At 40.5% G+C, this 474783-nt stretch overlaps 14 protein-coding genes and 1 long non-coding RNA gene across 41 annotated transcripts; 8 read left to right on the forward strand and 7 right to left on the reverse strand.

Annotated features, from left to right (window-relative positions):
• The first annotated feature begins 30308 nt into the window (after positions 1-30308).
• Positions 30309-32753, forward strand: LOC144245995 (uncharacterized). Its single transcript, XM_085575522.1, has 2 exons — positions 30309-32289; positions 32554-32753. Exon 1 carries the CDS (start codon positions 30962-30964, stop codon positions 31805-31807), a length of 846 nt encoding a protein of 281 aa, XP_085431648.1. The 5' UTR covers positions 30309-30961; the 3' UTR covers positions 31808-32289; positions 32554-32753.
• Positions 32754-75389: 42636 nt separating this feature from the next.
• CEBPZ (CCAAT enhancer binding protein zeta) lies at positions 75390-116579 on the reverse strand. Its single transcript, XM_085576965.1, is given in 21 exon segments — positions 75390-83616; positions 84327-84408; positions 84495-84550; positions 85003-85031; positions 85033-85091; positions 86050-86093; positions 86096-86256; positions 87238-87295; positions 88634-88734; positions 90812-90878; positions 92007-92075; positions 92957-93059; positions 94244-94332; positions 94688-94862; positions 95178-95412; positions 96494-97046; positions 114572-115114; positions 115117-115179; positions 115182-115376; positions 115812-115980; positions 116337-116579. Coding segments are annotated over 21 exon segments (3120 nt in total). The 5' UTR covers positions 116469-116579; the 3' UTR covers positions 75390-83479.
• A 5-nt stretch (positions 116580-116584) lies between these two features.
• Positions 116585-123050, forward strand: NDUFAF7 (NADH:ubiquinone oxidoreductase complex assembly factor 7). Of its 4 annotated transcripts, none has more exons than XM_077782051.2 (8): positions 116585-117423; positions 118369-118479; positions 119454-119664; positions 120166-120224; positions 120938-121051; positions 121832-122000; positions 122315-122488; positions 122845-123050. In XM_077782051.2, the coding sequence occupies exons 2-6, from the start codon at positions 118462-118464 to the stop codon at positions 121931-121933; spliced, it is 504 nt and encodes a 167-aa protein (XP_077638177.2). In that variant the 5' UTR covers positions 116585-117423; positions 118369-118461; the 3' UTR covers positions 121934-122000; positions 122315-122488; positions 122845-123050. The 4 variants fall into 4 exon arrangements, with proteins under 4 accessions (XP_077638177.2, XP_085433086.1, XP_085433088.1 ...); XM_085576960.1 differs by having other exon boundaries at positions 116585-117226; XM_085576962.1 differs by having other exon boundaries at positions 116585-117226; positions 121860-122000.
• Positions 123051-123496: 446 nt separating this feature from the next.
• Positions 123497-167354, reverse strand: PRKD3 (protein kinase D3). Of its 5 annotated transcripts, none has more exons than XM_021545453.3 (19): positions 167171-167354; positions 163548-164544; positions 153389-153527; positions 151609-151740; positions 150798-150955; positions 148437-148626; positions 145630-145707; positions 143513-143696; positions 141821-141944; positions 138986-139063; positions 137068-137344; positions 133791-133843; positions 133342-133414; positions 130345-130451; positions 129611-129772; positions 129043-129141; positions 127974-128241; positions 126990-127075; positions 123497-126354 (listed from the first exon to the last, which is right to left on the reverse strand). In XM_021545453.3, exons 2-19 carry the CDS (start codon positions 163836-163838, stop codon positions 126181-126183), a joined length of 2673 nt encoding a protein of 890 aa, XP_021401128.1. In that variant the 5' UTR covers positions 163839-164544; positions 167171-167354; the 3' UTR covers positions 123497-126180. The 5 variants fall into 5 exon arrangements, with proteins under 5 accessions (XP_021401128.1, XP_085433064.1, XP_085433063.1 ...); XM_085576938.1 differs by lacking the exon at positions 167171-167354 and adding an exon at positions 166710-166823; XM_085576937.1 differs by lacking the exon at positions 167171-167354 and adding an exon at positions 166622-166644.
• Positions 167355-173505: 6151 nt separating this feature from the next.
• QPCT (glutaminyl-peptide cyclotransferase) lies at positions 173506-186542 on the forward strand. 2 transcript variants are annotated; one of them, XM_085576949.1, is made up of 8 exons: positions 173506-173594; positions 173687-173979; positions 177877-178023; positions 180821-181102; positions 183567-183743; positions 184584-184683; positions 185161-185277; positions 186137-186542. In XM_085576949.1, exons 2-8 carry the CDS (start codon positions 173878-173880, stop codon positions 186280-186282), a joined length of 1071 nt encoding a protein of 356 aa, XP_085433075.1. In that variant the 5' UTR covers positions 173506-173594; positions 173687-173877; the 3' UTR covers positions 186283-186542. The 2 variants fall into 2 exon arrangements, with proteins under 2 accessions (XP_085433075.1, XP_021401142.1); XM_021545467.3 differs by having other exon boundaries at positions 173506-173979.
• Positions 186543-198241: 11699 nt separating this feature from the next.
• On the reverse strand, positions 198242-215502 carry SLC30A6 (solute carrier family 30 member 6). Of its 5 annotated transcripts, none has more exons than XM_021545455.4 (14): positions 215022-215502; positions 212621-212707; positions 211929-212013; positions 210901-210943; positions 208834-208899; positions 208314-208394; positions 207060-207095; positions 206170-206264; positions 205368-205416; positions 202760-202879; positions 202354-202456; positions 202064-202111; positions 201446-201514; positions 198242-201081 (listed from the first exon to the last, which is right to left on the reverse strand). In XM_021545455.4, the coding sequence occupies exons 1-14, from the start codon at positions 215022-215024 to the stop codon at positions 200590-200592; spliced, it is 1377 nt and encodes a 458-aa protein (XP_021401130.3). In that variant the 5' UTR covers positions 215025-215502; the 3' UTR covers positions 198242-200589. The 5 variants fall into 5 exon arrangements, with proteins under 5 accessions (XP_021401130.3, XP_085433072.1, XP_077638174.2 ...); XM_085576946.1 differs by lacking the exon at positions 215022-215502 and adding an exon at positions 214527-214788; XM_077782048.2 differs by lacking the exon at positions 215022-215502 and adding an exon at positions 214313-214511.
• Positions 215503-219728: 4226 nt separating this feature from the next.
• Positions 219729-258306, reverse strand: SPAST (spastin). Of its 7 annotated transcripts, XR_014954398.1 has the most exons (18): positions 257813-258306; positions 253750-253836; positions 252416-252499; positions 246875-246970; positions 240846-241030; positions 239705-239838; positions 239321-239414; positions 235983-236057; positions 234698-234769; positions 234111-234186; positions 233483-233574; positions 231728-231807; positions 230913-230955; positions 230242-230321; positions 228517-228587; positions 226860-226945; positions 226643-226683; positions 219729-225395 (listed from the first exon to the last, which is right to left on the reverse strand). XR_014954398.1 is itself a non-coding variant. In XM_021545458.4 (17 exons), the coding sequence occupies exons 1-17, from the start codon at positions 258216-258218 to the stop codon at positions 225273-225275; spliced, it is 1836 nt and encodes a 611-aa protein (XP_021401133.1). In that variant the 5' UTR covers positions 258219-258306; the 3' UTR covers positions 219729-225272. The 7 variants fall into 7 exon arrangements, 6 of the variants coding, with proteins under 6 accessions (XP_021401133.1, XP_021401132.1, XP_031360172.1 ...); XM_021545458.4 differs by lacking the exon at positions 226860-226945 and having other exon boundaries at positions 253750-253833; XM_021545457.3 differs by lacking the exon at positions 226860-226945.
• Positions 258307-263108: 4802 nt separating this feature from the next.
• DPY30 (dpy-30 histone methyltransferase complex regulatory subunit) lies at positions 263109-268671 on the forward strand. 2 transcript variants are annotated; one of them, XM_085576964.1, is made up of 5 exons: positions 263109-263226; positions 263672-263745; positions 263830-263877; positions 265039-265181; positions 267757-268671. In XM_085576964.1, the coding sequence occupies exons 2-5, from the start codon at positions 263710-263712 to the stop codon at positions 267857-267859; spliced, it is 330 nt and encodes a 109-aa protein (XP_085433090.1). In that variant the 5' UTR covers positions 263109-263226; positions 263672-263709; the 3' UTR covers positions 267860-268671. The 2 variants fall into 2 exon arrangements, with proteins under 2 accessions (XP_085433090.1, XP_021401140.1); XM_021545465.4 differs by having other exon boundaries at positions 268378-268671.
• A 6859-nt stretch (positions 268672-275530) lies between these two features.
• MEMO1 (mediator of cell motility 1) lies at positions 275531-304887 on the forward strand. The gene is made up of 9 exons (XM_021545463.3): positions 275531-275619; positions 287731-287812; positions 289888-289956; positions 291804-291916; positions 293160-293271; positions 294200-294342; positions 295502-295578; positions 302780-302884; positions 304177-304887. Exons 1-9 carry the CDS (start codon positions 275559-275561, stop codon positions 304306-304308), a joined length of 894 nt encoding a protein of 297 aa, XP_021401138.1. The 5' UTR covers positions 275531-275558; the 3' UTR covers positions 304309-304887.
• Positions 304500-362089, reverse strand: LOC146767964 (uncharacterized). The gene is made up of 4 exons (XR_014954409.1): positions 361051-362089; positions 352782-352877; positions 335126-335216; positions 304500-332949 (listed from the first exon to the last, which is right to left on the reverse strand). It is a non-coding gene; the product is annotated as an uncharacterized LOC146767964 (long non-coding RNA).
• On the forward strand, positions 347138-370051 carry SRD5A2 (steroid 5 alpha-reductase 2). Of its 2 annotated transcripts, XM_021545466.3 has the most exons (5): positions 347140-347477; positions 365166-365329; positions 367070-367171; positions 368107-368257; positions 368752-370051. In XM_021545466.3, exons 1-5 carry the CDS (start codon positions 347194-347196, stop codon positions 368816-368818), a joined length of 768 nt encoding a protein of 255 aa, XP_021401141.1. In that variant the 5' UTR covers positions 347140-347193; the 3' UTR covers positions 368819-370051. The 2 variants fall into 2 exon arrangements, with proteins under 2 accessions (XP_085433081.1, XP_021401141.1); XM_085576955.1 differs by lacking the exon at positions 368752-370051 and having other exon boundaries at positions 347138-347477; positions 368107-368724.
• A 20966-nt stretch (positions 370052-391017) lies between these two features.
• Positions 391018-397521, reverse strand: LOC146767965 (uncharacterized). The gene is made up of 2 exons (XM_085576956.1): positions 392757-397521; positions 391018-392080 (listed from the first exon to the last, which is right to left on the reverse strand). Exons 1-2 carry the CDS (start codon positions 393406-393408, stop codon positions 392070-392072), a joined length of 663 nt encoding a protein of 220 aa, XP_085433082.1. The 5' UTR covers positions 393409-397521; the 3' UTR covers positions 391018-392069.
• Positions 393496-434676, forward strand: LOC110481665 (protein ELYS). Of its 3 annotated transcripts, XM_085576930.1 has the most exons (36): positions 393496-393934; positions 397517-397643; positions 398818-399071; positions 402681-402861; positions 403749-403956; positions 404786-404902; positions 405637-405721; positions 410582-410732; positions 411431-411563; positions 411650-411831; positions 412298-412359; positions 413082-413210; positions 414815-414905; positions 414992-415081; positions 415274-415414; positions 416184-416288; positions 416768-416861; positions 417161-417284; positions 417388-417444; positions 418612-418758; positions 419481-419668; positions 419804-419987; positions 420085-420216; positions 420731-420878; positions 420964-421114; positions 421648-421749; positions 422174-422369; positions 423244-423438; positions 424614-425046; positions 425573-425675; positions 426611-426717; positions 427873-428033; positions 429054-430845; positions 431621-431754; positions 432206-432312; positions 433442-434676. In XM_085576930.1, exons 2-36 carry the CDS (start codon positions 397523-397525, stop codon positions 433629-433631), a joined length of 6795 nt encoding a protein of 2264 aa, XP_085433056.1. In that variant the 5' UTR covers positions 393496-393934; positions 397517-397522; the 3' UTR covers positions 433632-434676. The 3 variants fall into 3 exon arrangements, with proteins under 3 accessions (XP_085433056.1, XP_077638169.2, XP_085433057.1); XM_077782043.2 differs by lacking the exon at positions 393496-393934 and having other exon boundaries at positions 397523-397643; positions 419843-419987; XM_085576931.1 differs by lacking the exons at positions 393496-393934; positions 397517-397643; positions 398818-399071; positions 402681-402861 and adding an exon at positions 402969-403110.
• Positions 434677-439536: 4860 nt separating this feature from the next.
• Positions 439537-462678, forward strand: LOC144246049 (protein ELYS-like). 3 transcript variants are annotated; one of them, XM_085576934.1, is made up of 27 exons: positions 439537-439673; positions 440756-440882; positions 442057-442310; positions 443772-443952; positions 444840-445047; positions 446090-446206; positions 446873-446957; positions 448857-449007; positions 450648-450780; positions 450867-451048; positions 451515-451576; positions 452299-452427; positions 454032-454122; positions 454209-454298; positions 454470-454610; positions 455380-455484; positions 455960-456053; positions 456353-456476; positions 456585-456641; positions 457816-457962; positions 458725-458912; positions 459048-459231; positions 459329-459460; positions 459975-460122; positions 460208-460355; positions 460849-461044; positions 462482-462678. In XM_085576934.1, exons 2-27 carry the CDS (start codon positions 440762-440764, stop codon positions 462509-462511), a joined length of 3498 nt encoding a protein of 1165 aa, XP_085433060.1. In that variant the 5' UTR covers positions 439537-439673; positions 440756-440761; the 3' UTR covers positions 462512-462678. The 3 variants fall into 3 exon arrangements, with proteins under 3 accessions (XP_085433060.1, XP_085433062.1, XP_085433061.1); XM_085576936.1 differs by having other exon boundaries at positions 439540-439673; positions 459087-459231; XM_085576935.1 differs by lacking the exon at positions 439537-439673 and adding an exon at positions 440633-440657.
• Positions 448191-473136, reverse strand: SCCPDH (saccharopine dehydrogenase (putative)). Of its 3 annotated transcripts, XM_085576944.1 has the most exons (13): positions 472849-473135; positions 472605-472717; positions 471751-471831; positions 471155-471284; positions 469522-469571; positions 467954-468084; positions 467290-467407; positions 466237-466356; positions 466061-466117; positions 464987-465098; positions 464093-464174; positions 462163-462212; positions 448191-456524 (listed from the first exon to the last, which is right to left on the reverse strand). In XM_085576944.1, exons 1-13 carry the CDS (start codon positions 473117-473119, stop codon positions 456490-456492), a joined length of 1350 nt encoding a protein of 449 aa, XP_085433070.1. In that variant the 5' UTR covers positions 473120-473135; the 3' UTR covers positions 448191-456489. The 3 variants fall into 3 exon arrangements, with proteins under 3 accessions (XP_085433070.1, XP_085433069.1, XP_021406071.2); XM_085576943.1 differs by lacking the exon at positions 448191-456524 and having other exon boundaries at positions 457448-462212; positions 472849-473136; XM_021550396.3 differs by lacking the exons at positions 448191-456524; positions 462163-462212 and adding an exon at positions 462437-463653 and having other exon boundaries at positions 472849-473134.
• Between the last annotated feature and the right edge of the window lie 1647 nt (positions 473137-474783).

Below are 474783 nucleotides of genomic sequence, written 5' to 3' on the forward strand. Positions count from 1 at the left end.
AATCAAGTTTCATTTTTAACATAACATGCATTGATATCATTGTTAGTAATTTTTGAGCAGTCCTTGAAGGACTAAAAAGTTAATACTGGTATTACCTCAGACTAATGATCTGTTGTATGATAAATACTATAAATCAGGCAAAACCGAGTTTTTTGTTTTCTATCTGTTCTTTGTTTATAAGTATCATGCTGGAATTTTTTCACTTTTTGTTTTACAATGTATTATTTCTAATCATTAAAAATGGCACCAACTGAGGTTGTGTTCTTATGCTCATGGTTAACAGTTAGCTCCGATAGTCCTGACCAAAGAGCAGTTTTTATATTCTACTGATGCGTCGTGTTAATCCAGGGCCTATTCTGATTGTACATACCTCTCAAAATACCAGCTTGGCTACATCTGTGGAACTTCAGGGGTCCTTAGTCAAAGAGCAAAACAAGCAGCCCTGTGCCAGAATTGCTGGTAAATACATGAAACAAAGAGCTTATGCCACATAGTCCAAGTGTTATAACTTCATCAGAGTTAAAACAGCCCTGCATTTTTCCAGATAGGTATTTACTTACATTCTATTACTGTACAAAAGGACTGTGATATTCCTGTAAAGGCTCCAAAAGCAAAATTACCCACTGACTTCCAATTATATTTGTTAGGAGTTTCCATTAGAGCTCTTCATTTACTGCTTCAACTGCCTGTCTACATGAGGAGTCTTTTTATAAAATCTTGGTACTTGTACCAAAACCAATGTATTGAACCTGAAGATACTCTTTAAACGTGAAGATTTTTTTCTTTACCATTAAAACACAAGACTGAAACAAAAAGTACCCATCTTATATTGATTTGGCATGAGGAAGGTGGTTAACATGACTGTACCCTTATCTCCGGTGTGTATTTACGGTTTCATAGCAATGCTAATGTGAAGTCACTGCTGCTTAATTAAGCAGATGTAAACAGCTGCATGGGATATTAAACTCTAATTTGCATCTACATACCAATTATCCTTCCTTTGCTCTAACATGAGCTAGAATGGTATTGTACCAAATTAATGCAGAGATACAATCCTTAATGAATTGTAACTGTGTTACAGCCTAGTAAGTAAATTGGGAACTTTGCAACAGATATAAAATACACATTTTTAGTTTTTTTAATACACAAGGTAGCTAGGCTACTTGGCAGTAACATCACAGTAAATCCTATGAGGTGGAAGGCTCATCTCTTACCATTTCATCAAAGTAAATAGAAACCTGTACAGATAGATTACAGTTTCTAACCATCCATTCAGGTCCTGTGTATTAGCAGAAGTTATTTTCAAGAGTGCAAAGGGCCACAAGCTGCTAGTTAGATCACTATGGAACTTTACTCCATGGGTTTTTGGTGCTGCCTTTGGCCCAGGACTGACTGTTGACACTACAGGTCTGTAGTGTAGTGTGGCATCTTCCCAGCCTTTGGAATTGCTGCAGCCACTCTGACAGAGAAAGAGTAAGATACCACAGAGTTAGGCAGGAGTGTTTTGTGGTGCTTCGCAGACAACAATGCCAAACTTTTCTGACTGTGCAACCACAGAACCACAGTGGCTACAGAAGAGGAAACCGCTGGGCAATCCCTGAGACCTCGTGCTCCATGAGAGCAAAGCCCTTGTTGCACTGACTGCTGCACACATCGACTGCTGTAGCCACAGAACTCTCCATATACAGACAGTAATGATGATACCTATGCAGGATTTGATGGTTTCCTCTGGAATTTCCTCTGGGTAAAAGATGTGCATAAATGTATGTATTAATGCTCCTCTGTAATGCTGCCACTCCTATATAGGAAGAAACAAATATGACAATCTAGAAAAAAAGAGAAAATAACAAAACAAAATTTGAAACATAAAAGCTGTAAACAACTTCCAAGTTTCACTCCAGTAATTACATGTTAAATGTTTAGGTAAAAACAGAATAATATATGTGTGACTATAGATCGACTGGATCTGCTGTGACCTGTGTGGCATTGTTGGTTGGGCTTTGTGAATGTTTTCCATCTGTAAATCTTTTCCATAAGCTCAAGGTAGATACTGTGCACCTCTGCCAGCCAGGTGAGGAGACTTCTGCAGCCAACGGTAAATCCTGCTGCTACAGGTAAGGCACTGGGCTGCTGCTCACTTCCATGGAGCTTCAGTGTGAGTGTGCCAGTACTGTGCTTGTATGTTCTATTTAGCAGCAGTGGACCATCTATTCTTTGCTTTAAAAAAATTTTTAAAAAGAGAGAAACCTCCCATACAATACAGGAAATGTACTGTACTGCTATGATGGCTCTATCAAATAAGGCGTTCAATTTTCTGGCAAGATCACATTGTTAAGAAAACATTACTTCAAAATGGTCTTTTTTCCAGTTATGTCATCTATTACTTTTCTTCCCCAAAATGTTTCTGATGGCACTATAAGAAATGTTCTGTTTTACGTCTTGAGGAAAACAACTTGATTAGCAAACAGCCATATTATTAATTTTTTTTGTAAACCCATAAATACCTGAACACAAAACCAGCTGACCTACATTTAAGCTGGGACTGTACCTGTGAAGGACAATTATTTAGGCTTATATTTTCAGTTGGAGTTTCTAAGGCCTTCTCCATTTTATAACTCCATGCTGCCTTTGTACTAGTGTGATTTACAGGTGTTTCTTTTTTTATTTCTTCAGAAGCCAGTCACCACCAAGTAGACTCATCTTCTTGGACTGTCAGCTCTCTCTATAGAAAACAGAAATTAAAAGCATTTTACAAAAGAAAAGAGACATATTTTCATTTTTTTTTTCTTGTCATAAGGAACAAGTACAAGTGCAGAAGGTATTTCAGATCTATTTCTCAGGTTTTTTTACTAACACGAACATATCTACCCATGTATAAATGCATCTGGTCTGGCAGTCTTGAAAATGTTTCCTGAGATGTGTTTTTCCTCTCCTTCTCTATAGACAATGACAGCTTTAGTAGGAACATAGAGCATTTATATCACAACAATGAGCATTCTGAAATACACTGAGCTGAGTGGGGGTGAAAGCTCCCCCACAATTAATAAAATGAATCACAGGTAAAACATTTTGATTCTCGAGATTGGTTGTTGACATTGTTTTATTCTCCTAAAGCATGAATGCAGAAAATACATTATCTACCCATTGAATTACTATAGCAGAGCTGTCAAATAATCTCACTACTGCCTCTGTTTAATAAAGGCTCAGAGAACAAATCCCAAACCACAATTCTCTGTCTTGATTGAGAGAGTTCTGCATATTGTGACCTGTCATCTCTGCAGGCTGCAGTCTCTTCTCTGGTCTTCTTGCCTCAGAGCCCAAGTTTTGGCTCTCAGAAAATAATCTGGTCCACTTAGTTCTCCAGGTGTATTAATGCTACTTACCCTTTGCATTAAGAGTGCAAATAAGGAAAATGAAAACAAACTGAAAATGTCATGATAAAAAAATTCAGTTTGCCATCTGTAAAGATTCTGTATTGCTTCATTAGGGATTTTCTTATTTACCAGGAGACCAATGGGAAAAGCAAAGCTTGGGGGGCTTTCCATTTTTTCTGGTTTTATTAAGATATTTAAACAAGCAGAAACAGAATCTTACAGTCCACTCCTAAGCAGTGGCTTGGATGTCTTCAGAAGTCCTCTCACCTTGAAATTCTAAGTTTTCAGCCACAGAAAACCTTCATCCATACCTAAATTAGGAATAAGCATATTAATGCAAATTTCTAGGACTTTTTCAATCCAAATTTCTTTGATCAGTCCAGAGCTTTCAACATAAACTTATTTCTACAAGTATTTTAAGCAGTGTGTAAGAAGGTGGCCTTAGCTGGATTCCAAGCCTGGACTATGAGAGCACCTCTTTAACACTGCAAGGAGTACCGGTGTGGTTCATTCAGGTTGTGACAAGGCCACCACCATCACATATGTACAACCAGCCCAGCCAAGGACCAGCATTCGTGCTTTAGAGAATGCAGAGTGCCAGATCCCTGTGCACAGTGGCTGGGAATGGTCTGCAGGATGAGTCCCTGCCTCCAGCCCGGCTATAGCTACAGTTCAGGCTGTCCTGAAAACCTTGTAGCTGCTTGCTGGCAACGTAGTGGGGCAGTGATTCAAGAGGGAATGGACGTGACATGGCACATCACAACCTAGCAGCCAGCAGCAGGATTGCTGGAAAGGAAATGCTGTGCTTGCCAACAGGACCCATCTCAGCTACCAAATAGTCACACTGCAAATCTCACATCTATTTTGAGACAGTTTCAACCATAGAAATTTGATGTGATAGATAAAATTCACAGGGGCTGGCCTCTAGCAAAGCAGCAGTCACAAGAGAAATGCAGCCATCTGGCTGGCTGAATTTTGACATAGCATGTGGGATTCTGGAAAAGTCCCAGAGCATTAGAGAAACATCAGACTAGGGGGGAAAATCAGATTCAGTTCTACACATCTCCCAGTTGCCTCATGGTCACTAAAGGCAAGAGTGTGCAGGCTTGTCACACAGACACTGAAACACTGCAGCATCAGCAACACGAAGAGTCTAAGAGACACCACCTGATCCATCTGACAGAACAGGGAAAACAAGGTGTAAATTGCATTCAACTATTGATTTAGCTCCATACAAATTTCATTCTAGTTATAGAAAGCAAAACTAACAACACTATAAATGCACACTATGTACATGCAGACTCAAACAATTGCTGCTGAGAACAAATGGTGACTGAAGCAAAGGTAAGCCAAAGAACAAAATATCCTTTTGTATCTGCACTGCCTACTAATATGTTAAACCTTCTTTCACTTGTTTCTAGCTCTCCCTCCAAGGAAATTCATGTTAGAAAACAAATAGCCATATGAAAAAATAATTACTTTTATCAGAGGAAAAGCCAAGCCATTTGAACAAAGAATAGGAGAACAACAGTACATGGCTCCTGATAAACAACTGTGTAAGTCAGGAAAGACAGTTCAGTCTTCAAGAGCTCTCAAGAGCCTGTACTGGTAGCAGAAGTCAATGAGGGACAGTGCTGAAATTTCTAGATTGCATATAGAGAACTGCAGTAGAATGCTAAATTCAATGCATACCTAATGGAAGACTTGGATTAATCATCTGAATAAAAATAACACAGTTAAAATGCTTGTTGTGATACTGCTGTCTTCCTGAAAATGTTAGTATGACTTGTGTATTTTAATTACTACCTTAAATACATTTTTGCTTTACTTGCAAATGCCTTTTCATGCACAGAATGAAAGTCAATGGAAAATAACAGCAAGTTATTTTCCATTGCCAAGTGTGCCCTCAAAGACAGCTGTCCAGTGTCACTAAGGACAAGCCATGCCTGCAAATTCATCCACTTTTCACATTCCTCTGATACTTCATTTTACACATTTCCACACACTGAAAGGCATCAAGGCTCCACTGAGGCAGGAGAACAATGCTCAGTGCCCGGCATCCATCACAGTCTGGGATTAAATGTCCAGAAGTGACATGTAGTTGATCTGTCTTACAAAAATTATTCATTCTCAAATATTACATCTTGTGAATGATACAAACTCTCCATGCAGATTAAATTGCCAGTGTTCAGCTCAACCTTTGCCTTCTTTTTAGCAGAGTGATTTTGTTCCATAAGGCCCCTGGGAAAAAAATGCCACTGTTAACTTTATTCCTGAATTTAAGTTTTTCCATAGTTGAACAGCTTTTGCCTTAATGGCCTTTGAGTTTTAGCTCAGTTAACATATGAAAAAAAAAATATTTCAGAGTTCTTAATCAGCATCTTTTCATATTTGTTTAGGCCTTAGTGTTTGGATTTTTTGCAGTCAGCTGCCTGTTCAGGGCCAGGAGCTCCTGGGCACATACTCTGGCCCTTTTCCCTGGGAAAGAAAACTCACCAGTCCAGGTTCTTCATGTCAGTTTGTAGGGCTCCCTTGGGACTGTCAGGGCAGCAAAAGTTTGACGTGGGGGCAGCTGGGGTCTGAGACACATCCTTCGATGTTTGCATTTTTTGCAGTCAGCTGCCAGCTCAAGGTCAGGGGCCACTGGGCACATACTCTGGGCTTTTTCCCTGGGAAAGAAAACTCACCAGTCCAGGTTCCTGATGTCAATTTGTAGGGCTCCCTTGGAACTGCCAGGGCAGCACAAATTCGAGGTGCGGACAACTTCGGTCTGGGACACATCCTTCAATGTTTGGATTTCTTGAAGTCAGGCACCAGCTAAGGGCTAGAGGCCCCTGGGAATATTCTCCAGCTGTTTCCCTGGGAAAGAAAACTCACCAGTCCGGGTTCCTGATGTCAGTATGTACGGCTTACTTAGGACTATCAGGGCAGCACAAGTTTGAGGTGGGGACAACTTCGGTCTGGGATACATCCCTCAATGTTATGATTTTTTTAAGTCAGGCGCCAGCTCAGGGCCTCTGGGGCCTGGGCACATACTCCGGCCGTTTTCCCTGGGAAAGGAAACTCGCCTGTCCAGGTTCCTGATGTCAGTTTGTAGGGCTCCCTTGGGTCTATCAGGGCAGCAGAAGTTTGAGGTGGGGGTAGATAGGGTCCAGGACACATCCTTCGATTTTTGGATTTTTTGCAGTCTGGTGCCAGCTCAGGGCCAGGGGCCCCTGGGCACATACTCTGGCCCTTTTCCCTGGGAAAGAAAACTCACCAGTCCAGGTTCCTGATGTCAGTTTGTAGGGCTCCCTTGGGTCTATCAGGGCAGCACAAGTTTGAGGTGGGGACAGCTGGGGTCTGGGACACATCCTTCGATGTTTGGAATTTTTGCAGTCAGCTGCCTGCTCAGGGCCAGGGACGGCTGAGCACAAACTATGGCCCTTTTCCCTGGGAAAGAAAACTCGCCAGTCCAGATTCCTGATGTCAGTTTGTAGGGCTCCCTTGGAACTGCCAGGGCAGCACAAATTCGAGGTGGGGACAACTTCGGTCTGGGACACATCCTTCGATGTTTGGATTTCTTGAAGTCAGGCACCAGCTAAGGGCTAGAGGCCCCTGGGAATATTCTCCAGCTGTTTCCCTGGGAAAGAAAACTCACCAGTCCAGGTTCCTGATGTCAGTATGTACGGCTTACTTAGGACTATCAGGGCAGCACAATTTTGAGGTGGGGACAACTTTGGTCTGGGATACATCCCTCAATGTTATGATTTTTTTGAAGTCTGGTGCCTGCTCAGGGCGGGGGGAAAATGGGGGGGAAATGGCACTTTTTGAAAAAAACATGGCGGAAAAATGGTATTTTTGGAGAAAAAACATGGGGGAAATGTGATTTTTGGGGAAAACGTAGAGGAAAGATGGGATTTTTCTGGATAAACTGGATTTTTGGGGAAAAATGGAAGGAAATGGCAATTTTGGGGAAAAAATGGGGGGAAAATGAGAATTTGGGGGAAAATGGGGGGGAAATGGGATTTTTGGAAAGTACATTGGGAATAAATGGGATTTTCGGGGAAAAAATGGAAGAAATGGTAATTTTAGGGTAAAAATGGATGAACAATGTGATTTTTGGAAAACAAATAGAGGGAACATGGGATTTTTTGTGAAAACATGGGGGGAAATGGGATTTTGCTGAAAATATGAGTGAAAAATGGGATTTTTGGGGAAAAAATGTGGGGGAAATGGGATTTTTTGGGAAAAAGTATGGGGGAAATGGCAATTTTTGGGCGAAAATCAGGGAAAATGGAATTTCTAGGGGAAAAAGGGGGGAAATGGTATTTTTGGGGGGGAAAAGGGGCAAAAATGGGCTTTTGGAAAAAACATGATGGGAAAACGGGGTTTTTAGGGGAAAAATGGGGTGGAAATGAGAATTTAAAGGGAAAAAATGGAGGAAATTGCAATTTTGGGGGAAAAAATGGGGGAAAATGGGAGCAAAATTAAAGTTTTGGGAAAAAATCTGGGGAAAAACTTGGAGGAAATGGCAATTTTAGGGAAAAATGGGGTGAAAATGGGAATTTTGGGGGAAAAATGGGGGAAATGGAATTTTGGAGGAAAAATGGGGGAACAATGTGATGTGTGAGGAAAAAATGGGGGAAATGGGATTTTTGGGGAAAAATGGGGGGAAATTGGTTTTTAGAAAATAGCATTGGAGGAAAATGGGATTTTTGGGGGGAAAAATGTAAGAAATGGCAATTTGGGGGTAAAAATGGGAAAATGTGATTTTGGGGAAAAACATGGGGGTAAATGGGATTTTTGGGAAAAAATGGGGGGAAATGGCAATTTTTGGGAAAATGGTGGAAAAATGTGATTTTTGGGATAAAATGGGGGGAAATTGGCATTTTTGGGAAAAATATGGGAGAAAAATGGGATTTTTGGAAAAAAAACCTGGGGGAAAATCGGATTTTTGTGGAAAACATGGGGAAAATGACAATTTTGGGGAAAAAATGGGGGGGAAGGGATTTTTTAGGGAAAAAATGGGGGGAAATAGGATTTTGGGAAAAAATGGGAGAAAAATGGGATTTTTGGAAAAAACCTGGGGGAAAATCGGATTTTTGTGGAAAACTTGGAGGAAATGGCAATTTTGGTGAAAAAATGGCATGGGGGAAAGGGATTTTTTAGGGAAAAAATGGGGGGAAATGGGATTTTGGGGAAAAATAGGGGGAAATGGGATTTTGGGGAAAAACATGGGGGAAAAATGGGAATTTTGGAGAACACAAGGGGGAAAGGAGATATTTGGGGAAAATGGACGGAAAATGGGTTTTTTGAAAAAACATGGGGGGAAATGGTATTTTGGGGGTAAAATGGGGGAAAATGGGATTTTTGGAAAAAACATGGGGGGGAAATGGAATTTTTGGAATAAACATGGGGGAATATGGGATTTTGGGGAAAAATGGGATTTTTGGGGGAAAATGGAAGGAAATGTAAAATTTTGAGGAAAAAATGGGGGAAAATAGGAATTTGGGGAAAACAAAGGGGAAAATGAAATATTTTTGGAAAAAAAATAGGGAAATGGGATTTTTGGGGAAAACATGGGGGGGAAATGAGATTTTGAGGAAAAATGGGGGTGAAATGGGATTTTTGGAAAATACATTGGGGAAAATGGGATTTTTGGAAAACAAATGAGGGTAAATGGGATTTTTGGTCACAAAATGGGGGGGGAAACGGGATTTTTGGGGAAAACATGGGGGGATAATGGGATTTTTGAAAAAACAGTGGGGAAAAAGGCAACTTTTGGGTAAAAAATGGTGGAAAAATGTGATTTTTTGGGGAAAAATGGGGGAAATGGGATTTTTGGAAAAAACATGGGGGGAAAATGGGATTTTTTGGGGAAAACGTGGGGGTAAAAATGAGATTTTTTGAAAAAACATGGGGGAAAATAGTACTTGGGGGGAAAAATTGAGGAAATGGCAGTATTTGGAAAAAAATGGGGGGACAATGGGATTTTTGGAAAAAACATGGGGGGGAATATGGGAATTTTTGGGAAAATGGGATTTTTGGGGAAAAAATGGGGGAAATGGAAATTTTCAAGACAAGTCATTGGGGAAAAAATGGGAATTTAGGGAAAAAATGGGGTTAGAATGGGATTTTTGGGAAAAAACATGATGGAAAAATGGTGAAAAATCCGATTTTTGGGGAAAACATGGGGGAAACGGGATTTTTGGGGAAAAACATAGAGGAAATGGCAATTTTGGGGGGAAAATAGGAGGGAATGGGAGAAAAATGGGATTTTTGGGGAAAAAATTAGGGAAATGGGATTTTTGGGGGAAAATGGGTGGAAAATGGGATTTTTGGGGAAAACATGGAGGAAAAATGGAAATTTGGGGAAAAAACATGGGGGAAAATGGGATTTTTGGAAAAAACATGGGGGAAAGATGGGATTTTTGGGGAAAAATGGGGGGAAAAACGGGATTTTTGGTAAAAAATGGGGGGAAATGACAATTTTGGGGGAAAATGGGGGAAATGGCAACTTTGGGGTAAAAATGAGAGGAAATGGGAGAAAAATGGTATTTTTGGGAAAAAGCCTGGGGGAAATCAGCATTTTTGTGGAAAACTTAGGGGAAATTACAATTTTGGGGAAAAATGGGGGGGAAATGGGATTTTTTTAGAGAAAAAATAAGGGGGAAATGAGATTTTGGGGGAAAAATGGAAGGAAATGGGATTTTTTTTGGAAAAAAACATGGGGGGAAATGGGATTTTGGGGGGAAAAATGAGGGAACAATGTGAATTTTGGGGAAAACATGGGGGAAATGGGTTTTTTTTGGGAAAAATGGGTGGAAAATGTGATTTTTTTGAAAAAACATTGGGGAAAAATGAGATTTTGGGATAAAAATTGAAGAAATGGCAATTTTGGGGGAAAATTGGGAGGAAATGGCATTTTTTTGGAAAAAAACATGGTGGAAAAATGGCATTTTTTGGGAAAAAATGGTGGGGAAATTGGATTTTTGGGGAAAATGTGGAGGAAATATAGGATTTTGGGGGGAAAATGGGGGGGAAATGGTGTTTTTTAGGGAAAAAATGGGGGGGAAAGGTATTTTGGGGGGAAAATAGGATTTTTGGAAAAAACATGGGGGGAATAAGGGATTTTGGGGGAAAATAGGATTTTTGGAAAAAATGGAAGGAAATAGCAATTTTGGGGGGAAAATGGGTGGAATTAGGAATTTGGGGAAATCGGGGAGGAAAATGGCTTTTTTTGGGAAAAAATGGGGGAAATGTGATTTTTGGGGAAAACAGGGAAAGATGGGGGTTTTGTGGAAAAATGGGGGTAAAAATTGGATTTTGGGAAAATGGGATTTTTGGAAAAAAAAATTTAAGAAATGCCAATTTTGGGGGAAAAATTGGGGTGAAATGGGATTTTTGGGAAAAAAATGCTGGGAAAATGGGATTTTTGGAAAACAAAAGGGGGCAAATGGAATTTTTGGTGACAAAATGGGGAAAAATGGGATTTTTGGGGAAAACATGGGGAAAAATTGGATTTTTGGAAAAAACAGGGGGGGAAATGGGATTTTTGGTGAAAAACTGGTGGAAATGGCAAATTTCGGGAAAAAATGGGGGGACAATGGGATTTTTGGAAAAAAAACATGGGGGGAATATAGGATGTTTGGGAAAAATAGGATTTTTGGGGAAAAAATGGGGGAAATGGAAATTTTCAAGACAAGTCATTGGGGAAAAATGGGAATTTGGGAAAAAATGGGGGTAAAAATGTGTTTTTTAGGGAAAAACAGGATGAAACAATGGGATTTTTAGGGGAAAATGGTGGGGAAAATGGATTTTTGGGGAAAACATGGGGGAAATTGGATTTTTGGGAAAATCGGGGGGAAATGGGATTTTTGGTGAAAAACTGGTGGAAATGGCAAATTTCGGGAAAAAATGGGGGGACAATGGGATTTTTGGAAAAAAAACATGGGGGGAATATGGGATGTTTGGGAAAAATAGGATTTTTGGGGAAAAAATGGGGGAAATGGAAATTTTCAAGACAAGTCATTGGGGAAAAATGGGAATTTGGGAAAAAATGGGGGTAAAAATGTGTTTTTTAGGGAAAAACAGGATGAAACAATGGGATTTTTAGGGGAAAATGGTGGGGAAAATGGATTTTTGGGGAAAACATGGGGGAAATTGGATTTTTGGGAAAAACATGGAGGAAATGGCAATTTTTGGAAAAAATTGGGGAAAATGGGGGGAAATGGGGTTTTTAGGGGAAAATTCATGAACAATGGGATTTTTGGAAAAAAAACATGGGGGGAATATGGGATGTTTGGGAAAAATAGGATTTTTGGGGAAAAAATGGGGGAAATGGAAATTTTCAAGACAAGTCATTGGGGAAAAATGGGAATTTGGGAAAAAATGGGGGTAAAAATGGGTTTTTTAGGGAATAACAGGATGAAACAATGGGATTTTTAGGGGAAAATGGTGGGGAAAATGGATTTTTGGGGAAAATATGGGGGAAATTGGATTTTTGGGAAAAACATGGAGGAAATGGCAATTTTTGGAAAAAATTGGGGAAAATGGGGGGAAATGGGGTTTTTAGGGGAAAATTCATGAAAAATGTGATTTTTGGGGAAAAAATGGGGGAAATGGGATTTTTGGGGAAAAATGGGGGGAAAATAGGATTTTTAGGGAAAACATGGGGGGAAAATGGGATTTGGGGGAAAAAATGGGGGGGGAATGGTTTTTTTGTCGAAAAAACATGGGGGGAGAATGGGATTTTTATGAAAAATAGGGGGGAAATGGGATTTTTGGGAAAAAATGGGGGAAAATGTGATTTTGGGGAAGAAATGGGGGGAAATGGGATTTTTGGGGAAAAATTGGGGAAAATGGGATTTGTAGGGAAAAATGAGTGAACAATGTGTTTTTGGGGGGAAACATGGGGGGAATATGCGATTTTGGGGAAAACATGGGTGGAAAATGCCATTTTGGTGAAAACATGCAGGCAAAATAGGATTTTTGGAAAGCACATGGGGCGAAAATGGGATTCTTGGTGACAAAATGGGGAAAATTGCAAATTTTGGGAAAAAATGGGGGGAATATGGGATTTTTAGGGAAAAAACTTGGGGGGGAATGTGGGAACTCAAAATGTCTCTCAGACATTTTTAGAGGTTCCAGGCCTTGGTCAGAAGCATTTTGGACCCTGGCAGGCAGCTGGAAACAGCTGTGATTTTGAGTTTGAGCCATGGAATGAATTAACAACTTTGGTGGTGGAACAAGCAGTCACAAAAGGTTAAATAGTATCGTATAAGTAATTACAAAGTAGAGGGGAAATTTTTTTAGTATTGTACAGGGGGGTTTTAACACATGTACAGGGGGGTTTTCACTTTGTACATGGGGGACAGAAGTTCTAAGATGGAGGAAAGTGGGCTGATCCTGTTCTTCCTCCTTCTTTTTCCTTACCTCCATGTTCTTGGTGATGTTGGCACTCACAGATTGGTTTAGAGTAGAAAAACACTTGGCAACGTAGGTAGTAGGTATTGGGGAATAATTGTAAACATGTTATACGTAATATATCTTATAAAAGATAGCAGCAGCCCTGGGCAGAGAGAGAGACGAAGAAGACAGCAGATAGAGAGGATGTCAGGGTGTGTGTGTGTGCCTCTACCCAGGCCACTGATCAAATAGCCGCAGTCCAAGAACATAATCTGTTAGATAACTAGCAATAAACTGCCTTGAGACCGAACAGCTAAAGCCTGCGGAGTTTTTCTTTGGAAGCACGGGTTGGAGGAGGAATTTCACCACCACATGAGACCCCAGAGCAAGGCTGGGGTTCTCACAGGGGAATATGGGATTTTGGGGGAAAATGGGATTTTGGGGGGGAAATGGAAGCAAATGGCAATTTTGGGGAAAAATGGGGGGGAAATGGGAATTTGGGGAAAACATGGAGCAAAATGGGATTTTTGGTGAAAAAATGTGGGGGAAATGGCAATTTTGGGGAAAAATTAAGGGAAAATGAGATTTCTGGGGAAAACATGAGGGGAAAATGGGATTTTTGGGGAAAAAATGGGGGAATTGGATTTTTGAAGAAAAAATGGAAGAAATGGCAATTTTAGGGAAAAAATGGGGGAAAATTGGATTTTTGGGGAAAACATGGCAGAAAAATGGGATTTTTAGGAAAAAAATGGGGGGGAAATGGGATTTTTGGAAAAATATTGTGGAAAATTGGGGTTTTGGGGAAAAAGTGGGGGTAAAAATGGGATTTTTGGAAAAAACATGGGGGAAAATGAAGCATATGAAGAGCATTTTAGTTCTAAATAGCCATCTTGGTTTTTATTAGGAAGTAAAAACCACTTTTTTACTATTTCAGAAGTATTTTCTGAAGCATTACTGAAGGATGTACAATAAACCTCTTGACATACTCTGAGAAGGCTCTATATCTAGAAAAAATACAGTGTGTTTGATTGTAAATTAATCCAGGAGCAAGGTAAAATTGTCTCTTCTGCCAATGAGCAAGTGTGTGAGTATGGACACATTGCATTCATCCCTAGATTATATCCATTACACTCTTTTTTACTAAGAATGACATCTGTCATTATAAGGCTTGGAAAATATTTTTATTCATAGGCCTCAGTGTGCTTTAGAAAAGGAGATAAAATTCTGTAATTTTCATACAAGATGAAATGGATTCAGAAAAAGTTGCACTTAACACTAAACTATTCTAATTTCAATTCAAATGCATGAAGCATTATCCACCAAGTATGCAAAATATCTGAACCCTGGATAGCACACAGGATTTTTTTTCTTGATGAGAGTTCTGAAGGGATATGAATATAATTAAGAATATAAAACCAAAACTTATAAATTAAGCAGTTGAAATTCAAGATGATGGTAGTTTCTCACCATATGCTCTACTCAGAACTTGATGGTTAAACACAAAAGACATCAGGACATAGCCTGAAAATAAGAACCTGGGCCTCGGTTAGTTGACCAACTGTGTTGCCAGCATGTATAAATGATTTGCGCTACTGGAAATGCAGAGGGCTCTGCAGAGTAACAGTATGTGACATTCTATTACACAGCTAATGTTGAATTAGCTGCCTGGAACTTGGCTGATGAATGAAATATGCTTATACATTCAGCATTAATCCAATATAAAAATCTTGTAGAATTTTAGTCAAGAAGATGGTATTGTTATTACAAAACTGTTTTGCTTTATAACCAAGTTAGGCCATGGAAGGTAATCTTAATGTCAAGCATTTTTACAATGCTTTAAACTAGTCTTGAGTGTACATAGTATACATACACCAGAAACGCATTTTTTAAATAATTGTAAATTTTTATTTCATTTAATTCCTGTGTGAGGAATTTGAATGGATTACAGATGTGATACAAAACTGCAGAATTAATTTTTCTGTATTCTAAAATAAAATTTGTTTTTCTAAATTGCAAAATAAATCTTAAAATACAGAATCTCATTCTTGTCATTACTTGCTTTTATTTATTTCTTAACTTCTCCTAATTGGTGTTTATCTTTTTTTGGGAGGGGAAGGAGATGGTTTCCCACCAAGCATTATAGGTTACCTTGAGCATTCCCTTAGTTGCAAAGATATACCCATACATTATTTTTCAGTCCCAAGAGATATGCAATTAACTTGTTCTAGAAGACTTGTACATTAACTCCATTGAAAATTAAGTCAGGCATACTTTAAATTTTAAATTCCATGGATAGTTATGTATTTTCACTGACCTTAAAAATCAAAAACAAACACCAGGAAAAAAAAAAAAATAAAAACCAAACCCCAAAACAAACTAACTAACAAACCACCAGAAAGATCAAAATAAAAAAATACTTTCAAGAATTTTTCTAATGTTTTGCAGAGACGGCGAATTAAATTGTTTAATTAAATAAGAATGTATTTACAGCATTAATTTATCTGAAATGTTGGGGGTTCAGCAGCCACTAAAATATGACCCACTTGGAAAAAGTCCTTAGGATATCAAATCTCCAAATATATCTCTACACTATGAAAAGATTCCAAACCCTCAGGTATGATCCTGGCTGGAGGATTAAAATTTAATCAGGATGATAGCTATTATGAGGCATACTGTGTACCTGGTTCAGAGCCATAAAAGAAGCCTTGCATTGCAGAATCAGACCTTGCTCCTCATGTTGGACTACAGCTCCTGTTACTGCAAAACTTTGAGAAAAAAGTGAATTACAGAATAGATAAATCAACAGAAATTTGACCCATATGAAATGCTTAATTGGGAACAGCTGGCATTTTTATCATCCTTTCCATCCAGCTTTAAATCTCTCTTAAAAGTTTGCAGTGGTTTAACTCCAGTAAGTCATTAAACTCAATGCAGCTGTTTGTTTATTGACCCCTTCAGTAAGATGTGGGGAGAGAATCAGAAGAATAAAAGTGGGGAAATTCATGGGTTGAGGAAAACACAGTTTAAAAGGCAATGAAAAATCCATGCACAAGCAAAGTGAAATTCCCAAAGGCCGGCAGGTGTTCCACCATTCCCAGGAGAGCAGGGAATGAAGTAATCCCTGAAGAAAAATCTGAAGTAAATTTCCCTCTAGCAAACAACTTTTAGTGTTAATTTTCCTGGATATATAACCTGGCTTGACTCGCAATATGTTTTAGCTGAGGTGCTAGAAAAAATAGAATTTTTAAATAAAAAGAAAAAAAATTGTTTTCAATATAGTAAAATTAGTAGGTGGTCACCTGAAAAGAAGGACTAACTGATTGTTTAACATATATTACTATAAATTAAAAATCTCACATGCAAATTATATGATGGGTCATGTCTTATAGAACATCTGTTATTTTGATTTTATTACTAGGTTACTAGGATCTGAAAGGAAGACTTTCGTTTTCTATCTCTACTCAGTATCATCAGATAACCTTGTACATTTTCACATGGATTTTCTTACTCTCAGTTGGTTCTTTACTGCATGATATGATGAGCTGCTTATAGTGGTAAAGTGCATTGTTACTTATACCTCAACAGTTTTTGGAAAACATGGAGTCTTTAAGTAATGTGAGCCCTTGATATTTTTATTATTTATTTTTATTGTTTATTATTTTTATTTAATTAATATTGCTTTACTTCTAAGTAAGTATTATTATCAGACCTTTTTCTGTGCCTAATTGATCCAGTTCACAAAGAATACCCTTTTTAACAACCTCCTTTTTTATTGTTCAAAGTGCATGGAGTAATCATCTAGATAACAGAAAATTCTCCATGGTTGGATGGTTGTCTTTTCTGAAATGGTGAAAAATACTAATGTGATTTCAGGCAATTAGGAGATATCTCTTTGTGCAAAATCACTTTAAAAACAAACAAATGAACTAACCAAACCTCAGAATTCTAAAATTCTAAGCATTATTGTGTAGTGCTCTGAAAAATATAAGTAAACATTTTTTAATATATAAAACATGTATTTTATTAAACCAATTGTTTTTTGCTCTTTTTTAAAAAATCTTTTGAGTCCTTACAGAATCTTACTAGATATGACTAATAAATAAAGGAAATGCCAAATTTAAATGCATACAATTTATGATGGAGATGGCAAACTTTCTTCAGTTTGCTGAGTGCCAGGATGGCATGTGAACGCCACAAAAACGAGCTGGGCAGTAGCAAGCAGAGAGCACGGCCATCACACAGTAGCTGGCAATTTACCCAGGAAAGAGCAGTGTTTTTGGAGTGTGCAGCAAATCCGTGTTTCTGGGCAAGGGCGGCATAAGATGCGCTGCGCTGCTAAGCTTTCTCCATGCGAGACACACTGGCAAAGCTTTTCGCTGTGATGCAGTCCAGTGCAGACGCACACTAGGGCTCTCCGGAGCTGTCCGAAGCCAAGCGCCGGTGGCCGGCGTCTTTCGCCCGAAGCTCCGGTGTAGTGCGCGCGAAGCAGCCGCTTCTCCCGCTCCGGGAGCCGGAGAGAGCGGTGGCTTGTGCGAGGGCGAAGAACGAAGCCGCAGGGAGACGAGATTGTGTGCACAGTCTTGGGACTGCTAGAGGACGGTGGCTACAGCTCCCTGCCTTTTCAATGCACTGCTGGCATGCTTTATTGAAGGTGTTCCAGAACAACTTTCCTGGGTTTTGACTTTGTCCTGATGCAGCCCCTCCTGGGAAATTCATGCTCTTCCCCTGAGGCTCCGAGATGCAGAGACCTCGATGGCAGCTGCAGAGAAGAAGGGCTGTCTTGAGTTGTCGAGAAGGAAGAACATAGACAGCGCCTTCTGTTTGCGAGTCAGCAGCTGCTGCACTTTTGCGATTGCCTTCACGGTGCCCTGAATGCCCGGACAGCATGTGCACGCAGCAACAACGAGCTGGGCAGGAGCAGGCAGAGAGCACGGCCAGCAGACAGCAGCTCGCAGCTTGCCCAGAAAAGAGCAGTGTTTTTTGGAGTGTGCAGCAAATCCGTGTTTCTGGCCAAGGGCGGCCTAAGTGCGCTGCGCTGCTAAGCTTTCTCCATGCGAGACACACTGGTAAAGCTTTTCGCTGTGAGGCAGTGCACTAGAGAAGCCGGCTCCGGCTCTCCGCTGCTGCCCGAAGGGAAGCGCCGGTCGCCGGCGTCTTTCGGCTGAAGCAGCGCTTCGGAGCGTACGGCTGTTGTGTGCGCGAAGCAGCCGCTTCTGCCGCTCCGGGAGCCGGACAGAGCGGTAGCTTGTACGAGGGCGAAGAACGAAGCCGCAGAGCACCGGGCTTCTGCGCGCAGCCTAAGGACTGCTAGAGGACCGTGGTGGCCGCTCGCCTGCCTCTTCAATTCCCTTCTAGCATACTTATGGCAGGTGTTCCAGGACAACTTTCCTGGGTTATGACTTCGTCCTGATGCAGCCCCTCCTGGGAAATTCGTTCTCTTCCCCTGAGGCTCCGAGATGCAGAGACCTCGATGGCAGCTGCAGAAAAGAAGGGCTGCCTTGAGTTGTCGAGAAGAACATAGACAGCGCCTTGTGAAACAAAATACCTGCAAAAGCAAAACCACTGACAGAGTCAGAATATAACCTGATACCCTTTTTGGTCAGGGTGTTGGAAGCCATCCAAACTGGAATGGCTGCAGTCCTTCTGAAAACACAGTGGAAAAGCCTGAGTCTGGTGTCTCAAAACCCCAAATTATATCCAGTTAGGAATGCATAGCTCCTCCCTCTGGGTGGAGCATCTCACAGTGGGATGCTGTAACTTTTTTCAGTCGTGCAGTGACATTCAATAGCCCATTATCAGTTGTTATGCAGCATGATGAAGTCAGCCTGTAGCTTATAGAATTTATTATCCCTAATAATGTGTTGCAAAATCTCTGTTAAAAAAAAAAACTCTACTATTTTGCATTGCATATATGTTTATATCTGGTATTTTTATAATAGTTTTTTTAGTTCAGTTATGTCTTTCCTACACAGTTCTGGTAAACTTTCCAAGGGAGGTTGCACAAGATCCAGATGCCAAAAAAAAAAAAAAAACGCTGGATGAATAAACACACCCCAGACTAAAGATCCTGTCTGAAAGTAAGAGAAATTGCAGTATTCTCTCAGGGAAGTTGGTACAACAGCCCAAAAAGGAAACTGTTCCCAGTTTTCTCTTATTATCTCCTTCAAAGACTGAACTACAGAAATTATATTTACCATTACAGGGCAATGTAAAAGTAGCAACAAAGATAAGAGCATTCTTTCTTTCTGAGATAGACACATAAATGCAAAAATAAAATTATAGAAAAGTGACAGTGGGTTTTGGTTTGGTTTTTGTTTTTTTTTTTTTTTTTTTAAAGCTTTCTGCAAGGAAAATAGGAGTTTAAAGGTACTTTGAACATAATGAAGAATGCTTTAAAATCTGTTAAATGGACTAATTTTTCATATATGCAAAGTTAGCTGAATTCTGCAGCTGATAATTTTAATACGTGCAGAGGCAAATCATGGGGGAAGTGGATGTACATATGCGGAATGGATCAAGCCTAGTCACCAGAAGTATACAAATAAAACTGTATTAGAAAGCCTGAAACTTGCATCTTCAAATATATGCCAGTACACAAAGTACTTCTGTAAAATTTATCACAAATTTAAAATATGTAATCAATTACTACAAGCCCAGAAAGCAATCCTAATGTTTACACAAGTTCTCTGCCAAAGCAGGTGGTTTTCTGCTTGTTTTTTTCTTCCGTTGTTTTTCTTTCATTATTTCATCTCTTTCTCTGTATGTAATATGGCCTTCATTAGAGAAATAAATAATTTAAAATTCCGGGAAATCAGTTTACTGTGGCACGTAATTAACTTTGCTAATAGAGAAGGAAACACACATGGCATCAGTTTTACTTCAGAGGGAGGAATGGTACAGATATTTACCAAATCCAGTCAATATGATGCAAAAATAATTTCACATAGTTTTATATTTGACTCTACCACAGCAATTATTTAAATTATTTTCACACGTCACATAATGACCTAATTTGTGTAGAACTAGGTGTTTCAAAGAATGTGGAAAATAGTCTTGACTCTAAATTTGCAATACTGATATGGTCCTTAGTTCTTTAGAGGCATTGAGCACTCATAGTACTTGAAACATTACTGAGGAGTGTAAGAGTACTGAAGGTAAATTACAATCCTGTTACTTTGTGAAGCTGCACTTCAAAGAAAGATGTACATTCGAGAGTATCATCATGGAAACAAGCTAAAACGACTGTAAGGAGCAGCAGCAGAGGTTGTCAAGTACTGGGAATAAGATTCCCCGCTACCCTCCCTCCTTCCTCTCCATTGCTCCTCTCTCCCAGTCATCCCCACTACAATTCCTGACTGCTTTCTGCTTGCCATTCCTACCTACACACCTCTATCTTTGCTGCTCCTGATGTCACTGACTCCAGCCATGCACTGGACGTGGCAGCCATCCTCTAGTTTAACACTATTAACTGGGCACCTGGGGGTTCTGAACATGTGGAGAAGCCTGAGGGACTCCCCAGGGACTCCCCAGGGACTCCCCAGGGACTCCCCAGGGCCCAGAGCAGATCTTTGTTCAGTGCACACCCACCCTGACCACAATGTTTCAGCAGGAACTGATCATGTCTGTGTACCCAACTGCATCGCACTTGGTTTGCTCCTCAGAAGAAGGTGCCAAATTATAAACCAGGCACTCATGGTAAATCCATCTACAGAATACATATTAGCAGTTACCTGACTTGCTGTAAGCTAGTGTTTGCTAAGGTACTAAGTTATATTATTTGTTATAATAGCCAATCCTATTTGCTTGCTTATTCAAAGTTAAATTCTACCATGGAACAAATATTAAATACATTGTTAGGCTAGGTGCTGTTAGTTGCTACTCACATTTGAATTTTTTCTTGTTTTTCTAGGACTGCCTATCAAGACCCTTTATCTTAGAATTTGAACAAAAAGGAAAAGAGATGAAGTGGTACATCAAATATGTCTGAATCTGTAGCAAAAGCCTTAGAAAAAAGCAAAGATATACTCAAACCAAACCACTGAAGCATGGTCACCTTTTACATTTACAAGAGGAATGTATACTTGTATAAACTGACAGATACTTGTATAAACTGACATTGGAAATCATTGCTGGATTTATTTTTACTCATCTCTTATTACTATCATATATACACATATGCATTTAGTGAATAAAAAACCAAACTATTTTTAATTCTTCCCTATTTTAATAAAACATGAGACTTCTTCCAGGGCAATACAGCCTAATAATGGGAAGAAAGTTAATGAAGGAGAAGCAATTTAAAAAAGAAGTGGTCTGTAATGTCTGAAACAAATGCAGACCTCAATCTAGCAGAGCACTTATACTTAGAAGTACTTCACTGAATCAGGGGTTTAGGATGATAATTTAAATTATTGCAATTCAGAGTAGTGTCATTCATAATTAGTAAGTACCTACTTACAAAGACAGTGATAAAATTAAGAACATTCAGTGGCAATTTTTATTAATAATTTCTTGGTTTTCGCATTGTAATACAAATCAAATTCCAACTTGGGTCAATTCTTTAAGGATGACATGCTAAATGCTTTAAGGGACTGACATCTGAAAAAGACACAGAACCTCAAATTATGATCTCAGTAGAGATACAGACAACCTCTATTGCCTTGGGTGCACGATTTAATTTTTGTGATGCTCATTACTTATCTGTTCCATGGCTTTATATCACATAGGGAGAGTTTTTAAAATATAAATATATGCACATATGCTCCCTAATTAATCACCTAGATTGTAAAATACTTTGAAAACATAAGAAGTGTAAGTAAGATATGATAAAGGAGATATGATCTACCAATTCACTGGAATGTTAAGGAAAAAGCTGCCTTTTTCTCTTCCTCTCCCACTTAATCCCCAGAGGTCCAGTTCAGACCAGAGCCATTGACAGTAATAAGTACCAGAATTTAAGAAATAGTTTCTTGATGTCTATTATGTAAAATAAAAATCAAACAATCCCTCCCTATTTATTTTGCATATATCTGCAGAATTATTCCTTCAGAGAAATAATTATTTTGATGGACACGAACTGCAGCTTTCCTTGATGCCCTTTAGAAATCAAATAGCCTTCAGCTTACATCCTTCTGGTGAACTGCTCCAAGAAGCTTGCAGTGTTCAGCTCTATATGGAGAGCAGACTTCCCTGAAATCCTCAGTAAGCCACACAGAAAATAAAGTTTAGTGGGATGGGAAGGGAGTGGCAGGGGAAAAGGTAAAAGTCCAGTAACATGAAAGTAGCTAGCAGCCAGGATTTTATCCCAAACATTCATGCTGTGCCAACAGGAAGACTACCCATTTCATTTATCAGAAAGAGTAACAGCTTCATAAACCAGCCACAACAGCAATGCTAACATTAAATCTGTTATGTTTCCAGTATTAAAGCAATTAGAAATGAAATATCACCTGTTCTTGCCCAAACCTAGCAGCCTCTCTCTGATCAAACAGTGTCCTGGGTTACAACATGGGGTGTAACTGAGGCTTATATTCTACCACCACCTACATTACCTTCTGATGAACTGTTAAGGTGGGTGGAGCACGGTTTCTCTATCTTTGCCATGACTCAAGCATGGTAACTCCTTCTGGGAAAACAGCAGCCACCCTGAGGGGTCAGTCATCTCTGCTAATGGGACATCAAGAACTCCCCAGCATGACTCACAGAATCACATCAGCCCACTGTGAAATTCCCCCACCCTAGGGGAGGTACTGAACACTCCTGCCTCTACATAACCTGGAGTTTGGGACAGATGTACTGCTGCATCCCCAAGAACCACAAGAACTCTCCACCACCACCACCACCACCACCGGACCTCAGAGATGGACTAGACCTTCCCATAGGCTCACTGCTTTGACAAGACCACATCCAATGGGACTGCAACCACCATTTGGACTGCTACCACCACGCTAACCAACAGGGTATCAGGTTGTGTTCTGACTTTGTCAATTTAAACCAGTGTTTCTGTACTATTGCCATTATTGTAATTTTCCTATTAAATTGTAGCCCTGACTTGAAATCTTTCACATAGCACTTATGTGGGGTTCATTCCCTCCACTGGTTTACCTTCCACTCAGCACAAGCAGATACTTAAAAAACTTTCCAGACTATCTGTCCTAGGTTGACTGTATGATGCCTTTATCCCCAGTTGTCTGCCCTGTTTATGTTGAATAATAAGTTCTACACTTTTAAGACTTGTTCCAGGAGTGAAGGGGCGGGGGGGCGGGGGGAGAAGTGCGGAGTTTGTTTTCAAGAACTGCACTCCCTCCTCCACATTCCTGCTCCTGGACTGAGTTGTCTGCAGACGGACAGACAACGAGACAGAGCTCTCCTTTGTTTTTTTCCTAGTTAGTTTTAGCTAGCTGAGGCAAAGAAGTTCCCTGGACTGTGGTTTTTTCCCTTTCTCTGGACCTGCTCTGGACTGAACACCAGGAGAGCAGCAGCAGCTCACACCTGTAGCCCAGCGGGCCAGGCCTGGGCCGTGGCATTTCCAGCGCCGGAGGGACTGATCAGAGACTGAGTGAGCCCAGCTGCAACCCAGGGGATTTTTCTGAGTTTGTCTCTCTCTTGGAGTGGCAAGAAATTTTATTGTTTAATATTGTTTAAGTTTGCTTGTTTAATAAACAGTTTTTTTCCACTTTTTCTCCAAAGAGGTATCTTTCCCAAACTGGTTGGGGGGAGGGGCCAATTGAATCTGCTTTCCTGAAGGAACCCTTTTGGGGTTCTTTCCCCAAATTTGCCCTGAACCAGGACACTATACTAAATGGCTTCTACTCTGCTTAGTGTGTGTGTCTTCAGACACGAAACACACATGAACAAGCACATTGAACCTACCCTCTCCCCATCTCATATGATTTAGGAGAACAGCATAAGGTTGCTGCTCCCTCTGCTTCACAAATCAAATTTTCTTGGACAGGAAAAGCATTTATGAATATACCTGCAAAAACTATTTCTGGTTACATATAAAGGATATACCAATATTAGCAAAGCAGGCATTCAGTTTCATACAGAATTGCACACTGTCAAGAGATGTTTCAAATATTTACTTATAAATATATAATACATAGTTCTCAGTATGTGGGTCTTTGGAATTCACAATTCATCAACATTCTCCATCTAAAGTTCTTAGAGTTTTTTAAATTACATAAGATCACAGCTTACCTATAAGGCAAGTAACTATCCTTACTTTGCAATAAAAGCACTCAGAGGAAAACCCACACTACCATTACCTACATCTCAGCTGGTGGCTCTAGTGTTCATTCATAATCAAGAACAGTGGAAAATGGATTTGTAGAAAGTTCTCAGGGCCTGACAGAAGGTCCACTCAGCATGCATCAATATGCAAACTTTGAGACAAGACATACTCATTTAGAAATGCCATGGAATAGGACAGATATTGTTGAGAGAGAAATGGAACTAGAAACAAGTTTCAAAAGATGGCCTTGCAAGTAAGACTAGATCCTTTGGACAAACAGAACTATGAAAGATGTATTGTAGTTTTAGTTGATTAGCTTTAAGGCATCTACAACATGGCATGGCAAAAAGCTAGGCCAAGAAACACTTATAGTATATTTTAATTAGGAAATATCTGGCTTATGATTGTGATGGTGTGAATTATAAACATCTGTATTGTGTCACCCTTCTCATGAGACTGAAAATGGAATAAAAGTTTTTAAAACACCTCTCAGTTGCCCCGTCTCTGGGTCAGGAAAAGGGTATTGTCCTATAAAGAACCATGTATATTCAAAAAAAAATCAAAGACTTTAAGGTGTAATTCATGTGGTCAAATGTAGACATAGTCTTCAGAAGATAACCCTCCAAGGATTTGAAGTGGAGACTATGATGGAGAATGCCATATCCAGTCAGATGAAACCATTCCCATTCACACAAGACACATTTCCTGCCTTTAGTGCAGTTCCCCACATGTGTGCCTTAACACTGCCACAGTTCACTGAAGCAGTCTTAGGAGAGGGTGGATTCCACTGCACGTATGTCAGTGGCTTGCTGGACAGCCTTTCTGCCATGTTCACTTGTTTATGTGCCCGTTTTCTTTTTCATCTTCTGTAAGCTTTTTTCAGGTGGGCAGTACTTGGCAGGAGTTCCCTTGCTAAGCATTAGTAAACACCCTACCATAACTCAGATCCTTTTTTGGGATCACTGTGTATTAGCATAATGAAAACAGCAGGAAGATAATAGTGCTGAGCAATCCTACTGCTTCAGCCAAAGAAAACAAACTTTCACAGCAACGCAAGATTAGAATTTTTGATCTTTACCTCTCCTCAAGCTCTCCATGATACTGAATTTGAAGAAAGATGTGTTACTTTTATTAATACTAGATGCAGTTAAAAGTTAAATGCCTAGATCTATAATATACCTAATTTTTGTTTCTAAATCTGTTTCCCTGGTTTTGGTCTTATAGAGACCAGAAATAAATGTCCCTGAAGAATCTTTGAATAAACCTATGCATAAAAAAAAAAAACCAAAACAAAACAAAACCAAAAACCAAAACCAAAAACAAAAACAAAACCCAACCAAAAAAAAAAAAACCACAAAAACAAAAACAGAAATCACACTGTCTTTTTAATGGCCCACTATATTTATTACTCTGTATTTCTCTGTATTTACATATTCACAGCACTGTATATACAATAGAGAAACAGCAGAGAGAGTTAAATGCTTCCAGAAGACAATCTGGAACTCATATTGACATGAATGACTTGTAAGTAATTCTAGGTCTAGTAACTTGGAAGATGACTACTTAATGTCCATCCTTTGTGCTGGGAATATATAAAAGGACTACTCCACTAACAGTCATCAGTCAGATGACCCACATCTCCCTCCTCTTCCTTTTAACAGGGATTAGCTTCTCCCCGTGTAAACAAGGACTAGATGCCCTTCGCAATGTCTTTATATTTTGTCATGCCCTCCTTTATTTTAAAAATTTTTATTATTTTTAAAATGTGCTAGCTAGAGCAGACTGTTGATTTGTATTGTTTTAGCAGCAGATGTTTCTTTTTTCTTAAATCTTCAGACCTAAGGAACACTACTTTGTTCAAGCTTATCATGAACACAGAGATTTACTCTAAATGTTAACAATAGTTGACTTTGCCATGGAGGAGTGCTAATTAAAGGAAAAACAAGAAGCAGCTGTAAAATATTATATCATTCAGTTAAAAAGATGAAAGACATTACAGAATGTATGGAATAGGGCAACAGGTTTATTCATCAGCAGTAACCTAGAATTTTGCTTTTTGCAAGCACAAAAATATAGATATAAGTATATTATATTTCTGAAAATGCATTATGGTATTAAGTCTGTCTTGATGCTTTGAGTTCTTTTCAGAACAAACTTATTCCTGAGAACTGCAATAATAAAGGCAGCTATCATATTCCTACTTCACTACAATGCTGTATAAATGCTAATACTTTAGCTAACTATAGTGAAATAAAACTTACCTTAAAAATCAAATCCTTTTTACCATAACAAAGCTCTTTCAGCTGGGCTTGGCTCTTTTTTGACTGAAAATGAGGATAATCAAATCAGCTTTTGGGTTTTTTTAAATTTTAAATATTAAAAAAAATTGTGAATTCTGAGAACAGCAGAATCTAGATCAGATTTAAAATGTAGAATGCCCCCCTCCAAATAATTGTCGATTGCTTTTCCAGTTCACAAGTCAAACCAACCAAAAGTACTGAGGAAAATGCAAAATGGCACACAACTAAAGCACATACCTGAGTCAGTACTGTAAAGAACAGCAGCTGGGCTTACACATTTTGGACATGAGCTGTTATTAATACTTGCCATGAAGCATAACTGAAGGCATCAACTTCAAAGTAAACAATCTTATTCTTAGAAGCAAAAAGGCTCCATAGGCGTATAAAAGTCTTTGTAAAGATCAGGGTGTTCCAGGTGGTATCCAAAGGAACTAGTTTGGAGCTACCTTCTCAGTTTGTAACCATGCCCTTGAAAGTACAGGCATAGTTGCGCTTATTTATATCAGTTTAAGCTGATATTAACTTTATATATTGCTAAATATAGCCTTAAAATAATTCTAAGTAGTAGTCTATATATTATTTTATTAATTTAAACAAAATAAATAGAAATTGATTTTTTGTACTAAACTCAACTATTCAAGGAACATTATTTCGCCATTTATCCAAGAATCCTCTCAAAGTAATAATTTGTTTTTAATAAAATCCACAATCCCAACTGATACACAATACATTTTCTTGTATTAATTAATGCCAAGTGTTTTGAAGTCCTTGGAATTGATTAGAAGTCTGTTTCACATTTACTGAAAGAGCATTCCATAAACATAATATATTACAAAGGTAGTATATCTTAAGTTGGAATTTTTTAAAAGATTTTATTTCTTACCAATTGATGCAGTCAAATTCAGTGACAGACTTTTGGGAAGGCTGAATGAATCTAAGGAATCTAAAATTTTAGAACCTGCTTTATATGTTTAAATAGTAAGGCCAAAATGGTTATGGTATTCTGTAAAATCTGAAACTAATAGCCAAGATCAGTCCAGCAAAATTCTTTGAAACAATTTTGATTTTGAAAGACTTAAGAAAAATATTTCTAATCCTATTATTTCCTACCTTTGAGAATTTACCAGAAACTTGACTTTCTAAGTACTGGTCTCAAAAGGCAGAGACTCTAATGAAGAAAATGCTTTCAATCATCATTAGGAAAATTTTAGTACAGAGGAAATTTTTTATGATTTAGTTTCTTTCTGGCAAGGTACAATAACCTTAAGAGAAATTATATATGCAAAAAAAAACAGACTAAAGTAATGTGAGTAAATCAGATTCACATGTAATAACTTTTTTTAAAACGAAAAGAAAAATAGAGGGAATGCTTATATGAGTGCAGGTACTTCTACATTGAGGAATTTGCCAAAAATAGGATCTTTTTTCCCTTGAAATAAGGAAACAGAATCAGTAGTAATAGGTTGTTCCTGTCTCAATGTTAATTTCAAAACAGGACTTTGGCAATTCTTGGCTTAGTGTAGACATGGAGTTCATGTAAATGAAATCAGTCTTATATAAGTTATAGATGCATATATCTATAGAGTTATATCAGATGATTTTATTAGTCTAAAACTTGATTTTATTAGATGATTTTATTAGTCTAAAACTTGAGCTTGCAACTTGCTTTCTAATATATTTGAGCTGCTTCTTGTGAAGTCACAAAAATAAGTTGGGATGACAGCACTTCAGGAACACTCACCATATAAGCATAATATATATTCTGTACTCATATATATTCTTGTGTATATATAATACACCAGAACCTCAGTACAAAATACTTTGATGTAAATTTTTGGGTACATAGATTTAGAACAGAGAAGAATCTTCCTTACCTCTTCTGCGTGCATACCACAAAGCTTGTTTACTGACAAGAGCTTGTTTTTGAGGCTTTTGTTCTGAGAGTAAGACAAAAAAAGCCAAAATAATCTATTAGTAAGTGTTACAAAGTATTAAGAGACCCTTTAACTATTTGATCAATACTGGCTTTATTTTTAATATGGATAACATCTTCAATTCACCAACAAAGATATAAATAAACAAGAGAGGTTAATCAAGGCACAGTATCCTCTTACAGAATTCTTAAAGGCATTTGCATTACAATTTGCTTCAGCAGGCACAGGACTGACCATAGAAACCTTCCCAGAACACTGGCAACTGAAAGTAACTTATATTTAATACGCTGAGGTGCAGCACATTAGGGCAGAAAAAAACCCTCTAATCCTTTCTTGGTATCAACTCCATAGCTCAGTATCATTTTCTGTAAATCATTTTAACATCTGAGTAAAAGGGCCAAGGTCTCATCACTTGACCTTGATTATCAAAATCAAGGGGTGTTTCTGCTAAATTTTATAATTTAAAACTGCAAATAATAAAACTAGTACGAAGTTAGTTACCTGAAAGCATTTTGCCAACTCAATCTGGTTTTTCATGTAGGAGTTTTAAATGTTTTTCTTCTCATTTTTAGGGAAAATAACAAACCCTGACAAAATTAATTCTTCATAGTAATTATTTCTCCATTCCTCACTCGTGTTATCCCATAACTGACAGCCAAAGGTGAAGATTTCTCTGCAGTGTGAACATCTTTTAAAACAGGTCAAAACAGTAAGTATTCAATAAGCAGATCTACAACTGCTGAACATAACACCTTTAACATGAAAAAAAAAAAAGAATACAAAACCCAACTATTCCTGAGTTAATGAACTGTAAATATACAAACAGAAACAGAACCCACCACGTTTCAGTATGTTTCTTACTGAACAGAAATAGCTTTCCTGTACATTGTGCACAAGAACAAGCTGTCATTAGAGCAAAAAACATAATTCCATCCAGTTCAAATATGGGTCTGCATCCCACTGAAACACTGGAAGCTTTAATTCCAGAATTGGAAGCTTTGAGTTTCTCTTGGAAAACAAACAAACAAACAAACAAACAAACAAACAAAAAACCACAACTTTTTTTAAAAAGCAAATGCAAAGAAACTAACTCATTTTCATGATTTCAAAATACGGAGGAGAGCTGACACAATTTCACATTTCACTGCAGAAACAATAAATTTTTCCCAGCTGTTTGACATGGATGCCCATAGTTCTCTGATTCAGAATTCAGAAAGAAATTAGGATATTATTTTGAATGAGACAATCCAACAATCCGGATTCTATCTTTGAAAACATGATTTGCAAAGAGCTGGATGTTGTTCTAGTAAGCGTCACAGTCAATTACCTATTTTAGTTCTTTGTTTGAACATCTATGTTGAAACTCACCAAAGAGAAACAGCCTATTGTACTAACCACTATAAAAATATTGAATTAGACAATTGGCTCTGAAAAAATGGAACTGTATAGCAGATACAAGATGAGCAAAGGTAAACAAAATGAAAATCAAAGACATGAAGCACACCTGACTCATCTATTGCTCACCAGGGGTACACGCTGTACTTGTGAACACAAAGTGAATGTGTTTTACACACATCTTAATGGTTTGACATAAAGATCAGCATCACCTTTTGGGATGATGTTAAAACAGATGTGCCAAAGGCACTGTTTCATTAGGGACTTGCACTTAATTAACCCAGGATGGCAAGTCATCCTTTTGGTTTGACTAACTCATTATCCTCCAGTCCTTCTACAGGCTGGTGATGGTTGGTTCGGTAGCACTCTGTCCAGATTTCAGAAGCAAAGAAAGAAGCAATTGTAATCACTACATTTTGATTCATTTATCTTCCTTTTGCCAGTGTTAAACTATTATAAGAAATAACTTCTACTAATACATTAATAATTTCTAAGTAATTTCTACATAGGCCATTTTGAGAATACCATGCAGTAACACAGAATGTGAAAAACTGTGTGGCAGCAGGACACACAATATACTAGATGGTTGTCCAATTTCCACATTTTGTGCCAAATAAACTAAATAAATCCAAAAGTATATAGTTATATATATATATATATATATATATATATATATATATATGCACAGAATTTGTCTGTTGGAATCCTGGATGCTGAGAATGTTAAACTTTCTGTGCTTAAAGGTACAGACCCACAAGAGAACATTGCATTTGACCTGAGGTTGTGGAACAGGCTTTTAAAATTGATTAATAGCACTGGGATTACGGGTGTGTAGTTGGTTAGAAGTGCATAGTACCACAGGGTGGAAAACTTAAGAGTTTGGGATTTTACAATATAGAAATAAATATGAAGCAAGGTGGAGGTTTTAGGGCAGAGGCAGGTTGTTCTTCATGGGTTTGGGTGATGTTTCGCGACTGGACAGGAAAGTCCGCATTGCAGGTTTTGGGGGATCAGTTACTGGGTTAAAAGGGAAAATAATCTAGGTGTCCTTTCTTAATTGGATAGTTCAGTTTTAACAGACTTTGTAACAAGAGTTAGTTAGCCATTCTGTGCCTTGCTAATGAAAAAGCTGCTGAGTTCACAGTGGTGAGACTGTAATTCAGGTAAGAAATGAACACCCGAGTCTGAATGTGAAATACCATCCCCAGCGCCTTCAACCCCGACTCGAGAAACCCTTAACTGCTGCTTCTATGTAAAAGTGGCAGCTCACTAAAGAGAAACTTTTGTGCCAGGAATCCTTGAGGAAAACCAGAACTCGGGAAAACTCCTCCTCAGATGAACATCTCTGTGTTTGGAACTCGGAGACCCGGGTGGAAGGAGCTGATTCCAAGGTCGCAGCATAGACCAGACCCAAGAACTGCAGACCCGGAGGGTCGGGTAAGCTGTGAAGGAACCAGAATGGGGGCTAACCTCTCAAAAGCTGGGGACGGGAGACGTTTTAACCCTGCGGAAGCGCTCCCCACAGACAGGGACCTCCGAATTACCGGGGACCGGCGAGAGCGGGCGCATCGCTCCACAGCGCCCCCAGCTGAGACCACGGAAAGCCGCAAGGTACGCAACCTGCGCAGCCAGGAGCTGCACGGGGACATCGGCTACGCAAAGTGCGCAGCCACCGCAAACAGCGGAAATAAGGAAACAGCGCAGCCAGGAGCTGCACGGACGCATCAAACTACGCGAAGTGCGCAGCCAGCGCAAACAGCGGAAGTAAGGAAACAGCGCAGCCAGGAGCTGCACAGGCACATTGGCTACGCGAAGTGCGCAGCCATCGCAAACAGCGGAAATAAGGACACAGCGCAGCCCGGTGCCGGTGGGACGGTGCCCAGTGACAGCGGGGCGGGCTCAGCGGCTCCGCGGCAATTTTTAAACGCAACATTTTTAAACGCAAGTTCGAAGAGCCCGGCGGGGACGAGCTGGGAGCAGACGGAGCTTGCAGAACAGGGACCGAGCGAACGGCAACACGGTTCGGGCTCCGTACCGGGTGTTGCAAACGCAAAGCCAGAAATCACAACCGGTGATTCACTAATGCTCATAGCACCGGCGCCAACTCTTCCTTCGCTGCCTACTTTCTCTCAAACGCCGACAGACCACACGGCAGCCGCCGCGGTCTGCCCGGGTCCTTAGATGTCCTCAGGCATCTCGGCAGCACCGACAGCCTTTCCCTGCGCACAGTCCGCGGTACCGCAGGAATTCCTCGCAGACCTCTTCTTTTAGCGCAGAGATTGCACGCAGGAGCTGTCCGTACAACAAAATGGCGGCGCCTGGCAGACGTGTTCCGTACGGAAAAATGGCGCTCCCGTGAACAATGCCACCTATTTCCGCCGCCGCCATTTTGCAAGCAGCAAGGTGGTCACGCTCCTGCTGCAGCGCCCCTCCGGCCGCTTCTCGTATCGCACCTTGCAATTCTAACGCAACACCAAACGCAACTCGGGGAATGAATACAGCTTCGAAGCGTCCCACAACAAACAGGATATATTTCTTTTTCTCTGCCTATCTCTGCTAATGCTAAAGGAGGTTCATTTTTTCTTGTTTTCATGTAGTCCAGCTGACCTGAGCAAGTTGATAAGCAGCACACAAAAATCTTCTAGTCAAGCTTTTAGCAGGAGGTTTGTCTTGGTTGTGTTTGTGTTGATGCTCTAATAATTTCGATGATTGCTATGGGTAAAAAAATGTTATTTCTAATTCCTTCTGTGTCAGACAGTCTAATTAGAAACAGCAGCATGTTAGATACAGAACTCTATTGTACAGAATTTATATTTGCAATGAAAGGCAATTGCCTTTCATGCAAGGTTATTGAGAGAAAAATCCTAGCAATCCTCGGATCATTCCTTTTGGTAGTGGTGGCTAATTGTCTTGTGGATGTTTTACAGGATCAAGGAAGCAGAACACCTAGATGTTAACCTGAAGGTCTTTCCATTTGTTTGACATTTGTGAACAGAATGATGACAAGAAGTTGGTGCTGCTGCAAGCTGTAGGTTGAGTATTAAAAATAAAAATCTGTTAGTGTTACAGGAATGAATAATGTGCTGTAAACAAATATGTAAATAAAATAATTTAAATATAAAACATATTTCTGACTTTGAAAAAATTAGGTCCTTTATCACGAGTAGTAAAGGGTCATGACTTTCTACGACATCATTTTTTCTGATGTACAGCAGCAGGACGTGAAACACTGAATTAAACACAGAATTGTAAACATCTGTCTTAAACCAGAAACGACATATTATAGAAGTTATGAAAGGAGAAGGGCAGGAGATGACTAAGGAATATATTTATGTGGCTCTCTGTGGAGTCATACCATTCAGTTATGCTTTAATTTTAATAGGCTCTGTCTCCTGAATTCTCTCAGTAGCACTACACTGAATATTTGTTACTACAGAACTTTTTGGCAAATATATACAATTTTTAGAAGAAGTTTTGCAAGTTCAATCTACAGACATCTGAAATTTATATAAGCTGTATTGAAGAAACTACTACAATATCTTTCAGTAAGAAAAAAAAGATACTCCTGAGGCAGTTTTACTGGATTGATTCACACGCTAAATGTATTTTCGCCGTGCCATAGTCATTCAATATACAGAGCTGTAAGTACCTACACAATTTGTACGAGATAATACTTCTTACTTCCATCCTGATATGGTCTATCCACACTTAGAGAACACATGATTTCCAGAAATATAATACTTCCCTATTAGGATATTCCAGCACTTTCTAAAATATTCTTTTTAATTCACAAATCCTATGCAAGCATTGTCACCAGTGCTACGATGTTTGAAAGATGAGAATTCTCTCAGCATAGAGTTGGCATTAGGAGGCAAGGTGTTTGGCTCCATCTTTGGAACAAATGGAGTAAAAATGAGGTCACATACTCTTGTATCTTGATAAGCAAATCACAGTGGCAATTTACCACAAGTAAGAATGTGTGTACCAAAACTGTAAGTTAAATCCCTGTATATTCAAAACATCAAGAGTGGAAACCAGGTATCATCCATGTCCTACTGTGCAGGCAGCAACACATTCTATCAGTGTTCAAAGCTGGGAGGACCTGAGATACCTTCAGCCTTGAAGTGCATTAGCAGGGAAACTCTGTCCTCTGCAAGGATCCTCCAGTAAGTCCATCAGCAGTTCACTTAATGAAAACACAGACGTGGGACTGTGTGGATGGGCACCTAGGGGTATTCTTAATCTAGTGACACAGAACTCCAATTTCATCACCATTCATATTTAATGATCTCCTAAAAGACATTTAACAGGACGAGGTGAAGTCAGGAATAGGACCTAATTCAGAGGATCCAACCGACTTTTTTTGAGCCATTAACACTATGTCTTCATGAATCATTGATCTATCCATGATACTGAACTTACAATTTATGCCAGAATCCCTTGTCTTGGGAAAAGGGTAAGAAAGCAGAATATTCTGATTTAAAATTAGCTATTTTTTCCTTGCTTTTGAAAAGTCTTTCCCCGTATTTAAGCTCAGCACAGAAATATCAGGTAAGATACTTCGTATCAGGCTTCTAAGCATTATGAAAAAATAAAAAGAAGGCTCTGAGTACATATTAAACTTCTCTGTTTTTTGAGAGTAAATAGCATGTATTTGCAAACTAAACATTTTCAGGAAAGAACCCTCAAACCAAGCACACTAAATAATATTTCAGCAGAAAACTGAGGAAGTTAAGGACTAGCATAAAAGAGAGCTGGAGACGACATTTCTTACTACTTATAAACCAGCCTAATCTATGAAGGGGCACCTAGCTGCTAAGAACAACTGGAACACAAGGTGATCTGTCTGATCATCTTCTGATCAGTTCCTAGTTCTGACATGGATATCACCTTTTCATTCATGCTGCCATGAATATGAACCTGAGTGAAAACCGCAAAGTCGATGAAGCGTTTCAGGGAGATTGGGGTCATGCCTGAAAATGGTAACAAGTGCATATTTAGAAATAAGCATTTCCTTAGTAATTTTTAGATGTATTTCATGTGATGTGATAATCCAAAGCTTTTTAAAATCATTCCCACAAAGCCTTTCCTGCTGATGTCTTGATTCACTACTTATGCTCAGCAAAGAAAAAGGTAATTTGTTGATCATTAGCTCAGACAATGTATTATTTAAGAACAGAGGCTGTACTATATAACACTGTGTTGTGTTGTGTGAGCCACTCCCATGTCCTTCCCCCATTGGCTGTTCAGTTTTCCCCACCCTCCCTATATCTGGCTGCTCTGGGCGGGGCTCGCTCTCTTTCTCGGGGGGTCCTTCGAAGCCACATGTGGCCTGGGGACCTCTTCAGGCTCTCATTAAACTTTGGAACTAATCCTGAGGGAGAGCGCCTCTTTCCTTTGCTTGTGGGACCAGCTCGTCTTTGGACTCACGAGGGAGCTTCTCCAAGCCCCCCGGGATCCAAGGAGAAGTTCCTTCCCTCTGCCCGCCTCACCCCACTGCCCAGCTGGCCGGGCTCCACAGGGGTTTTGTCCCCATGGATTTGAGGGAGAGATGCAGCAAAACTGAATTTAGACAGATCACCATGCTGAATTATATTAAAAAGGACAAAGCCCCAAATAGGCAAAGAAAATATGTTGGTTTCTATTCTGAATTTCCACCCCAACACACTATAATATTTGGCAAAGATATACCTCCACAGTTTGACAGTGAACTATGCCTAGAAAAGAAAAGCACATGCTTCTGTTTTCAGAAAAATGCATTACTAATATTCTCCTATATCTTTCAGTATACAGGGAACTGTCAAAGAAGTCTTTTCCTCTCTAACCAGACTATTAGTCTTTATTGTTATCTCCTGGCATCCTGCTTTTTGTGCACATTCCAAAATGTCACCTACTAAAGATAATATTCTCTGAACAGCTGCATTGATGCAAAAGCTACAAAAAGAAATTAAGCTCCATGTACTGGAGCTATTTACTGTAGCTGAATGTAAAAAAACCAACTCTATAATTACTGAAGTGACATTCCCCCCCTTTGCACAGCCCCCTAAATATTAGGCTAGCTCAGAGGTCCTAGGCTGTGAGGGGAGGAATATCAGGAGATGGCAAAGATTTCCAAAAGAGGCTCTTACCCCAAAATACATTGGTTCAGCTCTCTTTATTCTGTGGTGTCCAAGGGAAGAGCGGGGCAAAAGAGAACAAACAGGAAATATCAGGGGTCTATACAGACTTTGGACAGGATGGGCTTCCCTGGCTCTCCGCCAACCCTGCTGGGGCAGGAAGGAGGGGTCCAGGTTTATCTTGATCAGAGTCACAGGGTCCCGGGGAAGGGGAAATAGAGTGCCCACATGAGCTCACTGTAACACCTCCCCCTTATTTGTTAAACAAGGTTACAGGAATTCACTGGGCTCGATTCAACCCTGAGTATGGGTTTCCCACCACCTACAGTTGGTGGCGTAGTCAGGCCTCCTCAGGTTAGCCAGCCCTATGTGGTTGACTTCTGAGGCAGAAGGTACAAGACCCTTGATAGCCTTGAAAATCAAGTGACACAGGATCCCGAACGCTAAGGTTACAAGGAACAAAATAACAAGGAGTAACAAAATTGATTTCTCTAAAAGGGGAAAACAAACATTTTAGAAACATATTAAAGTTTCTGTTTCTGCCGGAAGGAATTCACGCTTGGGAACATTCTTCTTCTTCCATCTGGCGACGTCTTCTCTTTGAAGCATCAGCTACTTGCTTCCTGTCCCCTTTTGTCTGACCTGGATTCTTGGGGACAAAAGGTTTCACCCACTTCTGGGGAATCCACCAAGGGCCTGAGGGAGTAGCAACACACGCAGAGCCACGACCCCAGGTTACAAGTTTATAGGGACCCTTGGTTTCCCAAGTTTCTGGATCCCTAATCAAGACCAGGGGATGCTGAGACAATTTGAACTGCTTGCCACTGTTAAAGTGATGTACAACAGGTGGACTCATGTTTTCAAATGAGCAGTTCAGAAAATTGATGTCAAACATGGCTTTACAGAGCCTCTCTCGTAGAGACATCCACAGAGCTGATCTGTTTTTTTTTTTTCAATACCTGTTTGAGCATCTGGTGTGCATGCTCGACTACAGCTTGACCTGTGGGGGAGTGGGCAATGCCAGTTTTATGTTCTACTCCCCACTGTTGGAGAAATTCTAGAAACTCCTTGGATATATACACTGGGCCATTATCTGTTTTGATCATTTTTGGAACCCCTAATACTGAAAATGCTTGCACTAGGTGTTGTTTGACATGTGCAGCCCTTTGTCCTATATGAGCAGAGGCATACACTGCACCTGAGAATGTGTCCACGCTTACATGAACGCATTCAAGGTGGCCAAAACTCTGAATGTGTGTGATGTCTGTCTGCTATACCTCACAGCTGCTAAGGCCTCTGGGGTTTACCCCCATGCCCAACAAAAAGCAAGATTCAGACTGCTTGATACCAACATTTCCTCTAAATCTATTTTTCATAAATTAGATTATAAACTCTTCAGTTCAAATTACTGAATTTATGTCAGCATGTCACACTTTATATGTCAGAAGCTCAGCCATGAGTCCATCTAGTTTGTAATGCTTGGCATGTTGAATTAGCATCTCTAAACCAGCATCTTCCCTTTTTTGACATACTTTCACCTTCCCAAAGCAGAGGAGAAATGACAAAATAAATTTCATTCTACTCTGTTTTGACTTTCCTGTGATCACCTTTGGCAAGCATTGCTAAGAACAAAATAACTTCCATTTTTGGTGAAATTTCCAAAATAAAAATACAGCATTTCAGCCAGTCTACTAGATTAGCTTCAGCATATCTAGTGTAAATATCCACACTGCATTTTGTGTATAGCAGTGTGTGTAATTTTACTGCAAACAATGTAATAAAGACAAATTATTAATTAGAAGAATGAGCTTTTTATATCAAGGATAAATGCGTTAACTCCATACACACAGAAGGAGAGGCTAGACTGGAAGAGCATTGCTCACCTCACAGACCATGTGTTAGTCATCTGACAGATGTAAAGGTCTGTATAAACAGATCAAAATGCTTGAAGACAACATGTGTTTTAAAGTAGAAAATAACTATTGCCATGACAAGCTATAATTTCAACATTTTTGACATTCTGGATGGGAGCCACCACTTAGTCAAAACAGACTGCTGAACATTTTCATTACTTTATCTACCAACAATGGCCCATTTGTTCAGCTCCTCATGATGCCCCTTAAAAGGAGTCTAGATTTTCCCTTGAGACTACAGCACTTCTCCTGGCTACAAATACCCAAGCCAAAGCCACGTGGAAAGCTTGGCAAGATCTAATAACAGAGAACAGAGCTGCCAGGATCTGCAAAGTAGGGCGAGAACTACTCTTTCTACATTAGGTAGCAATGAAAAGACTTTGCTTTCAAGGTTTGAGTTTGAATGCTGTGTTGCAAAGTATTTAAAACCTTCCCTGAAGAAGTTTAAAAGGAACTGCATTATTTTACATCCATTCTTGAATGGTTATAGTTTAAAATATTAAACAGGCAAAGCAGATTGTGGTAAACAACATACTAAGTAAAATGCTGCTATGCTCTTACTTTCCAAGTTAGTCTGCTCTGTCTTTTAAGCACAGGAGAGTGGTTTGCAGGTAGAAACTTTCTAGAAGTCCTTCTTTCCTTCCTTTAATATTTGCAAAACATCAACTCTCACTATGTGATGACTCAAAACTGTATTTAACTCGGTACTTTTTTCAAATGGTATTAATAAAATCTGCTTGACTATGTTTTCTCTAGATTAAGAGCAGTCTACATACATTGGCAAGGCATTTTTAGGTCTCTAAACATGCTTTATGAAAAACGGGAGCTTGCTGTTGCTTATTTTGCTGAATAGAATATAGGCTTATTAATTGTAACAGCAATTATTCTGAGTTTTGATTCAACCTTCATGGGACCTTTTATACTAAAAATAGAACCAAAAATATCTGGTGAATGAGAGAAATAATTCTTCACTTCTACCTCAACTCAAAGCCACTAAAATATTCAGAGGCCTATGAATGTGCATATAGAATGCTCCTTGAGATTATCAGCAGAATGCAAAATAATCTGCTGAGTGTGGTAATTGATCTATAAAATTATATCAGAATTAACCAGTTGTGCTTTCTTGAAATACCTTCTGGATTACAAAAAACACTACATGCTGATAGATTGGAAAAATTGAATAAAGTTTATGAACCTGGAGGACTATCATGGATACTTTAAAAACCTCATCTGGTTAATACAAAAGTGTTGCATACCCCAAAAGAAAGAGAAAGACAAATCTCTCCTAAGAAAGGCCAGGAAATGACAAGAGAAAGAGCCATACGGTCTGTCCTTTGGGGACTGCATCAGTGTGTGCTGTGTCCGCCAGGAGCTGCACTCACCGTCTGCCCAGGCACCAGTCAGCAGCGCAGCTCACTGCTGTGAGGACACAAGGACATCATCAGTGATGACAAAATAGCTTCAAAGCAAACCAAAACTGTCAGACCAAAAGGATGCCAGGGAAGTGATTAATTTGTCTCTCTGGTTACTTAAGATGACTATGCACCAGGTCCATCATTCCTGTGTAGGGCCTTGAATTAAACACTGAAATTTTAGTGCAGACAGGTTGGAACTAGATGCTATTTAAGGTCCCTTCCAACCCAAACAATTCTATGTATCTAAGAAATACAAATACATTAAGGAAACCCATGTGCACATAGATGTGAGTGATGCCTCATCTACAAAGGCATGGGGAGGTAAATTACGTAGAAACTGGTTCTGTTAGAGGAAAAGGCTTACACAGAAAACAAAAGACCAAGCATGTCAACTATGCTATTTAGGTGCAGGTTCTGGAGCGTCACGAAAATGGTAAAATTAGCTAGTAAGGATTGAGAAACAATAAGAAAACAAACAAACAAACAAAACCCCAAAACAGTGCAAAAAAAAATCTTCAGTATTGATCTGAATAATTGTTGTACAGTCAGGTAGCTTAGCTGAAAATAGATAAATGAATTTCAGTGATTTAAGGCTAAGCAAGCGTTGGACATCAGGTCTTACTGGGCTTGTGTTTTTCAGTATTATATAAAATCCAAACAAGTCACACCTAAAAAGTTGTAACCACTCTCAGAGATGCTTTAAATACATACATTCTAGTTCATCTTCTCTCTCCCTCTCTCTCTGTTCTCTAGTCCTTCAATTCACAGTATTTAAACCTCAAATTACTAACACTAGTTACTAGTGTTAGTAACACTAACACTAATTACTAGTGCCTCTGGGCAGGTCATGCCTCACCAGCATTCAGCAACTCAGCAGTTCACCTTTACCTCACAGACTCACAGAAGGAGAGCTGACACCTTGCATGACAATGAGCTTGTGGAAGATCTAAGCTTGGCTTCTTAATGAGTGCAGATCTGATGCTCTACTCCTGAATTTTTTTTTTTTATTTCACAGTCATGAAAGAAAAAGCACAGAGATTTTAATCCCCTCTTTGAAAGTTTTTCCATATTGCACAAAACAAAAAAATCATTGAAGACAATTAGTCTAACAGAATACCCACAAAAATCTGTGGATTAATTTTTCACCTTTTTTTAATTCAACCAAATTATCTATTTCAATAGGTACATTTCAATACATACTAGATTTTTTACTTGAAATTAATCATTAATAGCTTTGGACATGAAAGCAAATTTGACATATATTTCACATTAATACTTCTTTGGAAAAGAAGGGATATAAAAATGCAATTTATCCAGTCCAATTATATCAAATTGAATATTGATCTGTCAGTCATAGGCAGACAATCCAAGTAATGCATCTAGCCAGGAAATTTCCTAACTTTCATGCTTATATTCTTTCAGAATTATTGTAAAGATCTGGGTCTAGGTCATAGCAAGTGTACTTCTCATGAACGTTTCTTAACAGCTGACTATGCATATTATTTAAAAGTGGTACATTTTTATCTGCAAAGTATATTTCAATATTTCTGAAGGCAGCTGAATTTTCAGAGAATCAATCTTTTAATGAACTTACTGCTCAAAAGCTGCATGTCTCATTACCCATAATTATTCCTCAAAGTCCAAAACTTGATGATAAAGCTGTGTCATTCCAAATTTCCAGCAGTTCAGGATTTAAATAGAAACATTTACAGGCTTATATTCCTGGCAAATATGAGTAACTATCAGACACAATACAGGCACAATTTCCCACAAACCATATTATATGCTAAAAGTTAGCTGCTCACTCTGTAACAGGCCATCTACAAAGGAGAAAATTTTTAAGAATCTCTTTTTATACATATTCTATTTTATTCTACATTTTTGCAAGCATCTTACTTCTACTGGTGCTTCTGCATTTCCAAACTTCTAGGTTTCTCTGTCAGTAACAGAAATTGCTTGAAATAAGAGCATATCTGTTTACATGCCAATCCTTTAAGACTAAATTAACACAATCCACTTGATGTTACAGCTAGAAGTCTGACAGATACTTTGTGGTATTTGCAGGAAGCACTTAAAGCCTTCTAAAGCGCAGATGATTTTAAGACACCTAATCCTTTGTGCTCTACCTGGCACATTTTTTCCTCAATACCAAGACAATTTTTTGTGTTAATTTTTTCCCCAAAGCCTTGAATAGGCTAAAAATTGCCTTTCTGTACAATGTCCTCTCCTCACACACTACATGACACCTGCTGCATTCAGCTGGGAGGCTGCTGCCATCTATTTGTATCTCCAAATGGCAAAGCTGAATGGCACTAGGGCATGTGCTGAAAGAGCAGAACTAAACAGGAAATTATTTTTACAGTCACAGAAGAGCCTAAGATTGCAAAATTCACAATTTGGCAATATAAAATAAGGGTGAATGCAATATTTGAAAGAACAAGAGCAGCTATGAAGGAAGCATTTTCATTATCTGTTTCTATACAGCTGTATGCAGATTATTGTTTCAAAACCTACACGTCAATTGCTATCAATTATTTAAATATATAGCACATCCAAATTTATGAGATTTTTAAAAGCAACGTGTAGTCAATGTTTGGAGGCAGGACCTAAATAACATAACATCTTCTCAAAATCAAATAATTTAAATTCAGTCAAATTTCAAAAAAACTGAGAGAAGTGGTTACTTTCAAGGAACTAATAAACATGGTATAAAAATTTAATAGAAAGCCATTAGATAGGTATAGCTTTTGGTTCCTTTTCCACAGAATAGCTGATATTTAGTGCCAAAAGAAAGATTCCTTTCAAAGTACATTTTCTAAAATTTGCTATAAATACAGTAAATACTAGAGAAGTCTACTGACCTACCTAAGCAAATCATTAACAGTCAGACAGTTTGAATATGTGTATTCAGTAAGAGAAAAGATTTTTTTAATGACTGCTCAATAGGATGAGACTGATACGATTTATTAAAGGCTCAATTGCAAAGCATCCAATGAAAACAGAGGAGAATAGAAAGCAAGGCACTTTTGACTGTCAATAAAGGCAACTGAAAGCATGACCTAAATAACATGAGCAACTGAAAGAGACATTTCCTGTTGCTGTGGTTTGGGAATAATACTCCTCAATCCAGCACCCCAGTGAGACTCTCCCAAACCAGCTTACTCGCTCACCTCCTTCCCATTCCAGGACTGGATTTGGGGATTGGAGGCACAAAGGTGAAAATTACAGGTTAAGATAAGAACAATTTACAAGAAATAAGGTAAGAAAATGAACAGTAACAGCAACAATATAATTATATGGCAAGTAAAAGAGTACCAGACCATTTCAGTCACCATGCTCTTCCCTCTCAAACAGACCCAGAAATGAGAGCGTCTCCTCTTCCTGCCCCAGGCAAGTGATGCAAGATGGGATCAAATAACATTATGGTTCATCCATGCCCCCTTCCTGACTACTGTAAAAAATTAATCCAAAACTAAGATACATTTATGAGTTAAAAACCAATGTACAGATTTTTCAGATTGACCATATGTAGCTACAATCTCATAGACCAAGGAAATCAGGGATTCCTGTTTATATGACAGCTTTAAAGAGATCAAGTTTTCATAAACATAGAATAGTTTAGAAACGCAAAATAATTGAACAAAGCAGATAAAGACAAGAAGCCTGGTTGGCAAGAGACCAAGGCATCATATGAATAAAATATTTTCAAGTGCAACATCCTTTGCAAAAATGAAGGAATGGAAAGAGAAATTGCATCCTGATTTAGGCAAATTGTGTGGAAGGAAAGGGATAAGGGGGGAAAGAAATATAATGCTGCTCAAATATTTCATATTTCTATTCGAAGACCAAATTTCAAAATAAATTCAGTTTAATACCAATAAACATTATTTAAAACATGTTTTATACTTCATTTGGAATTTTGGAATCAATCTGGGATTGATATTCATGGCACACAAAGCTTAAAAAAACATTTTAGGAGTTTGAGGTTTTTTCAATTTGATTAAGAATCTCAGTTCCAATATTGCATTTCCTTTTTCCTCCTCTTGCTGTTTATTTCTAAAGTAAGCAATAACAATAAGAACAAAGTTTCACTGTGTGTCAATAACCGACAGAACTTCCTTTCTGAAAAAGTAGCTAAAGTTACAGAAGTGTGCTATCAAACTAAGCACCACTAGCATGGAGTCAACAACTGCATTCAATGAAACACTATTTCTATATGCACATAGTCATTTTTGTTTGCATTTCTGTTCAGAGAATTTCACTGGTGCCTTTTTTGCCTACCACAAAAAGGTGCTTTACATATGAAGCCAAACCACACTCTCTTCCAATATGAAATCTGAATTGAGATGACAATCAAATGTTCCTCTTACCTCGTTTTGGAGGTCTCGTATAATTTTGCTCTTCCTTTCCATTTCAGTCTTCAAAAACTTAATCTACAATTTTAAAGAAATGTTGAGTCGGAGTTGTTGAGATGTAATAGTAAACACTAATTATTTTTTGATGCTTTTAAACGTTTTGGAAAAAAAACAACTTCCAAATCAAAATCTTTGCTTACACACCAAATTGGTACAGGCCACAGTCAAGTATTTGATAAATCTAAGTATTCAGCATATTTACTAGAAAGCTTATAATAAAAAGAAGAAAATTGTGTGTATGTAAATAGGCTTACTTTTGTTTTGTACCAGTAGACATAGTGTTTATTGTTCACAAGCTAGTTCAATGTTATCTTCAAAGAACTAATATTTAAAACAATATTAACTGATTTTCTAACAAAAATATTTTTCCCCTCTAAGAACATATCTATCAGAGCAGGTTTCTAACACAGTTATTTTATTTGAATGCTACAGTGTTGGTCCTAATTAGATAAAGACCTTGCTTCTAGTCAGACCCACCTGTGGAATTAAGTGTGTTATATATGAAAGCATTTAAATATGGTCTTTAGATCCTGCTTAAGTCAATGACTTGACTTGGAAAGTAGAAATTCCAGTCACAATGCTTGAGACTGAATTTAATCAAACACAGTTTAAAAAATTATTCTTTCAGAAGAGTTCTTTCAGGACTGAGCTTTAATCACAGCTTATGGAATACAATGGGAGGAAGGAGGACATAATTATAAACTAGGATTAAAAGAACACATTTCTGTTACTTTGAAGGAAGATGCTTTTGGATTGTTCAATTAGCAAAATCCCTATTTACCCTATGTCCCATGCTGTTGATACAAAACTCTACACATGGTCAAGGGAAACTACAGTTGTTCTGACATTGCTACAGAAAAACAAAACTCCTGTAAGAAAACAGATTCAGATTTTAGAGACATTGACCCAAAGGTTAGTGGTTTGGATGTCATGTACATTAAAAAATGAACACAGAATCTACATGATATGACAGCTGTTCTTATAAGCATATCCCCACTCAAGTAGACATGTCAGTAATTTAAAAAACATCACTGAAATGACAGCACTCTCACCTGTATCAAAAGTGAAGTCACAGAATGCTATCATCACTTAAGACACAAATGTAGGTAGGAGGTCCATGAAAATAGTGCCACCTGACATACATAAGTAGAATTTCTTTTAAAAAACCTTCCAAAGTTCTGTCTAAGTGCTTTCACTGTGGAAATACTGATTTCACATCCACCTACTGGAAGAGAATGATGCTTTATTCAGCACCTGCCTAGTAATGACATCCACAAATACGGAAATTTAGAACATGTATAGAGAATAAATATGAAGATTTTGCACAACAAAAAGTAAAGGTCATAATCAAAATATCAGATCAAGATGAATGGGGAGAAGCACAATACAGCTATTTATTGTGGTTGCTTTGTTTTTTCAGCTGTTCAAAGGAATTGCCAGCTACCTACCATTAAATACTGAAAAAAATATACTGATCTCCATTAAAGAGTGCTCCCTTTCTTAGATCTATCTCTCAGGAATATTAATACTCCTTCAAGACACTTCACTTCTACTTATGAATATATATGAAATAATTAAAGAGATGTGATACCAAAATTATTATCTCTACATAGCTTGGATCTTTTAGGGAAGAGACATTTAAGACAGTCCAGTACTATAAATTTATCCAGTAATATATGTTAGTTAAATTTTGTTAATTACTATTTACATACACATGCATCTTATATCACTGATATGGACACCTTACATAGAGCAAGCATACCATTTTAACTTAGCTGAAAAAAAAACCCCAAAAATTAAAATTAACAAATTAAAAAATTAAGAATATTTTTACATTGCTTCCTTTTTAAAAAATAATAGAAGAATTCTTTAGGAACTGATTAATTTTTGCCTTTAAATTATAACAGCATTTTAAGGGTCTTCTACTAAATCTCTAACACATGAAGGACCACTTAGTCGCAAAGTATAGGTATGGAGAGTTACATAGGAGGGATTTATATGACTTGTTTACTAGAGCCATTAAAGGGATAACTTTATCTATCCATTTAAGTGTACCCATATGTATAGCTTCATGTTCTAAGGCAGATCAGTCTGTATTGGACCATTTGCATGATGCTTTCAGTAAGTCTCAAGGACAAGACAATTTTCCAGAAGAGGTGTAAAAATAATCCTTTCAGTCATCAAATCCTGAGAGTATAATAAGCAAGAATTGACATTTATACCCAGCTCTAAAATTACCAGTGAAAAAACAACATTCACCTCTTTCCACATGTTGTTTGTCTTTAATTGCTCTCTGGCTGCAATTATGACGGTACATAATGAAAATATATTGTCTTAAGGCTGAACTTTTCAGTACTAAGCAAGGACACTGCTTCCATACCCTGGAGAGAGTCATCCAAGATACTCAGAGTTTTGTGTGTTTCAGAGCTCATTATGTTTATTAAAGACAACAGTTTCCATCCAGTGGCCTTTACTCACAGCAGTTGGTGACTTTGGAATGTTTAAACTAAATTTCCTCCCAAAATAGAGAATGCTTTAGCAGATGGTAGTGACCTAATTCTAAGAGTCAGACAATCGTAGTTATCCATGACAGGATGGTAAAATCCCAATAGAACATCATTACTGCACAGCTAGGACTCAAGCTGCAATGATATTCGCTTATCTCCAAACTCCTTGGAACTTGCTGAGGACTAAAATGAGCAGTTAAGGTTTGACTGAAATTAATTCATTAACACCTGTTTTGGCCACATCTGGAAACCCTAACGTACTCAGTGTTCATTTTCCTGGTCTACTTTTCAAGATATAGTGTAAAAATTGACTTCAAAATATAGTGTAAAAATTTACTTCAGAGGAAACTGTCTAGGGTATTATGTAAAACATAGGAAATATTCTTTCCTTTGGGCAAAAAGTGTTATACAGAGTGCTAAATACTTCTAAAAGCAAAGCTAAATAGATTTCACCTATTAGTCTTTCTTAGAAGAATGTAACTTTTAAGCTGCAAGTTATAGTTTGATTAGTAAATGAAACTTCCATCAAGGAACATTTAAGACTTTATGAACAGTCATAAAAGCTTTTACTAGAAAAAACAAATATTTTTAAAGGGAAAAGAACTTCAGAACTTTTTATTAAAATCTTTAAGTATGGGGATAATACTGAATCAAATTCCCCACATTCTGTTAACCTTTTATTACATAAACCTTTATTATAACCTTTTATTACTAGAAAATCTTTTATTTGTATAAAATAAAATAAAACCTTTTATTTGCATAAACTTTTATTACTAGAAAAACCCTACTGATTTAAAAATAATCATATTGTTTATGGTTCCTTTAAATAAGTAATATATAGTGTTACTTAATTCTCATTTCTCATAATGAACACTGAGAAAAAAAGGAAATTACACAGATAATTTTTTTCCTTTATTTTGTCAGACAGTACTGTAACTGCACTGCCAAATAATCCATTAGCATATCTTCTTTAAAATTGCTAGCATGAGATAAAATACCAACAGCATAAAATAGAAAAGGTAGATTAAACTTACTCTATTTAGCCAAACTATTTTTGAATGTTTCCATATTTCTTTTTCTCCCTCATCCAGAGCCAACCAGCTCTTTATATAAACTTTAACTGCAGTTAATGGGAAATAAGTTTTCAAGCTTGCTAAAAATGTAACTATTTCTTAACATGCAAACATTAGCATGAAGTACAGCCAAGCAAAGAGTCAGTCTCCCAAAAGCTCTAAGAGCCTTTTAACCTAATGAAGACATACAGAATCAATACTTACTCTATTTATTCAAATTAATTGAAAAACCTCAAACAATCAAAACAAGACACTTTCAAGTTACATGTGCCACTTGCTCTGTGCCTTTTTGTTAACAAAAGTGAAAATCAGTCCATGATCTCCAACTGTGCTTCTGGAAGAAGTGGCTCCACTTCACATCTAGAGATAATAGCTTGACTTTATTAGTATTTTTAAAATATTTTTCACTGCATGAAAACTTAATACAAATTGCTTAGGCATTTGATGCTAAATACAGAACAAAGAACTTTTTCAACCTTCAATGATTGTTAAAGAGGACATCAGGTTATTTGGAATGATGTCTTACATATTTTATATACATATTGTACACCTAAACCCAGTGTGGTCCTTCTGAAATGTTTTTAGATATAAAAGTAATCTACAGTTCTAGTGTGAGACCATCTGTAGAGAAGCTCCTTCATAGCCAAAGTCTTTCTGGAAAACTGTATTTGACCTTGAAGTTCGCAATGTAGAACAAATCTAAGATTTAAACCATCCTTACAGTTTTTCTAGTGTTTCTCTGCACATTTTATTATCCCAGACACAACTGTTGAAACAATAGGCATAAATGTATCTGAGATCTGCCAAAAGTTTTCTAGGAAAGGCCCGTCCCAAGACAAACTGCTGCTGCTCTTTGTTAGTGCTAGAGATGCAGGACACAACCCAGAAAATCAGCGCTCACTGCTGTTAAGATCCCTCAGTGTGATCACTGCTCTGGAGTACAGGAATGTCTTTCCATGTCCTTTTATGTTCCACATGCCTCAGCTGCTGCTTCCATCCTCAGGTCGTTTCCTACCCAGCAGCAGCTGCACCAGCTGCCCTCTGCCTGTACCTCTGCCTGTACCTCTGCCTGTACCTCTGCCTGTCCCCACCATCACTTGAGCAGCTGCTCAGAACAGCAACCTTTTTGCTGCCTGCAGTTCTTGATTTGTCTAGTCTTAAAGGGTGAAAAGAATGGATATGCAAGCATAACAACATTGATACCTCTGCTTCTGATGAACCATTCATGCAACACTAGTGAAAAGCCTTGCCACACATTGCACCAGAAGGCATGAATGTAAAGTCTAATGTATAGGTGATGTGACTCCCTTTTTCTTCTGTTTTGGTCAGAGTCCTTGAGTAATTTCCCAGTTATTTTTTATTTAATTTGATTAATTCCTGTGAATTCTTACTTACATTTTTACGTTGGCCTAATAAAGAACACCTTCGGGCAGGTGTTACATGTTGAATTACATACATGCAGTAAGCATTGTATTATGTCTCCTGCACAAATGCAGAAAAATATATTTCCACTCTTCCCCCTCCCACCAGTGCTTCATTAGTCTTTGTGAAATGTAATTCTACTTTCATTTACTCTGATAAAAATCAAGATTTCTTTCATCAAGTACTATAATATAAAATGTGCACAATTGGACTAGAAACAAGTTTTGCGATTAATTAAGTTAGAATTAAATTCAAGCTCTCATTCTCTCACTAGTCTTGCATTAAAGTACTTAGACCTTCTTTCATAGATTTCACATTGTTTTCAGAAAAACGTGGAACACGTAGAGAAACCAGGTATAAAGTAACCTTGTGTGTCAGTAATAATAGCTATCTCCATTTCTATTGCAATTTTCATCTGAGGATCCTGAGGTACTTTTTGAATATTCATTCAGCCTCACTGTACTGCTGAGCTTCACTATGTACATTGTGCTCCAAGGAATAAAGAAGTAAATCACAAACCAAGGACGCAGTTCTGATTTCCTTAGAATTATTAGCAAGTTTAATATACTATTAGTATCGAGTATTGGAATACAGCTCAAATTCAGATCCTTTAAGCATCTGGTACCCCTCCAAGCTCCCAGAGGAACTTTCCCTGGTTTCTACACCAAGGTGGTATTTTGCTACCAGTTAATGGCAGATACTGTTTCATGTAGAACAAATCTTGTGCTTTTTGAAGTGCTAGGCTGGGACTGAATGTACACAAGGCACTGTTGCTCAAACAAGAAAAGCAATAACACCAACAAATCCATTCACTGTATTTGAGATTTATGCAATCCACACCTGAATTAGTCTTGAGAATCAAAATCTGATAAAAAGATTCAATAATTAAATGTTTTCCACCCTCCATTTGTAAGACTAGAATTCATTGTGCTGATAAAGTCAAGAGGAATGCATTCAATACTCCTGAAAATTGTCAATTTTCAACTAGTATGTTCTGACTACTTATCAGAGACTACTAGATACTGATTTTTTCCTTATTTCAGAGCTATATTGAAGGAAGTGATTATTTCCCCCTGCTGTGCTCTTGTGAATCCCCAACTGGAGTACTGTGCACAGTTCTGATGTCCCCAGTGTAAGAATGACACGGAACTGTCAGGGCCAGTTCAGAGGAGGACAGCAAAGCTGGTAAGGTCACTGGAACACATCCCCTGTGAAGACAGGCTGAAAGAGTTGGAGCTGTTCAGCCTGGAGAAAAGGTTACATGGAGATCTCAGAGCAATCTTCCAGCATGGGAAGGGACCTGTAGGGAAGCCAGAGAGAGACCCTTCAAGAACTGCAGTGCCAGGACAAAGAGTAAAGGATACAAGGGTCTGTTCCAGGTGAGGCACTGTAACAGCTTGTCTGGGGAGGCTGTGGATGCCCAACCCTGGCAGAGTTCAAAGCCAGTTCAAAAAGGCCTTGAGCAACCCTAGCGGAGGTGCCCCTGCCCCAGGCAAGGGGGGGTGGGACTAGATGATCTTCAAGGTTCATTCCAACCCCTTAACATTCTATGACTCTATTTGATATAGATAATTTATAGACTGTCTCAGTACAAAAGGTTCTTAAAAGAAGTGCAGTTTGTTTCGTTTTTTTCTGGAGATATACTGTCCTGGCTAGAAAGACCACCAAAATATGCTGTCATTTTCAAACTCAATACCGCTTTCAGATTACTTCTTTTCAGGATAAAAGTTCTTTTTTTTTTCTCTAGACAAAAATAAAAGTCCAAAAATACACTAATTTTATGTTGTGTGGTACACAAGAACAGAAAGTATCTTTACTTTTCAGATCTTTGAGCAACAAAGGGAAAAAATTTGTTTTCAAAAAAGAGATTAACTGAAAGAAACCTACAATAGGAATAGTTTGGTCCACAATCCAAGCTGTTTCTAACTAGAAGGTAGGAAAACATACACTCTCACATTTTGCTCACCAAGGGAATAAAGCCACATACAAATCACAGTCATATGAAATAAGGCACTGTAAATATTTGTTGAATTTAATAATTACACTGTCTGTCTTGGACAAACCCTTGCTTTGTGACCCTGGAAGACAGCAAAATGTTAGTAAAGAAAACTGTAGTTATCCAATATGAAATAGAAAATAGATCTATAAACACTTCTAGCAGGTTGTTTTCAAATCCAGATTTCAAATCATAAAACACTTAAGGTTTGAAGGAACCTCTGGAGATTATCTAAGCAACTTATGCTCAGTTGTGTCCATGTTACAGGAATATTAATAACCAACATATGAAAAATTTCCTTTTTTCATCTTAGTAAACATGATTCTGCCTTTTTTTTTCCCTGTACAGTAGCAAAATGTGTCTGTTTATGCTACAAAACATCATATTGCTACATGAAAGTCAAAACAATTGTGCAGTTTGTCCAGAAACAGAATTTCAATAAAGTATGAAATCTTAATAGGACTTAATAATACCTTCTAGAATGATAATTAGTTCCACTATGGTCAAAATCAGACACTCTACTATCTATTTTGTTGGTGAAAACCAATAGTAATTCCTAAAAAGTCAATAGATGTATGACAGTCTATATTAGTATAGATGAGACATGAGGGTCCATGAAGATTTCTCCCCAGGGAGAAGACTTAGGCCTAAAATTCCTGTCTAAAGTCTCCAGAAGTGTATAAACATCCATAAATTCCAAAGAAATAAGGGAAGTAATCTTAATATTTTAGAACATTAAAACTTCTTCCAGATCCTTTCGTCTGAAGCTTGCAGAGTACTAACATATATATGAAATCCATTCTTTTTTTACAAAGTTTTTTAAGCTAATAAATTCTCAAGGCAAGATTAAGAAAAAACAGAAGAAAAACAAAAATAAGGAAAGAAAGACAAACACTCACGGTAGCCTGCTGCTTCTCTGCCTTCTCAGCTTCCTCATTAAGCTGCTTTTGAAAGGCTTCCTGGAGAGATTTCATTTCCCTAGGTTATTGAAAACACAGAATACAAACTTCAACACAAGTGTCCACTAGGAAATACTTATTCAGATTTAAAAATTGACCTTTAATTATTCAGAGTAGGAAACAGATTACTTTGTGAGTCTCCCAAATTAAATCATAACGACTCCATGAAGTATAGTGCCAATGCAAAATAAAAATCAATCTATGATGCAAAGTGGCCACCGTTTATGTCTGCTGAATGGCCTGCTGTGCAAAACATCTGGTAGTGCATAATTTCTAACAAAAATGATTCACACCAAAAAAGTGAGAAAAGTAGGCAAGTGAAAATCCACTGTCATCGAGACATACTATTATCAATAAGAACTAGCTTATATCTGCTTTAAAATAAACAAATAAATCATGCTCTGGTAAAATTCAACCTCATATGGCACCTTCTAGAGACAAGCAACAAAAAATTCAGTAGAAGATTCTGGTATAAAAATAAAAAAGAGCAGGATAATTGCTTGGATTTGGTTTATTTGAATCAAGTGAAAACCCTCTGCATTACTGATTCAGCCGGAGATTTTCTCTAAATTGTGGGAATTTTCTACCCACAGCACATGAAACAATTCGGAGATGTAGCAAAGTAGTAAAATGACATATTTCATAGGAACTGTAGGGCTTTTGGAGGATTGCTGCTTGCATGGATAAACTCTCAATGAAGACCAAGACAACTGGATTTACAGACAGTAACATACAATAATTTAGTCCTGTGAAAACTAAACTGAAGGGAAACCACATAATTTTAAAAGAACTTGCCACCTGTTAGATAATTTTTTTTAGCTGATAACCCCTAGTACTTTCAGCAATTTTGGCAACACTAGTATAAAACAGATTTAATTAAAAGAGTGATTGAGCAGCATGAAAACAATATACCATCAGCACTAAAAGATGCCATCGTTGCACAGTGTTGATGATACACAGAATAAAACTGGGGGCATTATAGTAAGTGACTAAGTTTTACTTGGAACTTGGGTATTATTGAACAATTTGCACAAAAGGAATTTAAAAAGAAATCTATTCTGAAGTCAACAGAACATTTACTTACAAAAGCTGACATTCTAGTACTCTAAACTTTACTGTATTGTAGAGTATAATCAAAGTTGTGCTCAGACCAAGTCTGCAGCTCATGTTTGTTCAAAGAAAGATCACAACATTAATATTGGGATATGTTTTGAATTTGGCTTCAACACAATAGATTTAAGCATAATATTATGTTCTTTTTTCTTCATTTACTGCAGATACAAGGTAGCCTGAGGACCCTGGCAAATAAACTGTGACCCTTCCCCAGTGAAATTCTATGAGGAAGATTCCCTGGCACATTTTAAATTCCTCTTTCATACGTCGAACTTTTACACCTCTCTGGAAATGAAATCTAGTAAGTATGTAAACTGCTGGCAACAGTAGTAGCCCCAAAGCATTTCCTTGCAGTATACTGTAAAAACCTTTCATTTTCTGAATGATGGAGTGGGCTGCTCAGCAGCAGATTGCACTTTTTATTTCTGGGAACTGCTCTTGTGCAGTGCATTCGATGTCTCAGAAGCAAAATCAAGATATATTTTAGGGTGGAACTTGAGAGACTGCAAGTGGTGATTTACAGAGATTAGGAAGAATATTTGAAATACGTAATAAAATTTTCTTTCAGCAGACTCAATTTTCCCATATGCAACTAAGATCTATTTACTAAACAGTCCATTAATACTTTTAATCAATTCATGTCTCAATTTCATAAAGGAAAATTGCACAACAATCAAACCACCACAAAACTGCATTCATGTATGATGACGGATTTTGTCTGTGTGAAGGACAGCTATGATGCTGAGATGTTACACCTTCAGTCATATCCAAGCCACATATGTATTTAAATAGGACAGTAGCTAAAGTCTTTCCTCTAGAATTTATTTGTCTGGAATACCTGAAAGATTGTTATGGATCACAGTAAAAATAAGAAATTCCACTGGTATTGTATTGCAGACCTTATATATTGGGTATTTAAGATATAAAGGTAATTTTCTCACAAGGTAGCAATGCAATTTTATTCATACTTTCATGTGTGCATCTACACTGAATGTAGATGTAAGATGGCCATGGAATTTAATTATTGCATTTCCAACAATGAAGGAAGTATGAACTTCAATAATTTTTCTTATTAAACATTTTTCCTAGGGAGAAATATGAAGTATAGATGCACTCATTATATACTATTTTTCCAGCAAAAGTGGTCACTATATTAGTTATGTTTTCTTGTTACTAAAATTGTATTGATGTTGCTGTTTGTTGGGCTGAATTTTAAAAATGAAGAGACAGAATGATGAGACTTACTCACAATGAAGCACTAGGGAAATTGAGACTAAGGACTAAGGAATGCAAGTTCCCAGCCATGAGAAATAACTTTTTAAGTGCTCAATGAATAATTTGAAATTAATACTTCTTTCTCTTTCTAACTCCATTCATCACTAATACCCAGTGGAAGTATTCCTGTTTGCACATGGACTAATGATTTTGAGTGTCTACACATATAAACATTTAATTAAGAGCTTTGAATAAATGTCATCATATCCAAACTTAGAGATTTAGACACTTTAGTCATTTAATTTTCTAAAAATCCTGAATTTATTTTTTAAGGAATATTTCATGACTAAATTTTCCTTTAAAATTCAATGTCTTTCTTTAGCAGATATCTCACCATACCATTTTAATACATTTTCCTATCATATGTCAAACATCAGTAAATTCATCATTTGTTTCAAAAAGAGTATTTTCTGCCTTTATTTTACTGTTACAATTAGCAGATTCTGGAATACAGCAGTGTTTATAGAAAAAGGAAAGGTGAAATTTGATAGTCTGACAGCTTTTAGTTAGGAAATGGAAAGAAAAAGAAGGAAGTGAGGGTCTTACCTTTGGTTTTGGCCAATTTCCAGAAGTTTCTGTACATCAGTTTTGGTTGATGCTTCATCATTTTTTAAAGACTGATAGCAACAACAACAACAACAACAACAAAAAACTCTATTAAAGAGATCCTTTTTATTAATAATCTGTAAAAGTATTTAGCCCTTGTTCCTAAAATGGTCCTGGTGAATTGCAGACATTACCACTTAAGAAAATTGGAAGAATAGTCTGATTTTTCTTTACTGTAGCTCAAACACAGTTAACCATACACAGCTCTGTATTTCTGAAACAGTAAATGTGAGATAAATGCAAGCAGATTTAGAAACAGATGAATGACTGAAAGCATTAGAATTTTATGACCAAGTTAAGTGTATATATACAGAAGATAATACTACAGCTCTTTGCCTATACCAAGATCTCTGTAGTGTTGAGTTTAAAATATTTCACAGTGTAATTTTGCTGAATATTACCTTCAACTGTGCTACATTCTAAAAGAAATTTGCTACAAGGAGAGCATATTTCTCTAAAAAATAAAAAAAAGTCTGCAGTAATGGTGATAACACACTCAAAAAACCCCCAAATTAAACCCAACTCCCAAACCAAAAACCCCAAAGATCAAAAGGTTGATTAATTAAAACCAGGGAAGTCTGGAACATAAGAAAATATAACATAATACTATAATATAGCCCGGTACTGATACACACCACTGGTATTCTCCTGAGAACAGATAAGAGTGCTTCTTCTCCTTTCATTTTTCCCAGCTAGCTTACAAAGATGTATTGTCAGAAAAATAATTTATTTTAAAATGGCATGAAATACAGAGACCAATTTCAACTGATAATGAGTCTAAATGTTTTCAGCAGACCAACAGACTCTACTGGGAAAAGACAGGTGCTCCCTCAGCTGAATATCTGGACCTCAAATCCAGGGAAACACTTTCAATTTAGTTTTTCCTCTGAGGAGCTGATTTGAGTTCAGAGTTAGTTTATTGCCCTTTCAGTCTAACCATGGCATAGCAGTTAAATGAAAACAGTCTCAGCTCTCACTTCAGGCTCATCTAGCACAGATTGTCAGCCAAATTTGTAAATCAATGCCCTGCAGTAAATCCAGTCAGACTGTGTAGGTGACATGTCAGAAAGGTAAACTGAGCAACTAAATTAAGTTGAGTGTATGGAATTCAGCAGCAAAGATCCAACCTGCAACAGCAAAGGCCATCCTTTTCAGTAGCTGCCAGTACAAATGTGAGTCAAGGGGCCAGAGGGGGATATAATTGGGATAGTAGATTATTACGTATTTCACTTAAGATTTTAAAATTAGTTAAGAAACTAAGTTAGCTAGCAAAGATCATGTATCTCAGTTAAAGAGTAAAAAATACATTAAGAAAGAGAAGCTAGATGTGACAAAGACAGATGAAGCAATTGTGAAGAAGCAGAGACCATAGAAATACCTCACCTCAGGAATAATCCAACAGTTAAGAGAGGCTTGGACTGTGACTAGCAGGTCAAAAGGTCCTGCTAACTGGCTATAGGCTAAGAGCTCACCATGAGGAAGACAACTTTCTTCCTCCCATACAACCCCTCCCCAATTTCAAACTCCCACCAACACAATTCAGCTGTAATGGATATTCAGCTGATTATAATACGAAGTGGGCAGGTAATGATGATGTATTATGTGTCCTTAGAAACTGCCTGGATACGTAAAATCTTTTCTGTAAAAATAGAGGGCAGGAGTCTTGGACATGTATCTAGAAATGATTCCACGTTTGTCCAGCACTGCAATAAAATATCCTTCTTTTCAACTTTAATTAGCTGAAGAGTCGTCTGTCCATGCTTCAAATGTGTCAGCTCCATTAATACTCTGTATTTCTTGTCCTTCCCTTCCTTCTTCTATGTTCTATTTTCATATTTTCTTTATTTTTATTGAGTTGATAAAGGCCCAAACACATTAGGATGAAAATTTCTATGAAACTATCAGGTTTATGTTTAATAGAAGATCAACAAAATAAACAAAATAATAATTATTCACATATTTAATGATTTTTAAAAAGAAACATATTTTTTGTAATTAAAAGACACCAAAAAGAAAATGTTGAAGTAATTAAGTAATCTTACAGAAACTGAGACAGAATCTAACCTGGAGGTTTACTTTAATTCCCTGAAGTTCTTTAGAAGTCTTTAACAGTTGATGAAGTATGTTGCTCCTCTCTTTAAAGACTTCTTTCAGTTGTCTTTCCAGCTCTTCATAGCCCTGTCTAACAGAAAGAGTAAAAACATGAGATCATTTCACAACATTTGTCCATGCAATTGAAAACATATCTTAGTTCATCCAAATTTAATTCCAACACCCTGTGTAGATTTCATGGGCACTATGTCCCCTTGCTCACCTGTAGAACTTAAGTTTTCCTAATATTGATGAGTAGATGTTTTATACATTAAAATGATGTCCTGATTCTGTGTGAGCAAATTACCAGATTGAAACACTGCAAATGATGGATTGTCTGTGATGAACAGGAGACATAAAGGGATGTATTTAGCATGAGTGACAGTGTGAGATTTTTCTTACCTTAAAACATATACAAGAAACAAAGCAAAACTTGGTAAGTATGAAGATTTGAGACATCAGTAAGAACAATTCATATCAATTATAACTTGCTAAATGAAACACAGCACTCCTTTAACACAAACACCTTAGTATAAAGCATAGATTAATAAAAATTAGGTGTTACCAGCCGCTTTTGCACAAGAAGCCTAGTCCCAGATGATAAGCAAATGGTTGATGCTATGCCTAATGCTAACTGCTCTTGGAGAAAAACAAAAACAAAGGAACTGTGATGATAAGGGAAAGGAATGTGAGCGAATGGGTTTGGCTAACTGCTTTTTCTGCAGGACAAGGGCTTAACCCGCATGCACTAAGCAATACTGAAGAATGCTTACTAGCTGCTACTGGTTGTTTTTATGACTAATAGAAGACCTGTCACAAAGCACAGAAAAATGTAATAAAAGAATAGGAACATAATTATTGCACAATAGAATAGGAACATAATTATTGCACAATGTCAGATGAAGTATAACTGATACAGCAATAAGGTGTGCAATAATGCAAGTAAGCATTAGCAAAATAGGTGTGATGAATGTATTGGATAAGAATAGTGTGCCACATTTGTAACAGAAGATAAGAAAACCACAAGTTAGGCAGACTCCAATCCCTTAAGACTGTAACTTTAGATAAACAAACAAACAGGGCAGGTGCCAAACTCGTAAACCAATAAATAACCACTGTAAGATGAGCACAACAGAGATGCACATGGAGGTGTGGCGTTAACCATGATGCCTATACAACTTAGGTCAACGTTACGAGGTGCTTATACAACCTGAGTAACAAGACATCAATATAATCTGAATTATAACTTTCTACACTTACATAACCTAAAACCTTTTTATATTTATATAACTTAAATCATAGCTTTTTATACCAATATAACCTGATATAAAATTTCTATACAATGTGTATAAATATACCACAGCACTTGACAAAGGTGGGTGAGCTAGGTGGAGATATCCCCCTCACCCACCAGCGCTGCAATAAGCAAATACCTGCTCTATAGACATCAGTCTTTGGGGATTTATTTCCAGCCTATCTTTTTGGTATGAACCCCCTGCATGCCACATGCTCCCAATGACCAGGCCAATAAAGGTGTGCTTTACTTTACAGCTCCTTACAGTGAACTGGAATTCTTTGAATCATAAAGTTTAACTCATTCTGTAATTTTTTCTCACTTAAATCTTACAGTATGAACTAGAACTGACAAATATGCTCAGTGGAATCAAACTTAGTTATTAATTAATGGATAAGTAAAAAAGCCTATCCTTTTCAAAATGGAACTTTTACTTGGAATGAAACCTTTTATTTTCAAGTTTTTATAAAATTCCCAATGAAATAAATTCAATCCATATTGCTTGAGGTTAAATGAAATGCAGATCCAGCTCTCATATTCCATTTCAGAAAAACAGGTAAACTTCACAATTAATGCTAATTCAACATACTTTTTAATTTAAAATTGCTGTTTTGATAAACACCAAACAGTGAATTTAAAGACCTTTTCCTTTTGCAACTTAATTTTTTTTTCTTTCATGCAGTACTTCTAGCTCTAAAAAGGGGGAAAAATCTCAAATTTGCAGCACAAAAGTTGTATTTTACTTGGAGATTCAGGACCTTGAGGTTAAGCAGGGATATTAACATTCATGGACTTTGAATACACACTTTAGCAGAGAAACTTAGGAAAGCAAATTAAATGTCCTATCTAATATCAGTACTATCTACTTTAGCAAACTACAAGCTCACAAAATACGACAGACTTGTCAAAACAGAAAATTATTCTATATTAAATGATACTTTAAGTAACTAGAAGTGATGGCAGTGACTTGACTTTCCTAATAAAATAACTAGATAACTGGATGTTATTAAAACATAAGTTCAAGGCCAGCTGAATGGAGTTTTGAGCATCCTGGCCTAGTGGAAGTTTTCCCTAGCCATGACAGGGGATTGGAATTGAAATTCCCTTCTAATCCAAACCATCCTATGATCCTATGATCAAAAATAAGTTAGCTCTAATAGAGGTCATGCAGCAAAACTCACATGGGTTTACAGGAAATCTGTATGCCAAAATTATGGACCTTCTAAATTTAGCATTATTTACATTTATAGTTTCTTTTTTTGGTTCAATATTTTTCTAATAAATTGTATAAAAGAAAATATATGACTCAAAATTAGCTAGTGCTAGACAAATATAAATGATAAATATAATAATTCTCATTATTACCTGCAATGTATTTAAAATATTCTGTGTAGTACAGGAACACGTACAGTTTTTTTTTTCCATGCAAACTAGATATGATTCTAAAGAAGGTATCACTGTAATAGAGCTGCCTTGCCTTAACAGTAATATTATGTGCAGTCAGCCTGACACGTTTCAGAGAATACAGTTGTCAAGGTTTGACACTGGCACAATGCCAGTGCCCTTATGAAAATGTGATTTTTCTTTTGAATGTTGTGAAGTGGAATTTAGAATAGAGCAAAGCAGGCTTAAGTTTAATAACAGGGGAAAAAACTTTATTAAATTACTATTACTAAAGAAAAGAGAAAACTAAAGAAGGGGGAAAAAAACTATATAAAGATTAAATGAAAACTTTGTAAAATATTCTTCTCTCTACTATTTACCTTTAACAAACCACAGTGAGACACAATCTGGACTCTAATCAGCTTTCTACCCTCTAAACAATTAATACTTAGTTTATTGAGGGAACAGAGTCTCTCCTGTGCTACAGACCCCCCAAGGAACACAGCTTTATATCTTGTGTTTCCATGTCACACATGGCACTGCTTGGAGAAAAAGTTTGTCATGGTGACTCTTCTCCTTTCCATGCACAGTGTTCTTACTACTAAATGCATGGATGGACAGACTGCTTTTAGGATTTTTCTTTTCAAGGATGCCGTGCTAAGAGGGGAGAAAACAACAGTTTAGTTTTTTATTGTTTGGGACTACAGTCCCATTTTCCCCTGGGGCCGAGGGCTCAAGAACAGAGATCTTCTTCTCTTCTCTTCTCTTTCTTTTCTAGGGCAAGGGGGCGCTACCACAAACCCCCTAACCTTTTCTCTGTTCACTCTAATTTTGTCTTTTTTCTAGCTGAAGCAGGTCTCTTGACTCACTGGCATCTTCCTAAAACACAGTCCCTCTTGAAGGAGAAGATTGGTTCAGGTTGTGGCTAACACGGAAAAGTCTAGCTAAAAGTTACTCCTTGTCCCCCTCCCCTCTAGAATTCCTTTTTCTAACATTCCATCCCAGGGTCCAAGGTGTTCCTCTTCTTTTCTTTTAAACTAAGGAGGGGAAAGGAAAATTTACAAAGCTTTTATTTCTCAAGGAAGGGTTAAAAGTCTGAACTCCCAGGATGGCTTGATGCCTGGACATCCAGCAACTCCCACACAACTGGGCACCTTGCTGCTCCCCCCGCTCCTCCTTCCTCGCGGTGGAATTGCTGACAGGACAGGACCGCCGCCGTCTCTTTCTCTCTCCCCCTCGGGAGAGAAACCCCGGAGGGGGAGGAAATGGAAACATCCCAGATTTCTTCCACCCTTCCATCTGCAGGGGCCAGCCCGGTTCCAGTCCTTCCACCACCCTTGGGGCCTACCTTTCAGGCCATGGGGGCTTCCCTCCCCCACCCAGCTCGTGGCTGAGCAGGGGAGGTTTGCACTGCACACTAACCGGAACTAAAGAGAATGAGTTCCCCTGGGAATTCTGCTTTCAACCCCTCTGTGTTCTCAGAGGCGTGTCTACTTTCAATTGGTCAATATCTAAAGTGACCTCTTTCTTCTAGAAAAAATTCTCTTTCCGTGTCAAACTACAGTCAGAACAACAGTCAGTTTAATTTGCCTATAAACAGAGTTCAAGGAGGAATTACCTCCTGCTAAACTGATCAGGTAGTTTGAATAAGATCATCACTTCCATTCCTTTTTAAGTAATAGAAAAACGTGTATTAGTCCTGATGGTCTCCTTTTCCTATTGATATGTTGGGTTTTAAAAAAAGAAATTACATGCTGGTGGTAACATTGTGTTTTAGCAATCACTTTGAAGTACCACACTCTGTCCCCTAAACATGCTAGAGTATTTAATGGTCATCTGTCCATTCCAAGCTGCCCCATGGGTAGTCAGTTGGCTCATGTTTTGCTCTATTACCTGATAATTAGCAATTTGCATAAACTAGGAGATTTCCAGAATTTAAAAATTTAATTAAATTATGCATGCACTTGTCTTTTCCTTCATATTATCTTCTATGACACACTGTGCAGAAAGGTGGAGATAAAAAGCCAACAACCAATTTGATTTGGTTTGTGTGAGTCACAAACCAAATCAAACTCTCATAACTGTTTGTAAGGGCTTAGACAGCACAGCTGCCTGTCTCAAACACTGACAAGAAGGAACCTGCCATAAGGAAAGTCACCACAGCAGAAACTTCAGATAAGCACAGAAGTGAGGGATTCACAACAGGAAAGTTCTAATTCCAGGCCTGGCAGGTGTGTGTGAGATCTGGTGAGCACATCCTGGTTAATGCATGCAGACAGAAATTCCCACTGCAGCAAACTGTGGGAAAGGAAGCCACTGTTTATGGACATATCACCCCAAGTTTTGGGACAGATGTCACCTGCAGCCACCAGTGACGATCAAAGCACCTCCATGCTCATTTCTGGAGTCTTCCACCAGAGGACTCTGCATGATCCACAGTGTTAAAACCTCCTCAGGGGAGGGGGCTGGGCATTCCCACCTGAACCTGAAAGCACCTTAAGCATATGTTGAAATCTTTGTTTCATGGGCTTCTCCCAACCCTGATCAGGACAGTGACCATCACTTTTAACAAGATATTGAAATTGCAACAATCAGGTTTCATTACTGGATCCACAAGTAATGATACTTTTTCTCTCCACTATTTAGCCTAACAGTTCCTTTTTTTTTTTCCCTTAGGTATTTTCTTAAATGGTATCTTTATACTTGTATTACTACAGATGATGATAATAATGGTTACATTGGTTACATACCTCCTTCTGTTTGCAATCAAATCGTTCTAATAGATATATATATATATATATATATATATAAGTGTCATTCAGTGCTCTTTCACTCTAATCTGCTGCCCCAAGGGATACCTCATGAACCTCAGTTACCCTGCCTTCAGGAATGGGTTGCAAAACTATTAGAAGATATTTTTTTTAAACAGGAATGAAGATACAAGACAGAGTAATTAATTAACACTGAGGTCTCAAAGGTTTTCTGTTCTGGGCAATATTATCTCTGGCATCAAGCTCTGACTCTGCATTGTGTCCAAGAACAGTACCCATAAATTTGAATACAGCGGAATTCAACCCTGCACCCATGTGATAACCCACAAACCCTCAGATCAGGCCATCTGTTTTGGTCACCTCAATTTCTACAGTGAGAACTTGTGTTATTTAAATTAACAAAGTGCAATTCAAGTGAAAAAGGGTAAATTCTAGTGAACTAATCATGAATCATTTAGACTATTCAAGATCTCTCACATTCTCAACAAAACTGACTATATTTCCACAGAAAAGAGGCAAACTTATCAATTATGTCAACAGTGTGGTTGACATTGACCTCAGAGGAAGGTACATTAGGAGCTATACAACAATCTGTGACTGTTTGAATGAATACTTATGCATCAATAATTTATGTTCACTTAGTATTAAAACTGGTTGCTAGTAACAAAAGACAGGTTTTAAAGTCAAAGTTTGTTGAGCACCACACCATCCTAATAAACATTCTGTGGCAATCATAATGAAACTTTTCAAGATCAGTCGAGATCTTCCATTCTCATCAGTAAAATCCCAGATAGTTCAGCACATTAAGGGTAATAAGTATTCTAAATATTTTAATGGAATTTTACAGAAATAATACTATATAAAAACAGAACATTTTTTCAGTAACAAGCTGTCCAATAAGAAAAATAAACATGTACACATCTTGTAGACATGAAGGGGCAGAACTTCTTAGATCCAAATGTTTTGTAGTGTAACATGTGCTGTTTATATTACGAAACCAGTGGCATAGTCACCAAAAATGACATAGTCTTTACACAACTCTGTGATTGCTGCTTAACTTACTACCTTTTGGGGGTTTTTAAATTAATAAAAATCTGGAATTCTTATGTTTATCCTTCTACTGTGATGAACTTTCTGAACACAAGAGGTAAAAACAGTAACAGTTTTGGAATTAGCTTTTTCCCTCACAGCCCTTCTAGACACAAAATGTGCCTTCCTATAGCAACTGTGCATTTGATGTTCTGAACGCAAAATATGACAGCATTTCCCTTGTTTTCCTTACACAGCCTGTTAAATTAAACTTAGCTTTAGGATAATGCATGTAGGCAATGTCTTTTCTTAAAGGGTCAGCTATTAATTACTAACAATTTATAGCTGAACTAGTCTTGCTTCTAAAGCCATTCTCACTATTATTAGTGCTGTGTCTGCATGCACAAAGCAGTAATGCAGTCATGTTGGATCAGTAGATGCTTTCCAAAGAAGCCTGCTGCACTCAAATCGTCTTCTGAAGGCACACAGATTTTTACTGCCAGCTGGAAAAATATGAGAAAAGAGAGATTACAACATTAAATAATGAGGTATGAGCAATTTCAAAACTATTTTAATTTGATCTGATTCATTAAATGGCTAACGCTGGAAGTAAAAGAGTCTCAACAAATCTGTAAAACAGAAGGAGAAAGAGCTGTAACCCTCATATTCAACAGCCCAGTTATTAGTATGTAGGAGATGTGTGATAATATTTGCAGCTCCTTTAGTTCTTACCTCTGATAATAATGTGAACAACACAGTTTTAAAGCACTTACAGATAACACTGGAGGTCTTGCTAATGTGCCTCACACTTCATAGAGAATTAAGCATTTGTCATGGAAGGACTAAAACTATCTCATCTCGTGAATTGCTCTTTGAAAAAGAACCATTTGCAATGTATTAGCCTATTTGGTAAACAAGTAAACCAGCTCTAAATAGACGGGATCAATGGGTACCTCATCACACCTTTTCAAGTAACTGATCAGCTTCTATTTCATATATTAAACTTCAAGCGTTGTGGAGTTTATTATCGGGGGTAGAGAAACCTGGAATTTGCATTTACACCAATTCCTTGCTTGATACTCTGGGATGGTTTTTTTGATTTCCCTCCTAGGCTGGGCAAAGGGATTGGAAGAGACAACAAAATGAATACACATATAAGCAAGGGAGGAGCCAAGTAATTCTAGTTCTTCAGGTTCTTTTTCCATACGGGGAAGTGATTTGACCCATGCCTTCCATTCATCTGGTTGTCTCACTGCGTGCATGACGAAAGTACGGGACTTTATGCGTGGGGCAGAGGCATTTTTAGGGAGGGTAAAAGGAAAATTCTGTAGAGGATACGGGATCCCCACGAGGCAGGATAGGAAGGGGTTGGAAGCAGAAGTGGTTGATAAACATAAATGGTCTTGGTTTAAGGATTTGGCCAGTGTGGTCCATACGTTGGCTGGGGGCTGAGGGACAATCCATGCCAGCTGTGGTCTTATGGCGATGGTGATGCCGAGAAGGATGAGGCTCAAAGTTGTTTGCATCTTGGGTGGATTCGGGGTGGAGTGTGTTCTGAAAAACAATTGAAACGTAAATTAATACTCAGGATAGGGGAGGTCTAACTCAAAAGGGAACAAAGAGCCACAGGAGTTAGAGAGAGAAGAGGGAGAGTCGGGTAGGGGTGACTTTCTCCGCCGTCTAAGGGCGGCATGCCCAACCTGAGGACTTTCCGGTTCTTTTTTCTGAGCTTTCGGGATGTATGGTCTGACGAATTTGGAGGGGACCCATCTTAGGCCTGAGGGTGTAGATACGCAGGCGTACCCCCGCCCCCCGGGTGATTAAATCATAGGGTCCCTCCTGCCGCCAGGTCTCAGGATCTTTAATGAGAACTGGCGGCTTTTCCCTGACCTTACTCAAATCATGATTATTAAAGTGCCTAGTGATGGGTGGATTCAGGCACTCGAAGGAGCAGTTTAAAAAATTGATTGTGAAGAGGGCCTGCGCCAACCGAACCTGGGGGGATTCAGTCTTTGCTGAGGGCTTTTGTTGTTTTAACATTCTTTTGAGACTTTGGTGAGTCCGCTCCACCATGGCTTGACCTGATGGGGAATAGGCGATGCCGGTTTTGTGTTCTATTCCCCATTGCTGTAGGTAGCCTGTAAATTCCTTGGAGGTGTACCCGGGGGCATTGTCGGTTTTAATTAATTTGGGGACACCCAGCATAGAGAAGGCCTGTATTAGATGTTTTTTTATGTCCTTGGCCTTCTCCCCTGTGTGGGCAGAGGCGAAAACTGCCCCAGAGAAGGTGTCCACAGAGACATGGACGTACTTCATCCTCCCGAAGGAATGGATGTGAGTAACATCCATTTGCCACACCTCGCAGGACTTCAGACCCCTAGGGTTAGCCCCTGCGCTCACCGATGGCAGTGGGAGCGACTTACAGGACGGGCAGGTGGCCACAATGGCCCGGGCCTGGTCACGGGTGAGGTGGAATTGTCTCACCAGGCGGGGCGCATTTTGGTGGTAGAGCTGGTGGCTTATCTTGGCTTGCTGGAATTTGTTGGGGAGCAGCGCCACCTGGACAGGGGCGGCAGCGAGGGAATCGGCACGCCGATTGCCCTCGGCCAAGAACCCTGGCAGATCGGTGTGTGACCTGATGTGCATCACATAAAATGGTTGCTCTCGGTGGGAGACTAATTTGATTAATTTTGAGAGCAACTTATTAAGAGCATCATTGGAAACACCTTGCAGAATTGCATCCTGTGCTCTGGACACTACACCTGCTACATAAGCCGAATCAGTAACCAGACTGAAGGGTTCAGAGAACCGCTTGAAGGCCCTAACGACTGCGGCCAACTCAGCTATTTGAGGGGAACCCTCCACCTTAACAACATCTGCCTCCCACCGCTGAGTTTGAGGATCTTTCCAAGTCACAACTGACTTGTGAGACCCTCCGGATGCATCTGTAAAAACTGTCAGAGCCTTCAAGGGTTTTTTACTCTGAATTTGTTTTGTTGACAAAGTGAATTGGATTTCAGAATTGAAAATTTTGTGGGCCGGTCTCAAAACTGAAATTTTGCCCATGTAGCTGTCCAGCACAAACTGCAATGATTCATTTTCTTGCAGTAGGTGCTCCAACATTGCCTTTGTGAACTGGCCCGATTCCAATTTCAGAGGAATGTGGATGCACTCAAAGTCACACCCCGCCAGCTCCCGAACCCGCGCTCTTGCCTTGCGGATTAAATCTGCCACCAGCTCTTGTGGCCATGTCATTCTTTTGGATCCGCTATGACTCAGGAAAACCCACTCTATGATTGAGAGTGGATCCCTTTTGTCATGATCCTTGCCCTTCCCTAGGGTGTCTGTCCATTGAAAAATCACACCGTGGAGGTGTGGCAGCCTGCCCAATATGATGAATTTGAAGGGCAGGCCCGGATCGTATCTGTGGGCCTGCCTGGCAGACATTGTCTCCTGAACCCTCTCTAGTGCAGCTTTGGCCTCTGGAGTGAGTTCCCTGGGAGAACTGGGCTCTTCCCCCCCTTTCAATAAATCGAAAAGCGGGGCTAGGTCTTCGTTGGTAATACCTAACCAGGGTCTCACCCAGTTTAAAGACCCACACAGCTGCTGTACATCAGCTAGAGTTCGAATTGTATTTTTTATTGCCAATTTCTGCAGAACAATGGTCCGCTTGTTTATTTCCAAACCCAGGTATTTCCAAGGTGGCATCCGTTGAATTTTGTCTTTTCGCAGCTCAAATCCTACAGCAACCAACGCATCGGTTGTCAGTTCAAGTGCGTCTGTAAGTAGATCGCTGTTGGGGGCACAAATAAGTATATCATCCATATAGTGCTGGATGATCACGCCCTCAGTGGCTGCACGCACAGGGGACAGCAATGAAGAGACGTACCACTGGCAGAGAGTAGGACTGTTTTTCATGCCTTGTGGCAAAACTCTCCAGTGATATCTCTCCATTGGGGCTTCTCGGTTGATGGAAGGAACCAAGAAGGCAAACCGTGCTGCGTACTCAGGGTGTAAGGGAATTTGAAAGAAACAGTTCTTTATATCAATCACGCCCAATTCCCAATTTTCTGGCAACATCGTGGGGGACGGCATCCCTGGTTGGAGAGGGCCCATGTCTTCGATGACATTGTTTATGGCACGAAGGCCGTGCAAGAGCCACCACTCGTCCTCCTTGCCTGGTTTTGTGAGGACAAAGACTGGGGAATTCCAGGGAGATGTTGTTTCCTGGATATTCCCTTTGGCGAGTTGCTCATCCACAAGTTTCCAGAGCGCTTTTAATTTTTGTTTACTGAGCGGCCACTGCTCTACCCAGATTGGTGTATCAGTAAGCCAATTAAGTTTCTGGGTAGGACGCTCCTCAGTGACCGCTGCCCGAAAAACCTGGGGAGTCGGTATGTCAATTGTGACCCCCCACTGGGCCATTAGGTCCCTCCCCCACAAGGGTTCCGTATAGTCCAAAACAAACGGGTGTAAATAAGCCGATTGCCCGTTTGGCCCCTCAGATTTTACGATGTTTTTAGATTGTTTAGCCAATTGTGAACCCCCTACACCTTGAATTCTCCCAGCCATGTTTTGCAATTCCCATCGTGACAGCCAGTCCCATGCAGGAATGACTGTCATGTCTGCCCCTGTGTCTAAGAGTCCATTAAGATGTTTGTGCTCCCCATCCTTCCACATATAGCATGAGAGCTTCGGCCTCTCCTTCCCTATAATTTGTGCCTGGCATACCTGATAACTCTTTTTGGCTGATTTTTTCCATAGGTCTTCTGGGTGTGCAGGAGGTTTAGATACTGGGATGGCCTGGTTGATGATTTGGCCCTTTGGAAGGAAAACTGGTGGATGGGAGCAGCGCAGCCACAATACTAATTGCTCAGGGTCTTTTGATGTTAAACATGGTGCGATTGTGATGTCGAGTGGCATGAGCTTTGTGTCCCCAAGAACGATGTACCTACTGTGGATGTTCCTCCAGGTTCCTGGGTCCGCAGTGTCTACAGTGATGAAGTGCCAATGACTGTCCTTCAGATGGAGAGGTTCGGTCAGGGCCAACCTATATGGGGAAAAATGAGAATGAGTGTTAAATATGGGCCTGGGATGGTCGGGGTCCCGACCAAGCCATGCTTTGGGAATAAAATCCACATCCTCTCCCATATAGGCTGGTTCGTCAGTCATAGTCAAGTCCGGTAAAGTGTCTTTTTTGGTATTGAGGGTTTTGTCCTCAGGTGGGCTTTCAGAACACTTGTTCCTCCCCTCTTTTGATATTATAAGCCCCACCATATTTGTTTCCTCGTGCAGGGAGGGACTGCGCTGACTTATTAGTTTTTTTGTTTCCCCCCAGTGTTCGATGCATTCCTCCCCTGTTGCTGTTGGCGAAATTTTAAAAAGTCCTCCCGCAGTGGGCAGTGCGAAGCCCAATGTTCCCTCTGTTTACAGAGATTGCACGGCCTGTCTTGTTGGGATCCCCTTGGGGGTGCTCCGGCAGAACGGCGTTCCGGCACAGGGGTGGCTGTAGGTGTTACGGCCTCTGCAAAAGAAACTCTTTTGTATGGCGGTCGATGAGTTCCCTGTGTGTCCTTGGCTGGAATTGTCACTTTTCGGGAACACACGTCCAGCATGTTCTGAAGAGTCGGCTCTAGGTCTAGTGGAAGGCTCAGGATCGCTTGCCGGCATGCATCATTCGCATTTTGTCTGGCAACCTCTGTGAGTATTCCTTTCCTGAGTCTTTCATCTGGAACTTGAGCCTCTATAGCATTGCATAGACAGTCCACGAAAGTAACAAATGATTCAAAAGGTTCCTGCTTAATACAAAGATAATTAATGGCCGGGCTGCTTGGTCTTAGCTTAAAGAAAGCCTTTTCTGCTGTTTTGGAGCTAACCTGAAGGGCTTCTCTAGGGATTTTGTCCACCTGCTTTGTCCCCAATTGCCAATCCCCCTCCCCGCACAGATGATCCACAGATAAAATTGCTCCATCCGCATCCCTGGAGATATCTGCATCCGCCCAAAGGTCCGGCAACACTTCCCTAATTTCCTGCTTCCATGCGGATTCCCAAATTAAAAACTCTGCTTGGGTTGTCATGCATGAGAACAGTGTCTGTATATCAGCGGGAACATATTCAGCTGAGGAAAGGGTTGTTTTTAACAAGCCTCTAAAAAACTCACTCTCTCAACCAAATTCCTTTTGGGCTTTGCAGAGATCTTTTATTATTTGCTGTGGGATGGGGGACCACTGTGCGAGGGGCCTGCCTCCCCGTCGCGGGGTAAAGGTGACCAGTGCAGCTGAGAAGGTAGGCAGGGAATGGGGCAAGCCACGGTTCCCATGCTCCCGCCCCCCCCGGAACTCAAAGCATGGGAACCGGAAGTTGGGTCGTGGGAACCGAGGTAGGAGTTGAAAGAGGCGGAGTCTGTGGCAGTGGGAGTGGCGTGTTGGAGACTCCCCTCCCCGGGGGTGGAGCCGAGGGGCAGGATGTTGCATAATTCATTAGAGGAGGAGATTGGGGGTGGAGAAGAAGGATGGGCGGAGAAGTCTTGGGGACAGAAGGGGTTGGCTGACGTCCGGAAGGGGTTTTGGGAAGAGGGAGGATGGGGATCATGGGAAGAAGAAGCACAAAAGGCGGGAAAAGCCATGCGGTCGCCGCCATTTTGTGTTCTTGGGAAGGAGGGAGAGGGAAGCCATTTTGAGGATCCTGGGCTAAGGGAATAGGGGATGAGGGGTCTTTAGGTGGCTGGGGTAACTTAAAACTAACAGAATTTTTACGAGATAGGGTGGTATATTGTGGGGAAGAAGAGGTAGAAGGAGGATTCGGGACAGTGCCAGCACTGTCCTGTCAGGGGTCCGGGGAATTCTCAGAGGGGCCAGAATCTGCCTGCGGACTTCGCCGGGATGCCCGTCTAAGAATACCCGGTCTCGGGAGAGAGGGAGAGGAAAGAGGAGTAGGATTTTTAGAACTGGGGTTAGAACTGGGGTTGGGTTTGTCTACAGATGGTTGTGGCAGACCTTCATAGTTATTTTTAATAATGTCTCTAATTTGGAGACCCAAATGTGTAAATTTGGAAAGAGAAAGATCCGGCTGTCGGAGGATCTCCCTTCCCACTTGGTCCCAAAAGGGGACTTGATAAAATTTGCTAGCTGAAATTTCAGGGAAGGTCTGAGACAGCCATCGGACAAACTTCTTAATATCCGATTTTTTAAATGTTTTTTCCCCAACACAAAGGATGCCCGCAACCTGGGAAAACAATCTCTTCTCAGGCGCAGTCAGCTTAGCACCCATGCTGAGAGATGGAGAAATGAGCCACAAAATCCACAACCGGGAAAATAACAACGAAAAACAGAAGACTGCCCTGACTGCTTAGTCTGATCGCCCTTAAAGCTTCCCACACCCCGGGAAAGGAAGCGTAAAAGAGAATGTGGGATCTTTCCCCAAGACCAAGGGAGAAAGAAAAGCCCACCCAGCAAGGGAATCCTTCCCCCAAACCCCGTGGAGAAAGAAAATTCCCAAAAAGGACAGGAGGCTAAGCCCTAAGGGCCCCCTTACTTACCAAAGAGAGGGTCCTGGGCTGTCGGGGCAGAAACTAAAAATCCCAGTGGCAGATAACGCTGCAGGAGGAAGCCGACTCCAGAGGTGCTGTCCGGAGCTGCCGGTCTTATCCCTGGGAGCGCCACCCGCTAAAACGAGGGTCTGCTCCCACCGGGTTAGCTTGATGGCCAAAGAGGTCCGAGTCCCCAAGTCTCCCAGACTCTGAGGGTCCTCTGTCGCGGGGTCAGACGCTGTGGAGAGGCCCCACATTGGGCGCCAGGCTGCCGTGCTCCCGTCCCAGATCCCTTTTTGCCCCGGCTAGCTCCCGATGGGGCGAGAGGGGCAGGTGAAACACCCTCCGCTGGACCCAGCAGGGCTTTGTAGGGTGCTTCGTGGGTTAGGAAAGTGCTGCTGAATCCCGCGGCGTGATAAGGAAGAGAGACTCTTGCTAGGGCTAAGTGCGAAGTTTATTGCAGCCCAACCGAGGCTAACAACACTTGAACAGTCCTGCTAACGAGCACCTGCAAAGTGATTGCAGCATGTTATAAACTGAGAGGGAGGGGAACCAGTCAACCAATGGGAGTGGGCTAGGGAGTGGCTCTTGTATGGGGTGACACAAATGGGAACCAATGAGGGATGGATGTGGGAGGGGCCCCCGGCCCCTGTCCAATCACCCGGCACCCAGGATGGAAGCTTCTAGGTGTATGGGAAGGGATACCGAGTGACTGACAGGGTGCCTGGGAGGGGGCAAGGGAATGACTAGGCACTTTAGGGGAGGATTGACAGATGGGGTAAGGTGGGAAAACTAGGGACAAACCAAGTGGAACAAAAGGGTACATAGGAACAAACCATTACATAATAAAACCTGTAATAACACAATTCCACAAAGTGTAGTACAAATCCACACCCAGCACAACACAGAGAACACTTCAAAGATTCTGGAACATTGGAAGAGGGCGAGGATGTCGTAGTTAAGGAAGCAGAACTAATTATCATTCCACCTTGCTACTTTTAACCCATATTAAAAAGTTTATGCTTAAAAATAGGAGATGCTTAATGCAGCTTTTTATTTGTAAAACCCCCTAACCCTAGAAAGGAGGAGAAGTTTCCTTTGAGGCTCCCAAGACTGTTTTGTTTTGATACACTTTTTCACCGCATGTAGTCACACCAAGACTCCAATATACCTTTATGGTAAGAAAAACAAATGTCACTCATTGGTAGATAAAAAATTGGCCTCAGTCATTTTGCTCTTTTTTAGTATGACTGGAAGAAAGGTTTATGAAATCAACAGCCAGCTGGCAGCAGATCCTGGTACAATATGTCTGAGGAAGGGAGAAAAAGTGTCTTAGTCCTAAAATACATTTGTTAAACCAGTTAAAACCTGGTATGCAGGGCCCTGCTAACAGTGCCAAGCATAGTGTGATACTAATTCTTCCTCACAACCCTTCTCAGGCATGCTCCTAGGGGAATGGCAGCTTTGGCATCTTGTGCTAGTTTTTTATTTCAGCCCTAAGGAAAGACTACCCATTATGTAAGATGGCACAGCTCACTGAAGGCAACACATTTGACACCAAGTTTTTGTTGAAGATAAATCACTTTTCAAATTCTTCTCAAATTAGTTCACTTTTACTGCTTAGCTATAGAAGATTAAGGAAGAGAAAAGACAGGTGGATTAGGACCAGTCAATTATTCTGTGTTTGCAGCCTAGTGTCTATGTGTTTCCAAGTCTGAAGCAAGATCTTCCTCAACTGCAACTTTTTGATGCACACTGTTCTTACAGGTAATTTGCAAAGATTTCTAATTATTCATCACTAATTAGTATGACAAACCTTTAGAAAGCAATCAAATATTGATAAGTAATTTAAAAGAAAATTCAATAACTTTTTTTGTCCATCTCTTCAACTCTTTTAAAAAAATTATTGTTTTAGTCCCAAATTTTGAATGCACTGATGAGCTCAAAAGGCACTGTTCTGAATTCAGATCTACAAATTAGAAAGCAAATTTCTTTTTTGCATTATTTAACAGCTACAGAAGTCAGTGTTTGCAGTTCATGTCTGTCTTAAAATGTGCAGTCTGGATTTTGGTATAGTTCAGAACTGTCCATAAAATAATAACCCTCACTTTCTGTAAAAGATACCTAATGAGTATCTCAAGTGTGGTTTCTCAGATAGCTTCTCCAACAACAGTTATACAGGATATAGATTTCTTTGGGAAAGGAGGGACTGGCAATGTCCAAAGCACTCTGCTATCAGCAATACACTCCCATTTTAAAATAAAAACTGTACAAAAGTGATTCACCATTGTCAAATTTTCACAGCTAAACACTCTCAAAGTGCCTTTGGCTAGTATCAGACATGCAAAAATTAGAGGAGGAGTGTGGGGGAGAGTTTTCTTTTCAATAGGACAGCCGTAAATGGTTAATTTCTATATAAGCTTTATGTGCATGTAGCCTTTGTTTTAGTGCTGCTTTCAGAAAGCTTATACTTCCTTGAGAGATCTCTGAATAGTTCCCTACTCCTGGTTTCCAAAGATATATTAAATTAACATCCATGATCAGTCACGCTGGAATCTGTTTTTTAAAGTCCAGTATTAATTTCATATAGTTTAACTTAGGTATTTTGATGCTACTGCTTTTAATGTAGCCAAAACTAAAGCAATTATCATCAGTGACCCCAGGGTGTTCAAAAACTGATGTTCAAAACATCATTCATGGTTCATTTTCTACTGCACAGACTGAAATGGTATATGAAGTTAAGACTCTTTAGCACACACGATTACCAGGGAAAAAAACACATGAAAAGGAAACACGTTGCTGGTACAGTTGTTTGCTTTGGTTTTGTTTGTTTGGTTAGTTGTTGGTTTGTTTTGGTTTTTGTTGTTGTTGTTGTTGTTGTTTTTTAGCAGAGAGAGGCGTGGAACTACATTTTTAATTGCTTCCAGCAAAAAACAACCTAGTTGTATAATGAACTGGAACTTTTCCTGATAAATGAAATTTTCTCGTCTATGTATTTAAACATGGCCCTGTAAATCCCAATTACAATCTTCACTTTAAAAACTCTTTGGCAAAGCTATCTGTTTACTTAGTGTAGATTTTTAATTACAACCGCATGAAAAATATTTACATTAGCAGAAAAAAAACTGAGTGGAAAAGGAGAAACTTCTGGATCTGATGACTTCAAAGATGAAACTTAGAATATCTTCCATAGACATTATTTTTTTCTAATGAGACCAACCAAAGGAGGAAGTGTTCTTTGCTCTGTAAAATGTAGGTATTACATGCAAGACAGAACCTATTACTGGTGCTATAATAATCCCTAGTTAACATTACAATATTTTTTTTCCATAAAATTTAAGTTCTCTTTGGGAATCAGAAGCTGCTGGACTTTGGCCACTGCCTTCACTATGCACTGAATGCCAGGACGGTATGTGCACGCAGCAACAACGAGCTGGGCAGGAGCAGAGAGAAGAGCACGGCCATCAGATAGCAGCTGGCATCTTGCCCTGGAAAAGGCCATGTTTCTGGAGTGTGCAGCAAATCCATGTTTCTGAGCAAGGGTGGCATAGGTGCGCTGCGCTGCTAAGCTTTCTCCACGCGAGACACACTGCCAAAGCTTTTCGCTGTGATGCAGTCCAGTGCAGACGCACACGACACCTCTTCGCTGCTGCCCGAAGGGAAGCGCGGTTGCCGGCAACCTTCGCGCGAAGCTCCGGTGTAGTGTACGCGAAACAGCTGTTACTCCTGCTCCGGGAGCCGGAGAGAGCGGTAGCTTGTACGAGGGCGAAGAAGGCAGCCGCAGGAAGATGAGATCGTGTGCACAGCCTTCGGACTGCCAGAGGACGGTGGCTACAGCAACCTACCTTTTCAATGCACTGCTGGCATGCTTTATTGAAGGTGTTCCGAGACAACGTTCCTGGGTTTTGACTTCATCCCGACAAAGCCCCTCCGGGGATATTCCTACTCGTCCCCTGAGGCTCCGAGATGCAGAGACCTCGATTAAAGCTGGAGAGAAGATGGGCTGCGCAGAATTTCTCAAGAAGCGAGAGCATAAACAGCGCCTTCTGTTTGCGAGTCAGCAGCTGCAGGGCTTTTGCGATTGCCTCAACTGTGCACTAAATGCCAGGACGGCACGTGCACGCACCAACAACGAGATGGGGAGAGAGCACGGCTATCAGACAGCAGCATCCCCACTCTGCATCTCGGAGCCTCAGGGGACGAGCAGGCATTTCCCCGGAGGGGCTTCGTCAGGACGAAGTCAAAAGCCAGGAAAGTTGTCCTGGAACACCTGCCAGAAAGCATGCCAGCAGTGAATTGAAGGGGCAGGCGAGCGGTCACCAGCGTCCTCTAGCAGCCCGAGCTGTGCACACAAGCCCGCTGCTCTGCCGCTTCGTTCTTCGCCCTCGTACAAGCTACCGCTCTCTCCGGCTCCCGGAGCGGCAGAAGCGGCTACTTCGCGCACACATCCCGGGAGCAGCAGTTACACGCTCCGAAGCGCTGCTTCAGCCGAAAGACGCCGGCGACCGGCGCTTCCCTTCGGGCAGCAGCGGAGAGCTGGAGCCGGCTTCTCTCGTGCACTGCATCACAGCGAAAAGCTTTACCAGTGTGTCTCGCATGGAGAAAGCTTAGCAGTGCAGCGCACTTATGCCGCCCTTGTCCAGAAACATGGATTTGCTGCACACTGTAAAAAACACTGCTCTTTTCTGGGCAAGCTGCAAGCTGCGGTCTGCTGGCCGTGCTCTCTCCCTGCTTGTCTTGCTTTGACAAGACAGGAGTCTGTGAAGGAGGGCAAATCCTCCTTTGCAATGGAGAATGTAAACCCCCTCCCTCTGTATTACCAGGATTTTTAAAATAAACGGCTCTCAGGCAAAGATATGGGAATGGGAGTAACAATTCTTTACTAGGAGAAATCTAGAGAACAATTTAAAGAGGCAAATGCAATTTGTACAAACAAAACTAGTGATAAAGTCCACAACCTGAGTATTCGGGGTGTTGGTAGCAGTCCGATTGAAATGATAGCTGCTCCTCTTGCGGTGGCTGATGAATTGCAGCTGCAGTGGTGATCTTTAGAAGGGTATAGTTTTCTCTGAAGATCTGGTGGCAGTTGAGCTGGTCTTCCTCTGCACCGGGGCTGACTCCGGGCTCTGCCGCCGCTGCCTCACTGCGCTCCAGCCGCTTCTCTGGGAATCCCGCCGAAGGAGCTGCTTCTCTGGGGAATCCCGCCGAGGGAGCTGTTTCTCTGGGAAATCCCGCAGAGAGAGCTGCTCTGTCCCCCAAAAGGTACCCCTTTATCCAATAAAAGAGTGCTTGGCTTCCCCCTCTGGGTGGAGCATCTCACAACGGGATGGTGTTACGTTTCCAGCCCTGCAGTTAGTCAGTCAATGGCCCATTAACAAACCATTACCTCTTCGGAGCAAACCATTGTTCTTGGAAGAGATAACAAACCTACCCAACCTCCAACAGATGGCAAATAGAATACAAGCTTATCTTACAACCCAGGACATTATCCACCCCTTATTCTATTTCCATCTGCACACCACAAAATCTTACACCCAATTCTCACTTAAGACCAGGTTTCCCTGTGGTACACAGCGGGTCTCCCCATCTTTCTGCATTACCCACCAAGTGTAACCAGGTCCTTGAGCAAAGACAATCCCACGAATGGGTTGGTCTTTGCCTGAGGTGGGATTAATCCAAACAGTTTTCCCTAAAATACCTTTCATATGTACTACAGGGACCTTATCTCCATCTACTGTGTGTAAGGGTTCTGACTGGGCAGGGCCAGCTCGATTGACAGACCCTCGGGTGTTGACCATCCAGGTTGCTTTTGCCAGGTTAATTTCCCAGTTTCTAAATGTTCCTCCACCAAGTGCCTTTAGGGTAGTCTTGAGGAGTCTGTTGCACCGTTCAACTTTGCCGGCAGCTGGAGCATGATAGGGAATATGATATATCCATTCGATACCATGTTCTCTGGCCCAGGTGTTGATAAGGCTGTTCTTGAAATGGGTGCCGTTGTCAGACTCAGTTCTCTCAGGTGTGCCGTGTCTCCACAGGACTTGCTTTTCCAAGCCTAAGATGGTGTTCCGGGCAGTGGCATGAGGTACAGGGAAAGTCTCCAGCCATCCAGTGGTGGCTTCTACCATGGTCAGCACGTAGCGCTTGCCTTGGCGTGTCTGGGGCAGAGTGATATAGTCAATCTGCCAGGCCTCCCCATACTTGTACTTGGACCACCGCCCACCATACCAGAGGGGCTTCACTCTCTTGGCCTGTTTGATGGCAGCACACGTCTCACAGTCATGGATAACCTGGGAAACACTGTCCATGCTTAGATCCACCCCTCGGTCTCGTGCCCATTAGTAGGTGGCATCTCTGCCCTGATGACCTGAGGCATCATGAGCCCATCGAGCCAGGAACAACTCCCCCTTATGGTGCCAATCTAAGTCTATCTTTGACACCTCTATTTTTGCTGCCTGATCTACCTGCTCGTTGTTTCAGTGCTCCTCATTAGCCCGACTTTTGGGGACATGGGCATCTACATGACGGACTTTCACTGTCAGCTTTTTCACCCGAGAGGCAATGTCTTTCCATATATCAGCAGCCCAGATTGGCTTTCCTCTACGTTGCCAGTTGGCCTTCCTCCACCTTCCCAGCCAGCCCCACAGAGCATTGGCTACCATCCATGAATCAGTATAAAGGTAGAGCTTTGGCCACTTCTCCCTTTCAGCAATGTCCAGAGCCAGCTGAACGGCCTTGAGCTCAGCGAGTTGGCTTGATCCACCTTCTCCTTCGGTAGCTTGTGCAACTTGGCGTGTGGGGCTCCATACGGCTGCTTTCCACTTCCGGTTCATCCCTACAATGTGACAGGAACCGCCAGTGAAAGAGCGTAGCAGGTCTCCTCTGCTGATTGTTGGTTGTATGGTGGAGCTTCCTCAGCCCTTGTCACTTGTACCTGCTCCTCATCATCAGTGAGACCAAAGTTTTCACCTTCTGGCCAGTTCGTAATTATCTCCAAAATCCCATGGTGATTCAGGTTTCCAATACAGGTGCGCTGAGTGATGAGGGCAATCCATTTGCTCCATGTGGCGTCAGTGGCATGGTGGGTAGTAGGAACCTTTCTTTTAAACATCCACCCCAGCACCGGTAGTCGGGGTGCCAGGAGGAGTTGTGTTTCTGTGCCAATTACCTCCGAGGCGGCTTGAACTCCTTCAAAGGCAGCCAAGATTTTCTTCTCTGTGGGAGTGTAGTTGGCTTCAGACCCTCTGTAACTTCGGCTCCAGAATCCCAGTGGTCGGCCTCGAGTCTCCCCAGGCACTTTCTGCCAAAGGCTCCAGGACAACCCATGGTTCCCGGCTGCAGAATAGAGCACATTCTTGACCTCTGGTCCCGTCCTGACTGGGCCAAGGGCTACAGCATGAGCGATCTCCTGCTTGATCTGGGTGAAGGCTTGTTGCTGCTCAGGGCCCCAGTGGAAATCATTCTTCTTTCGGGTAACCAGATAAAGAGGCCTCACAATCTGGCTATACTCGGGAATGTGCATTCTTCAGAAACCTATGGCACCTAGGAAAGCTTGTGTTTCCTTTTTGCTGGTTGGTGGGGACATAGCTGTGATCTTGTTGATGACCTCAGTGGGAATCTGGCGCCGTCCGTCTTGCCATTTCACTCCCAGGAACTGGATCTCTCGGGCAGGTCCCTTGACTTTGCTCTTCTTGATGGCGAAGCCAGCTTCTAGTAGTATCTGAATGATCCTCTCACCTTTCTCAAACACTTCTGCCGCTGTGCTCCCCCACACAATGATGTCGTCAATGTATTGCAGGTGTTCTGGAGCCTCACCCTTTTCTAGTGCTGTCTGGATCAGTCCATGGCAAGTGGTGGGGCTGTGTTTCCACTCCTGGGGCAGTCGGTTCCAGGTGTACTGCACGCCCCTCCAGGTGAAAGCAAACTGAGGCCTGCATTCTGCTGCCAGAGGAATGGAGAAAAACGCATTAGCAATATCAATGGTGGCATAAAACTTTGCTGCCTTGGACTCCAGCTCGTACTGGAGTTCCAGCATATCCGGTACAGCAGCGCTCAGCGGTGGAGTCACTTCATTTAAGCCACGATAGTCCACAGTCAATCTCCATTCTTTGTCAGATTTGCGCACAGGCCAGATGGGGCTGTTGAAGGGTGAGTGGGTTTTGCTGACCACCCCTTGGCTCTCCAGCTCCCGAATCATTTTGTGGATGGGGATCACGGCATCTCGATCCGTCCGATACTGCCGGCGGTGCACTGTCGAGGTCGCAATTGGCACGCGTTGTTCTTCCACCCTTAGGAGTCCTACTGCAGAGGGGTTTTCTGACAGTCCAGGCAAGGTGTTCAATTGCTTAATGTCTTCTGCCTCTACAGCGGCTATTCCAAAAGCCCACCTGAGTCCCTTTGGGTCTTTGTAATATCCGTTCCGGAGGAAGTCTATGCCTAGGATACACGGAGCATCTGGGCCAGTCACTATAGGATGTTTCTTCCACTCCTTCCCAGTCAGGCTCACCTCGGCTTCCACCAGAGTCAATTGTTGTGATCCCCCTGTCACACCAGCAATGGAAACAGGCTCTGCCCCCACATGTCCCGATGGTATCAGAGTACACTGTGCACCAGTATCAACTAAACCATCATATTTTTGTGGCTCTGATGTGCCAGGCCATCGGATCCACACTGTCCAGAAGATCCGGTTTTCCCGTGCCTCTCCCTGGCTAGAGACAGGGCCCCTCTAACACTGGTTATCATTCCTTTCCTGGGCATACATACTAGAGGTCCCTTCAAGGGGGTCTGACAGATCGTACCCACAAGCTTGGTCACGGGAGGTTGAGGCTACCTTCACTTTGGTGGAACTCCCCCGGTTAGAGTTTCCCTCCTTGAGTTGATGGACCCGTGCTGCCAGGACAGAAGTGGGTTTCCCATCCCACCTCCTCATGTCTTCCCCATGGTCACACAGGAAGAACCACAGATTAGCCCTTGGGGTGTACCCTCTCTCTCTAGCTGGGGAATGTTGGGCGCTGATTCTGGGGCCTGTGACTCTCACGGGTGCTGTATTAACCTTCCTTATCTCCTCCCTCATCTCCTCTTTAAACTCCTTAATCATGGCTGAGATATGAGCCTGCATTGGGCCATTAATCATACTCTCATAATTCCTAAGTTTGTAGGCAACAGAACACACTGTCTCCCGGTGAGCGTCAGCATTGATTGTTGCAATGAAAGTGGTGTATTGAGATGGCCCAAGATTTGCTAGACTCCACAGCATTTGTCCCGTACACCTGACCTTGTCGGGGTCATTATTGTGTCATCCATCCCTCCCAAAGAGTACCTCCAATACTGCCACTCCCCTCAGCTGTTGAATCCCTTCCTCGAGGGTCTTCCAGCGCATTCTATGATGGTGCTCCTGCATTTTCTCCCTGTGCACAAACCTCTCCCTGACACTCATTAAGAGCTGCTCCCAGAGAGAAAGGGACCCTGGTTCCCTTACAAAAGTCTGATTTATACCCGAGTCCTGAGTCAAGGGTCCCAAGTTCCTTGCCTCACCACCGTCCAGCTGCACGCCTGTACCCATAAGATCCCAAACTGGGAGTAAGCAAGTAGTATAAGCCTCACGCCCTCGTCTCACAATGTCTTTATGCAGATTACGAAGACTTTCGTACGTCAGGGACTCGGTGATGATAGCAATCTCTGGCTCCTCTGTGGGTTGTGAGGTTCCTCCATTCCTGTCCCTATCTGCAGGGTGCTCTGCTTTCACCTCAGACTTCCTTGTTTTTACCGGGGCAACTGCTGCTGGCTGTGACTGCCTTTGTGGTTCAGCTGGAACCTGGACAGTTGTAACATTTGTGGGTTCCACAGCTGTACTACTAGACTGTCCCTCCTCAAGGCAAAGGGCCGGTTTCTCACCAGCTGGGGAAATGCACTCCTTCAGCATCTCTCGTATCTCCTTAACCAGAACCCTCACCCAATCTGGGCGGTTCATTTCTGAGGTGGGCTGTGGGGCAGGGTCAGGCTCTGGAGCTGCAGCATCTTGAGTCTCTGGGGCAGTGTCAGGTTCTGCAGGAGCATACCTAGCCTCTGGTGTAGGTGTGAGGGTAGTTATCCAGGTTAATCTTCCCTTATCTCTGAATGCTAAATATAACAGGACTATCAGCAACACCACCCATTGTATGATATCATTAGCACTTAGAGAGGATCTTAACCCTTTGAGAACTGGTGGAGCAGACCCAAAAAGATGGTTAAAAGGTTGGGAGAAAGTTTGCCCAGGCGCTATTTCCTCGCAGTAGGTACCGTTATTAAAGTAACCCCAAAAACATACAGTTAGTGTGTGATAGCTATGAATCCATGTACCTGCCTTCCAGAGGAAATTAAAGATCCATGAATTCCTCACCCAATTAACCCAGAATCCAAACTTGATAACAGACACCGTAGCCTTAGTTATAGGACCCATTTTTAGATAAGGGTCTGCAAATGGGAAAAGTATAGCTACGATCACATGCCACCCAAACCAAGGTAAACTAGACCACATGGTGATGCTGGAGATGTTTCTACATGCAACAGAAAACAAATTACTTAAGAACTGTTAATCCTTTTTCCCTCTCAATGTCCTCGAGCCGCACGTTGGGCGCCAAAATATCTCTTGGTCTGACAAGACAGGAGTCTGTGAAGGAGGGCAAAAGCCTCCTGTGCAATGGAGAAGGTAAACCCCCTCCCTCTGAATTACCAGGATTTTTAAATTAAAAGGCTCTCAGGCAAAGATATGGGAATGGGAGTAACAATTCTTTACTAGGAGAAAACTAGATAACAATTTAAAGAGGCAAATGCAATCCGTACAAACAAAACTAGTGATAAAGTCCACAACCTGAGGATTCGGGGTATTGGTAGCAGTCCAGTTGAAATGATAGCTGCTCCTCTTGCGGTGGCTGATGAATTGCAGCTGAAGTGGTGATCTTTAGAAGGGTATAGTTTTCTCTGAAGATCTGGTGGCAGTTGAGCTGGTCTTCCTCTGCACCGGGGCTGACTCCGAGCTCCGCCGCCGCCGCCTCACTGCACTCCAGCCGCTTCTCTGGGAATCGCGCTTCTCTGGGGAATCCCGCTGAAGGAGCTGTTTCTCTGGGAAATCCCGCAAAGAGAGAGAGCTGCTCTGTCTTCCAAAAGGTACCCCTTTATCCAATAAAAGAGTGCTTGGCTTCCCCCTCTGGGTGGAGCATCTCACAATGGGATGGTGTTACGTTTCCAGCCCTGCAGTTAGTCAGTCAATGGCCCATTAACAAACCATTACCTCTTCGGAGGAAACCATTGTTCTTGGAAGAGATAACAAACCTACCCAACCTCCAACAGATGGCAAATAGAATACAAGCTTATCTTACAACCCAGGACAGTCTGGGTCTCGCAGCCTCTGCGATGGGACATTTCCCTGGCTGGCAGGAGACAGCTAGCGTTGTCTTCCAGATTATTTAGCTGCAGTCCCTCAGGTCTCTTAGACTTACCTGTGCCCAGGTAACACAGAAGGAATAAACATAGCACTAGTTTGGTTACTACAAGGAGGTTTGCTCTGCAGAGCAGTGGCCTTACTTTGCCTGCAGGGCTCTGCAGGGTGCAGCACTGATTAGACAGATCTGTGTCCCTTTGGGAAAAGAGCCTGTCCTGCTACCTGCAGGGTCAGGGCGAGCCAAAAGGCAGGTGCTGCTTTGGCTGGGAGGGCAAGAATCCACCCACTTCAGCAGTGCTGTGGTCTTCATGCCAAGTGCAAGGTGAGCTTCACCTTCAGGTCAGCTTGCATTTGTGTTCCAGGATCCAGATGATGTGGGGGGGGCTGTTAAATTTCAGCCATCTTTGTATTTTTTATTAGAAAATAGATGTAACAAAAGTATGGAGAATAGATGTTTTCAGCCTATTGTAACTTGATGCTGGGTGTTTTTTCTCCTCTTTTGCATTTCTTATATGCATTTGCATATTTTCTATAATTGCAGTTCCATAAGGTGCAGTGAGCTAATCTGACAGGTCAGTGAACTCAAGAGTGAGGTTTTACTGCTTTGTGTTAGTACTAGAGTGGTTAACATCCTTTTATGAGATGCTGTAAATAATTAAAATAGCATAAACCTGCTGTGATTTTCTACTGGGTTGTCAGAGCAGCCCATGGAATGATTCAGTGAACATATAAATCTGTACAAGAACACAAAATTTTCCTGGTTTTATCTGCATTCAGTCTATGAGAGGCATGCAGCTTCCTGTGAATCTGTAGCTTGGACTTGGTAATCACAATTGTGAGGAAGCTCAGAAAACACTGTGATGATGGGGCTATATGTATGAGTAACCTGAATACAGTCTCTGAAATTATTTTTAAAAAATAAATTCCCATCACATTATTTAATGGTGGCTGTAACTAAAGAGCTCAAATTTTGGTAAAACAACTCCAGTTATAAAAATACTGCATTTAATTATTCATCTTAATATATGCTGGGAATGTAACTGGGATCTTTCTTGCTTGTCAGATTTCAGATACACAATGCAGAAGAAGTTCCTTCAATTCTGGAAGGTGAGTTTGTAGTCATTGGCTTCAGAAGGATGGCTGAAGCTTCTGTTGCATCTTAATATATACAACTGAGCTTAGGATGCTTAAAACTTTGCCCAGGAGACACTGCAGAAGTTTTTATTGTTAAGGCATGGCTGTAGTGTCAGACTGTTGGATAGAGGTCTCAGAGCTGGAGGGTTATACACTGAATAAAACAAGCCACAAAGGGGCTGCTCGTCAGATATGTCTCACTTAGAGCTGACATGGATTTTCCTATTTTTCAGTTCATTACAAATCCAAAGAGCAGTCTGGAATTCATGGCATAAGGGAGAATGACCAGATGGCATGGTTAAGCAGCAAGAACTGAAGTCAGAAAGATGTGTGATTAAATAAAAAACTATTTAAGAATAATTATTTTTAAAATTTCCCCATCAAGATGTCCCACTGATCATCTTGATTTCTTGCTTTTGTACTTGTTTTTCAGCCCTCTGTGCCTAAACTGTTTCTTCTTTTTGATGGTGCTTTTCACATCCCTGTTGTGAAGCCACTTGTCGCGCTCTATTTCCCACTGGATCTGTTTGACAACTGTAGGAGGAAGGGTGAGAAATAAGGAGCCAATGGATACATCTGACCATGAAGTGGCACACAGATCAATCATGTAAAAGTTAAAACTTGAATACTGTATTTATAAATGTTAATAAAATGCAAACTACCCTTTATTCTGAGAAAGCTGTGGGTTTTTTTTTCACAAAACAAACCCTACCATCTCAAGAGTTTTAGAGATTGCTTTGTATTTTACTAATGCTAGACACATTTGCGTTAGGAGCAGTGTTTATTCAACCAGCATATACACATGTAATTCATTAGAATTACTTTGGGAAAACTACTTTCTGCTTCACTGATACTGCAAGGAGACAGTCCAATAGGTAGGTAAACACAGCAGTACCCCTTATGCCTTCCCAAGGAATCAAGGACACTTCATCTGAGCAGAACTCACACAAATGCTTGACAAAGAGCATCCTGCCTTCCCTGTTTACAGTGTGAAAGGGCCAACAACAGCCTCTCCCTTTTCTGAAACCTTATTCAATCCACTACTCCCACTTAATTATTTAGCACTGGACATCGCTCGTCACTGGAGAAAACTGTCAGGTCTTACTGTTGAGCTACTGTCCCTTCTGTGTGTGGTTCCTGACCCTGTATTCCAATTAAAGGTGGTTCATGTTTTCATGTATAGACCCTGAAGGGAAAGTGAATTTCAGCATTACAACTGCCTGATACTTGCAGCATGTACTTACTCGCATTATCTCTGTTGGCCATGGCATTCATTCCAATATTGTCAAACTTGGAGCCAGCATTTTCATCCAGCAGATATCCAAACTTTAAGGAGAGAAATTTTAGCATTCTGTTACAAAGCAGCATGTGAAATGCTTGATCACTTTCTGTTTACCACGGATCAAACTCACCTCTTCTGCAGATGCCAGTATACCAGCATCTTGAACTTTTCTTTCCTCGGCTGGATCCTTCAAAGAGTATTACTCTAAGAGACACAACTTCAGGTTTCCAAAGACAGTAAAATGAAGTTTTACCATGTTTTAAATATTTAGAACCTTTTCTTAATGAGATCATCTGAATTAGCAATTGCTGGAAATCTTTGTTCCCCACCTCCCCTAAAAGAAAAGGGGAAAAAAGAGTTTCCAACCAAGAATTAAATAGTACAAATCTCTGCATCAGGTGTAACAGATGCACAGGCCACCAGTACATCATCATCCTTCTTCAAAATCCTTCCTTCAACTCTCACCTCAACAGCAGAGTGTTACTCTGAATTATGCTGGCTGGGCCAACCTGCTTTTCATTTATGGTTTATTCAAATCTGAATCTAAATCCAAAATGTGATAATCTACTGTAGTAAATCCCCCTATTCCAAAGATTTTTAGACTATTTTATTTCTATTTAGCTTTCATGTCAGTGTTTTCTTACCTTCTAGTGGTCCTGCAAAATTCATCTTTCTTTTTCTTGCTCTTTTTACTGACGGATTTCAGTTGCTTGTCATTGTTTGAGTCCTGATAGGAAAAAACCCAAATAGTCTCCAATTTTCACACTATGTACATGTATTTAAAGTGCAGCAGAGACTAAAACTCCTTTCTAGCATACTTGTCATAATGGTCCAAGTCTTTAAAAGGCAGCGCACACAAGCAAATCTAATATTTCCTCAAGCTGGACCATTAAAAATTGGTCTTTGGTGTGCTGTTCTTTATATTGTTTCTATAGCACCAGAAGGGAATGATGTATGATACATAAAACACAAAAGCTAAAAGCAGGCATTAGGTAAACCTCAAATGTCTGCATGCTAGATTTGGTAAAGTAATAATCTCATGAAAGATTGTGTTAACAACTGTATGAACAGTTTACCTCCTCTACCCTCAGTCATCTTCCTGTGACTGTTAGTTATTCATTGAAATACTCCAGAGTACTTAATCTCTGCTTTTCCAGCCACATGCACTATATTCTGTGTAAACTGTGCTGCTCAGGTGACAAAATAAAACCATGCAGGTACAAGAAGTAGTTACTACTCCAGTAGTATTAAAAACTTGAGTGCATAGCTATATTACAAGAGTAAGCTGTTACTTGTGAGACAGCCATTCCAATAAAAGTTACTTCATCTAAAAAAAAATCAGCACTAACTGTGTATAAATAATTACCAGTTGTTTTTTTTCTCCTTGAGCTCTTTTAATATTTCTGCCTACTGAAGCCAGTTATTTGTGTATAAATTTTCAGAATTAAAGAAACATGTCTCATTTGGAAGTTTCTGATGTCTAATTCCCACTCCCACCTAGGTGATTGTGCCTGGAAATGCTTCTCCTAACGATTTCATTTTACAGAGAAGGACTCTTCTCATTTTTTTGCTTAAAAGCCAAACTTCCCTCCTAGATAACTAAACTGGAATTTGCATATGTAGTTACATATTAGGTAACCTATTTTTAAAGCTTTTTCTTCTTGCTTTTCAGTAACAAATGGCACTTTACCTAGGTCATCATCATCTTCAGACACATCCATAAATACTCTTCATCCATATCCTCTTCAAAGTCTTCCTCCATACTTCCAAAGGAGACTTCCTCATCATCCAGATTGCTGAAGTCATCTTCATCATCAGAATCCTCCCAGTCAGCACCAGATCCCTCACCACCTTGGCCTTTCTTGCCGCCCTTGGGATTTTTCTTTATATTACTAAAAGATGTAACAAGCTTAGCACTTCATCTGAAAAAATAGTTTGCATCCAGATGACATCTATCTACTGGCAAACACTACGTTAGGAAAAGTTCAACATCACTGCAAACTACTGGAAATGTAGGCTGCGACCTAAAATATCTGTATTATACACTTGGGTATGTTTTCAACATTACAATAGGCAGTTGTGTCAACCCTTTTAAGAAGTTCTGGAGAGAATGCTATTCTGAAATTAGGAGAAATCACAGCTTTAGTATTTTATCTCCTCTGTGTGTTTGCTCCTTTTCAGAAAGTCTTTTCTGTAAAACACAAAAACTGCTCTATTAAACAACAGTCAAGATCACAAAAATGTTTCAGGTTTCACTAAGAGTTTAGACTTTAATTCTGCTGTTGCCTCAAGGGAAGTCACTGTGCAAATTCAAATGCTGCATTACAGTTACTTTGAGTAAAAGAGAAGCTTCTTAATAATTTATGATCGGACTCGATGAACCTAAAGGTCCTTTCCCACCTAAATGATTAATGCAAGTGCTGACTTAGGAGACCTGAGCTCTGTGACTCTGGATCTCACAAAGTTTATTAACTGTGTTAAGTCCAGTTACAGCCAGTACTATGCCAGCAGTACCATTATGCCTCATTCTGCTTCCTTTTGTACTTGGCAATTCTCAGATAGAAATCTGAGACAATGAAAAACAAGATTTTACAGTGCTTACTGGGTCACTCCATTGTATAAACCAATTAATTAATTAATTAATTAAGACAATCCAATACTACAAGTCTCATTTAAGGACTATAAGCATCCCAAAGTCATCATGAACTATTTTGGGACATGCAGAAAACCTGCATTATTTAATGTAAATCTGATACTGCCTTTTTTGCAAGGTGATATTCTAAACCACTCTGAAAAAGGTCTCTCTAGTTCACAGAATAAAACTCTATACAGACATTAAGACAAGAGGAGTAACAACTAATCTGAAGTCTCACCTAGCAAAATCAAGGTCATCCTGGCCAACAACGGCATTATCAGCAGCTTCAAAAGTATCTAGGGAGAAAAAAATGGTATTATTAGAAAGAAATATACAAATCATTGCATCCAGAAAGTACACTGAGTTGTTGGAGCAAGTCCAGAGGAGGGCCACAAAAACGACCAGAGAGCTGGAGCACCTTTCCTAGCATTGAAGTTGTTCAGCCTGGAGCAGGGTCACCTTACTGTGGCCTTCCAGTACCTAAAGGATGCTACAGGACAGCTGGAGAGGGACTTTTTTCCAAGGGCATGTAGTGACAGGACAAGGAGAAATGGCTTCAAACTGAAAGAGTTTAGATTAGGTATTAGGAAAAAATTCTTTACTGTGAGGGTAGTAAGGCACTAGGCTGCCCAGAGAAGCTGTGGATGCCCTATCCCTGAAAGTGTTCAAGGCCAGGTTGGAAGGAGCTCTGAGCAACCTGTCCTGTGGAAGGTGTCCCTGCCCATGGCAGGAGGGATGGAATTAGAAGATGTTTAAGGTCCCTTCCAACCCAAACTATTCTATGATTCTAGCATTGCAAAATGTCTAATTTTCAGATATAGGGTCATTATTTTAAGCTTCTGAATTTATGAACCAAATTCTCATTAGAAATACTAAATAATAAAAGACAAATGCAATTAGTAACAGATTCTTGTCATAACTAAGACAAAATTAATTGAGTCACTAAGAACCCTGATAAAAGAATGTAGAATTCTCTCAAAATATTGGACAAAACAGTTATAAAGAGTTAACTGGATTTTTTTAAATACATATAAATAAAATTTGAAATGGACATTGTAATTGACATTTTCTGGTACACTAACAAATTTAAATTCTAGAACAAATCATACACTAATTCCAAAGCAAAGTACATGCTACATGAAGAGCTAAGGGTACTGCAGAAGTTTGCCAATGACCTTCCTAAACTAATAATCTCATGAAAGATGTTAGAGACTACAAGAGAAACTGTAAGCAAGACTGAAAAAGGCCCAGCAGTAATGAAAAAGTAGAGGTAAATGTTACATGCTGTTACAAAAGGTTACTTGGGCTACTTTAGGAAAAGAAGAAAAGGGCATAAACTACCACTCATGAGTTTAAGTTCAAAATCAGACAATTCCCAGCCCCTCAAACAAGCTGACTACTGCAGTGGTGGGAGCAAGGCCTTTTCCAAACAGCCACCCAGGTGGCTCACACAGCACATAGCAGGAACTGCTGTCTGCAGTAACACAAAGAGCAACTGGAAAGCCAGTTTTCTCCCACTCCCATATTCATCTACCTGGTTCTTTTACACATATGAACTATAAAAAGGATAAATTAGTAATTTGAAAAATCTGGGAATACTGGGATAGTTACTGCAAGGAAGAACACAGCCTTACCCAATGCTCTTTCAAATTCATCATCATCCACATCTTCCACACTCTCTTCATCATCCAGATGCTTTTGTTTCTCTCTCTTCTTATCGAACTTTGAATAAAATCTGAAATAATATATTGCACTCAGACACAAAATTACAGAGGATGATTTTTATGGCTTCTGTCCTGGGTTGTAAGATAAGCTTGTATTCTATTTGCCATCTGTCGAAAGGTTGGGCAGGTTTTGTTAGCTCTCCCAAAGACAATGGTTTGCCCCATAGAGGCAATGGTTTGTTTATACACTATTGACTGACTCACTGCCGGGCTGGTAAATGTAACACCATCCCATTGTGAGGGGTCCCACCCAGAGGGGGAAGCCAAGCACTCTATTATTGTTTAAAGGGGTAGCTTTTTGGGGAGACGAGGCAGCTCTCTGGGCGGGACTCCGAGAGAAGCAGCTCGCTCTCTCTCTTCACGGGATTCCCAGAGAAGCAGCTCTCTCTCTCTTCTTCATGGGATCTCGCAGCGAAACAGCCGGAGCGCGCTGAGGCGATGGCGGCGGAGTTCGGAGGCAACCCCGGCGCAGAGGAAGACCAGCCCCACTGCCACCAGATCTTCAGAGGAAAACTATACCCTTCTAAAGATCACCACTGCAGCTGCAGTTCACCAACCACTGCAAGGGGAGCAATCGTCCCAGCAGGACTGCTACTGGCACCCCGAATCCTCAGGTTCTGGACTTTTTTCACTGGTTTTGTTTGTACCGATTGCATTTGCCTTTTTAAATTGTTGTCTAGTTTTCTCCTAGTAAAGAATTGTTACTCCCATTCCCATATCTTTGCCTGAGAGCCTTTTGATTTAAAACTCCTAGTAATTCGGAGGGAGGGGGTTTACCTTCTCCATTGCACAGGAGGCTTTAGCCCTCCTTCGCAGATTCCTGTCTTGTCAAACCAAGACAGCTTCTTAATTAAAGAATCTGCAAACTGTTTCCCATGTATGTTGCCAGTTGAAAACTGTAAATGATGGTTTCAAACACACCTAAAATGCAGAGACTTGTACTTCCTTTGTTTTTCAAATAATCAGTCACTACTGTAATATTTAAAGCAATGAAATTTCACGGGCCAAAGGTGGCAGAAGTTATTTTTAACATAATGAATTTATAAAAGAGCACAACAAAGATGTAAAAATCTGCCTTAGACTGAGAAGGATGATCAAATTCAACTTGAATGTAATTGGGAAAAAATAAAGAAGACATTCACCCATCAAGTTTTACCAAATTTTCTCACATAGCCCACTTCTTCTGGGTCTTAGTTTTATCTTCTGTCAGCCATTTTCATATTCATTTTATGTTAAAGACCTACCAGACACAGAAGGCAATTTTGACCATATACAAAAGAGTACTTTGTACAAAAGACTTTGAATGTGTAAATCTCAGTTTCAGCCATCTTCAATGTAACAACACCTTTAAATTTTCAGGTGGGCATGTTTTCAAGATGCTTTTCTTAAATCTTGAAATGAAACCACTATTTATTTATTAGTAGTATATTCCTCAATATTATAGTATCAATTAATTTTAAATAAATGAAGTTAAGCCAAATAATAATTTCCTAAGGAGATATAGGTAGTCAGTATTTTGATCCAATAAAAACAAATCTTTGCCAAATGCATATCACTTTAATTTTAGTACCAGTGTATTATTATATCATAATCTCAAAGGAAATTCAAAGAAACAGAAAGAACTGTAAGTAATACAAACCTAAATAGTACAAATAAATAATACAAACCTGAAAAGTAGCTCTTCTTTCTTTTGCTTTGCTCCATTCTAGTAAGCTTTGATGCTAATAACATAAATAAGCTATAGTACAGCTTTTAGTATATATACTTCTAATGCACAAGAATTACAACCCACAAGATATTCATCATTACCCATGACTTAAGGCTTCTCAATTGTAATGTCAGCTTACTTAATTTACTTAAACTACAAGCCCCAATTGCCTTTGTTCATAGGTGATACTCTTTCCTAAGCACTTTTGACAAATGTTAAAATGATGTCCAAGAAAAGCACTATCATCTTATGTCATTCAAATTAATAAATATTTGCAAATACTTGAAATACCAGAGAATACTTACAAAATGCCGTGGGTTTTAATGGCACTGCATTAAAAAATCAACATTTAAAATGAACATTCACAAGTATTCCATTACCTGTGAAAAAACACTTAATCCACCGGGATTTTGCTTTCATCTTTGGCCCGGAATTCCTTACTGTTGACTGCAAAATGAAAAAATGAACTGATTTTACCCCAAGTTGAAATGCTGGCTATTCTTTCCAGAGGTTAAGCAGCACAAACAGACAGAAGCAGACACATGGTGTCATCCATTCAACAATGGGGAGTTTATCTGAAAACCTCTTCAAACTAACACAGAAGGCAATTTTGACCATATACAAAAGAGTACTTTGTACCAAAGACTTTAAATGTGTAATCTCAGTTTCAGCCATCTTCAATGAAACAACACTGTTAACTTTTCAGACAGCGGCAGGTTTTTAAGATGATTTTCTTTAATCTCAAAACTTACACCACTATTTAATTTATTTATTAGTAGTATATTCCTCAGGACAGAATTGCTCCTAAAATGCTTCTTCAACTCTGAATAAACTAAAAAATGTGACAAAGTATACAGGCCAAATAGAAGCTCTAACAGCCATAAAACCAGCCTTTAAAGTACATCAGTACTTACAAATCTGCATAACTAAAACCTCTTTGCCACGCAACAGACCCAAAGCTGGTGGAAAAGCACATCCCTGGGAATGCTAGAGAGACACTGCCACAGATGATGGTACATCTTCTGTCCTCAAGCAGCATGTTTTACTGATAGTTTGCTGGTTCTTAAACTAAATCCTACTCTTGATTGTTGGAAACAGTGGGACTGGGCAAAAGGCTCTGGAGGCAGGAAGACTCTTAGCAAAATAACAACGTTAAAGATACCTTACTCATCCTAACAAAAGCTGCAGCTGTGGTATTGTATAGAGTAATCCATATCATTCAATGAAAGAATTTAATGTGATTTAAATAATTATATAGATCCATTTTTCTGGTATTTTAAGCCATTTTTCAATCATAACAACAGAATAAAAATGGCTATATAGTAACTGACTTTCCCTACATAATTTTTTCTTCAAATGATTCAATAGATCCAAAGTTCCAACTGTGAAGATTCCATACATCCTTACAAGAAGATGAGGTCTGATCCTAAACTCCAGGCATGACCACTGCACTCCTGATGGATGGCACTTTCTTTTATTCTAAGACAAACAGTATAGACAGTGCAGATGACACATCTGCATCAACCAACCAAGGATTTTTTTAGTCATCATTACTGATTTAAGGGGCTGACTCACCTGCAAGATTTTGCATATCCTTCATAAAATGCTTCTTCTTTGGCTGCATTACCGCACTGCTGGTGTTTTCTGTATCAGAATATAAATCAGAGAGAATTTTTATTTTATGACTATTGATACAGAACAGTTAGGATTAGCTGACAGACCAGTGGGTTGTGCTGCCATCCATACTGACATCAAGAGGCTGGAGAAATGGGCTGACAGAAACCTCCTGTAGTTTAACAAGGGGAAGGGCAAAGGCCTGCACTGAAGGAGGAACAACCCCAGGTACCAGTATATACTGAGGGCTGCCCAGCTGGAAAGCAGTTTGGCTAAGAACACCCGGGTAGTCCTGGTGGACACCCAGTTTACTGTGAGCCAACACTGTGTCCCTGCAGCAAAGAAGGCTGATAGTTTTCCTGGCATTTGTTAGACCACACTTGGAGCCCTGTGCCCAAGTTGGGCTCTCCAGTATAAGGCTGACATGGGCATACTGGAGAGAATCAAGTGATGGGTCACTAAGTTGATGAAGGCGACTCCAGCTGAACACTTGGAAACACTTTTGCACTGTGAGCACAACTGTGCATTGACACAGGTTGCACAGAGAGGCAGTGGAGTCTCCAGTCTTGGAGACATTCAAAAGCCAGCTGGAGAGTCTGCTCTAGGTGTCTCTGCTTGAGCCCATGACTTCAGAGGTCGCTTCTAGCCTCAGCCATTCTGCAGTGTTTACATCTCCCTATCCCTGACTTATTCCTGCTAAGTGAGCAGTTCTGCATTGCGGATGTGAGGGGCAGCAGGATGTGGCTGTCAGCTGGTTCAGGGTTGCAGACATCTCTCTAGCAGCCCTGAAGACTGATGTCACTCCTCTGTTCTACCACATGCACCCCAAATACTTGACAAGGCCAATCTGAGAGAATGACAATTCAGACAGTCCCTACAACCAAGATCCCATGGTACAGAGAAGTGCCCACCTTTGCCTTTGCTGACTTTGGGATTTCTGTAGACAAAACAATCCAAGAAACTCATTAATGTGAAATCCTGCAAAGGGTCGCCAGAGTACTGAATGTGATTTCCCTGAAAGAAGGAAAAAGCCAAAAACCATTAAGGTCTTCATTTTCAAAAAACACCATCTAAACACAGAGGACTCAATCAGTTCAAGAACAACATTAAAACATACTTTCAAAAGATAAAGACTTGGGGATAGTATATCACATAATGCTGACCAGGTTCTTCTTTTTGCAATTTCATTGTTTGCTTAACTAAACCACAACTCCTTTGCTCTGTTTCAGTGATAAACTGCCTTGCAATGTACCGTGCTAACAGCAGTCAATACTCAACATCATATATTCAAATGGAAAATAAATATTTTCAATACATATGTGTGAAAGTTGGGAGTGGTTTTGGCACGGTACCCCAACAGTATTTAAAAAATAATTTGTTCCTGTAGTAAGGTTTCCCATATTAAAAAAAAAATATATATATATATATATATATATTAAAAACTCTAATAAAGCTTTAAGAATAATATAATACCTACATTTCTACAAAACTAAAACTTTAGTAAGCAGTCTCCTTTACACATAACATTGTAATTCCATGAAAAGCTTGGCTTTTGAGAGTATGATAGAGTCCTGCAGAGCTGCTAGTTACCCACAAAATGCAAGGAGACTTTATAATGCATTTTTTCAAATGGCAAAAGACACCTGACATAAAGTATCAAACTTCCAAGCAACGAGCTAGCAAAAGCACTTACTTTGAGAATTGTTTTTGCAAACAGGGCCACAGACGGATGAAAGGTGAAAAACATGAGTCATTGATTTATTTCTAATTAAAACATATGCTGTAAGACCACTCTGTGACTTACCAAATAACAGACATACATATAGTAGTGCAAGGCTGATTAAGTACTTTAACAAGTGAAGAACATAAAGTTCTAATCTTTTATTTGCATTAAATACATTTTCATTTACAATTTTATTTAAGTCAACACTAAAAAGCTTTCATGATCAAAGCTAAGATCCAATAGTCAAAAAATATTATTATTGCCGAAATCTCCACATCAAAATTTCCTAATCTGTACGCAAGAATATCAGTATTGTATGGAACATATACAAGCTTAAAGCTGAAAAACATGTCAGCTTTAACCTTTCTGTTGTTACTCAAGCAGCTACTTCAAGAAAGACCAAGCTATTTTTTTCTCTCTTCATACAAGGGCCACACTTTTAAACTCAACAACAGCAATTCAAGAAATGTCCTACCTTCTTCAGTTCCCAAAGACTTGTACTTTCAGCACCACAGTATAAAGGACTTGGGTGCATAAGATCATAGGAAGTTTCACTCTTCCTGCCTGTGGGATGAAGGGCAGCAAAACAAATTTTCTCAGGCAATTTTAGAAAAGTATTATTCTCATTTCCCCATAACAGGAATGCTGCCCATCACTCCCAGGTGGACAGGCCAGGGGTTCATCTGGCAGCAGGATAAGGCTGTATTCAGCTGTCCTTCACGGTGAAATACACTAGTCAAGAGTCTTTTCATCACTGCTGAGGTAACAGATAAATTGCTCTGATTGGTTGCTTTCAACCAAACTTCAATTTAAAAACTAAAATAATGTTTTATTCACTTAATCTTACAACAACTCTTGACCAACATGTCCCTGTTATGGACTCTTAGCTGTTAAATTATGTATTTTCTTGCTGATTTACCTCTCATATTCAAATTATGCACCCACAAGGCTGATGAATTTGAATTGTTTGCTTTAGCAGAACTTTCCATTGTACTTTTCTTTTCATCTTCTGCTTCTTTGTCAGCATCCACAAATTTTTCCTCATCCTCTTCAGACTCTTCTTGATCCTTAAAGCACACTTCATCATCTGACCCCTAAAAAACAAAAAAAGTTAGCAAACAGCTTTTCCTTTCTAGATTTACTCTGATTTTTTAGAAAAACACACATAAAGTTCTTGAGCTACTTTTAAAAATTTAAACAAATGATGGTTGATGTTTAAGAAATGCAGATTTTTGTCCTTGATATAGCACTTAAAATTGAACTTTATTGCTTAGAACACGTAACTATACTGGTCCCTCCCCATCTCAAGAAACATCTCAGCAAATGGTTACTAATGAAAGGTTAGGAAAAGGTGCTTATGGAAACAGCTCTTATTGAAAAAGCAATGAGATAAAGAAATCATCTTATACCATGTGATCCTGTAAATGGACCCTTAACTCTGGTTTTACTTTCAAAAGCTCAGACAGAAGGTACAGGGTTCCACAAATGAAGGGTGGCATTTGTCCACAAGTGACTTGAAGTAGCCTCTTCACAAAGGCCTTCACACGCCGCAGCACCACATCTGCCTTCAGAGACTTATAGACAAGATTTAGAAACATGGAGGGCTTTGAGCACATTGCCAAAGCAGGATCTAGAAGCTTCCTGCAGGACACACAGAAGAAATTTTGCTGGTTCTCACAATGCACACAGGAGAACAACTGCTATTAACAATAATTACCTACATTTTTGTTGAGTGCTAGCTAAAAAACTAGTGACAGCTTGCTCCTCAGTACTCAAAACCATTAAGATCAATCCTGAACTGTCAAATATTTCTGGATATATATGAGACACTGAAGATAAAAAAAAAATTCCTTGATTAACAAAATATTGCAAGAATAGAAAAAGAAACTGAGTTAAACTGAAAATTGTTTCAAAATTTGAGATATTCAGCATTATGAAACTAGTCTGATTTGTTCATTTGTCCAAAAAAAAGAAAGCAAATTGTTAAAAATCAGCATACTTCACAATCAGATCAGACATTTGTACTGGCAAGTTAATTTTCTACTCCAATTTTTTTCCAGGCTGCCAAGCACAGTAAGGCTCTTAAATTGTGCACATTCTCATGGAACCTGAATTCCCTTTTTGAAAAATCAGTAACCTCCCCTTGGTCATTTAAACAGAAGCCTGTAAGGATCCTCTAAAAAGTCTAAGCAATCAGTTGGGACAAGAAAAAAAGCAGTATTTTTGTAACACAAGGCTTTCCAGCTACACAAAATAAATCTAAAAAATTTAAGATAATATTCCTCCTCTTCAAAATAAGGACAAAAAGAAACAAGATTTTAGGCTATTTACGGGCCAAATTTATAGGCCTAATTACTTCACAGACTAGTACCTGTAAAAGTGATTTCAGAAGAAATAGTTATCAATTAGTTTTAAATAATATCTGAAAGTAAAGGAAGCCACCAGAAGATTGGCAAAGGATGAAATGCACGTGTTCTCAGAACCTATCACTATCTTTTGTGATGCATGCATTTTCTTCCAGCTCCTACAAATCAGAAATTTTTAGCCAACGAAAGACAAAGCCATCAAGATCTTAAAAACAAAGTTAAATTAAATTTATTTTCTTTTTTAATTTATTTTCAATTTATTTTTTCATTAATTTCAATTTACTTTTTTTTATTTTCATTTTAATGAGTTTCTACAATTTCTTAAAATGAAATTTATATAAAAACACAAACCTGTCACTTACAGTGCTGTGTAGTACCTGTCCAACACAGTCTGCTGAGAGTCCATCACTTGGAACAGCAACATCAGGGCCTGGACACTGGTACTGAGGTTCACAAGATACAGAACTTTGAACAAAGTATTCATTTGCTCTTTCACTTTCTCATCACCAGTCTCAGCATAAGGGTAAGCTCTGTTTACCCCGCAAAGAAGAGCACTGAGCATTTTGGATTCAACATCTTTTTTCTTTATACAGTTCCGGAAAAAGCAGAAGTATAAAGTTATCAGTTTGTTAGCCAATGCACTTTCTTCATGGCTGAGGACTATCTGATTTAGAAAACAGATAGCATAATACTGAGTTTTCACATTGATGTTTGAGCGGTACAACAGCCTCTCCACCTCGCTGCATACTACTCCGTTCATATTTGGATGCTTGTGAAGTAATGTCTCTAAAAGATAAGAGGCTTTGGTGGCGATCTTGTTCTGAGGGTCACCCAGTTTATTCACCAGCAGAACCAGCAGAGCTTTCTCCTGCTCGGACTTGTTACAGAGCAGCTTGTGGGAAACTGCCAGTGTTATGAATAAATTCAGTTTTATATTAAAAATGTTAATTAAAATGCTGTAAACTGTTCAAACCCCGTTAAAATCCCCTTATGTGCACCCTTGTTATGTTTCCCCCTTGCCCCGCTTGTCCTTCACTTTGTGACTGCCAGGATTTTACCGCCGCTGCTCCCCAAAATGGCGGCCGTGCCGACTCCAGCAAATATGCAAATCGCGAACCGAGCGCAAAATCCCGAAAAGAGCCCCAAGGACAACAAGCCACGCCAAATTCAGGGCCACGGACCGGATCGGACAATCGGCAAGAGGTCCCTGGACAGCGCCGGACCCGCAAAGTAGCCACTGACATGCCACACAAATATAAACAGCGCGACTGCAGAGTCAGGACCCCGGGCAACGAGCCGCAAATTGCCTTCCTGGGCACGCCCGCAAGGACAGAAGCCCCGACTCTGCTGCCTAGTGGACCCGATCTCCTCCTCCTCTGCGTCGCCACGTGGGAGCAGCGGTGGTGCGCGCGACCCCTCGGGCCCCCACCCCAGAGCTGGTCACCTAATAAAGGCCTTAAAAAGGAGCAGGTCTCCTGGCCCATTTATTTCAGCTGGGGGCTCGTCCGGGATCTGTGCCACACCTGAAGAGGAAGCCAGGATCAAGACGGCCGCCTTTCCTGGACCTCCAGGACTGCTGGACAGACCCGGACAGCGAGGGACCAGCTCGGGGCAGACGACGCAGAGGAGCGCCGGAGGGTGAGAACCCCAGTGGCGGGCGTGGGAGACGAGCGAGTGAGGTGTGAGTGAGACGAGAGCCGGCAGCTCGGACCCTCGAAGTGAGTTAGACCCCTTAGTACCGCGGTTCTGGACTCCTGCGAGGGGGCCGGCCGGGAACGGGGGGAAGTGAAAGGAGGAGGAGTGAAAGAGGCGTCTCCCGGGGTTATTGAGGCCCCCCGCTGAGTGTGCAGGGGATAGCCTAAGAGTGAGTGGCACGCGAGGGGTTAGGTTCCCCCGAAGGAACCGGAGCCGCTTGGGTAGGTTCGGGCATGGGGACTACCCGGGCATTGTGTGAGTCCCACGCAGTCACAGGGTGCCCCCAGGCACTGCCGGCATCGAGTGCTCACGAGGGCCCTGACTTCCTAGGGTCGAGCCAGAAGCACCGTAGGTGGCGTGCTGCCGTGGTCCCGGGGGGGAGCCGTAAACCCACGCCCAAGGGCACTGGGGTGGGGAGTCCGGTGGAGGGCGAGGATAGGCGCCACACACACCCGCACGCATCCCTATCAACTAGGCCACTCTGCTGGGGAGGGGTGGTCAAGCCCGTTCGGGCGGACGGCGATAGGGGGAGCAGACCAGAGTCTCCTGGACCCTTCCTGCCTCCTTGATCAAATCGAGGAAGGGGCCGTACCAGAACAGGGCGGTCTGACCCGGGGGAGGATCCGTCCGACCCGGCGGGAGGTCAGGCCAAGGAAGGTCCTGGCGCAGGGGGCTTCTGGTACGGGGTACCCTGGCTGGTGAGGCCTAACAAGTGCCCAGGAGCAGGCAAGGCACGGGGGTACCTAGGGGGTCATACCACTAGGGTGGGCCCTGGCATCGAGGGGGCCTAGGGGGTGGGCCTAGGGAGTCGGTGCCGTAGTTCCCTCCCTCATCTTGTAAAACAAACCGGCAAATCCGTGGGGGCGCCCACCTCATAGAAGAGGACGGAGGGAAGAGGTGTGAGTGTGATCACCCGGGTGAGCGAGTGTGAGTGTATTCTTGTGTGTTTGTCCCCTGGAGTGTAAGTGAGTATTTGAGAGGGATTAAGTTAGATTGGGGGGAAAAGGTTTGTGTTGGAGTTGAGCAGTTTTGTTTGAGGAGTGTGTTAAGTTGTTGGTTCCCTCCTTCGTTTTGCAAATCAAATGGGCAAATTTGTGGGGGTGCCTGCCTCACAGGAAAGAAAGGAGGGAAAAGAAAAAGAGATTTTGTGTTGCCCGTCAGTACTTTTCCGTTCGGGTAGGGGCACCTTAGAGAGGATTTAAGTTAGAAGTTTAAAAATGGGAAAGTGTGTGAGTAAGAGAGGAATGCCCCAAGACAAAGAGGTGAAAAATATCCCCCTGGAGAGCCCATTAGGGCAGATGTTAGACCGCTGGGAGTCACGGGAGGCCACCAGGACACTAGATCAAGTAAAAATGATCTATTATTGTACTGAGGTTTGGCTCACATACAAATTGCCAGGGAAATGGCCTCGGTGTGGAACAAGTGACCAGTGGATGTGCTCCCAGCTGAACAATTATTTAAAAACACAGGAGGCTCCAGATGTGGAGCAGATGGAATATGCCGCATGCTGGCTGAGAAATATCAGCCATGAGAGCGCTAAAATCCATAAGTTAAAGAAAAAGGGAGAGAATGAGGAGGAAAGCGGAGGGAAACAAGCCACCCATAAGACCTGGGATCCTCTAGACCATCTACCACCTCCTCCACCCCCACTTTACCCAAACCTGAACCTCAACCCTTTACCTCCCGTATTAGCCCCTCCAGCTGTCATCCCACTACCACCCCCATCTAATGTCCCAATATTACCAAACCCTAACCCTGTATCTACCCTCCCAGCACCTACCCAAACTGCACCCCCAATCTCTCTCTCCGGGCCGACTCCTTCGGCAATATCCCCAAATTCTCCTCCTCCTCCAACAGCATCCTTGATTCCACCTAAGGTCCCTGACCCTGGGGCGGAACCTTCCCCCGCCCCTATAGTAACTCTCCCTATTTCCCCAGGTGAACCCTCACACCAGAACCCAGCTTCAGACTCTAACCCACCGGGCTGGTCCTCCTCTCCGGCACCAACATCCGTCCCCTTACCACCTCTGGACTGGGGTTCGAACACACCTGACTCAGCAGCTCAGGATAGTGAAGGTCCTTGGTGTAACACTAGGTCCAGAACGATGAAGCCCGAAAAGATGATGACTCTCAGGGAGGTGCCTATGGGGGGAGCGCTGGGAGGAGTGGGGTTTGTGAATGTGCCACTGACGGCCTCAGAGGTACGGAGCTTTAAGAAGGAGCTGGGGAATTTGGTAGAAGATCCTGTGGGGATCTCCAACCAGGTGGATCAGTTTTTAGGACCTAACATCTACACCTGGGGGGAGTTGAACTCCATCCTAAACATCCTATTCTGCCCAGAGGAGGTTAGGATGATAAGAGCAGCAGGGGTACGAATCTGGGAGTGTGAAAATAGAATGGGTCTCCCTGGAGATGTGAAAATGCCCTTGGTAGACCCCGGGTGGGCTTCCAATCATGAAGAGGGTAGGAGGAATATGAAGGACTACAGGTTGCTGATAACCTAAGGAATAAAAGAATCAGTTCCCCAAAGCAGCAATACTAGGCTGGCCTTTGAGGGGACACAGGAAAAGGATGAGCCACCTGCGAACTGGCTTAATAGGCTAAGGAGGAACTTCCAGCTTTACTCAAATATAGACCCTGATAGTCCGGAGGGGCAGGTGCTTTTAAGAGTGCAGTTTGTGACAAAAGCATGGCCTGATATCCGGAGAAAGTTGGAGAAAATCGAAGATTGGCAGGAGAAGGGAATAAATGAGTTGCTAAAGGAAGCCTTGAAGGTCTACTTAAGAAGGGAAGAGGAGAAAGCCCAGACCAAGGCTAAGATTATGGTAGCAGTGGCTCGGGAAATTGTGGGAACTGAGAGTCATACTTCGGCAAGACCCATAGGTGCGAACCAGGACAGATTCATACCCTCGGGAGGGCGAAATTGGGAGAAGCCAGGACCAAGGAGGGAAGGAGGGAGACTGGGAAGGATGGAAGGGGGATCGGGTGGAAGGACCTGTTGTTATTGTGGAGAGGCCGGACATTTTTAAAGGGACTGTAAGAAACTACAGAGAGATGAGGAGATTTCCAGAGAACAGGAGGCCCTAGAACAGGTCTTGAGAAGGGACGATTAGGGGTGTCAGGGGCTCTATGTGATGGGGGAGCCCATGAAACATCAAGAGGAGCATCTAGTAAATTTTAACGTGGGTCCCCAGGGTGAAGATTTTGAGTTTCTGGTAGACACAGGAGCCGATCGATCTAGCATAAACAAATTACCAGCAGGAACAAGTATTGGAAACAAGACATGTGAAGTATTGGGGGCAGAGGGAAAACCCTTCCAAGCCCCAATCATAGAAGATGTAAGAATTCAAGGAAATTCTAGACAGTGTGTGGTGGACATACTCTATTTGCCTAGCCTGGAAACCAATTTGTTAGGCAGAGATTTACAGGTTTTACTGGGGGTGGGAATCCTCCCGGAGAATGGGAAAATGGTTGTAAAGCTGATGAGACTAACTCAGAGAGATCTGGAGGAGATTGATCCTAAAGTGTAGGCAGAGGAAGGGAAATATGGATATCTGGATATAACACCTATAAAGGTGGAAATGCATAAAGACACCCCCCCCCCCCATAAGGGTAAAGCAATACCCTATTTCAGTGGAAGGGAAGAGAGGGCTGGCACCTGTGATAGACCATCTGTTAAGGGAAGGCATTTTAGAACCTTGCATGTTGCCACATAATACAACCATATTGGCCGTTAAAAAGGCAGAAGGGAAATACAGACTAGTACAAGACTTAAGCGAAGTGAATAAGAGGACTATTGCCCGACATCCAGTGGTACCCAACCCATATACCTTACTGAATCAGATTCCCAGAGAACATATCTGGTTTACAGTAATAGACCTAAAGGATGCTTTTTGGTCATGCCTCCTAGTGGAGGAGTGTCGGGATTGGTTTGCCTTTGAATGGGAATATCCAGACAGGAATAGGAAGATACAATTGAGGTGGACACGCCTACCTCAGGGATTTATGGAATCCCCAAATTTGTTTGGGCAAGCTCTAGAGGAGCTATTGGAGCAATTTCAGCAGGAAGAAGGGACCAAGATATTGCAAGATGTGGATGATCTATTAGTATCAGGAGAGCAAGAGAGGAAAGTCAGGACTATGAGTGTACGGCTATTGAACTTTTTAGGAGAAAAGGGGCTGAAGGTATCACGGGACAAAGTGCAATTTGGAGAGTCAGAGGTCACTTATTTGGGGCACATAATTGGAGGCGGGTATAAAAGGCTGAGCCCTGAGAGAATAGCAGGGATAGTGTCTATTCCAGCTCCCAAAACAAAGAGGGATGTGCGGAAACTTTTGGGGCTATTTGGATATTGTAAGCTGTGGCTGGATAATTATTCACAGAGTGTGAAATTTTTATACAATAAACTAGTAGACCCAGAGCCAATCAAATGAACGTCAGATGATGACCAAAGATTGCAGGATTTAAAAAGCAAGTTGTCCTCAGCCCCAGTATTAAGTCTGCCTGACCTCAGGAAGGACTTTGATTTGTTTGTGAGTGCAGAAGAGGGAATTGCTTACAGGGTACTTGCCCAGGAATGGGGAGGGTCCAGGAAACCAGTGGCATTTCTATCAAAGCTACTGGACCCGGTGGCTAGGGGGTGGCCTAGCTGTCTCCAGGCAATAGCAGCTGCAGCAATCCTGATAGAGGAAGCCCAGAAGTTAACACTATAGGGGAAAATTAAAGTGCACACACCACATGATATCAGGACAATCCTCAGCCAAAGAGCACAACAATGGCTCACAGACCCTAGAATTTTAAGATATGAGGTGATGCTAATAGACAGTGAGAATCTAAGTCTTGATACCTCTAAATGTATTAATCCTGCCCAGTTCCTCTCCAGGAAGCCAGAGGACAAATTGGAACATGATTGTGTGGAATTAATAGACATGCAGACAAAAGTAAGGGAAGACCTTGGGGATGTACCTTTACCGTACGGGCGAATATTGTTTACAGACGGGTCCTCTAGAATGATTGCTGGAAAGAGAGCCTCTGGATTGTGAGAACCCCGGCCTTGCTCTGGGGTCTCATGTGGTGGTGAAATTCCTCCTCCAACCCGTGCTTCCAAAGAAAAACTCCGCAGGCTTTAGCTGTTCGGTCTCAAGGCAGTTTATTGCTAGTTATCTAACAGATTATGTTCTTGGACTGCGGCTATTTGATCAGTGGCCTGGGTAGAGGCACACACACACACACTGACATCCTCTCTATCTGCTGTCTTCTTCGTCTTTTCCTCCGCCCAGGGCTGCTGCTATCTTTTATAAGATATATTACGTATAACATGTTTACAATTATTCCCCAATACCTACTACCTACGTTGCCAAGTGTTTTTCTACTCTAAACCAATCTGTGAGTGCCAACATCACCAAGAACATGGAGGTAAGGAAAAAGAAGGAGGAAGAACAGGATCAGCCCACTTTCCTCCATCTTAGAACTTCTGACCCCCATGTACAAAGTGAAAACCCCCCTGTACAATACTAAAAAAAATTCCCCACTACTTTTACTATACTATCTAACCTTTTGTGATTGCTTGTTCCACCTCCAAGGTTGGTAATTCATTCCATGGCTCAAACTCAAAATCACAGCTGTTTTTCAGCTGTCTGCCAGGGTCTAAAATGCTTCTGACCAAGGCCTGGAAGCTCTAAAAATGTCTGAGAGACATTTTGAGTTCCCACATCTCCCCTCTCTGTTTGAACCAGAAACACCTGCTTTGCCATGTTGTTCAAGGCTCTTCGAATGCACATGAAAATGCATGGCAGAACAAGTAGAACTACAAACCCTATAAGAATATAAAACACTATTTTAAAAAAAAGGTTTTTTCCACAATGGTGAAAGATTAAAAAGCCAATGAAATCATCTCACCAGAATCTTGTAAGTTTCTTTTTTCTCAATTTGCTGATACTACTTTGCATTTGCTTTATATTTTCATGAATAGATTTTGAATGATCAAACAAGTTCATGCAGCATGTCCCCTCAAATTTTTCACATCTGTGCCCATGTGACAGCAGCAAATAACCAACTGCTGCCCTGTTCTGAAGTACCGCTTGTCTTGCACTGCTGATATCTGTTAACATGTCACTCAGTGCAGACGAAATGGCACGACTGTGTTTGCTCAATCCGGCATGCTATGTGGTCCAATTGTGTCAAGGTCACCCCCAACGCTGTTTGGGGTGAGAAAATTGCTACTGCAATTCTTCGAGCCTTGTCCTAGGTATAAACACCATCATCACAATTTGGCTATATTGTTCAAAGAATCTTTTTTCTTTCCTGTGTGTCTGCTCCTTTAAAGTTCTCAAATCAGGCGTTATTAATGAAAGTTCCTCAACGCTGCATGGACTGCTTTTGACTTTTGCAGGGATAGCAGGCCAAATTCTGTCCCCGCAAATCAAAAAACACTCCTTCGGTAAAGTGGCTGAGTGTTGAAGGGATAGTTTGCTCGTCACTTTGGTGTGATTGCACCAGGATGACAGCATTTTTATAAAAGAACTGATTTGGAATGATATCTACTATATGATTATCTATCTTTGTCACTTTCAATGGATTGAATTTGATACCAAATTCCATTTTTGTGGACCCAAAAAATTTCCAACTCTGGAGGTTCAAAGTGAGCCACAGAAAGGAACTGTGTCCAGACATGCCATCCCTCCACATGATCCGAAAAGGACTTCAGAACCTTTTGGAGGGGTGTCCCCTGGAATTGTATTTTTGCATTTAACGTTTTGTGAGCTAAAAAATGAACTGCGCTAACTTCTGGGTATTCTAACAACGTGATTGAAAAATCTTGTGACTTTGGATTGTCCACTCAAAATATTTTTTTTTTCTTTAAATGTAAATGAATGATTAAGAAATCTTTGCCTGACATTGCCAGAAATCTGGTGTTTGCTTTAACAATGATCTGAGCCATTATCTCTAAATCTATAAGAACATTTTTTGAGGGCCTGTAAGATAAAAACAAACACCTACTTTAAACTTTTATGAAAACATTACCACGATCCTTGCTCAAAGTTATTAACTTGACTGATTTTTTCAATTTGATCCGTCCAGTGTCTGGCACTCTCCTCATATTTTCCTCGACAATCAGCGAAATCAAATCTACAAAAGAATTATCTCAAAAGATTAAAATATACAAAATTTTCATTACTTATTCCAGCCTTATTTCAGGCACTTCTTCACTTCTTCTCTTTTTTCTCTTTACACCATTTTTCTTTTTTCTCTCTTTCTCTTCTTCTCTTTTGAAACAAGAAGGTTGAAATATAAAACATAATATAGAACAAGACAAAATACCTTAATAATAAAATGCAGAAAACTTATCAAAATCAATAACAATTCAAAAGAGTTCAAAAGAAAGATTCTAAATAACATATATAAAATTGAACAAAGCATAATTATCAGAAACATTGTGCTAGTGGTTCAGAGTCTGCAAACAGCTGAAACATTTGTTTCCAGTGAAAATTGACATCCCTTCCCGGGCAGGGCTGACAAGTCTCACCCCAAAGCTGTGTCAGCTGTCACATGTGTAGGATCGAATTGGTGGATCAAAATGATCTATATAACATTCATTTTTGTGTAAAAACCTCTGAATTTTGCTGGCAAACTCATCCGTCCAAGTTAAAATCAGGGCCTGGCCAAAACCCAAACTTTAAAATGGAGTGATGGTCTTTAACATACTATCATAAACAAAGCTTATACTAACATTACATATATGATACCTAAAACATAACAACTTATTATAACATTTTCATATAAAATAAACACTCAAAGTTCAAACTGATAAATTGATCAAATGACATGAGGATCCATTCTTCTTGAAACTCCTTTGAAGGAAACAGATGTTTTTTCAATTGAAAGAAAACATAAAATTAACATTAACAAAAGGCTGTCAGAATGCTTCAGGCATCTGTCTCTGAGATCTTCTGAAAAACATTCAAGAATGTTAAAAAATAGAAATGATCCCACTCACAAGAGATATAAAAACAAACCAGAGAGTTCACCTAGAAAAATGCATGACATAGTTAAAATCCAAAATGAAACTTCAGAATGACATGTAACCTGGATGAGATTACAAAAACAACAATAAAACATACGAAAATTTGCTATATAAAAAAAACAAAGCACAGAGCTTCACCTGATAACATGATAAAATTTCTTAACAATAACATTTATAAAACACTTAAATAGTTAAACGCAAAAGAAAGAATTTGGAAACAAACACCCTTTGTATCATTACACAAAGAAATCACAAAATAAACAAGTGATCATTAAACAATGAAATCAATCTCAGAAAAACTCAGAATAAATTTCTTCAAGACTCTTATACACTGATAAACTTACAATAAAACAGAAAAGACTAAAATAAAACCAAGAATCCGATAGACTGTGTCTTCCCTTTAACTTAATATTCATTATCATCTCATAAACTCTTTCAGTCAAAACCTTATTATCCTTAAAGAAAAACAACTAAACTTTGTTAATTAAACAAACTTGACCTTTGAAAAACTTAAAATAATTTTTGAATCAAACATTACTTAAACTTAACATATAAAATATTGGTAAAAAATCCCTAAATTATATTAACTTTATGAAACCTATATATATATCAAATTATCAATATATAAATCCATTATCAATTAAACTCTTATAAACTTAACTTTTTCAGGGCCCAAACTAAGATAAACTTAAAGTGATATACTCTAATTAAACAATACTTAACTTAAACTTAAACTATATATAAAATTCAATTCTATTATTAATAGAATGCTAAAATACAACTTAACTTAAACCTTAACATAATAAATTACTAAAGTTTCATGCTATTCAATTTTCTATCTCAATTCTCATTATGATATCTCTTTTTCACATTGTGTTCTATAAACAATATCACACCGGATGGGTGCATCTGCTGATCAATTCTCTCACCTAACTAAGAAATCTGGGGTTAGCGTTTAGAAACATTGGAGAAGTTTGAAGGAGACCCTTATGATTTCAAGTGGCGACTTAATTGTATCTTATTTTTTGGGTGAATGTTGGAATTCCATCTCGTCATTGTTGTGGGACATTTGGTGCAATAGATGTGCTTTGCAAAAAGTTGTTTACTTTGGCTGCTGTGGTTTCTGGGCTGTGCCGTGTATTTGTTGTTAATGTTTGGATATGCACTGCAGTGGAAAAAACCTCGGCATCTGTCACACCGCAGCTCTGCTGTGGAGAGGCAGTGACCGAGGAAATCTTTGCCTTGGCTCTGCCCAGAACCCGGTTGGACAGCCTGAGTGGTGTGGAGGGGAGCAGTTCTGGCACAGTCACACCCCACTTCTGCCTGCATTGGGGTGACTGTGTCTCTCTCTTGCTCTCAGTCCCCGCTCACACCCAGTGTCGGCTGCGCTGGACCCATTCCTGCAATCTGTCCCTCTCAAACACTTTCGCGTTCGCTTTAACTTCTGCAAACGCAGTGTGCATTCTGGATTCACCCGTCTCTGTCTGTGTCGCCATGGGAATGAGAGAAGGAACACCAGCCCCGACTGCACCCCGCCGCGCTGACCCCGGCCACGGTCGTGAGCTCGGGAATGTCCCCTCTCACGCCCGACTGAACCTGGCACCGTTCCAGTCCCGCTCGGGTCGTCCCGCCCGGCCCCGGTGTCTGTCCCCGCTCAGCGTGATTCGGCGCTCTGCTGACATCATCAGCGCGCGACCGCCGCTCCCCGCCGCCGCCGCGCCCCGCGCCGCGTCCCGCGCTCGGGATTCCCCCCCTCCGTGAGGTCGCCGCGCAGTTTGTGGACACTTGGCTGGCTGGCGGCGGCCGCTGCTGACGCCATCTGTCTCCGTGCCGCGCTCGAGATGCGAGAGACCCCGCGCCACGGTTCCATGCACTCCGCTCTCCAATTTGCACTTCTGACAATTGATTTACATTTGCAAACCCCGTACTAATTCCTGATAAACTTTCAGTCTAACATTTCTTCTAACAACTGATCCATGTGTAACTGATTCTTGTTGCAATAACTGTTCTGTTCTGGCCATGTCTGAAACTGACAGGGGTTGCTGTGGGTTTGTGCTGGCTGTTGCCATGGGAACCGCGACGGACCATGCCCTGAGTCATCCTGGCCACTCCCTGTCCCTGCCTGCATCACCCTGGGAGTGTGGACGCTCCTGCTCTGGTCCCGGCTGTGCTTTCCCCTGACTCCGACTCGCACCGCCTTTGATTCAGAGCCACTGCCGTCCCCCCCCCCGGGCTGACGTAATCACCTTCCTGTTCCCATTTCAGCCCCGATGTCTCCCATCTCGCTTTGCCCCTCTCCTGACTCTGTTCCAGCACCCACAGCCCGCACGCGCCGGCCCCGCCCTGCCTACGCCCGTCCCACGCGTTCCAGATGCGAGAAATTCCTTGCACCCGTGGCTCTCGGGTTTTGCTCGACCTTCATGTGCGTGCCCACTGCCTTGAGTTGCCGCAAAGGACGCCTCTCGCTGTCCCTCTGCTATTTCCTCAGCGGGACTGGCTGCCGCGGTCCGGGAGCTGCCCCCGCCTCTTGGGTGGTCGCTCTTGCGGCTTCACGGATTCTTGACACCGAACGCGTCACGGGACACTCGGGATGCCTGGCCGCTGCACCCGCGCCCCTGCCGCCCTGTGTCTGCGCTATTCCCGCTGCACCCCTCTTGCCTGCACCGCAGGCTGTTTTGAACTCCCTGCCCGCGCAGCTGTGAAGGATTTCTCCTCTCTCCTCCTCTTCCCTCTCTGCTCTGCACTCCCTCTGCACCCTCCCCCGCGGAGACACTGCCGCCACTGCCCCTCTCGTCGCGGGTGTGGACTCGAGCAGCGCTTGGTCCCTTCCCCCACCGGGGGCTGCGGCTGTGCTTGGCTTATCTCTCTGTCTGGGGGATTTGCATTGGAGGAGCTCAGGGATTGAGGTTCGAGGGAAACTGAGGTACAGTGGGAACCCGGACACACAGGGCATGATGACAGACCATTCCCTGATTGTCCATGGGAGGCAGTCCTGCTTCCCCTGGATCTGTGGTGAGGAAAACTGCCCCAAGCTGCTGGCTGGGCGATCTTCCCCCTTTGTGCTCCCATAGAAACCCCAGCTGTCCGGCCAGACGTGCCATGCCGTAGAGCTGGCTATAATATTGTCCTTGTTAAAAGCAAAAGTTTTGCGGCAGTCTTATCTCTTTGTCCTTTTGTGGCTCAGTAATAAAGTTACTTATTGATCCTTTGCCAAAAATTCAATCCCAAGAAAAAATATACATCTGTGTGCGAGTGACTACACCGCACCTGTGATAACAAAGCTTTCATTTCATTTGGGCTGTCTCTACCTGATGGGTAGAAGTTTCGCCCTATAGGGCTAAAAAAAAATCTTTGGTGAGTCCTTGGGAAAAGTCCTTCCCCCCCCATGTTCTTAATTTCGACCATTCTCACCAAAAGCTGAGTCAGCATGAAGTCAGTCCAGAGATGGCACTGTCCATGGTCCAGCAGGCCATAGGCGAGGAATCCCAGGCGCGCTTCTGGTTTCTCTCCTCCTGGCTGTCCTCCAGACGAAATGCCTTGGTGAAGGTCAGGTTCTTATCTTGAGCTTTCCACTCCCTCTCTTCTTGAAATTGCGGAGAGTGTGTACTGCTCTTCTTTTTTTTTTTTTTCTTTCTTTTTCTGCGGATGAAGGTTGGAGGTTGTTTGATGTTTCTTTTTCTTCTTTTTGTTGATGCTCACCAAGGGACGCCAATTGTGAGAACCCCGGCCTTGCTTTGGGGTCTCATGTGGTGGTGAAATTCCTCCTCCAACCCGTGCTTCCAAATAAAAACTCCGCAGGCTTTAGCTGTTCGGTGTCAAGGCAGTTTATTGCTAGTTATCTAACAGATTATGTTCTTGGACTGTGGCTATTTGATCAGCTGCCTGGGTAGAGGCACACACACCCTGACATCCTCTCTATCTGCTGTCTTCTTCGTCTTTTCCTCCGCCCAGGGCTGCTGCTATCTTTTATAAGATATATTACGTATAACATGTTTACAATTATTCCCCAATACCTACTACCTACGTTGCCAAGTGTTTTTCTACTCTAAACCAATCTGTGAGTGCCAACATCACCAAGAACATGGAGGTAAGGAAAAAGAAGGAGGAAGAACAGGATCAGCCCACTTTCCTCCATCTTAGAACTTCTGACCCCCATGTACAAAGTGAAAACCCCCCTGTACATGTGTTAAAACCCCCCTGTACAATACTAAAAAAATTTCCCCTCTACTTTGTAACTACTTTTACTATACTATCTAACCTTTTGTGATTGCTTGTTCCACCTCCAAGGTTGGTAATTCATTCCATGGCTCAAACTCAAAATCACAGCTGTTTTTCAGCTGTCTTCCAGGGTCTAAAATGCTTCTGACCAAGGCCTGGAAGCTCTAAAAATGTCTGAGAGACATTTTGAGTTCCCACATCGGATATGCAATAATAGATGGGAAAGATATGGAAGTGATAGAAAAGGGGAAGCTGCCTTCAACTTGGTCAGCCCAGTGCTGCGAGGTCTATGCTCTAAAAAGAGGATTGGATTTATTGGAGGAGGATTATGGCACTATTTATACTGATTCACAATATGCATTTGGGATATTCCACACGTTTGGAAAAATATGGGAAGAAAGAGGGTATTTAAATTCAAAAGGTAAAGGCCTAGTGCATACTGAGCTGGTGAAATTAGTGCTGAAATCTTTGCAGAAACCATTTGAGATAGCAGTGATACATGTAAGAGGACATCAAAGGGGGAATACCCTGGAAATAAAAGGAAACAGACTAGCAGACCAGGCAGCCAAGGAAGCAGCTTTGGAACAAGGGGAACCAATTAGGATCCTAAGGTTGGAGAGAGGGACAGAACAAAGAGGGGATGAAGCTGAGCCAATATTCAGTGAAAAGGAAAGAAAGGCTATAGAGGAACTAAAGCTACATCAGGGGAAGCAAGGGGAGTGGCTAACTCCAGATGGGAGGAGATTTTTAAACCAAGAATTAGCCCGAAAGATACTAACTGAGATACACAAACTGACACACTGGAGAACACAGGGGTTATGCGACCACCTCCTCAGGGAAAACCTTTGTATAGGAATATATGATCTGGCCAAAGCAATAACTAAAGGATGTATAATTTGCCAAAAGATAAATCAGAAGGTAATGAGAAAAGTAGAACCTGGAGGAAGAGAATTGGCTCTCAGACCTTTCCAAAATATCCAAGTAGACTTCACTGAAATGCCTCCAGTACAAGGGTACAAACATCTATTAGTAATGATAGATCACCTCACCCATTGGGTGGAAGCTTTTCCCACAAAGAAGGAAACCGCAGAAGTGGTCGCAAAACTGATCCTGGAGGAAATCCTTCCCAGATATGGTTTGGTAAATACTATTGATTCTGATAGTGGACCTCACTTTGCTGCTCAGGCATTACAGCAGGTAATCAAGGCATTAGGGATAAAATGGAGATTACATACTCCATGGCACCCCCAGAGTTCAGGCCGAATCGAGCGAATGAATAAGACCCTGAAAAATGTATTAACCAAATTAATAGCAGAGACCAAACTGAATTGGCTCAAGTGTCTACCCCTGGCTCTACTGCGAATTCAAACAAGGCCTAGAGCAGACATAGGAGTGTCCCCTTACGAAATGATGTTCGGACTCCCCTTTCTGCTATCCCCATACAGTGTTGGCAACTATGATGATGGAGAAGAGGCTACCCACAAATATCTAAGAGCTATTGGGAGGAGTTTAGAGGGTCTCAGGAAAAAGGGATATATACCCCAAACTTCCCCCCATGACACCAATGTGCACTGTATTCAGCCTGGGGATTGGGTACTAATTAAGTCTTGGAATAACACTCCCTTAACCCCAAAATTTGAAGGTCCCTTTCAGGTATTGCTGACCACCCACACTGCAGTACGAACCCAGGAGAAGGGTTGGACCCATATTACCAGAATCAAAGGGCCAGTGTCATCTCCAAGCCAGACATCTGACTCCTCTGCATCCTCTGAGAAACCAACAGACAAGACATCTCACACTAATCCGGGAGAGTGGAGGGTAGTCCGGGACCCAGAAAACCTGAAAATCACACTCAAAAAGAAAACAGGAAACAAGGACTGTGCCAAATGAAATATTATTAGCATTGCTGTTAAGAACTGTTACAAGTCAGAGTTGTTTTAATGTTTTAATGTTTTAAGTGTTAAGAGGTTTGAACCCCCTCCATAGGGAATAATTTCTCCTACTGAGTACTTTCTAAAGAGGTGATAAGAAAAATTAACTAATAAGGAGTGAGGCAGCCAATAGTAAAAGACTCTTAGGGAAACCTCAGACCCAAGAGGCAAGACCGGGGGGTGTCAACAAAGGGAAGAGGGCCCCTACCGGACTCTTGGGGAAGTTAATGTTGCTGCTAATACTGGAGGGCTCTCTCAGTAGAGAAAGAAACCCTTGCACAAAGTGTTACCACCCCATTTATGATGGGGATGACTTGAGGTCCCTATTCAGAGTCCATACCAATATAAATCCAGGCTGCTTTAACCACTCCCAATTAATCACTTGTCAGGAAGACGGAAAAACATTGGACCACAAAGAACACTGCCTCTTATAGGCAACGCCTGCTTGGGGAGTGCCCAGTAGGAGAGGAATGGTTCTGTTTCGAGCATGAGGGACTAAAAGATCTGGTAAAAGAGAAACAAGTAATTAATGAAAATGGTAATTCTGACAATTTTGTGGGAAAGAACTTATTTATCGACCTGGTGGAAAAGATAAGTAGGGAATTGAATTTAACTAACTGTTGGGTCTGTGGGAGTACCCAGATGACAGAGATCTGGCCGTGGGAAGGGAGTAGCTTGAGCCCATTGGATGTTCTGCAATGGAGACAAATAAGACCACCAAATGAAGCGCTGGCATCCAGGGGAAAAGAAAAATGGGAGCAGAAATCTAAGGTATTGGGGAAAGAGTGCATACTGAGAATGGGAAGAAGGTACAAGACCCAAGTAGGAAAGATGGCATGCAAAAGGTATCTAATAATGAAAAACTAAGAGACAAGATGGGTCCCAAAGGAACCCCTTACATACTGGGCCATGGGAAAAACAGGAAAATGATGTATTTATCATGAGGGGTATAAACTTCATAAGTGCACTGAGAAAGGGGCCAACCCCTTTTGGGGAATTAGAGAACTATCCAAGTTCTGGGAGGTTCCAACAGAGACAATAGATGGGTTTTGGCAAGCCCCAGAATATTTATTTTGGATTTGTGGGGATGCGGCCTATACCAGGCTCCCAGGGGATTGGGCAGGGAGCTGCACTGTAGGGGTAATCAAGCCGGCCTTTTTCCTTCTCCCTAAGAAATCAGGAGCACACCTAGGAGTCCCAGTCTATGATGACTTAAGAAAAGACCAACGAAAGAAAAGAGATACAATTGACATGGGAGGCACACAAACCTGGAAAAGCAAGGTATGGACCCCAGAAGAAATTATCCAAACATATGGGCCAGCAACATGGGCTCAAGATGGGTCCTGGGGATATCGCACCCCAATTTATATGTTAAACAGGATAATTCGACTCCAAGCAGTACTCGAGACTGTATCTAATCAGACAGCATTGGCATTTGACCATGTAAGTGACCAACTATCGCAAACAAGAGCAGTGATTTACCAGATCAGATTGGCAGTAGACTATTTACTTGCAGATGAAGGAAGAATATGTGGAAAATTTAACTCCTCAGAGTGCTGCTGGGAGATCGACGACAGAAGTGCAGTAATCAAAAAACATTTCCAAGGAAATTCGCAAATTGGCATACGTTGGAAATCAAAATTGGACACCCTTAATAAATAGTGACTGGTGGGACGAGTTCTGGTCCCTAAAAGGGACATGGTGGAAAAAGGCCGCCTTTATTACTGTTTTCTCCATAGCAGGGTTATTGTTTCTACCTTGCCTCTTCCCTTGTTTAGTTCGGGCGCTAACTTCCACAGTCAGGGGTACTATCCAGTTGTCTGAGGGATCTAACCGAGATCCAACAAAAATCATGTTAATGAAAAATAAAGAACAAAATCATGAGAATGCCAGGGAGATCTATAATAAATTGAAAGTCTATTTCCAGGAGCTCAAGACAGCTAATTGATGCAGGCAAAAGCCCGATCAAACAAATAGAGGGGGGAGTTGTTATGAATAAATTCAGTTTTATATTAAAAATGTTAATTAAAATGCTGTAAACTGTTCAAACCCCGTTAAAATCCCCTTATGTGCACCCTTGTTATGTTTCCCCCTTGCCCCGCTTGTCCTTCACTTTGTGACCGCCAGGATTTTACCGCCGCTGCTCCCCAAAATGGCGGCCGTGCCGACTCCAGCAAATATGCAAATCGCGAACCGAGCGCAAAATCCCGAAAAGAGCCCCAAGGACAACAAGCCACGCCAAATTCAGGGCCACGGACCGGATCGGACAATCGGCAAGAGGTCCTTGGACAGCGCCGGACCCGCGGAGTAGCCACCGACATGCCGCACTAATATAAACAGCGCGACTGCGGAATCAGGACCCCGGGCAACGAGCCACAAATTGCCTTCCTGTGCCCAGGACGGAAGCCCCGGCTCTGCTGCCTAGTGGACCCGATCTCCTCCTCCTCCGCGTTGCCACGTGGGAGCAGCGGTGGTGCGCGCGACGCCTCGGGCCCCCACCCCAGAGCTGGTCACCTAATAAAGGCCTTAAAGAGGAGCAGGTCTCCTGGCCCATTTATTTCAGCCAGCGCTCGGGATTTGGTGGCTGTCAGACAATCGTGGCTCAGTGCTTCCAAGGCCTGCACGAACTCTGCTATCTGCAGCTTCAGGTGATGCTCAAAGTACCAAAGTATCAGCCTCCTGTCTCTTGAATCCTTGTTGCCACTCGACATCTGCACTATGTTGTTCAGCGGTCTCTGCGAGAAAGACCACAATTTTCGATTGTCTGGTAAGATATCTGTAATGAGAAGCTTCTTGAAAGTATCTAAAGCCATAAGGCTCTGCTGCCTGCTGCCCTTTTTCTGTATGAGGCTTATTAAGTTCTCAACAAATTGGAGACTGTGGACAGCACTGTCCTGGATGAGAAGGGTCATCACTGCCATCCTGTCAGCCAAGGTACCTGAGGACACAACAGTTTTAATCCACGCCAAAGAGACCCCCTTCTGATAGTCTGTCTTATTCTTAAACAGGTCTGTCTCATGTTCATACAGCTTTTGGGCCAGGGCCTTATACTTGGACAAAAGTGTCTGATTCTGTGGCTCTGGAGAGAATTTGTTGGTGTATTCCAGATCATTCCTGGTTTGATCAGGATTGCTTGCCTAGCATGAAATTCAAAATCTTCTTCCAGCCTTTCTTTCTTGCAGAAGGCTGTTGGCCCTGATCACCACCAGCCTGCTTCTTTTTGCCAGTCATGGTGTCTTTCACACTGATTGCCTTTTCCTTTCCTTTTTTTCCTTTTTTCCCCTCTAGTGAAGAACAATTTGTTTCTTTCTTGTTTTTCTCTTTCTTTGGAGGCTTCTCTTTCTCTCTGCTGCCACCATAATCCTTGTGAGAAACTGCATTGACTTGTTTGTTCATCAAAAGTATGAAATTAGGATAAAAGGGGGGAAAGTCGGGACATGGAATTTGCAGGCTTGACTGGTAACCACAAACAAAGATTGTGAAAGATTTTGCAGGACTGGCTGGAACTGATAACCGCAGTGGAAACCCATTGTTGCTGAAAACTGATAAACCGAAGTGGAAGAAGACACACCACCCCACTTGTGAAATCCATTGTTTTTGGGACTGATAACCACGGTGGAACGAGACTCACCACCCCCACTCATGCAAGATAAAAAGGGACTGAAGAGAAGGAAAGGTTGTCAGCTTTTGGCGGAGCCAGGCTCCCAGCTGAACCCAGCGCTGTTTTGCTTGCTATCGCTTGCTGTAATTAATAAAATTATTAATTGATCTTAAAAGGCTGAATCAAATTATTCGCCTCAACTTATAACAATCCTCATCCTCCTCCACCACCAGGCAACTCTTTGCATACTTTTTGAGCTCCAGGGAGCTGATGAACGCCTCCAGCTCCCTTTCCTTCAGGTCATCGATCGTGTCCTTCTTGACCCCGTCCACCATCTTGCTCTCCTTGTCCACGGCACACAGCATGAGGTAATCTTGCTGAGAAGACAGGGCAGAGCTGTCACAGGCAGATATGGTGCAAGGTTTGGCAAGACTCCCAAGGCTTCCCCACACAATCCTTAAATTATTTGGGTTGGAAGGGATCCTAAAAACTATCTAGTTCCAACCCCCCTGCCACGGGCAGGCACGTTCCTCTGGACCAGGTTGCTCAGAGTCCCATGCAGCCTGGCCTTGGGCACCTCCAGGGATGGGGCATCCACAAGTTCTCTGGACAACCTGTCCCAGTGCCTCAGCAGCCCCTGAGCAAAGAACTTGTTCCCAGCATCTGCGTGGGACCCCGCACGGGCCCGTCCCGGGCTGGGGGTCCCGGCCGCCACGTGCTCCCGCGCCCTCACCTTGGTGCCGGCGGGGCGCAGCACCTCGTCCAGCGTGAACCCTCCCGCATCTCCGCCTTCTGCTTCTTCATCACCGTCGTCGTCGCCCTCCTCCTCGCCGCTGTCGCCGCCCGCCTTCCTCCGCTCCCGCATCCCAGAACGCGGCCGCCATCGCCGCCCGCAGGAAGCGCTGCCGCGCACACGCGTGACGCGCTCCGGCCCGGGCTGCGGCCGCACGCCGGCGCCCGGGCGGAGAGGAGGAGGAGAAGGAGGAAGACGAGGAAGAAGACCGAGAAGGAGGAGCGGGAGGAGCGGGAGCCGCAGCAGGAGCCGCTGCCATGGCGCTGCCGCTGGCGCGCCGCTTGCTGCTGGCGGGCCGCCCGCGGCTCTCCCGCCCCGCCGCTCCCCGCGGGGAGCGCCGCCTCTCCCCGCTGCCGTTCCCGCTCGGCGGGGCCGCCCCGCCCAGCGCCCCTCTCCTCCTCTCTCCCCGCTGCCCTCCCCGCTCGGCGGGGCCGTCCCGCCCAGCGCCCCTCTCCTCCTCTCTCCCCGCTGCCCTCCCCGCTCGGCGGGGCCGGGCCGGGCCGCGGGGGCTGCGCTGCGGGCCCCGCTCACCGCGGCCCCTGTGCCGCTTCCCCCTCGCAGCGTTACTACACACGCCGCGGCGGCGGCGGCGAGAGCGGGGACTTCATCACCTCGCCTGAAATAAGCCAGGTGTTCGGAGAGGCAACGCAGTTCTTCGCGTTAAGTTACTTCAACCACGCGGGCCTGGCTGGAATCCTGGCGGAGAACAAGCCATCCATGAGCCAGCAGTGTGTCCTTGTGGCCAAGAAGGCCAATGGAATCCTGGGTGCATTAGGAAGGGCACTGCCAGCAGCTCAAGGGAGGTGATCCTGCCCCTCTGCCCAGCCCTGGTGAGGCACATCTGGAGTGCTGAGTCCAGTCCTGGGCTCCTCAGGACAAGAGAGACATGGAGCCCCTGGAGTGGCTCCAGTGGAGGGTAACAAAGATGATTGAGGCACTGGAGCATCTCTCTGATGAGGAAAGGCTGAGGGAGCTGGGCCTGTTCAGCCTCGGGAAGAGGCACTGAGAGGGGAACTCATGGGTGTCTGTGAGTATCTGAAGGGAGGTGCCAGGAGGATGGAGCCGGGCTCTGCTCCGTGTCCATACTGTCAATGGGCAGAAACTCATGCACAGGAAGTTCCACCTGAACATGAGGAAGAACTTTACTGTGTACTGGCACTCAGATTGCCCAGGGAGGTTGTGGAGTTTCCCTCACTGGAGACATTCAGGAACCATCTGCACAAAATCCTGTGCTGTGTGCTCTAGGATGACCCTACTTGAACAGGGAGGGTAGTCCAGATAGCCCAATGTGGTCCTTCCAATTTCCATCCCAGCTGATTTCCAAGCCAGTTTTCCAAGCCACTTTATCAATGTCAAAATACTGGAGTAGCTATGATACGGTTCAAGCTATTTCCCAAGAGAAAAATTGGTTTTGAGGGAGGAAAGGGGGTTTTGTTTTTCTGAAAGTCCTTTGTATGAAACACCATCTGTGCCTAGTAACACTTTTATACAGAACTTGCTTATAAATAAAAAGAGTTTGGTGATTTTCCAGTGTGAAAACTTAACCCTCAGAAATAATCTCCAGAGTTTAGTCTGGCTCGCTCTGGTTTGTGTATCATTTCCAGAAGTGAAGATTGGCGAAATCCTGTTCTCAGTGGTGCTTTGGTAAATGCATTGTCAGGAAAAACAGTTGTCCAAAGGCACCTGGACAGTGACCTGCATTTGAGCCTTAGGTGAAAGTTCTTGCTCCAGCCAGAACAGACTCTCCACATTTATTGATGGAGAGTTGCTTCTGCTGGGCTGACAGCAATCAATGACCAATTTTAATACTTAAAGACAGTAATGTGATGTTATGTATCATAATTCTTAGCTTCAAAATATCAAGACAGAATTTTGCCATGTTATCTCAGTTACTATCAGACAAAGGCAGGTGTGATTTTCTGCAAGTTCTGAATTTCTTACTGTAACGCCGTGTGTTGTTTCTCACTGACAGTTAATAGGAATATCGTACATTAGTGAATGGATGGCCATGGGCAAACCAACCACCTTCTAGCTGGTGGAGCTGGGCCCAGGGAGGGGCACCCTCATGGAGGATATATTGCGGGTAGGTGAAAATCATTTGTGTTCTTTGTTTCTGGCTGTATTCCATAGCTGCAGCAAAATCTGAAGGGAAGATGTTTCACTGCCTTGCCTAGTAGCCAGATCACTTCAGTCAGTTTGGCAGCTCAGACTCTGATTAGAATGGATGAGTTTCTGGGACCAGGGCTCTCAGGTGGAAGCAGACCGGGGCCAGCATGTGCACACTCCATGGACATGGCTGTGACCTTCCGAACATCACTGGAGAGAAGGGGAGGGCAGGAATATTTCATTGTAAATTATTTCTGTGCAGGGAAACATTATCCAAACTGAAAACCATCTAGGAAGGTGTTGCTATGTGTAATTGAGATGGAGGCCTTAGTGCAAGGAACAGAACAGGGGAGTGCAATAACACAGAATGAAATTGTGTTAATTCCTTTGGGCATTTCAGGGCCTTATTTCTTTTGAGTTAATGCTTTGTGTTCAGTCATGCCTACATGGCTGTCTTTATTAAAATGCTGGTGATTCGTAAACAGATTGCTAATGGGACTTAGCACCACATAATAACTTTTGTTCTATTTACATATGTTAATAAAAATAATGAAAAATTATGAAATGTGGGATATGAAACATTTGTTAAAGGTGGCAGGAAAACAGATATTTTTCACCTAATGCTAGACCTTCTGCAGGTCTTGGAGGAGCTGCTACTACTCTTCCAAATTAGCATTTCATATTTTTGTCCTTACAACCCTGTAATGTATAGCCAACTTTTTTGAAGTGTAGCAGCTTTTATTAAGATTTGTGAAGAAACTCACGCTTCCTACTGAGGGAGCAAAATGCAGTCTTTCTCACTGAGATTGTTTTGTTAGTGAAAGCTAATTAAAATCTTCTATCTTGAATAGTTAATAGTGAACAGTAAATAGTGAGAAGATAGGTTAATACTTGAACCATTAAGGGACACAGCACAAGACTGCACCTAATAGAATTCATCTGTCTTTATAGGTCTTCAAGCAGCTCGCCTCTGTTCTTAGTACATGTGATGTCTCTGTTCATCTGGTAGAAGTGAGCCCCAAACTCAGCGAGATCCAAGCAGTGATTCTGACAGGAGGGAAGGTGCAGCCAAGCCCTGAGGATGAGTCTGCTTACATGAAAGGCATTAGCAAGACTGGAATTCCCATTTTTTGGTACAGAGACATTCAAGATGTGCCACCAGGTAAGGAGCTTGAATGCCTTGTTAAAAGGATGGTGCCCTTCCTTCACTGATAACTTTAGATAGCAGAGGGTATCTCTGCTAGCCTTCACACTGAACAGAAAAGTAGTTTTATACATATTTGTTCTTACTTGTATGACTCTGAGGCAGGAGGATCTTGGTTCATTTTTATCACTGCTACCTATTCTTTCAATCTTCATTTGGGGATACTTACCCATTTTCCTATATTCTGACTTTTTCTTTCCATGGGGAAAAAAAAACCTCAAAACTTTACTGGCTTTGCCTGAATCTCCTTTCACAAGAGAGTGATCTAAAATTCATGGATTGGTAACTACAACTAGCTGTAGAAATGGTATCTTTCATGTGTGTAAGCTGGAAGTAATTACAATTTCTTCACAACCACATTAATTAGCTTAATTCATTAAAAATCATAAAAATATTTTAAACTGAGAGCTGTTCTAGAAGTGTTAATAATTTAATGCATTTTTTTTTACCTTCCCACAGGTCACAGCTTTTATCTAGCACATGAGTTCTTTGATGCCCTGCCAATACATAAGTTTCAGGTATAGAAAGATTATTACTTTTAATTGTGACCATCTGCTTTAACACTTTTTCTCTTTGAGGAAGAACAGAATTGAGGTGCCAACTAGTCACATGCACTATCTCTGGTGATGAAATAATTCTAACTAAATTGGACAAATAAGGCTTAATTCAGCTGAAAATTGTAAAATTAGTAATTATTTTTAATGGAAAAACTCGAAGAAAGATAAGGATTTCTTTCTGCTCAGATAACTCTCAAGGTTTTGGTTTTTTTATTTCTTATGCTACATTAACACAGATTTTAATTTCCACATGATTTTCTGTAATAATACTAAGAAAAGACTGAGGGGCTTTCACTTGAATAATAATGAGAGCAGTCAAATAGAGGCTAGTTACAATTCAGAAGTAGCTAATTTATGAAAATCACCAGTAGAATGAAATATTTTATTCTGGTAAGTTAAATGTTGCAACTGTCAACAGAAGAGGCGGCATTTTCTTCAGAGCATCATTGATTCCTTTCAAGTATAATTAAACTCGTATTTGTTGGCTCTGCAGATGATTCTTCACCACAAACTTTTTCTAAGGCAGTTAATGGAATTAAATGAGTAATAGTTGTTAACAATGTATTGTTCCTAAGACCTTTATGAAAAGTCTTGACATATTAGTTCAGTCAAATTAACAAGATACTGTGGTACCTGTTGGAGTGTAACATGAGTACTTTGGGCTTGTTGAACAGCGAACAGAAAAAGGCTGGTGTGAGGTGTTGGTTGATATTGACCCAGAAGTTCCTGACCAGCTGCTGTTTGTCCTGTCACCATCCAGGACCCCTGTGACACAAAACTTTATTCAGGTGAGGTTATGCCTACCAGAGCTCATCCTTACACCTTTATTGACTCTTTCAAGTACATTTAGTGCTTCTCAGTTACTCTGACAGCAAGAAGAGGGCTCTCAGTCTATAAATGAATAGAGCTTAAAATTTCCACAAGCGTTTAGCTTTGTATGCTGTGAAACTGCAGCACAAAAGTTACCACGTGTATCAAACTTTGCAAAATAGGAGCTTGCACACACAACATGTCTCAGAGAGCAAACCAAGGCACCAAATGATGGACAGAGTTTTCCACTGTGTGTGTGGCATCACCATCTCAAGAGTGGCCCTGCCACAGCCAGGCTCTCAGCGTGCTGAAGGGTACTCAGGGCAGCTGCCTGCTCAGTGCCAGGCTGACCTTTAGTGGAGAGTGGCTGTGTTTTTTTCCTGAAGTGCACTGGATACTCAAAGCTACAAAATTAAGTAGTGGAGATTAAACGGAGCTATGAAGTCTCACACAGGAAGGACTCTCGGAAGGGTGTGCACAGCCGAAGCACTATTTTCCTTAAGTACTACAGCAAGGAAATTGCACCTGATAGAGATATTCTTGGTAGAAAAATTGGCATTTGACTACTGGTTATTGAAGAGAGCACTGAAATCCAGCACTCAGAAAATACTAATGGAGAATGAGTGATAGCAAAAACTAGCTCAAGCCAGTGTAGGTAGCCTAGGATGCACCTCCTGTACCTGCATGTCCCAGGAAAGCAACAGCCCCAAGACACCAAGTGTGAGGGATACTTGCCTTGTGCTTGTCTGCTAATACAGGTGTTCTGGTCTTTGAACTCTGCACTAGCCAGAAGAAATGAGACCATGTGGAAGTGTGTCCTGAGGCTGGTGTCATTGTGGAGAGGCTGGCCTCTCAGATAGAGAAGGATGGTGGAGCTGCTCTGGTCGCAGATTACGGCCACGACGGAACAAAACTGACACTTTCTGGGTAAGGCATTTATTTGCCCTGTAGCAATAAATCAAAAGACTCTGTTGTCTTTGATTGTTAGATTCTTGTAAGTTAAAGTTCATAGGTGGGCAAAATAGTAAAAACTGCATAAAACTGAGTAATTCCTGTTTAATCAGTACCCAGAAGGGTTTCTGTCAGTTGGAAAAGGAAATCTGAGCTCTTCCTACATTTATCTCCAACTTTCCACGTATAATTTGCTATTGTCGCCACTCTAAGGCACAGCTTAATTTTTGCCAGCCCTGGCTATGATGGTTGGGCTACAGCTGAGTGTAATCTTCCAATTTCATTTGCAGGGTTTTCGGAATCACAAACTTCACAATGTGCTGAGTGCTCCAGGTACAGCAGACCTGACAGCAGATATTGATTTCAGCTACCTTCGAAAGATGGCACAGGGAAAACCAGCTACATTAGGCCCTATAAAACAGAGGGAGTTTTTAAAGAACATGGGCATTGACCTCCGACTGCAGGTACGAGTGTTCACATCTGCAGAACTCTCCCAATCCACAGGCAATACTCTTAAGCAGTACGAGAGCTTTAGTCTTTGATTTTAAAATGTTGTTCAAAATAACATGTAGGTATGAGATCAGAAAGTTGCTTCTGCTAGATGTAAGTTACTCCAGATCCCTGAAAGTAAACTGACTATATTTAGGAGCATTTAATGCAAAACTTTCATCAGTGTGTGGGCTATGGACCACCACCAGTGATCTCACCAGTTTTACCAACCATCGCAGCACCATTAAGTGGAAAGGATGCAAGAAGGGATTGCAGGTATGCAGGAATTTATAGGAATACAGGAAGGACTCTAACATGCATTTTTTTCCAGGTGCTCTTGCAGTGAGCAGTTACTTCACAGCTATGCTATGTTGATGAATCCCTAGAAGATGGGAAACTGTTTTAATTTTTTTGTCCTGCTGCCTCACCACAGACTTGTACATCCTGACAAGAAAGATAAGCCAGAATCAAAGTCTCCCCTACCACCTGTTGCTGGATTTAATGAACTGTTACTAAAGAAATTATACTATGGCAAAATGTGTGATGGCTGTTTCAGAATGAGTCTGGTACAGCACACCAAACCTCTGGACTGATCCGTTCAAAGCAGTATGAGTGGAAATAAAACATTGCACATACAGAAACCAGCACACACAGAGCAAAGAATGAACAATGTTTTGGGAGTCTTTTGAGAGAACAGATTGAAATATTTACTAATGCAATCCAAACTTGTCAGTAACATGCACTATGGAGACTTTAAATGTATACAAGATTTGGTACTTGAATAAAATCAAGATGCCTTGACATCTCTGAAGATATTTTTATAAAGAGAATAGTGACAGGATGCACATAAAAGGAGTTCCTGCTGGCTGAATTTCCACAGCAGGACATATTTAATAAATCCACAAACAAGAAAGTATAGGACCATTTACTTCTAAGAACATTTAATAGGAGATAATTCACGTAAATAAAAAGAACTAGTCTGATAGGGAAATAAATTTTATTTTCAAGCTTACCAGAGGATATTTACAAACAATGGGGTGTATAAAAATATAAAAGTACTTGACAGTGTCATTTTGAGGCTATAAATTTTACATGAGCTTTTTTATAGCATCACCATAGCACTATTGCTTGAATGAATGCAACTTAATTCATCTAGGGTAAGGGTATTAAACACTGTAACCTACTGCTGTCAAAGTCTGCAGTAAAAATAGAAAAAAGGGAATAAAACTCAGATACTTTTACTACTCTAGGAATTTTATATGTAATGTAAGCCGGATTTTTTGGTTTCTTGACTACTAGCTGCTTGTGGCTTCTCGTCTGGCTCCATAAGTCTGCATGTGATCAGGCAATCTCTTTGACAGGTCAACAGCATTATTTTTATTTTAATACAACTTGAAGAATAAATAGCTCATATAATATTTTGAAGCAGTGCAGACTTCATGGGGAGAGACAAAAGCCAGGCCTTCTACTTCATTATTGTTCCCTCCTTCCTCTATTCCTGTTGTGCTTTTTCAAGTGTGTGAGCTGCTTTATTTTCTCCCTTACAACAACATAAACAACAAACCCACAGGTAAACCTGGAGTAACAGCTCAAGTAAAAAATCTGAAGTTTAAAACCAAACTGTATCTATATAGTACAGTTAGGATGGACTATAGCAATGGCTTCACTGAAATTTGGTCACTTGAGCATTGGAAGTTGAAAAACAGCACTGCTTTGCTTGCCAACAAGAATGGGCAAATACCAAACTACCAATGTCAGAGGTGATTGCTCTGGTTGCAGAGATGGAAAGCAGTGCCTCTTTGAACAATCAGTCCTGAAACCCTCTCTAAACAGGGTTACGAATCCAGAGCTCAGCCTTTGTCAGCACAGACAACTATGAAATGCAGTGGCAGATAGATAAAGGACAAGGGGAAAAGAAAGAGTGAGTTGAAGACCCAGATCTACCTGTGGGCACATCCTTCTGCAGCTGCCATTTCCAGCTCTGAACTAACCATTTTAGGTATACCTAACAACTTCTAAATCTGTTCACCTGCTTCCTTACCTGAATAAAAACAGTATAAAAAATACTTATCTACACAAAAACAAAAAAAAGAAAAATCTTTGTAGGAGAGTGGAGATACCCCAAAGCCTCTCACTGCCTTTGCAGTTCAAGCCCGTATCATAATTTTATAAAAATTTCCAACTAAGCTCCAGTTAAGCAGCTTGGCACATCAGGGATGCATGCATCCATCCAGTACCCTCCAGGAGCACAACACTGTTACTCCATAAAAAAAGGATTTCACCCTTCTAATTTTTAAAAATAAGACAAAAAAACCCTCTTCCATTTGCATTTAACATTATGGCCTCAAACTTCTTTGAAATACCATTAACTTGAACTGTCCAAGGGAATAATCTCCAAAGAAGCCTGCTGTTTCCCCTCTACTGCGCCACAAGTAGCATTAGTGGTTGGGAATCCTTCAGTTGAGGCATGTGCACAGAAAAAACTGAGCAGTTGCTTTTGGACTCTTCATTCAGCTCAAACAGTTCTGAGCACAGTAAAGAGGATAGGAGGGATGCAGGTTAAGGTGGCAAGGCAAAGTCCTTTCTCCTACAATCTAGCTGCCCTGGCAGAAGCAACAGCTGATGTGGTATCCACTGTTACTTCTAGGTTTTGAGCAGAGTTAACATAACAAGCTAGCAGGCTACAAACTACTCCTGATATAAGTCCAGGGAACCTTAAAAATTAGAAAAATATTAGAAAACTTTTAAAATCTTATTACTTGAAACGACATAAGAAAGCTGCATGTATTTTCCCTATTTTTCCACATCCTTCTGCTAAAAGCTCATCTTCCAGAGTGAAAAGATATGCTACATCAAGTCTTGTGTGCTCTCTGTGCATTATTTGTGTAGGTTTAAGTCAAAATGCCTTTGGTGTGTATCAATGATGTGCCAGCCTTGCATAGCAGCGCACTGTTGTGGCTTATTGCTTTTTTTAACAGACAAAATAAAAGCCTAGCACAGCTTTGATTATCATCTCCTTAGACTGTCAGCAAGCATTTCAAGAGGAATGTAAGAAGTTATGGGGTTTTCCTTTTTTTAGTTTGTTTTGGTTGCTATCTGTAAAAGGTTCAATTAGGGCAAAGACACACATATTTAACTGTCTAAACAGCAGCAAATTATTCCTTCATCTATGAAGCTGTATTCAACTAAACCACCATGTTTGCCTTAGCCAAGGTATTCTGAACTGATTTCTTTATAGACTCTTCACCATCCACAGTTTGAGAAACAGGAGATCTAAGCAGCAGAAAACAGTCCCCTACGGCCTAGTAAATAGGGATTAGAAAACTATTACAAAACTCTTACTGCATAGGCTATGAAAAAACAAAAACCCTTGAAAAACACAAACCATTCAGTCTGTACACACCACACCTTGGTAATGGCTTTGTAGCCACCCAGCTTGGTGAAATGTTACCCAACAGGGCTTTGTATCCCACTGTCCAGTAACTACTCAAAGTCAGGGATGGAGAAAAGTTTGCAGACGACAGACTATTCTCATGGTAATGCAGGATCCTCTGGGCTTTACACAACAAACTATGTGTACAGCCTTTGGAAAGAGCAATAGCTGTTTCAAAACTTCAGTTTCTGCCTGGAGTATCCTTCTTTGCTACAATTTAACATAATGAGCAAATCAAGGGTCTTCTTCCATGTCATCTGGATTGGGAGCCATAATGAAGTGCTGGGGGTACTCGAGGTTGTGTTCATAAGCATGTTCTTTCCAGCGTGCATCGTCGCTCTCATGGGTAATATAACGCTCTCCAATGCGTGTTTCAAATTCTCTGAGGTCAAGCCAAGTCTGATAATCCTAAGGAGTAAAAGATTTAAGGAAGCAGTTTTAAGAAACAGCACCATTACATTCCCATGGATAAATTCTGCAGTTTCTGTCCATTTTTAGTGTAAATAGCCAGAAGATATAACCAACAAGATCTGTTAAAAAAAAAGCCCCAACACTGTTCACAAAGAATAGTTCAAAATTAAATAGGCTAGTATCTAAGATTGTCAAAGCAGCAGATAAAATATTCCATTCCAAACAAATCTTTTCTAAATGGACTACAAGTTACAGCACACACCAGGCTATGTGTCCACTTCAGCACTGAACAAACAATGTTTGTCTCCATGCTGATTTCACACGGCTCCATGCATTCATCACTGCCCATAGTCGAGGGGGAAGCCAGAAGAGTAAACCCATGTTGTTGTCAGACAGAAAGGAAAAGGCAAAAGAGACAGTATGACAAATTTCCCTTGAAGAAGGAAGCCATTCACAGATGGTCAGAACCCTGGAGTGCATAAAATGTAAAGTTAAATCCAGAAATGCTCAAGCCTTCATGAATGCTTGTTAACAGAATGTGACACTTGAAGTTTTCATAAGCCTCTGAAGAATTTCAGTCAAAAAAATTATTCACCCATTGTAAGCATAGTGAAAAAGGCAGATGGGTTTACCTGTAACCATGGGTGACTAAGGGATTTGTCAACACTGAAACGTTTTCTCATCTTCACTTGAAGCAAATTGTTTATTAAATCAATGGCTGGCAAAGAAGAACAAAAATTATATTGTTTAAATGCTAATCACCTCCATCATCATTCACATGCTGCAGTAGAAATTATATTTTTATGTGTGAGTGTATCCTACACTGAATTCCTTTAAAGTTAACCAAACTCTTGAATTTTATATTTAGCTTTCCTTATGTTAAATGTGGCTACAAAAAAGTAATATGGGGTATGTTCCCCCTACTTTTGATGGAAAAACTAAAAGCATTACTGTATTATTCGTTAATCTTTTTCACTACTGATTTTAGTAATTTTCAGATATGTCTAAAAATCTTGAGCATAATCCTGTTCCACAATGATATAGGTACTTCCACTACTGTATATATCCTTCCACATCTACCTGTGTCTTAATCATTTATTAACCAAACATGGTAACAACATATAACCAAAGCTGGCACTGGAGAGCTCTAGAGACCAGCCTTGTAAACTTCTAGGTTCTTCAGACCTCACACTTCAGTCCATACTTCCTAATGTACAAACTAAAATTCCAGATTCAACTTTGAACAGTTTCTGTGATTATAGTTCAGATAAAACATACCATCATTCAGCAAATACCCACACATGAATGAACTTTCCTTTGGGACTTTTGGGAAGTATCAGATCACTCATTCCACTCATCATGCATGAAATTAATTTTTCTTGCTAAATCTTCTGACTCCCCTGCCATGAAAATTTTCTAAAGCATTATATTTTATAATTTATCTTTCACAAATATATTTACCTCATATTTACCTATTTGGGCATAGTCTACTAAAAACTCAAACTAACAATAATTTTCTCACTCCTTCCTAAATAAACCTTGATATTTAAGCATTTGAATGTATTACCTATGTACACAAACATTCTAATAGAGAAATTAGAAATGAATTTGTTTACCTTCACTAGAAATCTCCTTCCAAGGATTTGGTGGGTACATAAATGCTGCATTTTGAATCTGATCATTGATATCCTCATCTTCATTAAATGGGAACGTGCCACTGAGACTCACATAGACAATAACTCCTACTGACCACATGTCTAGGGAGCGGTTGTAGCCTTTGCTCCTGAGCACTTCAGGGGCGAGGTACGCAGGAGTGCCCACCACAGAGCGCCGGAAAGACTTCTCACCAATGATGCGTGCAAAGCCAAAATCACACAGCTTCACCTGCAAAAGCAGCACATTTTAAATGGAGCAATCTCTGCTTGATTTCACACCCTTTCTGCCATCACTTAAACATTGACAAAATGAACAAAACCCCATGTAAACCAGCCCATTAAGGTTACTGGGTTTGCAGCACACAGATCAGCCACACTTCAGATCAAGACCTGAACTAGCCCTGCAGAGACTTGGGTATGAGGCACTTCGTGTATTACATGACCACAAGTGTGAAAATAAGGAAAACGTATCTTGATTCCAAACCCAGCTCATTTTCTGAGGTGACTTCTCACTCTGGAAAGGCACAGAACCAAAGTTAAAAACACACACAAATCCCAGCCAGATCTCATTCCTCTTAATCAAATTCCTGAAGCTGGAGGCTTCGGCTACATGGAAATCAAACAATGAGTTTTAGCTTGAACCCAGAGCCAGCCAGCTCTTGACAGAACATCCCAGTAAAATGCTTTAATGGCTGGTACATGCACCAATGCTCAAATCTTTATGATCCTGCAACAGTTCCTTAACTTGAACACAGCAGGCACTTGTGAAGATAAAAGGATCCAGATCAAGTTCAACATGTAACCCCAAGTCAATAAGCCCTCCTCAGAGTATAAGAAAGACCAATGCACTAATGGCACTTAGTGAGACAAGTGGAAAAAAAAGAGACAACTACAGTAACAAGCAGTTCAAGTAATTCTAGAAGTCAGCTGAAAATCCCACAAGAGGTTGCTGTTTAAGCAGCAGTGTTGATATTGCTTTTAAAAAAACCCAATGAATAGTAATGAAAAGTATTGTTTAATCTTCACTCACTTGAGGGAATGGTTCTGCTGATGCTAGTAGTACATTTTCTGGTTTTAAATCACAGTGCACAATATTCTTGAAGTGTAAATTCCTCAAAGCAACAAGTATCTACAAAATGAAAGAAACCTTTCAGAACATATTCAAGCAGATGAGAAGTGTCAAAAGACACACAGACTAACCAATACAGCAATTTCTATCAACACAGTCCTCAAGAACTAACCCATATATACTGTGCAAGTACTGTTTTTTCCAGTCTACCAAGACTTGAAAACAAGTGGGTTTATTTTCCCCAACCTTCTTCTCCCCACCTCCTCCTCTGTTTTTTTGAATGCTTACTGTTTTGACACTCATATTTAGATGTCCATAATGTTATGTCTTGGGAAAGAAGGGCCAAAAAATTAACACAATTAACATTCAAAGCTCTTTTCTTGTTTATTCAACTTTCATTAGATGTGTAGCTCTCTATGCTGTCTCTTTTAAATAACAGTACAGAAAACTCCTTCTCCAAATTCTCATCTTATAATTACAAAACCCAAATCTAGCCTTTCCTCTCAAAGCAGAGGAATTTACTGCTCACCTGAGTGACCATGAACTTAGTTATTCGTTCTGGAAGTCGACTTTTCTCACTGGAAAGAATCATCTCTAGCATATCCCCATGCAACTTTTCCATCACAACAAAGACTCGTTCTGGTGTTTCAAACATACATTCCAGGTTTACAATCCCAGGGTGGTGCAAATTCTAAAAGAAAGTAGCATAGGTACATCTATAAATAAATCAGTATGAAATATCCTGAATTACACAGAAATGCTGACCACAAATAAAAAAAAAAGCAGTTAAATAGATACAGGTGAAAAAAACTATGTGAGGAAAGAACCTAGCTTGAAGCAAATGTCAACCCATGAAACATGCCAACTACTAAGGATAACTTATTTAATACAATTTAGCTGCAATTATTAATTTTACAGTTGACGCATGTTCTGTATCAAGTTACTGAGTGTAAGAATAATACTCAGAGATTGAGGAGCCAGTAGTAGAAAACAGGAGAAAATAATGCTGAGGGAGTCAACATGGAGCCAAAGTACATGGGTTCAGTGGGATCCCCTACAGCAGGGTAGGTATCATCCCCAAGTTATCAATTCTACCAAGTACTCAGGAGTTCCTGCTTTTATAAGATTCCGACTTCTAAAAGTACTTGGAAATCACAGATGTAAATTTAAAAATCAATTCAGAACACTTAAGACACAATATAAAATCTCATTAATAGTCTATTTAAGATGAAACTCCAACATGATTCCAAAACACTTTTATACCTGGAGAATGGCTACTTCATTACGAAGCTGACTTTCTTGTTTAGTTGGAAACCTCATCTTGTCAATGACTTTGATAGCCACATCTCTTCCAGTCTTCCTATGTTTTCCTAAACAGAAAGTCAGTGTCAGCCATCAAGAGGTAGAAGCAATTCATAGCTATTAAGCATTACAGCAGAAATTCCTTTTTGGGGAAACAAGTATATTCTGTCAGGTGTACAATATTACCATATTTATATTTAGAATTGCAAATGGCATATGAGTAAAAGAAGTGATCAACCTCCACAGGAATTCTGAAGTTTAAACTTAAACCAGTTACCACTCTGCTGTCAGGTACACACACACTGACATGAGATGTATTGGGAAGTTTTCGCTTGTGCAAGGGACTTGCACATGAGCAAGTAAGACCTACTCCACAGATTATTGCCTCTCCTGTAAAAACAACAACAATTCGAGGCCTAAGTGAAGACAGATCTAACCCACTCTAGTGGTTTCATACTTTCATGGGCTCCATGTGCACAGGAAATTACACACCTAATATTCCATGTGAACATGACAGCAATTAGGTGCCCCAAAGAACAGCAACACATTTAACACCTGGGGCAGTCTGCTGTCATCAAAAAGCTCTACAAGGTTGTGGCAAGAAAGGGTGGTAAGAAAAACACCATGCTGACAGCACCACATATTCCTTGCTGCAACCTGCATCAGCTACATGAGAAGCACAGCAGGGAGGTTGTATCCAGGGCTAAGTGAGAAGCTGTTCAAGCTTCCCCAACTTCTTCACAGCTGCTGAACTGGTTTCTTTCAGTCACATCAGAGAGATTAATGGGATCACACACTGCAAGGCCCTGGAAATCTGAGACATTTAATACTAAACTATGACAGAACAACAAGTCTGCACCAAAGAAAAGTGTCATTATCCACTCAGTGAAGTATTTGGAAGCCATTTTAGGAGAAGGGACAACACACACAGCTACAGTGCAAGTGGCACAGAAGGTTCTACCAGCACTGCTGTGGGGAGCCCAGCTACACCTCAGCAGCCACCAGCCAGCCTCCCCTGCTGCTCCTTGGTCAGCACTTGTGGCCAGGGCTTAGGCAGGGCACAGGAACTGCTCCACAGCCTGCTCTGCCAAGCAACTTTTGCACCTGCCTTTAACATCATGAAGAAAGAGTTTATCTCCAACAGACAAAAGAAATTATATTGAAATGTAGCACAAATACAATCAATTACAAACTAGACGCAAAACACAGAAGGCAAATGCTGAAGAATGTAAAGCAAACCATAATCTAACAAAACACCTAACTACATAAGCTAGACTACAGCTAAAACTTGCCCCTGAAGAGTAACAGAAAAGCAGTTTGAAAATTCCTTTTGTTAAACAAAACACAACCAGTCAGTTTTCAGTGTAAGTTTTACATCAGCAAGAAAATGTCAAGAGTAGTTTTTTTCTGTCTCCCTTTTTCAGATATTTCAAACTAATCAAAGTTTGAAAGGAAAAGCAGAGGGAAACTGTTCTTTCTGATGCATGAATTGGATATCTATATCCTATAACTTTTGATTTGCAATTTTGAAAGTGTTTGTCAAGAATAGGGGCCACAAAAAATACAACAAAAAATAAAAACCCAATTCAAACCCCACAACAATGAAAACAGTTTTTCCATTAATTGTTACCATTATTTCAGTATGACTACACAGGTGTGGATAAGCCAGTATCAGAATTCACTAGATCTAGCATCCCCAAATACCAGCAACAATTAAGCAGTGTGTAGAGCCAGCAAAACTATAGTGTTTTATATTGTCTTTTCATACTCTTTCAGCTTGTGGTTTTATATTAACAAGTAAGCTCATCCTATATATTTTAAGCCCTTATTCATTTAAAAAAAACTTAATGAAAGCTTTTGAGAAGTGTTTATTACACTTGCAAGCATTTGTAAACTTGGAATCATGCAAAGGCAATTTAGGAAAAATAAAATCCAATCACTAAAACAAGTGTCTGCATTTGTTAATTTCCATTCATAAGAGAGGGAGGACATTTTGATTTACACTATGCTTTAAGAAATACAGAGGGGGAAAAAAACCTAACCTCTTTCAAGAGTGATGTAAAACCAGACCAAACTGTATTTCCAGCAAGCAGTTTAGAAGTAATAAAGTATCTAACTACACAACTGGCACACAGAAAAAATCAAAGCCACAATACTTCCTGATTAGAAAGAAAACATGACAGAAGCAGAAAGATTACCACTTGTAAATCATTACTTAAGACTTTTTCTTTCTTTCCAGATTTATGGTCTGTGGTTTTCTCAACACTTGAGAAATAATACAAGATTTTAAAAAAAGAGAGAGATTGAAATAGAATTCATATGCACTTCTAGTATTTCTTCTTTTTTTTTGTGATTACATACTAGAAGCAAGTTATATGCTGCAACAGAAGGTTTTAAAAACTAGGTGATAATACTAGATTTGAAACCTAGGACTAACACTCTTGGCAAAGAATACCACTTTTTACTTTACCCTGCTGAAAGAAATTTGTTCGCATCAAATATGTTAATAATAGATTTGCATCCATACTGTCAAACCATAAACAATGTGTTTTTCTAATTGCTTTTGGCCACATCTCTCAGGTGTCATTCAAAACAGGTATAACTGACAGCAAATATATGACTTCTAATACTGTAAAACAGTGTTAGAATCTGCAATTTTAAAAAATCATTAAATATGGTCAAATTGGATTGCTTTGTATTTAACTGTGGCCAAAATGCAATGCATATTCTAAACTGATTAGAATGCCAATGCAAAACTGTAAATGCAGGAATTTAATTGTAAGAAATACTGTACATAAAACTGCAGAGAAACGCAGTAAAGGAATCCAAACACAACTTTTAACAAGATTAACTTCACCTAGACATTCTAGATACAGCTAAGTAAGTATGAAAAGGATAATTTTTATCAAGCAGACATTCTACCTTAATAAATGCATAATGGAACATAATGCAATTTACCTCCATATACAATACCAAACTGACCAGAACCCAGCACTTCATCAGCAAATATTTGGTACACAGAGCTGATATCCTAATGCATGAAAAAAGAAATCACAAATATCAGGAGTCATTAAAACGTTCAGAACCACTTTAATTATTACTGGCTAGGCTGTAATTATATTTGGCATTAATCAAAATCTGTAAAAGGTACCATCATTACACTGAGAAGTGTAACTCCTCCAAACTTCTCCTGAAGAGGATCCACTAAGCTGCACCAAAAGCAAGGACATACATTCATAGAAACTAACAACCATGGCAGGTAAGTAGGTTACTTCCTGCATATAACATGGATTTCTTTACCTACAGTGCTCTGGTGTTGCTTTCTCATCCAGACACTGCTCCTACCAATTACTTCATAATGCTCAGATAAATAAATACCACTGTAATACAATGTCTACACGACTCACCACATTCTCCTGGACCTGGCAATTTGAAACAGAGATGCTTAGAGACAATTCTTCTGCAATAAAGAAGACAAAGCCAAGTAAGTAAATAAAAAGGGCAGACTTTTCCTAAAAAGAGTGGAAAAATTAAAATAAACAAAAAACCCTTTACTGACTTCTAACCCAGTATCAGTGAAATGATTTTCAGTTGTTTTGCAGAAACTTCATACTCTGGAACTCATTAGATAAATAACCCTGGAAGTTTTGCTGGGATAATTTGTCTCTTTTTGTCCTATTCCTGATTACAAAAATAGTAGAACAATACAAGTGTGTACACAATAGACAGCTGGAGAACCAAAAGCAATAGCAATTGTTACCATAGTTCATTAAATGAATAACAATTTCTGGCAGCAGTAAAGAAAAATACAGGCAAGAGGAGCAAGTAGATCCCTCAGGGTCAAATGAATGTGGATTCTTATCTTCTGTGGCACAAAGATGTACCGAATTAATGCATAAGAAAAGTAAGCAAATCAAAGAAACCAAGTAACAGAATAACTGATAATTTAAAGAGCAATAAAGTCCATAAGAAAAAAAAATCTTATACAGAAGCATATCAATCCTTAGAACATAAGGGCAAGTTCAGGAAGTGTAACTTCCAAGCAAACATATCAGATAAACATTGACAGGAATTTTTCATTACCGGAATAGCACTGATGCATGGGCAAGAAGAGATATACCACAGAAGGCAGGAAATACCCTTATCTTTTGACTTCCACAGCCAAAATAAAGCATCTCAGACTAACAGACATTTACCACTTGGAGTCTGTCTCTCTGAAGGCATTCCAGACCCAACTGGACATGTTTGTGTGCAACCTGGATCCTGACTTGTCAGTGGGGTTGGAGTGGATGATCTCCACAGGTCCCTTCCAACCTTAACAATTCTGTGATATTATGTTAACTTAAAGAAAAAAAATAATTAATTCATCTACAAGATAGATAGAAAACACACTATAAACTTGCTAGCATTTTGAACAAAGCCATTATCATCCTAAAGAGAATTTGGAGAAAAAAGAGGTCTGATTTTTGCCACCTGTGCTTTATCTCAAAGAAGAAATTTACAGAGAGAAGATAGGAACAATTGCTAATTCTCAAAGACATCCTGAAGTCTGCATCCGAAATACGAACTCTGAGTCTTGCAGATGCCTACTGATTACTGACTATAGTCAAGTCAGTACTGAAGTAACTGTAGAGAACACAAGGGAAAACAATAAAGAACTCAGGTAAAAAAATTCCTAAAGTCAACAAAAACTGCTTCAAGGGAACTAGAAAATAAAGATACGGTTTTTGAAAGTGCTTAACAGAACACACTGGACACCTGTCCACAGATGGCTACAGAATACAAAATAACTCAGAGGTAAAGAGTGAGTTATTCCTTCCAAATAAATTCATTTTTCTAAGTGTCTGAAATGTGCAAGAGTAAGGGCTAAGAAGCAGTCACTTCTAAAGAAATTAGTAATGCCACAACTCCACACATAATCTACAGCAGGCAGGTTTCTCTCTCATTTTAGCTCAGAATCACCTCACAAAGAAACACTCCACCCCAAGCACCAGGAACATGGTTACAAAGGATTCTTTGCCACGGGTCAGAATGGAAGAAAATCCTCATTTCTACCTACCTCTGGCCACAATGTGGCATATAATAACTAAATAGTGCCTTGTTGATACTTCGATGCTACAAATTCCCTTTTGCTGCAAGTATTTCAATGCCAGCAATGCCTCTCTCCTCCTTTTGGTCTTGCTGCAAGTATTTCAATGCCAGCAATGCCTCTCTCCTCCTTTTGGTCTTTTTATTTAAGAGCATGTATTTGAGACATTTTTAAAATTAAAATCTAATTATCTCAAGGGTTCTTGAGATACATTTCATGATTTACAAAGTGTAGGAAGAAGAGGGATGAACAGATATTTTGTGGCTTTCTCAGAGTTTAAAAAACCAACCTGAGTTGTCTAAAAATATGTAAATAACACTCCCTGACACACACTTTCTTCTATTTCTAGTACTTTCTTCTATTTCTACAATCTTAAACATATTAAAATACTTCCTCTCAGCATCTACCACTGCAGCTCTATTCCCTACTAATGTCAATGAAATGTTATTATTTATATCTGAAAAACTATTTGCTTTGGAAAAAAATCAAGTGTCTTTGCAAGTCTGTCAGCAACAGTAAGCTTTTGGTGGTAGAAAACAAAGAGAATTTTGGTGTTTATATATAGAGATACATATGTACATATATATATGAAACGAAAAACTCTGTATCAAAAGTGGCATTTTATATATGTATAAATCCAGGTATGAGGCACCATCTCACAGGCATGTTTCTTCACTGTAATTAAATACCAATGCATTTCATAGTTTACTATTTTAGACCATTGCTGCATTCACAGGAAGTGCCTTTGCCTCAGACTAGCATTTACATGTTCTTAACTGTTGCTGATGCAGAGTAGCCAGATACAAGAGAAAGAGAAACTGATCTCAGAATCTACTGCAAAACAAAATTTTACTGCAAGGAGATTAAAGAGTAGCTGGAATTCAGAAGGAAAATAAAAAGTGAAAGCATAAATCTCAGTACAGAATGAGATTGAATGTTGTTGCAAGGAACAAGATGTCTTAAAAGAAAGAAAACAATATATAAGTTTAGTGGAGCTTTCATAATGAATATAATCCAATACCAGATGAAAAAAGGGAGGGAAGGTGCATAAAAAGAAGAACAGGATAATTTTTATAACTACCCACAGCTCAGAAAAAGTTTTTTACATCACTGATGGTATTTATGTCACAACACTAACTCCTTTTCTTCTCTTTAGCTACTGACATATCACAGGATTCAAAAACTATACATATATATAGGTGCTAACATCAAAAAACATCCAGATTTGGTTCTTTCAAAGTGTATGCATATAATCTGAATATTTTTATTTAGTTATGTATATTAGAAATATCTAAACTGTGCTCCCATTTAACATCTGTGTGTGTGTTTTTAGTGGTCTCACAATAAAACTCTGCATTCTGAATTCATATTGTAAATCTGATTCTTTACTTCTTTCTGCTACAATAGATTAAAGGGTTTGCCCACCCTCCCACAAACCTGAGGGTCACTTTTTAGAAACCCATGGAAAATGATGAACCGAATTCAGCAGATAACCAACAGACAATCCTTCACTCTAAATAAGCACTGTTCCCAAAGGAATCACTACCATCAGCAGCTTCAGCATATGAACAAGAGCTCCTGGTCTGCCTGCTTACTGTGATCTTTTCCTTGTCCTGCAGCAGTGCAAACGCTAGGTTGAGGAGTGACTGGCATCAAGGCCTGGCGAATGGCTTTCTCCCAGCCCTGAGCTACGTCAAGTCCAACTCCGGAGGCAGCAAGAACTGGACTGTGATGAGTGCTGCCATTGTTCTCGCCAACAAAGTACACCATTGTGTCAGTGATGATCTCAAAACAGTAGGGGTTGCTGCCCTGCACCACGTGTGAAAAATCTCGAGGCTGAGTCACCTGGAGAATTTCTGAAAGTGGAATCTCCTGAAGAAAGATATTAGAAATTAAAAAATGAAAATGCACATAATATTTCAATATACTAATACCCATAACTGCAAGCATTGCAAAGAAACAAAGTCAAACATATCAAAAAACAAAACCAAAACACCAAGCTTCATAAATAAATTCAAACTGCGCATGATCATTGAACACCTGCTGCTCTGAATTCCTATATGCAAGCCTAGACAGACTTTCAGGCCCACCACAGTTCTCTCTATACAACTACTATTTTCTATTTAAACTACATTTGTGTTCATCATGAGACACACCCCCACTACATGGGAAAGTGATGCACAACTAGAGAATGACCATTTTCCCCTTGCAGGTTATACAGCTTAGGCAGAGAAGAGCAGGAGTGGGAAAAAGTGAAACAGTAACAAACATTGAGGAGAGGATGCAGCTATACATGCTAATCAATAAGTACTGCTTTGTGCATCAGAATAATTTTGGGTAAAGACCTTCATACAAATATAAGCAGATATAATCTGCATACAGATGCTATCCTCTACCTGGTCAGTTTAAGATCATGGTACAAGAAGATTACAGAACAGATCTCAAGGAAGAAATAGTTTCACGTTCACACTAGGTAGAGGAGGACATTCCACATCCATGGGAAGGTGCAGGTTCATGTCACTTGCAAGAGTAGTCAACAAGCAGATGAACACCAGGCAGGCATTAGGAGGATAAGAGACAGCAGCTGATTGAGATGAAGATCAAATAAATGTAAAGACACAACTGTAAATTATTCTAACAGTGCAGACAAACAATCAGACATAAGCAGTTAAAACAAGGGGTGAAAGGGGCAAGTGAAATGACTAAATGCAGTGACATAATGGAGCAACAAGAAAGGAACATATTTTACCAGCTGTATTTTGAATGCACAGGGCAATACAAGTATCAGAGAGGTCTGAGAAGAGACTGCTTTGGTCAAGATAGGGATGAAAAGGATCTGGGCAAGTTTAGCTGGGTGTACAGAGAATAGGCTTGATCTTAGAGATGTTACAAAGGAAGAAGCTGCAAGATTTGGACCCCCACCTAAAGGTATAAGACAAGAAAGGGAAAAGTCCTGTTTACACATTCAAATGCATTTTCTGAATATTCCACCACCAAACACAGTCCTACATTGACAATACACTAAGCTTCATTTACGTAAACATAAAGCTATACAGTAAATTTTCCTGTAAATCTTGCTTGAAACTTTTAGTTGTACAGTAGGGAATAATTTAATTAGAGGAATGCTGAAATAAAACACATAAGCATGCAAACTTTCAGTCACTACTCAGAGAACACAAAAATCCAAGCCTTCATTCAACTGGTAGCCAAAGAAATTCTCTGCTAATTGTGAGGAAAGCATAATATGCCAGGTAATTCAGGAGAACAGTACATGCAAAAATGTAAGGAGAGACATACTCAAGGGAATTAGAGCAGGAGCTGCAAGCAACTTCTCAGAGTTAGTCTTGGTCCTTCTCACTTACAGGCTTTGGGCAACAATTAACCTGGTCACAGTTTTGATTCAAAAAGAGATGGGAAAATGGAGATAATACATAAACTGCTCACAATAGACTTCATATGTATAAAGCACTGGATAAATCAAGTGAAACATAATTATTAATCGTCATTAATTACCTTGTAATATTTTGTTCCAGATTCATTTTGAAATAGTGTGAGGCATTTGCTGTCCAGTCTCCAATAATGTCTTTTTCTCTACAAAATGCACAGTACAATTACATAAGGAATAAACCTCTTATATGGCTTTTGCTATCGCATTATTTATATTTAAAATTTCTTTAAATTGCTGTGATAAACATTCAAAATTAATCTACAGTTTAATCTTAGACTACAGAAATGAAAAAAATAAACTTTGGGAATAAAGACTTTGTCTTAATCAAAGAAGAAGCTCAAAAATTATTTCCAAAAACTAGCAAAAATATCACTTACCTTACAGCAAAAGCAGTGACAACAGGAGTTACCTCATATAGGAAAAGACAGTTACTAGACAGGATGTATTCCAGGTGCATATCCTCACAAAATCTGAATCATTTAAATTTAGTGATAACTGTGGGAGTCATGCTTTCTCCCTCTATGCCCTCATACCAGCACTACAAGGGTTCAAGTACTGAGCAAGCCTAACAAGTCCTTAATTCTTCAGTCAATACAGAGACAAAACAGACATATCATGATATTCAAATGAAAAAAATACTCTGTGGGAAAAAAAAAAAAAGACAGACTAAATAGCCATTTGCTGGAAGTATCCATCAATAAGAAATCTCCCCCACCAAAAAGTAATGTGGATTAACTGTTGTATATAACTGTCTCATAATTTAAACAGAAGAATATTCCTCAAAACAAAGAGGCTTTTAGAAAGCTAATATGGTTGTATGAATCTAATATACTTTACTTGCACCATGCTCATATAGTTAGAAAACCACTTCAATTTTTCTGGGACAAAAACCCAAGACCCTTAACTCTAACTTAGGATGACAAAGTTTGAAATATTATCCTATTATATTTTATAAACTTTTTAATATTTAAAAAAAAGCACTTTTTTTTTTTTATGGACATATTTAAGCAGACCTTAAATCACTTCTGTCAGAGAGAAGTTAAGTAAATCTATAGGAGTTTGACAAAGAAAACTAGATCAAAAATGGATTTAACTAAAAGGAGTTCCCAGACGGCACCAGGACAATGGGTGAAACCAAGGATGTAAACCCCTCCTTTTGACATATATGTGCTTTATTAAATTGTGAATCAGGAAAGACTCTGAAGGAGAGGAATTAAGGAAAAGGTTGGTAACTTATTCAGGTGTTCAAAATCTGCCCCATACCCTACTCTGAGAAAGATGGGACTAGGGTCAGAAAAAGAGCAAAGATGATGACATAGAAACTTCTCATTTTAAAGAATGAACCATCTTGTTTTCAGGGAGCACAAGAAGCACACAGATCCTGCTGTGAAAATGAACCTGCCCAGTTGTTTCAGGAATAGGAAACAGTGTGACATTGCTGAGAACGGAACGGTCAAGGGAAACAGCCGATGTTGTAATGCCCAATACGGAAGTCTCCTCCCATTAGGAAGCTCTGTGAGATCTTGTTTGGCTGACTATCCTTTGGGTCAGGATACTTCATTTGACTGGCCTTTTTCAGTTGATGTCATCAAGATAGCAGCCAGACTGACAGATGAAGAAAATCAAACTAAACTAAGGTTTCATCAGATCATTGTTCTAAGGAGTTGTTAAAAAAAAAAAAAAAAAAAAGTCAATGGGCAAACATACTGGTTGTAGTGAAAGTTTAAATCAGAGCTGAACACCAAGTCTGTTCTGAACAATTCTGCTAGAACTATTCACCTTTGTCTGTTGACAATAGAACTATTCACCTTTGTCTACCTGACCTTAGCTTTTCCACAGCCAACTGATGATAAATGTGACTTTTATGTAGTCTTAGCTGTACCCACATCTAAAATACACAAGATACTTATTTTTGATTGTGATAAATGCATCTAGGTATTAGAAAACTGTACCTTAAAGAAATGGTTTTTAAGGTAATTTCACAAAGACCATTTACAACAGTCAGTTTAGCTGTCAATCACAAAAAGTGAAAACATTACAGTAACCTGAGTTGCCTCCTAACAGCCTTCAAATTTATTTCATCAGAACTTAAATAACTTTGCTTCAATAAATTCTATAAGTCTCCTTCAATCAGATGCCACAGAGATAAAGAATGCAGAAGTATTTCTGCTGCCTTTCATGAACAGTCTCAATATGCCATAATATTCTCCATGAGGCCTGGGAACTTCTTAAATTCATCCTTTTTATTCACTTGCTCCCATCAGAAAATACTAAGGAACCCTGTTATTTTGCTTTGTCTTCCTCCTCAATACACAAAATCAAGTAGCTTGCCTACTCAATTAAGATGGCACTATTGGTAACACTGGCAACAAACAATACAGTCTTTTTGGGGTATGTACCCAAGGACATACAGTCAAGCCCCAACTCTTAGAGTGAACTGCTAGAGGAATAGCAATATGCAATAGGAATAGCAATATCTACAAATAACTATTTACAAACACCTAGATCATTAGAATAATACTCTCAACCATTTCAGTACACATAATACTCTTATGATTTCCACCTTTTCACATAGTAGAATAGAAAAATAGACACAAGTATTTAGTTAAACTACTGAAAAGAAAGACAAACAAGATATTCTAAATTACTTTCTCAGGATAGCTGAAACACTACATATGCAATTCATTTGAGACCATGTAGAGATGCTTTTCCTTCTTAAGGGGAAAGTACTGTTCCATCACCACATGAAGAATTTTGAATAAATTCCAGTTTCTCACTGGAACCAGATTTCTTTACAATGAACATCACAGCTAAATTCTTTCAACTGATACTCTAGATCAGAAATAAAACACATTAGTTTAGAGAAAAACTTAATTTAGGAATAAACTGAAGTAACTGACCAGGTTGTCTCTACTAGTGTAGTGGACCATCCATCCTTCTTTCACCATTGTACTGCTCTTCCTCTTTGTGTGTTTGATTGACTGTACAACTCGCATGAGAGGAATATTATTGCTTGTTGAAGGACTAAAAAGAAGATACAATAGCTTATATATGTAACAAGTTAAAATACAACAGTTCTGCAATTATACTCGTTTTACACGTTTAGTCCATAATTTTCAAGAACAGACACCTTTCCTTCTCATACAGCTTTAGTTGATGGATGAATTTGATAAGTTATCTGAGATCCTACTAAGTCTCCTAGGGCAAGTATTGCAGTACTTAAGGAACAGAGAAGAAACACACTGGAGTCAGGACATCTACAGAAATTATCCTCTTTCAAAACAATCTGCTGAGACTGCTGGTCTTTTATGCCACTTTACACCACAGAAATATAATTAATATCAGCATAGTTATCATTTCTTCTTATCTATGTAAGTTGATTATGCTGCTTCATAACGTTGTTAATGAAGGTCCCTATCAAAGCAAACCTTAAGCTTATGAAAACATATACTGGAACGTGTTAACTCATATCACAACTGCACTAACAATTCTATCAATGCTAAGGTATATTAACTGTCCTGCAGACAAAGGTTTGATAATCTCTAATATTCTGAGAACACCATTAATTAAACATACAGGTTTTAATAGCACTGAAAATTAAGCTAACCACCGAGGTGCCTGCCTAACACCAGAGCTCTACACATGGCACTAACAGATGTATCTGTAAACACACATCATGAGGTAGTTTCAAAACAAAAAATGTAAAGATGCTTTAACATGGCATGTTGTTACACTACAGAATTAGCTACAGGATGCTGTCATACCAAAAACCTGAATTGCTTCAAATCTGATTAGAAATAAATGGAAAAATCCTACTTAGAGATAGATGTTGCTTCCCACTCAGGAGATTTCTGAGCTATAAATCACTGAAAGTTGAGAGGTATCATTATATGCTCTCCCTCACAAATTTGCTATTAAGCTCTGAGATACAGTGATGTTTAGTTTGACCAAATACAACTGCACTTATCTTATTAAGAATGACTAAGAAAATCAGGATGACACTACTCAGAATAATAGAGAAATAAAAAGATCAAATTTGATTTAAGGAACTATGTTAACAGTTATTGGATAAAAGACTTCAGAAAAATTGCTTTCAAGATAAATAAAGCAAACTATGCATAGTCTATGCATAACATGCATAGACTATGATGCCAATATTAAAATATATTCATATATTAAAATAAATGTTTTAAATAAATTAATTAAAATATTAAAATATTCCACATCCCATGTGTTTAAATCCACACATATATAACAGTAACTAAATTAGGCTCCAGGCACAGAGATCTTCACCACGCATTAGCTTTGTTAAGCCATAAGTTTTATCCTGCTTTAATAATCTAGTTGTATTTCTTCAATAACTGTCACAGCATAACACTTTTTCCAATTAGAAGAGGCTATATTCTTTCAGTCTGTTTCAGATTTTCTTGAGATAGGAGACCTTTACAAAGTATTTTCAAGCTAAAAAAAAAAGAAACCCCACATAAAGGGAAAATACACTTTCAGCAATAAAACTGGGCTAATTGGAAACGCTTTGCTCACAATATTCAGCAACACCTATCGTCAGCAAAGAAATCCATCCTATAACTTACCTGATTGTTTTGACAGCTTCCTCATCTTTGTCTGCATCGAGGTCAGATGGATCCATAAAAAAGATTTTGTCCTCTGGAGGAGAGGGCTCCTCAGCATCATCTAGGACTCGACTACCATCACTATTCATTTCATTGCTATCAACTTCCATCGGCATATCCAAGTCCTGGCCTGGGCTAGCAGGTTCTGGAAACAATACAAGTGAGACATTATTTCAAACACACTACTAAAAAAATAAATAAAATCCTCCAAAACTCACTTTTTTTTTTTTTCCAGTTCACACCTATGGAAATAAACATAAAACTACAATCACAATATACAAAATCATCACACTTTTGCTGTAAGATGCAGAATACACTAATGAACATTATCAATTTCATTTTGCTAAATGCCATGGCAAGAGAGACCCAACTAAAACACAAACCATACCGAAAGAAACAGAGTGAAAAGCTTAAAGTCTAAACCTACATCTCATTAAGTAATTCTGTTCCACAAGTAATCAGGACAAAGTAACTTTTCAATGGTTAGAGAAGACCCAGAGAATTATTCCTCTGCAAATGAAATTTTCCATTAACCCAACTCTGCTCTCCCTGCTCTTGTAGTCCATAATAATAAAAGTAAGAAAGAAAAGAGGGGCTGTGGAATTGCACGAAAAGTGAAAAGCAGAACAGATCTTATTCACGTCTGATTTTCTGCAGGCAGAAATTCAGTGTTTTCAAAAGCTGTAAAATTGGTACTGTGGAAAACTAAGAATTAAGACACAAAAATATCTTAATCTGTAGCCTTTTTATGTTTTTGTTTGTTTGTTTGCTGGTTTGTGGGGAGTTGTTTTTGTGTTTGTTTTTTACCTGGAGTGAGTTCAATTAAGAGTGTGAGAAAGAACAAAAATTTCTCTTCACATCTTCAGAAGAATTTTGTGAAACCATAGTTCCAAAACTATGTGGCCTTTAGCACCTTAGCATCACAAGGGCAGTAAAACCAGGCTGCAGCACATGCATGTTGCACACTGCTGTTCACAGCCAACCACTTCAAGATCCAGGAAAGAGCCTGGGAGCTGGAGAAGGTTGGCATGAATGGATGGGATATATTGTGCAATGACAACAGACCCACTAGCTTACACAGCGGTTGCCCAAGCCTCTGAATCACGTTGTACAGTTTGATGTGATCTGCTCCACGTCACCAACTTTGTTTCACTAAAAACAAGTGGTACAGCCAGAAAATGGTTCAAGTTGGGGGAGATTTTTAAAGGTCACCTGGTCCAACAACCCCCAAGTTCATTTCTCCAGTCAGTTGAAGTTCCTCAGGATAGCAGCACAAACCCTCTGTCGTATCAGCCTGTCCTCCCATCACCTGCAAACATGCTGAGGGTATATACTATGCCTCATCAAGATCCTTAATGAAGATATTGAACAGGACTGGACCCTTTGTTGGTCCCTGCGACACACCATGAGTTACTTGCCATTGATAATCACTCTCTAGGCCCACCCATTCAATCAGTTTTTAATCCCTACCTGTTCATCTATCCTATATTTTATCAGCTTAACAATGGTTTAAAGCTTACAAAAATACTCCACACATTCTTCCACAAAGTGTTCCACACGTTCCTCTTTCAATTCTGCAAGACCTATTCAGAAAGCAGTCCTACTTCATTGAGGTTTCCAGAAATTAGAGGGCAATTCTTTATTTGGTTTGGCTTGGGATTTTTCTCCTTTCTCTTTTATCTCAAACACCTCAGCTAACTGGCGAGTAAAAATCATGGATATGAGAAAGTCATAAAAAATGATATGTGTATTAACATTTTAAAGTATGTATTTCATGGTGAACAATGAGTGGACTGATCACAACAGATCTTCAAATTTTGTACATTGGGGTGGCTTCTAGATTTTTCATTTCCATTGAGCAATCCCAAGCAAAGCATATTGAACTTGTCAAGACTGATTAAGTAAAATTTAAGTCACTAGAGTGTAAGTTTTACAGTGAATCTTTCATTTTAACTGAAAAAACTGGCAAGATAAATAAAAATATGTCAAATATTCAGAGATGAGGGAACTAAATACTAGTGCATCTTATTCAGCCTCAAAACATCTCTCACTATTTGAAAGCATGTTTGTCATCTTACCTCCATTGAAAATAACCTCTCCAAGACAGTCTCGAGGTACTTTAGGTGCACAGCGTTTGTGACAATTGAACCTGCAATCTAAAACAGCAGATAAATAAGCCCATGATATCAGAACTCACTCCCACCCAGACACTAAAATTAGCCTTTCACTTCTTCCAACACTAACTTCAGTTCAGATTCATAGATTTTCATGTAACTGAAGACAGCACCAATGAGGTCACCACCAGGAGGAAATTAGCAGTCTTGCCCTTATGTCACATGTTGATTTGTCCCACTATTTATTACGTCAGTACTTCCCCTTCCAGTACAAAATTGCTTGCTACTTCTGTAGCTTCTTCTGCAGCTATTTTTTCCCTCATGATGTAATTTCTCCCATTCTTTCATTTGTTCCACTTCCTTTTTTCCATTGCTATATGATTTGACTGTCTCATCTCACTTTTCCCCACCTGCCAACTAAGACTTGCAGACATCAGAAGTCTGATCACACAACATCTATGATCACCCCACTACATCAGAGCAAATATGTTCTGCAGCAAATCCCAAAGTCCAGTTCCCCTCTCATTCAGGTTACACATTTGCCTGACTACTCAAGCTCCATTTCCTGCTGACACAGGGCAGACAGAATTAACATTATGTCCAGATTTGGCGTGATGTGGACATGGAATCTCACCTGGATGTGTGCCATTTCTGCACCCGAGGTATCAGATGCAGCCTACTGAACCAAGTCCAGCATACAACATTACTGGTAGTAACAGGAATTTAATTTATTAGTTACATCCCTGTGATTTTCAACTCCATCAATACCATGAATTTCAAAACTCCGTACTGCCCCCACAACTGTTTTCATATTGATAGTTAAACCTCTTTTTGCTATCCAAAACAAGCCCAATATGTTTTTCTTTTAAGCCTAGACAAGATAAAAACCATTATCTCTCTGTTTTTAGAAGAAGAGGAGCCAAATTCTGGAGCAGAATACAATATTGCTCAGCTTCTGAGTGCCTAAAAAGATGCATCCTAGGAGACCCATTAACAGTATTTTACAGTCATGGCTTCAGTCCATATTAACAAATACAATTACTTCACTACTTTAAAGAAGGCTGGAAGAAACAGAGACATTTCAAATCCTGTCACAAAACTCAAAGACTGAGTCTATCCTAAAAAATTAAACTATATTCAGAAACATTCCTGGATATTGCAATGCAATTCTCTAGTCTAGTAAATAGCTACAAACATCCTCGAGCATGCTTTTGGCCCACAGCATTAGCATTATCTTAAACAGTTCCAATGTCTAGCTATAATCCAGAGCATCCTATGAAATTGCTCCAATCAGTCTGCAGATTGCATAGAACCACCCAGGCTGGGATGCTAAGAAAACTTGTTCATGAACATGGGTCATTCTGTCCCAGCTGACCTCAGTGTGCAGTAATGTTTCTGGGCACATTTCATTTATTAACACAAATACAGCCTTAGCATCTCAAACATCATCCTGAGAGCCCAAACAGCAACCTGAATTAAAAGAAGAAATCCAGGGCTCTTACAGGTAATCAGAAATATAAAACTACTAAAAGACCCCAAGCTTTCTGAATGTGCAAAAGGAAGTTAGTGGGAAATCTTAAGAATCTGTAGGAAAAGTCAGTATGAAAACATTTGAACTGCTTGATAACAATTCCTGATATATTAAAAATAAGTATAGGAACTTACTGCATAAATAGAGGCCTATTAAGACATTTATTTCTGTCCTGCATCGATATATGGCATTTCTCTAGACTTGTTTTCCATGCATAAATGCTTACAACATGCATACAAATAATATTTTTATCCAGTGCCATTCAATTCCCTGAAACTGATGTGGTAGTCCCATTTATTCAGCTGGATAAAGTCATAGCAATTGCATCTGGCTAGCAGCATCTGTATGTTAAAACCACAAGGCATTTTTTCAAGGCTTCATTATTTTTGTGTCACGTGTATTTAAGAGACACACTGACTGGAAAAAAATATCAAAACCAGCTCAGAATGCAGACTTCAAACTGACTAGAAAGACTGCAAATAACAACAGAAATTAAAGATAAAACTATTTCCTTACATGAGACAGCAGTATTATTAGTCCAAAAAAAAGGTTAAAACAGCTTTAGGCTTACAATTTTTCTCTAATATAAAGAAAACAGAAAATGTATTAAGTGACCTCTCTTAAAAAGCTGACCTTTGATACTCCTGTTTGACAACCTCACATGAGAGAAATGGAAACTACTTTCCATATTAATGTTTATGATTCATCACTACACTTTTGTTTCCTACAACAAAGCCAACAGATCTGCACTAACTAGTAATAAAAAGCCAGAAGGAGATCACATTAGTTATGCTGTAGGAACCACATGGAACAGCCTAAGAATTGAAGCCACACATGTTAACATATGCTATATAAAAACCATGCAAGTTCAGCTACCTACCTCCAAAAGATAACAATCAATATCCTGTACTAGAATAATACAATGAAAACTCACAGGAGTCACTCTAGAATACAGATACTGAACAAAAGGAAGCATTTCCCATTTTCACTAATTCATAATTATCCTTCTAGAATTACAGTGATTTCAAGCTACACAATTAAGTCTTGTTTTTCATAAAAATGTACAATGCATAGCTTACTATAATGAAAATGAGGGCTGCTGTGATCTTCTGAAAATTATGCAATTTTTCAAAACTCACATGTCCCTGTTTTTCAGTATACAGCCACCTAAGTTACAACCAGTTTTAAATACAAGACCTTTACTGAAATGTACTGCTACAGCAGAAAATTAAATGTTTACCTTTACACTGCATTCCTTGGCGAAAAAGACCCTTAAGCAACCGTTTGCAATACTGGCAGATGGTGGGACGAGTGTAAGAGTGAACAGCAAAGGTGTGTGGGACCTTCACTCTGCAAAGCACCATCTTATCCATCCAGATAGGGCGGCCACTCCAAGAGGGAATCCTCTTACTAGGTTCTGGGCAACAACGCTGAAATAAAAAAGGAATATGGAATTTGTACCAGAACAGTTCTATTGCCATGACTGCTTTGAAAAGTCACAGCAGTCAGGTGAACAGGAAAAAGGCAAAAACTGCAACCATTTTTAAAAAGGACAGAATGGACAACCCTGGGAACCACTGACCTTTCAGCCTCCCCTCTGTATCTGGGAAGATCACAGAGATCCCTACTAGAAGCTATGCTAAAGCATGTGAAAAGCACACAGGGAAGTGATTCAGGACAACCAGCAGCCTTCCATGATGGAGTGACTCCATCAGTGGGCAAGAAAAGGGCTACAGGTGTCATTTCTCTGTAATTCTGTAAACCCTTTAACATGGTCACCATAACATACTTCACTCTAAAGTGGAGATATGGATTAAATGGGCAGACTTTTAGGAGAATAAGGAATTGGCTGGATGGTCACATCCAGAGGGTAGTGGTCAATGGCTCAGTGTCCTGATAGACATCAGCGACAAGTGGTGTCCCTCAGGGTTGATACTGGGACCAGAGCTATTAAATGTCTTTACCAATGACAGACAGTGGGAGAGAGTGCTCCCTCAGAAAGTTTGTGGATGTCACCCAGCTGAGTGGTGTAGCTGGCACACTGGAGGGACATGATGCCATCCAGCAGGACCTGGATAAGCTTGAGAAATGGGTCCATGTGAAACTTCTGTAGCTCAACAAAGCCAAGTGCTGGCGCTGCACCTGGACTGGGGCACTTCCCTGTATCAACACAGGCTGGGGATTGGTGTCAGCCCTGCTGGGAAGGACTTGGGGGTCCTGGTGGATGAAAAAATATGTCAGTGGGGCTGTAAGGGAGGTGTTGGCTCCAAAAGTGACCAGACAAGAATGCAACCTGGCCAAGAAGCTTTAAGAGGACTTTCTGGTATTGTAAAACAAGACCATGGAAATAGGAGATGGAAAAGCCTTACAGAAAGCAGGAAGTTATGTATGAACTTTATTCCCACAGAAGATAAAATGCTAAAAATTCACTCATGACATTCATTTTTTGAGGAACCTGACAAGGTGCAGACAGTACATACAAATCTCCATGCAGAAGGTAAAATGGAAAACACTGGAGGCAGGCAAACCAAATTCCAACCACCACCTCAAACTATCAGTTTTTAAAAGCAAGGTATAGCATGCTGAATAGCTTATGAAATTAGGCAAAAATATTTAGAAAATTCAAAAATTATTTAAAAAATTAACCCCCATAAAAATTATTTTAAATTAAAAGAAAAACATTAGCAATTAAAATAGAAGAGGCATTGCCTAAAATGAAGAGGTATCAAAAAAGTACTTAACATGCAAATAGAAATCATAAAGTTAAATTCTGTGATAAATGCTTACAATTCTATGTTCACTGAGTAAATCTTACCAGTGGTCATAAACATCAGAATAAATATTTTTCATTACTTAAGAATAAGCTTTTATAGCCTCTAGCTAAAAAAATCATATTCTTGAACTAGACTATATGATTTGTATTTTAAATTGTGATAAGAATAGTTATAGTATAAATAGTTATATAAAAGCCTCAGGCAGAAACAAATGGATCTAGTCCCTGCCTTATGACCCAAATACAGTTAGGATATACTTGATAATTGATATTTGTTATGTAATTTATAACCTCTCAGCAATCATCACAACAAGAAACTACTATGGATGTCTATTTTTACTATAAGCCCTTCCTCCCCCTACACCCTCTTTGACAGGGTTTGGGGTTTTTTGGATTAACTCTGTGAAAAGCTTTAACAGAAGATCAGGACCACTTCCCCAGTATTAAAGCTTACAATTTGTACTGCTTTGGCCAAGTAACTAATCTATGCTGATAAAATAATTACAGAACTAATCTGTATTACTAAGAAGGCAAGATGTTTTATCATTCTGAAGACAAAGTTCTCAGAATTTCACATAACCACGAGTAAAAGGCTAATAACAAAATTATATATAAAATATATATTTATTTCCTCTTGCACCTCTCACAGTAATAATAAGCAGTAAGTGTCAAAGTCTAAGAATCACCATATTTCAAAATTACTAAAACTGATCATAATGGTTAAGTTTGACTCCCACATACTCATCATGAGCCACTAAAAACACTATCTAGTTCTCCAGAGGTTAAAGAATTTAAAACAGAAATTGCTTCTCCTGTCACATTACATACTTCTTCAGAGGCAGAGGATGTGTGTTCAGCTTGTGCTGGTCTTGGAACTGAAAGCCCTGCTCCTGGTAAAGACACATTAGACAGGCGCCTCTTCCTCACTCCACTGCAGTTGTTTGGAATTTTGAAGGCACATCGCTTATGGTAGTTTAACCCACATCCTGGAAGAGGAGTTTGTTTATTAAAAAAACCTCTCAATATTGAAATAATAAAAACAGTACTAATATTTTGATAAAGCAGTTTTAAAAAGATGACCCAGGAAAATGGTAAAGGCAGAAATAGATTGTTGTGTCAAATTCTCTTTAGTGTTCTTGATTCACAAAAACAGCTTTTTCTCCAGCAAGCCCAGTTGCAGTAACACTTGGAAGCAGCTGATCTCCCACCACCAGGAGGCTTCCATCACTCCCTCACTTTAGAGCACAAGAACCAAGAAGAATTCAGTGAGAAGGCAGTGTTAGTACCTGATAGCAGGCTGCAGAGTGCTCCACAGCCAGCTGGATGAAAGCCATAAGGAAAGGGATTCCCCTTTGGGGGTCTCACCAAACTATGTGTTCCTTGTGCAAAGAACACAAGGTTGTAAGCTAGCTTTTTTTAAAGTGGGAAACAACAACACTTCTTAAGTCATTAGCCCAAGATCATGCAGAGTTTGCATTAATGGCAAGATCAGAACTTTGGGTTTCCAATGCACAAACCCTTCTAGCTAGGAAATACTGTATTTATCACTTGCTAACTTACCAAACACGATACAACTTCTTCTTCCTCATCTTATATAGATATACACACACACAAATACACTAAATATAGACTTACTTACCCTCACATTTTAATCCTTGTCGTACCAAACCCCAAAGCATCTCTCCACAGTAGTCACAAAAAGTAGGAGCCTTGTAGGAATGCACATAAAGTGCATGAGGACGAATCTGGAAATCTTCAACTGTAGCCAAAGCTTTTAAAAAATTGCAGTGAGTTATAGCTCTTGCCACAGGATCAACAAGGATTTATGGAAAGAACACATTTTAAAAATGGCTAATTTAAATGATGCTGACAAGCTATTTAGAAATCAGTATTTTACTCTATGTAATTCAAATATGCATTTAGGAGACTACATAGTTCTCAGTAAACGTTTTTATTGAGGAAAAATATCCATTGAACTCTGTAGACTTATGGTCCCAACTAATCAACAGTACAAATCACTCTGTTGAATACCTCACTAAGTTGAAGGCAGGTACAACAAGTTTTGCTCAATGCAACACAAAATGTTTGAAGGAGCAACTTAATTTTCAAGCTGTTTTGTAACCTACGAAATTTTCAAAAAAAGACAGTTCTACAAAATAGAACTTTTGCAGTAAAAGCTTATTAGATTAAACTCAGTGCATCAGAACAGAACTGTGGATAACATTTCCACAGAACACTGAAATATTCTTTTCCTTAAACAAGCGTAGATATATTTCAATTATATTTGTCCTGTTTCTTTGAGGGAAAGGAAAATAAAGGTATTTTACATCAAGATTGCCTTGCCCTGGTGGCCACTAGTTTTTGATCAGACACGTACTAACACTCCCTATTCAGATTCTTATTTTAAAAATTCCACTGAAAGAGATTTACATGCCTTCCAAGTGCCTCTGTTTCGCGTAGTCTGTCTGTCTGTAAGGAAACTGTCAGAGATTGCCAAGAGTCACACAACAAATTTTCCAAATATGCTATTCACCAGAAGCAATAAAAAGCTTAAAATAAGATGATCAATAACTGAAAATCTTAGACATGCCTTGAAATGCGGCCAAGGACTCAGTCTTACAGCTATCAAATTCATACTTTATTGACTAAGTTTACTAATCTAAGCTCATGACAGCCAAGAGGTCTCTCCTCCTACATATAGTCACAATTTGTCACTTTACCCTCAGACTTTAAAAACTCAGTACTAATCCAGCTTTTTTTGTAGTTAAACTATGGCTGACTTTTGATTGAATTTGACAAAGTATTGAACAAACAATGACAATAAGGGCTGGGGTTATTTTGTCCTCCTTATTGCCTAAAAACGACCACTCTAAGGACTATATTGTTCAAAGAAACAATTTTTAAGAACTACAATAACCAGTAACAGCCTTTTTATAGGCATAACTCAGCAACATTTATACAAAGTCTTATGACAGCACTTAAGCCATCAATAGCAAAAGCTACAGAACAAAAAGACAAATATAAGCAAAAGAAAACCCACAACAGTTGGAAGAACAAATTCTGAATCCTACCTGCAATTTACCTTAAAGAATTATAAAAATTAAAAACTGATATTATTATACTTATAAATTTGTATTAATTCAGATTTGTGTAATAATAAATAATAATAAATTTGTATCATTCAGATTTATTTACAATAATAAACCTAAAGAAGATTACAACAGAACAATGAAAAAAAATAAAAAAACTAAGTACTGAAGCATCAGTGAGACTTGGACTTTCTTGGAAACTTCTACCCCAAAGTATATAAGACTTAAGTGAAAAAGCTCAAGGCAGGCATGAAAATAATGCACCATGAAGCCCTATTTTCTTTTAATCTACTGAACAAAGAGTTTTTCCACTGTTACAATAATACCTACCAGAGAGTACAACCTCAACAAGATCTCCCTCATGTATCTCTTCTGCTGATGTAATTCGTTGCAAAATATTATCTGAGTTCAGGTCATGGCGGAACAGGAGAATTTTGTCATACATGCCAAAGAAACCACACTCTGGGAACTGCAACAGAAATCAAACTCTAAATTAATACATGCTCTTGGACAATGCTATATATCAATGTTTTTAATAACAGCTACATAATTTAAGAGTTGTACATGTTTCATGGTACAAAATTAATCTGATTATTTTTGAGGAAACAAAGCGTTTTCTGAAAATTTATTTTTTGTTTTTTACCTGAAAAAAAGAAGTGCTAAGGTTTTTGTTTCATTTGGTTTTTAATCTCTCAGACCTGCACAATCTGGCAAGTAAAAGCCAATACAGGCCTTTACCTTGGATATCACCACCTATAACCTTTTTTTCACAGGTATTCTGGTCAGGCAGGTATTTAGCTTGAGACACCCCAGCAGCACCTGCCATACTTTTCTTGAGGAGTAAGCCAGTATGAGGCTCCATATCATTGTTCTACAACAGTTTTGATATACAGATATGAGAAATCTCATGTAACGTGCTCCAGAGGACACTGCTTCAGCAGGAAAGTTGAACTTTATGACCTCCAATGATCCCTTCCAGCATTACCCATTTTCCATGATTATGTGAAAAGAAAAAACTCAAATCCCCACACAGACAGAAAAAAAATATCCATACACTAAATAACGTGCCACTTTTCCATGACACGTCACTGAAAAAAAGCTTTCTCATTCTGTATTTTCCCTACTCATTGAAGGTTTTCTCATTTGGTCTTCTCCCTACTTTCAAAATACTGTCAAATGTAAGTAAAACTTCTTAAAATGAAAACTTCTTAAAATAAAAAGCTTAAAAGTAAACAATTCATGGGGGAAAAGAACAGGAACAGACCCTGGAGAGGAATGAGCAGCACTGAAGCAGCTCCTTTGACCTTTTGGTTTAAACCAGAATTCAGACTTGAGGTGGGAACACATATACAGAACAAAACAGGAAAAGTGTAGGAAAAATATAGAAAAACTCAGAAAAAACTTTTAATTAATGAGGTAACAAGTTAGTTGTTTACATGTCACACAGTCAATAGTATCTAAACTGCATGAAGCTTGTGATATATTAATTGCTCTTAATTAAAATCAAAGATTTGTTCTACCAAATCAAAAACATAACGAAGGTATCGTATCCATTGTGCCCGTTGTTTCCACACTTTCTCCTCATTCAGAGAAAAAATCATGTCCTCTTTACAGCAGCAATTTTATCTGAAATTGGGTCAAATTAAGTTGGTCTTCTCTGTTTTGGTGTGTACACACTACATAATTACATGACACATAATACTGAAGAAAGCCATGCTCCAGAAAGCATCCTATCTACCTTGAACAGTCACAAAGAGAGGCAGAACTTGTACAACTTAACCCTTGCAAAAGCAAAAGACAAAGCTGACAAACCTAGACTGACACATAGGTATTCAGTCCACAGCAAGAAGAAACTGATTTATTGGGCTGATGCCAAAGCAGCCAGCTGCTTCCTCTGTCTCTCAATTCACTCTCAGGTTTCCTAAATAAAATAGCAAATATCCATGAATATTCTGAAAATTACATTTTTCCAATTGCCCGAAGATCATTTGTAATAGGAAAGAAAATGTAAAGCTTAAGATTAGCTGTGCTGCCCAAACGTGTCTCAGTATCTCTTGCAAGTATGCAAAGGACTTGACTTTATATTCTGAACATGCAAAGATACAGCCACTGGTAATTCTTCCAAGGGAACTGACATTTCTTCATAACTGAAACCTCATCATAAACTTACTTTAAGCTCTAACCCAAAATCCCACTGTGCCTTTATTGACAAGGAAACAAGATATATTTACATTATTAAAATAAGTGCTGTGAGGTTTATTCCTTGACACACTGTTAACTTCTGTTAATTGCATTATACTGCTGAAGAACTTAATTCTAACAGAAGGGATATAAAATCAACATTACAACATTATGTATCTTCCTGCAGGTACACATGACACTTTTTAAGAACAACAATATTAATTTCAGATGCCAGGAGGGACAACCCATGACTCAGGGAATCACATGAACTATTGTCTCTTCATAATTAAGTTCACAGAACCACCTACAAATCACAGATTTTAAGGGAGCCTCTAAGATATTTCACAGGTTTGAGTCTCCTTCTCTTAATAAAGATATGTCTTTCTCTTTTATTTTTTTCACTCTTTAAGACCATAACCCTGTCATGCAGCTGCCAGAACATCCCCACATATAATCCCCCACCTCAGTAACCAGAGGTCACATAATCACCTGCCAAGCAGTACTCATCTTAATTAATTGCTATTACAAAATATATTCTATGCACCATTTACCCATTCCCATATATAAATCTTGGATTTATTAAAATGTTTTAAACATACTACATTCATTTTCATTACTAAAAAGCATTAGCTGGCAAAATAAACTATAGTTACAGTTGAACATTCAAGGCCTCTTTGTGACAGCATGTGTAATCGCTAAACATTACATCCCTTAGAAAGCAGCATCAACATTAATCCAAAGTTTGAAAATAACATTATAATACCCATAATTAAGATTTTGGTTTTCAAATAAATTCCAGACAAAGGCAAAATTAATTTCTATAGAGTAGAAATATTGTGAAAAAGCAAAATCACCTATCACAGATTGTTAGAACTGTTGATATCAACATCCTCATTTGGTTCTCCATTAATTAAACTGACCTTTTAAGCTGTGTATCATTAATGCTTCTCATTGTGTCATGTACGCTTTATTGCCCAGTTCTTCTAAAACAAATATACATACACATAAAAGAAGTGACAGTAAAAGATTGTCTGGTTTTGTAACTCTAACATTTAATCTCCTTAAAAGGTATTTCTTCCACTTAAAAACTTTATCAGTGGCTTCTAGACTAAGATGCAGAATCACAAGCTCATAACTAACAAGGGAATAATCTACGTAGTATGGAGTACAAGAATTCTTTCACTAAACACAGACTCTGTATACAGTTTCTATAGTATGCACCAAGACTGCACCAGGACACATTTTTCTAGGCATTGTACATGCCTGATCTCCATTTCTGAAATAATAACTCCAAAAGCTAAAAGGATGAGAAGAGACTCAGCCTATTCATTAGCATGGAGAGCTTCAGTTGCTAGGTGGTTTTCCTGAATCCATAAGTGGGACAGGCAGCAGTCAGGAACCTCACAGCAGCTACTTTGCCTGTCCTGCTTGTGAGGTGCTTGTCTGCACATCCACAGAGCAGCACAGAGGAAAAGTGCAGGTGGGGGAAGCCCATCAACACCCTGCCCAGGACCACCCAGGCCTTTCACAGGAGCCATGAGGCCACACAAGACCCATTTCTACAAGCCAGGGGAGCACAGAGAAAGAAGGACAGGTAGGAACCCAAATAAAGAACTCCAGGAAAACATACCCTGGCCTTCACAGGACATCCTTAGACCCAGTTCCCACATGTACATTGATCAGGTAAGTCAATATTAGAACACCTTTTGGCCTGAGAAGGGTTGCACTCCAATGGTATGGTACAGATTATAAAATGCTGGGAAATTAGGATTGTACAATACCTATGGAATGTTTACAGAAGGCAACAAAGGCAAAGAAAGAGGTGATTCAGGGAGGAATAAATGTGGGAAAAAAATTGAGGGATAAGAAGATAAAAGAGGCTGATCACCTGTAAACAAGGGTTGGTCAGAACAATTGTCTGATCACGCCCTGTGCATCATCTGCACCACCCGTCCTCTATTCTCATTAAATTCAATTTATAGCTATTTTCCTGAATTATTTTCTCTCATTCTGAGCCCATGTGTGTGTAATGGCTGGGGGGAGGGGGGGCGGGGGGAGGGGAGGTTCTAAGTACCAGCAATCAGAGCAAGTGGACCCTGTAATGTCAGTGACTGGAGAGACCAGAGTAAGTGAAATCAAGAGCTTGAATATCCAGGTGTCAGCCACTGAAAAGACCAAGATCCAGCAGCTGCTACTGAAGTAGCAGATAGTGCTTGAAGCCAGCTACTAGAGCACCCATCTTTTTTTGTTGCTATTTTTTTACTGGTGGGTGAATGGGTACATGTCTGTACATCTTTTTTCCCACTACCAGACCTCCATCCTGAACCACCAGAGACTGATACAGTGTGGGACCGCTGGTGCTGTTTGTGCTCATGTGAGTGTTCACAGACAGACACACTGTTGATCTGTTCAGATCTGTGCATATACATGTATGTGTTGCACACCTGTATCCAAATGCTAGTGTCTATCAAGAATATGTGGTTAGTCTTGTTGTCTGTAGCTGCACATAAGGACAGAGCTACAGCAGCCTCCAAATTCAATCATATCTAATAAAATTTTCAAGTTAGATGAACTAATCCCGCTCTTTCCTTGCGCACTTCCCCCCAACCACCCATGTTACAGTGCGCTCGGGCTATGCTTTTCCCCATTTCCAGGGATCCCTGTGACTCTGATCAGATAAGCTTGGTCCCCTCCTTCCTGTCCTGACAGGGTTGGCAGAGAGCCAAAAGAGCCCTCCCTGTCCAGAGCCTAGATAAGCCCATAACCCTTCCTGTTTGCCCTCTTTCCCCCTCTTTTTCCCCCTGGACCTCATGGAATAAAGAAGCTGGACAACTACATCGGGGTGAGAGCCTCTTTTGAATCTTTGCCCGTCTCCTGATGTTCCTCCCCTCAAGGCCTTGTATCTCTAGGCTAGCCTAATAATTTGGGAGTGAGAGATGTAGAAGCATCACCCCCACAAAAAAAAAAAAAAAATCCCACTTACAAAAAACCAGACCCTACCAGGAAGATGCTTGCCTCCCAACTCCTTTCCACACACTCTGGCTCAGATTCCTCTCCTCTGCCCCCACTCCAGCCTCGTGCACCCAAGCCATGGAAGTGCTGGCTGGCTGCCCTCCCCATGGCCGTCTCTGATGAGCTGAAGGTGGCCCTGCAGAGCCCTGTATAAGGCACTTGGCCAGGCCTGGATGCAGGGAGCAATCAGCTCCAACCAAGCAGCTTGGCTCCTTACAGGCACGCAGCGCCCTGCTCTCTCTTCTGCTCCCCGGTCCATTCGGGAATACAGCATTCCTTGCTAGCACCTTGGCCAGAAGGCTGTGTGCAGCCTGCTGAGTAAAAATAACCTCATCGATCAACAGGGGTTTTGTTTCAAGTGGTATCTTTTAACAGAATTTTTACGCAAAGCTTAAACTATGTTCAATAGCTGAACTATATTCAAGTTGTACACTACCAAATTTTCTCTGATACTGCAGCAAAGTACAGCTTTTATAGCTTTCCTTATGCTCAGTTACATGAAGCTGTTAAGGAAGAACATTATCCAGTTCCTTCGAAGTATTAAGAGCTCATAATGTAAACTTGAGAACAAAACTCAAAGCAGAATTTTTTTAAGTCTGTTTTATTTTACGGGATTATACAGCTATTACTTTCCTGCATAAAAACCTAATGTATCTGCACAGTTACTCAGAACATATAAACTGCTAATCCCAGTATTACTAAGTTTTCTAAAAGCAAAAACATGACTGTTCCCAGTCTTAACAGTTCCAAAAGAGCATCTAGTGACAGGAAATCACTTGTGGGAAGCCTACATATGCACCAGACCGTGCCAAAATTAATCTCTGGTACAACAATATCATCAACTTATATCAAGAATATATTTAATTCCTAATACTTGGGTGGCAGTAGCACAAATAACACAACTAGTGCATCATTGCAGTTGCACTGACGAAAAATCATTGGTGTTATCTAGCATATTCATGTAAGTATTACAGTGTAGCTGTATACTTTAATTAAGAGTGCATTACATCCATCTTTTTTATCCAGAAGAACTCAACCAACACACAGCAGTCAGTACTGCTGAGTGAAACACAACTGAGGCTTCTTTCTGTTCTGGCAGTAACTGAATAATCCCTTTACTTCAAATTCCAGGAGTTACTTTACAAAGTTCTGGACTAGTCGCCAAAAATTCACACAAGGGAAAAGTGTAGGCGGATATTGTTTCAAGGTCCAATATCTCATGACCTGCCATAACTCAAAACAAATGCTTCAAACCACTGAAAGTTCATTCCAAAGCTTAATGGTCCAAAACACCATTGGAAAGTCTCTCTGTTCACTGAAGTCATCCATTCTATTATCCTGCATCCCTACCCAGCTATTCACTCCCACTCTTTAGAATCATGTGCCAAATCACATTATCACACAGATGATTAGCTTCAAACATGTTGCAGGAGATTATTCCCTCATCAGATGCCTTAGTACAGACATACTTGGACTACTGCTTGGCTAGGTTTTCCAGCATACAAACCTATTACCATTCTGGAAATGCTAACCTGCCCCCATGTAACACCTCTGTACTCTCAGTAACTCCCCCAGCTCCCACCTTCTCACTAGCATGTTTGTTTCTCATGCCTCAACTCTTGCTAAGTCTCTGCATTACTCACATGAAGAAAAGAGCTGACAAGTCAAGAAGGCAGAGCAGTAGGAGGAAAACAGATTTGAGCACATCTGAACAGAAGAGATGATCTGCATTCATTTTAGAGCCCTTCAAAAACAAACAACTGTGAACTATCACAGGCTTAACCTGGAAAAAACCCAGAACACTGGCTGCAGTTCTGTTACTTAGTTATTACACTTAAGTTGCTACTGCAAGATTTGCAGAGATCCATCTGTAATATGGATGGATTGCAAGATGATCCTTGTAATGGAATGAAAATACAGAAGTGGAATTTAATCAGCAAGACATAAGAAATACCTCTTTGATTTTGCTAAATGGTGACTTTGGGTGGGTTCAGTCAAAAAAACTGTTCTAGAAAAACTAGGTGGGAAGAGTAAGAAACAGATTGCACAGGTAAAGTATCAGTACTCAAAAAGAATGCAACAGTTAAATGATCATGAGAATTTCAGGGAAACATTCTAAGGTAGGGGAGCAATTGGTCTGTTTCAGAGCAAAACATAATAAAGCCATCATATACAGAGAAGGAGAATGCTGAGTATGACTGAAAGTGAAAACAATGAAGAACAGATCTGTGGACCAAGAAAGATAGAGAAGTTGCAGAAACATGAAAATAAAGACTCATAAATTTATTGAAAAAGTTTCAACAAATCTTGCAGGTACTGATACTACACAAGTAATAGCACAAGTAATAGCTCAAATTAAACTTTTAGCTACAGTAATTAAATGTTTTTCATTTATAGCTCTAACCAGAAAAAAATTAGGTTAACTAGAATACAGCATTTAGAGCAAGCTGTCCAACATAACTCTTCAGTTTGCAGGCAGTGGAACATGACCACGGACAAGTTTCTAGTTTTAAGTCAGTAATCCCTTTGTTCTACTTCATGTGAAGAGACAATATTCCAACACAGAACAGGATTAAGAACTGCCTCTGTAATATCTGAATATTGTGCAAGGACACACACTGTCTACCTGCTACAAGTTTTTCTGCTTCTAAACACTGTCCCTCTGTTCCAGCAGCCATATGTGTCCCGTTTATATTCCTCTTCAGACTGCCCCTGAGAACTGTACGTCTGATACTTTAATACACAGCAACCTAGATAAGGAATGAACAGAGAAGACCATGAATGTACTGGAGACCATAAGCAAGAATTTTTTTAAGCATCCCTATAAAGTCAAAAGTTTGGATTTTCTGAGGACTTCTATTAACCATTCCATTATACAACAACCCTAACACAGTAACTCCCAAACTTAACTTTATACTTGAAAAAAATTGAAGAAAAACTTAAAAAGAAAAAAACATCTCCTAATGTTTAGAACATCTGTATGAGAGCTAAGAGACACACCAAATATTTGCATTACTCATCTCACCCTCTTTGCAGACACATGTCTTTTTAGTTTCAGTTCTGCTGATGCTGCTTCTAATTACTCTTCTGCAAAACCTGAACAAGCTACACTTACACCAGGGTCTGAAGCAGGAAACACAGAAAAGAGAGCCTTAACCAATATTTTTGATACTGTAATAGAAGCCTCAAATACAGTAAGGCAGGTGGTTCAAGCTCCCAAGTAAGCAAAGAACAACTCCTCAGAGTTCTATTTTGTTCCAGATTACATAGAGGAATACAAACCTGAAACGTTACTGTTAAGTAAGGAAACATCTGTTTAACTCTAGTAAAGATAACACTCAGATAAGAAGAAAAGCTATCAATTACTATTCCAAGTAAAAAAAAAGTATTTCTCCTTATTCATTAATGAAAAGCAACAGTAAGTAGAAACTGTTAAGTACAGAACTATCAAAACAACAAACCACACAGTATCCTGCAGTCAAGACAAGATAGTTTAAGCAGGCTGTGGAATACCAGAGGAAAGAGAAGCTTTAACACTGTTGAATCTCAACAGCATATCCAGCAGCTTCAAAGCTTTTAACTGGAAAAAAACAGCAACCATTTGGAGGACTACCGACAAGAACACAGTTCACAATTTTCACATTAGGTATCCACTAATCCTAGAACATTCAACAGTCTTGCAACAGTCACCAGATGTAAGAAAAAAAAAAAGTCAAGGCAGGACATACTGCTGTCAAATCGAGCGTACAGGAGAATACTGCCACTCATGCACTAGCTGCAAAACTACTTAGGAAAGATGAATCCACCACCATGAGGCTGTTTCCTGATCAGCTTGCTGCCTGCAATTTGTTTCCACTGAGCAGTCACTTTCTGTTAGCGTCAGCTGCAGGAGAGCAGAAACTGCAGCAAAGCCAGACAAAAAGGAAAACTGATCATGAAATCCTCATCAGTTTTGCAGTAGATTAGACTTAGCATGTAAGAACTTTGAGCTATAAGAAGAACCTCATGTTAAACTTTTAGCTGAGCCTGCCAAAAAAACAGAAAATAAAAAAGAAAAATAAGCGTGAATGTACTTGTTTTCATCTTTCTTTGAAACACAAGACAGGAAATATGCAGATGTAAAGGGAGGGAGCTGATATAGAAAGAAAAAGCAGCCCCTAAAATGGCTGTGTAAAGGTACACCTAACATGAAAAAGAAAAAAGTTGACCCAAATAACTCATCTCTTCAGAAAGGAACTAACATGCTGAATTATATTTTGGAAGTTATTAAGAAATTGGCTTGTTTGACAACTAATTTGTAAAAATATAAAAGGTATGAAAAATCCTATATGAAAAATATGAAGTTATGAGATGGGGAAAAAAGATACACAAACACATGCAAATAACATATAATGCACTTATGTTTTTCTCAGGCTATTAGGTGAAAAATAATTATATAATAAAACTAACCAATGATAAATATCACAATTATTGCAACAATGAAAGATATGAAGGTAATTTCTTGACCTTGATGGAAAATAGCAATTATTTCTTTATGAAATACTGTTAACTTCTTTCAGACTGCGTCCTGGGATCTAACCTTCCTAACCTAAAGATAAAAATTGAACGCAAAACCAGCATGATCAGTGTTACTTCCTTCCTAGATAGACAGCATTTCAACAGGGTAGCCAAGACACCATGGAGAAGTGTGCAAAGGTTCTTTTACTTCTCAGTCAACCCTCTCCTAACAGAAACTACATGACATATAGGAGTAACACATGTATTCAGTATACAGAAAAACAGTACTAGGACATTATTAGCTCTTTGGTGGGATCTTTAGTTATTAACTAGAAACAAAAAGAACAGCTAGTATCAAGTCTGTGGCCTTGCAATGCATGTCTGTAGCCACAAATGGTCCTGTCACTGTGGCTGGCTATAAAGATCCAAGAATATAGAAATATAGTAGAATATAGAATATAGTAGAAAGCATGATCTAGTAAAAACCTAAAGTATCAGTGGCAATTGCTGAAAGGATAAAACTGCCCATATTGTAAAAAGTTTTCCTTGGAGGCAATTTAGAACTACATCCTCTTTTACTATATTTCACAAGGGAGAAAGTAAGAGGAGGGTTTACTCCTTTTGAATTAAAAGGTTCTCCCTTGAGAATTACTGAAATTTCTTTGTGGATAATTGCAAATACCCAACATAGATCCTTGTCACTATACCAAACTCTTGACATATCTCAGTTGCTATTACTAAACAGCCCGTTAGCAAACAACTGCTGCCATCAGCAGAACACAGTAGCATTATACTATACCTTCTGGTAAACTATTGAGTACACGAGGTCTTTAACAGCAGAGAGGGACAGGTCCTGAGCTTCAATGGTGACAGTCTCTCGAGTGAGACCAATCTGCAGAAGGAAGGAGATCCCATGCATAGAGCCTCGGGAGTTGGTGAGGCTCTGGGTACTGAAACTGCCATTGGAGAGTCGACTGGAGAGCCCCGACTGGGGACTTGAAGACAAAGTTGGGGTCTGTGGTGCAGCAGCATGACACGTAGGTGGGGAAAACTTCTGTAAGGATGGGGGAGAAGAGTCGTTTGCTGACATCTGACTTGCTTTACTCTGCAGAGATCTCCCTAGTAGTCAAATTCTAAGTGAAAACAAGGATAATGTAAGTTTCCCTTTCTTAGTTCAGTAAAATGCTCCTGACCAGTAAAACTTAAATTTCCCTTTCATTCGATGCAAGCCAAAGAGTAAAATAATTACAGCCGCAAGTTACTTTAAATTAAAGGTTCTCTTTCTGCAGTTACAATCAGCTGATCAAAAGTAGATTGCCAGTCCTTTAGCACCACGTCCAGACACAGAGGCTTACAAAAAGGCCTCACAGAAACACATCAGCTCTGCTGTTTTATACTTGTCCTTCATTTTTTATTACAAAACAAAAGCTGGAGAAACAGATGGAAATAGATGTTGGTAATTCATTAAAAGTATCCTTGTTCACCTAGTTACACAGATCATATCTCAAATGAAAACTCATCTTCACACAGATAGCCTTTCACAATGAAAGTAAGTGTATCCTTCAGCAACAACAGAAGTCCATGAATGTGATGAATCTATTCCTCTTTCAGAAAGTCTTCTCCGAATTCACAGGACATGTTGAACTTGAAGATCAATGAAGATACCCAATTTCATTTTTATAAAGTATTTTAACTCATGAAATGGAGAAGCAAAATGTCTGAAGACACAATCATATTAAATGTAATCTCTAGCATCACCCAGATAATCTCCAGCGTTTTGAAACATTGTACTCTGCCTGTAGGGGAAAAGATAAAGTTGTTATTTCACATGAAAGGCATGAAGTCACATACCCATGTCACAACCACTCTGCTTTTATGCAGCAGGATACCAATTCCTTTTACTCAAATGTGTTACATTAGGAGCATTTTGTACTTGCTAATTAGACTTAACTGCTTTCCCACTGTATGATACACAAAAAAGAATACAGATCTAGCATTGACCAATATGCTACCACAACTTCTAACTAACGACAGATTAGCAGAGCAAAGCCCTTGGCACTTAAGAGGAAAACAACAAAAAAGGTAGGGGAGCAGTAGAACACAGCTCTGCTCTGTACATCTATATTGAGAAGCTGGTGGATAGGGAAGGAAATTAATTAAATGCATAGAAATGTCAAAAAAAAAAAAAATACAAGATAAAAACTCAAACTCTGTGTGGCAGCATGTACTCAGGGTATCATTTTAATATGGTTATTAAAGAAAACTGAAGAATTACTTGTACAAACTCTAACTACAGAAAGACATGCAGAGCCTGCAAGTGAGCATTGGTTGGTTCTTTTGGGGAAAAAAATAATTTAATAATACACGTCTGATTAAAAAATCAAGTCTGCTACAACCTTTGAAAATAAATCATTTAATGAGCTTGAGATACTTGTTACAAGATGCAATGCTACTTGATTCAATATTTAAAGCATTTCATGAGCAGCTGAAATGTTTGAAAAGAATAATTTCAAGATTCCCCATGCAACTTCTGCCACAGGAAAAGTTTTCAATGGATGCAAAAGTGGTCCAAATACATAGATACTACATATTGCTAACAGTTTTAGAGGAACATTGATCCATACAGGATACCAAAATCAGTAAGCTCACACATTTTTTCCCTCCCTTATGTAAAAAACAAAATCAAAACAAACAAGCAACAATCTCAGAAAGTGTATTACTCTAGCAATGAAATTTCAGAAGAGAAATGCCACATCTTATTGCACATAGTAGACACCGTCCATCCCAGAAATAAGACTAAAAATTGCTAAAACAGTCCAATTAATACACTATGCACTCCTGGTATTTACCAGTGTAATAGCTCAAAACCCCACTGTCATTGCATTCTGAAAGGTAGATAAGGAAAGAGAGATACATAGTTTGCGGTACTGGAAGGAAAAAAAGCTCTTGGTACTGTGACAAAAATTCCGAACAGAGGCTCTGTAGGAGAGAACAAATTGATACATCTGGATTTTCAGCAGAGTTATCTAGCAACTCTTGCCTTCAAATACAGAAGACTTGCTGGACATGTAGCAACGACATCTGAAAACACACTTCAGTCTTAAAGAACAGGCTAAACACAACAGACATGAAAGCCATAAATAGGAAGAGTAAGGACAGCAACAGTAACATTTAAGGACGTTTCTCAAGAAAGCAGCTTCACACTGCCTTCGAGTTTGCTTGATGACTTGTTCTTGTATTCTACATACTGCTTTCTTCTCCACCTCTCACAGAACCAGAGACAGCAAATATGAAGCCCTAGGGGTGGATTTGAATTACAAAAAACGATGCCTAACCAACATAATAGAGAACAGAAAAGCCTTATGATGTGAAAGAATTAATGAGTCTTCTAGGCAAGTTTAATTTAGACGGTGAAAATCCCCTGTGGAAGCTCACCTACAACTGGTTAATTAGAACATTAATTATATTTATCAAAGGCATGATGCATTTGCATTGACAAAACCTTTTGATACCATGTGTATTTGCATACTAGCCTTTGAAGAAGTTTATTTTTGTTACTTGGTAGGAAAAAATTGAAAGAATGGCTTTTCCTTTCTATGAAAGGAAAGCCATAGAAACTGTTCACTTTGTAGTGAGAATAGAGTTCTTCCAAACATCAAATCAAATAAGCGTATGCTGAAACTGACATGCAGTCTACAACTCTGCATTTTTATTTGTGCAAAGAAAACCCGGTACCTCAAAAATAAGAGAGGAACAGGGGCAATGAAGGAGTCCCTCTGCCTCCTCTCCCCGCAGCCCAGCTCGCAGCCTGCGCTGTCCCTCCCGTTTCCGCTCCCCCCAAATCCAGCGTTTCCCGGGCAGCTTCTCCTGCACCTGGCCCTGAGCGCGCCCTTCCGTCCCCATGCGAGGCGAGACGCGGACGTCCAGCCCCGCTCCAGGCGTCTCCACTGGCAGTTCTTACCCCCGCAGGGACCGTTCCCACGGGGAGGACGGCAACTCCCCGCACGGACGGCGGGCGGGACCGGCGGGGGTCCTGCCTGCCGCGGGCCACGCAGCCCCGGCCGGGCTGGCGCTGGCAGCCGCCCGTCCCTCCCCGGTTTAAATCCCCGCTGTGCGACCGCCCCCGCGGCACCATCTCCGGAGATGATGTGGCCTCGGCCCGTCACCCCCACCCCAGGGCGGAGCTGCCGCCGCGGCGCTGTCCCCCCCGCGGGGGCCGGCGGGCGCTGCCCCGGGCACGGCCCGTGCCGGGCTCGGCGGCCGCTCCCGCCGCCGCGGCAGGAACTTTTCCAGTCCGCCCCCGCCCTTCCCCGGCGCGGTGGCGGCGGCGGCCCCGACCCTCGTACCCACACACCGCGACTCCGCGGCGGTTCCCGCCCACAGCGTTGGCGGCGGCGGCGCCCCCGGTCCCGCCGCGCTCACCTGCGGCACCGCTGCCCCGGGCCGGAGCGGACACTCGCGCATCTCCAGCCCCGCGGCTCCCCACACACACCGGAGCCGCCCGGGACGGGACAGGGCTGCGCCGCGTGGGCTGCCGGGAGCTGTAGTCCCGCGACCGCGTTCTGCCGCGGGCCGCCCCGCCTGCGCGAACCACGCGCCCCGACGTGCTCCGCGCGGGCGCGGGGCACAGCGCGCGCGGCGGCGCAAGCGCAGAGTTCCCTGAAAGAGTTTCCGTTAGTTTTCCTCGGCCGTGGCGGTGCTGCCCCGAGCCGCTACCGCGGCACGGCACGGACGGAACGGCACGGACGGCACGGCCCGGCACGGCATTGCCCCGGCTGCGGGGCCCTACGCTCCGAGCTGCAGCTGCCGCCCCGCCGCCGCCCCGGGCTCGCCTCGCCGCTCCAGCTGTGCCCAAGCCCGGTCCGCCCCAGCTCGCAGCCGCCGGCTCGGGCAGCCCCGCACTGACCGCCGTACCTCGCGGTACCGCGGCTCCTTCCCCCGCTCCGCCCGGCCGGGCAGCCGCAGCCCGTGTCGCCCTCCGTGCCGCTCCCCGCTCACCTTGCCGGGCCGGGGCGGCGCAGCCCCACGGGGATGTCCCCTGGGCCGGGCAGGCCCTCCATCGCTGCGCAAGAAATACTTGACCTAGTGTGTCACGGCATCGCCCTGGTCTTTTCCGTGGCCGCGCCGACCCGGGAGCTGGAAGTGGCTCTCAGCGTCTCCCGCTAGCCCCCACGGATGTGCGTGCAAGAACGCGGAGTTCTCCAAGCCCTTTTCACTGTCCGTCTCCTGCTGCGTTTCAGCCCTCCCTTCTAATGCTCTGATTCACCCAAATCCCATTTTCTGCCCTGCGTTAATGATGCCACTCTTGGCATCGGCAGCAAATTTCTGTACGCAAGATACTTGGGAAAAACAGTGAGCCGAAGTACCGAATAAAAGTGGTGCAAGGCAAAACTGCCTCTGTGACCTCGCTTCAGCCCAACAGCTCCCTGTTGTGAAGCAACCTGTAATCCTCTTGAATTCGGATTCAACTTCTGTGTACGAGTATTAAAATAATATCCAATACCATAGGGAGTTACCGACGTTTGAGTTATATACCAGAACAAAAATCCCTTGAAAAGGCAAACTGTCAAATTCAAAGGCTTCTAATCCTCAACTCAGCAAGACACGGATGGAGAAGCAGATTAGTGCCTTGTCGTTTATAGCTCTGTTTGTAACGTACGTTTCTCATTTCCTTCACCTTGCGCTCCTGAGGTCTGGCCCTAAACCCACTGAAGCTGAGGGGAGCCTTTCCTCTTTCTGCACCCTATTTTGCATCAGACCTTTACACAGTGCAGCTGATAGAGAGCATAACCAGTTCTCTGCTCTGACTGGCACCATTTTATTTGATAAATAATATGCCTGCAGATTCTTGTCAAAATCTGGAAGTACTTTAAACTAAAAACATAGCAGTTAATGGTTGATTCTACTTTTAACTGGTTTTGAATGCCAAAAACCACCCTGGGACTTTTTAATGAAGGCTATTCCATGAATAGAGGATGTTCTTGCCAAAGTTCTGCACCAGATAGCTGAGCAATCTTCGTTTCCTTTTTCCTCTAAAGTGGGACTCCCACACGCCACCACTGTAAACACAGAGCTTGCCTCCATAAACATGATTTCTGATGCTTAGCACAGCGAGGAGTCACACTCTGCTGTATTTAAAGTGCAGCAAGCTTCTCACATTTTGAGTAGCAGCCCTAAAAAAAGCTGTTTATGGACAACACCAGATGGATATTGGGTATTACCACAGTCACTGAGCAACGATTATATTTATTTGTAAAGAAGCTCAGCTTTATACCATCCAATAGCGTTGATGCCATTTAATTTGCTGTCTAAGCTGTAATAGCTGCTTTTTCATAAATCAGAAGATGGATTAGTTAAATCAATTTATAACAGAACACAGGACAGCATCAGCCAAAATAAATAAAACCAAAATGCTTTAAGTACTTCCTTGGTGTTATTTTCTATTAAACAAATGCAGCTGAAGCATCCAAACCCTGTTCTGTTGTAAAGATGTGTAAAACACATCTGAAAGCAGCTCTATATTCAGTATCTGTGTGTGGAGAAGCACACCCATCTGTGCACATGCACAGCTGACTCTGTGATTGCAGCATCATGACAGCATTAGCCCTAGCTGCAGTAATTGACAGGGCAAGCATTCTGGTTTGTTATTTTAATGACTACCATAATTAGTGATTTCCTGTGGATTTCATCAGTGCTCTTAATTTTTTTTTTTTCTGAGCCCACATCATTCCCTCAGATGGTCAGCTTGCTTTCATAGTTCAGCTTTCCCTGCTGAAGCCAGCTGCACTTTACAAATCACTCTCTCTTACATCTATAAGATACTAGGAAATGGGTAATGTTCATTGTATTTATTTGCTTTTAGAAATAAAAAGCTGGTTTTCTGTATGGACCACAAGGGCTATATAAACAAACTGCATTTGTAACAGTTTTGTAACTCTAAAAATGAATCAAGTTTTTTCCAGTTTGAAAATAATACCTCCAGTATTTGGATAGTTCATATCTGAAAATGGATACATCATGTATTCATTTCTACTCACCAATATAATGCTTTGAATATTTTCAAATTCAAGGCAACATCTTGGGAGAGTTTTCTGGTGCATTTGCCTGAGAAATTCCATAAACACATGCTGCCATGATTATTTTTCACTGCTTTTGACCATGGTGTTGCATAGCAAAGGCCTTCATTTAGGATTGGCAAGATCTGCAACAAATGTCTGCAAAAAGAGGAAGTAATATCTCTATAGACAAAATATAGAAATTATTTTTCTTTTTTTTTTCTTTTTTCTATTCATTGTCTCTTTTCTCTCTCACTCTCTCAACTCAACCTCTCCATAAGGGAACTGAAAAAAAAAGTTATGAGTTCAGGTTTGGTTTGGATAAAATCCTGAAATGTGGGTATGTCTATGAATTACCTCATTGTCTTGGTTTGAGCCCTTAGCTGAACTTTGTCCCAAAATCTGCCTCCCAACAAACCAGTGAAAAATTTAGTATAGACTTAAAAAACATAGAATCAAAATTTACCTTGGTATAAACATACATTTTTTGACACTTTTTTTTTATTAAACAAAATGCATATTCATATTTTAAATTCTAGGTAATTGAGTTTTGGAATTCATTTAGACACACACACACACAGCTTAAGGAATTACTTCTTAGATCTGCTAGATGGGTAGCTTAATTCATATCATATATATCATTCTACTGCGTTGGCTCCAAAATGAAGTTATTTACCTAAATAAATGTTTAGGGTAAACCTAAGACATTTCACACTTTCCACTTATTAAAGCTTTGTCTGCGAAGGCATCAGCCCATGGAAACAGAGTCTCTTTAACCTGAATCACCAAGTAGGTTGCTTTCAATGCCTGATAAAGGCTACTCCAAACCCCATGGAGACAAGCAGTGGATGACTTAAGCCCACAAAATGCACATGAGCACCAGGCACCTGCAGGTCCCTGTGCTCCTCCATGAGCATCAGCCCCACCATCCTTTCCCTCTGGGCTGGAAGAGCTGCCCATGGATTTCAGAGTCTGCAGCAGCCCAGGCTGCTGAGCACTGGAAATCTCAGACTTTCTGCTGCCCAACTGCTGTTGGCAAATCAGCCGTAGCTGAGGCTCAAAATTATAGAACCATAGAGTGGCTTGGGTTGCAAGGGACCTTAAAGACCATCCTGTTTCAACCCCCCTGCTGTGGACAGGGACACTTTCCACTAGACTGGGTTGCTTGGAGCCCCATCCAGCCTTTTGGATTGGAAATGACTTTGTATTACGTGGATTCAAACCGCAGCAAACCATGCTTCCTCTGCTCTCTTTGCCACTGACCTGCCAGTCGGGAGAGCCAAGCATTAAAACTGTATTTGTAATGGTGGAAGGTGCAGGAGCTCCCCCCCGGGAGAAAATTGGCGTGCATTAAACCCGCATTAAACCCACATTAAACTTGCATTAGACCCGCAGTGCCAAACAGTGCATTTCTCCAGAGAATTTCTGCATTTCTCCATAGAATTTCTCCAGAAAATGCATTTCTGCATTTCTCCAGAGCTGATAGCCAAGGCAATGACGGAGCCCGCGGCCTTAGCTTCCCTGGAGTTGTTTGGCTTAAATGATGACACGTTGGAGGGTCAGCAGAAGGAAGAGGCTTTGACAGAGGTGTCTGCATCCACTGCCCATCGGGACTTCAATAGATGGCACTGTCACACCAGCTGTCACTTCCTGGGCACAGGAACTGACGATGTACAGCTCATACTGCCACAGATTGCCTATGCTTTTCTTCAAATAAACTACCCTTTTTTTCCCCCTCTAGATGACACCTGATCACATCTATTTGATTTTTCAGAGTAATAATCCAACTATTTAAAATGTATGTAATAGAACAGCTGACCACAGAAATTTGTTGACACATTTTCTATTAGGTGCTATGGCACAGGACTAAACAACACATTTTTCCTTTATAAATCCCTGGAAAAGCAAAATGTCCATCACTTCTGATTATTTTTTTAAAACATATTTGCATATTTAAAATAGTTATGTAGTTCTGTTTTCAGCTGTGAAACGTTCTGATTTCTGTTACATTGATTCTTTTGTGTTTTTGTTGTTGTTTTGTTGTTCTGTAGACACAGAACTTTATGGGGTGGTTATGAGAGGGGACATCTCCACTCCAAATTTTGAAAGTAATGGCCTTAAAAAATCCTGTTTGATCTCTCTATACATCTGGTCCAGCACTTACATTTTTATGTGTGTTTCCCATGTAGGTGATATTAACACTGCCTTAATCTGACTTTACACTTGCCAAATTTGTAATCTATCAAATAATTGTAACCCTCAAAGCAACCACAATCCCTTAGGAAAAAGCAGTGTTAGCTAGTCCTGAGTCATATTCTTGTCAGATTTCTCCTGTAGCTATAGTATTTATTTTCTTTTCTGCTAAATTGTATGAGAATCCTGGCACATCACCCAGAAATTCTGTCCAGCATCTGGATTGTATAGTCAACCACAGGAAATCTCATGGAGGGGCAACAGATTTTTGTTCTGTCATGTAGTTCTGCTGGGATCACCATCATCTTGGTAGTGGGATTTAGACTAATTGCCCATGACTAGATCTCTGACATGCGGGGCATTTTGTCTAAAAATCTGTCAACCATGCTGATTCATCTTGGGAATCAAAAGATTGCTCATTTCTTTCTGTTAACCAGTGATTTGGCTGTGAATTTGGAACAATTTCCTAACAGAGAACTGTGTGGACTTTCATGACTGAAAAAAAAAAAGAAAAAAAAAAAGGCACCAATTTAAATTAACTCTTTGTTTTCCCATATATGAAAAAAAATGGACACAGCCACATTCTGAGTATCAGCTAGAAGGATGTGCATCTAAAATTGTCACCCATATGCTGGGTGGCAGATCCACCAGCTTTTCTAGGAAACCTCTGAAATCTGGGTCAACAATCTGCAAATCACAAATCATTCCATTTCTCCAACATTATCTTTACTTGCAAAGCTATAGTTACTAGGATAAGGCTTTCCAGTACAAGGCTGGCAAGCAGCAAAATTATTATTCCTGATGCTTTCCTCCTTCACATCTTTTTTTTTTTTTTCTCTTATTTTGTTTTGAGATTAAGCCTAAACTTTAAGAAATATGCAAGTCGGAGACTTTAAATATGGTATCTGTGATGCAGAATAGTCAGATGTTTTCTACATCATAGAGCAAGAACGGTGATGTCAAATCAAGTAAAGAAGAGAACAAGAGCTCATAAACTTGTGTCTTTGTCTCACCACAGATTTTGCTTCATTCTTAGTTGATAACATAAGTACAGAAATTAAAACGCCTGAAGATTGGGTTTTCATTTTAGCAAGTATTGTTATTGCTTTAGGCCTAAAAAAGGTCAAAAGAAGAACTTATAAACTAATAAATGAAACCCCTTCTCAATTCCGTAGGTCTTTGCTGTCGCACCCTTCAGGAATACCCGCTCCGAACTTCCATCAACCACGAGCGCTGCTCCGGGCCGACTTCCAGCGGGAGAGCGCCGCAGAGCGCTCCCTCATCCCCGCGCTCGCAGCTCCCACCGGTGCTCCGGGGCCGAGAGATCACGAGCTGCCCCTCGGAACACAAAACCAGCTTTCAGGGGAAAGCCGCAGGCTACGGCTTTTCCCACGGTGGCAATCACGAGCGCCTGCCCGCCCTCGCTGCCCGGCGGCCGGGGGAGGAGGGAGCGGGAGGCGCAGGCAGCCCCTGGCGCTGCTGACGTGCTGCCGGGGCCGGGCTGGACTCGAGGGAGCGCGGGCTGCCGCCGAGACCGGCAGGGCTGCGGCTTCGGCAGCCAGCGCCGCTCCTGCCGCAGCCTCCTCCCTCCGTGCCGCCTCCCTCCGTGCCTTCCCCCTGCCTCCTCCGTGCCGCCTCCCTGCCGCCTCCGTGCCTTCTCCCTGCCTCCTCCGTGCCGCCTCCCTGCCGCCTCCGTGCCTTCTCCCTGCCTCCTCCGTGCCTTCTCCCTGCCTCCTCCGTGCCTTCTCCCTGCCTCCTCCGTGCCTTCTCCCTGCCGCCTCCGTGCCTTCTCCCTGCCTCCTCCGTGCCGCCTCCGCCGCCGCCGGCGCAGCCGCGGTCTCTCCTTCGCTCCCGCGGCACTCGGCGAGGCGCTGGGAGGGGATGGCGGGGGTCGCTGCCCGGCTGCTCGGGGCACTGTGCCTCGCCGCCTGCCTGCCGCCGGCGCTCGGGAGGGACGCCGGAGCGCAGTGGACTCTGGAGAAGGTGGGTCGCGTTTGCCTTTCCTAGGTGCCTCTTGCCTCTCTCTTGGTACGTGAGGCAGCGCGTTCCCGGCGGGCAAGGATCAGCGGCTGGGCGCCGGGACGGCCCCATCCATCCTGCCCTAGCCTGCAACGTGAATTCGGGCTGGGGTCACCCTTGCGCGGTCCCGCAGGTGAGGGTAGGTGGCGTGGCTTCCCTCTTAAGCCCGAGCATGGTGGCTGCAGAGAGCAGATCTTATTCACACATTTGGCTTTGTCATCTCGCACCACCTGGGACTGGGCAGCAAGAGCCATAAGCTTTGTCAGGGGCAGTTACTGAATTTAAGGGGAAGCCCAAACAGGGCAAGACAGATCAAAATCTGAAATTGTATTCCTTATAACATTCTACTATGCTCCAACTTTCATTGTGATTATGGTGAGTCAGAGGACAGTGACTTAGTTTGAGAAGACAAATAGCTCTTTCAGAAGAGATGTATTTAGGAAAAACAAGTAGACATGGTGCTAATAGCCGGTACAAAATTATTTTGAAAAGGTATAATGCTCTAATATATTGTGGGCTCATATTGTGTCTAATTTACAGTGGTGTGTGTACTAGTGAAAAAAGGAATCTTGAGATAAGATTTAATTAAACAGTGGTAAGCTTTAAACCACAGATTTCTCAATGTAGCAGCTCTTAGTGTTTCATTATGAAACATTAACATAGTTTTCTTCATAAAGAATTAAACCACGTGAAATCATGTGAAATGTAGGAGAGCATAAAACTGCAAACCACATTCAACTAAACACTTGAGGAATTTCCAAGCAGAAACTATAGTTCTAGGGCCCTTCCCCAAATGTTTGTAGAAGAGCTGAAGTCAAAGTTCAGCAAGAAACAACTGAATTCCACAAATCCAGTGCACCATTCTCATCACCAATGGATCAGAGTCCAGGACAAGCTGGTAAAAGTAAGCTTCCCTCACACCTTTCCATGCTTCCCCTTAGTAATTCCCTTTCTCTTTGCTTTTATTCATGCTCCCCCCCCCACCCCCCCATTCAATGAAACGTTGGCTTGTTTCTTTGTTTCTTAATGAGATACTGTTTCATTCTGTTCTATTAATTGTATCTTACACTACATACATATATATAGGTGTATAGGTCACTATATAATATATATAGCTCATGTATAGACTATATCTGTAACATAATATGTATCTGTAATTATGCACAATACAAATATATGTACATGTGTAGTATATACATGCGGGGCTAAATCTTTAGTCACACTGGTCAATGAACAAGCACATATCCCCAGTGCTCCTTTTTTCAGCCCCCTTGAGCCCCAGCACTTTTCCCACTCTTTAGTTGGTTCCATTCTGACCAGTCAATCTCCTCACCAGTGCTGTCAGTAGTGCCAGCCAGCCACAGAAGCATGGCACCTTAGCTCCTCTGCCTGTGCACACACTAAGCAAGAACAACTTCCTCTTTCTCATCAAATTCTTGTCCTTCAACAACTTTCATTCTTTCTCCCTGGTGGGACATGTAAGCCAGAAATTCAAAGTCCTACAGGTAAGCCTGGGCTACTTGTAGAACTTGAAGTTTTGCAGTTTTATACAGCTTAGTACAGCAGCCTTAGTGACAGCCCTGTCGTGAACATACTGTTCTGCCTCCCTGTTGTGGCAAAATAGGGATTGACCAATGCTGTAAAGAATAAGTCACTTACAAATCTTATTTTGCTTCTCTTTTATTTCATAACCACTTTTGTAACTCCTCTCACTTCCCAAATTTGAAGATATCTCCATTATTAGAAGTGGAAATTGATTCCTCTCTTCTGAAGTATTTTCATGCATTTGTACTTTAATAATGTTTCTTTGCAAAGTGATTAGATGACCCCAATTACTAGGCATGCTCTTCACTTGTTTAACTGCAGACAGATTTTCTGAACTTCCTTAATTAAACTGTCCTCTTACACTCTTCTGAAGTACATAGCTTTAGCTTTTCACTCTCCCCTTACAGCCTGCTCCTCCTAAACCGAACAGCTCCCTGACATTTTCTCTTCTCTGTGCCTCTTCTACACTGGTCTAAGTTCCACCTTATTAAACTTCTAGTATTTCAAAAAACTGTTTTACAACTTCCATAGTATAATTTCCAAACTTTCAAAAGTTTCTATAAGATAAAATAATATAGTTTTTCTTTTTTCTTTAATCTATGTATAAATTTTCTAGCATTAGAAATGTTAACTGCCCTTCCTAAATGTTGGTGTTCTTACAGTCTTAAAATTAAGCTTTAAACACTGTATTGAAATTGGCACAATGAGATTTAGTGTCTTTGTGTCACCCCTCTGCTAAATTTCACTGGTAAACCTAAGTAGAACTAGAGGAAAGGTTCACACAGAGATAAACAGCTATGAAACAAGAGAAGGGTAGAATTAAATGTTTGCAGTGAAGTCTAGAAAATACTTGTGCTCATACTTGCTTGTACAAACACAAACAAAGTAGGAAAGAGTCAAATAGTGAAGCAACCCACATTTTTAAACAATATTTATCACCTAGGGTAATAAGATAACTGATAATAAGATACCTGACTTTTGAGGTCAGTTCACATCCTGGCCAGGTAATGAGTTTAGGTGTTATTTCAGACACATGTGAAATGACACACACGAGTAGAAAAGGAGAGGAGATTATTTTTTGTTAACACATACAGTGATGGGGTTAGACTACAGATATTTAAGAAAATGTCCATTTGATGCAGGAGTAGCCCAAAAGCAAGTCAGCTATTAAAAAGTTTGAAGAAAGAAAAATAATAAAATAAAAATACCATTGTCCTACAGTATAAACTATGATGCACTCGTGTTCCAGTTTCTCTTCTTTTGCTCATCTTAGAAAGGATGACATAGACAAGGTACAATGAAGGACAGCAAGTCTGATCAGTCATGTAAGGCAGTTCTGATCAAAGAAGAAATAAACAAAGCTGTATTTTTCATCAGGAGAACAACAGGAGAGAGGGAAGACCCTGCGATATAAATAAGGAATGGATATGATAGTGTCTGAAATAGGAATCTATAAGAACAGTAGTGGGACAGGAAGTTTCTGAGGAGACAATTGCTAGAGATTGGAAAGGTTCAAACCTGGTGTATAAATGGGCATTTGCAATGTCCTTGGGAATCCCACCTGGCATTCAGCTCCCATTTCAGAGCACTATGGAGTTCTTGTGCACCTAAATGTGCATTTGCCACCTACATAAGGATGTCTCAAGCATTCTGGGTCACCTGATACAGACCCAAAGGCCTGTGCCTGGGCAACAGAAAGGAAGTCACTTGGGAGGTAGGGAGGGAGGTCACATACTAGTGGCTGTCACAGGAGACCAGCTGTCGGGTCTGAGGTTAACCCATGTGTCACCAAGCTGAGGAATGCCCCAGCTAGCCCCACATTCTGCACATTCCATGCAGTCACACTCATTCTGCCACTGTGGGTAGAGACCACAATGACACAGCTTGCTCCCTCTGGGAGTGAGTTACCTTAGGCATTTCTTTGCAGTACACAGCATAAAGCTAAATATTATTACTACTGGAAACAAAGCTTCTGGTGTTTGTCTCAACAGAAACCTCAGCTGAAGGTGGCGTGGTTGCAGATGTGACATGTATAATTAAGATATTAGGAAACAGAGAACCCATTCATAGGTTCAGGTTTTACAGCTAGCTGGTAGGTAAAACTTTCTCCCACACTTTTAATACTATCATATTTTGCATGGAAATGAAAGATAGAGAAGCCAATAATTTCTGAGTGAAAAGGGTTTTTAAATTACTTTTTGTTGGGAATAAATCAAAGTAGCACAATATGCATTTTTCTTGTAATTCTGAAGAAAACTATGGTTAAAAAGGTCTGGTAATAGTTATAGCGCTCTTTCTTCTCCCTACCTTCTACAGTATTCTCACCAACCAAGAAATTTAGGTTATGATGCTATTCAAAAAGTTGTGGCTAACACAGATGTTTCTGAAATGTGGGAGAATGATTTGCGCCCTATCCTGATAGAAAGATACCCAGGATCACAAGGAAGTTACATTGTGCAACAGGTAAGACAACACTTCCTGACAACCTCTAAGAACATCTTTACTATATTAATAATAATGTTCAAAATAATGTCAATAATAATGTTAATAATAATGTTAATATTATTATTATTATTACTACTTCTATTCTGGTAACACCTTTGGTGACCCTCACCAAAGAGACAGTCCCAATGAAGTGACAGTCACATTCCTTTCATTTAGCAGGATGAACTCTATCATTGTTCAAGTCTAGACCGCATAGTGCTTATATAAGCTGACATTATTTCCCAGGGCTGCATAGCATAATAAAGAAGTGTAGTTTTTTTCTTAAATTGTGTTTTCAATTAAAAAGTTTGGTACCCAAAGTACCACACAATGGTTGTCCTTTCCCTCACATGAGCAGGTTTTTGGTAACTAGTTCAAATCCAAGACCATGCATGGAATGAAATAAATTACACCCCCACCACTTCTTCTGGAGAGGCCCTGTCCTGTGCTGTTAGAGTGCCCTGGAGTGTTGCTTCAGATGGGTGTATCAACACAAAAAGGGATCAGAGGTGCCAAAAGGGGCAGGCAGATGAAATGGTCAGCATTGTAAATGCAGGCAAACCTAATGGGAAGAAATTACAATCTTTGACTCAATTCAGAAGGCTGAATTATTTCTTTATAATAACTATGCTAAAATACATTCATATACTATATAAAAGGAGGATACTAAAACTACATACTACTTTCTCTGACTCTAACACAACTCATGACCCTCTCGCAAGAGTCCAGACACAGGTGGGTTGGATTGGCCATCAGGCTCAAACAATCCTCACCAGAATCCAATCAAGCACTCACTCCAGGTAAACAATTCTCCAAACACATTCCACATAGGAAAAGCAAGGAGCAGAAATAGAAATTGTTTTCTCTTTCATTTCTCTCTGTGCACCTCTATAAAAAATCCTGAGAGGGAGAGAAATGTGCTTGCCACAGGTCATCACAACAAAGTGCAGCCCTGGTCCACAAATCACACCAGATCCACTGGCCCAAGCAGAGCAGTGTCCTGCTGCTGGACTAACAAAGCCAGGCTGCAGCTGGCCCGAAGGCAGGAAATACTTCAGCACGTTGTCTTTGAGCCACAAGGAGTTACCACACAACTGGGTTGCTGCTCTGTCAGCACCTCTGCTCTGCACTCACAGAGTGGGATTCTTCAGGACAGTGTCCATGCTGGCTCTGGATCCCATTAGCCAAGCAGGAGATAGACAATGGTACAGCTGAGTTTATTAAAAACCATTCACATAATCTCACTAGCCTTCATCTACCCTTCAGGCACTGACTCACAGCTCTAAGACAGCCCCAACTACAAGAAATTTATTTGCTACTCTGCAATTGGTAGATTGGAAAAATGAAGCCTTTTTATGCATTGTGTGCATGAATGTGTGTGCATATGTCTGTAGATTTAGTCTTGTGGTTTCTTTAGCAGTACTCTGGAAGGCAGCCAAGTCAAAGAGGGAAAAGGAAGAAAAACAAAAAAACAGCTGAACCTAGGCTAGAAAACCACAGATGATGTACAAAATAGGATCATCCTGTTACAAGGTAGCAGCATATATTAAATTAGACCCTGCACCAAAGGAAAAAAATAAGAATCCTCTATTGTCAAAACACAATAATGGAGTTTGAAATGGATTATACTTCTTGAAACACAAAATCATCAGACTCTTTTAAGGGAAAAAGGCTACTGGGAAATCCATCCAGGCTTATACAATCTCCTCAATCCTTAACAGACATTCTTCATTCTGCCTACTGATACCTGATAGACCATACCATAATGTAAAAGCTTTCAGAGGGTGACAATGAACAAAATACATATTTGTTCTAGCACTAAAATCTATGGCAATATTGTTGTTTTTTATCATTCCTACTGACTTCCCTAAGAGCAGGACAAGTCTTCAAAGTCTATTTTCCCCTGAGAGGCTTTTCCTAATGTTTACTTAAAGAGAGAGGAATCTGCCTTGAAGAAGCTCTCTAGGGACCCATAAAAATAAGTTGCTCAACAAAGAAACAGAGATGTCCCTCTAATATGAGTTAGCCAGAACTCTGGTTGAAGTATAGCTGGGGTTGTTAGAGGTATTATCTTCAGGCAGAAAGATAGCTAAAATTAATGATTAGCGTTATAGAATGTCTCACTTCTTATCTTTACATGAGCTACACTTACAGAATTTATCTTTTAAAATGCTGTTATGAAAAGTTTAATTTTTTAATTAAAGGAATCTACCTATCTGTTATGGCCTTGTAAACAATTTATGTCACTTGAAAGGCAGATTTCTCAGAGAAGCTTAAAAGCCCAACCACCTCACACCAACGAAGCAACCCAAACAACTTTTTTTTTTTTTTTTCCTCTCCTTTATACTTCTGTAGCATCTAATTGTCTAAAGAGCCACAACAAGGTCCGTGCAGCCAATTCTGAAGTCCAATTTAAGGACACACCTGAGTTAATCTTTGAATATATTAACATTAAATCTGCTCTAGTTACACCTGAAAAAGACACTGGCCTGAGATCAAGGTCTTCATGTGTCATAATAATTGGCAATAATTAAAAACACCCTCACACTTCAAAGAGAAAGGTCAGAAGGAAGAAATAAAAAGCAAATGAGATAAAGGCTCAGGTAGCAAAGTTATACAGTGATATTACATTTTTTTGCTATAACGTTTATCATTTAAAACACCATGAACTTACTGAAATAAGCTTAGGAACCACTATTAATTAACTAGTAACAATTTGCCTGCAACACCTTTCTGAAGTAAAAAATATTAATCTGATTGTTTTTTATAATTGCAGCATATCAAGCACCGTCTTCAAACATTAAAGGCAGGTTGGGAAATTGAAGAAGATACATTTCAGAGATACACACCATATGGCTATAAAACATTTTCTAATATTATAGGCACTCTTGAGCCCTCTGCAAAACGCCATCTCGTACTTGCTTGCCACTATGACTCAAAATTCTTTGGACAACAATGGCAGGGCAGAGTGTTTGTGGGAGCAACTGATTCAGCTGTGCCTTGTGCTATGATGTTGGAGCTGGCACGGGCCCTGGATAACGAGCTTCAGTTAATCAAGGTAGTTTTTTTGTTTCATCTTCATTTGCCTTTCCAACAGCAACAGGCCTCAGGGCATTTCCACATTCTTTTCCATAGCCTGCATGCTGGGTTCTCTGATTGCTGTGTAATAAATCTCCCATTGACTCCAAGAACAAACAGAGATCAGTATCATTTATCACATTAAAATGTCTTATAAAAAGGGTGTATATATAAAGTTATCTATATAAACATATACCATACAAAAAATAACAAATTATATATGAATAACAGATGTTTCTGATAGACTTGGAAAGATATAATGCTACTTTCAGTATAAAAGGCACAGAGTCTGATTCAGAAGTTCCTATCATATCCAGTAACATCTACGGTCATTTAAAAGTTTTGTTGCATTCTGAATCCTGCAGAAATCTCTCAGTAATATTCTGCTTTGAGACACAGATGAACTAATTGTTGTGCAGCAGAGTCACGCTCAGGTGTCCCCATCCCACAAGGACTTCTTCTTTTTTTTACAAATTTAAATAGTTTATTTATGAAAGAAGTATAATGTCATCAGTCTGTGTTACCTATGCTATGAAAATCTGCTTCAAAGGGGCCTGCAATTGCTAGGCACAAAAATCAGTTGAGCCTACCAACTCTTAAAACTTGTAGGATTACAAATTTGTAGGATTTCGGATTCATGAGTGCCATCTAGTGGTTCAATATTCACTATTTACAGAAAAATAATTCTGGTACGTTTACAGAGCTGTTACAGAAAAAGGTCTCTCAAATGTGAGAGACAATCTACAAAGTGTCAGGAGTACACTCAGCTCAGGTATTAGGATTACTTGTAGACAGTACCAGAAACTGATTTGGTGCCTTCTGATTTGTGAATATTTAAGAATGAGAAGATTAAGAATATGCCAATATTTTTAATCACAAAACAAAACACTCCTGTAATACATAGGCTTTCATTCAAAAGATTCATTTATAATAAATTTGCCTGGTGATTATTTATGAAACAACCTGCACTGACTTTAAAGTCTGGCATTTTTCACTATGAATACACTATTTTTTAATGAAAATTGTTTTTTATTATCTAAGATGACAAGATTTGACAAAAAGACAACTAATTACTTCACACAGGCCACCACTTTTACAGTCTGTTAAAATATACTTTGGGATCCATCTGCTTAATATGTTAGTTATGACATTTTTGCTCTGATTATGGTAGCACAACAGACTTTGCTCTGTTGTCAGCCAAATCTATTTATACTTTGACTTGAAGCTGTAATTTTTATCTTGATGCTTCTCCAGTTATAACTTACTTCTCCAGAGTAAGTTTAAAATTAATGGGCAGACATCTCACTATATTATTAAAATGTGTTAAGCACTAATAGTAATAATGACACAAGTACTACTTTCTAAAACTCAAATAGCACTGATATTCCTCCAGAATGTAATGCAAAATCAGTGCTGCCCACAGAGCTCTGTCATGTACAAAGGACAAAGAGCAGCAAACCATTGCCATTACAGAAATCAATGTACCACTGTGAGCACAATCAATACCATTTTGCCTGCATTACCAACATTTTATAGAAGCTTCTGTTTATATTGCATCAGCTCCAGCTATTTGGGAGTTGTAGCCCATGCAGGACATGGCTGCTGCCAGTGACCCCACCTTTTTAACCACATCATGCAATTTTAGTTGAAGTAGTGTTAATTCACAGAGGGCTTAAAATATTTATAGCAACTGTCAAGACTACAGTTCCCAAAACTATTCATTTAGTGGAACCAAACTGGGATTCGCTGTGCTGTGGATTATTAGGAAATTCTGACAGTTCAAATAAGGCTTCAGATAGCAGACTCCCTCTACATTAGGAAGAAATTTCATACAAATATCTTTTTTGTGACATTAAATACATTTATCATATATGTTAAGTTGTTAGTGCTGATATATTTTGGTTGATGAAAGGGAAAGACATATCTGACGTACCCCATTCTCTTTGCTTTGGTTTAGCACAAAATTGCCTCAGTGATTGCAAATTCCCCTGAATGAAAAGAACCATCAACTTGTCAAATACATAATTCACCTCCACTGATGCACAGCTGTAGTAATTACATTAATCCTTGTGATGCAATTAAATAATAATATTAGCACTCCCATCACGTGTTTTTACTGACACATCTCCTCATTATTTGAGATAATGTTGCTGCTACCTGGTTTTGCAGGTCTCAACGCTCAGGTCACGTCCTCCAAAGTCAGAAATTTTATCCAGAACCAAAATTATGTCAGACTGGAGAATGTGTCACTGTGTTAGATAAATAACAATTACGTTGACAGATCACTACCACTGTTATACCATAATAACAGACAAAGGAAGGTTTGCGTAGGCAACCTTGAAAATACACCCTTGTTTGTGTTACTTAACATGCCAACAGTATTTGCCCTTTATTTAATGTTCTGGCCAGAATCAGTTAGTTTTACTTTTAACTTCCTCCAACAGGCCAGCTCAACATCAAGACCAGACCTTTCGCTTCAGCTCATTTTTTTTGATGGTGAAGAAGCCTTTGTTCGGTGGTCCCCTTCTGACTCCCTCTATGGATCCCAACACTTAGCTCAAAAAATGGTATCGACTCCACACCCACCTGGTTCAACAACCACAAACCAGCTGCAGGGCATAGTAAGTGTCTTTCTACTTTTTAAGGACTTTTCTCCTTAATGAACAATAGCAAATGGCATTTTAAAAAATATTTAATTAGTAGGTAACTGGCCAAATTCCCAAGAAACCACGACCCAAGGAAGAAGCAGGCTTCTGGAAACATGATGAATATGACAGAGAATTGGCAAGAGCTTTTCAGGTGATTAGACCTGCTGAATGCAAGTATAAGGAAGAGTCACAGAAGTATCAAAATACACAATTTATTAGAATATAAACTAGGATACCCACCTTCTTCAGGAAAAGAAAATTCAAAGTGATAAGGAAAGAGCACAAAGAGCATTGCCTTATGAACAAATCTCCCCTATCTCAGTACTAAGCTACAGCTCTGTTTTCCTTTGATTCCTACTAACATTCTGTTTGTCTGTTCCCTTCTACTTTCCTTGTTTACTGCTGAGGCACTTCTCTTCTGTCACTGCTTCTTGTGACTCATAAAATGTCTTTCCCTTGACAGCCTTTGTTGTTTTCAGGGGAAAAACCAATTTCCTCTTCTCTCTCCCCACCTACTGTCGTTTTTCTTTTAAAGAGATATAACACACAAACTCCAGGCTAAGCTATGCAGACTGCTTCAACTCGAGGAACAGAGGAATAGCCTAGCTTTGCCCTCCCTGGGAAGACAGCAAAATATATCAGATTGGAATCAGGTTCTGCCAGTGAATTCTTCTCAGGCACCATGGTTAAAGGCAGATCTTTGGCCAGGGATAGCAAAGACCTGCTCATGACCTATACAGGAAACCAAGAGCTCCATTGCTGCTGCTGATGTTATAGGAAAACGTTTTTTACTAAAGATTCTTTCTTGTCTAGGACCTGTTTGTACTACTGGATTTAATTGGTGCACCAAACCCAGTCTTTCCCAATTACTTTCAAAACACTTTTCGATGGTTTCAGAGGCTTCAAGCAATTGGTAAGCAGAAGGATATGGATTTTGAATGAATTTCAAAACCCCTAGTGAGTAGTTTAGAATGTTTTAAGCCCTGTAAATAAGATTTTTAGATTGATTTTTTGGTTTACAGAAATAATCTTTGATAATGTAAATGTGAAATCTTAAACCTATATGAAGATTTTGATACTTAGTTAATAAAACAACAGAGGAAGACTATCAGACATTTGGAAGCAACAAAACAGATTCAATTACTGATTGTCACTCTGTGACACTTGGCAACTGGTTCACTTTTGTGTTTTTGTTCTCACTTCTGTAGAATTATGGTAATAGCACCAATCCTGAGGTCTTCCAATTATTAAACAAATGCAAGAGACAGTCACCACTGCCTTCTTCTTCTCTGATGGAAAAAGTTTCCTTGTGAGAGGAAAAATAATTAAAGCGTGCTAACATGCCTCATTGTCTAAAGATTATTATAATCACTTTCATTGTGCATTACAGAGCGAAAGCTACACAACATGAATCTGCTGAGGAATCACCCTGTTGAAAGTCAGTATTTCCACAGTACTTTACATCGAGGCTTGGTTGAAGATGATCACATTCCATTTTTGTTAAGAGGTGCCAGAAATTCTTATATTTTGAATTACATGTTCAGTAAGAAATGCATCATTTAGTAAATGAGCAAGTGCATTTACTCCTGTTTTTCAAGCTGATTTGCCCCAACTTGAGGTTTCTGAATCCAACTTTAGAGCTTTAATGTAACACCTAATGAAAAAATTTGATTCCTTAGTGGTATGCAGCTGAAAAATCAGAGAGAAAATGAAGTAAAACAGGAAAGAGGGTGAGAAAAAAAATGCTCTCCCCAAAAGCAATTGGGAAGCAGAAGACTGATTTAATTCCTCTTTTACCTACAAGCTGCTGTACATATAGGTGGCTTTATGTGTGTGTATATATATACACACACATATATATGCAGTGATACACTTCCTTTATCTGAGGGCAACACTGTCTGTATTTTACAGAGTAAAAATAAGACACCCTATTTTACCATTTATGTAGAGAACTAAAAAAATGCTTCAAAAATATTCAGTCTTAACACTTTCACAAAAACATGGTAATCACTTTTCATTTTGAGGAGGTGCAGTGCTTTCTCTGTCTTTCTGCAGCTCCTAAACATACAATGCAAAAAATCTCAAAAAAAACCCCAAAACCCCCATTAACTAGTAGCTACAGATTAAAAAAAAAAAAAAAAAAAAAAAAAAAAAAAAAAAGTTCTCAAATGAAATTAAGGTGGCAGCTTTGCACAACACGCTCTCTAATGATGGGATGCAGTCACAGCAAGCATCAAAACAAGAGAAGGTAAAAGGAAGCTGCAGGGACACACCCTCCTGACTCTGTTGCTAAATGATGAAGTATTCATTGGCTTAACAGAACTTCTAAAATATTTCTTCTCCAAATTTCACTTTCCTTTTTATAGGGGTTCCAGTCCTGCATCTGATTCCATCCCCTTTTCCTGCAGTATGGCATACCATGAAGGACACAGAAGAAAACCTTGACAAAGCCACTATTGACAATCTCAACAAAATCCTGCAAGTGTTTGTATTGGAATATCTCAACCTTTGACAGGCAAAACATCAACCAATTGTACTCCATTTACACTGCTGTTTGCCCATCTTCACATTTGCTATTTAATTGCATTGGAGGGTACCACAGTGAAGAAAAATGTGATAGTTCTTGCTAGACTGATTATTGATTGAGCTGTTCATGGTCCATTGATCCAGCAGCCAAATAAGATACCATTAAGTAAAACCTAGTTCAGCCTGGAAAGAATTTATCTTTCCATGTTTTGTCTCTGAATAAAAAAAACCTCTAGAATCCTTCCAGATTGTTATCATTGTTCCTTGTCATGTATGATTCCAGGAGGGAACGCCTCATGACTTAATTATACGGTACTGTTTTTACAAGGTGTGACCAACTTTTGCAGTGCTCAGCTATGGAAATTGATGCCACCTTATCAAAAGAGGCAAAAATCATACCATAGCAGACTTCCACTTTGGGCTGAACTAAACCACCTCATGCTGAAATAAGTTGTTAGAACTCCCGACACGCAGAATTTTTAATCCTCTCTGGTCCCTCTCCTCCTTCCCCTGCAAAGGAGGATTTTTCTGCAAGGGTTTTTCTCTGCAGACAGCTGACCACCAGAAAACAGAACAATAATCCAAACTGAGTTTTGCCCTATCATTTGTTGGATACATGTTGATGGATACTCGTTGGTGGTGAGGGGTGATGCTAACAGGAAGGTATGTGGGGGTTTTCCCTGTGCTCTGACTGCAACACAGGAGACATAAACAAAAGATCAGGTGGTGTGTGGGAACAATGACCCAGTACACACCATTCAGTCACATGAGAATCATTTGCAATTTGACCCAAGATACCTCCCAACCACCACCCACCTGCTGTTTTTTAATACAGACTACAACAAAAGTAATCATACCAGGAAAGTATTCACTTTAGAAACTATAGTTTATCTAAATACAATTTTAAAGGCAAAGTCCTATCAAAAATGTTATGAACAAAACAGCCTAGCTGGGACACTTGGCTTGAACTAAGTGCTGACATTGAAATATTAATTAGCTAATCGCTCCTGGGAATCACCTACACCCCCACCCAAACTAGGACTAGGATGCAAAATAAGCCAGTGGAATCATGGGAGGGGGTTTTGGGGATGAAAAACACCCCAAAATGAAAAACAGGGGCACAGTGGAGGGGGCTGGATGGGTGTGCAGGTTGGGGAAAAGGGAAATCCATCCCTAGTCTGTGTTTGACCTGTCAACATAACCTGCAGAGGACCAGACTGGACTGGGCTGTGGGAAGCTGTCATGGTTTGACACTGGCACAATGCCAGTGCCCCCATGAAAATGTGATCCCTCCCTTGAATGCTGTGAAGTGGAATCTAGAATAGAGCAAAGCAGGCCCAAGCTTAATAACAGGAAAAAAAACCCTTATTAAACTACTACTACTAAAGAAAAGAGAAAACTAAAGAAGGGGGAAAAAAAAAACCACACAAAGATCAAATGAAAACCTAGCAAAACATTCCTCCACCCACCACCCAACTCCAACAAACCACAGTGAGACACAATCTGGACCCCAATCAGGTTTCCACCCTCCAAAAAACCGATACTCAGTCCATCGAGGGAACAGAGTCTCTCCTGTGCCACAGACCCCCTAAGAAACACAGCTCCACATCCTGTGTTTCCATGTCACACATGGCACTGCCCGGAGAAAAAGTTTGCCATGGTGACCCTTCTCCTTTCCATGCACAGTGCTCTCACCACTAAATGCATGGATGGTCAGACTGCCTTTAGGATTTTTCCTTTCAAGGATGCCCTGCTAAGAGGGGAGAAAACAACAGTTCAGTTTTTCATTGTTTGGGACCACAGTCCCCCCCATTTTCCCCTGGGGCCGAGGGCTCAAGAACAGAGATCTTCTTCTCTTCTCTTTCCTTTCCAGGGCAGGGGGTGCCACCACAAACCCCCTAACCTTTTCTCTGTTCACTCCAATTTTGTCCTTTTCCTAGCTGAAGCAGGTCTCTTGACTCACTGGCATCCTCCCAAAACACAGTCCCTCTTGAAGGAGAAGATTGGTTCAGGTTGTGGCTAACACGGAAAAGTCCAGCCAAAAGCCACTCCTTGTCCCCCTCCCCTCTAGAATTCCTCCTTCCAACATCCCATGGTCCAAGGTGTCCCTCGTTCTCTCTTTCAAACCGAGGAGGGGAAAAGAAAATTCACAAAGCTTTCATTTCTCAAGGAAGGGTTAAAAGTCCGAACTCCCAGGGATGGCTCGATGCCCGGACATCCAGCAACTCCCACGCGACTGGGCACCTTGCAGCTTCCCCCGCTCCTCCTTCCTCGCGGTGGAATTGCTGACAGGACAGGACCGCCGCCGTCTCTTTCTCTCTCCCCCTCGGGAGAGAAACCGGGGAGTGGGGGGGGGGAAATGGAGACATCCCAGATTTCTTCCACCCTTCCATCTGCAGGGGCCAGCCCAGTTCCAGTCCTTCCACCACCCTTGGGGCCTACCTTTCAGGCCATGGGGGCTTCCCCTCCCCCACCCAGCTCGTGGCTGGGCAGGAGAGGCTGCACTGCACGCTGACCTGAACCAAAGAGAGCAAGTTCCCCTAAGAATTCTGATTTCAACCCCTCTGTGTTCTCAGAGGCGTGTTCACCTTCAATTGGTCAATATTTAAATTGACCTCTTCCTTCCGGAAAAAATTCTCTTTCCGTGTCAAACCACGACAGAAGCAGGCACAAGGAATCAGACAATCTACCTGGTGTTATCAGGAGGGAAGGAGAGGGATAGCTGCTGCTGGACCTCGGCAACAGGCTCTGCACATCCCCCCACCCTTCGGCTACCAGTGTGCCAGGAGGAAAGGAGAGAGGACGGTCTGCTGATTGGGACTTCAGATACAGACTGGACACCTCTTCACATCCGGCTACCAGTGTGCCACGGAGACTCCAGGAACAGACTCTGCAGCCTTCTCACCCTTCGGCTGCCAGAAGACGCTACAACACCCCCCTGCCGAGCTGACTTTTTAATAAAGAGCTGAACACTAATAAAGGCATAAAAGCTGTTCATTTCAATTTGGGGGCTCGGTCCGAGATAGCCACACCCGAAGAGGAACCCTGGGCTCCTGAACAGCTCGACCACCGGATTCAAGGGACCCTCGGGATTTGCTGGCTACTGGACCCTAGGATCAGCATGAGACGAGCCATTGCTGGTTACTGGACCCTGGGATCAGCGTGAGATGAGCCACGCAGAGGAGCAACGCGAAGGGACGACGGATTGGTGAGAAAAACCAGGAGATGAGTGAGTGAGTGAGTGAGTGAGTGAGACGGGGGCCAGCAGCTCGGACCCCCGAAGTGAGAGGGACCCGCTAGTACCGCGTTTCCGGACTCCTGCGAAGGGGCTGGCTGGGAACGGGGGGAAGTGAGTGGAATAGAGGAGTGACTGAAGTGTCTCCTTAGAGGTAAAGGCCCTCCTCTGGGCATGTGGAGATTCTCTAGGGATAAAGTAAATCCCTGGCAATCAGGGCAAGGGGGTTGTCCACAGCCGGGCAGGTGGGATGTCCCTGGCAGGTGGGGAAGGATGTCCTGGCAGACAGGCAGGGGCATGTCCTGTCAGGCAGGGGCATGTCCTGTCAGAAAGCAGGTCCGGGCAGGCAGGAGGCAGGTCCTGGCAGGCAGGGGACATGTTCTAGTAGACAAGGAGCATGTCCTAACAGGCAAGGGGCATGACCTGGCAGGCAGGGGCATGTCCTGGGAGGAAGGGCGCATGTCCTGGCAGGCAGGCAGAAGTCATGTCCTCGCAGGCAGGGGTCATATCCTGGCAGACAGGGCATGTCCTAACAGGCAGGGGCATGTCCTGGCAGGCAGAGGGCAGGTCCTGGCAGGAAGGGGACATGTTCTGGTAGACAAGGGGCATGTCCTAACAGGCAAGGGGCATGACCTGGCAGGCAGGGGGCATGACCTGGCAGGCAGAAGGAATGTCCTGACAGGCAGGCAGGAGTCATGTCCTGGCAGCCAGGGGGCTTGTTCTGGCAGGCAGGGCATAGGTCCTGGCAATAAGGGGCCATGTCCTGGCAGGCAGGGGGCATGTCCTGGCAGGTAGGGCATGTACTAACAGGCAAGGGACAGGTCCTGGCAAGAAAGGATGAGTGTCCTGGCAGACAGGGGCATGTCCTAGCAGAGAGGGCATAGGTCCTGGAAAGAGGGGGGCATGTCCTGGCAGGCAGGCAGGTCCTGGCAGGCAGGGGCATGTCCTGGTAGGCAGGGAGCAGGTCCTGGCAGGCCAGATAGGTGTTATGGCAGGCAGGAGGCATGTCCTAGCAGGCAGAGTAAGCAAGCAAGTAAAGAAGCAAGTACAAAGGCAAGCAGGCTAAGCCTATTAAGAGACTTAGGCGAAGGGACTTGGCCGGAGTTCGAGTGTAAGGCTCGGCAGGACGTTCGACCTTACCTCGGCAGGGAGACCAAGCTTCCTAAGCCTAGTAAGAAGGTTGGGCAAAATGCCAAGTAATAATTGGGGGAGACCTCCGCAGGGTACAAGCTTAGAAAGTCCATCAAGAAGTCCAAAAAAAAAAAAAAAGAACAGGACAGCAGAGGACAATATATGTGAGTGTGATTAGTGGTTATCCTGGGAAAGGGACAGATATAAATGCCAAGAGTGGGAGGTTAGCTCGAAGAGATTAAGTTCAGTCAAGAGACTTAAAATACTAAGTTGTGGGAAAGAGCCAAATTAACTATAGTTGCATATCTGTATATTACATTTTAGAGGGGGGCACCATTTGAGGTATTTTTTCTTTTCTTTTTGAGGCCTGGAAATGGGAACAGGTTATATCAAAAGGAGCTGATCCTTCAAAAGAGAAAACAAAAAGAATTTCCCCTTAACAGGCCATTAGTGCAATAGTTTGACCAATGGGATTCTTGAGAGACCACAAAGGGTTTAGACAAGAGTACAGAAGTATGGCCAGAGTTAAAATTACAGGGAGAGTGGCCATGGTATGGAACCCAATATCAGTAGATGTATAATCAGCTAAACCAACACCTAGAAACCCTAAGAATATATTTAAAGAGGGAGGAAGAAAAGGCCAAAACCAAAGCCAGAATTATGGTTGCAGTTGCTCGAGAAAGTGTAAGAGTAGAAACCAACCAACACCATCATATGAAATAAATAAGAGTCTTAACAAGTTCAGGAAACCTGAGGCCTCACAAAGCAACAGGAAGTGCTATTACTGTGGTGAGATAGGACACCTTAAGAAGAATTGTAAGAAATTTCACCTTGATGAAGCAATTCAAAAAGAACAAGAAGTCTTAAAAGAGATTTCAAGAGGAGACAACTAGGGGTGTCAGGGGCTCTATAAGTTAGGGGATCTGATGAACCATCAAGAAGAGCCCTTGGTAAACTTTGAAGTAGGTCCCCATTATGAAGATTTTGAGTTCTTAGTTGACACAGGGACAGATAAGTCCAGTACCAGTAGGAGTCACCATTAGAAAGAAGGTCTGTGAAGTTTTAGGGGCGGAAGGAAGGCCATTTAAAGCATCTATAGCTGAAAATATAGAAATCAAGGGGAATTGCATATGGGGTATTAACTCAGGAGTGGGGAAGGCATAAAAAGCCAAGAGCCTCCCTCTCAAAGCTACTAGACCCAGTAGCCAGAGGATGGCCAACTTGTCTGCAAGCAATTGCAGCAGCAGCCATCCTAATAGAAGAGGCTCAAAAGTTAACCCTGCAAGGAAAAATTAAAGTCCATACCCCCCACGACCTATAAATGGTACTAGGCCAAAAAGCTCAGCAGTGGTTGACTGATCCTAGAATATTGAGGTATGAAATCATCTTAATGAACACAGGTGACCTAGAGTTAGTCACCTCCAAATGTCTAAACCCTGCACAGTTTCTTGCTGGAGAACCCCTGGCTGATCTGGAACATGATTGTATTGAACTCATAAATCTACAGACCAAAGTGAGAGAGGATTTAGAAGATGTACCCCTACCATATGGGAGATCTCTTTTTATAGATGGGTCCTCAAAAATAGTAGTAGGGAAAAGAGCCTCAGGGTATGCTGTCATAGATGGGGAAAACATGAAAGTCACAGAAAAAGGGAAACTACCCTCAAATTGGTCAGCCCAGTGTTGCAAAGTCTATGCCTTGAAAAGAGGACTAGACCTATTAGAGGGAGACCAAGGAACTATTTACACAGACTCGCAATATGCGTTTGGGATCATCCATACCTTCAGAAAAATTTGGGAAGAGCGGGGCTACCTAAACTCAAAAGGGAAGAATTTGGTGCATGAGAGACTGATAAAACTAGTATTAGAATCCTTACAAAAGCCCACAGAGATAGCTGTGGTGCACATAAAGGGACATCAGAAAGGACATACCCATGAAGAGGAGGGAAACAGATTAGCAGATCAGATAGCTAAAGAAGCAGCCTCAGACACAACAAGCCCAGTAAAAGCTTTTAGAATGGAAGTAGGACTAAGTAGAGATGGAGAAGAGCCAAGGTTCAGTGAGAAAGACCTAAAATTAATAAAAGAACTAAGATTAAATCAAGGGGAACAGGGAGAATGGTTAACTCCAGATGAGTGTAAATTCCTGAATAAAGCCCTAGCTTGAAGAGTGCTAGTAGAGTTACATGAACTGACACACTGGTGAATCCAAGGTTTGTGTGACCACTTTTTATGGGAAAATTTATATATTGGAGTATATGATCTGGCAAAAGCAGTCACAAGAGGGTGTGCAATTTGTTTGAAAACTGACCAAAAGGTAATGAGAAAAACAGCACATGGGGGAGGAAAACTTGGTTTAAGACCTTTCCAGAACATACAAGTAGATTTCACTGAAATGCCTTCTGTGCAGAGGTACAAACATTTACTAGTGATCGTAGATCACCTCACTCACTGGGCGGAGGCTTTCCCAACCAAAAAGGAAACCGCTCAAGAAGTTGCAAGAATAATCTTAGAAAATATCATACCTCGATACAGGCTAGTCAATAACATTGACTCGGACTGAGGTCCACATTTTGTTGCTCAAACTTTGCATCAAATAACAAAAGCCCTGGGGATAAGGTAGAGATTGCACACCCCATGGCATCCTCAAAGCTCGGGAAGGGTAGAAAGGATGAATAAAACTCTTAAAAATGTAATAACCAAATTAATTGAAGAGACAAAAATTAATTGGCTCAAGTGTTTACCTCTTGCTCTCTTGAACATCAGAACAAGACCTCGGTCCGACATAGGGGCTTCTCCTTATGAAATGATGTTTGGACTCCCTTTTCTAATCACCCCTTTCAGTACTGCGGATTATTTAGAAGGGGAGGCAGCAACTCAAAAATATTTAAAAATCATAGGAAAATCCCTAGAAGGCCTCAGAAAGAAGGGGTATCTTCCCCAGACCTCCCCTCTGGATACCAATGCCCACAACATCAGTCCCGGGGATTGGGTGTTAATAAAATCCTGGAACACCACTCCACTAACCCCCAAATTTGAAGGACCTTTCCAGGTGTTACTCACCACACACACTGCGGTGTGAACCCAAGAAAAAGGCTGGACCCATATCCCCAGAGTAAAAGGACCAGTGCCACCCCCAGAGGCCAGACCAGACCCAACAGGGTTATCCACCTCCTCTTGTGCATGGACAGTAATTAAGGGACCAGAAGACTTAAAATTTACTTTAAAGAAGACTTGCTAGAAGCTGATATACGGTAAGGTGGTAACCGCTTCTCAATTAAGGTACCATGGTCAAAGTTTAAGTACTTTGTAACTATTTAATAAGAGTGTCCTTTAGAGGGTCACCCAACCCACCTCCTCTTGTGCATAGACAGTAATTAAAGAACCAAAAGACTTAAAATTAGCTTTAAAGAAGGCTTGCTAGAAGCTGAGATATAAAATTAAGAAAATTACCCAAAGAAACTAACCCTCAAAAGCCAGAGACTGTAAGTTGATGCGGGCTTAAGCCCGATCAAAGAAATAGAGGAGGGATTTGTTATGAACAAAACAACCTGACTGGGACACTTGGCTCGAACTAAGTACTGACATTGAAATGTTAATTAGCTAATCGCTCCTGGGAGTCACCTACACCCCCACCCAAACTAGGACTAGGATGCAAAATAATCCAGTGGAATCATGGGAGGGGGTTTTGGGAATGAAAAACACCCCAAAATGAAAAACAGGGGCACAGTGGAGGGGGCTGGATGGGTGTGCTGGTTGGGGAAAAGGGAAACCCATCCCTAGTCTGTGTTTGATCTGTCACTATAACCTGCAGAGGACCAGACTGGACTGGGCTGTGGGAAGCAGGCACAAGGTAAACAGACACTCTTCCTGTGTTACCAGGGGGGAAGGAGAGGGATAGCTGCTGCTGGATATCGGCAGCAGGCTCTGCACATCCCCCCCACCCTTCGGCTACCAATGTGCCAGGAGGAAAGGAGAGAAGACGGTCTGCTGATCGGGACTTCAGATACAGACTGGACACCTCTTCACCTCTGGATACCAGTGTGCCACGGAGACTCCAGGGTCAGACTCTGCAGCCTTCTCACCCTTCGGCTACTGGAAGAAGCTACAACACCCCCCTGCCGAGCTGACTTTTTAATAAAGAGCTGAACACTAATAAAGGCATGAAACCTGTTCATTTCAAAAAATAAAATGTTATTAAAAGCAAGACAACACTTCAGGCACCAAAAATATAGCAATTTTTAAATCCTGTGCTTTTACATTCCTTAGTGGAATAATTCAATAGATTTAGTGTAACACTGGCAGAAAGAAAGTCTGGAATGAGATCAATGAAAGACAGAACAATATTCAAAAGCTACTGACAGAATTATGGTTTCTACTGGTGTAAAAAGGATGAGAGCCTTTTAAGGAAAAAAAAAAAGTCAAGCTGATAGGAGATGAACTGAGAGAAAAAAAAAAAAATCAGTATTTTACTGCCCCAAACTTATTCTCTGCAAAGTTCTACCCTGAGCAAAGAAATTTAAAAAGAAGGCAAGCAATGGAGTTTTAGGGATGTCAGATTTGGCCTGTATTTTACCATTTTCCTAAAGCAAATATTTTGGAGCCAAAGGCAATATTGTCATCTATATTATGACGTCATTGCAGAAATACATATTTACAGCTATGAAAATTTGTAAAATTTTACTTTTGCAGGACAGCCTGAAAATTAAATTTAATCTGATTTTAAATTTAATTCTGATATGGTAGCTCAAGCATTTTGTGTTTTCCTTTCACTTTAGCATTAGTGAGAAATGTTTGTCTTACCTGCAACTTCTGAAATAGAATACTATGAAATTCTATTTTTTAAAAATTACAGATGTCTTTATTTCCAGGTATTACTGTATATCTGTGTAAATATATCAAAGCTTCTTGAACTCTTTGCAATCATATTCTCTTCTACTTCAGCCTGTGAGAAAACAGTCTAGAAAATAACATTAAATCTTCTGAAGTTTGAATACTTTGAGCAGTATAAGGCTCAAAGTATTCACCACCTTCATACCCTCCTAAGTGGTGAAGAAAGGTAACAGAATGGCTAAATATAGAAATATTAAACATGAATTCTCATGGCTGATTTGTTTTGATGAACTCTTGTGGTATTTCATATTTTGCAGGACCTCTGAAAAATGTAGTACATGTTTGCAGTGTGGACTGCTACTCTGCCTCTTTGAGAATTTGAAAGTTAACTTAAAACATGCTTCATTGTGAAATGTTGTATCAGAAGGTTGTTATAACTGGGAAAAGCCTGCTTTTTAAAAATGTCTATGAATGTGGGAACTCAAAATGTCTCTCAGACATTTTTAGGGGTTCCAGGCCTTGGTCAGAAGCATTCTAGACCCTGGCAGACAACTGAAAAACAGCTGTGATTTTGAGTTTGAGCCATGGAATGAATTACCAACTTTGGAGGTGGAACAAGCAATCACAAAAGGTTAGATAGTATAGTAAAAGTAGTTACAAAGTAGAGGGGAAATTTTTTTAGTATTGTACAGGGGGGTTTTAACACATGTACAGGGGGGTTTTCACTTTGTACATGGGGGTCAGAAGTTCTAAGATGGAGGAAAGCGGGCTGATACTGTCCTTCCTCCTTCTTTTTCCTTACCTCCATGTTCTTGGTGATGTTGGCACTCACAGATTGGTTTAGAGTAGAAAAACACTTGGCAACGTAGGTAGTAGGTATTGGGGAATAATTGTAAACATGTTATACGTAATATATCTTATAAAAGATAGCAGCAGCCCTGGGCGCAGAGAGAGACGAAGAGGACAGCAGATAGAGAGGATGTCAGTGTGTGTGTGCCTCTACCCAGGCCACTGATCAAATAGCCGCAGTCCAAGAACATAATCTGTTAGATAACTAGCAATAAACTGCCTTGAGACCGAACAGCTAAAGCCTGCGGAGTTTTTCTTTGGAATCACGGGTTGGAGGAGGAATTTCACCACCACATGAGGCCCCAAAGCAAGGCTGGGGTTCTCACATATGAAGACTTAGTTGAAATCGTAATTTAACCATGTAGTACACCAAATCATGTCAATTATGTCACTAAAGTTTTACTGCCTCAGCATGCAGCTCTTGAGTTGTTTATTCAGTCCAAGGAAAACAGATATAGGTTGCTGTGATTCAATATTTCTCAAAATGTGAAGAAAAGATGAAAAGGCTTGCTTTTTTTTTCCTTCCGTCTCTGGGTTTTGTGTTTTGGGGTTTTTCTTTGGTACAGGAAAAAAGGGCCATCTCCTAACTGGATGCTAGCCCTGGAAAAGTTTACTTAAAGAGGGAAGGGTCATCATCTTAACAATTTATATGATGCATCCTTTAAAAAATATTTGCTGTTAGGAAAACTTGTATCAACCCAGTAACCATGTGAATCCAAGAATCTAAGCTCTCAAATGCACAAGAAGTAGTCAGTAAAGCAGACATGGCACAAGGTGGTTTTCATTCCTACTAAGGCAGTCGAGAACAAGCAGGTAGGACAAAGTCAAAGCTATTTCATAATATGCCCAGAAAACATAAAATACAAAGTGAAGAGATCAGGACTGGTATATCTTCTACTCCCAGTTCCATCACTGAATATGACTAAATATCCAGATCCATTTGGTCTGGACAAGCACAGGACAGATAATCACTTCATAATTCGGAGAGAGGCTTTGTGTTGAAAAACCCATGGCTGGATAGTTTCTCCTTCCCTGTTGGATGGTGGCAGCAAGGGTTAGAAATCAATAAAGGACTTCAGTGAATCTAATCAGTGGAATTGTTGCACAGGTTCTCTCCTTGAAAAGGATTTGTCACATCTCAGTCAAGGGGAAGGGGATAAAAATCAGTTTACCCACCACAAAAGGCTGTCACTGGCTTTGTGTGCCAAAGGTGGCTGTGGTTACCACGGGGGTTAAGGGAATGCAAGACTAGAATGAACTCAAGAGCCATCACTCAACATGTAAAGCTGAAAAAAGCCCCATATTATGGGGCTTTTTTATTTATTCAAGACAAATAACTATTTGTCTTGTAGTAGGAGCTCTGGCTCCTTCTGTATCAGCACAAGGCAGTTTCTCACTGCCTTCAGAATCTGAAGCCAAATAATGATACATGCCCCTCAAACTCTAAAGCTGGATGCATTTACCTGCAAGTGATGTGATCCTGTGTGATCACAGCTGGAACAACTTAAGGGGGTTACAATGCCAAATCCTCTGGCAGATGGAAATGACAGCAAGTACCAGTCCTCTCTTCTCTCTAGCTGAGACAGCATTCCTAGCATTAGGAATGGAGAGGATATAAATTATCAATTCTTATTCACTATGTATCAAATAAACATTTAGATCATGACCACCTAACAGCAAAACACAGTTAGAAAAGGCAAAATGTACAAAAAACCACTCTCTACAAAATTATTCCAAGGACCCAGTCTACACTGGCAGTAGACCCAGCAAAACAGTTCTGAAGTTTGACATACCTGCTCATTGAGACTGAAGTACCACCCGAAAGCACCACTTAAACAATGAATATAGAAAGATAACTATAAAATCTTGTACACAAATTACTACTTTTTCCTTGTCATTTACGAATGACATTGATTTTATTTTCCTCATATAAAAGGAGACATTTTACTCTGTGCTGATTTAACAAATGTTCTAATATATTCATAATAATAAAGCAGCTAAAAAGCTAGTATCTAAAAGAATCTGCACATATGATATATACTGTATACAATCACTCAAAAAAAGATTTGTGTTAAAGTAATTATATTGCACTCAGAATTCCTGGATTCTCATCCTCCCTTCTCATTTTAAATCAGAGATCAGCTTAATTTTTTAATAAAATGGAGATTTAATTTTCTACTGAAAACAAGTAAGCATGCATTCAATATAATACAATGTACTGAAAATAACAGAAAAGGGGCATGTGATTATGAGACTGGAGTAAGGAACAATTCTTAACCAGGCCACACAAAAGCAGTGTATTGTAAACATTCTGCTGGCTCTAAGGTGTTGCAGATGCTGTAGAAAGTGCAGTCTAGTTCAGCACCCAAGAGGTACAGAGAATCTGTTCAAGTGTTCTGTACTTCAGTGAATTTCCATGCAGCAATGGCACATGTAATAGACTCACAGAAAGACAGGATAATGGACCACAGGTGATTACTGAGTTAATACTAACCTCACAGAAACAGAGCCAACCATTGTAACTTCATTGCAATCTTTAAATGGAAGTTTCCCAGGTCATTACATTTTCTAACAGAGAAATTAAATTTTCACTCTCGCTACAAATGAAGTACAGAACTAGATTCTCTACTTGTAGCTTACATGGACAGCATGCCAGTGGCAGTCTGGCACTACCCTCAGCCTGAAACATCCTCAAAAGATATATCTCCATTATGCAGAATGCCACCTTGCTTCTTCAAGAATGAGTCCCTCCTCCAAGCACTGGCTCAAGAAACACAGATCATGGAGGGGGAGGAAAAACAGAAAAAAAGAGGAATGCAATATTTTCACATAGAAAAATAAATCCTCAGCCAGTGAAGAGGCCACAGATCTTTAAAATTCAAATGAAGGCTGTTTTCTCCACTCAGATATACACAAGAAAGATTTCTTCATCAAAGCAATTATCTTCAGGTAACACAGTATCTTTGGAATCCCTGAGATACTACAGCTCCATATAACCACCTCATGGAAGTGGAGGGACTGAATTAGCACACAGATGAACAAGGTGGAAGCCAATATTTAGCACCCTGAGTTGCAAGTGGAACAACAGGAATGGGCAACCCATTGCTAGACAGCCACGACATACAGAAGAATGTGCAGAGGAGCAATTGTAAAGTAGATACTGCACGGGGGAACAGAAAAAAACCTGAAGTATTTCTAAAAGGCTTTTCCCTGTTGTCAGAGCAGAGAAAGAAAAGACAGCAATGAGAGGGAAGAGCTCTCTAAGAAAGGCCCTGGATAAATGTGGATACCTCAGTGTACAGTAGGACAGTAATGCAAAAGCAGAGACAAGCTGGTCTCGTTCCAAGTGTGCCCCAAAGGTTAAGCACTCCAACAGTGACTACGAACTCTTAGCGATCACTGATCTGTACTCTGGATATAAACCAGGAATATAAATAAATTATTTTTACCCCTGGAACTATAAAAAAAATACAAAAAGGAAAATACAAAGTCACAATCAAATCACAGAATTCACCCCATAGTCAAATGTAAAATCTTACATTTTAAGTATTTTATTTCCCAGTATATTGCTAAATAATTTTGCAGTTAAACCAAAAAGTAAGAAGTATCAGAGATGAGTATGGACTACTTACAACTAGAAAATGGTTGCTGAACCATCTGAATTTCTATAAAAATGTAAAAACATGGTCTTGTAAAATAAATTACAATCTGAAATGCCAGATTGTCTTCACAATGGCCACAACATGAATATTGATGGATTTTTGCAACCAAAAACTAACTGTGATTTGGCCCAAGCATGGCTTAATACAGCAATCAAACATGTCTGAAAACTGGGACTTGTATTTCTGCCATTTCCTATTCTCTCAGCTATTCAGCATCCAATAATTCTCATTAGGAAAAAAAAATGCTACCTGATCACAATTTTATTCTCTTATGGAATTGTGCTGCATCTTGCATACATTCTTGGATAAATGAAGCAAAATGGATAAAAAAGATGAGTAGAAATAGACATCCTATAAAAACTACTTGTAAAGTACTGTAAATCTGCAAAATATCTGTGGCATTACACAGGCTACTGCTGATGCAAAGGAAAAAAACTGCTATTTAACCACTTCATGAACGTGAACAATGCACTTGTTCCCAGCCATTCAGAATGATGTGACATTCCTAATGTTTATAAAAATTGGGTAATAAAAGAATTAAGTCAATACCCTTAAGTATAATAAATAATGGTGTTTATTACGGTCAGGGCTGACCACGAGCATTTGTTCCATATCTGCCTGGGACATTTGCAAAACCAGTTCTGAATCCTTGAGCTGCTCCTATTCCTGGTATTCCAAGTCCTTGATTGAGTACACTGCTGTAGGGTGCAGATCCATGATTAAAGCCCAATCCATAGGGCTTTGTCTGAGTGTTTAAAAGGATGACTGGATTCACATTTTTGCCTGGTGTGTTAAAAGAAAATTCTGGTGGTGGACTGCTGGGTTTAGCTGGAGTGAAGGTAACAGGGTTCAAATTGTCAGCAGCTTTCAAAGACGGCATTGGAATGATGTGATGATCCGAAAGATTCAGAATATTATTTGCAATAGGCACAGATGATAAGGTAGGTCTGATCCAGTCATCTTTGAAAATCTGAACAGTCAAGGTAGAGACCAATGTGTATAATCTGTTAGTGACATGGGCAAGTACCATTTGCTCATTTGCATCTCTCCGAATTCGGACATGGACCGATCCAGCCTAGAAAGTGATAAAAACAAGTTGGCTGTTAATTGTTACGCCAATATTCCCCACATGCATTCAAGAAGAGGCAAATTATCCTGCAGAGAATTACACAAAAACCTTTTGCAGTGCAAATTACTAAGCTAAGAACCTAATTACAGGATACATTCTGATCTTTCCTAATGTGTTGCTCCCTTATGAACATACCAAGATCATAATTCGGGAAAAGTGAGTCTTAGAACCAAACTATACAATACAATACATGTGTTGGCATGTAAATTAAAAAATTAATTTAAATCAATTAATTAAATTAATGTGAATTAAAAAATTAAAGTAGTATCTGACAACAAAGCCTAGAAAGTTAATAAAGGCATAAACTTACCAAAGTGCCAAAACCTAATGTCCAGAAATGCTCATTTCGAACTTCCAGGACACCATCCAAAGTTGAAACCTAATTTTACACAAACATCCACAAATATGAAAATAAATTAGAAGTTTTAAATTCCTTTAGAAATGTATTTTTGTACATAACTGAATAACAAATAATTTTCAGCAGTGAAATAAAAGCTCCAGACACAGATGATGTCTGTTAATGTCACTAATGCTTATCTAACGCACTTGTGCTACCCTTAAACATCCAAATCCATCAAAAAAGTTTTAAGAAATGTATTTCAAGTAACTCTTGCTGCCAAACTGAAGTATGTTCTCAACTTGACATGCTGGAATTCAACAACTGCCTGTACTCTTCCTCCTTCAACTCACATTTGTAAACCACTTCAACAGTAGCTCAAGTTTAAACAAAACCAGCCTGCACTACTTAAATAGATTTGTTCCAGATACCTAAAAGACACTATTCATCTTGGAAAACAAGATTCATATTTTCTTTATGCAGCTAAAAAAATAATTTTAGCAAACTTCTAGGACTGGTCAGAAAAATTCTTCACATTCCTGAATGCTTATAAGCTGTACACACTGTGCTATGTATTATACACTGACTTACCTCTCTAAGAAGTTTATCTAACTGGCCAATCACATGAGGTGGGGTTGTCTTCAAAAAGAAAAAGTAAAGAAAATACAAGTTATAATCAAGATTAACTGGTCCTGTTGAAGTAAGAGAGCCTTTAAGTCTGGTCTACCCACACAAGAGACCAACGGCATTTTCATTAAATTCTTATGACTTCATGATGCATATTTGCACAACCTTTAACATTCTTGTAGCAAGCTTAAAACAGATTTCAAGGGGTTTTTTTTTTAAACCACAAAATCTGTTGATTTGTAAGGCTGCCTTACCTGGAGTAGTACTTTCCCACTGTAGACACTCATGGGATACATGGTACCAAATGTCATCAAAGCAATTGCTATAGCAGAGGCTGTGTCCACAGCAAAATAATTGCTAGGGAGAAAGAGCAATTTTAAAGAAACACTCATATTTATGTTTTTGAAAGGCAGAACAACTTACTTATTATTCTTTTTTTATTCTTTTAAATTATATAAACTTAGAGAATTTTACAGATACTAATCTCATTTGAACTCTCATTCATCTTGGACAATAGACAGATGCATCCACAGAGTTGCAATGCCATTCATATAAAATGTAGCTCTATATCAGAGAATTCCTTTCATGTAAAAATGTATTTTCCCACAGACTGAATAAAAAAAAAAAGAGCTACTGTTTTAAAACAACAACTGCACATACTTGATTTCAATGAGCATATATGTAATGCAAAGAGCCAGAGCTCCAGCAATATCAATCAAGAAAAAAGGGTTCATCCGTGGCAGAAAGATGCTACTCAATCCTGGGATGATTCCACAAATACTGCAACAAAACAGAAAAAGCAGTTGTCAGCCAGCTTTCACCGCTACTTTGAAATTCCAAAATTACAGACATCACTTATCTTTTGACTTCTAACACACCTTGCCATCATAGCATATGATGAGCACTGTAAAGGCCCCACTAATTCTGCTCAAAGGGTGCTGTCAGCAAAAATTAATCAACTGTTTTTTTTTCTGGGAACACAGCTCTATGATACAGCTGTATCAGCTGGCTACAGCACAAGTTCTTCATGGGCTCAATACTGATATTTCAGAGATGTACATAGCGAGAGATTTGTGTATCACCCATCTTCAATCCATCTGCCACTCTGCCACCTTGGTGTGCAAGTGTCCTAAAGTCAAAGCTAACTAATTTCCTTTCTCTGAAAGGAGAAAGCAAACCAGCTAGCTGCCTAAGAGGAGACCAAAAAAAATGTAGAAGGGAATGCTGGGAAAATTACTTATTTATAGTTATTTCCTGTCAATGGGAGTATGAAGAGCAAAAGGAGTTTCTGTACTTCCCACCGTGCATATCATGTCCTGGAAAATTTCAAGGCAAAGACAACATGAAATGTTTTGTTGCTATGGTTAATGCCAACATCTGTTTAGACATCATGTGCTGGCCTGCTTCTGTAAGAATTTTAATCAATATAATTATATACAGGTGCAGATATTTTTAATCAGCATTGATTCACATAACACACCTGAAACAGCTCCATACAAACTAATACAATATTTTTATCGGTTTAACTGTATACAGGCTATCTCAAAACCTAGTAGAAATTATATTACTCTTGATCTGGGACCCCTTCAAGTTATCTTCCCTTTAAAACTTTGTTTCTAGACCAGTAAGAGGAAAGCTGTGCTACTGTCTGTGATTGGTATCCACCTTTTTTTTTGTTTTTACAGTAAAACTTGGTCAAGCTAATTATTAGTCTTCCAAAAATATTTCACAGATTTTGGTTCTGATGATGTAACATCTTATAACCATACACAATCAATTCTTCTGTTATCAAGTCAGCATTCTCTGATTTCCTTAACTGTTAAAAAGATCACAGATAGGTTTTGAAGCATACTTAACATGTTTTACAGCTTGGTTTAATATTTTTGTTTTGATACTGACACATAGTTGGGAGAAAGTGTATGGATTAAAATAAACTTCCAACATCTGACAAAACTATTTGCAAACAATGTTATCTTGCATTCAGATATCCAATACAAGCAAGACAGTTAACAGACAAGATGAATGAGCAACACTGCTTATATCCCTGTGTCCTGGGTTGTAAGATAAGCTTGTATTCTATTTGCCATCTGTCGAAGGTTGGGCAGGTTTGTTATCTCTCCCAAAGACAATGGTTTGCCCGGTAGAGGTAATGGTTTGTTTATGCACCATTGACTAACTCACTGCAGGGCTGGTAAATGTAACACCATCCCATTGTGAGATGTCCCACCCAGAGGGGGAAGCCAAGCACTCTTTTATTATATAAAGGGGTAGCTTTTGGGGAGAAGCAGCTCGCTCTCTCTTTTTGGGGGGATTGCCAGAGAAGCAGCTCCTTCGACAGGACTCCTGAGAGAAGCGGCTGGAGCGCGCTGAGGCGACGGCAGCGGAGCTCGGAGGCAGCCCCGGCGCAGAGGAAGACCGACCCGACTGCCACCAGATCTTCAGAGAAAACTATACCCTTCTAAAGATCACCACTGCAGCTGCAATTCATCAGCCACTGCAAGAGGAGCAGCTATCATTTCCACCGACTACCAACACCTCGACTCCTCAGGTTGTGGACATTATCACTAGTTTTTTTGTTTGTACCGATTGCATTTGCCTTTTTAAATTGTTATCTAGTTTTCTCCTAGTAAAGAATTGTTACTCCCATTCCCATATCTTTGCCTGAGAGCCTTTTAATTTAAAGATCCTGGTAATTTGGAGGGAGGGGGGTTTGCCTTCTCCATTGCACAGGAGGCTTTGCCCTCTTTCACAGACTCCTGTCTTGTCAAACCAAGACACCCTGGAAGACATGGACTTTCCAGTTTCCTGCTGGACAGGTGAGGAGTTTCCACAGCTATGGTTCAGTGAGGAACCTGTTTCATATATCACATTTAAACTCAACCATCTGAATAATTTGTTCAGCCCACAAAGTAAATAAACATGAATTACAAAATATATCACTCAGTAATGCATGTTGTGAAATGCAGTTCAAATATGTACCGGATAATGCTAGTTTTCCTATTCTCACCCAAAGAGAATTACATATAATGTACTGAACATATATACTCAAAAGAAAAGCTGTCCAGAAAGAAGTATTTCTGTTAGATTGATGTATCTAGTAAATATGGGAGACAATGTTTGTTCCAGAGTTCATACATGAGACTTATAGTAGGTAAAGCTATTTTAAAAGCTCTAATACAAGTTTATGCCTCCAAAATGTTATTATACACACAAAATCAACACTGCCTTCCAGAAGTTAATGATTTTGAAAAACAATATAAAGCTTCACCTTCTACTAAGATCTGCAACATGTTCCTGAAGCCAACTTGTGCTGGCAGCTACAAAAGAAAGAAGGTATTAAAGTCACCACAATTTTAAATACCATTTTAAAGTTACTACATTTTAAAGTACACATAAGTTTTATTTAAGGCAAGAATTCAATAAATACAGTGTGAATGAGTAAATATATCTCAACAGATACCCTGGCACTTGAAAAAAGCCCCAAGTCCGTCTTTTTCAAGCAGCAAGTAAAACATCCATCTTTCATAATAATCTGAACTGATTAAATACAAATATAATTGCAGGTTATAACCATTATCTTTTATATAATATAGTGTAAAATAGATATTTATAACTATGGACAATTTACAGGACAATTACAACAGGACAATTTACAATGGCAGGAATGACTGCAAACTACTTCACAACAAAAAAAGGTAAAGAGCTTTTAAAAAGAACTGTTGCATTAACTTATTTCTGAATCCATTAATACATCCATAAAATGTGTTGAAAGTTCTGGTATCTGTCACATGACCTTCACTGGTTGAATTTAAAAGACTGAAAATAAAGGATACTGCAGCACTAAAATGATACTTGGTTTATCATACTATCAACCTCGGACTACTTAGAGCCTTATAACCAAATTGGAGTCGAAAGTCAGATGGCAATTCTACTGCACAAAGTTACATTAACAGAGGTAACAGTAACATACACCCAATAGTTAAGAAAATTACCAGACAAGTTATACCTTGCTAAAATAGGAACATTAACAATTTTACTCAATTCTTGTCACAGTCTAATTTATCACATACCTTCAGAGACATAAGCAAAAGGCTTATTCTTAATGGAAAGCATTGTAAATAAGTTGAAAAAGAGAGCCACAAAAGTACCAACCAGCAGTCGTCCCCTAGGGAGGGGAAAAAAGGTGTCTTAATTTCCCATCATTACAGAACATGTAATTGAGCTGTAACTACCAATAACAGTATCCAAATATTTTGCTTGCTTTCATTCACTGAGGCTGAAAACCAGTAGGATAAACTAGTGTAATACTTAAAGACCAGCAGTGTATTATCCTTGTAAGGGTTATATGAGATCACTGAACTTTGTACATTATTGTTATCCCGTAACACTCATAACACCAAGTAACAGCTCTTAACTAAGTGCATATATGCACACACATATATATTTGCCCTTTGAAGATATAAACACATTATCCCCTCAGCAGCACAGCTAAGAAACTTAGCATTCAATGGCATTATGCCATATACCCCAGCCTTCTTCTGGAACTACTTCAACATATGTCCCTTGTCCCATTCCTTTGCCCCGTAACACCTTCTTTTCCTCTCCCCGTGGTCTTTATAGTCTGAACCCTCTTTACAAAACATGCAGTTCCCTGTTGACCACAGCATCCTTCCCCCCCACATACCAGGCCTTCCAAGAGGCCACAAGAAACAAAAGGAACTGAATGAGGAAAAGCAGCAATGTGTAGTTAGATCACTATTTGAGATAACATGAGCATTAAATTTCAATTGTACCTTGAAAAGAACCATTTGCAGTATAGCTTGCACATGGTTTGAAACAAATACCAAGGCACCAAAAGCAATTTGGTACTGAAAGTACTTGCATAACTAATATATGCTAGATAACAATTAGAAACATAAAAGGACAACAACATATTTTATACATCAAAATAATTTCTTACGTGTGTATCTCAGGCTGTTCCAGAAAGCGCTCCGCACTATAAGAATAATTGAAAATTTGAGTTATATTCAAACAGTAAAGCCTTGATACCTGCAGTATGTTTTTACAGTTCCTTAGCATTAGCTGCTATTCATAAACAAAAACTGATAAAGTACTGCAAAAAATGGATTGCTTAAATAAACACAAACTTTTATAAGCAATGAAAGCATTTAACACTGAATCAAAACATATGTAATTTAGATTTCCCAAATATTTCCAAACTGTGCCACATATGTGCTAGCTACCATGAATGCAGCCTACATGATAAAAATATGCTTGTAAATGAACATACAAAATAATATTGTTACTGGCACCACCACCAGTGCCACAACACACTAAGTGTGAAATTCCTGATTTAGAGCCTCACATTAAGCAAGGTCAAATAAAGTACACATTTGATGGTGGAGATATAGATCTTTTTTCACCCACCAGTGAGTTAACAAACCAGCTTCAGCTGTAACAGAAAAACCTGCTAAGCTTGTGGAATTTCCCAAAATTGATGTTGGAAAATTTGGAGGTTTTGACAGAGGGTGACTCATTCCAGTGGACTGTCACTTCAATATATTGACCTTATAGTATAAAGTTACAAAGTTGTTAATACAGCCCTTTACACAGAAAATATAAAAATAGATCACTTGAATAAAATAAGGGAAGGTATACTTCTGCAGTTTTAAATTCCAGATGTTAACAAAAGCGTCTTCATCTTTAAAAACGAAAATAATGTTTTAGGCTAACCTCCTGAAATACAAATGCTTCCAAGTATTGATGATATGGCAAATTAATACTTGAGCAAACTTTGAGGGAGTGAAGAAATTGATGCTTTAAGCATTCAGCTCCTTGATACATTATGAAGCTGCTTTGACTTCAAGTAACAGAAGTAAAACCAAAATACTTTTATTTGTTAATCAACTTTAAAAAGTCTAAATGTATAAGGAAATGCATTAAATTAATTACACAACCTTTTGGAAAAAGTATTCTTAAAATCATTAAATCTTTCCCTAGAGAGTTTTTTAAGAACATTTATCAATTCCCATCTTTACATCTAAAGCCTACATGCAGTGCAATAAATATAAGCAAGCAGTAAAGTTTAGCCATATTTTTTTAAAATCTTTGAGTTTTTCCTAAATAAAGCACTCAAAGAATGTATGTACTTTTGGTTGATCTGGACTATATCTTCATATTTTAAAAAATTAAAGAAAACAAGACATAACCCTACCTTTCTTTCAGTATAAAAAGAGCACCAAGCTGTGCCAGAACTGTAGATGCAAATACAGCTAGAACTTCAAACCTTTCAAACCTGAAATTTGAGAATTAAGTTTAGAAACACTGAACATTGAACAATGCATCCAATAGAATTTTTTCTGTGCAAAAACCAGCAGGATACACCTACTTTTTCTAATTCATTCAACAGCAGACCACTAGGAAGAAAGTTTTATGGAATGGTCAATATTTTCAGTTTCTTTTAACACACCACTTATCAGAGACACCTTAATATTAAGCATTTCTTAATGCTTCTTGCTGTCTGTCAGAGATGCCTTAAAATTAAGCATTTCTTATTCTTCCTGTTCATCCCCTACTCTGTAATTGCTCTTCACATAAAGACCTGGCCCTCCTCACTTTTAGGCTCTTTCACATAGAGAGTATTACTAATGGCTGTTTGGGGATCCACGCAATGACAGTGAGCAACATATGAAACGTTGCATTATCAAACATTACATCTTGTCATTAGTACTTACCCAAATGAATAGACTGGGCTGGGTTTCTTCATCATTACCCAGTAGCTTATTAGACATGTTACCAAACTGAAAAAAGGAGGAGATTAGACTGTGATAAATAACAGCAGCCTTTACAAACTGCGTAATTTACAAATGCACACTTGAGCCACCAGGACTCAACAAACAAATACAGCCTCATCTTGCCCTGAACTCAGCCTCCAACAGTGATGTTCCAAATGCTGCTCATGTGCTTTCTGAACTTGCCTAGAAATGCTGTAACCTCAGAAATGCTGCTTAAATGAGAAAAAAGCTGATAAGTAAGACAGAAGAATAAAAGAAAAAGCAAAGAAATCTCTCCATTAAAGTCTTCTTTTAGAGATATACCATGAATTAGATTTCGTACTCTAGAGTAAGTCTCAGGGCACACCAAGTACTGACTTTTCTTTTTCATGGTGTAATTTTTCTATGCATATGGCCAAAACAGATTAATTTTGTTTGGCTGCATTCACCTACACAAGCTCTAATCTAACTGGCCATTCACTGACAGCCACAGGTCCCTCTTGCTATCTTCTGTCCAAATTTTTCTCTCATACTGAACATCTAGAATTCCAATTATTTTGGAATCTCCATGGTAATAGGCAGAATGTTTCAAGGATAAGTACAGTTTTCTCTGCCTATTTTTCATCTGTTGAACAATTTTTTTCTCTATTGAACATTTTTTTCAACTGGAATCCACATAGATACAGTGCCAGCTGTGCTTCCATGAAGTCCTTTTGTAATTAATAACAATGTTAAATCAGACTGGATCAAGAACTGATCCCTACAACTGATGAACAATCACGTCCTCACAACTTGATCCTCAGCTGCACAGAATAAAGGTAAAAGCACAGGAAGTAATACTGTTCACATACAAACCGTGAACTCATATTCTCAGTAAGAATATTCTATATGCAACCAGGCAATGACAAAAAGAAAAGAAGCAGAAATTGATTTTTGCAGCAGAATTACTGAGCACTGCTCTCCCTTACAGCAAATCAAAATTCTTGAAAGAGATTGCTGTGAGTTAGAATAATCTTCACAACCTAAGACAGGAGTGCCAGGGGTATCCTACCTCCTCCTAAAACTAAAAGAAAAAAAATTTCCATATGAATGGGAAGTACCACATCAACCACCTTCCCCAATTTCCACAAGATATTCCCAAAAAAAAGTATTTTGAGTCAAGACAACAAAAATTCAGTAGATACAAAATTCTAAGAGAAAGACAATATTCATTAGAGTTACATCTTAATTCTAATGCAGTCATAGATCAATTTTTGTGTGCCTATCCCAACAAGTAATTTTTGTTTCTGCATGTTTGCTGATGTTATTTATGAATGTTTCACTGTAATTCAGATAAGTTATAGTATGTAGTGGACACACGTATAACTCAGAAAGCTGATCTATACCTTTTATAAGATAGTGAGATTGCAAGAAAGATAATGTAGGCTAATATTTTAAAAATACATACATTTTATTTCCCAACCACCACTACCATTTTGTATCTTAGATATGAACTGAATATATTTCATGTCTGTATTATCACTATGACCAAAAGTGTTCAGAACTATCATATTAAAAGTATAATTTTGTTAGAACACAAGAAAAATGCTGAAAATATCTAATGACCTTATTTACAGAGTGCTTGGTATCTAGCTTGTGAAATATTTTTGAAATAGAATTACATGTTTCTTGTTTCCTGATGTTAAAACTGAGGGTTACTTCAAAATCAGTGACTATGGCGTTAGGAAAATGCTCTGACAGAACAACCAGACAACAGTTTTGTGCCATATTGTTTTATGTTGTCACACATCTGCACGGAGAAATCTATGACTGAACTGATCAGTTACTAGTCATTCTCAATATAGCTATGGTGGATTTTACAATCTATTTATTGGGTGCAATTTTATACTAATTTAAGCTATATTTAAACCAATTACTGTGTCTATACTGATGACTAAGTTACATGACTTAGAACCTGTAAGTAAATTTTAAATGTACAGAAACATACCAACAAAATGAACAGTAAGACAAAATGGGAAAAAAACTCACCTGAAAAGGTCAAAAATTGTCAAATATGTGTAAGCAGTTAAAGCTGTAAAGAAAAGTAAATATTAAAATTTAATACTTAATTTTTCAATGCAAAAATCACTTTTATTCCAAGTCCCTTTTGTGCAGCTCTTTCCAGTCTTCTAACTACATAAACTGTCTCTGCTGATAGAACAAGTCTCTTTTATTCTAAAGACACCAATATATTTAATGTCATAAGCATGTTGATTACGGCAATCTTAATTCAACTAAAGCATGTTATAAAGCCCAGATACAAAAGGTATATCACATTTGTGACTAAGTTGTGACTTGGAATTTAAGTACTGGAAAGTGAGGAGATCTTCCAGAATCACATCACTTACCAAAGTAAGAGATCTCTTACGTGTGTTATTGCAGTGAAAAGTAGGTTGAACTGAATATTTTACTTGTTTTGCATCTCTAACCTATCTTGAAACTGCAAGAAAACCTGCACCAAAAATGAAAAACTAAAATAGCATTCTATTCTCAGTGCAGGGGATGGGAAGCATATTGAAGCCCCTATCCAAAAGTAGAAGGCACACAAAACTGCATTGGGTGTGACTGCTCTGGAGCTCATTTCCCCGCAGCAGCCCTCACAGTGCTGCGCTTCACAGTGGCAGCCACAGAGGTGTTGAGAACACTCCAGTTTTGGCTACTGCTGAGCATTCCTTAGAAGCAAAGAAGTCTTAAGCCTTTTCCAAGCTACAAACATCCTCATTCAACTGCAAGTAAGGGTCTCTGCATGTCAGTGGTGCTACTTATACAAGGAACAGGTTTGAGGACTAGTAACTCAAAAGTCTGCAGGTTTTCAGTCTTAAAGATGAGGAAGCTACTGCAGGAAACAAACGACCAGCAGGACTGAAAACCTGTGCAAACTTTGAAGGACTTCCACCCATCCAGACTTGTCTGTGATTTGTACTGGATTTGGTTTTTTCAGTCAGCTGGAACTCCATGAGCTAAGAACAACATGGTTTCAGTTGTAGTTTCAGTTGCAGTACATGAGAGCCACCTACCTATGCTGTTTGTAGAGCTGCACCACATGAGCAGGAAGCCAATACATATTAAATTTATAGCACCAAACAGTAAAATCTTCCAGGACTGTTGATGAGAATAAATATGTATTTTACACCTTCCAAAATTTACAAGACAGAAATATATCTATCTGGTCTTAAAAAACAATATTGCAGTACTTAGTCATGCAAACAGAACTGGCTTATCTTCCCTCTCAAAAATTCACCACTCTACCACTCATTTCAGAATAGGAAGCCCTTTACAGATTATTTCAGAAGTCATTTATGAATGCCACCATGCTTAAAATACCTTTTTGGTCTAAAAAACCCCCCACCCATCTATAATATTTGCATTTTATTACAGCACACAGCATCTGACTCTTGAAGACCAACTTGTGCAACTTTATTTTAACAGGTTCCTTTATTTGTGCTGAAACTTTGGTCCCAAAAACATCTGAACACATTCAGTTTACAGTTCCACTGAACCCATCAGATGTAAGTATAATTCTGGAGGACAATAATTCACACGGATAACCCACAGAAGCAATACAGCTTCAAAGAGATTTTCTTTTTTAAGCACAGCTAGAAAAAGTCAAAGAAAAAAAATTCACACTATACTTAAGTTAATAGTCCATCTTAACTTACTACAGCTAATGTACTTTTATTATAATTACAATTTTTTAAGCAACACTTACCCTTCGGTCTGCTGCAACCAACCTAAATTCATGTGTTAGCTTTCCAACAAATGATCTCTGTGATTTGCGGAACAGGTGTATTGTCCCCTTAAAAAAATCAACAGTTTAATTAAAAACTTTACTTAAACCATAATTTAAATTAGCAAAAAGGAAATCTTAATTTATTAACTATTTTCACAGTTAAATCAAAGACTCACGTGAACTTTTTGTTAACCAGAAGCTTTATCACAAACTTTAAACTCAACCATATTTTGGTAACCATTTCACATGGTTAGAAAATGACAAATGACTTTGAATCAAGCTTCATTTAGACACAATCCAGAACTCAGGTTTACCGGAAAAGACATTAAATTATCACTTAAAGAGTGGGTTTTAACTTTTACTTAGATGAAACTACTACAAGACAGCCTGAAAACACAAATATTTTTCTTAATCAAAGCACACTTCCCACCCAAAGGCAATGGATTTATTAAACAGGAAAATATTGTTTATAGATATATAAAGGAGAACCCACCATAGAAGTAAAAACAATGCTGGTGATGTGGTGGACACAAGGCCAGTAACAAAATGAGACATACCAACAATCCTGGCTCTGAATTAACCTAAAGGGCTGCTACATGGCTCTTCTGCAAGCATGACAGGGAGCAGACTACCAGAGAAATTCATCTGCCATGACACTTGTCTCCCTTTCCTTGGAGGGTCCAAGCTTCTGGTTGTCCTCTGTTCTGCTCTCCTCACAAAGAAGTAAGCCTCCCACATGAAAAGTCCTTCTGATTTGCAATAGAAATTTTTGGATTTTTAATGGATGGTCAGTCATCTGCAGCAGTTCAGGGCCAGATTAAGTAAGGCTTGATTTTAAGCTATCACACCTTAGCTGCCAGCAGAAGGCAAAATTACATACTAATGGGCTCTTCACTAAAATAAATTTAATTTCAGACATTTTTCAACACACCTGCACTTCATATTATCTGAGAAATACTAGTGTGTCATGAGTTAAACTTGAAGCACTACTACGGATTGCAAGTTTAGATTATCTTGGACAAAACACTGGCACCTAGTCTTTTCTTTATTAGCAAATCATTACATTATTTTAATTCTTAATAGACACGTGCAGGATGCCAGAACACCTCAGAAAGCTTTTCTAGCAGGCAGTAGATAGCCTGCTTATGAAAGAATAACACAGAATATCCTGAGTTGGAAGGGACCCACAAAGATCATAGAAATCCAACTCCTGACCCTGCACAGGACACCCCAAGAGTCACACCATGTGCCTGAGAGCATTGTCCAAACACTTCTTAAGCTCTGTCAGGCTGCTGCTGTGACCACTTCCCCGGGGAGTTGTTCCAGTGCCAGCCACCCTCTGGGTGAAGAAACTTTTCCTGATATCCATCCTAAACCTTCCTGACATAACTCCAGGTCATTCTCTCAGTTCCTGTCACTGGTCCCCACAGAGCAGCAATCAGTGCCTGCCCCTCCTCTTCCCCCAGCGAGGAAGGTGTACCCGCAGTGAGGTCTGCCCTCGCTCTCCTGAGACTGAACAGACCAAGTAATCTCAGCTGCTTCTCACACGCTTCCCCTCCAGACCCTTCACATCTTTACAGCCCTACTTGTCGCCTTTGCAGCCGTGCTTTCCTCGTCCAGCCACACCTCCCTGTTTGCAAAGGATGCAGACTCTCGAAGGCCACAGCCCACCTGATCTGGAAGCGAGCTCCAACTCAGCACGTGTTGTACCTTGGCATTAAGGCATCCCTAGATCCTACAGTTCTAACGAGAGCTCGGTGCTACGCAGGGCGGCTGCCCCACACCTCAGCCAGCCCCGGAGGTGCCGAAAGCGCTCCAGAAGTCTTTCTGCAGCCAGCGGCGCTATCTGCTCCAACAGGTGACAGCACCTGCTGTGGATACCCACGTCACATAGCGGGGCTCAGCACGACAAGGGAACACTTCGCCTCCCAGATGAAGACACACACGCGGCGGTCGTTCCCAACAGATCGGGTTTTCGTCTTTGAGAAGCGAGCCACAGAGCGACACGGCGGAGCGAGCGCACCATAACCCGTCTGTCCTGTCCCGGCTCCCCGAGCGATGCGCGCTGAGGGTTCGGACCGCAGCCAGAGGCAGCTCCGCACAGGAGCCCCCAGGCCCCGGCACCCAGCCGGGCCCGCCCACGGTGCCGCCGGCCCGGTGACGGCGCTGGAGGGGCGGGCGGAGAGTCCCGGGGAGGAAACACCGCAGGGCAGCGGCGCGCTGCGCTGCCCCGGGCCCGGTACGGGCCGGGCCGGGCCGGCTGCCCCGCGGCGGTGCCGCCCCGCCGCGAGAGCGGGCGCTGCCAGCAGCCTCTGCAGGCCGTGTTCCACGCACGGCTTTCCTTCCCCTTCCCTCCGTGCCCCCAGCAGGGGCCACTCACCATATTACTCCCCTCAGCGGAAGAGACGGCGCCATGCGAGGCCGGAAGGGGCGGGAGACGTTCCCGTCGCCGCGGCAACCGGCGGGCCCGGCGGGACACGTGGCGGAAGCGGCGGCTCCGTCCCCGTCCCGCGGGAGGGGCGGCTCGAGCCTCTCGTCCCTCGCTCCTCCCCAGCCGGCGGCAGGCTGCGGTGCCGGTCCGCCTGGGGATACAAAGGTCTTGTCCGCCGCCTCAGCGCCTTTCTGCCGCTCATCTGCCCGCTGCTTCCGAGAGCCCAAGGAAAGGGCTCCCACGGGTGGGACCATCACAGACGCAGAGTCCAGCTATGACCAAACACCACCATGTCAACTAATCCAATCTTTCCTTTAAACACCTCCAGGGATGGTGACTCCGCCGCTTCCCGGGCAGCCATTCCAATATGTAACCACCCTTTTTGTGAAGAAATTCTTCCTAGTGTTATAAATGAAAATTTGTCCAGACAAATTTAAAATGAAAAAATAAAATATTTATTTGCAATCAAATTCTACCTAGCCAGCCACAAGGAAAGAACAGAGCCGAGTCCGGGGTCGCCCCTGGGTGTGCAACAAGGAGTCAGCCTCAGCAGAGGTTTCCCCCTATGCCCACACACCTCCATCCTGGCAGAAGTTTTATAGGGAAAATTCCGTCTGAGGCCAAGATTTCGGCAGTCAGTCTTTTCTTCCATTCAGAGTCTATAGGTTAATAAGATTTTCTTTTTTGGTGGTGAAGAAGAACAACTCAGTTTCAGGAGTTGGTGAATCTCTTGATAAAATTTACTGCATTCACATGTATCTCCCCGAGGATTTCCATGATATCCATCTCGGGTCGTTCATACGATGATCAGCGCCTGGGCGACCCTATATCTCTCCAGACATGGCCCAATTCCTGGCCGAGCTACATCCTTTTACATGTAAATCGGGTTCTAATATACACCAGGTTTCGCGCGAGGGTGGGGGAAGGACTCCTAATACAAACGTGTATATTCTAACAAATATTTAATATCACATATATCATACTAGAAATGGCGCGAATTATATCTACTACACATAACACTAGTATTCAACCTAAACCTCCCATGGCACAGCTTAAGTGTCATAGTCCTAGGCCTATGTGTCTGTCACGATACTCCATGACAGCAATTCCCCAAGGATAGGTTCCCAGTAGGAGCATTCACTTCTCAGTCCCCAGCGCCAGCCCTCGCCGTGCCGCGGTACCCGGCGTTAAGGGCACTCAGGACACAGCCTGCAAAGGGCATTTATTTTCCCCAGCAAAACCCCCAAAGGACAGCAGTTCTCCAAAATACAGGAATTACGTTGACAATTTAGTCACTTTGTTGTGTGCCGAGATTCATGGAAGTGCGCCCGTTGCTGTGAATATGATGAACATTAGAAGCATCGCAGCCCAGAGGAGGGATCCGCACGCATTCCAGCCCCGTCCCGGAGCCAGCTGCTATCCAAAGCAGACTTTGAGAGAGGATTCTGCTACTGACTGCCGCTCCCGAGGCTCTGGAAGGCCGGGACACGAGGTGACAGCCATCCTCTGGGTGGGTGGCCAGCAGGTGGCTTCACTGTGCCAGAAGTTCCCGTCAGAAGGAATGTGTACGGCAGGACCGCTTTGCATGGAAGGTACCACGCAATCCACAACAGAAGTCATCTTGGAAGTTCGGATCGCTCTGAAAAATTGTGTTGCAAAGCACCTGCATGGGATTAAATGTACCGAAAGACTTAATCACAAAATAGCTTATTGATTATTTATTATTATTTGCAAAGTAAGAGGAAAAGAGAGGAATAAAAATTGAAGTGAGATATTTTATTAAGGCAGGTTATTGTGCTTAGGAAGAAACTTGAAACAACCTTCTGTAATACTGCCTTAATTTCTGTTCTTTTAAAGAGTCTATTCAGTTCTCCAGTACCTATAGTTAAAAATGTTATTTACACCTCACCTGTTCTGTATAACATACCAAAATATTTACCTGACTGTGGGTGAGAGAGAAGCCTGTACATTAAATTAAACCAGGAACAAGCCAGTCCTTAATCTGCTTCACAGTTAATCTGCTTCACAATTAAGTTGTGGGTATTGTCTCCCGTTCCCATGCATTTGCAGTGAGTGTGATTTTATTATTGATTTTAAAAAATAATAATCTTTATTTTCCAGATTTTGAGTGTATCTGGTCCTTACGTTATGAACAAAATAGCCTTGCTGGGACACATCGGCTTGAGCTAAGTACTGACATTGAAATGTTAATTAGCCAATTGCTCCTGGGAATCACCTACAACCCCACCCACACTAGGACCAGGATGCAAAATAATCCAGTGGAATCATGGGAGGAGGTTTTGGGGATGAAAAACACCCCTAAGTGGAAAAGATGGGCACAGTGGAGGGGGCTGGATGGGTGTGCAGGTTGGGGAAAAGGGAACCCCATCCCTAGTCTCTGTCTGACCTGTCACCATAACCTGCAGAGGACCAGACTGGAGTGGGCTATGGGAAGCAGGCACAAAAGAACACACTTCTTGGTGTTAGCTCTGGCTACCACTGAATCACGGAGACTCCAGGGACAGACTCTGCATCCCTTCTTACCCTTTGGCTACTGAAAAAAGCTACAACAGTGGGAGTGAGCCCCGTGTCAACCCCCTGCTGAGCTGACATTTTAATAAAGAGCTGAACACTAATGAAGGCGTAGACTCTGTTCATTTCACTTAGAGAATCATTAATTAAGAACAATTACCGGATTTATCAGGTAATTGTGCTCCTTAAGATCATATTTAATGTCTCAGACCTCATTCCAGGAATCTCTAAGTCTAATTATTAGTAAAATTCTAAGTTCTCATTCTAAGTTCTTGGCTGTAATAAGTAAGCTTTTTTCCAGTGTACAGAAGAAGTTTTGGAAACTATTTGCAGAAAATAGATCTGTGCTTTATAGAATCAGGCAAGAAATTCAAACTGCAGCTGCTGCCTCCATTCAAATTTAATGAGGAAATCAGAACTCTGATGAACCACTGTATAATTTGCTCCACAAAGTTGTTTGGTTACTTCACTATTGACATAGTATTGGGCTTTTTTAATTATTTGATGTCACAGGGTATTTCCTCCCAGAAGAGGCCAATAGTTTTTAGAAACTGCACTTGAGGAAGTGTCTTCACAGAAAAAAACTTCTACAATAGCACAGCTGATACTAGCATTCTGCATATAACAAAACTAACAGTCTTCAATGATGTCTTACTGAGGCAAATTTGAGGCCTTCTAGAAATTACTAAAATGAGATTTGAAAATAACAGAAGTTACAGACATAGAAAGAACATATTGTTCTTACAGTATACACTCACCAAAAAGTAGAATTTTCAAAACTATGTGGTAAAAATTTGCTCAATAGGTTGTTTGTAGGCTGATAATCTGAAAAACATGTGGGTTTTTTTTAATAGCACCTGGAATAATCCCACAAGTGTTGAGAGATGATGGACTTTAGTATTTTTCTGCCTTCACCACTGCATGTATTTTCTGGTTTATCATGATACATAGAATAAAAAATAACTTAGAGAAAGTTGCATAACTGTCTTCTTCAGAGCCATGTGAACCCTTGTAGAAAACAGGCTAGATTTCACAAGTTCACAACATATTTGGAAATTTGCAGAAAGATGATACGATTGGGGAAAAAAACCCCAACAACAGAAAAACCCCAAAACAAAACAAACCCCAACCATCCAAACAAACTAATAACAAAAAAAAAATCTAAACAAACAAAAACAACCACCACCCAACAAGTTTTAACTTTTTAACTTACTTTTTTTTCTCCCTTTTCTCTAGCAGACTTAGAGCACTAAAATACAGAAATAAACAGATCTCCATCTGAGATACACCAGCACCTAACACTAGGCATGCAACCTCGTCTCCCCTCCTTGGCAGGAATGGGAGCAATTTATGAGTCCAAGATAAAACTTCAGTCCAGGGTATGCTGCCAAAAACAATGTGTCTATAGATTTCAAATTAGCAAATGGTGGGACATTTTTTTTCATGCTCTTCTTTCTTCACTGATTTTATCTGATTATCTCCTCTACAAGAATAAAATACTCTAATGTCTGCAACCCATACACAAAAATACCAATAAAAATCATTTCAGTGGTTCAAAATCTACCTCCAAGCAGCCAAAGAGAGATAACTTGGATAGACACCAGTGATGGCTTTCTCTCCTAAGGAATTATTGCTTCCCAGAAGCAGGAATAGCTCACATGCTTCAGTCCAAATCACTTGGGTTTTTTTCTTCCTTACTGTATTGATTTTTATTGGGTTGATTTCTTTGAGCAGGGATTGACATGATGATGTGTGGAAGGCAGTGGTCATGCTGGTTTTTGGGAGACCCCTAATGCTGCCAGATATGTAATATTAAAATTAGTCTTAACAAAATAAAGTTTGATTAATTTTATCTTCAGGATGTAACTGTAATAACAGAAATAGCTTTAAGCAGTCCAGATGCAGTCTCAAGACAGAGAATTACAAATGGTAAGGCAATAGGGATAAGAAATTATAGTTAACAGAATTAACAGCAGTACTCTCCCCCAAGCAAAAGAAAAGCCATTTTGAGGCCAAGCAAATGCTGCTCCAAATTTTTCAGGACTTTCCCATGACCACCAGAATTAGTTATGTGAAACCTCCTGGTTTTCACCATGATCTAGCAAGACTAGGAGAAGCACACACTTTCAGTTTAAGCACATTTATTTAGGAAGTAGCACTTCTGTTTACATTAGTTTTAAGAACTTGAGTTATGTTCTTTAGAAATTGATTTATTTACACATTTATTGTTCCATCATCTGGTATACAACACCTGATGTTTTAAATTTTTTTTTAAACCACCAGCAATTTCATAGGCTTCAAATTTAATGAAAAGGCTTTTAGTTTTGGACATTTTATCTGATAAACAGACAAGAAAACAGTAATAACAGGACAAACAAAACGTTTTATTGTAAGCTAAAGCTATGTGACTGCTTGTCATGCTTTTTTACATTGCTTATTATTAGTAAAATAGTGTTTAACATTTCAGAAAACATTCTTAAAAGAACAATGAAACAAAAGTGCTTCTAAACAAAAAAATACAAAAATAAATCCCATCCTGGAGTTGTCCAATATATTTTATGGGGGTGGGGTATGGTGTTTTGTCTCCACCTTTGGTTTTCATCACTTTAATACAGATTTCTGAAAAATACTGACTAGCCCTTCACACAACTAAAAATGGGAATCATGTGGCAAAACCAATTTCTGTATTTCCAGTCCCTTTGACAGGTGTGTGACTATTAGACAAAGGACTTTCTTCCCCACTTCTAATGGGAGAGAACCCATAACTGAGAGGCTACATCCCAGCATCTTTGATGACTACGCCTGTATTAACCAACTACAAAGAGCGCCGATCTTTCATCCTCAAAGCCACTTCTCTACAGAAAGGATTTTTTAAGAAGTGTATCTTATGAAGGCAAGGAAAGTCTTACAGCAAAACAAGATTCATCACCATAGTTTCCAGAAGTAATGTCAAGCATTTTCAAATCAAAACATCAGACTCTGAAGAACCTGCAGTGTTGGAGCCAGTATACTGAATCCACTGGAGGAATGTGTACCTTGCCAATTATTGCTGAACTCAGGAGGTAGTTATTGACAAGGTAAGAAGCTTCCACTCTGACACCTAATAATTTACACATGAAGCAGGAAAAACAGAATACACATTTCCCCATATTTTACAAGATTATTTTATATTTGGAGGAAGTGACAGCTTAGCTTCCTCATTCCGTGAAATTATAATTATCATAATTAAAAGAAAATATACTGAAAACTATAATTAAATAAGAAATTCTAAAAGAAAATAGCTGATGAATTGGTCATCTCTTAGGATGTCTGCAGATCATTCTAAGCATGGAAATTCACATAGGTCATTAAAACAACATTCTTCAACACTAAACAGCAGCTCAAGAGAAACTAATAATAAAACTGCCTCTAATTAGCACAATGATTGAGATAACTAGTTGCATTGAATACCTGCTTGCTACTCTTCATTCCATTTTTGATATCTGGTAGAAACCCCAACAAATTAAAGCATCACAAAAGCTTGAATGAATGAAAATCTGGTCAGATACAGTAGCACTGGTCCCCCCTTGCAAAGCTGCCACATGCAGAAGCATCACTAAAGCACTGGAGAAGTTAGAGAAGTACATCCTAGGCACAACTATGCATCACCCATGTCTTGGGTAGGAAAGCATTATGGAAATCTAGGGCACCAAGTCTCACCAGAGGTGATTAAGGAAACCCCAAGGAAAACGCTGCTCTCCTTTGCAGAATAGATGTCTCAGTTCCATTTGCCAGCACATCTGATTGCAGTGTTCCCAGTACAAAGTACTTACATTTCACAAGAGGGACCTGACAGCAGTGCCAAGCAGTGCTAAACCTCACTTGTCTAGAATAGAAAAATTACTATTTATCCTACCCCAGAAGGTAAGAAAGATTGAGTTATGTGTATATTGAGTTAAATGTATAAAAACTGTCATTTTAAGAACACTTGAGAGAATGGAACAGAAAAGCCAGCAATAGCCTCTAATCAGTGCAGTGACAACATACCTTCTCAGTTCAGAGACCCCATTTTTACTCAATTTAAATTGTTAACACATTTGTTTCCTACATTAAGTTGAGGGACCATATTCAACAGAACTGTACTAGCAACTGGCTTTGAGTCAGCAAGACATCTCAGGGCACAGTGCCTATTTCTGATACACTAAACGTTGTAAAGTTTAAAAAACTACCAGGACAGAGAAACTTAATTGTGCATAAATATCCTAGGTTAAGGCTTATCTTTAGTATTCTGTGCTGAGTTTGTCTTTGCATAAGCAGAGTACCTGTACAGGTTTGCTGTAATCCACAGAAAAGTCAACATTAGTAAAGGGAGAATCATAACACACCACAAATTCTCATTTTAAGGAGAAAGAGCAATCTACATACTATTCTTCTAGTATGTGGAAAGACAAAGTGTGGCTCTTGCTTAATAAAAAGCAGGAACCTGCTTAATAAAAGCAGAAAGGTTGTTCAAAAAACACAAGGGGTTTGGGTTGGTTTTATTTTCTCCCTCCAGTAACTGCTACACTTGAGAAGTTAGTAAAACACACTGGCAGAGAGCCAGACAAGCTGCTTACTAATCATGTCAAAAAAGTGGGTCAAGTTGCTCATTCACTAGCAGTGGGCAGATTCACAGAAAATAAAAGGGGGGGGCGGGGACGGGGGAAGAAAAGAAAAAAAATCAGTCCAGAGAGATAATGGAATGGCAGTCTTCACAGAGGTTAAAAGCACCCAAGCTGCTGTCCTGTCTATCCTGATTCAAGACATTGTATTAGACGCAACCTGATTTTGTGGAAAATACAGTTGGTAAAGTTCTGTGTGAGTGCTATAGACTTGGGAAATATGCGTAATTTGAGGTTGTTCAGGGTGGTTTTGGTTTTTGTTTTTGGGGGGGGTGGGGAAGGAAGGTTTGGTAGTTTTTTCCCATTGTGGTTGTTTTTCCATCTGCTCTTACACACAGTTAATCCAACATATAGATGGAATCACTGAACTGGGACTTAGTACATGCAAAATGAGGAGTGAGATGGAAGATAATGCCTTAAGTGAAACTGAATTGCTCTTAAAAGACACTATTCAGAAAATAGCATAAGACAAGACATTTAGAGGAGATTTATGAATCAAACAGCACCTGGCCATGCGCCAAAAATCCAGCAGCTGTGGGAAAAACTGATGTTGCAGAACAAATTTTTTTTTTTTTTTTACTGTGTTCCAGCTTTAATTTATTGGGCTGTAGTTCATTCACTAAGCAGAAAACAATCAGGCATAATAGAAGACCAAAAAGCAGCTGTACCAGTCACACAGATTCTCTTGACCTGAACTGGTTGTACAAACTAGTGAAAAGGCTGGTCCCTTTTCTTTTCCTGTAGCAGCTGGTGATTCTGACTCTGTGCTGCATACCAGTGCTGCTTTAGGAGATGGGGACTTCTATCTCAACATCAACTCTATCCATGCCAATGAGTATGCATTTGAAATAAGTAACTTTTATGTTCCTCAAAATTAAGTTTACAGTTTTGTAACAATCATTTAGGAATACTCAAAACCAGAAGCATTATCTTCAAAGTTCTCATTTGCAAAAGGTCTCAAGGAATGTTTACCAAAGCTTTATGAATGAAACCAAGGCCCTTTTTTAGATGTAGCTATTTGGCAGATGCCAATACAACAGTAATATTCATGCTTAGCACTATGAAGAGAATGACAAATATAGATCAAGTCAGCCAGGAATCTCTAACAACAGAGATGTACTAATGAAGGCAGAACAAAGGCAAAGCAAGATGTGAGATTTAAGAATCTGAAATCTTTTAGCATTTCTCCAGAAAAGCGAATCGCAGGAACCAAAGTCATATTTAATTTACGTAAGACATACATTTCAGAGTATCCTATCCTTAGAAGGCTAGAAGTGGTTTGGTTAGACTATTTGAAAAGGCATAGTAGTGGAACACAATCTTCTCTTATTTGATTGCTTTTAATCTTAAGATCAGTTAAAAGCATCTCTGGTTGAAAAAAAAAATAATCACAAACATATTGCATATGTGCACCTCAAAGGTTTGACAGAGTTTCTGCTATTTAGTACTCAATACCACACAGTGAGCATAGTCCTCTCAAGAGTATTACTATACCTACAACTGCATCTATCAGGTAGGGTTGGGGGTTTTTCCTATATACATTTAATATATTATTTACAGTCAACTTTCAGGTAAGTAGTTAAAAAAAATAAGTTAAATGAAAATTTAAAAACAAATTTTCTGTTAAGACCAAAACCAAATAACACTTACAACTCATTTCCATTAAAACAACAGTGAACAATAGGCATTTTTGCAGTATCACTAAGTTGGAAGAGGTGTAAAAAAAAACCTCAAACCAACCAAAAAAATGAAGAACCCAACAACCCACAAACCTGCTTTAACAAGGAACTAGTGTTCTGCCTTGCAAACATCTGTGTTTAATCTGTGTAGAATTTGTAAACAAGATGTGAGGCCTTTAGAAGTAAAGGCAAAATTGCTTTCTTTTATTATGATATTTAAAGGCTATCATTTAAGAGTTTGTTTTTTTTAATAGCTTGTCATTTATATAATAAAAACAAGTATTTGTACAAAGATGCAGTTTCTTTTTAAAAAAGCAGATCAGTTGAGTGTTTCATACTTTAATATATAAACTGAAACATATGAAATCTATAAAAACATTAATGTGTGCCATGTATTAAACATGTAGTCTCATATTTTAACGCTTACATGTGGAGATTAAAAAAATTATCACAATGGAAATTTTACTTTCAATTACCATAAACAGACCAAAATACAGAGTAGAAACACATCATTTCTGAAACTCAACAATCAGCATCACTTACTCTCTCAAACATCAGCTGGGCTTAAGTTGTACACTGTAAGCATATAGCTAACATTCTACCAATGAAAGCATTACAAAATGCATTAAGAGAAAATACTGCCAGTAAATGAGTATCTCAGTCTATTCTTTTATTTAGTAATGTTTCTTTTAAAAGGCAGTTTGAATTGGTTTTATAAGATTGGGGTTTTTTGCTGTTCTGCTATGAAAGGTCTTCAAACCTGTCCTGTGAACAACTCAGTCACACTACAACAAAACAAAAAGACAAATAATAACAGACCAGCTACTTTTAACATTTTAATAATCATAATTCCCCAATGCTTTTCTTCCACTCTGCACAGGGAAATTGTTTTATTTGGCACATTAAGGATAAAAAAAGTCAAAAAAATGAACTGCAGTTTACAAACCTCAAATTGAACATCATTGTTCCAAGTTCATTGTTCATCAATATCATGGCAAAATTAAAAACAAAAAAACCCACACACAACATAGGGAAAGATACTCCAATGATCAATATCATCAGAGCCTTGTAGCAGAAACAATATACATATATTAATGTTCAAACCAGAATCAGATTGCTAGGACTCTTACTTATCTCAAGTCCTGTTGTGCTCTTACTTACAGCGTGTAAATCCTCTCTAAATGGCAAGGAGGCTTTGATGAACACATTTCACATTGTATAATTTTCTCTTAATATCAAGTTTTAATGCAGATACTTAAATATCTGTAAAGTCCTGTAAACTCTGGCAGCTTCCCAGTTGTCTGCACCAAGTGCTTCCCAGGCAGCAGTGTTTCACTTCAAGTAGTGTCTCACACTGTGGTATCTCCAAAGTCCTTGTTCCAGCGAATATATGCTTCCAGGGTCTGTGGACTCAAACTGCGCTTGATCTTCTTCAAAGATTCTGTGAAGTCCGACAGCTTGATATTTCTCATCTAAACAGAAAATGAACAACATCAGGGTCACAAGTGGTTTATGCATTTTGGTTTATTCAAGAAGTATTTGAGTATTCACTTTTAACAAAACACATTATATGAGCGCTGCATCTTGATGTAACAATTTTTTTTTTGCAGAGTAGACACTCACTGCAACAACCCCCCCAAGAACATGGTATAGTCTCCATTGATGGAGGTTTTGAAGATATGACTGGGCAAGGTGCTAAATAATCTCATCTAAGTTACCTTTGCCACAAAAGGATGGACCAGGTGATTTTTCAAGTTACCTTCCAAACCAGAGTGTTCTATTACTTTATGACCTGATGCAAGAGTCTTGTAATTTAAGGCTACCAGTATGTACCATTTTTTAATAAACTAACACTTGCTAATAGAACAATCTGCCTTGTTACTTAATAGCTCATTAGACTGTCTCATTACTTCCTATTTAGTAGGTGGTGGGAGCTGGTGCATATGAGGACATCACCACAAATAATCACAGATGCTGTCATCCTCCTGCAACAAATCCTTCCAGCTTATAGCTTTGGACACAACCTCAGGCTAATCACAAAAAGCAACTCAGAAATTAAGTTTTGCTTCATTTTCCCCTGTGTAATCGTGGCTTGCACACATACCTGAACAGAAACTTCTGTACACAGGACCAATTGTCTCCCTTATTTTTTCTTTCATGTTTACAGCTGCAGTTTGTGGTCAGGAGCTTAATCTTTTTCTTTATGATGGTCCATGTCAATGAATGCAAGTATTATACATATACATGCACAAATCTGTTTTAGGTTCTCCCTAAATTAACCTACTTTATGCAAAGATGCGGTGGAAGGGGTAGAAGAAATTTCACTAACACTTCTGGGAATGTTCTTGGGAAGTAACACAGTGATTAAATAAAAGCCAGGTCTCTGACATCATCAGCTAGGTAACAAATACTGCACTTCAGTGTGAAGGAAAAGACAGGACAGTCAGCTAAAATGAAGAACAACAGACTTAATAACAAAAAAGGAAGTGCTCTGAAGGCTGAAAGCCAACAAACTACCCATGAACCTCTAACATCTGAGGACAGATCTTCTTAATCTCCATTTCTAAAGAATTTTATTTAATGAAGAAGTGATTAAAATTTATAACACCCCCAGAAGTTATCCTGTTTTGTATGATACTACAAATAAAAAATGGATCTTAAAAGTTAGTGAGAAAACATTCTATTCAAAGGGGAAAATACATCTGTTAGATCAGCTTACCTCACTGGCAGACATGTTCTTCACCTGTTCTGGTTTTAATTCTGTAAAAATAGAGATGGGTGAGTTCCATAAGAAAACTTCCATCATTTCTGACAAATAAAACATGTTTAAAACACTTCTATTATGGAAAAATCCCCGGCAGCTAAAAATTATACCTTTCTGCCTCAACACATACTCCTGTACAGAAAGGTACATAATGTTTTTGCCTCCTTCTTACCCATTTATCAGCTCCTCAACCAGGCTGCTCCCACACTCAGTTACTGCAGATGCAGCACAAAGTGATAGCAGAATTATTCCTTCTTCCTAAAGAATGGAAAACAGTACACAGGCCAGTAGAGCTACCACTCCCTACTGTGGTATCCACAACCTCCCTACTGAATTTCAGGAAAAAGAAGTTACAGTCAGCCAAAAGCACTGAAATAAAATCAGGCAGGGCACATTACAATGCTTCTTGCCCTATGCTGCACTCATGGGATCTAAACATTCTTGTATCATTCACAAATATTTTTTTTTTTTGGTAACTTGCAATATTTTCATGGTATCAACATCTAACAGCAAACATTTTGCTATGAGAGCACAATAAAAAGAATCTAGGAATGATTGGCAAGGATGATATCACAAAACATTTTCAAAAATATATTGTTTTATATGGAATACAGGAGCAAGTAAAAGAAATGTGTGGCACAATGTTACACGGTCTCCTCTTGAAATGGATTTGCATGTGAAGTGAGTTGTCAGCAAAGTAAAGCCTGCATACCTAAATGCCTACATTATTAATTCCACCACTCTAAATAAATATATTCAAATTCTTAGGAGACACGATGTCTCTTATGAGAGCCATTTAATGCAGTTCTGTTTCCCAGTTATTATGCATTATTGTGAAAGATCTACTTTACAAATTAAGCAGCTCAAAGAAAATGGGTAAAAAACATTACATTCCAACAGCTGCTTTCAAAAGACAGAGTGCACTGGTAAAAATATATGCTACAGGACTTAAAAAAATAATAACACAAACACACCCACAAAACATGAACAGACCTCTCCTCCCTATAAATAATTTAAAAGAGTTGCAACAATCTTTAGTTACACATAATAGGCTGGTACTACAGAACACTTCTGCGCTGCCTGCCTTTAGTACCTCTCTGTAAAGTAGGACAATATGTCTACAAACAGAAAATTAACACCAAATCTTCACAATCTTTTCTACACAAAAACCCTTCTACTGATCTCCACTAAACAAGATCATGTCCCTTAGATGTGGCTACTGGACACATAACTAGCTAGTTAAATGGAACAAAGAGAGGAGATGTTGGAAAAAAAGTATTCACATTAGAACTGTGAGTTTTTCCTAGCTGGACATGTCAGAGAAAGAACAAATATAAATATAACTCTAGTTCATTCACAGTTGTCATTTGGATCACAATTCAACATTAAGAGTTAAAAATATAAAAAGCTATGCCATTCAAACTGTATCTAGAAAAACCCCATTAAATATCTTGTTTCAGTTTTCCTTCCCTTAGACTTGAAAGAGATTTGACCCATTTATAAAGACAAGTAATGCAATCAGCAATTGCTACTCAAGTAATAATTTAGCTACAACAGAAATGACACCAGCCTCAAAAAGTCACTAGTGAAAAACCCTACAAATCAGTGAGAAACACTTCACACTGCTTTTCTCCTATGACATAAAAATTTTCTGTTTCTCATTGTGAGATGCTGAAGGATTTTGTGTAAGTAATCTTATGAAGATGTTATTATAAGGAACAGACTAAAATACAATGTAAAAAGTTAAATTTCAGAGGTTTGAGAATTATAAAGATTCAAGAAAATATAATTCTGATGTCAAAACCTCAATAAAAATCTCTGCAGCTTACCTCGAATGGGGCCAAGTGCTGCATCCTTCGCTAATGCAGTTAGGTCACTTCCAGAGTATCCATCTGTCATCCTTTGGCAAAGTAAAAAGTGGGGTCAAGGAGGAATGAAAAAAAAAAACAAAAACTTGCTTCAAACCACATCAATTTAATTGCAGATAACCCAAGTGCTACTTAATCGGAAGAAGTATTTCTTTGATGTTATTTTTCAAGTTTAATAAATCAGAAGTGTGTTCACTGTAAGTGATCTTTCACAGATTAAATTTAAAGTACAGGTATTCAAGTCCCAAATAACATTCTAGGAAAAAAAAAAAAGGCAGCAACTAGGATTTTCAGATGAAAATTGATCCCAAGCACATTTACTATTTCTCTTAGGAGACTTCTGTATCAGTAGTTTATCAACATTCGTCAATTATCATGAAACCAAAACCTCAATTGTCCTGTACACTCTGCAGGAGCTGTTCCAGAATTAGACTTAATATGCAAATTAATCAATGAAATACTTTGGAGAATAAAGGCCTCCACTGAACCAGGAAGCCACGAATACAAAATGCCAACATAAGTGAAAATTAGTAGTAGAGGTTACCTAAAGGAAAATTTAAAAACAAAACCAGCACCCTTGTAAGAACAGTTGCTAGCTGCAGCAACAAGAGCTTAGTCTTCTGGAGATCATGAAGTCTGTTAGAGTTTATAGAAAAAGTTGCAGAGGGGCAAAAGAACAAAAAATCATAATGGAGGTTAAATACTTCTCTCTTTCAAAACAAAGAAAAATTGAAAAATAAGCAGGTAGGATGACCAACTTTTACATTTTCTCTAATCCCTTTAAAAAAAACTGTGCTCCAGTTGCATTTGTAATTTGGTTCTTGTATCTGCAGTTAGAATACTGATACTGTGCTTTTCCTCCAGTTAGCTATTATTGCAGCCTAAATGTGGCCTGAGCTAACAACCTTCAAACACAGAGGGAATGTATTCAGTTTGATTACACATCAACTTTGGCAACATTACTAACAGGGTGACAAAATGCTACATCCAAGACTGTACTAACCTCTGCTGTCCTGTCACAAAGAGAAAGAGACTGAAGTACATTCACCTACCTATCTTTGCTATCTCATGCTCTGTCTTCATTCCTTCCTGCCCTACCTGATTTTTAGTCTGATCTCCCTCACACAAATTATTAGATTTAGGTGACTAACAGCAGTACTGTGTCAATCTCAATGATGAAAATCATAAAACAACTCCACTTCATAACAGGAAGGGAAAATTAACCCACATTTTGCCAATAAAATTTGAAAGTGAAAAGAACCTAAAATTATCTAGTGCTTGCTCTGCTATCTTGGTAATACATTCAACATGCCCAGCAAGGCACCAGCAAAGAGATCTTGCCAATTATGTGAAATGAATGCCAAGTGCAAAACTGGTGCTATCTTTTTGCATCAGGGAGGAGAGCTGGACTCCTTGAGGGACTGGTGGAAAGAAGCATCCTCCTCCCTCCTCCTCAAAGGAAAGAGCTGTTGAGCATGTTTCAACAACAGAAACCTGACTGGGTGTATCCTCATATGCATATATAAAAACACTTTCATATAGCCTGACAGGGAACCATCTTCCCCAAATGCAATTCATGTTGTTGTTGCTGGATGATTTACATTAGCTACATTTTGAATGAATTAAACAATCTGAATTAATGCAGTAGACGAATATATTTATTTAGTATGGTTACAAAATACTTACCTAGCTAGTTGAGTCAACTCTTTTTGGGTTAATGGACTTCCTTGCTTGCTTAGAAGATTTTTAAGCAAAATCAATCTTGTCTGAAAAGAAGATAAAATTATCATATATAAAACTCGTTTTCATGCAACACTTAGAATTGTGTTGCAAAAACAGAATTACACTTTTGTCAGTTTTGCTTTTGTGCTTCACCTGTTTAAACTTGCCCACAGTGCTTGTGCAATTAAACTGTGCAATATCATCTCTTCAGGAGCAGAGATAAGGACTGGGTAAAAACAAGATCAAGAGCCCAACTACTAGTGTCAAGAATAATTAGAATCATCATCAAAAGTGCTGATGTTCTATTGAACTGAAAATCATTAGGAACTGCAAAACACTCTACTTCAGCCAAACAAACATGCTCCTGTAAGTCCTACTTCAGACTTGCCTACGTCTGCCAGTCTGTAAGCAACATGTCACTACTCAAGAAACACTAATTAGCTACCACCAGATTGGCTACTAGTATGAGTGAAAACAAAAAATAGGGAAAAACTTTAAACAGTTCCCAGAATTAAAGCATAGTGTATATGGTCAAGGTGAGCCAGAAGTTATTTCATGGAACTGTATCATCCACAAGGGCAAGTTAAGAATTGCCTATAAGTGTCTAAAAAATGTGAGTGGAAAACAGTACTTACTTCCTCATTTGGTAAAGACACATACACCCGTTTGGTGAACCGTCTGAAAAAAATCCAAACATGCATACATTGTTCACACTATTCTATAACTATTTAGCACACACAAATCTAACGTTTCATTTAGTTAAGTGACAAAATTTCATTTTCATCATCAAATTCTAGGAAGTACAACTGGACAACAACAAAAGAGAAAATGTACCAGCCACTGGTGCCACCTTACTCTTATCTGAAGTTATAAGACCCCTCCCAGAGGAGAAACACTCTAAAGGCAGAAATACCACTGACTACCAGCAATTAAATGAAACATGTCTTAATTTTGACACAAAAAAATATTTGGAATAATTTCTTCAGGCAGTGCTGACATATCTCTTTTCCTCAATCAAGAATGAAAAGAGAATAAAGTATGAGTACTTTTAACAAAAAAGTCCTAAGGCAAATCTACAGCAAGATCTGTAATTGCATGGATGTTAGAAGACAATATTCACAAAGGAGAATCTGGAATACTGATCAAACTTTCTCCTTTATTTTGCCATTAAGATCCAAACAACAAAAAACCAAAATATTAAATCCAAGAAATTTAAGAAGCACTGCCTTGATCTCAACAGGTGCTACAGTTACAGACAATTCTAAGACCATAATGATTGTGCATATGCCTCTCAAAAGAAAAGAGTAAAGACCCTCTTTGAGAGGTTAAATAATTTAGCCTTGCTGAATAGCTTTTACTTATTACACAACTTCACCAAGATACTAGGCAAAACCTGTCTTTCATAATGAATATCATCTTAGTGTATATTCAGAAAAAGATGTTTTGATACCTGAGAACAGCATCATCAAGCTCCTGAGGCCTGTTTGTTGCTCCCATCACAAGTATTCTGTCCTCTCCAGAAGACTGCACCTATATAATGTGGGAAGGCAAGCCAGCTCTCAGTTTACACAGTCTACATTAAGCAGAAATACAACAAAACCAATTAAAAATTTGCTATGGATTCACACCAATGGGATCTTAATATATATATCCTTTAGCATTTTTTCCATTAAGGTAGGTTTAAAACATTACTGATAAATGTAAAATCAAACCAGGAAAAGGTAGGGAAAAAAACTGAAAAAAATCTTTCTGGAAAAAACGGAGACTATAAAACTATAAAAGGCACTCATCAGTTTAGTTGCCAGGAAATAATTATGGTGAAAAAAACAGACTTTCTGCTGTTCTGGAGTTTTAACACCAAACACTATTTTGCAGCCTATAAGGTGAGAATCAAAAGTTTAAAGCATAGCCAGAACCACAAACTCAGAACAGAGATCCATCTAACACAGGCCTTGCAGAAATCAGTAATCAAAACAGGGTAAAAAATAACCGTAATAGCAGAAAGACAAAGCAATTTCCTTCCTAATTCACCTTAGACCTTCCAAACTTTTGAGAAAACATTAGGCTATCAAATACATTATTATTTGCTTAGTGTTCAGTTCTTCATAGATTTAGGTTCACTGCTAGCATACCATGTTCAAAAGGTTCCCCAAAAATACTGTATGACATATTTACACCCTAAATATTAAGTCAGCAAATTTTGCATTATTTTTATTTTTCCCTTTTCATTTTAAGGAAAAACTCTGCATGCGTGTGTAAATAACCTCTGCATATCACTGTCACATTGCATTATTTGTCCTGATTCATTAATTTTGGAGTTTTTCCCAACCTAGCTGCCTCTCCATGTTGTCATCTGCTCCTCTTGTACCTCTTTACTATTGCTTCACCACTGCAGCAATATTCCACCAAGCTAATGAAACACAAACTAAAATTATTCACTACAAGAACAGTGCTGTGACAGAAAAATACACTGATCTCATTTGTGTGTCCCACTATGAAATCCAGTTCCTCTTCCTGGGTACTGCATTCATGCCATTAAATACTTCTTACTGGATTCTGTCTTCTCTAGCTTATGATACCAAGAAAAAAGTTATAGCTCAAGAAAAGGTGTACTAACACAGAAATTAATCTTTCTGGTGTGTCAGAACTGTGTATACATGAGATACCTATATATATATAATCTGAACTAGTCTGTTAGAAATCCTCATCCCTCAAGTTTCACCTGCTGACAATGCATACTTGGGACACATATTCCTTTGAAATAAAAAATGATTTAAAAGCCATTTAATCTTGTTTTGCTTTGCTAGAATAAAGAAAAGTGATTCATAAAGCCATGCAATTGTAAACATGGATTCTACCCTCCATGACCCTCAGTCCCTCTTGTCCTGTAAGAACAGTTGTGCTCACAGCTCCTTTACTACTGCTACCTGTTATCCTTTTTTCTATGTCCATAATCTTCCAAGACATTATTACAGCTCATCTCTTGATCACTACATTTCAGTCCAGACTGCATCTTCCAGAATACCACAGTAAGCATGTAGAAAATTAAGAACAACAAAAAAATGCTGTTTGCATGGTGAGGTGGGAGGGAGGCTGAGCTAAGTCCCAGCAGCCAAACCCTTTATAATTCACCTATAGATTGTACTAGCACCCACTACATTAGCCAATTTAGCTAAATTAAACAATACCAAGACTAAATACTTACACCATCAAATTCTATTAAAAACTCTGTTTTTAGACGCCTGCTAGCATCATGTTCACCTTCTCGTCTTTCACACAAAAGGCTATCAACTTCATCTAAAAAACAGAAATACATCTTTATTAAACATACAACATCTAAGTCTTTGTATTTGCCTAAGTTCCTTTGCTAATATAAGGCTCCACTAAGAAAGACCAGATCTTTATTCTTCAGGAGACAGACAGATCTTAGCAAAGTTTAAAAACTTGTGTGATGTGTTGGCCTTTGAATAGGTAATGCCAAGCACAAATGAAAGGTGAAAAAAAAAAATCTTTCTGATGATAAACTGCTACTCAGGACAAGCACAACATTTTCATGTTTGAAATTTAATGGATTTACACAGTAAAGACAGTACAATATTTTTCTTTTAGAGACCACCTCTTCCCACTATCACCACCAACTAAATAATGTAACAGTAATCTAACATGCTTAATACGAACTACTGATTGGCCTGCAGGTCATATCCGAGACAGCTGTCCTGAGCTGCAGAATTACCCAAAAGAAGTTTACCCAACTATTTCAATAGTTAATTACTAATCTTTGGTAAGTAAGATTATTTAAGAAAGCAAATGCAAGTTAACATTTAAGGTCTTACCAATAAAAATTATAGAAGGTTGAAGTTCTCTAGCTACTGCAAATAGAGCACGCACCAGTTTCTCCCCTTCACCCACCTAAAATAACAATAGACTGGTTTTGTAGGGGGTTAAAATTTTTACTAAAAGACAGCTAACAGAAGGATCTACAGAAAATCTTGCTGGTAACCAACCACACTCAGTCCATTTATACATATTCAGATTATCACTGGCTCAGTACATACAATGGTATTGCTTACATCTTACAAGAAACACTACAACTTCTCTTATGATCACATCTGAATTAGCCGCCTAGAGATTTTGGTGCCTAAATTACGAGAGTGAAAGAGTTGGGACCCAACTACTTCACTTTTTAAGGATGAAAAACCCCACAACCACTCATCTGCAATGCTGCCATTGCTGAGCTGAAAAAACCTTTGACATTGCTTTATCACAATCACAAAACAAAACTTGTTTTACTTCACAAGTCACTTTTAAAAAACTATAGGCTAACAGTTCACCAAGGACTCATCACAAGTCTCTGGCTTTCTTAAGCCCCAATTAAAGCATGGGTGTTTTCAAATCAATGTAATATACAGCCACTACTTACATATTTTGAAGTCAGACTTGCTGCACTGATGTTAAAGAAAGTAGCGTTTGATTCTGCAGCAACTGCTTTGGCCTGGTAAAAGAGGAAAAAACAAAAGTACTTTTAAAAACTATCATACTGAAGATACTTCTTTGCATCTGCAGTGACCACTCATGTCCTGGATGGACAGTTTTGAAAACCCCTGTTTCTTCAAAGGAAGTACTTTGTAAGTGGTATGGAAAACTTCTGTCCAGGTCACTTAAAAATGAGAATGGCTATGCAGCCAAATTAATAGAGGAAATTCCAGACTCACACAGACTTTTCTAATCCCATTAACTCCATAGCCAACTACAACTTGCTATGGAACAATAAAAGTCTCCATTTCCTTTACATTTATCCTGAGTAAACATCTAAGACAGTTTTAACTAATTTAGGGTGGTAATTAAAGGCATCGGTTGGATCAAGTCACAGAAAAATTATGGTGTTTTTTCCCCTCATTTATCTCTGCAAAAGCTGTTTTCAGAGGAAAGCTAGGGAAAATAATCAGTTGGAGTGCTCATTCAGACTACCCTCTTCTTTAACAGTTTCATCATATTCAAGAAATTATGATTCTCTGCTTAGAGAGTCTAATTTTAGCGATTAGCAATTATATTCCAGTATGTCAAACATAACAGATGAGCCTACATGAGCTGCTCTACATTCACACTCCTGCACTTGAGAGCTGATCCAGCTCCAGAGTCAGCAGAGAGTGCAGCTGCAGCCACACCATGTGATCAGGACAACGACACTCCATGCTCCCTGGCTGATGCATATTCTCTGGATCTAGCACATCAGGCTGAAAAAAAAAAGCTCTGGCTAGGCAGAGCTCTTCCACAGCTCTTACATTCTTTGCACAGCAGTGTGCGAGTAAGACAATCCCTTTTTTTGCTACTGTGCTCCCTCCTCATTTCCAAAATGTACTTCTAGTATGTTTCAGTGGAGAGCAGATAATTTCTGATTAAACACTGTTGTACAAAACAATTAAGCCACTTCCTTTTGGGCTCTCTGAAAATGAAATCTGGACTTGCTGGTTTTAAGTTTTAAAATATTACATGTCATAATGAAAATAATTAAAGAGAGACCAGTTTCACAATTCCCTCCATAAAATTCAGTGTTAAGAACAATTTTGCCCTTTTATATATAAAATCACACCGTAATACATATTCTGTAAGAGTGTACAGTTTATTAGTCCAAGCCCCAACCTGAAAGCCACCCCTTGTGGTTACATTTTAAGCCCAGGAATGCATGCATGAAGTAACTTCCTCACCAACATTGTCTTCCCGTTTCCTGGTGGGCCAAACAGCAATAAACCACGTGCAGGAGCTCTCAGACCTGTAAATAACTGAAAAGGACATAATCTTAAGTTATCATCAAGGACTTGAATAAAATGTTGCTTTACCTTTGTAAGAGAATGATTTAAGACTGAGGACACTGGCTAGCACTGATAATAACAGTAGCACTGAGTGCCACAACAGTACAGGCTTTGAGAGAACTACACGCTGTTACTAACTTGACCTAATGCACACCACTATTGTTTCCCACACAGCAGCTAAATTATTTTGTAATTGTTCTTGCCTGGATGCACTGTGCAAGCAGTTTAAAACACTTTCTACATGACAGACTAGCCTATCAAGTTTAAAGCATCAATTCCAGTTAAAAAGGGAGCAATGCAGGTGTACAATAGGAGAGCTAAAGTAGTGTTCTTACTAACTCTGGATGGAAGACCTCCATCTTTTCTTATTAAATGAAACTTCAGAAGACACGTTTTAAACAAAATTTCTTAAAATATTACTTAACAACCACCTGCTTTCTCTATGCTACTGACAGTCATCTCCTTTCACTCACTTTGCACCAGAGTCATCTTTCCTCTCTATAAAATTGCTCCCACCACACCTAGTGCAAGCAAGTCTACAAATTCTCACAGAATACATAACTTTTAGTTACTACTCCTGCCTGTTTTCCCTAGCACTTCATCTTTACCCCTTTCCTCAAAAGTTTTAGAGTTTCTCTTTTGGTCTCATACTCACCTCTCCCTTCCAGCTTCCAATAATTCCAATAAACAAGCAAAAGCCATAGGAGGGTATCTCATATACATCCTGCACTGTCTGCAGGCATTTCTTTCCACAATATCCATGACAACAAATAGCTCCATTTCCAGTGTTGTATTTCTGTCATGACTGACCAACATGTGTTTTCTTTCTTATTTCATCATCCACAGCATTTTATTTGTGCTTGACTGTGATCCCTAGAAGGAGTTACCCAGCTATCTACTAAGTGAACACTCCAATGTTTCTGCTGTCCATGCTGCTTTTTTTGCCTGACTTCTTTTGTTTGATATAATTCCTGGGGAGTTCCACCATTTTCACACAGCCCAGATCAAATCTGTAACTCCTCCTCACACTGATCATCACCTACAGTTCAGCTGCACTGATATTTATTACTGAGATACACAAAGCTTTTCAAGTTTTTGTTAACAGGTTAATTATACTAAACATGGTCTGAACTGCTAGTGTTTCATTAGCATCCTACCACTGAAATGGTTTCAGCCAATGTTTCCTGCTTATGTACCTAACTTTTGCTCTCCTACAAAAATACCACTGGCTTGTTAAATATGTTAAATATGAACTTAAGTTCAAAACTCATTAAGATCAAAAACTGAACTAGTGTTAATTTACTAAGCATCCCTCTATAGTTGCCACATCTGTTGTGCTCATTTATAAGGAATATAACCAACCCTCTCTACTTCCAAGGAAAGTTTAAAAATTCATGGGATTCTCTGTCCTTATTACATCTCAGCCTACACCAAGGTCAGGCCCAATGCCAGCTACAGTAATATGAGACAACCTTATTGAAGATACCATGTTACTGGAAAAGCTACTCCAAGCCTCCCATCTCCAAATCCTTCCCACCCAGCTCTCAGTGTTGGTGTCACTGAACAACACACTTGACATACTATTGCAGTGTAGTAACAGAGATGCCATAATGACATCTTCCTTCTGCATAACAACATCTAAGCACACACCCTTGTTCCCAAAGCTTTTTTCTCCTTACAGCTTGTATTTCTGTGATGCTATGCCAGATTTAAGGTTTCTTCCCTATGCTGCTTCAACACCAGTAGCTACATTAAGGGGAAAACCACACAGCAACTCCAGTCACCTGTCCATGTAACAAATGAGACCCACAAGCAAACAAAAAGTACAAACGGCAATTTTTCTTAAATAATCATAGAATCATAAAGTGGGGCTGGGTTGGAAGGGACTTTGAAGATTATCTACTTCCAACTTCCCTATCATGGGCAGAAACATTTTCCACTAGACCACACTGATCAAAGCTCCTTCCAATCTGGGTTTGGACAACTCCAGGGTGGGGCATCCTATGGTGTCTCATTATCCTCACAGTGAATAATTTCTTCACAATATCAAAATCTAAACCTATTCTCAGTTTGAAGCCATTTTCTCTTGTTCTGTTACTACCTGCCCTTGTAAACAGTTCCTCACCAGTTTTCTTGTAGGTCTCCTTCAAGCACTGAAATAATACAATAAGATCAGTCTGGAGCCCTCTTTTCTCCAAGCTTAATAACCCCAATTCTCAGCCTTTCCTTATAGGAGACGTGCTCCAGCCCTCTGATCATCTAGCTGCTCCTCCTCTGGACTTGCTTCAACAGGTCCATGTGCCCTTCCTGTGCTGAGGATCCCAGAACTGGACACAGCACTCTAGCTGAGATCTCATGAGAGCACTGAAGAAAATCACTGCATATAATTGCCTCAGAAATACTGCAACTTTTAGTAAGTTCAGCTTAAGAAAATGACCACTTTAATTTTTTCTTAAAAGTAGCAGAGAATTCCACTAATATGCAGACCAGGCCTGAATTTAGGCAGTCACAGTAGTTGAGGTACCATCTATGATAAATAAAAGCCTAAATTATTAACTTCCATACAGCCAAGTAGAGAGAAAATCTGCCCTCAAGTGTTATACATCTCAGTGTATTTGATTGTTCACTACACTTCTGGTATCCTTTCCATCTGTGAATAAGCTATTCAGTGTTTGACCAACATCCTGACAGAAGGATGTTGGTCAAAAACAATAACGTTTTTCCAAACAGATAGTGTCATCACCTAATTTACCTCCACAAATTTCCCCCATTTCACCCTTCCAGTTTTGGGCTTTGTCCTTTACATGGCCATATAGGGTTGGACATACAGCTATAGCTATTGGAACAGTCAGCCTGACAAACACTGACATATTTTGCTTGTTTGCTTTTGGCTGTTTGTTTGTTTTATGGGTTGTGGGGGTATTATGGTTCTGTTTTTGTTTGTTTTTTTTAGGGGTTTGAGGTTTGCTGACTTTATTTGGGCTTGAGTTTTTATGGAGTTTCTTTTTTTTCTTGCTCCAGTCACTTTCTGCAACATCAATTAAGCAGAAGACAAGGAATTTCATGGTACTATTTTAACATATAAATCCTTTTCCAAGATGGCTAGGACTCCACAGCTACTTGTAGCAATCATAATCAGTAAAAACGGGATTCAAGAATCATCATTTCATGTGTGAAGCACAGTACACTTCTTTAATCCTGTCACATATTGATAATAATACCCAGTTGCTTACCTCAGGTCTAAGAGAAGGAAGGATAACAATTTCTTGCAAAGCTTGTTTAGCCAGTTCCTGCCCTGCGATATCATCAAATTTGACAGCTGGCCCACTAACAAAGAAATGGAATACTAATTAGTCTAACAATGAGAGACACTTTTTCAGCTGCAGCTGACTAATTTAATGCATTTCACTATTTATACAGAACCCTTTTGAAAAAATCTACAACTTATATTGTTAAGTGTTTTAAAATATTATTTTGCCAAAGCAATAATAAAAACCCAACCAAAAAATCCTCAAAAAAACCCAACAAAGTACTAATTTCATTCCAAGTGGACCAAGATTGTACTGAATGCAAAACTGATTTACTGGATTGAAAAGACTACTTTTCTTCATACTTACCTATCAACAACTTCATTTAGGATAAGATTAGCAAGACTGCTGTCCACATTTCTAAATATCTTTGGGTCTTTCTTTTTTCGAGGAGCAGTGGTAGGAGTAGAAGGCTTGTTTGTTCTACTGTTTTTAGGAGCAGCCTGGAGAGGGGGGAAGGAAAAAAAAAACAAACCCAAAAACCCAGATTAATACTTTGAAAGCATAGTGTTAAACAAAGTAAGATCTACATTTCATTTGCTCCAGTAAAATAGCATGTTAACAAATACCCAATATTCTACTGCTGTATTTTACTACAAATCATACTATCATATTAGTCAGCCATGAGTAGGATACCTTAGGCTCCAGTGATGAAGGGTCTCCGGTTTGAGTTTTTTTTTGTTTGATAATTCATTTATTTAACTACAGTATTTTCCCCCAGCATACTCTGGAAATAAGCATCACAAACCATCTCAGGTTCTCAACACCTATAAGCAAGAACATCTACTGCTGTAATACTTTTTAGACAGGCCACTTAAGTCTTCATATTATATTACAGCAGCAATAATGTTTCAACAGAACAGTTATGTTCAGCCCATTCTGCTCTTTATTCTACTTTACTGGGTAATAAAGATGGAAGGGAACAAGATGGGTCAACAGAAATGCTATAATTTTCCATATTCTTACTATAGGACTTCTGTGTTTTAGTCCCAGCCTAACTACAATTTGCTTTTCAACGTGTTTGCAAAACAACCTCTGCATGCATGCATGCATGCATGCTTTGAAAGAGAAGAACATCTAGGGGGAAAAAATCTTGTAGCTTTGGAATAAGAGGTTTTTCATTCCATGTTTTACATACTATAAGTAGCATTTATTTTTCTTCTAGGTAACTTTCACTCAACTTCCCATGCAATTTTAAAAACATGTAGTATTTATCACTGTGATTGTACTTAAAATCCTTTTGCCCATGCACCCACCTGATGTCCTCCAATTTCTAAAATCCACTCTGCAGCTATACCTCAAGAGGCCTGGCTAAAAATTTGGAGTTTCAGTTTTTTCAAAAAACTTTCTGCTGCTACAATACTGCAATTAAGGCATTAAATCCAAAGCTGCTTCTGGAATTTACACTTGATTTTTCAAGTGCATACCTCCATATTTATCCCCACAATACCTTGTGAGCTGAAGGTGTAGGATTAGGCGCTAGTCTAGACACAGATGATGATATCCCACTGTAGCTGGGAGTTCTGTGGTGACCTGAAAGGCCTGTGGATCCAGTTTTTGCAACAGTCTTTGAACGAGGAAGGGAATTACTCGTGTGTGTTAAGGGATCCTTCTTTTTTGGAACTGCTCCACTTTCTATAAAGAAAACCAGTGTTGTAAGAACATTTGCAGCAGTCGTACTCTTACCATCAACTGCAAGTAGAAGATAGAATTGCTGAAACACATAATACTGCATTATAGAACAACACACATTTCTAAAGACTTTTGGTGTTTTTAAAGGGATATTGACTGCTGCTTTCACCTACAGATAAAATTCTAATCTTTAGTTCTCAAAATGAACCCTAGTTAGCCATCTTAGAAAAGCCAGAGATAACTCAGTCCCATTATCAAGGGAAGAACCATCTATTCCTTATAATGCAAAGTCTTCTGCTGTCTTCTTTCCCAAGAACTCTTAAAAATAACTATTACAATAACCCCCAAATTTCAAGCTTTTAGATTCTGAATATTGATTCTTTAAGTGATGTTAGCAGGCTAGTTAATTGGATGCCAGTTAACCAAACAGAAGCTTCACCAAGCATTTTAATCTGGAAAAATTACAGTAGTAGTTATACTTGCAAGTCACTGTCAGCTGTTTTTTCTTTCAATTATCTTTCACTTTTGAAATCTCGAGGTGTAAGTAAATTTTGAATGGACAACTCCAAAGCAGCTTACCTTCCTACATTAAAAATTATGTTTTAAAATATGTTTAAACATCACCAGACATTCCACTCACACAACTTATTCACCTCCATGATGAAGTAGAAAAGTCTCAAATTATGTGATAGATAAACTTGAAATATTTGCCACAGGCCATTAAACTACAAAAAGTCATTTTGGTCCAGAGTAAACAAAATAGCACTTGATGACTAAATTCTCCATGGGATATATGAGTTCCTTGGCACAGAAATGACAAGTGTAAAACATCAAATCAGATTAAGAGGTAAGAAGGCAATACAGCAAGTAGACGGGCTGGTCAGGCTGGTTAACTATTAGAGCACAGCTTTAGATTAGGGTATTTTTTTGTGGTGAGAACACACTACTGTAAATTGTCTAGTACAGTACTGTTGTCTGCAATGGAAACTATAAATACTGTCTTATTATATATCCTTTCAAAAGGATTAAGGAGTCTTTTGATTAGGTAAGAGAAATAGGCGATCAGAGGTAAGGAAGTTCAAAACAGATTTCAGCTGCAAGTGTCTTCACTAGGATTGTAGAAACTTGCAACTCAATTTAACCTGCTAAGGAACAGGCCAAGAACTCTAATTTTTAAGGAAATTATAATTAGAAAATTCTCTATAAAGAATTTTTAACTTATAACATTGCAGTTCACTAAAAAATACTTTAAGTAAAAAGCCTTGTAATTTTAAATGATGTGTTTAAAAAACTCAAGAGAATATGTCAGTCAAACAGTTTCAAAGAAGGATCAACTACTATGTTCTCAGACACTTTAAACATACTTCCAGGACCTAATCTCTACAAAGCCTGCAGGTAGCTGTAATTCAGTGAAAAAGTCTCTAAAGCCCTTCTTCAGTCACCAATCTACCCCTTTTTACAGTTACAGAAACTCTGCTGGAGTCACAATAAACAGTGCAGATACATCAATATGCAAGAAACAAGGCAACTTGACTAAATATAATTGAGTGTATTTACCTGTAATATGTTTCTTCTTAAAAACAAATGAACAAACAAAACCAAGAAAAACCACCAAAACTGACTACTGACTAAACCACACACAACCCCAGAGCTGGACATTTAGTTAATCATTCCTGCACAGGAATTTCCTAGTCAAAAACTCCTTAAAATTGCGTATACCTAGTGACTTTCAAGTTCAAAAAGCAGGATATGAATCTAGCTAGAATATATCTTGCTACTCAGCACTTTGGTCCAATTTAATCAAAAGGTGGCACTCAGTTTGGTCAGGGTTCTTTTTAGTCCACCTCAATCCCCTTTGCAGAGCTGGCTTGAAGTCAACATGGGAAGGCTTCAAAAACCTACATTAGTTTTTCTCTACGTCCTTCACCCTAACATGCTGCTCCATTACCTCACTTTCCCAGAACTGCTCCCACACATTGAGAACAATACACAGATACTGCAATTTTGAGCGTCATAAAATTGCACAGGTAAGGAATATTTCAGGAAGCTGGAAACAGAAGGGAGGAAAGAAGGGAAAATATTACAAATAATACAAATTATTATTTACTCTAACTGCACCTCCAGGACTCAAGACCCATAAGTTTACATGTTTTGTTGTCAGTCCTGATGGGTAGCACATAAAGAAGCAGTGATGAACAGTTCCTAAACATAGCTGTTTGCTGAATGTCAATTCCAGAGGGAAGCTTCATTTTACGTACAAATTTTCATTGAAGTAACAAATAAAAATAGTATCAAATTGTTCAGAATTAAAGTTTATCTAAAGCTTATCTATTTCTAAAGCATGAGGTGTTTAAGTGTACATCACACATCAGACAGCTCCTAATGTTCCATTATGCAAAATATATAATTTGCCATAACAAATGCAAAACCCTCCCCAACACATTTCTTACCCATTTTTATTTGTTATCTACTGAAAGACTGGAAATACATAGCCAGTGACTGATGCCTTCATAATATCTCCAGCAACCTTTTGCCAAATGCCTCACTGTTCTGTCAAAAACAGTAAGGAAGTACCTAAAACATGTTTTAATCACAAAGAGACATCACGGAGTTTTCTCAAGTGTATTTGAAACACTGAACAATTCAACTGCGTACTTCATACATATTCATAGAATAGTAATAGATGGTTAATCAGTTTGATTTTACTCTCTAATTCTGGACAGAATAATTTACTTTATAGCTCCAGGCTAACACCACTGGATTACACAGACATAATAGCTGCCTGGTCCTGAAAGTATCCCTGCAATTTTAATCTGCCATCCAAATACGCACACAACACAAATTACAAACAAGCAAGTAGCAAAATTTTGTCTGAGGTTTTCTACTGGCTGAACTGTGGTAAGATGCAGACACAGGTGCCCAATTTCAGACTCCCTTACAGACAAAAATGTTAAATGTTATTACATAATATGGATACTTATTAAACTGGTTTTAAAGTACAAATATCTTTGAATAAATCTAAGAGAAACTTTATTATATTAAATACCTGGAAATGCAAAAACAATCTTAAAATTATGCAGTTGTAGCTCATTTATTTAATATAACAACATTCTTTATATTTCTAAAAAGCAAACCCATTATATTTTCTTTTCTGCACTTAAACCAGATTAAAGCACATGTCAATAAACAAGCTTCTACTAATCTCTAACTTCTAAAGCATCCAAAAGAAAGCTTAAATTCAAATTAACAGCAGCGATTCCAGTACCGCAGAACAATTTCCAGCCTTCAGTTGTGACATCTTAAAAATCATCAGGGAATATTCCTCAGAAATTACCTACATATGCCTATTGAGAAGTAAGATAAAGGGACTAAAACAAGTTATTGTACACGGTCTGTGGACACCAAGTTGGAAGAAAAATCCACCAGTCTAAAATTATCTGTAACTTTATGTATGTAATTTCATTTAAAAAAGCAATTAAACAAAAAAACTTTAAACTGCTGTTTTAAACTTGCATCAATTGCAAGACCGGTCATTATTCAGGATAAGCATTCACAACAGCCCCCAAAATCATAATTCTTCAAAAATTCAATTCAGATTTTTCAAACAGGTAGATGCAAGCAATAAAAGCTACTTAACAGAAAGCTCCAGCACTTAGAAGGACGTGCTGTGTGTTTTTAATGGTAGCACAGCTACACAAGCCAGGAATTACAGCTGCTCTCCTTTCTGAACTGGCAGATTCACATCAGTAAAAGATCTGCTTTTGTCAAATTAAGCTGTTAAAAACAATCTTGTTGTTACTTGTTCTTCTACTCAGGGAACTCCTCTGACAACTTCAGTATTAAAAATAGAACTTCTGCACCATGACAAACATTGCCAGTATATATCTACTATTAAAGACAGGCCAGCAACTCCTTCCATGTGAAAAATGAGATAAAATACTAGCTAGCTGCACAATATCCATGTTGAGGCAATAGAAATGCAATGCTCTCTCTGGCCATCCATCATGCTGGGATTTACACATAGAATGGTATACACTGGAATTACTGTAATACTCTAGGTATTGTATGACTAGTAAAGGAGTTCATAAAACTCAAACTCTGCCTTTGGCAAGACTGGTATACTCTCTTCGCTTAGCTTGTTTTGAAAAAAAAGAAAACAATCCACAATGCAAAGGAAAACAAAGATATTTGAGGGAGAAAAATATCTAATTTAAGACTGCTATGAGAAGAAGAATGATGAATATTAAATTAATATTATTTCCAAGTAAAGGCTGGGATCAAAGCTACTTGCTATTAATTTTAAGACAAGTAACTGCATAGCCTTCTGCAACTGAAGGGCAGGTGATACTACTGCTACAAGGTCTTGAAAAACTTCAGTACAAATGCGGAAAATAAACTTCCAAGAAAAATCTCTAGCTATTCATGTAAGTTTGGAAACCACAAATGCTGAAGACAGGGACAGGATTGTGTTACAATCAAGTAACTTGGGCAGGAAGGCTGACACAAATAGTATCTTGACAGAACGAAGAGTCTCAAATCAGTAACATTTGGAAATATAAAAAATGTGTAACCTAGCTGTGAGAATAGAATCTTACACAAAATTATGAAGCAAAAACATCTGTGAAAACTCTGGCCTTTAAAGGCAAATAAAAGAAAGCAATGTAATTTTAGACCAAATAATGGGCAAAAAGACACTTTGCTTATGTGAAAACTAAGAATGACCATATTTCATAAAATCCTGAACTTTTAGAAAGCCCAACCTTGTTAGGCAACAGGGCAGGTAATACTTTCCACAGATAGAAAACTAAGCTTATGCCAGAGCCCTGTGGCTCAATACCTCTGCAATACCTCAACCTTCTCAGTCCTCTTATCTGAAGTAGCCTGCAAACTGATTTTGTAGTTTTCTAAGAAACCCTGTCATCTACTTTGTGTTTTTAAATGATCAGAGCTGTCCATATGAAAACACTATGTATAAAGGAAACACATGTATAAAGGAAGAACAACATCAAGATGATTAGCAGATTGAAGCATAACCACCTTTATACCCTGCTTTTAAGAAAAAAAGGTGTATTACAATTATGTTCTTACAAAAAACACTTCCTCACCCCACACCCCAGAAAGAAAAAGCAAGCACAAAAGCATAAGCAGCAACCATTTAAGAAATCCAGACACCTGCTAATAGCCTAACTTTCATTGCACTATATCAGGGATCCCACAACTGCAAGCATTCAGTACTTTGGGTAACCCTTGGACTTCCACAAATTTACACCTTGTTTATGTACAAAAAAAAAGTTCATTTTGCTATATTAATAAGTTTGGTTCAGTCTTCTGGGAAAGGATTAAAACAATGTTCCTTGACAAAATACAAGACTTGCTATCATTCTCCCCTCATTTCAATTGAGTATCACTTTCTTGATGTAAAAACCCCCAGAATTTTAAAGTTGCTTAATGCATATTCACAATATCATAAAAGAAGAGCTAATTAATGAAGGCACAACATATAACCTATATATCCAACAATGACACTTTCTAAAACAGGTTTAATGTAATTCCTTGAAGAATATTACATGAGAAATATTTTCTAAAATGCTGCCTTAGTAAATAATTTGAATTCTAGTACAGTCATTGTAAGAGACAACTGAATACTATAAAATAAAACAGTGTTGTCAAAGGATGTTGCTGGGAAGGATGGAATGTATTTTTATACAAAGCCCTTAAAAACAGAAATATAAATAATTTTATTTTATAGCTGGTGGGGCCAGAATATAGCATTGCATTATTTTGCCTTGTAACACACCAGGAACGGAGAGACATCCCCTCAATAGGTGCTGGTAAAACCAAACCCACCTGACTGGAGATGTCCATTGCGGCATGCCAGGTTAGTACTGTCATTATAGATCTCCATTTGCGGCTTGGAAATTTGCAAAACTGCCTGCAGCTTCTCTACATAGTAGAACAGAGGGGGAGGGAGGAAAAAGGACAAAATAAACAAACAAAAAACCAAAAATGAACCAAGAAAATTTATGTATGTTGAACACAGAAATGTCAAATTTGGCTTTGTTATAGTTAAAGATAAAAGGAATATTTCTATCTATTCTACACATTCAGCAAATGTGTAAGAAAATTCTGTTAGTATGAGCATGACTGAAAACAGCTTTAAAACTCACCCTCTATGGCTGAGTTAATTACAACAATCTTTCCAGTCTAGTGAATTGCAGTTCTCAAAAACAATGTTCAGGATTAAGTCCATTTAATTTAATAATTTTTTATGTTGATAACACATTTCTGAAAGTCCTCAAGATGTTACTTTTGATCAGGTGCAAGGAGTCCTCACTTCTCTGCATATTACATGTTCCACTTAAGTAGTAACAGCCAGTCAACATTTTACAGAAACCTTCAAACTTCAAGCAGAACACCATATACACATTACAATGATGTCTTTTGACATCTCTATTTAGATATTTAATTACCTTGAAATTAAGTCAATAAAGTTATCATACAAATTATGTTCTTTAGGAAGATTAACTTCAGAAACACCTGAATACAGTATTAATAAAGCTAAAGATTAAGGAGAAAGAAATTGACTCTAAAAAGTAACAAAAAACAGCCAAACCATAAATCAAAGAGGTCTAAGACTGCAAATACGAAAGAAAAGTTAAGGACCACTTGTTCCCTGCAGCCCAGCTACCACTCCTGCTTTTCCCACTGCAGTTAAAAACCTCTAGGCCATACTTTTGGGGGCCTTTACTACCTCTCCCATCTTTAGTTCACACACACTCCTCTTGTTTTAAAAACCAACCAATCTGTAAGGCATACACTGTTAAACTCTCTCATTCCCTCCTGGTGTTTTCTTTACTTCTTCTCCCCCCCACAAGAAATAACACTACCAAGAAGCTGCAAGAAAAGAGATGCCAAGCAGAAAACCAATGTTCTCTGGTAATATGAAAGCATATATTGCAAAAGCAGACAAATTCTACTGAAAATGTACACAATTAAGATCATAAATAACCTGTCTGGAGGAAGAAGTGCCATTCAGAGCCTGTAGATGAAACAACAAACAAGCATGAGCACTTCCTTCCTTAGGCTTCTTTACCTGTTACAGATCTTTGTCTAATCTTTCAGCTTCATTCCTTTCCTCTTCTTCCTGCTCCTCATCACTCACCACATAGCTTTCCTGAATATTATCCTTATACCTCAGAGTTAAAATGATGGCTTAATAACATTCAGGTTGAACAAAATGTGGTTTAGAATGAAAATTTGTTAGTCACAGGCAGATATGAAAAGTTAAAGTTCAAGATTAATACACAAGGTTTACTTAATTTTAAATTCAAAGTTTTGAAGAGCCAGAGTAAAAAAAAAAAGTCAATCACACAAGAACAGCTAACAAACAGCCACAAGCTCCGCAACGTCCAAGAAGTTACCCTCATAAGTTTTCCCCTCCAGAAGGGTAAGTAAAATCCTTTTAGTAGGACCGACTGCAGATAGCGCACTACTTTAGTAGACATAGCACTACCAAAGGAGGCAGCTACTCCCTGTCCAGTACACGCAATCCAAATGGAAAGAGCATACAGGAAGCTCAGGAAGCTAAGTATTAATAGACTTTTAAGATACTAGATAATCAGCTGAGTTTTGGAGAACACTTCTGAGCTTAATAAAAAAAACTTTCTAGTGAGTGACTGTAATAACACCAGTTGGCTTGCGCAGGAATTCAGGAAATGCTACAATCTGACACTAGGGTTCTACTACAATTATCAATGCTTAGATAGTTCCATGAATTCAGGAACTCCAGAACTCCAACCAAAGGAAAAAATGTAATCCAACTCTTGCCCAGTTTCGATTCAGAGTCCTCTCATCGCATTACCTATTAACATGTCATTTTAGTATTTCACATAAAATGTCAAACGGCAAATACATCACTTTGCTTTAGGGATGGTATAGCTGTAGGTTCCTCTGGAATATCAAGAATAAAATGAGCTTTTAAATATTATTCCAGGGAATTACAGGATTTTCCATTTAAATACTTTCTCCCTATTTTTCCAGACACTGACAGAAAATTCAGATTCTCGTTCATTATTTCACCTTCACGATACAACACTGACATAAACCTTCCAAGCAACCAGCAATGCAGTCACTGCCTTATTTAGGTAACACTGGAGCTTCAGTTCAAGGGAACTAATTTCTACTAAAAGTTGCCACCCTGTAACATAAGCCTGAAGCAAAAAGCACCATCTCCTCCAAGAAAGCGAAATATTCCAAAATGTGTCCATTGAAGGCTGTATCTACACAGGCAGAATAGAGGAATATTAACACCCTCCAAAGAGGATACTGATGACAGATATTTGAATTATGTGTCGCATATACACCTCAGTCAAAATACTGAAGCTACACTAAATACACAGGAAGGCATTTGTGACAGAAATCTATGCCCCTACAGAAAGTCTCTCTGAAATGAGAGAACACAAGTAAAAATACATCAACAGAATTAAACTGAATAGTGTTGCATTGGCCATTACAATCATCTATCCTTAGGAACAACAAGCTGCCAAGTTCTGTTTATCTATAGAAAACATATATCTCCTCTCATTCTAAATACATCAAATTTAATTACTTTAACATGGGTGATCAGTCAATCAGGAGAGACCAGGTGTGTGAAAAGCAAGATTTAACCACACAACTAAAATACCCTAAACCATGTCAAAAATGGGGGACCAAATCAAATGGAAGAACTTCCAAGTCCCCTGACAGCCAGCACAGCCCAATATGGTCAATGGACAGTCAAAGTCATCAAGTCCCCTTGAGGTGACCTGAAACACACCAGCAGTCACTTCAGCTTTCAGACTGTATCACAGGACAGCTTTCAACAGCATAAGATACATAATTTAGACTCGGTATGAAAACAGGGCTCAAAGTAGGAAACTCATCATCCACAATGGGTAGCTCCATCCTCTTCCAACAGTGAAAGGCATCAGTGGTGTGATGACAGACTGGTAACACATGGGTGTGATCAGACATCACACTCTCACCAGTGGTGTTGAACAGCACCATCAGCGGGGTCATGCAACTTAAACTGATGTACCACCACTAAAAAGAAAACAAACAAAAAAACCACAAAAAACCCCAAACAAACAAAAAAACCCCAAAAACCAAACCAAAACAAAAAAAAGGCAAAAACCCAACAACACTGAGCACTTTCAAGGGACAGTTCTAATCAGCACGATTTAATTTTCACTTTCTATGTGCTACCAATGTAACCTGCTTGACTGGATGGGTTTTGAGTTAGGCAGTCTGCAATCACATCTCCCTCTAGAAAGCAGGATGAAATATTTGGCATTATTGTCTGGTTTGCTTTATCCTTTCAGCTAACGCAATAAAGGACTTGCCTATGCTGACTTAAGAAAGGGAGAAATTCCACAGAATTAACAGACAACATTCTTATGAGCTCAATTCACAAGAAAAGTCACTTCATTAAACAGAAATAGCTTCAAGAGCCTCATGGTTAGTTCAACTACAAAAGGATCTTTACACCATGCAAAAACTTCCAAATATCTGTTACTATAAGTAACAGGCTAAAAGTGTGTTTAGAACACCACATGGAATTCAGTTCTAGATTACCTTAGATTGCTACAAAATCCATGTAAAATGGCAGACAAAAATAATAAAAAATATGCTGTCAACACTTCTAAGTTGGTTAGATGGCATAACATATTACTCAAATAGAACTCTAATGATCAAACTTGTAGGGATTTAAAATCATTGAAATATCTCTCCAAAGCATATATTTTGTCTTCCTAAAGGGCACATGACTTGCTCCTTTTTATCCAAATTTTGCTTTTAGGTACATTGTATGAAGCACATCATCAGTAAAAATAACAAGAACCTAGGCAAAACAAAGTGTTAAACTGATAATTTAAAAATAATTCATTACTTTACATCAACTGATGTAATAAACACTATTCTATCTGTTTACCTTTCAATTTGCACTCTGAATGAAGCAAACAAGTAGCATGTGATCACACATTCTGATAGTTGAGATGAATATACTTCAACTTCAGGGCTTTTTGTGAATTTTACCCTTTGTTTCTTTTCCAGGAGATCACAGCAAGTAAGCAATTTAAAAACACTGCTACTGAAGTAATACAAGCAAGGATGAAGCACTATCCACACAACACAAACACTGTTACCTCAAGCCATACCTTATCAAAGATTGTTAGCATGTAACCACTTTCACTCCATTGTTCCCTAGTTCATATTACCTCTAGAATTCAGCTTTTAACCCTAGTAAGTGGAAAATATATTTTCTCCATATACTAAAACTGTATCAAGAAATACCCATAAAAGCGTAGAAGACAGATGTCTCTTTCACCTTCTGTCCCCTTCCATTTTTTTCAGAAAATATTTAAGACATTAGGAACTCAAGGGAAACAAAAGGGGCTCCCTTCCTGGGGGTTGTCGCAACTCCCCTGTCAATCACCAATTAGGACTACAGACGTGTAAGAGGAGCAAAGAGCTCAAGTTTTCCCATCTGCTCTATATGCTCCTATAAGAATGAGTTAGTAGAACTTCATACATGAGAGGCTTATGATTAAAGCTGAGATATGCAAGTTAAAATCAAGTACATTTGTTAGTGTACTCCTAAAGAGCAATTTTAAAAATATCCCTTGTTTTACTTTTGCAGACTGAACTGAAAGCATTTTCAAAGCTTTAAATTTAGAAGATGCACTACACAGAGCCACGAGTCTGCTGTTTGATGGGAGGATCTTTACTCTGTTAAGAGCTTATATACAATATTTAATTTTAATAAAGATAAAGCTATATAACACTATGCTTCTGAAAAAACATGACCTCACCTTCTAATTTTAAAATAGCACACTACTAGAAAATAATCAAGAATATTAGAATTTCACAACCTTATGGTCTACATGATGTTAAAGAATTATTATTATCATCATCATTATTATTATTTACCAATAGTAAGGAAAATTGTTAATATAAGTAACAGCGAAATCAACAGAATATTAAGTAGTTACACTTACAGGAAGCACACTTAGCACTCATGATCAGCAATATATCATAAATTTCAATACAGTACTAACAGAAAAACCCTGAACAAACTTCATCAGGAGTTAATCGATTAAGATTTCCTCATTTTATATGTCAAGTGTGCTATGATATAACGACTTCTCAGTTACTTTTATACCTGAAAGTGGGTCATGAAATCCCATTTTCAAAACCCATCAACAACACTCTCAACTAAAATTAAACTAAAGAGACCCTACAAAGATAATGACTCCTTCACTTTAAAAATCAACGTAATATTTTAGAAGAAACATTAAATGAAGTTGTGCAAATAATTACAAACTTTCCAAAGTCATGAATTGTAACTGGTACCTAAAAGCTGCAACCGATCCTTGGCCATTGCCAAATTTGTCATCATTTTAGATTGGAGACGTCGAGCCCGTTCACACTGATCACCTTACAAAGAAAAATCCATGTTAAAACACAATTTGGTAAACTTAAGTGCTAAAGTACTGGTACCCAGCCTTCCCTCCTCCTCCTCCCACCCCTTATCTATCTCTTCCACTATGGAACTTCATTACAAAACTAATGAAAAAATCTCTAAAGTTTCCTATTTATTCAAGAATTTAGAGTTAGTTGACACTCTCTGCTTTACAACACTGCTTATAGAGTGATGGGAGCCCACTCCCTGCTTTGCATATTGTCTAACATTTCATGCTGACCTAATATGGCCCTTGTCTCTGCATTTCTCTGAACAGCAACCAAATGAAAAAAAGATTTTTAAAAAGCTTGAAAAGTGACTGAGAGGCAAGTACAATTTGAAAGAATTCATTCTGGCAAAATTAACAGATTTAAATTCAGTTGACTGTGTCCCTTTACATTTCAAAACACAGAATTAGACATTAACATCACTTTCTAAGAAACACTATCTGTTAAAGTCAAGCTTTTTTTTAAACTGTGCGATTTATACAGGTTATATCAAATGCCTCTTGTATTGCCCCCTAAGTAAGATCACCACATACTTCTAAACACAGGTGAGGGAATAAATACAAGCCTGCAAAAACACTTACAGGTTTAGGTTTGGGGCAGGTGATTTCGGTTTTTATTATTATAATACTATTTTGAGGATACAAATTTTCAGCAAGTCCTTCACTGCACCTGTATTTCTATGGTACATACCTGCTTCTACACTAAAGGTTAAAATGTTTCCGCATAGAGAGATGGCTTTCTTCCTTTGTTGGAAATGTTCAGTTATTTTGGCCTAAAGTTATTCAGAAATACAATGTCAGGCCATTCCAAATTGGGGGGTTTCTTTTTAGATTACACTGAAGGGAGTATAAAATTCTGCATAAGTGAGAACATGAACTGTCACCTTAAGCAAATCAAATCAAAACTCATTATTTTGGCATTCCCATTATATAAGAAATCACATGTTTTACTTAACAGTGTTCATGAACTCCTTATGATTTTGCAGAGTCTGAAAATATTTGGAGCAGGATTTGCATGTGATATAGACCGGAATATTAAGGCAGAACGAGAAAAGGACCAGTGCTCATCTACAGCTAAAATGGGACTAAGAAAGATCCTTATGAAATAATTAATACAGCAGCCTGCTGCTAGCCCCTACCATATTTAGTAATATTGATTTCTCACTTCAAAGAAGTCATAAACCAAAATCATTTCGACAAAACTCAAAACTGGCTTACCTTGACCAATTACTAAGACAGCTATTCCTTTTTCCAGTTCTTCAATTCCTTTCTTATACCATTCAACAGCTTGTTCCTTTTGTCCTGCTTAAAAAGGAAGTGAGCCCATTATTTTCTGAAATGAATTAAAACTTAGGAATGGTTCTACATAATGCTGCATAGAACAAGAGAGAGGAAGAGATATTTTAACAAAAATCTCTGATTTAAAGGAAGTCTTAAAGGGACACTGCCAACTTTATATCTATTTAAATATCAAATAAACTTTTCTATTAAAAACAGGTACTACACCAGCCTCAAATCACTTTTGCCTGTTTAAAGAATAATTCCTCATCTACCTTAACAAAATAAATTCCCCTCTCCCTCCCCCCCCCCAAAAAAAAAAATATAAAAGCTCACCTACACATATTCATTCCCAACAGAAACAGTGAAATTAATAGCTTTTACTTCTGGAACCCAACATAAACAGTGAAATTAACAGTTTTTACTTCTGAAACATCAACTACAGCCTCTTAATCTTCCAGTGACAGCCAGTAACAGCCAAAATAACACTAGAAGCACAGAAACGCAAGAAGAAAAGCAACAAGTCTAAGACACTACAGAGAGAGATGAGAGATACTTCTCTGGTTACCTTTTGTAGAGTGCAGCTCATTTGTCATGAGGGCATTTCTTTGTTTATGCTATTATGAAACTGCTGTATTACAGGTGTGTGCCAACTTTCACATGAAGCAGAACACAGGCAGAGCTAGAACACACCTCTGTACCAACCATGTCCTGAGTGGATATTGCAGCAAACACAACCTGAAACATGCCTGTGCCTGACTTAAGCTATGTGACACCATGACTGCAAGTCAATCACTGAAGACCTATTAATATCTACTTCATAATGCTCCTTTTCTATAAATATTCTGCATTAAAAATGAATATGTCTGCATATGGAAAAATACTCTTGGAAAAATACTCAACATAATTATATCACACTAAGCATGCATTCCCACAGAGGAATATAACAGATTAGATATTAGAACTTAAAACCTGATCAGCATTAACAAGCTACTAGTGGTAAAAAAATTAAAAAAGCCTATAATGAAACTTTAGATACCATTACTCTAGTTTCAGAATGACAGTGTTTCACAAAACTGTTCCTAAGTGCCAGTTACCAGTAGCTGTGTGCTTGTACACTCAAATCTTTTGATAACTTCAGTCCCAAACCTATTTTCTAGCAAATTTCAGTTTTAACAAAAATATTTCAATACATTTCTAGAATCATCTTCAGGGTTTTTTATTGCTCCTCTTCAGATTAAAAAAATCTCTTAATAATAACATTTGGCAAGTTCCCCAGTGCAGGTAATTTCATGCTTTGCTCTTCTTAGCACCACAAACCACAGACTGCCTGCCTACAGTAATGAACACCACACACCTTGGGAGTTATTTCATTACTGCCCTTTCTTCAACAGCCTCACATATCCTTACTGTTAAGGACAAAGCTAGATAAATGAAATTACCTGAGGTGACTTCAATCCTCTTTTGAGACTTTTCTTTAAGCTTCTTCTCTCCACCACCCACAGAAACAGTTTCAACTGCAGTGTAAATCATAAATCTAATACTGATTATAGCTAAATAAAATCTTGATTTGAGATGATTCCAGCCACCTCTGCTAACAAAGCCTGAATGGCTTTATTATTCTTAGGGGCAGATGCAAACATTACAAGGTCATCATTAAAATTTCACTTCCAGCTTTTAACTGGAGAAAGCTTTCACAGCACAATACCACATCAAGCTGTTTGCAAAGGTTGTGCTCCACTGCCACACAGAATGATTGACTAGTTCTCAATGATTATGACATTAAAAATAAAATAAATGTCACATTCCTTGGAAGTTGCTGATTTGCTATATTGGCTCTGGCAGAATGGAGCTGATTTTCCTTAAACAGCCCCAATGGCACTGTGTTTTGGATTTGTGACTAAAACAGCTGATAACACAGAAATGTTTTGGGTGTTGCTGAACAGCACAACCTCAAGGTTTTCTTTTTCCCATCTAGATCCCCAGTGAGTTGGCTGAGGGTGCACAGGAAGTTGGGAGAGAATACTAGCAGGATGACTGACCCAAACAGGCCAACAGAATATTCTGCATCATACAATATAATGCTCATCAATAAAAACCTCGGTAGATGAATAACTGAATGAGGGCTGTCTTCCAAGGCAATCATCACTTGGAAAGATTTCTCACCCTTTTTCCCCTTCACTTTTGCTCCTCCTATGCTCTCCCCTGTCCCACTGAGAAGAATAATCCACTGTGTGGATGCTTAACTGTTTGCAGGTGTCAACACACCATATGTGCCTTCTTAGAAAAAAATATTAAGCATTAAACTGTAAAAATGCCAAAACAAGAATAACTGCCCTAATTCAGAAGCATAAAAAATTACCAGAAGTGCTATCAAAATTACTGAAGTATGCATAGCTCCCACAACAGCAAAAATGCCACATAACTAATAGGTTATTAGACAATTCAGAAATTCCACCAATTTCACATACTGTGTCTAACATATAGTTTTGTCTTTGAAGATATAAAAAGCTTGCTTACAGATCAAAACTTTTTCAAAGATAAGACAAGTATTCTGGTAAAATCAGATAAGCAAATAACAAATCTATATATCAAATAACAAATCTATGAGTTCTTTCTCAATGGGATGTATATTGCAGTTGCAGGACTGTTACAGTTTTGTAACTGCTCATATAAGCAGCAAAGATCATCTTACTAAATGCATGGCCTGTGCAGCTAATTCATGTATGATCACTCTAAAGATACCTACAGAGCAAGTTAATTATTAAAATTCATATTTAAGGGCTTACCCACCAAACCACGTACAGTTAAACATCACAGCAGTGGAACAGGTGCCTGATAAGGTAAGACTTTGCTACTCCTCACAGAGCAATCATCAACAACACTGAAGCCTCACCTTCTTTCATGCTTTGCTCCTATGACCCTCAGTGCTCTCTCGCTGTACACCTGTGCTGAACTAACCCTGCTGCACATGGTGCGCAGTTTTTTCTCTCCCAGAGCACATACCACTGCCACTCCCAAACTGTCAAGGCAAAGGAGGACACATCCCATGCTTTTCTGGCGCTCTCAGTGTGCAGCACCTATTGAAGACCTACTCCTATATTTTTAATCTCCTCTTCTAGGATAGCAGTTCTAGTAAAGCTCAACTGAAAGTTTAGAATAAAGTAATCTGACTTTTCCAGAGAATTTTAAACACCAGCACAGCAGGTCTCCAAGGCCTACCTTCTGCATGCTGACAGAATCATGCTGCTGCATTTAGAATAAATGATTAAATTTAATTTAGTATCAAGTGTTTTGTTTGGTTGGGGTTTATATTATGCTCTACAAAAAAAAAAAAATCCTCACTCCTCTGTTTTATTTCATTGAATCCTAAACGTTCTCCTTAAGGTCTTCTCACCACACAGTGGTAGGTTTTTAGGTTTTTTAAGAGTATTCATGGCAAACTTAAAGTTTAAGAAAAACATGTTTTAAGAAACTGCCAAAATACTTAAAGTAAGTATTTATTTCCTTAAAATCACACCACTCCAAGTGGGCATTCTGAGGGCTAAGTAACCTGAAGCCTCGCTCGAGGACTCACATCATTTGTCAGGCAGTGCATTATAGGATGCATCTTTATTATTGTCCTTGGTGCTTTTGTTGTCCGGCTAGCTTGGTGGAGGCTAGTTACAGTCACACACCCGCCCGCAATTTTAACCGCCTCACCCAGACCCCCGCGGCAAAAATTATGTTTTTGGGGAGAAATACAAGCACTTGTATTGCAAGGGGAATGAGGCCGCGCCGCAGCTTTGTGATCCGACCCGCGCCTGCGGGCTGCGGCAAGGACCAAAGCACCGCCACTGCATGCGGACACGGCACGGCTCACGGCCGCACAGCCCGTCCGCAGCTCCCCGCATTTCTTTCGCCAGCGGGTTTTGTTTGCTCTTAGCTGAAAGCGGTTCCACGGCACAGGGCCCTCCCGGCCTCCCCCCGCACCCCGGGGCGGCCGCGGGCGCTCCCTCCCTACCTGTCTCGTCCTCGTCGATGCGCAGAGCCATGGAGATGCACTCGAAGGCCCGCTTGTGGCACGCCCGCACCGTCTCGGGCGCCCCGCCGGGCTCGGGCGCGTCGCCGGCCCCGGCCCTGCTGCCCTTGGCGGCCATGAGCGCGCCGCGGGAGAGGCGCTCGCAGAGCCAGGCGAAGAGCAGCCCGAGCTGGAAGGCGACGAAGCGGAGCAGGGCGAAGGCGGCGAAGAGCGGGTACGAGAAATAGTACAGGTTCCGCTTGTGCAGGGACGCCGCCGCCGCCGCCCCTGCCGGCGGCACGGGGGGCGCCGGCCTGGGCGGCGAGGAGGGAGAGGCGCCGGCGGTCGGAGGCGCGGAACTGGAGCCGGCTGAGCCCTTCTTCTTCCCTCGGCCGCCCGGAGAATTCATTCACCGCCGTCGCCATAACCCGCTGCCAGAGACTGACAACAACCGGCCATGGCGATGGTGGCGGCGGCGACGCCCCTTTCGGCCGACCCAGGGGGAGGGACGGAGGGCGGGGCGCGGCCGGCCCCGGCCGGGGCGGGGAGAGGCGAGGCGAAGCGGCACCGCCCCGCCACCAGCGGAGGGGAGGGCACGGCGCTTGCAGCGCCCAGCCCGCCCCGCTCCCGCGGAACGAGGGGCGGGTTCTCGGAGGCGCTCGGGATCACAGAATCAATGAAAGACCTGTGAGATCATCCAGTCTAGCCTTTGACGGATGTAAAACTGGACCACAGCACTAAGTACAGCATCCGGACGGGTCTTGAGCGTGATCAGGGACGGTGACTGCACCTCCTCGGACAGTCCATTCCCTTGTTAAACAACCCTTTCTGTGAAGAAATTCCTCCTAGTGTCCAACCTGGACCACCGCTGGCACAGCCTGAGGAGACGTCCCCTTGTCCTTTCGCTGGTTGCCCGGGAGAAGCCAGCCTGCCGCCTGGCTGCAGCCTCCTTTCGGGGAGCTCCAGAGTGGAAGCACCAGCCCGCTCCAGCCCTAGCCGAGGCCGTTCGCTGTCGGCCCGTGAGACGCACCGAGCGGACGGGCGATGAATAATTGAATAGGATCAGTTATTGTGACTGGTTGTGAGCCACGCCACAGGCACAATCCTGGCGCCGCTCCCGCCTGGGATCACTGCTAGTGGCACACAGGCAGACCCCGGGGAACTCCCTTGCACGGAGAGGCGTGGAGCAGCCAGTTCTCCACGGCGTCCCCCCGGGAGTGTGCGCCGGGGCTTTGTCTGCTCCACAGCTCTGTAATGGGAATGACAGGCTGGCTGCTCACATGCAGGGGGCTAATGGAATTCACTATACATTATAGATACATCACTCTGGAAGGAAAAAAAAAAAAAAATCTTCACTCTACTTACCAAAAGTGAACTTGCAGTTGTCCAAACCCTTGTCAATTATTTGCCCAGCCATAATATTTATTTGTGTTTCACCAAAGAGATAGATCCTCCACCTCACTATGCCTTTGGTTATTTCAAACTTAAGAATGCTTTGGTACCTTTAGTCTATATTGTATATGCAGGTGAACCCAATGGGAAGAAACGACGATGTCTGACTCAATTCAGAAGTCTGAACTATTTCTTTATTATAACTATGCCAAAATACATTAATATACTATATAAAAGGAGGATACTAAAACTGTATACTACTTTCTTTGACTTTAACTCTCACACAACGTGTGACCCTCTCTCTCTCGTGCGAGTCCAGACACAGGTGGATTGGATTGGCCATCAGGCTCAAGCAATCCTCACCAGAATCCAATCAAGCACTCACTCCAGGTAAACAATTCTCCAAACACATTCTACATGGGAAAAACAAGGAGCAAAAATAGAAATTGTTTCCTCTTTCATTTCTCTCTGTGCACCTCTATGAAAAATCCTGAGAGGGAGAGATATGTGCTTGCCACAAGTCTAGTCCCTCTCTGCTTCAACCTTCCCACCTTTGTGTGTGCGTTGCCTGTTGACTAATCTTTTTCGCCGTTGTTTTGCTTTGTCAAACACTCTGTTCCACAAATAAAATACTGAATGATATTAGATATGACAGATCATCTCTCTGGCAGCCCTGAACTGCACACAGGAGCTGAGACAGTCCCAAAACTGCAGACAGAAAATTCAGTGCACAGTCAAGTCTCCCCTAGCTAATAGCATGAAATGGCAGTTGGTGGAGCATGTTAATTAAAAGTATATGCCAAACTAAAATCACTACTGTCTGCAATATTTTATTCATTCTTCCAAAATTACTATGAAACTACTGGGTTTTTTTCTTGTTTGTTTATGCCTCATAAAGTTACCTCCAGATTCCCCTGGTAACGTGTATTTATTTTCTTAAATGGCAGAGTGGAGTGGTTTTTTTACTGTATAAAATACAGAATTTTATCAAATATAAAATAACATACAAATATATAACAATTATTCATGACCTAGACCATTGTTAGATAGATGGTGAACCTATCAGTTCTGAAAAAATGCAGCAATGTACACCAAGTACTTTTCTTTTGTGTTTTGTAAGGATTATGTACTTCTACTATGAAAATACTATCAAGTATGTTCCACCCACTCATGAGTGGAAATTTTTTTTTTGTATATGTAACTGTCCTTTAAAAAAATCTCTCACTTACTGATATAAAGGTTTAATAGATTTTTATAATACCAAAGAAATTCCAGAAGCTTCAAGCAGTGTTAACACTAAGAAGCATTCAAAAATGTGAAATAAGCCTGTAACAACAGATTATCAATCTATAGTGTTTATTATTCCACTGCTATCTAAAGTAGCATCCCATTCCTGAGCAAAACAGAAAAGCCAGAGAAGGAATAAGTTTATTAACAAGGACATATTGAATGACAATAGAAGACAATGCATCTCAATCAATCCTGACTAGTCAGATTATTCAGTTATTTTTACTTTTTAAAACATTTAGAATGACACCTTTGTGAATTATGTGACAGTATCATGACAATAAGAGTACACTTTTTAGGGGCATAACAACACTTTAAGCCAAAACACAGCTTCAAAAGCAGGAATCAGTGTGAAATTGTGAGAAAGTCTTAATGCTTTTAAGGAAAACCTACAGAACTAGTTCTGTATTGTGGCTATTAAATACTTCAGTGCTCTGCAAGTTTAATTTCCCTACCTTCTTCTGTCACTACAGGACACCTGAAAGCACGACACCAGCCGCTGCTATTGCAAAGGTGAAAAAGAGGAAGTTTATTTTCTGACTCTAGCATTTATATTTTTTTAAAGGTGACAGTGGATTGGAGGGTGAATGTACCACCTCTCCAATGACATTGGATAAACTATTAGTACATTAAGTTTCTCCACTTCTATGGAGGAATGCAAAACAATAGATTGTTTACAGAAAGTTGTGTGAGAAAGTTCTCTACAATAATGTAAACTCAGAAGGCTTTAGAAAAATCTTAAAAATCGGAACAACACTCTTCTATTAATATCACTCTAGCAGTCATTGGACTTGTCAGTGAACCATTCTAATTAATAATCTGGTAAAGATTAATGCTACTTTGAAAAAAAACCAAAAAAAACCAAACAACCAAAAAAAACCCCAAAAACCACAAACCCTTAAACCACATCAGAGCAGTGGGTGGCTTTCTGCTGGTTAGTGAGATATCCTGACTCAGCAAAGGTTATGATGAACACCAGCAAGAGGTGGAAGAAGTGAAGCCTCCTCTGGAGTGGGATAGTGTTCACTCTACTCTAAAGATTGAGGACTTGTGAAATAGAAGAGATACAATCTGGTGTCTCAGCAAAAGATTTAGTAATCTGAGCAGACCAACGTTACAGTCATAGGAATTAGAAAGGTACAACTACCCTGACACTACAATTTACCATTGTACCAAAAGGTAATTAGGAAAACGTTTTTTCTTTCCCAACATGACCTCTAAATACAATTCTCTAAAATGTCATGACTAGAACACAATGAAAAATTCAGAGAGGCTCAAAACTGACTGCAAAGCTTATACCTCTTCACATTAAGAATTTGTTTGTATTCCTTTTCTAAGTTTTAGTAAAGAAATCTCAGTGTTTTCACCTCACCTCTTTGGCATCAGGTAAGTCTGCCAGCACTAGGCACTAAAATATATATAAACACAGGACACAGTTCTGCTCTAATTCCAAGTTCTTCAGTTGAGTATCAAATCTGTGACTGCACTAGATTTTGAGCCTGCTTATGACACTGGTAACATTGTCAGTTCTGCAAACATTGTTTCAAATTCATTTATGTACACACACTTCATTATTAACACTACTAGATGATTATGTCAGAGCAGAATCTATTGAAAACATGGCAATTTATGTTACTTCTCCATTTCACTAATCTTTTAGGAGCATCAACTAGATCATTCCTATGCATCGTCATCACTGCAACAGGAAGACAGGAAAAGAAGTAGACCTATTTTTGTCTATTTGTTTATTTTCTAAAAAAACCTCAAACAAATGAATAAAAAAAGCCCAAATCAAACCAGAACATCCCAAAACTCCAAACCTACAGAAACGAAACATCTTTGTCAGTTTGAACCCAAAATATTTTTAAGGTATTTTAATTCTCTAGCACAAATCACACTTCCAGACAAAGAATTCACATAATCATTAGGGTTGGAAGGGACTTCTGGAGATCATCTAGCCTAGCCCCCTGGCCAAGGCAGGGTTATCAAAAGCGGGTGACACAGGAATGCACCCAGGCAGGTTTTGAATCAGGTAGTCTCCTCTAGAGAAGATTTCAGAACCTCATCAAGAAGTTCTTGCTAAAATTTAATTCCTAGTGAAAAGAAAACAAAACGGTCAGGTGCAGATGTTCACACACCGATATAGTTTGTCACAGCACAACAGCTACAGAAGCAGCAGACTCTTCCATTTCCTGACAGCATCAAACAGGACAGGATGACTGGAGCTGATCCCTGGGGAAAGCTGAGCAGCTGCGATTTTGTTAACAGAGGGGAAATTCACTGTCCTCACTCACCTTTGCGCCAAACACACTACGCAGCTCTGGTGGGCTATTTCACTAACAAAACCCCACTTTCAGACCCAAGTTAGCTTCAGCAATGTTATTTTTCGTGAACACTACAGCGGCCTCCTCAAAAACCAAGCCGTAATGATTACGAGCACATTGCTGTACCCCAAAACCCCAGGAATACATCCCGCGCGTTTTATTCCCCATAGAGCCCCTGGAAACGAGCAGGCAACAAAGCAGCTCCCGCCCCGCGCCCCGCTCCGCCCTCCGCGCGGCGGGGCTGGGTGGGGCCCGCGCAGGCGCGGTGCGCCTGGGGCCGGCCGCGCGGCCGCTTCACTGACGTCAAAACAACTCGCGACAGCAGCCGCGGTTGTGGCGGAGCGGCTCCCGGTGTGCCGCCGATCCCGGTGTGCCGCCCACCCCGGTGTGCCGCCCATCTCGGACCGACCGGCGGTGAGAGCCCTGCGGCGGGGCTGCCTCTCCCCCGCGGGGTGCCCGGGGCACGGCCGGGGGCGGTGCCCGCGCGTGGCCCGCGGTGGCGGCGCGGCCCCGGCACGGCCCTGCCCGCGGGGGCTCTCTGGGCGCTGTGGCGGGCACGGCCGGGAGGGAATGAGGGAGGTTAAGGGATGTCTCCGGCTTCCCGCGGGGATGAGGGCTGTGTTTTCTAACCCCAGTACTGCTCTCTTCAGCGGACGTAGGCAAAACTTAAAAGACGCTTCTCGGTTCTGCGTGCGGGAGAAACCAGTTCAAGTTTGGCGCGGGGGGGAGCGCGGAGCAACTCCCTCTGCTTTCTAGTAATTGTGCCTTGGTAACCATTAGTAATCAAGTGATGCAATATCACTCCGTTCACATGGGCTTCATCTCAGCTTACTGACCAGTTTTTTTATTGCTTTCCAAGATCTTCTTGGACGTCCATCAAATTTCACATTTGAAATCATGGAGGGAGAACAGATTATGGAGGGACAGCCACAGGTATTACAATAAATGTTTTACGTGCATTATGTTACATGTGTAAAAGGAGAATTTTAGCTTTGCTAACCATATGTTATTTTACAGGTTCCGGAAAATCCTCATTCTGAATATGGCCTCACTGAAAATGTAGAGGTAACAAAGATTTTGTTGCAGTGGAAGTCACATTTGTGATTAGGAGAAAAATGTTGACTCTTGAGTCTGACTTCAGAAATTGTAATATTCTCAACAGAGCTAAGCAGTACCTGTCCCTGGGGGAAATGGCTGTAAATATATTTTCTGTTTTGCTACTTCCATTGTTCTAAATGGTACTGAAGTAAATAATGAGCCTTTTAATAAGTCAGGATTTTTTTTTGAAGTATGATTATTATCTGTTCTATTGCTATCTGTGAGAGATACAGATATATACTATGGCACAAAAAAATCCATCCACATTAGGCTCAACCTATGCTGAGTAGACTGGGAGAGTCACTTCCTAACTCTATGGCATTTATTACTCTTCTTATTAAAGAAGTCTTCAGTCTCCCTTTATTATAAGTTCCTACTCTGTGCTAAGCTTTTGCAGAAGCAATTTTAAAACATATTTTGGGACTCATCTCTCTGATAACTGCTTGTCTCTATGCCTCAGCTTCCATGGTTCCTACAGAATCATAACACATTGGTCCCGTGCCAGTAGATTTATGTACATTGCACTGAGTACATTTGGTTTACTGGCAGTGGGAGGGTATCACTTTTCTGTTATAGTTAATGGTGTGAGCTGATTCAGCACTTTTTGATCTAAAAGTACCTGGAAGCATTTTGCATATGTTTTCTTTGAAGTGTCCATCTATACTTGAGTACACTCACAAAGTACTTGACTTTAGCAGAGTCGCCTTTGTCAGGCTTTACCTGAATTCCTTGTGCTTTTACTATTTTGTGTTAGAGCACACATGTACAGGAGCAAATCTAACTGAGACTCTTGTTGGTAGTCATTCCTGTCTTAATGGTGTAGAGTTCAAATCAATGAATGCAAAAGCTGAAATAAAAAATACTGGGATTGGATGTCTTCTCTTGTAGAAAACTTACAACTTCTAAACAGTGTTTCCCCAAAACATAGGAATTTAACAGAAGTTCCTCTGGATTAGGTTTTTGTGGAAGGAAGAATATGCACTTAAATATTCTTGAAAGATGTAAAGAAATTATTGCCATTGAATTGCAGAAATGGGTACTTTGCACACACACTTCAAAGTAGATGTGGCTGCTATTACCCTATTACCAATGTTCATTCCCCTTTTTTTTTTTTTTTTTTTACTTCAGAGGATAGTAGAAAATGAGAAACTAAATGCCGAGAAAACATCAAAGCAGAAGGTGGATCTTCAGTCATTACCCACACGTGCCTATTTGGATCAGACAGTTGTACCTATCTTGCTACAGGGACTTGCTGTTCTTGCAAAAGAGAGGTAAGATTCTTCTGTAATCCTTCGGTTACTAGGAAAATGTAGATCTCAAACTTGGGCAGTGCAGCACCTTTTAGGCCTCACACACCAAGTATGGTTTTGCTCCTTGTAAGGTCCTCATTATAACATATTCATGAACCCATGAATTACTGTGATTGATCATGCAGGATGGGTTCCTCACTTAGGCACACATGGCACAACAGAAGTTATTTGTTGAATTCATGTTCTCCCAATGAGGTATGCTACTGCAAAAGTTTTAGAGGGAAAAATGGGAGGGGTTTTGTTATTAATTTTATCATGTAATTCACCTTAGAGAAGCAAGGCAAGAGGACATTCTAGTACTGAAGATTTTTGTAATGTGGAATTATAAACAGTTCTGCTTGACATTTAAGAGAAGGAAAGACAAACAGGCATGACATGCATCTTTGTCAGAGATTAAAATACTTTCTAAAGGGTGTGGCTAAGCCTGCACTGTCAAGAGAGTAAGCAGTCAACTAATGGTTTATCCTCCAAGTAAAGATTATGCTGTTGAGGTGCCCCAGCTATCTTTACCAGCCAGTGTAGAAAGGTATCCTTCCATAACAGCAAACAGGTCTTATTCTTAACAAAACTAATTTCTAGCCTTTTGGTGTGTCCTCACTAGTGGCAAATTGTACTGCATGTAACCGTAACCATCTCTCAAATTGAAATAATACAATTAAAAGCTGGTGTAGGTGACCATAATTGCATCATGGCACCTACAGTCAGAAAAAAACATCAACAATGTATGAATTTCAAAAGGAGTTGGGAATTTAAGCTGCAATTTAAGACAGCTAATTAAGCAAAATTAGGCACCCATGTGCACACCTGAGGGATGTGCAGATCTTCAGCAGACATCATTGGGAATTCTGCTGCTGACTCAAAATAAAACACAGCCCAGGATTAATACCCCACCCTTACACTCTGAATACCTGTGTAACAGGCAAACATTTTCCGTCCCTTCACTTTCCCTTCCCTTTCTCTTTCCCATCCCTTTGCCTTTTTTCCATCTTCTTTATGGGGGCTCATCACAGAAGTGAAATTTGATCATTGACAGGAGGAGTTGGGGAACAGGTAAAATATGAATAGTATGAACCTGCCAGGGCAAACTGTCTGTTCAGCTGAGCATAATAAACCCTCAGGAATGTGAATGCTGAACTGTCAGCTCTGCTGTATAATCTACTGCTCAAAATTGAACAGGAAAATAACTAGTGGATGCTAAGTTCTTTACCAAAGGGATATAGAAATGTTCAGGGAACAGCTCAGTACATCTAATGATCATGCCTGGAATTCAGTAGAAATTACCATCCAGGACAGTGAGCATATGGGCAAATGACATATTTGGGAGGAGGTCAACACAATTTTTGTCTGGACTTTTAAGTGTCTTGGAGTTTATTGAAGGAGTCAGCAATAAAGAGGAATGAAGATGATGCAGTCTGTCTGTTTAAATTCCCAAAAAGTTTTTCAGCTAGTTATTCACTACTGGCTTTTAAAGAGAGTTAGTTGGTGTTGGAATTAAAGGAAACAGCTTTATATGGATGAGGAACTGATGGGAAGATATAAGATAGAGGGTAGAATTAAATGTTGAATTTTTATGGTGAAACAAGTTCAACACTAGAATAATGGAAAAGATAATTTATAAGAATTTGAAATGTCAAGCTGACAAAAGTAGTTAATAAGACTAAGTTTTACAAATAGATTAGGGAGTTTTAGGTTTCAGTTTCTGTTTGTTTTTTAAGTTGATAAATTGTAAATAATTGCACAGGAACTTCATGAAACTGTGAAGACTGAAATGAAAAAATTAAACTGACAGAAAGTGACATTGAAATCAAGTAAACATAAAATTGTGGACGTTGGAGGGTAGTGAAAAACAGTACTGACAAAATGTTAGATTCTGAGCTGAAAATTACCCTTGTGGGAAAATGTCATTAAACTGTTGCATGTATATGTCAATGCACTGCTTTAATCAAAAATAAATTCTGAATGGTAGGACTTAGAAAGGGAAGGGGTAAAACTGATTTAAAATGAAAGTGGTAAAAACAAGCATAATATCACTATTTTAATTTGTGATGTTCTTGTATTTTTAAAATTATGTGTAATTTCCCTGTATTCTTGTAGACTGTGAAAAAGTGAGAGTGACAAGGTGGTCATAAGTATGGAATGCTATCTGTATATGGAGTGACTGAATAGATGTCTAGAAAAGAGGCTTCTGTGAACAAACATTAGAGCCTGTTAAATTACAACAGCACAGAGATGATGAATTGGGATGGTCTGTTTACTATCTCTTCTGATACAGTATTCAAATTAAATGAAGCAGGTAGCAAATTCATAATTAACAAAAGGGCTGATCCTTCACAGGCCACATAATTAAGCTATTTTTTTGCTTTCACTTGAGGACATTAACATTTTATTTGTGCTCAAGAAGCAACTGGTCAAAGCTGTAGAGGAATCCACCCAGGACTATTAAGGGTGCTAGCTCAAGAATTGGTACATGCTTAGAAGCCAAAAGGACGGCCCTGAGAAGTATCTCTGCATATTTTTGTTTTTGTGCTCTTTATAGGCATATTTGCTCGCTGCCAGACCTGTGGTTTGACCTACTATGGAATAAGTATGTAATTTATTCTGTGGACAGAATCCAGATTAGCAGGATTCACACAGTATAGCTGGAGGAGTTATTTTTAAAAAAACTACAGACTAAAGCCAGTGATCAAAAGTGTTTATTATTGACTACTTGCAAGCACTTCTCAAACTTGAAGATTTGTTGTGTGTCAGTTGTGAGGAACCATGAAAAAACTCTAAATACACTAAGCTACACAATAACCACTCAAAAAAAGAAAGACAAAAACAGCAGAAATTGAGTTTTACTTTAAATAGCATGTCATATCCAATTATGTATATACAGTATTTATGCTTACAGACTGTAGTTTTAGGTATGTAACTATTCTAGCAATTTAGTAACATTGAACCCACAATGACTGAGACCTCTTTTTAAAAACTTTCTCATTAGACATAAACTGGAAATTTACAGAGTCACTCTAGGTAGTTGGTCATCCCTAAATCAATGCTTAGAAGTGTTTGGGAAGAGCTGTGTTGCTTTTAAGGGAAGGTGATTGGTTCTTCAGCTACCTAATTTCATATAATAAAAAATAATTGCTTTTGATTTACTTTTTTTTCTTTGCAGACCACCCAATCCCATTGAATTTCTAGCAGCATATCTTTTAAAAAACAAGTCACAATTTGAGGACCGAAATTAACTCCATAAAAATGAGGACAGTTTGGCTGCTAGACTTGAAATGCTCATTTGCTGCAATTTGTTTTCTGCTGTAAAAATCCTTTAGCCACGTTGTTGTCTTTCTTAACTGCACAATTTGCTTTATATTTTGAGTTTATTTAATAAAGAACACTTTACATTTAATTGTTCTCTTGTTTTAAACTAGCTATTAAGAGATTTTCAAAATAAAGTACTGAAACTGCACTACTGGATGAAAGTCTGAATAATTCCATGGGGCTATGTCCTCTGAATGTGTGACATAAAGGGGAACAATTCATTACAAGAATCACATGGCTGATAATTTATATAACTTAATTGGGTTTTATATAGAGCCCTCCAGTGCAACATGCCTAAACAGAAAGCCAACAAATGTAGAACAATTAAAAATTATTTATTAAGTAGAGAGGACTTCCAACAGCCGGAAATGGATTTAGTTAAAACAAACTGTGAGATCCAGCAGTGGAACAGATCACCCTCCAGACAGCATCCAGTGTCTCACATAGGTACATTAATGAGGTGTGCTCTTTAGCATTTGTCATTGATCTCCTATGACTGGATTCAGTGTACTGGATTCAGCTGAAACAAAATTATTTAAGATGTGATGTCTAAGAGTTTTGTAATACATAATATTGCTTGCTTTAGTTGAATTGTCTAAAAACTTGCAGGGACTGAGGTCTTGCTTTTAGTCTTAGTAGGAAGGTTCTCACTATTTTACATACATCTTAGTATCTTAAAATAGAAACATCAAATTAGTACAGACTAAGAGCAGTAAGAGTGGGGAACAAAAATTGAAAGAAGCCTGCAAACCCTAAATCAAGCCTAAAAGCTATCTTTTGGAAAATGTACCAAAATTTGGAAGGAAATTACTAATTCTACTGCATTGTAGTGAACACAGTCTCCATCAGTGACACTAAAAAGATACTGAAAGGATTTTAACAGTGTTTTGACTTTCTGGAATGAGTCCCCAGTGTCTATGTTGAAAATTTGTGCAAGACCAAAGAAAAAGAAACAGTTTCACTCCTAATCCTCCCCAGACAAAGCAATTTTCTTAGATATTTGTACCTGAATTCAAAATACAGTCAGATTTATCTCGCATTAACACTTGTCAAGCAGCTGCACAAAACTTGAAACGCTCTGGCTTTCTGAATAGCTCTTGCATTCACCTGAAATCTCAAAGCATCAGTCCCAGTACTAAGGGAAGCTGTCCCTGCCAGCGTGCCGTCTACTCAGCCACTGGTGTCACTGGTATGTGGTGTCATCTGCTATTATTTTCCCATCTAGGCTAGAGATTTAATTCAAAAGAATGAAAAAAGCCATGTTCTCATAGTGATGGTGTTAGAAGATTTACTACAGCAGCTTTTCTGGGTAGTCTCTTCTAAGAAATAAATTGCAATGTGACTAGCAGCAGTGAACTCACCACTCTTAAGAATTAAATCTTAGTGATTCTTGTGAAGGTATGACAAGGTATGATAAACACAACCATTTTCCTTTACTTGTCAAATTGGTTTTACTGATTGAGATCTGCATATTCTGTAACAGGAATAAGTAGCAAGTTAATACCTGTATTATCTAGTTTTCAGTTACAAAAGTAATGATAAAGCCTGAATTTTAAATGCATTTACTTGTTTTAAACTCTTCACTACAATGAAAATTCTGTGAAGAGACTTGACAGATGCTTGCTATCCCAATTTAATCTAGAAAGTGGTACTGTTTTTCCACAGGAAATAATGGTTCTGAAAGCTTCAAGATAAATTGTATTTAATTTTGAAATACAAATACATTTAGAGTAAAAGCTTGAAGGTGGCAATGTTAGGTATATGACAGGCTGCTGCTAAGTAGCTGAAAGCCGTTATTTTTTTTTAATTATCTTTTTCGTGTTCACTACCCCAAGTAGCTGAGTATATGCTCCAAATGGTAGTAGAATTGAGTAGATAATGAAATGGAATACCTAGTTTATTTGACAACATGCCTTTCAAGATTACTATTTTAGATCTCCAATATCCAGAAGTTACTATTCAGTAACTGTGAAAGAATTATATATGTGTCATATGTTGTATTTTGAAGTGTGCCTTTTTAACTGCTTCTACTGAGAACATTGTCATTTACCTGGAAGGGAACAATGACAGAAGAAAGGATTTCCCACTAAAAACAATTCTGATTAAAGGATTCTATATCTTACTATTCTGAAGCCTGTTACCACCTAAAATTACAGTTTGACTTGCCAAATCCTGTGGGTTTTTTTGCTCCTCTGATTTATCAAGGACTGTCTCCAAACTCAGTATGTCTTTGAGCAATCCATTTTAGTTTCTGAGGTGCTGTCACCATTGTAAGAGCAGTCTGATCAAAGAAACTTTTCTCTCCCCATCAGACTTTCTAGAAATAAAAGACCTGCTTTCAAACAAGTGAAAAATCTGAAAAATTCTGAAAGATACAAGCAGTTGAAACTCCTAGGTTGGAAAGGAAACATGAGAAAAATTCCTATGCCTACCATGCTTCATAGAGTGGAGGTTTTGATATATTCTTATCATTGTACTACTTACATAAAAAATATTCTTAGCCAAACCTTAGCTTGTGTTCCCTATGCCATTTCATAGTCAGGATTCATTTTAAGAGTGACTACATAGCATAGATCACAGAAATACAGAATGCCAGTTGTTACAGAAAGAGGCATTTTACCATGATGAAAAGTCTATCAGCACCATTTCTGCCAATGTTCGCATTCAAATATTTTTAAGCAAGGACTTCAAATGTAAATGTACCATCAATAATTAATTATGGGGCAGTTTACATCAATGCTAGTGCAACACTGACTAGGAATGTGACATATTCCTATTCCAAATGTGCTTTTAGCTCTCAAAAGTTTGCTTTGCAATTGTGTGTAACAGACCTGTGTTGCGGAAGATAGATAAATATGATTATCCATAGATAATGCAGCCAAGATGAGAATGGTTCTCCCAGCTAGCCAGACGGACCTGCCTATGGATGGGTCCTGGGGTCAAATGGACTGTTCCATCTCACCCCCCAAAAGATGTACGGTTCACCCCACACCTGTACCCTCCCCTAAAACATCAAGTGCCTGTAACCCCATTGGCCAATGCTTTGTTCCAACCCACCTTGAAGCTCCTTGAAAAGGGGGCTTCGAGGGGCACACGGTCTCTTGGAACCTCCTCCCTCCTCTTGGAGCTTCCCCTCTCCTTGAGCATCCTTTTGTCTCTCCCCTCCCCCACCCTCTCAAGCCCTGCCATGTGCTGTGTCTGGGAGCACGAGGCAGAACCTTTCTGCATCCCCAATAAACCTGATCCCCCAAGAGCAGCCTTGAGAGATCTCTTGCCTCTATCCATCCACACCGTGCCGGAGCCTGAAATTTTCTACAAACCTGTTTTCCAAGAGGAGCCTAAATTGATAAAAGACTGCTGGGTGGTTGAGAAGTATTTACAAGATGGATAATTACCTACTGATATTATCTCAGATGGTCTTATGTTGCACATGAAGTGGAGATATTTCCCTTGTAAGGACTGTGAAGCTGGGAGTCAGGCGGGGGTGTCTGCTTCTAACAGTAGAAGGAAGGACTGGTAGGAACAGCAGGTTCCTCAGATGCAGAACAACAGTTTGTAAATAGAAAAACCTAAAGTAACAGTGAACAGCTTCCTGAGAAGGGAGGGGACAGGAAGAGAGCTCTGTGAAAAACACCGTAGGAAAGAACCACGTGTAACAGAACAATGAGAGCAAAAACCAAGAAAGCAGCAGACCATGAAAGCTGGGCCAGCTGAAAACCTTCCATCCCAGCTGGTCACAGGGTGTTACTGAAGAAAAACCCTGCATGTTGAGGACACTTGCCAGTGCCTTCATGCTTTTCTTCCAAGTAAGGAACAAACTGCCAACAGACACACATGTGCAGCAGAGGTCTGTGCTTTAAGGGTGTGCAAACTTGGGGTATTGTCCATGCATTGTGTCAGCTCTCTCCTGCATGTCAGAGAAAAATGACTGGAATAACAGCTTGGAACTGTTAAGTGCTCCCATTACTGTTCCCCATACAAACAGTGCTTGGAAGAATTGTATATGAAGTAGGATTATCTCCCAACTGAACCCATGCTTCACATCATTCCACTGAAAGCTCAGCCTAGTTCCTCTGTTTGTGGCTAGAACATTTCCATACTCCATGTCCTGAGCACCAAGAGGCCCAGCACTGCCATCAGTGGGATCCCACCCTGTGGAAGGGGACCCAAACGGATCAAGTCCAACTCCCACCTTGCACAGGACACCCCAAGACTCACACCATGTGCCTGACAGCGTTTTGCAAACATTTCTTGAAGAGCTAACTGCTTTTCTGTTTCTGCCTCTTCCATTTACAGGTGGTACTGAGGGAGCACATCACCAGCCCTTACACAGACAGTTGATCAGGAGAGGACAGTTACCAACAGGAATCCACAACTCACTAAACACTGCTCAGTGGTATTAGGATCACTTATGATAGGGTACAAATTAATATCCTACTGTCACCCTTAGCAGTGGAAATGACAGAAGTTGCTTTTGTAGTGTTATGGCTGACAAGCTTTGTCAGGAACAAGCAAAAACTGGAGGATGTTCTTCAGCTTCCATGGGCTCTGGACTGACAGTGCTAATTGATAACAGAGAACGGCAAAGACTCACCTGGCTGGCACAGTGTTTGTGGCACATACTACAATTTAAGAATTAGCAAAAAGAAAGGCTGTGCTTTCTGTGACCTGGTAACACTGAGCTGTAGTGCTCCTCTGCATCTACATGGATGCCATGGTCATGTAAACACTTCATCCTAGTCTGGAGAGGTAAAAGTACACACAATGAAAGAAGGGGTAATGAGGAAAGCAAGGGAGAAGGAAGCTTAAAAAAGAAGCATAAAGAGAAAAGGAATCCAGCCTGTTATATAGCAACAAAAAGAAATATATTTAAGGAATTTTAAGACAAGCTGAAGAGGAAAAAAGCACTGCTGAAGAAAGTTCACCCAGAAGAAAATACCTATAAAATGTTTTTACTTACTAAACCATCTGGATTACCATTCAGAAATTCTTATATTTTAATTTAATTGAAAGGGAAATGCTTAGAGAAAATAAAAGCTTTTCCTCTAAGTGATAGAAAATAATACCACATAATTAAAAATTATGTTTTATAATAAAATGTTCCTCCTAGCAGCCTCTTCTAACTGTTGGTGATGGACTGTGGGATAATGGTGTATCAATAACTTGAATATATTCTGATGTGACCCATTTTTAAAGTATATAATCACAACATGTATTTTTCTCCCACAGTAAAATTCATCCTCTGATGAAATCGCTAAATTTATTGAAGGATTAGGATTAGTTTATTGAAGGATCACTTCAGGAACTAGTCTTACTACTGAAATTTATGTAAACTATTTGAGAGGTACAAATGGGTATCACAGCTATTAATATGGTTTTATGTTAAAACATTCAGGTAGGGTGCTTGTTTCGGTCTAGGTAGCAGTTATAATCTGTGTTAACCTTTTTGAAGACACTGTAAAATAACAATAGCATACTGTAAGGATATGTAGAGCAGTGAAGGCTTCATAAAACATTAGACATTTGCTGGGATAATTGGGGCCCATTTCCTCATGGCTACCCATCAGAAATATTAATTGTAGATCCCAGTCCTTCCTGCCCCTCAGCTGCAGTGGCAAGGCAGTGTCATGGGTGCAGAGGAGGATCCTCACTGATAAAAAGGAGACCTGCCATGTCTGCAGCATGAGCCTTTTTGATCTCCAAGACATACTGAGAATAATGCCTTTGTCCCCTCACTTAACTGTAAAAAAAAAATCAAAACCAAAGCTAAACCAAGCAAACAAAACCAAAACAATCCCCCACACCTCCGTATTTCGCACGCATTTATAACTGCCTGGGGGACTTTTCGAAGAATTCTATGACAAAGAGGGAGGAGGAGAATGTGTTTCCTGACCTGGCCCACACGTGCTCCACCTCACAAAGGCCCAGTCTGCCTTTAAGGCCTTAATGTCTGTAGCCCTTCATCATCTCTCCTGTCGTGGTTTCCTCTCTGCTGCTTGCATCTCTCACGTCAGCGGCTCAAATTGCTCTTTCCCTTCCCCCTTTTGTACCGGCAATACTCCCCTTTTCAGTTCTGCCTCTTTACCTATTTTGAGCCACGCTTGATGTCTCCATGGCAGCAGTCCATTCACCAGATAATAATTAAAAAAACATAAAGGAATGGGGAATATTAAGCTAAGAAGAACCGGAGACTTCCACACAGCTATATTCCCATGGCCCTCGCTCCCTGCCACGCTGCCACGAGCGTCACGGCACGGGCAGCGAGGCGTAGAGAAGGATCCTAATTCGGAAACACGGAGGCCCAGCGCAGCACAATCCATGTTCCCAAAGATGCCTCCGGGAAACGGGGCCCCGTCGCACGAGCCCCCCCAGCTGCCGAGTGCTCCCCGCGGCCGTACCGGGCGGACGGGGCGCTGCTGGCGCTGCTCCCACCGCTCGCCCCGCCCCGCTCCCCTCACCTGACCCACGCCCGGAATCTGCCCCGCCACCACGGAGACACGGCCCGGCCAATCAGCGCGCAAACCACCCATCACCATGGCAACGTACCGACCAATCAGCGCCTGGCTCACCCACATAGCCCCGCCCCCTACCCCATCCTCCGCGGGGCGGTGGTACACTTGTCATAGCAGTAGGCGGGGCCGGCAGCGGAGGGCGGCCAATCACGATGAGGCTTTTGCTTTGGTGCCCAATGGGGGCGCGGCGCCCGCCGCCGTCCTTAGTCCACGGGAGCCGAGCGGGGTCAAACCCAACTGCGGCCGCGGCCTCCTTCTCTCCGCGTCCCCTCCACACGCCGGCGCGGAGTTGGCGGCGGCGGCGGCGGCCTCGGGCTCTGTCCCTGCGTCCCCCCTCCGCGACCCCGCCCGGCCCCGCGTCCCCGGCCCGCGCCGCCTCGGCAGCGCCGCCTCCGCCCGCGGGGCCCGGGCCGTGCCGGGGGAGGAGGGGGAGCAGCGGGAGCAGCGCCGCTGCCGCCGCCGTCGCGGGCGGGCCCGTCCCCCAGCGCCCCCCCCGAACACCATAGGCGGTTCCGGCTCCAAGATGTCCAACCGGGTGCTCTGCCGGGAGGCCAGCCACGCCGGCAGCTGGTACACTGCCTCAGGTACCGCCGCCGGGAGAAGGGAGCGGGCGACGGGGGCTGAATCAGCACTTTGGGGCCGCCGGGGTCGGCACCGGCCGCGGGGAGGGGCCGCCGGCTCCGCCTCTGCCGGCACATGGCGGGCGGGGGGCTGGGGGCTGCCGGGCCCGGCCGCCGCGGCCAGCGGGCGGAGCTGGGGCGCCCCGAACGCACCTGCCGGCCGCCGCCGTCCCTCTCCTCCCGCCCGGGGACCTGCGGCGGCGCCTCTCGGCGGAACCCGGCGTTTGGCCGTCGCTGGGGATGCATCGAGCCCCCGGCTGCGCCTCGTGTGCCTGCCCTGCCCGGCAGCCGTGCCTCGCCGCGGCTCCGTGTGCCACGGCAGCGGGGCTGAGCCGGCCCGGGGCTGTGCTTCGTGCCGAGTACTGCTCTCGGTCGGAACGCACGGACGGATTTCCGTATTTTCAACTGCTCCTGGGGTTTATTTGTTTTGTTTTGTTAATTCCGTGAGAAAATACCGCCCGCCTGAGGTTAGAAGGCAAGGGGAAAGGTGTGAAAATAGGGTGGTTTATTTTACTTCTTGTCGAGGTATGAAAATAGGGAGATTTATTTCTCTTCTTGTAGTCCGAGCAAACCTTCTATTTTTCCTTCCCTAGCGCTTTCTTTAGGAGTGAAAAGTTACTAAGCAATAGCGGAGAGTGGCTCCGTCCATTTAAACATGTGATACTTGCAGAAGAAGAATAGAAGAAAAACGTGGTGCATTGGAGGGCGAGCTACCGCTCCCCTCGCCCACGCGGAAAAAAAGGCTTGATAGCACATATGTTTGGAGATAAATTTTGTTCGGTTTTGGGGCAGAACCGCTTTTATGAAAAGGATGCACATTTGTCTTTTCAGAGCTGTTAATAAGATTTGTAAGGGATGTTCTTTCACTGGCCCTCAGAGTAAAGATGATTACAAAACTGCAGGTGAATGAGCTTAGATGAACAAGAGGCTGTCGTAATGAGCAGTTCAGAGAGATAGGGGGTACAGTTGAAAATAAACCAAATCAAACAATGAAGCGTTGCATTCAGGATCCTAAATTAACATCTAAGAAGAATTGAATGTGAAAAGTCATACGCTTCTCTTGGCTAAAATAGATGTGGTTTCCCCTCACCTCCATAAATTGATGAATGAGGTATGAGGCAAAAAATGAAAGGGAGGAGGGTAACACAGGAAGAGGTGGATTGTGTGATAAGTAGCTGGGCTTCAAATGATTGGGTAGGCATTTTGAGACAATAGAGGATGATTGTTTTCCTTCTGCCCTTAATATTCTAAACATAATTCTTCTGTCTGTTACAAAACTGGCCTCAAATCTTTGTACAGCTTGCAACTACATTTATTTCAAATGACCTAGGAAGGTAGGTAGTACTCCATTCACGGAAAATGTACAAAATCATGTCAGAGGTATAGATTTAACCATGTGCAAAGACATCAGCATATCAGAGCTTTGTGGTAATCACCTTGGTCTTGCAATATATATTTTTATTTATGAGTAAGGCAGAAAACTGATCTGTGATATGGCATGGCTACATGACCTTACACACAAATTTTGTAGTTTGTTTGGTACTGGACTTCATATCAAGTTATTACTGGATACTTGCAAATAAGAATTTTAATTTTAAAAAATAATTTAAGAGGCATGGATACTGTGTTTGACTGGTTTCTTTTCTGTGAAAATTCAGTACATAATTTAGTTAGACTACTCTGGTAAGTGTGTGTGACTAGTTTGGCCAGTACTAAGTTGTTTGTAGTAGGACATCGAAAAGCATGTTACTCCCATTGCTTTTGGGCAGCCCTCTGGCAATTGCTTATTGAGGCGAAGTGGGATGATTGCCCAGACACACTGCATGAAAAAACAAAACAACCAACCTGAGGGATGATTAGGCTCCTTTGCACGGTTGGGGTGTAGTGAGGCAGAGATCTCTGAAGCTTGCTCTTGAGGAAAGAGGTTTATTGGGGGTGTAGGAAGACCCGTGCTTCGTGTTCTCAGGCGTAGCACGTGGCTGGGCTTAGGAGGACGGGGGAGGGGAGAGAGAAACGGAGGGTTTAGGAGAGGGGAAGCCCCAGAGGGGGAGGAGGGAGGAAGTCCAAGAGGCCGCATGGCCGCTCAGAGCCCCCTTTTCAGGGGCTCCCAGGTGGGCTGGGACAAGGCATGGGCCAATGGGGTTACAGACTCTGTTTTAGGGGCAGGTACAGAGGTGCGGGATGAGCCACAATCTCTTGCGGGGTGGGATGGAACAGTCCATTTCACTCCAGGATTCATCCAAGGGTAGAAGTGACATTCGGCTAGCTAAGATAACAATCATATCTATCTGTCCTCTGCAACACCAACCAAACTGAATCATGTTGTAATAATGAATTATGACAGCTGTGCTTGTGACAAGTTAAATTGTTACAGTATGTATGGTGGGGGTAATTGGTTGATGCTGCATAATCTGGGGATTTTGGAAATGTTTTTCCTTAAATGAGCAAGGAATATTATGTGTCTTGCTATAGAACTCTCTTCTGCTGTTTGCACTGGGTATATGAGAGCAGGAATTACACCTGTTCAGCAAGACAAGGGCTACCTATTATTTATTGCTTGAAAGCTCTTTTTGTGTGCCATTTAGGAAAATCCATCAAAACTTGAGAGAAAGCAAATGGGGACCAAGAGGCTATGTGTTCATTGTGGATTTAACTTAAAATCTTCCTGTATTTCAGGCCAGACTCACATGTCAACTGCTACCTCAAACTTGTAACATGGTCTCCTAAATTGTACTACTTGAAGAAAGTGGATTTTACCATGTGTTTTCAGCCTGCACAACTTAAAGGCTGGAGCTGAGGCAGGGATTAGTTTGAATTATCATAGTTCTTCAATGTGTTCCCATGGTTGTCTGGGGTTTATCTTTTCAAGTCCTCCTACCTCCTCCGTTCTTCGCGCTACTATCTCGGCCCAGAAGTGATTTGCTGTGTTATATATAAACTAGTTAGTATTTAAGCTTCCCGTTTCCTCCAGAATGCTCTCTTTCTACAGAGCTGAGTTTGACCACACAGGGTTAGTGGATGCCCTGGCTACCCTCATCCTGCTCTGTAGTTAAGATGACACATCTGAAAGGCTAATGAGAAATGTGATTTTTTTTTTAATAGAGACATCCAAAATCTTTACATCTGAAATAATTTTTAAAGGGGTTTAGTGAGGATATGGATTTTAAGTGGTAGAGTATCCTGAGGTGCCTGGTTCCTAGGGCTAAAGCATCAACACACCATCCAGATGATGCACAACATCCTGAACTTTGGAGGGTTTGAAAGAAATGTCACTTCTTGTCTTTAGAGGCTGCTCATTTCCATGGGGCAGCAATTGCCTCAGCTGAAAATAGACCATGGCTTCATCATTTTCTCCAGCCATAGGATGTGCACTGCTTAGATTTCTGTGTTGGAAAATATAAATGTGCACTCCATTCTAGTATGAATACACCACCTACTTGTATGATGCTAATGAATACTGTAGAGCAGGTTGGACCGGCTGGGAAATTATGCACATCCAGATGTATTCACATGTTAGAATATTTCATCTAAGAAAACAACTTAGTATTAGAGGGAGAGTTAGGTCGCAGGGAGAAAGCTCACTGCTTCCTACTCAGTGAAGCTGAGAAGGGGGCAAGAAGTGGAAGATGAACTTCACCATGATGTTATAGCACTTGACTTCCTATGTGTTCTTCATTGTGTGCTGTTGTAACAAAAAAAAATCTAAAAATTAAGGTCTTCAAGAAGTTTCAGCAGATGAGTTCAGTATGACAATTTCAACTTTTTTAATTAAAAAATGGTTGTAATCTTTGCACATACCAAGAATTCTAGAGGAAAGTTAATTCCTCTAGAATTCCACATTCATGTTCATTCCACATCAGTCAATGCAACATCTTAATGAACTTGAGGTATATACCTCTGGAGCATTTGATTGGCAGCAAACAGAATGGTGAAGTTGGTCAGTTGTTCCTCCTCCTACTTAGCAGCACCACTAAGCATGGAAAGCTTTACAGCCAAGCTTCCAAACGGAAACTGTGCTGTGCCTATTGCTGATAGTAGGTCACTGGTCTAAACAACCTTGTTCTTTACTTGCAGAGCTTGATATGCATGTCTGCTTTTAAAAAAGTTAATGGTATATGACCTGCCATTGCTTTTGTGGACTACCAGCTTGGTATATGCTGGCCACTGAAAACATCTGCAAAATTTAGATAAAAGCATACAATGTAAATAAAAATATCACACAGCACTGCTGTCATGTAGATTGTTTAAAAAAAAAAAATCGCTCTTTTGTGGTGAAAAGTAGTACACTCACATTTATTTTTGGAAGAAAGTCCCAGTCCTGCTGTGTTAATTCAACCACCTAGTATCCAGATGTCTTGAGAAATTGATTTTTAACCAGCAGGTAGAAGAGGAAGATTAAGGACAACTTGAAACAAAAATGGCATAATTTTCAATGTCTTTGAATGCAGGTAGACACATTTGTAGATGCAAAAGAGCAGATTAAATGCAATGGAAATGACATGCTATCCTAAGCATGGACTGTATGTAGGATAGGGGTGTTTACTTTGATATGAGTAGATTCAGTAAGTGCTAGGCAGTTACTGCTGTAGGAGATCAATCCATATGCTCCTGAAATAGGAATAAACATTAGCTATGTGTGTCTTTTTTTTTCCTCTGTAGCATGTCATGACATGTGGGATGTATTATGGTGCTGAACATGGCTTATGGGCTCATAGCTGGTCTCTTTTGTCTGGCCCCTGGAAGTGCTGACTGAATGCTGTGCTGCTCCTTATTAATGTGTGTGATAAGAGTTCTTGTTTCAACTTTTCCCCAGTCAGTGGCATGATCATGCAAGTAAAACATAAAGGTTTTTAGTAGGCTCTTCCAGGTCACAGGAGTAAAAATCAAATTGAGAGTGTGTGTGAATAACAATACTAAATGATGTGAAACTTGCCGTGCAAAACAATCTTGTTGTTGTATTAGTTAGGGCTTATTTCTCTGCTTTCCCTGACCAAAATATAGTGGCTAGAGGTGTGCTGTTAGCCTGTGCCAACTTGTTGGAACTAGGAGAACCTTAATTTCCATAAGCTTATTAATGCAAATGTGAGTTGGCAGAGTAATTACTGTGTCAAAGACTTGAAACACCATTGTGCTCATTGTCTAGAGTGCTCTTTTTTATGATGAGCCAAGTAAATGGCCAGTAAATATTTGAGGAGACTTTAGACTTAATGGTGCACTTGTGTTTAGAGTTTTCTGCTGCCCTAGCTTGTCGGCAAAATAATCCCAAAGGAGGTAGGCACTGACATCTTGTTGCTGCCATTTCCAAGGATTAAACTTCTAACTTGTTTGGACAAGAAATGCCAGAACTCTCTAATAACTGGTTGTTGTACAGCCAGCCATGTTTCAGCCTTGTCTGTTGGGCAGAAGTCTACATGATGGTGTGTAGTTCAGCAGGAAAGTAAAATGCTTTGAAGAACTTCAGCAGATCAGAAAATCAATGAAAAGGCAATTGTGTGCCATGAACGATCAGTTTAGAAGTTGCATTTCCCTAAGTTGGCCACTATTTTCGCACATTTGCAGCCCCTTCTATTCCTTTGTAATCCCCAGTAAAATCAGTATGAATGCTTTTTCACTGCCTTTGTACCAAATACTGTTTTATTCTGATGTCAAAACCCACTTACTCTTTTAGTAGCTCTGTGAGGTAGGCAGCTTCAAGGTGCAATAGCAGTGTGATTCTTAGATAGTAGAATTGTTCTCATTTGTACCTTCTGGGGCTTGGGGGCCCTGAGGAGTGATGTGAGAATGACTGTTCATTTTAATGAATAATGCTGTAATCCCAGCATTTGTATGCTTGTTGGCATGAGCTGGAACTTCTCATCAGCATTAGAGAAAGTGTGTGCATCAGTTACAGCTGTTTCTGCTTTGCCATGACGTTGCTGTATACATGTAATCCATTCCCCAGGACTGCTGCCCGCGGTTTCTGAGACAGATGCTGCTGCTGGGTTCATTGACCCTGAGTGGCTGCATCCCACCTTAATTTAGGGCAGAATCTCATCTCTAGTGTGTTGAATATGAGTCTCTACAGCAGCTGAAGTGGTCAGAAGAGAATCATGTGACTCTGTGTGGTTCAGACTAGGAGTTAAGAAAGATGTTCTCTATGCCATAGAAGAGTCTATAAAAGTGGTTTACTGTGGCATGCCAAGAACCCTGGCATACTCCCCGAAATTGGAATAACTCATCACAGTTTGTTCATAAATGTAATGTAGAAGTAGTGAATCATCGTGTTGTTGGTAGATGGTCATAGACAAATAGATCCAGGAAAACATAGAAAAAGCATGTGGGGGTCACTGAAATAAGATGTTTAGTGGTAGACTTGATGGTCTTAGGCTTATGGTTTGACTCTGATTTCAAAGGTCTTTTCCAGATTGAATAATTATATGATGTCTTGTAGTGAAAGGAGTTTTCTGCAGTAGCAGGATAATTAATGTACTGATTGTGAAATCTTAATGTTGTGACATTAACTGAAGCATTACAAATACAGCTGTTAACTTAAGTTCTTGCCTTGCAATCTGTGAACAACTAATCAGTGTCTTACAAATTCATCAAGTATTTGCTTTGCAATGTTAAATAGAAAATGTAATAGCTCTCTCCCTTTGGTCATTTATTTTTTTTTAGGCTTTTTAGGGGCAATCTGGATGTGTCATTATTGACTCTTTTATGACTTAAACATGGAACACAGCATTAATATGCAGACTGTATTATTTAGCATTGTATACTGAAAAAGCGTACTGGGATAATTTAAAATACACTTTCTAGGCTATTATTTCTAGCTGAATCACTTAAATACTGTCAAAATTAATATACTTCAATAAAAGAATATAGAATCAACTTTCACTGTACAGTTGGAATTGAAAAAGAGTTTTATATTTGGTATAGTTCTGGTATCATTAAAATAGGTCTGCAAATATCACTTAGTGAACATTGTCACAAATTTCATTTACATGTAGTGTGTGTTAGAGCCAAAATCATTCTCAGAGTTATGGAACAGAATGTCATTTGTTTGGATCTCTGAATGACCTAGGTACTGATGTTTTTTATGAAGCTATGTAGGTACATGTTGGTTGAGGGGTGTTATAGTTTGATTTTTTTTTTAAATTCCTGCCAACTTTCAGTAAAGGAAAATTAATAACTAGTTGAGTACTGGAGAACTGGGGTATGCAAGTAAGAAATGCCACCAAAGCAGTTTTTGATATCTGTTTCAGTGTTTCTGTTGTGGCTTCAGGTTTTCTTTTCCCTGTTCAAGCACTACTTGCAGTTTTAGTCCCATCTTACAATGTGTATAAATAGGAATTAAAGTGGCATTGGTGTAATCTCTATTTGTGTCTTAATTTTCCCCCAGGTTCTTGTTTGCATTGGTAAATTTCTGGGTTGCCTATAGTCAGATTTTGCCATTTTATTAATATTGGAGGAGAGCATTTGCTAGCAGTGGAGAATGTGCCCATTAATATGAATTGTTGGAAATCGCCTTCTATTCCTGACAAATCCTAGTCTTTGCATAGCTAAAATTTGTTCTTTATTCAAGGATTTGACTTTTGTTGCTTTGAGAAGCAGGTTTGTTTTTGTTTTTTGTTGTTTTTTTTTTTTTTTTTTTCCAAGTGTAGTCTGTGTTTTTTGAGAAATGTTTACACTTTATGCAATTTTAACTGTTGGTCCTCTGTCATGTTTCAGATTTCAGTTTGCCTAACAATTTAATTAGTGTTTCAGATCCATCTTCAGAATTGTGAAGAAAGGTGTTCCCTTAATTCCAGTTACTAAATTAATTGTATGCCATCCCCCAGGGTTTTACTATTACTTTGATTTTTCTAACACTCTGCAGGAGTAAAGACTTACTTCTTACCACACATGTTGTAATATTTATTAGAAGCATTTTTAAAGTGTAGACTTTTCAATGGGAAAAGGTAGTTAAAAAAAAAAGTGGAAGACTCAAAGGTGGCTGCTATAGGTAGGAGACATTCTTGGACAAGTAAAAGCTGTCAAGGCTGGGGACTGCAGTGTTACTGTCATTGTGTGCCATCATTACTTGCCTTGCTGTGAGTGCTGTACACATGCAGCCAAGGTGGACCTGAGCAATTTTCCCTGATGCTGCTCTAAATTTTGATTGAGGTTTATGCTTTTCCAGTAAAAAAAGTATTCACTGAGACTGAGGTTTCAGAGCAAACACTGAGTCTTCCCTACCAGTCTGAATAAGTATGTTTTCTATGTGTAATGTTGGCTGCAGGAAAAGGAGCAAAATGCCATTACATTGTGTTGACACTTGGCATATAAGCACTATAGCATCACCGACAAGGTGAGGTTGGCTCTGGAAAGAATGTGATGGTTTGGTTTAACCTATAAAGTCTGGACCATGACAGCTGTAAGTTGGGGTGTTGAACTTGTCTGAGTTGATGTCTTTGTGTTATTATTCCCTGGGTGACAATGGCATGTAAGTAATGTGGAAGGATTCTTTCTTACTTACTCTAGAGCTTTGTGATGGGATAATGTTTATTGTTAAAATAAGCTGTCCTTTTGGGCAAGATAATTGAATAAATGCTGCCTGTAGGTGTTTCCATAAATTTGCCTAGTGGAGACTTAGTCTGTGCTTACAATTATTTTAAACCTTGGCATAACTTCTGCTGGTTCTCAAAACAAAACAGGATGTGAAATATCCACAGAGGTCAGAAATCTTTAGTTACCTGTGTTTATACCTGACTTCATAGGATTGAAATGCAGATCCTAATGTTACATACTTCAGTGAAGCTCATATTTTGCTGCTTAACCTTCTGATCAATGAAAGGTCTGATCTTACAGTATCTTACTGCTAAAGTATGCTGATTGTTGCATCCAGAAATTGCATCCATAAGGTTTTCTGCCCTTCTGTCTGGGTTAGCCTTAAAATCCCTGTTGCTCTCATCCTGCCAGCTTTCTCAAGATGAGGCTTAAGCAGCTGGGACCTCTTTTGCTTCCCACCACAAGAGCAAAAGGATACATGGGTGCCAGTGCTGTTCACTGTCCATGCTGGTCAGCTGAGGTGATGCATTTTCACCGATTGTCTTGATGACTGCTTTTCCAGTTAAGCTTCATTTAAATATGAATAAAACTTACTTCTTTATGAAGAAGTTACTGATGTACTGTAATACAGTACCATATGGCAGAGCACAGCTGCTGTGATAGTGTAGGCTTATTTATATTTTGTATAACCAATTCAAGTATTTTGACTCTAGCCTTAAGCATCCTCATGTTTAAGAAGTTGGGAGAAAAACTTCTCTGAACAGTTAGAGAAAAAGTTGGTGCTAATTTGGTAACAAGAAAATTACAGTTCTAGAGTATCCCCCTTAAAGTATTTGTAAGCATAGGAAGCTGCAGGTAGGCTATACTTCTGTGAATTCATGTGGGTGCTGTTTGATTTTTTTTTTTTTTTTTGCCTTAGCTAAAAGGCCATGGATGTGTTGTACTCTCCATTCTCTCTCTGTTAGTCCTCTGGAGGGAGAAATTTGTTTGCGTATTTTATTAAAGTAGTGCAGATAAGTATAAGTTGAAATTAAAGTTTACATTAGATAAAAATTAATTATTTAAACAGGCAGCTTATACTTGGCATTAAAAGGAAGAAAATCTGAAAGCAGATGTGTTACTTGGTCCTTAAGTAAACACTGACGGAAGTTGCATCCCTTGGGTCATACAGATTTGTTATTTTACTGCCTCTAGGAAGAAAATGTTACTTTGTTAGCATGTGTATCTGTAATAGCAAACTAAGCAAACCTGGGTGTCTTACTCCACTACTACACTTTAAGATCAGAAATTTTAGTCAGATTTGACCAATCATGGAATTTTAGAATATTACCAGATGTTCTGACCTTGGTTTTTAAACTGTTCAGCAGATTACCTGATTTATCTCAACCAAGGGCAAATCGTCTTAACCACATCCCTAGTGAAAAATCCTTGCTAAAGAAGGGATGAAGGAGGGCTATGCGTAGTCTCTTGCAGGGAAAGAGTTCCCCTTGGCTTAACAAATTCTGTCACTTTTGCAGTTGTGTTGCCTATGGAGCCTCTTCTTTGAGGAGAACGGGTCAGGTGGGGCAGAGTAATGTTTAAGTCTGGGTAGTCAGTGTTGGGGAAAAAAAAGTGTCCCCCTAATGAGCTTCAGAAAGTATTTATTCAGACAGTATTTTATTTTTCTACATATTTTGGGAGAATTAGGAAGTGACAACATTTTTTAGGTGATTTGTTTCTTCACTGAAGTATACAACAAATAAAAGTGGTAATATGGTAAGAGTACTGTTTTGTTAGTCTCCTATTATCTTAGGAGGGGGGTGAAAATAAAGACCTGTTTATTTTTACTTAGCTTTTCCAATAGCCTCCGTTTTCTTAGATGTCATCGTGCTTATCTCTATAGCACATCAGCTCTTTCTAATTTCCCCAAGCAACAGAAGCAGCAGAACAAAATTGGTATGTGGTGAAATTTTTATAACATTTTCATAATTTCACAAAGTTGCTGTATTATGTGAGTGACAGCATTTGCTCTGTCACTCTTTCACGTTGTTAAAGTTGCAGACAGTAACTAAGGCTTTCAAGGTGTAATAGAAGGCTTAGGAAAATGATGATGCACTTGTTCACTTACTTCATGTAAGAAGGTAGGGCTCTTCAGAACTACAGAAGTTGTCTTTTTTCAATGAGACATGGATTTAAGTTTTGTATAAAAACTAGTGGCTTCAACATCTCTACCCTTCACAACCTGCATTTCCTAGGGAAAACTTTTTGACTCTGTCTCTCAGTCAGAGACTGATTGGATTCTGCAAAAGTTGACATATTTTCTTTCATTCTCTGTGCTTCTTGTCAGCCTTTTGGAGAGCTGTCAGCCCTTGTCAGGGCTGTTTGGAATGTGTCTGTGAAATGGCTTCAGGTAGTTAATTTGATTTTGACTGATGCTGCCAGTTGGTAGTTCAACACCTGCATGGGAAAGATACAAAGATCTGCAATGTGCATGGAAGAGGAAAAGCAGCTTGCTGCACCATACTTTACAGATAAACTCTGCTGGCATAGGATTCTATCAAAAGCATAGTATCAGCTGAAAAAAGTGCATCTATTTTCTTTGTTAATGCTATGTTATTTGTAACAATGGCAGCTGAATGAGTTTTTCTTGAAAGCTTGTTTAGTGTTTGTTAATGAGAAAGAATGTTGTACTGTATTTGCCAGACTTGCTTCCTGAAGTATAGCTTAAAATCAGAAAGTTTTCTTGTGATGGGAAATAATCAAATGTGGTTTGTTTGGTTTTGGGTTTTTTAATGTTGTTTTTCTAGAAAGCTTTTTTATCATCTGTCAGGTGATTGAATTAAGAACATTTGCTACTTGCTGAGGTACAGAACTTAGTTTAGAAAAATTTAAATTCTGGATTGGCTAGTTATCAAAGTTCATATAGACTAAGTGATCATGTACTTGTAGTATATATTGATTGACCATAAGTTAAGGTGTTAGAATAAGCATTTAACATTTTCCCGTGCATTTACACATTTTCCAGGTTACAGTGTTTTGTATTATGCTCTTATACTTGCTTAATAAATGATTTATTACCATAGTCATTGGCTATCATGCAAGTGTCTGGCCTTTGTGTTATGTCATCTTCTCATATTGGGCTCTCTTGATAAGGATCATAACTTTTTACTTCTGAGTTCTGCAGATTTGTTTATGAGAGGAAACAGTCATCTGTTAGCAACTCTTGAAATCGGCAGCCATTCTTTCAAATGGAAGTGGTGTATTCATTAGTCCCCAAAGAGCAGGAAACAATAAGTGTGTGTTTGGATGTGCAGTAAATGAACTTCCCAGACCAGCAGGTTGAAACTTTCCTGCTATAACCTTCAACTTTACAGGGTTGGGGTTTCTTTTTGTTGTTGCATTGGGTATTTTGGAGTAGTGGTTTTTTCTGTTGGTTTGTTTTTAGATTTAAACCCAGCTTTGAATGTTTAAGATGACTTTTAAATCTGCTGGACTTTCAAGCTTTATTTGTGAATTTTTGAGATGTGTTAAGTTCTTTTATGGCTTCAGTATTTCCATGTCTCTTCACAGGACCCCAGCTGAATGCACAGCTAGAAGGTTGGCTTTCCCAAGTACAGTCCACAAAAAGACCTGCAAGAGCCATTATTGCACCGTAAGTTTGAAACAGAAGTTCAGTGTATCTAATGCTTGTTTGAATGCTCTTTTTTTTCCCTGGTGATTTTGAAAAATGTTTAAAGCTAGTATTTAGCTGAAAGAAATGTTGTATGATTTCTAAGTAAGTATTTTGGATATAGCATAGAATGGCGGAAATCCGTGTGCATTTGGGTGTATGATTAGCTTGCTTTTGGTGATGGACTGCACACATAATATATGTTTGTGATCCAATAAGATGGGTCAGAGTTGTATTAATGAGAAAAACAAAACCCCTCCAATAACAGAAAAAAAACCAACTCCAAAACAAAATAAGCAAAACAGGTGCATTCCTCATAGTCCCTAAATAAAATTTAGCAGACCTTAAAAACAAAAAGCAATTAAACACTATTCAACTATCCAAAATGGTTTACTTTTGTTATTTTAGTTTGGTTTTGTTTGAGCTATTTGTCCACAGGTAAAATAGGGATCATCTGAACTGTTTAGAGACAACTCAGTTTCTTGGAGATAGCTGAGACATGTAATGACAAAAGTATGTTGGTCATTCCAAGTAATAATGAGTTGGAAGGAAACACTGGGAAAAACTTCTTAAATACTATATTTTTCCTGTGCTAACATAGCATTGTCATAATGTTTGAAGTACTGCATAATAGTATTGAGTGTGCAGAAGAAATTGTCCCACATCTGCCTTAGTCTTTATTGCAGGAATGCCAGGAAAGAGACCTTTCAGCTGCAGATTATGTAGTTTGGTTATTTTTCCAGAATTGCTGGAGTCTTCCTGTGATCTCACCACATTTTTTCATTAACTGTGCCCTTTTTTTACCACCTGTGAAATTGGATGTGCTTAGTATTTTTGTAGAAGATGGAAGAAGCCTGTAGCAGAGGGAACATTTCAGCAGGCTCTTTTGACATTGTCTAATAGCATGTCCTGCCCGTTTGTGAGTTCTTGGTTTCTTGCCTTAGCATGTATGTTAATACTTTCCTGAGCTCTTTAGAATGAGTGAGATGAAGTAAAATATTGGGTTCATTTTGAAGGTAACTTGCTCTAGGTTATCAGTTTGTGGATGAATATAGATGGATCTGAGGATACATACATATAAATACATATAAAATCCTTCAGTGCTGTCAATGGGAACTTGTATCTTCAAACATCCTGTATACCTCAGGGCTTGCAGCGTGCATCATTCTCAGTGTCATTGTGTAAAGCTGTGGTGTGGACATGCTGCTGAGTGACCAGGAGACATTTTCTGCCACTTGACTTGGGACTCTAGGAATGAATGTTCTATGAAATTAATGCTTTTAGCAGTGTAACGTGAATTTTCACTCATTTTAATGGGCTTGAAGAGAATAGTTCTTCAGGTTTGAAGGCAATATTTGAAACAACTAGTCAAAATAACTATAAATTGTTTTGGAGCACACACAGGAAAAGAGGTTGAGAAAAGACCATGTCAGACTGATGGGAAAGGGTGAAGCATGTATCTTATTCCCTGCAGTAAAAGCTAGCATGCTGCCTTCCACCCATTTCCATGTGCTTGCTCATTCTGTTCCTAAGTCATTCTTCAATGACAGAGCATTTTTATTCTCTCTTTATCTGCTGTGACATATCTGTCTTTGCCAAGACCCCTCTACTGTCATTATATCCAGTTACTGGTGTGTGGTTAGAAGAGCTTTCTCCAAGTTTGCCAGTTTGCCACTTCCCTTGTTCACTGGCTGCGCTGTTAGCATTATCATGAGCTTTGGATAACAGGCAGTTGTGGCAGTTGTGCAGTCTGCATACATCCATACAGATAAGGGAAGGTCCTTTGATTGGGGGGTTTCCTGAATCTTCAATGGTCACTGATAGTTTTTTAACTGGTCAGTAAATGGTCACTGCCAGTTCTTCAACAAATACGTGTCATGTGTGAGCAATACTGCAGCAGTGCTTTCCTACTCTTTCAGGAATTCTGGATCACTCTTACAATTTCTAGTTCACTGGAGACAAAAAATAAATCCTGAGAGATTAACACTGAATATCAACATATTTGAGATGTTAAGCAATATTTAAATCTTAACGTTTTGTACACTTTTGGTTTGCAGCCATGCAGGATACACCTATTGTGGATCTTGTGCAGCCCATGCTTACAAACAGGTGGATCCCAATATAACGTGAGTATTACAGCTTTCTTTACAAAGCCTAAGACCCTGAGGTTGCAATTCAAGTGGAGTGTTCTTGCTACATTCTTACATATGCAAGTACTAACATTTTAATTTTGTATTCTTTTTAGCCTTCTATGCATCACTTGTATTTTAAATAATAAATATTCAAATTAGATGTAACAAAAGGAGGGAAAAAAGGAATATTGTTAAAATAATTGGTAACTTACTTTTTGCAAGGGAGGGATTAATGACTTGACAGTTTATTACTGATGTTCCACTGTTTTTATAAAAGCCCATGCTAGTTTTTTTGGGTTTTTTTGGGGCTTTTTTATTATCGTTGGGAGGTTTTATTTGTTTTATTAAATCTATTAAAATACTTAATATACTTCACCATCCTTCTGCATTGATATTTTTTTAGTGTAGGACTACGGTCTGAATACTGCCAGGATTCTCTTTTGCCGTGGACAAAGTGACCAATGTGTTTATGAAAGCTAATTGTTCCAATAATTTCAAATGGACTTTTGTTTTTAACAAGTTTAAAAAAAGAAAATGAAATAAAAATCCCAACATGCAGTTGTAGTCTGTGTCTGCCTCTGAAAATTTGAGTCCAGTTATTTTTCGATGAAGAAATGTAATTTTTGTTATGTTCTACTGACTGCAACATTTTTTTTAATGACAAAATTGTCTGCAGTATTTACTCAAAGTATGTATTTTGCAATGCTAAATAAGAACTGGCTAGGCTTACTAGTTGTTCCTAAGATAACACACTGTAATACTCTTCAAAGACAATGGTTTTAGTTCTTTCTAAGCTATTACAAATTATGTGATAATAGCTCATGGTATGACAGATACCTAGTTTCTCTAAAATTTCTGGAACAATCTGCATTCTCTAGGCTCCCTGATAAGGAGTTGGTTGAACTTGCTGGATCATTTGCTTTTTAATATGTGGGATGTTTAGAACTCATCTTTGGGCTAGACGATTGCATGTTTGAATATTTGTTTTTATTAGCTTTGCAGGGAGTTTGTGTTTTAGTATATCTTGTTATAGTACTCCCTGTGTAAGGGATTAAGCAAACCAAACCCTCAGAACTTTACATGTCCCCATCCTTTAATACAGTGCCAGAAACAAGATAATATAATCCTGAATCTGAAAAGCTGAATTGCCTCTATATTTTCTTTTTCCTTGTAAGTCCTGTGGCAGGAGGCCCTTAACATCTATGCAGGAGCCAGGAACTGAGGACTGGATGAAATAATGATGTCATGACAAGTAAAAGGTTACAGTATCAGCTAAAGCTATGAATGTGCCTGTCCAAGTCTCTGTTGTTGATGCAACAGCAGAAAAAACATAACATAAAACAATATAAACCCAGCATTTGAGAAGGACTTAAAATTTAATTTAGTGAAATCTGAGTAAGGCTAATAAAGTAAATAAGTGGAAAACTCTTAATAGATGATAAACCCATAATTGTTATTTGATCCTGTATTTATTGAAGGTGCTAAGTAGTGTATTGATTCAAGGAGAGAATTCAAAAATCTGTTCTAAGTGACTGCAACACATCATTCAGCCTCTAAATGAGTGAAGTCAGACAAATTTCTAGCTGATGAGTGCCCTCTCATGTATGACCTGCTTAAGACATTTAAGGCTAGAGCATTATTGAACTGATCTCATGATAATTCTTGAGATACCAAGCAAGGTTGGGCCATGGATTGATGCGGGGTCTTAGTGCAACAGAGTAAAACTGTTGCAGCCATGAGAAAGTATCAGTTTGTAGCTTTTTATTAAACTTGTGACTCTAAGCTGAGTTGCTACACAATCCCAGTTGTCTAATTGTGGCCTTCTGTGTTAATTGTTGTAGCCGAAAAATTTTCATTCTTGGGCCTTCCCATCACGTGCCCCTCTCCCGATGTGCACTTTCCAGTGTGGACATTTATAGAACACCTCTGTATGATCTTCGAATTGACCAAAAGAGTAAGTGCATTGTAGAGCTTGGACATCATTGAGGCTTGGGTGCTGACTGTGGTACTGCAGTGCTGAGGACTTTCTTCTTGTTGGGCATTTCCTTGCTGTAAGTGGCATACAAGTGCAAAAAAAATGAACTTCTGAATGATTCTGGTTATTTCAGACATGGTCACATTATAACCATAGTGTCTCTCTTCCTTCTGGCAAGAATTCCAAATTTTTGCTTATCTTTTCAATTTTGAGTGTGTGCTTCAGGGTTTTAAAACTAAAAAAAGTGTCACATCAAATAATAACTCACTGAACATATATTCCATTCTCCTGTTAAGTGTTCTGGCTGGAAATAAAAGTTCTTTAGTTGGTTTGAGTTTTATTTCTGATAATAAAGGAACATGACTTTCTGGCATGTGACTTTCTAACTTGCAAACTTAGAAACTTAGTCCATAAAATGCCAGTCTTTTGAACTAAGTGCAATGAAGATTAATTTGATATTTTGACTTTTATGTATTTTGAGGTATACCTAAGTGATATGGTATCTTTTTCAGAAGGGCTAATTAGCACAGATGTGTTGTGTTTCATTGTAACTGTGATTAAGCAAGCTAATTCAGACTTTTTACATGGTGCCTACTCAATTTCCTTAGGTGAGAAATGTTTTGCTTTCTGTAGAGCTCCTTTATGGAGGTGAGAAGGAGGCACAGCCCTACATCAAATTCATCATCCAGTGGAGAATTTTCAGAATATGGAGATGACTTTGTATACTCTCAAGTACGTTTGAGAGTAAAAAAGATAACTTACAAATGTGGATTACTTAATCAGTTGTGGTTGTCTTTATATTTCATAATTCAGTCAATAATCAATTAAATAGTAACTAATTGAACAATAGCTCATCTGATTTTTTTTTTTAACATATAATGGACTGTTCATGAAAATAAAAATTCATTAACTGGCAAATGCATGTATATTTTCAAATGTGTTTTATTTGTATAATTGAATTTTGTATCATGACTGAGTCTTTTCCAATATACTAGTAAGGTCACTGATTTAACACGACTGAATCAATTATGCTTATATTTTAATGACTTGAACATAATTTTATTTCTGAATTTATTTAGAAACAAGTGGTTTATAATAGCACTTGGATGCAAGTAATTTTTTTATAGTGAGTATGTTCTGATAAAGATACACTGTAGCTTGCTTTTTGCACTTGAGGTAGTTTGCAAAAATGTAGTAAAAACTCATCTTTAATTCTTTTCAGTTTATGGAGAATTGTGGAAGACTGGAATGTTTGAGCGCATGTCCCTACAGACAGATGAAGATGAACACAGTATTGAAATGCATTTGCCTTATACTGCTAAAGCCATGGAAAGGTACTAGGCTGATTACTTCTACAAGAATGAACATTATCTGTGTTAAATATTTGAGCTACCCTGAAGTGCAGTAGGAAATAATAATACATTTTATGGCATAGAAGACCTTATGATGTATATAATGCTCATACTCCTCCATCCCATGATAAAAATTTTGGTAAGGAGAGGGTCAAACTAGGATAAGTTGCTGTAATTGAAACTGTGAGCGAAGCAAACACCTAAATAATGAAGTTATAACACCTCTTATAAACAGGTTTACTTAATAGAGTTAATATTAGATATGCTTTCATGAACTTTTTTCAATAGCTGATTTTCCCCTCTACTTTTCAAGGCATCTTTGAAAGAACTTTAGATAGTTTTCTGTGGTATTTTAAGTTTGCTTGGAGCCAAATTCAATAATTTTGAAAACAGGGGTGTGTTTATAGCTGCTGTTTCAGATGTTTACTTGAAATAAAAATTGTCAATCTGTGTTGGGCTTTCTTCCCTAAGATGTGCTTCATCCCTCGTTTTTTTTTTTTTTTTTTAATTGCCATTGTGTTTTGAATTTTCCTTAGAGTATCAGTATATACTTGGGTACTGTGTTGAGCATTTTCATATAAGTTTCATTTACTTTGGAGAATTACCTAACATGCACTATCTATATAGGGAAAATTTAATTCTTACTTCATTGCTGATTTCACTGTGTCTTTTCTTTTTGTTTGCCTGGTATTTTTACTTTGCAGCAGAGAGAAATACTGCTTTTGGGGGTGTGTGTTTTCTGAAATGGAAGTATTTTGAGATCCTAAAACAACATCCTAGTATAACCTTACCAAATTGCTATCTCCAGATCAATAGCAATCTTTTAAACCATTCTGCAGTTTCAGTTAGAAAGCCCTGAAAAATCTTCAGATGTTACTTGAATTACAACCTTTTTTCTTTTGCTCATAAGCCATAAGGATGAGTTTACTATTATTCCTGTGTTGGTCGGAGCACTGAGTGAGTCAAAAGAGCAGGAATTTGGAAAACTCTTCAGTAAATACCTAGCTGATCCTAGTAATCTCTTTGTGGTTTCTTCTGACTTTTGCCATTGGGGTAAGTTCCATATTTCATTATAAGGGTATATTGAATATTTTGTAACTATTTCCAAATAATGTATTTTATTAAACATTAAACATTTTAACTTCTGGTAAATTCATTTTTACAACTTAAATGCCTTCATAAAGTTAAAGTCTTTTAAAATCTGGAATAAGAAGTAAAAATATTAATATGGTAATGTGTTTTCAGTATAGAGGAGGAAATAAATGGTGAAGGTGTGTGAATTTATATGCATCTCTTTACTGTTGCAATGAAGTAATTGAAGTTGCTTGCTCTTTTTACTCTTCTTTTAAGCACCTCAAAACAACTTTCAAAGGTAATTAGCTAAAAATTCACTGGGCATGGCCACATTCCTCTGGCAGAAATAAGTTTTATATCTTTTATATGTTTTATGCTGCTGGGTGAGATAGCAGATAGATTATTTATGCTAATTCACCAGTGCTACCCCAGTTCATCTTGGTGACAGAGCTACAAAGACTCCAGAAGCCTTGACTTCTGCCCTGCTTTATAATATTATTTTTCTTTTAAGTGTTATAGTAGCTGGAAAAGTGACTGCTTCAGAAATATATGTGACACAAGAGACCTTCTTCCTTTTTTTTCCATTGTCATGTTTGGTCAACTTAATTAAGTGCATGTTTCACTCATCTTTGAATTGTGGAGTAGGTGGAAGGTGTATATAAGAATGACCTGGTTCTGTTGTGGCTAATGACCCATCTAAAACTGCTCATTGAATTATCATGAATTTTTTATTTTAACCTTTACTGAGGGTATTGTGCAAGCAGAAGTAGCCTGACACCACAGCTGACTTTGTCAAGAGGGATAGCAAAATGAAATGTTGCTTTACTTCTTCATTACAGAATTAGAGTCTAAGGCATTAAGAGGCAATTAGTGAGTGATACTTCAGTGTCAGATCTGCATAGTAGATTTCTCTTTAGGAATATAGCCACCCATCATGTATTTTTTCTTTTTTTTTACTTTACTTCTGGGCTGCTACTTTATGATTGCCCTAGAATTTCCTCAATGGAACTAAAAGGTATAAAATAAATGAAGATGACTACTTTATAAGTATTATACTTTCAAATATTTAGTAAGTATTAGGGAGTGGTTTAGCTACAGTTTTTCCCTTTTTTATTTTATACATTATTTTTGTTTCAAGGTCAGAGGTTCCGTTACAGTTACTATGATGAATCCCAAGGAGAAATTTATAGATCCATTGAGCACCTAGATAAAATGGTAAGTTTTCAGATTTGGTGGAACTAACTAACAAATTTCTTCTGTACATTCCATTTCTTTGAACACTTTAGAAATTTTTCTAACAAGATATAATAGATTAGCTATTTTGTTGAATGTATAATTTTCCTTTGCTTACCACAATAAGAATTTAGCTGTTGGTTTTAGCGAGTATCCTCCCTTTTACTGACTGCACACAATTATATTGTGGATATAAACTAGTAAGCGTAATTAATGAGAAAAAAATGCATGTTCGCCTACCTAAAAATGCCCTAGTGTAATTTCTGTCTACCCTCTTATGTATACCCTCTTATGATTTTGAAAACCAATAGAAATTATGCATGAAAAATCGGTACTTCCACGGAATGGTAGTTCTAGCTTGATAGCTGTAATACCTGCATATGGAAACAGCATTGTGATTATGCAAAGGTTTCAGCAACATCCATTTGGAGGAGGAAAGGCTGTAGTAGGGCATTGCAATGGTCAGGAAAGTAAAAGCCACTGAGAGTTTCCCTGGGAGTGGCCTTCCCGCTGCCCCTTACTGTGTAGTAGGTGGTGGGGAAAAAGCAGTACACCATGCTTCATTTTGAGTTTGGCAAAAGGCTGAAAGGAATGTTACATACCTAAAGGTCCAATGCCAATTATGTTGCATTTTCTTTGCAGTCACAGGAGCCAAGGATTTCTTTTTAACATAAGAAAACCGCAACAATTTAGTGTTCAAGACTATACTTAAGGCACCGATTAGAAGTAATTCTTCTGGAAATATGTAACCTTAAAATTTGATTTACAACTGCTTGCATAATTTATGTAACTTATGTAGAATCTTTTAGAACAGAGATCTGTTCTTATTCATGGCATGTTAATTTTTTCCTTGTCTCCTGTCTGCTGGAGACATCTCTAGACTTTCTTGCCTTGTGTATACATATGAACCTCTTTGTTTTTCTACTATTCATTACTGGAATAGAAATAATGACAGTAAATAATTTGCCTTCATTCTGCTTATCCCACTTTTAATAATTCTTGTAGTCAGTTGAGAGGCTTCTCTATCAAGAAAGTGTTGTTCTACAGAATCCCAGCATCAGTAGCTTTGAATGTTTTTACAGGAGAGCAGATTAGGGTGCATTAACAAACATTAGTCTCCCCTTGTTAATTTCTAGAAAGCTTGAAGAAAGATTGGACTTTGGCATTTAATTACTTTTAGGGAATACATTGCTGCACCACTCTTCCTTTTGGTACTTATTCACCTAAATGGAAATGGCATTTTTTTGTAACATGGAAAATCATGTCTACTGTTTAATAATTATGAAAATACTTTTTCAATCTGAAGTTTAACTGGAAAACTAAACATGCTGTATAGCAGCATACTGTGGTTATTTTTTGCTTCTTTGTATCATGGCATATCTGAACATGTGACTCCATATTCAGACGCTATATGGAGGAGGTTTTGTTTTGGATGATTTTTCAGAGATTTATTGCTAGCAATATCACAGAGCTCTCCCTGCCACATTATTCCAGTTTTTGGAAGTTTGTTCAATTTTATGTCCCACTTGACTACTTCTCATTTCCTTAGATAAGTATTGGATTTTTTCATGTGATTTGATGTGCTAAACAAACTTGTACTTTGGTGACCAGTAGGCCTCTAGACTGACAAAATAGCATCAAGATAGAGACAAAACTGTACTAAAACTGGCTTAATTTTATTTTATGATTTTATTTCATTTTCATTTTATTGGCTCTAACTAGGGAAGCAATCAGCTGACCACATTATAAGCAGGAAGGTATTCTTGGGCAAGATGAAGTCAATTTTCCTTAGAAATGCCTTTGGGAATTGATGGCCTCTTCCTTAATTGGACTGGACCTTACATATAAACGTATTTTCTCACTTAGTGTATAAAAACGGCTGAACGCTTTGGGCATTGAAGTTTAGAGCCATTAGACTCCAGCATAAAACAAATACAGAGTAAGAAATATTGCTGGGCAGACCTCAGTTTCTCCATGGTAATTGTTTATCTGACAACTGTGACTACAGCCAACTTCGTGATGTAATGGCAAAAGGAGGAAATAGCCTTGTGGTTAGAAGGGGTACCTTAGGGGAGAACCTTCAAATGAAGAGTTGTAACTGAGCAGATGATGTGCATTAGTTTGTCTATCATAACCTGAAACACACTATCTTTTTACATAAAGTGGGGCAAGTATTTTGTAAGACATTGTTGACAAGTAATGGTTTTTGATTGATTAGACTGAAAATGCAGATTACTCACTTCAATCTTCACTGCACTGCTCATTTTATATCAGCATAAATTTGGTATGGGATACTTTACACCTCACTTGAGTCAATGGGAGGATTGTGTTACCCTGAATGCTGATGGGGGAAAATGCAGGCACTGAGCAGTGCTGTGCAGGAGTAGCCAGTACTTGGTCCATGAAAAATGCTCAGCACCCATGGCTTCTCAGATACCTCTAATGACCTGCAGAATTCCGGTGGCTTCTGCAATGCTGCTGCAGTGTGCCAGGACCTTCCACAGTGCTCCAGCCTGGGCAGGCTTCTTAGGCTGGTATAATGTAAGATTAGGAGTCTGTGCCTGGATGCCCAGGTGTCTTGGTTTGACAAGACAGGAGTCTGTGAAGGAGGGCTAAAGCCTCCTGTGCAATGGAGAAGGTAAACCCCCTCCCTCCGAATTACTAGGATTTTTAAATTAAAAGGCTCTCAGGCAAAGATATGGGAATGGCAGTAACAATTCTTTACTAGGAGAAAACTAGATAACAATTTAAAAAGGCAAATGCAATCGGTACAAACAAAACTAGTGAAAAAAAAAAAGTCCACAACCTGAGGATTCGGGGTGTTGGTAGCAGTCCGGTTGGGATGATTGCTCCTCTTGCAGTGGCTGATGAATTGCAGCTGAAGTGGTGATCTTTAGAAGGGTATAGTTTTCTCTGAAGATCTGGTGGCAGTGGGGCCGGTCTTCCTCTGCGCCGGAGCTGCCTCTGAGCTCCGCCGCCGCTGCCTCACCGCGCTCCAGCCGCTTCTCTGGGAATCGCGCCGAAGGAGCTGCTTCTCCGCGAAATCCCGCAAAGAGAGAGAGAAGCAGCTCTCTCTCTCTTTACGGGACTCCCAGAGAAGCAGCTCTCTCTTTGCGGGACTCCCAGAGAAGCAGCTCTCTCTTTACGGGATTTCCCAGAGAAGCAGCTCTCTCTCTCTTTGCGGGACTCCCAGAGAAGCAGCTCTCTCTCTCTTTACGGGATTTCCCAGAGAAGCAGCTCTCTCTCTCTTTGCGGGATTTCCCAGAGAAGCAGCTCCTTCGGCGCGATTCCCAGAGAAGCAGCTGGAGCGCGCTGAGGCGACGGCGGCGGAGCTCGGAGGCAACCCCGGCGCAGAGGAAGACCGGCCCAACTGCCACCAGATCTTCAGAGAAAACTATACCCTTCTAAAGATCACCACTGCAGCTGCAATTCATCAGCCACTGCAAGAGGAGCAATCATCCCAACCGGACTGCTACCAACACCCCGAATCCTCAGGTTGTGGACTTTTTTTTTTCACTAGTTTTGTTTGTACCGATTGCATTTGCCTTTTTAAATTGTTATCTAGTTTTCTCCTAGTAAAGAATTGTTACTGCCATTCCCATATCTTTGCCTGAGAGCCTTTTAATTTAAAAATCCTAGTAATTCGGAGGGAGGGGGTTTACCTTCTCCATTGCACAGGAGGCTTTAGCCCTCCTTCACAGACTCCTGTCTTGTCAAACCAAGACAGATTTTGGCGCCCAACGTGGGGCTCGAGGGCATTGAGAGGGAAAAAGGATTAACGGTTCTTAAGTAATTTGGTTTTTTGTTGTGTGTAGAAACATCTTAAGCATCACCATGTGGTCTAGTTTACCTTGGTTTGGGTGGCATGTGACCGTAGCTATACTTTTTCCATTTGCAGACCCTTATCTAAAAATGGGTCCTATAACTAAGGCTACTGTGTCTGTTATCAAGTTTGGCTTCTGGGTTAATTGGGTGAGGAATTCATGGATCTTTAATTTCCTCTGGAAGGCAGGTACATGGATTCATAACTATCACACACTAACTGTATATTTTTGGGGTTACTTTAATAACGGTACCTATTGCGAGGAAATAGCACCTGGGGAAACTTTCTCCCAACCTTTTAACCATCTTTTTGGGTCTGCTCCACCAGTTCTCAAAGGGTTAAGATCCTTTCTAAGTGCTAATGATACCATACAATGGGATGGTGTTACGTTACCAGCCCTGCATTGAATCAGTCAATGGCCCATTAACAAACCATTACCTCTTTGGAGCAAACCATTGTTCTTGGAAAAGATAACAAACCTGCCCAACCTTCAACAGATGGCAAATAGAATACAAGCTTATCTTACAAACCAGGACACCAGGTCCCTGTTCTCTGTGCCTAGACAGTAATTTTCCTGGTGGTTATTTGTTGTGTAGTCTGAATGACTCACACATGCAAAGATAGTTAGGCTGGATAGTACTAAGACCAAGTTTGTTTCCATTTCCATTAGAGTCCCGTTAGTTTAGATCTTGAAATGTGAAGGAACAGCTGAAATAACTGATAACAAACTTTAATGTGACCAGCCAAAGCATTATTGGCATAGAGTATAAAATAAGTCTATATTTTGTTTGAGGGAGTTTTTGTTTGCTTGTTTTGGGATATATGTGTGGGGTTATTATTTTTTAAAGTTTATTTGTAAGCTTAAGGGATGATATTTGAAAATGTAACTTTGTGATCATGTTAATTGCACTATGCTAGGCTATTTTTGATGCCATTAACAGTATCTGGGTAACTGAGGTATGCAATTTCTACACGATGCCATAATGACCATGTGATAAACTGTGTAACTGTGCTTACACTTTTGTCATGTGTGTTTTAACTCTGTTCTGAGCCATGCCTAGCTGAGTTGTTTAAAATACTGAACATTATTAGCTTCATATACCTCTGTTTTTTATAAAACACAACCTGGCAAAAATTTTTTCTTTGTTCCTCAACACCATTTTAGACTGAGAAACAAGGTTGATAGTCTTTGTTCCTCTGCCACAAGGATTTTTAAATCCAAAAGATTGAAAAGTTCAGTTCAACTAATGCTTATAGGACATCTTGTTTGTACCAATTGCCTATAGATTTTTTTCATCTCTGATGTATAGAACTCTTAGAATTTTCTGGGATTAATTGCATAGCTGTAAATGTTTTGCAGTGCTGAACTGTGCATTGAAATAAGCTTACTAGGCATTCTCATAAATCCATGTCCATTCATTTGAGACAAATGCTCAAATGCCTCTGCCCAGTATGTTCCAGTGTCTTACAACTGTAAAATGAGTCTCTCAATTGAGCAGCCATTTCCATGTTTTTAAAAGGTCATGAAAGGGTTTTACAAACAGATAAAATATATTCTCATGAACTGTTCAGTATCTGAGTAAATGCCTTATATATCTTAGTTTCACTTGAGTATGTAGTCAAGTTTAGTTCTGCTTTCTTTAGCTATATATTGACATAGTAAATGGATGGTTGAAATATATGCTTTGGAAACTTTGGAAATGCAATGGTATCTATGTAATCACTGCTAGTTAGAAAATAGCTACCATTATTTTTTTTTTTTTTTGGCACTCATTTAGGCTCTGTAGATCTGGAGTGATTAACAGCTGTCATTACTGGCCAGGGGTCCAAAAATTCTCTCCATGAATCCAGAAGAACTGAGCTTTTACCACCAATTGGCCAGCTTTTTTTTTTTGCTGTTGTTTGTTTTTCATAAAACATATTTCTTTATTAATTAATCTTATGTGTGTTTCTATTCAAAAGTACACAAGGGTAGTAGTTATCATTGCTGTTTGTAATTTTCCCAGCTCTCCTGGGAATCTTCTGTTCCTCCATTGTAAGCAGTGATCCAGCCTGAATAATTAGCTGGTATCTGCCAGATCATCCAATGCCCTTGCACAGTGTTGTGGATAATTCACTCTTGAGGTGGAGACTTCAGACTGACTTCTTCCTGCATTGTGGCTTTTATCACACAAAAGTAGGGGAAAAGAGCTGGGACAAATACAGAAATCTTAGAAGAAATTGTCTCGTTTTCTAGTATCATCCTCCAGTTATTCCCGTGTTTTTTCCTAGTCTCTAAGGAAGAAGTTACTGTTTCACCAACAGAAGCAGCATAACTATGTATTTTATTGAGTTAGTGGCTGTCTGTAGCTCATTTCCCTGGTGAAGGGAATTAATAATTTTCTGAGGAAAGAAAAAAATAAGTGGGTGAAGTCTAATACAGGCAAAAGAGCAAACCCATGAAGAAACTAAGACAATAATTGCTTTACACTTATTTTTAAACTACTTTCATGGTGTTTGATCTGCTTTATGGGATGGGGTAAGAGTAGACTAGAACTGGAGTTGTAGGATTCTTTTTGCTTTTAAGAATGCAAATGTTTGTATATGTGTATGTAAGGTTTGGTTTTCCACACGTGTGCGAGTATCCTTAGCATGACTCCATGGGATCGTGGATCTCTTTTTCAACGGAGGAAAGGATGTATACATGTGACTGTCTCATGTAAAGTAGAAACACCATCTCCCAGTTCTTATATTTTTTTGTTGTGCACCAACTTGATAGTGCTTTAGAGATGTTTTGGATCTGATTTGTATGCTCTGAGCAAATGGCCAGGCCATGCCCAGATCAACTGCCTTGCATGCCTGATATGTCCAGGATACATCACACTTGTTATGCACGTGAATTGCATGTGTATAATGTTGGTTTTATCTAGGATTTTTTGACATCTGGAAGTCCCAGACAAGTGCTTGGCCCTGAACTTTGTTACCAGGGAGAGCAGATGGAATCACAACTTCTTCCTGCTTTGCCCTTCTAGTAAATTTGCCTGGTTATAGCTGTACCAAATCTTATGGAAGTAGGGCAGTCTTGGATGGTGGGGATCAACTAGTCTTCAGAGGTTTTTTAACATGAGCTTAGCTGGTATTTGCAAAGATAACTTCACAGATCTGTGGATTAATGACAGCTTTGGAAGACCTCCTGCACTTTTAGTTTGGCAAGGAATGGAAACAAGATTACTACAAGCTAGAGCTCATGTGCTGAGATTCGCTTAATATCCTTGGTTCAAAGCAAGAGTTTTTCCTCCTGCTCTGTTGTAACAAATAGATGATGTATAAACACCTGCTTGTGAATGTGTAATGTAATTATTGCTATCAATTCTTTTTCAGGGTATGAGCATTATAGAGCAGCTAGATCCTGTATCTTTTAGCAATTACTTGAAGAAATACCATAACACAATATGTGGAAGACATCCTATTGGAGTGCTATTAAATGTAAGTAACTGTTGATTTGTTGAAAAATGTAGCTTCTGGGAAAATGTTTTGCATTTGTAAAACACAAGATTGCTGTGGTATTCGTTAGTTCTAAAGTGTCATACCTTGAATTAATTTATTTTCTAATAATTCTCAGTTTGGTCTCTGATTTTTGTGTCTTGCATATAGACAAATGTAAGCTCTCGAAAGGGCTGAGGGTTTTCAGTTCCCTAAGGGTGATGAGATAGCACATTCCTTTTGAATTTCAATGAAATGCAATCATTCACTTTCTCTTGGCCCTAAATAAATAAACAAATAAATCCATCTCCCTGAAGAAGTATGTACTTACTCTTTTGAGTCAGTACTTATGAATGTGTATTTATTTTCTCTATATTGCTATTAGCTAGCTATTGTGCCTTGTGATGTCCAGCAGTGTTTTTCAGTTTTGAAAATATGGTGAGAGATGACTTCTGTAACTATTAGTGCACCATTAACTCATAAATTAACAGCAGTTAGAATTCAGATTACTTTCTGCTTACCGAATTCTGCTTTGGTGATGCAGTGCAGACATAAACCTGGCTTAACTTAGTTGTCTAAATTTGGTTGCAGCTGCTTTATGGCACTGGTTGAGTGCTGGAGATTTGTCATATTGCTTGAATGAATCTCACTGTATTTTTACTGTAATTCAAATCTGAAACAGCAAGCTTGTTAATTTTTTTAGAAGGGAAAAACTTGATTCACTGGAAATGTAGTCTGAATGGAGAGCATAGAAAGGAACCTTTTAAAGTGGAGTCCATAAAAGTTTGTATGAGCATTATCAATATTGGGGGTGCATGTAGCAAAGTTCAGTGCTATGACAACTCTGCAAATATACTCTCAGATAATTATTAGTTTTGCAGTGAATCACAGCTAAATTCTGTTTACTGACTTTTGCCAATTGTCACGCGTTAATAAATTACCTTTGTACCTTCTTTCTCCTTGATGGAAGAAATAGAATCTGAAAAGTTTTATTAGTGGTGGGTTCTTTTCTGTTGCATCTGTGTTTCTGTATAAATTCCCCATGGAACTGGAAGGATTGTTTTTAAATGAGGTCTCATGAAAGGTTCAGCGTTGCTTTAGAGAACTGCATGGATGTACACAATGCAGTGGGGGAAGGGTCAGTGAATGAAACAACACAGAAATGGGCTAGATCCACTAGTTACTAGGAGGTGCTTATATAATGAGATTATGAGAGATGGTGCAAGGACCTTTGTGACCTAGGAAATATAATTTCACTGATACCTTTTTTTAAACAGCTCTTTTTCCCTCCTCAGGCTATCAACGAGCTCCAGAAGAATGGAATGAATATGAGCTTTTCATTTTTGAATTATGCTCAGTCAAGCCAGTGTCGAAACTGGCAAGACAGCTCAGTGAGTTATGCAGCTGGAGCACTTATGGTCCACTGAACTTCTGAATGCTCAGGGATGGCACCTGCACACATTCTGTATTCGGGGTCCCAGCCTAGCCCTTACAAAGACACAGTCCCTGGTCTTTGGGTATACTGAAACCTCAAACTAATACAACTCTGTTCTTTTCTAGTAGGTGTAGTCCTTCTTTAGTTTCAACTCATTTAAAAATGCTTTCTTGTTTAGGACAGTGAAAGGAAGACTGGTATTGGAGCTTTTTGTGAGAGTTGTTTTTTTGGGTTTTTTTTTTGAAGATAAAGATAATGGCTAAGAAGGCATGGTGGTAGACTGTCCTTAAAAACAAAACATGTAAAGTATTTACCATATCCTAAATTTGCACTCTTTGCAGACCTGTGCACATATACTCAGCTTTCAGAATAGTTTTGCAAGTTGTAAATGGAAAAAGGGGGGAAAAAGGGGGTGGAAGCTTTTTAATAAAAGAAAAAAAAGGAAAACAATGCATTTATAAATGATTCTGTATTAGAATATAATAAAACTCCAGTATAGTCAGTTACTACCCGTGATGTACAACAGATATCTTCTATTTTAGTTGCTAATAAAGGGCTACACAAACCAAAATAGTCTGATTTAAACTTATTGCTTTGTGTTCTGTATGTGGCTGCTTGTCATTAACATTCTTTATCCTCAGTTCTTATGCTTGATAACTCAGCCATTCTGTAAAATACTTCAGAATGTATTTTGTATTCAACATCTTTTGATGACATCATTTACAGATTTTTTTTATCTTAAACCTGCACTATGAGTTCACCTGTGCAAAAGAATTTGGAAAACTTTTTGTATAGTCAATCTTTTTTGTTTCATAATTAATCTATGAAGTATGTGATACAAATTTGTATCAGCAATACACTTTTAATGATTTTTAAGCTCAGTTTTATTATTCAAGTGAAATAGACAATGTATTTTTGTTTGAAGTTACTAAAAATTGAAAACAAGCAGTAGCTTGAAAATGATAATTCTTAGAGTATCTATCTGGCATTCATAGGCCACAGAAGCCATACAATGCTAATCTCAAGCAATTATTCCTCAAAGGTTATTTGGAAGGGGAAGGTAAGGCTTCTCTTTTTTTTCCTCATTTGTATTTTTTATTCTTTGACTGTGGGTAGACTTGTTTCATGTTTTTAAAACATCCCATGTTAAAAGTTCTTGAACTTTCTTGCAGCCAAAATAATTATGTAATTATTTCTGTTTTCGTTCCCAAAGACTTCCTTTTTGTTCTAATAAGAAATGCAAAGTAGGATGCAGTATTGGCTCATTATCTAAATGGAGATTTCATTCCTTGATATTTCACCTGCTATTAAGAAACTTCCTGGTACATTCAGCTTTTCCAAGTGGCAGAGGGGAATTTCAGAATTAAATTTAGATTATCTCTGAAAGTTGTGGGAATTGCTGCATGCAAAGTGTTAGCTGAAAGCATACCAGACATCTTGTTAATTCCTATTAAAATGCCCTCTGCTTGCATCACTTCTATTTATCTTATCACAGTTGGCCACCATTTTAATAATAGCAGGTGAATGCTCCATTTATAAAATGAACTACTTTGCAGATGTTCAAAATCCATCCCAAATGCCAAATTCCTGTGCATGCCTGTTCTTTAAGTTGCCTTACTGCTCTGCCTTGTTCTTGGAAAGTCTCAGCAGCAGACAGGGAAAACAACTTTCAGATTACTGTTGACAGACCAGCAAGAAGGCTGTGCAGGTAAAACTGAATTGGTAGCCAGTCTTTGCAAATACTTGTCTGACTGTGCCTTATTAACAAAGTAGTTTGATCATGAAGTGTTTTTTAAAAATCCTTGGTGAATACAAGTTTAATTAGGGCTTGGGTTTCTTTCAGTCTTATGCCACATGTTTAACATCATTATTGAAACATACAGTTAATTGGAACAGTTAAGTATATACTTTCTCCCTAAGGTAAACATAGCAATTAGCTTCTCAATACAAATGCCTAAGTTGCATCTTAGTTCTGTAAGATAGTTTTAATGAAAAAAGCCCATAACTGGAAGACCTTTGAGGAAATTGGTCAGCCATTTTGCTCAGCGTAATGTTATTAAAATCTTATATTGAAAACACTTCACATGTAAATTGTACAATGTATTTCAAAATAAAGTTTCTAATTAAAATGGGAATTTCTGTGCCTACTAGTAATAACCAGCAATGACAATTCAGAAACCCGCTCAGAGAGAAATTTAAAGCTTCATGAAACCTGTTGTAACTTAAAAAGCCCTTGTAAAAGCCTTTTTTTTTTTCTTTTTTTTTTTTTTTAAAGCAAGAAATACCTGATTTTAAAAGAACTTGGGTTTTTTTTTTTTTTCCTTTTGGTGGGCTTGGAAGGAGTTGATTTCAGTGCTGTGTTTCCTGGTGTGTTTAAGATGTGTCAGGAGGAAAAGCAGAATCTTCTGAAAAATCTTCACTGAATAGTGTTAATTCATTGTTTTAGCTTTACCACACATTTTATTCTAATTTAAATATACATTTGTATATAGCATGTTGGGACAAAAAGTCTCTGGTTTAGACAATACTTACTGTTAAGTCCTGTTAACTATTCTGGAGGTTTCTTCTATGTATAGGATGCCTGAGCTTTCACCACTCTTTTGGTGTAGGAAATCCAGCCAGGGACCTGATTGCCATTTTAAAATGTTGGCATTTTAGAGAAATGTTTACCGTATGAAAATGCTGATTAAAATATTCCTCTGTTTTTCTGTTCTCATGTTGTTCACAAAGGAGCTTTATGTATCTTGTTTCCCTTAAATACTGCCTAAAAAGTTTTTTTCAATACTGTCTACTGAGTTCATAGTTCTTTAGTTCAATGTTTTTCACATTGAAGTGGCATAATAGGTCTTCCACTGCTTTGTGTTTAGATCAGCAGAAATAGGAGGAAGCAGAGGCAGAAACTGCATCATTCTGCGGGGCCTCTGTGAATGCCTCTGTGGACATTGGGAGCCACCTCCTGCTTTGGAACTCTTGGCATGGAGTGATTTGGGTGTAGCTGCTCCAACTCTCAGCCTTTGTCAAGTTACAGTGACAGTTTGGTTGTATTTGCTTATTTTAAAGGTCACTGCTCCAGTGGCTTTGATCCAGTGTTCTCAAGCTGGGCTTCTACTCCAGTGCAGTTCTCCTTTCTCAGTGCCCTCAGAAATACTGAGCTTGCCCTCACTTTTTTAGGCAGCTCTTGCTCTCACTGGTTCCCAGTCAGGGGCTTGTTGCTGTGTCTGAAGAGTCTTGCATATTTCTTTAGGCTTTACTTAGGAATTTTGGATTGACATGTCAAGTAGTGAAATGGGTGGAGGGAGAAGAGGATGCTGGACACTTGCACACAGTACTTCAGCTTGTTGTTTCTGTACCTGTAGGGTTTTGTCATTTCCTGTTTCTAATTTTCCCTTTATTCCCTCAGGAAAAACAAAAAGCTCTGCATCAAAGGAAACTTGGCTCTGAAATAGTCACTATGATTTGCAGTTGCCATTTCCTCAGGCTGAGTTGGGCTAACTGACATCTGATCCACTCTCAAAAAATTCCCAGAACTATTGTGTTTCTGGAGAAATGTTGAAAATCCCTCTGCCTTCCTACATCAGTGGCAAAACTTCCTGAAAGTTAGCCTTGAAAAGATCTTTTGTGTGACCAAGTATGAATTTGGGGGTCCTGTGTATATCAAAGCTTTGAGATGTTTTGGGTTAGGATCCACAGTGTAGCCAGATGGCCTTTTCAATAGATGGTTGCAAAACATGACTTGGAATTAGTCTGTAGGGGTGAAATTACTCAATTCTCTCAGTAATGCACAGTCTATTGTCTCTAAAGTTTGTTTTATTTTTTTTCTTACTTGATTTTGCCTAATTCTGGAAACAATTTGTCCCTACAGACAACTTCCAAATACCTGATGTTATTTGGGGGTTATCTTATGCCAGGATTAGCTGAAAACTCAGTTTGTTTCTTCATGTCTTTTCTGCTGCCTCTTTAGTATGTGCATCCCCTACTGCCGGAGGCTCAGGCATCTTTCCCATTGCTTATGCCCCAGGAATGAAAATGCTGTGGTACTGATATATCTGAATTAAGAAAGCAATTACATCAGTTTGTTTTCCTGCAGGTTGCAGGAGGGTGTGTTGGTTAGATGCTTGGATCTCTTTGGAAGGGGCAGAGAAATGAGGAGAAGATGGGGAAGAAAACAGTTGCTTTTCAAGTTTGATAAGAGCAACTATCCTGCTATCAGCTATCTGGTTTGGGAGCTGAGATGCTGCCAAGCACTGTGCAGTGCAGTTTCAGGTGCAGTAGTGAACAGCCTGTTACTGCCGCTTCAAAGAGAAAACATGCTGGAGGTATCTTGTCAAGTGGAGCTCAGTTTGTTGAAATTCAGGAGTGAGAATCCTGTGCTGAAATCTTTAAGTTATGAAGGTAAATAGAGGCATCTCTGCCTTTTCACAAAGGTGACAGATAGACCTCCATACTCCCCAGGTTTCTAAGGTGATATGTTTTGTTCTTGGTTTAAATCTCATTAAAAGAATTAGCCAGGACCTCAGATTCTGCAGTGAGTAAAGCCAGTAATGAAACTTTAGACTTGAGTGATCCTGTATCTGCTCTGTATATGACAAAGACCTAAATGACAAAGAATAAAACATTGTGTTAAACATCAAATTAAGAACTCTACAAACCTAAGTGTCTCAGATTTCTTTTTTCCTCTAGTGAGTTTTTAAAAAGTGAGAAATTACTTTCCTGAGCTTGTGAGTGTAACTTCACAAGACTGAAAACTGCAGTGCAACAAAGTCCCTTTTCTGGTAAAAGGTGTTTATTTTTCTGCTGACCTCTTGCAGCAGAAAGTGGAGTGTTGGCATCTTAGTGCCTGGGCTGCAGAACCTTGTCTGGGCTCCTGGTCTGTGTGGGCAGCTAGGGAAAACCATCCCCTGGGTTTCGTCAGCTGAGACTTAAACTACTTTTCATTTGTCTCCAGAACTGTTATAAAGATTTTGAAGAGTGAGCCCTTAAGCTCAGCTATGATGAATAAGTATTTAATTAATGCATATTTTTTACTGGTAAAATTTATTTTTCTTTATGATCACAATCCAAAGAGCTGGTGTTACAAAGAATCTGTCAGTAAGATATTTGCTGTAAATGGGTGGTCTGGAAATGCAATCTGGCCTCACAGCTGCTTTCAGGGAGAAAGCATATTTCTCCATTGTAAAGAATGGTTTTCTGTTTGCAGAGCTGTGATGTAACCAAATGCTTATTTCAAGCTGTTGTGAAATAAACTGACTTGGTTGTTGTATGTAAGCACATAGCTCTGGAATGGGCTCAGTGTTGCATCCATCAGACGGGCAGCAGGGCAACGGGATGCATTATTGACAAGTGCCCCACATATTTCCAAGTCAACTTCAACGCGCTGGGCTGATGGGGGAAAATAATTCCATGTAAGTGGAAAACATGCATGTTGTGGTAGGTAAATCTGCGTTATGGAGACTATGCAGCTAGTCTCTTGTTCATTTACAGAAAAAAAAAAAAACTAATCAAAACTGCAGGAACCCAAACAACTCCCCAAGAGTTAAAGAAAAGAAAAAGCCCCCCCCAGGTATGAGAGTGCGAGCAGCAGAAAGGCGCGGAGAGCAGCAGGACTGGCTGGCGCTAGGTGTCAGTGTGGGAGCGCGGCCGCCCGGCACCGCCACTGTCATCTGCGAAATACCACATACAGCCTTGCCTCTTACAGCTTGTCCTGAGCTTCTGGCCCACATCCAAAAGCCCCTTTTCCAACAGCCTCTATGTTTTAAATGCAAATCCTTAGTTACCTTTGTCACAAACTACAGGACAAATGGTAACCGCATCTGTTACGTGCAAATCTTTCAGCTGACAAAGCTTATAACCAAATGCTCCGAGAGAAGCAATGGCACAGCTCCCACTGTGCCTCTGCTGTAACCAGTGCACGTTTTGTGAGTCCTGCACAAATTGCAGCACTTGGTCTCTGGGGTGTTTCAGGAAGGGTGTTCTTCAGTTCAAGATAACCTGGCAGCCTGGGTTCCAAGTTGTGTGATGGAAGGATTTCTCCCAGGTTTTGCTGTAAGTGGCACTGCAATTGGGAAGTGTTCACATGCTCTTGCTATTGTTAAAGGTGTCCAGGATCCAATGGCTTTTGGCAACATGGGCTCAAAGGGGCAGCTGGATCTGTTGCACTGCGCGAGCTGGGGACAGCAGGAGGGATGTGAGTGTCCTCTGGCATCCCCCAGCCTTGCACCCCAAGACCTTGATCTGTGAGTTTGGTGTAGCCTGGCAAGTGGAGGGTTCCCCCCATGGAGATGAGGGACACCCACCAAGCCGTGTATCTTTCAGCATCCTACCTCTGTACAGATACTTACCTTTTCAAAGCTTGAAAAAATACCTCTGCGTCTGACCAAGCTCTCATTGAAGTCAATGGGAGATGGATCAAACTTCACATTCTTAAGAAGATTTGGAACCGCTCAAGAAAGTGGTGCGGGAGGCAGGTCTCAGCTGTTGTAACCTGGGGAGAGTCTGTGGGAAGAGGATACTGGCAGCCTATGCAGTGGAACAAAAGCAAAGATGAAGAAGATGCACTCAAATTGTATCTGGAGATAAATGTCCATGCTATCTAGCCCTAAGCAGAAGTTTTGTTTATCTGATCTTCAGTTAATTTTATAAGATTATTCTGTTCACTAAAAACAGGAATAGGAGTCAAGCTGCTGGGATTTAAAAAAAAAATTAACACATCTTGATTTTCTTGACATATGAGTTTTTCCATAACTAGTTTCTTTTAGCTAACCTCGTATTTATCTGAAAGAGAAATCTCAGGCCAGATCCAGATTAATTTATACTTAAGCAGCATTCCAGAATGAAGTCTGAAGGTGAGTGTCTAAAAAGTCATGCTGGAAAAGACAAAAATAGAAAAGAAAAAAGAGAACTTCCACTTTTTCCCCAACTGACTGGAACAGAGTTGGCCCAGTGAAGAAATTTTGAAATTTATATTTTTCTCTTTCCATGCTGGATTGTTTTTATCACTGGAGAGCATCTGGGCCCTGGCAGCTCCTGATGTGCTGGAGTGTGCCATCACTAGTCCTTACCAAGGAATTCAGACCTAGCACTGGTGTTGCTGTCTGTCCAGGGGCAGGAAGATGTGTGCTGAAATGGGTACTGCAGCTACTGTGTCTGTGTTTATATTGTTTTTGCATGGGTGTAGCTGACAGGGTGCTAAAGATGCTCTTTTGATGCTGGCTATTGCTAGTGCAGAGCTGTACCCTAATAGGAGGAAAGGTAAAACAGAGGTAAGAGACAGTGTGTCTTGGACTCTCCAGCATCTTGTTACGCTGAGAGAAACAAAAACTGAGGGGGAAAGCCCAGACTGACCAGGGTCAGAAAGTGCAGTTGGACCTATGTGAGTTAGAAGCAGGGCCTTAGGTGATCTAGGGCATTGCCAAACAAAGCCCTGCATGTTCCATCAAGGGAAATGGCACCACACCTCCAGACAGCCTGTCCCAGCCTTTAGTTGGTCTCACAGGAAAGGTTTGTTTTGTGCCTGGAGAGAAAATTTGCCCATCACAGTGAATCCTTGTGAAGAGAGTGCCTTCATAATCTCTCAATATCTAACACTGGAAGGCAGGAATGGAATCCCCCCAAGCCCTCGCTTCACCAGGCTGAATGTCCCAATCCCTCTGGCCTTTCTTCATGTGTCAAGGTCTCCAATCCTATAACTATCTAACCCCCCACCCCCAAACCTGCTGGGCTGCCCCCAGTTTTTTGATGTCCTTCTTGACTGGGAGTAATACCAGGCACAGTGTCCAGATATGATGTGGGATAGTTGTAACCCTTGACACTCTGGGTTCAATGTCACTGATACAGTACAGTCAGGTACTGGTACAGTCACTGCCATGGGCTGTTTTTCATCATTAGCTTTCAAAATGTTTTGTAAAGATGTTTTAGGAGTAGCATTCTGTTTTGGCTCTCCTGAGATGTTTCAAAGTATGCCAAAGCTTATTCAGCCCTCCCATCTGTAGATCAGAAGAATTAAGTCTTATTTTAGCTGCCCTCTTCCTTCTGGCATTGCAGACAAACACCTCACCTTCTGAAAAATAGAGTAAGAGGGGTGCATCAATTTTACATGTAAATGAAAGGCAATGAAATCTTCCAAGTTTCTCTCATGTCTACACCTCATGAAAGGAATTCAACTTTTCCTAAACTGTTCTGTAAACACAACTCCATTTTTTTCTTGAATACTTCCCTGAGCGACATGATGTTGACACAAAAATAAGCCCTGATTCTAGTATTGATCATTTTATCCAAAGCTGGGCAGTTGCTCTTCCAGACCCCTGATGATGGGGTTGCATATTCTGTGTGAGAGTGCACTGGCCTTCTTGCCCAGCTCTGTGCTTGATGTTGAATTTTCATCCAAGCAAGGATCTATGCCTGAGATTCCTCATTGTTGTAGTAGAAACCATGGTACTCGGCTTCCTTTTGATAGCAGAAAGACATTAGTGACCTCTGAGTCTTTACACAGAATCACAGAATTAACTAGGTTGGAAAAGATCTTTGAGATCATCAAGTCCAACCTATGACCAAACACAACCTTGTCAACTAAACCATAGCACTGAGTGCCACATCCAGTCTTTTTTTAAATATCTCCAGGGACAGGGACTCCACCACCTCCCTAGGCAGCCCATTCCAGTGCCCAATCATTCTTTCTTTCAGTGAAGAATTTTTTCTGATGTCCAGAGTAAACTTCCCCTGGCACAGCTTAAAACTGAGTCCTCTCATTCTGTCTCTGGATGCCTGGCAGAAGAGACTGACCCCCACCTGACTACAACTTCTTGTCTGGCAGCTGTGGAGAGTGATAAGGTCCCCCCTGAGCCTCCTTTTTTCCAGGTTAAACAACCCTAGCTTCCTCAGCTGTTCTCTGGACTTGTGTTCCAGACTCTTCACCAGCCTTGCTGCCCTTGCAGGCATTTGGTGAGGTAGCAATGTTATATTATGTGATATTTGGGAGGTCCACCACCCATCTCTCATTCAGGATGCCCTGAATTAAGCTTAAATTGCCTGTGGCAGATGTTTCCCCACTGTGTTCATGGAAAATCTTTGGTGTGGTGATCCCTAGCCCCCAGTATGGTCCTGCCAGGGCTTGGTTGCCTTTTCTGGGAGGCATTTGGATTGAGCTATCTTCACTGCAATTTAATCTTATTTACTTTCCTATCCCAGCAGACTTACTAAACTCTTCTACCTCCTTTTCAGCTGCTGGTTTTGATTGTGAAGACCTGATTGTATCTAATCTCACTTTGCTCTTCCCTGTCAGGAACAGCCCCAGTTCTCTCCATCCTTTTCTACACCATGACTAGTTGCTCTTGGTGCTTTCCTCAAGGCTGCTGGTCAACACTTCCTCAAACTGGAGCGTCCAAAATGACTCATTTGTGCTGAGACCAGACTGGTGCCAAGTGTGGGGGAGTATAACTTCATATTTTCACATGTCACCACTGCACAGTGTGACCCAGGATGATGCTTCCCCTTCCTTAGCAACAAGTCACTGTGACACACACTGACACCTAAATTCAACAGAACAACTGTATACCAAGTGTTGCCTTGTTAAATATCTGCTGTTCTAGAAAACCATGTCAGGTTTGCACTTTTTCTTGTCCTTATCAAACTGCCTCCTGTTTTTCAGATACTTTCTCCAGTTTGGCTAGATCACTTTGAATTCCTAGGCTATCTCTTGTATGCTAGAAGTCCTACCCTATCCATCATCTTCAAATTTATCAATAGTATATCAGGAGGTCAGTATCTGTTAATGAAGATAGAATGTAGCACCATGGACTGGCTTCAGTGAAATCCATACTTAATACATCCTTCTAGTTTGACAAGAAATTTACTGGCAATGACTCTTAGAAGCAAGGTTTCTAACCAGCTCTGAACTGTCCTTATAATGGTGTCATGCAGACTCAAGTCACCTCCCCGTATAACACCCCATATAAGAAATTGCACATCTATTGCTTATGTCGAATTATAGTTTCCATTTTTATTCTCTCAAATAAGGAACCTGCAAAGGTTTGAAATGTTAGTTCCTCATTAATCTCTATTTGCCATCACTTATCTGCTTAGCACATTTTATGTATGTGCAAGTAGCCTGATTTGTTCTTACAGTGTTTTTGTGGGTTCTAAAGTTCAGCCAACTGGTCTGCAGTTGTCTTTCTTCTCTGTCCCTCCTTTATTAAGCTAGTCTCCATTTGCCCTTGATCAATTTTGTGAAACCTTGGTCACTTAGCCCAAATTCTCAGGTAGTTTCTGCCAGTGGCGGAAATACCTATCAGGTCTTTTATTAGATATAACAAGTTTGAAAATGGTTTATTTATTGAAATGGTCTTTAAAAATAAGTTTAGGTAGCTTTCTCTTTTTTTAAGCACCCTGAAATCTCAGTCTTTTGTTGGCAGTTTTGTCAGCTGTCCAATCACGGCTTCATCCCTCCAGTGGAAATAGAAAGAAAATTAGACAAATTTGACATTGATAGATTTAAGTGATAGAAATATGGGAAGGAAAGGACAACCTGGTTCAGCAAGTCCTATCTCCAGTGCCCATAAAGTGTTACACCATGCAGAGACTACATAAGTCCCTGCACCTAACAAGCCAAACCTCTTCAGCATGTTGGTGCCAGGAAGATCTTTTACCCTGGGCTGCTAACACTGAAAAAGCAGGCTGAGCTTTTGGAAAGCTGAGGATTTACCTTCTGCCTTTCCCCTCCACAGAGGATAATGTACCTACTGCTGGCTGTAGCACCAGCTGGGTGGGCAGCTTCTGCAAGGCTCCAGGCACTGCTGCAGGGCTAGCAAAATGGGCTGAAGCTGGCAGGGCAGCCCTGGGGGAGCAGTCCCCAAGGCAGGAGGAGGCTGCAGTGGCCCAAGGGGTGCAGCACCAGAGTGGGCTGTGACAGCCAAAGGGCCTCTCCCTCAGCCCTTTGTGCCAAGGCTTGGACTTGTGAGCCTTCAGTGCAAAGCTTTGGCTGGTGGTGGAACAGTGAGGAGAAAAAATACAAACAAGAACTCCAGAAGGGAGTCTGGAGTAATAGCAATGTCCATCATGTAAACAATGCTTTTGATAACTTTTATCCAGGTTCTTCTCAATTCAAAGGAAACGACACTTCATTCAGGGCTTCACTCTTACCTGCAGCAATTCATGACTTGTCGATGGCTGTGTGGTTTCTAGTTCTCCAATTTTTTTATGCAGTATCACCCCAGATCTGATACCCTCAGAAATGTCCCCAAGCTGTAAAAATGGGCCAATCATCCAACGATCTTGTGTTTCAAATTCAGTGAAGTACTATAAAAGCATTCACAAATTATGATCTTTAAAAATAAGAGCAGCTTCACATGCAATTGTTTGTTCAACCAGTGTACGAAGCAAAATTTTTTTAAAATGTTACATTATTGTTAATTTTTTTGAATACTAGCTGTCCTTTAGTGAATGTTAATCTCTGACAGATGGCTCTGTCCATCTGGCACTACTGAAGAATGTAAAAATCTATTTTATGTGGAAAATTTATTTAAAATTGTGTGTTAATTAGAAACAACTAAAACAACTGATCATTTCATCCTGGGAGAGCATGATGGTGCAAAAGCACCACTAATAAATTCCACTGCCAAGAAGTGGGAGAGAGTTTGCAGACAGAGCTCATGGCATGGATCCTTTTTCTTCTTTAATAGTTGTGAAATATTTCTAAGGACAAACCATCCTGTGAACGAAGTGCAGTGTCCCTCACAGACAAATTCACACAGGTTCTGGCTTGTGCTGAAGGAAGGTGTGATATCAGCTTGTTCCTCATTCTCTAGTATGAGGAAAGGCATCCCTTGTGGCAAGGCAGATGTGGAGATTCTGGATCCAAGTGTGCCTGGCTCAGCACAACACCTGGAGGGATGTTGATGGACAACATTTCTGCTTCTCCCACCAGATGAACAATTTTATCCTCACCCTGCTTGCTGAAAAGCCTGCAGCTCTTAACCCCAGCAGTTTGGGGTGCTGAGGGCACTGCTGGGAGAAGGCAGTGGGGGAGAACTGAGCACAAAGTCTGCAGCATGGGAGAAGAGAAGGAGAAGGAGGAGATGGGGGCTCTCTGGAAAGTCTGCAGCATGGCTTAAGCAGGGAGGTGGATCCACATGGAGCTTTAGGCTTTATCAGGCTTTATCAGTCTGGCTGATTGTGGAACAGTGTTTCTTGGCAGGTATCAGCTTCAGAAAAACTTAAAAAGCAGGAGAGTCCCTGCAATTAACACTTGCACAGAAATTTATAATAAAACATAGATTTTTACCATCTTCACAGCATGATCCCAGTCCCATGGTGACCTGTTTGGTGAATACACTTGAATTTTTTTTTGGGACCTTGACGGGCTTGGTGCATTGCTCAGGGAATCTGAAAAGTTATTTGGATTTGATGTTGTCCTCAGAGAATAAAGCACATTTAGATTATGACAAGATAACTATTCATCTGTTATATTTTCTTTTTTTAGCATCATCAAGTACTCAATCTAAAGAGAAGCATGATTCTTACATTTTTCCTGAAATGAAAACCCAATTTTTCTAATATTGGTTTAGAAAAGTTCTTTCTGTCTGCAGTGGGCAAGATGATTATCTTAACTTGGACCATGAAAGGGTTGAGTGTTGTTTTGAGCTGAAGTAAAAATAATATTTCATCCTGAAGATCAGAACAGATTACTCAGTATTCCTCCAGAAAGCAGATTTATATTTAGAATGACAATACATGAGGTTTTCTTACCAATAGTATTTTTTTTCCTACAAAAACAGTATTCTGAAAGTAAATCCTTTGACAAGACTGCTTTGCATTAAAAATACACTTTCTCTTTCATGACTGCCAGGTCAGGTTAGCCTCTTCAATCTGTGTGGAAAATTCTTAGGTGATTTATTAAAAAGGAAACGAATCAGAATTTTGCTATGCAATAGCATCTATTAAAATGCATAATTTCATTAAACATATATTTCTCTGGTGGTGTTATGAAGTATCTGACACCAGAAGCATAATTTCTATTAAATTTCAATTGCATAATCACTCATTATTTCCTTTTAAATGCTCTATTATACTTCCCTAGCAGCAAGAGGTAATATTTCCAAAATTCAAATCCAAGCTTTAGTCTGCATTGGATGCTGGGGGAAGCCATCAGGGTGCTGCTTTGTGAAGCTGAAAGTGGCTTCTTGTATGGTCCACCATACAAGCTGAGAAGCTGAAAGTGGATCCTTGGTCCATTCTACCCTGCCTGCACGACTGGCTCTGGAGTCCTGAGAGTGCTGTGGGACTGCAAGGCTGTAGCAGCCTCTCAGGGCTACTGACATGGAAACCAGAACCTGAAGCTCATGCTTTTGATACATGAGACAGATGAGGTTTGGCACCCTTTAAAGAGGATCAGAAACCAGGCATGCTATGGGTTAAGGTGCCTTTACAATTTACCTTCAATAGACATATTGAGAAAGGTCTAGTCCCTTCCTCCAGACTGTGGTCACCCAAACCTGGGTCCTCTTTTGAGGCTAAGTGATAGCATGTTGCCTTTCAGAACCAAACAAGTTCTTTGCATCCTTAAAAAGAAGGAAAAATATTTAAAAAAGGGCATTGGTGGTAATGCTGAATTTTGTATTAGTGGTTTGAACACATGCTCAGGAAATGTGGCACGTGCCTTTTAAGCTTTTCTCAGCTGGCGGATATTCAAACCCACATCAGAGATTTTCAGCAAGAAAGAGCCTGTAGCTAAGGGTTGAGAGTGCTTTCAGGGCAGAGGGTAGCTTTGCTTACACATTGCACTCTAGTTTTTGGATGAAAAGCGAGAATAATTCTGGGAACACAGTCTGGAGCTCTGCTGGCCTTCTGAGTTATACTCCCTCTATCCTGGTCTCTTCTGTGCTCTGGAGAGCTGCATTTGTACTGCCTCTGCCCAAGGGTCCTGACCATGTGAAAGATACTTAAAATTATTACCTTGGAATAAAGCTGCCCTGATAGAAACCTCACAGAGGCAGGACACAGTTGCTTTGTAACTGGGTGCTGGGTTTTGAGGTTGGCCATAGGCTAACAGCCTACATTTTACCTTTATCAGCTTTATGATAAAAATTACCAGCACTTCACCTCCATGAAACCCATGTCCTGAGCTCGGTGTCTTGATGCAAAAACACACATGTTGGTCACAGCATTGGCAGGCTTTCATTTCCCACACACTGAATTAAAAGCTGACTTTCAGTTCTTGTCTCTGCAAATGCCAGCTCAAAAGTGTTCCAAAGCACCCAGATGCTTTAAAAGAGAGCAGCCCTGCCACAAAAGGTCCCATGTGAAAGCTGCACTGTCAGCTTTCTGCACCTTCCTGAGTGACAAGACAACAGAAATATTGTGTGGTAGTGGGGCCAAACCCTTCTCAGGGTTTCCCATGGCCCTTGCTGGTCAGGCTGAAAGCCAGACTATCTGTGCTGGTGGGAGAGGCTTGAGCTCATCCCTGGAGAGGCACACATTGCCTGAATGTAAATAACTGAAGCAGAAGAGAATTAAATCCAACAGCTATTTAGAATGAAATTCACAAACAGATCTGCCCTTCCACTGCCAAGGGTGTGCTCCGTGGAACTGAGGCATTTTATTGTAATTATGCTACCAGAGGGTCTCTTAGAGCCCTGACTCCCACAGCCCAGCAAACGCAGGACAATCCCAGAATTGATTAAAAGTAGTAATTCGGATTCTAGCTGTCATGAGCTAGAGAGAAGCTTGAAATTGTTACTTGTTTTCTATTAAAGGGTTCAAACAAGCAAAAAAGCTGTGGGTATTTCTTAAATGTAATTGTTTTAAAAACAATGCCTTTATATAAAGAAAGAGCCTGATGTGTGATGGTTGTATGGCGTAGTTGGCAATTCTGTGACTACCCTGCACTTACTAGGTTACTTTCCATGTGCTCCACCATATGCACATATTAGAAATTAGGACCCTGATGTCCACTTGCCAGCAAATACAGATACCTGGCTGTTTGGATCTGTTCTGGAGATGATGCCCAACATTAGTCAGCATTTGCATTGCATCATCTGGTGCTATCTGTGGTGTCCCAGTAGAAAGAAACACTTTTCTAGAGGCAGCACTCACAGTCAGGCTTGTCACCAGCAGCTTGACATCCACAGCACCACAGGGTAGTTTTGAGCTCTGTTCTTTCCTGTAGCTGAAGCCTTTTGAAATCTTTGGAAGATCTGCCCAGAATAAAGTCCAGGTAAAAAAAGGCTGCCCAAGAAACTACTGAACTTCTGCTTTAATTGTTCTGCTATGACAGGAGCTATTTCAGATAGGCAGCAAATAAGTAGCACTGTATGGAAATAATGCTTCTCCCATGACAGTGGGATTTTTGTGCTATCATTCAGCTTTGCAAGATTTGACATACAGACATGAGAAAGCAGTGGGAAAGCTGCAGAGCAACTGGAGCTCTCCATCTATACCACACTTGTTCTTCTTACCCCTAATCATAAAAGGAGTAGGCAAGACTTGTTTTCTCCTTCCTCCCCATTTTTCCTTTTTGCAGAGAAAGCAAGTTAACTGAGCCAGTCAGATCAGGGAGCAGTTGAAAAAAAAATAAGAAAGAAAAAGAAAACAAAAATGGGAAAGTTGATAAAAACTGAATGCATGATTCTTTCCTGAAAGAAAAAAAATGGATTTTGAGAAGATAACCAGCTCTTGACATGGGAAGCTTATTCCCCAAAGCCGGTACTCAAGCCAAGAGGTCAGGTCTTGTATCTTGCTGTTTGCTATTATGTTTGCACATTACTAGGCTAGAAGGTTTGTGGTTTATGCCGTGACTATGAGGGAGTGCAAGCTTTTAGCCACACAAACAAATCCTGAGGCTTTAGCACAAGCTCAGTTTGTCAGTACAAAGTAACATTTAATTAACCTAAACTCATGTTACCCATGAGTTTGTCTGAGCAACAAATGATTAAAGATGATGTCTCTCCCCCATTTCATTGGTCTGGCTTGATTCCCTACAAAGGGATGTTTTGTAATCTGAGCGTGGAGGAGGGATGTTCTTCTTTGAAGTTGTTTTCAAGTGCTTTTGGCAAAGGTGGTAAGAAGCATGATGTTTTTAATCTCCTTCTCTTTGCAAAAAAATTACCAGCTGCGGAGACCAAAACCTTTCCCCTAAAACTGCGGAAGAGTGCAAAAGGCTGCTCCTCCAACAGGTGGTGAACTTCTTCCTGATAAACCTCCTCTACTTTTACACTGGCTTTTTCAGGAGCCAAGTAAAGGCCCTCTTGCTCAAGCATGGCAAGTGACAAATCAAAGGACATGTTTCCCAACGGGTCTGCAGTAAGCCAGGACAAGAGACTGGGTGAGAGCTGAGCCCAAGACAAATTGTTAAAGTTTTGCTCTTGGCAGCACTTTCAGCCCCAGCCAAACCTGAGCTTTACTCAGCTCAACTCCCTCCTTCACATGCTGTTCTCGAAGTGGAAGGCGGCAGGCTTCAAATGGGACTTTTCAGTGTCAAACAGTTTTATTGAATTCTGTTTCCTGATCCACAGGGGAAGGAGCAGTAGCAGGGAGAAAGAGGGGAGACCATCCTCTTCAGCGGTGTCACAAACTAATTAAAAGGGATTAAAGTCACGCTGTATCCGTGACCTTAGAGGACCTGCAGCAAAGACACAGCAGGGCATGTGGCTCAGTGGGCAACTATTTACATAGAACCCCACACAAGGGCTCATAATGTATTAAATCCAGCCTTCTGGCAGAAACAAAAAGACAAACACATACACAAACCCCACAAAATTGACTTACTTTGTATTTTTAGAAGAGATTTATGAAAAAATGAAGATGCTGTTTGATAAAGAATTAAAAAAGAACTGGGGATAATATGGTTATTGGAATCCCAGAGGTTCTTTTAAGGACACCATTTTAGAAATTGAGAGTAAATGCATCTCTCAAATGAATAAAAACTCTGAAAAATCCCTGATATGGCAAATAAGTCAGTTTGGTTAGCCAGTAGAACCTAACAGAAGTTAACAAAAAAAAACCAAAAACCAAAAAACAAAAACAAACAACAAAAAAAAACCAGGAAGGGTAAAAGGTTACTTCAAGCAAGGGAGCTCTCCAGGGCTGGAAGCTATTCAAACCAGGTTTCTGAATATAGCTGTAACTCAGATATTGAGTCATAAAGCTACTGCTTGGGTATATAATCCATCTAGGAATAATACCTCAGCTGGAATGCCACAGGAATGGAAGATGATAGATGTGACCACAATTTTTAATCCAGGAAACAAATCAGCAATCCTGACTTCCACTCAGGGTCATGGCACAGACTAAGACTAGCAGTCACAGTGGTAAATGTTGGGAAAAATGTCATACCATAGAGAGAAAAGTCACAATGCGTGTTGGATTCCTTTGAAGCTTTTCAAAAAGAATTAAATTGCCAGGGGGTTAGAAGGAAGATAATTTGTATATCAATAATGGGTTGAATATGGAAAATAAAATTTTATCAATGGAGAAAAGACTTCCGTGGAATCCCTAGGGAATCAGTGGTGGAGTCTGTGCTTTTCAGCATGTACATAAACAATCAGACATGTGTGAACAGTGGGACAACAAAGTTTGTTGAGTAAAATATCTACTCAGATACTTACTTGAGTTCAGTCAAGGTTTCCAAGTCACATAAAGATTTACAAGCAGATCTGTACTGGTAAAAATGGACAAAGTTACAAAGTCTAAGACATAACTGAAATTTAACCCAGGTGCAACTAAAATAGCAACTACAATCTGGATTTATAGTCTCATCTATGTAGTTTTCAAGTATAGTACTACAAATCAGTATTATAAAAAACTGCTTATTGTAAATTATCCTGACTCTTTAACTGGAGATACCTGGCCAAAAGGACTGGCTGAAATCTGCTATAAAATATTATCCTAGCTTAAGCTGAACAGCTTTACAGGCTCCTAGAAATAGAGCCTGTAAAGAGACTTCTGAGAGCAATCCATTGGTGTCCAGTCAATTGGATTGACCATACAATCCATCACCTGAATGATGTGTACTTTTTCCTTTCCTGATGGACTCATGTTTCAACAAGCTGCAACCTTAGGGAAAACAAAGGGCCCCATCTTGCAACCCTTAATATTGTAATGTTTTCCTTAATGTTTATGTTCAGTGTCCTTCGCAGTAAATTAGGCCTACTATTTTTCATTGTGAATATGGGAAATAGCTTATTTATTTTCTTTGTAAAGCAACATTATACATAAATTTAAGGACATAAAAGAACTTCCTGACTTTTAAAATATTCTTTTCCTTCAGTCTGAGAACACAGTTCCTTCAATCTTCCTTCACAAGTTGTATTTTCTAGATCACCAGTCATTGTGCTGTTTTTTCCTTGCCTTTCTCCATCTGCAGGGATGAAAGCCAAACCACCATAAGAAATATTCCAGATGAGCTGTCGCCAAGCACTGAGTAGAGCAGAATGGTAATTTCTTATGTCTTGGATTCTGTAGTCTTGCTTTTATAAGAATGGTATCTACTTTATTGTCAGCAGACAAACACCATTGATATGAGTTCAACTTCTTAAATTAGTTTATTGATTCCCCTTGGATAATTCCCAGCTAGGATTTATGACTCCAGGGACCTCTCTGCTTTTGGCTCACTACCTAAAGACAGAGCAAACAGAGATGAGGTTCTGTAGAAACCACTTCTATATGTTTTATACTGAGCAGTGGACCAGCAGGGGCTACTCTGTAGTCACCAGTTTTGTACTGGGCCTGTGGTAGATTTTGTGAACCAGTGATTGGGAAAATATTGTCTTTAGGCCTCTAAGGGGTTTTGAAATGTAGCAAAGAGAAGTAGGCATGTTTTCAGAAAGCAGAATTTACTATGGAGTACTGTGAGCTTCCTCATGGTTCTACATTAGAAAAGACAGAGAACCAACCATGCAAACTGTGCTTCCCTAAATTGTAGTATCAAATGAAATAGTGCTGGGGAAGGCCTGGCTAGAATCATGTGCGAACTCTTGCTTTTGCCCTTTCCACAAGAAATGTTATTCCTGTTGCAGAGGGAAAGCAAACCAGTTCAATATATTTATACTTGACAAACTTATCTTAGCTAATACTCACCTTCTTTGTTTTCCATATATAGTTTGTTCATTTTTTTCCACCAATATATTTTCAATGGAAATTTCCTTCAATCAATTGATAACTACCCATCTCCATTCTACACCTTTTAAAATTATCCCCTGTGGTTTTGATTTTGTCATCTTCAGGCCACCTTGTTTGCCCCTTGTGGGTTTGATGAGATTGCATCATTCTGAGGTTATTTTCACCCAGTCTTCAGGATGTTAGGCTGAGGTTTTATTTGTTCTAGTCCCCTTGACAACTTTGAAATTATCTGAATAATTTCTATGTCAGGCTGTGCATATTTTTGAGTGAAAACTTTAATTTTCATCTGATTCCAATTTTTTCAGATACCTTCTTCAAATACTTTTGCTTACTCAGATGCAGCCAAGAGCCAGCAAAATGGAAAGGACACAAAGGCAATTTCACAATATTCTTTACTAAGCCTCAGTTAAAAAGAGACTCAGTGAGAGCCAAGCCCTGTCTCATTTTCTAGGTACTTTACAATAACTGAAGACAGGAGAAAAATGCAGCTATTACTCCAAAAACACCTGGAATACAGACAGAGAACCCTTGATGCTCATAATCAAAAGACATCCACCATCAACAGAAAGCAAACTGGTGGAAAAACCTAATGTATTTTAGGCAAAATTTGAATGCTCCAAAGACAAAACCCTACTGAGAACAAAGGAGGAACGATGAGGGTTCACAGCCAAACCACACAGTTTGCCATCTATTTGCCATATTCTTGGCCTAAAGATGGCAGCCAAAGAATAGACAAAACTCTGCACTGCCTCATTCCCTGGAGGTTTGTCAATCTCTCCTCAAGCCTCAGGGTAAAGGCCTGGTGATAACTAAGTGGCAAAACTTATTCCCAAGTGTCTTTCTCTTTTTTTCTCCAAGAAAAGAGCTAACTAACTGAAAAAAGAGCTTGTGAATCTTAAGCTAATGGCAAACCATGAGTGCTGGGTGCCACCCCAGAACACAGCTGACCGAGTCACGGCTCAGTGTGGAAAGAAGCAGCTCCAGCCCAACCCATGCAGGTCCAAAGCTGAGATACTGCCAGTATCTTAATGAGATCTGATGAGATCCTGTCAGAACAGGACACTGTTCTGTAAAATGTAAGTATTGGGAGGATAGGGTTAAAACTGGAGGATTTGCTGAGGCCAGAATGATTTTTGCTTGAAGTTGGGAATTGGAACCTTGCAGCTGGGAATGCAAAGAAAGTTGGTGTGGGAAAACTCCATTTATTATGCCTAGTATTGTTCATCCTCTGCCTGCTTCGAGAAGCAGAATTCCTGTGTAGAGATAACACTCTAACAGACATGTTTGAGCCTCCTGCTGGGAGAGAGAGAGATCATAAAAACACAGCCTTGTGATAAACTGTGTGTGCACAAAGCCTTTTAGGATCAACTGAGCCTAACTCAGCCTGTACCCCTGTGTGCCTTTGGTCTCTAGGATGAGCTGAGCCTAGCACAGCCTGTGTACCCGTGTGTCTCAGCTGCCTGGTGTTGCTAGTGAGATAGTGCAATATATTCACATTTCTGCTGCATTTTATGGCTGCCATGGCTTCCTCTGTGTGTCAATTCACATGGTGGGTCAAAGAAGAGCTGGTCCTCCCAGCTCTTGACACTGCCACTTCCCTTGTGTGTCCCACACTTTAGCCTAGGGCAAAGAAGGGAGTTGGTGCAAAAATTTGGGAGCTCAAGCCCAGACCACTTACCTCAAACTTTGTCATACCACACCTCCTATAAGACTGATTTTGCTATTTTGTACTCTTTGCTAGTGCCTAAGGCTCATCAAAAGACTGATAGTGTTAGTTCTACAGATCCCAGAACTTCTATGTGCTGCTTACAGAAAATTATTATTCAATTTCATATTTTTCAATACTTCCCAAATGGAGAAGAAGCCATCTCTCAAAAGAAATCCATCTCCTTAGGAGAAATTCCACAGTACCACAACTACATGCTTTATATAGGGTGAGTCATAGAAAGTCATGGGAGGAAAACGTTTGAAATAAAACATGAGCTATGAAGTACCAGTTCAAATTCTTATCTACAGCTTTGTTAGAGACAATAAAGATGGAAAATAAATTATCTACCATTGTAATAAAACCTGTCAAATGGGCCACAGAGAGTGTGGCACCAAAAAGCCATAAGTTATGTCTTTCCTTGGAAAGGAAATGTTACCAAATATCAGCCAAGGCTAAATTACTGATCAGAGAGGATGCGGTTCCAAATGTTTTCCATGTAGCATCTATTTAAGAGTGTTTCAAATCATTCCTCCAGAGTAAAAGGTCAGGCATTAAACAATTTGCCAAAAGAACAGATAATATCTATGGAAGAAACATAAAAATTAAAGAAGATATTACATTGATCAAAAGAAGCACTCAAGACACCAATAAACAACCTGGAATTACTTCCTGAACAGAAATACAGTCAAGATAGAGCTGCAAGTTCTACAACACAACTCAGGAAAGCTCCCCTTCCTTGCTCAGTAAAACAGTCAGCGTAACTGTGTCTACCCAAGTGCACCTCTGGCAAAACATAAATCTGTCAGCTCTTGGAACATGCACCAAGAAGAGACTGACACCTTGAATAGCTCACAAAATATTTTTTACAGAAACTGAAAAGGAGTCAATTGCTGAGCCTCAGACAAACTACAGAATCTAAAATGGTTGATAGTCATAAATCCCCAGCACCATCACTGGTCCAACACAGAAAGCAGTTTTCATTTTTTAGCCTGTATAATTTCCAGTTGCCAGGCTGTAGGTTTAGAGACATGCACCTCAATACATTGATCAGGTATGTAAAGCAAGGCAAAATCCAGAAAAAAATCCCTCCTATACCATCTTCAGATCATCCATAAAACCAAATGAGCATATCCTTCTCAGGGTGTGGTGAGAGCAAAACCATCCCTGATTCCCTGCTCCCAGTCTCAGAACTGTAACCCAAGATGGTTGTCACTCAGACCAAAAACTCACAACTCATACACAAAGTAGACACATATGAAGGACACTTAATTAACATTAATCACAAGAGAAGTTAAAGCAGCATCCTTAGACTTTGCCATTAAAATTAGACTTCTCACAACTTGTTTCTAAAGAAGCCCCATGTAAGTGGCAAGAGTGCCAATTGCAGGTTTCTCTGATGCACTCAGAACCAAATGCTGTTGAGGGACTCTGGACGTTCTTTTATGTAGCAATTCCTTCCCTCTTAAATAACATGATGGAAATTTGCCTTGGAGATTGAGGTGAGACATGGCACCAGCTTTTGGCTAAAACATAACACTGATACATTGGTACAAAGATGTGCTGGAGCAAATTAATTTTAAACCTTGTCTTTTCAGCATCAAGTAAATTTGTAGCATCTAAACTCTTGCTTAGTGCAACTGTTTTTCTGAAATAGGCTTGAGAATAACCACATGCATTGAGATAGGCACTCAGAAACACTGAGGTGAGTTGGAAAGAGAGAAATTCAAGTTGTGTCACCAAATACCATGCTTTGTTCCAGCCATGACTGCTGTCATTTCGATGATGACACTTGGCAGACAAACTGTGAAGTGGAATGTTTTGATCACACACAGGCAGGGAGAATATTGATGAGCACCTGATGTGGTGCACAAGAAGACCATTGTCACTGATGCTGTGAAAGTGTGACAGATGGCATGTGGCTGGACTTTGGTGCAGATGGATTAAAGCCAAGTGCAATAGACAAAGCACGTTAGAGGAGGAGAGACATATAAATATGGTGTGTAAAATGGCAGTAGACACCTGTGTTTAGGGACCTGCCTCCTGCCCTTCCTGCACTTCCTGGGTTCCTCTAACTGCAATGGTATCCTGACTTGAAGAGAAGGCAAAAGGCTATGAAATATTGACACTTGTGTTACTCTGCCTCTGGGCATGGGTGGCCCTTCCAGCAACCCAGTGTCACTCTGGCTGCACACTGTGGCAGCCCCTACTGTATTTTCATCAGTATTTATGGCAGCTGCCTTATTTAAGGCTGCAGCTGTCAGGACAGTTAAAAAGGTGAGTGTCACAGCACCACTTTCATGAGACTTTACAAGGTGTTGTTAAGACTTGTGTGCTCTCCCACAGCACAGTGTCTGAACAAGATATAAACTCTTCTGTGGAAACCCAGCACAAACTGCTGAGACCCTGAGATGCCAGGAAAAGAAGGTGTCAGGACATGATCAGACTCTGAGGGTGCAAGAGGCCCTGCAGAGCTGTGTTTGCTTTCCAGCGAGCGTGTGCATTGTCCACAGGGCACATCAGTGGGGATTACAGTGCTGCAAGGTCTCCATCACAGCTCCTGCTCTGTCTGCTGCCTCAGACTCACAAACAGGGATGAGACTGGGTGTGTGCACATCACAGTTCAGGGTACTTTTGTGTATAATTTCCTAGGAAATTAAAGTGGCCTTGCATTCTTTTTTACTCTTTTTATCCAGAGGAAATAAGCTATGAGATGAGATTTCCCAAGAACAGGAGGACTTCCAAGAAGTGAGGCTAGCCAAGAAGGGCTCTGAGTGACCTGTGCCACTAGTTTCAGTACTTGGAAGAGCCTGAATATGGGGTTTTGCCTGCTAAGGAAAGGCTGGCAGAAGGCACCCTAGAGCTGAAATCAGTGCACTTCATCTGTCTAGAGGCAAGTGAGGTCCCAGTAAAATTCTTCAGTATGGGGCAGATGTGTACTACCATTGTGAGAACTCAAAATGTCCCTCAGACATTTTTGGAGGTTCCAGGCCCTGGTCAGAAGCATTTGAGACCCTGGCAGGCAGCTGGAAACAGCTGTGATTTTGAGTTTGGAATGATTTACCAACCTTGCAGGAAGAACAAGAAGTCACAAAAGTTTAGATATTATAGTAGAAGTAGTTACAAAGTAGAGGGAAGAAGTTTTTAGTGCTGTACAGGGGGGTTTTAATGCTTGTACAGGGGTTTTCTGTTTGTACATGGGGGTCAGAGGTTTTAAGATGGAGGAATTTTGGCCGGTCCTGTCCTTCCTCTTTCTTCTTCCTTACCTCCATGTTCTCGGTGATGTTGGCACGCACAGATTGGTTTAGAGTAGAAAAGCACCATTTAATATAGGTAGTAGTTATTGGGGAAAAACTGTAAACATGTATCACGTAATGTACCATATAAAAGATAGCAGCAGCCAGGGGTGGGAGGAGAGAAGAAGAAGACAGCAGACAGAGAGGGTGTCAGAGGTATGTCTGCCTCTGCCTGAGCTGCTGAGCAAACCGCAGCAGTCTGAGAAAACAATCTTTTAGATAGCTTGCAATAAACAACCATGAGACCGAACAACAAGAGACCGCTGAGCCTTTCTTTGGAAGCACGGGTTGGAGGAGAAGTTTTTCCACCACACGAAGTCAACCCGCGACCTAGGGTGGTCTTCGACAACCATCAGATGGGTACCACCATCCCAGGTTCAGACAGCCTGGGATGGAGACAGCACACCTGTCTGCAGATAAACTGCACCCGTTCTCTGGAATCTGATGTGGGATGCAAGACCTGTTGCTGAGATGATTCAGCTGCGATCAAATTCTGAGCTGGTGAAAAAATAAATTAAATCCCAAGGCAAATTCTTACATTTTGAATCTTGTAGACATAGAAACAGCAGCACAGACATAGACAGGCATAGACAGCAACATTGCTGGCATTAAAAAAATGGAAAGGGAAATGGGAAGGATGAAAAGAAACTGAGGGAGTTGGACAGGAATCTCCCATTTTCATTTTAAGTCATTAAAGTATTATTATTTTGAATCTTTTTTTAGTATTGATACAAATGAATGAAATTTCAGGGAAATTGGTTTTCCATCTGTTTTTAAAATAGTGGAGGAAATCAACAGTTGGTGGTAAGTGATAATACAGGGTCCTTACTAGTCTTCAAACTTGAATTTAAAAATGTTGCATGGATGAAACAAACTCTTTAGGAGGAACTGATTTTCATTGAGTAAATTCCTGTTCATGCTAGCTGAAGCCATAATTTGGGTCAGATGTCTCAGCAATTCAAAGCTTGTAATAAATGAAGAATTGTTGTGATTCACTTTGAAACACACGATGGGGTCAATTTCAATTGTCAAAATTCTTGTAAAATTGAAGCAGGGTAGGTTCCTGCTGACCAGAGATACTAATGAAAAATAGCTAGCAGCAAAAGAATGCAAAAAAAAAAAAAGAGTGGCAAAATATAAACCAGGGAAAATAGCAAAAGCTTGAACAGGAAGCCCAGTCCTTGGGAAACATTTTGACACCCAGAGTATGAACCTATCTTCAGTGGGATCTGTTGTCCCCATATGTCAGGCCATAGATGCTTTTAGAGCAGCAAGGGTTTTACATTGTCATGCACCAGGAACGTGTCGTCGCTCCTTGAAGCATCACTGTTCCCACGCTGAAAAGAGAGACAGTCTGGAGCCTGCAAATGAGAGACAGCCTCTGCTGGAACATGTAAGGACAGCTGAGAGCTGCTTGATTTCATAAGTGTCTGGGATTTTCCAAGGCACCTTGGGTGCTTAGGTACCCATTTCTCACTGGCATTCATTGGAACTATGACACACGGCCTTCCCACGTTCCTTACAACACCTTTAATAGTGATGGCTGGAAAGAGGCCATTTATTTTTGGGGGTAACCTCTTTGCTTCTCACATGGAAAGGAATAGTAGCTTAAAAATACTCTCATCAAGGAAGGACAAAGCTACATGGGCCTAGCACAGCTCAGCTGCTGGGGAACTCCAGATCCATGAATACCCAGTGTCCAATGGTTAGCATGAGTGTCTGTGGCATTATCCCACATCTGTCCCTGCACCTCGTGTCTGAGCATCCCCTTGGCAAGAGCATCCAGGGAGATGCTCACAGGAAGGGAGTCAGCAGGGTTTCCACGGGAGCCAGCATGTTGTAGGTACATGTACTTCATGAGTCACTGCTCCAGGTGACAGGAATACAAAGCAGAAGTACATCAAAGCCTCCTCCCACACATGCAGGTCAGACTTTCTTAGACTTCCCTAAGAATCCAAAAGAAAATACTTCTAAAAGCACTGTAATTTCAGAAAAAAATGAAAGCTGCAAAGTCATCCGGTGCTTAATATCTACTAGAACTGGGAAATTTCCAACCTCACTCAGCATCCTACCATACACACCCATTAGAAAAATTAAGCTTCTCTGTGGTGGCAAAGTTTGCTTTGACTTTTAACAGTGACTGCTAGATGCCAGTCTCTCAACAAATGACAATTTATTTGATGCCTTTCAACTGAGCAAAGAGCATGGAAAAATACAAAAGGAAACCCTATTCAGTCCAAACTGATAGTGCTGTGGTGAGGGAAAAGACTTTACAAACCCAAAGAAAACTTGAGTTGATTTTCCTGAAATAAATCTCAGTATTGCTAGCCACTGTTGCATAAAGCAAAGAAATGCTGTCCTGGAACTGCAGTTAAATTTAAAACACATTTTAAATTTAAAATAAAATCAAGTTAGATAACTTTTTTTTTTGCTACAATGGTAGTCTTGGTTTTCATCCAGCACTTATCTTGTGAACCTTTCTGCTGCAACATTCCTTCACTGCCAAACCTGTTTTAATTTCTTCCATGAAGAAAAATGCAAGAATACAGTGATGTTTCAATCAATTGTACAGCAGACAGAAGTGGAAGTTCAGTGACACCATGGCTGAAGGTATGTCTAACTTGTCCTTTAGGAAATGAAGACAAGACTTTAAATGTAATTGCGCTAACCAACAGATGTTAAGCAAGTGCTTAGTTCTAATACAATTTGTTCTTACTAAGTTTTGCATAGAGAAAGATGAAAAGGTAATTGGCCAACTGATCCACATTTCTAAATTAATAAATCAGTGGTAATATATTTTTCTTTAATATGTTTAGTGTACTTTTGTCACCTTCCAAAGTTTGTAACATAAAATTAAAAGCCCACACTGGCTGAAGTTATACACCACAATAACTTAGTATAGAATAGGCTGCTGTGCTTTTAAAACTTGGTTTTGGTAGAATTGCATTAATTTTCAAGACTAACATTTATGTTGCTTTTTATCCCAATTTGGTTGGGAAGTGTTATTAAAAAACATAGCTGAGAATGATATCTCTGCTGTCCAAACAAAATGGCACATTTACATAAAATATCTTCTTCTCATCACGTTTCACTATTAGATTCAGAGTAACTAAAAATATGGGTTCTTTTAATCTAAAAATAATGGTATAGAATGAGATAGAGATAGTAAGATGGAGTGTAAGTGCAAAAAAGGAATTAAAACTGAAAGAGAACAAGAAATGCCATACAGCAGGCAGCCTCAGGTAGAGATAAACAAATAATTGTTTAGTGGCTTTTTTTTCCCCAACAAAATAGAAACTAGGTAAAATAGGATATTTTAAAAATTGTGAATGATATATTAATTTATGCTTTACAGATTTAAGCAGCTTCAGCATTTTTTCACATTTTAAATTAAAACACCCTTTTGTAATGCATTTTTGACTAATACTGACTAATTTTTTCTCTTTATTTGTTTCTCTTCTGTCAAAATACTGAACTGAACCTGAAAACACATTTCTATATTTCTGTCCCTGAATTGCTTCAGGCTACATGGTCTACAAAGTACTGGAATAGCTTCTCATGCCAAGATGTTTCGTTTGGTTGCATATATATTGCATCTCCCTCACTGTCCACAGCCTCACATTGCAGACATTAAATGGTGTGTTAGTACTACTGTTATTTTGATTTTATCTGCTTTCAGGGTGACAGGCTTCTCAGTAAGTGGAAATCTGAGAAAGATCTCTTCTGAGCTACAGACCCATTTTTTAAAAATATGCATGAATTCTGGAAGAGGGAAAGAAAAATGGAAACATGTCAGGACATGGCTTGAAGCATTTGAGAAATGTCTGCCTTGTGTTACCAATGCATATTGTGTTTTAGAATCTTCTAAAGGCAAATGCCTACTCAGTGGGTGGTGGGACAGCAGAAAACTCCTCTTAGCAGAGAAGGAGAGAAGGAGAGAAGGAGAGAAGGAGAGAAGGAGAGGTGACTTCTCAGTGCTTCTGTCAGCTGGACAAGTGCATGGAGGCACTTCTATCTTCAAACCCAGGGTGCAGAAGCATCAGGTGTGACCCAGTACTTCTTCATGCACTGATTCACAAAAAGCCCCCAACCCTTTTAATTATGTGCCCATTATGTCCCAGTGTCATGTTGAAGTTGCTGTACACATGTTAGCATGCTATGGTATTTGTAATTGAATATGACCTTCTGTGACATTGAAAATTTGTCTGTCCATCCCAAAAGATGTCCACATGTTTTAAGAACGACAAGTGTGCTTCAATAAGCCTTTTAATTAAGTACATATGCTCAAGAAACAAGAAGGCTTTTATTGATTTCATAAATAGCAGGACAATGTCAGCCATGTGCCAAGCAAACTATTGCACAGATATCTGAAGTCTGTGGTACTTGTGTAATGGAGAATGGTAGTCGCGTGCCAGAGGGACCATTAGTAGTCTCCTTGTCTCGGGGTTGGGACCAGTGAGACAACTGTCTCTTCCTTCAGCTCTCTGCAGGGTTGCCATGGAGTTCCTGCACTCCAGCAGCAGCTCTGGAGGACAACAGGAGCAAAGGGTAATTTTTATATAAATGTGATCATGTTCTGCATCTCTCCTTCATGCCCATTTCCTTACACCGTCTCTCTATAGTTAATCTCCTGGCTACTTTTTAAACACCCTCCAGTTCTTTTGGTTTTCATCCTGTAACATATATCTTGTATTCCAGGCTTTTAGTCACATTTGCCATCTCCTGGGAATGACTCATGAGATCAATACAGATTTCTCTGCAGGCCATGCTCAGGCAGGGGTTACCAGAACAGAGAAACCACACAGCTACATGGCATAAAAATGTTAGCCAACTGCCAGCAGCACTGCCAGATTAAATGGGTTTTTTTCCCCACAATCTCTTTTTCAGTTTTTGAATTTAATTTCTTTTTGCTCTTGCCATTGTGGGGAGTGCCTGAAAATGGAAAGGCATTTTTCCAGTTAAATCTCCTGGCAAATTTCTGGTACCATTGTTATGTGTCCTAATGTAACACTCCTTTGTCAGATGAGTTCCACTGGAGATGCTTTGATGATTATAAATAAATGATATTATCCTTAATTTTTTTTTACAGTCCTAATGCAGTTCACTGTTTTTGTCACAATATGGGGCATATCTCAGGAGTGGCTGTTTTCCCAGTACTCTTGATATATTTTAGCTTTCTGTGATTGCTGGGGTGAAGCCAGTGAGAAGGCATGTCTCCATGACAAGACCCTCAAGGCTGTTAGGATAGACTTTGATCCTCTATCAGGCCTTCCACAAGATCTTTGGCATATGTTAATGACTTTCAGAGAAAAGTGGGGCTTTCAGCCCAGGCTGTGACAGAACAATGTATGTACATCAGCAGGACATTTTTACATATTTTACTTTCAACTCCTAACAAAAGAGAAAAATTCTTTCCAATTATTTAGAGAGAAAAAAAAGTGTTAAATTGGAAAAAAAATACAATATCAGCAAAAGTCTTTCCCCCCCATTTAAAAAAATCCTCAGTTATGACTGTGCTCTTTTGTAGTTGCCTCTAACATTTCAGTATCATAAATTTTCTGTTCAAATGATTATATTATACAACAGATGAAGAAAATTAAATTGCCTAAGTAAAATAAAATAAAACATAATGAAAAGGGGCATAATAGACCCAGCTTGTTTTTATTATTCCAGAAGATATTACAAGCACTAACAATAATCATGCCTCTGCCTAATGGTACTAGTTTTACTTACTTGTAGAAACACATATTTACAATTTCATACATGCTGAATTGCCTAGGTATTTGTAAAAATATATGCTACTTTGACATGTAATACATGAATTCAGAATGTTTCCTAAGAGGGCCCAAAATTTAGTTTGAGTTGTTCCTCGGTATGCACTAATTTAAATGCTCATTCTAGTTTTAGAAATTTAATTTAAGCTCATTTGAATTCATATTCCACTTGCTATCACAATTAGACATTTTTAGAAATTCTATAAAGTTGAAAGTTGATATTTGCTGAGTTTTAAAAGTGTATGAGTTCTGTATCCTTGCCAGTATGTAGAATTTCTTAAGTTATGGGACTTGTCATATGGCTTAATGCAGGCAAAGTGTTTTTCTCCTGCCATTGATGCCAAGTCAAAATGTTCTCAGTTTGTTCCTTTTCTTTATGTAGTCAGCACTTAGCTAGAGCTATACTCTAATTCTGTGAAAATCATGTTGATCTTACTCTAGTAAGATGATTACAATACTACTAACTTGAACAAAAGTATGTGGTTCTTCAAGAGACTGGCAAGTGGCATATTTCTGAAACAGAGCTTAGATTCCAGTACTCTCAACAGGCATGGAGAAGGAAAAACCTAGAGAAAATGACAGAATATCGCCACAGAGAAGTTATTCCCCTACTCTTCCCCCAGCCCATGCCAAGTCTCAGCTGTGTTCAGCTGTGTTGGCTTCAGACCAGTCCTGTAAGCTTCCTGTGAGTGGAGAGTGCAGCTGATAGTGAAATGATCGAGGAAAGTCAAATCTTCTGCCACTGTGACCCAAGAGGAGACTTGGCAGGAAAGGTCTCTCCGCTCTGCTCAAGTGTTCAAGCTGAGTCAAGCCTCTGGGGAGGGCTGCTGGCAGCCCTGCTTTACATGGAAGGACATCTGCTTACAGGGGACAATATGACTTTAGAGCTACTGCTCCAGAGATTCAGTTTTTGGTTCACATGCTTACCCCCTCCTGTTCCTTTCCACTCTTCCACCTTTGCTCCAGCTCCCCAGATGTTCCCAAATGGACAGCATGATGGATGATTTCACTGGATGCACTCAAGAGACACAAAAGGAGCACAATAAACAAAATAGCAATCAGTAAGCTTGATACATCTCTTGGTACAGCCAATCCCTTAGGAAGGCAGGCTCAGCAGTTCCAGAAAGGAAGTAATCAAAAGCCTGAAGTACTGAACATAGAGATTTTGACTTCCTGTAGGATGGTCAGAGCAGCCTGGCAAAACAGAAATAAAGAATATCATGGCCTCTCCCTTATCACTAGTGGTATACCAGGCTTGCAAGTACACAAAAAAAGTAAATAGAAGAACAACAAAAGATGCTTGTAACTTAAGCAAGAAGAACGACAAACTATTCCTTAAAGAATACCAGCATGAGTAAATCAAAAGTCGTATGTTTCAACAGCAGAGTCACAAAGGCAGCGTGGCCTGTGGGGTTTAGGGTCAGGCCAGGAGTGTGCCAGCCTCATGGGCTGTGCGTCAGCAGTGCTCCATCACAGCTACAGCTCGCTGTGCCCCAGGCGTACGTGGGCTCTGCGCAAAGCTGCTGCCAGCCAAGCTCTGGCAGGGCTGGTGATGCACGCTCCCCTCACTTGGGCTCCCTGGGGCTATTTTAAACTTGAAGCTCACTCTACTGTAGTGCTGAGGGAAGTGACAGTCCCCAGCACACCAGCCTGCTCGCCAGCCAGGAAATCGTGACTGCGTGCAGGGCTATAATTGCCATTCGACTAAACAGGCACACGGGGAGAAACTGACTGATTGGCTTGCTCAAAACTGCCTGGGGAGTTTCTGGCAGATCTGAGAAGTGAACATAGATCTCCTGAGCGCTGGGTAAATATTGAAGCTGTCTTTCTCTTGCTAAACTTCTGTTGTCTCCTCAGGCGTATACTTCAGAGCAGCAAAATCTGAAGAAACAATATGAGAAAACACACACCCCAGGATCTCCTCTTGCATGATGCTGATGAAATCTCACACAAAATAGTAGCAAATTAATATTCTCTTGAAATCTAAGAAAAGGTTGCAATCAACTTTTCTGAAGTCAAGAGGAGTCTTGTCAAGTAATCTCAATGCATTTATGATGAATTTAGAGGGTGGGGAGGAGGTATGTAGCAAATAGAAAATAAGTGTATGTTAATCAGATGCTATGCTGGTTAAACTATGAAAACCACGGATGTGTACGTAGAAAAACCCACAAGCCATAGCATTTGGTGTTAGCTTCCAGTTTAGAGAACAGTCCTTTTTGCTGCACCTTGTCACCTGATAACTACACTGAGCATATTATACTTGAGGTACTTCAAACATTCTGCTTTAATCCACAAACATATTTAATCCTATGTTCAGTTCACATGCTCTGCCCCACATTACACATCTGTCCTTCCTCACATTGACTCCTTGCAGATCTAGCAGCCACCAGTCTGCTCAATTCATGACCAACCCTCCTTGTGTCTCCTCTCCAATTCCTGCTGGCACTTCAGGTGCTGGATTTCACATCTTTAGCTCTAATGACCAATATAAATTCTTGTTGCAGAGGATAGATAGATATGATTGTTATCTTAGCTAGCCGAATGTCACTTCTACCCTTGGATGAATCCTGGAGTGAAATGGACTGTTCCATCCCACCCCGCAAAAGATTGTGGTTCATCCCGCACCTCTGTACCTGCCCCTGAAGCATCGCAGTCTGTAACCCCATTGGCCCATGCCTTGTCCCAGCCCACCTGGGAGCCCCTGAAAAGGGGGCTCCGAGCGGCCATGCGGTCTCTTGGACTTCCTCCCCCTCTTGGTCCTCTCCTCCTCTCTTGGACTTCCTCCCCCCCTGGGGCTTCCCCTCTCCTAAACCCTCCGTTTCTCTCTCCCCTCCCCCGTCCTCCTAAGCCCGGCCACGTGCTACGCCTGAGAGCACGAGGCTTGGGCATTCCTGAATTCTCCAATAAACCTCTCTCCCCAAGAGCAAGCTTCAGAGATCTCTGCCTCCCTACACCCCCACCGTGCAGGAGCCTAATCGTCCCACAAATTCTGTGTGCCTTTCATTATCCAGATGGCATTACCCTGATTCTTACTGTAACTGCCAGACACAGCTCATTCTCATTCTGCACAATACTTTCATAAGGGTGTATCCACTGCTTATTATATCGTTAGAAGTGGAAGTTAGTAGACATTGGCAAATAGTAACCATGCAGCCAGGCTTTCAGCAATTACAACACAGCAAGGTGTGGTTTCACTGTTACCAGTTCAGTGCCAAAGAATAACAGAGCCAAAAATGAAAACAAACTGTGAAGATAGAAAAATACACTAAGAACCAGTTGGAGATATAATCAAGAATATGAAGAATAATATGATCAAGTATATATTAGCAGACCAAGTCTAAGGAGGCTGGTTTTCCAACTTCTACATTGTGCAGTCTTTACTGTCACCATTTTCCTATTTAAGATAAACGCATTGAATGATTTACAAGAAGGTGTATAAACATAAGGAACAAATGAAACAATCCAACTCACTACCTAATAATATAAAATCTCTTTATTAATCTAATATCATATTAGTTTTACTGTTGCTGCAAATCTAATCAAACCATTCAGTTCAGTATGTGAAAAGCTGAACTCTAAAGGCTGGGCTGGTAAGTCGGCATGCCCAAAGCTATGTAGGTAGCTTTGTGCTTCTATTTATTTTCTCTGGCTTCTGTTAAAGAAGCTCACCCATGCTCCATATGACAGGTGGAAGTGGCTGGGTTACGATGTCACACTGCTCTGGAGAGCTCTTTATTTCTAGGCTCTTTGCTGACTTCCTGAATGGTCAAAGAAGTGAAGAGTATTTCTGGTATGAGCAGCACAGCCTCATAATCTCATGCTCATAACCTGAACAGAAGTGGATTTAATAGATTCAGTAATGACTTCCTCTTGCTTCTCATAGACTCGCACTTTTCAGGGCCAAAAATACCTAATTCATCTTCTCTAAGTACCCAACAGAGACCACTTCATTTTATCCAGCTACTTATGTATTGCATTCAGTAATTATGCTCACCTGAAGTACACTTCCTGGAAATGCAGACAGTCTTAGTTGGAAATCCCATTAAGAAGCAGAGAATCAGCTACTGCTCTTTGAAAGTTCGTTCTATTATAGTAATTTCGAGCTTTAAAAATCATGATTTTTGATTGGCATTGTCTGTTTTTAACTCCACATATTGGTTTTTGCTGCACATTTTTCTGATAAGCTAGAGAGTCAGCATCAAGTATTTTATCCCATGAAGGTACTTTCACTTGTATAAAGTCATGTCTCAATTTTTATAAGTAAATAATCTTAAATTATTGATGAACTGGGTTTTTTTCAGTCCTAGAGTATTTTATAGCTCATTTCAGAAATTTCGGAAACATTCTTTATAATAATATTAATGGCAAATTTGGAAAAAGAATTACTCTTGCAAGTGGTACTGTAACTTGTATGGATTTTAAAGAACCTGAAGTAACAGGGGAAGGTGGAGACAACTGAGAAGGTGAAAATACAACTCCTCCCTATTTCATGTGAGGTCAGGAAATGAAGGTCCTCATCTTACAAGTCATCCCAATAGGTCCCACCTAAGTATTTTTATTTGAGACAGTTGTTTGCATGTGCTTTAGCGACATAAATGAAGGGCTGATCTCTTGTAGGTTGTGAAGACCAAACTTGCACAAGATGATGAGTAAAAAATAAGCAAGGAGTTGTCCTGTCAGGAGGGAGGATATCCAGGTTCCAGGAGTTAATTTAACAGATGGCACCCCAGTGGCTCTGCAGATATTGAGACTGGAATGACAGACACCCATAATTACTCCTCTTGCTCAGATGTATGGTTCAAGGAAAAATTTCTCTTTCACTATTTGCACTCTGCAGGTTGGCTTACAAAATTGCAATTTGTACAGCCACATTAAAATCATAACAAAAAAAGGTGTTGATTTGTGACTATGGAATTTATTTTAGAAGCTGCTAATGGCTTCAGACAGATGTAGTGGAATAAAATAAATTTAAAAATAAGTATGTTCTGACAAACTTTGACTTCATCTACACTGCTGACTTGGATGATGCTGTGAATGGCACTAGAGGGCAACTGTTAAATTGCCAGAATGATCCTTGGCACAGTTTTGGCCTAAACCAAACAACCTTCTGTTGGGATTACAATGCATGCTTTGGCAGTTACTGTTGGCAGGGGTCTGTTCCCTGTAAACATCTTACACGCAAAATGTGTCCATGAGTCTACAGACTGCCTGGAGTATTGTCACTGAAAACATGACCTGCTCTGTTCCTCTCACCAGGACAGGTCACAGTCCAAGACACACTTGCAATTCACATGCCAGCTATTCTCAGCTCCAATGCCACCAATGGTTGTTTTGGTCCTGGCTTGGATGAGGCTTATGCATTTGCCCAAATTAAAGTTATACCCATCATACAGCATCATCATTTTAATATTACTATGTTGAGTTTTGTCATAAAGCCTGAATTATGAGGATCAAGAGTTTACATGAAGACATTCAGTTCTTGTAATTCTGGAAGAGAACAATTGGAAATGAAAAGCAGAGTACCACAAAGGACTAGCAATCTTAAATACAAATGTGATTATTATGTGTGATGATAACCACAAAATCTGTGATAAAATCAAAAAGCACTAAAAGCACAAACAAATACACCCAGTAACTGAAAGAAATGCATTACTAGCATTCAAATGGTTCACTTGGTAACTTCTCTACCGCAATTTAAAAGGAGCTGCCACAGAATTTAACAGAATCACAGAACAGCTGAGGTTGGAAGGAGCTCATGGATGTCATCTGGTTCAACATGCGTGTTCAAGCAGAGTCACTTAAAGCAGGCCACCCAAAATCATGTCCAGACAGCTTTTGGATATCTGTCTTCAGGGACAGATATCTACACAACCTTTCTGGACAGCCTGTGCCAATGCTCAGTCACCATAAGTGTGAAAAAGTCTTTCTTGACATTCTGAATGAGCCTCCTGTGTTTCAGTGTGTACCCATTGTCTCTGTTCCTGTCACTGGCCACCACTGGAATGTTCTGGCTCCATTTTCTTTACACTCTCCCTTCAGGTATTTGTGTGCATTGGTGAGATCTGAAGGCACTCTATAGCATGAACAGGTGATCATACAGAAATATTCATGACAATGGGTCACATTGAATTATCCCAAACATCCCATTCAATTTTTTTTTTTTGTTTTTGTTTATTTTTTGGTAAGGGTTTGGGCTACCCTGGTTTCTTGCAGGATACTGAGAATTAGCTAGCTTCTGGGGGTTGCTGCAAGTCTGGCTCCACTTGTGGAGTCTCCCTTTAGGAGATAATTTGGGTACTGGAGTGCTTAGAGGAGCCCAAGTTAATCTGGTGCCTCAGGGGAAAGCAAACAGGGAGAACAAAACAGCACAGCCAGCCAGGAAGGTGAGTGCTTGTTGTTGAGAAAACTTTCCACACCACCCCATTACAGAAAACAATTGCTAGAAGTTTAGCAAACCACAGACCTAAAGTATTTAACAAATGTCCTGTTTCTGAATTTGCTAACCACCACAAGAGCTCAGAACCAATAGGCTCTCTGATTTACATAGTTGGAAACAGATCCTACACAGATCCTACCTCCTACAGAGGTATAAAAATGTGTCTGCAGAACCTGGATATTCAGAAGTTGTTACCCAGTCAACTCTGTATAAGGCACCAGACCTAATCTGTCCATGTCCTGCCCTCTTCCTGGATTCTCCATTTCCAGGAGAAGAAACCCATCAGCATCAGCTGGAAGTTGTGGCACAGCTCCAGGCAGGTCTCTGATTTTAACTGGAAAGAGCTGAGGTTCTCCAGGGAAGATGTCTGGCCCGCAACCTGGCATAACCAAAGCTTCCAGATGGAGCTGCACTGCTGGCTCACACCACATGTGCCACCAGCCACAGGCTGGGCATGCAGCAGCAGTGGTGCAGAGGCAAACCCTGCTGCTGGGGAAACACAAACCCTGCCCCTGTCAGCACAGGGGCTGCTCTACCTCATTTGTTACTTCCATACATGGCAGATAAGGGAAAAATACTAAAAATCATTATGGATGCCTGGCATTTCCCATAGTTAGGCTCTGTCTTGTGATGTTTTTAAATTTTCCAGCTCTAACCATACAGTCTGCCATTTTCCAAGCTTGGTGCCTGCTCAAAGTTTTGGAAAAGGTCAGCCAACAATTCAACTGTTTCTGAAAACAAAATAAGTAACCAAGCTAAAAAAAAAAACAAAAAAGGTGGCATTTTCTTTGAGCTGCTCTAGCACCTCCAAGCTTTGGGGCATTCACATGAAATCTGTCAGGAGATGGTCTCCCCATCTGGGACATGCCAAGAAAGAAGTCTTTGAAAATATGTGGTTTACAATGATCAGGAGAAACATATTACAGTTTATAACTAATTTTTCCCAGAGAAACTGTCTGCAACAACAATGTCCCAGCTTCTGGCGAGCACAGAAACTGCAATTCCGTGCTGTGCGGGCTCTGTGCTTTACACCAGACACCAGTGAGGAAAATTCTCTTGTGCTCCTCAAGCTCCCCCTGCTTTTCATTCTGTGATTCTCTGGCTCAGCTCCAGTGAGTTCAGACAGTTAACCTGAGTGTGTTTCCTCATCTTGTAATATTGAGTGGGTAGGATGTTTTAGTGCTAATACACTGGAATAGGTGAGGCAGTGTAGGTGTAAAGGTACTGTCCTTCTCTGCTGAAAGAACTGTGCAGAGATCAGAACATGGTAACCATAAATCATAGCATGAGTGAGCACCAGATAAAAGTATATTAATTAAAGGACATGGTGTCTAACTAGGGTGTCAGATTCTGATCTCATGGCTTTTCTATATAGATACTGTTCAAGAAAATCTGAAGTAAAAGAAAAGCCTTTAAAAGCTTTAAAATATTAAGCCTCTACCTATCCTTTGTGGGCTTTTGTTTGTCATAGGTTTTTTATTTTTATGTTCATTCCAGTAATTATGTGAACACACTATTAAAAATAACTTGCTGCAAAACTCTCTGTGCACTAAAGTTAGTTCTGTAAAAGATTTATTCCTCCTTCTTCACACACACTGAACTAATCTGCCCTGTCTTCCTCAAAACCTGTTCTCACACTTTCACTAGTGTTAGGAGTACAACTTATTAAATTATTTAATTAAATTTCACAAACAAAGTTAATGCCCACTTCTCCTATTTTATTTGTTTCTTTACAGTTGCTTGCACAACTCAAAGGAGAGGCCTTTAAAAGAGTTATACTAACAACATGTTGTTTGGTTCCTGTTCTTCCTATGCACAGACATCTTTGACCTGCTGGATCTAACATGCAACACAAAGTCATGCAGCTTCTTATGTCAGTGCATAAAAATTCCTGCAAAGTATTAGAAGACTACTTGTGACTGAGAGGGAAATGTCTGTATTGGATTATTAACTCTGCTCTTGTGGAATTAAAAATTTTATGAGAATAGCACAATAGCAAATGGACCAAGAGGCTATGGAGAGTTCCTTATTCAGCACAGGATATATATGATGCAAACCAAACAGTACATGGCAGTTGATGGTTCCCAGTGTTTCCTAAATTCAGTCAAGCTACGTTCATGCCAGCACTGGAAAGAGATTTGTTCAAAATTGCACCAGTGCACAGGGAGCTCTGAGAAATTACCTCACACAACTGTTCTCCTTATTGAGCTTTCTCATTTAAAACTGAATCCTGAGCCCTTCCTAAAGATTATACCTGTGCAATTGGATTGTGGTTAAACCCCAGCCAGCCACCAAGTACTGTGCAGCTGCTCACTCATGGAGTGACACCCCTGGTGGTGTCCCCTACACTCAAGCTCCAGTCCTTTTGGTAAAAGGGACATGTGGGAATCCAGGGCTTCCCTCTGGCTGCCCTGGAAGGCCTGGGACCCTGGCAGGGGGTCAGGAACCCCCCTGTACAGAGCCCCCAGAGACACTGTCTCTGATCTCTGTCCATGGAAAAGAGTTTTCAATCTTACAGGATGAATTACAAGCTCTGAGTGTTTGATATGAGTAATAATTAAGTGTGGCATGGGTGCAATCTAGGATTCTAGATTAGGGATCCAAAGGGCACAAGATGGAGGAAATTGGGTGTGTCTTGTCCTTTTTCTCCTTCTTCATGCCCTCCATGTTTCACTGTAGTGTTGGCATTTTTCTATTGGTTTAGGCTGGGGACACACTGTTCAATGTAGGTGACAGATATTGGCACGTTATTGTAAATATAGCACAGGTAGTTTCTGGTATATAATGTTTGTAACATCCCACTGAGGGCAGAGCCCCACACGCTGCCCTGCAGGACAGACCTGAGGCAGGGCAGCAGAACATGTTAGAGATAAGCAAGAATAAACAACCTTGAAAACCAGCACAGACGAATTATGGCTTCTTCTTTGGCAGCAGGGCAGAAAGACAGAGACTTTCTGCAATCTTGGGATCATCAATACCACAGATTCTGACAGGGACAGACCACTTTACTTCCCTGTGCTCTGATCCTGGTTTACGGGAGCTTTCCCAGATGAGTTTCCCCGGGTCCCAGGAAAGCACTCAAACAGAACCAGTCTGTTTCCACCCAGAGATGCAAGAGTGCAGACACACCATGGCATCCAAAGTGACATGGGCATGTCAGGAGGTGACAAGCTGAGCCTGGGGAGTGCTACACCCCACCCATTCTGGGATTCTACAGTGGGCCACAAGGATTCTTGGCTACCTCCTGAACTTAGGGAAAGAGACCCACAGTAGCACAAAATTACCTTGATTTTCATCTGTCATTTTCTTCTGAAAAACTTCTGTAGACCTCTAGGTATATAAATGACCCCAGTTTTTCTCCAGATGACTCATACGTACAAATGTCTATGACATATGTAGCTTTGTATCTCCCATGCATTTTGAACAATTCAATTCTTCAGAAGGGTTGGAGTTTTCTTTATAAAGATAAAACAAGCCAAGGGTTCTGAAGTCCTATCAGATATGCTGACAGGGTATTGCCTGTACATTCTCCTCCTGTCTCTTCAAATTCAGCAGGCCTAAAATCACTTTATTGTTGAAGTACATTTTTAACAAATATTCCCACTGAATTATTCACTATTGAGACAACAAAAGCATTCTTTATTGATGCAAAATCATCACTGATGCAAAAAAAAAAATCTTTAATTTACTGGAGGGGAAAAGATTCTGACTTAAATGTTCTGTGTTTTGTAGCTTGAGCATACTGACTTGGGATAATTTCAGGGCAGGATTTATTACTACTTTGTGTTCCTTTGGGCTGGTGAAACAAATATCCAAATATGCTTCATTGGAAAAAATAAAGTTTGGTTTAAAATAAAATTTGTAGGTAATCCTATAGAAACCACATTTTTTTCAACACTGGACCTTGCCACTTTCTCCAAACCCATGATGAATACAAAGATTTTGCAGCACTGCTTTCACCTTTCTCATCACAATCCCTCACACATCACATGGTGCTTAGGCAAGAAGAAGGAATTCTCAGGAGAAGATTTGTGCAGTGGTTGAATATGATGAATAATCATACAGTGTATGTTTCCAGCAATGAACATAAATTCCATGGTACTTAACTTGGAGGAGTGTTTCTTCTGAACCTTAATTTACAGAGCAAAGTGGGATTTAGTTTTCCTGACAGAGTTCTCTAGACATCTTTCAGAGCCAGTGGAGAGAAACAAGCTTTTCTACATTACAATTAATTGATCATACCGCTCATTCATTACCTCTTTGGATGAGCTGAATCTCACATTAAAGGTTCCTCCTTTTCTCCTTGGACTGGAAACAGTTTCTATGTGAGTAGCTCACGGCTTCACCACTAGTAGCATTTCTGTTTGTTAGTCTTCCCCTGCAAACAAGTACAACTAGAACCCTTCAGTTTGAATCCAACCACCCAGGATGATGAACCGGGGGATGTCTGAAGCTACCAGTGCTGTTTGGGATCACACCCCTCTCTAGTTCTTATGCTGTGCCTCTTCTAGGGTTTTACTTTGAATACAATGCATTTTTTTGAAGTCATCCCCATCTAACTACTGAGCTTTGATATGCTTTGTCAAAGTCTGAGTCCATCACTAGTTCTCCTTCAGAAGGCACTATGGCAGAAGATTCACTCCATAAATGCCCCTAATGTGCTTCTATGGCAAGTGTGTCTTCAATGCACAGGGTCAGGCTAGAGGCAGTTTGAAGTAATTCCCCATGAAACTTGCATATTATGGTTGACAAATTCTCATATTAAGCTGTTTTGCTATACAACGATTTGTTTTGGATTCCACTTCTTGGTAATTAAGATACAGATGGAGATTACTAAAATCTGTCCTACAAGCACCTTCCTCCACTGATGGTTGACAGCCAAGAACACAAGTACCACTGCTGCCAGCTTGTGACCATCTGTACTGCTTTATGGCTGGGGTAACTGGCACAGTCCGGTCCTGCCCTCTTTCATACACAGCTGGGAGATGGCATGCACCACAGACTGCTACCAGCAGGCATCTTTCTCTGGGGGAAAACTGCTCTGGCATGTGGCTGACAGCCCTACCATGTCACACATCTTGGAGGCAAAAAAAACCCTGACCTGTTTTACTCACTGCAACAAACATGACCTTGGCAACTACAGCACTCTATGAGGATAAGGAAGAAATTGTCTATGACTGAAAGAGTTCTGCTTCCCAAAGTAGCTGCCCCAAATAGGCAGTATAACAGAACAAATTGCTCCCCTGAACTATAGGACAGACTACAGCTGGTGGTTTGGTCTCCCTCTGCAAAAAGGGAATCCCGTTAAGCAGAATGCAATTGAACCCAGATCTCTTACATCCTAAATCAGTGCACTCACCACTCAGACATTGAATAAAAATCAATTACCAGACCTTGCATAAAAATCAATTACCACGTCTGCTCCAGAAGAGCAGTTTTGTGTGGCACCCAATCCTTTGCAGAGCTGCATCCAACTGCTTTCTCAGTGAAGCTGCACAATGACATGGATGACACTGCAATTTATGGCTTGAGGTGATATGCTGTAATGGCCAGAAAAAATACAGAGTTTAATAATCTGCTAGCTCTCCTCCTGTAATTCAGCATACTATTAATCCTTACCAATTGAAGATCCTTGAGGAAACAGGCAAAGAAAAGGACTGTAGTTTTAGGCAAACTTGTCAAAACTACTTCATGTGGTTCAGACCAAAGGGTTCCCTAGCACACCCCAAATCTAGCACCTACGTTAGGACCACCTTCATTAAATCTTGGGGCACTTAAAAAGTTTCAGCATGCTTGGGTTATGCTGAAAATGACCTGGACTTGTCAGACTCGTGGCTCCTGGTCTGTGTTTTCCTAGTCCTACCGCGAGCATCTACATTTGCTCATTTTCATCCGACCTTTGGCATCTGCCCACAGTGGAACGGCGCTGCCTGGCACCGGGCGGCCGCTCAGCCTGGAAGCACAGATGGCCGGGCGAGCCGCGGGGCACGGTGACACACCGGGGCAGCGGAAGGGAGCGCCGCCGCTCGCTCCCACCTCGCCGGCAGCGATCGCCTCCTGCGAGAGTCACCCCCGCTCTCCTCCGGGCCGCGCCTCGCCTCGCCTCCTCTCCGTGCCGACCGCGCCGCCTCGCCGCCCCGGCCCTCCCTCACTCCCGGGACGGACCGGACCGGCGGCGGGAGGGTCCGGCGCGGACCCCGATAATGCGGGGGGACGGGAGGGAAGGGGCGAGAGAGAGAGACTGAGGGACAGGGAATTGCTACCTTCCGGGCGGGATGGATGGCGGGGATAGAGGGGGACAGCTCCCCTCCGGGCGGGGCAGGAGAGACGGATGGAGGGGGACATCTCCTCTCTAGATGGGACGAGAGGGAGGGACGGAGAGGGTCAGCTCCCCTCCGGGCGGGTCGGGGCGCCTCGCCCGCCCCGGCATGAGGGGCTGCGCCCTGTGACGATCCTGGGTGCCGGGAGGCAGCGCGGCGGGGCGGGGTGACGGCCGCGGCTCTAATAAGGCCGGGGCTGGCGCTGGCCGAGGGCTGCTTGCCCCCGCCCGCCCCCGAGCATGCAGTGCCTCCCCGGGCTGGTGCTGGCGCTGAGCTCGCTGCTGGGCGCGCTGGCGCTGCTGCAGCTCTCGCTGCACCTGCGGGTGCCGTCCCGCTACGGGAAGCACGAGGAGCGGCCGTGCCCGCCGCGGGGCCGGCTGCCGGCGCGCTGCGCCTGGTTCCTGCAGGAGCTGCCCTCCTTCCTGGTGCCCGCACTGCTGCTGGCGCTGCGCAGCCCGCCCCGCCTCGAGCCGCTCGGCTGCCGCCTTCTCTGCTGCCTCTTCTGCTGGCACTACTTCTACAGGTACCGCCGCCGGGCACGGCTCGGGAAACCAAACCAAGGGAAGATACGGGAACGGGCGCGGCCGGAGCCGGGCGGGCGGTGCGGCCGGGGCAGGTCCTGGCTGGCAGCATCGCTCCGTCCTGAGTCCGGCTGGCCGTCCGCGCCCCGGACTCCGCTCGAAGCGTAGGAACCGGCCGGGTGGGCATCTCTGTCCCGGTTCGGCCGGCGGGGGAAGGAGCAGGTGGTGCTCGGGTGCTTGAAGCCGGGGAGAGGATGGATGCTTTGAATTGTTCTCTTAGGGGGAGAGAAAAAAAAAAAAAAAAAAAGAAAAAGAAAAAAGAAAAAAAAAAGAAAAAAAAAGTAAAAAAGGAGGTTTCGCTAAGTTGAAACAAAGGTTTGAATCAAACTCATCCAAGTATTTTGTAAAGGTACATAGGAAGCGATTGTTGCGGGCAGGAGAAGCGCCGCGTGTGCGGCGACGGGAGCAGCAGCGGCCGCCGAACGCAGAGCCGTGGGAACACGCGCGAGGATGGCCGGGAGCAAATCCACGGAGCGCCGGGAGCGCACGGCTCTGCCCACCGCGCGGGGCGAGCACGGGCGCTGCGGCCGGGCGGTGCCGCGGCACCAAAGTTGCTTCTTTGCGCTCGATTCGTCATTCCCGCTCTACTAGCGAAGTACCAATTTATGTTTTGGTTGTTTTTTTTTTTTTTTTTTTTTTTTTTCTTTTCATATATTTTCTTTTTAGAAACCTGATCTTCTCAGAGTCAATGAATGCTGTGACTCTAATTAATTCTGTATTTACTGATCAGGAGCTCAATAAATAGTAGAGTTTCTATCTCGTGTTGGTGATAACTTTGAAGAGACATAGCTCTACAACTGTCACCCAGTTCTGAAGTCAGTGGATCTTGGTTCTGGAGAATATCACCAGAATCCATCTTCTGCTCCACTTCCATTTTCTGTGGAGTTCTTTCGTGAGAAAGTTGAATTTTGGTTTTCTGTATATGGGAAAAAATGGCTTTTATTCACAAGTGGCAAGTGCATATGAAAATGTTGTGCCATTATGTAGTAAAGAGCAATGTAACTTCTGAGGAAAAACTTGACTTGATTTGCCATTTTCCACCACCATTCCTATATCTGTTTTTATAGTTTGCTTCATAGAAGTAGAAAACATTCCTGTAATATTTGGCCAGCAATTATTATTTGCTACTCAGCCAAAATTAATATATTGAAAATCCAGTATCCCTATAGATAGTTTAGGGATAGAAACTCAAGGCTGTTCTGCAGAAATTTAAAACACAGAATGGTTTATGATGCTAGCACTATTTTAGACGTATTTGTTATCACTCCCATTGTCTTTACTGCAGGAGTCAGCTGGAGGACAAACCCATAACATATTTGGCTTCCAGAAAACTAGATGAATTGATTATATGTAGTTATACAGAATTTAGTGTAATGCATTCTGTTATCAAGAACTTCTGATTGTTTGAGAAAAACAACTATCAATGAACACTGCTAGACAACTGAAAGAAATGTTACCCTACCAGTATGCACACATCTATTGACTCTGTAGCTTCTTTTCCAAATTTACTGCTGGACTTATGCAAAGCCACTGTGTTTTCATATGTTTTATTTGCCAGACAGTTTAGGGATCTTCTTGTCTGTTGCTAGAATATACTTATTCTCCTGTAAAAGTAAAAGCCCTCACTTCAACCAAGTCTGTATAAAGCTTTTCTTTCTAACACAGCATGTTACTCCAATATTATTCTCACAGGCTGCAGCCCCTTCTCACACAAGCCATCTGCTGAATCAATTAATATTTGAAATGTTGTATTAAATAGTAATACTCTGCTGTTATGTAAAAGAGCAGAAAAATCACAAAATAGATGTTTTTCTGGGTTTTGCTTGACAATACTATAATACAGGCAGGTTCTTTGAGGGATCCTTGGTGGAATGACCTATGGGCACATGGTTTATGCTTAGAGCCTTCTTGATAACATGAAAGTTTTAACAATCAGTGCAGATAATTGTTATCTACAATTTCTAGCAGGTAGAGTAATTTGTTGTTACAGAGAATATTTTAGACTGTAGCATATCTTACAGTTAAAAAGAATTTCTGCAGCTTTCTTCTTTTCCAGACTTTTTTGCTACCTAGACTTTTTAGTCCTTGGACCCTCTGAAGGCTGGGTCAAATTCTTAGCAATCAGTAAGTGACACAATAACTGTAGTGTGGATTAAGCCTTTAACTAAAAGAATGGTTTTACTCAGTCCTTGGAGGAAGACAACAGCGATGGAGGAGATATCCCTGACCACTGGGCGTTCCCAGGTTTTGTCATCCAGAATCAGTTCCAGTCTAAGCCCAACTGTAGCTTTTGGATTTTCTAGGTAGTACCTCATGGGAAATTAAGCTTCCCTGTTTCATGCTGGGTGCCACCACATCCTGGTGACAGTGCTGATGGGCAAGCTGTCTTATTGCAGAGATGAAAAAAGGGTGGAAAGAAGTGCACTTACATATTATGTGCACTTTCATATTATGGCTGTTTGCCTATAAAATGATGCTGAATAAATCATATTACCAAGGGGCACTGGTGACACTGCATTAGAACATTCCATTGCCATACAGTGTTAGAAAAGAGGTTCAGTAATTTGACATAACAGTCAGGATCTAGCTTGAATTTTTTTTGTTTGTTTGTTTGTTTGTTTTTTCATTTTATTATCTTTACTTGGAATAATCTAACAACAGTTTAAAATACTTCTGTGGTTAAACTTCACTGCAACAATAATGAGTAAAGCATTAAATCAATCAATAATAAAATTGCATTTTCCTAATGGGTGTAGCCTACTGCATTTTCTGACTTTAAAATTTTGAAATAAAGGTATTCCACTCTTAATTATGAAGGTATTTTTGTTAATCCACTCCTCCTTTTCATACTGATCATCTGGTATCTGTACTTAAGCATTCCTCTGTGCTTGTATGAAACAGTTTCTTTGTACATTGTTGCATAATTTAGTGACTTTTTTCTCTCCACAGGAGAGCTTTTATAATTCCTAATCTTGTCTCATCTACTATAGCAAACATACATGAGGAAGGGAAGTTTTCATTAGAGGTATGCTCAGAAGGACATTATAGTCCATAATGGAGAAACACAGACTTTCAAAAGACTGCTGTGATTAGCTATTCTACCTTCCTTTATGTTCTAGCCAGCTGCGTTGCTCTGGTAACTTCTTTTAGAATTGAAGCACATATTTCAGTGTGACTTCAAGTCTTGACCTGAAGACCCCTGAAAATGAAAAATCCATCATTTTTTAAATGATGGATGTTTGCCAAAGTCTTTTCTTTGGTAGTGTTATCTTCTGAATTCTTTTACCCTTACTTAAACATGTTTAAAATGTCTTGCTTAAATTTGAGTGGTCTTGATTTTTCTCCTAGTGGGTCTTGCTCCTTCTATCCACCCTGTGCTAATGTAAAGCACTCCCTAGTGTCTTTCAGTATTCTCTTACCATGATATCACTTACACGGTACTGGATCATGTTTCCATTTGTTTGTTACAGAGCTGTCAAGTTCTCTGTCAGCATCAGTTTGATCCAGATGATATAGGAGGACATTATCATATTTCTGGTGCATTAATTACCACACATGATGTGGTATTTATGTTGAATTTACAGGCTTGTGGTGGATTTATGCCAGATATAGGGGAACAGGCATTACCTGATCTGACACGGTGTTATAGTGCAGACACACGATATTTCATCCGACATGAAGTTGGTCAGGATAAAATTACCTTTTCATAAGTTTAGGAACACATTTAAGCCACCATAGTTAACTTGTCCTGCTTTTGGACATGTTGTCAAATAGCTACAATATTTTTTTATTTGAACTGAAGTATCGCAAACTAGATTTATAATATCACTGAAACACAGCAGATCCTCAATGCAACACTTTTGTTTCCCCTCTCAGTCCTCAGATAATTTCTGTGGCTTTTGTTCCCCTCTCCTTTTCTTCTATATCCATTTTAAAATGAAGACATCAGTGTGTGATATATAATACAGTGCCAGAGCTGTAGTAGCATGCCTAGTGAGAACATTACTCTCCTGTTCCCCCATCCTACTCTGATGTTTACAGATTGGAAGAGTGCTTTTCTGTTTGGAGTCATAGAGGCACATCCTATTTTTCCAGGCTACTTAGAACACTCTGGAGCTGGTGTAACCTGGATTGTAACCAAGGTTACAATCTATCACTTCTTACGAGTGTTTTTTGTTTATATCACTCTATTTCCTTAATTGTAAAATAACTTTTTTATATGGGCACACTGCTCAGAAATGCTGTCCTGCCCACATTTGTATTCACTGCTTGTCTAGAATTCGTGCCATGGGCCAGCTTAATCAGTGGTAATTTTGTATTTATTGTCAGGCTCTTGAGGAATATGCTGGAGTGTTGAAGGGACCACCCTAATACTGTTCTGGAAACTGGGTTAACGCTGCTGGTGCCTCACTGACAAGGACTTCAGAGGACCTCTCTGCTTGCCTGCTGGAGTCCTGTGAATCACTTCTGGCAGTGCTATGCCCCATCCAGCCCACTCCTGACAGAGAAAGGAGATGGTCACCTGGCTATTGACTACTGGCCAGAGAGCCAGCCCTCCCCTAGTGCTGCCCAGAACAGAGTGGATTCTGGATTTCTGTCTGAGTGGATTCAGGGGGGAAGTGGATGGAGCCAGAAGACCTCTCCTCCATCCATGACAGCAGAACGCTTTCTGCCTTTATCTGCCACCACTAGGCAGCAGCCTCTCTCTTTGTGGCTTTCAGGAAGGGATGAAGGCAGACTGCTGCTGCTGCTGAGGGGAGGAGAAGGAAGGAAGGAATCCCAGCCCTGGCCTCTTTGGCTGCTCTCCTTAGTTGGCCAGCTCTTTGTGTCTCAATGTGCATTTTATTAATACAACATGGCGTGAGTTTCATCAAATTCAAATGCTCTCCGGTGCAAAAGATGGCATTCTTAAAATTTGAATTATTGGGAATCTGAAAAAATCTAAATCTGAGTTTTTATGTCTGTTTTCAGTAAGCTCATAGCATCTTTACTTTCATAGGGTAGGTTCTGTGGTTTCAGGGGCCTCCAAAAGTGATGGGGAGGGAAGGCAGAGAAAAGGAAGAAGAAAGTGAAAAAAGAAGTGACTGTCAAGTCTGCCATCTGTATATGCAATCTCTGTGGAAAGCTGGTCATGAGCTGAAAATGATGAGTGGTGTAAGATGTTCATACAGGAACACTTCTTGTGATAAATGATTTACAAAGTATTTTACTTTGAAACATAGTTTATAATATATAATATGTAGTACCCGTTTCCTGCTGGAGGGGCTGTGCTGGGAGGACCTGTGGAAGCCCTCAGGTGGTGAGGAGAAACCCATTTGCTGCATTTCCATTTTGCAGTCCAGCTTCAAAAAACAAAGGTGGGAAACATAATGCAATGAGAGGAAACATTTGCAATTCAATCCCATATAAATCTTAATATTGCATTTCTCTTGCCAGTGAGGAAAACAGAGTGGTGAGGGAGCAGAGGTGACACCACCATGTGCAATGGCAGCAGGGAAGGCCTTGTCCCACTGACTTACAAAGATAATCCTGAAGGCAGAGGTGTAAAAGACAGAGTGATGCATCTGCCTGTGCTGCAGGCAAATGCAAAAGACAGAGTGATGCAAAAGACTGTGCTGCCCTTAATAGCTGGGGCACAAGCAATTTAAAGAGATGTTTCAGTTTCAAAGACCACCTAGAATTACATTTACTTAATTTTTTTCTTCTCTTGCAACTTTGTTTTCAATGAAGTAAAATCTTTGTTTTCCATTTTATTCTGTTAATACATTAACAAACCAAACTGCTGTTTTCATTTCTGAAGTGCACTGAAGTGAATCTGGAGACATTAAGTAAGGCTGCTCTTTGAGATGCAGCTGGATCCCCAGATTCCTCTGATTGGAGGTGACCTGTTTGGTGCATCTATAATTGATTTTCTATATTTTCTATATTTGCTATATTTGCTATATTTCTAAAGAGATCAGGAAATGCAGAATTTTGTGGAAAGAGAATTGGAAATGAGGCGCATTTGAAAACTGCATCCTCACATAAGTTTTTAACACTTCTTTTGGCCAGTTTCCCTCTCTCTGGAACTAAGCTGGGAGGAGAAAGAAAAAGGTTCTTGCTCTCCCCTGGCTCTGCAGAATGCAGTGCCTGCCTGTAGAGCCTGTACTGCCTGGTTTGTCAGGCAGGTGCTGTGGACACATCTGTACTGGTCCTTTTTTCAGGTAGGAATACCTACTTGTCATCAGTGAGAAAAGCAGCTCAAGCCTCCAGAGAAATGCTGAAGTATGGAGGCTCCAAATGAGTAAGTTGTTTATAAATTAATTTGCTCATAATTTTTAGAGGTATTCCATATTAGTTCATACAGAGTTTTAGTTATGCTTTTTGAAACATGAAGTGGATAAACAGAAATTAGATTAAGTTTGAAAGATATTTATATATTTAAGTGGTACTCTTCTTGCTAGTACTGACTATTACCAGACCAGATAATAACCACCAGGTCCAATAGATCTAATCCAGAGATTATTTTTTTTCCCCCACAGAAATAGTTATTTTATCCTTTGGCCTTAGAAAGTTACCATTATTAAGTGTCAATAACTAAAGACATTTCTATTATTAGCCACTTGAAACCTGTATAATTAATCTGCCAATCCACAATCTGCAGGTATTTGACAAGTAACAAATCCTGTACTCTTTTCCTTCATCTTGATGCTTTGGAATAGATGCTGACCAGATTCTGTTTAGCCTTCACCAGCTACACAGTAGCACATTTGCATCCTCTCTCCTGCTGTTTGGCCTTGGCAGTAATTTTAGATCTGTCAGCAATATCCCTAATAGAGACTGGCCATTTGCTCTGTCTCTTCTATGTATTCCTTGCTCCCCAAGCATCTCAGTGCATTACAGTAATGCTAATATATAATCTCTTCTCTTCCACAAAAATACTGAATTCATTGCTGGTTTTTTTTCAGGTTCCTCAAATTAATGTATTAATAACCAACAAAAGCATGTCTTCATATGCTTTGCCTCAGAATTGTAAAATGCTCATGTACCCAGTGCTGGTGTGGAGTTGGCTTCCTTGCAGTCTTCTCTAGTATTATGAAATACCTTTCTAATTCTGTTGTCAAAACAGAATACTCTCTGATTGCCTTCCTAACAATTTGCACAAAGAATCCTATCTATACACTCCCTTTCCAATGGAAAGTGGGCTAGCACTACAGAAACCTATTGGTTTTGCCCAACCCAAATTGTACTCATTTGATTTTTCCTTTTGTCTCTTGGTCTGGAAGATTTTCTGCAGAGATAACTTAAGACTTTTATACTTTTTCACCTTTCAAGACAACATGCCTCTTAGGAGTATCTTTATATCAGATGCTAATTCACTTGTGCTGTTTTGTCATTACCAGGCAGCTTTAAATGCACTAAAGGAGTATTCATACCTGCTCTGAGACTTCAGTGTTGCTGTTAATTACAAAATGACTCAGTGGATGTCAGTCCAGCTGGTCTGCAGTGAAATATCCAAACTGCAGTTCCAGGGCAGACACCTGAGTCCCAGCCACCAGGACATCACCAAGGCACAGAAAGGTTGCTCTGATCTCACCTGTGTGAGACTTGAGCCCACCGAGGAACTTAAAGCACTTGCTACCCTGTGAGCTTAAATCCTGATAGGACAATAACAATCTGAGCTCCAAACCTCACCAGACTTTGATAAGATTGGCAAGGATCTGGTAAAGATCTGGATTTGCATCACCACATTGCCAGTGCTGATATCAGAAAAGCAGAGTTATAAAGGGTTATACTAAAACAGAGACAGGAAAAAAATTAAATTATATATAGGAGTTTCTGTAAATGTTTTTACTTGAAAATAATGTTTTTACTGAAGAAGAAAATTATTTGTTTTAATCATGTCTGCAGTAGTCCATTATTTGGGCTATTCTTTTAAGTAGGAAATAAAAACCAAGAGAAAAGTGTTAAGGTCCATTCCATATGCCCAGTGGGAAATTTGTGATGGATCTTGCCCCTTCAAGATCCACAAATCTAATTTTTTTTTGATTTCTTACCATAGTAGAGGCAGCCGTTAAAGAGGAGGTAGGACTTTCATACTAAGCCAACAAATATTGTTTAACAAAAGGACACACTTTAATACCTCCTTTGTGTACTCAAAAGCCAGTATAATTAGGTAATTTTCCAGTTTTATGGAGCTCCATTAAGAAAAATAAAATAGTGAAATAACCTCCTAGTAGTATGATTATAAGTCAGTGTCTATCCCAGACATCACATATTTCCCTTGGTGTAAATTATATTCTTGGTATCTCCTTCAAAATTAATTTTGGTCAAGAAGGGTTATGATAAAGAAAGACTTTCAAACTTAAATTAAGAGTTAATTCTTAATTTATACATCTCACAAGTGTTCTTCTTTGTCCAGAAATTGATTTAAATGTGGCAGGTGAATTGATCAGTAGGATGATCCTTACTGAATTTGGTCAAATAATTAAATTCATGTACATCTACACCCATTTAAATGTAAGAGCTCTTTTACTCTTTGCTGACCACTCAGCTGACATTCTAATTATTTTTCCAACATCTCATTGTTACAATAGCAATGGGATTATTTTGGTATAAAACCCAACAAAAAACCCCCAATTAAAACTGAGTTAAAATGTTCCACGTAGGGAAATGGGAAAAGGCAACTCATAAGAAGAAAAAATAGCAAATTCTTCTGCAGGTCCAAATTTATTTTAAGAATCAGCTAAATTCTACCTAGCTGTGAACTTTTGAAACACCAGTTGCTACTGTATTAAGACCTAGGGATGGGAAGAAAGTTCATCATTCCTAAGAAGGTGTATCCAAATGTGACCTTCAACAACAATTAAAAAAGGCCCTGTTTGAAGGAAGCTGGGTTTTATTTCCTCCTTACTAACTGCCCTTTATAAACATATAATAGAGTAGCAACATCCACTGTCAGCTTTAGCCAGGTATGAGATACCATTTTCCTTACAACAGTGCTAGAGTTCACCAACTTAATCCAACACCTGCCATGCTGGAAGACTGCCTCCCAGAAATTGCTTTGGAAAATGCCACCTTATCAAGGTTGTCTTTAAAGAGATGTGTTATCTGCTAGAGAAAGAGGGTTTGCCTCAGGGAGATGCTAAGGAACACATCAGGTCCCGGGCAAGACTCTGCTGAAGCAGATCCTGAGGCAGGGTGATGACCTGCAGCTCTTTGATGCACTGGTAAAGATGGGCTGGGTGACTTTACTGCAAAGCCAAAGCTCCTTGATCTAGGTAATGATGCCATCATTCAGCGTGGGCAGGAAGGCTACAGAGAGCTCTGAATAAGTGAGCTGTGCTATCCGAAGAGGTACAGTCACATTAGTATGGTCTCCTGCTAGAGATGCACATGCAAACACCTCCAGACAGTGTGGTCCTAAGCAAACCTTCCAGCGACTCCTGTCACACATCTGGGGTAGGACAATGCATAGACATCGATTAAACTTCTGCTGCTCCTGAGAACAGGAGAGGAAGAAATGTTGAGGAATTAAACAGAGGAAGAAAAGTACTTGCATTATGTCATTGAGGGTTTTTTGCCCATTTGCTTTTTTTTAGAACTTGTTGTTTTTAAAACAAACCAGAACTATTAAGGCATTTTAAAACTTGGCCCAGATTAAGGTTACTAAAATGAGACATGTCTCTGACTCTTCCTAGGGAAAGCAATTGAGACTTGGCGGAGTTGTCTGAGAAGTGGGTTTGTATCTGTTCAAACATAAAGGTCATCAGCTAACATTTTTAGAGTTTGTTCCTCTGCTTCATCTCAGGCTGTAAGCAGGACCACAGCACACAAGCCTGCAATCCAGCCAAGTACGCTCTAGGCTGGCATTGTAGGGACAGAGCAAGGCTTTTCTGGCTGCTAGGATAATCAACAGGGAAGAAGTAGGAACATGGATTAGGAAAAATACAACATGTCTTGAATGCAGAGAAATAAAAATCACTGTGAGGTTTACAGTCAGGGCTACAAGGTGGGAAGAGACAGAAATGTCAGCTGAAAGAGCACAGGAAGGGATCAGCAGGAGAGTTGTTAACAACAGCTGGGGCAGTAGTGGGGCAGGAGTGAGAAGAAATGGGACGGAAAAGGTCATGAAGTGAGAGGGCAATATCCAGGTATCAGGAGATGATGCTGACACTGTGCTGAGTGATTCACTCAGCAGCTTTAAGTGTTAGGAAATATTTTGACATATTTTGCAAGGAAACAGAGACGATTGTGACTCAGAATCAGCCCATAGCAGTTTTGCCTTAGGGAAAAAAAAAGAGGCTTCTAAGTCCTCTGATTATTTTAATGTAAGCACAAACTCAGGATCTGACCTGGCCACATCAAATTTTGTTCCTCTCTATGTGTATGTACTGCCCCAAGTGCCATGAGGTCATAGAGGTTGAGTATGTTGGCTGAATATAATCTGGCCAAGATTTAATGTTGATTAAGGATAGATTACCAATTGTCTGTCTTCCTTTGGTCATTTCTCAGGCCCACATGGGCAATTTATGGAAAATAATGACACTTTATCTGATAAGTGCAGTCATAAGAGCACAGTACTGTGCATTTTGTGCCAGTTTTTATGTACTCATCCTTCTGTTCTGCTCATGATCTCAACCTATGTGAACTCTTAGAACTCTGCTCCAGTGGAGCAGAGAACTTTTTGAAGTGCACAGCATAGTGTCTGATTAAGTTACTCTGGCATGTATTTCACACTTTTGGCAGATTCCCACAGTTTAGCAATGGGAACAAAGTGATCTATTTTCATAAATACCAATTAGTTATTTCTGAAGAAGGAAAGAGGGAGATACCTTTGGCTGGCTAAGGCTTTGACACACTATTGCTTACATAAACCAACAAATATTCTCATAACCTCTAAGTACTGTTGCCCTTTAGATACTATCAAGTAGTAGAGATAATCATGAAGCACTGTGAGATCTGCAGATTTGTCATCACTACAATCCATCTAGTCAAGCTGAACTTTAATCCCCATACAAGTCATCCTGTCCTCTAATCCCCATGAAAGTACAAATCTGGACCAAATTTAATTAGGGTTTCAACTGTGATAGCTGGCCTGTTGCTGAATCCATCAGAGCCTCTCTCTGACTAAAATAGCACTATGTTCCCATTTGCAGACAGTTCCTGGCCATATACAGTTCTCAAATTTTCTTCTCATTCCTGATGGACATTTGTCTAGTCTGCTGCTTATTGAGATTCCTAGTATGTTCCAATGCTTCATTGTGTTTCCCTAATATCTAAGCTGCATATACACCTGTTCAGGCATGTTGCTTCTTACTGTGTTCCCAGTAGACAAGGAGAATGCTTGACTCCTTTCTTCTTTTCAGGAGCTTTTTATACATTTGCAGATTGTTATGATGTCTTCCACTGGTTTTCTATTAGTTACTTTAAAGAGTCTTGAGTCCTTCAGTCTTTCCTCACATCACACTTCCTAGACCACAGCTGTTTGGCTTTGGGCTGCTTCCACTTTGTCTTTTATAGAGAGCTGGACAGAGTATCATTTTAGTTCCCACTTAAATGGAGTTCCTAGCACCATGCAAAGGGGAAAGATTACCTCAGGTGTTTCAATAACATGCCCATTCCCACAACACATTTTAACATTTCTTTTTCACAATAGCCTGACCTCACTGTCTTATGCTCAGTTTGCCACCTACCAGCATGCCCTCTCCTGTCCAGTCCTTTTTTCAGCTTGTCTTTTACATTTGGTCTTAACTAAGTGTAGTATTTTGCCATTGTCTTTCTTGAATTAAATAAACTGTTTTAAAACTATCAAACAAATATTTCAAGACTATTCTAGACTCTGGTCTTCATTCTTGGTGTGCTCAGCATCTCTCAAAGCCATGTCAGCCACAAACATTGCAAAGATTTTTATCCCCAGAGGCATGATATTAATGAAAAAACTCCTGAGTAGTACCAGAAGAGTCTTTTGCAGAACCTCCCTCAAAAGATCTTTCTAGTTTGATAGTAAACTATTGTGAACTATTCCTTGATATAATTTTTCAGTTTTGCAGCCACCTAACATCCTCTAAATCAGGAAACTCCAAGTTACTTAAAAGGTTGACATGTGATACTGTAAAAAAATCTAAGGTCAAGACGCAGGACATAGCCTGCTCCTACTATCCCTTTCCTATAATATGTCCAATTTACGTCAATTCCTTCACTCAACAAACCTACTTCATGAAAATAGGGTTACCTGAGTTGCATATGGAAATGAGTCCTGTTCCCTGCTGTTACAGACGCACAGGACTCTGAGTCAAAGAGGTTGTTACAAATATTACTGCTCAGACAAGGAGTCCATCAGGCTGCACATTCTGCACTCCACTGAATTGGCTGTGTAATATCTGAGGACAAACTACGAGTTTGTAGGGGATGGTACTGAGTTCAGTAGAGATCTGTACAGGGGACATATTCCCTTTGCTCTATTAGCTCCACTTCACCTTCTTTGGCTATGAAAGAGAAAAGTACTTTTAAAAAAATCCCCATCTTTCTGATGAATATGCCAAATTTGACAAGGGGTGGTGAGAAAGATATTAATATCTGGTTAATCTGGCTGTTGTTTCAGTTGCCTTTCGTTAAGGACAGTCAATCTATTCTTCCCTTTGTTTAGTTCAGCTCTCATTCTGATCTCCTTTCCACAATACAAACAAAGATGGAAAAAAAAAGAAGTAGCTGGGTAATTGCAAATGAAAATAACATAAGATTTTAAATTAAGAATATTTCAAACCTGTTTGGTGTTTATACTGAAATAGAAACATTTAAGAAACAAATATGCTGGTATAAATGTATACTGAGTGTAATTTGCTGATGGATTGTGACTTGCTGAGGCAGCTTGATAGTGCACCAAACCAGCATTATTTTCTGAAATAATGGAAGAAAACCAAGAGGAGTAATGAAGTAATTTATAAACAAAATTTCAAAACACTTTTGAAACCTGGCCACTGTTACAGTGAATTTAGAAGAGCAAAAATTTTTGCCTTGGAGTCAAGCCTACAAAATTCTTCTCTACTAATTAAAACCAAATACACTTTTTAAGGCCTTATTCCTTTCCTTTTTCCTAATTTATTTTCCAAACACCTATATTTTATTAAATATAGCACATTTAATAATATCTGTATGCAATGTGAAGAGGACTAAGCTTTATCTATAAACTGTATTTATCCTTCTTACTTTGCTAAATGCACAGCATGCTAACAATTTATATCAATCAATGAGGCATTACTGACTAGTTCTAGCTTGTCACAATGACTAGTTCAGGTATTTATAATGTTGGAACTGAGTATTACATAGCTCAGATTCCTTAAATTTGTCCAAGGTTAAATGAATCATGGCTTTTTTTTTCCTTCAATGATTGACAATGATACAGAAGCACCATTTTTTAGCCTTTTCCATCAGATACTCATGCTTTTGAAAATATTTTTAATATTTTTCCTATAACACCCCCCCCCCCCCCCCCCGCCCTTCAAAGGCAGTTGTAAGAAACTAAGCTTTTCTGACCTGTCACCAAGGTTTCAACCTGAAGTCTGTTTTTAGCTCTGTGACCACAAGTCAAGTGCAGTTGCTGGTTCTTTTGACTGTCCTGCAAGTGCTGTTATCCATGGTGTCAGCCTTCCTGGCACAGCAAGTATCACTCTGCAGCTTTACTTATAAATGCTGGTGTTCAGCAACTGCTCATCTATTCTAAGGAGTTGATCATCTTTCAGATGTTCAGTTTGTATAAAATGTTAGATGAGTCATGAGACATTATGAAACCCTCAAGGTATCATGCTGGATTAGAGCAGAGGTCCTTCACAGTCAGCACTCTGTCTTGGCAGAAGCCAATGCCAGATCATTCAAAACAAAATGCACTAAATGGTGGTGAATTGTCCTCAGCAGATGCTACCTTCTGCCTCTCTTCAATGGAATATAATTTATCCCCTGAAACATAAGAATAAATATTAATTCCAAATCTTTGTCTTCTCTTTATTAAAGACTCTGCCTTTGTCTGTAATTTCTAATTATCCTCCCTCTCTCAGTCCTACTTAGCTCTTTACTTCAGTGTTTTTTCTGTAATTACATTTAACAGAAATCTCCCTGCATTCAAACTAACTTCCTTTTAGTATCAGGACAACTGTTGGTCACATCTATTCAGCTCTCCTAAATAAATTGTTTTCTAATACTGTGTGTTATTTCTTATCTGAAATAATTTTATTCTTATTAAACCTCAATATAAGTGCAGCAGTTCCCATGGTTCAGTATGGCAGTTTCTTACAAGTCTCTTCTCATTTTCCCACTGAATTCTACTGTGTTTCTGATGTCTTTGGATTAAATCAATCCCAACCAGACTTTCTCTTTCCCATTACCTTGCTTCTCAAGAACTCCTTGAAACCCAGTTATGGTGCCATGTGTCTCAGGGCTTCCTTAGTGCTTCTCCCATCCCTTGATCAGATGTGTGCCTCTATCTCTTGCCCCAGAAAGATGAATCTGCTCCTGCCAGAATCCTTCATCGGCCCTGGAGCTTGTAATTCATCCTGTAAGATTGAAAACTCTTTTCCATGGACAGAGATCAGAGACAGTGTCTCTGGGAGCTCTGTACAGAGGGATTCCTGACTCCCTGCCAGGGTCCCAGGCCTTCCAGGGCAGCCAGAGGGAAGCCCTGGACTCCCACACTAGTCCGTTATACACCCTGGTTAGATGCAGAAGAAGACCTGATGGCAGAGGCATATAAGGGCAGACACAGCAGGAAGCTGGTGGCCCACAGGCTTGGAGGGAACCAGGTGTCCTTAATTCTTGGCCCCAGGCATGAAACACCTTGTGCTTCCAGGGTGACAAATGAGCTGTTACTGTCTGAAATGCTGCATCTAGGCCCCAGAGAGGAGAAAACACAGCAGAAGCATAAACATCTCTGACTGACAACATGTTGGAGGACTGACAATCTACTCTTAGTGGATTATGGTAACATTTGTGAAAAGATTTCCACCTTCTGTGGAAAGAAGAGCAAACCTATACTTTCCCTGAGTTTAGGTGGGAATCTTTGGAGTTTTCAAGAAGCTGGACTAAGCAAGGCCAGTTTTGACAAGACAAAATTTGATGCAATGTCAAATGATTTTCTCTTCAAAACCTGTTCTTTTGATGATGGGGAAGAAAATGAATAATGCATTATTTATTCATTGAAAAGAAGCTGTTGGCAATAGTTTAGTCAGATGCAGTGCCTGTGGCTGGTAAAGATAATAAAGGAGTAATGAATTAGTCATCAATACTGCACCAAATGTAAAAGGTCAGATTTGTCATTGGACTAAAACCAAAAGGTCAGATTTGTTCAGTTATTCTGTAATGGTGGTCTTCAGGCCCCATTTGATTTTCACACTGCAAAATAATTCCAGCAGAGCTACAGACTCTTCCATGGAATATCTAAAGCTATTAAATGTCCCTGCTTTATCTGCTGTTGCTTTTTCAAATCTCATCAGGAATAGTTTGTGCACCCTCAACTAGCCCTGTAGTACAATTTCATACAGAGAACTGAATCTGGCCTCTGGTTTAACAGACCCACGGAGATTTCCTTGGAGAATTTGTTCCACAACAAAGATTCTTGGATAAAATCCAAACTGCTATGAGGCAGGATTGCAGTGATGCCAGGATTTTACTACCTCGACAAATAAAGTTGGTGCCTCCTGGCTCCCTTGCCATTGTACTTTTATTTGCACGCAGATACTTTCTGTCTTGTGTGCCCTCCATGGCAGAGAGGTTTGTGGCCTCCTCTTACTGCAGGACAAATCATCTTTCAAGGGCTTATAACCTCTACAGCAACAGCAGCACCAGGAAGAAGCATGGAAATAATCAGTTTTTCTGGGACCTGATAAACTTCTGTTTGCATGAGCTGTCAAAACTCAGAGACACTTAAACCTGACTGGTTCAGGCAAAGGACAAAGCAGTGCCAGTCCTACTTGAATCTACTGTATAAATGCACCTCGTAAACTAATTTTGTGTGGTTTATACAAAATTAGTTCTTCTATACAATTTGCTGTCTTCAAGCCTGCATTTGCAAGTTTCACACTTTTTCTCATAACTATTCAGGTCAAATTTGTCAATATGACTTCAACAGCAGATCAGAATGCTAAAACTGGCCTTGCTTACTCATAAATCCAGCATCACATTCCCAAAGGGCAAGATCAGTAATTATTGGTAGCATTACTCCAAAGAGCATTCTTTCCCAATCTGTAATAAATATGACAAATGTGGTACCACTATCTGAAGAATATTTTCCATATGTCTTACATTTCTCCTTCTTTAAAAATATTTAACACTTCTGCATCACAGCTGCCTTAATTGCTGGAAATCTGTCTTGCTTTGGAAAGCAGTGAATACATTAACATGCTGCTGCTTGTACTCTGCTTATTCACTTCCAGACATAGTATGATTTAATCTAGATTTATAATACTATGAGATTTTATGCCTTAGCTTGCTTAAGTTGACACTTGCACCATGGGATGTGAATTACTTACCAGCAATGCTTATATACTGGTATGATGAGCACTATGCAAAACCCAAGAGGGCAAAAGAAAAGAAATTCAGAGTGTAGATTTTTCTACTTGCAGAATTGGCCAGGCAAGAAAATACTTACTAAAAATGAATATAGCTTCTTTGTTTCACTCTCACAGAGATGATATGGATTGCCTGAAGTGTCAAGGGGGATACTCCCACCTGAAGAAAACATACATATAAATTGAAACTATACAAGTACCAATTATTTTCTCATACAGATGTTAATGCTACTGTGACCATGGCTGTTGTCTAAGAAAGCCCTAGATGCTGTAGCTGCATAGAAATCTTAGTGTTTAGTATATTAAACTTAATGGCTGTAGCTCTTCTTGTTTTAAACAAAAGCTTGAAAGCATGGAGGGGAGGCAGGGACAAGGGGAGCAGGACAGAGCTGCTGTGTGTTAGAGATGCATGGGGGTCTCTTTCTGAGTGAAGTGGGGGAGGCTGGGAAGGTGGATTACATCTTGGGCTGTATACTGCCTGGGTGAGAGAGCCAGAGGGGTCTCAACACTGCCTCCAAGCCCATCTGCCACCGTGGGTTAAAGCTCTCAGGGATCAGGAATGTCTTCTCCATAACAAAGCTCCTCCACAATGCTTGATGCTCATGGCACAGTAATCCTTGTTTGGAGAATCAGTATCGCAGCTGGTGCTGCCCTTCACAAACATCACCGATGTCTGAACATCATGTACCCATATCCCTCGGCAGCAACCAATCCTTGCTTGGCCCACTGGAGCATTAAATCAAGTCTTGAAATGAAAATGCAGTTTGTGGGCACTAATTCCTCATTTTCACTAACAAGTCTAGAGAAAGGTACTGAGACGTTCGCAAAGCATCAGTGAATCTGGATGAGCTTTCTAACTTCCCACCTTGGGTGCAGTCCTGAAGGACCAGAAAAAAATGTGTATCTGTAGGATTTCATATTCCAAATAAATTACTGATCTTATATTGTTATAGATATTTTCAAATTTTTTTGTCTTTATTGACCTATTTTCTACTTTGTGCTTTGTTCAAGTTTTTCTCCCTACAGCAGAGAAATTGCAAATACAATGTTATCATGAGCAATGTGCTGACTTTTTTTTCTTATCTACCTTAGGACATTTATTTACCCTTTCTTCACTAGAGGCAGACCTTTCCCACTGCAATTGCTTTTCTTTGGCATGTTATTCTGTATCTATAATGGCTTCCTCCAGGGGTACTACCTGATTTACTGCGCTGAATACCCAAACAATTGGTGCACCGACATCAGATTTACATCAGGTAATTACAGCTGCAGGATTCCCAAGATCTAATCTCCAAGCAATTTGTAAGCATTTTGAATTATGTCCTAATCTTCAGTGAACATGTGAGTCAAATCTGTTGTGATGGAAATCAGCATAAGACCTGCTTGCTAGCCCAGATAAAACAAGTAAATGTGCAGTAACTTTTTTTTTTTTTTCTCCTTCTAGGCAGCCACCTTTGAAAGTATATAATGTTATGTGTTAGTCTCAAATCACAAGCCTTGTTTTACTGACATCACTTCAGAGCCTCCTGCTGCTATGGGCCATGGAGATGCAATCTCAGGCCCCAGGTGCATGGGGGTGTGCCCTTGCTCAGCCAGAAGTGTGCACCCAGCAGTGGCTGTGTGCGAGCGCAAGCTGGGGCTTTATTTTCCCTGCCAGGGAGCTTTGCACTCGATTAAGCTATTCTGAGTGAGAGAGAAAAGCAGGGCAAACCCCCAGCATGAATGAGGGACAAAGAACTCTTTCTTGTCATGTAAGGCCCAGGGGAAGATTAGAGATCATGCACAGTCTGGTTGTATGTTAATACGATTCCTTTATATTCCGTAACTTAATAGCCTGGCTGAATTTCACCCTCAGAGAATAACTGAACAAGAGTAGTAGTTAGATGGCATTACGGATTTGGTAGTGCACAGAGAGTTGTTTTAAATGTAAACATAGAAACAAGGATTAACACGGAGGTCTGAGGAAAGGTTTTGGATACTACAAGTACATACAAAGGAACCACTTCAGACCGTGGATGCAAGTCCAGTCTTTTCAAATAGCATCACATACTAAAAATTATGGACATTGTTTAGTATGACCTCTCATATCCAGCAAAGAAAACACCATATCACTTAATTTTCATTACAAATAAAGTACATATTTAATGTTGAAAAAAAAAAAGAAAAAAGAAAATCGGCATTAGCAGTACTTGAAATATTAAGGAAAAAAATAAACAGTATATTCTTCCTCTACAGACTCTTACCAACTTTCTGTTGCTAATGGAAATGTTGAAGTTTTATCAGCATTTATTTTTTTATCTATATACTGTAGTGCACACACGATTTATTTTCTTGCTTTCCCATCATTGTCAAAGGTGGTTTTCTCAGTGTCCAATGTGTCACAAAATGAAGGGCATGTCACCTGCAGACTTCCTCAATCAAATGCCTCTGGTTTTTCAGTTAAATGGAGTCTGGTCAATGGATCACTCTAGCCAGACAATGTCAGCATCCTTCAGCAAATGCCTGCTTTCCTCACCCATAGCTCTGTCCAGGCAGCCTCACTGAGAGGTACTGAGATGTAGGTTCCTTTCCTGGCTCCCATTATGTGCTGGATAAGTTTGTGTCTCTGTGCTCCCCTTTCCTCAGCAGTTAAATGAGGGTATTGGTACCTATCTACAGCTCAGTGCTTACTCTGCAGTCATGTGCACAGCTGTGGCTGGCTGTCAACAGCTGTGGTGGCCATGGGGTACTTCATGTCCTCCCTTAAGTATTCCATAAATGGTGACTATGGTCACCTGGAAGTTCAGCTGAAAGTGCTCTGGTGTCACCAGTCACCTGTGCTTCTCCTGTTCTGCAGCCTTCATGGTAGCAGTGCATCTTTGGCTTGAAAAAGAATCCACCCATCTCACATTATGACCCCTATCTGTCTGCTGCAAAGACAAACCTCACACATGAGCTTGACTAGGGATATCTAGGTCAGAGCTGTCTTTCTTATCCATTTCTTGTTGTTTTCTTAGGCCTCCTCTTATTTCTGCTGGGAATGGGAATCAACATTCACAGTGATCTCCTTCTGCGCCAGCTGAGGAAACCCGGAGAAGTCACATACAAGATTCCCCAAGGTATATTCTTATTCCCTCTTCCTTGAAGGAAGTAGGGCAGCAGAATAAATAATGTTTTCTGACTGAATTTGCAGGAAAGTGACAATAATGGCAGAGAAGCTGATCCTGAGCAGGTACTCGGTGCCCCCCAAGCTGCAGGGACTGATGCGAGCTGGCTGCAGGCAGTCCAAGGAAAGCAGCAAGAGTATCTGGGTAATACGAACTGTGAGAAGAGAGTTAGGAAATTGGCTGGTAATTTTAAGAAGATTGAAGTGGACACAGAAAGAGGATTTTAATTTTGCAAAAGGCAGCTGCAAAGAAGTAGTTGTGGACCTCTTACTGTGCAAAAAGTGGATTCAAAGTGTTAACTTTAGGGGAAAATAATAACAGCAAGGATGCAAGATGCTGAATTGCCTTTCCAGGATATGTCCAGCTCTGGAGAGCAACATGAATGGAGATCCAAGAATTTCTTGGGCTTGGTATTGACTCCTTCTGCTGGCTTATGGATGGTTATATGTCTCTCCCAGAGTTTCTCACTTCCAAAATTTACCAGCCTCTTTTAAATGTTGCAAAACCCTGATATCCAGATTTTGCATTCCCCAAAGATAGCGAAGTTGCAAAACATATTTAGGGCATGAAAAGAATTGACTAATGTTAATTATTATAATTTAAATCTCATAATGGTATTTCTTAAGTTATTTTTCAAATGAAAATAAATGATTGTGAAAGTGCTGGAAACATCTGAGTCAGAATCCCCCTTGATTCTTGCATTTATGCAAGAATTTCAAACAAGATCCCTCTTTGGCATGGCTCCATTGGCTTCAGGGAAGTGCATTTAGGTTGCTGCCACAGGCTGAATAAGAAAGGGTACATATTCTGCTGCTGACTTTATGTGCAAGAACCTTCCATGTGCAGGAGATGACTTTAAAAATTAGATATTTTGTCTGTTGCTGCAGGAGGACTGTTCACCTATGTTTCTGGAGCCAACTACTTTGGAGAAATTCTGGAATGGTTTGGTTTTGCCATTGCAACCTGGTCCCTACCAGCCTTCGCCTTTGCCTTTTTCACTCTTTGCTGCATTGGTCCACGTGCTTATCACCATCACAGGTATCAAACTGTTCCTTGCCATATGCTGCTACTTCCCCTTGGAAAGCAGTTTGCAAAATGCCAGGGAGGACCAGAGCCAGGATTTGGGATAGAACTGAAATCTAATGCCATGTACAGGAGGTGTACTGGCTTATTTGTATAAGGCAGGCGGTCAGCTAGTGCCCCTGGCCTGACAGTCTTTTAATCTGATATGAGCTGCATCACTGCTTTCAACCTGCTAAAGCCTCATAAATGTGAGTCTTTCCTAAGGTTTCCCCTGCAACCTCTGCAATCTTTTGGAGTAGATATGCTCTGAATTCCTAAAATTTTTACTTTAGGCCTGTTAGAACTAACACTACTATTAGTTAATTAAATAACTGGTGTAAATAGTTTCTGAGCTGCTCTTTTGCAGAATAACACACTGAGATAACAAAGAAAGGTTCCTCAGCTGATCTGTATTGAAACTGTGCAGTTTCCCTCTATGCAGGTTCACTGTCTTGCTTATTTTCTTTCAGGTACTATCTCAAGACATTTACGGACTATCCAAAATCAAGGAAAGCCTTGATTCCTTTTGTTTTTTAATGTTTGAAATATGGACTATTTGTTTTGTTTTTATAGGATTTTTTTTCCAATTCCTAATTTAGTGCTAAGTCTGACTATAATTAATTGTATAGATGATATCCCCGGACTGTAACAGACAAGAAGGTAATTTGGAATGGAAGTTCTTGTTTTAATTAGAGGGGAAATTGCAGATAGCTGTGGGCAAAAGGACACCCCAAAAAACCATATTTGCTTCTGAGTGCAGTTCTATCTATGGAAAATAAATATGAATGAAACTTCATTCATATCAGAGAAAAAAAAAACATTGGCCAAATATTGGTGCAGAAAAGTAAAAAGTAAGCCCATTACTTGGGAGGAAGTCTTCAGCAGTCTAATTTATAGCACTTCTGCAACTTCTCCTTCCTGCCTCCACGTCCCCTCGCTCTGCTGGCAGTGCCCTGTGCTGCCACACTTTAAACCAGAGAGGTGGGGGGGTCTCATTTGTTGCCAAAACATTACTCAGCCCATTATTTTTCATCTAAAAGCCACCTTAACTCCCAGAAACACAATGTAACAAGAGGGAACTTGTGCTGGCACAAGGCTGGGAGCAGGATGCCATGGCTCAGAAGTAAGGTGAGGTACATGGAAGATGGAAGTTGGCACTCATAAACACAATGTCTGTGTTCCTTCCTTAAATGTTACTTTCCTCACTATCAGATGATTAATCTTCAGCCATCGGGGTTTTTTTTAATATGTACTTTGTTATAGCAATTGCAGCTCCATTCGCATTTCTTTTCTCTTGTAAATCCAGATCTTTTTTTCAGAATAAAAATTTTTCCACTCAGTTGTTGTTCATAAAAACATTTGAAATGGTGATGTATGACAAAAATTACAACAAATAAAAAGTTCTGTGTTGAAGAAAATGTTCTCTGACACTGGCAGTACATTTTGTCTATGGAGAATATTTTCAGATACTCTTATTAGGAAATGATGCAGAGATATTATTGAATTTTTACAAACAATACCTCTTCCTAATTTCAGGGTAGTTAGGAATTTTCCAAAAAATGCCATTAACCCAAATACGAAGAAATGTCCCCTTGGATGCTGATAGTTTTAGATATTCTTTAGAACATAAAATCCTGCTAAGAATTATGCTCAGTAGCTGACAAGAAAAATACCAGACTGCACACATGGAACATACTACCTGCTGTTGGAGTAACCTGATTGATTGTATGCAATTTCCTCCAAAACACAATAAAATTTTTGTGAAACTCAGAGTTGTGTTAGCCTATAATTTACTGTTTGCAGAAACAAGTCTCTGTGACATTGCTTACCAAGTTCTGCTCAAACCAGCTTCCTCCTTCTGGACAAACCCTCCCTTCTTTGCTCATATTATCAATTATCTTCACTACAAGAACAGAGCAGCCAGCTCAGGCTGCCCTGTGCAGTCCCTCTACAGCCCACAGGAGAGACATGTGTAGGCAAAGGTAAGGGAGGGAGAAAATAAGATGCAAGCAAAGTTGTTGTTGCATGGGATGAGAGTTTCTACATTAGCACCACAAACGTGTTTTACTTTGGTTATCTTATTTAAAGCAAGGCTGGAGGCAATGAGGATGCCAGGTTGGAGAGTATGACCCCTTCCCCAGGGAGTGGATGCTGAGTATGAGCAGCAGCCATGCTCCCCAGAGCTCCTTCCCTCAGCATATCCTCCTTGATGACCCCTCCTTGCAATTTTCCCCTTCAAAGCCTCACAAGTGGTGAGAGAGCAAACAGCCCATGAGTGCCAGTGTTCCTAGCTGCTCTCCTCCATCTATTTCTGAGCCAGGGGAGAGCAGGGACCATGCTCTGCTTCACCCTTTGGACCAGAACAGGACTTGTGCAGACTTCTCTGTCCCTCACATCTGAAGAAGACTATTTCCTGCATTTATTTTGTCTTGCTTAATATGTGCAGCAGATAGTCTGTTATTGCCACTGTGTCACTATAGGACATGTGAAATCACAATGCAACCCACCTGCTATTTGCAAGGTAAAGAAGAAGGTTTATTTTCTGACTCCAACTTTTATACTTTTCCAAAGGTGACAGTGGATTGGAGGGTGCAGGTGCCACCTCTCCAAAGACATTGGACAAACTACTAGTACATCAAGTTTCTCCACCCCCAAGAAGGAATGCAAAACAATATGTTGTTTATAGAAATTGTGTGGGAAAGTTTTCTAACAGAATGTAAACTCAGAAGGCTTTAGAAAGTCTTAAGAATCAGGGTGACACCACTGTCAGTCCCAGATACCAGTGCATGGAGCTGGGGGTCACAGTGGGAGAACTGGTGCTGGTGCAAGGCAGGAGATGCCTGTCTGCAGGCTGGAGGGCCCCACAGCCTGGCCCAGTGCACTTGCTGAGCACAGGGTGCCTCCAGGTGCTGGACATCTTGCAGAAGTAACTCCATCCTCTCTGTCATGGGCCTTGGATATGTTGCATGGAAAATCGTTGGTTGCAGGCAGGAAAGGAGCACATTTTCCTTCTGCCCTGTCCTGTGACATTTTGGACAGCAGGAGCAAGACACCTCCTACAAGCAACGATTGCAGTTAATTGTCACAGAGAGGTGGTACAGGCTCTCCCCATATGGAGATCCTCTGTGGGAGTGCACCAGGGCAGCATACCTCCTGAGAAATTTCTTTCATCTTGCTTTGTTTTTATAAGGAAAAATATATTTCCCTTGTCTGTGGAAGAAGAAATGCAGCAGACATTTTCATATCCTTCTGCTCAAGCCTCTAGAAGTTATGTACACATATGATTTCAGAGCTGACCGTAGAATATTTTGCAAAGCAGCACTTCCCTGACTTTCTGTGCAATGTTCTTTTGTTCTGCCAAAACCCAACAGATGTGTCCTCTGCTCGTTCCTTTTCTCTTTCTTGCAATACTGTTTTTCTGTTTGGTTTCCTTCCATCATTCACATCATAGCCTTCATTAATCTTCGAGGAACATTTATGTTTGGGTGCTGTTTGCCTGGAAAGAGCCTCTCTCAGAACAGTTCTTAGTGCTGCTGCTCTGACAGAAAGACCTCTCTTACACAGAGCTGACAACCCAGCCTTCATCCCTGCCATCAGTCTGCTGGGAAAATGAATCCTTTATTTCCAGGACTCTTGTTAATTTAATTTTTTTTGTACTGTTCAAGTGGTTTTTTTTTAAAGTTGACTTCCTGCAAACATGCACTATTACTGCTGTGGTAATACACAAATGGTTTAATCATGCATCTGACAATTTCTGCTGCACAATGTGTTTTCTGCACCTAAGAGATCAGTCAGGCCACTTATGAACTCCAGAATTTAGATATCTAATCTCTTCTGACAACCAAACCCAAAATTAAATGCTGTTCACTGGGCAGCAAAGTGGAGAACAATGGCACTTGCCAGCCCTCATTCCCATCTCAGTGTGCCACACACATGTCAGCCTTTGCCTGGCTTTAGTTCATGCTTCAGATAAGAGGTCACTCAAAACAATAGAATTCAGTTCCAGGCAATGTAGGGCACTCCTAGTTGTTTCAAAGTACATATTTTATGTAATATATTTACACAAAAGGCAAAGCCCCCTCCAGTTTTGACCCTGGAGTGTCTGCCTTTCAGACAAGCACTCATCTGAGAGCTGCACTCCTGCTCCCATTACTCTCCTGGAATACAGCCTCTTATGCTTGGACAGAAGCTCTGAACATGTCTGCAGAAATATCAAACCATGGTATATCCTGGTATCACAACTACTGAGGAACTCTCTCTAGGTAGGCAGAATGCTCTAATGGCTCAGGCTCAAGAATATCAGTTTGTACTGTTGACTGTGTCACTGACTGGCTGACGAATTCCACTCAGTGACTTACCACTTCTGGAGTCTTTCCCTTTCCCTTTCCCTTTCCCTTTCCCTTTCCCTTTCCCTTTCCCTTTCCCTTTCCCTTTCCCTTTCCCTTTCCCTTTCCCCTTATGAACCCATTGAACCTGATGATCATTTGCTGACAGCAGAGAGTTTGTCTGCATGCATTTGATTTGCTTGTCCAATAAACAAAATCCTTTTTAATGCAAATCACCACAGGGTCTCATTTAAATCCAAGTATAGTTCTGGAAGCCTCATGTCCTCTCATCAGCCACTTCTGGGTTCTCCTGAACCAGTCTAATTCCTCAGAGTAAGCATCACTAGAGATGTCTCCTGTCAGACTCAGACACTGCTGTCCTTGTGTGAGTAACGTGATCCAGGAAACCAGTTCAGAGCCAGCTCCTCACAAGTAGCACCGTGCTTTGTGAGTAAAGCACTGAGAGCCACTGACTGCTTGGGAACATGCCATTATTCACTTCAAAAAGAGGTAGCAAGTTTGATCTCTGCAGGAGAAAAATTGGAGGGCAAACATTTAGAAATGTCTAATAGCAACACCTGGAAATGTAAAGGAAGATAGGTGGATTTGATTCTGTCTGTGTTGTAACAAGTTACTGCTGCCTTTCCAACAAACCTACCTTCAATGCTCTGAGTCAGAAAGGTAAAAGAAAAAGACAGTTTTCAGAAGGTCATTTTCACAGAATCACAGAATTACAGAAAGGTTTGGGTTGGAAGAGACCTTAAAAATCATAGAGCACCAATCCCCTGGCCATGGACAGGGATAACTTCTACTGGACCAGGTTGCACCTGGTTTAACTTAATATGCAAAGCTAGTTCCTTTGCATATTAAGAGAAGAGACTGATTTTAACTGATTCAGTATTTGGAATAATCCCACCAGCATGCTTTTCAAGTAGGAGTCGAGGTCTTCCCGCTCTGGCAGAGTCGGTGGAGATGTTAGCTCCTCCAGGCAGTAATTTACAACACCCAGGCTGGATATCTCCCAAATAAGAGATAAGGATGCTAGAAGTACATCCCAGTAAGCCCACATCCATTAATTTAATGGCATATGCATTGCATATGATCAGGTGGGAAACAGCTGTGTCTGGATCCTCTGACCAGCAGTGTTATTCCCAGACCTTGAGTTATCCTGTTTGAACACCTCCCATTTCAGTTCCAGCATCACAGGCACCTGACAGGTTGCATTCCAGTTTACTTGCCTATTTTTGCCATGTAAGATTACACATGATATTGTCTTGGCCACACTTCCTGACTAGACCAAATACACCGTGTCTGTTCAGGCTGAATATCCCCCTGCCCTAAAGTGTTGCTGCCATGAGGAAAGGCCATGTGGATATGTTGCCTTTTTATGCTATGTGGTAAAAGAGGGGGTGGCTGATGAGGGGCTCATTTCAGTGAGTTTACAGCAGTCTTGCCTGGGCCTGAACTGAAATCTGTGTGAGGTGAGTTTGTTCCGCCTGAGTGGTGAGAAGGGAAACAGCTCCATGAGCCCCCTATGCCCCTATTCTGTGCCCACCAGACCTTGGGAGCTGGCTATAGGCTCCCTGTGCCCACAGGGCACTGGGTATCACACCTGTGGAGGGGAACTCAGCTTTCTGAAAACCTTGGGAGAGTCCTCCTCTACATCCTCATCTTCATCTTTCTCATCCTCAATCCTCCCTAAAACGGGGGCTGCCACACCTAGAAATGTTACACCAGAGCAAAGCCCTCCTCACCCAGCACAGTCAGATATGTATGTGCAGCCCTGAGTGAATCTGTCATGGAAACTCCTCAACTCCTCCATCTCCCTGGCAAGAGAGCAGCTCACAGATGATTTGGAAATCACTCTCTGCCAAAATAGGATCTCTGCCATTTGACCAGAAAATCTGTGTTTCAGATATTTGTAGGAACAGAAACCCCGTCCTTTCACCAAGTAGAAACTTGGAAGGCATTCAAGCAGAGGAAACCAAGAAAATTATGTTCACAGTGGATGTTCTAGAGATGGGGAAAATTTGCTCTGGCAGGCCTACAGGCAATTTTAAAATACCAGCAAATATCACTCTTGGGATAAAAAGCTGGAATTAAAATGCATTTACATCAATGGAGTCCCCTGATCTAAATACTCTCTTCTCTCTGCTGGTAATTTATAACTGGTAGTAAATAGGAAAATGTGTATTTCAGCACTAAATGTATTCAACCTGCCTTCTGCACAGTGGGGTGAATGTTACCCTTGCACATCCTGGCAGGCTTGTGCACTGAGAAATATTTCTGAGGATGGTAACTGAGCTATGCCAGGCAGTCCACTTACATGTGATACAACTCTGGCTTCACAGCCATCAAGCCAGAGCCTGAGCCCAAAGGATTACAAGCATTTCTGCACATAAAGTCATAAACAGAAAGATGGGGACTCCCAAAGCTGAGCTTGGACACCCTGGAGCTGTGCTGATAACACTGGGCTGAACTCAGCAACTTTGAAGCACATTGAACAGCGAAAGTCCCCCTGACTTCAGCAAGGATCTGGTTTCACATGTGTTTTCTCTGCTCAGATGTACTAATGGCCTGTAGCCAGTGATTTTTCAGCTCTGTTTCTACCCAGCATGTGCTAACCCTGGCTACTCAGGCAAGCTTTTTTTTTCATAAAACAATATTGTGATTTTCACTCATTTCTGCTGAAATGCTTTTCACAGGCATATCAGAATTTCTTCTCTTCCGAGGTCTTGGTCTTGGGCTCTCAAACATTACCTCCAAGGAGGAGTAGGATAGACTGAGTTTGTATACCTCTGCCTTCCCTTTCTTTTCCAGTCTGGTTTAGCTACCAGCTCAGGTAGAGACTGCCATTCCTGCAACCCAGCAGAGAGCATCTGTCCTTCTGTGGCATAGAGGCCAACTCAAACATCTCTCCCTCAGCATCCCATGACAGCAAAACCTGGCAGCATTTAATTAACTTATTGTCTGCTTTGTTTATTTTTTTTCTTTTTGTTCGTGTGCCATGAAGAACTTCCTTGAAGAGTTTCCTCTCCTTCAGCCCCATCCAAGGTTTCTGAAGTCTTCTGAATTGTGTGGCATTCTGTTTGTGTCAGCAAGTTCAGCGTCACCTTTCAGACTCCACCTGAACTGGCAGTCCCTGAGCCATGTCTTGGCTCTGTGGAGTTTATGCCCTTCCATCTCTAACTTTTCCTCTCATCCATCTCCTAGGCTTTGCCTTTTGTCTTTTTAAAATTGATTTAAGCATTTGAAGCTCTGGGCTCTATCTGATGCTGCAGTTGGGATTTTGCCCCCCTGGGAGATGCAAGCCTGCATACTTCCACTATGGACCTACCCAGCATGAAGCCTAAACTCTCAGGTGGCAAAGAGAAGCCAGTAGAGGAAATAAAATGGAGTTTTCTGCCCTAAAAGCAAATAAAGTTGGAAGAGACTAGAAGAGTGCTGAATTTCCACCCTTCAGAAGGTCATGGAGGAGGTGACTACAGGGGCAATTCCTTGTATGCCCTGGGAGGGACAAAAGGGTCAGGTCTGGAACTAGAGCAGGGAGTCCATAGCAGGGTTGCTTAGGAGGTCAGGCCAGGTCAGATGAGGAGCTCTATAGAAGGTTCAGTAACAGTAAGAAATGGGAAAGCTGTTGGCTGGGAAGGTCACTGGGAACTTTGGGGATGAAGTTCAGGATGGCATAAAGGCATCAGTGAGGCCAATGCTCTCTGCTCAGATCAGTCATCCCCAGTCTTAGCACTTCAGGCTAAGGATGAAGGAACATCTCTAACATCAGGTCTGATGAGTATCAGTGGACTGGTCTGCATGTTCAGGGTGCCATCTTTGCTCTGAGCATGGTATTATTTTCTCTGAAGTGGATTCATGCCAGTGGTTGGTGCTGGGCTGTGAGTCCCATGGGACTCTCTCTTGACCAGGGCTCTGTTTAGACCCAGTCTGTCTCTGACTTACCCAGACTAGATGAATGGGTCCTGGCTAGAAAGACTACTAATAAGTTTACTAATTGGACTTCTTTATTAGAAAGGTAGATTCTAATGCTGGCTCAAATGTACCCATTTGTGCAGCATTGTCTGAAGATGATGTTTAGATGTTCTGGTAATCCAGATATCACCTGAATATATTCAAATAATTGTTTCCATTATTTTGAAACCACAACTTCTGGTTGAGCCCTCGCTTTGCAGGGCAGCTAGTGTCATAGCAGCCTCTCCTCAGTTTTTCTTACTGTGAGCACATCTAATTTGAGGTCTACTGACACTGTGTTGCTTTTGCTGCTCAGAGGATATGATGAGCTCTTGCCAGCCTCAGCCACCCCTGCTCCCCTGGTTGAAGCAGTGACTGGGAACTGAGTGTACTGGAATTTGAGTAAAATAAAGGAATGGGCTTTATTATGCCAGATGTCCTGGGCAATTAGAGTGTTACAGAGAGGAAAAGATCTTAACCACAGCAGTGGGTCTGCCTGGTCATCCCCCAGGAGGTCAGGGAGTGTGTGATGGTTTCTGTCAAGAACACCATGCTTCCCTCACCTAACACACTTTTGTTTGGGATTTTCTATTGTGCTTTAACTGAGAGAGGAGGAAAAGCCAAGGAGGGATGAGTCACAGCTGTGCTGGAGGCGAGGCAATGACTTAGAGGTGGAGCTGGCTTGCAGTCCAGCTGCAGCCTTACATCACAGGGCAGTGGTGGGGCTGGAGAGGCTCCCAGTGTGCTCTCCTTATTAGCAGCCCTGCCAAAAGATGCAGAGACTTCTTCTTGGCATCTTTCAGCACATTCTCTGCCAAAAATTGCCCCATATGTCCACCTTCTTCCATCTAACTCAATCTTCTCTGAACTCAAGTGACCAGGCTCAGTCCCGGGATGGCAGGCGAGGCCTCAGTCTCTGTCTTTATGCAATAGCAATAAAGCCTCCTGCAAATGCCCGGCCTGACATATCTGACAACAGCTCTTACCTTGATTTACATATGTATCACAATGGGGACTCATCATAGTCCAGGGGTTGATTAATGCACCACAGAGCCCAGCCATGACACCTCCTCCAAGGATCTCTGTGTGACTTGCAAAGACCTCCTAGGGAGGCTTCATCCAGCCTGGAGAGTTGCCCAGCTTTAGCAGGTGATCCTTGCAAGAAGCAGCTTGTTAGCATTGCCCAGCTGGATCTGTTGTAGGGAAGCTGTTGGGAGAGGCAGATGCATGCTCACTCTTGTGAGATGGATGCCATGCTCTCTTCATCCTGCTGTCTGAGAAAGTCCTTCAGTCCTATGAAAATACATTGCCCAGCTGCCACCAGGAGAAATGGCAAAAAGGGCTAAGAAAGGCATGCAAAAGAGCTGAAAGAGTAAAGCAGACTCCTTCCCCAGGAAAAAAAATAAAGTATACACCCAAAATGGGACACTGATTTATTCCTCCATTTCCTTGAGCTGACTAAGTTAACAGAAGCAATGATACATGATTGTGGGTCTCAGATTCAGTCAAAGAAAGAAACTGAGAGTTTCTAGCCAGGCAAAAAGCCTGGGAAAGTGCTGGGAAAGAATGTAAGTAATTTCTTATCTCTCTTGTTTTTCACATTGTTTATAGTTAAGTTCTATCACTGTGCATCAAGCACTTTGCACCAATGCTGCGAATTGTTTTCACTTCAGAACCAATGGATTTAATCATTGTGAACCTCTGTATAAAAGAGCGGTGTATTTTGAATAAATCAGAGTTTTACACTCAGCAGCCTTCCGAGTCAGAGTCTTCTCATTCCTGTCCTGCCTCAGCAGCGACACATGATCTCATGCGGAAATGGTGAAAACAAAGGTGCTTTGGGCCTGCTTGCCTTCAAGGAGCAAGGAGTGAAGAAGAAAAGTGGCTGGAGCAGTAGCTCAGCCATAGCACTGCTTGAGCTGGGCTGGGCACTGCACATCACCAGCTCCTGATGTCAAGTGCAAAACCCTTCAGTTTATTGTCTTTTATTTCTCCTCCCTGGAAAGACTTCTCAATCACAGCAAAGTGTGTTTTGGTGATATTTTTTGTCCCTTGGTCAGAGGACATGTTGACAAATCTCACTACCTATCAACTGCAACACTGCAATTGCTTAATGCTGAGTGTTGTCAAATTACTAGTGTGTCAGACAGAGCATTTCAAGTTTTTAACCTCTCATTCAAACAATTTGATGAAATTGCCACAATAATTTTCTTGCTATAGCCATAAACATCAGATACTGTGTAAGTTTCAGTCCAAACAGCCTAAAACCCCATTTATTTCAATAAAATTACCATGGGTAATTTGTACCTTTTAATTTGAGAATTTGTTCACACATGAAGGAAATTAACTGTTTTCAGATAAAATTACTTATTTCCAGCAAATGACTATTATTTTGACTTGCACTAACAGTTGCTAATAATGCAAGATGTGGGGGAAGAGGAACATGTGTCTGTACCAGCTGTTTTCTCACTCTTATCCAAAAAGTATGAAGAAGTTGCTGGCAGTAATCACAAAATATTTTCTTTCTTCCTCTTCAAGCACAATTTTAACAGCTGTTGCCTCTAGCAAGTGTAATGTTTGCCCTATTGATGCTCATCCCATACAGAGTTTTGTAACAGACCAAAGAAAAATAACTCCCCAAAATGGTAACAGCTCTGCAATGAATCAAATTTGTTTCCTATGGTTGGCACTCAAATAAGAAAAAAAAAAAAAACCCAAACTGTCCACATGAAGACGTTAATGACCCTACACCCAGACCTGTCCTGTATGATAAAGGACAATAGCAGCAGAAATTATCACCCTGGTCTCCTGATGGAGCACAACCTCAGATTTCCCCTACAAGTCCCTTTCTGTTGCTGTATCAACAACTGCACTCCTTGTCTCTCTGGGCAGCAAGTCTTTTTCTTGACAGAAACTTTGTTTTCTTGTTCCACACTGGGCCAATTCCACACTGCTGTCCTTACGACAAGGGAGCAGCACAGCTGAGCTCCCCTGGGCAAGGCTGCTCCCTCCTCTGCTTTCTGCTGCCCATGGACACTTGCAAGCTGTGTCTGCTCCAGTAGCACAATGCCTCCTTACCTGAGCTGATGAACTAGATGGAAACACATGATTTTAGGGGTGTACACTGCTTTTTCTTATAATTTTGTAGTGTCACGGCCACCAGTTTTCACAGGGAAGTCTCTGCCAAGGCAGCCTAGGTACTACAACAACCAGCAACCCATATAGTGCTAGCTCTGCAGCACAGCTAAATTTTTGCTGGGCAAACCCAATCCCTATTAATATATATCAAAGAAAGAAAGAAATAATCTTCTCAGTACAGGCAACCCCTGCGTTGTGACTTTTCTCCTTTTTATTTTTTTTCTTTTTGGCAGCCAAGCTGCTCACTTACTGTCATCAGCATCACCTTGATTTCCCTCCATCAGCTGTGAGGTTTTAACACTGTACATAGCTTGCACAATTACTTGTTTCTCTCTCTTTCATTCTGAGACCTCACCTTTGTCTCTCTATCTGTCTCAACAGTACTGTATTCTGGTACTGATCAAAAAAGTTTCAGGCTGAGGTGAAATAACATGGGTCAACTCACTGCAAAATACCCTTAAAAGAGATGCAGTAGTATAGAGAACTTGGAATCCCCTCTTTAAAATCCAGCAGGTTAACCACAAGAGAACATACATAACTCTAAGTGCATGATCAGGGATCCAGTTTATCAGTATCCAGGGTAAGGTTTCTCCAGTTACAGCAGTAGCTTTTTCCTGGCAGACGTCATGGGCAACATGGTCAAAAGCAAATTCTAGATCTAATACTCTTCACAGTCAGATGCTTTTGATTAATAAATCAAAAAGTGAAGAGCAGCTAAAATCTCTAACATGTGTAAGGAGCTAAAATAATTTGTGATACTTTGGGACAAACCTCATTCATTCAGAAGGAAATGGGCTGGAGAGGAGGATACTCACTCCTGTGATTTAATTTCAGCTGAAGTGACAGGCACTCAGCTAGCATGAAAACTGTAGCAGCATAATTTGTCATTCAAACAAAAGTCATTATTTGGATATGGAAATGACTAGGAAAAATCCAGTGATTTGTTCTTATGCAGAAAAGAGATCAGAATATTGAATCTGCTTCTTAAAGCTTGAAAAATCTGTGCATTTTTATTCTCCAAAGCCAGGGTCAAGTCATAGCAATTATATTAACTGATGTGATCAAGGACACATGTGGACTAGGAGTCAATGGTGCCCATTTGGCCCTTCAGTGGGTCCTTGTCTGCTGTTAGCTTTACAAAATTCAGGGAATGTGATGTTCATGATCCAGCACGAGCAGCTGCTGCTGGAGCTGTTCCTTGGCTGAAGTGCTGGTCAGCCAGGGGCCAGCAGTTCCTTCAAAGTATATTTAATTTTGCAGTGTAAGTTTTTGAGCACATTTCTTAAGAGGCAGTAGCCATTGGTATGAATAAATACACAGATCCACCAGCTAGCCAGTTTGAAGCAGGTCTCCTCAGATGCCAGGAACTGGGATAGCTGGTTAACATTTCTGGTTCAACTTTTGATCTGTTGCATGAATTTTGGCAAGGCGTTTCTCACTATAGCTGCTTACCTTCCAGTTTGTCAAGGTGCAAGCACTTTGTGTGACAGGAATAAATGTAGTCTTGTCTTTATATGAAGCCTAATGAGATGGGACTCTGATCTCAGACTAAACCAAAGTGGTTGAGTTTAGATTTTTTAGTTAGGTACATCTGAAAAAAAATACTCAAGAGCCTGTTTGTCAGCAGCAGCAGATCCAGAGGCTGCAAGGAAATATGAACTCTCCTCTTACAGGACAAGTCACATAGCAAAACCAGGAAAAAGTTGCTTTCAGTGAGATCCCCAACCAGAGTCCTGCCACTGACTGGCATTGTAATATCAATGATATGAAGTGAATTCAGCTTGCTCACAACCAGTTTTGGATCACACAGCTGGTGAGTCATCTGACAGGCCACGTGTACTGGATGCTTTCCTCTGGAAACCCCTGGCAGCTTTTAAATGTCCAAGACTTTTCCAAGTCTGTTGCTATCATGCTGGCAGGGTAGTGTGGAGGAAGGGTTTTAGAAAGGCCTTGGGAATGGGGAACTGAGGAAAAGATACATTTCTGTATGCCCCATTGTTTTGGGAAAGTTTCGCTTCAGCATTTCTCTGTAAACCCCCTTCTCCCCACCCCTGAGCAGTTCCCATTGGACCTGACCCCTGGGGTGATTCTGATGTGCCTAAGCTGGACACTGTCTCTATTGTTTAGACCTTATCTCTTAATTTTGCTGTATAAAACTGTATCTGGGTAGTAGCCCAGGGTCTTTGGTCCTTGCAACCGTTCAGGCAATACAATCTCTCTGGACTGCATACCACTGACCTCCCTTCGTCTCTTTATCTCGATCCCTTACAGCGACTGAGGCCCGTCGCCGCTCGGACCGTGCCAACCCAGCCGCTGTCTGGTAAACCCAGGCAGGACCGTGGCAAAACCCTGGTCCCCAGAGGGGACAGCTAGCTGGAGGGGTCCCGGGGGGCCGGTGAGGGCCGGGGGACAGCTGCAAGTGATCCCCAAAAGCTGCACAAGTCCTATAAAATTCTAGATTAAAAGAATCCATCATGGGAAGAAGCTAGACACCATGCAGCTTCCTGGTACCAGTGTGCCAGCTGTGGTGCTGCAGCATGCAGTGGTGGCACCCAGGAGAAGGAGCTGGCTCTGTGGGAGGCACTGGTGGCAGGGAGGAGGCACCTTGCCCTGTGTCCTTACTCAGCTGTTGAAATAATTTCTACATTCATCCACAGTTTGAGACTCAGCATCAAGAAAATATATTGTTTCTTTGTTAGCATTTTTTCAGGGAACTCCATGTTTTTCCCATGGGCTGATGTTGGCCGCCATACAACCTGCAGCAGGAATGTTTGCTAGCAGAAGGGAGAAAATAGTAAATATACCTCCCTCATTAATAGGAAATGTTTTTCTACAAGCATCAAGCAACACAAGTTGGCAAACATACTCATCTTAAATGCTCATTGTAGGGCATCACCTTCCATTTATTTCCTGAAAGCTGCACTGTCTTGTATAATTAACAAGCTGCTGGTGTACTTTCTAGTAGAGGTGGGGAAACAATCCAGCTGATCCTTGCCTAGGGTGATGTGTTTCAATAGAGTTGTTGGTGCTACACAGAAACTGGGTGTCTCTGGAAGGAAAAAGGCCTCTGCCCAGAAAGCCCCTTGGAGCCCCAAGCAAAGAAGCCAAGTCTCATGCAGGTCTGGTAGTACCAATTCTGGGAGCTGTCCCAGCTGTGCCAAGGACATGAGCCCAACACAAATCACACCAGGCACTACAGGCAGGGGCTGTTAGGCAGGAGGGAAAATCATGGGGTTTACCCATCAGAGGCTCACCTGGCTGGACATTGCCCCATGCCTGAGGCTGCCAGGGAGAACCTCAAGCTGGTGCCAATCAGTTAATTTCCATTATGCCACTTGCAGAAAAATATTTTTTAGCTTTCAAGTGATGGAGAAGGGGAAGCTAAAAGGACTATTTATTCACAGTAATTCTTTGTTCCAGCAGTTAATGAGTAGATTCAGCAGACTGAGTGATGTTTCCTCTAAATTGCTCAAACCAGAGGTCACAGTGGCTCTTTCAAGGGCACTGGCTTTGTGTTATCTGTCTCTGTTTGTAGAGGATGGATCACCTTAATTTTTCAGTACTGGTGGGTCACAAACCCAACAAGGCTCTGATCATTTTCTGCAAGGCACCAAGCACGCACTGACAAATGAGATGTCTTAGCACTTCTCAGGAGGTGATCAGCCTCTGACAAAACAAAAGGCTGCAAGGCTGAGCTACCCAGATAGCCTACACAACAATAAATTACACACTGAAGTTGCTGTGCTGGCGAATGTATTAGTCACGCACACTCAGCAGTGCTTCTTGCACAGCTGGGCACATTGACATTGAATCTTACCTGCACTAGGAAATGACTCTCTCAAATATTTTCAAGAACCAGTCTGTTGCAGATGGTTTGAGGAAACACAGATATCCTGAGCTCCTCTCCACAAGGCCATGAGCAATTTCTATAACTTGCTTTCTCTGCTTATAAAGGAACTGCTGGGTACTGTGTGCTTAGCAAAAATATGTCCTTGATTGATCTTTTCAACATATACGACCACATTTCTTATGAAAAGAAGCCAGTCTGAAATTTTTTTCCAGGTTGCATTTTCCAGAACTTCAGGTTTTGCTACCTAAGTTTGGACTTGATTGCTTCCAAGTTTTCTAGTTAACACCTAATTAGTCCTTTGCCCTGAGGTCACACACGTAGAGGTTAATAACCAAAGAAAATGTCTAATACCAATAATGTCATTGTGGTCCTCAGCTCAGATTGTGTTGAACTAGGGCATTCCAAATTTGAACATGATATAAGCCACCTTACACATGCAGAATTTGCACAGTGATAATGAACTGAAGTCAGCATAGAGGTTTTGGTGCAAGTGGAACTGAAGTGTTTTTATTTTAGACCTCAGAAAGCATCTGCAAGCTAGTTTGCAGCACCTCAGCATAGCAACCCATTTCTTCAGTTCAGTGCACTGTTGCTATTGCACCGCATTGAGTTCAAACTCCCCTTGCATCAGAAATCACAGCGAAACTTTATTTCCAAGATAGATTTTAAGATCATATTCTTTAGGATTAATTTGTTACTTTCCAAATGTGCAAGCTCATTATTCCTTTATTTCAATGTGAAGGGTAAATGGGGATTTGTCAGAGCTGAAAGACAGGTCAGAAAAGCAACAAATAAATTATATTTTATTTTGTGCAAAAAGCTTGATTTTGGATTGCTGATCATTGGGATTTATCAACAAAACCATAGGCATAAAAGCCATTTTGCTCACATAGTGCAATTAACTTAGCCAGACTGCACACGTGCTATGCAGGAAATTCTACTCCTTTCCTACGTAAAGAAGTGTTGTTTGTTTATGCCATGGGGTATAAACTCCATGTTTCTCAAGGCATGCAATGCAGCCCAGGTCCTCTAGAACCTGAAGGTCCTTCTCTGTTGGCTGGTGGGTATTCTTCTTGTGTGACCTTCATGATGCACGAGGAATATCAGTTATCAAAAAGGCTAGGCAAGTGAAATACTGCTGGTGAACTTGGGAATTTCTTGTGTGGTCAGTTAACAAAACAACTGAGAAGAAAGAAACTTCCTGCTCTGAATTGACTGGTGCAAGGCATGCCCACATCAGCTCTGCTTACCTTTGGTTTGCTTTGATATGTTGGTTGTTTTAGATACATCGAAGCAACCATCTAGTTTTACCTGCAGAAACCTAAAAATAAGCATAAAAGGAGGGATAAAGAAATGCAGGCCATGGACTTCCCTACAAAGAATTGCAGTATAGAGACTCCTTGTCTTGGGAGTTATTTTGCCTTTCATTTCACGATCAGCATGGATAATTGGAAGGTTTTAGAGCAGTCTAAGAAGCACAACATATGGGAGAAGCTCACTTTAAGGGGATTTAATTGGCTATGCACCAAAGAAGGTGTGAAACCACAGCCACTTCCCAACTCTTGGTGAACAGTGATTCCTGCCAGCTCTAGATAGCTACCTAAAAGTGAAGCAACCTTTCCTTGCCACTTGTCTAAGTTTCCCCTAATGTTAGAGGGAGAACCAGGCACCCCTACCTAGGTGTCTCTACCACAAAGGACAAACAAGGTCTGCTGGAGTGCATACTGTTTCCTCCAAAAAACAGGAGAAAAGGGACCCAAGATAGCTTCTTTAATTTATTGGAAGTGATGCTGTAGACGGGACAGGGTAAGGTAGAGGGCACTGCAGGGCTGCCAGCAAGGAAAATCTGACTTAGAGATCCATCAGCACAGTTGAAGGAAAACAGTCTATGGGAACACTTAAAGTTGATACTTATCTTTCATACAGCTGAAGTTAGATGAGATGATCCTACCATAATGACCAGTTTGTTTCTAGAAGACATAATCTCCCTTCAAGATATATCTGCCTTCCTTCTCAGCCTTATTATTGACAGAACCATATTAATTTTGGTTTAACATGAAGGTTATTGTACTGTGAAGAAATGCTTTGACTTTGGGGGGAGGGGGGAAAGGCTTTTGTGGGCATAAGCCAAACCCATATGTAAAATATTTGAAATCCCTTATTTCCTCACTTTTGACTTGCTTTGTGCAGATTTTAATAAATGACATGATGTTCATAAATTATGAAATGAAAAGCCTGAATGGCATTAGCCAAGCTACTAATATTACTCAGAGGTTCCCACTTGCCTGAAGGTAGAGCTTGCAGTGTTTGTCTTCTCTCTGCTGCTCATTTAGGAACAAATGTATGCAGACTAAGTGTTTGAGCAAGGACAGGTCTTCCCAGTGTCACAGCTCACACCAAACCCACTAGCCACAGCACTTCCCCAATTGCTACACATAGAGACTACACAGGATGGCAGAGGACCAGAACAAAAAAACTTTCCTGTCCCAGTCTGATTTAAGGGAAGAAAAGCCATGTTTTCAGTCTGCAAGTGGAAGACATCTAGGCTTCAGATTACAACGGAAAGAAACCCAACAACAACAATAAAATGTAAGAAAAAAGAATTCCCAAACTTAGTAATATGTAATGCTATAATGCATAAAATGCAGCTGGGAATAGCTGTGACAACCAATCTGTAACATTTTCTACAGGAGAAATGGAGATGTGATAATACTCACTGCTGAGTATTATCACTCAGAGTACACTGCTCAAGAATGCAGTTTTCAAGGTCTCCTAAGGACCCTCTTTTTTCTGTTTAAACTGAAATGCAGACACTTTTCTCCCTTCTTATTTTTGTGACTGCATGACACTTCTGCAACTGCATTTTTCAACCCCACCACAACTTAATTTTTTCTTTCTCTGGGAAATTCTGGAGTGTGTCTTCATATCAAATTATTGCTGCTCTAGTGGAGAATAGAAGAGATCCTGTTATATTATATTTGGTTCATTAAGTTTCTAATTACTTTGATTTTGATACTTGAAAGCTCTATTTAATTCTTTTAATGGGTAATATTATTAAAGCCTTACAATTGATTTAATACAATTTTAAAGGAAAAAATAGTAAATATTTATTCACAATGAAATATATAGTAGAATTAAAAGATGAGAATACTTAAATATTACTTAAGAGTAAGAGATGTATAGAACTAATTGCTAATATATCATAACCAGGCATTCTGAGTCCAGAAAATTAAATTAAGACTCTTAAACCTTACAAAAATCTCAGCTAAAACAATTCTATCAGCTGAAACAATTCACAGTGAAACCCCTCAAAAAGCCCAAACACTTGTCTTTTGTGTCTGAGTCTTTTTAATATTTGCCTTTAAAGACACCACATACACTGTCAAAAATAGATTCCTTCTCTGTAATTGTGGAAAGACAGATTCCTTGTTTTTAAACTTGTACCCATGTAATTTGGATAAGTATAACCACACTGCTGAGCATCCTGTCTCTATAAACAATCCTGTACTTGAAAATAATCATTATACCACTGCAGCATCTTCTTCTTTTTTCACCTTTACACTCCTGATATATGCTGACAGTATAATCTTCATTTTAACACAGGGCATTCTTCATCTTAAAATTTACTTACTTTTGGTATAGCTTACTGAAAATTCCAGACCATAAAGACCAAGAAGTGTTTGTAGAGGATGCTACTGTACACTCTTCACAGTGATTTGAAAAAAATATTATCAAGCATGCAACATCTTCCATTTTAACTTTTTTGAGGCAGAATCACAGATACTCAATACAAGACAAAGGAAAAAGTGGATGCCAACTGGATACACCAAAGCAACAGCCACACTAGAATGCTGGGGCAGCACCAAGCAGCAGAGTGCTTATGGGTCTCACCCATAATCAACTTAACGACCTGGAAGAAAGGGTGTGCTGCCCAGGACATCACTGGGGAGCCCAAACCCCACATCCAGCTCCCTGTAATTCAAAAACTGCTTTTGGGGTCTTCTCCCAGCTTTCCCAGAGTTGCTGTTCTGACTCAGTGGGGAAGGCAGCAGTGCTGGACCCCCTCCTTGCACCCAGTGCTGTTTTCCAGGCTTCCCAGTCCTCTGGGGAGGGGTATTGCCAGGGCCAGGTACCCCCATGGGTGCATCAGGACCCGGTGTCCAGTCACCCACAGCTGTACAGCAGCTGAATTGGTGCCTGAGTCTGGGGAGCTCCACTTCAGAGTTGATGTTCTGCTGCAGCTGTTACTCCACTGGTTCCCAACCCAGCTTTAACAATTAGACCTGGCTATGAGTAAGAACATAAGCTTTCTAATACAGCCTGTCCATCAAGTTTTCAACAATCTTAACTGCATGAAACCTGATGACATCTGGTACACCAAGCAGCCTAATTTTTCCAGGTCAACTGAACATTTTCCATTTGCATGCACTTTGCATACATTTTCAGCTGCAGCATCTTCCCTCTTCGCTGCATCTTCCTTCCTGCTTCCTTCTCTATTTGCACAACATCTCACTGCTTTCTTCCTGTATTCTGATTTTGCAATCCTCGCATCTCAAACTCACTTCCACTTATCTCTCTCCCAGTCTTCGCTTTTGCCACAGGCACAGAGCTCTCTTCTTTGTTTTTTCCATCCTGCTCCTTTTCTTGCTGTTGGTTCCACTTTCTCTCATCTCCTTAATTATCCCATACTCATTTTACCTTGTTAATTGCTCACTCTTCTCTGGCTCTTTCTCATTTCAATAAATGCAACTATTAATACTCTTATTGTTTACAAGCCACCAACTACTCCATCATTCCCCTCCTCAGCTGGACAGGGGAGAGAAAATGTAATGAAAACTCATGGGTCAAGATAAAGACAGGGAGAGATCATTTACCAGTCACTGTCATGGGAAAAAGACTTGATTCAGCAAAAAGGAACTTAATTTCTTAAACATTATATCAGAGTGAGACAATGAGAAACAAAAGCTAAATATTGAAATGTCTTGCCTCCACCCCTCCCATCTTCCTGGGTTCAACTTCCCTCCTGATTTTCTCTACCTTCTCCCCTTTCTGCAGCGCAGGGGAATGGGGGTTGCAGCCCCATTAAGCATGCATCTCTGCTGCTCCTTCCTCCTCAAGGGAAGGACGCTTCACTGTTCCCTTGCCCCAGTGTGGACTCCCCCCCAGAGGAGACAGTTCTTCACAAGCTTCTCCAATGGGAATCCTTCCCATGGGCTGCAGTGCTTCATGAACTGCTTCAGTGTGGGTCCCTTTTCAAGGGGTGCAGTCCTTCAGGAACAGGCTGCTCCAGCATGGGTTCCCTGAGGGATCACAAGTCCTGCCAGCAAACCTGCTCCAGGGTGGGCTCTTCTCTCCATGGTGTCCAAAGGTCCTTCCAGGAGCCTACTCCAGTGTGGGTTTCCCACAGGGTCACAGTCTGCTTTTGGGCATCCATCTGCTCTGGCATGGACCAGAGGGGACTGCAGGGGGATAGCTGCCTCATCATGGTCTTTACCACAGGCTGCAAGCGAATCTCTTCTCCAGTAACAGAAGCATCTCCTCCGCTTCCTTCTGCACTGGCCTTGGTGTCTACAGAGGTGTTCCTCTCACATATTCTCATTCCTCTCTGTGGCTGGAATTGCGCCTTTTCTTGCTTTCTTAAATCTGTTACCCCATACGAGCTACCACCATTGTTATGAGCCTGGCCTTAGCAGACAGCAGGTCTGTCTTGGAGCTTCCAGGTATTGGCTCTGCCAGACACAGGGGAAGCTTCTGGCAGCTTCTCACAGAAGCCACCCTTGAGGTTCCTCCACGACCAAAATCTGGCCACACAAACCCAGTACAAACATGCACCTCTATTCTCTTTTCTTTGTAAACTCGGTGAAAGGCTGGACTCCTCATGAAACCCCTTCTCCCTCATAGGGCACCTGCCCCCACATTCAATCAGCACTGTTTTTGTGGAAGCCTCAAAATTACCTCCTCTTAGGCAGCTCCATCTCTCCCCTATATCTCCCACCACCTGACAGGCACTTGCCATAAGTTAGCTCTCCCTGAGAGGTTATTCTCTCTGTCATTCAGAGCTCTACCCTCCCCTTTCCCTTCCCTTGCTTGAGGACCATGCCTTTTGGAGACTCCTCTTTATCTTGCTCTCCAGACTCTAGAATAGGTGGTATAAAATTGTGTTCTTGTCCTCTTTCTCTTCTGTTACTTATCTCTATGTAATCCCTACCACAAACATAAAATCACCTCCCTAGCAGCTTAAAAATCCAGTGCTCTATTCAGACAAATCTCTAAAAGAGAGATCAAGCCAACCACAAGTAAAAGGGTACAATATAGATGCCTCTACCTACAATGTCACCTAGGCTGCCATTACAGCTAATCCTGTAGGAGGTATCTAAAGCCAGCCAGGACAGGCACTCGGGAAAGGGCTGTTTCTTTTCCTCACCTAAAAAGAGAGTCCAGCTGAATGCATTGATGACTGTAACACAGACACCTAAAACTGGGCAAGATGAGTCATAGACCCTTTTTTCCAAATGCATCCTTGCCCATGATGCCTGCTCAGATAAGCCTTGCTGTCACTTGAAGTTCAAGCTTGGCTAAACCAGCCCACTTCATCCCATAGCCCCTCAGCTGCTGTTTAGGCCAATGTTCACATATGCCTATGACAGGGGGGCAGCTTTGGTCCAGACTCCTCCTCGTGTGCTTATTCAGATCATACCCAAACCTTGAAAACATTGTTCCACAAATAATTCCTGACATGAAGCCTTTCTGTCTCCATGCATGGAGCTAAGGCTCTCATCCACTCTGAATTGCCACTTTGAATTGTGCTTACTGCCAAAACACTTGTCCTTCCCTCAGTAAATACAGCCCTTTCCTGCACACAATCACTCTACATGTCTTTGTAAAGGATATAAGTCTAGCTGGTCCTCTGGTGCTGCCATGCCAATCTTTGCATTTTTCCCTTAGCTCCCTACTCTCTGTCACATCAGATGAGAGCTGCTTGTCCTTGCTTTTGAGCTCTTCCATAGCCCACCCCAGATCTGTCTCTCTCACACACAGTCTCTCACATGTAAAAGTCAGCTCTGCCATCAGCCATCAGATGGTGGCCAGGGCCAGGCTTCCTTCTTTGCAGGAAAATCCTGTCTCACCCCAGGACTTGTGCACAGCCTCCCCTAAGGTCAGGGGCTGGGCTGCTCTGTGAAATCCTCTTGCTTGGCATGGTGGGTTCCTTCTCCGTGACCTGTGCTCTTGTATGATAAAAAATTAATAGATCTAAAGTGGCAACAGCAGCACCAAGTCACAAAAAAGATTTGCATAATAATATAATGATGGCAATTCAACATTAAGAGGCATAGCTGTAATCTAGGCATAATGTATGATGGGAAAAATTAAATGCCTTTGCCACCCCTTTGATGATTCTTCTTCTGCTTAGAAGCATTGCAAATTCCGTAGAATCATAGAATGGCTTGGGTTGGATCCCCCTGCCATGGGTAGGGATGCCTTCCTCTCGACTATTTGTTTATCAGTATCTGAAAATATTTTTTTTTTAGATCAAACAACACTTTTAACCACATTAAAATATATACACTGAAAGGAGTAGCATTAGACTTACACTTCTGACTTCATATTTACTTTTTCTCCTTTTGGTGACTAACAGTGTAACATTAATTTTTTGTTAATTTGTTGGGATTTTACATACAATTTCTTATTAAAATTAAAAGGAAAACTGCAGCTAAATAGCCTACCCCTTTAAATCCTTTTAAAGGGGTGACCTAATGACTGGCCCTCCAGTACCTGAAGGGCTCCTACAAGAAAGATGGACAGGGACTTTTTACAGGAACATGTTGTGACAGGAGAAGGGGAATGGATCCAAACTAAGAGTGTAGGTTTAGATTAGATAGTAGGAGGAAGTCTTTTACTGTGAGGATGACGATGCCCTGAAAGAGACTGCCCAGAGAAGCTGCTGGAGTGTACAAGGCCAGGCTGAACAGGGCTTTGAGCAGCCTGGTTCAGTGGGACGTGTTCCTGTCCGTGCAGGGGGGCTGCAGCTCCATGACCTTTAAAGTCCCTTCCAACTGTTATAAACGAGAGTTTATTTTAGCCAGATTAAAAAATAAAAATAATTTTATTAACGGTCAAATTCTATCTAGCCAGCCACACAGAAAGGACAGAGCCGAGTCCGGGGTCGACCCTGGGTGTGCAACAAGGAGTCAGCCTCAGCAGAGGTTTTCTCCTATGCCCACACACCTCCATCCTGGCACAGGCGGTTTTTATAGGGAAAATTCTGCCTGAGGCCAAGGTTTTAGCAATCAGTCCTTTCTTCTATTTGGAGTCCATATGTTAATAAGGATTTCTTTTTGGTGATGAGGAGAAAAATTCAATGTTGGGTGTTTACGGAAAGGCTTCATTCACATGGATCTGAGTATTTCCATGATATCCGTCTTGGACGATCAGCACAGACGATCAGCAGACAATGGCCCATCTCCCGGCCGAGCCACATCTGTTTACTTGTAAATCAGTTTCCAGTATACACTCAAGTCTCACCTACAAAAAGGGGGGGGAGGAACTAATACAACGGGCATGATTTAACAAGCATCCAATATTACATATTTCATACAAGGAATGGCGCGAATTATATTTACTATACATAACACAACCCAAACCATTGTGCGATTTAATGAAATCCAGATAGACCGGGGTTGGAGGAAGAGGGACACAGGTAGGGAGGGCCATTTCTCTCTGTGCCGGCGGCTCCCCTCGGCGGGGCAGGAGAGCAGAGCCGTCCCCACCAGGTGCAGCCCGGGGGCCACGAACGGGCTCGGCCGGGCGCCGGTCCTGCCAGCCCACGAACTACAGCTCCCGGCGTGCCCCGCGGAAGACGGCAGACACCGGGGTGGGAGCGGAAGCAGCCGCTGCGCGGCACGCCGGGATCCGTAGTCCGGAGTCTGCCGCCGCAAGCGCCCGGGGCCGTGTCCCGCGCATTTGAAAATTCCCGCGGAGGCTCGCTGCGGATATCGCGAGAATTCGGCCCCCCCGCCCCCCCGCCCGCCCATCCCGTCCCGCCCCCCGCGCGGCGGGTGAGCGAGCGAGGTGGGTGCGCGGCGCGCGGGGCCGGGCCGGGCGAGGCGAGGCCAGGCCAGGCCAGGCCAGGCCGGGCCGGGCCGGGCCATTGTCGCCGCTGCGGGAGGGAGATGCCGCCGCCACCGGCACCGGCACGTACCGGGAGTGCGGGCTCGGCTGGGCTGGGGGCAGCGGCGCGGACAGGAGGAGGCGGCGGAGGTGGCGGCACCGGCGACCCCCGCCCGCCCGCCCGTGTGCCTTCGTTCTTCCCTTTCTTCCTTCCCCCCTGTACCAGCGGGTACCGGCCGCTCCCGAGCCTCATAGGCCGACACCGCCGCTGACGCGGGCCCGCGGGGGCCTCGGGCGGGCCCGGCTGCCTGTCCCTTATGTAAGTGACCCCCGGGCTGCGGCGCTGTGTCCGCCACACGTGCCCCGGTCCCCGGCGGCGGGAGAGGCCCGGGCGGCGCGGCCTGGGCAGCGCACATGGGAGGCTCCGCAGCCGGCAGGCTCTGGCAGGCTGGGGGACGTGGGAGATGCGGCGGCTGCCGCCAGTAGCTTTCCCTCCTGCCCGGCGCACGCCCACTGTTCTCGCCCCTTCGGTCGTGTATTTGGAGGGTTTTTCTTTTTTCTAATTCGGCTTCCCCCTCCCCCGCCGGGCGTCGGGGTTGTATTCCATGAGGAGGCGGGAAATGCGCTCTGTGCGTAGAGCGGCGATTGCGGGACGTGAGATGGGTGCAGTGGGGAGGCCACAGCTTTAGAAGAATCCAGTGCAATTTGTGGGGGTCTCGGCGTCTTTGCACGAAGCGAAACATCGCGAAGCAGAGTTGCTGCTTGCTTAAACAAAACTGCTCAGTTCCTTAATAAACTGTGAGTCCGTGTCTGGAGCTTCTGCCAATAGAATGCTTGGTGCCAGTCTTCCAGGTCTTATGATTGCTTCCTGGTCGTGTCTGGGGAAATTGGAGGAAATTGAGGGACTTGTTTGTGTCGGAATGGCTGCACCCCATTTGGGGTATAGGGCTGTGCCTGGCCGTGCAGGTGCCTTTGCAGGGCCAGTCTGGCTGCTCGTGTCAGCCTTGGCTGGCAGCTGTCCCATGCACTTGGGCACACAGCTCTGTATCTTGGTCAGGACAGCTCCTCATTTACATGCTGCCTCAGCTCTCCTTCGTGCATGGATTTGCCTGTGATTGGCTTTTTCAAGAGTGATCAAGCTTCTATTAATTATGCGTCTTCTGCCTAATAAGGTGTCGGACATAGTTTTGGAGAAGCAGTGGTGACAGGCCTTTTCTGGTGTGATGCTGGTTTGCTGGTGTGGAGAGAATAGAATCCTTAAATTGGCAAGTAAGAGTCACCCTGTTGCATGGGTTGCAGGTGTTTCTGTAATTGCTCTTGTCATGTTGCTGGTTGTAAAAACCTGTTGGAGAATTAAATGTTCCACATCCATCTGGATACAGCCTTGGGCAGCCTGCTCTAGGTGATGGCTTGAGCAGGGTGTTTAGAAGAGGTGGTCATTTGTGATTCTGGCAGGTCTTTCTCTTTGATGTGATTCTGGAATTTGTGCTGAGAAGGGCCAGCAGTGGGATGGCATACCAGTGTGGTATGCTGGAAATGTCTTCGAAAATACAGTAGTAGAACAAAGGAACAAATAGGAGATGAGAAATGGCAGCAAGGTCTCTCTTTTGATGTCAGTGATGCCAACATGTCCTGTGAAATCTTGTCTTCAGCTGTGGCTGACCATATTTTTAGCATTTTCTTCAGTGAGCCCATAATGTTGTTGGCCTTTTAAATTGATTTTTGTGTAATACCATCAGTCAAAATTGACATCTCAGAACTCTGATTTGGCTGTATGTAGTTCTGCTTGAACACACAATTTCTTTCTTTCTTTTCCCTCCTTCCCTCTCCCCTCTCCCAAGCTTTGTAATCCAAAAATTTATGACATTTCTGTCTTTGGAAATAGTTTGTGGTGTTTGGAAGTTATAAGTTCCTAGGGTGAAAAAGAATACTCGTTTTGGCAAATTGCATGCAGACTGCATTGCTGTAGGATACACCTGGGTGCTTGAATTCTAGTTTATTCCTGAAAATAGAGTAAGCATGTGACATTTTACCCTAATCTGATTTCTAAGAGAAATAAGAATGTGATTGTAGTTATTGTTTCAAAGAGAGCTGAAATGCAGTTGCTGTTGGATATATCTCTTGAAATTGAGAGGCTTTGTGCCTTTAATCTAGATCTAAGGATTTCCCCTCTGTTTTGATTTCTTAGCAGTTCTTGGTTTAACTTAGCAAAATGATGCAAGGAAAGCAGCCTTACAGAGAGGTCAGTATATATTGTTCATAATTTGTTATAAATCAACATTGTTCCATGCCTGATTTCTAAAAGCAAAAAGAGTTGTTTAAACTGGTCATTGCCTTACTGGAGCAAAACTGAGCATGCCTGATGCTCTAGTATTTTCATTTTGTACAAAAATGGTTTAGGTCTTGGAGTTCTACTTACTTGATGTTTCTTACTGGTGTTTGTGGATCGATTTTTTTAATATAGTGGGCAGGAGTACACTGTGTTAACATATGAGCTTTTCATCTGTGAAGAATTCTTTTGGGATGGTGAGGAGTTTGTTTTTTAAACTCAAATCTCCGCAGTAGAGGACGTTTCAATTTGATATCCAATTTAGCCACACAAGGTTCTGTGCTCTTGGCACAGCAGGTAGGGTCGCTCAGGGTGATTCGTGGAGACCACACAGCTGAGAAGTTTCCTTGCATGCTCTTACCTGCCCTACTGAAAGATACTTGTTCACTCCTTTCTTAAAACTATCTTGCTATTATTGTGGTATATGGTATTAATAATCATATACTTACCATACAGACATCTCCATTTTTATTTACAAGAAAAAGAAAACAATTTTATTAACTGCAATAATTCTGGAATTTTATGCTCTTTTCTAAAATTCCTTAATATATGTTGTCAGAGTTGATGCTTTGTCAGGCTGGACAAATAGGCTGACAGGAACCTCACGTAGTTTAACAAGGGAAAGTGCCAAGTCCTGCACTGGGGAGGAACCACCCCAGGCACCAGTGTGTGTGGGGGCCTGCCCAGCTGGACAGCAGCTTGACAGAAAAGGCCCTGGGACACCCAGTTGGCCATGAGTCATCACTGTCCCCCTGCAGCAAAGAAGGCTGATGGTATCCTGCCTGGGCTGCATGAGGAAAAACCTTTTGCCAGCAGGTGAAGGGAGGTGATCCTTCCTCTAGTACTGCACTGGGGAGGCCTCAGCTGGAATGCTGTGTCAGGTTTAGGCTCACCAGCCTCTCAAGATGAGAGATGAAGGTACTGGAGAGAGTGCAGCATAGGGCTGCAAAGATAGTTAGTGGAGACTGGAGCAGCTCTTCTCTTAGAAAAGGCTGGGGGACTGGGACTGTTCAGCCTGGAGAAGAGACGGCTTGAGACTTCTCATCAATGCACATAAATACCTGAAGGGAGGGTGTAAAACAGATGGAGCCAGGAATATTCCAGTGGTGCCCAGTGACAGGAACGCAAGCACACACTGAAACATTTCAAAGATGCAATTCATCAACCAGATGTGTCTGAATTAGTATTTGGTATTATGGGTTAATCCTAAAATATATCCACTAAATTGCAATTAAATTAAGCAAGAAGGCTGGTCAAATTGTGAGGCTTTTTACTCTCTGTACCCCTGGATACAGTGCAGAAGTTGTCACTTGAAACTGATGGCAAGTGCCAAAAGAGAAACTCAGCAAAAACTGCAAGTGAGTTGTCCCACTTGGAACCTTATCTGTGCTAGTAGTGAATGCTGGCAGAGTGGTCAGGCTGGCTGGCTGCAGTACTGGCTTTGCCATCAGCAACATTTTTGTCAAAATGTTGACTTATGCTTAGTGCAGGAACCTGACTTGCCCTTCCTGTACTTCATGCACTTGTTGTCCTGCTGGCAACAGATATGGGAGCACAAGCCAGTGTGTACACTAGTGATGTGTATAATATCTTGAGACATCATGAAGAAAGCAGTACTGTTTGAACAAGGCAGTTGAATTTGTCTTGTCTGTCAGAGGCATTTTTCTATAAGCCAGATGACTTGCAAAACATAGATACTTAAAGTCATTTGTATTTTCATGCATATGGATTATCTCATATTTAGCCACCTGTTTAATCCTGTAAATTAGTTCAGCTCTTCAGTTTCTCCAGAAAAAAAAAAAAATCTGTCTTGACATACTGAAATGTGTACTCTTGTGGAACCACCTGTATGAGCATAAATCTGTCTGAGAGGCCTAGAAATTTTTTCTCTAATACTGCAGAGATGTGATAAGGAAAGGCAGTAGTCAGGAAGGGACTGGAATAAGAAATACAAGGATTTCAGTAGAGGAAAGAACAATATTTTGAAGTCTTGTTTTACTTTCACCTCTTAACTGTATGGAAAAATACTTCTAATTAATGAGCTGTGAAAGTCAGTATTGCTTGAAAGTATTAGCACTATGTTTTCTGGAGGAATTTGAGAATGAATTTGATCAAGAACTTTGTATTCCTGAATGTCAAATATAAGCTTGGAAAAAGTAAACAAGACAGGGCTGATCTGTGACATCTACTAAAAAAAATAATGTATATGATTTTTCTGAGATCAAATCTTGCTAACCTGTATGAGTAGCCTTGAACTTGATCTGTTGTTCTATTCCCTGTTATTTATCTTGTCTGTCCCTCTGTGTCCCTTTTTGTTGATCTCATAGGCATCAGAAAAGCTCACAAGTCTCCTTTTGCTCTGCTGTGAGATGAAAAACTGTCCTAAGTGCCATTTCTTTTGAGCAAAAAAGAGCTACAAATGATGTATGGGAGATTTGTCACTGCATACTGATGAAGCTTGGGTCAGTCTCAAAGATATTTATGGCTGAAGGGAGTCTCTGCCTTGTTTTCTTTATTTGCAGTGAAGAATGCGAGACCTAACGGCTCAGGTAACGAGCAGTCTGCTGCAGTTTCCAGAGGTGACTGTTGAGGCACTTGGGGAAGATGAGATCACCCTAGACTCTGCGCTGTGTGGGAAGTTTTCTGGAGGTGAGCATTTTCCTTTAAAATTTGGATTTGGTATGAAGTTGTTATTGCCTGAAGCACAGGGTCATGGCATCAGGTTGATTCTTTTAAGTAAAATGCATCAGATTTTGATAGTGCTGACAGGATATTTTAATAATTAGAAGCGCTGAGTTGAAATTGCAACAGCCTGCTCGAATCATGTGCTATTTAAATAGTATAGCTGGCCATGCCCTCCTCAGCTTTGCATGAAATAGAAGGCAGTTTTCAAGGAAGAAATAGTATGGTTTTGGGAGGTATTCTTTTTACCAGCTCAAGCTCTATGTCCATCATAGCATCTCATGCAGAAACAGTTAGAGAGACACAATATGCTCCTTTTTCTTCCCTAGTCTAAATAAAAAACAGAAAGAGGGACAGCTCTGTTAAGCGCTGCCCATGTATTTCCAAGGTATTGAATAGGATGCAGATGAGGACCCAGTGAGAGTTGCTGACAACAGCTAAGCAGATTAAGCAGTTGACTTTCTAGGTGATCCGAAGGTAGAGCTGGATGCCTGTCTGGATGTCTGGGCTTCTGTTAAGAGCAGGTAGAATCTTACCTACATGACTGTACTTGCAGTAATGGAGCTTATCCTTCTTTTGACCTTGAAGTTCTTCAGTAGAGGAGCAAGTGTTAAATTCTTTGGTGAAACAACACTTGTTAAATTCTTTCTGGGATCAGGACATGTAAAAGTTGTAATTATGCATTCAGTGCCCATTTTAAGATAATTTCCTATCCAAATCCCTGCCCAGAGTAGTCATGTGTCAAGCAAAATTCCTAACTGGAAAGGAATTGGTTTAGATGGCCTGTATGTGAAGTATGCTTTGAGACTTGTATTCCTGTACATATCTAGGTGTTTCTTAGCAAAACCAGGCCAAGTATGGCATACAGGCTAGAGCTCAATCTATTGTAATCTTTATCCCAAACAGTCAACGTTCTTGAGTGCTGGAATGACAAATATAAATGCCAAAGAATGGGGTTATTAATTTTAAGAAGTATTGGTTGAGGATTGCAGTGGGTGATTTAAAATAATTGTCCAGGTGTAGGCAGGTTGGCCTTCCTCTCTTTAGGTGCATTTGAGGGAAAGGCCCAGTGGCAGTGCCATTGCTGTTGTTTCAGTTCTTCTGCTGGGCGTTTGTTGAGTGGTGTTTCTTTTTCCTGCAGGCAGGAGTGGCCTGGCGTGGCTGGCGTGTGGCCCCCAGCTGGAGGTGGTGAACTCAGTGACCGGGGAGCGGCTCTCTGCGTATCGCTTCAGTGGAGTGAGCGAGCAGCCTTCCACTGTTCGCGTGGTGAAGGAGTTCTCTTGGCACAAGAGGACTGGGCTCCTGGTTGGGTTGGAGGAAGCAGAGGGAAGTGTTCTCTGTTTGTATGACCTTGGGATCTCGAGAGTGGTTAAAGCAGTTGTTCTTCCAGGAAGGGTATGTATCTTTTTGGGGAAATGAAAATGTTGTGTTGTTTGGTGCTGCATGAATCTTGTTCCAAGAAAAGCTCTTGTGCATCTCTTTGTATGAGTTATCCTTTTTATATTGCATTAACATATTGTCAGTTCAGATTATCCAGTCAGGATAGCCTTGATTTAAAATCTTCCACTTAGCAATTGCCATATCTTTTGAGTTTACTGATAGTAAAAAAAAAAACCTTGTAGAGCACATAGTGATGAAATTCTCTGCTTTTAAAAAAAAAAATAAAGACACTGAAATCCTTTATTTTTTTTCAGAGGAAAAAAGAAAACCCCACGGAAATTGTCTGTAATGTACCCTGTCTAAATGGCTAATTTCTGTCAGAAATACTGTCCTTAAAATATCTCAGACTCCCATCATTTTGCTGTTAATGACTTTGACACGTTCCCATCAGTCTCAGAGTAGGAAGCAGGTAACGTGGGATCAGAACAGATTTTTCTATTAATTTAGGATTGGAAAAAAGATTTTAGTGAGTTCTCTGTCAGGTAGTTGCCAGATTTACTTTCAGTCTACAGTCCTTGAATCTCTGCTTGTTGAATATAGCGTTTGTGTAGATGGGATATAGTGGTGTAGCATCGATAATTTTTTCTGTCTTCTGTAACCTTTGAATTCAAATGATGATGTGTCTTTGTGTCTCATTAATGCAGTGGAAACAAGAATCAGATTAAGTTATCACAACATCAAGATTCATTGTGTTTTTATAATTTTAGACTTTTCAACATGTAAATACTTATTTACTGCCCAGTTTTCCCTAACATTGTTTGGTTTGACTTGCTAGAATACAGGTAGAGGTCTTGTTAGTAGTAAGTAAGCGTTTGTGTTAAGTTCTAAAGATATGAGTCTTACCAGTGTTCCAGTGGGTTATTTCACTATCTGCTCAAATTGTAGGCTCAAGGAAAGGCAGGCTGTGTGCTAGCATGAAGTTAAAATCAGTAAATTATGTTTTGGTAAATGATGATGTGTTAGGTTTTATTTCTTCTATCTAATTAAGCTAGGAAAAGCACAGGTTAAGAAATAAGATTATGTTGCATGTCAAATCTGTAGCTGTGGAAGTGTTTTGAAATAGAAGCTAGTTCCAACCATCAGTTTTATTAGCGTTGTTCTGTACCACAAAAACTGATTCAAAAGATGGAGCAAAGATGAAGCCCTGCAGGAAAGAGTTGGTTGTTGGGTTGGAGGGTAGGAATTTTGAAATAAAACCAAAGCTGCTCTGAAAGTTTTGCTCTTATGCCCTGAAAGCTCATGATTACAAGTATGCTTGGCCTGTTGCTTGTGTTTTGCTTCCTATGTCTTTGGTATTGTGTTAGTTAAGTCGGCATAGTCAGGACACAGGTGTTGCTAATTGGAGTCTTAACTTTCAGGCTGGGAATGGGCGTAAGGGTAAGCAAAAACTAGTAGATAAAACTTGCACTCTATATGTTTTGAATTCTTTCAGAAACTCATATTTGTATATTATGTAATGTATAGTTTGGGGGAATTGATTTGCAAGAATGTTTCTCTCATTTTCAGATTGATTATTTTTTAAAGTAAAATGTGGATCTTAACATCACATTCTGCAGTTCTGTCATTACTCTTTTAAACCTTTAATGAACTGTGTTTTCGGGACTATTTTCTCAATAGGTATAAATTCTGTGGACAGCTAAGTTGTACAGTTTAACTTAGAGCAGCTCTGCTCCGAGGTGTCAAGTTGTTAGTGTATTAATACAGGGTGTTTATTGTTACTGTGTGAATGCTTTTTAGTGTAAGAGTGGATGTTGAGTTGTTCAGAGAGTAAAGAAATCAATTAAGAAACCCAAACTCAGGAGCTTAGGAAGAATTTTGGCATAATATCTTGTGTTTGTGAGTGTCTCTTGATGGCTCTTGATATGCGTATGAAATGCAGCAGAAGACTAAAAATGTTGATGAGTATGATTTGAATTGGATTTTGAATTAAAAACATGAAGTACATGGAACTGGGTTATAACAGTTGCATGTTTCAGAACTGTTGCATGGTATTTTCCCAAATTATCCTGGTTTGTATGAGGCAGAAGGGCAGCATTCAGATTCAGTGAGCTGAGAAAAGTTTTCTTTGTTCTTTACCCGGAATGAGTTGGCAAAGCATTAGGAGAATAGGAAAAAGCAGTGCATCGCATAGTGGAAAAATATGTCATTTCAGGAGCTTCTACATGGAAAATTGAAGTAACCAGGGAACGTTTTTGGAAGCCTATCTAAAGCTAGAAAAATTCATTTGGAGACAGTTGTACAGTGAAAAAAATAACTTAAAAAGAACTCACAAGCAATACTTCAACCCTGACAAATTGTGCACCAAGATGTGTTGTGTATTTCCTCCTCAGTCATGAGGAACGCAAGAATCTGAGTAATCAAAATACTTTCATTAGTACTCGGAAAAGTAGAGAGGATTAAAAAATTTAATTTGAATAATAAGGAATCCAAAAGCAAATCAAGTTTCCTAAATAACTAAAGATACTTGTAAGATTGGGGTTCTTGTGTTCAAGGTGAAAGGTGGATTGTATAACAGGTGGCCAAGCTGCACAGTCATAAGCAAGATACTGGAGAGAAGTGCAGTCACAAGCTTGATATGGCACAGAAGAAAACCTCAGGGGGCCTATAAGTTTGGATATTTTTCCGCACTTCTGGGGATAAATAAGCTACATAAAAAGATGGACTACCTTGAGATGCTCACTGCTTTGTTTCAGACAAACCTTTGCTGTTGCTGTACAGCTGATGTCTGCTTTCATGGTGCTGTATTTGTAAGAGGCCAGAAGATAGCCCCTATTCTTGTGTTGTGCAGCTTTAGTGCAGGAGCCCTGGTGTGCTTGTGTCTGCTAGAGCAGTCAGTATTGTCCTGGGTGTGCTGTGGGTGCTGAAGGGTCTGTTCACCTTGTGCTGAGGTCATGGGGAGTGCTTGAGGGAGTGCTCCCTAGGAGGGAGCAGAGAGAGCTTCTGCCTCAGACTGACCAAGTTCTTGTCTGGTTTCTTGCTATTGGTTTAGGCTGCCTTTTACAGAGTGCTGGTGTGCATTTAAAATTTCTGTTGGATATTATCAGTCAAAGTGAGAGCCAGCGTAGCTAGTGAGCCAGGATCCCCCTCCAACACTTTGTAGGAATGTTTCATTCCCTTGGAAATGGTATGTCTGGTGTACCCCACGGCCACTGCCTTGTTTGCCTTGCAGCTCTGATTTATCTTACAAAATGCTGGGTAAAGAAGGCCTGGACTACATCACAGTGCTGATGGGCTTTGAGTCATGGGAGAGCTAGATTTAGCTTTGTCTTTCTTATTTAAGTTCTTTACATGTGGTAAAGCTTCTAGCATGTAATTGATTTAATGTCTCTTCTTAGATGCAATTATTTCTAAGTAGTAAATGGAAACTGGTAAGCTATAAAGACAGACTATGCCATTTAAGTGGAGAGAGCTTTCTTTCTATTCATTTCCTTTTGGTTTGATACAATAGGGAACAATGATTTGTATTTAGTTTCCTGTTTCTGATGTGCTAATGCTGGCTTTCCTTCTGGGGATTACTCTTGAGCCTGTGGAAGAGCTTTGATATTAACGTGCAGCTCCCTGCAGGTGACTGCTATCGAACCCATCAGCAATGACGGCGGAGCCAGCGTGAGCACGCGGCACCTTCATCAGAGTCTGCGATGGCTCTTTGGAGTGGCAGCAGTGGCCACAGATGTTGGCCATGTCCTTCTGGTTGACCTTTGTTTGGATGATTTATCTTGCAGTCAGAATGAAGTAGAAGCATCAGGTAAGCTGCAGTTTTTAAACTGAATTTAGAAGTAAGAAAATGTGTTTCTTTTCAAAACCCAGCTTGTGTCCCAATGCAGAGCCCAGCACGTGCTGACTGACTACTGACATTGCCGACTGCAGACAGCAGTTTGACGTGGTATGGTTCTGAACTGGTCAAAAAATGGGAGTGGCTTAATACTCCTCCCGATGTCAAGAAGGCCTCTTGCTGCCCACATGCCTTTGCCCCTGTGATTTTTGCCAGTGGGAGGTAGGAATTTTTCCACTTGAGTCAGTGCAACTGTGGGATAGGAAGTTGTGCCAGAGGTGCCAAATTCCTTGGGAGTGTTCTCTCCTGTTTCCATTAATGACTTGGGTCAGGCTTTAGGCTTGTGTTTTAAAGTAAATCTGGCTTATCAGAAATCTTGCATTTGTGTGAATGAATCCTGCAATTTGTGTTTTCAGATTGCATACACTGTTTTGGGTGTTGTCAGAGTGGCTTCAGGAGTTCATGTCTCTTCAAGTAGCTTCCTTGTGAGTCCCAATAAAGGAATTGGTCTGCAATGGTTACATTTGTACCTAGTTTTGAAATAGGAGTGAGAATGCCTGTCCCATTAGAGAGTCCTTCTGTTCTCTGAGTGGGTGCATGTCATGGTTTGATGCTGGCACAATGCCAGCGCCCCATGAAAATGCAGCTTCCCAAATAAATGCTGTGAGATGCGATCCAGAGCAGAGCAGACCCAAGCTTAATAACAGGGGAATAACAAATGGGAATAGCAAAAAAAGGTGCTGCAAAAATCGGTGTTTTGCTTGAAGAATTAGATTATACAAGTTGTATAATCACATCAGTTTAAAATGCAACTGAAGTGTCATAATGCATTAATTTCTGGCCTGTTTTTATGTGTGTAGATCTAGAAGTTGTCACTAGAATTCCTGCTGAAGTTCCACAAAGAAGAGAAGCTGTGACCAGGGAAGGGAGGCATCTCTGTTTTCAATTACGAAGTCCTTCAGGAACAGCAATATCAACCCTGTGCTACATAAGCAGAAGCAACCAGCTCGTTGTGGGTTTTTCTGATGGCTATTTGTCACTATGGAATATGAAAACTTTAAAGAGGGAGTAAGTACTTCCACTTCCTCTTGATCACATTTGGAGGTGAAGGGGTCTCAGTTTTTTGCCTCAGGAAGTCATACAGTAAGGATGTGATGGATCGGATTTTTCTAAGTCTGTCTGTTCTGTCCAGGCGTATTTGGTGAACCCAGGCAACGCATGTGTTTCTGTGAAAGATTTTAGAACCAATTACTGCAATTAGGGGATCCACTGAAAGGCTTCACTGTCTGAATAATGTTATTTTGTTGATAATATTCTTTACAGTGTCCATCATGGACACTGTTGAAACACTATAGTTCAACAGTTGATCTGTGCCTGAAAACACATTCTTTCCTACTTTTCATCCTGGATAGAAGGTGCTTGGCTCATTCCTAGACCAGGTTGCATATATAAATGAAAGTTTGTTTGAAAGGTTTGGAGATCAGAATAAGGGATACATACATAGCAATAGTGAAATTTATAGGTGATTTTAAATCTACCACTTGAAGTATATAACCACATTCAGATACTTGTTAGTTGAGGAAATCTACAGTGCCTCCTCATCAGAACTGATGTATATGTTGTGGATGCATTATGGATACATAAATAGACAGTGGTCTCATAATTAGATGCAAAGAAAAGATTGTGAGGTTGCAATTGAAATTCAGAAGTTGGGAAGACAAATACTTAAGAAGTAGTGGCTATCAATCATCCGTTGTTTTAAATGGAAGTATGATCATCTGTATTTGGAGGATAAGCATTCAAATCCCTTTTTTCCCAGAAGATGCTTCTACCCTTCTACAAACAGCCAGAACCAGCAGGCTTTCCTTTTTTCTATATTTTTCTTACAAACCCATAGGCACCACTCCCAGCTTGAAGGAGGAAGGATTCCTGTCTATGCAGTTACTTTTCAAGAGCCTGAGAATGATCCCCGCAATTGTTGCTACTTGTGGGCTGTTCAGTCTACACAACAAAGGTGAACAAAATCTTGCCATAAGTCACTGTTTTTTGTTTGGTTTTTTTTTTTTTAATATTTGTTCATATTTGGTTGTACCTGTGTATTCATTTTGTTTCTTTAGCTGTACAGGAGATGAAAAGTGTTAAGCTTACAGTGCATTTTTTTCAGGATTGTAATTGTACATTTGCAAAGAGGGGTTGACTTTCCTACCTTGTGGAAGAAGGCAGAGGAAACAGCAGCTATGTTTTTGTGCTTGCAGTCTCAAATGATTTCCCTTGTATCTTGATGACTGCTTCAAGATTTGTTTGGTATTCCTACCATGATATTCAGTACCGTTTAAAGTGGTTTAGGCTGCAGATGCAGAACAGTAATCATCAGCAAATTACTTACTCAGCACAGCTGTTCATAGACTAGCAGTCTTCTTAAGTTGAATTTAAAAGCAGTTTTCATGGAGAACACTTTACTGTTGTGAGCTATTTCCAGCAATTCAGCAATTTTTTTCCTCCATGTTGCATATTAAAGCTTTCCAAACAAAGGCATAGTTAGCATTTGCCCCTGAAGCTGTTCATGTCAAAATTTCCTCTTTTCTGTTTTAATGGCTAAATGTGACCAATTATCATGTTTTGGGAACCAGTGTTTTTCTTTTCAGCAAGAGCATGCTCTTAAATAACTTTCAGCCTAGATCTAATAAATGATAATGGGAATTGTAAAGCAGCTTTGTAATCAAATTTTCTCATTTATACCTTTTTCAGTGAAGGCGATGTTGTGAGTTTACATCTGCTGCAGTTAGCATTTGGTGATAGGAAACGCCTGGCATCAGGACAAGTCATGTATGAGGTAAGACAGGCCTGTGTGTGAGAAGATGAAAATAGTAATTTTGTCTTAAGTAAGGATCAGTTAGGTTACCATCAGTGAGACATAAGAAAAAATATTTTGATGAGTCTTTTTAGGCATTCTTTTGTCCATAATTTTTAGAACAAGTCATAGAATCATGGACTGGTTTTGGTTGGAAGACCTTAAATATAATATGTTCTAATCCCCTGCCATGATTGTGGATGCTACCCACTAGATCAGTTTGCTCAGGGCCCCTTCCACCCTGGCCTTGAACACTTCCAGGGATGGGACATCTGTAGCATTCTCTCCTGTTTTAGTTGAAAACCCCTTCTCCTTTGTCCTATCATTATGTGCTCTCGTAAAATGTCAGTCTCCCTCTTTTTTATAAGCTCCCTTTATGTGCAGAAAGGCTGCACTGTGGTTTCTCAGGATGAGGTTGGACTTCTGGGCTGTAAGTGCATATTACTACTTGTCCACCAGAGCCCCCATGTCCTTCTTGGCAGGACTGGTCTCTGTCACTTTTCCCAGTCTGTAGTCATGTCTGGGATTGCCCTATTCCAGGTGCAGCACCTTGCACTTGGACTTGCTGACCTTCATGTCATGTGATTCCCACTGGCCCACCTCCCAGGCTTCTCCAAATCCATGTGGTTGACATCCTGTCCTTTTGTTTTGTCACCTGCACCTTTCAGCCTTGTGTCATCTGCAAACTTGCTTAAGGTGCACTTGATCTCACTGTTTGTGACATTGATGAAGATACAGAAGAGCACCAGTCCCCACACAGGTTTCTGAGGGACACCACTCAATGTTGGTCCATGCCTGGAGACAGACTGTTTCCCACAACTCTCTGGCTTGGTCCTTCCAACCAATTTCTTATCCACTGAATAGTCCACCCTTCAAATCTGCCTGTCCTGTCTTCAATCTGGAGATGGTGATGTCATGATAGATTCTGTCAAAGACCTTGTAGAAGACTAGGTAGATGACCTTGAATTGATGAGTTCTCCCTCATCAAGGGTTTCAGTCACTCGATCATCGAAGATGACCAGATTGGTCAGACACTATCTGTCCATGCTGAAGCCATACAATTTTATATTTCAGTGTCATGTGTTCCAGCTAGATTCATCTGCAAGGAGCCCTTATACATCTGATTCTTGAAGAGGAAATGGCTGTTAGAAATGAAATTACTATTATTTTAAATATCACATGAATGGCATGTAGGAAGAGAAGAAAAGGCTTTGATTAGCTTTGTGATATCAAACTGTAGATTTGAGAAAGCTTCTGCCTGTCTCCCTTTCTTATGTGGTCATATATTTCTCTTTATACATTCATGATCTCTGTTTTATAATCTTGTTTTTCTTTTAAACTCTATCAGTCTGACTTTAAATACACCTATAAAACTATCTACCATGTCTCTTCAGTGTTGATTCTGAAACTCAGTAGCTATAGAGATGACTCTTGTTTTAAGTCTCTAAAATCTATTCTTAAGGCCAACAAAAGATGTACATACAATATATAGTGGTATGATTTGTTCAGAAAAGTCTCAGTAAATTTTCAGAACTGGTTCCAGAGATGCTGTGGTATATAATAGATAAAATATAGGAGAGGTATTATTAGGTCTCAGATAATCTAACAGAGACAAGAGGCACCTCTGTAATGTTTAATTCTGTTCAGCAGTATGCATTAAACTCTACCAAGATCTTTTTGATGGGAAAATAATCTTAAGTCACAGCAAGTCTTTCCTTCTATTTGACACTTGCTATTTTGTGTTCTCAGTAGGACAAAATGAATTTGATGTAATCCTTGGATTGTGGTTCAAAGGTGTTTTTTTTTTATAGGGACTTTGAGTTTTGAATTTTTTGAATGAGTTTGAATTTTATTCTTTTTTCCTTTTATCCGGAGGAAAGGGCCTTCCTGTTTTGGAAGTGTTGCTTTTGAACAGATAAAGGTTAGGTGTTTGGAGAAGGTGGCATTTCTTTAAAATATATCATCTATTACAGTGATAAAGTAGAAATACCTTTAAGTGGTTCAACGTGTCTGAATATGCATGTCATATCTTCACGTGCAGTTTTTAAGTGACAAAAGTACACATTTCTCTAGAGGAACAGAACACCTTGTTTGCTTGGGGCTTTTTGTTTATTTGGTTTTTTTTTAAAGGGCTTTCATTGCAGTTCACTCCTGCATCTTGTAGTGCTCTAATCACTTTGGCAGGTTGATAGGAGGAAGTTTCTTTAATCTTCTCAAAATTTGCTTTTGAATTTCAGTTTTGTTTTATTCTGTTTAAAAAGTTGTCTTTGTCACGGCTAAGACTGTAGCTAAAAATAATACCTTTTACTGTGTTCTGCATTGGGGAAAAAGCAGTTGTCTCTATTTCCCCCATTGTTACTACTTTTTTCTGTCTGAAAATTTAATGTTAAAGTGTGAGACCTTTAACTATTTGGCAGTTATTTGTCTTGGTTGTCTTTTCTGAGCAAGATGTCAGTTTTTACCTCAGAGAGTTGATATGTTTAATCAGTCTTTTAAAATGGATTTACTAGAAATACCAGTTGACATGCTTTAAAAAAAAAATCACACAAAGTGATTAAAAATGTTACTGTGTTTGTGACCTGGAAAACCTGTGGTGTAGTTAAAGTAAGACTTGAACCCCTCTACAGACTATACAAGCAGCAGTAAATTCACCTGTATGTATGGAAAGATTATAACAGGAACCAGTCTTAGAAGGCTGTTGAAGAGAGCTGAACATCTGCACCCTCTGAGGAGGAAAGACTGATTCTTCAGCTGGCATACTGATAAAGCACTTAATCATGTACTTTCATGCTGAGACCTGATAGCATCTACTTCCAAAAAATCCCCACAAAACAATTCTGAATCTATTTACAACGGATGCATCACAATAGGATTTGTGCTCACCAGTGGACAGTTATGTGTTGGAATACTTATTGTGGTCACAGATTGGTCAATATGACATGATGGCTCTCTGTGTACATGACTGAATCAAGCTTCTTGTTGGTTTTCACTGACATAAAATTTAAGAATTGTTCCCATTTGCCAGGCCAAGCTTGAGTAAACAAGGAGAAATTAATCTGCTGCTGCTGCTTCTTGTTCACTGATGTCCTAGTTTAGGGCAAATTCGGGGAAAACCTGCTGGAAGGAGCCCCCAGAAAACAGACCCCCACGGCCCCTCCCCACCCACCTGGTTCAGGAAAAACAAATTTCTCTGAGAGAAGTGGAAAAGAACCTGTTTATTTAACAAACAAAGCACTCCCCAGCACCAAAGAAAATAACAACACGAGATGACAACAAAACTCTTTCACCACTCTGAAGATATGAACAAATCCAGAAAGTCTTTCCTGGGAGTGGTCGCCCGGGTCTGGACGCTGGGGATTGCTCTCCTTCACTGGGGATGGCTGCTGCAGATCACGAAATGCAGGCTCTGGGTGTTCCTCAGTGTTTCCAGGTCCCAGTCCGGAGCAGGCTGGATGGTATTCAGGAAAAGGGAAGGCAAGGGAAAGAATTGGACTGCTTAGCTAAACTAACTAAGAAGCAAAGGCAAAAGCAGAAGCAAGCAAAGCAAGCAGGCCAAGCAAGCAAGCACCAGCGTTTTCTAGACAGCAGACCATGGTGGGAGGTGAACCAGCTGATAAGAAGGCAAAACAAACCTTCACTTTCAGAGTCAGTTCTGAAAGCACAGAACATAATATCAAACATAAACAGAACACACAATTGGAGATACAAACACCATAACGTCACCCTAGGACAACTGAGTATAAGTCACAGGAGCTTAAAACACTTGTCTGCTTACATCAGTACTGTACATCTCAGGAATCAGACTTGAGGCTATGAAACCATGCATATTTTACTTCATATCATGGTAAAGTCAAACAGGACTTTTGGAACATGTGGCGCACTGTGTTTTATAAACGTGTCAGACTTGAGTCTCTGTTGCCTTCAAGACTGGTATAAATCTGCTCAAGGAACAAGACTGGAAGATACACTTACATTAGAGTTCCAAAGACCTCTTTTAGATATCTCAGCAGCTTCTGTATCTTGCTAATCAGTTCATGGTCCTGGAGTGTATCCTTATATTTGTGCTACACAAGGCTTGTGTACAGTCTCTGCGTTCATGTCAGAGTCTGACCAGTGCATCTCCTTTGAACACTGTCCTGTTTAACTGGTCTGGAACATTATTGCTTAATATCTTCTGTGCACTTATCTAGTATTTGCTTGCCACGGTGTGGAAAACTTAAAATGCGCAGCTTTGGTTAGGAAGTTGTCTTTGCCAGGAACTATTTGGTATTACTTTCTCCTTCCCCTCTGCACTGAATTTATGTGGGAGTGGCTCCTCGTATATGAATAAAAGCTGAATTTTCTAGTCATTAAAATGAGTGCTGGACAGGTTTACGGAATGTTAGTGCTCTATCTTGTGGAACTGTCTTTTGGAATGGTGAATTTCTTGTTCAGGACTCTGTTAAAATAGGTTTTAGTGATTAGTTATCCTACAGTGAAGATAAGGTCTTTTGCTTAGGCTTCATGTTAGTTTTTCAAAGAGATGTTTTTGATTTTTCTTATCTGCCCTGCATGTATCTGTTACTTCCAAAATTCCTTAATAAAATAGCGTGAACTGTGCATGCTTCAGAGTAAAGTATTGCTAAGAAGATGCTAATGTTTGAAACTGTGCAAAGCCTTTTCAGACAATATCTGTAAAAATATGACACTTAATTGTCTTGAATGTCAGATGTAGTTTTTATTTGCTATCAGAAATAAGTTCATTAGAAATAAACAGCAAACTATGCATGTTACATTAGATATATACATTCTTTCTTAGTAGATCTAATGGAAATTACTTTCTTTTTTTTTTTTTCCACCCAGGGTTTGGAATACTGTGATGAAAGGTACAGTTTAGACCTGACTGGTGGAATCTTTCCCTTGAGAGGACAGACCAGCAATACTAAATTACTCAGCTGTCAGACCATAGAAAAATTTCGTAACCATGCTGAAAGGGAGGATAACGTTAATGAAGGTTTGTTCTGATGTCCCTACTTGGTTATTCCGAACTACATGGTTTGGAAATTTAAGCAATAAATGCTGTTCCATACCCACAGTCCTAAGTCTTAAATATTCATCTAGCTGACCGTATTCTGTTTATTTAAAAAGAAAAATTGTTTACTGAAGTTATGTGGGATTTTGTTTTGTCCCTCTGAACATCATTCTTTAAGGGAAAAAGCAGGTTTTATTTTATGTTTGCTGAGATGCTAGAGCAGTAAATGGGGTCATCTGTATAAGGTTGGTCAGTCAGTTTGTTCTGCCAGTTGTCTGCATTGAACAGTAAGACCATTCCTTCTATTGCTTAGGAATGTTACCTGATTTTTTTATTTTATATATAGCGCCTGGTCACTAGTGGTGTTTCCCAGGGCTCAGTATTGGAGCTAGTTCTATTTGAAATCTTTTTTTTTTTTTTATGATCTGGATGAACAACTTGATGAGCTGATAATTGTGTATTTGATTTGTTTTGGAAGAGATAAAATTTGAACAAGAAAAAGAGGCAGTATGATTAAAACCTATCACATGGACATTTGCTACACTGTATATTGTTTTTATGATTCTTAATATTATGTTTCATGAGCGAAATAACAGATTAAGCCAACAGAAAGTGATGTTTTAAAAACAGCAGATATCTAATATTTTCTGCAACAAGAAACAATGTCTTGTCTTTGACAGTTATCTCTCCTGACACCAGTGTATCGATCTTCAGTTGGCAAGTGAATACCTATGGTCAGGGAAAACCATCGACTTACTTGGGTGTGTTTGACATCAATCGCTGGTATCATGCTCAAATGCCAGACTCATTGCGGTGGGTTTTAACTAAGTGGTTTCAATATCCCTACAAAGGATTAATTTAAAAATTGCTGCCGAGCTTATGCACTTGTTCTTTTTAAGGCCAGAAGAATTGCTTCATGATTGCCCCTATTTTGCACTGTGGTCACTGGATCCTGTAATAAGCATGACATCTCCAAACCTCATTTTGGATATTCTGGTACACGAGCGTAGTCTGAGTCGGGGGGTTCCCCCTTCTTATCCACCACCAGAACAGTTTTTTAATCCAAGCACCTATAATTTTGGTAGGTATTTCAGTGCTTTTCATTTCAATAGTGACAAGTTTTGGTGGAGGTCAAATGCCACTTTAGTGGTTCTCTTTCATTTCTCTTGTTCATTGTTTGTCACACAAAAACCAAATGCAAAAAAGGCCCACAAACCTCATCCAACCTGATTTCCTTGTCCTGACAAGGTACTTAGTCTTGTGAAACACATCTGACAGGCTTCTGAGTTTTGGGTTTTGGGGCTTTTGTAACATAGCCTGGGAAGGGGTGGTGGTCACAAAATTAAATACCTTTGAGCTGAGGCACCTGGATAGCACTCAACCTTAAGTTTCTACAGACAGAGACTAAGTAGTTTTTATGGGAAGTGTGCGAGTGATGTGATGAAGGAAAGGGGTGCTGGAGGTTTGTCTTTGCAGACAGCACTATTTAAAAAGCATCAAGTGGAGCTAAGGTAACAAGGTCTGTCAAACGTTCCTTGTTTCTGCAGATGTGACGTGCTTGCTCAACTCGGGAGTTGTTCACATGACTTGCACCGGCTTCCAGAAGGAGGTGACTTTTTAATTGTATTGAGAGTGCCAAGAGATGAACCTTTCCTAACTTTTCTCTTGCAGTGCTTTGAGTGTGAGAGACCTCTTGATGCTCACATTGCCCATGCACATGCATAGCTTCAGTCATATCGTGCCAGTTTTGTGCAAATGGCCCTGTTTTAAGGAGACACGAGCAGGGGTTGAATGGCTGGAAAGGAATTGCAGCATTGCTGTAGTCAGAAGGACAAGTGTGGTGGAAGTTGGGGAAAGCGTTTACTTCTTTGTATAGAGTGGAGTTAGGGTTGATGAACTTGAGAAGGGAGAACAGCATGGAGAAAGGGAAAAGTGATTTAACTGTTTGAGAAGAAATGCAGTTTTTTTTCTCAACCTTGGCCAAATTATAATTTCTGAGCCACTGCACAGCTTTTGACAAACCCTTTCAAATTAAGTTCCAGCTCACTAAATACTGTAACATGAATCAGCTTCAGAACAAACAAGCTCAGATGTGTGATTTAAAGTTGTGTGTTAGGTTTCATTTCTGTTGAATGTAATTTGTATCTGAGAAAATACCAGGGCCTTTGTATTGACAGGCTGGAAAGTACTTTTTTTAGCATTGTAAGGGTTGATATTTTCTTCTGCAGGGTACTTTTTAAAATGGAAACCATTAGTTTGGCTGTTGTTTTTAAGGCAGAGCCTTAGTGACTGAATGCTGTCTTAACCAGTGTGTTTTGATTGATGTTTCAGACCCTGAAGTTTTTGAAGAAATCTGGTCCTTTAATAAGTGAAGCCATTTGTGACAGCTACACTCGGTGTCTTGTAGCTGGCTTGCTGTCTCCAAGACTGGTTGATGTCCAGCCATCCAGTCTGAGTCAGGTGAGTGTACTTTGGGGAATCCAGGGGGAAATACATCATCTTGTCTGAAGAGGCTGTAAGACCATGATTTTTGATTGCAAGCTGCTCTGAGAGGCAGGTTTTGACATATAGATAGCAGAAATAATGTATCTTCCAAAACTGCTACATTCTGTCTGTGGCTTCACACCCCTCTCTCATGGGTTTTCCATTTTCGGTGCAGCGAACTTTGTTTCTCCTCTGAAGAGTTTCATGAGAGGAGGAGTCTTTGTGATGAGCAGCCCATCTTTCTCCAGGCAGGGTCAAAGCTGAAGGGTTGGATGTGGTCATCATGGAGGGAGCAGCAGCACTAGGAAGGAGAGAGGAGAGCAGTCTTCCCCCTGCCTTCATCTTCCTGTCTGTGGGATTCTTCACCCGACTGTGGAAATGTGTCAGGAAAAATAACGCTTCTGCATAATGTGGTAGCTAAAAGAAATTTGGCAAGCAGACCCGGCCCATAGAATGCTTATTTTGCAAGCCTGATGTAGGCTTTTAGATTCAGATTGGATTTTCTGATGTCAACTCTGGTGTGAATTTACTTGAGAAAGCAAGAAATTTTACTATGGCATTTGCTGAATTGTGATTATATTGTTCAGACACTGCATTAAGCAGGGATTGCTATTGAATACTAGAAAGAAGAAATTCAGAATTAAGATCAAGTAGCTTGAAATTTTTGTTTGGTATGCTAAGTAGTATTTGGCATGTTTCCATCTCTGAAATGCATTTTCGAAAATGATGGAAATATCCTGTATGTCTTCTAATATGTAGAAATCACTCTTAAATGTCATGATTTTACTTAGAATGCAAACTTTAAAAGTTTGTTTTCAAAAAAATACAGGAATAAAAAAAGGGAAAAATTCTATGCAGGATCATTTCACCTGAAATAAATGTCTGAACACCAGCTGGAATAAGCTGCTACATTATTTCCCATGTGTGTGCATGCCTGTGCATTATCTTTCTCAAGGGCTGCCATGGCAATAGAATACAGTAATTGAACAGGCTGAAATTCCAGCCTGTTAGAACTAAAATGTTTCACTTCTTTCTGGTACTTCAAAAAATTGTAACTTAATGTTTTGGCTGTCAAAGCTGCTTCATATCTTGCTAGTCTCAGGAGCTGCTTGACCTCAGCTTCAGTGTTTCCATGCAAACGCAGTGGTGCTTGCTGTGTCCCCTTCACGTGTTCCTGATGGCAAAAGGGCATGCCCAAAGTGCATAACGGGTATTAGCAGAGGATGTTACTGAAAATAGTTAATTGGGACTCACTAAATGAAGACTGAAACCCCAAGGCACAGAAACAGAGATTGAAACTAGCCTGTGTGAAGTTGAGATGTCAGAGGAAAACGTTTCTGTGTTCCTCAAACCAGCAAGCAGTCCAGCCTGTGGCTCGAATTAAGAAAGAATCAAGAATATGGAATTAGTTGCATTTGCAACTAGTGTCTGAATGGGCATCCAGTTAGAAAAAAAACACTTGTGTTGTGGCTCAGGTAGTATCTGATTCGGGTCACCGACAGAAACTCCAGTGTTTATCAAGGTAAGCCTTAAAAGAAAAGTATGTGAGGTTGTGATTTGCTTTTGTCTGTTCTGTTCAGGAGGAGCAGTTAGAAGCAGTGTTGTCAGCTGCTGTGCAGACAGGTTCTTTAGAACTTCTGACAGGATGCATTAAACACTGGACTTCTGAAGGTAATGCTGCTTCCATTGTTTTTATGTTGTGTCTGTTTTGGTTAGAAATTGTGATTTCATGTCCTTTTTGTTTTCTGTTTTTAAAGAGCAGCCAAGTTCTGCTGTAAATTTACGGTTTGTTCTTGAGTGGACGTGGAACAAGGTGATCTGTACAAAGGATGAACTGGACCAAATATGTGAGTAGTGGTGTAGTGGTTTTTTGAAACCTTGAGTCATTCTTCATAAAGGATCTTCTTCAGTAATCTGCCAATGTAAGCTGCTGGTTCTTTTAAGTGGTTCTTTAAGTCTCTTGTGGTTGTTTTAGTGTTTAAGTTTGGAAGTGTGCAGTTGCTCTGCTGAGTGACGATTTAATATTTCTCCTTGACAAGGTGTTCCGCTCTTTGATGGCTCCTGCAACTTCATTGACCCACAGACATTACAGTCCCTTCAGCACTGCCAGCTGCTTCTGAGCAACCTCAGCACAGTCCTGAACTGTTTCCTAACAGAAGCCCGAGAGCTTACTGAGAAAGGTTGGTGAAAGCACTGCTAGGCCTTTGGTCTGATTGGTAAGATTTGGAAGGATGCTTTGGTTGTAACTGGGCATAGGAGCTATTGTTGTTTTGGATGACTGGGAGAGAGTCAGGTTGAGCTGGAAGGAGAGGCTTAAATCTAAGCAGCTGGGACTTGGATTTAAGCCTGTTTGAGTTGAGGGAAGCAGCTTGTTGTGGAGTCCATGAGGCTGGGTATGGGAGGCTACACTGATTCAGCACCGAGTTGCGTGAGAACCTGGGTGGCAATTGCAGCAACTGAGTGTGGTAATGCTGAGAAGTGTTCCTAATTGTTAGCTGGCAATTGATAGTTGTGTGCGGATTGCTGGGAAATAGAAAGAAACTAAAGTGAGTAACTTGTAAAGTCATTTCCTTGAGTTTTTTTTGGCTTCTGATTTTATAAATTGTTGTTGGCATGTTGATGGAAATAGAGGACTATAATGTCTTTCACTAAACTAAAGCTCTTTGCTACATGGAAAACAAACGTTGTCTTCCTAAGTATATCTAATAGTTTAGGCTTTATTTTTCAATTTTAATCTTTGGTGATTCTGTTTCTTTGTAGTGATTGGGGTTTTTTTGGTGAGGGGGGAATGGTGTTTTTTTTTTCTCCAAATTCATAAGTGATCCAGAGAGACAACTACAAAGGCAGGTTTCTACTGTGATTGTTCATACTTTCTATTTGTTCTGCAAAGGGAGTTCTGTAAAATAGGAGGAATTGCAATACTCAAATCTTGTTTTGCCTTTTTTTCAGGTTTTTCAGACTTGACAAATAAGCAGATGGTAACTAGCCTCATTTCTTTGTATGCACAAGTGGTGATCTGGTTCTGTCGATCCAGTCTCCTTCCCGAGGGTTTAGGTAAGCAGAATCTGTAGTTAGTACCAAAACACTTGTTTTGATAGTAAAATCAGTACCTGCAGGTTTTGAACCTTTGATTTATTGCTCAAGGTGGAAGTAGTCCTTGGAAATGCTCTTAATTTAGACACCTTATAAATTCCATTGTCAGCTGTAATTGTTTTACAGATGGTCATATGTTCAAAAAATCATTCCCTTTGACAGTTGTTTATTTAGGAGTAGCCTTGAGCTTACCCTTCTTGGTCTGAATGCTGCATCAACCACAGACACGAAACTGGTCTTGAGACAAGAAGAAGTTGCAGTTTTGCAGATTGCAGCAGTAGTAGTTTTGTCATAGTTCTCCGTTAGCAAAGGCAGAAACAGGATCGGATTCTCTGAGAGTTGGAGGCTTCTTGAGGTTGTGTGGTATCTGTCTGTCTAGTCCAAAGTTTTAGTTGAAAAATGTGGTCTTCTTTAACTTGCTTTTACTTTGTCACCTGTAGATGATCACATGCATTTGTCTCGACCTTTCTACAATTACCCTCTGATTCAGAGCTACTATACAGGTCACCGACAGAAACTCGAGCGTTTATCAAGGTAAGACTTAGAGGAATTCTCTAGAAAGCTGACACTGTTAGACTTGTGAGAGTGTTATTTTTGCAGTTAAAACCCTTTGTCTGCACTCCTTGGCATTACACATAACAGAGCAAGAAAGCAAGCCTGGAACCCAGAAGGTCATTGCAGCTCTTCTCTTGGGTTCGTGCTTCAGGCTTCTTAATTAATAAGTTAATTGTGAGCTGAAGACCATCTTTCCTCTGACTCAGAGAAATGTGTGACACTGAGAGGCTGGATTGTGTGTTTTACACTGTGCAAGCCCTTGCTCTCTTTTGTTGCAGAGGCAAATGGGATTCTGATTGCTTAATGATTGATGGAATGGTTTCCCAGTTGGGAGAGGAAGTGGAGAAGTTGTGGCAGAGAGATGAAGGCGGCACTGGGAAATACCCACCTGTTAGTTTACATGTGAGTGTTCTGTTCACTGAAAACCCCAGGAGCAGCAGCAGCAGTCCCCTAAATGATTGTGGAAGACAGGAGCATTAGAAAACCTTTTCATCTTTCATTTCAGGCACTGCTCGATCTCTATTTGCTAGAAAGCATTGAAGAAAGCAACAAACATGCAATTGTATCCTTTCCAGATTCTGTTATTAATCCTTCAGGGTGTGTACATAAAAGTTTTTATATACTTGTCACCTGTGTGTGGTTAGCAGCACTTTAAAATTTATGCATCAAACACAATGTGAGCGAATGCATTTAGAATAGAATTAAGTCCTAGACAGAAGGATTGCTTAATTTCTTTCTAGACTGGAATTTTTCTGATTTCTTAAATGTTTTGTTGCAAAGTCTCTTTTCGTATGAGAAAACATGTTCTCTAAGTTGTATTCAAGATAAAAACCTTGCTTAGTTCTTCTCAAATTTTAGCACAGTTACTTATGTTTTAGGACACCCCTATATGTAGCGTATGACTGCTTGTTAGTATGGTGCCCTAAAATGTACTGTTTCAGAGCCAAAGGGTGAAGTGACAGTGGTTTTTCAGTTGCTGATTTTTGCCAAAATTATTCATTTCCCAGCCCAGCTAAGAGTGTTTGATTTTTTTGGTTTGTGTAGAAAGTGCAGAGAAACAGAATATTCATTGGGCAGAAGCCTAATATTTAAGCTTCTGGAACATGCAGAATTACCTTTTCTTGTTTGTTGGCTAAACCAAGAGTGGAGCCTGGAGAGCAAAGGGTTGTAGTCCCAAGCTGCCATTCTCAGACATGTCCCTAACATGGGATGTCAGAAAGGGTAGATGACACTTTGAGTGAGAGATCCACATGCAGTTTTAAACAGAGTTTCAATCGGTAAGTGTTAAGTTGCATTGTACAGACACCATAATTTGTGTTGGATTTGTGAAGATGGGAAATGAGGAGAATAAAACAGCTGTAGAACTTCTTTTATTTAGTAATTAAGCATTGGATGTTGAAGTGTGTTGAGTGTCCAACTGTTGGCTTCACTGACAGAAGCAGAAGCCTGGGTTTGTAACAGCAGTATATAAATACCCAATATCTGCCCTTCTGATTGCCTTACAAAAATCTGTAAGTGTTTCTTTCTGAAGTATATTCAGAATGCAGTTTTGTGATAAGGACCTAACTATTGATATAATGGGTTCTCATAGCTTAAAATGGCAAGATCAATACCTTGAGGTGTTCTGCTTTCTACTATTTTCATATTCTTATTTCATTGTTTTGCTGACTGTAATGTGATACAAGTTTCTGGTCTTGGCAATTTATTCACCTTAATTAGATACTCTCAGACAATTTACTTGCTGCTGGATATTATGCATTCTTTTCCAAATAAAACAGAAACTTCAATTGACTCCTTTCCAACTGCCTTTGCTATCCCCTGGGGTCTTGTTAAGCTGATTCAAGGGTTTTGGCTTCTAGATCACAGTGACTATGAAGTAAGTATGAAACAGTTGAGTTAGACACACAATGCACTGCAGAGTATAAAGAAATAAAATTATTTTTACAATTGGTAGTTAGGTATAAGAAGCTGTTGGAGCATAAGAATCTTTTTTATAACATTGCTCTGACATCTTCAGCAACAGGTTATGATTTGAAATTTTGCTTTAGCTACTTTGACAGGAAACTTTTGAAAATAAAGGAGTAGTCAAATAATGCTTAATATTTGGATTTTCGATGCGTTTTGTAGTTAGCTTTTCAGTAGACTAGTTGGGGACTGTTTCTAGAAGAGTGTTTTGGGTACTGGAAGCGTGGAAATTGTGATGGTAGCAGGAACATTTGAGAAAAAAGACTGCAGGAGTGGCATTTCAACCTAATACCTATTCTTCCCGATACTAAATGTTTTTCTTGTCACTTTATCAATACAACCAATTTTTTATAGCATAAGTTAATGTATTTATGAAAAGCAATGTCTCTACGGAGGGTTTTTGTAAATTTACAAAAATCTGAATTGCTACTCTTAAGACATTTGCTTTGTTCTGGGTGGCTGATTTTTTTTTTTCCCTGTAAAGACTGAATAATTTTACTGATATGTCCTGGATCAAGTATTTTTTTATTTAGACATCTAAGTTTCTCTAAGCCAAGTCCAGCCTTGCTGCAAAAGTTTTGAGTGTTTGTTGCATGGGTAATGTGGTAATGAAGCTGCTCTCACCTTGTCCAGAGTTCCCTGGCCCTGCTCTTCCATCCAGCTACAATCAAGACTGTGTCATGGCAACACATGAGGATAATTCAGTCCCTCATGTGCCAGGGAGAGCACAGGCGAGCCCTCAGGTACATGCAGATGATGAAGCCGTCGATGTCCAGCAGCAGTGAAGTGCGGCTGTTCCTCACCGTGTTGTTGTCCAATAGGTAAGGAAATCTCCCACTGTTCTGGCATTCAGAGATGGGGAAATGTGGAGAAGTGATGACACAAATGGGGTTCCTCTCCATTTCCTTTGAGCTTTGAATGAGTACCATCACTGTGGGGCATCTTTTTGGCTTCAGGGTTCCCATTCCTTTCCATGTGCAAAACCTTAACTGCAGGTGCATGGTGGAGGCTTGGGGTCTGTTGCAGCAACACGCCACGAAGTTAAACATAGAAGAGCTGCTAAAGCACATGTATGAAATCTGTCAGGAGATGGGGCTCATGGAGGATTTGCTGAAGCTGCCCTTCACAGACACAGAAAAAGTGAGTTTGGAGAAGAAACAAAAAAATCTTAATTGTCTCTTGGGCAAGAGAAGAGGCAGAATCGTAATGGATATTTGAAACGTGTTATTTCTCACAGGAGTGTTTGGAGAAGTTTTTACAGACCAAATCTGGTGTTCAGAATCATGAATTCCTCTTAGTCCACCATCTGCAGCGTGCCAACTACATCCCAGCACTCCAGCTGAATCAGGCCATGAAGGCCAATCTGATGGTAAGGGTAGCAGCCCTGCTGTGAGAAATTAAGAATTACAACTTACAGACCATGGCTCACTCCAGTTAAAAAAGTTTGTTTACATCTGAGGAATAAATATGTCTTGTCTTTTCATTCAGTTCCTCAAATCCCTCTGTTACGTATGGTTTAGGTTAAGAAGTTGTGTTACTTATTTCTTTGGAATGAAGAGTATGTTGTATGTCATGTCTTGTATCTGGCTTTTACCTTAGAGCAGCCTGAATGTTCCACTGGTAAAATTTGCCTTATGGCTTGAGTTTTTGAGTTGCATGGTGTTTTTATGTTTTTGATTTTTTTAACTAGTCTTCCTTGCACTTATCCAAAACAGGTGCAATTGGTGTGTGCTCCTGGGTCGAACTTAGAACTTGCTGTGGCTCTCTGCAGTGGATTTGTCTGTAGAGAAATTTAGGCCTAGCTTAGAAAGAGCAGAGAGAGTTCTGTGCAATGAACTTCTGGTGAATTGTTAACTTCTTGCTTGACACATTTCTTTTGTCAGAATGATCGTGATCCTCGCTTGAGAGAGAGAGCAGTAGCCAGAAATTCCCTGTTAGACCAATATGGCAAGATCCTTCCCACAGTTCAAAGGAAGCTGGCAGTAGAGAGAGCCAAGCCATACCATTTGCCTTCATCGGTCTTAAGAGAAGGTAATTTTAGAGAAGGGAAATAGGATGTGCAGCTGGCCATCACTTTGATTACACAAGGCTGATACTTTACCCTCTTGCTTTACAGTCCCAAGGCCAAAACCATTATCAACAGCAACAAGGCAGGCTAATGCAGGAAATGTGCGTACAAGATCAACTTTCATCAATAAAGTGTTGTCTAAAATTGGAGAAGTATGGTTCGGAAATGAGGAGAAAAGAAATATCTCACAATATGCTAGGTAAGCAGCCTTTTATAAAAGTTAGTCTTCATCTACATGTTTCGAGTGGGAGGTGGAGAGTGAGTGAGTGAATTGTAGGGGAAGAGAAAGAGAATTCAACCTGATTTGTGTTAGGTTTTTGGTGGGAAGATGCACGTGAATAAAGCTTTGTTTTGCCTTTCTACAGATATATTCCATAACATCTAAGAATCAGTTTATCATACATAGTGTTTAGAGAGCTTTTCTGCTGTGATAATCTTCTCTATATAAATGCACCTATTTACATTATGGCAGATGTGTTTGCAGTGTTTAAGAAGCTGAAACTCAAACTGCCACTACCATGAAGCTGTTAGCGTACTGACTTTTATAGACTAGTTTGTGTGATGTTTTACCAGTTCCTGCGTGGTTATTTAAAAATAAGCAAAATACCTAAGAGTGGATAAGAGGCTTAAAATTGTCAGGTGATTGTCCTGCATTGGATGTAGAAATTTTAATTCTGGTATGGCTGGACTTTTAGGGAATGAAAATCAGTTACGTTTTTGTTTTCGTTCTAGTCCTGGAACTACAGAGCCAGCAGTCAGTAGACATCCTGCTGCAGAGTTGCCTGATGCATTTCTTGGGACACCTATTACAAAACTTTCTCAAAAGTGTTCAAGGTATAGTAGATCTACAAACTTTATATTTCAAAATGGTATTGTTTATCATGTGAAAACATGTGCATGTGTGTATGCTTTTTTGGTTTACCAAGGGTTCTGTTGCATTTAGTTTTGTATCTCAAAGAAAAGGTCAACTTAGGGATAAAATTAGGTAGACAATAGTAAATGGTCTGTGCATTGACATGCCAATGACCTTGGCATTGCATTGATGCTGCTAAGAATTAGGTCACTTGTGCAACTTAAAACTGGGGTATTCTTATGTCAGAGGCAGGGATTTAGGAAATTAGGTATGAAATGTAAAGAAATAATGAAAAAATGCCCCAAAGTGACTGTTACTTGTTTGTGGGACTGGTAGGTCACCCCAGCAGTGGGGTTATATTTCCTGTTCATCCAGTATTTTTGTTTGAAATGTGTATTTTAACAGGTTGCTGGATTTGGTGGTTCATCCTGTTCCTTCCCACTCCATGGCTCAGGATGAGAGCTGGCAGTCCCCGTGCAAAGTTGCTACTTCTTTTGTGGCATCCAGCCCCCTGAGATCAGATACACATCACTCCAGCTTCCAGAAGAATCTGCCAAGAGCATCAGAGTTGAATTTACTGGAAACTCCTCTTGTGGTCAAGGTTTGTATTTTAAAAACACAGTAGCAACCAACCTAATAAAAAACTCCTGAGGTTTGTTTTAAGTGAAATCACCAAAGTATTTAGTAGAAGTGCTTCTGGATTTCAATTCTCAGTATGCATGTGGTTATTATATACACAGCCCTTTTGGAAGCAGTCTTTAAGCAGGAAACTTTAGGTCTCAGCTGATTGCAGTGGACAGCTGATTGTCCCATAGCTTTGTGAACTAAATGTATTTTTATTGTATGCAGCAATTCCATTTTTCCACCTTCTGAAGTACCATACGTACGATATGTAGAAGGATGAACTAGCTTCATCCTCCTCTTTTGAAACCCTTTCAGTACTGTAAAATAATACGAGATAAGAACAGCTGAATGCTTCCACATGAAGATGTGTAGGTATTTTTGCAACAGTGTCTCTTCCTCTTGTGTGTAGGTGATTAATTAATGAAAAAAAAGTGTGTCCATCTCTTTGCAGATGGCTGTCAGATGTGGCGACTGAAAACGCTGTTGTGCATAGTGAAGTTAAAGTTGTGTGCCTTTTATGAGAGCAGTGTAGAAATTGCAAAAATTAGTAGGATTGCAGAAAACATCTTGCAGAAAACAAGATGTCATATCCTTGCTTCCTGAAGAAGTAATTTTGAAAAATAACATTTATTTTTATGCCATTACGAAGACAAACGAAGGGAAATATAAAAAGCATGCATTTTTATCTTGAAAATGTTGGTATTTTTGGAAGAACAGTGCAGAGGCAAAACTTTCTGCTGCTGTAAACAGTTCACAATTTAGGGTAATGTAATTTTTTGTAATTTATGTACAGTCTTCTGTTTTGAAGATTTAACTGGTCCTAAATTAATTGTTTTTATTTCTTTTCCTAGAGAGCTAAAGTTTTGGCCACATCTTCTGGTTTTCCTGGGTTTACTCCTCAGTCTATTCTCAGGTCCAGCCTTCGCACTACGCCCCTAGCAACTCCCTCTGCATCCCCAGGACGATCAGTTACTCCTCCTCTACGAGCAAAGGAACCTAGAATATCTTTCAGGGAAGAGAGCTCATATGCAAAGTGGACTGTTGGGGTAAGCTAGACTGCAGTTAGTGAGTTTTGTAGATAATGCTGTGATTTAATTTAGACTTTAGTTTGCCAAAACTCCTTATACTGAGAATCTGGATTGTGAATCAGAATGGCAGAATTTGATAAAAAACAAAGACTGTTATGCTAGACATTTTGTAACATCATGTTCTTGCAGGAACATAATCATAACATACATTAGGGACCATGGTTGGTTTTACTCAGATGTTGTTCAGAATGTTAGTTCACCTTTCAGCTGTACCTTTTCAAATGGTAGTGTTGCAGGAAGGTAAGGAATATAATGGAGCCTCTTGTTTGGGTTTGTTAAATTTTGTAAATTGAGCATCTAGGAAAGTAACAAAAGTCATAAAGATGCATTGACTCTTAACCTGTCATTTTGCAACATTGGATTTACTTAAATGATGGTAAAAAGAGACTCCTGATGAAGAGAACTGTAGTGTTTTGTTCTCTCAGGCTCAAAGTTTTCGGGTTTGCTTCTTGCCTTGCACCAGGGATAGCACCCATGTAGTTTTCAAATGCAGTGGGTCGATCTGACCAGCTGTGGTCCCTTCTGCTCCTGCAGCTGTGTAGCTGGATTCTGTGGTTCAGCCCATCAGCCAATTGCCAGCATAATGTACCCAAATTGGGGGCACAACAGGGGCATGTGCCATGTGTGAGTAGTTGGTATATGTTACAAGGAGCTACTCAATTGTAACAAGATGTACTCTCTCCTGTATGAAATTCTTACTAATAGTGGCCAGATTAATTTGCTTGTTCCATGTCACAGGCATAGTTGAACACCAGCATATTTTAGTAGTGCATATGTGTTTGTTGAAAGGGCAAGCATAAATTAGAGAAATCTTGAGTTAGGATGTTACTAGGCAAAGCTTTGTCTTCACAAAAACACACTAGTTAACCTAGTGAAGAGCCTTGAAATGACATAGTGAGCAAGACTGATTTAATCTTAATTCTTCAAGGTCATGGAAACTCAATAAGCAATCTAACGTGTAATTATTTTTTACACTCAACCTTAAATCTAAGATAATGCTAGAATGCAAGTTAATTTTTCATTCCCTTGCTAAGGGGACATATGAAACTTGGAAATACCAGTATTGGTTGGGTTTTTTTGTTTTGCTTTGACAACCAGCAGACTCATGTTGCTGATCAGAACTTTTATTTTAGGTGACAGAAGATGATAAAGCACTATTTGGAGCTTCATCTGAGCATCATCGTGGCTTGGTGGAGGATGCTTGGTCTGAAGAAAGTAGAACTCAACCAACTCTGTTTACTGTGAGCAGTCCTGGGGATGATCATGCTGAATTGCAGGAATCTTCAGAAAGCATACCTGGAGATGGTTTGGAGAAGATGGATGTCAGTAAGGAAAATAGTAACTTCTCTGTCAGGTCAGACCAGACCACTTTGGAGTATCATGATGCAAAATCATCTGGTGATTTTGAAGATGATATCATCATTATAGCTGCTAAACCAGCTAATTCTTCCACTGAAGAAACTGTTGATGTTCAAGAATTGGAGAAAGAGGAAGAAAGTGAAATGGTTGAAGATAAACCTTTCCAGATGAAACAACCAGATTCTTCAGGACAAAGAAAAGAAGCAGGTATGTTTCGTCCTATGATGATAACCTCAGTTTCTGAATTTTTCAAATGTCTTCAAAAGACGGAATTACTGAGGAGTGCAGCAATTAATGATGAGTTTTCACAAATGTCCTAGGCTTTTAAAATTACCTCAATGTTTTAAGTCTTTTTTTAGGTATCCTGGACCTTACGAATGTATACTTTCCTTGGCTGACATTTTTTTTTTTGTGTAGCTGCAGCTGAAAAGCAACAGTATGGGAGTTTTGAAAGGGATATGTGTTTAAAACATTGGCTTCTGGTTATGTTTAAGGGTACTTCTATAATTTGCAGGAATTTTTACATAGTTTGACTGAAATTATGCATCAGACTTCTTGTTCTACTGGAAAGTAGAACACAGGCCATCTATGCATTTGAAGTCTTGGTAGCATTATTTTGTTAAGTCCCTATCCTAGGTGAAATGCATAAAGGATCACTTTTAACTCATGAGCAGTTTAAAGTAAGTGATGTTGAGTGCAACAGGGAAGTCATCCATCTCTTTAATTTTTGTAGGATTTGTGGAAGAATCAAATGCTGAAAATCATACCCTTCCTGAGTATAATAAGGTGGTGTTTAAAGCTTCTGAGGCTGCAACTTCTGGGACTGGAAATGAAAGGTGAGCTTATGAAGTAGATACATCTTTGGGTTCACACAGCATATAGCTGCTGGCATTTCTGTGTTTGAAAACTGATTTTGATCTGGGATTAGTACTTTCCCGTGTTATGTGTAAGAGCCTGTCTATTCCATTCTGTCTGTGACCAAAAGTAATCTGGTGTGAATGTAATGCACATTGACTAACTGTCAATTTGAGCCATTTTTCTCAAATCATTGCAGACCCCCAAATATGATGATAAAGACTTCATTCAACAGTCCCATACAGACTTTGTGAGACTTACTAAGCAGATAACTGAACATAAGCCCTGAAAATTTTTTCTGGGAATTGTGTAGTTAAAAATGAATCCTGAGTGTCCTGTAACTTCAGTGGGTTTATTTTGGAGTTTGAATACTTTCTGACGTATTTTTTACACTTGATTTCTGTTTTCTGTGTGTGCTCAACTAGCATCTATTTGTTTATGGAAAAGGAAGCCATTTTCTCACCAGGTACTTTAAAAGCTGCAACTGCTGAGTGATAAAGACAGAATGTTAGCAGTGAGAGAACTTTTAATTTCAAGTGGTAACTTTCACCTGTACAGACTTCTGTTCAGTTGGTCCTGAACTCCTGTTATTGTAGTTGCCCTCTTTCTACAGAAGATAAATACTAAATTATTCTGTAATGCATCTCTGTTATGTTATTATTTAGTGTTGGGTAGCTGGAAAGAATGTTAAGTATTATTAAGAATGTTAAGAATTGTTAAGTAATTCGTTGCATAAAATGAGTTACAAAGTGAATTACAAATTGAGTCACAAATTGAATATGTTGATAGAGGGATTTCTAATTTTTATAGTATTTTTTGTGGTTTGAAACTTGAAGATTTTACAGTGAGAAAGTGACTTGTAAGGTTCTTAAAGGTGTGTTTTCAACCTTTATGATGAATTTCTCTTTTCATGAAGTGAAACAACCTACCAGGAGTCTGAAATGACCTCTTCATCAGAAGAAAAAGCCATACTGCTTGCAACAAATCCACAGCTCGCTGAATCCCCAGAGGCAGACCGTGAATGTATGTTGGAAATGTTCTGTGTGGTAGGGTAGCAGAGCTTCTCAAGTCAAATGTGCCATACCACTGTAGGGGTCACAGATTGAAATAGTAGTAGTGTGTTACTGCTAACTTTAATTAAACTGTAGAGAGAACACCCACCTTAAAGAAAGTCCTTGTAGACAGTGCATAGTGAATCTTTTCGTTCTTGATCAGAATATTGAGATGCTGGTAGAACTTAAAGTATTATAAGGAGAGATCAGTATTTATTTTAATGTTGTACACCACTTCCAATTTGTGTGCCATAGGATCTGCTGCTTGATTTACTATTTTAAAAGACGATCCTCAGTATTCAGACTGAAGCAACTGTCTACCAGTGTGCCTTCCAGCCACATTGTCCTCTTTTTGTCGCCTCCATGGACTTGACAACTTATTTTTTCCTCCTTGCCGTGGGACTGCATCCTTTAGCTGATCTGTAGTTGTCACAGTTTAAACCCACTTGACAACTAAGCCCCACTACTCAATCATTTCCCCTGGGTGAATGGGGGAGAGGGTCAGAGAGCTAAAGGTGAAAAAACCCATGGGTTGAGATAAAGACACTTTAATAGGGAAAGCAAAAGTCTTGCACACAAGTCAGGCAAAACAAGGAATTCATTCACTACTTCTGTTGTCAGGCTGGTGTTCAGCCATCTCCAGGAAAACAGGCAAATGGGTCATGGGAAGGAAGACAAACACCATAAGTTGTAATGTCTCCTGCTTCTTCCTTCTTTCACCTTCCTTTTATGCTGAACATACTGCCATATTTTATGGGATGTCAGTTGAGGTCAGCTGTCCTGGCTGTGTTCCCTCCCATCTCCTTGTGCACCCCCAGCCCACTCACTGTTGGCAAGCAGGAAAGGCCTTGGCTCTGTGTAGGTGCTGCTTAGCAGTAACTAAAACATCCCTGTTATTAATGCTGCCTTCAGCACAAATTCAGAATAGAGCAGTACCAGCTATTATGAAGAAAATTATTATCCCAGCCAAAACCAGCACAATAGTTTTACCTTTTGGCAAAAGCCCAATATATGTGGCAGGATGGAGAACCATATTGTTGGCTCTTGCTAGCTCTGTTACTTCTTTTTGCTTAAACTTCCATCATTTATATAAAGGTTAAGATAAAATTGCATAAATCTCTTCTAGCTGTGATAAGTATCCTTGACAGTGAGGACATGGTCAGTACTCAGTCTGAAAATCGCCTTGAGAGCAAGTGTGTGGATTTACCTGAAGAATGTAACCCTGAAGCAGCTGAAGCTGAAGAAGTCCCTGTTTCTTACAATCCTCCAAAAACGGAGGAAATTAATGTAAGTAAACTATTTTCCCAATTTCTACACAGTAGAATAGTTTGCAAATTGAGGACAGACCTGTTCTAATGACAATTTGAAGACACTCAAAAATGTGTATGTTTCTTGAGCTGCTTAACACAAGTTTAAAAACTCAGTATTGTAAGGGCAGATATGTTTTTCTCTTCTGCATTTTCTGTTCCTATAATATGAATGGCACCTGTCAAGACTTAAGCCTTTAAGAGCAAACAAAACCAAAATAGAAACCTAAACTATTTTTTAAACTAGTTAGGCATTAATTTGATTTATTAGAATTCAAACTTCATTTTACTTTAAAAAATAGTTTTAATGTTAAAGACAATAAAAAAGTTACAGGAGTGCAGCCTCTTTGTACTGGTAGCCAGTTACCAAAGGACAAAAAATGTGAGAACCAAATTCAGAATTATTTAGGTGCATAGGTCGTTTGTTCCTTCTTAAGACACAGAATTCTCAGTAATGAGTGAATTTATTGTCAAGATATTTCTTCAAGAGATGGAGGTATTTAGAAACTATGTGTAATCTCATGCAATCCAAGTGACTCCTCAAAGTGAGGAGTCAAAGTTGAGTTGTTGGATGTGATACCTGGCCAGTGTAAGTGCTATTGTCAGAACTATCATGACTGAAGCTTTAAGTGTTGGGGGCCCAATTGTATTTTACCTTCCCAGAGGCAGAGTGGGTCACTCTGGCTGCAGAGGGCACTGCAATGTACTGGTCACCGCTGGTTGCATACACACCTTGTGCTGGAAAACTGCTCCTGGTCATGGGCAGTGGCAAATGGTCAGTTCTGAACAGAAATATCAGAAACAGAGCTTGTGAATTGTACACAGGGATGTCTTTGATCCCTGTGCCTCAAATACATAAACACTTAGCTGGAGTACAAAAGCACATTGTTTCACATTCAGGGGTGATCTTAATGGAAGGGTCTTCAGTTTCATCTAGCTCAGTGTGAAGTTAGTCTGTTTGGTATTGAATAAAGTATTAACAGACATTTTTTAACTTTAGGTTATAGAAGATGCCTCAGAACCAGCACCTGAAACATCACCATATAGTGAGCTAGATCCATCAAGCGATCTTCATTATAGCTATGAAAATATAGAGCAACAGTTTGCATGTGATTTGCATGATAATAAAGATAGTGAACGTGATGTAGCTGAGGGAGACGGAGACCTTTTTCTAGCTCAGAATAATTTTACCTTAGTTTTGGAAGGAGAAGAAGGTGAAGCAGAGATGGGAGACCCTACATCAGTAGATGCTTCGAAACCAGATGACACAAGAACAGAAGAAAAGCCTGTGACCAATTTAGGAAATACTGAAAGCCAGGAACATGTTACAAACTCAGTGTCCACTGTAACTGGTGATGAGGAATCCCAAAATATTGCAGAGTCACTCCCATATGTGCCTGAACCTATTAAGGTTGCCATTGCTGAAAACTTACTGGATGTAATCAAGGACACGAGAAGTAAAGAATTTACATCTGAAGTTGTAGAACAATCAATTAATGAAACCATAGGTAAAAAGGTAACTAGATTCCAGAAGGCAAAAGCTCCCTTAACACCTGTGCTAGAAGCAGTGGGAGAGGAAACCAGCAGACCTCATTATGGCACTGCTCCAAGAACACGCACAAGGGGACAGCTGAGCAGAAGTCTGGGTATTCTGTCAGCAGGCACTCAGCAGCTGCTGCAGACCGACAGTCGTGCTCTGCTTGGACTGTCTCCTCGGAGAAGTACCAGGCAAACAAAAGAATCCTCTGAGACTCCCAGGCTCCAAACAGAGGGAAAGGCTCAAGAGGAGCAAATACCTGTAACACCTGTTACTCCTAGGAAAGGTAGGAAACCTAAACTGTCTAATTTAGAAAAAACAGAAAGCAGCCATTCTGATGGACAAACCTTATCTGACAGTACACGGCCTGTTACTTCCAGAAGAGGATTAAGGAGAGCAAAGGAAGCTGCATCTGAACTCCAAGAAGAGGTTAATGAGGAAATGCCTCTTGCTGAAGGCAACATTATTGCTTCTTTTGACTCCAAAAGGACTAAAGGAGGAAAACGTTCAGCTGGAAATCCACAAGCTGGCAAGACTGACACTGATCACAAAGTAAAAACAGCAGTCAGTCCCAGTAGAAGTGCAAGAAAATTGAAAAGCTTTAATCTACAGTTTACAGAAGATGCTGCCAAAGATCAACAGGTGCAGCTTAGTGACCAACTTGTTTTACCTGTGCCAAGTAAAAGAGGCAGAAGGAGAAAGATTAGTTCATCAGAAGTTTCAGAAAATTCTGATCTTGATGTGTCTAAATCATCGCTTTCTCAAACAGAATTTAAACTTCCTGTCACGCCTAGAAGAAGTGCTAGGAAGGCGGCACAAAACCTCTTGGCAGACCCAGAGTCTACCTCTTCTCAGGAAGACATACATTCAGGTATGAAAGTAGAAGCCCTTGATACTCCTAAGAGAAAAACTAGGAAAGTGCCACATGAGAACCCAGAAAAAGTGGATACTCATGAACAAACTCCTGCAGAGCCAGGCGAGAAGCCAACCACACCCAGGACTACGGTAAGGACAGGGCGTCGGGGCAGGAAGAGGAGATCAATGTCTGAGGAGACGTCCCAAGGACCTGGTGGCAGTCCTTTGCTGCTTGAAGACATAAACCCCTCAGGACATGATCAGACATCAAGAGCTCTGACAGATCGTGTTACAAGAACCAGATCCAGCAGGACTGCCATCCATCAGAAACTGTCCCTTGAGGAAAATGAGGCTTTCCTTTTCTCTCCTCCTCTCACAAAGCTGACAAAGAAATTTGAAGGTAAGTACACTATGTCTATATGCAAAAGAGGGCATACCCTCTTCTTTAAACCACCAAAAACAGACTGTGAGGATGTTTTAAGTATTGTAAAGAATGTAAGCATGCAAAAGAAAAAAATTGTCAAGAGGCAGTTAATCTTGTGGCTGAAGACTATGTGACTGCCTGCTTAGTTCTGGTAGAAATAGATTATGAAGCTGATCTAAGCCATGAAATTAAATTTAAACTATATTTTTTGTAAGAAACTTAATTTCTGTCAGATTTTGAAAACCAGAGATTATTTGTGAATATGTGATTGCCACCCTTTCCCCCCGCAACAAGAGAAATAAAGGATGCATGTTTCCAAATTCTGTTCAGTTTTCAAGTTCAGATGAGCTGCATCCTGCAACAAACTGTTCAGCTGTTTAAATGTGTGATTATTTTTCATGAGTGTATACTTTGTCAGTGAAGTTAGTGTACACAAGAGTTTTTAATTAAAGTACATGGTAAATGTTTTTGAGATATGTAAGGACTGTTGATGCCTCTGGAGTATAATATCTTTGATTATGTAGGTGCAGGTAAAATCACTACATTGGCTTAGTTTCGTTTCACTATTTATGGTAAAAGAATGAATCCCTAGAGGTGGTTACTAGGGGGAAAACACCTTTGCATGGAGTGTTTATAAAGCTGATTGGACCTTTATTTTGGGAAGCTGTTGTGCTCTTTGTCAGCTGTAATTTAATATTATGGTCCTTCCTGTATAATGTATGTGCATTCTAACAATGCATTGTTATTTTAGCTGGAAAAACAGACCATCCTGTGAAGTTTCAGGATTTAGATCCGGATTTGTCTTCTCAATTTGTCTTTTCACCCCCTCTTTTGAGGTCAAAGAGAAAAACTGTACCTAGCATTTCCCGAATCGTGAAAGAAGCAGTAAGTAAAAATTCCAGTTGTCCCATGTTCTTGATTTTAATTCTGTAGCATTTTTTGAGATTGTGAGATTGTGCTTTGCAATGCCTTGCCTTTTTCATTGGAAACATCTAAATAGAGCTTTAAATGACTCAGTTAAAAATCTAATTGTTTTTCTTCATGAAAACTAGCTACAAAAGTCAGTTTTGAATCTCTGTAAATCAGGAATTGATACTGTTTTGCCTTTAGCAAAAGGCACAGTGGCTCTCTTTAAATTTACTTGGTATGTTATCTGTTAATTTCAGAATTTTAACCTTTAGGATGGTAAAATAATTTGATGTGGAAGGTTTGTTTTTGCAAACAAAGGGTACTTTTGGAAATAACTTTGGCATGATTTCTTAATGAAAAAAAAGTTATTATTCCATAGAAGTCTAAGAAGTTGTTAATGAGTAAAATTTTTGTTGTCTTAATATAGGAGCTTCCAGCTAAAGAGGAAGAGGATACCAAATCCACAGAGTCCGGGGGAAAGCAAAAATTGAAGAGAGGTAGAACTCCAAAATCAAAAATGAAGAAAGCAAGCAAGTATGAAATAAGTTTTGAATAGTTATTTGCATTTCTTAATGTGATGGTGATTCAGCTCTTAGAAGTATCTAACTACTTTTTCCACATTTGGCTGTGCAGGTCTTCTCTCACTACATCAGCTAATCCAGCTTGCTGGTCTAATAGGCACCTTTTCCCATTTAAGGGTTTGTTTTGCTAATGGAAATGGAAGAGGGAGGGAATAGAAAAGTGCCGCGCTCCCGCCACAGATCCCTGATCTCAGCCCCGGCTAGCTCTTGTGGGGCGAGGGCGGGCGATGGAGGCACCCTCCGCCGCTCCCAGCTGGGGTTTGGAGAGTGCCTTTGTGGGTTCCGGGCAGCGCTAGCAAGCCTCGCGGTGGTAAATGAAGAGCGGATCCTGCTGGGGGCTAAGTCCGAGTTTATTGTAGCCCAACGGGGCCAAATATCCTAGAACGGTGCCAGCCAACAGGAACGAGCACAAGGTGCTTGCACCGGCTTATAAGGGAGGGGAAGACCGGTAACCAATGGGGATAGGGGTAGGGAGTGGCTCCGAGATGGGGTGATACAATGTGGTCTAATGGGGGAAGGATATGAGAGGGGCCCCAGGCCCTCGCCCAATCACCCGGTGCCCAAGGTGGAAGCTTCTGGATGGATGGGAAGGGACACCGAGTGACAGACAAGGCACCAGGGAGGGGTAAAGTGCCTCTTCCAGGGTGATGGATAGATACTGGAAAGGCGGGAAGGGAGGACAAGGCGGGAAAACTGGGGATAAACCAAGTTGTACATGGGGGTACAAAGAAATAAACCAATACATAATACAGGGATAATAAAACATACAAATAACGCAACTCCACAGAAAAGGGCAGGTGGATACTTATTGCAGTGGTGACATTGCAATACTCTTACATTTTCTTATTCCACCTTATGAACTCAGGCTCCTCCAGTTTAGCTTCTCATACAAGGTGGGAGTTGGCCAGACAATGAATAAAGAGAATGAAAGCAAAGCAAACCTGATTTATGTTATTTTAATTCTATCTACAAAGAAGCCCATGCATTTTTTAAAATTGATTTTGGAATTCCATGTCATTTTTTCCCTCAATTAAATACTGTTAGTACGGAAAAATTGATATTATGCTTGTCCTTCTTTTCAGAACCACAAAAGAAGAGTCTTGGTCACCTCCACCAGTAGAAATAAAATTCATCTCTCCTTTTGGAAGTCCAGTTGATGGAAAAAAAACCAGACAGAAAGAAACTACAGATGCATCAGGGAAGACCCTAAGAAAGAACAAAAAAAGACTGTCTAATTTTCCAAAGCCAGTTGTGTGCCGGAAGATGCTGTAACTGTTTTTTTAAGTTTATAATGTACACCACTGTTTGTATAGTCATCAAAATTGTGTGAATTATTAAAAATAAGAAAAATAATCTAATTTGGAACAGATAATTTATATAAATTATTGTAAAATTTCATAAAAAATGGTCTTCAGTAAGTAACTCCATATGGAGTGTGATTTCCTCAGTCAATGCAGTTTTCTATTTTATATTAAGACTTCATACATTTATATAATATGTAAATACAGCTTATTTTAGGAATGTTAAATAAAAATATATACTCAATGTGCTTACTGTCTGATAGATTTTTGAGAGAATATTGGGTTGAATGACCTTTATTGCTTAGAACTTTTAATGTTGGTTTGTGGGAGTTACAGACTCAAAAGTGATTCCAAAAGCTTTTAAAAAGTTTGTTTAGAATTCCTGTAACAAGTAAACATTTTAAACATACTAGTTTTAATTTTTAAATTATGTTTGACCTGGCACAAATAATTGGACTTAAAATACAAACTGGTAATTCCTTACATTCACGGTTAAGTTGTACTGTATTGAAGTCAGAATGTAAACAATTGTGTTTTAAGTTGTGTAATGTTTTTTTTTGTATTTGTCTTAAATTTTGGGAAAGCTGTTCTTCAGTTCATAAAAACAGATCACACCTCAGATGTGTCATTATTTCTTAAAATTTGTTGTCAGCAAAAAGTTAACTGTACAGATGGTGTGATGCTTACAATAGCATATCTGATGTAAAGGAATACTACCCAGATACTTTGAAATTTGAGCCAAAATTATTTTCATAATATGACTGCTACTATAATTGAAATACTTACTGTCTGTAAACATGCTTTGCAGTATTTAAAACCTGCATATCACAGCACTGAAAACCTGATGGCAAAGCCTATATAATAGTCTGAAAAAGGTACAAAAATGTACAGAAATCTTAGTTACAAACTGTATTTTTGAATCATTATTTCATTAACAGTCTTGCATTAAGGAGTATATGTCCCTATGAAGTTTCAATTTGTATAAATAAAGTCACAAACCTATTCTTTTAAAAGCAGACATGGAAGTACTATTTTGATGTGCAGTCTTTTAGACAGTTGATTATTTTTCTGTATGTTAATTTATATATAGCTGCAACTTGGAAGACTACAGAAATGGTGGAACCTGATATTAAACTTTTCAATTAGTAAAAACTACTACAGTTATTTAAGACATAAGTTATTTATTAATTAATAGCTTAATTAATAATTAATAGTACATAGTGAATGAATGTATTAACAGACTAAGCTTGTGAAAGATTGTTCTGGGGATTTGGTTTTTCTATCTCAGAACAGATCACTCTAGAGAAGCAATTGCATGCACTTGAATGTTTTTCTTCTTTGGGAAAGTATTCAAGATTGAATGATAGCTTAAAAAAAGAAGTCAAAAGTTTAAAATCTGAAAGTGGTGGTAAACGGAGACCTTTGAGCCAAGTTAGTAATTATTTTCTGTGCATTTTGTACATGAATGACTATAAATATGGTCAGAGAGGAAAGGGGAGGGAAGTTTAGCAATTTTTTTGTATTCACATTTCTCAGAAGTGCAGTGAATAGCTCAGAAAATGGGGTAAAAGGTAAAATTTTCAAAATTTGAATAGAATACAGATATCAAATCTGTTTTATGTAGTGTGCAAGAGTATTTGTAAGATATTCTGATTAATGTCAAATTTAATTGATTGATGAAATGCTAGTGAAGATTGCCTAATAGGGTTTTAATGCATTTCTGCAATTTATACTTAAATATATGTATATTTTTTGGTATAAAAATTATTCAAAAAAAATGAAAATATAGCATTAGCAGATTTTATTAGATTTTGACATCTTATTTATACTTCAGCTAAAATATCCTCATTTTTCTGTGCTTAGTCAGAAAGCAAGCAATAGCAGAAGACGATTGGCAATAGATTTAATTTAGGTTTGCAGTTTTCTAGTAACTTTTTACTTAAAAGGAGTTTTAATTATGTGTTGAAATGTTTTACTCTTTTTTCCCTTTTTTTGTAACTTGGGTTTGGTGCGCAGTTCTCCAGTGCTGATCAGTTTCCCTAGGGAACAGTTTAAAAAGGAGCCTCCTGAACATAATGTGTATCAAGGAGTGGGCGCTGAGAAATTTGAAGGACATAGAAAGAAATGGAAGCAAAACCAGACACTGTGGCTCTGTTTAGAGCCTGAAGAAAGGAAGAAGTTGGGGAACAAGTGTTAAGGTGCCAGCTCAAGGATGGGTTTGTAATGAAGAGAAAATAGACTATATGTGGGTGCTGTCGGTGTGGGCTTGCTACTTGTGTGAAGGATGAGTGGAAAAGCTTTGCAGCTGTTTGCACATGGATCTGAGAAGGAGAGAGTAGCAGTGTCAGAGAAGGGCAGGAGGGACCTGTAGAGGAGGTGGGATGCATGGTGATGGTGGATGGATGGATGCAAAAAACGGGGCACAGAGCTGAAATTTTCTAGCAAACAAGGTGGGAATTTCACAGGAGCTATAGCTCATTGCTAAATAGAATATTCTGAAGTTTTTCTATAGAAAGGGAATTCCTTGGTTCCTTAATGCTTTTATCCCCTAAAGAAGTGCTGGATGGGTAAAAGCTGAAGCCAGATTGTGCATCTGTACTTTTAGGGTGTAACCCCAGAGAAAACTCCACTGGAAGGTTGACCACCTTGGGTCAGCAGAATCTTAGCTTTCAGGAAGAATAAAATGGGGTGCAATGGCAGACTTTATTTCCGAAGCACGCAGGTGGAGATATTAGTGATGGGAGGATGAATAAGGGCTGTTGAAAGGTATTTTGTAAGAAAATAAATGTTACAGTGGAAATGATTATCTTGAATTACCTCACAAACTTTCTTTTCTTAAATATAAGCTAAGGCTGACTAAAGTATTTGTTCTAGGTTATAACATGAAGGAGAGTTAAATCTATTTTACTTTCAATAGCCACTCAGTGTTTGAAGTGCTGATTCCTGTTGATTTTGTTTATTTGCCTTAATATTTGTACATGTCCAGTGTGCAAGTAAGGGCACAGATAACTATTTAATCCCCCATCAGAACTTCCTCTCATGGAAGACTACTCTCAGGGCTGTCAGTGCAATAAATTTGTTTGCTGCAATTTCATTACTTCCCATGTAACTACTATATAGCAAAGTTCTTGATTTCTGGTGGGGGGAAAAAAGAAACTTTAACAGAAAACAATCTACAAGTTCTCATTAGTAGTTCGGCAATGCTTGCAACCAATTAGTCTAGGCCAATCTGAAAATAATGAAATAATAGGATTTTAGGTAATAGGAGAGTGTTTGTTTATTTTCTGTCTTCTGTGCAAACTTCTGGGTTTCCATTCCAGGAATGCTTTTTTCACCAAAGTAGTCAAGGTAATGAGTCCCTTTGTGTTGGAACTCAAAATTCTCTCAGACATTTTTAGAGGTTCCAGGCCTTGGTCAGAAGCATTTTAGAACCTGACAGACAGCTGGAAACAGCTGTGATTTTGAGTTTGAGCCATGGAATGAGTTACCAACTTTGGAGGTGGAACAAGCAGTCACAAAGGGTTAGATAGTATAGTAAAAGTAGTTACAAAACAGAGGGGAAATATTTTTAGTATTGTACAGGGGGGTTTTAGCACTTGTACAGGGGGGTTTTACTTTGTACATGGGGGTCAGAAGTTCTAAGATGGAGGAAAGTGGGCTGATCCTGTTCTTCCTCCTTCTTCTTCCTTGCCTCCATGTTCTTGGTGATGTTGGCACTCACAGATTGGTTTAGAGTAGAAAAGCACTTTGTAATATAGGTAGTAGGTATTAGGGGGAAACTATAAACATGTAATACATAATATATCATATAAAAGATAGCAGCAGCCCTGGGCGAGGTGAGAAGACAGCAGACAGAGAGGATGTCAGAGTGTGTGTGTGTGCCTCTGTCCAGGCCGCTGACCAAGCAGCCGCAGCCCAAGAAGACAATCTTTTGGATAGCTAGCAATAAACTGCCTTGAGACCAAATGACAAGAGCCTGTGCAGTTTTTCTTTGGAAGCACGGGTTGGAGGAGAAATTTCACCACCACATGGGACCCCAGAGCAAGCCTGGGGTTCCCACACCTTTGATATGCTTGACAATAAACATTCTGTGGTTCCTGATTAATTAAAGCTGTTCCTAAAGTAAAATGCATTTTCCAGCCCTGGGCTGTGTGGATGACCAATATGTGAGGTAGAGTGAAAAATTATTATGTTAGTTATGGTTATTGATTATTACTATGCAAGTTATGGTTATTGATGTGACCATTCAGGTCAGTTCCTCCTTGGCTGTGTCATGGCTTACAGCAGGCATTTATGTGCTGTGCATTGCTGCAGAACTTGGTTTAAACCTGAATTGAAACATGAATTATTAGTGAATGACTACTTGCTTGTATTTTGATACTACAACTGGGATTTTAATAACAGTGAGAGAAGGATGCAGGAGGTGGGTGTGTGATTTCTGTGAAAACCAATAGCACAAGCATAGATGATCCCGGGAGTCAGGGGCACAGAAAAACCTTTGCTTTTGATCTGACCTGTTGAGACTTCTGACCCTGATTATCTTCCTTAAAGGACAAGAACAGTGTGCTCATCTTAGCAGGACCCAACAGTTACATGGACCAGGTAAGATCTTATTCAGAGAAGCAACTAAAACCAGTTTTCACTAATACACTGCTGTAGATTGGTCTGTGTTTTTTATCTCTCCTTATTTACCTAAGTGTAATGCATATGTCTGGTGTTCATTGGTTTGAAGTACTATGTAGTGTTACCTACATATCTGTCATCCTGGAGCTGAACACCAAAATGTAGCACGTTCTCACACAGAATCACAGATAACTGAGTTAGAAGGGACCCACAAGGATCCAACTCCTGGCCCTAAACACGCCATGTGCCTGTGAGAGCATTGTCCAAACATTTCTTGAGCTCTGTCAGGCTGGTGCTGGGGAGCTTGTTCCAGTGCCCAGCCACCCTCTGGGTGAAGAAACTTTTCCTAATACCCAGCGTAAACTTCCCCTGATACATCTTCAGGCCATTCTCTCAGGTGCTGTCACTGGGCACCGCAGAGCACAGATCGGTGCGCGCCCCCCCCTTCCCCTCACGACGAAGGTGTATCTGCAGCGAGGTCTGCCCCCAGTCTCCTCCAGGCTGATCAGACCAAGAAACCTCAGCCACTCCTCAGACAGCTTCCCCCTTAGGCCCATCTTCCTTGCCCTCTGGCTGCACTGCCCGAGTTTAGCACGGCGCTGTCGCGGTGAGCTCATGCCCGCGGGTGCTGCCGCTGAGGCAGGCGGGCAGGGAGAGCCAGCCCCATCCCCATCCCCATCCCCAGCCCCAGCCCCCGCCCCAGCCCCAGCCCCATCCCCAGCCCCAGCCCCAGCCCCATCCCCATCCCCATCCCCATCCCCAGCCCCAGCCCCCGCCCCAGCCCCAGCCCCATCCCCAGCCCCATCCCCAGCCCCAGCCCCATCCCCAGCCCCATCCCCATCCTCATCCCCAGCCCCCGCCCCAGCCCCCGCCCCAGCCCCAGCCCCAGCCCCATCCCCATCCCCATCCCCATCCCCCGCCCCGCCCCAGCCCCAGCCCCATCCCCATCCCCATCCCCAGCCCCCGCCCCAGCCCCAGCCCCAGCCCCATCCCCATCCCCAGCCCCCGCCCCAGCCCCAGCCCCCGCCCCATCCCCAGCCCCCGCCCCAGCCCCATCCCCAGCCCCATCCCCCGCCCCGCCCCAGCCCCAGCCCCCGCCCCATCCCCAGCCCCATCCCCAGCCCCATCCCCAGCCCCAGCCCCAGCCCCATCCCCATCCCCAGCCCCATCCCCAGCCCCAGCCCCATCCCCAGCCCCAGCCCCAGCCCCCGCCCCCGCCCCATCCCCATCCCCAGCCCCAGCCCCATCCCTGCCGGGGCCCTGCGGCAGGGGCGGGGCGTGCGCTCGCACCAGCCCGAGCGCGACATGGCGGCCGCTTAGCCGGCGTGGCTGCCGGGGGCGGCGGGGCCCGACAGCCAGGGACTGCCTGAGTGCTGCTCTGGGAATTAAGGTGTCACATATAGCTTTGGAGAAGCAGTGGTGACAGGTCTTTTCTGCTGTGATGCTGGTTTGCTGGTGTGGTGGAGAGAATAGAATCCTTAAATGGACAGGAGAGAGTCACCAAACACCAGGCCTTGTTGCATGGGTTGCAGGTGTTTCTGCAGTTGATCTTGTCATGTTGCTGGTTGTAAAAACCTGTTGGAGAATTAAATGTTCCAAATCCACTTGCATCCAGTCTTGGGCAGCCTGCTCTAGGTGGTGGCTTGAGCAGCAGGGCAGTTGGACAAGATGATTGCTGTGGTTCCAGAAGGCCATTCTAGAATTATGTTATAAAGCCGAGATTCTAGAACCTGTGCTGGGGGGAGAAACAATGAAATACCTCAGTGCTGTGTTCTGTACTGAGCCCCTTGGCACCTATGTCTGTTTGTCCAGATAAAGGGAGCAATGTAGAGGCAAGCATTGACTCAGTGCAGACCTTAGGAACTTTTGCTTGCTTAGCCATGTCAGACAGGCACAACACTTAAATGAAACCAGAGTTGTGTCATACAAGAGCCGCAGCAGATAGCTGGGTAAATTTGCCCTAATGTCCAATTCTGATCCATGTTAGTTTTCTCACTTAGAGGAAAATCAAACCTTTGGTCTGCATCTAATACAGAATCTTAGATGTTGGGGGCTGAGTGGGATAAAGTGGGGATAGAGCTTGGGAATCCTTTCTACTTCTTATATTCTGATGTAGGTTTATGCTTCCTGGAAAGCACAAACTTTTTAAAATATTATTTTTCTGGGATCAAATCTTGTTAACCTGACTGTATGAGTAGCCTTGAACTTGATCTGTTGTTCTATTCCCTGTTATTTATCTTGTCTGTCCCTCTGTGTCCCTTTTTGTTGATCTCATAGGCATCAGAAAAGCTCACAAGTCTCATTTTGCTCTGCTGTGAGATGAAAAACTGTCCTAAGTGCCATTTCTTTTGAGCAAAAAAGAGCTACAAATGATGTATGGGAGATTTGTCACTGCATACTGATGAAGCTTGGGTCAGTCTCAAAGATATTTATGGCTGAAGGGAGTCTCTGCCTTGTTTTCTTTATTTGCAGTGAAGAATGCGAGACCTAACGGCTCAGGTAACGAGCAGTCTGCTGCAGTTTCCAGAGGTGACTGTTGAGGCACTTGGGGAAGATGAGATCACCCTAGACTCTGCGCTGTGTGGGAAGTTTTCTGGAGGTGAGCATTTTCCTTTAAAATTTGGATTTGGTATGAAGTTGTTATTGCCTGAAGCACAGGGTCATGGCATCAGGTTGATTCTTTTAAGTAAAATGCATCAGATTTTGATAGTGCTGACAGGATATTTTAATAATTAGAAGCGCTGAGTTGAAATTGCAACAGCCTGCTCGAATCATGTGCTATTTAAATAGTATAGCTGGCCATGCCCTCCTCAGCTTTGCATGAAATAGAAGGCAGTTTTCAAGGAAGAAATAGTATGGTTTTGGGAGGTATTCTTTTTACCAGCTCAAGCTCTATGTCCATCATAGCATCTCATGCAGAAGCAGTTAGAGAGACACAATATGCTCCTTTTTCTTCCCTAGTCTAAATAAAAAGCAGAAAGAGGGACAGCTCTGTTAAGCGCTGCCCATGTATTTCCAAGGTATTGACTAGGATGCAGATGAGGACCCAGTGAGAGTTGCTGACAACAGCTAAGCAGATTAAGCAGTTGACTTTCTAGGTGATCCGAAGGTAGAGCTGGATGCCTGTCTGGATGTCTGGGCTTCTGTTAAGAGCAGGTAGAATCTTACCTACATGACTGTACTTGCAGTAATGGAGCTCATCCTTCTTTTGACCTTGAAGTTCTTCAGTAGAGGAGCAAGTGTTAAATTCTTTGGTGAAACAACACTTGTTAAATTCTTTCTGGGATCAGGACATGTAAAAGTTGTAATTATGCATTCAGTGCCCATTTTAAGATAATTTCCTATCCAAATCCCTGCCCAGAGTAGTCATGTGTCAAGCAAAATTCCTAACTGGAAAGGAATTGGTTTAGATGGCCTGTATTTGAAGTATGCTTTGAGACTTGTATTCCTGTACATATCTAGGTGTTTCTTAGCAAAACCAGGCCAAGTATGGCATACAGGCTAGAGCTCAATCTATTGTAATCTTTATCCCAAACAGTCAACGTTCTTGAGTGCTGGAATGACAAATATAAATGCCAAAGAATGGGGTTATTAATTTTAAGAAGTATTGGTTGAGGATTGCAGTGGGTGATTTAAAATAATTGTCCAGGTGTAGGCAGGTTGGCCTTCCTCTCTTTAGGTGCATTTGAGGGAAAGGCCCAGTGGCAGTGCCATTGCTGTTGTTTCAGTTCTTCTGCTGGGCGTTTGTTGAGTGGTGTTTCTTTTTCCTGCAGGCAGGAGTGGCCTGGCGTGGCTGGCGTGTGGCCCCCAGCTGGAGGTGGTGAACTCAGTGACCGGGGAGCGGCTCTCTGCGTATCGCTTCAGTGGAGTGAGCGAGCAGCCTTCCACTGTTCGCGTGGTGAAGGAGTTCTCTTGGCACAAGAGGACTGGGCTCCTGGTTGGGTTGGAGGAAGCAGAGGGAAGTGTTCTCTGTCTGTATGACCTTGGGATCTCGAGAGTGGTTAAAGCAGTTGTTCTTCCAGGAAGGGTATGTATCTTTTTGGGGAAATGAAAATGTTGTGTTGTTTGGTGCTGCATGAATCTTGTTTCAGGAGATGCTTGGAACATCTCTTTGAAGGTTGTATGTTTTCTGAATTTTATTAACATATTGTCAGTTCAGAGTACCCAGCCAAGAGAGCCTTTTTCTCAACACCCCTTTCTGCATTTTTGTCCTTGTTGTTTTAAAGCTTTGAGGAGCACCATATTTCTAGTATTATTTTCCATGTGGGTTTATTGTGATTGCATGTTTCAGGACTGCCTCATGGTGTTTTTTCAAATTTTCCTGGTTTGTATGAGGCAGACGGGCAGCATTCAGATTCAGTGAGAAAAGTTTTCTCTGTTCTTCCTCAGAATGAGTTGGCAGTACTCTAGGAGAATAGGAGAAAGCAGTGCATAGCCTAGTGGAAAAATATGTCATTTCAGGATCTTCTACATGGAACATTGTTAAAAGACTCTATGCAGAGCTAATAAAGATTCATTTGAATCCAGCTGTACAATGAAAATAATAACATTAAACAGTTAGAAGAAGCAACCCTTGAACCTTGTGTAATTGCACACCAAGATGTGTTCTGTATTTCCTCATCACACTCACTAAGACTCAAAGCACAAGAATTTGAATAATCAAAATATTCTTGTTAGTCCTCTGAGCAGCAGTAAAGATTAAAAATTTAATTTGAATAGGAATTCTGAAAGAAAACAAAATTATCTGAATTTACTAGAGGTAGCTGTAGGATTGGACTTGTGTTCAAGGTAAAAGGTGGATTGTATTGCAGGTAGCCAGGCAGTGCATAAGCAAGTGCTTGATACAGCACAGAAAAAAACTTAGGGGGCCTATAAGTTTGGATATTTTTCCATACATCTGGGGGTAAATAAGCTACATAAAAAGATGCTCACTTGTAATGCTCACTTCTTTGTTTCAGACAAACCTTTGCTGTTGCTGTACAGCTGATGTCTGCTTTCATGGTGCTGTATTTGTAAGAGGCCAGAAGATAGCCCCTATTCTTGTGTTGTGCAGCTTTAGTGCAGGAGCCCTGGTGTGCTTGTGTCTGCTAGAGCAGTCAGTATTGTCCTGGGTGTGCTGTGGGTGCTGAAGGGTCTGTTCACCTTGTGCTGAGGTCATGGGGAGTGCTTGGCCTATGAGGCAGCAGAGAGAGCTCCTGCCATAGGCTGAGTTCTTGTTTAGTCTCTTGCTATTGGCTTAGGCTGCCTTTTACAGAGTGCTGGTGTGCATTTAAAATTTTTATAGGATATTATCAGTCAAAGTGAGAGCCAGTGTGGATTTTAGTAAGCCAGCATCCCCCTCCAATCCTTTCTGGGATTGTTTCATTCCCATGGACATCTTATTCTGTATTTAGTTTCCTGTTTCTGATGTGCTAATGCTGGCTTTCCTTCTGGGGATTACTCTTGAGCCTGTGGAAGAGCTTTGATATTAACGTGCAGCTCCCTGCAGGTGACTGCTATCGAACCCATCAGCAATGACGGCGGAGCCAGCGTGAGCACGCGGCACCTTCATCAGAGTCTGCGATGGCTCTTTGGAGTGGCAGCAGTGGCCACAGATGTTGGCCATGTCCTTCTGGTTGACCTTTGTTTGGATGATTTATCTTGCAGTCAGAATGAAGTAGAAGCATCAGGTAAGCTGCAGTTTTTAAACTGAATTTAGAAGTAAGAAAATGTGTTTCTTTTCAAAACCCAGCTTGTGTCCCAATGCAGAGCCCAGCACGTGCTGACTGACTACTGACATTGCCGACTGCAGACAGCAGTTTGACGTGGTATGGTTCTGAACTGGTCAAAAAATGGGAGTGGCTTAATACTCCTCCCGATGTCAAGAAGGCCTCTTGCTGCCCACATGCCTTTGCCCCTGTGATTTTTGCCAGTGGGAGGTAGGAATTTTTCCACTTGAGTCAGTGCAACTGTGGGATAGGAAGTTGTGCCAGAGGTGCCAAATTCCTTGGGAGTGTTCTCTCCTGTTTCCATTAATGACTTGGGTCAGGCTTTAGGCTTGTGTTTTAAAGTAAATCTGGCTTATCAGAAATCTTGCATTTGTGTGAATGAATCCTGCAATTTGTGTTTTCAGATTGCATACACTGTTTTGGGTGTTGTCAGAGTGGCTTCAGGAGTTCATGTCTCTTCAAGTAGCTTCCTTGTGAGTCCCAATAAAGGAATTGGTCTGCAATGGTTACATTTGTACCTAGTTTTGAAATAGGAGTGAGAATGCCTGTCCCATTAGAGAGTCCTTCTGTTCTCTGACTGGGTGCATGTCATGGTTTGATGCTGGCACAATGCCAGCGCCCCATGAAAATGCAGCTTCCCAAATAAATGCTGTGAGATGCGATCCAGAGCAGAGCAGACCCAAGCTTAATAACAGGGGAATAACAAATGGGAATAGCAAAAAAAGGTGCTGCAAAAATCGGTGTTTTGCTTGAAGAATTAGATTATACAAGTTGTATAATCACATCAGTTTAAAATGCAACTGAAGTGTCATAATGCATTAATTTCTGGCCTGTTTTTATGTGTGTAGATCTAGAAGTTGTCACTAGAATTCCTGCTGAAGTTCTACAAAGAAGAGAAGCTGTGACCAGGGAAGGGAGGCATCTCTGTTTTCAATTACGAAGTCCTTCAGGAACAGCAATATCAACCCTGTGCTACATAAGCAGAAGCAACCAGCTCGTTGTGGGTTTTTCTGATGGCTACTTGTCACTGGGGAACATGAAAACTTTGAAGAAGGCGTAAGTACTCACTTCTACTTGGCCATGCTTGGAGGCACAGGAGTCTCAATTTTTCTGCTTCAGGAAATATATTAATTTCAAGAGCCCATTTTCTGTGTGTGGGATGTTGGGTATAACCTTGGTGTGTTCAGAAATCCTCTTAACTCATACATGGATTAAGTGCAGCAGCTCCTCTGCAGTGGACTGAAATAGAGCCCGTGCATAGAGGTCTTGTGGAAAGTACTGGGTCATGTCAGACAGTAGGGATGTGAGAGATCTGATTTTTTAAGTCAGTTTCGTCTGTCCTGTCATATTCAGTGAAATACGGCACTGTGTGTTTTTCCATGAGACAGGTTTTAGAAATTATTTTTCACAACCAGTTACTGCAATGAGAGCATGCACTGAAAAGCTTCATTATATGAATAATGTGATTTTGCTGATTATATTTTTTTAGGGGTCCAGGATGAAACTAGTGAGACATAATAATTCAATAGCATTGATGTACATGAGCCAATTTTTCCTTGGAAGCCTTGGAAATGAGAATAAGAAGCATGTAAATTTATAAACAATAGTAAAATTAAGAAATTATTTAATATCTGCTAAAGAGTGGTGTCACTTTAAATAAATGGTGAAATTCAGATAGGGGTTTACTTTAGCAAATCTGCAGTTACCATAATTATGAATGCATAAATAGACAGTGGAGGCACATTTAAGTATCAGGAAAAGATTGTGAAGTTACAACTAAGGTTCAGAAGTCTGAAAGAAAAAGTTTGTTTCAATGTCCAAATAAAGAAATGAGAAGCTCCTTGTGTTTGGTGTTGTTTTAAATATGTTCAGATGTACTGCATTTTAAGTTCAGTACTGAAGTAGACTTCAACAATAGGAACAGTGTTTTCCCTAGCAGCTGAACTAATCATTTCTGTTCTTCCTCCTCAGGCAGAGGAGGACATAAATAGAGGTTATTGCTTTGATGGACAGAAATCTCACCTTGATTGCTGCATAAAAGGTAGTCAGTTGCTTGATACCATTATTTGTCTTTTCTACTTTTTTTTCAAACCTGCAGGCACTACACTCAACTTGGAGGAGGAAGGATTCCTGTCTGTGCTCTTGCTTTTCAAGAGCCTGAGAATGATCTTCAAAATTGTTGCTACTTATGGGCTGTTCAGTCTACACAACAAAGGTGAATAAAAATTACAATAAGTGACTAATTTAACTGTTTGTTTAATATTTGTTCACATAGAGTTGTCCCTAAAAGAGGATGATGACAATATTGCTGGTTGCTTCATGAGAGCTTCAGAAATCTTTGGAGTCCTTATGTGCCAGTTCAGCTTCTCTGGTAGAAAAGGAGCAGTGTTCAGCAAACATATCAATGGTTTCCAGCTTGGATAAGGAATAAGTCAGAGTGTTGAAGGGTGCATTGCATGCAGGAGAGGGACTGGAACTTAGATGGGAAGGGGACAAACATACCTCTCTCTCTCAGCATCAGCAAGCTTCTTAGTCAGCCCAGCCGTTCATAGAGTGGCAGTTTTCTTGAGCTTTACTTCAAAGCAGTTTTATGGAGAATGCTTTACTGTGAAGAGCTATTTTTGACAATTTTAGGTCCATGCTGAATATTAAAGCTTTCCAATGGTATAGTTAGCATTTGCCCCTGAAGCTGTTCATGTCAGAATTTCCTCCTTTCGGTTTTACTGGCTAAGTGTGACCAATTACCATGTTTTGAAAAGCAGTGTTTTTCTTTTCAGCAAGAGCATGCTCTCAGGTTAGTTTCAGCCTAGGTCTAATAAAATGATAATGAGGATTGTAAAGCAGCTTTGTAATCAAATCTCCTCGTTTATACCTTTTCCAGTGAAGGGAATGCTGTAAATTTGCATCTCTTGCAATTAGCATTTGGTGACAGGAAATGTCTGGCATCAGGACAAGTCACATATGAGGTAAGACAGGCTATATGTAAGAGATGAAAAGATAAAGTTTCCCTGAGTATCAATTAAGTTGGCTCTTTGTATATGAATGAAAGCTGAAATTTCTAGTCATTCATTAAAATGAATGCCTGATGACTTTATAGAATTATAGTACTTTATCTTATGGAACTGTCCTTTGGTATGGTGGACATCTTGTTCAGATCCTCGTCTTTTTTTAAAATAAATTTTATCTTTAGTCATTTCATAAGATGAGATTCTTTGCTTAGGCTTCATGTTAGTTTTTCAAAGAGATGTTTTTGATTTTTCTTAACTACAGTGCATGTGTATTTGTTATTTCCAAAATTTCTGAATAAAATAGAATAGAATGTGCATGTTTCAGGACAGATGTTACCATTTTTTCTTTTCAGTAATGAAAAACTTTTAATCTATTAATTTATTTTAGACATCTGATATTTATTTATAGCATTTCCTGGAACCATTAAGAGTGAGCTTGTCTCTTCTCAGATTAGATGAATTAAATGTATAGAATTAGAATGTGTTGTTTCATGCCAGTTCATTTTAGATCACTAAAAGTTTTGGAAACTCAGTTTTTGTTTGGAAGTAATTTTGCTGTGCTTTTTAGTTTGGTGTTTTGTTGGGTTTTTTTATTGTAGAGCTGCTATTTGTCCACAATACACACACATTCACATGTTGTATGGTAGACAGGTGAAATGAGAGTTGTACTGAAAAGACAGTATTTCACTTAATGCTTCCTTAGAAAATGGTGGTGGCAGAGGTTTAGGGCCATCCTTTCTGTAGATTTATTTCTGTGTGTCTCAGAGGAGTTTGCTTGCTCTGTAGTAATTTGGGATCTTAAACACATTGTCCATTCATCCTATGTCCTCTCCATAAGGAATTGAGGGATATTTCCATGATAAGAGCTCATGTGGTTTGAAAGAAGGTTTAAAGTCTTTAGGGAGTTCTCATTGTTACTAGAGAGATGAGTGTTCATTCCACTGATATGCTTATCAATAATGTCTCCTGACAGACCTTTAGCTGCTGTAATGTCAGGTTCTGTAATCAAAACATGGAGCAAAGGCTTTGTGTCAAGATGTGTTGCATTGTTTTAGATGTCTCTTTGTAAGTATTTGTTCAGGTTTGTAAAGGCACTTGGATGATGCAAGGAATTCTGCAACACATGTTTAGATCTAGACTAATGTTAGGGTGTTCTGGTTTGAAAGCAAAACCAGTGAGAGACTCCAAGTTAGAAATACAATTTATTGGGAAAAGGACAAAAAAATACATGCAATAATACAAAGGGAAGGATTACTGACAAAGTCAGAATACCACCTGGCCAGCATGCTGGTAGCAGTCCAAATTGGAGTAGCTGCAGTCCTCTTGGGATGGCAGATGTAGTTGCTGTGTCTTCTCGGAGAACCTGTGAAAAGGCTGCCCCTCTGTCTAGAAATTCCCAGTTTTATCCAGGTGGGAATGCCTAGCTCCTTCCCCCTCGCCAGAGCATCTCACAATTGGTTATTATGAGTCACGAGGTGTGTCCTTAATCACCTCCTTCTCCTGGACAGTGTATCTCTGAGTCATGTGGCAAGGCATTGATGGGGCTATTAACAGCAGATAAGGAAAACTGCCCCGAGGCAACTCCTACTCAGATGGTAATAGGAAAACTTTTTTTTTTTAATCTTGGACATAGGGAAATGCTAAATTTTGAAAATGTGCAAAAGCCTTTAGAGCCAAACTTGCCCATTATGACTTGACACCTAATTCTCGTGCATGTCAGATGTAATTCCTATTGATGGGAAGCATACAGTGAAATAAGCATATTATATCAGATATTTGCATTAATTCATACTTAGGTATAATGTATGTTGTTATTTCAAAATTACCTTTCCTCTCTTTTTCATTTTTTCCCCCCAGGGTTTTACATACTGTGTCAAACTCTTTAGTTTAGATCTCTCTGGTGGAATCTTTCCCTTGAGAGGACAGACCAGCAATACTAAATTCCTCAGCTGTCAGACCATAGGAAAATTTCACAACCATGCTGTCAGAGAGGATAGCGTTAATAAAGGTTTGTTCTGATGTCCTTGTTTGGTTATTCTGAACTACATGGTTTAGAAATTTAAGCAGTGAATGTTGTTCTATACCCACAGTCTTAAAGTCTTAAATATTCATCTAGCTGACCTTCTTGGGTTTATTAAAAGAAACTATGTACTTAAGTTAATGTGAGATTTCTTACCCGCCTGAACATCATTCTTTAAAGGAAAAAAGGTTTTATTTTAGGTTTGCTGAGATGCTAGAGCAGTGAATGGGGTCATCTGTATAAGACTGGTCATTCAGCTTGTTCTGCCAGTTGTCTGCATTGAAGAGTAAGATCATTTTATTGCTTAGTCTACTGTTTAGGAGTGTTACCTGAATTTTTTTTATCCTGCTCAAACCTCTGGCTGCATCCAGTGTGCATCCACTGAATCTAGTTCCCCAGGGCTCAGAACTGGGGCCAGTCCTATGAAATATCTTCATCAATGAATGAGGGGACTGAGTGCACCCTCAGTAAGTTTGGGACAACACCATCTTGGACAAGGATGTTGATCTTCTGGAGGATAGGAAGGCTGTGCAGAGGGATCTGAACAGGCTGGATCGATGGACTGAGGCCAAGTGTAGGAGGTACAAACACCTCTTGCAATGCTACAGGCTTGGGGAAAAGTGGTTGGAAAATGTGCCTGGTGGAAAAGTACCAAGGTGTCCTACATGACAGCTGGCTGAATATGAGCCACCCCACCACATTAAAAAACTCCAAATCCCCAAAATAACAAGAAGAAAAACCTTTTCTGTCTTGTTATTATCAAGTATGAGGCATGGTGAAATACCTGTTAGTTTTCTGATGGTTTATAATTAAATTTTATTCAAATCTGCTCAAGTTAAGTTCTTGGCATACATGAGCTTCTGCTGGATATGTGTTGAGGCCAGCAGTGAGGTTGTCTTCTCAGTTGGGAAGGTAATTGCTATATGCTAAGGTAGTTTCAGCAGCTGACAAAATTGAAATGGCACAGACGTTCACAATGAGGCATAGCAAAGTGTGTGAGAATCCTTAGTGAAGAATTGAAGAGAGAACCGAGAAGCATTTTGCCAAACATACAGTCTTCTCTTGTTTCTTGTTCTATTAGAGTAAATGCTATTCACATGGTTTTAGACCTAGAGAATGCATTCTCCCCAGAGAACACAAAACATTCCAATTACAGAGGGAACTGGAATAGAACATTGTGAATGTTTTATGTTAAAATCTTTATTGCTATGTCCTCTTTGTATTTTTAAGTATTATTTTATTTATTTAGTCTGATAATTTAATTATTTTCTTTGACTCTTTAAGCTTCCTGTTTAGTCATATACTGAAATCAATCATGCTAGTGAGGAATAAACTGTATATGATAAATACAAATATGCTTTCTAAAAATAGCAATCTATGAGTTCCCATCATATTTTTCCACCAAATTATTCATCCAGCATGCAAAACTTAATTAATAATTGTGTATTTGATTTTGTTTAAAACAAATATAATTTGAATAAGAAAAAGAGGCAGTATGACTGAGGCCTACTGAAGAGATGGTTGCTATTTCATAATTTTTTTTATCATTCCTACTAAAATGTTTTGTTTCATGAGTGAAATAACAGCAAATATATTTTCTACAAGCAACAATGTCTTGTCTTTGACAGTTATCTCTCCTGACACCAGTGTATCGATCTTCAGTTGGCAAGTGAATACCTATGGTCAAGAAAAACCATCTGTTTATTTGGGTGTGTTTGACATCAATCGCTGGTATCATGCTCAAATGCCAGACTCATTGTGGTGGGTTTTAACTAAGTGGTTTCAATATCCCTACAAAGGATTAATTTAAAAATTGCTGCCGAGCTTATGCACTTGTTCTTTTTAAGGCCAGAAGAATTGCTTCATGATTGCCCCTATTTTGCACTGTGGTCACTGGATCCTGTAATAAGCATGACATCTCCAAACCTCATTTTGGATATTCTGGTACACGAGCGTAGTCTGAGTCGGGGGGTTCCCCCTTCTTATCCACCACCAGAACAGTTTTTTAATCCAAGCACCTATAATTTTGGTAGGTATTTCAGTGCTTTTCATTTCAATAGTGACAAGTTTCGGTGGAGGTCAAATGCCACTTTAGTGGTTCTCTTTCATTTCTCTTGTTCATTGTTTGTCACACAAAAACCAAATGCAAAAAAGGCCCACAAACCTCGTCCAACCTGATTTCCTTGTCCTGACAAGGTACTTAGTCTTGTGAAACACATCTGACAGGCTTCTGAGTTTTGGGTTTTGGGGCTTTTGTAACATAGCCTGGGAAGGGGTGGTGGTCACAAAATTAAATACCTTTGAGCTGAGGCACCTGGATAGCACTCAACCTTAAGTTTCTACAGACAGAGACTAAGTAGTTTTTATGGGAAGTGTGCGAGTGATGTGATGAAGGAAAGGGGTGCTGGAGGTTTGTCTTTGCAGACAGCACTATTTAAAAAGCATCAAGTGGAGCTAAGGTAACAAGGTCTGTCAAACGTTCCTTGTTTCTGCAGATGTGACGTGCTTGCTCAACTCGGGAGTTGTTCACATGACTTGCACCGGCTTCCAGAAGGAGGTGACTTTTTAATTGTATTGAGAGTGCCAAGAGATGAACCTTTCCTAACTTTTCTCTTGCAGTGCTTTGAGTGTGAGAGACCTCTTGATGCTCACATTGCCCATGCACATGCATAGCTTCAGTCATATCGTGCCAGTTTTGTGCAAATGGCCCTGTTTTAAGGAGACACGAGCAGGGGTTGAATGGCTGGAAAGGAATTGCAGCATTGCTGTAGTCAGAAGGACAAGTGTGGTGGAAGTTGGGGAAAGCGTTTACTTCTTTGTATAGAGTGGAGTTAGGGTTGATGAACTTGAGAAAGGAGAACAGCATGGAGAAAGGGAAAAGTGATTTAACTGTTTGAGAAGAAATGCAGTTTTTTTTCTCAACCTTGGCCAAATTATAATTTCTGAGCCACTGCACAGCTTTTGACAAACCCTTTCAAATTAAGTTCCAGCTCACTAAATACTGTAACATGAATCAGCTTCAGGACAAACAAGCTCAGATGTGTGATTTAAAGTTGTGTGTTAGGTTTCATTTCTGTTGAATGTAATTTGTATCTGAGAAAATACCAGGGCCTTTGTATTGACAGGCTGGAAAGTACTTTTTTTAGCATTGTAAGGGTTGATATTTTCTTCTGCAGGGTACTTTTTAAAATGGAAACCATTAGTTTGGCTGTTGTTTTTAAGGCAGAGCCTTAGTGACTGAATGCTGTCTTAACCAGTGTGTTTTGATTGATGTTTCAGACCCTGAAGTTTTTGAAGAAATCTGGTCCTTTAATAAGTGAAGCCATTTGTGACAGCTACACTCGGTGTCTTGTAGCTGGCTTGCTGTCTCCAAGACTGGTTGATGTCCAGCCATCCAGTCTGAGTCAGGTGAGTGTACTTTGGGGAATCCAGGGGGAAATACATCATCTTGTCTGAAGAGGCTGTAAGACCATGATTTTTGATTGCAAGCTGCTCTGAGAGGCAGGTTTTGACATATAGATAGCAGAAATAATGTATCTTCCAAAACTGCTACATTCTGTCTGTGGCTTCACACCCCTCTCTCATGGGTTTTCCATTTTCGGTGCAGCGAACTTTGTTTCTCCTCTGAAGAGTTTCATGAGAGGAGGAGTCTTTGTGATGAGCAGCCCATCTTTCTCCAGGCAGGGTCAAAGCTGAAGGGTTGGATGTGGTCATCATGGAGGGAGCAGCAGCACTAGGAAGGAGAGAGGAGAGCAGTCTTCCCCCTGCCTTCATCTTCCTGTCTGTGGGATTCTTCACCCGACTGTGGAAATGTGTCAGGAAAAATAACGCTTCTGCATAATGTGGTAGCTAAAAGAAATTTGGCAAGCAGACCCGGCCCATAGAATGCTTATTTTGCAAGCCTGATGTAGGCTTTTAGATTCTGATTGGATTTTCTGATGTCAACTCTGGTGTGAATTTACTTGAGAAAGCAAGAAATTTTACTATGGCATTTGCTGAATTGTGATTATATTGTTCAGACACTGCATTAAGCAGGGATTGCTATTGAATACTAGAAAGAAGAAATTCAGAATTAAGATCAAGTAGCTTGAAATTTTTGTTTGGTATGCTAAGTAGTATTTGGCATGTTTCCATCTCTGAAATGCATTTTCGAAAATGATGGAAATATCCTGTATGTCTTCTAATATGTAGAAATCACTCTTAAATGTCATGATTTTACTTAGAATGCAAACTTTAAAAGTTTGTTTTCAAAAAAATACAGGAATAAAAAAAGGGAAAAATTCTATGCAGGATCATTTCACCTGAAATAAATGTCTGAACACCAGCTGGAATAAGCTGCTACATTATTTCCCATGTGTGTGCATGCCTGTGCATTATCTTTCTCAAGGGCTGCCATGGCAATAGAATACAGTAATTGAACAGGCTGAAATTCCAGCCTGTTAGAACTAAAATGTTTCACTTCTTTCTGGTACTTCAAAAAATTGTAACTTAATGTTTTGACTGTCAAAGCTGCTTCATATCTTGCTAGTCTCAGGAGCTGCTTGACCTCAGCTTCAGTGTTTCCATGCAAACGCAGTGGTGCTTGCTGTGTCCCCTTCACGTGTTCCTGATGGCAAAAGGGCATGCCCAAAGTGCATAACGGGTATTAGCAGAGGATGTTACTGAAAATAGTTAATTGGGACTCACTAAATGAAGACTGAAACCTCAAGGCACAGAAACAGAGATTGAAACTAGCCTGTGTGAAGTTGAGATGTCAGAGGAAAACGTTTCTGTGTTCCTCAAACTAGCAAGCAGTCCAGCCTGTGGCTCGAATTAAGAAAGAATCAAGAATATGGAATTAGTTGCATTTGCAACTAGTGTCTGAATGGGCATCCAGTTAGAAAAAAAACACTTGTGTTGTGGCTCAGGTAGTATCTGATTCGGGTCACCGACAGAAACTCCAGTGTTTATCAAGGTAAGCCTTAAAAGAAAAGTATGTGAGGTTGTGATTTGCTTTTGTCTGTTCTGTTCAGGAGGAGCAGTTAGAAGCAGTGTTGTCAGCTGCTGTGCAGACAGGTTCTTTAGAACTTCTGACAGGATGCATTAAACACTGGACTTCTGAAGGTAATGCTGCTTCCATTGTTTTTATGTTGTGTCTGTTTTGGTTAGAAATTGTGATTTCATGTCCTTTTTGTTTTCTGTTTTTAAAGAGCAGCCAAGTTCTGCTGTAAATTTACGGTTTGTTCTTGAGTGGATGTGGAACAAAGTGGTCTGTACAAAAGATGAACTGGACCAAATATGTGAGTAGTGGTGTAGTGGTTTTTTGAAACCTCGAGTCATTCTTCATAAAGGATCTTCTTCAGTAATCTGCCAGTGTATGCTGCTGGTTCTTTAAGTCACTTGTGGTTGTTTAAGTTTGGAAGTGTGCAGTTGCTCTGCTGATTGATGATTGAATATTTCTCCTTGACAAGGTGTTCCGCTCTTTGATGGCTCCTGCAACTTCATTGACCCACAGACATTACAGTCCCTTCAGCACTGCCAGCTGCTTCTGAGCAACCTCAGCACAGTCCTGAACTGTTTCCTAACAGAAGCCCGAGAGCTTACTGAGAAAGGTTGGTGAAAGCACTGCTAGGCCTTTGGTCTGATTGGTAAGATTTGGAAGGATGCTTTGGTTGTAACTGGGCATAGGAGCTATTGTTGTTTTGGATGACTGGGAGAGAGTCAGGTTGAGCTGGAAGGAGAGGCTTAAATCTAAGCAGCTGGGACTTGGATTTAAGCCTGTTTGAGTTGAGGGAAGCAGCTTGTTGTGGAGTCCATGAGGCTGGGTATGGGAGGCTACACTGATTCAGCACCGAGTTGCGCGAGAACCTGGGTGGCAATTGCAGCAACTGAGTGTGGTAATGCTGAGAAGTGTTCCTAATTGTTAGCTGGCAATTGATAGTTGTGTGCGGATTGCTGGGAAATAGAAAGAAACTAAAGTGAGTAACTTGTAAAGCCATTTCCTTGAGTTTTTTTGGCTTCTGATTTTATAAATTGTTGTTGGCATGTTGATGGAAATAGAGGACTATAATGTCTTTCACTAAACTAAAGCTCTTTGCTACATGGAAAACAAACGTTGTCTTCCTAAGTATATCTAATAGTTTAGGCTTTATTTTTCAATTTTAATCTTTGGTGATTCTGTTTCTTTGTAGTGATTGGGGTTTTTTTGGCGAGGGGAGAATGGTGTTTTTTTTTTTCTCCAAATTCATAAGTGATCCAGAGAGACAACTACAAAGGCAGGTTTCTACTGTGTTTGTTCATACTTTCTATTTGTTCTGCAAAGGGAGTTCTGTAAAATAGGAGGAATTGCAATACTCAAATCTTGTTTTGCCTTTTTTTCAGGTTTTTCAGACTTGACAAATAAGCAGATGGTAACCAGCCTCATTTCTTTGTATGCACAAGTGGTGATCTGGTTCTGTCAATCCAGTCTCCTTCCCGAGGGTTTAGGTAAGCAGAACCTGTAGTACCAAAACACTTGTTTTGATAGTAAAATCAGTACCTGCAGGTTTTGAACCTTTGATTTTTTGCTCAAGGTGAAAGTAGTCCTTGGAAATGCTCTTAATTCAGACACCTTATAAATTCCATTGTCAGCTGTAATTGTTTTACAGATGGTCATATGTTCAAAAAATCATTCCCTTTGACAGTTGTTTATTTAGGAGTAGCCTTGAGCTTACCCTTCTTGGTCTGAATGCTGCATCAACCACAGACACGAAACTGGTCTTGAGACAAGAAGAAGTTGCAGTTTTGCAGATTTCAGCAGTAGTAGTTTTGTCATAGTTCTCCGTTAGCAAAGGCAGAAACAGGATCGGATTCTCTGAGAGTTGGAGGCTTCTTGAGGTTGTGTGGTATCTGTCTGTCTAGTCCAAAGTTTTAGTTGAAAAATGTGGTCTTCTTTAACTTGCTTTTACTTTGTCACCTGTAGATGATCACATGCATTTGTCTCGACCTTTCTACAATTACCCTCTGATTCAGAGCTACTATACAGGTCACCGACAGAAACTCGAGCGTTTATCAAGGTAAGACTTAGAGGAATTCTCTAGAAAGCTGACACTGTTAGACTTGTGAGAGTGTTATTTTTGCAGTTAAAACCCTTTGTCTGCACTCCTTGGCATTACACTTAACAGAGCAAGAAAGCAAGCCTGGAACCCAGAAGGTCATTGCAGCTCTTCTCTTGGGTTCATGCTTCAGGCTTCTTAATTAATAAGTTAATTGTGAGCTGAAGACCATCTTTCCTCTGACTCAGAGAAATGTGTGACACTGAGAGGCTGGATTGTGTGTTTTACACTGTGCAAGCCCTTGCTCTCTTTTGTTGCAGAGGCAAATGGGATTCTGATTGCTTAATGATTGATGGAATGGTTTCCCAGTTGGGAGAGGAAGTGGAGAAGTTGTGGCAGAGAGATGAAGGCGGCACTGGGAAATACCCACCTGTTAGTTTACATGTGAGTGTTCTGTTCACTGAAAACCCCAGGAGCAGCAGCAGCAGTCCCCTAAAGCCAATGATTGTGGAAGACAGGAGCATTAGAAAACCTTTTCATCTTTCATTTCAGGCACTGCTCGATCTCTATTTGCTAGAAAGCATTGAAGAAAGCAACAAACATGCAATTGTATCCTTTCCAGATTCTGTTATTAATCCTTCAGGGTGTGTACATAAAAGTTTTTATATACTTGTCACCTGTGTGTGGTTAGCAGCACTTTAAAATTTATGCCTCAAACACAATGTGAGCGAATGCATTTAGAATAGAATTAAGTCCTAGACAGAAGGATTGCTTAATTTCTTTCTAGACTGGAATTTTTCTGATTTCTTAAATGTTTTGTTGCAAAGTCTCTTTTCGTATGAGAAAACATGTTCTCTAAGTTGTATTCAAGATAAAAACCTTGCTTAGTTCTTCTCAAATTTTAGCACAGTTACTTATGTTTTAGGACACCCCTATATGTAGCGTATGACTGCTTGTTAGTATGGTGCCCTAAAATGTACTGTTTCAGAGCCAAAGGGTGAAGTGACAGTGGTTTTTCAGTTGCTGATTTTTGCCAAAATCATTCATTTCCCAGCCCAGCTAAGAGTGTTTGATTTTTTTGGTTTGTGTAGAAAGTGCAGAGAAACAGAATATTCATTGGGCAGAAGCCTAATATTTAAGCTTCTGGAACATGCAGAATTACCTTTTCTTGTTTGTTGGCTAAACCAAGAGTGGAGCCTGGAGAGCAAAGGGGTTAAAAATGGTTGTAGTCCCAGGCTGCCGTTCTCAGACATGTCCCTAACATGGGATGTCAGAAAGGGTAGATGACACTTTGAGTGAGGGATCCACATGCAGTTTTAAACAGAGTTTCAATCGGTAAGTGTTAAGTTGCATTGTACAGACACCATAATTTGTGTTGGATTTGTGAAGATGGGAAATGAGGAGAATAAAACAGCTGTAGAACTTCTTTTATTTAGTAATTAAGCATTGGATGTTGAAGTGTGTTGAGTGTCCAACTGTTGGCTTCACTGACAGAAGCAGAAGCCTGGGTTTGTAACAGCAGTATATAAATACCCAATATCTGCCCTTCTGATTGCCTTACAAAAATCTGTGTTTCTTTCTGAAGTATATTCAGAATGCAGTTTTGTGATAAGGACCTAACTATTGATATAATGGGTTCTCATAGCTTAAAATGGCAAGATCAATACCTTGAGGTGTTCTGCTTTCTAGTATTTTCATATTCTTATTTCATTGTTTTGCTGACTGTAATGTGATACAAGTTTCTGGTCTTGGCAATTTATTCACCTTAATTAGATACTCTCAGACAATTTACTTGCTGCTGGATATTATACATTCTTTTCCAAATAAAACAGAAACTTCAATTGACTCCTTTCCAACTGCCTTTGCTATCCCCTGGGGTCTTGTTAAGCTGATTCGAGGGTTTTGGCTTCTAGATCACAGTGACTATGAAGTAAGTATGAAACAGTTGAGTTAGACACACAATGCACTGCAGAGTATAAAGAAATAAAATTATTTTTACAATTGGTAGTTAGGTATAAGAAGCTGTTGGAGCATAAGAATCTTTTTTATAACATTGCTCTGACATCTTCAGCAACAGGTTATGATTTGAAATTTTGCTTTAACAACTTTGCTTTAACTACTTAGTTATTTTAACTAGAAATTTATTAGAACAAAGGCATAATTAGCATAAATAATGCTTAATATTTGAATTTTCAACGCCATATCTCTTTTAGGAGGTTTTCAGCAGACTGGTTGGGCACTGTTTCTAGAAGAGTGTTTTGGGTACTTGAAGCATGGAAACTGTGATGGTAGCAGGAACATTTGAGAAAAAAGACTGCAGGAGTGATGTTTCAGCCTGTTCTTCCTAATGCTTTAGGTTTTTCTTTATCTGTCACTATAGCAATAGAATCAATTTGATTGTCAAGTAACTTATTATTCAGTAATGTATTTATAGAAAGGGATGTTTGTACGCAGAATTTCATGAACTTAGAAAAAATCTGAATAATTCCTTTTAAGACATTCACGATTGTATGGCTGCATTTTTTTCCCTGTAAAGACTGAATAATTTTACTGATATGTCCTGGATCAAGTATTTTTTTATTTAGACATCTAAGTTTCTCTAAGCCAAGTCCAGCCTTGCTGCAAAAGTTTTGAGTGTTTGTTGCATGGGTATGTATATCTGTGGTAATGAAGCTGCTCTCACCTTGTCCAGAGTTCCCTGGCCCTGCTCTTCCATCCAGCTACAATCAAGACTGTGTCATGGCAACACATGAGGATAATTCAGTCCCTCATGTGCCAGGGAGAGCACAGGCGAGCCCTCAGGTACATGCAGATGATGAAGCCGTCGATGTCCAGCAGCAGTGAAGTGCGGCTGTTCCTCACCGTGTTGTTGTCCAATAGGTAAGGAAATCTCCCACTGTTCTGGCATTCAGAGATGGGGAAATGTGGAGAAGTGATGACACAAATGGGGTTCCTCTCCATTTCCTTTGAGCTTTGAATGAGTACCATCACTGTGGGGCATCTTTTTGGCTTCAGGGTTCCCATTCCTTTCCATGTGCAAAACCTTAACTGCAGGTGCATGGTGGAGGCTTGGGGTCTGTTGCAGCAACACGCCACGAAGTTAAACATAGAAGAGCTGCTAAAGCACATGTATGAAATCTGTCAGGAGATGGGGCTCATGGAGGATTTGCTGAAGCTGCCCTTCACAGACACAGAAAAAGTGAGTTTGGAGAAGAAACAAAAAAATCTTAATTGTATCTTGGGCAAGAGAAGAGGCAGAATCGTAATGGATATTTGAAACGTGTTATTTCTCACAGGAGTGTTTGGAGAAGTTTTTACAGACCAAATCTGGTGTTCAGAATCATGAATTCCTCTTAGTCCACCATCTGCAGCGTGCCAACTACATCCCAGCACTCCAGCTGAATCAGGCCATGAAGGCCAATCTGATGGTAAGGGTAGCAGCCCTGCTGTGAGAAATTAAGAATTACAACTTACAGACCATGGCTCACTCCAGTTAAAAAAGTTTGTTTACATCTGAGGAATAAATATGTCTTGTCTTTTCATTCAGTTCCTCAAATCCCTCTGTTACGTATGGTTTAGGTTAAGAAGTTGTGTTACTTATTTCTTTGGAATGAAGAGTATGTTGTATGTCATGTCTTTTATCTGGCTTTTACCTTAGAGCAGCCTGAATGTTCCACTGGTAAAATTTGCCTTATGGCTTGAGTTTTTGAGTTGCATGGTGTTTTTATGTTTTTGATTTTTTTAACTAGTCTTCCTTGCACTTATCCAAAACAGGTGCAATTGGTGTGTGCTCCTGGGTCGAACTTAAAACTTGCTGTGGCTCTCTGCAGTGGATTTGTCTGTAGAGAAATTTAGGCCTAGCTTAGAAAGAGCAGAGAGAGTTCTGTGCAATGAACTTCTGGTGAATTGTTAACTTCTTGCTTGACACATTTCTTTTGTCAGAATGATCGTGATCCTCGCTTGAGAGAGAGAGCAGTAGCCAGAAATTCCCTGTTAGACCAATATGGCAAGATCCTTCCCACAGTTCAAAGGAAGCTGGCAGTAGAGAGAGCCAAGCCATACCATTTGCCTTCATCGGTCTTAAGAGAAGGTAATTTTAGAGAAGGGAAATAGGATGTGCAGCTGGCCATCACTTTGATTACACAAGGCTGATACTTTACCCTCTTGCTTTACAGTCCCAAGGCCAAAACCATTATCAACAGCAACAAGGCAGGCTAATGCAGGAAATGTGCGTACAAGAACAACTTTCTTCAGTAAAGTGTTGTCCACATTTAAAGAAGCATGGCTAGGAAACATGACAACCATTTTCTCAGAAGATAATAAGTAAGCATCCTTTTCACCAAGTTTAGCCTTGTTGTATGTGTTTGCAGGGAGACAGAAAAGGGGGAGGTGAGAAATCTATTTGATGTATGTGTCTTGGTGGGAAGGTACATGTGAATACAGCTTTGTTTTTTTGCACATAAGATATATAATGAGACACAATCATAAGTAATATTTGGAGAAACATATTTTTCTGCTATGATAATCTTAGGCAAATAAATGTATTTACATGAATAGGAATGTGCTTAGAAAGTTTAAGACAGCTGAAACTAAAGCTTTGACTACCACCAAGCTCTTGGTGTACAGACTTTGACAGACTAACAAAAAGAAGTGCCTGTCACTTCCACATGAGCCTAATATATCACCCCAGCAGTGAGGGTTCACCTGTATTTCTTGTTCACTGAGTGTTCTTGTTGTCAGCATTTGAGACTATCACAGCATGCTTTTTTTTCATTTATTTATTGATATTCCTAATGTGAAATGTGTATTTTAACAGGTTGCTGGATTTGGTGGTTCGTCCTGTTCTTTCCCGCTCTGTGGCTCAGGATGAGAGCTGGCAGTCCCCATGCAAAGCTGCTACTTCTTTTGTGGCATCCAGCCCCCTGATATCAGATACACATCACTCCAGCACCCAAAAGAATCTGCCAAGAGCATCAGAGCTGAATGTACTGGAAACTCCTCTTGTGGTCAAGGTTTGTATTTTAAAACGTCAGTAGCAACTAACCAAACCAGAAGCTTGTGAGCTTTGTTTAAAATGAAGCTCCCTGGATTCAAACTGTGGTATTTTTAGTGTGCATGTCATTATTGTATACACAGTCCTTTTCAAAGCAGTAAAATGGGAACAGAGGGAAGGTTTAGTTTTTAATTAATTCAAGTGGTCACCTTGTTGCACAGCTTTGAGAAATACACTTGTTTTTATTCTATGGAACAAAGTTCAACCTGGACTTTTCAATCTGTACTTAGCTGCCTATAAATGCACTTTGTGGCTTAACCATGTCATTATTTAAGTGCCAAGAAGCTTGGTGTAGTTCGATGTGCATTTCTACAATCAAGAACTGTGCTTCAAACTCTTAATCCAGTTACATGAATGACAGCTATGCAATCCCAGTGATGTCAGTCTGTTAGCTGCAGTGACGACTCTCTGCAGCAGTTTTGCTTATCAGTTGTTTACGTTAAACTGTATTTCTAGTCACTACCATCAAACTGTTAACCATGCAAGGCAGTAACACCTGACATGGCACTTCGGTTCTGATAGTTTTTCCTTTGCCTTCCTGAACGAAATCATTGCCATCTCCCTATATTATAATCCTTTTCTTGTTATGAAATATCATCTATACTATTGCACAAGCTTCATCCTTCTTCCTTCTTACTCTTTCAATACTGTAAAACATTTCTGAGCCAGAAAGACCTGAACACTGCTACACGAAGATATGTAGGTATTTTTACAGCACTATCCCTTCATCTTGTGCGCAGATTAATTAGTGCAGAACTAAGCTGTGGCTGTTGCTCTCTTGACTGGCATCTGGAATACAGTAATGGAAAATGCTGCCTTGCAGAAAAATGGTTGTGTGCCTTTTAAAAGAGCAGTGTAGAAATTGCAAAAATTACTGCGATGGGAGAGAATATTGTAGACAACAAGATGCTATATTCTTCTTTCTTTGAGAAATTTGAAATATAACCTTTCTGTTGTCATGACTGAAGCTTTAAGTGTTGGGGGCCCAATTGTATTTTACCCTGTCAGGGGCAGAGTGGGTCACTCTGGCTGCAGAGGGCACTGCAATGTACTGGTCACCGCTGGTTGCATACACACCTTGTGCTGGAAAACTGCTCCTGGTCATGGGCAGTGGCAAACGGTCAGTTCTGAACAGAAATATCAGAAACAGAGCGTGTGAATTGCGCACAGGGACATCTCTGATCCCTGTGCCTCAAATACATAAACTCTCAGCTGTAAGGTAGTACAGAGTGTGTACGCGTGTTTCACATTCAGGGGTGAGTGGAAGGGAAAAGCAACTTTTCAGTGTCTTTAATTTTTTCTAGCTCAGTGTGAAATTAGTCTATTTGCTACTGAATAATGTATCAACAGACATTTTAAATGTATTTTAATTTTAAACTATCAATGGACATTCTAGGTTATTGAAGACAATGCAGTGACAACATGAACTTAAGAAGCAGCACCTAAAACCCCACAATATAGTGAACTACATCCATAAAGCAATCTTCAACACATCTATGATACTATAAAACATCAGTTTGTGTGTGATTTGCCTCAGAATAATAAAGGTCAGTGTAATGCAGCTGAGGGAAATAAAGACTTTTATGACCTTAAGTGTCTCAGAGTGACTTTCATACTTTTTGCAAGTTCTCCTGATACAACAAAAAAAAGCCTCTACATGGAAACAATTTAATGCATTCACAGTCCTGAAAATCATGAAGGCTACCTTTCAAACATTCCTGTGACTCAAGGCTTCCATTCCCACAAATACAAACCCAGAAATAAGACAGCAGGACAAGACTCTCTCATAATTCTTAGGCTAACAGCAAAAAGCAGGCTTATCAACCACAGTATCAAGTAGCATGAAACAGGCCAGTGCATCCAGAACCCGGATCACATCAGGTCAGATTCCAAAAGCAATCAACAGAACAAGCCTCCTTTTTACAGAAGCAAAAGCACAATACAGTTCATGACTACTTACCTAACTACAGAAACTACACACAGATCTGCACTAAGAACAATTATTAAATAAAGGAAAGATTAATTGAAGATGTTAATGCAGACATACACCAAACACACCTTAGGAATAACTAGTAACTTATCTGCTAAGGCACTTCTGTTTCCAGGCTGCTTGCTTTACATAGTTGCACAATGGGGCAAAGCAAGGCAGCTGTGCTTACTTGTGAAGCAGATGCTATAGCAGGTCCTGAAGTAGGAACTTGAACTTAGATGAATAAGATTAAGATTCCAGAATTAGTACCCAAGAAGTGACCAATTCAATATGTCTGTGAATTAACACTCAATACCCACCCTTTAGGGGTTTGCTCACTATAGCAAATATAATAGCTTTTAACTTGAATTTTCTTCTGTTTCTGCTGCAAACAATAGCTGAAACTGTTTTATGATTAGGCTTTTGCAGCCAAATGGGTTCTATTAGAGTTAGACCCAGGAAAGGTGTTAGTTCATACAATTATGTTCTGACTTCAGACTTCAGGCTTGCTAATAACAGAGAACTCAACACCATGCTTGTTGAGGCGGTCAATCAGTTTTGTTTTCGAGAAGGCAGCTCCTGGAGAATACACACCACCGCTGTTAGTGAAAATCAAAAAGAAGAAACATTAGTGGCACAGTGATTGAGGGACACCTTTTTGTGAAGCTAGAGATGTGCCTCCCTGACTAAGAAAGAAAAAGCCACTTAGTCAGAGAAGAGAGTGAGTTAAGAATTTGGCAGGGTGGTTATAATCATAGGTTCATTTCTGCATCCAGCAAACTACAGAAAACACTCCAGTAACTGAACATAAAGACATTGATGCAACGGCCTGACTAAAAGCCTGTGACTACATCCTTTTAAACTGATCAACTGGTGAAGAGCAAGTGTCTTTAAATCAGCTTGTGGTGAAGCATCTCCCTTGCACAGCCAGCTAGGTAACACAGATTCACAGGCTGGTTAAGTGTATTTTCAAAGAGAAACATTTGCACACAGTAGCTTTAAGGGAGAGCAAGCTGCTCAGCATGGGAAGGTACTTACCGTTTAGGCAGAGAAGCTGCATCTTCCAGAAGAGAGAGAGCTGCTTGAACCATTGCAATTGGTGTAGCAATATATCCAGGCTCTGACAAAAAAAGCCAAACCAAACCAAAACCCCCAATGAAATAGTGTGTTGAAATGTACAATGTAATCTTGCCCTTCCCTACAGCATTCTGAAGACATAATATCTTTAACAATGAAACAGCCTTTCCCAATTAAGAACAGCATTTTTACCTAGTAATCAGACCAAGTAGCTGGTGAAATCATCAAGATCTAATCCAGACAAATACTGCTTCACATAATGGCCTCTAACCACACAACTGTGAGTGACCACATGATGGTGACAGAGGGCTCTCTGACGCAGCAGGAGCTTTCCCCATCCCGTGCTTAAATTCAGAATTTTACGGTGAAACGCTTGCATTCTGCCACATCTCTAGTTATCTGAAGAAGCTATGCTACAGTAACTCATTTCTGAATGTACATTCTTGCTCTCTCCAAACATCAAGTGTCATTTCCCCTCAAGGAATGACCTGAACAAAAGTATGCGATAGAAATTATACCACACCAGACCCATTTAAGTTCACTCTCAGGGAACTGGAAATAAACAAAGTCCAGGCTGTAAAAACTAAAAACTATTCTTAAAGCCCTCTTCCTTCAGAAGGTCTGCTCTGCAAAAATGAAAATCAGACCAGGTAAAGTCAGAGGAAAAAGAATCACAGGAATGCAAGTGAACTGGCTATTTCAAAAACCAAGTCACAATGAATTCTAGTATCCAAGTTAATGCCTTGTACAGGCTGTTGGCTTTGTTCCTGTTGCAAGTGCTTCTCAAGGGTTAAAGGGACAGCAGTGCAATCAGAAACGTATTTTAGAGCAGGGAATGCTAGGCAAAATATATACCTGGTCCTTTCACTTCAGTGCAGATCTTCACATTTGGTTTGCCATTCTGGAGATCTTGTCCCTCACTGTAACCCTCACCAAAAAAAGTCATTGTAAAAGAGGTTCCATCCATCTGTAGTGGACAAGACAAACATGGTCACCAAAAGAGAAACTGATTGCTACCAGGAAAGCACAAGTAGTAAATAAAAGTATCCAAATTCTATATACAGAATCCTGCCAAATACTATAATCCATTTAAACATGAGAGAAGTTATTATTAATTACTTATTAAAAGGTATAATCCGAGTTTTTAATTGCTTCCACTTTGTTGCACCGGCCTTGTACTCAAGTCTGTTTGTTCTCTCAGTACTTTCAGTTCTGGGTTTTTGCTAATCAGTCTCCCTTGGTCATCACCTTTGATAGAGTGCTCTGAGCCATCCATGGGAATACATAAGGCCATTATAAAATGCATTATCCATTTATTCATCATAGGAGTTACACACACTCTGATGTCTAAAAGCAGAAAGCATGGTTATTTAAATATCCAGTATCTATCTAAAGAGACACACGACATGCATTTGGACCTAGGGGGGAAGCTGTAGGAGTGGAGGCTGTGGTTTCTTGGTCTGATCAGCCTGGAGAAGAGGAGACTGAGGGGAGACCTCACTGCAGTTATACCTTGTGAAAGGAAGAGAAGGGGCAGGCGCTGATCTCTGTGGTGATCAGTGACAGGACCCAAGGGAATAGCCTGAAGTTGTGTCAGGGAGGTTTAGGTTGGGTATCAGGAAAAGGTTCTTCACCCAGAGGGTGGCTGGCACTGGAACAACTCCCTAGGGAAGTGGTCACAGCACCAGCCTGACAGAGCTCAGGAAGTGCTTGGACAATGCTCTGAGGCACATGGTGTGACTCTTGGGGTGTCCTGTGCAGGGCCAGGAGTTGGACTTGGATGATCCTTGTAGATCTCTTCTACTTCAGCATATTCTGTGATTCATTTAGAAATTATTTATTTGAGGCTAAGCAGTTGACTCTAAATTACTATTCCACCATTACCATGACAAATGTATTCTATAACTGTGGTAGAAAATAGTCAGTTACCTGCTTCTGAGTTGGTCCTTTCTTTGAGAAGCATCCACCAGAGAAAAATTCTGGGTACTGTATGAATAGAGGAGAGAAAAAAAAAAAAAGAAAAGAAAAAAAGACCAACAGTAAATAAGAGGGAGAAAAAGAGATAATCTCCAAACACGAAATTATTTTGTGTTTTGAAAACTTACTTTTGTCAGAAGTTTTCTTCCAAAGTTAAACTTCACCAGAAGAAGAAATAACATGCCCAGAAACATCAGCTTGATAACAGAGCCAAGACCACCTACAGTCATGTAAGCACCATACTGGACCTGAAGCAAGAATGTGTTTTCAGTGATAGGATTTACATTAACTTTTTCCATCAAATTATTTTTATAAAGTAAGATGCAGTTATTTTGTACAACATACATTGGTTTAAACATGGCCTTAAACAATTTTCTTAGTTCTAAGGAATAAAGTGAAAAGTATTCTTCAAATAATCATTCATTCTGGGAAGACAATGTAACTACAGAGTGAAGAGAGAGCAGACATGGTACACAAGAACAGAAAACTTAACAGAAAGATGTGTTTTGATATCCAATTTCAGTCTTCTTTCCTAGATCTTCCTTTTCTCCTCTCTGTGCTTTTTTTAAAGAGAAACTGAAATAGCAATAGCAAGCCTTTCTCATTTGTAGCTTCCAAGTGCTACAAATATTTTTAAATTAAGAAATTTTTAAAGCACCATTTCACCCTCATTGCTTAACAGATGCCTGTGATTCTGCACAGCAGTTATATGGATTGTTGGCACTCATCTCCTCTCAGGAAACCATGGAAAACAAAAATCTATCATCTTTTCCACCACCATTACTTCACACTGTCTTTACTCTGCACACTGGAGACCCAAGCATCACAGAAATCTTCAGATACAAATGAGCAGCATATGAATTCTGTATCAGGATATTTACTACACTATACTGAGCTGGCTACAGCTACCATTGACTACAATTATGATGCTTTTAGAAGCTCTGCTGATACAAGAAGAATAGTCTCTGCACAAAAAGAGAATTTAGTATATTCATCATGAAAGCTACCTTTCAAATATTCCTGTAACTCGAGGTTTCCATTCCCTACAAATACATACCTAGAAATCAGACAGGAGAACCCAGCAAGACAGTCTCATAACAATCACGTTAACAAAGGCAGGCTCATCAGCCATAGTCTCAGGTAGCATGAAACAGGCCAGTACACAAATAACAATAACTTACAGGTGTTTGCTGCAACTCAGTGTGCAAATAACGCTGAGTTCTTTTCACAACAGAACCATCAGATCCCATGAATGTAATGCAGTACTCCTTGAATTCCGGACTGTAAAACATAAAGCCTCTGCAGATGAAAAAAAAAATTAAGTCGGAAAAAAAAAATGTTCTAATCTTCACACAAACTGAAAGAAACTGACTGCAATGGCCTTACCATTACCAGTTTTCTCTCAAGAATTTTTGTGACATTATTATCTCTTTTCACTGAAAGCAAGCAATTCCAAATATACCCCCAGCTCACTCAAAATTCATTACATACAATTCACTATATATAATTCACTATATGCGCTATATCAAGAATGAATTTGATAATCAAGTCTTTCCATTTTTTCCCCTCCATTCTACTAATCACTTCTGAAATCAAAAGTTTCCCATGTCATTAGAAGTCCTTTAGAACATGTTAATTTTGAGACCCAGTAAATGCTGGGACATGTTCTCTTTTCAGTAAGATGTGAAGAAATCAGTAAGACTGATTTCTTCAAGTCTACTAGATGAGCACCTATGTTTTCATACTATACTAAATGCATCTTTTTAGTATTTAATACTGTAGCAATCTGTATAATAAATACTGGAACTGTTAGGAGACCACACATTCCACATCTTATGCTTATACCTTTTTTTAAGCTTTGCACCAACTACTGGAACAGGGGCATATCCTATCTGTTTTCGAAGCTTCTTCAGGTTGGCTTCATCTGCAAGGCCGTAGACAGCTGATTTCCAGGTCCCATCATGTACACCAAGACCCTTGTGACATACCATGAAACAGTTCAGTATTTAAAGGCTTCATGGATTATTTTAATAATATTAGAATCTCTACATGTATTACAATTATTACATGTAAATGTTATGATGATAGTATATTGAAATGGTGTGGGTTGACCTTGGCTGGATGTCAGGTGCTCACACTCTATAACTGTCCTCCCAGCTAAGACAGGGAGAGAAGAAAATAAGATGGAAAAATCCCTTGTGTGTAAAGATAAAGGCAATTTAATAAGGCAAAAGCTGCACATGGAAGTGAAAGTGTAGTAGTAACAAATGCCTCCCCACCCCCTACCTTTCTCCTCCTTTCTCTTAGCCTTTATTGCTGAGCAGAACTCATAGAGTATGGAACATCCCTTTGGTGAGTCTGGGGCAGCTGTCTGGGCTGTATCCCCTCCCAGCATCCTGCCTGGCCCAGCCTGTGAGGTGAGGGGGGAAATGCTGCAGAGACAGCCTCAGTGCTGTGCCAGCACTGCTCAGCAGTAAGCCAGAACACTGCTGTATTACTGACACCTCTAGCTGCCACACAAAGCACAGCACTCTGAGGGCAGCTGTGGGGAAATGAACTCCAGAGAAGCCAGACCAAATGCAATCTCCACCTCTTTTTCCATATGATCTGCAACATACTCAGGACCCACAGAATTTAATACATATCTGTAGCTCTTCTAACCATCTCAGTGTAGGTAATTCTCAATACTGAAAACCCTTCTTACCAACACTTTGAACTTATGCTATGTATTTAAATATGTTTTCATATCCAACATATATATTTATACATTCCCATTAACTACTATCTCCTGTTGCTTTAGCAGACAGATACTATTCTCCCAGTCCATGGACTTCCTCCACTCCTCCAGATGTTTTTAAGCAAGGCAAGATGAATGCTCATGCGAGGAGCAGTAGTGTTTGGTTGTTGGGCATCAGGACTGACTGGGATCACTGTTGTATTGTTTTAACAACAGCATTAGAATTATTAGATATATTAAACATTATTACAATAACTACCTACATGTATTATCATTACATGCACTAAAGTACACTGAAACAACCTTCACCCCCACCAACAAACAAAAAACCCAAACAGCCTAACACTAGGATTACTGGCAATACACTCTGGACCTGTTATGTTTCACTTGTGTAAGAATCCTTCCCACATGTCTGCAAAAGTAAAATAGTTCTTGGAAGAGCTTACCAGAGCAAAGTGTAAGTAGACAGCTCTGCTTAAGCTCAGACCTTAAATAAAGGGTGTTTTTCCTTCGGGTACTTTTAGTAGCTCCTAAAGAATAAAGTTCTCAGACTTATCATCAAAGACCTGCCAGCCTGCTACTTGGTCTGACTTAATGTAGCAACAGTTATTCTGACAGGCTATGGTGATGTTATTGCGAGTACTCATGAATTTTAGGAAGGAAGAAACCAACTAACCTCGGGCCCAGATTTCACCGTCAGGAAACTCTCAACAGCAGTTAAGGTACCTGTAAGGGAGTGGAAAACATTACTTGGCACATGCAGTCATTAGTCTGCAAAGCCAGAGAATGCTCTGGTAGACTCAAAACAGCAGGCTACTAACATTATCAGCTGAAAAAGCAGAGTTACATCTTTATCTCAAAGCAAAATAATGTAACAAGACACACAGCCATTTGAGTTGGCAAGTATTACATTTTGTATGTAAATTACTTCCATACAGATCAAGTAATACCCTGTTCATTAATTTTTTTCATTTCTCTTGTCTAACTAATGAAATAATGTAAAAAATTAATTGAAAAAAGAGGAAGGTAAAATGAGAGCCACATTCAGTTTTCCTTCAAGTTTCAAAAGAAAGGAAGATGTAGGCTGTGAAAGCAAACATGAACTTAAAAATTTTGGTACACCCAAACTGCAAAAAAACCACCACCAAAACAAAACAACCCACAACCCCCCCACAAACCCAAAACATATTTAATTTTAGCATAGATTAAATAGTGTTCTGTAAAGAATGCTTAATTTGATGAACAGTAGAACACAACGTCTCCAAATTCTTACTTGTTTTGCTTTGCTTAGTTCCTTCTGAGATTGGAAAACTGTATTTGTATGGATAAATTTCAATATAGCAAGCAAATAGACAGACAGAGGCAGTGTCATAAAGTCAAAATAGGAAGAGATAAAAGATATCTATTCAAAACAGGTATGAAACATCAAATTACAACTTCATGAACATCCAGATACTCATTTCCATACCTTGTTTCTCCTCCAGTCAGATCTGAATTGAGGTTTCTTCAACTGAATGCTGACTCCAATGTAAACTGATCCCATTTAGCAGCCTTTTTAATAGCCCATAAAAGCAAAACATTTTGATACTCTTATGGGCCCTCCCAGCTGAAAGTCAGACCTGATGAACACAGTATCCTCATCTGGGATCAGGATCAAGTACTATTTACACAAAACTAAATCCTCACACATATTTTCTTAAATATATTTCTCTCTCAGTTACCCTCTAGCTGCTATTAAAGTGAAAGGTACTGCTACTTATACTCACAAAACAGCTTCTCAGAGCTTGCAGTTGAAAAAGGAAACTTGGGAAACCTGGTTACCACCCAGTCTGTGGACCCCTTCCCACTGTATCTTCCCTACAAGATTCTCACTGCACAAGAGGCAATTGTGTTGAGGGTGCCTAGGGACATCCACACATTGGCTGAGCAGCCTGCTGCTTGCAGCTGAACATTCTGTCCTCTCAGATTCACAGAATATTCTGAGTTGGAGGGGACCCATGAGCATCATCGAATCAATGGTCCACGTGGGGATGGAACCCACAACCTTGTTATTAGCACCCTGCTCTGAACAACTGGGCCCTCTTGTGACCAACATGGCCATGAATCCTTCCCCTACCCAATGACTCATCCAATAGGAATCTGATTTTAAATTCCTCTCTACCACATGTGATTGAAACTGGTCACCTGGTAAAGGCCGGCAAAAAGAGACACTGAGAAAGTTTCCACAGGACCACTGCTGCTTTAGGAAATTGGATGAGAGCATACTCTGCATTCCTTTTTCACCATAAAAATACACTTATTCTAGTCACCTTTCAACTTGTCTCTGGTGTACAGTACTCCCATATCTGCCGGTATGGAGTCAAAGCCACAGCTTCCAATGATATATACTCCCTTTTCTGCAGCTCTTTCATTGTATTTCAGGTACATTCCTTCCAGGAACTGAAACACAGCCAGAACAAATGTTTTAAGCTGAAATTCATTCTTGGCCATCCCAAATATTAGCCATTGGCGCTTCACTGTCACATCATATCACCCTCCATGCTTCAAACCACTTACAAGTATCTTTGACAAATATACATGATTCCTGGTCTGTAGTACGAAAGTTTCACATCAGTGAAAAGAAAAGTACAACATTCCTATGTAGTATCATAACACAGGCTTGAAGCAGAATTCAACAATTTGGAACTTCCACAGAGACCCGAAGAGGCTCCTGTCTTAAAAGCAAGGAAACTATACAATCAAGTATAGTGTATTTTAAAATAATTACTGCATCTTGAAACTGTGAGATCAGGAGGCAGAATTTGTCTTCATGTTCAGAAACATTAGCAGAAGCATGAAACATACTAAACAAATAGTCCTTTTGCAGAGCCTTGATATAAGGTAATGTTTTTTTACTATCACATACCTGGGGTTCTCCACTAATGTCAATGCAGCTTGCACCATTTTCAACACAAGCTTCTACCACGGGTTCTCCAAAGAATCTATACTATAGAAGGAAAGAACACTAGATGTAACAAAAGAAAACCCACACACCATAACTCACCCAGTGTGCTTTACCTAAAGGTCCATCTCTGCAATAAAAGGGAACCTGGTGGCTATTGATTTTTCTAAGTGGGGCTAAAATGCAGCAGCACTTCTATTTCTTGGCAGTGTAGGGAGAAGAAAACAAACTTCACTGCTGATAATGGAGCTTGCTGCAGAGTACTGCACCTGATTTCTCTCATGATATCAGATTACCAAGACCAACTGAATACTGCCACTAATTACACTTTACACTTTCTACACTCTTATTATCAGCATGTTCTCTACTTTAACACTCTGAATTTCAAAGACATGGTCATGACACAACTTCCACCTCGTACACTTTGATGCTCTCTGAATGCACTGGAAATACTGCCACTCGAAGTTTTAGAAGGGACAAGTGCTTCTGGCAGCAAGCCTGTGGGTCCCTTTTCCAACTCCGTGCTTAACCCTAGCACCACTGACATGTTGGCCCAACCTTTACCATCAGTATCTCGGTCTGCCTGTATAAGACCGAAAACCAACAACGCTGTGTTTTAGTGCGGAGACCTGTCCGCGAACCGCATCACCTGCGGCGGCGGCGGGAAACCCTTCGGCCACTGCAGTACACGGCTGTACTTGGAGCTGCGGGGTCGAGTTCCAGGAGCCGCGGCAGCGCTCCGTGCCCCGCTCGGGCGCTGGCAGCCCCGGAGCACGATTTGCCGCGGGGCCCCGCCCCGCCCGCACCCCCGCACTCACCGGGCCCACGCAGTTGAGCACCACCCGGGTCTGCTTCGCCATGGCGGCCAGCGAGCCCGCGTCGCTCACATCGCAGAACAGTATGCCGACCTCCTCCCCGGGCGCCGCCTTCCCTGCGCACCGGAGACCGCCGTCACGGACACCGCTCCGCCCGGGACGAGCCCCCTCCGCGCCCCGCTTCGCTGCTCAGCCCTTCCCGCACACCCGACCCGCCGGGCCTCCCCGCCCCGGCCGCGGCCCGTACCCAGCCGCTCGGCCGCCCGCTCCAGCACCGCCTGCAGCTTCTCGCTGCTACGCCCGGCCACGGCCCAGCGCAGGCGGCCGCTGCACAGCTGCCCCTCGCCGGCAGCCGCCGCCGCCGCCGCCCGCGCCACCTCCTCCACCACGAACTGGCCGGTGAAGCCCGAGGCGCCGAACACCACGATGTCGTAGGCCCGCCCGCCCGTCATGGTGCCACTGCGGGCAGTGCAGCGAGCAGCCGTCGTACCGCCCGCGACGCCGGGCAGCGCTGACATTACAGTCCCGCCCCACCCCGCTCTGCCCGGCCCGCCCCGCCCCTGTGGCGGCGCCGGTGCCCGCCCGGACCGTGCGAGGCCTTTGCTCGGCCTCCGGCGGCCAAGGCGAGCGGAGCGGTCTCCCGGGGCGTTTACCAGACCGGGAAGGAGTAAAAGTGTGCTAGAGCACGGCCGAGGGGGGCCTGGAGCCCAGGCGTAAGCGGCGTTTATAGGGGGAGGCCCTATAGAGTCACAGAATGGTTTGGGTTGGAAGGGACGTAAAGATCCCCCTGCCATGGTTAAGGACGCTTTCTACTCGACCAGGTTCCTCAAAGCCTCATCCAACCTGGCCTTGAACCCCTTCAGGGATGTGGCATTCACGACTCCTTTGAGCAACCTGTTCCAGAGCCTCACCTCTCTTAAAGGTTTTTTCCCCAATATCTGATTTAAACCGACTCTCTTTCCATTTGCACCCATTCTCTCTTCTGCCACTACACGGCCTTGTAAATAGCCTTGCCCCAGGCTGCAATTAAGTCATGCTGAAGTCTTCACTCTTCCAGGTTGAACAATCCCAATCCTCTCAGCCTTTCCTCATAGGAGAGGTGCTCAATCCCTCTGATCAACTTGTTGGTCCTCCTCTGGGTCACCGCTTTTTGGTCCCAGAGCAGACATCCTCTCTCATGATGAGCATGGCTCTGTAGGCATTTCAGCACAGGTAACACAGGTGGTTGGAAGACTGTTACTAATAAAAGAGAGAAATGTAATGAACTGGAAGTAAAACAAAACACTGCTCCCCTGCAATTGCAGCAAATACTTATGTTTTGCTCAACAACAAAAGCAGAATGACACAACTTGTGAAGTTCCTGCTGCAGCAGGAAGAACCTGTGGCCCTGCAGACAAACCTGTATGAAGCATCCATGACTGCATGGAGTGGTGAGGCCACGTTTGCTGTGTTTTTCGTGGCCAGGCTGCTCACCTGAATTCCAGAGACTTGCAGCAAGTCACGCAGAAGGAAGCAGCCTTATGAATCCTGCTCACTGGCCCATTTTCCCAGGGAGCACCTACCATATTTAATTGTTCCCAACAGAAGCCTGTCTAACCTGTTTTAAAACCTCCAGTGATAAATGCTTTCATACTGTTCCTCAGGCAGTCTCTTCCTGCATTTGTTATAAATATAGATGGAGACAAGAAGCTAGATCTTCAGCTCTTGTAGTTTTAGTCCCATACGATTTCTCCTGTTTCTTGAGGACATTGGCAAAAGATTTAATCCTTGAGGAATATATAAAAAGATGCTGCAGAGCTGGAAGCTGCCATGCATCTCCTTAGCCTTTATTAAAAAGATTCCTTTGATTTTTTTTCATTACAGGACACTTTGAACATGTATTTCTCCTGTTCTCTTCTGAGCTATCTTCAGCTGGTTTGCATTTTTTTTTTTTTTTGTAACATAATGTCCAGTACTAGATCCCACCCTGTCAGTGTGAAATCGATTGAGAAAGTTATGTGAGATGCTGGAATTTGCATGTTTCTACATGACTCAAACACTTGCCTTCTTTTTTTCTTTTGCAAGTGTCACATTGTTGCTGCACCTACAGGTCACGAATGTTCCACCTCAGAGGCTTTTTTCAAATTACTGCTGCCTAGCCTGTCTTTGGCCATCTCAGATTTGTACTGAGGAGTAATGACCT

The sequence above is a fragment of the Lonchura striata genome, chromosome 3 (genome assembly GCF_050655825.1).
Source record: "Lonchura striata isolate lonStrDom1 chromosome 3, ASM5065582v1, whole genome shotgun sequence".
Lineage (NCBI taxonomy): Eukaryota > Metazoa > Chordata > Aves > Passeriformes > Estrildidae > Lonchura > Lonchura striata.

What these genes read in the sequence shown, in the direction of transcription:
- LOC144245995 (XM_085575522.1), top strand. Translation starts at nt 30,962, where the DNA reads ATGAACATCTCTGTGTTTGGAACTCGGAGACCCGGGTGGAAGGAGCTG.
- NDUFAF7 (XM_077782051.2), top strand. An exon ending in TGCCAATACATAAGTTTCAG is followed by an intron (nt 120,225 to 120,937) that starts GTATAGAAAGAT and finishes CTTGTTGAACAG; the next exon opens with CGAACAGAAAAAGGCTGGTG. An exon ending in TGACACAAAACTTTATTCAG is followed by an intron (nt 121,052 to 121,831) that starts GTGAGGTTATGC and finishes CTGCTAATACAG; the next exon opens with GTGTTCTGGTCTTTGAACTC.
- PRKD3 (XM_021545453.3), bottom strand. Translation starts at nt 163,838, where the DNA reads ATGTCAGCAAACGACTCTTCTCCCCCATCCTTACAGAAGTTTTCCCCA. An exon ending in ATGAAGTAGCCATTCTCCAG is followed by an intron (nt 129,773 to 130,344) that starts GTATAAAAGTGT and finishes ACTTTCTTTTAG; the next exon opens with AATTTGCACCACCCTGGGAT. An exon ending in CAGCAGAACCATTCCCTCAA is followed by an intron (nt 128,242 to 129,042) that starts GTGAGTGAAGAT and finishes CTGCTTTTGCAG; the next exon opens with GTGAAGCTGTGTGATTTTGG.
- QPCT (XM_021545467.3), top strand. Translation starts at nt 173,878, where the DNA reads ATGGCGGGGGTCGCTGCCCGGCTGCTCGGGGCACTGTGCCTCGCCGCC. An exon ending in CAAACCAGCTGCAGGGCATA is followed by an intron (nt 183,744 to 184,583) that starts GTAAGTGTCTTT and finishes TTTCTTGTCTAG; the next exon opens with GACCTGTTTGTACTACTGGA. An exon ending in TCAGAGGCTTCAAGCAATTG is followed by an intron (nt 184,684 to 185,160) that starts GTAAGCAGAAGG and finishes TGTGCATTACAG; the next exon opens with AGCGAAAGCTACACAACATG.
- SLC30A6 (XM_021545455.4), bottom strand. An exon ending in AGCCCAGTCTATTCATTTGG is followed by an intron (nt 208,395 to 208,833) that starts GTAAGTACTAAT and finishes CTCAAATTTCAG; the next exon opens with GTTTGAAAGGTTTGAAGTTC. An exon ending in CATTAGGTTTTGGCACTTTG is followed by an intron (nt 201,082 to 201,445) that starts GTAAGTTTATGC and finishes ATCACTTTCTAG; the next exon opens with GCTGGATCGGTCCATGTCCG.
- SPAST (XM_021545457.3), bottom strand. Translation starts at nt 258,218, where the DNA reads ATGAATTCTCCGGGCGGCCGAGGGAAGAAGAAGGGCTCAGCCGGCTCC. An exon ending in ACCTTCTATAATTTTTATTG is followed by an intron (nt 233,575 to 234,110) that starts GTAAGACCTTAA and finishes TCTGTTTTTTAG; the next exon opens with ATGAAGTTGATAGCCTTTTG. An exon ending in AGAACATGTCTGCCAGTGAG is followed by an intron (nt 225,396 to 226,642) that starts GTAAGCTGATCT and finishes TTTTCTGTTTAG; the next exon opens with ATGAGAAATATCAAGCTGTC.
- DPY30 (XM_085576964.1), top strand. Translation starts at nt 263,710, where the DNA reads ATGGAGGGAGAACAGATTATGGAGGGACAGCCACAG. An exon ending in TTATGGAGGGACAGCCACAG is followed by an intron (nt 263,746 to 263,829) that starts GTATTACAATAA and finishes GTTATTTTACAG; the next exon opens with GTTCCGGAAAATCCTCATTC. An exon ending in GCCTCACTGAAAATGTAGAG is followed by an intron (nt 263,878 to 265,038) that starts GTAACAAAGATT and finishes TTTTTACTTCAG; the next exon opens with AGGATAGTAGAAAATGAGAA.
- MEMO1 (XM_021545463.3), top strand. Translation starts at nt 275,559, where the DNA reads ATGTCCAACCGGGTGCTCTGCCGGGAGGCCAGCCACGCCGGCAGCTGG. An exon ending in CAGCTGGTACACTGCCTCAG is followed by an intron (nt 275,620 to 287,730) that starts GTACCGCCGCCG and finishes GTCTCTTCACAG; the next exon opens with GACCCCAGCTGAATGCACAG. An exon ending in TTGAGCACCTAGATAAAATG is followed by an intron (nt 295,579 to 302,779) that starts GTAAGTTTTCAG and finishes ATTCTTTTTCAG; the next exon opens with GGTATGAGCATTATAGAGCA.
- SRD5A2 (XM_085576955.1), top strand. Translation starts at nt 347,194, where the DNA reads ATGCAGTGCCTCCCCGGGCTGGTGCTGGCGCTGAGCTCGCTGCTGGGC. An exon ending in TGCTGGCACTACTTCTACAG is followed by an intron (nt 347,478 to 365,165) that starts GTACCGCCGCCG and finishes TATCTACCTTAG; the next exon opens with GACATTTATTTACCCTTTCT. An exon ending in CGACATCAGATTTACATCAG is followed by an intron (nt 365,330 to 367,069) that starts GTAATTACAGCT and finishes TTGTTTTCTTAG; the next exon opens with GCCTCCTCTTATTTCTGCTG.
- LOC146767965 (XM_085576956.1), bottom strand. Translation starts at nt 393,408, where the DNA reads ATGTTTCGCTTCGTGCAAAGACGCCGAGACCCCCACAAATTGCACTGG.
- LOC110481665 (XM_085576930.1), top strand. Translation starts at nt 397,523, where the DNA reads ATGCGAGACCTAACGGCTCAGGTAACGAGCAGTCTGCTGCAGTTTCCA. An exon ending in GAATGAAGTAGAAGCATCAG is followed by an intron (nt 402,862 to 403,748) that starts GTAAGCTGCAGT and finishes TTATGTGTGTAG; the next exon opens with ATCTAGAAGTTGTCACTAGA. An exon ending in CCCAGAGGCAGACCGTGAAT is followed by an intron (nt 426,718 to 427,872) that starts GTATGTTGGAAA and finishes AATCTCTTCTAG; the next exon opens with CTGTGATAAGTATCCTTGAC.
- LOC144246049 (XM_085576934.1), top strand. Translation starts at nt 440,762, where the DNA reads ATGCGAGACCTAACGGCTCAGGTAACGAGCAGTCTGCTGCAGTTTCCA. An exon ending in AGATGAACTGGACCAAATAT is followed by an intron (nt 454,299 to 454,469) that starts GTGAGTAGTGGT and finishes CTCCTTGACAAG; the next exon opens with GTGTTCCGCTCTTTGATGGC. An exon ending in CCGAGAGCTTACTGAGAAAG is followed by an intron (nt 454,611 to 455,379) that starts GTTGGTGAAAGC and finishes CCTTTTTTTCAG; the next exon opens with GTTTTTCAGACTTGACAAAT.
- SCCPDH (XM_085576943.1), bottom strand. Translation starts at nt 473,119, where the DNA reads ATGTCAGCGCTGCCCGGCGTCGCGGGCGGTACGACGGCTGCTCGCTGC. An exon ending in CACCAGAGACAAGTTGAAAG is followed by an intron (nt 469,572 to 471,154) that starts GTGACTAGAATA and finishes ACTCCCTTACAG; the next exon opens with GTACCTTAACTGCTGTTGAG. An exon ending in GCAGCTTCTCTGCCTAAACG is followed by an intron (nt 462,213 to 464,092) that starts GTAAGTACCTTC and finishes ATTTCTGTTCAG; the next exon opens with AACTGACCGTTTGCCACTGC.